General features: G+C 28.2%; 81 protein-coding genes, 6 long non-coding RNA genes and 1 other non-coding gene across 180 annotated transcripts in view; 43 read left to right on the plus strand and 45 right to left on the minus strand.

Annotated features, from left to right (window-relative positions):
- Positions 1-2,486: 2,486 nt before the first annotated feature.
- On the minus strand, positions 2,487-4,169 carry LOC141524324 (uncharacterized). Its single transcript, XR_012478689.1, has 3 exons — positions 3,862-4,169; positions 3,699-3,781; positions 2,487-2,913 (listed from the first exon to the last, which is right to left on the minus strand). It is a non-coding gene; the product is annotated as an uncharacterized LOC141524324 (long non-coding RNA).
- A 334-nt stretch (positions 4,170-4,503) lies between these two features.
- Positions 4,504-6,951, plus strand: LOC141524286 (glycerate kinase). Of its 2 annotated transcripts, none has more exons than XM_074238067.1 (2): positions 4,504-4,570; positions 5,293-6,951. In XM_074238067.1, the coding sequence occupies exon 2, from the start codon at positions 5,324-5,326 to the stop codon at positions 6,938-6,940; it is 1,617 nt and encodes a 538-aa protein (XP_074094168.1). In that variant the 5' UTR covers positions 4,504-4,570; positions 5,293-5,323; the 3' UTR covers positions 6,941-6,951. The 2 variants fall into 2 exon arrangements, with proteins under 2 accessions (XP_074094168.1, XP_074094169.1); XM_074238068.1 differs by lacking the exon at positions 4,504-4,570 and having other exon boundaries at positions 5,314-5,428; positions 5,484-6,951.
- A 181-nt stretch (positions 6,952-7,132) lies between these two features.
- On the minus strand, positions 7,133-11,109 carry LOC141524274 (small G protein signaling modulator 3 homolog). Its single transcript, XM_074238047.1, has 5 exons — positions 10,901-11,109; positions 9,541-10,533; positions 8,366-9,334; positions 7,935-8,095; positions 7,133-7,870 (listed from the first exon to the last, which is right to left on the minus strand). The coding sequence occupies exons 1-5, from the start codon at positions 10,967-10,969 to the stop codon at positions 7,678-7,680; spliced, it is 2,385 nt and encodes a 794-aa protein (XP_074094148.1). The 5' UTR covers positions 10,970-11,109; the 3' UTR covers positions 7,133-7,677.
- Positions 11,110-11,443: 334 nt separating this feature from the next.
- On the minus strand, positions 11,444-16,995 carry Secs (Sec synthetase). Of its 2 annotated transcripts, none has more exons than XM_074238080.1 (6): positions 16,863-16,995; positions 15,427-15,674; positions 15,050-15,323; positions 14,414-14,789; positions 13,812-14,308; positions 11,444-13,436 (listed from the first exon to the last, which is right to left on the minus strand). In XM_074238080.1, exons 2-6 carry the CDS (start codon positions 15,538-15,540, stop codon positions 13,171-13,173), a joined length of 1,527 nt encoding a protein of 508 aa, XP_074094181.1. In that variant the 5' UTR covers positions 15,541-15,674; positions 16,863-16,995; the 3' UTR covers positions 11,444-13,170. The 2 variants fall into 2 exon arrangements, with proteins under 2 accessions (XP_074094181.1, XP_074094182.1); XM_074238081.1 differs by lacking the exon at positions 16,863-16,995 and adding an exon at positions 16,372-16,502.
- Nt5b (5' nucleotidase B) lies at positions 16,662-28,947 on the plus strand. Of its 6 annotated transcripts, none has more exons than XM_074238057.1 (9): positions 16,662-17,029; positions 21,659-21,762; positions 26,104-26,391; positions 26,455-26,878; positions 27,001-27,157; positions 27,265-27,505; positions 27,617-27,854; positions 27,949-28,068; positions 28,229-28,947. In XM_074238057.1, the coding sequence occupies exons 1-9, from the start codon at positions 16,811-16,813 to the stop codon at positions 28,385-28,387; spliced, it is 1,950 nt and encodes a 649-aa protein (XP_074094158.1). In that variant the 5' UTR covers positions 16,662-16,810; the 3' UTR covers positions 28,388-28,947. The 6 variants fall into 6 exon arrangements, with proteins under 6 accessions (XP_074094158.1, XP_074094159.1, XP_074094161.1 ...); XM_074238058.1 differs by having other exon boundaries at positions 28,232-28,947; XM_074238060.1 differs by lacking the exon at positions 16,662-17,029 and adding an exon at positions 21,265-21,401.
- On the plus strand, positions 18,605-20,890 carry LOC141524296 (uncharacterized). The gene is made up of 8 exons (XM_074238100.1): positions 18,605-18,712; positions 18,859-19,333; positions 19,405-19,530; positions 19,606-19,717; positions 19,966-20,113; positions 20,181-20,364; positions 20,435-20,557; positions 20,634-20,890. The coding sequence occupies exons 2-8, from the start codon at positions 18,967-18,969 to the stop codon at positions 20,822-20,824; spliced, it is 1,251 nt and encodes a 416-aa protein (XP_074094201.1). The 5' UTR covers positions 18,605-18,712; positions 18,859-18,966; the 3' UTR covers positions 20,825-20,890.
- Positions 28,948-29,373: 426 nt separating the features above from the next.
- Positions 29,374-30,805, minus strand: LOC141524306 (protein FRA10AC1). The gene is made up of 4 exons (XM_074238113.1): positions 30,588-30,805; positions 30,215-30,383; positions 29,852-30,011; positions 29,374-29,734 (listed from the first exon to the last, which is right to left on the minus strand). Exons 1-4 carry the CDS (start codon positions 30,692-30,694, stop codon positions 29,433-29,435), a joined length of 738 nt encoding a protein of 245 aa, XP_074094214.1. The 5' UTR covers positions 30,695-30,805; the 3' UTR covers positions 29,374-29,432.
- Hmgcl (hydroxymethylglutaryl-CoA lyase) lies at positions 30,274-32,259 on the plus strand. 2 transcript variants are annotated; one of them, XM_074238108.1, is made up of 2 exons: positions 30,274-30,675; positions 31,149-32,259. In XM_074238108.1, exon 2 carries the CDS (start codon positions 31,157-31,159, stop codon positions 32,129-32,131), a length of 975 nt encoding a protein of 324 aa, XP_074094209.1. In that variant the 5' UTR covers positions 30,274-30,675; positions 31,149-31,156; the 3' UTR covers positions 32,132-32,259. The 2 variants fall into 2 exon arrangements, with proteins under 2 accessions (XP_074094209.1, XP_074094210.1); XM_074238109.1 differs by lacking the exon at positions 30,274-30,675 and adding an exon at positions 30,969-31,087.
- Positions 32,260-32,326: 67 nt separating this feature from the next.
- LOC141524279 (armadillo-like helical domain-containing protein 3) lies at positions 32,327-35,185 on the minus strand. Its single transcript, XM_074238054.1, has 6 exons — positions 35,074-35,185; positions 34,710-34,927; positions 33,110-34,486; positions 32,898-33,024; positions 32,557-32,831; positions 32,327-32,491 (listed from the first exon to the last, which is right to left on the minus strand). The coding sequence occupies exons 2-6, from the start codon at positions 34,854-34,856 to the stop codon at positions 32,399-32,401; spliced, it is 2,019 nt and encodes a 672-aa protein (XP_074094155.1). The 5' UTR covers positions 34,857-34,927; positions 35,074-35,185; the 3' UTR covers positions 32,327-32,398.
- A 127-nt stretch (positions 35,186-35,312) lies between these two features.
- On the plus strand, positions 35,313-37,892 carry Shop (sulfite oxidase). Its single transcript, XM_074238065.1, has 5 exons — positions 35,313-35,422; positions 35,848-36,465; positions 36,530-36,716; positions 36,809-37,328; positions 37,390-37,892. The coding sequence occupies exons 1-5, from the start codon at positions 35,364-35,366 to the stop codon at positions 37,692-37,694; spliced, it is 1,689 nt and encodes a 562-aa protein (XP_074094166.1). The 5' UTR covers positions 35,313-35,363; the 3' UTR covers positions 37,695-37,892.
- A 13-nt stretch (positions 37,893-37,905) lies between these two features.
- Positions 37,906-39,743, minus strand: Prors-m (prolyl-tRNA synthetase 2-like protein, mitochondrial). The gene is made up of 4 exons (XM_074238099.1): positions 39,426-39,743; positions 39,103-39,354; positions 38,591-39,034; positions 37,906-38,520 (listed from the first exon to the last, which is right to left on the minus strand). Exons 1-4 carry the CDS (start codon positions 39,537-39,539, stop codon positions 37,999-38,001), a joined length of 1,332 nt encoding a protein of 443 aa, XP_074094200.1. The 5' UTR covers positions 39,540-39,743; the 3' UTR covers positions 37,906-37,998.
- Positions 39,744-39,853: 110 nt separating this feature from the next.
- On the plus strand, positions 39,854-42,009 carry LOC141524299 (glutaminyl-peptide cyclotransferase). Its single transcript, XM_074238105.1, has 6 exons — positions 39,854-40,071; positions 40,182-40,325; positions 40,399-40,668; positions 40,861-41,022; positions 41,310-41,535; positions 41,634-42,009. Exons 1-6 carry the CDS (start codon positions 39,979-39,981, stop codon positions 41,783-41,785), a joined length of 1,047 nt encoding a protein of 348 aa, XP_074094206.1. The 5' UTR covers positions 39,854-39,978; the 3' UTR covers positions 41,786-42,009.
- Positions 42,010-42,753: 744 nt separating this feature from the next.
- L(2)gl (LLGL domain-containing protein l(2)gl) lies at positions 42,754-55,121 on the plus strand. 4 transcript variants are annotated; one of them, XM_074238027.1, is made up of 13 exons: positions 42,754-42,939; positions 43,035-43,402; positions 46,338-46,435; positions 47,412-47,502; positions 49,061-49,302; positions 49,388-49,526; positions 49,661-49,875; positions 49,982-50,267; positions 50,417-52,277; positions 52,638-52,773; positions 52,878-53,095; positions 53,389-53,471; positions 53,685-55,121. In XM_074238027.1, the coding sequence occupies exons 2-13, from the start codon at positions 43,319-43,321 to the stop codon at positions 53,787-53,789; spliced, it is 3,558 nt and encodes a 1,185-aa protein (XP_074094128.1). In that variant the 5' UTR covers positions 42,754-42,939; positions 43,035-43,318; the 3' UTR covers positions 53,790-55,121. The 4 variants fall into 4 exon arrangements, with proteins under 4 accessions (XP_074094128.1, XP_074094130.1, XP_074094131.1 ...); XM_074238028.1 differs by having other exon boundaries at positions 42,783-42,920; XM_074238029.1 differs by having other exon boundaries at positions 42,755-43,402; positions 49,688-49,875.
- Positions 55,122-55,496: 375 nt separating this feature from the next.
- LOC141524622 (casein kinase I) lies at positions 55,497-64,860 on the plus strand. Of its 2 annotated transcripts, none has more exons than XM_074238650.1 (9): positions 55,497-55,866; positions 56,233-56,343; positions 56,552-56,700; positions 57,488-57,684; positions 57,920-58,122; positions 58,244-58,505; positions 59,025-59,149; positions 62,825-62,918; positions 64,126-64,860. In XM_074238650.1, the coding sequence occupies exons 1-9, from the start codon at positions 55,791-55,793 to the stop codon at positions 64,193-64,195; spliced, it is 1,287 nt and encodes a 428-aa protein (XP_074094751.1). In that variant the 5' UTR covers positions 55,497-55,790; the 3' UTR covers positions 64,196-64,860. The 2 variants fall into 2 exon arrangements, with proteins under 2 accessions (XP_074094751.1, XP_074094752.1); XM_074238651.1 differs by lacking the exon at positions 64,126-64,860 and adding an exon at positions 63,689-64,069 and having other exon boundaries at positions 55,502-55,866.
- On the plus strand, positions 59,155-62,920 carry LOC141524047 (uncharacterized; the record flags this gene model as incomplete). The annotated part of the gene is made up of 1 exon (XM_074237691.1): positions 59,155-62,920. A coding segment is annotated over one exon (1,533 nt), but the record flags the coding sequence as incomplete, so codon positions are not given.
- LOC141524626 (L-xylulose reductase) lies at positions 64,620-67,987 on the minus strand. Of its 2 annotated transcripts, XM_074238656.1 has the most exons (5): positions 67,868-67,987; positions 67,301-67,730; positions 66,761-66,909; positions 66,391-66,517; positions 64,620-64,724 (listed from the first exon to the last, which is right to left on the minus strand). In XM_074238656.1, exons 1-4 carry the CDS (start codon positions 67,917-67,919, stop codon positions 66,414-66,416), a joined length of 735 nt encoding a protein of 244 aa, XP_074094757.1. In that variant the 5' UTR covers positions 67,920-67,987; the 3' UTR covers positions 64,620-64,724; positions 66,391-66,413. The 2 variants fall into 2 exon arrangements, with proteins under 2 accessions (XP_074094757.1, XP_074094756.1); XM_074238655.1 differs by lacking the exon at positions 64,620-64,724 and having other exon boundaries at positions 66,276-66,517.
- Positions 67,988-68,379: 392 nt separating this feature from the next.
- Positions 68,380-70,829, minus strand: Usp14 (ubiquitin specific protease 14). The gene is made up of 5 exons (XM_074238648.1): positions 70,670-70,829; positions 70,372-70,550; positions 69,433-70,167; positions 68,966-69,257; positions 68,380-68,882 (listed from the first exon to the last, which is right to left on the minus strand). The coding sequence occupies exons 1-5, from the start codon at positions 70,683-70,685 to the stop codon at positions 68,626-68,628; spliced, it is 1,479 nt and encodes a 492-aa protein (XP_074094749.1). The 5' UTR covers positions 70,686-70,829; the 3' UTR covers positions 68,380-68,625.
- Positions 70,830-71,516: 687 nt separating this feature from the next.
- Gbeta5 (guanine nucleotide-binding protein subunit beta-5) lies at positions 71,517-73,792 on the minus strand. The gene is made up of 3 exons (XM_074238652.1): positions 73,467-73,792; positions 73,039-73,278; positions 71,517-72,695 (listed from the first exon to the last, which is right to left on the minus strand). The coding sequence occupies exons 2-3, from the start codon at positions 73,142-73,144 to the stop codon at positions 71,752-71,754; spliced, it is 1,050 nt and encodes a 349-aa protein (XP_074094753.1). The 5' UTR covers positions 73,145-73,278; positions 73,467-73,792; the 3' UTR covers positions 71,517-71,751.
- A 430-nt stretch (positions 73,793-74,222) lies between these two features.
- On the plus strand, positions 74,223-77,222 carry Blw (ATP synthase subunit alpha blw, mitochondrial). Its single transcript, XM_074238643.1, has 6 exons — positions 74,223-74,381; positions 74,729-74,842; positions 74,913-75,262; positions 75,593-76,476; positions 76,568-76,685; positions 76,769-77,222. The coding sequence occupies exons 1-6, from the start codon at positions 74,316-74,318 to the stop codon at positions 76,881-76,883; spliced, it is 1,647 nt and encodes a 548-aa protein (XP_074094744.1). The 5' UTR covers positions 74,223-74,315; the 3' UTR covers positions 76,884-77,222.
- LOC141524620 (elongation factor Tu-like) lies at positions 77,221-79,320 on the minus strand. The gene is made up of 5 exons (XM_074238649.1): positions 78,902-79,320; positions 78,352-78,719; positions 77,875-78,246; positions 77,599-77,790; positions 77,221-77,518 (listed from the first exon to the last, which is right to left on the minus strand). The coding sequence occupies exons 1-5, from the start codon at positions 79,110-79,112 to the stop codon at positions 77,240-77,242; spliced, it is 1,422 nt and encodes a 473-aa protein (XP_074094750.1). The 5' UTR covers positions 79,113-79,320; the 3' UTR covers positions 77,221-77,239.
- Positions 79,321-79,503: 183 nt separating this feature from the next.
- LOC141524616 (PX domain-containing protein kinase-like protein) lies at positions 79,504-83,290 on the plus strand. 4 transcript variants are annotated; one of them, XM_074238640.1, is made up of 6 exons: positions 79,504-79,874; positions 79,994-80,279; positions 80,559-81,574; positions 81,732-81,873; positions 81,954-82,002; positions 82,187-82,325. In XM_074238640.1, the coding sequence occupies exons 1-5, from the start codon at positions 79,773-79,775 to the stop codon at positions 81,968-81,970; spliced, it is 1,563 nt and encodes a 520-aa protein (XP_074094741.1). In that variant the 5' UTR covers positions 79,504-79,772; the 3' UTR covers positions 81,971-82,002; positions 82,187-82,325. The 4 variants fall into 4 exon arrangements, with proteins under 4 accessions (XP_074094741.1, XP_074094743.1, XP_074094740.1 ...); XM_074238642.1 differs by having other exon boundaries at positions 81,954-81,998; positions 82,187-82,306; XM_074238639.1 differs by lacking the exon at positions 81,954-82,002 and having other exon boundaries at positions 79,506-79,832; positions 82,187-83,290.
- Positions 83,282-85,720, minus strand: Taz (tafazzin, phospholipid-lysophospholipid transacylase). Its single transcript, XM_074238658.1, has 5 exons — positions 85,447-85,720; positions 84,901-85,029; positions 84,334-84,577; positions 83,865-84,119; positions 83,282-83,802 (listed from the first exon to the last, which is right to left on the minus strand). The coding sequence occupies exons 1-5, from the start codon at positions 85,697-85,699 to the stop codon at positions 83,763-83,765; spliced, it is 921 nt and encodes a 306-aa protein (XP_074094759.1). The 5' UTR covers positions 85,700-85,720; the 3' UTR covers positions 83,282-83,762.
- Positions 85,721-86,930: 1,210 nt separating this feature from the next.
- Positions 86,931-145,117, plus strand: LOC141524612 (protein prickle). Of its 3 annotated transcripts, XM_074238634.1 has the most exons (9): positions 86,931-87,493; positions 88,194-88,755; positions 93,100-93,219; positions 140,911-141,202; positions 141,703-142,239; positions 142,785-143,110; positions 143,187-143,519; positions 143,813-144,216; positions 144,602-145,106. In XM_074238634.1, exons 3-9 carry the CDS (start codon positions 93,101-93,103, stop codon positions 144,826-144,828), a joined length of 2,238 nt encoding a protein of 745 aa, XP_074094735.1. In that variant the 5' UTR covers positions 86,931-87,493; positions 88,194-88,755; position 93,100; the 3' UTR covers positions 144,829-145,106. The 3 variants fall into 3 exon arrangements, with proteins under 3 accessions (XP_074094735.1, XP_074094736.1, XP_074094734.1); XM_074238635.1 differs by lacking the exons at positions 86,931-87,493; positions 88,194-88,755; positions 93,100-93,219 and adding an exon at positions 112,661-112,777 and having other exon boundaries at positions 144,602-145,103; XM_074238633.1 differs by lacking the exons at positions 86,931-87,493; positions 88,194-88,755; positions 93,100-93,219 and adding an exon at positions 138,873-139,763 and having other exon boundaries at positions 144,602-145,117.
- A 1,757-nt stretch (positions 145,118-146,874) lies between these two features.
- On the plus strand, positions 146,875-148,804 carry Hlh54f (basic helix-loop-helix domain-containing transcription factor HLH54F). Its single transcript, XM_074237731.1, has 2 exons — positions 146,875-147,329; positions 148,182-148,804. The coding sequence occupies exons 1-2, from the start codon at positions 147,012-147,014 to the stop codon at positions 148,374-148,376; spliced, it is 513 nt and encodes a 170-aa protein (XP_074093832.1). The 5' UTR covers positions 146,875-147,011; the 3' UTR covers positions 148,377-148,804.
- A 1,256-nt stretch (positions 148,805-150,060) lies between these two features.
- Ikkepsilon (I-kappaB kinase epsilon) lies at positions 150,061-153,582 on the plus strand. The gene is made up of 4 exons (XM_074238636.1): positions 150,061-150,175; positions 150,707-152,494; positions 152,571-152,772; positions 153,118-153,582. The coding sequence occupies exons 2-4, from the start codon at positions 150,729-150,731 to the stop codon at positions 153,580-153,582; spliced, it is 2,433 nt and encodes an 810-aa protein (XP_074094737.1). The 5' UTR covers positions 150,061-150,175; positions 150,707-150,728.
- Positions 153,528-156,583, minus strand: LOC141524615 (protein VAC14 homolog). Its single transcript, XM_074238637.1, has 6 exons — positions 156,428-156,583; positions 156,206-156,345; positions 154,439-155,975; positions 154,234-154,352; positions 154,065-154,144; positions 153,528-153,968 (listed from the first exon to the last, which is right to left on the minus strand). Exons 2-6 carry the CDS (start codon positions 156,307-156,309, stop codon positions 153,646-153,648), a joined length of 2,163 nt encoding a protein of 720 aa, XP_074094738.1. The 5' UTR covers positions 156,310-156,345; positions 156,428-156,583; the 3' UTR covers positions 153,528-153,645.
- Positions 156,584-156,768: 185 nt separating this feature from the next.
- Positions 156,769-160,993, minus strand: Nuf (rab11 family-interacting protein nuf). 4 transcript variants are annotated; one of them, XM_074238644.1, is made up of 9 exons: positions 160,853-160,993; positions 160,584-160,758; positions 159,004-159,607; positions 158,789-158,869; positions 158,615-158,659; positions 158,388-158,505; positions 157,616-158,305; positions 157,439-157,492; positions 156,769-157,362 (listed from the first exon to the last, which is right to left on the minus strand). In XM_074238644.1, exons 3-9 carry the CDS (start codon positions 159,480-159,482, stop codon positions 157,243-157,245), a joined length of 1,587 nt encoding a protein of 528 aa, XP_074094745.1. In that variant the 5' UTR covers positions 159,483-159,607; positions 160,584-160,758; positions 160,853-160,993; the 3' UTR covers positions 156,769-157,242. The 4 variants fall into 4 exon arrangements, with proteins under 4 accessions (XP_074094745.1, XP_074094747.1, XP_074094746.1 ...); XM_074238647.1 differs by having other exon boundaries at positions 156,770-157,362; positions 158,388-158,475; XM_074238646.1 differs by lacking the exon at positions 160,584-160,758 and having other exon boundaries at positions 160,853-160,992.
- A 151-nt stretch (positions 160,994-161,144) lies between these two features.
- Positions 161,145-161,870, plus strand: LOC141524630 (uncharacterized). The gene is made up of 3 exons (XR_012478735.1): positions 161,145-161,264; positions 161,572-161,656; positions 161,737-161,870. It is a non-coding gene; the product is annotated as an uncharacterized LOC141524630 (long non-coding RNA).
- Positions 161,426-164,380, minus strand: LOC141524624 (uncharacterized). The gene is made up of 3 exons (XM_074238653.1): positions 163,949-164,380; positions 163,689-163,846; positions 161,426-162,472 (listed from the first exon to the last, which is right to left on the minus strand). Exons 2-3 carry the CDS (start codon positions 163,837-163,839, stop codon positions 161,706-161,708), a joined length of 918 nt encoding a protein of 305 aa, XP_074094754.1. The 5' UTR covers positions 163,840-163,846; positions 163,949-164,380; the 3' UTR covers positions 161,426-161,705.
- Positions 164,381-164,389: 9 nt separating this feature from the next.
- Positions 164,390-165,871, plus strand: Prpk (TP53 regulating kinase). The gene is made up of 3 exons (XM_074238654.1): positions 164,390-164,414; positions 164,518-164,723; positions 164,952-165,871. Exons 1-3 carry the CDS (start codon positions 164,410-164,412, stop codon positions 165,479-165,481), a joined length of 741 nt encoding a protein of 246 aa, XP_074094755.1. The 5' UTR covers positions 164,390-164,409; the 3' UTR covers positions 165,482-165,871.
- Positions 165,591-166,664, minus strand: LOC141524627 (GEL complex subunit OPTI). The gene is made up of 4 exons (XM_074238657.1): positions 166,460-166,664; positions 166,285-166,388; positions 165,917-166,046; positions 165,591-165,813 (listed from the first exon to the last, which is right to left on the minus strand). The coding sequence occupies exons 1-4, from the start codon at positions 166,556-166,558 to the stop codon at positions 165,772-165,774; spliced, it is 375 nt and encodes a 124-aa protein (XP_074094758.1). The 5' UTR covers positions 166,559-166,664; the 3' UTR covers positions 165,591-165,771.
- Positions 166,665-166,812: 148 nt separating this feature from the next.
- On the minus strand, positions 166,813-168,870 carry Pths (probable ATP-dependent RNA helicase DDX47). Its single transcript, XM_074260178.1, has 5 exons — positions 168,657-168,870; positions 168,485-168,578; positions 167,553-168,345; positions 167,198-167,459; positions 166,813-167,092 (listed from the first exon to the last, which is right to left on the minus strand). The coding sequence occupies exons 1-5, from the start codon at positions 168,747-168,749 to the stop codon at positions 166,946-166,948; spliced, it is 1,389 nt and encodes a 462-aa protein (XP_074116279.1). The 5' UTR covers positions 168,750-168,870; the 3' UTR covers positions 166,813-166,945.
- Positions 168,871-169,255: 385 nt separating this feature from the next.
- On the plus strand, positions 169,256-178,304 carry Top2 (DNA topoisomerase 2). 2 transcript variants are annotated; one of them, XM_074238197.1, is made up of 4 exons: positions 169,256-169,413; positions 170,200-173,482; positions 174,011-175,225; positions 175,315-178,304. In XM_074238197.1, exons 2-4 carry the CDS (start codon positions 170,204-170,206, stop codon positions 175,426-175,428), a joined length of 4,608 nt encoding a protein of 1,535 aa, XP_074094298.1. In that variant the 5' UTR covers positions 169,256-169,413; positions 170,200-170,203; the 3' UTR covers positions 175,429-178,304. The 2 variants fall into 2 exon arrangements, with proteins under 2 accessions (XP_074094298.1, XP_074094297.1); XM_074238196.1 differs by lacking the exon at positions 169,256-169,413 and adding an exon at positions 169,586-169,739.
- Positions 178,305-178,583: 279 nt separating this feature from the next.
- Positions 178,584-199,855, minus strand: Tlk (Tousled-like kinase). Of its 7 annotated transcripts, none has more exons than XM_074238199.1 (17): positions 198,673-199,855; positions 198,098-198,411; positions 196,095-196,180; positions 191,858-192,046; positions 185,672-185,762; positions 185,269-185,531; positions 184,589-184,759; positions 183,863-183,955; positions 181,037-181,498; positions 180,755-180,958; positions 180,575-180,666; positions 180,349-180,496; positions 180,121-180,232; positions 179,895-180,033; positions 179,706-179,817; positions 179,518-179,625; positions 178,584-179,433 (listed from the first exon to the last, which is right to left on the minus strand). In XM_074238199.1, the coding sequence occupies exons 2-17, from the start codon at positions 198,126-198,128 to the stop codon at positions 179,203-179,205; spliced, it is 2,532 nt and encodes an 843-aa protein (XP_074094300.1). In that variant the 5' UTR covers positions 198,129-198,411; positions 198,673-199,855; the 3' UTR covers positions 178,584-179,202. The 7 variants fall into 7 exon arrangements, with proteins under 7 accessions (XP_074094300.1, XP_074094299.1, XP_074094304.1 ...); XM_074238198.1 differs by having other exon boundaries at positions 184,526-184,759; XM_074238203.1 differs by lacking the exon at positions 196,095-196,180 and having other exon boundaries at positions 184,526-184,759; positions 198,673-199,824.
- Positions 187,022-188,679, plus strand: LOC141524369 (uncharacterized). Its single transcript, XR_012478693.1, has 3 exons — positions 187,022-187,159; positions 187,347-187,459; positions 188,055-188,679. It is a non-coding gene; the product is annotated as an uncharacterized LOC141524369 (long non-coding RNA).
- Positions 199,856-201,586: 1,731 nt separating the features above from the next.
- Positions 201,587-205,591, minus strand: LOC141524368 (late secretory pathway protein AVL9 homolog). Of its 2 annotated transcripts, none has more exons than XM_074238207.1 (9): positions 205,137-205,591; positions 204,831-205,028; positions 204,343-204,571; positions 204,043-204,232; positions 203,440-203,977; positions 203,233-203,367; positions 202,724-203,112; positions 202,541-202,629; positions 201,587-202,463 (listed from the first exon to the last, which is right to left on the minus strand). In XM_074238207.1, the coding sequence occupies exons 1-9, from the start codon at positions 205,167-205,169 to the stop codon at positions 202,246-202,248; spliced, it is 2,019 nt and encodes a 672-aa protein (XP_074094308.1). In that variant the 5' UTR covers positions 205,170-205,591; the 3' UTR covers positions 201,587-202,245. The 2 variants fall into 2 exon arrangements, with proteins under 2 accessions (XP_074094308.1, XP_074094307.1); XM_074238206.1 differs by having other exon boundaries at positions 205,129-205,589.
- Positions 205,592-206,172: 581 nt separating this feature from the next.
- LOC141523896 (SUZ RNA-binding domain-containing) lies at positions 206,173-208,326 on the minus strand. Its single transcript, XM_074237465.1, has 4 exons — positions 207,984-208,326; positions 207,690-207,757; positions 207,436-207,622; positions 206,173-207,124 (listed from the first exon to the last, which is right to left on the minus strand). Exons 1-4 carry the CDS (start codon positions 208,035-208,037, stop codon positions 206,915-206,917), a joined length of 519 nt encoding a protein of 172 aa, XP_074093566.1. The 5' UTR covers positions 208,038-208,326; the 3' UTR covers positions 206,173-206,914.
- Positions 208,327-214,313: 5,987 nt separating this feature from the next.
- Positions 214,314-288,785, minus strand: LOC141538467 (RNA binding protein fox-1 homolog 2). Of its 16 annotated transcripts, none has more exons than XM_074259940.1 (13): positions 288,632-288,785; positions 288,029-288,181; positions 260,626-260,913; positions 257,170-257,448; positions 256,774-256,827; positions 248,357-248,449; positions 241,372-241,426; positions 235,522-235,542; positions 222,003-222,156; positions 221,420-221,483; positions 215,524-215,699; positions 215,027-215,090; positions 214,314-214,876 (listed from the first exon to the last, which is right to left on the minus strand). In XM_074259940.1, exons 2-13 carry the CDS (start codon positions 288,038-288,040, stop codon positions 214,832-214,834), a joined length of 1,305 nt encoding a protein of 434 aa, XP_074116041.1. In that variant the 5' UTR covers positions 288,041-288,181; positions 288,632-288,785; the 3' UTR covers positions 214,314-214,831. The 16 variants fall into 16 exon arrangements, 14 of the variants coding, with proteins under 14 accessions (XP_074116041.1, XP_074116043.1, XP_074116036.1 ...); XM_074259942.1 differs by having other exon boundaries at positions 215,524-215,690; positions 288,529-288,785; XM_074259935.1 differs by having other exon boundaries at positions 288,529-288,785.
- A 13,246-nt stretch (positions 288,786-302,031) lies between these two features.
- On the minus strand, positions 302,032-352,188 carry LOC141524105 (uncharacterized). Its single transcript, XM_074237759.1, has 12 exons — positions 352,135-352,188; positions 351,757-351,893; positions 351,510-351,686; positions 351,319-351,430; positions 349,918-350,178; positions 349,681-349,834; positions 349,410-349,610; positions 349,199-349,341; positions 348,918-349,127; positions 348,708-348,850; positions 320,662-320,794; positions 302,032-302,210 (listed from the first exon to the last, which is right to left on the minus strand). Exons 1-12 carry the CDS (start codon positions 352,186-352,188, stop codon positions 302,202-302,204), a joined length of 1,734 nt encoding a protein of 577 aa, XP_074093860.1. The 3' UTR covers positions 302,032-302,201.
- On the plus strand, positions 346,428-348,350 carry LOC141524053 (uncharacterized). The gene is made up of 3 exons (XM_074237698.1): positions 346,428-346,814; positions 347,333-347,482; positions 347,548-348,350. The coding sequence occupies exons 1-3, from the start codon at positions 346,689-346,691 to the stop codon at positions 347,626-347,628; spliced, it is 357 nt and encodes a 118-aa protein (XP_074093799.1). The 5' UTR covers positions 346,428-346,688; the 3' UTR covers positions 347,629-348,350.
- Positions 352,189-352,480: 292 nt separating the features above from the next.
- LOC141538595 (mitochondrial inner membrane protease ATP23 homolog) lies at positions 352,481-353,663 on the minus strand. The gene is made up of 3 exons (XM_074260185.1): positions 353,443-353,663; positions 353,333-353,378; positions 352,481-353,075 (listed from the first exon to the last, which is right to left on the minus strand). Exons 1-3 carry the CDS (start codon positions 353,654-353,656, stop codon positions 352,574-352,576), a joined length of 762 nt encoding a protein of 253 aa, XP_074116286.1. The 5' UTR covers positions 353,657-353,663; the 3' UTR covers positions 352,481-352,573.
- Positions 353,664-353,891: 228 nt separating this feature from the next.
- LOC141538593 (uncharacterized) lies at positions 353,892-355,717 on the plus strand. Its single transcript, XM_074260182.1, has 6 exons — positions 353,892-354,081; positions 354,173-354,328; positions 354,474-354,638; positions 354,697-354,962; positions 355,039-355,233; positions 355,293-355,717. The coding sequence occupies exons 1-6, from the start codon at positions 354,052-354,054 to the stop codon at positions 355,507-355,509; spliced, it is 1,029 nt and encodes a 342-aa protein (XP_074116283.1). The 5' UTR covers positions 353,892-354,051; the 3' UTR covers positions 355,510-355,717.
- A 146-nt stretch (positions 355,718-355,863) lies between these two features.
- Arl6ip1 (ADP-ribosylation factor-like 6 interacting protein 1) lies at positions 355,864-357,506 on the minus strand. 3 transcript variants are annotated; one of them, XM_074260187.1, is made up of 6 exons: positions 357,347-357,506; positions 357,006-357,172; positions 356,772-356,905; positions 356,458-356,695; positions 356,301-356,385; positions 355,864-356,218 (listed from the first exon to the last, which is right to left on the minus strand). In XM_074260187.1, exons 2-6 carry the CDS (start codon positions 357,021-357,023, stop codon positions 356,112-356,114), a joined length of 582 nt encoding a protein of 193 aa, XP_074116288.1. In that variant the 5' UTR covers positions 357,024-357,172; positions 357,347-357,506; the 3' UTR covers positions 355,864-356,111. The 3 variants fall into 3 exon arrangements, with proteins under 3 accessions (XP_074116288.1, XP_074116289.1, XP_074116290.1); XM_074260188.1 differs by lacking the exon at positions 357,347-357,506 and adding an exon at positions 357,303-357,319; XM_074260189.1 differs by lacking the exon at positions 357,347-357,506 and adding an exon at positions 357,248-357,264.
- A 539-nt stretch (positions 357,507-358,045) lies between these two features.
- LOC141538596 (ubiquitin-conjugating enzyme E2 S) lies at positions 358,046-360,964 on the plus strand. The gene is made up of 5 exons (XM_074260186.1): positions 358,046-358,295; positions 358,469-358,616; positions 358,999-359,189; positions 359,253-359,381; positions 359,462-360,964. The coding sequence occupies exons 1-5, from the start codon at positions 358,287-358,289 to the stop codon at positions 359,612-359,614; spliced, it is 630 nt and encodes a 209-aa protein (XP_074116287.1). The 5' UTR covers positions 358,046-358,286; the 3' UTR covers positions 359,615-360,964.
- A 319-nt stretch (positions 360,965-361,283) lies between these two features.
- Ref1 (RNA and export factor binding protein 1) lies at positions 361,284-363,349 on the minus strand. Its single transcript, XM_074260184.1, has 5 exons — positions 362,713-363,349; positions 362,384-362,521; positions 361,829-361,976; positions 361,596-361,742; positions 361,284-361,476 (listed from the first exon to the last, which is right to left on the minus strand). The coding sequence occupies exons 1-5, from the start codon at positions 362,917-362,919 to the stop codon at positions 361,349-361,351; spliced, it is 768 nt and encodes a 255-aa protein (XP_074116285.1). The 5' UTR covers positions 362,920-363,349; the 3' UTR covers positions 361,284-361,348.
- Positions 363,350-364,551: 1,202 nt separating this feature from the next.
- On the plus strand, positions 364,552-370,375 carry LOC141524631 (transcription initiation factor TFIID subunit 1-like). The gene is given in 4 exon segments (XM_074238659.1): positions 364,552-366,699; positions 366,702-368,656; positions 368,738-368,995; positions 369,070-370,375. Coding segments are annotated over 4 exon segments (5,229 nt in total). The 5' UTR covers positions 364,552-364,808; the 3' UTR covers positions 370,195-370,375.
- Positions 370,376-370,957: 582 nt separating this feature from the next.
- On the plus strand, positions 370,958-376,602 carry L(2)05287 (WD repeat-containing protein l(2)05287). Its single transcript, XM_074238660.1, has 12 exons — positions 370,958-371,199; positions 371,429-371,633; positions 371,797-371,975; positions 372,064-372,183; positions 372,325-372,512; positions 372,580-372,932; positions 373,001-373,185; positions 373,246-373,409; positions 373,514-373,700; positions 373,767-374,304; positions 376,018-376,136; positions 376,326-376,602. The coding sequence occupies exons 1-12, from the start codon at positions 371,075-371,077 to the stop codon at positions 376,528-376,530; spliced, it is 2,568 nt and encodes an 855-aa protein (XP_074094761.1). The 5' UTR covers positions 370,958-371,074; the 3' UTR covers positions 376,531-376,602.
- LOC141524636 (uncharacterized) lies at positions 374,335-374,973 on the minus strand. Its single transcript, XR_012478737.1, has 2 exons — positions 374,817-374,973; positions 374,335-374,612 (listed from the first exon to the last, which is right to left on the minus strand). It is a non-coding gene; the product is annotated as an uncharacterized LOC141524636 (long non-coding RNA).
- A 105-nt stretch (positions 376,603-376,707) lies between the features above and the next one.
- Positions 376,708-378,106, minus strand: LOC141524634 (uncharacterized). The gene has a single exon (XM_074238663.1). The coding sequence runs from the start codon at positions 377,959-377,961 to the stop codon at positions 376,723-376,725; it is 1,239 nt and encodes a 412-aa protein (XP_074094764.1). The 5' UTR covers positions 377,962-378,106; the 3' UTR covers positions 376,708-376,722.
- Ppk13 (pickpocket 13) lies at positions 377,963-380,012 on the minus strand. 2 transcript variants are annotated; one of them, XM_074238661.1, is made up of 6 exons: positions 379,666-380,010; positions 379,410-379,601; positions 379,207-379,333; positions 378,874-379,122; positions 378,270-378,810; positions 377,963-378,212 (listed from the first exon to the last, which is right to left on the minus strand). In XM_074238661.1, the coding sequence occupies exons 1-6, from the start codon at positions 379,821-379,823 to the stop codon at positions 378,115-378,117; spliced, it is 1,365 nt and encodes a 454-aa protein (XP_074094762.1). In that variant the 5' UTR covers positions 379,824-380,010; the 3' UTR covers positions 377,963-378,114. The 2 variants fall into 2 exon arrangements, with proteins under 2 accessions (XP_074094762.1, XP_074094763.1); XM_074238662.1 differs by lacking the exon at positions 378,874-379,122 and having other exon boundaries at positions 379,666-380,012.
- Positions 380,013-380,579: 567 nt separating this feature from the next.
- On the plus strand, positions 380,580-382,301 carry Ntf-2 (nuclear transport factor-2). The gene is made up of 4 exons (XM_074238178.1): positions 380,580-380,888; positions 380,972-381,043; positions 381,122-381,220; positions 382,023-382,301. Exons 1-4 carry the CDS (start codon positions 380,781-380,783, stop codon positions 382,134-382,136), a joined length of 393 nt encoding a protein of 130 aa, XP_074094279.1. The 5' UTR covers positions 380,580-380,780; the 3' UTR covers positions 382,137-382,301.
- A 391-nt stretch (positions 382,302-382,692) lies between these two features.
- Positions 382,693-384,575, minus strand: Hpd (4-hydroxyphenylpyruvate dioxygenase). Its single transcript, XM_074238175.1, has 7 exons — positions 384,464-384,575; positions 384,361-384,387; positions 383,902-384,285; positions 383,714-383,814; positions 383,446-383,523; positions 382,880-383,354; positions 382,693-382,813 (listed from the first exon to the last, which is right to left on the minus strand). The coding sequence occupies exons 1-7, from the start codon at positions 384,464-384,466 to the stop codon at positions 382,739-382,741; spliced, it is 1,143 nt and encodes a 380-aa protein (XP_074094276.1). The 5' UTR covers positions 384,467-384,575; the 3' UTR covers positions 382,693-382,738.
- Positions 384,506-389,484, plus strand: LOC141524352 (uncharacterized). The gene is made up of 3 exons (XR_012478692.1): positions 384,506-384,632; positions 384,702-384,779; positions 389,430-389,484. It is a non-coding gene; the product is annotated as an uncharacterized LOC141524352 (long non-coding RNA).
- On the minus strand, positions 385,634-389,203 carry Hps4 (Hermansky-Pudlak syndrome 4 protein). The gene is made up of 3 exons (XM_074238166.1): positions 388,859-389,203; positions 386,494-388,600; positions 385,634-386,411 (listed from the first exon to the last, which is right to left on the minus strand). The coding sequence occupies exons 1-3, from the start codon at positions 388,864-388,866 to the stop codon at positions 386,010-386,012; spliced, it is 2,517 nt and encodes an 838-aa protein (XP_074094267.1). The 5' UTR covers positions 388,867-389,203; the 3' UTR covers positions 385,634-386,009.
- Positions 389,485-389,552: 68 nt separating the features above from the next.
- Rnrs (ribonucleoside-diphosphate reductase subunit M2) lies at positions 389,553-392,200 on the minus strand. Its single transcript, XM_074238174.1, has 6 exons — positions 392,040-392,200; positions 391,421-391,522; positions 391,153-391,338; positions 390,402-390,866; positions 390,084-390,302; positions 389,553-389,998 (listed from the first exon to the last, which is right to left on the minus strand). The coding sequence occupies exons 1-6, from the start codon at positions 392,106-392,108 to the stop codon at positions 389,849-389,851; spliced, it is 1,191 nt and encodes a 396-aa protein (XP_074094275.1). The 5' UTR covers positions 392,109-392,200; the 3' UTR covers positions 389,553-389,848.
- Positions 392,117-395,152, plus strand: LOC141524347 (protein halfway-like). Its single transcript, XM_074238171.1, has 7 exons — positions 392,117-392,290; positions 393,120-393,332; positions 393,401-393,706; positions 393,802-393,980; positions 394,048-394,221; positions 394,296-394,454; positions 394,524-395,152. The coding sequence occupies exons 1-7, from the start codon at positions 392,254-392,256 to the stop codon at positions 394,917-394,919; spliced, it is 1,464 nt and encodes a 487-aa protein (XP_074094272.1). The 5' UTR covers positions 392,117-392,253; the 3' UTR covers positions 394,920-395,152.
- Positions 394,933-397,523, minus strand: Ais (DExD-box helicase 52). Its single transcript, XM_074238170.1, has 7 exons — positions 397,336-397,523; positions 396,977-397,207; positions 396,644-396,829; positions 395,811-396,557; positions 395,516-395,742; positions 395,238-395,399; positions 394,933-395,154 (listed from the first exon to the last, which is right to left on the minus strand). The coding sequence occupies exons 1-7, from the start codon at positions 397,420-397,422 to the stop codon at positions 395,007-395,009; spliced, it is 1,788 nt and encodes a 595-aa protein (XP_074094271.1). The 5' UTR covers positions 397,423-397,523; the 3' UTR covers positions 394,933-395,006.
- A 329-nt stretch (positions 397,524-397,852) lies between these two features.
- On the plus strand, positions 397,853-401,164 carry LOC141524344 (uncharacterized). The gene is made up of 7 exons (XM_074238167.1): positions 397,853-397,991; positions 398,096-398,185; positions 398,302-399,924; positions 399,989-400,174; positions 400,280-400,455; positions 400,629-400,747; positions 400,837-401,164. Exons 2-7 carry the CDS (start codon positions 398,129-398,131, stop codon positions 400,890-400,892), a joined length of 2,217 nt encoding a protein of 738 aa, XP_074094268.1. The 5' UTR covers positions 397,853-397,991; positions 398,096-398,128; the 3' UTR covers positions 400,893-401,164.
- Positions 401,165-401,432: 268 nt separating this feature from the next.
- On the plus strand, positions 401,433-404,055 carry LOC141524348 (3-oxoacyl-[acyl-carrier-protein] synthase, mitochondrial). 2 transcript variants are annotated; one of them, XM_074238172.1, is made up of 3 exons: positions 401,433-401,741; positions 402,092-402,472; positions 402,596-404,055. In XM_074238172.1, exons 1-3 carry the CDS (start codon positions 401,585-401,587, stop codon positions 403,336-403,338), a joined length of 1,281 nt encoding a protein of 426 aa, XP_074094273.1. In that variant the 5' UTR covers positions 401,433-401,584; the 3' UTR covers positions 403,339-404,055. The 2 variants fall into 2 exon arrangements, with proteins under 2 accessions (XP_074094273.1, XP_074094274.1); XM_074238173.1 differs by having other exon boundaries at positions 401,555-401,644.
- An 18-nt stretch (positions 404,056-404,073) lies between these two features.
- On the minus strand, positions 404,074-407,920 carry LOC141524345 (gametogenetin-binding protein 2-like). Its single transcript, XM_074238169.1, has 8 exons — positions 407,475-407,920; positions 406,893-407,083; positions 406,661-406,804; positions 405,655-406,071; positions 405,211-405,547; positions 405,052-405,132; positions 404,340-404,966; positions 404,074-404,262 (listed from the first exon to the last, which is right to left on the minus strand). Exons 1-8 carry the CDS (start codon positions 407,562-407,564, stop codon positions 404,086-404,088), a joined length of 2,064 nt encoding a protein of 687 aa, XP_074094270.1. The 5' UTR covers positions 407,565-407,920; the 3' UTR covers positions 404,074-404,085.
- A 447-nt stretch (positions 407,921-408,367) lies between these two features.
- Mge (translocase of outer mitochondrial membrane 22 homolog mge) lies at positions 408,368-409,792 on the minus strand. The gene is made up of 3 exons (XM_074237444.1): positions 409,551-409,792; positions 409,225-409,330; positions 408,368-408,926 (listed from the first exon to the last, which is right to left on the minus strand). The coding sequence occupies exons 1-3, from the start codon at positions 409,653-409,655 to the stop codon at positions 408,727-408,729; spliced, it is 411 nt and encodes a 136-aa protein (XP_074093545.1). The 5' UTR covers positions 409,656-409,792; the 3' UTR covers positions 408,368-408,726.
- A 235-nt stretch (positions 409,793-410,027) lies between these two features.
- On the minus strand, positions 410,028-414,396 carry Mettl2 (methyltransferase-like protein). Of its 6 annotated transcripts, none has more exons than XM_074237440.1 (8): positions 414,114-414,391; positions 413,981-414,035; positions 413,742-413,911; positions 413,410-413,680; positions 411,598-412,741; positions 411,159-411,344; positions 410,526-411,098; positions 410,028-410,464 (listed from the first exon to the last, which is right to left on the minus strand). In XM_074237440.1, the coding sequence occupies exons 6-8, from the start codon at positions 411,248-411,250 to the stop codon at positions 410,149-410,151; spliced, it is 981 nt and encodes a 326-aa protein (XP_074093541.1). In that variant the 5' UTR covers positions 411,251-411,344; positions 411,598-412,741; positions 413,410-413,680; positions 413,742-413,911; positions 413,981-414,035; positions 414,114-414,391; the 3' UTR covers positions 410,028-410,148. The 6 variants fall into 6 exon arrangements, with proteins under 6 accessions (XP_074093541.1, XP_074093542.1, XP_074093539.1 ...); XM_074237441.1 differs by having other exon boundaries at positions 411,598-411,747; positions 412,653-412,741; positions 413,410-413,911; XM_074237438.1 differs by having other exon boundaries at positions 413,410-413,911.
- A 224-nt stretch (positions 414,397-414,620) lies between these two features.
- On the plus strand, positions 414,621-431,438 carry Shep (RNA binding motif single stranded interacting protein alan shepard). Of its 10 annotated transcripts, none has more exons than XR_012478620.1 (12): positions 414,623-416,067; positions 421,393-421,725; positions 421,829-422,043; positions 422,212-422,270; positions 422,493-422,638; positions 425,163-425,320; positions 425,400-425,550; positions 425,632-425,826; positions 425,912-426,004; positions 426,107-426,249; positions 426,468-426,588; positions 431,320-431,438. XR_012478620.1 is itself a non-coding variant. In XM_074237426.1 (11 exons), the coding sequence occupies exons 1-11, from the start codon at positions 416,011-416,013 to the stop codon at positions 426,496-426,498; spliced, it is 1,575 nt and encodes a 524-aa protein (XP_074093527.1). In that variant the 5' UTR covers positions 414,621-416,010; the 3' UTR covers positions 426,499-429,582. The 10 variants fall into 10 exon arrangements, 8 of the variants coding, with proteins under 8 accessions (XP_074093527.1, XP_074093526.1, XP_074093531.1 ...); XR_012478621.1 differs by having other exon boundaries at positions 414,625-416,067; positions 426,107-426,267; XM_074237426.1 differs by lacking the exon at positions 431,320-431,438 and having other exon boundaries at positions 414,621-416,067; positions 425,632-425,820; positions 426,468-429,582.
- On the plus strand, positions 419,222-420,156 carry LOC141524564 (uncharacterized). The gene is made up of 3 exons (XR_012478720.1): positions 419,222-419,414; positions 419,482-419,562; positions 420,143-420,156. It is a non-coding gene; the product is annotated as an uncharacterized LOC141524564 (long non-coding RNA).
- LOC141523873 (ribosome biogenesis protein WDR12 homolog) lies at positions 429,537-434,436 on the minus strand. Its single transcript, XM_074237434.1, is given in 9 exon segments — positions 429,537-432,600; positions 432,683-432,815; positions 432,915-433,161; positions 433,224-433,351; positions 433,354-433,475; positions 433,559-433,699; positions 433,801-434,008; positions 434,082-434,167; positions 434,258-434,436. Coding segments are annotated over 9 exon segments (1,263 nt in total). The 5' UTR covers positions 434,323-434,436; the 3' UTR covers positions 429,537-432,467.
- A 133-nt stretch (positions 434,437-434,569) lies between these two features.
- Ssl1 (general transcription factor IIH subunit 2 Ssl1) lies at positions 434,570-436,757 on the plus strand. Of its 2 annotated transcripts, none has more exons than XM_074237437.1 (8): positions 434,570-434,726; positions 434,973-435,174; positions 435,246-435,374; positions 435,450-435,626; positions 435,720-435,973; positions 436,045-436,294; positions 436,393-436,510; positions 436,616-436,757. In XM_074237437.1, the coding sequence occupies exons 1-7, from the start codon at positions 434,668-434,670 to the stop codon at positions 436,504-436,506; spliced, it is 1,185 nt and encodes a 394-aa protein (XP_074093538.1). In that variant the 5' UTR covers positions 434,570-434,667; the 3' UTR covers positions 436,507-436,510; positions 436,616-436,757. The 2 variants fall into 2 exon arrangements, with proteins under 2 accessions (XP_074093538.1, XP_074093537.1); XM_074237436.1 differs by having other exon boundaries at positions 436,393-436,502; positions 436,616-436,752.
- A 109-nt stretch (positions 436,758-436,866) lies between these two features.
- LOC141523868 (cationic amino acid transporter 3-like) lies at positions 436,867-443,561 on the plus strand. 3 transcript variants are annotated; one of them, XM_074237417.1, is made up of 10 exons: positions 436,867-437,004; positions 440,618-440,852; positions 440,924-441,052; positions 441,270-441,530; positions 441,720-442,003; positions 442,075-442,312; positions 442,432-442,695; positions 442,767-442,933; positions 443,005-443,113; positions 443,178-443,559. In XM_074237417.1, exons 2-10 carry the CDS (start codon positions 440,621-440,623, stop codon positions 443,297-443,299), a joined length of 1,806 nt encoding a protein of 601 aa, XP_074093518.1. In that variant the 5' UTR covers positions 436,867-437,004; positions 440,618-440,620; the 3' UTR covers positions 443,300-443,559. The 3 variants fall into 3 exon arrangements, with proteins under 3 accessions (XP_074093518.1, XP_074093517.1, XP_074093519.1); XM_074237416.1 differs by lacking the exon at positions 436,867-437,004 and adding an exon at positions 437,683-437,807 and having other exon boundaries at positions 443,178-443,561; XM_074237418.1 differs by lacking the exon at positions 436,867-437,004 and adding an exon at positions 438,611-439,032 and having other exon boundaries at positions 443,178-443,560.
- A 445-nt stretch (positions 443,562-444,006) lies between these two features.
- Pex23 (tectonin beta-propeller repeat-containing peroxin 23) lies at positions 444,007-457,750 on the minus strand. Of its 4 annotated transcripts, none has more exons than XM_074237414.1 (9): positions 457,610-457,750; positions 457,301-457,542; positions 456,902-457,084; positions 456,166-456,816; positions 455,295-456,031; positions 455,090-455,221; positions 452,953-455,020; positions 452,829-452,868; positions 444,007-444,228 (listed from the first exon to the last, which is right to left on the minus strand). In XM_074237414.1, exons 2-9 carry the CDS (start codon positions 457,523-457,525, stop codon positions 444,221-444,223), a joined length of 4,044 nt encoding a protein of 1,347 aa, XP_074093515.1. In that variant the 5' UTR covers positions 457,526-457,542; positions 457,610-457,750; the 3' UTR covers positions 444,007-444,220. The 4 variants fall into 4 exon arrangements, with proteins under 4 accessions (XP_074093515.1, XP_074093514.1, XP_074093513.1 ...); XM_074237413.1 differs by lacking the exon at positions 444,007-444,228 and adding an exon at positions 451,213-451,350; XM_074237412.1 differs by lacking the exon at positions 444,007-444,228 and having other exon boundaries at positions 452,742-452,868.
- On the plus strand, positions 444,761-447,771 carry LOC141523870 (cationic amino acid transporter 3-like). 4 transcript variants are annotated; one of them, XM_074237422.1, is made up of 10 exons: positions 444,761-444,882; positions 445,049-445,280; positions 445,427-445,555; positions 445,625-445,885; positions 445,991-446,274; positions 446,488-446,725; positions 446,791-447,042; positions 447,123-447,289; positions 447,423-447,531; positions 447,591-447,771. In XM_074237422.1, the coding sequence occupies exons 2-10, from the start codon at positions 445,049-445,051 to the stop codon at positions 447,698-447,700; spliced, it is 1,782 nt and encodes a 593-aa protein (XP_074093523.1). In that variant the 5' UTR covers positions 444,761-444,882; the 3' UTR covers positions 447,701-447,771. The 4 variants fall into 4 exon arrangements, with proteins under 4 accessions (XP_074093523.1, XP_074093520.1, XP_074093521.1 ...); XM_074237420.1 differs by having other exon boundaries at positions 444,798-444,974; XM_074237421.1 differs by having other exon boundaries at positions 444,798-444,970.
- On the plus strand, positions 448,227-452,761 carry LOC141523871 (cationic amino acid transporter 2-like). Its single transcript, XM_074237424.1, has 10 exons — positions 448,227-449,045; positions 449,592-449,874; positions 450,224-450,352; positions 450,424-450,684; positions 450,746-451,029; positions 451,105-451,342; positions 451,429-451,692; positions 451,774-451,940; positions 452,011-452,119; positions 452,195-452,761. The coding sequence occupies exons 2-10, from the start codon at positions 449,646-449,648 to the stop codon at positions 452,281-452,283; spliced, it is 1,770 nt and encodes a 589-aa protein (XP_074093525.1). The 5' UTR covers positions 448,227-449,045; positions 449,592-449,645; the 3' UTR covers positions 452,284-452,761.
- A 207-nt stretch (positions 457,751-457,957) lies between the features above and the next one.
- On the plus strand, positions 457,958-460,362 carry LOC141523874 (uncharacterized). Its single transcript, XM_074237435.1, has 5 exons — positions 457,958-458,286; positions 458,372-458,457; positions 458,819-459,486; positions 459,547-459,652; positions 459,736-460,362. The coding sequence occupies exons 1-5, from the start codon at positions 458,051-458,053 to the stop codon at positions 459,888-459,890; spliced, it is 1,251 nt and encodes a 416-aa protein (XP_074093536.1). The 5' UTR covers positions 457,958-458,050; the 3' UTR covers positions 459,891-460,362.
- Positions 460,363-467,488: 7,126 nt separating this feature from the next.
- On the plus strand, positions 467,489-491,591 carry LOC141538539 (somatostatin receptor type 2). The gene is made up of 2 exons (XM_074260078.1): positions 467,489-467,742; positions 489,891-491,591. Exon 2 carries the CDS (start codon positions 490,006-490,008, stop codon positions 491,323-491,325), a length of 1,320 nt encoding a protein of 439 aa, XP_074116179.1. The 5' UTR covers positions 467,489-467,742; positions 489,891-490,005; the 3' UTR covers positions 491,326-491,591.
- A 7,110-nt stretch (positions 491,592-498,701) lies between these two features.
- LOC141524099 (protein phosphatase PTC7 homolog) lies at positions 498,702-501,328 on the plus strand. 3 transcript variants are annotated; one of them, XM_074237752.1, is made up of 5 exons: positions 498,703-499,389; positions 499,954-500,133; positions 500,249-500,447; positions 500,609-500,865; positions 500,981-501,328. In XM_074237752.1, the coding sequence occupies exons 1-5, from the start codon at positions 499,164-499,166 to the stop codon at positions 501,016-501,018; spliced, it is 900 nt and encodes a 299-aa protein (XP_074093853.1). In that variant the 5' UTR covers positions 498,703-499,163; the 3' UTR covers positions 501,019-501,328. The 3 variants fall into 3 exon arrangements, with proteins under 3 accessions (XP_074093854.1, XP_074093853.1, XP_074093852.1); XM_074237751.1 differs by having other exon boundaries at positions 498,709-499,389; positions 501,045-501,328; XM_074237753.1 differs by lacking the exon at positions 499,954-500,133 and having other exon boundaries at positions 498,702-499,389; positions 501,045-501,328.
- Positions 501,329-501,779: 451 nt separating this feature from the next.
- Der-2 (Derlin 2) lies at positions 501,780-503,935 on the minus strand. 2 transcript variants are annotated; one of them, XM_074237754.1, is made up of 6 exons: positions 503,160-503,931; positions 502,973-503,038; positions 502,739-502,906; positions 502,499-502,621; positions 502,241-502,407; positions 501,780-502,155 (listed from the first exon to the last, which is right to left on the minus strand). In XM_074237754.1, exons 1-6 carry the CDS (start codon positions 503,250-503,252, stop codon positions 502,053-502,055), a joined length of 720 nt encoding a protein of 239 aa, XP_074093855.1. In that variant the 5' UTR covers positions 503,253-503,931; the 3' UTR covers positions 501,780-502,052. The 2 variants fall into 2 exon arrangements, with proteins under 2 accessions (XP_074093855.1, XP_074093856.1); XM_074237755.1 differs by lacking the exon at positions 502,973-503,038 and having other exon boundaries at positions 503,160-503,935.
- Positions 503,936-504,802: 867 nt separating this feature from the next.
- On the plus strand, positions 504,803-506,716 carry Rdgbbeta (cytoplasmic phosphatidylinositol transfer protein 1). Its single transcript, XM_074237611.1, has 6 exons — positions 504,803-504,990; positions 505,123-505,271; positions 505,701-505,797; positions 505,868-505,939; positions 506,037-506,291; positions 506,378-506,716. The coding sequence occupies exons 1-6, from the start codon at positions 504,940-504,942 to the stop codon at positions 506,621-506,623; spliced, it is 870 nt and encodes a 289-aa protein (XP_074093712.1). The 5' UTR covers positions 504,803-504,939; the 3' UTR covers positions 506,624-506,716.
- A 320-nt stretch (positions 506,717-507,036) lies between these two features.
- Septin4 (septin 4) lies at positions 507,037-509,685 on the plus strand. Of its 3 annotated transcripts, none has more exons than XM_074237608.1 (9): positions 507,037-507,202; positions 507,341-507,517; positions 507,760-507,852; positions 507,938-508,103; positions 508,160-508,310; positions 508,385-508,550; positions 508,626-508,794; positions 508,915-508,996; positions 509,063-509,685. In XM_074237608.1, exons 1-9 carry the CDS (start codon positions 507,193-507,195, stop codon positions 509,219-509,221), a joined length of 1,173 nt encoding a protein of 390 aa, XP_074093709.1. In that variant the 5' UTR covers positions 507,037-507,192; the 3' UTR covers positions 509,222-509,685. The 3 variants fall into 3 exon arrangements, with proteins under 3 accessions (XP_074093709.1, XP_074093711.1, XP_074093710.1); XM_074237610.1 differs by having other exon boundaries at positions 507,337-507,517; positions 509,063-509,684; XM_074237609.1 differs by having other exon boundaries at positions 508,626-508,782; positions 509,063-509,684.
- Positions 509,686-509,876: 191 nt separating this feature from the next.
- Positions 509,877-517,341, minus strand: LOC141523985 (carboxypeptidase D). Of its 5 annotated transcripts, none has more exons than XM_074237605.1 (11): positions 517,325-517,341; positions 514,533-514,724; positions 514,311-514,444; positions 514,094-514,230; positions 513,832-514,019; positions 513,303-513,332; positions 512,709-513,004; positions 512,462-512,638; positions 512,154-512,246; positions 511,831-512,034; positions 509,877-510,543 (listed from the first exon to the last, which is right to left on the minus strand). In XM_074237605.1, exons 2-11 carry the CDS (start codon positions 514,609-514,611, stop codon positions 510,349-510,351), a joined length of 1,533 nt encoding a protein of 510 aa, XP_074093706.1. In that variant the 5' UTR covers positions 514,612-514,724; positions 517,325-517,341; the 3' UTR covers positions 509,877-510,348. The 5 variants fall into 5 exon arrangements, with proteins under 5 accessions (XP_074093706.1, XP_074093704.1, XP_074093705.1 ...); XM_074237603.1 differs by lacking the exon at positions 517,325-517,341 and adding an exon at positions 516,872-516,988 and having other exon boundaries at positions 514,533-514,790; XM_074237604.1 differs by lacking the exons at positions 513,303-513,332; positions 517,325-517,341 and adding an exon at positions 516,872-516,890 and having other exon boundaries at positions 509,878-510,543; positions 514,533-514,790.
- A 1,405-nt stretch (positions 517,342-518,746) lies between these two features.
- On the minus strand, positions 518,747-526,476 carry LOC141524420 (cytohesin-1-like). 5 transcript variants are annotated; one of them, XM_074238293.1, is made up of 7 exons: positions 525,894-526,449; positions 524,965-525,038; positions 519,815-519,994; positions 519,550-519,718; positions 519,287-519,473; positions 519,075-519,217; positions 518,747-519,006 (listed from the first exon to the last, which is right to left on the minus strand). In XM_074238293.1, the coding sequence occupies exons 1-7, from the start codon at positions 525,970-525,972 to the stop codon at positions 518,801-518,803; spliced, it is 1,038 nt and encodes a 345-aa protein (XP_074094394.1). In that variant the 5' UTR covers positions 525,973-526,449; the 3' UTR covers positions 518,747-518,800. The 5 variants fall into 5 exon arrangements, with proteins under 5 accessions (XP_074094394.1, XP_074094395.1, XP_074094391.1 ...); XM_074238294.1 differs by lacking the exons at positions 524,965-525,038; positions 525,894-526,449 and adding an exon at positions 520,074-520,276; XM_074238290.1 differs by lacking the exons at positions 518,747-519,006; positions 519,075-519,217; positions 519,287-519,473; positions 519,550-519,718; positions 519,815-519,994 and adding exons at positions 522,381-522,729; positions 522,815-523,042; positions 523,401-523,512; positions 523,702-524,310 and having other exon boundaries at positions 525,894-526,476.
- Positions 526,477-526,607: 131 nt separating this feature from the next.
- On the plus strand, positions 526,608-530,947 carry LOC141524423 (lactosylceramide 4-alpha-galactosyltransferase). Of its 3 annotated transcripts, none has more exons than XM_074238300.1 (6): positions 526,608-527,090; positions 527,627-528,732; positions 528,808-529,175; positions 529,236-529,569; positions 530,229-530,439; positions 530,531-530,947. In XM_074238300.1, exons 3-6 carry the CDS (start codon positions 528,962-528,964, stop codon positions 530,798-530,800), a joined length of 1,029 nt encoding a protein of 342 aa, XP_074094401.1. In that variant the 5' UTR covers positions 526,608-527,090; positions 527,627-528,732; positions 528,808-528,961; the 3' UTR covers positions 530,801-530,947. The 3 variants fall into 3 exon arrangements, with proteins under 3 accessions (XP_074094401.1, XP_074094400.1, XP_074094399.1); XM_074238299.1 differs by having other exon boundaries at positions 526,610-527,090; positions 527,627-528,738; positions 529,236-529,629; XM_074238298.1 differs by having other exon boundaries at positions 526,610-527,090; positions 529,236-529,629.
- Positions 530,948-531,386: 439 nt separating this feature from the next.
- On the minus strand, positions 531,387-535,274 carry LOC141524412 (monocarboxylate transporter 14). The gene is made up of 7 exons (XM_074238280.1): positions 535,119-535,274; positions 533,215-534,905; positions 532,972-533,138; positions 532,763-532,877; positions 532,452-532,703; positions 532,058-532,279; positions 531,387-531,990 (listed from the first exon to the last, which is right to left on the minus strand). The coding sequence occupies exons 2-7, from the start codon at positions 534,697-534,699 to the stop codon at positions 531,550-531,552; spliced, it is 2,682 nt and encodes an 893-aa protein (XP_074094381.1). The 5' UTR covers positions 534,700-534,905; positions 535,119-535,274; the 3' UTR covers positions 531,387-531,549.
- Positions 535,275-536,013: 739 nt separating this feature from the next.
- Positions 536,014-545,102, minus strand: LOC141524413 (monocarboxylate transporter 9). Of its 5 annotated transcripts, none has more exons than XR_012478701.1 (8): positions 544,982-545,102; positions 544,693-544,832; positions 544,460-544,540; positions 543,979-544,142; positions 538,972-541,773; positions 538,611-538,896; positions 536,234-536,617; positions 536,014-536,132 (listed from the first exon to the last, which is right to left on the minus strand). XR_012478701.1 is itself a non-coding variant. In XM_074238281.1 (6 exons), the coding sequence occupies exons 4-6, from the start codon at positions 541,141-541,143 to the stop codon at positions 538,318-538,320; spliced, it is 2,637 nt and encodes an 878-aa protein (XP_074094382.1). In that variant the 5' UTR covers positions 541,144-541,773; positions 543,979-544,142; positions 544,460-544,540; positions 544,693-544,832; the 3' UTR covers positions 537,013-538,317. The 5 variants fall into 5 exon arrangements, 1 of the variants encoding a protein (XP_074094382.1); XR_012478698.1 differs by lacking the exon at positions 544,982-545,102 and adding an exon at positions 538,263-538,496; XR_012478699.1 differs by lacking the exons at positions 544,460-544,540; positions 544,693-544,832; positions 544,982-545,102 and adding an exon at positions 538,263-538,496 and having other exon boundaries at positions 543,979-544,298.
- Positions 545,103-545,211: 109 nt separating this feature from the next.
- LOC141524426 (uncharacterized) lies at positions 545,212-547,102 on the plus strand. Of its 2 annotated transcripts, none has more exons than XM_074238304.1 (4): positions 545,212-545,411; positions 545,558-545,628; positions 545,698-546,043; positions 546,966-547,102. In XM_074238304.1, the coding sequence occupies exons 1-4, from the start codon at positions 545,313-545,315 to the stop codon at positions 546,987-546,989; spliced, it is 540 nt and encodes a 179-aa protein (XP_074094405.1). In that variant the 5' UTR covers positions 545,212-545,312; the 3' UTR covers positions 546,990-547,102. The 2 variants fall into 2 exon arrangements, with proteins under 2 accessions (XP_074094405.1, XP_074094404.1); XM_074238303.1 differs by lacking the exon at positions 546,966-547,102 and adding an exon at positions 546,263-546,509 and having other exon boundaries at positions 545,213-545,411.
- Positions 546,509-548,312, minus strand: LOC141524424 (hydroxyacylglutathione hydrolase, mitochondrial-like). The gene is made up of 4 exons (XM_074238301.1): positions 548,174-548,312; positions 547,912-548,034; positions 546,955-547,404; positions 546,509-546,846 (listed from the first exon to the last, which is right to left on the minus strand). Exons 1-4 carry the CDS (start codon positions 548,300-548,302, stop codon positions 546,580-546,582), a joined length of 969 nt encoding a protein of 322 aa, XP_074094402.1. The 5' UTR covers positions 548,303-548,312; the 3' UTR covers positions 546,509-546,579.
- Positions 547,563-547,634, minus strand: Trnag-ucc (transfer RNA glycine (anticodon UCC)). Its single transcript has one exon. It is a non-coding gene; the product is annotated as a tRNA-Gly (tRNA).
- A 164-nt stretch (positions 548,313-548,476) lies between the features above and the next one.
- LOC141524416 (ATP-dependent DNA helicase Q1) lies at positions 548,477-550,801 on the plus strand. Its single transcript, XM_074238283.1, has 2 exons — positions 548,477-548,585; positions 548,811-550,801. Exon 2 carries the CDS (start codon positions 548,813-548,815, stop codon positions 550,556-550,558), a length of 1,746 nt encoding a protein of 581 aa, XP_074094384.1. The 5' UTR covers positions 548,477-548,585; positions 548,811-548,812; the 3' UTR covers positions 550,559-550,801.
- Positions 550,802-550,993: 192 nt separating this feature from the next.
- Positions 550,994-554,521, plus strand: Tbc1d16 (TBC1 domain family member 16). The gene is made up of 4 exons (XM_074238282.1): positions 550,994-551,667; positions 551,757-552,833; positions 552,958-553,677; positions 553,936-554,521. The coding sequence occupies exons 2-4, from the start codon at positions 551,866-551,868 to the stop codon at positions 554,330-554,332; spliced, it is 2,085 nt and encodes a 694-aa protein (XP_074094383.1). The 5' UTR covers positions 550,994-551,667; positions 551,757-551,865; the 3' UTR covers positions 554,333-554,521.
- Positions 554,522-554,546: 25 nt separating this feature from the next.
- LOC141524418 (transmembrane protein 104 homolog) lies at positions 554,547-557,129 on the minus strand. Its single transcript, XM_074238287.1, has 6 exons — positions 556,722-557,129; positions 556,256-556,377; positions 556,114-556,198; positions 555,694-556,053; positions 555,447-555,624; positions 554,547-555,374 (listed from the first exon to the last, which is right to left on the minus strand). Exons 1-6 carry the CDS (start codon positions 556,758-556,760, stop codon positions 554,689-554,691), a joined length of 1,470 nt encoding a protein of 489 aa, XP_074094388.1. The 5' UTR covers positions 556,761-557,129; the 3' UTR covers positions 554,547-554,688.
- Positions 557,130-557,760: 631 nt separating this feature from the next.
- The window catches only part of LOC141524422 (actin-5C), a 3,932-nt gene continuing 568 nt past the window's right edge, over positions 557,761-561,124 (minus strand). Inside the window, exons 1-3 of one of the 2 annotated variants that reach the window (XM_074238296.1) lie at positions 560,563-560,714; positions 559,202-559,961; positions 557,761-559,114 (exon numbers count right to left, since the gene is read on the minus strand). In XM_074238296.1, the coding sequence (XP_074094397.1) occupies positions 558,725-559,114; positions 559,202-559,942 (1,131 nt within the window). In that variant the 5' untranslated portion in view covers positions 559,943-559,961; positions 560,563-560,714 and the 3' untranslated portion in view covers positions 557,761-558,724. Of the gene's footprint in view, positions 559,115-559,201; positions 559,962-560,562; positions 560,715-561,124 lie in introns of those variants that run through there. The other variant, XM_074238295.1, reaches the window with a different exon arrangement.

Genomic DNA, 561,124 nt, shown 5'->3' on the forward strand with positions numbered 1-561,124 from the left:
GTATTTAAATAAAACTTATATAGTACTCATCGATTAATGTGTGACAGTGTTGAGATAACTTCAGGTGTAAGATGTGCGTAATTTAACAAAAAATAATAATTATTATTGTAACTCATTTATAAACGAATTTTGAAACTCTCGCAAAAGAAGAAATAATACTATCGGCTTCACCCCAGCCAATATTTTTAAAAATATTTACTCATTCATTGTAACACATACACAATTTTTAAATGCTTGAAAAAAATATTAACTATTATAATAAATAATAATAATATTGATAATAATAATACTAATAATAAATATTAATAATAGTACCAATAAATAAATAAATAATAAAATTCATGGGAATCACAGCGCATCTTTCATCTGAACCGTATCTATTTATTTATGAATGTATTTCACTTTCGAAGTAATTGCTATACGAAATATTAAAAAAAAAGAACATTGTAATATTTATTTTATTTTTAAGTAAAAAAAAAAATGTTTTACGAAAAGTATTTGAAAATATTTAAAAATAAAGTTTTAACAGCCAAATTGTTATCAAATTAAAATAATATAAAGTGAAAAAAAAGTTGTGCAGTCAATATTATTTACTTAGTATTTTATTAGTAAAGTTAATTAATTAATTAATAAAACTTAAAATTACTTAATTAAATTATTTAACAGTTTAGTATTGATTATAACTATTTATATAGTTTTAAATTGTATTACAGTATACATTAATGAAGAAAAAAAAATATTAACAGTATATAAGACTCATATTTACTACACAGATGTGCCAGAAAATATTTGTATTATTTTTTAATCACAGTTAAATAATTAATTTAGTTTTGGTAATTATTTACAAGTGAGGTTTAACCTTTTTAACTATTTTTTTATTTTTTATTTGTTAATTTTTTTATATATTAAAAAAAATAAATTAAAATTTGCAAAAAAAAAATTTCACGATATTTTTTATCATAAATATCGTAAAAAAAAAAAAAAATAAAAAATAAATAAAAATTTTAATAATTTTTTTGCCTTCAATAGTTAAAAAAAAATTTTGGCTCTCATTTTTTTAAATAAAATTTCTATTTTATTGTTTTTTATGTATTTTTTTTTTTAAAGCACATAAAAAAACAAACAATTAAAAAAAAAAATTAATATCAAAATTTTCTGGAAAATTTATTAATTTTTTAAAAAATTTGATAAAATTATGATCATTTTTTTTTTTTATGGATTAAAAAAAAATTAAAATTAAAGTAGTGGACTCCACTTGTAAATAATTACCTAAGTTTTTATTTTTTTTTCAACTCGGCCAGCAACTCAATACAATATTTATTATTTTGTATTAGAGAATTCATGGTACAAAGTAGTACACTTTTATTTTCACGCTTTTTTGTCTGATAAGTGATGTAAATAATCATATAGATATTAATTAATTGATTAATTAAATTAAAAAAAATGACAATTGCATTTTACATAGTATTAAAGTAGAATATTTTAATGATTTTACTTAATAATAAAAAAAAAAAAAAAAAAAAAAAATGTAACTGTAAACATTTTTGTACAACAATGTGATTTTTTAAGATAATTTATATATATATATATATATAATAAGAATGTATTTATTACATTTTTTTAAAATTAATATCAAACTGCCAGTCGACTTAGTATATTCACATGTACGTTACGCTGTAAACATTTTTCTCTTATTTATTTTATTAATTGTAATAAATAAAATGCAATTTTATTACGTTACTATTTGCTTCGTACGGCACACACATACTCATATAATATGAATACTTTCTTGTTTTTTTATAATCAAAGTAACAATTTATAAATGAAAAAACAATTTTTTTTTCACTGTTAATTAATATTGCTATGAAAATAAAATATCATTTTTCATGAGTAAATTGCACGTACTAAGAAAACAATTGTAGTAATTGAGAAAAGAGAAAAGATAACAAATACTTTAACGAAAAAAACAAAACTCATTATTTAAATAGTGAGTATAAAACAACAACTATATTTAAAATTGTAATTAAAACGCAAATATTTTTTCTTTTTATTATTTCTTTTAAATAAAAAATTGAAGAACAAAAAAAAATGCGTTATTATAAATTATAGTATTAAGATTATTCGAAACATGAAATCGTGGATGCTTATTCGAATTCTGTAAAAATAATTTGTATAATACTTGTACAAAATTAATAGAAATGAAGATATACACTTAAAAATATGTATGTATTTATTTATTATACCTTATATTAATTATCGTTTCTCTAAATTGCTGTATTAAATAATACTTTTATCAAAATTAAAAAAAATTCAAAAATCATAATTAAGAAATGACCTTGTATCTCGTAAACTATCGACATTTTTAAATATATAAGCTCATCCCGATGTTACACTCATCAAGACCTTTCATTTAAATACCCACATCATTTTTTGATATATTTATATATATTATATATTTATATATATGAAAAATATATCAAAAATGCATGTAGGTACTCAAATGAAAGCTCTCGATGAGTGTAACGTCGGGATGAGCTTATATTTAAAAAAATATCAATATTTAAGAAAGTACAGTGCAATTTAACAAAAGCCAGAATTTATCAAAAAAAAAAAAAAAAAAAAATCAAGATATTTTTAATTCTTCTTAATTTTGCAATCACCGGGTCAAATTAATTACACAGTCAACTACCAGAGATAATATATAATGCAAGGTAAATTTAATGAGTTACCTATTGACGCCAAAGCGATGAATCGGGCATTATTCATGAAGACCGGTAATTATTAACATCATCAGAATTATAATATTTAGAGTAAATATTGTATTAATAGATGAATTACACCTCAGCTGGTTGTTGTTCTATCTCGGATTAATTATACCCTTAAAAATCTCTTGTTTTTTAATAAAACCAGAATCTGAAATAAATTTATTTCTATTAATTAAATTCGTAATAATTTAAAGTAAGAGCATATTAATTTTGCAAAAGAAAATTATTTTAATAAAGTATAAAAAAAAATAGCGAGAAGTACTTTACACCCGGCTTATAATACTTTCATTTATATGTATGCTTAATTTAGTTAATAGTAGCTAAATTTAATCTCAAAAGAGAATATTAACAAATCACTTATGATATTCATTTAATTTTAATTTAAAAAAATTATTTTTCTTCCTGTATAAAATAGAATTCTTTTTTTCATTTTTTTTTTCTCACTATTTATACTTAGAATTTTATTCCATGGCCAATAATTCCGAGAATAATATTTCGCCACCACAAATGAGGCTGAAAGGAATTCATTCGCTTTAGTTACAAGAAACAGTAATAAAGTACAACACATAAGATAAAATCCGACCATAAAACAAAAATACTTTTTACCTTGGTAAGTATAAAAAATTATTAAATTGTAACTTTAATATTGAAGTTTTTTTTTTTTTAAATTCCAACGATTTAGATTATAATTACGACTCCGATAGGAGTATGCTGGTTAATATCCAGACAAATTATTAAATGACACGCCTCCTGAAGATGTCAAACAGAAATAGAGAGAAAAATTATAAAAACATATAATCAATACTCATTAATGAATTAGTAAATTCATAAAAAAAGTTTATCGGTACATTAACACAGAATAGAGAATTGATGAAACTACGAACGAGTTTATAGCGCTTAAATTTTAATGAAAAAACTTATTGCTTATCTCACGATTTGTCATGACAGGTGTGAGTCCATTTCCGTGCCCTATAATTATCCGAAGACTCATCAGCCGTTGTATTTATCATCCAACACTGAAACATTATTTCAGTTTTTATATAAATAATTACACTGTTTGTTTTAACGGTTAATGTGTTTAATAATTCATACTTACATCAAATCTTTTGTAATTTATTTTGATGACATTCCAATTTATTGATGTAGAATTTTAAATTTATTTTTAAATTATTTTTTTTTTTTAATAATTTTATCATTAAAAAAACACACTTTTTTTTTTTATTTAAAAAGATAAAATGTAATTTACTTGTAAATGTTAGATTACCATAGAAAAAAATCCATAATTTTGCATTGGAAGCTATTTAGTTTAAAAGTGACACATAATACAGTCTTGAGTATTTTAAATTCTATGAACAAGTTTAATAAATTAAATTTGTGAATACAATAACTGACGAGATACGGAAGTCGAAACTCATTTATTCAATAAGAATTTAATTTTAACAAAACTGGAGGATTAAATTTTTTTTTTTTTTTTTTTTTTTCTGGTTAGAAGTTAATTTATTTGAATTTTTTATAGACTTAATAATCATAACCTAAAGGTGGCCACTTAGCGTATTTCCGTAAACTATAAGCAACTTCAAAGCTATCGGTGATGATGTTTATTTTCAAATACTTTCAATGAAATTTGACATTTCGGGTCTATAAGTACTTAGTCAGATATTCCAAGAATCAAGTTGTTTTCTTCGGGTTTTTTTTTTTTTTTTTTTTTTTTTTTTTTAATTTAAAATTTTATCTTTTACTAAACTATTACAATCTAAAAAATTTTAAGATAAAAAAAAATTATGTCAGAAGTTAAAATAAATTTAGTGAGTATATTTTTGACAGCTGACAAATTAAATGTCACATTTTTGTTTTTAATTCACATTAATGAAGTCAGCTGACGGCTGTCAAATTTTTTTATTTTTGTAACAAATTAATTACAATTAAAAAAATTTCTAATAATTTTTTTTTAATAATTTAATTGCTATAAAATTTTTTTTGAATTTTATATTAATAAAATTATTACAAAAAAAATTCCAGAATTTAAAATTTATGGAAGCTTTATTGTGAATTTAAATCTAGCAAAACCGCCATGACAGTTCAATTTATTTTTCTCATACTCTAAGAATTTAATTGCAATCATTAGAACGCTGATATCAAGATTAAGATCTAAAAAAATTGCATAATAATATTTAGAGGAAGGAATGATCCAATTAACCTCAAAAAGTTTATGTACTTATGGTATATATTAATAAACATAATTAAATTTATGAAATCTAACAAGTGTATTAGTATTTATGCAATTGGATTATTAAAAAACTGTAATTTAAATAATTTTTTTACAAAAAAATTATGATAAAAAAGTAATTGATCATTTTTTAAATTTTTTTCATCAAAAAAATTTTATTTAAAAAATTGCACTTTTTTATTTTTTTAAATTTCTAAATGTCAATTTTTTTTTTGCACTAATTTATTTATTAAAAAAATTATTAAATATCTGCTACTTAAATTTTGATATTAAATTAATTTTAAATATTTTATTTTTTAGATTAAACAAAAATATTTTATTCCCCAAAAAAATGTCACAGCCTAAAAATAATTTCCACGAAGAAAAAAAAAATTTAAGCGAAATTTATTTCGCAGCTTTGGATTCGGTGAAACCTCACAAAATAATTTCACAAAAGGTAAAGCTAAACAATAACAATTTAATAATAAACAATGAAGTAATTTCTGTGACAGATAACGTGTACGTTGTAGGCTTTGGAAAAGCCGTAATGGGTATGGCAGTAGCTTTGGAAAAGCTACTAGGTAATCGCTTGATAAAAGGAATAGTTAGTATACCAAGAGGCTCAAAGGATAATATATTAAATAATATAGAGCCTGGTGTAATAAATTATGTAGAGAGCAGTTTCAATAATGAACCAGATAATGATACTGTGTCAGTAACCCGGGATATAATTGAGTTAGTTAAATCATTAAATGAAATTGACACTTTGATAGTTTTGATATCAGGCGGTGGTTCAGCTTTATTGTCGATGCCTAAGCCACCTGTAACTCTTGATGAAAAGCTTAGTATTTGCCGGAAATTATTCAATTCAGGAGCAGATATCAAAGAAGTTAATTCTATTAGGCAAAAATTATCGGTTGTTAAAGCCGGCGGTTTAGCTTTTATGGCTCATCCCGCTTATGTAATTGGATTAATATTATCAGATATTATTGATGATCCAATGGAATTAATTGCCAGTGGACCTACAATCAGTAATTCAATACCACCTCACGTTATTGAAAAAATATTTATAAAATACAATCTTTCAAGCCAATTGAGTGATAATTTAAAAAAAATTATTTTTTCTGATCCAATAATTCCTGAGCAAATAAATAATCACGTTAAAAATTTTATTATTGGCAACAATTCATTAGCCATTGAAAATGCAAAGCAAGAATGTACGCGCAAAGGATTAACTTCTGTAATATTATTTAACAATATTCAAGGATTGGTTGTGCAAATTAGCAGGATGTACGCTAAATTATGCAGCTTGGTGTGTAAAACTTTCAATGAATCTTCTTCAATGGAAAATTTCAACGCGTCAATTAACAATGATCCTGATCTATCATTGTTCAGCAGCAAAGCAAAAGAAATTTACCAAGCTACCAAAGCAATCGAAGGTGGATTGATTCTAATTGCAGGTGGAGAACCTTCAGTGCTGGTAGTCGGCTCGGGAAAAGGAGGAAGAAATCAAGAACTTGCTCTGAGATTTTCCCAAGATTGGTTTAAAATTTCTGATTGCAATCAAGAGTTTAATTCTTTTGATGTGATACTGTTGAGTGCTAGCACGGATGGCCAGGATGGCCCTAATGATGCTTCTGGCGCATTTGGGTATGCTGAAATCTATTCGACGGCAATCCAATTGCTGGAACTGATGAAGATAAGATTTTTAAATGAAGCTAAGGATGGAATATCAAATACTAGAGAATTGATTGAAAATATTGATGTTGGTAATGTTTTAAAAAATAATGACTCTTATAATTTTTATTCTAGGTTTAAAAAAGGCAGTGATTTGTTGAAAACTGGGCTCACTGGTACCAATGTAATGGATTTACATTTTATTTATATTAAAAAAAAATCTTTAATTCCAGAAAGTGATAAAAAAAATATTGTTTCTTTGGACAAACATAATTTTTTTACTGATTTGTAATAGTAAGTCAAATTTATATTTTATTAATAATTATTTTTATGAAAATATTCAATTTAAAAATTTTTTTTCTAATTTATAACATAAATTCCATATTTTTTAAATCTATATTGAAAAAAAAAAAAAAATAGGAGAGTGTAATTAATGAATTTAATAGTTGAAAAATTTTTTATTCACGCCATATTTATCACTTTATCTATAAGATGAAGATAAATAAAATTAATCATACAATCAAATTAATATATTATATATACATTGATTTTTTTTTTACATAATAATATTTGTTATTCAATAAGATAAAAATTCTGAATTTATTCAACAGTTTATAATAGTGATAATTTAAACTAATAAGTTAAAATACAATTTTAATTATTTATAACATTAATATTGTAAGCCAAAACTCCAAATTTCATGAAAATTTATTTTTTATTGGTGAACAATTTTATAATTTTATAAATTTGATGAAAGGACGGAAAAAATTATCTACTAAAATATTGATCTATTAAGTTAATCTGTCTATCTTTGGTTTATTAAATAAAAATCTTATTAAAAAAATCCTTTTAGGGATTGATTATCATTGTTATGGATGCGTGTGCTCTTGCAGGTACTCAAATATTTTGTTAACTAATTATTAATTAATTAATTAATCCGTAATATTTAATTAAAATATGAGAATAAAATGATGAATAAATAAACTGTGATTAAGATAAACTTCCAGAAAAAAATCTATAAATAATAACTCACAGATCCCAAGAAAAAAGGTGATGTTTAACAAGCATATCGCGAACACCATCCTTTAAGGGTTGTGATTGTTCTTTTTTTCTTGGTAATTCCCAGTCAGGATTTAAATTAAATGCAAATTGACTAAGGATTCTTAATTCGCATTTTACTTGAACCCAGCCTGGACTATTAATGTAGCTCCATGGTTGATACCTGTATAAAAATAATAATAATGAATAATAAAAAAAAATTAAATCGAAAATATTTTTTTACTTACCACTTGTGGACAATTTCAACACAAGAGCATAAAACCTCAAGCCATAAATGCAAAACTTGTTCATTTAATCCCAAACAAATTAGCGACCGGAGTTTAACATCCATTTGTGCATGAGCGTTATCGTGGGTTAAATTAACAGCCTGGACGCAGCGATAAAGTAACTTAAAAAAAAAAAAAAAAAAAAAAAATAAACAATTTTAACATAATTAAAAAATGACCTTGTATCTTGTGAATTATTGACATTTTTCAAAATATAAGCTCATCTCGATATTATACTCATCAAGACCTTTCATTTGAGTATCCACATGAATTTTTCATATATTTATATATATTATATATATGTATATATGAAAAATGCAAGTGGGTACTCAAATGAAAGCTCTTGATGAGTGTAACATCGGGATGAGCTTATATTTTTAAAAATAACAAACCTCTTCAGGCGTAAGAACCTTGCCGTCCTCATCAAGCCTGTAAGTCTTGCAAAGAATAAGTCTGCTGTAGACAGAATTGAAATCTTTCTCAACTTCCCGAGTCGAAGCTTCTTCAATAAACAGCCAGGGATGACAAGATCCCCCAAGGAAAGATGGCCGGCGCATCCCGTGCTCAAAAAAAGCCTTAACAGCCGGACAGAGACTGCCCCTTACAAGATCAGTGACTGCCTCGCTGACGGCATCATCACCAGCGCACGTGTACTGCTTGCTCCTCTCATCCAGCAACTCGACAAACTTAGCCGGAAACCAGCCGCGAAGTCCATTCAGTTCGCCTACCCAGCAATGCTCATCCTTCTGACTAATAATTGTTATTATATCATTTTTTCTGAACCCCAGTTCATCATCATCGTGTCTCTCGAAGTCCAGCAACGCTTTAGCTCGTCTGTTGCGGGTCCGTGAGACATTGACATAATTATCATGGTCCTTCGAATGGCTCTCCATGGTGTAGTCAGCAATCAGCGAGACGTTGGTTAATTTTGGATCAACATTTATAAAGTGTCTCGCTAGTTGTAAAATAGTCTCTCTTAAATCTACGAGAATTTCTGTCTGTCTTATATTCTTAGACTTAGCATCCTCTTCACTGGCGTCGCTGCCGAATAAAAATGTCTGGAGGACAGACTTGTTACGCTTCATTTGTCGCTTATTGAGGTGCTGCTTCGGTAAATTGGGTACTGCGTCAGGATTACCAACCAGGCCACCCTGATCTGCCATTAGGTACGCTAGATGCCGTCGCCTGTGAGTCTCAATAAGGACATCTGTCAAAAACCCACTGACTTCCAGCGCAATTTCAAATAATTGGTCTACATCATCAATGTCTCCTGGAATGTCAGACAGCGCGTTGAAAATTTGCGCTGAATTTTCTAGCAATTTAAGCTCTGATTCCCGGATTTTCAGCATGCCGAAGGTTACCTAGAATAAAAATTAATTTAGAAGATATTTGATAATTTTTTTAATAAATAAATTATAGCAAAAAAAATTTTTTTTTAAATTGTAAAAAATAAAAAATATTTTTAAAAAATTGCACGTGTAGTTTGTAAAATTTTCTACATGTGAAAATTTTTCTTTTAATTATTTTTCAATAAAATAAATAATAAAAATAATTTAATGTCATTCACCTGGAATAAAACTATTGAGCCGTCAAATAAAAATAAGTCCCAGATTCTGAGCAGGATTTTCATGTGAACAACTGATGCAAAGAGAGTTAGAAACCAGTGAAGAGAGATCAAACTTAATTCTATATCATGCTGAGACAAAACATGATCAATGTCAGGTAAATAATTAGTGATAAGTGTCCTAAGGACTCTTTGGTCTGCTTGAACACCCAGCAGTGTGGATGAGTAATAAGAAGCAGGCAGCAAGTCTTCGACGATGGTAGCCATCATCCAAAATGCGTCCTCTTCTTCCAACAGTAGCAGCAGAGACGCGGCCATGGTTCCCGTGCCTTGGCAATAGCCAATGTCTGGGTAGAGCCAAGCCAAGCCTCGCATTACTCGCCTCAGTCTTGGGATTCCCGTGCTGTGTAAATTGCTAAAGCAAGCATTCGCTGGCATAGTTCGCAGTAAATCTTTCTCTATTTGTTTGCTGGTCATCAACGCGTCGCTGCTCGACGCCTTTACGATGTCCTTGTAGCTCATGTCTGAGGATATTTTTTTATGCAGAGCTCCGGACATCCGCATCCAGATTCTCGGACGAAGTGAATGAGGAATTCCACGTCTTACCATCTCTCTGAGCTTGTCAGTTCTGGGCAGACGCTGGTCTGTACGGTGCCACAGAGTTTCTGGAATTTCTTGGGAACGACTGAACTCCATCAGAGTCAGCCATTTTTGTCTGTGCTGTGGATCTTCTACGAATGGCACGCCGAGGAGTTTTTTAGAACTCTGCTCCGGGCCGTCTTCTTCTTCGACTCGAAAGCCAAACTCGTCGAACCTGTAGTCTGGTTGGGAATTTGGGTCTTCCGGCTGGTTGAGCTTCGCTAGGATATCTTGCGGCCACATGGACGGTGTCAGAGCTGAAAACGGACCTCCTGGTACTGGAGATATCAGGTCTTCGCTTGATTCATTAAAATCTCCGTCGTATTCATCTTCAGATCCAAGTGCTTCAAGTTTTTTCTGTAAAAAAATTTTAAATTAATTTTTTTTGTAAAAGTTTTTAAAAAATTTTCTTAGAATTTTATGGCAATTAAATTATTATTAAAAAATTTCACATGTGAAAATTAATAAAAATTACAAGTGAAAATTTTTAGAAGCATTTTTTTATTCTAATTAATTTATTATAAAAATTTTTTAAATCAACAGCTGACTTTAAAATTATTTAAATTATTAAACTTATGCTAAATTAATTTTTTTAATAAATAAATTGTAATAAAAAAATTCCATCTTGAATTATTTTTGTAATAAATAAATTATAGCAAAAAAAAATTGACATGTAGAAATTTTTAAAAATTAATCTCATGATTGTTTTTTATTAATTACTTACATTGTGATCTTCTTTTCCAACATAACCTTCGTGATCCCTAACATTAAACAACGACTTAGCTAAATCCATTACTGTGCTAAATCTTAAACTCTCTGATAAAAATACTATGTATAATAAAGTATGTTTTTATATTTATAAAACTTTATTTTTTTAACATCGATAAAATTATTTTCATTTATTTATTTTATAATCAACAACACAAGTTTTGACTGTTTTGACAGCTGGGACGTATATTGATATTTATAAATATAAATATTATTTATTTTCCCTTACTATATACTTACTATGAAGATAATTTTTACGACCTTCACCGCTAGACGGCAGAGCTGTCAAAATAGTTAACCTACCCGGGACTTTACGAACTATTCAGGATACTGAAATCAGCTGATTCTGACATTTTTTTAATTGTCAAGTTAAAAGGTATTTAATAATTGTTTTTATAATAATTTTAGTGCTAAAAAATTATAATGTCAGTCTAGTTAAATAATTAAAAAAAAAAAAAATAATAATAACAATTAAATATTTATTTCTAATTTTCTTTATTTCTATTAAATTGTCACTCAAATTTTTGTAATTCGTTTACATGAGTTATAGCTTTAAATTTTTCCTTTATTATACTGTTACAAAGTAATCTATCTTATTGTATCATTAATTCTCAAAGGAATTAATAAATTAATAATACATGTATATCATTTTTAATGGAATGTTTCGTATGGATTATTATAGTATAATTTTTTTTTTGTCACTTATAAAAAAAGTAAACTTTATCAAGCTTCAATCTAGGCCACTAATCTATTAAAATTTTATACGAGCATAACTTTTTGATACAAATGTTTAATTATTTATTTATTTGATTTATTAAATAAATTATTTAAATATTTCAATAATTAGTCGCAAAATAAAAATATCCGCTTAAACAAAGAGCTTTATAATATTATTGACGATTCAAAATGAAAATTCAATAATATAACAAGTATTTTATTTACATAGGAGTACATCGCATTTATTTAATAATTTATATTATTTTTATTATTGTATATAATTAATTAATTATTATTAATTGTCTCGTAGGCATTATAAACTCTGTTTACCAATTTATTTTACTCCATTGAATAATTGAAAACTTTGTTAAATTTTTTTCAATGTCAAGCCACTTCTATAAATAAATAAATCAAAAATTTAATTTAAAAAAATTTGACAATAATTAATGAAAAAAAAAAATTTAACATTTTAAATGACAATTAATTAAACTAAATATTGAATTAAAAATTTTAATGCACAAAATAATTAATTATTAAAGTGTAAAGCTATATATTTATTTAAATAAATATTAAATTCACTAACTAATATAATTAATAACGATCCTAAACTCTCATCAAGGCGCCAGGCCTTCGTTCTGTGAGCTGTAACATTCTTTTTCATATTTTATTCTCTAAATTCATGCAATTACTTAACTTTATTATTTTTTTTTTTAACTATTATTTTCTATAATTTAGTCCATCAAATCTAGTTGCAATATTTAATCACTTAGTCTAATTTATTTTCTATTAAATACTGAGAGTTTATTATCCGTTTCTACCTACGCTGTTTTAATTCTCTTCATATATTTTATTATCAAGCGCTTGGGTGAAAATATGAAGTAAAAAAAATTATACTAACTATAATTTATATAATAAAGCCTCAATTTTTTTTTTTTTTTTTTTTATTCAATTTGCTATCGCCAAATTATTTTAATTTTGTATATTCAGTTATTGATACCGTAAAATCTATTTTTTATATATTTATATTGTATAAATAAAGTAATGGTGTTTAAATATTTATTTTAAAAATTTCTAAATTACTATTTAAGTCATTCTTACCAATTTTTTTTTGTAAATTCATTCAAATAGATATTTTGTATTTTAATTATAATTAATTTTAATTTTTTTCCCTTACAAAAAAAAAAATTAATTGAAAAAAAAAAAAAAAAAAAAAAAAAAAGTTTTTTTAATAAAATAATTTTATAAATTTAACCAATAAATTCGTATAGTGATTGATTTTAAATCGATTGTAAAGAGAAAAAATGCGTCCAGCGCTTTTTTTTTTCTTACATAATTTTTTATCGCAATAACACACTTGTTTTTATTTTTTAATATTTATCTATATGTCAACGCAATTGAGCAGGCATATCAGCACATGTATAATTTTTATACAATTAATCTGAAGCAAAATTTTGCTTATAAATTCATATTAATGTGTTGATTCGACTGTCCAGTTGCGTTGACTACGGTTCATTTGCGCAAAGAATCTTTACTACTAGCTCGGCTAGTAGAGGCGGTGCTGGATTCACCTGGACCACCGGGATTTCCCGTATCGCCGTTAATACTTGAGCCTGCTAATGAAGCTGTTGGAGTTACTGGTGCTGATCGCCGTCGGACTTTAGTCAAAGCTTTGTCCAATCGCTGTACAAACGCATCTACATCACTGCGTTTCATTCCTAGAGCAGCGGCTGCTGTTAAATATGGGATTGGATAATTGCTATTGTGTGCTCCCCAGCCTGAAAAATAAAATTTTTTTAATAAAAAATAAAATACAATTTTTTAAATAAAAAATTTCTGTTAAATTGCACTGTACTTTTTTAAATATTAATGTTTTTAAAAATATAAGCTCATCCCGATGTTACACTCATCAAGAGCTTTCATTTGAGTACCCACTTGCATTTTTGATATATTTTTCATATATACATATATATAATATATATAAATATATGAAATATATGAAAAATTCATGTGGGTATTCAAATGAAAGATCTTGATGAGTGTAATTTCGGGGTGAGCTTATATCTTTAAAAATGTCAATAGTTCACAAGACACAAGGTCATTTCTTAATTATATTAAAAAAAAAAAAAAAATTTAATAATTTAATTACCGACCTTCAAATTTATGTGAAACAATATTTTTAACATCAGTAGTAGTAATTACTCTTGAACCGCTAACATTTCTAAGAAATAACATGGATCCAAGCATAGTAACTTGTTTATGATCATGCTGATGACTGAGACACTGCAAAGTCATTCCCATGGATATAGGGTTGCCTTTGGTGTCTAATAATCTTTCACCGTGTCTGGTAGCAACTTTACCCAGTTCTTCTTTCAAGTATGCATACATTTCTTTCCGCTGAGCAATCAACTGCTTATATCCAGCCATTCCTAGGCCCAGAAGTGTAATCATTACGTCCATAGTAGAACTAGCGTTTGCACGACCTGGATACATCTTTGAAATTCGGTCGAGAAGATTTTTATCAAATGAACCAATAATAGCGCCTCCGACAGGAACGAGAAAATTTTTATCGGTGCTCTGAACGAAGGCATCAACTCGTCCCTTTCTCGAGGCTTCTTGAATTAAATGCATACATCTAGTACTCTGTAATCTAATTAATACATAAAATTTTTTTTTATCTATCATAAATATCAAAAATATTTAATTAAAAAATTATTATTTTTTTTTTAGAAAATTTACTAGTTGAAATGCATACCCATAAGCATTGTTGACCAAATGAGGAATATTATATTGCGTGCACAGCGCAGCAATCAAATCAACTGAATCGCAAGAACGAGGAGCGAAGCAGCTGGTAGTTGAAAGAACACAAGCAATACTCTCTCCATAGGCAGCCATCTGTGATTCGAGTCTCTGCAGATCAGTTTTCAATTCATCTCCCACAATCAGCATCTCAATAACAATCGGCTCCAGTCCAGCTGTTATTATAGACTTAAAGCTTGACTTTTGATCGATTCTGGGCCAGAGAACGTACTTGGCTCGTGGTCTGTCCAGTTTTAAAGTCAACATGCAGAGTACCAAGCTCATACCCGTTGCCATCGGTGATAAGAAACATCCAGCGATACTTTTAACACCTGAAAAAAATTATTTTTTATTTTTTATCTTAGCTTAAATGTATAGCAATACATTAAATTTATAATACAGAATTTAACGGACGTCTGACAATTTTTGAAATCAATTATTGTGAAAAAAATATTTTTTTAAATTAACACTTGTAATTTTGTAAAATTTTTATGTGTCCAATTTTTTTTCGTTATAATTTAATTGATATGAAAATCTAAAAAATTTTTGGATGTCTGTTAAATTCAGTATCATTTTAATTTAATTATTTTACCCATATATCGCATCACTTCTAATACTAATGCATTTGATAATTTATACATTAAACTACTTCCGGCAGCTTTTGGTTGGACTTCTTCAAGATCTCCGGATCTGCCGATTCCATGGCCCATGCGAAAATGCCGTCGAGCTACAATACTTGATATTATTCGTGATTCGCGCTCACCAACACTGCAATTCAGTGGAAAATTATTGCTGTCCATTTGTGATAGATCCGAAAGAAATGCTTCGATTGTTGCATCGTCCCATCCTTCTTCTGGCCATTTTCGCTGTTGGAATAATTTTTAAAATTAATTTTTTATAAATAATAATGAAGAAAAAAATTTTAAATAAATAATTTTGAAGAAAAAAAAAAAATTAATTGATACTTACATGTTCAATAAAACTTCTTATAAGATTCTCCCTCGTTTTCTTCGCATTTAATCCTTGTTGTACATAAGTTGATGGTATAAGTTTTTCAGCCAAACTGAACGCTTGATTGTTCATTCTTTAAAATTTTTTTTTTTTTTTTAGATTACTTAAATTATTTATTGATCACTTGTTGCTTTAATAGACCATATTTTCAAGTACTTATGATAATCTAACGATGAACATCCTTCTTCTTTATTTTGATTTTCAATCTAATAATAAGTATTTATTATTTTTTTTTTAATTACTTACTAATGTGCTTGTGGTATAAATTATAATAAATAAAAAAAAAAAAAATAACTCAGTTGCATTGTGAATAATAAATATTTATTGTGAAATTAATAAAATAAAGTACATAACAATACTTAAAAAAATTAAGTATAAAAATTAATAAATGTGCGTAATAATAAAATCTTAAAATTAATTAAATTATAAACTAAATAAAAATATGAATTGTGTTGGAGTAATTTTTAATTATTTTTCTATAGTAATTAAAAATGAAACTTTGTAACAGATATTTGAGAAAATTTTATCAGTCTTAATAATTATATATTATTAAAACAAAAACATTTAATTTTACTCTAAAAAAAAAAAAAAAAAAAAAAAAATAATCTGTTTCATTTTTAAAAATCAACAAGGGGTAGGGCTTTATTTGTAAAAATTATTTCAAAATATCAAAAACTTTTAAATAAAATAAATTTTTAAATTAACAAACATAAAATATCAATATTTATAATTATGATGTTAAATTAAAGATTTAATAACTCCAAAAATTTTAATTATATTTACACAAATAATTTCTGACATAAAAATCCGATATTTTATAAAAAAAAATAAATTTTCACTGAAAAGAAAATAATAATTTATATTTTTTTTTTGTCACTCATTAGATTCAATTGGACATAATACCTTGTCGCACTGTCTTTAGGTTATGTGATACCCGAGGTCACTTAATGAGATTAATTTTACGCAATATACAGAAGCGCGGATGAACGTAATTGCTTAAACACTGTTGAGGGGCGTCGGGAAAAACAAACAGTTCGTTAAATAAAAAATAAAAAAAGGCCGTAGCTTCCGCAATAGATTAAAAGTTAACTCAATATTACGTTATTATTTTATTTATACAGTATTATTACTAACGTGTTGTATTATTGTGTTGGTCTCTCACATACATAGAATAAAAATTCGATCTATCATATATACCACTAGGTTGTTTTTATTATTTTTAACTCACTACACTAGCTCTGCTCTTATCTTTCTTTTGTTATTATTTATTTTTTTCTATTTAATAAATTAACTAATCTCGATTTAATATCAATAATAAATACAAATACGTGGAAACTCTAAAATGAAAGGATCGACGTTTGTTATTCGTGGTATAACGAAATTTCGCGTATTACCTTGGTGCTCATACGTTCCAGAGGCCAAGAACTACCATCAACGCCGAACAACACAATATACGGCGCCACGGACTTACTCCTCGGTCGCTGTCATCGATGAAAAATCCGAGCACACGCCAACAGCCAATTCCAAACGTCCTTTTATTCGTCCCTCAATAATCCGACAGGTGCTCATTCCTATTTATATATATAATTTTCAATTTTTAGTATGATTTAAGAGTGTAATAGATTTTATTAATTAATGGTTGACATTTTTTTCTTATCTTTAAACTTCCATTGATTTTTTTATAAGTGTGAATTTAGCTGACAGCTGATTTTTTTAAATTAAGTTCAAGTTTTATTTTAAACTTTATTGCAGGAAAAAAACTCTGAAAAATTTTATAAAACTTCTGAGTGCATTTTTTTATAAATAATTATTTTATAAAAATTAATTTAATCATTTTAAAAATTTTAAACAAATAAATTATAGCCAAAAAAAAAATTGACATCTAGAAATTTAAAAAAATAAAAAATGCAATTTTTTGGAACAAACCTTTGTGTTAAATAAAATTAAATAATTCTCAAGTGACAGCTAACCTGAATACCATAATCATAATAGGACTAATCAACTTTTTTTTTCCTGTCACTTTGTTACTGCGTTGAAATTTTATTAAATCTTGATTATAAACACAAAACTGCGCGTGTATTTAAAACATATGATCCTCGAATTAAAACTATCTGACCTCTGGTGTTTAGAAATTAAACGTCATTTTAATAAACATACTTTATTGTCATAATACTGAAGTTAGCAGTCAGCTGTCAATTTTAAAAATTTTTTTAACCAATAAATTGGAGCAAAAAAAAATTATTAAAAAAATGGACTTGTAGAAATTTTAACAAATTAAAAATGCAATTTTTTAAAAATAATTTTTTTGTTAAAGAAAATTAAAAAATTATCAAGTGACAGCTAATTTAAATGTCATTCAACTTCAGTGTTATTTATTGTCAACAAATAAATTTTCATGATAAATAAACAACAAAGTGGCTCATCAAAGAAGACAATAATTTTACAAGAAAAAAATAATCCAGTGTTTTTTAAAGTGAAAAGTTTTTAAAATATTAATTTTAAAGTGTTTTATAATTTTTTTAAGTTTTAATTATTCATTTTTTATTTATCACAGCTGATAGTTTATATTTACACAGAGAATGTAAAACTGACTGCCAAAAATTTTTAATTACTTCAACTATCCAAGAAGACAAACTAATTATTCAATGAGAATTAGTAAATCATTAATATATAAAATAAGAATAAGAATAATAAATATATTACATGTACTTGTAATAAATTATCGTTGAATTATTATTCCCGGTCCGTAGACTTACACAATTTATAAAATTTATTTTACATGTATAATTATAATTAATTAAAAATTTTAATTAAAAATGATTTGTAGACTAGCATAATTAATTTTAAATTATCCTTAAAATAATTTTAATTAAGATATTTGATTTAATTATAATTTTAACTTAAATATTATTTTATACATTATGAAAAAATATTATTAAAAAAAAAAAAAAAAGAATTACAATATTAAGTATTGTTCTGATGAAAAAGAAGAAATAGGCCAATGACCTAACAAAAATAATTTTTCACTCTAAATTATGTCCACATTTAAATTTGTCAAATGTTGCTCAATCATTAATTAGTTAATCATCAAGAGATTTTTTTAACTGTGGCCAAGTACCTTTTAAATTCTTTCGTCGTAATTTAAACAATAATTATTTCCACTAAGTTCAAAATTAATCCATAGTTTTTCACAAAAACAATTGACACAATTTAAACAATAAGTGATTGTGTCATGTGATTAAAAGTAAGTCACTTAAAAAAATTATTTTTCTTTAATTCACTAGAAGATTATTTTTAGTAAACAGTTATTTATACTTTACTAATTATTATTATTATTATTATTATTATTATTATTATAAGAGAATAATTAATTAAAAATTTATTTTTCAGAATTTCGCGTTGCTAATGAATTAAAAAAAAGCAATTACGTAAGTACATTCCGTAGATCTCTGTACACGTAAGTTTAAAATAAAATAATAAATTAAATTAAGATCCAAGATGTTCCCGGTGGAGATTTGGGAAATAATTTTGCAAAAAATTCCTGATCCATCTCCACTGATGGTCCTTCAAGAAGTTTGTTCAACTTGGTACTGCATTATTGAAAAAATAATAAAAAACTTCAATTGGAAGCGAACGTGCATGCACGAAATAGGACGCAGCCACGTTCATGATATCATGATAAAAGCATTTCCTTCACACTGTCTTGATGATTATCCAGTAATTATTGATGAAGAAATTTGGAGAGGAACTTTTTATTCTTTTTCTAAATGGATTATGATTTTGCAAGCCGAAGCGGTGTTGACAAAAATTCATGTTTCTGAAAAATTTAAAGAAAATGAATTTATTACATGCACAGCCGCGTCAAGTAAAAAAAAATTTATTTACTTATTTAAATTATTTCTTTTATCACTTAATAATATTTTTTTTTTTTTTCAGGTGATAATGTTGCAGTTGGGACTGATTCAGGATCTATATATTTTTATAATATTTTTAATGTAAATGAACCGTCTTTTACAGCAACCCACGGTGAACCTATTGATCAAATTGAATTTTGGTATAATGGTACTAATAAATTTTATCAATTAATATTTATTAAAAAATTTTTTTATAACTTGAAATTTTTTATTGATTTTTTAGACCAAGAAGAAATACTAGTTGTTTCAAGATCTAAAAATAATTCAGTTAAATTTTGGAACGTGACTGCTAAAAAACAATTAGAGTCTTCTATTTCTTCAGCTCAATCTATTTGGTATAATTTATTTATTTTATTAATTTTTTAATTTTATTTAATAAAAAAATTTTTCTTAAAAAAATTGGATTTTTTATTTTTTTTAATTTCTAGTTGTCAATTTTTATTTAAAAAATTTTTTTTTGCCATAATTTATTTGTTACAAAATTAAAAAAATGATTAATTATGTGCTACATTAATTTTCATAATTTATTTAAATTAATCTATTAAAATTGAAGTGAAAAAAAATTAATTGAATTTATTTTTAGTCCTGGATCAATGAATAATTGTTATTCACAAAATGAAGAAACAATTTATGAACATTCATGCTCACTGGGTGTAATTATCTCTAAAAAAAATTTACAATTTGATTTAGGCGACGCAACTGCTATTGGAATTTATTTACGGAATGCACGGGTAAATATTAAATATTTTATTGTAAGAATTAATTTTAGATATTTATAAAATTTTGATATTTTTTCAGCCTTTACTGCTATCTTATAAAAACAACAGTGAGTTAAAATTGTTTCTCAGACAAGATATGGCTTATGGATTGTCAAGTAAATCCGAGAGAGTATTAAAATCATACATAATTCCAGATGATTCATCCTTATCTCTCAGAATTAAATTTTATGTAACGTATTACAACGCGATTATTTTTATTATCGGTAAATAACCTTTTTATTTTTTATCACAATAAATTTTATTGAAGTAATTATATTTTTATAAATATTTTAGGAAAATATTTATTCATTAGTTTTTCTTATGACTACAATATATATGACATATTTTCATACCTTGGGGGGTGTGTAACGTCTGTCATTACTCATGGACATATTTTATTTTTTGGTTTAGATTCAGGTTTTTATTTAATTTAATTGTATTTTATAAAATTATTTAAAATTGATAATTACTTTTATTTAATTTTTTTTTTTAGGAGTAATTCATATAATTTATGCTCCTACTGCTGATTGTTTGCTGCATCTTAATTTTGATAATGTCAAATCAAAAAGTATTAGAATTTCAAATGACGAACCTATTATTTCCATGAACATTGCTGAGGCTGAAAAAGATCCATATATTTTCGTAGCGACGAAAACAAAAAATTATATTGTTAATTTTATATAATTGATAATTTTTTTTATTATAATTAATTAGTAAGCAGTTATTACAATTGTATATGAAAAGTAATTAATATTTTTAAAATAAAGAATCACTTAATAAAAATTTTTTATTTAAGTAAAAAATAAAATTTATGACACGTGTCACTAATTAACAGACATTCAAAAAATTTATTATTAATTTAAAACAATTAAATTATTATCAAAATAATTTAATAAAAATTCTACATGTAATCATTTTTTTGTGGTTGGTTTGTTATAAACATTTTTAAAAAAGTGACAGCTGTCAGCTAACTTCAGTATAATTAAAATTTTTAGCGGTAAAATTTAAAACAAAAATTTTTTGACATTTCTCACAGGTGGCGTAATTGTGGTGGCTAACTGCCGAGTCACTTTTTCGCGTTTCCAATTGTTCCGATGACAATTGACAATTCTCAATTCAGTTTTTATTTTTATTTCACACACTCACATTTTTTATATCGCTGGACTCTTTATTATAACAGTTTATCATACCAAATTGAATAAGCGGCTAATTCATCGGTTTTTAAAGATTTTGTATTTATTTTCTGCCTTTAATAACATAGGTATGGATCAATTATTTTATTTTATTTTATTTTATTTTTTTTTTTTTTTTTTAACAGGAGTAAAATGAAATTTTATAAAAAAAAAAAAATAATTGAATGAATGTTCGTTGTTTTTTGGAGCTAAATATGGTTAAGTGAATTTTTTTTTTTTTGTAAAATCATAGTATTTATTTATTTTTATTTTAATCCACAATGGCAGAAGCAGAAAATTGAAAAAACTGTCAGTGATGTTTTATTTTTTTTTTTTTTTCTTTCAGTTAATTATGGATCTGGAAAATTGCAACTCACGAGACAATGACGGCTCTTCGCATCATGAAGATCCTAGTGGACACAAAAAGTGGTACCGACAAGCCAGCCAAAGGTTTGTATAAGAATTTTATATAAAAATTAATTTAGCAGATATTTGATCATTTTTAGAAGTTTTTAAAGAAATAAATTAAATTAAAAAATGCTAACTTTAATGTCATGAATTTTATTTACACTTTTGGAGTAAAATTATAATGACATTTAAATTAGCAAACATAATTAATAATTAATAATTAGAAAAATTTAACTAAGAGTTTTATTTTTATATGATTTTTTTTTTTTTTTAATTTTCTTTATATTAATTTGTTTTTTTTTAAAAACTCTAAAAAATTGTCAGATGTTTGTTAATTTTAATGTCATAATTATTGATGACACAAAAGCATAACTGTTTTACAAATAAATATGTTATTCATTAAAATTGACAAAGTAATTTTAAAAAACAAGTGACATTAAATTATTTTACTCCATTCTTATGGTAACGATTTTTGTTTCATCACTAAAACATTTAAATTTATGAATGTCATTGACGAAATATTTATCGTAAAATATACTAAATTTTTATCAAAACAATATGTTACAACATGAAAGGAATTTTTTGTAAAACCAAAATTTTAAACAATAGATAAGTACATTAAATTATTATTAAAAAAAAAAAAATGAGTGTCAACTTGACCTTAGATGAAGAAAAGATTATTGCAACAATTTCTGGATTGTTTTTTTCAAAGATAAATTGATAAATCTAAAAATATTTACAAGAATTGACAACATCACTCCGATTGTTTTACAAATGCTTATTATCGTATTTATTTTTATTCAACATTATTTTCTGTTTTTCTTAAATTGTTATTGCGACACTTGTACGCACGAGTTATTAAAGTATCGTGCATAACAGTTAGTGCATCAACATTTTGATAATATATTTTTTTACATTTTAATTTTTTTAGTTATCACATAAAAACAAAAAATAAAAGTCTAATTTTTTTTCATTTTTGCGTAGGGGTTCCGGATAAAGAGAAATTTCTTTAAGAAAGAGAAATTTTAATTATTAACTTGATAATTAAGTCAATCATAATATTAATTTATTTTGTTAATATTAGCTTGACAAAAAAAATTAATGAAAGAAGAAATCAAAAAGAAAGAATCCTGATTCTAAAAAAATTAAATTTACTCCAAAAAAATATTTAATTTTATTTGAAAAAAATTAAATTAAATTTGCCATTATACTGTTGTATTAAAACTCACAAAAATTATTATTATGAGGTCAGTAACAGCACGAAGACTTTCATTTGGAAAACATACTTTGTTCCACTTAACATGAGCATCAGGCCACGTATAAAAATATTTTTTAATGATAAAATTAATGCGTGTGATGACCTTTTAGTGATTGCGTCTTATCTGTCTGTTTCGTTTTGCTGTATTGATACACACTTTTATACGAAAGATGTATATATTTATTTATTCTTAGTATCACCAAGAAAAATATCATTCCAGTGGCGACGCGCCAATAACACGGTCGACATTACATTTTATATTTTTACAAACAATATTGTTTTAATTATTTTACTCAATTGATCTTGAGAAAACTATTTTTCAACTCTTTACAGTGTGTAAATATTTATTATTCGTGTTCAATAATAAATATATGAAAATAAGTGATATAACTACTTGAAGAGTAAAAATTTAAACAGTTTTATTGTATTTAAATTAATTTATAATTTCAGTCTATTCTAAAGTTGTTCGAGAATAGAATTTATTAATATCTAAATTAGAGTACTGAGTAATGGAGAACATGAGTAGCGGTATAGAACAAAAGTACGGTCCCAGTGTTCTCGACAATGTACATGCCAGTGATGAACGTTTTAATAAAAATGACAGAGACGAACAAGACTTTGTTAGTTGGGGTGATGGGGCCCGTAATCCTTACAAACGTGAACTTGGTCACAGGTAATAAAATTTTATAATTGGTTTAATATTTTTTAATTAAATTTTTTATTTTTTTTTTTTTATTTTTTTTTTTCATAAAAATGAAATTAATTTAAAAAAAAAATTTTTTTTTAATTTTTACTTTAAATTTAATGGAAGATTTTTTTTACTATTAATTAAAAATATTTTTTAATATTAAAAATTTAATGTAAAAATTGAAAAAAAAAATTTTAACGTAAAACTCTTGAAGAAAATCAATTTCTATCAATGCCAAGAGTTTTAGATGAATTTAAAATTTTTTAAAAACTGCACAAGGTTAAAAACATGGAAGAAGGAAATGATATTTCTCCAGATGTTTATTATTTTGGCGTAAATCCAATATAAAAATCACGAACGATTGCACACGATTCTTTGATATTTTTAAAAAATATGTAATTTTTATTAATTAATCATCATACCTTAAGGATTTATAGTTTTAGACTTGCAATCAATACATTGAAGACAAAATGTAATTTTTTATATTTATCTTCTTTAATTAAATCGCTCATTCATGTATATTAATGAATTATTCAACATTTAAATGTCAATCACGTCCGTAATTAAATTAATGCTAATATCGATCTTAGAACGTTTATAATTAAAATGAAATCCGTCGCTTATTTTTCAGAGCACCAACGAGTTTTTATAAACTAATAAACAAAGTATAAATATAAAATATAATTAAACATTAAGTGCGATACTTATCACGTGAGTAAATTCTTTTGACCTTACACGATTTAATTGGTTTTCACAAGAATTTCGTGTGTCTATCATTAAACTTAATATACTTCGAAACCAGAAATATCTCACAAGGTTGATGGTAGAAAAAGCTTAGAATTATTGCCAATTCGAGAATTAATACTTAAGATTTATTTTATAGATTTATATTTAATTTATAAGAATTTTTTTGTTAAAAATTTTTAGTAGTTTAGAAACAGACAGATTTATATATTTAATATCTATTAAATTTAAGTGAAAATTAAATATTTAAAAATTTTTATGGCAATTTTTACTCATAAAAATTTTTATTCATAATTTTTTTACAAAAACTGTTTAATAATTTTGTACATAAAAATTTCTGTAAATTTATGCATAAAAAATTTTTATAAGTTCTTATTCAAAATTTTTGTTAAAAAATTTGTTTACTAATTTTATACATAAAAATTTCTGTAAATTTTGTACATAAATAATTTTTCTGTCAATTTTTCTAAAGAAAAATTGTTTATAAATTTTAATTTAAAATTTTTGTTACAAAAACTATTTGATAATTCTTATTGGATTAAAAATTAATTTAACAAACAAAATTTATGTGACAAGTCATAGACATAAAAAAATTAATTGCAAATAATTACTTAAATCTAATGCCATACTTAAAGCGATAATATCGTCAAACAAAAGAAAACCGGTTAAAATTCTGTTGTGTTAATATTAATGTTTGTCTTTAATGACTCATTAAAATTTTTCTACATAATTCGATGTGTAAATAATCGAAAGATTTATCAGCAATGTTTTATATTAATAAAATGAATTTTCAACAGTAAGACAGAGCACTTGAAACTCGTTCTCCCTCTCATAAAATTGATGATGATTTCCTGCGATTAGTTGCAAGTATAACTCATCGACTCCCCACGTCTAGGATAACTTTCATTTCATTTATTAAGACCAGTCGTACGCGCGAAGCAATTCATATCAGTAGAGACTAGAACCGGTGCTAGTAAACTTCACTTTATATTTTACATTTTACTTTTTTTATTTTATTTTATTTATTGTTATAATTCATTTTATTAACTCACATGTTGATAGTCTTATCTTCTGTTTTCAATAATTATTTCATCACATGTAATTTTGTGGATGAATAAAATAAGTATTTATTGTAAAGATTCGAGATAATTCTTATCTGTTAAATCAATAAATTATTTATTTTTTTGCGGTAACATAAAAAAATATTTTTTTAATTAAGTACATTAATTATGAAGGTGCTAAATATAGTATCTAAACGTTCTGTTCCTAATGAGTAAGTTTTTTTATTTTTTTATTGTTTCGCAAAAATTAATTATAAACTTTTAAATTATATAAAAAAATTTTTTTTTAATTTATTAAATAATTTGGAGTGTAATTTTTTTGTAAAAAAAATTTCAATTAAATTGTTAAATTGAAAATTTTTATTTTAATTAATTTGATTTATAAAAATATATTTAGACATTAAAAAAGTATTTTCCCAAACAATAATCAGATAAACGGTTTATTGAAGTTCCGGTTAGACTGACTTATATGAATTGATTATCTAAAATAGAGATTATATCTGTGTATCATAAATAATTCATGCCTAGACATAAATTTATTGCTAAATTGAAGCTGTAAATATATTTTAATTTATTCAATATCATTAATCAATTTAATTATTTATTTATTTTTTTTTTTTTTTTTTTTTCAGAATTTTCGTCAACAGAAGTCTCCATTTAGAGAACATTAAATTCTATGGATTCGATATGGACTATACTCTAGCGGAGTATAAATCACCTCAATACGAGCAATTGGGTTTTGACTTACTCAAAGAGCGCCTAATTTCCCTGGGCTACCCGCAAGAGATACGTGCTTTTGAATATGATCCGAGTTTTCCAGTTCGAGGATTATGGTTTGATACACTCTACGGTAATCTTCTGAAAGTAGATGCTTATGGAAATATCCTTGTTTGCGTTCATGGCTTTGAATTTCTAAAGCAGTAAGTAATTTATTTAGTACTAAATTATTTTTTAATTTTTATTAATTAAAAAATTTTTTTTAGCTCTCAAGTATACGAATTGTATCCGAATAAATTTCTCCAGCTAGACGAATCACGTGTTTACGTGTTGAACACCTTATTTAATTTACCAGAAACCTACTTGCTAGCGTGTCTCATAGATTTTTTTACCAATTCGCCCCAGTTCTCGCGTGAGAAAACGGGGGTAAAAGAGGGTGAGCTTACAATGAGTTTCAAGAGTATTTTTCAAGATGTCAGGAATGCTGTTGATTGGATACATATTCAAGGAGATCTAAAATCAAAAACTATTGAAAATCTTGATGAGTATGTTAAAAAGGATGAAAGATTGCCAATGTTTTTAACCAGGATACGCGAAAGTGGCGCTAAAGTTTTTCTTCTTACAAACAGTGACTATAATTTTACTAATAAAATTATGACTTATTTATTTGATTTTCCACATGGTGCAAGGGTATGTTATAAACCAGAATTATTATTATAATTTATAATAATAAATTTTTTCAATTAAGAAAATTCTAAAAATTTAATAAGTAAATTAATTTATAAATTAATAATATTTAAATTACATTATAGCCCCACGAACCTCACAGAGACTGGAAAACTTATTTCGATACTATAGTAGTTGACGCTAACAAGCCATTATTTTTTGGTGAAGGCACTATTTTACGCCAAGTAAATACAAAAACTGGCGCGTTAAAGTTAGGAACCCACAAAGGACCACTTCACACTGGTAATAACCATTTTTAATCTAACACAATAAATTATCTCAATATTTACTCAACAAGGTTTTATCTAATCCATAATTCATAAATTAATTCAATGGTTTTTTATTTATAGGTGAAGTCTATTCAGGTGGATCGTGCGACGTTTTTACTGAAATGATCGGAGCTAAGGGAAAAGACGTTCTCTACATCGGAGATCACATTTTCGGTGATATTTTAAAGAGTAAAAAAATCCGCGGTTGGAGAACTTTTCTCATTGTCCCAGAATTGGTTCAAGAATTACACGTTTGGACTGATAAATGTCAATTATTCGCAGAATTACAAAACCTTGATGTTATGCTCGGAGAAATGTACAAGTATGTGTTATTTATATTTTAAAAATTAAATTATCATTGTTATTTATTATTTAATTCATTTTTCAATAATAATCATTGATTATTTTATTTTTTCGTTTTATATTATCGTAGAAATTTAGACAGTAGTACTAATGAAAAGCCTGATATTTCAAAACTACGGGCTTCTATTAGAGATGTTACGCACAAAATGGATTTGGCTTATGGTATGATGGGCTCATTGTTCAGAAGTGGAAGTAGACAAACATTTTTCAGCAGCCAAGTTGTCAGATATGCTGACCTTTATGCAGCGACCTTTCTTAATCTTATCTATTATCCGTTCTCATACATGTTTCGTGCGCCGGCAATGCTAGTAAGTCTATTTTATTTATTATTTTTTTTTTTTTTATAGATCACTTTAATCTCTTTGTGTTTGAATTACGAATTAATTTTAAATTTTAAATTAGATGCCACATGAAAGCACCGTTGCTCACGAGCAACGCTTTGTTATGGAAACTCCAATGATCAGTAGATCCCGGACATTTAAACTCAACGATGAAGATGAGGAACAACACACTATTATGGCTGTAAATATTTATTTTTATTTTATTTATTTTATTTATTTTATTTACTTTCCAAAAAAATTTGTACAAAAAAAAAATTCTTTATATTCAGATTTATTAAAATTAATAATATTTTTTTTTTTCAGTTTTAAATATTTTATTTTATTTTTTATTTTTTTTTCAGAAGTCTTTAGAAACAGAAATCAATCCGATTCCGCATGCCAGACCAGAAACACCTCGCAACGTCACTCACACACACGATGAAGATTGTAGTGACGAGGACAGTGACTCTCAAAAACAAAATCCGTCAAAATCATCAAAAAAAATTGATAGTAATTCATAAAAAAAAATAAATTTACGAACTATACATCATTTTTGAAGTATCTACTTGTTTGAGCTGTAAAATTCTCGGACATACTTTTGTAGAGGCACAATCAGAGACTGAAGTAGCTAAAATTAAGTTATAGTTAGTTTAAATAATGTTAAATTGATTATTTATCAATTTTTAAAACTAAAATTCGCGTTTTAATTGTCTAGCTTTTCTTTTTATTAATATTAACTGACTATTTTATTAACACTGGTTATTAAACACTGTAAATATCTTGTTGTTAACTATCATCATTTAAAATACAACGAACTTTATAGTTTTTGTTAGCAGAAAAATGTTGAGATTTAAAAGGTGCCTAATAATTATTATAATCAAGGTATTTATTCTTTATTTCAGTCAAATTTATTGTTGAAATTATTTTTTCTTAATTTTAACATTTCAAGACAATACTTACAATGTTGGTCAACTACCTGTAACAGTTAATTAGATCACCAATTGTTTTATAAATTATAATACATACTATTTTATGTAAATATATGGAATTTAAAAATTGATTGAGTAAATATTAAAAAACATTTTTTCTTTTTTTTTTTTTTTTTTTTTTTTTTTTTTTTTAAATTCAAATATTGTATTTATCGTATACATTTTAATTTACGGATAAAATCTATATAATTATTGTTCAATAATTGTAATTAAGCTTGCCATTTATGGTGCAAAATGCTCATATTTTGAAGTTTAAAAAAAATTATACTTTAGTTTTAATTATAAAATTGTTGAAAAAGTTTCATACAAATAGAAGATAAAATTGTGAATTTTTAGGTATACAATTAGCTAGTTAGTTTAAATAGATAAATAAAATACTTGAAACTTAACAATTAATTATCTTAAATAAGTTTATTGCGTTAAATAAAGGTAAGATTCAAAATTTTTTCAAGTAATTAGTTAAAAAATTGTTTGCAATATAGTTTTGAAGAATAAAATATTTCAATTAAATACAAGTGTGTGTTTTAATTATATTTATTCAAACATTAAATCTAAGAAAAAAAATTATTTACATTATTTACAACAAAAGATCAGCGAGATATTCCTCAAATTCTTCTTCGCGTGACTTTTCAATACTTTCCGAAGGATTATTCTTCCAAATTTCCTCCTCCTTTTTTCTCGAATCTTCTTTACTCTCTTCATCTGGTTCTACTTTTATGATTACATCTTGATCTTGATTGTTAGTTGAACTCGATACACTGGATTGAGTCTCCAATTTATCCGACGTCGTACCCAAACGTTTCAATACTTTTTTCTTCCTGTTAACTTGTTTCTTCTGAGAGTGATAATTTAATTTATCTGAACATTCAGAACAGAGTCCTAAAAATACAAAAAAAAATTTTAATTCCTTAGAATAATATCAGAAGATGAAATAAATAAATAAAAAAAAATTATTTTTAGGTAATTAAATTGATAGATAAATTTTTAACAACATACTTAATTTAACTAAAGCATTTTTTTTCTCTCCTTGCTCTTCATAGCCGAAATTAACTTCCCAAGATTTCAATCCTTCCTTAATTTTGCATTTTTTACTCCCGCATTCAAATTGTCCTTTTCCTACAACCACTTCTTGCTCTGTTCTCCATCTTAATGCCACCTAAATAAAATTAAATGTTAAGTATTATTGTCAATATAATTATTTAAAAAATATTTTCATGAAATTTTCAAAAAATTTGTTGAAAAATTGCATTTTTAATTTATTAAAATTTCTATATGTCAATTTTTATTTTCTAATTTTTTTTGCCATTTATTTATTAAAAAAATTATTAAATATCTGCTAAATTAATTTTCATAACAAACCTTGTTGTATTTATAGTAAGTCAAGTCACAAATACAATATTCCTTGAATAATTTATCGTAATATTTTTTGGCAAGCCTAGCTTCCCAAGTGTCAGGAGTATCCTCTTCCTCGTCCCAAAGAAATCTGTGATTTTCCTTGATGACATCGTAATCAGTTTTGCGCCGGGACCTCGAAAAACGTTCCGAAAGATCAAGAGCTGTTTAAATTAAGGTTATAAACTATATTTTTATATTTTGTTATCATTATTTTTTCCTCTCGGCTAACCAGATAAGTATGTCCAATACTTCCAAATGATAAACACAACGTTATGTAATTAATAAATCATAATTATCTTCATATGTAAAAATGTGACGTCTTACTTGGTTAACTTACGTGTCTCGTTTAAGATTTAGCGCAGAACCTCCTTTGTAAAAAAAATAATCATTAATTATTTTTTTGTGACGATCATAAGCTGATAAATGTACGTAAGCAGGAAACATTTTCTAATTTATTTTGTTTTTTAATTAGTCAATTTAAATATTTTAATAACATTTATCCACTTTTATCAATTTAGTAAATTAGCATACAAAAAAAATACACAAACAACTTGCTAATAGATTTTACTGTGATTATTATTATTATTATTATTATTATTATTATTATTATTGTCGATAGTGCTGCCACGCGGTGACAAGAAATAAAACTATAATTTATTTAACAATCTGAAGTCAGCCGTCAGCTGTCAATTTAAAAAGTTTTAACAACAATAAATTAATTACAATTAAAAAATGCTTTTTAAAATAATTTTTTGGAACAAAACTTTTTGTTAAATAAAATTAAAAAATTATCAAGTGGCAGCTAACTTGAATATCATCATTTTCATTTTTTTTTATGTAAAAAATATTTTTTAAACTAAATAATATAAAATTTTTAAAAATAAAATTTTTTTTACAGATTCCAAAATGTTATCAAGAAAAATGATACTTAATGTCCGAAATGATGCAAAAAAATTCAGTAATTATGTCAAAGTTGTTGAAGTAGGACCAAGAGATGGTTTACAAAACGAAAAAAAAATTTTACCTAGTTCAATAAAAATAGAATTGATCAACAAATTGTCGCAAACAGGATTAAAAACAATTGAAGCTACAAGTTTCGTCTCTCCTAAATGGGTTCCGCAAATGCAAGACAACGCAACAGTATTTAAAAATATAAACAAAAAAATTGGCGTAAATTATCCGGTTTTAGTTCCTAATTTAAAAGGATTAAAAAGTGCTCTAGAAGTTGGTGTGCAAGAGATAGCAATTTTTGGAGCGGCTTCTGAATCTTTTTCTCACAAAAATATAAACTGTTCAATTGAAGAAAGCATTAAAAAATTCAAAGAAGTAATAATTGAAGCGCAGAAAAATAAAATAAAAACACGTGGTTATATTTCGTGCATAGCAGGGTGTCCGTATGAAGGAAATGTCAGAGCATCAGCTGTTGTGAAGGTTGCAGATGCAATGCTGCAGCTTGGGTGCTATGAAATATCACTTGGAGATACTATTGGAGTGGGTACGCCTAAAAAAATAATAAATGTTTTAAATGAAATTAAACATCTTTCAAAACTAGGCAATTTAGAAGAATTCGCTGTTCATTGCCATGACACTTACGGCCAAGCTCTGGCAAATACTTATGCAAGTCTTGAATACGGAGTAAGAATATTTGACGCATCGGTAGCTGGACTTGGAGGGTGTCCTTATGCTGCTGGTGCGTCTGGAAATTTAGCAACTGAAGATCTTATTTATTTACTCAGCGAGCAAGGACTTAAAACTGATATTAATTTAAATGAAATTATTGCAATCGGAGATTGGATAAGCTGCGAATTAGGTAGAACCAATCAGTCAAAAGTTGGTCTTGCCACTATTGCTAAAGAAAAATTAAAAAAGAAATTAGATTGATTATTATTAAAAATATTTAAGCATTTATTTTAATATCTAACATGATATTTAAAAAATTTTATTAAGCTTCACTCTTGTGTCAATTAATTGTACATACATTGACTATTTTATAAAAAAAAAACAGTAAATATTTGATATATTTTTTTATAATTTCTTTAAAAATATAATTTTATTATATTAAACGGTTATGTTTCGTTTTATTTTTTTTTTTTTTTTTTTTTTTTTTAGTTTCAAGCAATTTGAGATCGCAATGAATTTTTTTAAGCGTTATGATATATTTGACAGTTCTTGAAGAATTGCTTGAGTGTCTAGTGCATTTAAATTTATTGAAGCTCGCGTGTCGATAATAATTCCAGTTACCTATTAAAATAATTTTAATTATTATTAAATATATATAAAAAAAATTTTAATTGATAATAATTTACCATTTCTTCAAAGAATGTCGTGTGGTTTGGTTTTTCCGAGTATCTTTCATATTGATCTAAATTATCTTGTAATTTCAAAGCAAGTGTGTCGTAATTTTGTATGATAATAGCAAGAATTTGTTGCTCAGTTGGTGTTGACAGACTTTCGCTTGCCAACCAAGCTGATATTTTTGGTGGAAAATGGTTTACAATATCTCGCATGTTGACAAGACTATTCATCAGCTTTAATGCATGTTCTTTATATTCATATGATTCAGTCGTTGAATATCTAAGGGCTTGAGTAATAATTTTTTAAGATCAATATACATACTTGTAATTTGATAAATTATAAAAAAACTTACCCATAGCATTTAAATTTGTAAAAATAAGTCTCATCCTGATAATTTCATAAAATAATTCATCATAGCTACTTGGTAGTGATAAAAAAGTATCACCGTAAGTAATAAAAAGATTTAAAATATTGACAATCTGAAAAAAAAAATTTAATCTATAAAATTGTTTTATCAATATAAATATTTACAAATTTTACTTTAAAAAAAAAAAAAAAAATTACTTGTATAGCTAGAGGGAAAATATTCATTTTTTTAACAAGATGCGCTTCGTGAGTAGTTAAAAATTTAAGAAGATTAAACAGCGCGGTCCAAAGCTCTTTCCACTGGTACCCAAGTCTTACTCCGCATCTCTTTTGGTAGCAAAGCAATCTTTGCAGCACACCTATGCACTGATAATACAATTCAAGAGGAAATTTTTTCATCATATGAGACGTAATGAATTCAACCAGAAGATCCAAAAGAGTAGCAGCAAGTGGTTGAGTTGGTGCGACCTTGTCTTGAATTTTCCTATGATACATCGGCATCCGATGAAGCTGGACTCTGAATGCAAGATTGGCGTCGTGCATCAAATTATTAGCATACTGGTCTTCAGCGATGCAGCTTAATATAAGAAAACATAGCTTAACATTATTTAAAATAGCTTCAGTTTTAATTGCTTGCATGACTATTGAGCAGTATTGTAAAAATATAGCGAGTAAATTAAATGGCTGTGCTATCACATCAGGTGGTTGGGATCCAGGAGCGACCGCATTAGGCCCCAGGGTGTTGTTAGGCGAAGGCGGAGCGCTGGTATCACTTTTGGTAAATGCTAGAGTTGTTACAAAATTTCTATTAAGATGTGTCGCTTCATAAAGAGCTAGCAGCAGCGCGTTGTTAGCTCGAACTTGTTGAGTTTTGGCTTCTTCTTCACCGACAAACATGCTGCCAACCATACTTGTCAATGACGACAGCCAGGACGCCTGGACTTCGGCTTTTTGCTGGACAAATAATCTACAAAATTCCATCAATGATCCAGAGATCACTTGGCTGTATCCATTTAATGCTAATTCGTCGTCAAGAATTGATAATTTAACAATATAAGAGTTAGTACTTTCGTATTTTCTGTAATTTACTAAAAGAGTTAGAAGCAGCACTGCATCATGCCCGTGACGATTTCTCAAAGTTGTTTCTCGCAATAATTGAATTAAGGACTCAAATACTCCGTTTACCATCACGTACTCCAACAAACTATTCTGGCTGAGATTATCCATCCCTGTTACTATTATTAATAAGAGTTTAAGGCAAAGCGCTTTTAAGCTGTCGGGATACTCTCCTAGTAAAAATGTATTGCAGTGCTGCATTAATTTTGTCATACGCTCCTCAGCGTCTTTACAACCAATCACGACGTCTATTAAATTGAAATCACACTCATTTTGACTAGCTTTTTTATAGATTGATTGGATCACTGCTGCTAATGTTTGCAGAGCATACACCACTCGAAACGGGTGCTCGTCTATTAGTGTGTCAATTGAATGACACACTAAAGCATTTAAATTGTTTTTACATGTTGATAATTGCTCTGCAGACATTTTTAAAATTTCAGTTTCTATATGAGGTACCTAAAAAAAAAATATTTAATTAATTATAATTTTAATAAATTAAAATTAATTTAGCAGATATTTTATAATTTTAAGAATTTTTTTAACAAATAAATTGTGACGAAAAAAATAAAAAATGCAATTTCTTAAAAATAATTTTTTTGTCATGTAAATAAAATTAAAAAAAAAATGATAAAGTGACTGTTAACTTTAATGTCATGTCATGAATATTTGTAAAACTTACTATTGGTTTAATTAGAAATACTTCATTCCAAAAATTAGGATGTCCTGACGTTAAATCTTCTCCTTTGAATAAACTTTCATAAATAGGAATTAATTTACCTTTATGCTGGCGTTTAGAGCCAGAACCACTTCGTTTTCGCATTGCCATTGTGAGTATTTGTTTAAAATTTATTTGTCATCAATAATTAAGCATTTTTATTAAATATCAATATTTATATTCTGTTAAAAAATAAAAATAAACTCTGTTAATAATAAACCTTTTATACTAAAAATAATAAAATGTATTTTTATTATTTAATTAAATGTCAAATTTTTTAATAATAAATAACAAAATAATAATTAATATTTGACGTATTTAAAATAACCTCAAAATACTCCGAAATTTGTACAGATAAGAAGTATATCTCTGTATCATAAACATACATAAACATACCAACACCAATGTACAATTTACTTAATGAGTATTTGTATATTTTGACTATATATAGTCACTGTTTTGATTTGACTATATATCAACAGAACTTAAATTGATTGGCTCCGTTTTTATTAATACGTCACATAATCCGATGTAATTTTATCCAATCAATTATATGTTTTAAAAAGAAAAAAAAAAAAAAAAAAAAAAAAATAAATAAATAAATAAATATTATTCAACATGTGTTGGAGGGTTAAAATTTTACATAATCTCCATAAAAATTATTTACATCAAAAAAGGTAAGAAAACAATTATAAAATTATTTATTTTATTATTGTTGTTGATCATACTGAAGTTAGCCGTCAGCTGTCACTTTTAAAAATTTTAATAATAAATAAATTACAATAGTAAAAATACTTAAAAAAATTTTTTTTAATTGTCACGTGTCAAATTTTTATAACACTGAAGTTATTAAAAGACAGATATTAAAAATTTTTTTTTAGAATTTTATATTAATTAAATTATATAAAAAAAAAATTTAATTAAAAAATTCACTAAAATTAATAAAAATTTTTAGAACCATTTTTTTTATTGTAATTAATTTGTTATAAAAACTTTTTAAATTATTTAATTTTTATAAAATAATAAAAAAATTTCTGTCAGTCAATTTTAGTGTCTATTATTTTAATTGTTCACTTTAATAACATTGTTTAAAATTTTCCAGCAATAAAAAATTGTTAAAAATAATTAGCAGCTGTTATACAAACAATGAATACACAACACGTGGACACCAGAATAATTTTTCAAACAATAAAAATAAATATTTACAATATTCTTGGAAAGCCGGATTGATTTCTTCAGTGATAGGTGTTTCTTATTATTTATGGAAAAATGAAGTCTATGCTTTGAATTTAATAACCGTAAAAGAAACTCCAGGGGTAAGAAAAAGTCATTTAAAAACGTACACTGTAGAAGAAGTAGGAAAGCATGACAATAAAAATGACGGAATATGGGTTTATTATAAAGAGGGTGTTTATGATATTACTGAATTCGTATTGAAACATCCTGGAGGTCCAGAAAAAATATTGATGGCAGCTGGAGGGTCTATAGAACCTTTTTGGATGATATTTGCTAATCACAATGTGTCAGAAATTTATCAGCTGTTAGAATCCATGAGAATTGGTAATTTAGATGTTAGTAAGGACAGTAAGAAGGTTGAAGCAACAGAAGATCCATATGCGAATGATCCTAAACGGCATAAAGTACTTAAAGTTAATGGTCCGAAGCCTTTTTGCGGTGAAACTCCTGGTCCTTTACTCTGTGAAAGCTTTTTGACACCAGCGTAAGTTTATTTAAATTATTTTTATTCAAATTTTAGTTAAAAATAAAATTTTATTTAATTATAGAAACAGTTTTTATGTGAGGAATCATTTACCAGTACCTGAAATCGATATTAAAGACTACGAATTAGAAATAGCTATTGAAGATGATACAAAAAAAGTTATAAATTTTGAAGATATTAAAAAATATCCAAAATATACTGTAATAACAGCAATTATGTGTGGAGGAAATAGACGCTCTGAGATGAATGCTGTAAATATATATTTACTCATAAATGATTAAATAATGAGCTCTAGGATTAAAATTTAATAAATAAATAAACGAAAATAATTTTTTTTTTTTAGGTAAAACCTCTGAAAGGTTTGAGTTGGGGAGTAGGTGCTGTAGGTAACGCTTCCTGGTCTGGAGCAAGACTGACTGACGTTCTAGCAGACCTTAAAATTAACGAAGACGATTGGAAGCACGTCCAGTTTGAAGGATATGACTTGGACCCATCTGGAGTTCCTTACGGTGGATCTATTCCAATCAGTAGAGCACTGGATCCCAGAGCTGACGTTATACTGGCGTATGAAATGAATGGCGAACCGATATCTCGAGACCACGGCTATCCTATTCGCGCAATTGTTCCTGGTGTTGTTGGCGCTAGAAATATTAAATGGCTAGCTAAAATAGTTATTTCTAACGAAGAAAGCCGGTCTCAGTTTCAACGAGGAGATTACAAAGGATTTTCTCCCAGTGTTGATTGGGACACGGTAGATTTTTCAAAGTCACCTGCTATTTTAGACATGCCTGTTACTTCCGCTATTTGTACACCTACTCCAGGAGAAGTTATTCAATTAAAAGATGGAAAAATACCCGTAAAAGGTTCGCTAAATATTATTATTATTATTATTTAATAGTCAATTTAAAAAAATTATTTTTTTAGGGTATGCTTGGTCTGGAGGCGGTAAAAAAATAATTCGCATTGACTTGACAGTGGATCAAGGAAAAACTTGGCACGTAGCGAATCAATTGATAGACGATGAAAATGTCAAAGAAGGGCGTCATTGGTCGTGGACACTTTGGTCCGCTGAAATTCCAATTGACGTTGATAAAAATGAGGTTGAAGTTTGGGTTAAGGCTGTTGATGCTTCTTATAATGTTCAGCCAGAAAGTTTTGAAAATATTTGGAATTTACGAGGTCTTCTTTGTAACGCATATCATCGAGTCAATGTTAAAATCAAAAAATAATTTTTTAGCAATTGATAATTTGAATTTAAACAATCTAAAATTTTACGAACAAATTTAATATATAAAAAAAATTACCACGTGATAATTATCAAACTTAAAGTTAGCTTAGTTAGATTAACTAATTTTCTAATCATTTTTAATACTGTCAATTCTAAATTAATTTTAATCATTTTGTTTAATAAGGGAGATTTATATTTAAAAAATTAATTAATTATTTTGTAAATTTTATATTTATACACTTAATACTATCGAATTAATATAAAACTTGTAGTTATAATTACAACTGTAAACTATTTTATATAATTTATGCAATAGCTTCATTCATTTCTTCACTGTCACCATTTGAATTGGTAAAAAAATCAATCAGCTGATCAAAGCTCATATCTAATTCCAGTTTATTATTCAAATCATGAACTTCAAATAAAGGGCTAGATTGCACTGAATTTTTACCAATAATAATTAAGTAAGGATATCCAATTCTCTTAGCGTCCAAAATTCGTCTACCAATAGTCAGGTTCGTTCTGTCATCAACGATGAAATCAATATTTCTCTCATTCAGCATCTCAATAAATACGTCTGTGAAATGAGCTGCGGGAGATTCTTTGCTTTTTTCCTTTGGAGGTAAAATGCAAACTGTGAAAGGTGCGATACATTTAGGCCACCTCAGAGATTCTTCAGTTGATAAAATTTCAACTGCGGCGGTCATTAATCTAGTCAACCCTAAGCCATAACAGCCCATTTCAAAGAACACGTGATCGCCTTGGACATGACACGAGGCTCCAAGCGCTCTGGAGTATTTATTTCCGAGTAAAAATGTGTGTCCAACCTTTAAAAATTAATTTTATTAATTAATTAATCCTAACAAACCCTTACAATGCTTCCTAGATTTTTATTACCTCTATTCCCGTTTGTTCTGTCAATTCTGAGCCGCAATTGAAGCACGTTATTTTATTCACCATTGTAGCGTTGACATTAACTTCACAAGAACTACATGATAAAATTTTATCTTCGCCAATATCTGATAAATAATGAAATTCGTGGGACAAATTACCACCCATCATTCCTGGATCACCCAGAGCTACGGTATAAGGAAGTCCAATGTGTGATAAAATTCTATTGTACGCTAGCTTGACAGATTCATAAGTATCTGTGGCATCTTCTATATTTAAATCAAATGAATATAAGTCTTTCATTATAAATTCTCTGCTACGGAATAAACCTAATCGTGGTTTCATTTCGTCTCTCCATTTAGTTGAAATTTGATAAAGTAACAGCGGCAACTGGCTTTTTTGGACAGTTCCTATTTTTGTTATCAAACTTGTTATTGCTTCTTCATATGTCTGAAATTTAATTCATTTTTTTACTAAAAAATTAAATAATTAAATAAAATTATTATTTCACGACTTACAGGACTTAAAATAAATTTTTCATCATGCCTATCTGTAAATTTCATAAGTTCAGAACCCATTCCTTGCAACCTGCCGGTTTTCTGCCATAATTTTGCGCTGGTTAAATTTGGCAGTAGCATTTTCTGTGCTCCAATATTTGTCATTTCATGGTCTACTATCGCTACTAATTTTTCAAGCACACGGTATCCCAGAGGAAGCAAAGTATACATTCCAGAATTGGCTTGTCGAATTACTCCCATGTCTAACATCAGCTAAAAGTAAATATTATTATTAATTACTACTTCTAGTCTAGGTTAAAAAGTAATGATATTTAAAAACAAACCCGGTAGCTTTTAGCTCTTTCATCAGGTTTAAGTACTGCGTCCTTCGGAATCACTTTTACTGGTTGGAATATTTTAGATACGCGATTAATGCTTTTTAATAATTTATTCGACATATTTGATCGATTTTAAATATTCCGGCTTCGGTAAAATAATTTGTAATGAAACTAATAAAATGTTTTTATTTATTTTTTTTAGGAAAACAACAATGAAGGTTATCTTTTTTAGCGTTTGTTGGTAAACTTAAATTATTAAAAAAAAAATTCCACATGTTAAAAACTAATAAAAATTATTAATAAATATTTTTAGAAGCATTTTTTTGCTTCTAATTATTGTAATTGATTTGTTATAAAAATAAAAAAAATTGACAGCTAACAGCTAACTTCACTTCACTTAAATATTTGAATTTTCAGAATACCTGAGGCGCATGCGCGAAAAAATAAAAAAACTTTAGTATAAAAAACAAAAATGGCTGCTGACGTATAGTAACATGTCAGCGTGTCATTCTTCACTGCTGGAAGTCTCCAGTCTAATCGTGACTTCTATGCTGATAAAATGTCCCGATTATGGCTGAACTTTTGTTTGTTGTCATTTGTTACCTCCGTAGCTCCTCAAAGTAATTTATCCGCGTCATTTCGTAATGCTAAAGTTAGTGTACCATATGTTATTTATTTTAACAATATTTATTCATAATAATAATTGTAATTTTACAATTTTTTATTTATTTAATTTTTAAAAATATTCATTTTAATTTTCAGTTTGAACATTCAGCTAAAATTCTATCCAATTCAGAAGTCCGAACACTCGCTTCACTGTCAAATGTGTCGCATGTTGAAGAAGTTTTAAATGAAATTTGTATTGTCCGAGTTGTCGGAAGTTTGAATCATGCCAAAGTTAAAAATGTTTGTAGAAATTTGTAAATTTAAAATTTTTTTGTTAATAATTTATTTAACTAATTAATTTATTAAATTTTAGTACATAAAAAAAATAATGAAAAATCTCGGCTGGAGTTTAGAAACAGACGAGTTTTATGATGTAACTCCAACATTTGGAAAACTTAAATTTGAAAACATAATTACGACGCTTAATCCAAATGCTAAGAGATATTTAACTCTAGCCTGTCACTACGACTCTAAGTACTCGAGAGAAGGTAATTTTGTTGGGGCTACAGACAGCGCAGTACCTTGCGCTCAATTACTCAACTTGGCTACTGTTATGCAAAAACAGTTGGAACCGCTCAAGCATGTTGGTATCTTTATATCAATTTTTTTATGACATTAAATTTAGCTGTCACTTTACAATTTTTTTATTTTATTTAACAAACAAATTTGCTCCAAAAAATTGCATTTTTAATTTTTTAAAATTTCTTAGTCAATTTTTTTTGCCATAATTAAATTAAAATTTTAATCAAATTTCTTCTTTTAAAACTAAATACAGGCTGATTTGAGTCTCATGTTTATATTCTTTGATGGAGAAGAAGCTTTCGATACCTGGGGACCCACAGACTCGATTTATGGAGCTCGACACTTGGCCGATAAATGGCATTCTGTAAAACAAACTTATGGAGACGAAGATGACATCAGCAATTTGGATAAAATGGTAATAGCTTTTTTGTATGTCTACTCACGAAATTTTAAAATACTAACGGGTTTTAAAAACTTTTTACGTAGGTTGTTTCGAAGTCTTTCAACCGTAAAAGAACCGTTGAATTTTATTTGAAGAATAAACTTGTTACTTTTTTTTTTTAAGTTAAAGTATAAAAAAATTAATGTTTATTGTTAAGTTCTTAACTGTTTATAAAAAGTCACAAAAAAAATTCATTTCCTGATAATTTTCCAGTTTTCTTCTCTAAGAATTTTTAACTAATCAATTTTATGTATTTACAGGATGTCTTGGTACTGTTAGATTTAATAGGAGCAACAAATCCTAATTTTTACAACTTCTTCGACAGCACGGTTCATTGGTACTCTCAATTGATTTTAGCAGAAAAAAGTTTGGCTGACTTATCTTTATTAAAAAATTATTTTGGACATATACCTTCTCGGAAATATTTCCAGCCCCAGTCTGTGAACTCGTACATCGAAGATGATCACATACCATTTCTTAAAAAAAGTTAGTAAATTATGAGTTTAAGTCTAATTAGTATACTTTATAACTAGATACTATACTAATCGAGTAGACAATGTAAAATGTAAATATTTATTTTATAGACGTACCAATCCTTCATTTAATACCGCACCCATTTCCGGACGTCTGGCACAAGCCGAGTGATAATTTGCGAAACATCGATCTGACGACTACAGAAAACTTGAATAAAATTCTACGGCTGTTTGTGGCTAGTTACTTTGGACTCAGTGTATAATCAAAATTGTTTTAGTAACAATTTATTGTTTGTTTTAGTAAATTAATTAAAAAAAAATAATTTTGTAAGTACTTAACTTTTAATTTGTAAAGTTTTGTTGAATTTACTTACTGCTAATTAGTGATAGTGAACTATTGTTGATAGATTAACGTTTTTTTTATTTAAATTTTATGCAGTATATGTACATATTTAAATAAATGTTTATACTATGAATACTCAAATTATTAAGCTGATTATTTAAAATAAACTTCAAAATTTTTGTAGAAATAAAAAAAAAAAAAAAAATAAAAATTGCAATTTTTTAAAAACAATTTTTTTATTAAATAAAATTAAAAAATTGTCAAATAACAGCTGACTTTAATGTCATAAAAAAATTTTTCTTACTATAATTAATATATTAAAAAACTTCAAAAAATTATCACGTCACTTAATTTTAATATAAAAATAAAAATTTTCTTGATTATTGTTTTCCATTTAAAAAATTTCAATATTAACAGAGCAGTAAAAACTGTCAGGCAAGTGCTGCCTCTACGACGCCTAAAAAACACCTCGTAACAAGTTGTAAACACAGAAAAGAAAAACTAAACCGCGAGTAAAATTTTTTTTCTCGAAAGATTGGCAGCAGTGATGAGGTCATCGCACGTTGGACGCGCCCGTAACCGGTTCAAGCCGACTCGCTTCGGAGTTTAACGAAGCAACCCGAGCTCCAGGATTCAGTGATTCGCATTACTATTTCACTAACTCACCGGTCTGACGCGACTAGTTCTCCAGCTCCGTTTTAACTTTTAACTCAGCTTAATATACGTTGTACGTAATAATACACGAGTGCAAGAAGTGGAGTTTAAATTTTTTAACAATTTATAATTTGTGATTGTGTTCTGCGTATAAAATAAAATTAAAAAAAAAAAAAAAAAAAAAAAAAAAAAAAAAAAGTTTACTCTAATTTTAATAATTAAAATTTTTAAATTTAAAAATTTAAATATTTAAATATTCAGATTTTATAAATAAATAAAAAAAAGTAAAATAAATAATAAAACTTTTATTATAAAATGTATAAAAAATCCAGCCGCGAAAAATAAACAGCAGTTGACATATCACAGTGGACTTGAACGACATGCTGCGGCTGCGAGTGACGGTAGTATCAGACATTTACGGTAATATAAATCGGCATTGTATAAAAATTAACGCGCGAACAAATAAAATAAAAAAATTGTAATTAAAAATTAAAAAAGCAATATTTTAATTCCAGGCGTCATTGATTCTGAACTGTGGAAATTTTTAGAGCAATTAAATCTATCAGAGAGGTTAAAACCCGTGTACTTATAACACTACGTATACATATCTATGTGTGTCTTTTATGTGCATCAACACGAGTCTATAAAACGTTTGATTTTATATTTAAATCTTTTATGAAAGTGAAAGGTAAGGTGGAGTTCCGTAAGTGAAGTGTTAATTGTACGTCCAGGCATATTGAATTTGTTCGGTGGACTACCAATAGTTATTTAACCTGGAATAGTTTATTTAATAATCAAGATGCTGAAATTCATTCGTGGGAAAGGGCAGCAGCCAACGGCAGAACGTCAAAAATTGCAGAAGGATCTTTTTGCGTTTAGAAAGGTAACTAATAATAATTCTGGGTTCTGTTAGGTTTTATTAAACCGCAGCTGGAATGCCGAGACTGCTGCAACGACGCCCCAGTCTATCGCGTGTCAATGCTCAGGTGCTCTTTTTGGTCTTTGTCATCTAAATTTATTTTATTTTGTCTTTTTAAATTATTAATTTAATACTTTTTGGTAATTATTGATTAATTGACATTAATATTTTACAGGTAATTTGGAGCAGTGATTATTTTATCAAAATTAAGTTAACTGACTTGTAAAAATCTTTAGAATTTTTTTTTATTTAGAAAATTATTACAAAAAAATTGTCATTTGTAGAAAATTAAAAAAACTACAAGTGCAATTTTTTAAAAATATTTTTTAGTTCATTAAACGCTCCAAAAACTTATTAAGTACTCTTTTTAATGACAGAAAAATTTTTAAATAATTTCAATTAAAATATTTGAAATTAATCCAGTGTAAAATTAAAATGCAAGATTCTAATTAATTAATAATACTAAATTATTAGTAAATAATTAATAACACTAAAGCTATTTTTTTAATGAAAAAAATTCTAAAAATTTTTAAATATCGGCTAAGTTAATTTTAATGAATAATTATCAAGATTTAAAGTATTATTTTAAAAGGCAAAATTAAGTAGAGCAATTGTAAATAATGAATCATGAATATAAATATTTATTTTAATATCGTGCTCATTAAAATAAGTCTGAAAGTTTTAGCTGATTATCAATGAAAGCGTAAACGTGGCCTACCTGCTTGGGATCAACAGGTCCTTAAAAAATTAAAAAAAATTTTTTTTTAATTAATTTATAAATTAAAAATAGTTAATTTGATAATTATCTAATAGGTATAACACGCCTACTATTTTATTAACGATTGAACGTTCCCACGTGATCGATAAAACACACTAACCCATGTTAGTTTTATTATTTAATTTATAATAGTAAAAAACTCTGTACACATTATTGTAAGCAAATATTTTTTCGTTTTGTTATGATAATAAATTTTAAAAATATATAGTTTAACAATAAACAGTTGTTACTTATCAATCGGTATCTAGATAATTAAACGACAAAGACCGCAAACAGTTTTGAAAAAAATAGTATCTTATCAACCTTACACCTTGATAAGGATCTTAGATAAATAAATTCGTTTAAATTTTTAAATGAAAATAGAATTCGGTGTGTCGGTTTGGAAAAATTTTTTAAATAAAATGAAAGTTAAGTATTTTTCTAACGAATCAAGTCAGGTAAAATAGTAAAATCGCCAGGAAACGTTTTTTTGTAAGTATAAAATCCTAACTCAAAGTTGTTTAACCGTAAACTGCCACCCAGTTGGTCCAAAGGGACTTAAATATTTCTTTTTTCATTTTCTACTCGTTTTCAACGTCCCCTCTTAGCTTTTTATGCATGGGAAGGCTTTGTCCCGCGCAACATGATATTTGCGTCCAAAGATGCAGTTTTACAATATAATATAACTTTTTTTTTTTTTTTTTTTCTTCAGGAGTTTTATTATTATTATTCTAGTTTTTTAAATCTTGGTTTCTCCTTCTCAAGTCTCTCCATTAGATATTCCAGTATATTTCTATTTGACGGTCTCTTATTTTTATTCTACATTTATTTAGATTTTTTATTCACCGAGATAAACTTTTGGATAATACTGAATAGAAGGTTACGAGAAGAACAGGAATTAAGGAACGTCAGACCATAAATTATCAGCTAGTGAGTCATCCTATCGATGAGCCATCGAGCATGTACTTTCCATTTTCATTAGGCATATTTCAAGTTGTCCATTTGACAAAATATCAAATCATACATCCTTAATTCCATTTGGTTTTATTGTTTGTAATATATTCATGTTTTGCAATTTATTTTATGTGAAGCTATTGAGCAATTTACTCGGAAAAAATCCAAGTAATTTTTTAACAATAAATTAGTTTTATTTCTTTTAAAATTACTATATTAATTTACGAGCTAAATTTATCTATTTACAAATTTATTTATTGCAACTAGCAACCTTGCTGTCACTATAAAAAACTAAATAAATCAAATTTTGCTTTATTAAATTGTATCAGGATAAGTTTATATCTTTAAAAATGTAAATCATTCTCAAAATACTTATAATAATTAATTAAAAAAAAAATTCCAAGTTAAAGTAATTAAATTTAATTTATTTAATATTGATTCCGCGAATTAAATAAATTGCTAGTCATCTCGAACTAAGTAATTAAATTGATATAAATATTATAAATTGTACTCCATCCAATTGCTCAGCTTTTTTACTTGTTTATCAACAACTCATTCTCTATCACCTCAATTATTCGTTGACATTTGCGGTAAAAACAAAAAAAAAAAAAAAAATAAAAATAAAAAATAAAAACAATTACTTCACAAAGGACTTGTGTTATTTTGTTTAAAGCATGCATTGCATTGGAAAATAATTGTGCTCTTTGTACGTTTCTTGTGAAACAGCAGTTTAAAACCCGCAATATAAATATTTCACATGCGCTCCAACCGGTCTCGTAATATGTTTATGTTTTAAAAAATATCGAATAATAAACAGCTAAAAAATAACTTATATCGCATTTTATTTGACACATTATTTACGATTGCCTAATCCAATGATAAAGTCGTTTAAGTTCAGTAGCACTTTTAAAATATTTACTTTATCAATATATTTAAGAAATATATCTAATTAAATGTCCAGTTTTATCAATTAAGCTATCGAGAGATTTGTCAGTTCGAATAAAAACTAAAATAGACCAAAAAGATAAAATTATTTATAGAGTAAAAAATATTTTATCGCTTTGAATTATATACGCTCATAAAGACATAATATTTAATATTATCTTGTATACTTTATTTTATCGAGTTATATTTTTAATAATACATTTAAATAATTTTTTTTTTTTTTTTTTTTTTTTTTTTTTTCAGACAGTCCAACATGGATTTCCAAACAAGCCAACAGCCTTGGCTTGGGACCCGAGCTTAAGGCTGATGATAATCGGCACAGCATCTGGAGCTATCAAAGTGTATCCTTTTGTACCACATACACTTAGTATAGTTTATTTATTTATTTTATTATTATTAAATTACCCGACACTCAAAAAGCCAAAAAGTAATATAATAATTAATAATTATATTTGTAATTAATATTAATAATTAAAATTAAGTTTTAAAATTTTTTTTTTTCATTAAAAAAATTATTACAGTATTTTTTATTTGTAAAAAATTGTAAGTGCAATTTAAAAAAAATTTTTTTTTGTTCTAATTTAATATTGAAAAAAATTTTAAACGTTGGCTTACTTTAATTTTATTAATTAATAATTATTATTGTTAATAAGTAGAATGAGAATTTACCCGGCGAAAGTTCACACATAAAACCTGGGTCGTTGTATTACATTTAGCGATATATCACCGCGAAATTTAGCGGCTAAAAGAAGAGGCGTGAATTTAAATTTAGACTCATATGTTTCGAAAAATAAAACCTAACTTTAAATTATTTTCATTACCACTACTATTACTATTGCCAGTTTATTTATTAGTTTTTCTCCGAGGAATAAAATTCGTTTGCTTTGTTAATTTTGATCACGTTTTGTGTTCTGTACAATTAGTATTTGTAATGATAATGATATCATTGTATGTATTTTTAATTTATCTGTATTGTATTTTATAATATTATGTTACAAGAAACACGAGTTAAGAAATAAAACATATGTACGCGGTACTTACGTTTGAGAGACGCTGCTCATAATTATTCGTAGTGTAGTTGTTGGAGTGAGAGTCGAATGACGCGAAAGCGCAACAATGTATTTCATCCGCGTATTTTTTATTCTTAAGCTTAATATCTTTTTTTATGATTAAAATTATTAATACTTAAGCTATTTATTTTAATTTAATTTAATCAATCTCCAATAATTAATTTTATTAGATTTTTTTTATTGATAAGATTATTGTAACTAATTTTAATTTTTTTAACTAGTATTATCCTTAATTTAAATAAAACAGATTTGGAAGACCTGGAGTTGAGTTTTATGGACAACATGCGACGGAGAACGGAGAAATTGCAGTCACTAAAATTATACCTCTGCCAAATGAGGTAAAATCTGAGATTATATGATAGTAATCTTATTATAAATTAGTATTAAAAATAGTACTTATGCTTTGCAACTTGTATTTAATCTATTAAAGACTAATATAACATTTCATCGTGATTCTTTGTTCGCAAGAATCGCAAGCTAACGGTAAATGTCCGGTTCACGTGACGTTAAAATTATAAAATACTTTCCGCTAGTCTATGCGTGTATTATTTTAAACATATGTGTCAAAAATTTATATGATTCTAATATCCTATATATAATGACAAAGTACTTATAAAAAAAAAAAATATATATATATATATATATATATATATATATAAAATAGGAGTTTAAAATATTTAAAAAGAAAATTAAATTTTTTTTTTAAATTATTCAATTTTTTTCTATTTTTGAATGACAAATTTATTTTAAAATTTTATTTATTATTAATTTAATTTATTCAATTTACTTTTAAAATTATTAATAAATAAAATTTTTAAATTAATTCGTCATTAAAAAAATTGATCAAATTAATTTTTAAATTTTATTTATTAATAAATTGATAAATAAATTATTATAAAAATAAAAATTAAATTTTAAATAAATAAAAAGTGTTGATGTTAACAAGTTTTCTCAAGGCATGGGAGTAAATTTTAATTGTTAAAATAAAATCCATAGTCCAAGTACATATAGACGTGCGTACTGTCTGATTGGGAATGAAGTTGGCGCGTGCGAGTATTCTCCCTGACAATAATAACAACGAAGCCTTAAAGGGGTGTTGTATGTTTAAGTGTTGTTTGTTTAAAGAATCACACGCGCATAAACGCGATATACCGCCTTACTTGACGTTCCGGTTGCAAGAATTCAGTAAAGTAAGGATTGCATAACTCAAAGGGACGCGAACATGCAACTCTTTGGTATATAATATACTACCATACACTAGGGACACGTTAATGTACAAGCATTCGAATGTTTACTATTGCAATCTCTTAAAGTAAGAGGAAAAAGGAGTAAATAAAATGTACGGAAAAAAAAAGATAATAGCAAACCGTGTATGAATGTCTAGATCGAGTAAAAAGTACGTTCATCCATGTGTTTAGATACGCACTGATGTGCATGACAGGCACACGTGCGATTAAAAGCCTATATAATTTTTTTATTTATTGTTTATTTACTATATATACTGTATTCTCATTTATTAAGTTACTCTTGCGGTATTCAATTTATATTTTATCGTATCATAATATTTACATTTTTTTTTAATATTTTATTCGTACCGCATTGACGTCAGAGTTGTTTTATGTGCAATACAACAATACAAGTAGTACGAACTATGAGTATACTGATTTTTTAACTGGATAAAACTAATTAGATCGTTACATTTGGATTAACACATTTCTACTAGGTCAGAGAATAAAATTATGTGATTTTATTTAAGTTTAAAATACTATAAAAATATATTTAATTTTTTTTTTATTAATAAATTTATTAATTTTTTAAATTAAATAAATTAATTTAATTTTAAATTAATAAAAAATGTTATTAATTTTTTTTACTTACTAAATTTTTTAATTTCAGGGCCGAGTGGTATCTCTATGCGATGACAACTCATTACATCTGTGGGAAATTAATGAAAATTCCCTTGTCGAAACTAAGTCACTATCGCTGGAGGGTAAATTAAAAAAAATATCCGCCATGTGTCTTGAATCAAGTGGCGAGCATCTGTTACTTGGTACCGAAGGTGGAAATATTTATCTACTTAACGTAAAAACATTTACAATGACAGACAATATAATCTACCAAGACGTAGTAATGCAAAAGTAAGTTATCTACATTTTAATTAAACAGAAAAAAATTTTTTAAATAATCAATAAGTACTTACGTATTTAAAAATAATTATTACAGTGTTCCGGAAGATTACAAAAAAAATCCTGGCGCAGTGGAAGCTATCGCCGAGCAGCCGGGACATCCTGACAGCATCTTGATTGGTTACAATCGAGGATTGATGGTTTTGTGGAACAAAGCCACTCCAGGAGCTCAGCAGGTAAGAAACTTAATTTATAAAAAGGGTAGTTAGATTAATTAACAATCATTAATATAAATATTAAGTAATACTATTAATTCGCTTAAAATTCTTACTGTTTGTGTCGGGTGGATTTGGCGAACGTGTGAGTGCAGCTGATGGGTTTGTTTTCCCGTGCGCAGACATTCATATCAGCCCAGCAGTTGGAGTCAGTTCACTGGGTGTCTGAGAATAGATTTGTCTCGTCTCACAACGATGGGTCTTACGCATTTTGGAGTCCTGGAAGCGACAATACCTCGGAACCAACAACTCTTTATGGTCCATTCCCGTGTAAAGCTGTCTCGAAAATTCTTGTCTACACCCTCTCTGAGTAAGCATCCTTTTTTTGTTTTTATTTATCAGTAAAAACTCTATATAAATGTAGAGATAATTTAAAAATTTATCTTCCTTCATAATGAGTGTCATTTGTTCCACAGCGATGACGAAATTATTTTATTCTCTGGTGGAATGCCGCGTTCGAGTTACGGCGATCGACACACTATCACGGCAATGACAAAAACCAAGCATGTAGTCTTCGACTTGACTTCCAAGGTGATCGACTTTTTTGTCATTACGCCCAAGGTTGATGAAGACAGCAAGGAATCAAAATCTCCAGAAGCGCTGATAATCCTCGCAGAAGAGGAAATTATCGCTATTGATCTTACTGATCCTGACTGGAAAATGATGGCTTTGCCTTATCTAGTTTCACTTCACGCCAGTGCCGTAAGATATTTTATTTACTCTAGTTAGCAGTCACTTGATCATTTTTTTAATTAAAAAATTAAAATGATCAAATATCTGCTAAATTAATTTTCAAACTAAATTTTATAATCTTTATCTACAAACATCTTATGTAATTTATTATACTTTAGGTAACATGCTCGCAACACGTGCCGAATGTCCCCTCAGAGCTGTGGGAGTCGATAATATCAGCGGGAAAATCCCAAACTGAACACTTATATTCAAACAAAGAGTGGCCAATTGACGGCGGAATTTTGCTGTGCAAAAAACCACTTGAAAGTGACAAATCAAACTTTCGAGAATTATTGCTCACAGGTCACGAAGACGGAACGATCAGATTTTGGGATGCTTCTGACGTCGCTCTAAGACCTTTATACAAATACAACTCATCGTTGATTTTTACGGGCGAGCATCTGGATGTGCTGGAGCAGTCTCAAGAAGATGAAGAGGACGAGTGGCCGCCTTTTAGAAAAGTCGGGACATTTGACCCCTACTCAGATGATCCACGTTTGGCAGTTAAGAAAGTGATGCTCTGTCCACTTTCCTCAACTGTGGTTGTCGCGGGTACTGCGGGTCATATTATTACCGCAAATATATCATCGGAGGCGATAACGAAAGAGATAAAAGCCGTAACGATGAACATTGTAAATGATCGCGACGGATTCGTGTGGAAAGGCCACGACCACTTGCCAGTGAGAACAGAGTCTGTTTTATTTGGCGTAGGATTTCAACCACAGAGCTTAGTCCAGTTGTACCCTCCGGCCCAAGTAACAGCACTTGCGATCCACAGCGAGTGGGGACTGATTGCAGCAGGTACTGCTCACGGATTGGCAGTTTTTGATTACACAAGAGGAAAACCTGTCAGCGTAAAATGTACTCTAAATCCAAACGATTTGTCTGGATCTGGAGATACGCCAATTTCCAGAAGGAAGTCGTTTAAAAAATCTCTGAGAGAGTCTTTTAGAAGACTCAGAAAAGGCCGCTCACAGCGGCGGCCAAATGCAAATACAAGTCCCACGCGGAACACGATAACCGCGGAAAAAAAGAAAGAAGTACCCGTGGCAGCCTCCCCAAGCGGAGATTTATCTCCAGTGGATATAAAACCAGTCGAACGACAAGTAGAAGCCCGTCCAGTGGACGACGCTTTGGGTTCAATGGTCCGTAGTGTTTATTTTGCTCGCAGCTTTATAATAAGCATGCAAAATACGACACCAACTCTTTGGGCAGGCACCAACAATGGTACTGTCTACGTATTCACGCTAGGTATTCCTGCAAGCGCTAGGCGGAACGAAGACGATGTTAATTGCACACTGGGAAAAGAGATACAATTGAAGCATCGCGCTCCCGTGATCGCAATAACGATACTCGACGGGTCAAACGTTCCACTGCCGGAACCATTCGAGGTGGAAAAAGGCGTGACTACTGGACCGGACATGACCGCTCCTCATCGGGTTGTCATTGCCAGCGAAGAGCAATTCAAGATATTTAATCTACCTTCGCTTAAACCGTTTTGCAAGTACAAGCTTACGGCTCACGAAGGCTCCAGAGTCCGCAAAACTGGTTTTGCCAAGTTCACGTGCCCTATTGAACCCTCGGGTACTCACGAAGAGACCTGTCTTCTCTGTCTGACTAATCTGGGAGACTGTCTTGTGCTCGGGATCCCGGAACTCAGGAGACAGATCAACGCCGCTGCGATCAAGCGCGAGGATATCAATGGCATTTCTTCCTTGACCTTCACTAAATCTGGAGAAGCGCTTTATCTTCATTCTAGCTCCGAGTTGCAACGCATTTCTGTATCTGCTACTAAAAGCACTAGAGCACACTGTGCCTTAAATTTACCCCCGAATGCAAGGTCAGTTCCAGAGCCACCGACGCCTACTGAGGAAGTACAAGATGAAGTTGTTGTTGAGGCTACAGCTAAGAAAGAAATTGAGGCGCAGGATAATGAGAGTACACCCGTCCCACGAATTGTTGAAAATGGCGTAGGATCAAGTAAGTTTTTTTTTTTTATTTATTTATTTTTTTTTATTTTTATATATCGTGTTACTAAAGTCAAAAGGGTATATAAAAAATTTTTTGACTTTAGTAAAACAATATTTTGCTTATCTCAAGTGTTACTAAAAAAAAAAAAAAAATCACAAGTGCTTAGCATCCATAAAATACTAATTTTTTAACATGCCTTTTGTATTGTTAATTTTACTTCAATCAAAATGGATTTCCTATTCCTGTCTTAATCGAATTAACAAAAAAAAAAAAAAAAATAGGATTAGTTACTCCCGAGTGAGCAGAGCAGATTAACAGGGACTAAAAATAATAAGTGATAATTAAATTTCGCAACTTTAAAAATTTTAGCACATAGCAGTGAAACGTCGAAAGACTCCACGTTGAGACCTGGAGTCAGCACCAACGATGTTAATGGTGATGATGACCGACAAGATCGCAGTTCAATTGGCGACATTACTATTGATAGTGTTAAAGACCATTTACTGTAAGTAACAATAAGTAATTTATATTACTTTAGCAGGCTTCTTGAGATTTATTTAATATTTTTATTTATTTTGCCTAATTATTATTGTTGCCATGCTCTGGCAGTAACAGTTCACTTTTCAGAAATGCGACTTCTTCAGAGGATCTCCATAATCGACTAGCTGGGTTAAAAATGGAAGTCACGTCCCGTACATCAGAAATATCGACACAAAATCAATCGCTGGTTGTTAAAACAACTACGGTAATTTCGCAGACTTCTAGTAATGGAACTGCCAATGGTGACGTTGAAATGACAGAGACCACCGAATCCGAACAAGTGAACAGTAAGTTTTATTTTTTTCGGATTAAAATAATTTAACAAATAAATTATGGCAAAAAAAATTGACATGTAGAAATTTAAAAAAATTATAAATGCAATTTTTTAAAAATAATTTATTTGTTAAATAAAATAAAAAAATTTTCTAACTCTATTGTCATGTTTATAATACTCCCGTATTTTTTTTATTTAGTATTCCAGCCATTATTTTTTTATTAGTATAAAAACTACTATATTTTATAAACCTGTATAATAATTTTTATTTTATTATTTTATTTATATAATTTATTCATAAAATAGGCACTTCAATAGAACGAGAAATACGCAGTGGTACTGAAACAACAACAACGCATGCTACTATTACACTTCCACCAAATGTAGAGGTCAGCTGATTTAAAATTTTATTTTATTTATTTATTTATTATCAAATAATTTATTTTTATTTTTTAATTTAATACACACCCTTAAATTTATTGCTTTTGCTGTGTCTTCACTTATGTGTTGTCTGACATATTTGTATTTTATGAACAAAAAAAAAAAAAAAAAAAAAAATAAATAAATAAATAAATAAATAATACTAATGATTTATTTTACAGATTAGTGCAGCTGATCTCGCAAATTTGGAAACTGTTGAAACCACTACAATAACAACAGAAAAATCTAAAACACCAGTGACAAGATCCGAAGAAGTCAGATCTTAAATATAAATAAAAATGCTTCCATATTACAAAAACGAACCAATTTTTCCTATTAAATAATGAAAATATTGTACAGTGCTATCATATAAATGCACAGGAGACACTGACAGCAGGACAAATAAACCCCGAACTGATAAGTGAACAAAAGTGTGTACACATACGATAGATAGAATTTATACACCAATAGATTATATTTAAAATATTGAAAAAAAAAAAAAAAAAAAAAAAAAAAAAAAAAAATCTAGATTTATACGCGAGTATAGTATTACATTGTAGGCAATAGCGTTTTAATTTTAACGCTGAATATTTTTCATTTTTATTCAAGTACTAATTACCATTTTTTTTATAATTTAATTAATTATATTTTTATTATTATTAGACTATCAAATACTTTAATTACTCTCACCACGGTCTATATCGCCTTGATACTATTGCATTTTATTGACTTGAATTTTAAAAGTTGATTATTTTCTAGATCAGTATTTTTTTAAATTTATTGCAGCTAACAATGCTTTTTATTCAGTGACTCATTTTTAATTATTAACTTGAAGTATATTTAATATTTTAAATAGATTCATTATTTTATACAATAAGATTTTAAATAAACGAAATGCAGGAATTTAAAACATTGAATTGAACAAATACAATAGAATACAATAAATTTACTAACGAACCACAAAATTTAAGCAAAAATATAGGATTAAAAAAATGTATATTTTTTATTCATGTTGCTTAATAATTAAGTCTCATTTCTTCTACACATAAAAAATATAAAATGTATTTTAACGAATTTATAATTTACTAAGAAAAATTTTAAATTATCACCGTACATATTTACATTGCAAATAAATGTAATGAATTCACTAATTTCGATAGTAATCAAAAAGTTACTATGACAATTGTTTGCACTATAAATTGTTTAGCTTCCACGTATGCTTATAATATTTTTTTTTTACTATATATTATTTTTTTTATGTTAATTTACAACAATATGATTTTATTTGAAAAATAAAAACTTGTCTGTTAAAAATTTAATTGGACTTAAGGATTGGGGCCTTTATAGGTAAATAATAATTCAATATCTATCAAATCAGGTCCCTAATTACTAAATTAGTTGTTGTTGTAATATATTAATGATAATACTAAATGAAATTAATTAACACTGCCCAATTAAGTACATAAACATTTTTGTAACTATTTAATGACTACTTGTTGTAACAACATCACTTTTACATTAAATGCTTACCTTTTATTGTCTGTAATTCTTTACTAACAATATTTAGTAATAAGACTTTAAATATTTTTTAATAATAAATTTATGAAAAATTCAATAAATTAATTATTTTTTATTTTATAATATTGAATCCTTACTTTTGAATTTTTATTTTAGAAAATAATTTTTTTCTTACCTTATCATTTAAAAAGTACATTTTTTTAATTACACATCTTGATAATATTAAAAAAAATACTTAAATTAAAAAACATTTGATATTTTTTAAGAATTTTTTTAATGATGAATTTATATAAATATAACTTTGATTAAATTTTTTTCTTATTTATATGATAAAAAATAATCTAAATAATGAAAATTTTTTTTTGTTATCAAATTAAATTTGAAGAATAAATAAAAATAAGACCCAACAATAAAATATAGACAAGATATTTAAGTTAAAAACAAAATAAACTGATTTTAATTGAACGGCCATAAGTTACATGTTACTTTTAGTTGAAAAAACCGCCACAACGCGCTGAAGTCGCCAGAAGATGGTGCTGAAGCCCGAAAAGAGAGCAGCACACTCGAGAGGAGAAAGAAGAGAAATAATACTGTTCATGTCCATGAGTATACGAGCGGAAGCGCGATCAAAGATGGAGATTTCGGTCCCCCCGACCCTCTAAAGCGGTATTCGTAGAAACTTGCGCTGTTGAACGACGACACGCGGACCCGAAGGGCATCAAGGTACGCGCACGTTGCTCGGCCAGCACGCGGCCAATTGGTGCACCAGGATGGAGCTCCGCGTCGGCAGCAGGTACCGACTCGGACGTAAAATCGGGAGCGGCTCCTTCGGCGACATTTATCTAGGTAACTATGACTTCCTTGGCAGGCTCCTTTCCCCCTCCTCCGTTATTGTCTCCATATTCTCTCCTCTCTCTCTCTCTCTCTCTCTCTTTTTCTCTCTCCCCAATTAACATTTTATCATCCATAATAATATTTTGTCAACAAAATCCATAATATCAATCCTTCCTCATCCACCATGAATTCATTTTTCCTATAACAATTTTCTGCAATAACAATAATAATAATAATATTAATAATAATAATGATAATAGTGATACTAATACTAATAATATATACTGTTGTTTAATAACTGCCCTCCCAATAGTTTGTTGCTACCCCACCGCCTAGGCTACGGCTCAGACTAATTACTCTTTTTCTTTGTTACATTAGGCACAAACATCTCGACAGGCGAAGAAGTCGCCATCAAGTTGGAATGCATAAAAACACGACATCCACAGTTATACATAGAATCAAGATTCTACAAGATGATGCAGGGCGGTGGTATGTACATACTCCAATCAACAACTCGACAAACGACAACAAACCAGTTGTTGCCATACGATTATTCGTCAATACCCTTTTTTTAAAAAATATCTTTTCCCCTATCATATCACACTACCCCATAAGCTGTCGCTTATTATTATTATTATTTTTACCCCTATTATTTAATATTTTATTAATAACATTATTTTTACCCTCTTAAATACAGTTGGAATTCCTGCTATAAAATGGTGCGGTTCGGAAGGTGATTATAATGTTATGGTGATGGAATTGTTAGGACCATCACTTGAGGATCTTTTCAACTTTTGCTCTAGGCGGTTTACGCTCAAGACAGTCCTACTACTCGCTGATCAAATGGTGAGTCATCAAATCATTTTTTCCAATCTCTTAAATTTATGACACTAAAGTTACCAGTCACTTGACAATTTTTTTTTTATTTTATTTTTAACAAACAAATTTTTTCCAAAAAATTGCATTTTTTATTTTTTTAATTTTTAAATGTCAATTTTTTTTTTTTTTTTTTTTTGCTATAATTTATTTGGTAAAAAATTTAATTAATATCTGCTAGATTAATTTTTATTAAAGCTTTAAAGTAAATTCAATAATTAAATAAAATATTATTAATATTTATTGAATTAAAAATTTTTTTTTAATTCTCAATTCAAATTTTACCAACGAGTTATGCTCTACTTAATCTTACATCCAAGTGGGTCATGCTAGTTTTACACCGTCGCCATTTACAACGAGTTTTGTAAGCTTTAAAAAATTGTGATTCTTGCAACGTGCTACACTTGTAATGTTTTTAGTTTTATTTTTATTTAAATTAATGTAAATGCCCACGTTTTTTTTTTTTTTTTTAATACAATCAGGAAAATGCTTTTTCGTTATATTTAAAGCAACACTCAATAGTTGAGTTAATAAATCAATCTACAAATATTTATATATGTTTATCATTGTTTACATAGTTAAAAACAAGGTTATTGACATTAAAATAAGAGTTAATATTCTTGTTTTCAAACAGAATTATCTTGTATTTATTCAAGAATTTAGCGATGTTGCAAACAATTAATTTTATTACAATCATTAATAAAATTTATCTCTTATTTATTTTTTAAAAAAATATAATTATTTATTTATTTTTCAGATAAGCAGAATCGACTTCATTCACAGCCGTCACTTTATTCACCGCGATATAAAACCCGATAACTTTCTAATGGGATTAGGAAAAAAGGGTAATCTCGTGTACATTATAGACTTTGGACTCGCGAAAAAATATCGCGATGGTCGTACTCACAGGCATATACCTTACCGAGAAAACAAAAATCTTACTGGAACGGCTCGGTTAGTATTAATTAGTCATTGTCATTATTTATTTATTTTTATGTTAAAGTAGTCTTAATTATTTCTGCTGGTATTTAAAACAAGTATCGATGGTGAAATTAACCTAGAAAAAAACTAGATTAAAGTTTAGATTTAAACGGAGAAAATTATAGATTTATTCAGGCAAATAATTATTTAATACTGATCCTGATGTATTTATAGCAGTATTAAGCTAATTAATAAACAATTGTTATAGGTACGCAAGTATAAATACACACATGGGAATTGAACAATCACGGAGAGATGATCTCGAATCATTAGGTTATGTGTTTATGTATTTTAACACGGGTAGTTTACCGTGGCAAGGATTAAAATCAGCGACTAAGAGACAAAAATATGAACGGATATCCGAGAAAAAAATGTCTACGTCGATTGACGAACTTTGTAAAGGATTTCCTGGTAATTATTTTTATTTATTTTTAGTTTAAATAGTCTCAAATGTAATTATTTATTTTAGAAAAAAAAAAAAAAACTTTTTTTTCTAATTAAAATTAACAATGAAATGATATTTTTTTTCCAGTTGAGTTTGCTAAGTACCTGAGGTACTGTCGACAAATAAGATTTGAAGAACGACCAGACTACTCATATCTCCGGCAGCTATTTCGCACGCTTTTTCACCACGAAACTTTCACCTATGATTATGTTTTTGACTGGAACATGCTCAAGTTCGGTAATGTGAGGCAACAAGCGTTACCAGCGGCACAGCAGGCACCTATACACTCTCAACCTGTTAATGTTCCGCTGTCATCGGGAACAAATAACGAGCAAGAGCACCCCTCTAGGTCAGTATTTTAATAATTATTATTATTTCAAGTATAAGTATTAATGTTTATGGTAGAATAACTCGATTTATCCCTGATGCCGGCGAGGTTACCAGCTAAAGCTTAGGCGTTTTATAAATAGCCGTGTCGCGTTCGAAATCTATTTTAGTCTTGGGTCAATGCATCGCCAATGAGAACATGAATCAGATGTATTTGATACATAGCCTAGCTGACAATTAATCAAACGTAAATATTAAGGTTAATTAAAATTAATAATATTGTTATCAATAGTTCAGGTGTGAAAAATAATTTTACGCTTAAATGGTATTTGATAACAATAAAAATAAAATTTATTTATTATGGAAAATTTTATTTAAAAAAAAAAAAAAATGATTAGCTTTAATTAAAACTTTGCTTGGAAAAAATTATTTTTTAAATGTATTTTTGATTGATTAATTATTATTATTATTATTATTATTATTATTATAAATCAATAATTAAATTAACAGATAAATAAATATTTATTTCACTGAGTTACAGGATTTACACGCGTCAGTGTCTCGCAAATGCATCGGGTACAGCAGGTGGACCAACGGTAAGCACCTCAGGACGTCGTCAGAAGCACGAGACGGAGCAAGAGGAGCAAGATAAAAGCGATCTTCAAGGTAAAATACAATTCTACCAAAAGTTGTGCGCTAGCCAGCAGCAGGCAATCGCCGATCGTAGGAATGCGACAACAACGACAAGCGGGGTGTCGCAAACAGTTAACCATGATCCAGCTGGTAGTACACCAAGTGCCTTTAGATTCAGCACATTCAAATCCGCGCCGGGTAAACCACCACCCGACCCTAACTCGCCCGAGTCACTTGACTTGTCGGGTCTAGGGTTGGGCCACCGCGATATTGTAACTCGTAGTAGGGCTGAGTATAATTCTGGACGATCACGTGATTGCTATCAATCAGGTGCTCCTCGTCTTCCGGAGAGAAGCACCAACGCGGAAGCGCATCGTATGGACAAACAGAGTTATTTTTTTCATGGGCATAAAACTCAGAAAAATGTAGAAAATCGTAAATTGGCTCCTTTGGTTCCTTTGGAGTTTAACGATAATGCGGATGCAGCCAAACCCCAAGCGACTTCCACTGCAATTCTTCCATTGCAATTCGATTATAATTTTTTACCCAAAAAAACTGACGATGCTTTTTTCAAGTACCGCAATCAGATTAGTCACGGCAATGATGAGTCGGGCCAGGTAAATATCGAATTTACCGAAAGAGAGGGTGAGTTTTTTAAGAAAAGCAGCACTGAGTTACTTCAAGCAACTGCTACTACGGTTAAGCAAAGAACATTTTCATTTCGCAGCAAAGACAAGGTACACAAAAGTCTTGAGTCTTTAGATCCAAATCCAGATTACGGCAATATGGACGCTAAAAGCCTCGATAATCTTCCCGATGAGACCGCCAAGCTGTCATTCTGTCACAGCAAGCAGCACAGCCTTGACTCGGCCCAAAAAAATGACTCCTCAACGGTTAAACGCAAACGACCGAATTTCTTCCAGCGTGTTGGTCGCAGTCTACATTTTTTACCCCGTGACAAAGAACGCACGCAAGATTTATTGAAGCAGAGCTGCTGTGAGCAAACAGAAAGTATAAAAAAAGACAAAGACAAAGACAAAGATGATGATGATAATGATAATAATAAAGATAAGAATGAGTATTTTTTGCGCAAACAACAGGATAGTAATTTTTTTGAGGCTGCTGAGGTGTTTAATACTAAGAATGATTTTTTTTATGATAATCGCCCGAAGCGAGAACCATTGTTGCAACTTAAGTCGGGAAATGAATTGAGCAACAATTTTGTGACGGGCGATTATAAAACAACACGTAAGACTGCCGAAGAACAAGATAATGATAATGATAAATTAAGTTTTAATACTCATGAGACTACCAGCGGGAATAAGGACAGTTTAGAAATCGGGTACTCGATAAGCCAGCTCGGGAGATTGTATATACAGAATATACAGAATCAAGGCGACCAATTGGGCCCTAATGAAATTATTGACGGGCAAAAAAATTATTTGGACTGGATCCCACGCACTGATTTGGATGTACTTAGTCACGTTGATTCGTTTAAACGCAAACCCCAGGGGAATATGGATATTCTTAAAGGCATTTTGCTTGATATATTTGTCTGTATCTGCATTTGAGTTAAACTTGTTCAATACCGCGTTAATATTTTTTAATCTTCAATCGTTATTGTCTTTAAATCGTACTTTTAATCGTTTATAATTCGTCGATAAGATTCTTTTCATTCGTATTTCATTTTTTCTACGTCCGTTTCCATTCACCATTTATTGTTTTTAATTTTAAACCTATATTTATATTTTAAGTCATATATATCCTATTAAAAAGTATATATGGGTTTAAGGAGGTCCTATCGCTGTTTATTAATTTTTTAAATGTATATTTTGTCAAAATTTTGGATAATTTTTTATTAAATCATTATTTAAATGAAAATATAAATATATATCAGAAATATATTTTTCATACTATTTTTTAAATTTTATCAGGAAAAAAAAAAAATTATTTTTCCTAAAAAATATTTTTGATAAAAAATATATTTTTGACAAAAAAAAAAATTTTTTTTTTTTTTTTTATTAAAATCTAGACGCAATATTTTTATACGTAAATTAAAACGCGATCGGATCTCCTTAATGATTCGCAATGCAATTTTTTTTCTCATTAATTTAATGTAGCTCGGTTAATTAATTAATTATTTTTTAATAATTTTAAGATAAACGTTAAATGCGTACACGAATCATGCCAAATTTACCGATTGACAATAATATGTATTAATTACAAACTTTTTGTACATACCATCAAATTTATACACTTAAGCTTTACAAAATTCGAATTTTTGAATCTCTGAAAAAATCTTTGACTAAAAAAATTTAATTAATGAATTAATTAAAAAAAAAAAATTAATTAATTAAAAAAAATTTTTAAAAGATCTTTGTGTAGTTTTAAACTTCAATCAATACGATTTGATTTAATGTGTTCTTTTTATTGCCTATTATTATTATTGACAACTCATTTATTTAAATGATTATATTACATGATAATAATAATAAATAAAATACTCTTAATGGACTGAATAGCCTACGACTCGGTAAAACGTATATTTTTAATTAACTACTATACAAATAATTAATATCCATGTCTTATCACTCACATTTTGCAATAAGTTCATTAATTGTATGATCAAATGAGTGGAGCTGACTGGAGGACAATAGCTGTAATTATTGACGCTTTAATTATTTAAACCAATGTCAGAAAATAAAATTAACACTCAGGTAAATTGATTTAAAAAAAAAAAAAGCCTCCAGCTTTTCTTCTCATGATAAAAAAAAAAAAAAAAAAAAAACGTGTTTCTTTCGTCTTTATTTTGCCCATTTATTCATCGTCTTCATATCATCTATGTAAAATGACTGTTTTTAAGGATGATTAAAAGAAGGTAGAAATAAATGTTTTTCCATTCAAGGACTGGTTTGTTTTTTTTATTTATCTCACTTTACTCCATTATTTTTTTTTTTTTTTTTTTTTTTTTTTTTAATTCAAATATCCTGGTCAAAATTTTTCTCACTTGGCTTGAATGGAAAAACCACGGCTTGTTTTTTTTTTTTTTTTTTTTTTTTTAATATTATAAAAATAATAAAATAGTAAAAAGTCGGGTAATTTTTAAATAATATTACAGTCATTCATTTTCATTCATTTTTTTTATAAAATTCTTTATTTATTTCTTCTTTTCCATTTGAACGGCCAAGCGCGAAAGATATCCCATAAATATATATTAATTTAATAGATATATATTATTATTTTTATTTAAATTAATTATTTCGTTTTAAGAAAAGTGATTATAATTATTTATAAATATTAAGGCACTGTGGTGGGTATTTTTAAATATTCTTGATCCCGTGTTGAAAAAAGTTTCTGCTTTTTTATTTTTTTTTGCATGTTTTACAATTGTTACTGGATAAAAAAAAAAATTGCACGTGCAAAAGCAAGTGTCTTAAAGATTGAATAAAAATTTATTTTAAATAATAAATAGTTATTTAAATAATGAGTGTAGCTGTCAGAGGATTTATTGGCTCCTACACTTGGACCAATAGCATGAAAAAATTGCATTGAACCCAAATACGCAATAATAATAATTATTATTATTATTTATTACAATTTATAATATAAAAATAATAAAATTATAAATTAATTTTAATTAAAATCCTTGATAAATAATTAATTAGATGCAAATTGAGAGTTTTGTTTTATCTTGGTGATCTCTTTCAGCGAGCGGTACGGGTGGACATGAAAAACGGCGGGTCAGCATAAGATTACACCGTAACACAGCAGCAGCTGCTGCTGAGATGCAGCCAAAATCCAAGTGAGTTGTATTTTTTTTATTTTTGTTAAGTATTACTATTAATTAAATCGCGTGACAAATGCCAATAGGATTTATTTGTATAAAAAAAATTTTTTTCAAAGCCAAAAATTTTTTTTTCGGTGACCATTTTGCCTCGTTTTGTAGTTTAATTAATTTTTCATATTTATTGTGGTATTTCTTCATTGATGTAGTATTATTTTCATTTTTTGCAGTAAAAAACATTTTTTTTTTCCTACGCCCTTTTGGCTTTAGAAATTAAAAAATTTTGATCTAAATAAAAAAAAAAAATTTGGTAATTTTTGAGAATTCCAAATAGAGTCAAATAAAAAATATTTTTATCATTTTAAAAAAATTAAAAAAAAAAAAAAAAAATTTTTTTTTTGGTGACCATTTTGCCCCTTTTTGTAATTTAATTTTAGTAAAATTTTTTTACTGATCTTGATGTTTTAAACAATTCAATTTCAAGTTAATTGGCAGTAAAAAAATGTTTTTTGTCCGCCCTTTTGGCATTTGTCACTTAAAATGGTTAAGGTTGTACTTGGACGCTAATAATCATCACTGACCATAAATCATTAAAAACTTGAATTGCACTTTTCACCTAGTTTTAAATGGGTCGCTATACCGTGGCATGGTTCTCCTCGGGTAAATGAGTCTTATCTATTAGAATAGTGATTGAAAATAATTATACCGTGATGCATGTTAATCTAAAACGTTAGACAATACAAAAATGATTTTTTTTTTATTTTTTTAATTTTTTCCGTTGATTACAGGTAAAAGATCTACTACAGTCATGTAAAAAAGGAAATCGCGTACACACGATGGACGAATATTATTTGACATGCTGTGACCGAAGTGAAAGAAGCTAAATTAACACTATGCCATGCCATGGTGTACAAGACTCTAGAACGAGAGGATTGATGCGACATGACTTTTATTTTATCTTTACACAATAAATATTTAAATTATAATTAAAATTAAGAATCTAAATCAAGCTCTCGTTGATGAAAAACACGTGGGGTGATACAGTGCTTGCTTAAGAGACATAGACCTAATTAAGAAAATTTGTAAAGCATTTTAATTAGCTTTTCAATAATTAATTATAATTATTAAGTCTCTTTTAAATTAAAGTACTTAATACTTGTTGTAAAGTATTTGTCAGCAGTAACTCGCTTAATTTTTGCTGTTTGTGTATGTTTTGTTTTGGAAGCGCCAATGTGATGGCAATGGCTCCACCAACCCAGGTGATCAAGCGGGCAAACGTTCAACACAACAAATAAGCCAACAAAAACAAGTTAAATCACAGACAACTAAAACTCGAGGCTTGTCTTTTGCAACAGCTGGTGCTCGTCAACCTCGTAAATAATTTTCAACATCAACTATCGATTTTATTAAATTTATTAGCTTAGAATTATTATTATAATTATTTATAATTATTAAAATTGCCGTCGTTCAGCTTCGGCATTTTTTCCCCGGCTCTATTTATAATTTTTTGTTATAATTATCGACTTTAATTACCGCTGAATGATTGTAAGATTTAATTGTGAGTCTATTAAGGTTAATTAAGTTAATGATTTAATTCTAGCATTATTATTATCATCACATTTAATGTCACAAGATTCTTAATTATTTGTACTAAGTTTTTGGCGTGTCTTTTTTTTTTTTTTTTACTTTTTTTTTAAGCAATCTTTTTTTATCTTGAAGTTTAAAATCTGAGCAATTAACTTGTAATTTTTTTTATTCCATCAAAATATTGTACGAGAACTTGACGACTGAAATATTTTTTGACCAAGTGACAGGCTCTCATTTCTACAATGGCAAAAAAAAATTTATTTTTTAAATTTAGAGAAAAATAGTCGCTGAATTTATTTATCATGTTTTTTGAATTTGTAAAAAAAAATAGTACATTTAATTATTAAAAAAAAAAAAAAAAAAAAAAAAAAAATTAATTAAAAAAAAAAATAAAAAAATAAGAATCGTGATAAAATATAAAATGTATAAATATAAGAAGTGATTTTTCTAAGTAGATAAATTTTAGTTTGACTTTTTGGTTTCAAATAACGCCGCTAATTAAATAATTATTGTATTTAATGCCAATTATCGTTTACTGGAATATTTTTGCCGGTTTCCCCGAGATTAAACACGTAAATTAAATATATAATAACTATAATAATAATTAATAATGATAATAATAATAATAAAAATAAATAATATTCTTTATAATGGATAGTTAAATCACATCTAAGCGATAAAATAATTTTTTAAATTATTATCTTTGATATAAGACATAGCAGAACTTTTTATGCTAGCTGATCGAATTATAATTACTATAAATCTAAAATATATATTTTAGATACAATTAATTTTTAGTATTATCGGCAATTAAATAATTAATTTGAACGATTTAGAATATTATTATAATTTAAACATAAGTCTGGATTAAATTGAAAAAAAAAAATCTGTAGCAATAAAATTTAATTAAAAAATAAATTTTTACTATTAATAATAATTATAATTTTTTTTACAGGCCAATAGTTTAACATTTAAACAAAATATATATTACACTGCCAGTATAATTCCATGCGTATTTTTCCAGAAATTAATAATATAGAGCATGACCTCCAAATTGACTGACCTTGTTAATTTAATTATTTAATCCAAAAAAAAGCCTTTATTAAATTTTGGTGTGACCGGCACTTTTGTTAAATGTAAATAATTTTTTATAACATTTTTTACTAATTAATTAATCCTTAATTAATTACTAAATAACTTTGATAAAAAATTATTAACCTGTTAATTTTGTCCATTTTTTTATTGTAGAAAAAAAAAATTAATTAAATTTTGTTAAATTAACGGCCTAGTAAAATTTATAGAAGCAATTATTTGGCGATTAATTTTAAAGTGGTAATGGTAATAATTGTGTAACGAATCAAACAATTTGTATATATCATATACAATTTATTAATTAAATATAATCAATATAATAAGACCTTAATATAAGCTAAGTATATAAAAAAATTTATGAATAAAATAACAAAAGCTAAATATTAACGCACGTTAGCTTTTTTTATAGGATTAATAATTTTTATATATTAAAAAAAAAAAAAAAAATAAAAATATTTTCTCTCCATTATTTTATAGATCGTAATTTTAATCAGGCAACGCTTGTAATTGTCGCTAAAAATTGTTATTATTATAATTATTAATTATTAATGCATGCAATATGCCCGAAAAAAATTAATTATATTATTTCCATGACGTTTTACTGAAAATTATTAATTGTATTAATTATTAATTATTTTTAATGTGAGAATCTGTTTGTATGTTCATGTAAATAATTGCTTTTTTCGATACGAAAGATTTATTGGGGAGAAATATTTTTAAATTTATTATTTATTATTATTATAATAATATATCCATAAATTGAACAAAAAAAAAAAAATTAAAATATGAAAAAGAAAAAAAAATAATGTACTTAGTTGATAAAAATTGTTTGTTTTATGTTGCGAGAAATCCGCCGTCAATGGGCAATGCAACGCCATTAATCATTGAACTGCGATCACTTAGTAGATAAACAATTGGGTCTATAACTTCGTCAACCTCTGTAATATATCGTGAAATTTTAATTGTATTAGTTATAAATTTAAGAATACAAAATGTATGTATGGTAAATGATTAATGATAATGACCATTGGATTATATACAATTTATTATCTAGGGATGTGAGTTCCAGGCGTGGAAAAAAAAAAAAAAAAAAAAAAAAAAAAGATATAATTTTTATGTCTATGTGAGTGAATAATTATTTACAAGGGGATGATTTTAAAATACATAGTACAATTTCTTACCGGCAAAACGACCTAGTGGTATTTTTTCTGTCATACTGCGAGCTTTTTCTGGATCTCCCCATCCTAATTTTCCCATCGCTGTCAAAACTACTGTTGGATTTACTGCGTTTACACGAATATTGTGAGGGCCTAATTCTAAAGCCATTGTTCTGAAAAAAATATTTAGATTTTATTATTTTAATTATTTGTTAAATTTTTTTTTTTTTATAATTTTTAATTGAAGAAATTTTCAGACAGCAGTTCTAGATTTTTTTAAAATATCATTAGTGTTAATATTATTTATTTAAATAATTGTAACATTAATAAAAAAAAAATTCCTTGAAAAATTTCTACTGATAATTTTTTTGAGAGACATGTGATTAATTTTTAAAATTTTTTAAGAAAAAAATTACATTTTAAATTTATTAAAATTTCTACAAATCCATTTTTTTATAAATTTTTTTTTGCTATAATTTATTTGTTAAAAAAAATTTTAAAAATTGTGACAGCTAAATTTAATGTAATTTTAGTTTATTATTAAATAAAAAAAAATTAAAATACTTGGTCAACATATCAACAGCTCCTTTAGAAGCGCAATAAACTGCATGATCTTTAAGAGCAGCATGACTCGTTTGGGAAGAAACATTAACAATACTTCCAGAGGATTTCCTCTTGATCAAATCTTCTGCCACCACTTGAGACACATTAAACATCGACTTAACGTTAATAGTCATCGTCAGATCAAAGTGTTGTTCTGTTTGCTGCAAAAATGGCGCAAGACAAGCTACTCCTGCATTATTGACCAGCATGTCAATCGGTAGGACCTTTTTAACAGCGTTTCTTGTCGCTTCCCAGTCTGCGAGGTCTACTGCAACTGTCTCAATTTTTGGATCTTGTTTTTTTAGAGAGTCCAAGTTGGAGGCTGTTTTTGACAAGGCGATTACTGTTCCATTGAACTTTGACAAGCGCAGAGCTAGTTCTCTGCCGATACCTTGATTTAAAATAATTTATTATTAATTTTTACCTCAAAATTTTAAAATTAGTTTTAATAATTAATAATTAATGTCTGATAATTTTTTTAATAAATAATTATTGTAAAAAAAAATTTTTTAGGTAATTTATACTCACCTTGTCCAGCGCCTGTGATCAAAATACGTTTATTTTTAAATGAAATATTCATTGCAGCGAATTTACCAAAGAACTGCTACTAATTTTATTTCTTCTCTATTTATATAACTATAAAGAAAAATATGATTAATATTAATGCGTTATAAATTCAAGTATTAGGCAACAATTGATAAGAATTATGATTCAGATTTTAAAGCGTCACTAAAGTTATATATTATAAATCATAATCTGTCAAAGACCGTCTGTATTGACTAGGTATTTTATTAAAGTTCATATCAGAACATGAAATTATTTTTATAAAATAAAATATAATAATAAAAAATTTTCTTTAGAGTTTTAACGGTGTCTACCCAACGACTGGGTTTTATTTAACATATATGAGTTCGTCTTGTTAAAGTATGACGTGTAGATATAATTGGTCTCGAAGCAAATGCCGTTAGTTTAATTTATATGAATTTAAATAATTGGCAAATGTTAATACAACTTTGGACTTATCTGGAATAAAAACACAATTATTTTTTAAATATCATATATATAATTATAATTTTACAAAAGAACAAATTATTATTAGTCATTAATTAAAGCAGCAAGAAATTTATTACTTGCCATATTATCAGAAAGTTACAATTATAATTATCATTATTGTTATTGATATCATTCTCTCAATGCGAAACACAAGTTTTTTAAATGCTTCATGTAATTTTTAACTATTTTTTTTTTTTTTTTCAGGCTGAATTTTTAGATTCTTAATAAAATAATTAATCGCTGTCTGTGATAGGAATTTCGAGAATTTTCGGTCCGTAGAGAAGAACGTAGGCACAGTGCCAGTCACCGCCGCCGCTGAGTTTCAGGATTTCTTCACTTGTAACGACACTCACTGTGTCATCGTCGCATTTTAACCAAGTATCTCCTTTTTGACGAACCCAAGCGACATAATGTCCGCTACTGCTTGATCGTCCTCTGTGAGTTAGAACTGCTTGAAGCGTGTAGTAACCGCTGTTATTTGAACCCAAATCTTAAAAAAAAAAAATTATTAAATAATTATAATAAAAAAAAAATTTAGTATGAAAAAATAAATTTATTAAAAATGATGAATACCATCTTCAAAACAAAACGACAGAGTTTTCACTGCTTTTTCAGGCTCATCAACCTTGGGCTTTTTGTCTGTTAGTTTCTGAGCTTCTTCAACTGTTTTATCTTCAAGCTCCTTGAATTTATCTCGCATGGGAATAAGTTTTTTTTGAAGCTCAGGAGAACAAAGCTCAAATGCGTCAAATTCCATGGGGAATTTAACGTCTTTCAATATCTTGGCATTTATTGCTTCCTTTTCTTTGTAGAAAAATCGAACGAATTGAATCGTAATGTAGGCTGGTAGTCTGCTGATTTTAGACTGTAATAAAATAAAAAATTAATGAGAAATTTTTTTTAATAATAAATTATTTTTTAAAAATATTATAAATAATTTTTTAGAGCTTCTAAAAAAATAAAATTATTAAAAATAAATTTTTTTTTGCTATAATTTATTAATAAAAAATTATTTAACGTCTCAAAAAATTTATACATACCGTTTTCGTATAAACAGCATCTCTTTCAAGAGTTGGCGACATTTTAGTTAGCTGTTCCTGCATTTTGTTCTTCAATCCAGAGTGCATGTACTTAACGTCTGTCGATATGAAGCAACTGAGCTGTAAAAATTCTTCCTTAGATTTAGTTGGTGGTTCGTCTTCAGACTCAACACACTTAAGCTCTGTATCAAATGTCCCGCCGAAATACTGTTCTATCAATGAACGAGGTTTGTAACTCGCTTCGCCGGCGGATCCATTCACTCTAGCTGGTAATTTTTGTTGAAGCATTCGTATTAATTCAGTCCAGCACTCGCTGGCGTCTTGTTGCTGATAACCACCAATCTCAGATTTTTCAGCGAACCGTGGAAATGCAAGATGCAGCACTTGAAGAAGAACTGCCGGTCGAAATGCAATACCATTATCCATACCCTCGTAGCAATCCCTCAAAGAAGCTGTAATACTTTGAGCCGGAACTAAAGATGCTATTTCTTCACTTCCTGAAGAAGCAATACCACCGGGAAATTTCTTTAGAGCTTCTCGCAATTCTGGAACAGTTTTAAGACACTGGACAGTTGCGTTAAGATAACAGGTATTTCCGAGATTTGTTAATCCTGCAGGTAAGTCAAGAGCAGATGCTATTTCTGCTTCATTCATGTCTTCTACAAATATTGGCTTTTCTAAGGGCTCTATTGGTACATCCTCTTCTTTAGAACCCATCAAGAGCACCATAACTCCCTAAAAAATTAACAGAGTTCATTATAATATTTAATTTTTATTGTTCAAAATTTTTGATTTTTTTTTTTTTATTAAATAAATTGGAACTAAAAAAATATTTAAAAAATTTTTTCTTTTCATTTTTTAAAAATAATTTAATAAAAAAATTAACAGCTGTCAGCTGACTTCATTATCACAATATTTAAATAATAAAAAATAACTTACATCTCTAAGCTTTATATTTCCCCAATTTTCATCTTTTAAAGTCATTCCCTTGACCATTACTTTTTGTCTCTCTGGTTGTACTCCAGTTAAAGCAAAAAGTTGGGCTTTAAAAAGTATCGGCTCTTCATCGGTATTAACTTCAATATTTGGAAACAACTCCTTTCCCCACTTCACTTTAACTAAAAAATATATTTATTGTTTATTTATTAATACGATTATATTAAATCAGTAATGTTAGAAAATTAATATTTTTTAAGGTTAATTTTATTATTTTGTGAATTTTAAATTAGAAGCTTACCTTTGTATTGTGGCATTTTTTATTTATAATATTTTTATAAAAACACAATAGAAAAATGAAAAAAATAATCCTATAAATGTAATTTGTTGATCAAGCTTTTTTCTTTACTTGTAAAATAGCAAGTCAGACTATAATCTGCTCTCTAACCATATTTTGATTCCCCCTCTCTATCTATCACTCTACACTGTACTTATGGATTTTAAAAAGTAGCGACCTCTATCAAGGATCAAAAAATTACTTTACCATACCGAGACGGCTCTGCTGTCTTGAGGAAAAAAATTTATCAAAAATTAAAATAGAAAAATCACTGTCACTCAAAAATTAACCATAAAATTTTAACAATTGAATTTTTTTTACAATTAATTACATTAATTGAGTTTTTAATCCAGGAATATTAAATTAATAAATAATTCAATGTTATTTCTACTTTTAATTTTGATTTATTTTTATACAGCACCATTTGCAAATTATTGACAACTGTAAGCTGTCAAAAAAAATAAAAACAATTTTATTTTTCAACAAAACTGAGGAATTTACCCCATGCATAATATATATTTATATTTTTATAATTATTGGTGCAGTTTATACAATCAAAGTCAAACATATACATAAGTATTGATAAATAATTTTTTTTATATCACTGAAGTTGACAATAGAAATTTTTTTATAATTTTACAACATTAAAATTATTAATAAAAAAAATTCCACATGTCAAAAAAAATTAACAGCTGTCAGCTGACCAGTGTAATTTTTTTTTTTTTTTCTTTAAATAAATTCAATTTATTTTATTTTATTCTAAATGTATTTATAGCATGATATTTTTACTCTCAAAGTAATAATCCATAAATACAATTCAGAATTATATTTATATTTCTAACAATTAAAGTAATATACAATAATGACTATTACTATTATATTTTATACATATTTTACGATAATCAACATTAAATATACTACACACGTGTAACGTATAATATCTAAAACTTATTTAAATGCACATTGGTACTTTTTATCACACACGTGATCAATAATAATCAGTGAATAAAATAAATAATAATATTAATGACATAACAAAAATATATTTAAGCCCAAACACGAAGAGTGGCATCCCAGCTGCCAGTAGACAAAGCAGTTCCATCGGGTGAGACCCGAAGACAAGAAACCCGATTTTCATGACCGTAGAGTAGAGCCACTCGTTGACATTTCAAGGTGTCCCAGATGTTGACAGTATAATCATTGTACCCAGCAAACAGGAGCCGCCCGCTGACACTCAAGTCAACAGAATTGGCTCCAAAAATAATACTTTCTTTGGCATAAACGGCAACTTCTTTGTCAGCACGCAGATCAAACAGACGGCAAGTAGCGTCATCTGATCCTGTAGCCACAGCATCACCACCTGGGTGAAATCTCACTGAGTTGACGTCAGACTCGTGGCCTTCGAAGCTTTGAACACACTGGCCGCTTCTCATGTCCCAAATCAGGACCATTTTATCGCAGCTCCCGGACACAAAAGTGTTGCCAGTCTCGCTGGGAGCCAGGTCGATAGACATCACATCGCCTGAGTGTCCGTGAAAATTTTGGAGCAGCTGGCCACTTTCTACGTCCCAGAGCGCACAAGTACTGTCACCGCTTCCAGTTAAAATCTGTTGATCGCTGTTCGGAAACACACAGCAAGACATGTAGGACGTATGGGTGCCTACAGTCTTTTTTTTAGTGCTCACGTCGTCTTCCAAGCTCAGAGGATAAACTGTTACTTTGTTGTCGAGACCTCCACAAGCTACCAAAGCACCACTTGGGGCATAAGCACAAGCCATCACCCAAGTCGTCGGCATTGTAACAGCATGCTCTTTATTAGTGGTAAAAGCGTCCCATATTATCATCTTACCATCTTGAGATGAAGATACTATATGTCTTTTATCTGGAGACCAGTCTGAGCATAACACTTTTGCTTGATGACCCTTCAGCATTCTTCGTGGCTTTATGTTTATACAGTTCATAGGTTCTAATCTATCAGCAACATCTAATACTGAAAATTAAATATTATACATCAGTATTGCATAATAATAAAGTTAGCCGACGTTTTTAATTTTTTTTTTTTTAATAATTTTTTAATTTTTTTAACAAATAAATTTGCTCTAAAATTGTATTTAAAATTTTTTTTGCCATAATTTATTATGAAAATTATTTTAACATTTAATAATTTTACTACAAATAAATTATGGCAAAAAAAAATTGACATGTAGAAATTTAAAAAAATAAAAAATGCAATTTTTTAAACAATATTAAAAATGTCATTAATTTATTTGTTAAAAAAAAATAATCAAATATCTGCTAAATTAATTTTCTGTAAAGTAATCATAATAACTTACATGTGACGTCATTTAATTTTTTTCTCTCATCTTCAAGCCGAATTTTTAAACTTTCAGCTTCTTTTTCCAATTTTTCTATTTGTTCTGTTTCTGTAGCAGAATCCATTTTTAAAACTTGTACTTACTTTTATAATTATTTCAATTGATTCAATTCAATTTATCAATAATTAAATATTTCCTAACTTGTCATCAATATTTTTGTTATTTTCACTCATCATTTGGCAACGTAAGTAACACACGCTGCAAGAATATTAAATATTTTTTTTTAGACTGTTATCAACTGTTACGAATATATACACATCAATACATATGCATGCATGTGAATATAACTCCAATCAATACACTATTGATGAAAAATATTTTTTGAATTACTAACTTAGTCAGTTATTTTTAACACATGTTTACAGTATAAAAAAAAAGATACATACCTTGTCAATTTGATTTTAAATAATTTTAAGTAACTAGTTAAATCATTTTGTGGATCAATAAATATTGAAAAACGCAAAAGATACACAAGATCCAAATAGTAAAACTTTTCTCCATGCGCAGTGAATTAGCGTCGACCCTCACTGGTCCACATTTAGTTAGTCTCCAGCTAGTTCACAAGTCCTTTGTTTATGTTACCACAATTTTTAAATATTTTTTTGTGTCACTAATTTAATTAACAATTCACTCTTGAACGGAAAAATTGATAATACTGAAGTTAGCTGACAGCTGTCAATTTTTTTAATTTTATAACAATTAAAAAATACTTAAAAAAATTTCCACTAATAATTTTTTTTTTAATTTTCACTTTTGTAATTTTGTTTTTAATAATTTCACTGAGATAAAATAATAAAAAAATTTATAACGTCTGTTAACTTCAACGTTTTAAAAATTAATGACACTGAAGTTAGCTAACAGCTGTTAATTTTTTTAATTTTTCTAACAATTAAAAAATACTTGAAAAATTTTTTTGATTTTCACTTTTGAAATTTTTTAATCAAATTTTTTTCACAATAAATTTCACTGCTATAAAATAATAAAAATTTTTGTAAAAAGTTTTTATAAAAATTAAATTAAAATTTCGCGCGCATAAATTTAGTTCTCTTAAGAAGCGCTAATTAACTTCCGGTAGGTAATTTTATCAATGGTTCTGCGCAAGTCAACACGAGAGACACTGCGACGATCGAGTAATAAGTGGAGCTAGAAGATTCGTTCTTCCGTTAGTGCTGTTACTCCCGACGTTTATCGAAAAAAATTTTCTAGTCCGTAAATCGGGCGATTGATATAAAACCATGTCTCTTATGACCCTTCGTCTGGCTGCAGCTGTGGCAAAACAACTGCCAAATGCAACTGTACAGGTAAATTTCTATTATTACTCTGTAAATAATTAAAATCAGAAGGCAAGTGTTGCGTTACAATTTTTTGGGTGCCGACATTTTTATCTCGCCAAGTAATACCGGGTATTTATCAACTATTTCCTAATATTCGTCACTTAAACTCACTTATTCTCCAGCACGTAGTTTAAAATACTAACACTCAAAAAATATATTTATTTTATTGAGGATATTTTTTTTTTTTTTTTTTTTTTTTGTATATTACATAAACAGAAAAGACACCAGTTATGTAATATTCAATATGCAGTGTATACTATTATATCGGGTTGCTGGCCCATGAGTGAAAAATAATTTGTTGAATTATTTTTTAGATCAAATTGCCAGCCGCTGCAATTGCCTCTCGGAAATACCATGTTTCGTGCAGCCGACGATCAGCTGAAATTTCTGCCATCTTGGAAGAACGTATTATGGGATCAGCCCCAAAGGTTTGATAAATTTTTTTTTTTTTTTTTTTTTTTTTTTTAAATTTAAATAATAATTTTTGACAATTTAAAGGCTAATCTCGAAGAAACTGGTCGTGTATTGAGTATTGGAGATGGTATTGCCCGTGTATATGGCTTGAAGAACATCCAGGCCGATGAAATGGTGGAGTTCAGCTCGGGTTTGAAGGGTATGGCCTTGAATTTGGAACCTGACAACGTCGGTATTGTCGTCTTCGGTAATGACAGGAACATCTCTGAGGGTGACATCGTAAAACGTACCGGAGCCATCGTAGATGTTCCAGTGGGTGACCAACTTTTGGGGCGTGTTGTTGATGCTTTAGGTAATCCTATTGATGGCAAAGGTCCATTGAACAACAAATTGAGGTTCCGTATTGGTACCAAAGCTCCTGGCATTATTCCGAGGTATATTTAAATTCATTATTTATTTATTAATTTATTTCTATTACTCATAAGGTGGTAAAAAAAATATTTATACATCTCAGAATTATTTAAATTATTTTGTACTGAAGTTTCCAGACATCTAACAATTTTTTTACAATTAAACTATAAAAAAAAAATTCAGTCTGCTGATTTCAGTGTTGTAAAATTAAATAAAAAAAAATGAAACCATGTAATTAAATTTTTTACAAATGAAAATTAAGTTAGTTAACATGTAAAAATTTTTAGAATTTTTTTTTTATTGAGAAAATTATTAAAAAATATTTTTTTTTCTAATAATTATTTATTCTCCAGAGAGTCGGTCCGAGAGCCAATGCAAACAGGAATCAAAGCCGTGGACTCATTGGTGCCAATTGGTCGTGGCCAACGTGAGTTGATAATTGGTGACCGACAGACTGGAAAAACCGCTTTGGCAATTGACACGATCATCAACCAGAAGCGTTTCAACGACGCTGGTGATGAAAAGAAGAAGCTGTACTGTATCTACGTGGCTATTGGTCAAAAGAGATCAACAGTAGCCCAGATCGTAAAGAGATTGACAGACAGCGGTGCAATTAACTACACAATCATCGTGTCAGCTACTGCCTCTGACGCGGCTCCTCTTCAATACCTCGCACCTTACTCCGGATGCGCCATGGGAGAGTTCTTCCGTGACAACGGCAAACATGCCCTCATCATCTACGACGATTTGTCCAAGCAAGCTGTCGCTTACCGTCAAATGTCTCTGCTGCTGAGACGACCTCCAGGTCGTGAGGCTTACCCCGGTGACGTATTCTATCTCCACTCTCGTCTTCTTGAGAGAGCAGCCAAGATGAACCAGACTCTTGGAGGTGGTTCTCTCACTGCCTTGCCTATCATCGAGACCCAGGCCGGTGATGTCTCTGCTTACATTCCCACCAACGTAATCTCCATCACTGACGGACAGATTTTCTTGGAAACCGAGTTATTCTACAAGGGTATCCGGCCAGCCATCAACGTCGGTCTGTCTGTATCCCGTGTAGGATCTGCTGCTCAGACCAAAGCCATGAAGCAGGTTGCTGGTTCCATGAAATTGGAGTTGGCTCAGTACCGTGAGGTTGCCGCTTTCGCCCAGTTCGGTTCTGATTTGGATGCTGCCACCCAGCAGCTTCTTAACCGTGGTGTTCGACTTACTGAACTCCTTAAGCAAGGACAGTACGGTAAATACTTTTTTTATAATTAAAAAATTATAATTTATTATTTATTTATAAATAAAAAAAATTATTTTACACATTTTTTATTTTTTAACAGTACCCATGGCTATTGAAGAACAAGTAGCTGTTATCTACTGCGGTGTCCGTGGTTATCTTGACAAAATGGACCCTAGCAAAATCACCGCTTTCGAACAAGAATTCCTTGCACACATCAGGTAAAAATTATTTTTTATTATTTTATTTATTTATTAATCAACATTTATGACAAGGCTTTTTAATTGTATTTTTTATTTAACAGATCGTCTCACAAAGATCTGACTGCCACTATTGCCAAGGAGAACATCATCAGTGAAGCTTCTGACGCTAAATTGAAGAAAATTGTCACCGATTTCCTTGCTTCATTTAGCGCGTAAAACTCTGTACATGATTAAATGTGTCGTTTAAATGTTCATAGATAGTTACTCGAGCAGTGTCGTTAAGCCGTGCTAAAGTCAACGTGCGGGAGTATTTTATATAGTTACATTATTGTAATTATTGATACTGCACGACCATTGACAACAGCACGTTCACATTTTTTTAATCTCACAGAAAGGAAAACTTTTTGATCATCATACGTACGCGTTGCAGTAAAAAATAAAATTATATATAAAATTCATAATTAAATAAGTGGATGAATGACGCGTTCGTCTTTAATAAAAATCTATTACTTAGAGGTATCTCTTGTAATTAAAAAATAAAAAGTTTAAAAAATTTTTGTTTATTTAATTTATTAATTATTTAATCCAGGCACTACAACTTGATTTAGTTTTCTTTTATCAACAATTAAAGGTTTCAATAATTTTGTTATTTGACCCGTAGCAACTGTGTTTCTTCCTTCTCTTACTGTGAAGGTTTGTCCTACCATCATTGGCATTCGTTTTATGAGGGTCAGTTTTGTTGAACATTGTTCACCAGGCATCAACATATTATTTCCTTGGCCAAGCATCAAATCAAACCGACATTGTACTGACCAGGTTGAACTATAAATTGGCGAGCAGTGACCTGATGCCTATAAAAAAATATTTATTATACTTAAAAATTAAATTTTTACAAAATTACCATAAATTTTTACAAAGAAAAAAAAATTACAGGCAAAGGTCGATGTCGGCCACCTTCAGCAGTTTCAATTAAAAACATTTGTGCTTCAAAATGATTTGTTGAAAGAAGTGAATCTTTCTGACAGAGCATCATCCCTCTAAAGACATTATTAAATTTGACGCTACGTAATAAAATTCCAACATTTTCTCCAGCAAGAGCTTGTGGTACACTTTTTTGGAATATCTACAACAAGTATTTTTTATTTTTTATTTAATTATTGTCAATATTATTATTATCATTTAATTAATGCAAGAGTAAAATGAGTACCTGAATGTCTCCAACAGTGGTTCGAGTTTGTTCATCAAAACCCAACAAATCAGCAGGTGCATTTTTTTTAATGATCCCTCGTTTAATTGTACCCACCACTACGGTGCCTCTGCCGGGTACGCTTATCACATTGTCAATTGGTAACAGAAAAGGTGAATCGTAGTCTCTTTTAGGGGTCGGTACGTAATTATCCACAGCATCCAGTAGATCTTTAATTGCTGGGACTCCCAATTTAGAATTATCATCATTCAAACCTAAAAGCGCAGATCCACGGATCACTGGTGCACTTATACCGTCAAATCCAAGGTCAGTTAAGAGCTCTCGTACTTCTATTTCAACCAGGTCCAGCAGCTCATCATCAACAAGATCTGCCTGGAAACTATTAAATCAGTAATATTGTTCAAATGTGATTGAATTTAATATCATTTAATTTTCAATATTACAGAATAAACTGGGAAAAATACAGAAGCTGCTAACCTTGTTGATGAAGACAACAATGTGTTTTATATTGAGTTGCTTTGCTAGAAAAAGATGCTCTCTAGTTTGCGGCATAGTACCATCATCAGCAGCTACCACGAGAATAGCCCCGTCCATTTGTGACGCTCCACTGATCATATTTTTTATAAAATCACTGTGGCCTGGACAATCTGTGTGAGCATATCTGCGCAATTTAGTTGAGTAACCAACATGAGCAATGTTTATTGTGATGCCACGTGCTTTTTCCTCAGGAGCTTTGTCAATTTGGTCAAATGGAACATATTTGCAATTTTTAAATTCCTCTGACAGGACTTTTGTTATAGCTGCTGTTAGAGTAGTTTTTCCATGATCCACATGACCTATTGTACCTATGAAAATTCATTCAGTATATATTTAATAATTTTATAACAAATAAATTTAAAAAAAAAAAAAAATTGACATGTAGAAATTTTAAAAAACAAAAAATTCAATTTTTTTTAAATAATTTTTTTGATAAATAAAAATAAAAAAACTGTCTAATGTCTGCTAAAAATTTAATATCATACTGTACCTATATTACATATTTGTTCTGCGTTTACTTCAGAAGAAAAATTTCGAGTGTGCGAAATAGATGGTTGGTTTATTTTTTTATTTTCAAGTTTTGAAAATTCTGTAAACACACGTAACACTGAGAATGTTTTTTTATTTATATTATTTAAATTAAAAGCTGAAATTTTAACTGCACTGTAAACCGGTCGAAAAATATTTCTTAAAACACTCATGATTTTATTTTTTAATTACACTTAGCTATATTATTATTATCAATACAAACATATAAAAATTTTTAATTAATTAAAAATTAATAAATACGTCAATCATTTTCTTCTGACAGATTAATTTTATTGTAAGGATAATTTTTTATATTAAAAAACAAATAATAACAATGAGGGATTTAATTTTAGTTAGGAATATAATTAGTGTTTTTTTTATCCGCTAGAGCGCTGAAATAGTCTACTGAAGTTAGGCGCGCAAAAATTTTTAAAATTATATATACTGAAGTCAGCTGACGGCTAACTTCAGTGTTATAAATAATATAAAAAATATTTCAAGTGTTATTAAGTTGGTAGCACTGTCAGTCAGTTATCAGTGATTCCTGTGTGATGGACTTGGGTGAAAGAAAACGAATTAGTGATGAAAAGTCAAAACTGTCATTGTAAATTTACTCTAATACGACATGAATGACTGTTTATTACGCTATTCAAGTAATCATCAATAATTTGGTCAATTATAGAACAAATAAAATCTATTAATGGAGTAAAAAGTGCTAAAGGTACTCATATGTTGCAATGAATCTCTGGTACGTAATTTATGGGGTCGCTAGAAAACTGCGTTTATCGCGATCCGCCCCGCACGGGCTCTCTTTATCAACTGATTGATGATAAATGGCTCTATTTGAGAAAAAATATACAAATAAAGTGTTGTTAGATGATACTGAAACTTTGGTAAGCGTAATTGAAAATGCAAGAACTATTGATGGTCATACAGTACGTTTAATTTTATTTATTATATCTTTTTTAAAATTCTTAAAATTTATTTATCACTGCTATCATTATTATTATCATCATTTTTTTGGTTGTTTATTTAAGGATGTATTTAATTACAGGAATATGTGATTAGAACACAGAGAGGCCCCTTACCCGAAAAATCTTGGCGTGTTAGCAGACGTTACAATGACTTCGTACAGCTCAATGGAGTTTTATCTATGTCAGGCTTGGACCTGCCGTTACCTCCAAAAAAAATTATTGGTAATATGGATGTAGAATTTATAGCCCAACGTCAAATCGCCTTGCAAAATTATTTAAACGTTGTACTAATGAATCCCATATTAGCTTCATCGTTGCCTATGAAGCATTTCCTCGATCCTAACAATTATGCTATACCTCTACATGGTAAGTTAAAATTTTGTACGACTTAAATGTGTTTTTAAAATGACACTGTAGTTGAGAGGCATTAAAAAAATTTTTTTATGATTTTATAGCAATTAAATTATTATGAAAAAAAAAAAAAATTATAAGATAAATTTTTTAATTAAAATAATTTTTTTTTATTGTAATTAATTTATTTTACTTGTTAATAATTTAAAAATTAGCTGACTTCAGTATAAATTTTTTAAATGTAAAAAAAAATTTTTTTTTTTTTTTTTTATTTTATTTTATTTTATTTTATAGAAATAGCATTACAACAAGTGTCTCTGGCATTGAGAAGCGATGCAAATTTCGAAATTGGCAAGCCAATTGTCGACATGGGATGGCGGTTAAGAAAACATTATTATACTGTTAAAAATCGTCAGAATGTAAAGCAAGAATTGCTTTTGGCTTGGGTAGAATTTGGACCTGATAAGCATTTACAAGACAAAGATATTCAGGGTGTTTTCAAAAGCCTGGGAACATTGAAACACCCTCACATTGAGAGTATAGTTCATCAGCATGTAACAGACAATGGTGCGCTGACAATTAGAAATTTTTACGGCAATGGTACCTTGCGTGACGTTCTTTGTAACTCAAAACCAAAGCAACCGTTTATTAAAAAGTACGGAAATCCAAAGCAACCAAAATCACTTATCACATCTGAAATAGCCACGTATGCATATCAGATTCTTGATGCCCTGAGTTATCTCGCTGAAAAAGGATTACCTTACGGTCATTTACACACTGGTAATGTTCTTATAACACCAACGGGAGCTAAGCTACTGGATATAGAAAATGGATTGCTGGGTTTACCAGCTTTTTATCGGCCTTACGTTGTCCAGAGGCGAAAGCTTCATGCTACCACTCAGGTAGACGTCTATTCATTTGGACACGTCCTGTACGAAATGGCATTTGGCAGGCCATTGTTGGAAGCAACTTGCACTGACATTCCGCACTGCGATTCTCATTTGAAAAATCTTCTGGAGGTAATTCTTTCACCTGAAGCACTGAAACAAGATCTTCCTACTATTGCTCGGCTTATTGAGTATCCGTTCTTCGAAACTCCAAGACGTGCTGCTGCGCTATCGGCTAATTCTGTTGAAAAACCCCACTTTAAATTGAGCAGCCATCTCAAAGATGCTCTTTTGGAGGCTGCTAATAAGGCAGAGCAAAGACTGAGAGATGAACAGAAAGTTGTTAGACACCAAAAAAGACTTGTTAAAGTTCAGGAATTGATGAGCTCTGAAGAAGAGATGAAAAAACGAAAACAAAAATTGGTAATTTTTATTTTTATAAATTATTTTTATACTGGGAAAAAAAAAAAAAAAAAAAAAAAAAAAATTAAATTAGAAGATGAAATTCTTCAAAATTATTTACTTGATTCAATTAATTTTTTTTTTCTCTGTAAACATCGTCTGATTTTTTTTTAAATAGAAAAAAGAAACGAAATTGGCCCAAGAACAACAATCATCAAGTCAACTCAATAGTTCCAATGGTAAAAGTCCTGAGAGGTCAGATAGTCCTACAAGTACATCTACTACGACTAGTCTTGGTACTTTTACTCCTCCATCACACGGTAATATTTAAAAAAAACCTTTTTTATTATTAATTTAATTAAAAATATAATTACTTTGAATTTTGAAATTTATTAATAAGCTGGACACCGAAGTTGATGGCGTTTGCGACGTTCGATGACGTAATGTAGGTTCGTCAAAATAATTTTGACGATTGTTAAAAATTAATTAAAAAAATTTTTATTTTTTATAAATTAATTAATTAATTTTTGGTAATTTTTATTTTATTTTTTTGAAATTATAATTGTTAAAAATATTTTTATTAGGTAAAAAAAATTTTTAAATTGATAAATAATAATTGGAGTATTTTTATAGGTGTGACTACAATATCGAGTAACGCCGTAAAAAATAGTAATGATAACCATGTGCCATTCACGGATGCATCAGCTGGTGCTTTAAATGTACCAAGTACAGGTACAAATGATCGGTCCGCCTTATTAGGCAGTATATGTAATTTTAATAAAGGAAAATTACGCAAGATTACCAATGGTAATCATTAAAATTAGCTTTACTCAATAAATATTATAAAATGTGATTAAATATTAATTAAACGGCTATATTCTGTACATAAGATAGTGAAGTTCTGTCGTTTAGCTAAAGTCAAGTCTTGTCCCATTTAATATACATAGAATTATTCTTATTTCTCTTTACAATTTATCCAAAAGAAATGTACCTAACGTATTAATTAATATAATAGATTTGACTATTTAAATAGTTTATTTCATCTTGTAATAAATATGCCAATGATCTTTATTGTAAATTTTTTCATAAATCAGATAAAATTTTTGTTTTATCGTTTATAAAAAAATATTATGTTTTTGTTATTGAAAAAATTTATATATTTTTTTAGAGATAATATATCAAATGTTATTCATTGGCTTTTTTAGTTCAAATAATGGTTGATTTATTGAATATTATTTTTAGTAAGAGCGTTATATAATTATTATTTTTTCACGAGACTTTGTAGCCAAAAAAAAAAAAAAAAAAAAAAAAAAAAAAATTATACGTTTTGTTGATAATTTTAAAATTACCATTAATTATACTCTTTATTTAAAATGTTTACGAGGTTGAATTTTAAATAAAATAAAATTTTTTTTCAATGCTAAAAAAATAAAAAATTATCTAACAATTTAAATTACTTTATGTTACATAAAAATTTTTATTATTTTGTTATCATTTACGATTTGAATGATAAATTTTTAATAAAAAATAATCATTTTTCTACGAAATATTTAGACTTAAAAATTTATCTGATTTAATGATTAAAATTGTAAAAAAAAAAATTATAAAAAATTTTGAATTAAAAAAAAAAAATTATTAAATTTCGTAAACATTGTAAATAAAAATAATTTTAATAAATAAATTATGTATCCAATCCATATACATTAAAAAAAAAAAAAAATAAATGTATAAAATGAATGTCCTCATTTATTTTATTTAACAAAATTGGAAGCATATTAAATAATCTAATATTAATATTAAAATTAAGTTTAAAAAAGTAGTAAACATTTTTTATTCTAAGCTTAATAATTTTTTTATACCCAAAATATACACAATGTTATGTTATTTACAGGATAAAAACAAATATAGACTGATATGTAAGCGTAATTACTATTAGCTGAACTTGTTAATGAGTCAAACTTACGCATGATACAAAAATGCGTCACATTATTTGGTGACGTTTATAATTTCATTAATGCAGTATCATAGTTTTTAAACAATACAATGCTATACGTCAATGCTAACGTCGAATCATAAAAAAATTCCGTCTATCGTAAATGTAAATCGTTAATCACTCACGAAAACAATTTACTTATTTATACTGCTGACCTTGTTATTTAAATTACATGAGATTGGTTAAAATTGAATACTAAATAGAGTTACGGCAACGTCAAAGTTTAACATGTAATTCTTCGGTTTCTTTTTTTAATCTAAAAATAATTTTAATAGTTAGTGGTGGCTTAAGATAAATTAAAAAAAAATTTTAGCTTACCTGAGAAGTTCAGCATCAATGTAATCGGTTATGGCTTTTCTTGCTTGTACTTCATCAGCATTAGATGCCCGTAATTCTGCTAATAATTTGCTAAAGTCTATTGGCTCTCCGTACTTAATCGTCACCTTTTTGAACAACTTAATGATATAAGGTGGTTCATTAGGTAATACTTGGTCCATTCCTACATGATAAATTGGCACGACAATAGGTGTGACCGGTGATTCAAGAATTAATCTTCCAACACCCCATTTTAACCTGTGAATTGAATCTGCTGATTGATATTTCAAAATTAAATAATCGCCTATCAATTTATCATTCATTTATTATACTAAAAAGTTAGCCGACTTTTTTTTTTTTTTTTTTTTTTTTTTTCCATTTATTAAATTAGAAAAAAATTTTTTCAATGAAAAAAAAATTTTTATGCCGGCTAACTTAATTTTCATCACTCATTAACTATCAAACTACAAACCTTATGTGCTCTTTAAACATATTTACTTTTCCTTCCGGAAAGACATGAACCCAGTCTCCTTTGGCTAATTTTTCTATACAAAAATTAATAGCTTCCTGATAAACTCCGTCACCTCTTACAGTTGGTATACATTTTCCCAGCATGAAGAAATATGAATGCCACGAATTAGTGAAACAAATATCATGTGCTGCTAACGACCATCTCATTTTTTTCCTATTTAATACATGACGAAAATCTAAGGACGCTGAAATCAAAAATTAAATCATAATTTTATTTTTTTTTCTCAATTATAACTAAAAAAATAGCTGAAGAAATATTTAAGACAGATTTTCAGACACGGTAAATTTTTTTTTTTGTAGATTTTTCAAGGATTTTATATCACAGAATGACATTACGGTCAAGCTCACCCTGTGTAATTACATTTTATAAAAGTTGCTGAATTGTTAACAATCATTTAATTATTTGCACTGCTGGTTTGATAATAATTATTGTCAATAATCAACAATATAAGTAGCAAGAAGTAAGCATCACTCGACTAGGTGTCTGGCGTGCTAGACGTAAACCCACCCCAAATCCCAGGATCATCAAAGCAGCTATCGTGATTGGAGACTGTTATGAGCGGTACGTCCCGTGGCCTCTGGTTCAATGCTTTTTCAAATATATGTTTGTTGTGAACTGTTGTTTTATTCAGCCATTCTATAATTAACAAATAAAAGAGACAATAGTTAATTATTATCATTAAAATAGCAATTTAGTAGAATGATACTCAAGTTAGCTGTGAATTTTTTTTAACAAATCAATTATAATTAAGTCTTGACAATTTTTTAATTTTTTTTTAACAAAAAAAAATTTTTACTAATAATTTAATTAAAATTTAAACATGTGAAATGTTTAAATTAAATTTTTCTCACAATAATTTAATTGCTACAAAATAATAATAAAATTTCTAATGTCGGTGTCTTTTAATAGGTTATATTTATACTATACACAAGCTAATTGCTTCTATTTGTATACATTGAATAAAAAAAAAAAAAAAAAAATTAAAAATCAAAAATCTTGAGCAATAAAAAAAATGAAAAATTATTTGTAATTGTTAATTAAATATTTACTCACGAATAATTAATTTAGAAACAATTCCTACTGCGGCAAAAGTAAGTGTACTTGCGAAATTCCACAACTTTGAAGGATTTTTCAACTTAGGTATTATCCACTTAATGTTGTAGACCATGGTGCGTTGACTACTGTATCCGCAAAATAACAAAAATGAAAATGTGCGTCGTTTTTTTGCGAATGCAGCGGCCTTACTTGGAAAATTGCCCCTGAAAAAAACGTCTACTCTTTCGTAATTCGAGTCAGCCATCGTCATACCATTTGTCGTGGTGACCAGTCGAAGCCACTGCTTGTCACGTGGTGGCACCTTCCACCTTCACTCTACAATCGAGTACTTACGAAAGCTCACGACTGCATCCGATCTATTCAAAAATTATCTGAGCTTGTGTTGGTATTGTTCATTGATCGACTTTTTTATTTCGCTGTTCGTGATAAACAAATATATCATTGGTTTGATCTGAAAAATTTATAACCATATAACGTCAATGTCACACAAATATTATTGCTTCTTTGATTTATTTTATTTATTTTTCTAGGAAGAAATCAGCTGTTGTTATTGTTTATAATCAAGCGCTTTTTATTTTTATCATTTTTTGATTAGAATAATTTTAGATTGGTATTTTTATTCAGTAAGTCTTTAAATAAAATGTTAGCAGTTATTTAATCATTTTTTTTTAACGAATAAATTTGCTCCAAAAAATTGAATTTTTTATTTTTTTTTAATTTCAAAATGTCAATTTTTTTTGCCATAATTTATTTGTTAAAAAATTATTAAAATTTAATCAAAATCTGCTAAATCAATAATTTTAGATTTCTTCTCTTATTAAAACTTAACATTGACAGTCTAAATTTCAAATGATTTTTTTCTAATCAGGGTTACTTTAAATAGGTTGACATATTTAAACATACTCTTGGCATTACTTTTGGATGGTACTGCTAGTTCAATTGCCTTAATACTCAAGTGATAAGATTAAAATATTACGAGATCTATTTTTGATTAGTATATTTAATTAATCCATCAACTGATGTTGTTATTTTATTTTTATAAAAAATAAATTACCAACCATAAAACTTTGTTTGATTGATCATTTCTTCACTTTGATTCTCCAATAATCAACCTTTTTATTTACTCCACAAATTTGACTCAGTATTGATCTATTTTTGATAATTATAATTTATAATTAAAAAATATTAATCTAATTAACCATAAAACTGATAAATAAATTTTTAAATTTCATTGAATGATTTAAAGCCTTTAAATATTTAATTAAAATATTTTTTGACAGAAAAATCAAAGCAGCAATGATCAATATTTATGATTGATTTATAAAAAAAAAAAAACAACATTAACTCGTTGTAAAACCTAAAACAAAAAAAAAATGTTGAAGTATTAATGAATTCGATCAGAACATTCTACCTGGTTTATTTGACCGTATTTAACCGTCTTTGACGATGAATCCAACCTGTCTGAGTTCTTGCGAACAGTCTTTTGAGCAGGAGAGGTGGGTTGAAGACCGGCAGGTGGAGATGGTAGCTGGTGAACAGTTTGAGTGGAAGGAGAAACCAGGGGACCTTATCTCAAGAGTGAGTCCAAGTATAAGTGTTTTACGGCGTGGTGAACGTTTGCCAGTTAGAACTCGATTCACCGAAAATTACACTTTGAGAAGAAGAATAAACGTTACTAAATCGTCTATCGCGAGTGCATTTAATTAAACGCAGGATTTTATTAATTTTCGGAAATACTTACACCAGAATAGGTTATGTTATGTACATACATGAATAAGCAATGCTTTCAATGGAGTACTGATTGCGTGTATTGTAATGAAGCTTATATACTCTCGAGTGTGGAATGCACGATGTGTTTTAATGCTTTTGCTAGATCCTTACGATAGCAAACTAGCCGCTTACGGCCACTATTCTCGTGGTAGTTTGTTCAGAAGACGCGCCGTCCAGTCAGACTCACAATCTGAGTTTAGATTCTCCACTGACCAGGATACTTATTGTATGATTGTTGATAGTGAAGACTAAAAAACTCACCCTGGAACAAAGTGTACGTAAATAGATTTTTTTATATAAATTGTGAATTAATTTTACCGGTTCGGTGACATTGTCCAACTGTCATCGCTTACCTTTTTTATTTCTTTAGCTTCCGTCAGATTGTTTTAACAAACTGAAGTTAACTGAAAATTAATTTAGCAGATATTTAATCATTTTTTTTTTTATCAAATAAATTATTAAAAAAGAATTAGAATAATTTTTAAGAAGAAATTTGTTGGTTAAAAAATATTTTTAAATATTCAAATGACTGTTAACTTTAAAATCATGAAGTTAACTGACATTAGAAATTTTTTTATTATTTTATTGCAATTAAATTTTTATAAAAAAAATTAAATAATTAAATTCCACGTGTAAAAATTAAAAAAAAAAAAAAAGTATTAATGATAATTTTTTTAATTATTATTGATTTGTTATTCAAATAAAAAAAATGGCAGCTGTCAGCTAACTTCAGTATCATCAATTTTGAAATTTTGAAGTTAACCGACATTTTTTTTTAATTTTATAGTAATTAAATTATTGAAAAATTTAAATCAAAAAATTCCACGTGAAAAGTAAAAAAAAATTAATAATGATAATTTTTTAAAGCAGTTTTTTTATTATTATTGATTTTTTTTTAAATACAAAAAAATTAACAGCTGTCAGCTAACTTCATATCGTTCTATATATTACTTCTCTTGTGTTATATTTTCCAGGGATTTCTGGTACACGAATCAGTCTTTGTTGATCGAGGATCTCGGATGAGAATGCAGTACAGCGTTGTCTTGTCTACAAGTGAAACAACCGGTGTAACTCGGGTTTTATAATAATACGCGTGAGTGCGAGAGATGATGTCGTTGGAAATGTCGAGACTCGAACCGCGGGGTACCGAACAACATCCTGATCAAATACCAAAGCTTCTCGCGGTTTTAATACACATGCGAGACACTTGTTTCACTGAATACTTTATTATTGGATTTCGGTAGTGCTTACTCTGCTATTAAGTAAACCGGGTAAAGTGATTAAATGAATGTGTGTATTGTTTAAATTGGAGTGCGGTTTTATGTATCGACAAATATTCAAGTGTATTTTTATTTTTTAGTTAACAGTGTTTTTTTAGGTTAAAGTTTAAATGTGAATTAATTAGTACGTGTGCTGAACAACTAATAAAGTTTTACGATAAGTGTTGCGAAGATATCTTCAGAAGAAAGGAGAAAGTCGGAAGAAAAAAATAACAAACGATCGGCTGGATCTTTTACTTTCTTGAAGAGCGACCAAGTATGTAAATTAATGTTTAATACATTGTTAATTAGCGTACTTGTGCTTGTAATATCAATGTAGGATAATTATTATTTCTTCTCGTATGCATGTCTTCAGAATATATATTATTAAGAGAATAAGAAATTAATGTTTCGGTATTTAGGCTGCATGTATCTCTAAATACATAATTAAGAAATGACCTTGTATCTTGTGAACTATTGACATTTTTAAAGATATAAGCTCATCCCGATATTACCCTCATCAAGACCTTTCATTTGAATACCCACATCAATTTTTCATATATTTTATATATTTATATATATATCAAAAATATCAAAAATTCATGTGGGTAGTCAAATGAAAGCTCTTGATGATTGTAACATCGAGATGAGCTTATATTTTAAAAAACGTCAATAGTTAAGGAAGTACAGAGTAATTTAAGAACTAATTATTTATTTTATCGTCAGCTTGGATTAATTTTATACAATAAAATAATATCGTTAGCAAGCTTTTGCCCAGAAATATCGTTCGGTAACGATGTTAATCCTTGTAAAAATTCTCAGTGGCTTCTCAATCGACAGCCGTCATGATGATATAGCAGAGTACTCACCAATGAACCTGCGACTACTGCTTGTGTATGACTAAAGATAGCGAAAGCATTCGTTTGGCGGAAGAACCGGAATTCCTTTGGAACATTAAATATTTAAAAATGCTAAAATACCAGTGGTGGTTCCCATATTATATATATGTATAAATACATAAATGTATATATGTACCAAGTAACTTACACGTAAAGATAAACCTGATCGACAGTGAATTAATTATCGATACATGAAAAGATATAAGGTCATTGTCCTATTGTACATGGAAATGGTAGAACTTGTATTGACTTACTGCGTCCTCACGATGATGAGAGTAACCAACATATGTGTATATGTATAAGCAGGATGATATATATATATATATATATATATATATATATATATATATATATATATATATATATATATATATATATATATATATATATATATATAGAGACGGAGTTTTGTAGTTTGTAGAGATACAACTAAATAACTGATCATCTTCTTGAATGTCCTTGTCCTCGATCAACGTGGTCAAGATCTGGCTCGATGACTATCATGTACTTGTTTCTTCAAGATTATTATTGTTGTTATTATTATTAGGGCATTAGCAATACTTTTATTTGTTAATAATGATGCCTGCTGCATGGACCTGGCACAGCAATTTCTGGTACAGCAATTACGAAAAAGAGGGAAGACCGCACGGAAGAAGCTCCTTTAAAACAAGAAACTTATTCCTTTCTGGGAATGTTAATTGGTCGTTTCTCGAATTACTAACACACGTTGTCGATGCAGGCGACAGTGACAACGTCAAGTTATAACGAGGCAAGAGCACCAGAGAGAGCTATAACCCAGCTTTACATTACAACTATTAACATACCAAAGATAATCACGAGAAATTATGAGTTCTGCTTTCTATATCTGACTCCAAGAACCAACTACACTTTGGTAAAAACTCAACAATTACACTACCACGCACTACCTTATTCGCTTTTTAAGCTTTTTTATCATTATAATTACTATGAAAATTAAGTTAGTTGACATTTAAAAATTTTTATTTAAAAAATTATTAAAAAAAAATTTTTTTTAATATTTTTTAGTTCTAATTTAATAAATTAAAAACGTCGGCTAATTTTAGTATTATATAATTATTCTGATTTTATGTTTTACTTACTGCTAAAGTGTGCATTACCTCAGGTATTAATCGGGTTTAAGATAAGTAGAGAAAGTTCCACGCAAGCTCTGTTTCATCTCGAGCGTGGGTATATTTTCTTAAAATTATAACCATATATTTATTGACGTGTCAGGAATTTTTTTTCGATCTTGCTGATCGCGATATATAGGCTGCGTTTGCTAGTTTATTTAATTTTTAAATGAAAGATCTTGATAGCAGGACTGAATTTTATTAAAAGTTTCAGAGAAATTACTATTTTTACCTCTTTATATACGAGGTATTATATCTATAGATCGAATCAGTTATTTAAAACTAATTAACAGAACGTTTATTTATTATTTGTAAAGCTATAATTTAAATTTACCTGTTTATCATCAAAATAGTAGGTGAAACGAGCTGTCATCACCTCAAATCTGAAATTGTACATCAGTTCTGTGTCACACGCAATACTTTTCGTGATTATCTACATTGAAACCAAGTTTCAGTGCCAGCAGCTACTTTGAAACAAGTTATTTGAAGCTAATGATCCGAGTAACTGTTATCGTAAGCCTAACGTGATTTCAAATTCGCTATTTAATACAAACAACCATTCTATCGGATTTTAAAGAATATATTAAGTTTCAACGGAAACAAGAGGATTGATCAAAGATAAAAAATTTTAACTTTAATAATTAAGTCATTAAATATTATCAAAATACCCAAAAATAATAATTCAATCTACATAATTTATTATTTTAAAATATACGCGTGGGTATTTAAAACTTCAAAATTTATCGTCGTGAATTTTAAAAACGATAAATTTTATTTTTAATTGGCTTTCTTTAATTTTAAATTACAACTTTTTTCAAATAATTGTTTTATTGTTAATTTCTCTAAAATATACTTTCAAATAAATTTAACAAGCTATAAAAAGTTGAATTATTATCAACTAATTTCTCATTACAATCAAGATCAATTAAATAAGAGAGTAAAGTAATTAGAATAAGTGTTTTGTAAATCTGTAAATTCTTGTTTTAATTAACTTTAAATATCATGAGCGTTGTTCGTCGATAATTCTTGTAAATTTACTTTGTAAAATATTTTCAGCCTCGATTAGATTTGTAAAAAAATTTTTTTTACTGAAAAAAAATTAAATTGAGTCAAGAGAAAAAATTTTTAATCAAATAAAATTAATTTAAATTTTTTAGTTAAAGAATTTTTTTATTTTTTATTGAAAGTAATCTTGAGATATTCGTATATAGTATTATAATTCATATCCAGTTTGCAATATCATATCAAAATGATTCATTTCCAGCACATATTATCATCATCACGATATTATTTATTTAAAAGTTAGCTCTTTCGCGATAAGAAAGGTAGTCTTTATTTATTTGCAATTCTCTTACACTACAATCACTGTAGTAACAACAGCAACAGCAACAGCAACAGCAACAGCAACAGCAACAGCAGAAGCATCAGCATCAGCAAGTAAGAGTCGGTGCAGGAAGAAGTCGACTGGTGAACAAATTTATCGCGATGCTCATGGGCTCGTATTTCATTGTCGATCCCGTTGTTGATGGTGGATCGTCCAGCACACACCGGCACACATAAAGTTTAAACACACACGTGCAAGTAAATTCGAAGAAAGCTGAAGAATGGTATGGCTGGAGATGTATAAGTATGCAATGACAATGACAGAGACGAGCTACGAATCTCCGTTGGGTGTGGAGACAAGAGAAAAGACATTGAATGGCGTATAATGTGAGCATACTGATCAAACGACAGTCCCTATACGCACTTTAATGTTATATTTGTTTTATAACATAAACAGATCTCAGATTCTACTTGAAAAATATTTTTATTTCAAGGAGAAAAATTTTTATTGAAAAAAAAAAAGCTAATTTGCATTAAGAAAAAAATTTTTGGAAAATTTTTTTTTGATTAAAAATTTTTTTTTTTTTTTTTTTAAAATGATGGCAGATTTTTGTAGATAATTTTTTAACTCAAATTTTAATTTTTTATGCAATAATTAGTTGCTAAAAATAAAAAATGTAACTTGATAAAATAATTTTTGGTATGAATTTAAGACAAAACTCTTAAAAATAATTTAATTTGATTAAATAATTTTTCTCTTGATTAAAGTAAATTTTTTCAGGATGTGTAAGGATAGTTTACCCGGTTGTATCTTGTATACAAGGTATTCCATACATAAAGGAGGAGAAAAGATAATTGCGATGGCAGGGCCTTGTATACCTATACTACTTATTCTTGGTTAATCGACCACGATCGAAGGCCGCATGGTGATCAAGGTGGTTTATACTTGGTACTTTAGCTGCCCTGTATATATATGTACTAGTCTTGGCGTCATCGCGACACTGTGCTAGCGCGTAACCGTTAATTATGCACTTTGGTTATTAAATCGCTAGTCTCCAGCAATTCCCACTTTATATCGTTGCTTTTATTTTACACCGACGTGATATGTTGATTAATTTGCGCTTACTTCAAAGTTATTTTTGAGTTTTATCTTAATTATTCAATTAATAGCTTAATACGCCTGGTTTGTTATTAGTTATTCATGTTTTTATTATTATTTTTGAGGACTTAATTCTTTAATTTCTGTTTCAGAATGCTCTCAGCCAAAGAGAGTGCCGCTCAGTGGTCAAATGCTCCGACATCTCTTCACGGTGCGCCTTGCAGTCAATGCAGAGAGCTCTGTTCTACTGGCTACGTACCCCATTTTTGGCGGTAAGTCTTGATTTAATAAATTGTTTTTTTTTTATCTTTCAAATAAATGGAAAAAATTAAAAAATTAAGATCGATGAACTTAAAGCTAATAATTTTTATCTAAATAAATTCGAAACTTCACGGGAGTGCTTTGTATCCCGTCCTTTCACAATACATAAATTTTTACATATAAAATAAGTTAACATTTTTTTTTGACACATGCTTAGAGAAATTAATATGAATTAAAATTTATCTATCATTTTAAATTCATGGCGAAGGCAGATTCTTTGAAGTTTGTTAGTTTTATTAATTTTTAAATCTAACACAATAACTAAATTGAAAGTCTTATATGTTATTAATTAACTTAATTATTATTATTAATAATAATTGAGTGTGAATGGGATTTTTTTTTTTTTTTAATTTAATAACCGCGGAATATAACATGCGTGTGAAGTGGTACACTTCGCTGATTATGAATATGAATACCTCTGTAAATCATACTTTTGAAGAGACATATCAAAATTTAAAATAAAATTATCCAGATTTTTTTTTTTTTTTTAATTAATTATTTTAATTAATTTTAATTAAAATAATTATTAAAACTATTTTTAAAAATAAAAAGTACTCGTTAATTTATCAATCAATCGGTGAATAATTTAGAAATTGAGAGAAAAGATACATCAAGGTGAAAAGCTTTGTTGAGATAAATAGCAATAAAGAATCGGCATAATTCAAGTTGGCTTTTAAGTTTCTCTGGGTAAGATCCTTGTATAATCGCCGGCAAGGTCTCGTTAAAACCTGCCACTATCTTCGAAGAGCTTCAGCTTTTCAGGCGTGTATAATGTACAAAAATCAAGTATATAGTGCACTGATAAAAAATTAAATTGATTTATAACAAAAAAAAATTTTTTTTACTTCAATTTTTATCAATAATATTGATAAAATATGATTTATTTTTTATCAGTGTACGATAGACAGAAGTGGCTGGAATGATAAAAGGCAAGATTGATGGGAGAAAAATAGACGAAAGAGTAGAAAGTAGTTTGGTGAATTAAATGCGAAGACCGAGAGAAAAAATAATGAAAAATAATAAGAAGCGATAAAAAAAGGTGAGGAAGAGGAAGAAGATAAAAAGAGTTGGACAATCGTTTCCCATGAGGTTATAAGGTCGATACTCAAGTTAGGTATCAAGTGAATCGCGTGCGTACGACGGAGATGAGGTATAACTACATATATGTAAGGGTGAACAACAACTCTTGATTCTTGTTGGAGTTGGATTCTTGGCGTCTACGACGAATTAGCCCGGCTTTCGATGCCAAGTCCAGACGGAGCCTGGATACTAAGCGTTACTACTCGTTGCTCTGTAATTAACATACCAAACCTCCCTGGCGATGCCTCGCAGAATCTCCTTCACTACGAATATACTAAGACGAACTAGTATTTACTGCTAAAAGTTTCCTCGCACATCAACAAATAGTCTGCATTCAAAACATTATTTACTGTTAATTTATTAAAAGGGAAACTTTACTTGTAATATTTAAGGTGCAATATTCTTGTGGGCAGAAGTTTCAATAATCAAGTAAAGTTTTATTATTTTTAAATAAATATTGTTCCATTAAAACAAAATATTTCGGACTAAGAAATTAAATCTCTCTTACCCAAGAGCTATATTTATCTTAACTTACTCCAAAAATTACATTTTTTTTTTTTTTTTTTTTTAATGTAATGTTATATTGTGATTAATATCGGTTCTCTTGTATCTATATTTATACTTTTTTCGCTGACTTAGAGCCTCGCTGGTCTAACGGTTTACATTTTAGACGTTTTTAATAAATTATGTTTATAGAATTTCAGCGCTATCATCGCCTAAATTATTGTCTGTAATAAAATTAACATCAGTTATAAAACAAGTTGAAAACGCGAAATTTTATTCAAATAGTAACTTTAGAACCCTTTTTTAAACACCGACATACCAACTGTTTTTTATGTAACATTAACATATTACAGATCTTATACTATTGTATAAAATCTCATTTTTAGAATTCCTTGTCTCCAAAAATTACATCATCTTAGCCATTAGATTCCTTAGAAAAAGTTACCTGTGCTGTGAATTTAATAATTCAAGACTTTTAGAAATTACACATTTAAAACACAAATAAAAATTTTTAATCGCAATAAATTGATAGTAAAATATAATCAACATTCCCGCTGAGTAAATTTTGAGTTAACAGTTTATTAAATTTTTTATCCAACAATTAACGCGCGCATCAAGTCGTTAAATTTATCCACTTAAGTTAATTTTATTTATCAAAAAACGTTTAATAGAATAAAACTAACAGTGCATCTAAATACTAAATCCAAACAAAGTACCGTTAAGTGTAGCTATAAATGTTTAAATACACGGTTTAGTGTTTTTTCATTACCATCAAATGAATGCACAAGTTTCTAACGATATAATACTTTAACTACAGGTACTTTGAGAGTATCCATCGGAAATACCTGAAAGCAAATAGATAAATACTTTTTCAAGCCACTGAACTGCACTTGTTGCTGCTATTACACTATTACCGTGTCTAGCCAGGTACTGAGCAACTATATATTTCGGAATCCGTCTCGTAAAAGCTTCGATCTTACATTTACAATAAAATCAATAAAATTTACGATCCACCTTTTAGTTATTTAATAGGCTTAGGTGTACCGATATCATCAATTTTATTTATCTCAATTCTCCTATTTTTGATAATAATAATTTTACTATTAAATTTAAATAAAAAATTATAATTACATCATAAAATACCGAAAAAATTGATTATTAAATAGTAAGGCGGGGTCACAATGTTTCGTAAAAAACAAAAGTCTACCTGATAAACGTTAGTCTCATTCGAATTATGTTTCGAATTCACAATGAAAATGTTTTAAAAGTTTCTAAAATAATGAGCCAAGTTACACTTAATGTTTATTTGCAATAAATATTCAATTTCATGGTCAAGCGGTCAAGTGGTTCTTAGACTCCATTGAGTCTGTATTATATTGACCAGGTTTATATGTAAAAGGTAAATGATTAAAATACCTCGCTGGAAAAAAAATGTTTTTTCGTCTATATACTTGTTAAAGAGTACTCCGAAGAAAAAGTATTTTATTTCTATCTCCAGAACTCGGATGTTTTTTATATTTACAGTTAAAAATCTTGATAAGTTAAAGAGCGATTAATTTATAATTGGAAAAAAAATGTCTAAAGAAAATGAGTCTTTTCCTGAAAAGCGAAACTTTTTCTAAATGGCTAATGACGAATAAATTAAATTTAGTTTTGAAGATATACTTAAAAGTTAGTTAGCTACTCAGTGGACATAAAGAAGCCTGTTGGTCTCTTTCTTGGTTGGTGGATCAAAGCGCCCGGAGCAGAAAGTAAAGGGGTTCTGGTTTTTGTCGGACGAAACACAAACGACATTCTTTCTTTCCCTCGATCTTGCCATTGCTTCAGTAGAACTGTCTCGGGCATTGCCCAGTATCAGTTTTGTTATACTAACGTATAAATATTTACAGCAAAGATTACCTTTTTTACATTCTTTTCTCATGTTTTATATATAATTCTCCCGATCACCGCTATGAAATTAAATATCACATATATGTATATACGCTCGAAGAAAATAAAACTAATGATTTATCTACAAATAATAGGTATGGCCGATTTAACATGAAATATCCATTATAATTATATAGATGCTTTTAATATTGATGGTAAGAGTATATCAAGATGGTTCATGGAAAAAGAATAACTTTGAGAAATAAAAATATATATATATATATATATATATATATATATATATATATATATATATATATATATATATATATATATATAGATATATATTCTCTCGGCAGCGTTAACCTCGCTGTATAATATCTTACACTATATATTTTAACATAGATTGCTATCATCAATTAATTTTATTTCAGAAAACAACTAAAAATATATGAAATTAATTATTGGATATAACATAATCTGAAATGTGAGCTCATCAGTCTTGGTATCGACTGCTAAATAAAACGCGTACACAAAAAAATAATTTTTTTTTTTTAATTCAAGAATTATTTAGTTTTGGAGTAAGTTAAATATAAATATAGTTCTTGTGTAAGGGAGATTTAATTTCTTAGTCTAAAATATTTTTTTTTTAATGGAAAAATAAAGAAGTATTTATTGAAAAATAATAAAACGGTCTGAAAAATGAAATCTTCAGCTTCTCTAATCTAATTAATAATTGAACTTATTTTTATCAAGCTGTAGATAGTTATAATTTTTTTATCATGCAGATTAGGTCTCTTGCAGAGTTTCATATAAATGTATTGGTCGATAACAAAAGTGAAGCCGTTTTCACGGGGATAGAAACACAGAATAGCTTATCTGGCTTATCGCAAGCCATCGATTATCACGAGAGTATGCACAGACACACATGTGTACAATATAGCTTTGCTTCATTCCTCTTACTCCTCTACTTCCGTACTTGGAGCATTAAACGCGATGAATCGACGATAGGGCCACGCGATCGATCCTCTCGTGAGTATGAGTCTGTGTTCCTCTGATACGTGCGTGCCTTTTTTGTATTGCATATCCCACGGATTTGTAGGAGAAGGCAAAGCTTCTCTCGACATCACTCATCACGGATTGCCATCCTCGTAATCAGGATATTTCGTAAGAATCCTCTTGTAAGAAGACAAAGGATAAAATAAAATTCTATCTTCTTAAGTTGAGCGTGAATTAAGTGTAAACCGATATCGGGCAAACCTGTATAAAGAACTGATAAACTAAAAACTTTTTATTCTGCTTATAATGCTGGATAAGCCGACAGATTTTATCATTTTATATGCAAATATGTGTCTATCCACCTTGTGGATTTTATATTTTGTACTATAAACATACTCATGTATACATATTATGTGGTTACGACCGGTTAAGTTAACCTTACACCCTTAAACCTGAATTTAATATCTAACCGCAGAATAGAATAAATTCAAGTTGCGTTGATTCATCCGTTCCCTCTGTGATAATAATAACTACCTTTGTTTTTATTTGAGTTTAGTATTCAAGCAGGTACAAATCATTGATAGAGTAATTTTTTAATATTTATTCATCAAATAATATTATATAATTATTTAATAACTATTTAATACAAAAAAAAAAAAAAAAAAAAAAATTACACTTTGTCTGCGGCTTATCTAGTTTTTTTTTTAGTACAAAAAAATTTTTTTAATTTAAATAATTAACGAAATAATGAAAGTAGTCCTTAAAATATCGATCAACTATTGGTCAATCTAATTTTCTTCCTCAAAATATCTACCAAAAGTTTAAAAACAACAGCTCATCCTTAATGAATTAATAAACTGTTTCTAAATAAACAAATTTATTACCCGTTAATACTCTCTTGCATCAGAGCGTGAGCGATTTCGGGAAATAATCAAAGCAATATGCAGTAAAACACTACGACAATACTAAAGGGGTAGGCATGTTGAGTAAGCCCTACAAATATGTACAGGAATGTCTCGTTAATCAAGAGAGACGCCACCCTTTACGGACACAAAGAGAGTGAGACTGGTCACAGTGTTTAATGCTTGACAAACAAGCACGTGATACACCGTGTAAACAGAGTGCACCCTTGTCCTCTGTGCATACAATATGGTGTCAAAGTGGAATTTTTATAGGTCCTAAAAACACCAACTGTAAATATCATTTTATTTTGAAAAATACAGAGTATTATTAAAAATATGTTCATATTTAAATAAATAAAAAAAAAAAAATCGATCCTTTCTGTTTAAATGTCTAGAAGCTAAAAATTTAATGATGATGATGATGATGATGATGATGATGATGATGATGATGATGATGATGATAAAGAAGCTCGTTAGTTAAAGATAAATATTAATAACGGCTAGTGCGAGATTTAATATCATTTAAAGTAATAAAAGTAAGGACAAAAATAGTAATATGTAATATTTAAGACGAAATGTAAGCAGTGAAGCGTACAAGTCATCTGAACAGAATAATAACACAAGTATTCAGTAATTGATGAAAAGTGTATAAGAGAATAGCGATATCATGTTAGCGTGAGGGCGGAAAATTAAATAGGGTGAACTCTTGATTAGTTTGGCAATCCACTCTGACGACGTACTGCCCTACCACTGAGTACTCCCACGCTTAATCCGGCATTATGAATATTTTCTCATTCTATGGTGGTATAATGCTCGAGGGAATATCCCTATCCGGTTACATTACCTTTTTAGTTTTTCTTCACCCTTTTTGGTTTAATTTTATAACTTGACATATACAAGTACACTTACTGCATGGCCACATATGGATCCTGCCAGGAAAATCCTGCCAGTTTCAGGGTATTACCCGAAAATGACAAAGATTAAAGTAATGAAAGAAAAGAAAAGAAAAGAAAAATAAGAAAATATATAAAAACACTCACATCCCGACTTTTATGACGATCTACCTTCTGAATTACGATCCTACAATGCTGCAATAAATGTTGTTGTATATATAACGCTGTATTGTCCAGCCGCACACCTAATATCTGTTTTTTATCTTACTACTATTATGGTACTTCTTTTGTTAGTTTGCTATTTTTTACGCTTTTCTGTCAAAGTTGCCAAAAATATTGAATTATATTAACAGATAAATTTTTTAATAATTAATAAGCTTGATAAAGTGGTAGTATTAATTAATTATTTAAAAATTATGTTCAATATTTTTTTAATTTAAATGAAAAAACCTAAAAATATTTATCAAAAATTAAAAACAATTTTTTATACTCAGTAAAATAACAAATAACAAAATTTTTTTGTCATCAGATTGATAAATTTTATTAAAAATATAAAATTCTAAATATTTCTTTACAAATAACGAACAAAGATGTTAAGCTTGCATTAAAATATTTTTAATAATTTTTTATGCAGATAGCAGTGCTTAGTCTGTCTCGTTTTACCTATTGTTTCTTTCTAGTCTGACATATATCTTCACGGAGACGGTGAATCGTAACCTTTTTGAAGCTCTGTAAGCTTTCTCAGGGTTTTCTCGTAGAAGATTACTTCCGCTAAGAATGCTCGCCATACTCACTGGTCGATTAGTCCCTGTGGTGAATTTAAGTTTCATTCGAATTGCCAAGAGTCGCTCCGTTGCTTTCGTTTCAATGTTTTCCAGAGCCACGTTCCTTCACAAGAATTTCTATCTTTAATTGTTCATCCACCTATCCAATGAGAGAAATAAAGAGGAGCATCCAGATACAGGGAAAGAGAGCAAGTAAGAAAGTCGAGCTTAAACGACTCCGGAAAGTAATCTGCCTAATTACCCTGCAAGAGATTCATTCTTGCCCGTCGAGTTGGCCAGAGGGTGTAGCGACAATAACGTTCTATTCTGTATAACCGTCACTTTCACGAAATATTACAGTGATGCATGATAATACTTTTTATATACTTTATCCAACTTATTTTATCGAGCTTTGCAACATTGAATTTCAAAATTTATGGTAATATCACATATTTCTTCACTTTATCCAAATTTCAATAATGGTAGAAGAGATTTACGATTTTAAAATAACTTTATTTTATGATCAAATTAATCCTAGAATTAATGAAAATTTCCAAATTTTATTTTTTTTTACTTTTCTAGAATTTTTTTGAACTTTTTACTGACCAAAATTACATTTTTTTCTCAAATATTTTATTACAATTGATATTTTTAGGTTGAAAACATTTTTTTCCGTGTTTTAATTAATTTTTGAAATAAATATATTTTCCAAATTAAAATTTTTCGACGTGTTAGCCAAAAATAAAAAATTAAATTTCTTCTGAGTACATTAATATAATTTTCTGTTAAAGCTTGTATGAGCTTACGTTGCCTCAGACTATATTTTATACTAATCCTTCTAGAGCAAGAACATTGTTACATTCTACAATCCTTTACCTCAGTGGTTAGAGAAGTTTAAATATAGATATATTAATTTACATCTCTTTGAAGAATTCAACCAAATTCAATTTATGTTTCTCAAACTTCGCAAGTATCTATATGAAAAAAAAAAATTTTTATTTGACTTTTAAAACAATTAACATTTATTTTTAATACATACTTTTATTTACGGTAATTTAAAAGTGCAAAGATTGCAATTTAGCAAATATTAACACCGTAAAAGTGATTAATAAAATACTATACGGAAGATTTATTTTTCCTCACATGTAATATAATTTGTACATTATTTTATAGTTATGATTTACATGCCGTGTGATAACAAGTGCATGTTAAAAGCATTACACACCGGACAGACAAGAAATAGGCTTAATAAACAAAGTCACTTGCCATGATATTAACTTTCTGCGAGTACTTTATATCCTTATATTCGCTGTTGAAGTTTTTCTTACTCCTTTTTAGATATTTAACATCTTCTCGCTTCAATATTTTCATGTTTGATAAAACTTTATCACAAATAAAAAGACCATGAGATATTGCAATAAAAGTTGTTTGATTATTAAAATAAAATTGAAATTTTTAAACAAAATAGTGTAGCAATAATTTTATTAGAAATTTTTTATATAACTTTTGTAATACGTAATCTTGATATTACTCGTGAGAAACTTTTAAAATTTGATCATACTCATTCTGTTTATGGTCAGTTAAAATTTTTTTTTTCATACTATAATTATATTGTGAAAAACCAGTTATTTGAATCTTTAAATATTATTCGTTAAAATTAAATTTTTGCTTTAAATATTAGTGAGGCGGAACAAAAAAAAATTTTGCAACTTTAATGGGACGAAATATTTTCTGTTTATTGTATTTTTGTTTGTTTGTTGAGCTTTTTACTAGTGTCTGGGCATTGTCCTATGTCGGATTGTCGTCTAGGAGTGCTGGCGCCCGGCAGCGTCGCGACGCCAGACGTCCATACACCAGACTCCATTCTAAAGCCAAGTTTTTTTAGTAAATGCACAGATGAACTCGTGAAAATAAAATGAATGCTATTCTTAATATTAGAAAATACATGATCTGCATTGTACCATTGTATTCAAAAGTTGACAAAAAATAGTTTTTTATAGGTAAGAATTTGTAAATATCGTTAGTACCAAAAATTATGAATTTTTATTTAATAATTTTGATTAGTTTTTGGTTTGTCCGCTAGGCGGTGCACGATCGCTGAATTCTTTCGCTAGTAGAAAGTTGTTTCGAGGTAAATATTACAGCAATTAATTTTTGAGGGTGTAGAAAGCACAAATATTTCTGTTTTAGAGTATACAAATAAAAATTAATTGCAGTTTCATGTAAATAATCAAAAAATTTTAATCTGATAAAAATACAATTTCAAAAAATAACAATCTCACAGAGAAAAAAAAATTTTTTATTGTATAAATAAAATAAATTTTCAGTAGAACGTTAAATTCGGATTTAGCAGTAAATTAATTACACTTAAAAATCGTCAAGTCCGAGGGATACGAGGGCAGGATTCGGTTATTAAGGCAGTACATCATACTTGTTGGCTTACTTGTCCCGGACTCTCTTGTTTTCGCTTTCTCTCCCATTAAATTGCAGTTCTTTTCTCACTTTTATGGTCTCAGATAGAGACCCCCAACCCGAATGACCCCCCAACCGTTAAATATAGATTATCTGCAGCCTCATGGCAGAATGTGTGGCATGAAAATTGTGATATATATAGATTGGGGTTAGCTTGTACTATACTGCCCAATTATACAGATATTGGAAAGCATGCCTGCGAAATTATACATCTTTGTTACTGTTGCCGGGACTAATTTTATTTTAATTCTGATAATCCACGTTACTTATCATTATCAATGTAAATTTATGTAATTCTATGTTTAGAATATAAATTCATCAGAGATTGATGTCTTGAATATATGCTTTTCGATCAAACTAATTGCATCATTAAAAATGTAGTTTTTTTAATGTACATTTATATTATCGCTGAATTTTAAAGATCGTATTTTAAAAGTTCGAAAATCCATACTCATCAATATTTTTGATGCTGATATAAGTAATAGGTATATTATATTTTCGAGCGCTTTGAACTCGAAAGTAGCGGGATGTTTCAAGGATGACCGCAGGGTCAAGGGTTTTTTTTTTTTTTTTTTTTTTTTTTTTACTGCTCTAAGTATGTTATTATCAGCACGAATTATCATTATCAAAGTTCGCACTTTTTTCTCAATTTATCAAATTTTTTTTTTTTTTACTGCGCACAAAATTGTACCATGCCATCCATAATGATCCAGACAGGTAAATTTAGAAAAATGTTAATTTTATTTAAATGCATCCAAAGTTTCAATTAAAAAAAATCCATTAATATTTGGTTATGAATGAGTGTAGTCAAATAAATATATGCACCAGAAAATATGAATTTTAAAATATAGATGTAAATGAATAGAGAGGCAATGTAATGGTAACATTGGAATTTACGCTTTCTGATACAAATAGATGCACGTAAGAGGAATCCCTTGTGTATTTCCTACAGTAGTAAAGGTATGAATAGTTGTTGTGTTTAGCGTGTTTCATTACGTATATATTTATATATAGAAGCAAGTAATGTATATAAATATCAAGTATGGTAAACCAATAGGTTAGCAAGACAGTAAAATGTCATCTAGGTATTCTAGATAGATTCCAAGCCGGTTTCCTCAGCTGTGTCTGATTTACGAACCGTCACAATAAAACGAATTCTATGACATCTATTTTCTATTGAGATTTAGATCACTTTCGTCGGATAAAATTGCCCTGGACTGAAATTTAGTTAGTAATTAGCAACAGTAGATATAATATTAATTGATTCCTCCATAATGCAACAGTGGGGAGCCAATGATACAAAGAACGAGGATGAGTCTGTGCAGTGTGGATCCATTAGAGAAGAGAAAAATCTTCATGACAGCTTTTTTTTCTACGCGGATTCATCCGGCCTTTGAAAGTTAGCTTCTATGTAGCGTACGTAACGCTGAAGTGGTGTACCCGAGTAGTAGTGCTCAAGACAGCCAGGCGATAATGCTTCTCTGTATAATATTCTTCGTGTACGCAACAGAGAAAGAAGAGAGTGTGAGAATGGAATAGTGTTCGAGGATAGCGTAGGAAGAAGCACTCAAGAAAGGCAATGCAATGAGGGAGTGAGGAAGACTAACCAAAGAATACGCCAAGAAAAAAAGAGGTGTACTCAGCCAGCAGCTATGCTCTTCATAAAATCAGTGGCTCCCAATCACTTTAACTTTTTAACTGAATTTACATTAACCTTTTACTGTAAATAAATTTTAATAATAAAACTACTTTTGATTGCTTTTTAAGTAAGAAGTTCGTCGGAGCTAAAAACAGGACTTGTAAAAAACTTTTTAAATGGCTTAATAACAAAATTGGCCATCTTAGGCTAAATATGTCCAAATATTGCCGGGAATAGTCATATATGCCTTTTAGCATTTTTCGATCAAAATTAGTTTTGAAATTTTCCGACAGGTGGCGCATGATCTCTAAATCGTCTCACTTCAGGAAAGTTAATTTTGAGGGATTTAAATTTTAAAATAAAAATCTTTTTTTTTTGACTGCCTAAAAAGCTTATGTAACTTGGTTTTTTACTTAAAAAAATTATTGAACCAATTTTTGGTCAATAAAACATGTTAATGTACACAAAAAAAAATTTTTTATTTTCATGTATAGCCTTTGGAAGAAAAAGAAAATACTTAAAAAAATTATTTAAAGGGACTTGAAATATTTGCATTCATTTGATACTAAGAATTTCATTAATCATCTAGTTTAAAAAAATTAATATACGTCGTAAAAACGAACATTGTTGTGAACATGGTTCCAAAAATTCAACGCGATCATATCTTACTGTAAATTATTAGTGTGGTATTTTCTTAGTATTTTAAATATTCCTTGACTTTAAATGAACATTCTGTTTAAAGTTTCGAGGAGTATGATAATATTGATAAAGATCTTTTTTTTTTTGTAAAATTAATTTTTGTCAAAAAAGTTCTAGGTAATTTTTTGAAATTTAAAAAATTATAGTCTTATACCGGAAGTTTGCTAAGTTATTTTCCGGCGAAAATAAAGATAATAAAACATATATTATTAGATGTGTCTTCAGAAAAATTCTCAAATAATTTAGTTAGGCGGGCATCTCTTGAGAAAAATCCCGTAGGACGGCCAGGGTTCCCCTTTGAATCCACGTAGGAGTTTACTTAATTTTCTTTATCCTCGTCTTACTAGAAGTATTGACGAGGTTACACAAGACACCGGTGAAATATGTCTTATAGATAAACCCATAGATTATTCTGTCTACGTATAGAGGATAAGGATATGCCGTTCAGTATTATTTTATCTTGAACAGAATTTTAGGACCTTGAATTTCTGATCATGTGTGACCTTGATCTGAAAAAATTATTCGGCCTTTCACTTGTCATACCTTCTATAAAATGTGTTATTGCTTATTTATATATTTATTTGAGTATAGATTACAAAAAAAAATTTATTGATTTGAAAATTTTAATCTCAAACTTTTAAAAATTTTTTAAAATTCTTGGCGATCAAGAGAAGCAATTGTTGATTTTATTCCAAGACATAAATACGGCCAGGTAGACAAAGAACCCTGATATGGAAGAGATGTAGAATAAAGAGAAGTTGCATTTGGTGGATGTAAGATGGAATAGATAGAATATAATATTGTGGAACGTGTCGAATGGATGATGGAGTATTGCCAGGCAATTTTTCAAAAGTTTTAGTAATCCTATAGATAGATGTGTGTAAGGAGTGTTATATTGTAAGTGTTACATTATATATGTGTTGGAGCAGCGAAAGAAACACATCGGTTACGTCGACCGGTAATATAATAAATGTGATAGCGAGTATAGAGTAGCAGCCGGTGTTCGTGCCCTCGACTCCATCTTGCTCTCGAAAGTCGAGAGATCTCGCAGCGCGTCCAGTACAGATGTAGTGAGGAAAGAGTATAGAGAGGTTCAAATTGCTCTCATTTCCCCGAGCCCTCGATCCTGGCTATTAAATCAAAATAAGACAAGACAAGGCAGCCCATGAGGGAAGTTAGACACTCCGGGATTCTAGTATATATATATATATATATATATATATATATATATATATATATATATATATATATATATATATATAATGCAGATACAGTCTGTTTCTATTTTGCTTTCTAGTCCTTACAGTATTCCAGATTATTATTATTGTCATTGTAGAGCTTCAAATCATCAATGAGTTTTACGATAAAGAGCTATTGCTAAAAAGAGCACAAAGGAGTCAAGAAGACTAGTCAAGTGTTCTGCAGGTTGAGATTTAATAGATGGGTCTGTAAATTTAACTTACTGAGGGCTTACATCCTATAAATGTCAAGAGAAAAATTTTTCTTGATAATTTTACATTATTTAAATTGTTGATAAAATTTTATTTGATTTGATATTTTTATATAAAAATATTATAAGTGAAATTAAAATTTTTTATAATAATTTTTGGAGTCTAAATTTATAAAATTGTCAGATAAATAATTTTTTACTTCCAAAAAATTATTTGGAAACTTTTTTTTAGTGCTCACATTTATTAAATATAATTGTAACGCAATAAATTGTAAAGAAAAATAGAGCGATAATATACGACTCTAAAAAGGAGTCAATAAGTTAAAAGATCAATATTTGGTGGAAAAACTCGTAAAGTTATATAAAAAATGTTCAGTAGTAATTTGACAATAACAGAAGAGAGTAACAACTTTGGAGAGAGCTATATATCAAAGCGAGGACTTGCGTGGGGTTGAACTTTTACGTTTAATAAGTTGCTACGATTTTTCACCCTCTCTAATGTAGTTGAGAACCAAAACGAGGGTTAGAGTTAAACAGAGATCTTTGTTCATAAATCAAAACTCATTAAACTAGACCAATAAGGCTCTTTACTTTTTTATTTACGGTTAAAAGTCTTATAATTAATTTCAAATAGCTTCAATCAAAGAAAAATTTTTTATCGCGCTTTAATTAAGATTAAACAAAGGAAATTCGGCTGTTTGATTAATTAACTTGGAACAAAATAACATTAGTAGTTAACAATTTATGACAAGTCAAACTTACGACAGTGAGTATGTATATGTGAGGGCATATCAAAGGAAGATGTCAAATTGAGAGGAGGAACAAAGGCGGATGTGATCAGGAAACAAAGTCGAACATGCTCTGCGTACGAGAACTAGAGTCGGATGGAAATGGAAAGCGAAATTCGTAGTGAATTTCAATGCGACAGATCGTGCCTGGAAAACTTCTTCCATTCTCACTCTCGATTCTCTGGTTTCGATCGAAAGTCCATTTATTTGGTTTATGTCTATCTTTTCATTTTTCGATAGATTTTTATCATCAGAAATAATTTATGTGCCTTTGAAATTAAGTTATATTCACAAAAATTTCATTTTTGAGGCATTTTTTTAAATTAAATTACTCCATTGAGCTTTTTTTTTTTTCTAGAAAAATATTTTTGATCTTAAAAAACAATTTTTTTGCTTCAAAATATTCAGAAAAGTATTTTTCTTTAATAAAGTAATTTTTTTTTTGTCCAAAACATGAAACAAAAAACTTAAAAGAGAATTTTTTATTTCATAAAAAATAAATTGGTGATAATACCTTTTGCTATCGGGCTAAGCGCATTACTTTTATTGAAAAATTAATTGAAAATATTTACACAGCTATAAAACCGTAAATTTAGGAATAAGTTGACAAGTAAATGATTTTCTTATTTGTCCCAGCTTTTTGGGTATAAATAGAGAGTGGATGATTAGGGTTGAAGGGATTCAAGACAACGCCCAGGATTTTGAGGATTACAGTCACGAATAGAACGGCAAGTGAAGCCAACCGAAAGATCCGTTCAATTAAGAAGGTCCCACGTTTTGGAAAACACCGACGGGTAGATCCCCAAAGATATCTACACATACATATCTTGGAAAAGTTCCTCAGCGACGTCCACTTGCACCTTGATTTGTATCTCTAGAGGTTTGTGTGCACTTGAGGGCACGTCGGACTTTCTAGCACCTCAGATGTGTCCCCAACAAGCACCCTAATTTATCGGCATTGATGTATCGTTTCAATTGTCCTGAGGGACAGCAGGACGCCGACCACGCGTCCTCGAAAAACCAATAAAAACCACTAACTTTTGTTCTTCTTTTCTCGTATACTTTTAGTGTCCACAGATAAAAATTACCGGAAACAACTTGATAGATTTTATCACTCTCTTTTATGTGACATATTTGATTAGCATTATTGCTATGTGATAATGAAAAGTTTTTCGATGTGATTCTTTTTTATGAACAGAATTAAATTAGAACAATTAATAAATTTTGAGTTAAAAAATATTTTAAGGCTCTTATCGATACTATTAAAAAGCGACCTTCGTTATATACAGCTGAATGCAACAAAAATGTTAAATAAAATAAAATAGGACGAACATGTATATAACTTTCCAAGCTTTTATTCTTCAGCGAGTGAATATTGCTGAACATGCAACCGAGGGAGGAAAATAGCATCGAAAGATATAAATTCGAACATTTCCAGCTGTCTTGAAAGAGACCGCACACGGGCTCTATACCACAAATTGTATTTGCTAATCGCGTGTGGAAAACGCAGACTTTAACCCTCGACAATTTAATGGAACTGAAGAGAGAAAGTGAAATGGAGTACAGGCGAAAGACTAGTGAAATTTTCGACGAAGCAAAGAACATAAAATAGTCTAGAAAAAAAAAAAAGAGTGTTTGTGCTAGGACAAAGACTTTCATTTCCTGCATTTATGCCGGGCAACTCGATGGCCACTCGTTGCTTTTTATTACAAGTTTTTTTCTCCCAACATCCACAATATATATTTTATTTTCCTTGCACTCAAGACTACACACCGTCCTTTTGATTATTGGGTTTTCCGGTGCTGATGAGACTGATAACGAAATCCAGTTTCCGATTGATGAAACGAATTTCAGAAGAAAACTAAAATAACAAAAGAAAGAATAACAATTGTCATTAAACTTTTTTTGGACTAGCGCCAAATTTACTTAGGCACTCGAAATAAAAAATCGAGAAAAGTAGTCAGTATCACAAGCGAAGAGAGAAAATCTCTCAATTCCCGGGAGCACTTTTCAGGCGCAAGCAACGCCTCGTAAATTTTACGGGACGTTTTAAAATGTCCCTATGGCAGTACTTTGACTCTGTGCGTCTTTGATAAAAAAAAAAAAAGAACACTAAAGTAAGAGAGAAAAAATTTGAAATATAAAAAAAGCACCCCCTTATAAAAGTATGAACGACTTGCATTAGCATTCCAAAATCGTGTCGACGATTCATCTCCCGTTGGGACAGGAATCCAAACGATTTCGATCGAATTTTCCCGTGTTGTTTTCCAAATGTTGAATTTACGATAGTTGAGGTCATCTTGTTTGTATTCGATTATTACAAAAAAGGAGATACATTACGAGTAAAAAAATTCACCGCGAAAATTCTAAATAAATTCATTTTATCGATGGAATTTCATCAGTTTAAATGGTTTTTTAAAACTTTAAATAATTAACTCGCGTAATACTTTAGTGGGGATTTCAGGTAAGCACTTTCTTAAGTCTAGAAAATTACTTTTAATTGAAATGTTCCCTTTCCATTGAATATTTCAGACACCCTTTCTTCATTTTTCTATTATTTTTTTATTTTATTTTTTTTCTTTCGCTCTATTCACTCCTGCAGTAATAATAATAACAATGACAAAGACTTGAGAAACTGTTTTCCAAATGATCATAGTTATTTCTCGAAAGCGTTTTTTTTTACATTTTTTTCAAGACTCCTTTTGATAGTATATTTGCAGTATCTCATACGATTCGATGCCATTGGTAGATTCTCGGGGACACAAAGTATAAAAGAAATGACAACACGGGAAACGGTAGTAGTCTACACATGTTACCTCATCTTGCGTATGCGTAAGTATATTCTTATGTTATGTGTGACATGTAAATATCTTGCCTGCGGTTCGTATTTTAGACTATCACAAAATCCTGGATTTAAATTATGCATGGAAAATATTATTTATGGAAATTTCAGAAATTATATGGTCATTTTATGTTATATTTACAAAAAATAATCCAATTATTTATTGAAGAACCTGATCACAAAAGCAATTTACATAAGAAATCAAAATGACAATTAGAAATAACCCATCAACGACAGGTGTTATAAATGAGGATGTTTCCGAAGTTTCACCAAGCCAATCCAACCGCTAATTAAATTAATTAGAACAACCCTCTCTGAAAGATTCGAAAAAGCGCTATTAATATTTCGGTTTCCTCCACGCAAGGTTACTCAATCGGTAAAAACTTAAAAAAATTTCCAACAAAACGAAAACAAGATCCCGGTATAGCTTTCGTTTCAATTAACGCCCTTATTTCCCAGCGCACCTTCCTTCTTTCGTTGTCAGAGAGAAGGAAAGTGAGGGAGGTCTTTATCACGGAGCCTTAGCCAAAGAAGACTCCAAGGGAAGAGAAAGCAATGTGAGGGTTGCAGGCACTTTCCACCTTAGGAAGTCTTTGTGAATTTGCATACAGAGCATCTGTCACCAGCCCCTTAACTGGCTTTGGCCATTTTCGACTTGGGCTATCTCCCGTCTTGAATCTATGGAATAATGCCAGCCATTCTTATGGTAAATCCAGCCAGGGCTATTTTCTCTCCTTCAGCTTCATTTGCGCCTCTCAAGTACTAGACTTAAGAGTAAACTCAACAACCCGGTACGTAGAACTCGGTTATTTCCTGAAATTGCTTGATTTAAGTTTGAGTAAGCAATCATTTATCCTGCAGCCAATAAAATCGAGAATTGAGGTTTTAATAGTCTTGTTTTTCTATCAGTATTTTAATTTAACTCATATAATGTTTTCTGATTTTGTCAATTTTCACATATGGCCTGATATATGGCTATATATCAGGACTTAACATGGCTTAATTTTTTTCATAAATACTCAAGTCTCAACAGCATCACAAATGTATGGCTGCTGTAAAGTAATATATTACCGCAATACTCGATAATAATAGTCAATGCTTTTTTCCCAGTTAAAGCGAGCAACTGGCAAACCTAGGGTTGCTTAAGCGTCAATTGACGTTCCCGACGCGTCGACCACACAATTGGTATTCAGTTGGCTTGAGCGCGGTTGATGAGCCCTGTCTGATGTATATTCTGACCCTCTCTACAGAGCTACGTGATGCTATACCAATGCGAAAATTTCAAATGGTGAAAATTCATATTGCTTTCATATACAAAACTTTTTCACGATATCTACAATTTTTTGCATGACAGAAATGACAGAACGTGTACGTATACACAATCACGATCGTCAATCGATCGCAGATTAAATAGACACTCCCATTGTCCTCCTGGTTTTCGCGAGACTGGGTAGTAAAGTGAGGATGGTGATAATCGAACAATTGAACGCACCCTCTGTGTATAATCTAGTGTAACTAAATGCAGGTGTATATTATGCATGTATGATCTAGTGAGCATAAATAATGGATTATCTGTAGTAAACCTCAGTTTGTGTGTGTGTGTGTGTGTGTGTGTGTGTGTGTGTGTGTGTGTGTGTGTGTGTGTGTGTGTGTGTGTGTGTGTGTGTGTGTGTGTGTGTGTGTGTTTAGTAACTTGACACCTGTAAATCTGTGAGTTTATGGAAATATGAATTAGAATTTATAATTTTATCTTCACTTTATCACAAGTTTGAGATAGATTAGAAGTAAAATTTTTCTAAAGGCCCTATCAGTCATTTATAAAGTCACATATGGTCATAAATAATTTTTTAGCCTACCATAACTATATATGACAAGATCAAAAAATCTTTCTACGACGCGGATTATTACTTTTACTTGAAACCTATTATCATCGATCTATCAATCACTGTCATAATAATGTCAATCTCAATATCCATGTACTGTAATATTATATATTGTAAAGATTTTATTTGGCTCTCTTGAAATGTTAATGGAATCATAAACATATAACTCTTATGATTCAATATAAATCGTTATTATTACCAAAGTTTCACTGTTAATGCAACGTTGAAGTACGCAATAAAACTCGGTAGGACATACGCACTATACTAGCAGAGAGTGAATCGAAAAAATGGCCAGAGCGAGAGAGAACTGTAAGCTATTGCTAACGTGTATTTCCCTATAATTTACGCGGAGCCATGAGGGAGAGTAAGCGAGATGAAAAGAGGGCTGAAGCCAGATAGTCCTCGTCCTCTATCACGGTTTATTCTGTCACCTCCTGGTATATATAGTTTATAGGGGCGGCAAATTTAACAGTGGCGCAGGAATCCCAGCTCCATAGGGGTTGGTCGCGACTCCACGTGTTTCCTGGCGAACTTTTACGGAGTCACACGATAGTACTCGACCGACGAATTTCGAGTTGTAAGCCCGACTGTCAAAGAATGCTCTCAGTTGACTGCTCGCGCGCGATCCTATCCGTCCAATCTCGCATCCAACTTCATTTTTTTTGGCTCCTTATCTTTATTTGTGTCATCTCAGTGTATAGAATCCTTTCCAGTTGTCATTAAAGGTAAAGTTTGTCACCAATAACAATTAATTAAATTTTTTTTAGCCATTTATTATGGTTTTTTTTTTTTCGTCAAATTCTTTTTTAAATATTTTTTTTTTATGGTTAAAAATTATTCTGAGTAATAAATAATTATTTGACTACGAAATTGGTGAATTAAAATAATTTTAGCATCGATTATTTGGAATGTTGTGTTATAAAAATTTTATGAAGCTGATTTTTAGATTATGTGTTTAGCAAATGAAAACCCGACAAACAAATATAAATAAAAAGTTACCGAATGTTTCTTCACCGGTCCCTTTGAATCCGTAAGACTTTTATCTACAAGTTAAGAAAATAAAAAGTTTTATACCGAAACTAATACTGTTTTACTACCGAAGTGATAAAATCGATGGTTTTAATGTTTTCTAGTTTCTGTCACAATACATTTGTAAACAACAGGCACAAGTTTTTTTTTTTTTTTTTTTTTTTTTTTTTTTTTTTTACCTGAAACGATGCCGCTTAAATGCACTATAGATTACAGACTCATAAAATCAAGGAAATATAAAATTATTTGAGCTTCCATATTTTTGAAATTGTTTAAAAAAATTTTTTTGGAGTAAAAAAAATTATTTCTTCAACAAAGAATTTTTTTTTTTTAATTAATTTTCATTAAAAAAAAAATAGTAAATAATTTTTTCTTTCTATTTACTGTTAGAAAAAATTTTTTTCTCGACAATTACTGTTCTAATTAAAATGAATGGATATTATAATTAAATAGCCAATGTTTAGTTATGCAAATAGTTATTTAATAGATTTTTAAGGGCAGTGTAAATGAATAAATACAATGTTTGAAATGAAACATCATTAAACGGCGTTATAATGTCACACTTGAAAGTATTGCTTAGTAGCGATCTAAATTACAGCCTGTATTTATTTATCAAGCTATTAAAGAGTAGTCTGGCAAAAGTACTTACCATTAACCATACTGTCAAGATCAGACGTTATATATATTTAAATTAACTTACAATTCACTATTCTAAATGAATAATAAGTGCTAATTAAATATTACTATTTTTTATTCTTACACTGTGAGAAAATTTCCAGTCAGCGGTGTAATGATTTAGTGAGCAAAGTTTTAATATTGATGGTGTAAACATAGTTTAATAAGCGTGTAAATGGATGATAAATACGTGTGACAATTTTATTAATCTAAATTATAAATTAAGTACTGAAGATAAATTTTCTTATTGAATTGTGGTTAGAATTTAAATTCGTCAGCCTTTAAATTCATTGGATAAAATAATTCCCTGCAGAAGACGACGCGCAATTATTTCAGAAATTTTCATTGGAATATTTCGTACATAAAGTACCATTCAAATTCTAATGCAGTCAACTTTATTGTATGATTACAATTTAAAGGGTTGTATTGCGAAACACGGCTCTAAAAGCTTAATAACTTTTCGAGTAATTAATAATTAATAATTTTAGCTTGATTTAATTTTTTTATCAGACAATTGATAAAAAAATATCGTTCTAAATTTTTCGCGTCATTTTTTAAGCCAAAAAAAATTTTTTCATTAAATTCACAACTTTCCTTAAGAACCATAAATCAAAACTCGACTTTCAACACTGCAAAAAAATCCAATCTGTGAATGAATTTATGTCTTAAACGTTACTAGTAATAACTCATATCCTAATCACTTTTTCTCTTCGTAACTAATTATAATCCTACTTGTCGATTCAATTTATTTCTCTCATGAAAGCCTCGAGTATGATATAAATTAGAGTAGTTACACGGTAAATGCGTAATTAAAATACATTTGTTAACTTTTATTATTGTTGCATTACGCGTATTTATAACTGTATAATTAACGGTAATTAATAACTATTTCTAAATAATTATTATTCATTATTATTAATTTTTTTTTTTTTACTAATTATTGTGTTAAAAGTAACACAGAAAATTTGTGCCAGATAAAATTTATAAAAACGATGATTACAGACTTTAAGATTCACGGATGATCTAGTTAAAAATTTTTCAAAGCTTCTGTACTCCATATATAATATTACCATACACACAACAATTTAAGATTAGAAATGCCTTTCTACCATCTGTACATTATAGCACGCTCTTGCGTGACAACGCACCGTTAGCGACTATCATTTTGTATTGAAACATAGTTACTTTTACGCCCCCAACAAAAATAAAATTTTTATTCGCTGCAAGATGAAATTCTGAATAGGGTTCAATTCTCCAAAAAAAAAAGCAACAACCAAAAAAGGCAATTATATTACATTCGAATTGGAATATTTTTACAACTAAAATAATCGCAAGTATATTTATGTATCTTCTTAATGCACGAGAGCTTGATTTAAAGTTATCTGTCGGGTGGTCTTAATGAAAGTTAATGCAAGGCCTTCTTTAGCAGCATTTGAATACTTAGTGGCAAATTCCAATGATAGTTTGTTTTTTTCGCCTTCGATATCTTTGATAAGATTAAAATTTTTATTTTGGCTTCTACCTTGTATTATACAAATTTTTTTTCTTCATTTTATAGCCTTCGTGTTGCAGAAAAGAGATTCCACGAATATTGTGTTCAAAAGCAGTAATCAATCTAAATATTTTGCATAGAACAGCGTTCCTAGAATTTATTTATAAATCAATAATGTATATTTTTTAAGAGATCTTTCAAAGGAGTTTTTGGCTTCTTAATGTGACAGCAGGATTATTTATTTAAAAGTAATTGAATAAATATTAAGGATGCTGTCAATTTAGTGTTTTAAAAAAATTGATCATTTTTTTTATTAACAAATTTTTCTTTCAATCTTGAACATTAATTTTTTTTTTTGAGGATTGTTGATCAAACTCAAGTAATTTTACGGGTTTTACTGGACCAGAATTTAAACCATGATCTTGTATTATGGTGTCATAATTTAAGGATAGTCAGGAAGAAGAGGATCATCGAAGTAATCCTAGTGTGCTCTTATTCTTAACTTCTTTTCTTATCGCAACATTACAATCCCTCTTTACCTCAGCCTCTATATAACAACCAAGCAATGCCGGTCCACTATTCGTCGGGGGATTACTTTCCCATTAGGATCTTGTCTCTCTACTGACAAATCGTTTGAGAGCCCGTCGTCGCTTTACTTAAATTGCACAAGAAACTAGCTGGATTTTCAAACATGTTCTATACTTTTCTATCTACTCTCTGATCTTCCGTGAATTATGTTAGTTTTACTACTACTGAATGCTGGCATTACCAAGTTTACAGAGCCATCTTCTTTTTTTGTTCTTACAACTCTAAATATTTACATTTTCCATTTACATTTTAACATTTTTGTAAATAATTAAAAAATTATTATAAATAATTTTTATTAATATTTACATTTATCTTGGTAATGAATAATGAGAAGTTTGCGAGGAAAAAGAGCATCTATCATAAACACGGATATTAGTTTCCTAATATGAATAACGATCTTATATTTTGATTTAGGTTATTTTTAAGGTTTCACCTCTATATACTAAATCGAATTAATCAGAATTCGCGTGCCGCTTGGGGAACTGATTCTTATTTAACTGTTTCTCTTTCTCACTGTTGGTGTGTGTTCACGCACTATATTTCGTTGAATGTGCGTACTACGGTTATGAATATTAAACGTTCAAAGACCATGAGTACTTTATTCTCATGATTATCCTACTCAAGTCTGGGAGCCAGAGAACCGAGAATAAATATATAGGTATGTAGACGAGCTATGAGGTTCTCTGGAGAACGACTTATTCCTGGAGATGATAACGACATGCATTTGTAACTTGTGTGTTTCAGAACTCACCTCGTATCATGACTGCGTCTGTTTAGTCATTTTTTTTTTTTTTATTTTATCCCTTCAAGCGTTTATTTTTATAAAATTATAACTGTACTTTGAGTCTTTACATCCGGAAACTTGTATATTTAAAAATATCAGAGCAAACTAATGTACACGTGCAACTCAAAATAGAACTTTCGTATTTTTTGAGTATACTGTAACTCTGCAGTTTTATTATTCATCAGGAAGGAAATAATTTTATTCATAAATCCGTGCTAATTTAAACATTGCTCACTATTGTGTTAATTTTTATGCCAGAATTAATTATTTCATTTTTACATAATTTAATTAGTTAGTTTAAAAAGTTAGCAGTCACTTGACCATTTTTTAATTTTTTTTTTTTTAACAATTTAATTTGTTCCGAAAAATTTATTTCAAAAAATTGCAAGATCATATTTTTTTATAACTTATTTGTAAAAAAAATTATCAAATTTTTTTTAATTTTTTTTAATTTTTTTATTTATTAAATTATAAATTAAAAAAATTAAAAAAAAAATTCTTACTCCAAAATAATTTTAATTTTTTATAAATTTTATCAATAAAACTTTTCTTAAATATTTTTATTTCAATTATAAGAAATAAATAACTGTTGAATATATAATTTAAAAATTTTATTCCGTAAAATAACTTTTCAGATGAATTATGCCAGCAATAAATTCATATTGATTTTATTTAAACCGATTTGACGTCGTCCCCTTCCTCCGACTGTATATATAAATATATATGTATAGATTTATGTATGTCATCCTTCAAAAAGTCCAAAAGTTCAAGTCATGACTGTAAATTGGTTTTCTTATCCAACTATTGGCCTAAAAACGCATGAAACTTTTACGAAAATGATATTCTAGGTGCAAGTTTTTCTGGCATAAAAAAAAAATTGTTGATTGTTTTTAATTGAAAGGCAATTAGATCTTCTGACGGAGGTATAAAACTTGATGGAAGCTATTATTATTACCATTATTATTATTATTCATCCTTTTAACTTTTTTGCGCAAAGCATAAACACGAAAGTGGTATTTCTTTCTTATTCATGCAGTACTAAATTATGTATTAGTAAAAAAATATGTAAAATTATAAGAAAGGCATTCCTTTTTAATTTGATTTTAATTTTAGATTGGTAATTATGATAAGTCCAGGTGGATAAAAACATTTTAATAAATTAAAAAAGTTTCTTGATATGTTCGAGATAGTAATTCTGGTTCTTTTCGTTTTTTAAATTATTTATTTATTTATTATTGCTTTTAATGCGCAATTTGTTGCTAATTAATTGCTCTAATTATTTTACAATGTAATTCCTAAGTATATAAAATTTACGATAAATATTTTTTAACACTACTGTAAATAATAATTATATTTTATTAAAAATTTTTTTTAATTTTTGTTAAAAAAATGTTATTGAAGAAAAATCAATCTTGAAAATTATTTTAAAGAGTTTAATACTTAAAAAAAATTTATTTATTAAATTTTTGTTTAAGTAAAAAAAAAATTCCTAAATATGGCAAAAAAAATTAAAAAAAAAAAAAAAATCTAATTTGTGTAATTTTCTTTAAAAAAAAAATATCACGAGCAAGTATAAAATTAAAAACAATCAATAATTATGCTTTTTTCCGTATTATTGCATAAAAAAAAAAGGTTTTTTCGTAAAAAAAAAAATTGTCTAACATAAAATACAACTTTCCCTTTCATGCTAATTGGGCATGAAAGAGTTGAGGGTGACTGACACATCCATCGACAAACTTTATACGGCAATGGATGTGTAAGTGACCCATACAAATATAAAATATTAGTTGCTTGAATCAGTCTTTAGACAGTAGAGTGTAGAGTATATAGAGGAACATGTGTGCTCTGTGGATTCTTAGTCATAGTCTCTGATCAAAGCACGTGTGTGTGAGTACTTATGACTGTAAAAGTGATCCCCCTCTTCGTGATTGAACCACCGGGTAGTATAGTAGTATAGTAGTATAGTAGTAAAGCACAAGGGAGAATCCATCGGTGTCAAACGTGTTAGTGCGCTCTCACATGGGGGGCACGTTCACTTTTCGAGGGGTTGTACCCCTTAGATGACGCGCTAGTCTTCCAAACGCCGTGGTCAGACCAAGTTTCGTATGTACAGCCGAGAAAATAATGTGTCGCAAGACATCAAACTTATTGGATAAATCTAATAAAATAAAATAATGTAAACATAGATGTGTGTTAGCCAAAAATAGGGAACGTTAACAGACTCGCTGTCGTTTAATTGTCAGAGTGATCGTTTCTAGTATGTAATGGGGTGTGACGTAGATGTGTTTACCATCTTGTAAAATAGTTAAAGATGCGTCATACTACTCACTATTTTTCCGATTGTCCAAGATGGCAGATGACCAATGTTTATCGCACTCAAATCAAATTTGCCACCATCAGGTACATTATTATTATTATTTATCCCAATTTTTTATTTATAATTTTTTTAACACGTCGATTACTGATCAAAATTAATGTCAATTAAATTAATATTTAAAATATAAAAAATTCGACTCCTAAAATGAAAAAAAATTTTTTTTTAACTAAATTCATATTTAATCTGTATATAAATTTTATTTATTTAATTTGATGATAAAAAATATTTTTTAAAATAAATTTAAATTTATAAACAGAATTATTATTAAAATTATTAATTGAAATAAAACGAGGGTAAATTTAAAGAGTAAAAAAAAAATGACAAAGATATAGTATTGTATTCATTACAATTAAGTGTATTTTAATACTCTGGATACTTACATGGCTTCGTTGAATTTCCTGACTAATTTGCGGCTTTGTAAAGTTCAGAATCGATAGCCAAAAAATGAATAAAAGCGCCCAGTTGACGGAGTGTAATATAATCAATAACCGGACACCTGTGGTTCTTAGACTCAAAAATATGAATTTAGTATTTACTTATACAGTATTATTCAAATTTTTAATATTAATACTTAAATTATAACGCATCATTATAACAACATTTATCAACATTCGACAGGATTTAGTTACACAGCTCAATTGTAGGTCTCTTTATATCTATACTATCTAACAAAAAAATTTTTGAATATCATAAGAGTTATTTTATTAAAGTTGAATAAAACTTGAGTCAATTTAATACTAAATAAATCATTTTATATTAACGAGGTAAATATTCAAATCACCTAGTCGTTTTAATTTCATTTAATATTCACCGCATTGTTTTTAATTCTGAGGTACTTTTACGTGATGAAATAGATTAAAGTTTTTAATTTTTAGAAACAAGTTTTGATGATTGAAATTCTTAGGTGTTAAACATGAATCATCTCACTAAAAAATTATTGAATTGAATATTTTTTTAATTAAAAAAAATTAATTATGGTTTAAAAAAAAAATTTATTACCCAATAGATTTATTTTTAAGAGCTTTAATTTTATTTTTTTATTTTAAAAATAATTATTAATTTATTTAATTTTAATCGTAAATATTAAAAAAAAAAAAAAATAAATTTTTAATACCACAACAAATACACGAATTAATCATACTTGGGATTACAATTTGATTAGAGTGTTGATGTAGAATTGTTTAAAGTATCGATATTGAAGTCAAACAATATTACTACTCCCCTGAGACGTTTAGATCCTATAACGCATAATCCCCCAAGTTTTGTACTTGTTTCACGTGGAATTCGGTATTCAGAGAGCGAACTGCTATCAAAACTTATGCGGTCAGAGGGCTTTACTTGGCTCCTTTATTGGATTTCTTAGCTAAACTAACGGCAGGATCCTTCATAAGCACCTCCAAACCCCCTGAAAGCACCAATTATATGTCTTAGCTGTTGATTTTCCGAAAAGATAAACCATTTCTTTCGTCTTTCATTCCTCATCTGTCTCCTGAACTTTTTCATCCGCCTTTATTATAATTCCTGAATGACAAAAGCATCTTCCATCTTTTACATCCCCAAGAAAGACATCAAGTAGGAGACGGGGAGAAAAAGTACATGCCTCAAGGCGCTTCTCGTCGAGACGTACACACTGACTAACTTTTCGCATATTAAAAATTTTCTTCATTCTTATATTAAAATATCATACTTATAATATAACAAAAACTGTCCTTTGAATATTCGAGGCATTATTTTAAATATTTTTAATTACAATTTTTGTGAGTGGAAATATTTCTTATGTTTATAGATCGGATTCCAAGCTTACAATCTCCCTGCTCTTATTCTTTGGGGATTAAAAATATTTGTATTGTATTTTTCAGTATTACTGTACAATCGTGGATAATTGATAGGGATCTTATCGTTTCTTCATCCCTTTTCTTATCTTTACTTTCTGGTTTATATCGTTTTATATATAGAAAGATGAGAAATATTCTCTTGCTTAATGACATTTTTGTTTTTTTTTTGTAGTTTGGAATTTATTAATTTAATGTATTTTTTTTTCAATTTTTTATGTAAAAGAAGTTGAAAGTTAATAATATATAATACAAGAATTTTAACATGAAAGTTAATGAGTAATTATATTCAAGGAAAAGGAGTGGTTATCCGTTAAAGGACGTTGACAAATGTCAGTGAAAAAGAAAACACATTGCACTTAGTATCACGAAACCCTCCGGTGAGTCGAGCCAGAATCCTATTAATATACCCAGCGTCTACATATACAGAGTAAAGTTGATGCCGCGTGCTCATCTTAATTACACAAAAATCCAATTGGTGGTTACTCTATATTCAAGGCTGGCACACTGTCGTCATCACGTTTTATCAATTTATTTTTGAATTCTCAAATGCCACCAGACTGGAAACTTGATTACTTTACATTTCTTTATTTTATTTTCCTTCCTTACACATCAATGCTTCTAATGCGATATCTGGTTAGTTTTATTTTATTGAGCGCATGTATACCTACAATGTATAACAGATAGACAGTATATCAACACACCAACGCCAAGTTTAAAAGATGGAGAGAATAAAATCGATCCGAGTATATCAAAATTTAATAAAATATTGTTGAATCGTATCATCCCTCTTGAATGATTTCTATACACACAACTTCATGGCTCCCTTTTCGCGTCAGCATATTGCATTATCACCTTGACTTATGATATCCCGTATTCAATGAGGCAGCCAAAATATAAATCCCGAGCTTTACAATTTACTTTAATCATAAATAAAGTCATTTTTGGATTTACTTGCAATTTTTCATCGCAAAATTACTAAAAATCGTGTTCAGTATTTTTTTTTTTTTATAACGTATAGATCACTTTTAATTTTTAATCAATCTTAAAAATTAAAATACTTTCCGCTATTTACAAAAAATATCCACATAATTTTTTCATAATTTTTTATGTCACAAAAAATAAATTTGAAAATCACAGCTGAGATATCAAAATCTTGGTACTATTTGGTATTCCTGTTGCGATCTTTCGTCCACGGCAGTCTTTGAGATCTTGAATGAAGGGGAGAAAAATAGTGATTGAATCTTGGGGCGTCGTCGTCTAGAGTCCGAGTAAGAAAAGACGCCCCTTGAGGTCTGCTATACAAGTATCCTCATTTTTGGGTCATGTGTATGCGGCCGGTACATTCAATGAAACCCAGCAATAGTTTTATTATAGCACACTGCCCGCTTATAAATGGCATAAAATAAACTTACTTAAATCTTTTATGTTGCCGGAAAATCGCTTCATTTAATTCTTACGAAAAGTAGTTCATTATCACTTACGCAGAAATGAATATAAAATTCACTCAAGTGTATTTTTACTCTATGCTATCACGGCAACATGTGATGTAAATTGACTAAATAAATCACCCAATAAGACGTTTCACTTTTATATCCTCTGCAGGATTTCTTCAATCAATTTCAAAATGAAAAGTTTCTATCCCGCATCGATTCTTACCTACACTTTGAAGGATTATTTACGATTCTTTTTTTATTTATTTTTTATTTTTATAAAAATTTTATTAATGCTAAATTAACATTTTTTTTAAAATATAAATTAAAAAAAATTTTTTTAATTTTTTTCTCTGCAAATTATTTTTTAAATATGCCGCTTAAAATAATTTTGACTCTAAAATTTGAAACTTTGAGGATAAAAAATTTTTTTAGCCCATATTTATCACAGATAAGTTGATAATCGATGAAGAAGGGCAGAAAACGAAGAATGATGAAAGAGGAGAAACAAGTATCACTATATACAATCAAAAGAAGCAAGTCGTCATTGCAAAAGCCCAAGGGTCAACATCTTTTACGAGCGTGAGCTATAAACATCCCCTCGAATTAATTGAAAGAATATTTCTTTCCAACAAACTTTCATCAATCTTGAAAACGCGTCTGGACTATCTGAGTAAATGCTATTACTAAAGACCAGCTGTCTATCACGTTTATCTCATACAATCATTATTTTTGTTTAGCTTTTTATTAAATCTTAAGCTTATTCATTATTTTTTATTATTTTTACGAATGAAAAAATTATCGTTCATTACGATTTCGGTAATTAAAAAGCTACAACACTTTTACATCAATATTACATTTTTTACAATTATTATTTTTTTTTTTTTTTTTTTTTTTTTTTGGTAGTTAATTTTGCGCTCATATGTCTTTCACATTTGACAGTAAATAATAAATATGGCTATTCCTGCACACGTTTTAATAATAAAAATACACGGTTACGAGCAACGTCCCAAACATTGAATTACACCCTCGGTCGGTTCTTTCTGAGATTTTCAACATATGTGAACAGAAATATGAACTAAGTCTTTCAATTCGCTTACTACAAAACGAAGACTGCAGATTATACAAACTAATAAATTTGATAGCTCATAATTTATATTTTTTTTTTCTTGATAAATATTCATTCAAGTAAAATTAAACAAATAAATATTGATTAAGGTAAAATTCAAATTTGCAAATCAAAAATAAAGAACAATTCAAAAAGATGTGCAATATTTTTTTTTTTTTTTTTTTCAAATTTTATTAAAAAAAAAAAAAAATAGTTTTATCAATTCTTGTCTTTAATAATTTTTACCTTAGTCTGTATTTTAATTTGAGTATACTATCTACGAAGGATGATGTAGCTGGAATACAATCTGGTTAAGTACATCAACACTTAAGCTGTTATATATCCGACAATAAATCCACCCTGCTTTTATTTTACGATTTACTCCTCAATATTATTTTTGTTACTATCCGGTACAGTACGTTTTATTTAAAATCAGTATTCCAGAGCATAAAGCTCACCTGCATACGTCTACTTGTGAATGAATGGCATTGACAATAATTAAAATGAGATTTTATCATTTTCACCTCCTCTCAAATGTTTAACTTTTAAACTCTTTGCATTTTATTAGATAATAATCAGCGAATGCGGGTGCGAGGAAAACGAGGGTAGTTTTTTTTTCTTATGAAATCAGCCTTATCTCGGGTCCAGTTGAAATGAGCGAAAAGGGCAGGGGGTGGCGTAATATTTTAGTTTAAATTTAACCGACCACAAGCCACCCCTCTGATTTAGAGGCTCGACATTTTCAGACAGCCTGCGGGCCTCGGTTTGCGAAAGGGAGGACGGTATGTACACCATCGTATAGATGGTCACAAACGATAAGCTAAATGCTCACGGCCTTTACATATTTTAATGGATTTGGTGGTGTATATTGTTACCTTGCCTGGAGCTAAATAAACCATCCTGGGCGCTCTGTGTCACCTTGTGCTCTTCTAATTCTGATTTATTCTATGAATAACAGATTACTGGAGTCAGTTACACATCAATGGAAAATTTGATCACATTATTTCTTTACCTATTTTGTCAATTATGTTAATTTCAATTCTGAAAAAAAATAATCTGATTAAAGAGAGATCATCTTTTGTCGGAGAAATTATTTTTAAAATTTATTAATTTGTTTAATAATTAATTTTCTTGGCTTAGAATTTTCATAAATGGTGTAATTTAATTTTAAGTATTTTTTCAATCTATATTATGAGTTTTTTTTTGCAAAAAAAAATTTATTTAGAAGTTTAACTATCTTTTTTTTTTAATTTTAAATAAATTTGGAACAGAAAGAAAAATTTTTTTCAAATTTTTAACTAAATTTATTTTTATCAAATTACATAAATTAAATTTTTGAATTTTAATAAGAAAAAAATATTTATAAATGTGTATGATATAAAAATGCGAAAAAATATTTTTTGGTTGTTAATTCTAATTTAAAAATCAAAAATAATTGAAATTTTGCATTGATTTCTTTCGAACAAAATAATTCTCGCTTTACATGCATCTATTCTGTCCCATAACTTAATCAAGGGCATAAAAGACAACCAATAAATATCCGTGCATAGTTATCTAAAGATGATCCGGAGGTAGTAAATTCCAGTAGGATCTCCTCCATCTGTAGTCAACTTGGGCTCAATTTCCGTTATGTGGTTGGGGGGATGCATCCCTAAATTTCAGATAAACATCGCAACTTGTCCTGAATTTCCTGTGGGTTCTCCTTCTCGTTCTATTTTCCGGAGAGCGCGAGCCTTGTCAACCTTTCCTCCTTATCACAGACACTAGGAAAATAGATAAACTCTCAACTCTCGTTGCTTGCGAACTATCTGACGATACTCGAGGGTCGGCTTACCAGTGTACTGGGATTTAGTATTAGCATATGCCACCCTCTGGGCTTACTCCAAATCGCCCGACCTCTTCCAATTTTATACCACTATTTATTTCTACCGATTTTGTGTATCCTGCTGAACCATTTGAGGGTTCCATAACCAAACCATATTACTCGCATTATTATAATGCACATTTATATTCACATTACACACTCGACATTTATTTTTTGTATGCATTGCGCGTGATACTATCAGCAACATATCTTATTATTAGTTTCTTTACGGACGATCACGATCAGGATATTCTTCCTTCATACCGAAAGATTTTATTCTGCTGATCAGTTACCTGCTGTACCGATTGTCGAATCGACAAGATACACTCGTTGATAGCAAGCCAGCTGAAGACAAACCGGTATATCGGTATGTAGGGTACAGGTTTGCTGCTGCGTTTAAGAACTTTGTCGATTACCGGTTTATCGAGCTTACCTACCTGGATATTCACCTGTCTATTAACGCGCTCTTTCGTTATCTTTCTGAACTTCAATTACACTTTCACTTTCTTATAGGTTTACCATTTATAAAAATTTTGCTTTTAGTTTTTCTTCAGTACAATTCTCATATTTTTAAAAATATGGCTTAGGTTGAATTTTCCTTTTAAAATTAAATAAAAATTGCATAAGTACACACAAAAAAAAAATTAATTTGAATTAAGTGAAAAATTCTTAAATCAAAAAAATTATTTTGAAAAGTTTATTTGTCTTGAATCAAGACGAAAAAATATTGAACTAAGTAAAATTAATTAAAACCAAGAAAATTTTATTAATTTAAGAATTTTTCTACTCGAATAACAAAAAATGAAATTTTTACTTGATTTAAATAAATTTTTTAATATTTTTCTTCGTAAGAAAATATTTTAGAGTTTAAATTGTTCAACTTATTTTCCATTCAAAAATTTAAAAAAGTTATCCTTTCAATCAATATAAAATTGAGGTGAAGTAAACATAAATATTATTTATGTTTTAGCGATCTATCTATCGTTTGTTCTCCTATAAGAAAATTTAAAAACGTGACTGGTATAACTTTAAATATATTTCCCTTATTTTATTTTGTTCCTATACGAATAAAAACATGCAACATGAATAATGGTTTATAAAATCTGGTATCTTTCCTCTCCTGAACCGAAAGAAAGATATACTCCAGCGAGAATACCGAGGCGTATACCATCTTCTCGAGTTTACGGGACTTTTTATGCATTCATAACGTTATATCACCACTGGGAAAATTCACCGCTTCTCCCTTATTTTGTTACTCTCATTTCCAACTGAGTAAATTTAGCGTAGCTGTTTCGTCAATTAACAAAAAAATAACTTTTAAAACTGATATCTTTTTCGTCCATTAGTTTTCTAGCGCCTTCGCTTTTTTATTTTGAGTTTACCACTTGTAATAAGCCAAAGTTCAGACCCTACCATCATATTTTTCTCAATCGTTTTACTTTATAGTCTCAATTATGCCAAATTTCATTTTTTTACAATCGGGGAATTGTAATAAAATTTTTTTAGGGTTTAAAAATTTTAAAACATTAAAACTAAATATTTTTATTAATGTAAAATTAGTTAAACATTTTTACAACTTAATAATAATAATATTAAATTATAAATTATTTTGAAATTACAAACATCAAAAATCAATAAATCACCATAGACATTTAAAATTTCGATGGAAAACGATAGCCACCCTCTGAATTACTCTGAAACAAGTAATTCTTCACATGTGGTATTTTAACTATTGGCTTATTTAAAAATCCATTGATTAATACTGTCAAGTAGTAATTAATATCTCGACATAGCTGACCCGAAATACAAAATAGCCTAGAGTACAGGTAAACGAGCACCCAGGGAGTGATTGGACTACCCTTGTAAACTGGACCTCTCTGATTACTAAATTATCATTGGCATATCGCACCTCCATCATACGATACTCGTATGCATATAAATTTTTCTCCATACTCGTCCACATTGTTCAGTAAATCATATGTAATTTTTTTTCTGCACAGAAAAAAATATTATTGTCAGTCCTGGAACATTCCGAAGAACAAGTAGAATTTCCGCTTCTCTTTTTGTTCGCCATGCGTGGGCTCTCCACACTCTACCGTTCCAGAGAAATTCCATTACACAAGCAAAATTAGAGTCAAGTCTCGCGATTAATTAACCAAGACTTTTTTAACGCACTGTCATGCCAAAGGGATTGGATTGTGGATTATTTACATGCATACCATCTAGAAATCCACTAAAATACAGCCATATTGTGGCTTTTGCCAGCAAAAAAGTAGCTCTTGCTCATGACAAAAGTACTTGTTAATTCATGTTGATTGTCCAAAAAAACTCGAGCAAAACATATTTATAAAAGTTTTTCCTCAGTACGCATAAATCAATGGGAACACGTAAACAGACGGGTTCGATAATATAAAGACTCTAAATCAAGTAGACAGGTGCCTTCGTCATTGGGTAGAATCTTTTTCACCAGATATCAAGGTACACACTCTGGTGGTGTCTCTCTCATTCAATGACTGTTTGCACTAACCCTGGCTTTTCTCACCCAACAATATTTGCAAAGTATGATTTACTGTTTTTGACAGGATTAATAATTTCAACCAGTCTCATGGTGGTAACAGATGCCGAGACATTTTAACGCATTGCCTTTGTCTTTTCTTAACTTATCCTTGTTATCCTGCTGTATACAATGAGTTAGGCTTTGGCTTGAACCGCCGTTTACGTTCATCCTTACTCCTTACACTTTATAGTATGAGGTACGACGTGCTATAAACTGTGATCCTGAGGCTCACTCTGGAGATCACCAAGAGATGTCTCTTGGTCTCCGGAGAGACATCAACAGTAAGCGAATTTGAGCCGACCTCGCTGCGGTGTACTTATAAGATCAAGAATGATGAGAAGGTTGATAATCAAGAAATTAGCATTGCCCTAAAGCCCACAAGGCTCGACCTCAGTATTTACTTCAAGAGATGTCACAATAACTTCTATGGCTAATAGAAATAGTATAATATGACGAATTAAAGAGGGTTAAAACTTACGTCAGTGAATTACATTTATTTATGTATTAACTGAGTGGACGAAATTTTATGGCAATTAAATGTTAATTTTTTTAACAGAATATTCTTATAATTTTGTGGATATTTTTTGTAAATAGCGTAAAATGTATGTGCTTGTATAAGTTCTTAAAATTATTTGAGATACTCCTAAGGGATTTCCTCACTTCTATTATCTTGTATTTTCGTTAACGACGTTACGAACAATACGAAGCGAGGCATTAGGGAAATTAGCGCACCTCTTAGCTATGTATATTCTTGAGCCGTTACAAAGGATTAAACGCTTGCTGAGCTGCCTGTTCTATTCCAGAGCTTCCTTTAAGATTCTGCTCTGCTGATCCTCCCAAAACCCCGATACATTACTATCGTCCTTTTAATTGATAGTAATGTGTCTAGCCTTTGAACTATAATAGTTAATCTTAAACGAGGATCTTAAGTATAATCCACAGCTCTCAATTTAAATAATAATTATCATTTAGTAATAAATATTAATTGTCTTAGAAGCTTATTAAAATTTTAAATTCATCAAAACATCAATTTTAATTTAAAAAAAATTTTTTTTTATTTTTTTGTTAAAATTCAATTATAAAAAAATTAATATTTAGTTAAAAAATTTTTTTATTTTTTTTTTTTTTTTTTTAAGTGACATTGATAATAAAGAGATGAATTTTGAAATTTTTTAGAGTAAAACAGACAAAAAGTACTGTGTCTACATCCTGTATCCTATATTTGCTCCTTTATCTAACCCTCCAGGCGATAATTCACGCTAACGCCATACGGAATGCCATGGTCTTTTGTTGCATGATGCACGGCTAGGCAAGTGTTTGCAAGTGTTGCCATGAGTGATTTTCCCGGCAGGTTGACTCTTCTCAAGTACTGTGCGTACGCTGGTTGCTTATTTTCAACACAATCACTACCCATCTTACAGTAGCATTAATTCTTTAAGAAATAATATTTAATATTCACCGACAAGCGCTATTACATAAACATGAGAAAATGAATTTATCGATCTACAAGCAAATTGGACTACATAATCGCTGCATACTTATTTTTTTTTTTTTTTTTTTTTTTTTTTATATTACAATTTATAATGTATAATTTATAATAAACTTTACATCAGTATGCAGATAAATTATGTAAATACGAATAAATTAACTCTCATTATATTTGACCGCATAAAAAATTTTTTTTGTCATCAGCTTTAGATAAAAATCGTAACAGAGCAAAAATACATTTTTTGATAATTAAAATTAAACATTATTGTTATACCGGCTTAAGTTTTTTGTTGGTTAATCCTGATTTGGGCCGGGCATGTTCGATTTAAACCAGCGAATAGAAGGACGTAACGGAGATAAGTATTCTGGGTCTGATCATGAGCCTGCAGAAATACTTGACGCACTCTTGATGAGACGCTTGATTGAATCTTGGGCTTGTCTTTGTATCCTTCCCTATATGGTTGACACGAAGCGTAATTCATCTAATCCAGGTCTAAAAAAAAAAGTCAATTATTTATATAATGAAATTACATACTTTTTATTTATTTTTTTTTTTTTTTTTTTATTTAATAATTGCCTGATTTATACTTTGATTTTAAAATTAACACTCAAAAAATTTTTTATTCATTCAATTTTTTTATTTTTTAAATTTATACACAGAAAAATAAATTTTTAGAAATATTTTTTTTACATTATAAAAACAAGAAGTATGCAAATATTGTTAGAAACTTTGAACGCTTTCCCACAAAAGTTTCCAATCTTTGTGATTTAAAGTAGAAATTTCTTCCCAACAGTTTTTAGACAATTTTCTAATAAAATTATAAAAAAATATAATTTTATTACTTTAAAACTATAATTCAATTTCTAAAACTTCTTTTCCTATGATTTCTCTTCAATATAAAATCTTATTCTCCAATATTCATTTCTTATAAACACAATAATAAAAATAACAGCTTCAAGATTTCAATCTACGAGAAATTGAACAAGAAATCGATAGATAAATTCATACTTAAAATACCAATACCACTTTTCATAAAAACAGTTATCATTATCTATAGAAGAAAAGTCTTATTATTTTTAATTAAAAAAAAAAAAAAATTGATAAGGTTTACCTAAAAATGTTACAAATATCCAAAACTATAATCCCAAAGATTTTATTTACGTCGCTTATAACGGGAAATAGTTAACAAATACTTAAAAGAGTTCAATAAAATAATACCTGTTCCTTGAATTCATTTTTTTTTTTTTTTAAATAACATTTAAATGCATTTTTTTAGAAATCGTATAAAATGTTTCTGGATGCAAAGCAAGAAAGTGTATCCTTGGTCCTGGGTGAAAAAATGTGTTGTGATCAGAATGTTTTATTGGTCTTTTATAGTTATAAGGTTATTAACTATATCTATCTTTAACGAGATGGGATCCGGATACCTTAGGGCTGTATAAGATGCATCTACCACCACCTCGCTATAACACATACATATAAATATAAATATATATATATATATAAATATAATTGAGAATTGGGATACGATTTTCATTAAAAAATTTTTTTAATGTTTTATTAGATAAATTCTGGGAATAAAAATAAAATTAAAGTTGAAAAGTAATCTATAATGATATATAATTTACGAAATTCTTAAAACTTTTTTACAAAGATCTAAAATTTTTGAAATATCTTAAAAACATAAAAAAGTAACAAATGATACTCGAGATAATGTGTTCCCACGTGAAAAAGACAGCAATTACCTTGATAAAAACTAATAAATCATAAAATTTTATTTTAATTTAATAAACTTTTTTTATTTTATGTAAGACGGAACAAATTGGTAATAACACTGGATAAGAACGATTAGACGAAAATTTTTTATTTCTTTTTTTGGTCATCTATTCTTATCTTCTTTTATATAAACGTTTTTTATCTGGTTGGACATCCGCTGGACCACCTTAGCAGAACAACGCGATTCGGTACGATGTGCGATGAGGAGCATCAGCGAAACTAGCCAACCGTTAAACATGAGCCCGCGGGAACTAAAGGAAAAAAGGGAAGCATGGAATTCCACCGGTTTCTCCATCAGCACTATATTACTCGCGTACTTTTATTATAAGTTTGGATTTATTTTAATGATTATATTTTATCTAAGCACATCCTGATTGAGGTAACAGTGGCTTAGGAAAAATTTCGGGAAAAATAAATTTTAATTTAAAAAATTCAGAAAATTTTTCGCGCTAAAAATAACTTAAAAATTTTGATAGTTTTTTCTGTGTATGACTCATAAGTAAAAGAGTCGACAATTTTTTTTTAACTGGCTGCGTATTCGGTTGAGAAGTTAAGAAAACAGTGGAAGCGGTACAAACACTTAAAAGTCGTCGGTTTACGTAATCTGAGGGTAGCACGAAAGATAGGGCCCTCAGGCTCATTCTCAATTTCTTTCTCTTTCTCTTATTAACCATGGATCCTTATTCTACCAGCTCAAAATTACAGTCTCGATTTCTTTACCTGGAAATAAGGCCTTGCGGTTTCCTGCGCGCACGCCCTGAAGCTCCGCAAGGAAGATACTTCTCGAAAAATCAGCTCTCGAAAACCGTTCTCGTTCGACACTTGATTGCACCTCAGCTCAAAGTAATATTTTTGTTTTTTTTTTTTCACGTCTGAATAATCTAATTGGCCTTAGAAGAACACGAGATTGTAAGATTTACTAGAGTGATAAAATAATTAACTTAAAGAGAAATTATTTTTGTGGAGAAATTTTAGATCCTTTAAAATTTAAGAAAATTTTTTTTTCATCTATTTTTACAACTTATAAATTAAAAATAAAGCCCTTAAAAAATTTTTTTTTCAATAAAAAAATATATATATTAATAATTAAATTCAAATTTTCAATGAAAAATCTTAAATATAATTTTTTAATAAAAAAACAGTAAGTTAAATTTAATTTTACAATAAAAAATAAAATTCAAAAAAATAATGAATTATTTTTCCATTTAAAATCAAACAACCGTGTCTATAAAAATATTTCTCCAAGTGTTATAGTTCTAATCCGCATAGATTTATAGAAATATAAAGAAAAACAATTCCATGGAGTGAATAAACTAGCTTTAACTTGTCGTAAAATAAAATCCTTGCAAATAAGACCCTTTGGGGTTATAATATGCGTAGCTATTTATTCAATTTGTCGTGCACTTACCTCCTTATATTGCTTCCATCAGATAATTACGTCCACAGGGTAAATCAAGTTTGCTATATATACAAACATGATCGTCGTCACGCGTCGCTCTTTATATTCTGTTCGAACATTATTTTCGTTTCTTATATATATAGAGACGAGTTGCCACAAAATGGAATATTAGAGAGATATGGTGAGAATTCTTGTGGTCTTGAGGAATCTAATCGGGCATGTATATCCTGATTCTGGTATGATCATGATGATGTGAAAGTAAAAAGAGGTAAGACATGTGAGACCGACATACATATATTTATATATACGGTACACATCAATACGTACGCATGTAGCACCGGTTGAGTTGGTATTCCGGTGGATCGTTTGACCAGTTTACTTCAACAGATAGAATGTCAATTTGATTTATTCGTATTGCGTGAATTACGATTCATGTGCGTGCATATGCATAACGAGTTCATGATATCTACATTATTTTCATTTATATTCGTACATATATGTATATTAAACCTGTAAATTTATCGTTACGACTACTATACACAGAGCTCTTCTAGCGATTGCTATTCATGGCTATCCCAACACACAACACATAACAGTTTTAAGATGCGACACCGTCAGCACTATACAGTGACGTTAAGACGTCGGCTGGACACTTAAAAATGGCGCCCACGACTTCTACATCGTAAAATATAATTACCCATCTCCGCAAGAAATGGACGGTGCACCAATGTCCAGATCGTGCATTCCTATGTATTTTATGTCTCCCCTAAGTTCACTTTAGCCGTTTTGGTTTTAATAAAAAATTCTAGTCTGAAAAAAATAATTATTGATTCAAGAATTTTAGTCTTAACTGAAGAATTTTACGATTTTCAAACTAAAAATAACTGATATTTTGATCAAGAATTTATTTTCTTGAATTTATAGACAGGCGGTAACATTGGTTCAAGATATTACCGACTTTTTAAAAGAATCCCAAAAATTCTCGGATTTATTTTATTTTTTAATTTACTCTTAAAAATCAATCTTAAATCCGTTTTTAAATGAGAGTGAAATAAAATATTTAAATGCACTAATCCAATCAGGATCAATTACATCTCCAGCTCTTAATTATCATCTTCTCGAGCAGTAATTAAAGGTGTAGATATAAGCAGCGTGTAAATTTTAATTGTAAGCGTCAAGTCATTTTATTGAGAATGTGCCAGCATGTGGAATGTTTTTATATACACAACTGTAAACGCAGAAGAATAAATCAAGCGAGAACCATAACTCAAAGTTAGACGTGACTGTATTTATATTTTTCTTTTAATATCCACGACAATAACAATAACAATAACAACAACAATTGATTATTAATTATAATTATTTGCATTAATAATTCCGGCGGTGTCATCAAGTGCGTCTACTGAAAGAGAATAACAAAAGTAAAAACCGCTTACTGACATGTCAAATAGAATCCGAGTCTTGTTGACTCGGATATCAGTGGGTCTACCACCTGGAGTGCAGGATAATCAACGCCGGTTTACGATCCACGAGATTTCAAGGATGCCAATGTCCTCCGGATACTCATCAAGGCCACTGCACTCACTCGCAATATTCATCCAGTTATTTCATACTTTTCTCCAGATACATTATTTTTATTATTTAAATCGTCAACAACTTTCCCGTATCGGGGCTTGAAGTGTGTCACAGGCATTAAAGTTTACATTTAATATTCATTCAATCTACATTTGCGGCATTTGCATCCCAAGTTGGATATATATATATATATATATATATATATATATATATATATATATATATATATATATGCATATGCAAACGTCTTATGAATTTTGTGTGACTTTTGAACGCAGTACTTTGTCCGAGAAATAAAACGCTTTAATGTTTATTGGACAACATAGGGTAAACCGGATCTCTGGCTCTGGCAGCTGATCGGAATCACACACGAGTAGTATGTCTGATGGAACTTAAGAGAGGAAAGGAGAAAGCCTTCTCCAAGAGGAATTCAAATTAAAAAAGATTGTATTTTATTATTAATATACTTCCAGAACTTGTCAATAAATGACAATTTTTATTTAAAAGCTAAGAAAAAATTTTTTATTCAATGTTTTATCGATAATTTGTTGCTCTTATTGAGAAATTTTTACAATAATTCACGTGTAAAATTAATTTTTTTGTAAAATAAATTCAAATTAGTTCCTTTAAAAGTCAAAAAAAATTTTTTAGTTCAATTATTAATACTTTGAATTTTAAATCTCTTGTAGTGAGAAAATTTAGCGACTTTGCGCCACCTGTTGGAAATTTTTAACACTATTTTTTTATCAAAAAAATTAAATATGATAGAGCTTGAATTTTTTTTTTTTATAGAAATCAATTTAGAAAAAAAAAAATCATAAAAAAATCACTAGATTTTTATATAAAAAATAAAATAAATAGATATTTAAATTAAGAACAAGATGAATAAATTTAAATTCCGAGCTTGAACAACTCAAGTACAAGTAGATTAAAATAATTGTATTTATATACATAGTAACAAAATGATTAAGTATCAATTATGAGAAATAAGTTTACAAAATAAATGATTCCACACTGATTTCATTGGAGATCTGTATGATGTATTATTTAGTTCCTCACTCGATCCTCGTATATATAGATATATAAATTGTACTGTAGATGCAGTGAACATGAGCGTCGCGGCACGTCCCAACAGGATCACGTAGGTCCGAGGCTCATCAAGGCCCATCAGAGTCGAGCCTGCAATCTGCATAATTTCATTCTAAATCTCTCATCCTTTTGAGCAAGCTGCTTGTATATTACTGCTCGTATACTCCTGGACATGGTATACAGGCTGATGTCTTGTGGACGGTGCCCAAGGGCATCTCTTCTTAAAGAATTTACCCTTTCATTTCATCTCAGCTTCTGGATATATATTCCTTCCTCCTGTCAAAGAATAACAAACTGCTTTTTTCGATCTTCAGGCTACTTCACTAAGCTGTTTTGTAAACTTACGATGGTTAGGCGATGCCGTATAGAATAGAATTACGAAAACCCGGCTGTTGTGTCAATATCAGGCTCACGAACCACCGGATCTGTATTTGCCAACTCGTTAAGAATATCCACCAGAAATAACTTAGGTGACAATGGAAAAGATGGTAAATATTTAATCTTGGGATTTTTTTAAGTGACTTTATCATTTCTGGACACTTTGTAATCTAAATATTGCCAAGATATTTTTCTAATGGATCACTTTTAATTCTAAATTAATTTTAAAAATTTTAATTCCATTTTAAAGCTTATATTTCCCGCCATTTACAAAAAATATCCTCAGAATTGTAAAAAATTTTTTGTTAAAAAAATTTCAAAAAAAAAGTTTACTGAAAAATTTTTTTTAAGTGTGAGATAAATTGTTATTTACAATTCAAAGTAATATTTTATTATGTAACTGAGTGGAGAGGGCTTTCGGGTATGAAGAGTGCCAAAAACATAATAAAAATATAATAATGTAGAAATTAAAAAATTCAAATATTTATTAATAAAAGATGCAATGCAAAATAATCATACGGATCGGCTAGTATAACTTATCACGCGTTAAATTCACTTGATTTTGTATTTTTTAAGTACCATCTGATCTGATACGGGTATTTTATTTAATACTATACAGTGTTGCTAAATTGATAGACTCTCTTACACCAGATTAGCCCTGTTACATGATGCTCAGGAAGTTGTAATGAATGCCAGGAGCTGTGGGAAGAGGCCGGGTTTCTTACTACCGCTCTTCCAAACGTTAACTAAACCGTGGAATCACAAACGCGTGCACATTTATAATATACACGTATGCTTTTACTATAAATATCAATTTTTATTGTTGTTGTTATTATTATTATTATTATTATTGTACACCTGTTTTAATCTCCATCTATGTGACACAAGCCTCTTGAGAGGTGCGATCTCTGACCTAAGATGATTTGTGATAAGATCTGGAATTTTATTTCATCCTCAGTAACTCTGAATTGCCTGCTATGCTCGGGCTCACATAAAAGAAGAATGTATAGCTACTCACTTCAAAGACTTCTGAAAGATATAGCCGACAGATTTTATAAAAGTTATGTCTATCAAGAAGTCTAATGATTTTTTTTTTTTTTTTCAATAGTGAAATGAAATTTTTAAAACACCATCAAAATCAATGACTTACTGCTTATCATTGAGGATTATATTAAGATGGCTTATTGATAGACTCACTGATAATATTGATAGAAAAAATTGTTTTGATATTTAAAAAAAAAAATTTTTATTGACTTAAATTATTTATATTAATTTTTTTGCATAAAAAAAATATTTAAATAAAAAATAAAATTCTATTTTTATTTAAAAATTAAATTATGTAAAATTCAGCTTGATTTTTTTGGTTAAAAAAATTTTTTTTAACTAAAAGCTGAATTAATCTATTGATCAATAATCCTTGATGAAAATAAAAAATCCATCTCTGGCAGTAAATAATACTACCAATAAATTCTTAAAAATATTAACATGACTTATTTATTTTCATCGAGTCGTAATATATGTGTATATCTGCAGCAGCATCAAAGAAGTTTAACTCCAATCGTTTGCAAAGGTTACACGCACTTGTTTTTCACCCGTAAAAATGCTTTATTCATCCATCACGGCTAAAAAATACCTCGAAAACAGGTTATTCGATTTTCCCGGTAATTACAATCAAATATATATCATGAAATTTGTTGATTTTCTCGGTGTTTACTAGAACAAGCTACACGCACCGCCGGAATGCTACTTTTCTTTATCGTGAATAATAATCTTAAAAATAACAAGAAGAAATCTCTTGAGGACTTATTAACGATTTAACTGTCTGCAATTAGTGTTAATTTGATAATGCAAATTTTTATTTTAAACAACATTGAAAAAAACTTGTAATTTAAAAATAATTTTTTTCATAGTGTAGAAAAAAAAATGTTTTTTTTTTTTTTTTTATCAGTATATGTGTATAATTAAATGTATACATTAGATTATTAGTAATAAAAAAATACTATGAGTGGTTCCTGTCAAATGGAGTACATTAAGTGATTACTTTTAGCCGTCGTGAAGCTCAAAAGATTTCATAACATTGGATAAAAAATGAGTTACCTCCTGGATACAGACTAGACAGGATCTATGGAGATCGATTGATTCGTAAGCCGCAAACATGCCTCTCACGTTTTTAGTTTACTCGCTTACACTGCCCAAGGCGTCGGAACTCCAATACATGATACACATATAATATCTACATGAATGTAACCGTGAAGCGGATGGCGGTGGTGATCTTGCGGGAAAAAGAGGAAAAGAGAGGGTAGGCGTAAACGCTTTTAGCTTCGCACATACACACACACACGCACACACACACACACACATTAGTATCCTCTACGACTTAGCAGTTGTCTCTGTCGTTTGTTCCAGAAGGTGCCGAGCTGAAAGTACTTTTCCTCTTTCTTCATCATCACCGACTCCCTTCCTTAAGGCCCGCGGGGCCCCACTATTCCACTTGGGGCTGAACGACCAAAGAACACTCTACTCAGTGTCCGCGCAACCGTAAGCGATCGTGCAAGTTTATTCGGAGTTTCTTTACTCTATTATTTCTTCTAAAAACTCTTCAAAGTGTTTTCGTTAATTTGTTTATTTTCGCTGTTAATAAAGCTTTTGACATTAATTGCTCCAAATGTCGGAGGTATTTTTTAAAAATACTCTTCCAGTAGAAACGAACAAACTAACAAGAAGAAGAAGAAGAAGAAGAAGAAATGAAGAATATAATGATAATTTAAGACCGTGAATTGCATTCTCAATACAAAGATTGACTAATTTCGATCTGGAAGATAAAAAACTAATAAAAAGAAATAGTTTTAGTGAGAAGAAAAACGACACGCGAGGCAATCACGTAAGAAAGCAATAGCCGGCTGGCGATTCACGATGTGAGTGGATACGAGTGAAGAAGTCGAGAGAAAAGTTAACCAACTGCCGAGCAAGTGGCTTGTTTGGAGTTCCGAGATACGCGACTTGTATTAAAACGTTAATCTTTCTTCCACTATCGGTTATATATATGTTAACTTATTAGGGTGTATCAAAAAAATTTCTTCAAGTAATTATTTTGTCTAAATTTTGAGATTTAGGGAAGAAATATACGAAAACTTTGAAAATTCATATCTTGTTTTACGAGCATTTTACAGACTAGTGTGACAAATTTTTTTTTCGGAAATTTAACGCTCTACAAAAAACGTATCTTATGATTTTTTTATAAATTTCATTTTTCAAAAGTTATTTGAAGTTTAAGTTAAATATCTTAAATTGTCAGTTTTTCTTTAATTTGAGGCGGAATTATAATTATTTTTTAAATAAAAATTTTTTATCTATTTTGTAGAACATTTCAATGAAAAATTAAGAATAAATATTTTTTTAGCCAAATTTTGATGTTTTTATCTAAAAATATCTAAAAAAAAAATTAAATAAAATTTCATAATTTAGGATTTATCTAACATTCTCGAATAACTTTTGACAAAATAAATTTATAGAAACTACCGGACAATAGAACACTAACCGGAAAATTTTTGCTACAGGCTCTGAAGTGGATTTTGATAAAAATTAAATGGAAGAAAAAATAAAAATAGTAAAATTAAAAAAAAAAATAAGACCGTAAAAGGTGGAAATATAAAAAAATAAGTGATAGTGCTCGTTAATAAGTCGTAAAGAAGGAGAAAAAGAAGACAAGGTGACAGAGACGATAAGAAAGGATGCATCAATCATTAATTTACCCGGAAAAGAGTGTACCGAGATGTCGAGCTTGGCTAGAAGGAGGCAGACTAGTTTGCTCTTTGGCTCGAAGCGCTGGTGGGCGACGGGGTGCTGGGCGACGCGGGCCCATCAGGAAGCTTATTTGCGGAAGCTCTACGGGAGGAAAAACTCCCAGGCGAACGTCAACCCTGCCCTGGACCTCCAGGAGCCCGGGAGCTGGATCTCATCAGCTCGGCCGAACTCGGACGGGAATTCCGCGCTGGGATGTTGCCTGGAAGACATTATAAGAGGCGAAGACTCTGGGGTAGGTGGGGGAGGGACGGAAATATCCGGGGCCTCGGTGCTGGCCAGTCCCCGAGCCAGTCCCACGGAAAAATGTGTTCAATTTCTTACCGGTGCGCGTGTCTGCGTTCCGCACGATTACTTAAGCGATTCACTCAATCATGAACAAAGGCAGAATCCCCGAGTCCCTAGGTGCACTGAATTCAACGATTATAATGGTGATGGTGTTGTTAACTGCGGGTATCAGGATGAGTAAGTCCATTTTCTTCCATTCGATCCTCCCTCCTATTTTTAAATTAACAAACAAATGAATAAAAATAAAAAAGGATGAGTTATAATAAATGTATACGGGTAAAACAAATTTGTAGTAACAGAACCGTGACGCCCCTTACTTTTTTCCCCCGTGGGAATAAACCGCCAAGACTTCTTCAGGAAGGTCATTGTCGTTAAACAAACTATCTTTAATATCTCTGTTAGAACCTTAGATCCTTATTTTTTAAAATATATCATCGACAGGAATATTAATTCGAGATAGTTTATATTAACGAGTCGCCTGAATCTTAACTATTAATTCTCGTTAGGGTACGAGCACCCGCGGTTTCTTCACTTAAAGAATCATCCTTCAATTCGTTTATTAAGGTTAAAAATTATTTTTTTTAATTCAAAAAATTTTTTTAAATAGGATTAAAAATTTTTTAAATTAACCCAAAAGATATTTTCATTAAAACAAATAAATTTGTATAAAAAAATGCATTTTTAATTTTTTTAAAATTCTACCTGTCAATTTTTTTTTTAATTTAATTTACTTGTTAAAAAAATTAAAAAAATTATCAATATTGTTATTGAGCGAAGATATTTTTTTTTTCTGTGTACTCGTTAAAAAATAATCACCCGCGGGTTCTCTACACAGACTCATTTTATAATAATTTTATTTCATTACCTCTGTTATATATATGCACACATATATAGAAGCATAAAATGTATTCTGGGGCTTATTTTTAATAAACATTAATTCATTAATATTGCACTCCTTCAACAGCTCGATCTGGACGCTCCGTCTTATCTTATCCTGTCCCTTATTTCTCGGCGTCTTATTCAGTAGGGCCGTATATTAAATAAGCTTCGATTTTATTAAATTGGATCCGCACGCGCGTCTTCATTGCGCAATAACCGGTGATTTACAGTCCGCAAATCGCCCACAGCGATTAGACCAGAAAATGATCCCGCGGAGTGCTTAATTGGCGCGACGCCCTTCGAGATAATCTTTTATTTGCAAAAACCGCAAACTATTTAATCCTCGTCAATATATTTATTATATAGAGTATAAAATTTAAAATAAAAATTAATAATAATGATTGTATTGTTGTTGTTGTTGTTGTTGTTGTTGTTTTGCTAACAGGAAGGTGTGCAGGAGCTGCAGATGTCCACGGGAGGATCACCACCGAACGAGTATCAAGTCAACGGACTCATCGATGGCAATGGCAATGGCATTTCAAAACACCAGTACATCCTCTCCGAGCGGCGGAGGTATTCCTTCTCATCAAGAACCGTTTAAGAGCCCCATCGAGGCACCACCTGCGCTCCAAGACCCTCTTATACATCACCATCAGCGACTTTCTCAGAGCGATGACGATAGCGGTTGCGCGCTTGAAGAATACACGTGGGTCCCGCCGGGCCTCAGACCCGACCAGGTAATTAGTTTTATTATACGCTATGGTAATAATAAAATAAACTGACAAAAAAAAAAAAAAATTCTCTTGGAAATTTAAATCTTATTCAAATAATTCACTTGTGAGTCAAGAATAAAAAATTGTAATGTGAAAAAAAAAAATTTCAGTCTTATACGAAGAACTTGAATATTTTGTTCAAGAATTTATTTTCTTGAATTTATAGACAGGCGGTAACGTTGGTTCAAGATATTACCGACTTTTTAAAAGAATCCCAAAAATTCTCGGATTTATTTTATAATTTAATTTACTCTTAAAAATCAATCTTAAATCCGTTTTTAAATGAGAGTGAAATAAAATATTTAAATGCACTAATCCAATCAGGATCAATTACATCTCCAGCTCTTAATTATCATCTTCGACGAGTAGTAATTAAAGGTGTAGATAGAAGCTTTAATTGTATTAATAAAAATATTTTAATCACTTAAGTTGAGCAAAAAATAACTCGGAATTTTTTCCCAAAGGTTCATTTGTACTTCAGTTCGCTACCGGAGGAGAAGATTCCTTACGTCGGTAGTGCGGGGGAAAGGGAGCGAGTGAAGCAGCTGCTACAGCAGTTGCCGCCTCATGATAACGAGGCACGATACTGCAGTGGCCTCAGCGAGGAGGAAAAACGAGAGCTTCGCGTGTTTGCTGCTCAGAGGAAACGTGAGGCCCTTGGTCGAGGACATGCGAGTCAAGTAGAACGACCTCACGGTACCGATTGTCGTGAATGCAACAGGGCAATCACCGCCGGGGAAATTGCCATCGGAGCCAGCAGAGCGGGGCCTACCGCGCTTTGGCACCCCGCCTGCTTCATTTGCTGCATTTGCAAGCAATTATTGATTGATCTCATTTATTTTTGGCGCGAGGGCAGGCTCTACTGCGGAAGACACCACGCTGAAACTCTCAAACCAAGATGCTGCGCTTGCGATGAAATTATCCTCGCGGATGAATGCACCGAGGCCGAGGGGAGAGCCTGGCACATGAGACACTTTGCGTGTCTTGAGTGCGATCGACAGGTATAATCTATTTTTATAATAATTGTTATTATTCTAATGGAAATACTTGTATTTATATTCACTGGTGCTATTTATGAGAAATTTTTTTATAATAGAAAATGATTCCATGTAAATCAACTACATGGATAGAAATTATTCCTATACGGTTTGAAAAGAGAAAAGTATATAATAAAAAAAAAATTTATTTTTTCTTATCAAGACAAAACTTTTAAAAATAATTTTTTTTTCACTGCACCACTATATATAGATTAAAAAAAAAAAAAAATTAATTTTTATTTTAATAAAAAATTTTTAAATTGAAAAAATTTTTTTAAATAAAATTTACTTGATTCTAAAATTTTTAAACTTAAATTTAAAAAATGAATGTTATTTAATAATTTTCTTAGTTCAAAAATTGTCAGTCAAATTTTTTTCCCTACACAGCTATAAATATACACTGAAAAAATTAACTTGAAAAATTTTGAATTAAAAAAATAATTTTTGAGCATTTAAACTTAATAAAAGTGAAAAAAATTTTCTAAAAAATTTGACGATTTAAATTGCAGCTTGGCGGCCAACGTTACGTAATGCGAGAAGGACGACCGTACTGTCTGCATTGTTTCGACGCGTCTTTCGCGGAATATTGTGACAGCTGCGGCGAGCCAATCGGAGTAGACCAGGGTCAAATGTCGCACGAGGGTCAACACTGGCACGCAACCGAGGCGTGTTTTTGTTGCGCTACCTGCCGAACGTCTCTTCTTGGGCGACCTTTTCTTCCGCGAAGAGGCGCAATTTATTGCAGCATCGCCTGCAGCAAGGGTGAGCCACCAACGACCCCTAGCGACTCATCAGCCGGGCCTCCAATAGCTCCACCGCCTCCGTCATTTCTCAAGTGAGTTTTCTTCAAATCCAGTTTGTTTTTCTTCTCATAAAATTTATTTTTTCAACTTAATGGTGTCTTATTTCAGACAAAACAGGAAACTGCCTCCGTCGACACCGAGTGAGGGATCTTCTAGCCCGCCACTATCAACAACGAGGCATCATACCATTGCACATTCCACATTGCACATAGGCTCAGCTAGAAATTCTCCTAGAGTATCAAGAAAACATTACCAAGGGCCTACGTCACTTGCAACAACTCCCACGCAGATTTCTACCTTTGATTTTGCTTGTGAAAGCCTTCCAAATGCTGGGTCACGATCTGCTGGGTTGGACAGAGTTATTTTAGAACGTAATCTTGAAAGGCTTTTACAAGAGCGTAATACTCACACGGAAGAAATAAATCCGAGTGAACTTGGAAGGTAGATCATTTTTTTTGGCTGCCTAAATTTATTTATCAACAATTAAAAAATTTAATTAATAATTTTTTTATATTCTTTATTAAAATTTGGCTTGGATATTTTTTAAATAAATTTTAAAAATTATTTTACTGTCACAAGATCAATAAAAATATCCCAGTTAAAAAAATTTAATTTTTTTATTAATTATATAGATTAATATTTAGTATTTAATTATTATAGATAATCTTTAGCTTTTATATATATATATTATTAAGACAAATAACATGTTCTACTAATCATTATAATTCCAACAGACTAATGCAAGCAAGAGATCGTGAACCATTACGATGTATACAAAACTCAACGCCAACTCATGCGTCAAGTATGCCAGAGCTACCTCCACCTCCTCATCTATTAACCCAGCATTCGACGACGATTTCACCGCAAACGCCTCCACCGCCGTCGCCACCGCCTCTCCCTCATTTAATACCAAACATCTCAACTGACAGCACAGACCTTTGTGGTAATCCTGCTCCAATAACAGACCCACCCACACCCACATCCAGGCGAGTTAGATTTGAAGGAGACGAAGCCCAAGCTCTGTCTACGTCTACGATACCGCTCACAAACAACCCCTGCTCATCATCTTCGCCGTCTAAATTTCACGTTCCTCGCTCGCGGAGTTTGCAGCCTGAACAAGTTGCCAGCACTTCGTGGGGTAAATTAATTTTTTTTTTTAAATAATTTAACTTTGTTAAATTGCACTGTACTTTTTTAACTATTGACGTTTTTAAAAAAATAAGCTCATTCCGATGTTACACTCATCGAGAGCTTTCATTTGAGTACCCACTTGCATTTTTGATATATTTTTCATATATAAATATATATAAAATATATAAATATATAAAATATATGAAAAATTGATGTGGATACTCAAATTAAAGGTCTTGATGAGTGTAATGTCGGAGTGAGATTGTATTTTTGAAAATGTCAATAATTTACAAGATACAAGGTCATTTTTTAATTGTTTGAATAATTTATTTAAAAAAAAAAAAAAAAAAAAAAAAAAATCTTGTTATAAATTATTTTAATTTTTTTTCTAGAAAATGCTGGCCGCATTACAAGACATGACGATGAAGAAAGTTGTTGTTCGACATGTAGTTCATCTAGTAGCTCAGACGAAGCAACAGCATACGCGTTACCACCAAGAAGAGCTTACGGTGGTGTGAGAATATCCTACGTACCTAACGATGCAGTAGCATGTGCAAAAAGACGCGGACAAAATCTATCACAGTCTCAAAAAGAAGCTGACAAATGTATTTTATCTTGATTACTGTTAATTTTATTATTATATTTTATGGAAATTAAAGTAAAAGAAACAAGTGATCATATTAATTATTTACTATTATAATATTGGAAAAAAAAATGACATCAAAAATTATTTTATTGATCATTGCATATCATAAAAAAATAATTATTGTATTTTTTTACTTTTCGTAAGCTTTTGTATATAAACATAGCATTTTATTTCTTTTATATTTAGTATTATAATAAGGTAAATTAATTTTAAATAGTTTATTTTAGTGTTAAAATCATATTGATTTTTTTGTAAATATAAATGGTGGATAAATTTCCATTAAGAATGTATTAAAAAAAAAAATTTGCTACTACTTTTATCAAAATGGATTTTTTATTTATTTTATTACCTAGTAATTTGCTTTTAAGTTTATTTACAAGCCATTAATAAATAAATAATTTTACTAATTTTATTTTGATTCATTATTATTTATGAATTTATAAAAATCACATATTACCCATTTTTTATGACTTTAACGACACGCGCGTTAGTATTGAGAGTGTTTTTTGCAGTAGATAATAAATAAGGATTGTAAAAACCTTGATGATCAAAGTTTATATAAAAACGAACATCAAATTCTTAGCTTATAAATTACATTATTAAAAAAACTTAATTTCAAAAATTAAAATTGTTTAATAAAAGTAAGAATGCTGTCACAAAAACTTAGATTATGTTTTAAATCAGTATGATCGCATGTGGAATTAAATCTAATGATGTAATAAAATATTTTTTAGTCTCATATTTATGTTATGAAATAAAATATAAAATTTATTCTCTTTGATTAATGTTTTTAATATTTAAATTAAATTTTATAAAAATTTAAAACCAATTAATTTATTTTCACCAAAATATTCACTCTTTTTTTTTTTTTTTTAATTTTTTCTAAGTGCAGAATAATAATTATTGTAATTAATTTATTTAAAAATTATAATAAAATGATGTAATTTCAAAATATTTAAAGAATTTATAGCTATTTTTAGAGTGGCGCCTAACTGTTTATATATTATAGATATTTCATATCTCATATCTTCTAGACGAATCTACCGACGGCGGAAGACTTTATATAATTATTCAATAAACAGTACTGAACCCTTAAAAATTCCTCTGAATTGTTTACATATTTGTAAATAATTATTTTTTAAAATTTTATTAATTATTTTGAGAAATTTTTTATTTCTTCTTTATAAAAAAAAAAAAAAATAATAATAATAATAATAATAAATTATTAGGAAGTTATAAATCAATTTAAATTTATTAATAAAAATAAATTCATGAAATTTAAAAGAGCTCACGGTCCATTAAACGATCTTGCATTAACAGGAAATTACACTCAAAAAAAAAAAAAAAAAAAAAAATTATTTATTAATCGATAAAATCAATAAATTAAATAAAACACCCAATTTAAAGTCTAATTTTTAAATTCAAAGTTGAGTTTTAATATTATTTATTGTCATAATTTAATAGCAGCCATAAAATATTAAAATTATAACTTAAGAATCTCAAAAAACTTGTTTGTGGATTTTTATTAAAATAAAAAGAAAATACCTGAAAGTTTAACAAAGATTTAAATAAAAAATGAAGATAATTAAATATCAAAAGAAATAAAACAAATTTTTTTGTAAAGATAAATACGGAAGTTGTTAATCAATTTAAATTTCGGCACGTGGCCCTTAAAAGACCTAAGGAAAAAAAAACTATAATTTGACGGGTCCGAATGAAGATATTAAAAATAAAAGATAAAAATGAAAAATTTTTTACAATAACAAACACAAAACAGAATCTTAAAAACAAAGGAACCAGGTGTGCGCATATGTTTAAGAGCACATACGATTTACGATTGGCTCAAGACTTATTGAGAAAACATCTCATAGTTTCTGTTAGTGGAACATTTAAAGATTTAGTCCCGCCTCAAAAACCCGCCCTGTCACTAATTTTCCGCCTTTTAAAATTATTTTTTTTCTCCTCTTTAGCTTTTTTTCTCATTCATAGTCATCATCATCTCGTGCTCTCATTTCTCGAACCACTCCAGCATCCACTTAACGCCTCGAGCAATTAGTTACGGTTGTTTAGTGAACCCTGTCAGTCTTACCCCTTTTACGGGTCGAGTTTTAATTGTTTAGAATTGTTTAAAAATTTTTTAAATTGTAAAAGTGATTATGCCGCGCAAAAGCAGAATATCGACGTCTTACTTTGACGAGGAAGATTATTCTTTGGATGATAAGTACAGCAAAGACGACATTGAAGTTCGGGCACCGAGAAATGCCGCAAATGCACGTGAAAGAGCGAGGATGAGAGTTTTAAGCAAAGCTTTTTGTCGTCTTAAAACTACTCTTCCTTGGGTCCCTGCCGATACTAAGCTCAGTAAATTGGACACTCTTCGATTGGCCGCTACTTACATTGCTCATCTCAGGGCTGTTCTAAGGGAAGACACTGATAGTCAATTAGACTCGTCAAAACCTCTGTCTCTTACTTTGGTAAGTTTATTTATCTTTTTTTATTCATTGAAGAAAAAATTAATTTATTTTCATCAAGAGATTAATTTTTAATCAAGTAAAATTTAATAAAAAATTATTTTCTTCATTCAAATTAATTTATTCTTTAAATATTCATTTTCTAGAATAAAAAAAAATTTTTTTTAGATAAAAATATATGCCAGCATTTATCTAAAAAAATTATTTTAATTAAATAAAATTTATTTAAACCAATAAAAATTTATTTAGAAATTTTTTTACTCAAATTTATTACTTAAAAATTATTTTCTTGATTCAAATAAATTTTTTTTTCAAAATATTCATCTTTTAAAATTAGAAAAAAATTTATTTGTAAAAATATATGCCTGCAAATATCTAAAAAAAAAAATAATATTTTAATATTTTAACTAAAAAAAATGTTATAAAATCCTTTAATTAAGCTACACAGCCAGAAATTTTGATAAAATAAAATAATTACTAATTATAGTATTTTAAAGAAAAATTCTTAAATGTTATATTAACAAAGAAGAAAATAGCTGTCACCAGGTGGGTCAAATCTCTCTCAGAAACTCACTAATAAAAGTGATGTCTGTTTACATTTTACCAGTTGGATTAAATCAGTCGACGAACTTTCCTAGTTTTATTTCGTTTAAAGTTTGTGTTATTTATTATTTTACTCTTTTTCATTAAAATTAAAATTAAAATTATCTTTGAAAGAAATTATAAATTTTACCGAAATAAAAAAAGCCGTCTGATTTTTTTATAAAAATTCCTGAAGATATTTAAAAAAAAATTTTTTTTGAAGAAAATTTATCTTTATTAATAAAATTAATTTTTTATCTTATTTCTTCTCAGTCCTGGCCGTTTGCCTATCAAAACAATACAACACCCTCAGCCCTGGTAAGCACAAGTTGTCCCGTATCATCGACATCCGAACCATCGAATTACAATCAATATTGTCTTCGTCAACAACACGAATCAAACGAAGTACAGCGTTACCAAAATTTGTCCAATAGATATAATCACGAATCGCACCAAATTTACTATTAATTACAATTATTATTTTATTTTTGCGCATTTTTTTTTTTTTTTTTTTCCAAATAACTTATAACAAATATATATCTATTAAATTTATTTATATTATTAAAAAGTTGACTAGTCTGACATGAAATAATATTATTATTTAAAAAATTGATCAGCATCCGGTCAAAAATGGAAGCGTTAAAGGATCTGTCGTAGATTAAGATTGACATAAGGATCGAGAAGACTAAAAGTTAAATAAACACTGAGAAGGAGCTTTTGTATTAAGCTGAGTATAAAAACAATATATCATCTTCCTAAAATAAGCAATACAGTACTTAACGGCACAAATATAAATATTTTATCTATTTACCAGATTTTTTTTTTTTTTTTTTTTTTTATCTTCTTTACATTTATTATTATGACATTAAATTTATCGTCACTTCACAATTGTTTTAATTTTTTTAACAAATAAATTATAGCAAAAAAAAAAATTATTAAAAAAATCCAATTTTTTTAAAATAATTTTTTAGAAAAAATTTTTTTGTTTAAAAAAATTAAAAAATTATCATTATCATTTTATTATTAATTATTATTAATAAAAAATAATTATTATTTCAATAAAAATAACTAAGTATTAATTAAAAATTGTAAAATAATTTTTTATCACAAAAAATCTGATCCTAAAATAATTTTGAATATTTATTTGAATTATTTTTAAAATAAATTATAATTATTTTTATTGTGAAAAAAAAAAGAAGATATTTTAATGCTATTTATAAATTTTTGTACATTTATGATGTAATTTAATAAAAAAAAAAAAAATTATTATGTTGAATTATCTTGAAGATGAAAGCAATAATAATAAATTAAATTAAAAATAGACGAGTATGGTTTAGTAGTTACGGATAAAAGTGGATGAAATAAGTTTTAATCCTACTTAATACCTAATGACTGTCTGTAGATTAGTTGAAGATGGGAGTAAATGGTTTTCCGAGATGTTTAAATCGAATCTTGCAACTGGAGTGCCCGGTGTGACCGGTATGACCTCATTATAATATATCTCATGAATGAGAAAACGCGGAAATTAAATATCCCCTGCCATAAGACAGTACATCACGGAGGAGCTTCATTTTTATATTCTTAGAAACGTAATTGAGGAGGGAGGCTAAGATAAACGACTCTGGAATTTTATTGATTTATTTTAATAAACCTCCCATTAAATTTCATTACTTGTAATTTTAAAATAAATTCATCCCGATTATTGACGAGGTTTGGAGTGTGAATAATTTTAAATTAAATACTTACAGACAAAAATAACAACACTGAAGTTGACAGATATTGATTAAAAATATTTTTGGAATTTTATAGCAATTAAATTATTAAAAAAAAAAATGTAATTAAAAAGTTTCACATGTGAAAATTAATAAAAATTACAAGTAAAAATTTTTAAAAGCATTTTTTTATTGTAATTAATTTGTTAAATAAATTTTTAGTTATTAACTTACTGCTAACTTCAGTGTTATTGAATTTTTATAAATATTTTTAAATAATTAAATAATTTTAATTATTCGTTTTTGTTTTTCAATAGAATTAAAATTAAATTATAATTAATATTTTATGATAACTTACCGATAAAGGTTAGAAAAGATAACTATCGTCTTTTTCTTCCTGAAAAAAATAATCACACAAGAGATAACAGAGTAACCCTCTGTAGTAAGTTGCCGTAACTTTAGCCATATTCACACAGTACTACATTTTGACATTTCAAGATAAATGTAAATAAAAACAGGTTAGAAGTTCATTGTTTATATTTTGATTGTAAAAGAGTAAGTAATAATAATAAACAATAATTATATTTACTTTGTTTTGATGAAATTGTGGACTTTCAATATCATAATAAAAATTTTATGATACTGAAGTTAGCTGACAGCTGTCAATTTTTTTAAATTTTACAACAAATCAATTACAATTAAAAAAAATGCTTCTAATATTTTTTTTTTTTTTAATTTTCACATGTGGAGTTTTTTAATTAAAATTTTATCACAATAATTTCACTGTCATTGTAATTTTATTTAATAAACAAATTTGCTCCAAAACATTGAATTTTTAATTTTTTTTAAATTTCTAAATGTCAATGTTTTTTTTTTTTTCCAATTTATTTGCTAAAAAAAATTCTAATAATTATCACATGTCTCTTAATAAATTAAAAAACAGTAGAATAAAAATTACAAACTATTTTCTTCAAACCTTATTTGATATTTTAAATAAAAAAATAAACAGCTGATTGTAAATTTAAGTGTCATTTACATTAATCAAATCTAACTACCCAGCAATATTAAAATCCTTTAATTTTCCAGGGGCCATAAAAAAAAAAAAAAAATGTCATATTTACGCGGATCGGCGAACTACGTGTGGTGCACAACAAGCGTCCTGGGCAAGGGTGCAACCGGCGCAGTCTTCCAAGGCGTCGACAAGAACAACGGCGAGCCGGTTGCCGTCAAAACCTTCAACTCCCAGAGCCAAACGCGTCCAATAGACGTGCAGATGCGTGAGTTCCAAGTTCTAAAAAAAGTAAAACACGAGAACATAGTGAAGCTCCTAGCAATCGAAGAGGAGCAAGACGGCCGGGGCAAAGTAATAGTAATGGAGCTTTGCACTGGCGGCAGCCTGTTCAACATCCTGGACGACCCGGAGAACACCTACGGCTTAGCAGAGAGCGAGTTTCTCTTAGTCCTAGAGCATCTCTGTGCAGGAATGAAGCACCTGCGCGACAACAACCTGGTCCACCGCGACCTGAAGCCAGGGAATATAATGAAGTACATCGCAGACGACGGCAGCACAATCTACAAGCTAACAGACTTCGGAGCCGCCCGAGAATTAAATGAAGACCAGCAGTTCTTTTCGCTGTACGGCACTGAAGAGTACCTCCACCCCGACGTTTACGAGCGCGCAGTCCTCCGGAAGCCGGTTAACAAGACTTTCGGAGCTACTGTTGACCTGTGGTCCATCGGAGTGACCCTCTACCACGTAGCGACCGGCAATCTACCCTTCAGACCCTTCGGCGGGCGGCGTAATAAAGAGACCATGTACTTTATCACCACTCGGAAAGACTCCGGTGTCATCTCCGGAGTCCAGGCTTATGAAAACGCTCCTATTGAGTGGAGCAAGGAGCTCCCGAACAACTGCAGGCTCAGTTATGGTTTAAAAAAAATTGTCACTCCGCTTCTAGCCGGCTTGCTGGAAGTCAACAAGCAGTACATCTGGAGCTTCGAGAGATTTTTTAATCAAGTCACTGATATTTTGTGTCGCAAAGCTATTCATGTCTTCAATTTCCACACCATGCAGTCTCTCCAAGCTTACTTGCATCCTGAAGACAAACTTTCGGCTCTCAAGGCTCACATTCAGGAACAAACTGACATTTTACCTCACGCTCAAATTATTTTATTCGGTGAAACGCTCCTATCGAAAATAATAGACGAAAATAGAGTCGCTAAAGGCTTTCCGGTTACTACAATTGAAAATCCTTTTTCTGTTTTTTCTAGAGAAAATAATAACGTTGTTTCTGCGGTGATTAATGGCTTGGGTAATTTACAATCTGTTAATTCTTCGTCTTCATCTTCAACGACTGGAACTACTGTTGGAAATTCAGTGTCCAGTACTTTGGATGGAATTTCAGCTGAACCTAATTCTAATTCTAATTCTAATAGAGATAAAAAATGTGAATCTATTGTCTTTCCGGTTTTTGCTAATCTTGTCTCAGTGGAAAATGATGCCAGTCAGGCGAAATTAGCTTGCTCGGTTGGACACTCTTGTAAAAGGACTGTTGACAGATTGGCGATTGCTAGCAAATTATCCCAAGACTCGGTTAATGCTTTTGTTAATCTTTTATCTTCAGAATTGAAGAGGTTGACTAAGCAGGTTGATCATCTGAGAGAATTGACGAAAGCTGTGGAGAAAATATTCACCGCCGCTGAACGAGGCGATGCTGTTGGAATTCAGGCTATTAAAAAATTTTCTAACTCTTCTTCTGTACCTCACTCGGTTGGTAATGAGAGTAAAAGTAATGAGTGGGGGATGGAATTACACTTGAGGCATAAACAACTGTTTTCTGAACTTGCTCCTGCTATTGCTCAACTTTATCAGAGGTTATTTCTATTAATTTTTTTTTTTTTTTTTTTTTTTTTTTAAATCTGAAATATTTTTAATAATAATTATTTGCAGGTATGTTAAAGATGAAGTTCTAAAAGCAGAATGGGAGTCAACAACACGACAATTAACATGCCCTTGGAAAACTAAAGCTAGTCAAAGAGCATCAACTCTTGTTGATAGACTTCGCGATGGCTGGCAACATCTTTTGAGAGATCGGGCTACTCGTACACTTACCTATAATGATGAACAGTTTCATGTGTTAGAAAGGATAAAGGTATTTTATAAAATAATAATAATTTTGCTTTATTAAATAGTGACTTTTGTTAAATTGCACTGTTAAATTTCTTAACTATTGATGTTTTTTAAGATATAAACTCATCCTGATGTTACACTCATCAAGAGCTTTCATTTGAGTACCCACATGCATTTTTTATATATTTTTCATATATATATATATATATATAAAATATATGAAAAATTGATGTGGGTACTCAAATGAAAGGTCTTGATGAGTGTAATGTCAGAGTGAGATTGTATTTTTGAAAATGTCAATATTTCACAAGATACAAGGTAATTTCTTGTAGAACATTTTTGAATGAACTATTATTAATTCTTTTAGGTAACAGAAACTGGCCGTAGATTAAAAATGCTTTTAGAAACAGAATGCATACCCGCAATAGTCCAACGATCAGAATCACTAGCTGACTGGTATAAAATGGTCCAAACAATTTATCTCCAAAGCCAAATATTAGATAAAGATTTAAGAACTTACAATAACTCATTAGAGTCATTTGCATGTCGTATGAGTCAAGAAAGTAATGAGCGTTACGAGACTCTATCGTCATATATAAATACATTACCAACAAAACAATTAACAAGCCAGACTTCGAATCTTCCGGATTCCATTCGTGAAGAGGGTACCAAAATGTGGCGCAATATTTGCGACATGCAGCAACAAATAGCTTTGATACTTTGTGATAATGATCTGCTGGTTGACAAAATAAATAATTTGACTATTAATAAAATTAATAGTGATAATACTTTGATAGAGTTTAATGATTCTGAAAAAAATTTAACAGACTAAGATACCGATGAGGAGATAAATTATAAAAGTAATCAACAATACTTGTTATCATAGTTATTTATATCACGTATCGCTATGATTTGTCGGTGTTGAATCACGATCAACGAGCATATTCAGCCGCTGACGATGCTTCTGATCCTTGTGTTTCTCCTGAACGCTCTCAAAATGCTTCAGAAGCCGCGCAAAATCAATTCCGTCCGTCTGTTTATTATTTGAAGAGTCACTGGACTTGCCGGCGACTATCACCGAGCTAGCTGGAGGTATCGCCGTCAATCTACGTTGTAATGTTGCAAATGCTTCACTCTGAGGCAAGATCATCAAGAGGCCGTACAGAGTTCTCACCAAAGATTCATTCCTCTCTGGTTCCAGTAACTCCAGTCTCAGATCTACAATACAAAAAAAATTGTATAAATATTCACGGACAAGGGTAATTAATTTTAAGGTCTTATAAATCAAAGCTGTTTTAAAAATAAAATTCTTACAAGTGAATATCGGAGATTCAATTAGTTGTACTAATTTATCAATTTCCGTGAGAAATTCAACAGTTACTTCGATGTTAGCACTAATTATAAAATATAAATTAAGGAAATAATTTATCTAGATATATTATTTTTTTATAAAAAAAAAATTATTATCGTTGAAAAAGGATACAATGATTTAACAAGATCGCACGCGTGGGCGTAATTTTGACCCAGCAAGCAAAGTGCCATTGTTGCTACTGGGTTATGACACCAAGACTCGTACAAGCAAACGAACAACTTGCGACTCTCCTGCAAAAATAATATCTTTGTTATTAAAATAATAATTGTAATTATAATTAAATTCAAAAATAAATAAATAAATATTTTTTACAAACCTCGTTTTTCAAATCCTTCAATTTATTCCTTAGCTCAAACAACTCCGAGCTAGTAAGCAATATAACATTCAAAATCTGAATCATGATACCAGCAAACCTTAAATTATGTTCTTCTAGCAGAATTTTTGCAAGAATTTTATAAATTTCTTCAGCACTCAGCAAGACGCACAATTCTCTGATAATAAAGGCTCCTTTGTCCTCCAACAAGTGTCTATCAGTGGAGAACAATCTCAGCAAATTTACAATAAATTTAGTGAAATATTTATTCCCCACCGGGCTTATCCTAGTTGTTCCTGACTTATCTTTGTCTCTGGTAGATTGAGGGCTGATAATTTCAGCAATTACCACCAAATTTTGCTGAACAACCTCGTCGGAGTTATCGCCGAGGGTTCGCATTAAAACCGGGAATAAATCATCAATATGATTGTACATTTTATCGGGAATGTGGATGAATAAGTGATAAATCCACTTCAAGGTAGCGATTTTAGTCTGAACAGAAGTTTGTTTTAAATGTTTGGTCAAAACTTCAACAATTTTAGTCAAATTAAGTCCCTCTGGTTTTTTGTCCTCTGATTTATCATCCTCCGGTTTGTTTTCTTTCTTATCAGCCGGGTCGCAAGTGATGACAATGTCCTCAGTAGTGATCAACTCCATAAGCGCAGAGTTAACTTTAACAGCTGTCTCCTTGATATTCTTCCGGTTGTCGCTGTCGTAAGCGAGACAAGGCAAAATTGCGGAGATAATTCCAGAGGCGTAGGGCAGCATTGAGCTGCCTGACAGCTGGACAAATTCGCGCATCCAAGCGATAGCTGTCAGCTGAAGAAGCTCATCAGCGCTCTGCGCGTGAACTATCAGGATGTTTATCATCCCCTGGAAGTCCACTCTGGAAGGATTCGCCTTGATGCTACGGAGAAATTCCCCCAGGACTGTGTCAGTTATTTTTTTAATCTCCGGAGTTGGATCTTCGAGGATAATGAAGAGCCCGTCCAGGATCTCCGGGAGGATTATCACGAAATCCATGTCCGGCACCGCGTCCAGGACCGAGACCCAGGAGATCATGAACTGCCGGCCGAACGGGCTTTTTATGTAGATCCGCTCGCGCAAGATAGGCATGAAGCCCACCAGGTCGAACATCCCGCTTTCTGTGACTATGTCCTTCATCAGCCGGTCCAGGAGTTCCGTCGCGTTCTTCACGTTCTGCTCAGGGTCGCACGCCAGCTTGCTCAGCGCTCCGAAGATATCTGTGAACAGAGGCAGCACAGCGCTTCTCGCGATTTTCACCACGTTGTACAGACTCTCGCAGGCGTAGTAACGCACGTGGATGTCCGGGTCAGAGAAACAGGCCAAGATTGGCCGGATTAATTCTTCTGTATACTGGCCAGTGTCCTTTCCTAGACCCACTGCGATCGCGGCTAGGCCTATCAATCCTCCTTTTCTTGTGTGTAAGTTTTGGGACGTCGCAAAGTCTTGGCCTAATACTTTTAACAGTCTTTTTATTTGGACTGTATTATTGTGCGCTGAAAATTCTTTTACCATCCTGGAATTATTAAAAAATTAATTTAGTATTTATTTAATAATTTTATAATAAATAAATTATGACAAAAAAAAATTGAGATTTAGAAATTTTTTAAATTATAAATTGCAATTTTTTAGAACATTTTTTGTTAACAGTCACTTGAAAATTTTAAAAATTTTTTTAACAAAAAAATTATTTTTCAAATGTCAATTAAATTCAGTATCATAAAAAAAAAAAAAAAAAAATCATACTTTTCTATCTCAGTAGCTGCGGGCTTCCTTTTATCATAAACTTTGTCATTCAGCGACCTAACGCAGGCTGCACTCAACGGTGCGTAATCTCTCTCCGAAATCATTTTCAATATTAATATATTAATTTAATAACAAAGTACCTGTAAAATAATTAATATAATTAATTATATTTGCATTGACAGCAATATAAATTATAACCTCAATTTTAATAAATTTATTTACCTTGCAAATAAAAACTTTCAAGGTTAATTTAATTAAGTAATTATTTTAATTATCAATATCAATCATATTGCTTTTAATTACCAACAATTAATTACTCTAAAACTATTTTATTGTCTCCATATGACAGATAAATAACAAATGTACATAAATATGGATGTGTCAAATGATACTAGCTCCCTCTATGTGAAATATGAAAATTAAATTAGCCGAAATTTGAAAAAAATTTTTTTTTATTGAAAAAAAAAAAAAAAAAAAAAAAAAAAATTGGCTAATTTTAGTTTGAAGGAAAAAAAATCAAAAGAAAATTTTTTTTTAATGAAAAATATATTATTTTATTAAATGACAATTGATAACAAAAATTACTAGGGCTTTAGATTAAAATTAAAAATTAAAAATTACTACATAATAATAATTATTACTAAGATACTAAATTGCTTGACCTAATTAGTTATCATTATCATATACTTCAATAATTAATTAAATCACTGTTTGACAAATGTAAATATATAACAAATAAAAAATTTACCAACACCGTGTGCAGAGGTCAAATAATTATTCAAAAAAAAAAAAAAAATATTGTCAAAAATTTTAATTTAATTAATAGGCACGATTATTTATCAATTTAAAGTTCTACTATTAATATCATTAATATTTATTGCATTAGTTAGACAATAACATTGCTGTTATTCAATGCACGGACGGATTGATATTATTTTTTAAGTTAATTATATACTTAAAAAAATCTAATAACAAATTACGTCTATCTTAGTAAATAATCAGCTAAAATAAATTTATAACTATCGTTAAATAAGTTGTCAATGCTTCTTAACTTCCAGTAATTGTGGATTATTTTCCACGATGTTTAATAGTATACCGTCGATGTATGACCTTAATTGTGCATTTACTTCTTTTTGCTCTTTTAAAGCCTGTAAAACCTGCAAAAAAAAATTAAAATGTTTAAAAAAATTGTAAATAAAAAAATATTAATTTTTAAATAAATAAAAATATTACTTCGGCCATTGTGCGGGGTTTTTCTTCAACTGTACCATTTTCATGACCATCCAACTATTGAATAAATTATTTAAGATTAATAATAAAAAAAAAATTAAATTAAAACTGATAAAAAAAAAAAAATTAAAAATTCAATCTAAAAAAATTTTCTATTAATTTAGAAGTAAAAAAAAATACCTGATCTCGATTTTGATTAGCCGACAGCTCAGCAGCTAAACTCTGAGGATTTTTATTAAAGTCTTCATACAAACTATTAGAATTAAGCATCAAAAGTTCTCGACCGGCATGAACCGCAATAGCAGCTTGCAATTCATCCTGGGACTCTTGCAAGCTTTTATTACTCGCTGCAAGCCTAGCGACCTCGAGCAAGAGGTCTTCAATCCTCAGCCGGTCCTTATCACGACTGGCTAGTTCTTCTTTGGCAGCATCGAGAAGCAGACGAGTTTCGTTGGCACGCAGGACAGCCTGTCGTTCATTTTCACGCGCAGTAGCCGTGTCAGAGTTAGCATCGTCCAATAAATTCTCCAACCTGACCCGTTCCTCTTTGGCGGCGTCCAACTGCTCCCTTAGCCGCACAATCTGCTCCCTCAAGCCCAAGCACTCAACCTCGATCGCCTGGACTTTCATCGCGGAGTTTTCCAGCTGGAGCTCTTTCTCTCGTTCGAGTCGAGCCACCCACTCTCGGTGCCGTCGCTGCTCGCTCTGCAGCTTTTCCTCCGCCCTCGCTTCGGCGTCTTTCGCCGCTTCCTCTAGCATAATAATCCGCGCTTGCAATGTCGCATTTTCCTGCTTAACTCTCGCGTAACGCTCGCCACTGACTGATTGAGTGTCCACTAAAGCGTCCATTCGTTCTTGGATTAATTTTACCTGCAAATGACATACTCTGTAATTTACGTAATTAATTCCTGTGTAATTATTTATCATTTTGTTTTTTTATTGATGTACGTACTCGGTGATTTAAGTCTATCACATCATCCTCCAAGGAGACGTCACTGTACATATCGTCGGTAGCGTCGCAAGTTGACCCCCTACCTGAACTATTAAAACTTCCACTTCTATAAAGTTGACTAGATAAATAATAAAAATAACAAAAAAAAAAAAAAACATAATAATAATAAAATAAAATAAAATAAAATAAAAACAAAATAAAATAAAATTTTATCAATTATATTTTACCTCGCTAGTGCATTTGATCCAAGTTGTCTTGTCGGTCTCGCACTACTAAAAATAGATACAAAAAAAATTTTTATTTGTAAAAAACTTGAAAAACTATAAGTGAAATTTAAAAAAAAATTACAAACATAGACTAACTAGTATTATAAACTAAAATAAAAAAAAAATAAAACTTACCCGGGTGGAGTTCGTCTCAAGGACGTTCTCAACCACGTGTGTCTGCCAAGCGTTGAACAAGGACTGGCAGTACTTGTTTTCCTAAGTACATAAAAATAAAAATAAATTTTTTTATCAATAAGGGCGTTTACGATAGTTTATAATCGTAACAGAGGCAATGATTGATAAAAATAAATTATCAATATTTAAAAAATAAATGAATGAATATTATTCACCCAAGAGAATGAAGACCAGTAGTAGGAGATGGCGCAGAACTGTTTCCTTCACCAGGAGACTCTACTTCGACGTCAAGTTCAACGTCACGGCCATAACCAAACCCTTCGTAGTTCTCCTCACCATAGTCTTGCTGCTTAAAATTAGATGAACCAGTCGTAATGCTTGCTGAATTTTGTGAACGAGTTTTTGCGGAAGAGGACGACAAATCCTGGTCCTCGAATGATATCGAAAGTGACGGTGGACCACTTTGACTTCTGATGCATCCTGCCAAGCTCCCGATCTCCAAATTACTCACCGGTGTCTTTTCCGGTCCCAGAACAAGAGGATCGCTCTCTCCTTTATCATTTCTGTTTACAATCGTGTTCGTATTACTGTTTAAAATAATCACTGACGTCGACTGGTTGTCGCTGGTCTCTTCGTTTCTCTCGTAAGCATTCGACACTGAATACGGCTCCGTCAAGAAGTGAGAGCTTACCATTCTATTAATTCACTATTTATTATATATATATATATATATATTTATATGTATACAACAGATTTACGTATTTAAATATATTTTTAATCGCCTCTACGCCTCCATTATATAAATTTATCCGTTGACATCTGAAAACAAAAATAATATTATTTCATCATAAATATAAATATAGCAAACACGCACAGTTGCAAAAAAAATTATCAATGTCTTCTGGTCTAATTAAATATAGTTTAGTAAAAAAAATATTTTATTTAATTTATAAAAATTTGGTTATTTTATTCAAGAAATTGCAGGTAAATTAATAATTTAAACTTTCATTTTAGTGAAAGAAATAAACGACATTTTTTTAAAGATAAATAAAATTATTATTTATCTACTAAAAATAGAAAACTTGCTTGTCAAGATCTTCTTTGGATTTTTAAACGAAATTTACGGGTTATTTATTTTAAATATTATTAAAACTGTTAGAAGCGTGACTTTCAAATTGACAACAGTCAGTTTCAAGATGAAGATTAAGTTAGCCGACATTTAAAAATTTTTTTTATTAAAAAAAGTAATTACAAAAAATTAAAAATAAAATTTTATTTGTAAAAAACTTTAAGTGCAATTAAAAAAAAATTTAACTATTTAATAAATTTTTTTTAACAAACAAATTTGTTTTAAAAAATTGTATTTTTTATTTTTTTAAATTCCTACATGTCAATTTTTTTTTTTTTAAATAATTTATTTACTCCAAAAATTCTTAAAATTATCTAAAAAATTTTAAGAATTATTTTCATTGAAAAAATAATTACAAAATAATTTTATTTGTAAAAAACTTTAAGTGTAATTTTAAAAAAAATTTTTTTTTTATGTAATTAAATGAATAAAAAAAAATTAAAAAGTATAATTAATTAAAAAAATTTCTAAATTGAAGAATAAATATCGCTGACAACAAATATAAGCATAAATAGCATCAAAACGTCACATAAAAAGCACTAGAACAATAACAATCTATTAATAGCGGCCATAAATAATTACCCAAGCTATATTTGACATAAAAACCAATCGATAATGTTAAAAAGTCACGAAACAATAATATTCAGTGTAATTGCCCTCGCTCACCTGACGTATCAATGAACACACGTCGCCATACTGTCAGCTTTGACACATTTTACCTTCACAGAGGATACATTTAACATACACAATAAATATCACTAGCAATAAATGTAAACTTGTGATATTTAAACGTCACAAGTCATAATACTGTTAAATATGGATACACCTGTTTCTGTTCCGCCTGTAAAAATTTTAATTTAAACGATTTTTTTTAATAATACACATATATATGTTATAATGTACACACAAATATATAATGCAAAGTAAACACATACGTTAATTAGAAATAAAAAAATCACAGCAATCGTGGGAATGTCTTCATGAATCACGCGTTATTTATCCTACTATACACTCGAGTGAGTCCTACCCATACCTTGGTACCGCTTTACTCCAACTCGATGACGATGCGATCCAAGAGCGAAGCCACAGGCCAGAGACAAATTCCGAAACTAACAATAGACGTGGGAAAAAGACAGAGCTATTAAATAAAACAGAAGGGAAGAAAGAAAACAACGGGCGAAAACGAGAAGCAAATATAATGCAGTGTGTTGCGCATGCGTGAGTAACAGGACTGACATACCTGTAGCACCTAAAACACCTACTCACTTTTTTACCTGTATCACTCTTTTTTTCAGGCCAATTACAAGGTTCGCTGACAAAAAAATTTTTTTTGTTTTATTTTATACAGTAAGTTGTAATTTTGTTTTTTTTTTTTTAAACAAAATTTCTATTCAGGTACAGAATTTTATTTAAAAGTTAATTACCCGACTTTTGAACATTTTTAATATCATTTATTTTATTGAAAAATTATTTTTTAGAAATTTCACTTGTAGAAAATTTTTAAAATTGTATCTGCAATTTTTTTTAAATTAATTCATTGAATATTTAATGATTTTTTTAACAAATTATGGCAAAAAAATCGATAATAGTAAACTTAGCCGACATTAATAATTTTTGGAGTTATTTTTTAAATAATTTTTTTAATTGATAAAAGTAAAACTCGAGATGTGGCTTTTTGAAGAACAAAAGCATTTTTATACAATATATGCATCTTTTCTTGATAAAAATTTCTGCGAAAAGTAAGTAGATATTATTTACAAGTATTTTATTGTGTATATTGTACAGAAATTAACAATCTGTGTTTATATTCTTCTTGTAGACTTCCTTGTAAATAAGTTCCTGCATCTGGATTCGTAGTAACATTCGCCGCTCAGCTGGCAGCGTTCTGATGTGAGGCAAAAGACTCATTAAAAAGTAGTAATTATCATCCTGACGATTTTGATCGGCCATTGATTCCTCAGCAACACTTGGAAGCACTTGTTCCGGCAATACGGTCTCAAATATTTCTTCATCATTTGTTTCTCTTTCTTCTTCATTGTTGTTGTAATTGTCAGCGGTATTATTTTGATACTCCCCATTATCCACGATGTCAATCGGCTCTTTTTTAACAATTGACTCAATATATTCGTTATCTAAAGTGGCAATAACCGGATGCATTGTTCTACTTAATGGCTCATTATCAGCTGGCGTTGTTAAATTTATTTTTATTGGCTTTTTAACAATATCTTCAGCGAGTTCTTCCTGGTTTACACTTTGGCCGCTCACCGATAAATTTTTACGCTCGATAACAATATTAATCAACTTTTTCAGTTGCTTGTGATTATTATTATCACTGTAAGTTTTACTTTTAACGCAGTTATTATTTTTATTATCGTCGCGCTTCCAAATTGGAGGTCGTGGTAACATTTGGTCTTTTAGAAACAGCAAATTTTTGTAGTAGATCCACATTGCACGATTTCCAGTCGAATATTTACTTTTCCATGGTGTCTGCTCTTTCTTTAACTCTCCTCGAAAAGTATCTCGCAAACCTTTCCATTTTGATTTCAATACATCTTCTAAAAAAAATAAAAATTAATTGCATTAGAAGAAATACCTGCAAAAAAAATTTATGAAAATTAATTAAGCAAATATTGAATAATTTTTTTTTTTAAATAAAATTAAATAATTATTAAGTGACTTTATAATGTCATTAAAATTACACAGTGACTTTAAAAAAATTTTATAATTACTCAAAAATGACTGAAAAATAATTTTCAAGTTTTTTACGGCCAAAAAATTTTTTACAAGTGATTATGAAAGTAAACAATTACTATAATTAATTATTATTAAGACATTGTTAATTAAATTTATGAATGGTGTTACAATCCTTATTGTTCTATTATTTGTAATACAATGTGAATTCCCTTAAGAATTAATTTAAATGAAATATATAAAATACCGAGGTAATATTCATTACATTGTTATAGTTTTTATAATTTTCATTAATTTTTTTTTCAAGTAATTAAGAAATTAAATACACTTGCCAATTTTTAATTGTTTTTCGCATTAAATAGCCGAAAAATTATTTTCATTTGTGTCGTTTAAAAAAAAAAATTATTTCAAGTACTTAAAATACTTTGCAAACTTGTAAAACACAAAATAAAAGCAAATAAAAAAATTAAAAGTAAATATTTAAGATATTTTTGAAAGCAACGTTTAAAAATATATATATATATATATATATATATATATATATATATATATATATATATATATATATATATATATATATATATAGAATTTATAGAATAGAACGTTTGGCAGCATGTTCATGCGTGCGCGCGAATGATAATAGCTTGAGAAAGCGATTCGAGATCCGCATCATCCAGATACATATGAACAAGGTATATTTCTTTCTTCTACATATTTTTATTCTGTAATTTCATTTCTGCAAATAATAATGACCATATATCATAAATATATAATATTAATCCGTCATTAAAAATACAAACCATATTTAGACAATCAAAAGTATCAATAAAATTTATAAATTTGTTCTATAATTATTTATCCATGATTCCTATGAATATTTAGTATCAGTTTTTTTTATCAATTTGATAAAATAAACAATAAATACTGAAATTGACAGACATTATAAATTTTTTTATAATTTTTTAACAATTAAATTATTATCAAAAAATTTTTAGTATTGTAATTGATTTGTAACAATTTAAAAAATTGACAGCTGTCAGTTAATTTCAGTATTATTTTACTGAAGTAACATAAACATACTTGGACATTTAAACATAAATGACAACTCCATCCACATGAAATTTGTTGAATCCTGATTGTGATAAAGTACAGCTTTATTATTCCAAAGAGCTGGTCGCTTGTGAATTTCAGCTATCAGCTGACTTATGTCAATTTTATATTGATCCATCATTATTCATCTTTTTGTGATAAAATTAACAAGTATTATTATTATTATTATTATTATTATTATTATTAGTAGTAAATATTTTAATGAATATGTATTTTAAAATTAAGCTTACATTTTGTGAAATTTAAACGAACGAGCGAGTACTAGCTGCTAGCTGGACGCTGAAAACGAGCGATTAGCGCGCATGACATTTAGTAAAGATCCAATTGGGCATTTTGCTCTGTCATTTGAACTGCATATTTCATATTTAATTTAGCGTGGAATATTTAATATTAAAATATTAATTTGTCTCACTGTATTTCTATTAAGATACTTTAATCAGCTGATACCTGCCAATTTTTAAAATTTTTATAACAAATCAATAACAATAATAAAAATATTTTTTAAAAGTTCCATTAATTGTTTTTTTTTTTTTTGTATTTTTACTTGTGAAATATTCTTATTAAATTTTTTTTATAATAATTTAATTGTTATTGAGTTATAAAAAAATTTTTAATCTGTCAAAGTGTCACTTTCTGTTTAAGTTTTTCCTCCATTTGCCGAAACTCGAAAGACAACTAGCGCCGGCGATTGATGCGGTAAGAAAAAGAGTTACACGCGGCAAAAACATAACCTTACATTTTAATAACATAAATATCAATAAAAAAGTGACATATTTATACTTAAAAACATTTTTTTTAGATATTTTTACGAAATAATGACTGAAGATTTTGAACTTATTTGTCAGGGAGCTGAAGCTAGATTATACAAAGGTAATTACTTGGGAAGACTTACATTAAAAAAGGAGCGATTTAAAAAAAATTACAGACATCCGGATCTTGATGAAACTCTGACTAAAGATAGAATTAAAAGTGAAGTACGGGCTATCGTTCGTGCAAAAACTGCTGGTAATTTATTTTTATAGTTTTTATAGTAAAAAAAATTTTTATCATGACAATTTATCAAATGTTTTATAATTTTTTTAACAAATAAATTATGGTAAAAAAAATTGGCAAGTAGAAATTGAAAAAAATAAAAAATGCAATTTTTTAAACATAATTTTTCAGAAAAAATTTTTTTGTTAAAAAAATTTAAAGAATTGTCAATTTTATATAAAAATTTATTACACATTTTAGGTGTAACAACTCCAACAGTTTATCTAGTTGATTTAACCAGGCGTAGTATTTACATGGAATTCATAGAAAATGCTGTAACGTTAAAAATTTGTATAGAAAAAATGATCGAGGTGGGAGACGAAAAAATTTGGATAGAAAAAATCGGTAAAGCTTTAGGATTGCTGCTAGCAAAATTACATTCCAAAAATATCATTCACGGTGATTTGACAACGTCAAATATCCTTGTAAAAAATAGTATATTTGACAAACTAACTGTTACTAGCAATGAAGATGACAAAAACCTTGATCAAGAGCTAGTAGCCATTGATTTCGGACTCGCACGAGTTGATTCTACAGCCGAAGACAAAGCGGTTGATCTTTACGTGCTCGAGCGATCATTGCTCAGCTCTCACTCCCAAGTACCTACTTTGTTTGCCAGCATTATTAGTAATTATCAATCTGGCATTACGGATAAAAAGCAGCGACGAGAAATTGTATCAAAATACCAGCAGGTGAGAGCTCGTGGAAGAAAGCGTCTCATGATTGGTTAATGGTCAAGCTAAATAAATTACAACGATTTAATAAAATTCAAATTAATTGTTCATTGCTTATATATGTATATATTATGAAATATTTCTAATAAAAAAAAAAAAAAGATGATTGATTTTCTGAGAAATTCAACAGTCAGATGTGAATTAATATATTACAGTAGTCAGTAGGCACATTTACGTTGATTAAATAAATTATTTACACTGAATTTAATTAAATAATGAGTAACTGAGTATCATTATTAATCAATACTCAATTTGATAATTGATTCTTGATTGATGTGGGATTTTCTTCAATCAAAATGCAAGCCGGAGTAAATTATTATCCAGGTGACCTTTTACAAATAAAAAAAATTCAATTAATAAATGATTTTTTTTTTTTTTTTTTTTTTTTTTAAATAAAATCTATTGTATATTTAATTAAATTTAACTACTTACTAAAAATCCAGCAAAGGAAGTCATAAAACCTTCCTTAGTTAACTCCCAAACTCCTCCGAATTCTTCTTCGTCTATTTGCTGATAACTATTCATATACACGTACGTAGAACCCGCATTGAAAAAAGCGAACCTTTGAATAAAATAATTTTAAATAGCTTTCACATTTTTTACTTTAAAATATAATCATAAAAAAATTAGAGCAAGGAACTGAAAAATAAATCAATAAAATATTTATAATTCTAGAAATTTTATTTGTAAAAAAAATGAAAAATTTTAAGTGAAATTTAAAAAAAAAATACTTTTTTGTTCTAATTTAATAAATGAAAATTAATTAAAAAATATTTATTATAAATAAAATTCATACTTACAGTGCTAGTGCTACAAAACCTTTAAGAGGAATAAGACCCCATACAATTCCTAAAATAATTCCAATAATTTGACGGCTCCAGTAAATAACATCCAAAAATTCATCCTGTAATTAATTCATCTAATTAAATAAATAAAATAATTTTTTTTAGTAATATTACAAGAGGTTACGTTTACCTTGTCAGGCCACTCCGAATTAGCGGTTATTACACGGTTCCATATACTAGAAACACACTTGCTTCCATTTGAAATTTTATCAGACTTTGACGGTGACATTTTTATTTAAAATTTATTTATTTCTAATAACCTAGAGTTAATTTACGTGCACGACTACTTGTATCGTACCCGAATTAGTGTTATAGCTATACAAACATATTATTACATGCCATGATTCTTTATTTGTCGTGTACACATGGCATTTTCTTGACAAGTGCTGCGATCTATAAAATATTTTTTTTTAAACACAACATATATCACAAAATTAGTAAAAAATTTTTTTTAGATTTAATTTAATAATTAAAAAAAAAAAATTAAACTTTACTATTATTTATTTTTTGTATGTAAATACAAATTAATCTTATAGTTAATATGATTTCCCAAAAATCATATTTATTATTAAAAATACAAAATATAAATATTTATATAAATTAAAAAAATTTTAATTTACATCTTTTTACGTTTGTTGTTATGCTTTTTTCCTTTGAATCGATTACGAACACCTACTGATTGTTCGGTATCATCATCATCACCATCTTCAGCAGAATGTTTTTTCCGTTTGCCAGATCTATTAATTTCTCTTTCTCTCAGTTCCTAAAAAAATTTTTTTTCATTATAAAAAAAAATAAAAAAAAAAAAAAAAAAAAAATTAAGCCGACTTAAGTATGATAAATTTTGAATAAAAAAATTAATATGAACCTTTTTGACTTGTCTTTCAGCTTCAGCAACACGTTCCTGAAGAACCATAACTTCATTTTGTTCTGCTTTATACTCAGGAAGTTTTTTTCCAATTAGTTCTTCAATTCTTTGATACAACTCAACATCGTACTGAGTAACAAAAGTAATAGATCGTCCAGATCTGCCAGCACGAGCTGTTCTTCCAACACGATGAATGTAATCTTTGCTGTGAGTCGGTATGTCGAAATTAATTACTACATCTACGTGAGGAATATCAAGACCTCTGAAAAAATATTAATAAATATAAATATTGTTAAAAAAAATAATAAATAAATAAAAAAAAAAAAAAAAAAAAAATAATAAATAAATAAATTACCTGCTAGCAACATCAGTAGACACAAGAATTGATCGATTTTTAGCTTGAAACTTTGTCAAAGCCGCTATTCGTTTATGCTGAGACATCTGTCCATGAAGTGGAATCGCCAATAGTCCCAAAGTACGGAGTAATAATACAGTACGCTCAGCATTATTGCATGTCGCGCAGAAAACCATGAAACTATTCCCTGCAAGTTCGTTCAAAATGTGAACGAGATAAACGTCCTTAAACTTGGCAGGGATAAAGAGATAATATTGGTCGAGTGTTTTTACTGTTTGGTACTTTTCAGAGACCTCAACTCTGGCTGGATTCCTCAGAGAAGCACGCTGGAGCTTGTTTACTTTCTTAGTCATCGTAGCTGAGAACAAAAGCGTGCGCCTTTCTCTTGGAATCACTCGGAGGATTTCATCAAGCTCTTTCTCGAAATCTTGGTTCAGTATTCGGTCAGCCTCGTCCATCACGAGGTACTTCAGAGAACGCAAGTTGAAGCCTTTAGTGTTTTTTATGTGGTCGAGCAATCTTCCGGGTGTTGCGATTATTACGTGGGGCTTTTTCATCAGCATCAGAGCCTGAGCCATCATTTCCATGCCTCCGACGATTACTGCTGTTGACACTCCGATCCCAGAACCTAGAGCTTGGAACTGTTCTGAGATCTGGACCGCCAGCTCGCGTGTTGGGGTTAGAACTAACGCATAGTACCGTTGGGGATTTTCCAGCAAACCTTGGAGTATCGGAAGTGCAAACGCTGCTGTTTTTCCTGATCCTGTTTCTGCTAAACCGATTATATCTTTTCCTAAAAATTAATAAAATATTTAAATATTTTTAAGTAGGAAATTTTTTAATAATTTAGTCGTAATAAAAATCAAAAAAATTAATAGATGCTTATTTATTTTAGTATAATTTTTTAAATAATTATTCATAATTAAATTTACCTTCTAGAGACAGAGGAATGGCTTCACGTTGAATTTTTGTCGGTGCTGGCCATTTTAATTCTTCACATGCTTTAACAAGTGAGTCAACAAGACCCTAAAAATGAAAAGTAATTTATTAATTTATAATTTATAAAAATTTAGTCATTTTTATAATAATTTAATGTTCTCTTACCAAATCTTTCCAAGTAACTGGCTTTTCATCAATTGGAGTAGATTCTACCGCATTAATAGTTTCAGTGGATTCTTCTTCAGAGTGCTCAGCCATTTTTTATAAATTTATATAAACAATATTCTTTTATAAATTAAAATCTGTTTTAACTTGTCAAAGATCACATGTATTCATAACCTCAAATGATAAAAACATGCAACATGTGTTTTGCTGTTGCTTTTTCACTTAAAACCGCGAAGATTATTTTCATGAAGATCGACTTAAGCGATACCTTAAGGCGGGATTATATGAATATTTTCTAAGCGCCACCTGTGGTCAAATAATATAACTAACTTGTTTGGAAATTAACATAGGGATGACACTGAAGTTGACAGAAATTATTAATGTTTATATAATTTAATTATAATAAAAAATTATTTAAATAAAAAAAAATAATTAGTGAAAATTTGTATAATTTGTTTTTTAATAAAAGTCATTTGTTATGAAATAAAAAAAATTGACAGTTGTCAGCCAACTTCAGTATCATATATAGCGCCAAAACATTGATGATTGCCGCCATCCTGCTGACTTCACACAGCCTCATTGCGAAAATAAAAAAAAAACAAAAAGTAAATTTATACCTCTGTATACTCAACATAGAACGCTTAGTAGAGTACTTTAATAAAAACTAATTTTTTTCCTCATCAAAGATGTTGCTTACATCAAAATAAGTGATTGTGCAAACTCATAATACTTGTACGTGACTATTAATATTAAAAAGGTAATAATTTAGGTCTAACCTACAGATTAATTTTTTTTTAAAGTAAACTTGGTGAGTTCATTTGTTATCTAGCTTTATTTCTATTAAGGACGCCAACGATATGTTTTGCCGCGAAAACATTACAACGAATTCATTTTAGTTTCCCATAAACAGTTTAATTTTATTATTTTTTTTTAATTAATTATTTTTAGATTATTTACAAACTTGACTATTTAGTAGAAAATAAAAATGACATTTAATATCTAAGTAGTGATAAATTAAATTTGCGTTCTTATAACCAAACTGATGACCATTTTGTCACGCCGAGCGATTCAAATTGTATTTAGGTATACATTATATATTTAAAAAAAGTAATTATTGATGTTTTAAAAATAGTTTAGACAAGTTTATTACTACAGTGAAATTTATTTGATAAAATTTATTAAGTAAGATAATTTTATAAATTAACGATCATAAATATTGTTATATAAAAATGTATGATATATATATATATATATATATATATATATATATATATATATACACATTTGTTGAATAATTTATTTTGATTCAAGTAATATCAATAGATTGACGTAATTGAAAAAAAAAAAAAACAACTCTATTTATTAATTAATAATTCACTAATTTCATTGAAACAAATAAAATAATTTTTTAATTTATTAAAATTAATTGAACAGGTAAAAATGATTTTTTATTGGTTTAAAAAATCAAAAATTGTCAAATGTCTACTAATTTTAATTTATAATTAAATAATTTAACAATTAATTTATTAAAATTTAATTGCAGATTTATGAGAAAACTATCAACAATGAGCAAAGAAAATGGTAGCGGCGATGCCGCTAAAAAGAAAACCATCGAAGGAATTTATCAAAAGAAGTCTCAGCTGGAGCATATTTTACTGCGTCCTGACACATATATTGGATCTGTTGAGCCAGTCCATGAGCTCATGTGGGTCTTTGACAAAGAAAAAGAAATGATGGTCCAAAAAGAGATAAAATACGTACCAGGATTGTACAAAATATTTGATGAAATCCTTGTTAACGCTGCTGACAATAAGCAACGCGACCCCAAAATGGATTCAATTAAAATAGACATTGACGCTGAGAACAACACGATATCTGTTTGGAACAACGGAAAGGGTATCCCGGTAGTAATCCACAAAGAAGAGAATATGTATGTACCTACGATGATTTTCGGGCATCTTTTGACTTCATCAAATTACGACGATGCAGAAGAAAAGGTGACTGGTGGAAGAAATGGATACGGAGCTAAGCTTTGTAATATATTCAGTTATCGCTTCACTGTTGAGACTGCGTCTAAAGAGTACAAAAAGTCTCTTAAACAAACTTGGGGCAACAATATGAGCAAAGCTAGTGAGCCGAGAATTAAAGAATTTTTTGGGGAAGATTTTACAAAAGTAACTTTCTCACCAGACTTGACAAAGTTTAAAATGGAGACACTGGATAATGACATAGTAGCATTGATGTCACGTCGTGCTTATGATGTTGCTGCATCAGCAAGAGGCGTCAAAGTCTATTTAAATGGCACGCGTGTACCGGTTAAGAATTTCAAGGACTACATTGACTTGTACATTAAAGGAAAAGAAGACGATGCGGGCAATCCATTAAAAATTGCTTATGAAAATTGTGGACCACGTTGGGAAGTCGCTGTTACTCTTTCAGACAAAGGTTTCCAGCAGATGTCATTCGTCAACAGTATTGCGACAACAAAAGGGGGACGACATGTTGACCACGTCACCGACGCGCTTGTTAAAAATCTCACCGAGACTCTAAAGAAGAAAAACAAAGGCGGAATTACAATTAAACCTTTCCAGATAAAAAATCACATGTGGGTTTTTATAAATTGTCTTATCAACAATCCGACGTTTGATTCTCAAACTAAAGAACACATGACCCTGCAGCAGAAATCTTTTGGCTCTAAATGCGCCCTGGGTGAAAAATTCATCACTGCAATTACTAAGATAGGAATTGTTGAGTCTGTTTTGTCCTGGGCTAAATTTAAGGCTGACACTCAGCTGCAGAAGCTTGGACCCAAGTCCAAGCAGAGAAAGCTGCAGGGAATTCCCAAGCTTGAAGACGCTAATGATGCTGGTACAGTTAAGTCACTTGACTGTACTTTAATTTTGACTGAAGGAGACTCTGCTAAGACTATGGTGATCTCTGGACTCGCTATTATTGGTAGAGACAAGTACGGAGTCTTTCCACTGCGTGGTAAATTATTAAATGTCCGTGAAGCTACTCACAAACAAATTTTAGAAAATGCTGAGATTAATAATATCATTAAAATTTTGGGGCTTCAGTATAAAAAAAAATACGAGAACAGAGATGATTTAAAGACACTGAGATACGGTAAAGTTATGATTATGACTGATCAGGATCATGATGGGTCGCATATTAAAGGTTTATTGATAAACTTTATTCATCATAATTGGCCTTCTTTGTTAAGAATGGGATTTGTGGAGGAATTTATTACGCCTATTGTTAAAGTCAAGAAAGGATCCCAGAAAATTTCATTTTTTTCACTGCCAGAGTACGAAGAGTGGAAGAAAGAGACTCCCAATTCTCACTTATGGAAGCCAAAGTACTACAAGGGTTTGGGAACTTCAACATCTGCTGAAGCTAAAGAATACTTCAGCGACATGGCTCGGCATCGAATTAAATTTCGGTACGACGGTAATCAGGATGATGAAAATATAATAATGGCGTTCAGTAAAAAATGCGTTGACCAGCGAAAGGAGTGGCTGACTAATTTCATGGAAGAAACTAAAAGGCGGAATGAAATCGGCCTTGGAGAAAAATTTCTTTATCAAAAAGACACTAAAGCTGTTTCTTTTACGGACTTTATCAATACTGAGCTTGTGTTGTTCAGTAATTACGACAACGTTCGTTCAATACCCAGCATGGTTGACGGTTTAAAGCCCGGTCAGAGGAAAGTTATTTACACTTGTTTGATCAGGAACGACAAGAGTGAAGTCAAGGTTGCCCAATTGTCTGGAGCAGTTGCTGAAAAGACACTTTATCATCACGGAGAAGTGTCACTTCAAACTACTATTGTTAATTTAGCGCAGAATTTTGTTGGGTCTAATAATATTAATTTACTTCAACCACGTGGTCAATTTGGTACCAGGTTAAATGGAGGCAAAGATTGTGCCAGCGCGCGTTATATTTTTACCATGCTCAGTCCTTTAGCAAGATTTATTTTCCACAAGCATGATGATGCGCTGCTGAAGCACGAGTATGATGACAACAAAAAAATAGAACCAGTTAATTATGTCCCCGTGATACCGATGGTACTTGTCAACGGCGCTGATGGAATAGGCACTGGCTGGATGACTAAAATTCCCAATTACAATCCTCGGGAGATTATTGAGAATTTATTCAGAATGATGGACGGCAATGAGCCCAAGCCAATGAAGCCGTTTTATAAAAATTTTAAAGGCACTATTGAATCCTGCGGAGAGTTTCGTTATGTCATTTCAGGAGAAGTGTCTGTTATTGGTCCGGAAAAAATTCAAATCACTGAATTGCCAATTGGAACTTGGACGCAAACTTACAAAGAGTCTGTGCTGGAACCTATGCTCAATGGAAGTGAAAAATCACCGGCTTTGATCACTGATTACAAAGAATATCACACTGATACTGAAGTTCATTTTGTTATTAGTATCAATAGAGATAAATTGGTCGACTTGGAGAGAGATGGACTTCACAAAGTTTTTAAACTTCAAACTACTATGCCTATTACTTCTATGTGTGCATTTGATGAAAATCAATGCTTGAGAAAATATGATACGGTTATGCAAATTTTCAGAGAATTTTATAAATTAAGACTTGAAATTTACAACAAGAGGAAAAATTATTTAATGGCTATGTTACAAGCTGAAGCGGCTAAATTAACTAATCAAGCTAGATTTATTTTGGAAAAATGCGATGGGGATTTAATTGTTGAAAATAAAAAGAAAAAAGATATGATTGCTGAGCTTTTAAGAAGAAATTATGATTCTGATCCTATTATGGCATGGAAATTACAACAAAATCGTGATGAAGTATTGGTAAGTTTTTTTTATTTATTTATTATATGTATAAATTTTATATATATATATATATATATATATATATATATATATATATATATATATATATATATATATATATATATATATATATAAATTAAGTTAGCCGACATCTAAAAATTTTTAGACCTTTTTTTTTTTTTATTTATTTATTTATTGATTGATAATCAAACTCAACAGCCAGAGCGAGCCATTTACAGGGTTAATAATATATATATATATATATATATACACAGGCATTATTTAACTAGGTTTAGTCTATAGTTGACTCATTTAAATTAATTAAAAATGTTAATAAAAAAAAAAATTAAAAACGTTGGCTAACTTTATTATTATACAATATATATTTATATTCATATATTTATTTATATAAATATGGTTAAATGGTTATTTAATTAGCTTTAATGTATGTTTAATGAATTAATAAAAAAAGGAAGCCCAAGTAAGTTATTAAAAATATAAATTCTTTTTTAAGAAAATTTTATTGATAAAAATATATTTTTATAGGAAGAAATAGCTGAGGAGCAAGATGATGAAGAACTAGCATCTGCAGCGGCTCTTGAAAAGGAGAATTATGATTATTTGCTGGGTATGACCATGTGGTCGTTGACGAGAGAGAAGAAAGATGAATTGTTGAAGCAGAGGGATGAAAAAGTAGCTGAAGTTCAGAGACTTCAAGGAAAGACGCCGATAAGTCTGTGGAGAGAAGATCTTGATGCGCTGTTGACTGAAATGGATAAAGTCGAGGCTAAAGAGGCTAAAGAAGAAGGAAAATCTTCAAAGCTTAACAAGAAGTCTGTAAAGATTCCTAAAGCTGAAAATGTTCGTAAAATAGAACCAGTGGTGGATAATGAATTGAAGAAACGTATTGAGAAAGCCGATGCAGTTTCTAAAGACAAAAAAGACGGGATTAAAAAGCAGCCTAGAATAAAGAAAGAAGCTAAATCTCAAGATGAAGGTGATGAAATTGACGCTATGATTGAAGAAAATGCAAAGCCTTTACATGAACGTGCGGGAATTACGCTGGATAAAGTTGATAAAAAGGGCGGAAAGAAAGGAGGCAAACAAACGACTTTGCCGTTCAAACCCGTGAAAAAAGATAGGAAGAGAAAATCTAAGGGCAGCAGTGACTCCGAAGCTGATGGGTCAGACGTTGATTTTGATTCTGTGTCACCGTCACAGCCTGCGCAGCCCAGGACTCCCAGGCGGGCTGCTGCAGCTCAGAAAAAATACAATTTAGATAGCGAAGAGTCTGAGAGTGATGCTGTGCTCTTGTCTTCAGACGAGGACAGCATGAAGAAGAAAAAACCCGCTCCAGCTCAGCAACCACTTGCTAAGAGTAGTATGTCTGTCGACAGTGATTCTGAGAACGAATTTCAGAGTGATAAAAAATTAAGTAAACCTACTTCTTCTCATACAGCGTTAAATAGTGATGATGAGGACTCTGATGATCATTTCAAAGCATCTGTTAAACCTACATTTAAAAATTCTGACGAGCTTTTTGATTCTTTAATTGGGAATACTACCCCGAAAAGTTCACCTTATGTTAGCACTTCTGAAGATAATTCTCCGGCAAAACCAGAGCCTGTCGCTAAAAAATCTCGCGCTCCTGCTAAGAAGAAAAATGAAAATGCTAATGGAAAAGGTGGTAAGAGAATGCCTAAAAAATTCCAAACTTCGGATTCTGATTCTGATGCATTATTCTCTGAAAAAGCTGCACCGGTAGGTTTTTAATATTTTTTTTGTATTAATTTTTTTTTTCTGTAATTATTAATAAATAAATAATAAATAATTTTTTTTTTATGTTCCAGTCAAAGAAAAAAGCAAAAAAAATAGACAGTTCATTAGAAGAATCACCATCCCCGAGAAAAACCAGCGGACGAGCTCGCAAAGTAGCTTCGTATGCTGTCTCTGATTCTGACTAAACATAGAGTATAAAAACTAATTACATTAAACTATATATTAACTACTATAAGGTAATTTTTTAAAAAATCTAACTTTTTTTTTTTTTTTTTAACAATTTATCGTCAATTACGAAGTTAAGTTCAACATAAAAAAATTATAAATTTTTTATATAATATATATACTTGAGTGTCTCAACATATGAATAACTTAAAAAAAAAAAAAAAAAAAAAACAACATTATCAATATGTACAGAAAATAATCAAACTTTTCATTTAATTGTTTAGATTACTCCATAATTTTTTTTCCACAATTAACAATTTATAGCATAAGATTCAACATGCAATTTTAGTACTATATTTACGTTTTAGATTTTAATTAAGATTAATCTTTTTATTCCTTATTATTTAAAAAAAAAAAAAAAAAAAAAAAAAAAAATAATTAATGTATTAGAAAAATGACTAACATACTTACTTTAATTTGTAACTCATTCCATTTTACTTAATTTATATTAATAACTTCTTTTTTTCATTTAAAAAAATATTTATACTCATCGATAAATATATCTAAGATTTATTAATTATACTAACCGTTAATAATCCGACGATTTTTCATACTCAAATCTGTATTATCAATATTATAAATAAAAAAAAATGTATTAGTTTGTATGTCGAGTGACTGAAATGTCACCAACAAAAAGTGATATATTTATATTGATATTTTTTTTTAAGACTTGTTTTAAGAATATTTGAAAGATTGTAAATTTAGACTTAATAAAAAAAATTAAATTAGATTAATTTTTAAATTATTAAAACATAAAATTTAATTTAATTTTTCCTAAACAGATAGATGATGTGTGGTGAAGATGAGGTTTAATCGATAGATCTTGTATGCAGACACTGTTTAGGCCTTTGAGCTTACTTAAAAATAAATATTTAATTATTAGATTTTTTTCTTAAATTAACCGATCTTGAATACTCTTAAAAAAGCTAGATCTTTAATCTCATTTAAGCAATTTAATGTTTTTAATTTGTACGTTAAATAAGATTATTTTTAATTACAATTACGAAGTACTTATAGTTGTAAAAAAAAAAAAAAAAAATTGTCAAATTTACTTGTAAAAAAAAAGCTGCATGTCAAAAATGGCACGACTATGATACAAAGCAAGGACACTTGATAAATAACTTAGTTTTCTATATTCATAATTATTATATCTATATAACGTACATATATAAAACAAATTGAGTAAAGAAACTAGTGGATGATTCAGGTCCGTACAATATTTAGATTTTGCGGAGAAAAAAAAAATTTTCCTTATTTTTTATTAATAGAGCCAGAATTTTTGCTTTAATTTTAAAATAACTTCAATAATTAATTCTTTTAAATTTTATAATATTACAGCGAAAATATTGACCAATATTTTCGCTGTAATATTAAATATTTAATTAAAAAATCTTGGCCCTGATTAATAATCAATTATATTATTATTGTTGGCTTTCAATTAATCTTCTCTTTATTTTAATCAATAATAAATTTTTTTCCACTCATGTAAAATATTTTTTTTGGTGTTTATTAATTTAATTTAACTTAAAAAAATTATTTTAAATGGTGAGAAAAATTTTAATTTAAAAAATAAAAATGTAGCGGGTGGAAAAAAATTTTTAAAAATAATTGCTGCTCAATTTTAAAACACAGTAACTGCAAAATTTTTATACCTGATTTTTTTTCAGTACAATTTTTCTTAAAAATATTTATATTCAACTATTTTCTATTCATAAATCAAATTTTTTATGAATTTGGTGTGCAAATTTATTTTTAATAAGAAAAATTAAAATTATTAGTGACTGTGTTTTGAAATTGAGCAGCCGATAAGTGAAAAATAAAGTGAAAAACTCTTCAGGTTTTTTGAGCAAAAAAAAAAAATCGGAAAATTTTTCCTAATCTTCATAAAATTATATCCTAGAACGTTAAAGTAGAAAAAAATAATTTGCAGCCAAATAATTAAATAACACTTGAATTTTTCAGCGATGATTATGATGATCTTATAATGAAACAGAAGTACTAAATAATTATATATACATGGAATTATAATTTTCTTTCGTTTATCAAACAAAGATTAACAATTAATAATTTTTTTTTTTAAACCTTACGAAAGACAAAAAAAAAATCGTCGGGCCTGTTATCGTAGTTTTTCTTTACACCGCGTGTATATATAAATATATAAGCTCTGTTTATATATTTATATATAAACGTAAGATTTTACTCAAGTAAATGTGTATGTATATGTATATTTATACATATGTATATTTAGTATAAATATGTACACGCATGCTAGTTATAACAATTTTCCGGCTTATTATATTTAAAATTTTCCTGCATAACACACATACGCATTCACACTTTTAGGAAAGTAAAAAAAAATTCAGGATTTAATCTTTCATTCTATCCCGGAAATTTATCGAGCACTTTTTAACCTGCTTCATTATTATTTTTCGTATTTCCATTTTAAAACAATGTCTTTAATTAGTAATAATAATAATAATATTAATAATAAAAATAATAATAATAATCTTTTAATTTTTATATAATTAATAATATTTTGTATCACTAAATTAAACACGCAGATCCTTCGTTGCGTATTTAAAAGTTCATTTTTTATCATCCTTGTTTTTTTTTTTCGAAGTAAAAAAACAAAAAAGGAAAAAATTAATTAATTAAAAAAAATCCACTTGTACAATTATGTTGTTGATTTTAATTCACAATGACTTATCACATGTTTAACTCGACTTTTCTTCAAATTGTATCATCCTAATTAATTCTGTTATTTTAAAAATTTTCTTATTTCATTCATATATATTTTTTTTTTTTTTTTTTTTTTAACTTTTATACTTCATTTAAACACTACTTTTTTCATTTTTTTTTTTCTCAGCCAACCCACTGTTCTCGATACAAGGAACGATATTACAATTAAATATTTACGAACACAACTTTTTATTTGTTGTCATATCATGTTAAAATAATGACATAATGTGAGTGTATAATAATGTAAAATTGTGTAAATGTGTTTTAGTGTCCACATAATAATGGATTGCTTTTTTTTTTTTCTTTACTTAGCTGCTGCAGAGGACAGACAATTTTTTAAAATCTTTCACAACCCTCTCTCACTCTCATTCTCTCATTTTTTTTTTTTTTTTTTTTTTTTTTATTGTTTCAGTCACTCTAATTTTATTTTTAATTAATAAATAAAGTCTGTCTGTATTTTATTTATTTTTAATGAAAATATCCATTAGTTGAGCGAGTGATCTTCAGCATTTAGTCAACTATTTAAAACATTTCTTCTTCATATTAAATGATTTAGCCTTGTCGATGGCGGTGGGTGTAGAAGTGATTGGTGAACCAGTGACATCAGTATTGATTGTTATTTATTTTATTATTTTTTTTTTTTTAAACTAAATCTTTATTAATTTATCTTCATCCCTTGTCGTCATATATTTACACAAGAATTAATCGTGATATCAATTACTTTTCGACGTAAATTCCACAATTAAAACTTTTTTTTTTTTTTTTTTTTTGTCAATTTTATTTTATTATTAAAGATGAAATATTTATGTGAAATTGAGTGTTTTTAAGATTTGGCATATATCAGTTTAATAAATTGATGCATTATCATTAACTTCACTTTAATCTGTATTCACTAATTATTTTTTTTAAAAAGTCCATGCTTATTTTATTTAGTTTAATTTTTTTTATAAGTCCCAGTTGGGTTCGTTTATTATCAGCATAAACAAGTTCATACACTACGAACTGCTGGATGCATTCATTCCACTAAACATTCCAGTCGTAAATGACGTTTGTTGTTGCTGTTGAGCTTGTTGAATGTGTTGTTGTTGCTGAGCTTGCTGTTGCTGCTGGCTATTTGCCTGACGACCATGCTTTGGCACTGGGGGCTGTAAATAATCATGTCGTGCTAACATCATCACATCAATTCGCTCTTCTTTTCTATACGCTAGACAGCTCCTTATGAAACTCTGTAAAAATAATTATTTTATAAAATTAATAAATTTATTAATTATAAAATTAATAAAATCAATAAATAAATTTTTTTTTTTTACCTTTGCTTCGTTGCTAACAGTCGGTTTATTGGCAAATTGTACCTCTGTTGCTTTTAATATTGTATTTTCTTCTAAAATAGTTGCTTGTGATTGATTATGTCCGAATGGCTTAAAAATAAATATTTAAATAAATTTCCAAACAATTAAAAATTTTTAAATAAATAATTAAATTACTATTTTTAATTTACCTTTTTACCATAGAGACACTGGTAAAATATAACACCCACACTCCACACATCAACTTTAGAAGATATTTTAGGTGGATTTTTGCCAACAACAAAACATTCAGGAGGTAGATACCTATAACAAAATAATAAACCCTATTAACTATGTTCTATACTCTTAAAAATAATCAAAAAAAAATATTTAAAAAATACCAATAAGTTCCAGCCCCTTGTGACGTAAGATCCATTCCATGATCTGGATTATAATTTTCTTCATCCATAACTTTACTTAAACCAAAGTCCGTAATTTTTATTTCACCACAGACATTGCCTTCCGTCAACAAAATGTTGCCTGATAAATTTATAAGATAAAATTATTAATTAAATTATATAGACAAAATTAAAATTAATGGATAAAATAATTTTGTGAATTACAAACCAGGTTTTAAATCGTAGTGTATGACTGGGGGCTTTATTTCATTAAGGTACTTTAACGCAGACACAACTTGCATCACAATTGACCTCGCTTCTCTTTCTGGTATTATTTTATGCTGCAATAAATTTAAATATTATTAAAAATTGATTATTTTTGTTAATTAAATTTTTTTATACTGTCAAGTAAGTACTGTAATACTTTAATCCTAATTAAAAAATAAAAATGACCAACCTGTTTTAAGTAGAAGTCTAGGTCATGACCATCACAGTATTCCAAAACAGTACAAAACGAATTGGCGTCAATTTCAAAGACGTCATAGAGCTTCACAACTCGTGGATGATCGAGGGCTTTATGTATATTATATTCTCTTAATGCGTGTCTATAAAGTAATCACAATAATAATTTTAGTAAAATGTAAAATAAAATGTTCTTAAAAATAATAAATAAAAATTCTCACTTAATATAATTAGCTTTTTTGTCTTCTTTCCAGTCTTTATTCAATTGGTGTACTTTACAGGCCACATATCGCTGCTCTTTCAGATCAAACGCCTAAAATAGATTATATAAAAATTGTATAATTAAAATTCAACAATATTAAAAATTAATTAACGTCCTTAATAAAAAAATAAATTTTTACCTTGTGTACTTCACTAAAACCACCTTTTCCTAATAACATTAATAAAAGGTAACGTTCATTGAGTACTGGATGAGAATTAAATCTGGATTGGTCCTCGTTGTGAATACGTTTGAGTTCTCTGATGTGAAGATTTCGCTCTCTTTCAAGTTTTTCCATTTCTAGTTGAAGATCAGCATCTTCTTTTTTCAACGCACTCTGTCTCAACTTAAATAAAAAATAAAATTATTTATTACTGTTAATTATTTAATAAAGCAAAAATTAAATAAAATAATAAGTAAATACTTTGAGTATTTCGTCCGCTTCATAATACTCTTGCCAGGTATAAGATCCAGGTACCGCGTCGGGTTTTAAAAAAGTAGCTTCGGTGCCGTTGTGTAATGAAGGCTGTGGTTGGCTTCGTTTTCTACCAGTCTCACTATTTGACGGCCTCTTTTTTAATAACAACTTTTTTTGTCTATCAATTTCTTCACGTTCAGTCGTTATTTCTTCTTGTCGTCGTGCGAGCTCTTGAAACGCGTAGCCGTCTGTCCAGTTTTCTTGAAAGGTAGCACCTACCCTTTGCGTCACAAACTGTCCAAGCCTCAGTCTATTTTGCATACACTTTTGTCTAGCTTCTTTTTTTTCTATGTTTGATTTTTCTTTTAATAACTTTTTTACAACATCTATACACTTATTTATATGTGATTTGTGCTGCTCAAGCATTTTTTGTTGAGTTGCCATTTGATGCCTAAGTTCTTCTGTCGTCTGTAATTAATTAAAATCATTTTTAATAATAAATAAAATTAATAAAAATATATATATATTAGGGTGGGTCAAAAAAATCGAATAATTTATTTTTGATTTTATACTCTGAAAAATAGGTTCGTAGACACCTAAAAAGAATTCTCTCCAAGTATAAGCTCTTAATTATAACGGGAAGGTCCTCCGCTTTGCGGGTTTCTATTTTTTTCGAATAATCAGATAAAAAAATTTATATCTCGCTTCCAACTGCTTGGAAAAATATTCCGTGGCATAGATTTTGTGAGAAATTGAATGCTTTACAAAAAAGGTCTCTTATGACTTTTTCAAAAACTCAACCGATTAAAAGATATTCATAGTTGAAGTTTGGCTATTTTAAGGAAAATATTCGTTTTTATTATGAATTTTATAAGTCGATGAAAAAAAATTATTTCGGATTGCGGAACTCATGATTTTGTAGGAAATTTACTGCTCTACAAAAATGGTCTCTTATGATTTTTTGATTAAGTGAAGCCGTTACGAGATATTCATCGTCAAACATTAACGAATATCAATATTTCCAGTTTTTGATCAATAATTCGATAAATTTTAATTTAAACTATGAGTTTCAGGAAAATTTACATAAATTTGAGTTTCGATCGATAAAGAAATGTTATAATAAGTTAGATAAAGAATTATTGGAATTATCATTGATTTTCCTTGGAGAAATGCCTCAAGAAAAGATTTCTTTCAAACGTCCTGGTGCTGTTCATCATGCTAGATGGATGGCTAAGGCCATTTATAGTTTGAAAATGTATCTATTCAGAGATGAATTCAAACTCTCTCAGAAAGAATTGCATGGTCTTCGTCATTTCTGTATTTTTATAGTCACATTGTATTTAAAAGCTTGGTTTTCATCAACTTCTGCAACAACTGCTGCTTATCATGACTTGCAGTTTATGAAAAATTTATTGGAGTACAAACATATCAATCCTTTGATTTCTTCAGCTACGTGTGAAAAAATGATTTCGCACTTATGGTATTTGAGCGATGAACTTGCCATTTTATCACTGTTTGACGATGGCGTTCCATTAGAAGTAAAAAAGTATTGTTGAAGCTGTTAATACTCGTGAAGGTACAGATTCTAAAGCTAAAAGATTTGTAATTGCTAAAAAGATTTGAATTCATTGGCGCAGAGAACTCTGAGTGACTTTGTGTCTAAAAAGTCATTAAATCTTTTCAAAATCTTCGATCTACCGTATGACTTTCTTGATGTCGATGTTGAATTATGGCCTACTAATGAGAGTTATCTCGAAAATAAAGAATACTTTCAACAACTAAAAGTTGTCAATGATTCAGCAGAGCGAGCTGTTGCATTAGTCAGTGAATATAATCAATGCTTGACAAAAATGAAGAACAATTCCAGTACTTATTGCAAGTTGTCAAAGAACATCAAAAAACATTCCCAAATTGTAATAAAAGAAATTATTTATAGTAATAGCGTACTGTTATGTTAAAAATATAGACAATTATATTGCAATTGATAATTCAATAAAAAATTTATCTATAAAAAAGTTAAATACTGGTTGTTTCTTACTTGATTCAATACTTTTCATATTAAATTTGACAAAGAAATATGTCATTCACTTCAAATTAAACTAATCATTGGCTATATGTCGAAAAAAATGCTCTAATTTCTTGTTTTAATGCAATCAAACAAGCTCAAGACTGAAAACAATATTAAAAAAATTGTTTATAACATTTCTTTATCGATCGAAACTCAAATTTATGTAAATTTTCCTGAAACTCATAGTTTAAATTAAAATTTATCGAATTATTGATGATCAAAAACTGGAAATATTGGTATTCGTTAATGTTTGACGATGAATATCTCGTAACGGTTTCACTTAATCAAAAATCATAAGAGACCATTTTTGTAGAGCAGTAAATTTCCTACAAAATCATGAGTTCCGCAATCCGAAATAATTTTTTTCATCGACTTATAAAATTCATAATAAAAACGAATATTTTCCTTAAAATAGCCAAACTTCAACTATGAATATCTTTTAATCGGTTGAGTTTTTGAAAAAGTCATAAGAGACCTTTTTGTAAAGCATTCAATTTCTCACAAAATCTATGCCACGGAATATTTTTCCAAGCAGTTGGAAGCGAGATATAAATTTTTTTATCTGATTATTCGAAAAAATTAGAAACCCGCAAAGCGGAGGACCTTCCCGTTATAATTAAGAGCTTATACTTGGAGAGAATTCTTTTTAGGTGTCTACGAACCTATTTTTCAGAGTATAAAGTCAAAAATAAATTATTCGATTTTTTTGACCCACCCTAATATATATATATATATATATAAATTAATTTTTTAATAATTATTACTCTATTTAGTTCATCAATTTTATTGTTACGTAGCTCCAAGTCAGACGATGCTTGCGATTCAAACTCCTGTATCCTCTGGCAAGTGAGCTCCGTCTGTTAATTATAAATAAATAAATAATTAATTAATTATAAAATTAAATTCATCAACTGTAGATCAGATGCATTTGTTATTATTTATCAAGATTACCTTCAAGGCACTTCAATAATTATTATAAGAATTATTTTAATAATTTAAGACAAAAATATAATAAAATTTTAAATAAACAAATAAATAAATAAAAATATTAATTTTTGACTTAATAAAACAGGCAAGAAAGCGAACACAAATGTACACACGAAAAAATTATTCGAGTAAATTTAAGCGTATTAAAAATTGATAAAAAAAAATTTTTCAAATTAAGATAAGATAATTGAAGTAGTTAAAAAAATAAAAAAATAAAAAAATGTAACAGTGCCATGACAAGATAGCCCTGCATTTGTAACAACAAATGAATACAGCGCTACAGTCTGGCTTAGATTTGATGACTCACAATTTTAAAGAATTGGACAAGAAATAAACGCAAAAATAATTAAATAACTCTTGAATAGAGAAAATAAAATTATTATTCAGTAAATTTCTTATTAGATACTTTAAATAGAGTCAGTTATCTTCTTGGTGCTTACATTTGGCGTGTTTGTCTTCGCTTGCCTGACCTGGCTTGTCCTAGGTAGGTTGGTTGGCCTTACCTGTACCTGCTTGCTGACCATTGAACCAGCAGGTTGCGTCGACGAAGGTGGAGGTGGTGGTTGTGGTTGGGAAAGAGTTCGGGGAGGTTGCATCAGTGACGAAAATTCCGCTACCGATGAATTAGGTGTCGTCACTTGTGGCGATACCAGAGGTTGAGCTGATGGTGGATACTGGAATAAAAATTAATTGTTATTCATCAAGTAATTAATATTTTATATATATATATATATATATATATATATATATATATATATATATATATATATATATATATATATATATACAAGCACTATTAATCATAATCATATTTTTAGATTTTTAGAATTGGCTCTCGTCTAATAAAAAAATTTTTTTAATTTATTTTTTCGCTGTTTATATTATTAAAAATAATCTAACAATTATTATTTGAGTTTATTAATGAAATATTAAATCAAGTAAGTTGATTAAAATTATTTATATAAAATTTACATACTCTTGATTGTATAAAAGTGTAAAAAAATTATTTTCATACTGGAGAGCCAATCTAAAAGTATTAAAACTTCTAAATACTTAGTGAAGTACATAAATGTTAAGATTATTTGTATTACTGGAAAGCCCTTAGGGATCTTTGGCTTCAGGGTCTAAATAAAATAAAATAAAATAAAATAAAATAAAAGCAGTCTGTAGGAAAAAATATTACCATAGGATACCCTTGTTGAGGCGATGGACTTTTAGCACCCCCATGCCTTATAGGACTATTTCCTAAATGATGCTTTGGAAAATAATCATTTATTTTTTTATTTTCCAAGGAAGAAAGTGATCTTCCGCTTTTACCACCAGTGGGGCCACCAGGTCCACTGCCATTTCCATCATCCGCTTTACGTTTTCTTTTTCTTTCGGACGTGGTCCTAGGCAACTTTTCAGGAGTATTTGGATCCACATCTTTATCACTGTGTGATGAGCCTAAAAAAATTCATGTAGAAATATTACCAACTTTAATAAAAAAAAAAAAAAAAAAAAAAAAAAAAAAAAAAAAACATATTATCATCTGTGACATATGTACAGTGTACTTAATGAATAACCTAGCTTATCAAAGTACTCACCAGTACTCATATTTGAGTCTTGACTATGAACTGACTGACCAGAGTTTACGGTTGATTGAGGTGCCATCTGAATTTGTGATCCAGCAGACATCTGAAACAATTAAATAAAAATAAGACTTTTAATTGGTACTCTGATTACATTTCACAGACTTTAAATAAGTCATTTTATTTTATTTTAATAAATAAATAAATATTATTATTAAATAATATAAATATTTTATATTAAACTTTAAATTAATTATAATTAAATAAGTATGTGTAGTAAAAAGTAGATCTATAAAATACAAAGAGGTTACACGACAAGTAGCCTACCTAAAAAAATCTCCACTTGATAAAATAATAAAATATGTATAAATAAATATATAAATAAAAATGTCGTTTTGAAATTTTATAAAAAATACATAACTGTGATTGTCGTCATCACCCAGGTGCCGGCGTCATTGCTGTTATCACTGGTGACCGGCTTGTTAGTTTTAACAGTAAGTATTTTAAACCACTAGGGTGATGACAATCCGAGATAGTTGTAAGTAATAAATTTTCTAAATAATAATAAATAAAAAATAATGAAAAAAATTTTTTAAGCAATCGAGCGTACGCGATGAATAAGACATAATGTGTGTAGACTACTATACTACTCTCGAGGCGACACACACGGGCCGTTGCAAAAAGGAAGCAGTAAGCCCAGGGCCCCGTGTGTGTGTTAACCGAAAGGCCTGAGAGAAAGATGGAGGTAAATTTAGACGGAGATGGAATTCTGATAGAAGTGGTACAGTAATACTACTGCCGTACAGCAGTGTTACTAGTTGAAGTGAGATGATGCTAATAATCCACCATTTGTGTTGCTGAATTTAAGGATAAGTAAAAATTTAATTACAAAAAAATTAAATCATTTATTGAAAATTAATTTAATAAATTAATTATGGAAAAAAAAATTTGACATTTAAAAATTAAAATGCAATTTTTTTTTAATTATTTTATGGAGCAAATTTGTTTGTTAAAAAAATTAAAAAAATAATTTTAGTGACTGCTAACTTTAATGTCATAATAATTAATTAAAAATAAATATTTACAAGTAGTTATATATATATATATATATATATATATATATATATATATATATATATATATATATATATATATATATATCTTTATAAGCGCACCTTCCACGACGATCTATGGTGGAGCCCCATAGTCGTGTTTGCTGTTAGTCGTCAGTGTGTCAACCATTGAGCCACTAAATTCGTGCACTGCAGAGGAGATACTTTCAAATCAAACCTTACATTATGTTACACGGGATCACTACTGGGCATTCGCGAGCAGAGGTGCCACAGAAGTTTAGTTGAGATGCCACGAGGGGGGAACCAAGTAGAGGAGAGACTAAAGAGACTAAAGAGACTAAAGTATAAGACCTGAGAGAATACCAGTGCGTTGCTGCACTTTCTGTTAAAAGAATCACGACAAAATGGAGGAAGAAAATGGAGAAAGGAGGTGCTTTAAATTTTCACGGATTATTTTCATTTAAAGGGACTCTTTATTTTTTTTTGGCACTGTCACTTAAACGCGAGCCACATCACTTATTATTCTCCCGGATACTTTAGATAACCACTTTGTTACTCATCGTTTTTTTTTATATTGTTTATTTTTTTTTTAAATATATTTTTATGGTGGATTTTAGGTTCGCAATGCGTGGGTGTATGTACAGTAAGGAATGCTGAATTTTTCCATTGATCGGGTTGAAAACGTGCAAGACCCGGTAAAATCAATGTGTCCAAGTGTAGTGCGGTGCTTGTACGTATATATACACGTTCTTTTTTCCTCTACGCTTTTTATGGTACTAAAATTATCCGACGTTCAACAATTTTTTTTTATTTATTAAATTATAAATAAAAAAAAATTATTATAATTTTCAAATTTCGGCTAATTTAATTTTTTTAAATAAAATTAGCCAACGTTAAACAATTTTCGATTTTTTTTTTTAATTAATTAAATTAGAAATAAAAAATATAACAAATTTTCTACTTGTTACATTTTTTAAAATAAATTAATTAAAACTTTCATAAATACAACACAATAAATAAAAACTGGCTCCGTTTAATTTTTTTAGATATAAAAGTATTAAAAAAATCAACTGGGCGCTTTTAAAAACTTATTCATCCCTGATATGTAATACGTCCTTCAATATATTACCCAAGATATATTACCCAAAATAAATAAAAACTATAAAAACAGCACAGAGCAATGTAATATGTGTAATAACAATAAGAAAATAGTTGAAAAGCTGACTCATTAATTCTTGGATCCCCGGATTGACAAAAGAGCCAACTGACAACTATTTATATATTTATATATTTAAATAATAAGTATTTTAAATTTGTTGACAAAGGTCGAGGTAGTCCTACTGTCAGTGAGGGAACCTTTTGGCACTTATACGGCACTGAGAGTACGTCTGGTGTCGTTGTCGTAGTGCTCGTGGTTGCCTTGCTCGTTGGATACCAGCAAACGTCTCGTTTTCGTAGCTGAACTCGACGGGGGCCGTTGACAAGGGCGCTCAGTGGGAGAGCGACGAGTTCGCCGGCATTACACTCGCTGGGTTACTACACTAGTAAGTCGGGACTCTGCACTCCCGTCCGATGGATCGTCCTTAACGTCTGACACCTTATCTATCTCTACTACTTGTATTTTTATCATTACTTCTTTTTTCTTCAAGTAATTATTCTAATTATTTTTTAAGTGCCAATGTGTGTTAATTCAGTGAATTTTTTAAATAATTTGTGTTTTAATTTTGTAATATTTTATCTTAATTGTGTGATATTATCCACAAATTGTGATTTTGCCTCACTTTTCCCTTCCTTTAAAATTTTTTCATGACATTTAAATTGAAAATTTGTCTTGAATAATAACCCAGGTCTAAAAAATTGTTTTTAAAAAATTGCATTTACAATTTTTTAAACTTTTTAAAAATATAATTTTTCTTACTGTAATTTATGAGTTGAAAAATTTTTTAAATGATCAAATGTCTCAATTTTAGTAACACACTTAACTATTTAATTTATTTATGTAATAATTTTTTTTAAAGTGTAATTTGAATAAAATTAATTTACTAGATATTTGTTAAAAAAAAAAAAAAATTAAATTTCCCACATGTAACAATGTAATAAATGTATTTTTTTCAAGTGTAATGTAAATAAAATTAAAAAAATTAAAATAGCAATTTTTTAAAAATAATTTTGTTGAAAAAAAAATGTAATCAAAGAATTAAAAGAAAGTAGATAAATATAATCCAAGTATTAATTACCAACAACTATGGTAGATAATCCGTCGGACGGGTATCTAGACCTTGCAATGCCATTTGAACACCGTTCTTTCTCTTTCCCTTGAACCAGTGGCGTCGGCAGGAAGCCGAAGAGGAAGCTGGAGGTGGTCGATGGTGAGGTAGCTTAGCGTCAGATGACGCGATTTTAATCCCTACCAATTTCCTCAGTTTTATATGCATAATATATATATATATATATATATATATATATATATATATATATATATATATATATATATATCTGTCATATAGATATAGACATAGATATCTTCTCTTTCTATTTAATTCCGAGTGGAGCTCTGTGAACTGTCTCTAGTTGCAATAGAAGACCAACGGGAGCAACCACCTCCACGACTCCACAAGTACTTAACAGCAGTCGAGCTACACTCACGCTTGCGCTCGGTAATGTCGTAGTTTGTAGTGTAGGTACACTGTATATATAAATACACATATAAATATATATATCTGTAGCTAGAGAGTAGCCGGCGCGTCTCGTCGTCGTGCCAATAGGTCGCACACTCATTAGCCCAGTCGCGCGCGCGATTTCCCCACCCTGAGGCACGATCAGCTGGTCGACGGCCACGCGGCTTTGCCAACCAGCAGACAGCGACCTCGGTACAACCTCACTATCTCCCTTTTATCCTCCCACTGGTCTCTCTCTCTCTCTCTCTCTCTCTCTCTCTCTCTCTCTCTCTCTCTCTCTCTCTCTCTCTCTCTCTCGTGTACAGCTTCATGACCCGGCACCACGCGGAGTATCTCTACCCACTTGTTTCTACGCTCAGGGTCGTCTTCAGGGCCTGTATTTTTTTTTTTGCTTTTTTATGTATATTTTCTTCATTGTACTTTTGTTTATTATCAATCTTTAATTGGTCTAGGTTTTTTTATCGTTTATTTATTTATTTATTTTTTTTTTTTCAAACAACTTTTACGACCTGATTGATTATAATCTTTATTTTACTACTCGGAAAAAAGAAAAAGTTTAAAATTATGCTGTGTAATGTAACCTGGAGATTTGTACTCGAAAAAAAAATTAATTTGAATTGAGAGATAAATTCTTTAATTAAGTAAAATTTATTTACTTGATTCATAATTTTTTTTTTTTTTGTGAAAATTAACATTTAACGTTTGAATTTAAAAAATACTATTTTGACCTATAATTTTTCCTTTTTCTCTATCTATGTCGTTAGTAAATCCATCAGTTCAATACTTAATTTAAATTTCCATGATTTGAAGCTATGTAAGAGAAAGTTGAATAAGCAAGAGTATCTGAATTATTTAAAATATTTTTTTTTTATCGTGCCTTAAGTAATAATCAATATCATTTTAAATAAAAAATTAAATTACTCGTCAAAAAAATTAATAACAATTAAAAAAACTTTTTTTGCAGAAAAAGGATATAAAAAATTGATTGCAATTGGAGTAAGTAAAAGTAAGTATAAAATTTTATCAGAGCGATCGGAGTAAAAATAAAAAATGGGTCCATTAATGAAGTTTACAACTATGGTAGTAAAAAAAAATGAATGGTAGAACAGAGTTACCTAAGATAGTAATAAAAATCATTGCTAATGACTGAGATTACAGAAAAGTAAGAGTATTGAGCGGAGGTAATTAAATAGCAAGATATTAAGATACTTTTTAGAGTAAACAAACTCGACAGGTGGAGCTGAGTCCTTCTTACATAGTTAGTTTATGCATCAAAGCGTTCGGCGGCGCCACTCAGATACACCACCAACCCGATGTTATCCGCTACGTCACACTATCATTCTTCCTCGAGTTACAAAAGCACCGTAGATCGAGTACGAGCTATTGACATGGCTCTTTCCCCTTCTCAAAAGACCTCCAGCCAGTTGGAAAGCACCCAGTCATCGAGCGTATTTGATAACGTCACGAGAGAACTCATATAAGACTATGTTCTCTATATATATCACTACTATTACCTACAAGTCAGAATATTTACCCCCAAACCGAGACTGCTTGTATTGAAAACCTTTGCCGTAAAAGTACATCACAGCAATGGCGACTGTTAAAAAGCTTACTCAGATCAATAATTTACCTACAACTATTTTCTGTAAATAGCTTCAAATATTCATGTTCATGTTACAGTTCATTTGTATTCTCTGCATTCAAGAAAAAAATTCACTTAAACCAAGAGAAAAATTCTTTCATTCAAATTATTTACTTGATTCAAGTTAATTTTTTTTTTTTTTATTTCTCTCAGACAAATAACTAATGAAAAAAAATTTACTTCAATCAAGATAAAAATCTCTTATAAAAATCAACTACCGAATAATATAAAAATATTTAATAAATTATAATTTATAATTGAGGATAAGCTAAGTTTATAATTCAATTTTTGGCAGCTAAATTTACGATAAATTAATGCAAATTTAATTTTATGTCTAACTGTTATTAAATTATACTGCAATTGCACTTTTAAATTTTTTTTTACCAGAAAATAAATAAGAATCATATTTAAGAGTTTCATTGTCTTTAATCGAAAGAAAAAATTTTTTTACACCAAAAAAAGGAAAAAGTTCCTAAAATTTATTTACTTCAAAAAAAATTTTTTTTTCTGTATTTTTTGCCTCCCCCATGTTTACAAAATTAAACAGACTTGTTATTATCATGTATAATAATAAAAGTAGAACAGAAATACTATTATGAAAGTAGACAAAAATTAGACGGAGATGATTTAAAAAATTTGATAACGATAACGGACCATAAGATGCGATTAAACAATAAATAAACTAGTAGTTGTTAGAGGTTTGGTTACTGTGTATAGTAGTCACATTACAACAAAGAATTAAAGAGTAAGATAATGATGTCATTGGATATATGAGTCATTGCTGAATAAAATAAAATTTCATGGATACCTGAGAGATTTGGCCCTGGGTCGTTGCGCTGCACGATGAATTACGTTGATCTCGCGAGGGTGGAGCATTGTCACGCCTCGTCCAGTCTATTCCCGGGGTAGTCGGTTGGCCGCACTTAACGGCGTTAGGTAACGACGACGACTGCGCGGTGTCGAGGGCATTTTTATTCGGCCCGTTGTTCCGACCACCCTGCAATAAACATTTATTTTCATTACATACGGAATTTTGCTTTTATTTACTCATTTTTCTTTAATTACAGTTAGTCTAATAGGTAAGCTCAATACAAATTCATAGAAAAAAAATTAAAGACCTGCTTAGGATATTAATTCTTTTTTTATAAAATTTTGATCTGTCTGCGTTTAAATCAAAGATTTTGTTTCTAATCTGATGAATAAATTTATTAAATTCACACAAAGTCTCCGCATAATCTTTAAATCATCATTAATTTTTTTTATAATCCTATATAGGCAAATTAATAATTTAAAATGAGTTGAAATAAAAAATATCAAGTTAAATTGTTACTAAAATTTAGAGTAAAAATTATTAGCGACGTGACTGGCTTGTTTTTAAGTTAACGAGCACTGTATAATATAAATTTTATAGTGTCATTGTCATAATTTTATATACAGAGTAAATCCTTATTTTTAATATTGGAGCGCTTGTTTAATCACCCGTAAATTAGACAAAGCAGTCGATATCGTAGTTGGAAGTGACAACCAGAACGAAATTAAACCAAAAGATTAGATTCCACGGATAAAAACGGATGGTAATGTAGAACTATAAGATTCTTCTCTACGCATCCCACAGTGGGAATACACATCAACATACCAAATGTATAAAAATACAATTCATTTTTAATTAATATCTTTTCATTCATTTTTTGTAAATTTATTAATCAATAAACTAAAAAAATAATTTTTGTCTATTAATTCTTGCTTTAAAACACTAAAAAAAATTTTTTTTTTAATCAGCCGACAAGTTTAGACTGAGAAAAAAATTTTTTTTAAAGAAATGGGCATTTTTGAGGTAAGAAATTAATTTGTTAAAGATTTTATCTCATAGCTGAAGAAATAAAAAATTTTTTTTTTTGATTAAAAAATAATCGAAGTGTGCAAAAAAATGAACGAATAAATTATTAACAAGATAATTGAAAAATATTATCATTAAAAAAAAAAATCTAAGCACTAAAAGCACTCGATTAAGATAAAAATATGAATATGGAGTTTAAAATCTAATCTACAGCGCTCTTGAATAGGATTGTGAGAAGTAATTGAAAAGCATTGATGATATGAGCGTAAAGGCAATGGCGGCTTGGGATTCGCTTGGCACATCCTGATCGATCCTCAAACACCCGTGGCTGCTCTGTACGGTCGTTGAGTTAAGTTGGATATTCACTGTTGGTACGGCTCCCTTTCGCCACCCTGAGCCAATCTTATTCCGGCACGAGCGGCCAAGAGAACTTGCTTTTCTCGCTCTCGCTCTTTCATTCTGTCCTCTGGCTCTTCCTCATCGCTCTCTCTTTCTTTGGATATCCATATATATATATATATATATATATATATATATATATATATATATATGTGAGTACATGTATATATATTTAGTAGCGCCTCTGCGTGTGTCTCTGCAACGAAAAATCGATAAACCCGCGGATCCGCGGCACCCGGCTGCCGTCACTTGCCCTTCAAGTGCCCCTTCAATGCATCCCTTTTCCAGTTGCGAATTTAAGCCATTTTCATTTATTTTTCAGCGTAAATCCCAACCGCGTATATAAGAGAGAGATTTGACCTCCAGGAGGTCAAAACCGCGAGTCATTGAATTATTTTAATCAAAATAAATTTAATGATGGTAAGACTAAAAATTATTTAAATTTACAAACAACGATTGTAGCTATGAGTAGTAATAAAATAAAAAAAATAATGATAATAATGATGTAATGTGTAGAAGCATTTGTAAGAGTAGATTAGAGAGTGTGCTGAATAAATATGTTAAAAATCCGTCTTATATTTTATTTGTCTTGTTGGCGTGTGTTATTCCTATACACAACAAAACTTAAAGTTTAGTTATAAACTAGACGACAAGACTCGCTACATTTTCTATGCCTCTATCAAACTGTACTGTACAACGATGACTCTTTAGCTCGCGTCTGTCTATATATAAACCCGACTAACGTTAAAATACATTGTATAAATATTATAAATACTTTGTGTTTAGTTGCAATATAAAAAATAAAATAATTAATGTGACTAGTATTAAAAATTTTTTTTAGCAAACTCGATATTGTTTAAGAATGTGGAATGCGGGTCCATTTAAAATAAAATAAGAATAACCTCGTTATAATGGTTGACACATGGAATGTCCACTTTAGGCGAAAAGAACCGCGAGGTAACGCATATTGCCGAGATCGGGTTTGCGTAATCAACCATCCAAGTGTACAGAGAAAGAGAAAGATTGAGATAAAGAGAAAATTAGTGAGAGAAAGAGCAACCCGATTGATCGCCAGTGTTTGCTGGCACAACCAACTGAGTTAGAGGGAGACGCGGTTACAAATAATATAAAGAGTAGAGGTGCAAAGACAAGAGAGAGGAAACACAGGTTCACTGTATGATCTCTGCTCTTTGGGCTTAGTTGCACTGAACTTGCGTTTTTAGTCAGTTTTGCCACTCCAATTCTATTAAAGTCCATTAAATCGCTTAATATACACCAGATTTTCATTAATAATATTCTCAAGTTCACCAGTGATTAAATTCATTACCAAATTTTTTTTAAATTACTCAATTTAATGCAAGGGCTCTGGCTCCCCTTCCACAAAATCCAGCTTAAAACAGATTCTTTTTTCTCCTCTCTTTTTACGGGATTCTATGTCTCTCTATACACTATGCTAGAATTCTCGATCGATCGTCCCGGCTTGCAAGAGAGCTTATTCACTCCCTCTCCCTTTTATCTTCTGTCTTTCTCTCTCTTGGTATCTCGATATCCGCGGAGCGTCAAAATTAGCCGGCCACGAGTGTCGAGATCCCCAGACCGTTGCAACGTTGCCATGCAGGTCACTGTTGACTCCAATATCAGTGAAGTAATCCTCTTCAATTTGATTATTATTATTTTTATAAATTCTTCATCCACACATATATAATACATAAAATATATGTATCGTATAACGTATTCATATTAAGTTTGAAGAACTTGTTCACCAATTGATTTATAATTCTTGTAATTTTTAATTGCTTTATAAGATGAAATATAGAAGATTTTTGTATAAATTTAATCAAAAAAAAAAAAAATATACATCGATATATGTTACATACGCTGGATTGTTAAGATATGTTTTGGGCAATAGTAGGTTAGCACATCAGAAATTAAAGGACCAGTACAAAAAGAAACTCAGGATCGATATGGATGTATATACCGATGTGCACGCGAATTTATTACGTGTCACGCATCACAAAGCTGCTGTACTACTCCTTATTCCTCCCCACAAACAGCCCTAAGGGTGACTGTACTCTATTTACTTTCAATCTCTTCTTTATTACGACACTAAAAATTGATATATTTATAGATCAAGAGATAATGATCAATATCAGTGTCTCCAATGGAATGGTATAGATCAACCGGCGATTCGCTCGATCTATCCGACCTCGTTTTAGTTTGCCACACCTATCTTTATTTTGCCCTAAACCAAAAATTTTTAAAACCACATTTAATTAATTTTAATGTGGCTATAATTAAAGTTCTAAATTATTTAATTTAATTTTTTTTTTTTTTTTTTTTTTTTTTAGTTTGCATGTCGGGAAAAAATTCCTGAATGATTTAATTTAAAAACATTATTATGAAATAAGATAATTAATGTAATGTTCTATTTTCAGATTTAACCATCTCTAATGATACGATTTCCTAGGAGGTTCCGGTCGATACGAGGTTGGTGAAAGTGGCAACGTCGTTGGCACAAGGAAGCGTCACACATTGGCAGTCAATGAGGACTGAGTCATCATCAACGTTATGTATCACAATACCAGATAAATAAAACAATATATGCAAAGATGAAATATTTTATAAGATCAACAGTAATTTAATTCCAAACAATTTAATTATTTTACTGAATAAATTTTTTATTATTAATTAAAATTGAATGATTAAAAATTATAATGATGGGTATAAAAAAAAAAAAAAATAAAAAATTGTTTGGCTGTTAAATAATGTTGAATGTTGGAATAATAACGTCACGAATATGTGTGCTCACCCTCGCGCCGAGAAAACGGGCCTCCAGTAATTCCTGCTTCCTAGGGTCCAGGGTGGCCTGAAAGTGCTCCATCTTGACGCCAGCGCCTGTAACACACACACAACGAGACTTGATGTTCCTTCCGAGCAGATTGGAAGTCCTTTTCTAAGTGACTACATGAGAGACAGAAGAGACAGATGAAGTAGTATAGATGAAAGAATTGAGAGCTGGAAATCGAATCTACCCAGCTAAACACAAAATAATCTATCAAAATTATCATCGACTGATACTACTATAAAACATTGAATCTAACATTAAATACCCTACTCCGATATATACTGCATTTATGTATAAAGACTTTGTACCCTTCAATTGTAGTTGTTGCTAGAAGACATCATAAAGATAAACAAGGACAGAATAAACCTGGCTCTACTCGGCTCGAAAATCGATACTATGCAAGTCGGAAAATTTTCGGCCACTATCGGGTTCACACCAAACCTCAAGAGGACTCGCCCATCAAGATATTTACATGCATTCAATTTGTAATCATGCAGTGCTCAATAATATTTTTTTAAAACCCAAATTATCAGCCTGAGCCTAGACAATTTTTTTTACGAGATTGCTCCTAATTGTAAATTATTAAAATTATTTACATCTCATGGATTACATGATTAAAATCAAGATTAGATATTTTTCAATCGGGTGTGGCAAAAAAAATACAAACTTAAGGTGAACTTGCAACTCTATCAATTACTCTAGCTAAGATTGGATTTTTGATTTTAAGAAGAAACGCTCGTATCATGGTAAGGGTTTTACTATCTCGAGATACAAGTTAAGACGATTGTTGAGGAGACGGTTTGGTTGTTGTTGCTGCTGCTGGTTGTAAAGCGTTGCAGTAACAATATGACAATGGCGGCCTTAATCGATGAAACTGTAGCATTTGAAAGTTTAATACGCCCACGAGGTTGTCCGAACGGTGTTCGTTTCTCTCTTCTTCCTCCCCTTTACTTCATTCTCCTCTTGTGATACTCTTCTGCTGCTGCTGCTGCTGCTGCTGTTTCGACTCATCGTAAATCGGTACATAGTATAACTGCGCCGTTTCTAATTCTCTTTCGGCAGCGCCATGATTTTACATGCCTCTTTCATAAAAGATCATCATCATCATCATCATCATCATCATCATCATCATCATCATCATCATCATTAACATAATTTATTTTAGCGCTATTCAACTCAATCTAAAAATTTTTGCTTAGAAAATTCGGCTTTCTTTAGTCGAAAAAATTCCAGTCAAAAAATTTATTTTTTACCTTAGATATAATATATTATTTTAATTATTATTATTATTATTATTGTTATTGAAACCTTGATCAACTTGTGTCAAAGAAATGTTGAATTTTTTTTCTACTGATCAAACTTCCTTCATGACTATGGCGCCATCTTCAGACTCAATATGAATACTTCCGGATTACAGAAACGTGTGCCGAAATTCACACAAATTGATTGATTTTATTTAACAATATATAATATCAATCAATTTTTAATGAAATTTTGTTAACGTTAATTTATAAAAATAATACTTTTTCTGTCCAAAAATAAACTCGAGAAAATTAAATTAATTAACTAATTAATTAACCTCGAATAAAAGTTATTCTTATCTCTATTGTGATATTATCATTTAATAGTCACAAATATATACATTATTATTTTTTTTTTTATAAAAATAATAGAGATTATTTTTTTTCAACGATTGTTTCTAACTAATGCAACAAGAATACTCGATTTAAAAAGATAATAAACCCAGAAATTTAAAGAAAATATTTTTTTAAGACTGGACCATGTTACTTAATATCTCCAGATTAAAGTAGTGAAACAAAAGTTGTCTCTCCTGTCTCTCTTAATCAATTAATCAAAGCTTTCTCCAATGTTCATGCATATTCCTTATTTTTTGTCGATAGTAATTTGATGGAAAAAATAAAATAAAAGAATATACATTATAAATATATTCGATAATGATTGCTTACCACCACCAGAATTCCAACAATTGTCAGTCATCCCTGTTTATCCATCTGCAATGTTGGCACTATTTAACTTTTATTTCTCCTGAATCCTTATTAGTTACAACTTTTGTTTCCTCGATAAATTTATTATATCACTGTCAAAAACTTTTCCTTCCCAAATGAATATACCACTGATGCACGAGAGGAAAACTCAATGCATATGGTATTCATGATGTTTATATATATATTTATTTATATTAAACATACAATATAATATTTAAATACTGCTAGTAAATTTCACTTGATCACCTGGACTTGTTACACCTCACAACACTAGCCTAAAATTAAAGTTTCATTCATTAATTTAATCATTTGATATATAATATGAATAATTTTTTTTTATTAAATTAAACAAATCCAATTGATACTAACAGAGTAGACAAACAATAAAAATTGTTAAAATATTTAATTAAGCCAAAAATTAAGTAATAAAAAAATTTTGGATTAAAAAAAAAATAATCAGTCAATTGAATGTTAATAAAAAAAAAAAAAAAAAAAAAAAAAAATTATTCAAAAATGAAATAAAATAGAGGTCGTACCTCTTAATTATGTTGATAACCAAAGAATCAACTGTACACTGAACGTAATAAAAATAACACGATAAAAAAAATATTCACTCAATAAATACTAAAAAACAAACACTTAATATTACTATGAACGTTCAAATAGTAATTATTTTTTTTTTCGTTTTATATTTTTAATCACTAAATTATTTTTTATATTTTCCGTAAACAATATCACGTATAGTATAACATTAAAATTGGCAAATCCATAACGAATAACTGACGGACTACTCTCAGCACATTTTTGAGGTTAGAAACTCATACATAGACACAATTATATACATACATATACGTATACGAATATTCTTATACAATTTGTCTTGGCATTTTAAAGTAAAACGACATCAATCGGTGGTAAAATCCAAATACCGGATGAGCCAATGATATGAAAGAATGGAGACAAGGTAACAAGTCCTGACATGTTGTCGTGGTGGTGCTGGTTGGTCCTAAGTGTTGAAATTTTATTCAAAATTTTTCCAATACTTTTTCTTTTTCTTTTTCTCTTTCTCTCACTGTCTTTCTCTTTTTATTTTTATTTAATTTTTTTTTTTTTTTTTTTTTTTTCATTTACCACCATGGAAAAAAAGCTCAAGGTTCGCTGCTGTTGTACAGTACTGTACCGTAAAAACTGATGGGACTGCGAAGAATAAACTGTTTAATTTAGTGAAGAAATGGTCCGGGAAAATACACACTGTTGGATACTGTTGACACAAATCAAAGGCCCGTACTGTTTCTCGTAAATTTAAGTTGACACTGCACTACACAACACAAAACAGGATTTAAATAATTCGGTGTATTTTCCCAAATATATTTAATATATATAATATATTATTGTTGGGTAAGAAAAGGGGAAAAAGTACTCTCATCTAGAAGATGGCCGCCACCGCCCGCCAGTCGGCGATTTATCCCTTTCTTGCATGGCCACCGCACTCTTGGCCCTCGGCACACTAGTACTTGTCCTCTCTCTCTGTCAATCTCTTCTGTCTCTGTTTTCTCATTCGCTCATACGCCGTTTTATAAACAATGTGCGTTGAAACGACGAAGGAGGCGCGCGCGTGCCAACTTTCGTCTCTTTCTCTTTCTCACGATACTCGCTAATTTACGATTATCCTCTTGTTTCTTTCTCTGTCAGCTCTCTGAAGTTGTTCTGCTCGTTTTGCTGCTGCTGCTAGATGGTAGTGCTCTGTTGATGGTTGACGCCGATGATGATGATGATGATGATGATGATGATGATGATGATGATGATGATGATGATGATGATAGTGGTGGTGGTGGTGGTGGTAGTAGTGCTGTTGCTGCTGCAACGCCTCTTCTGTGCTCCAAGACAGTCAACAGCTTTTCCAGCGGTTCTTTTCAGGGCCAAACCACCGATTATATATGTTGCACTACATATTAGAAACAGAATACACTATGTACGCATTAATTTAACATTTAATCAACACCATCCTGTCACAGTAAGACATTTATATCACTTATTTAGTTTTTTTTTTTTTTTTTAAACACTATTATATTTTAATATTTATTTGCTTAATTTTGATTTTATTTAACCAGCTGATTATGTTGTGAAGAAAATGTACACACTGTATTTTAAAAAATAAATCCCGTCACAACAGACGTTTTATGCCGGAGTGATGATATGACAGCACAGAAGATCACACCCACACGTAAATAGAATGGCCGACCAGACAAAACCAACTTAAAGCCGATCCAATTTTGTTTTGCGTGCAATAGGTGACGACGGTTACGTCCCAAGCATCGTACTCTCACGAAGCTTCGTGTTCTCTATGGGAAGGGGACATTGTAGCAAGAGGGGTAAGACGAAGGGAAAGCATCAACCAACTTGCATGGATTTCTCAGTTCTTAGTCTTATATTCTTACTTATACCATAGCTTCACATTATATTATCTTCTTTTTCTTTCTATTCTCATTCTCTTATCCTCCTTTCATTCCATTTCACAGTCTTCCTGATCTATCCTCTTTACTTATGCATTTTTTTCACTCTATGGTGTACATTCCACGTCGGCGTTCTTCGGACCTATGATTTTATGAAAATTTAGTTTGTTGACATATAAATTTTTTTTATTAATAAATTTATTACAAAAAAATTAAGAGAAAAAATTCTACATGTAAAAAATTTCAAAAACTTTATGTGCAATTTTTTAAAAATATTTTTTTAAATTTAAGTTAGCCGATATTTAGAATTTTTATTTATTTTTTTAAAAATTACATTTTTAATTTTTTAAAAATAAAATTTTTTTGTAATAATTAAAAAAAAAAAATTCTATATTTAGAAGCTCTAAAAAATTAAAAGTGTAATTTTTTATAAATTTAATTTATTAATCAATAAATAGATATTTAAGTACTTAACTTTTTTTTTATCCTTGCTTTTCATCAATGCTCTATTTCTTCTCAACTTTCAGAGGGTTTAATTTTTAAAATCAATTCGTCACAATTTTTTTAAATTTCTACCAGATGTAAACATTTATTTTATCATTTCTAGGAAAAAATTTTATAAACTGTGTCTATAAAATTTACTTTTTATGTTTATAAAAAACTCAGGCGCAAATAAATAATTTTTATTTATTATTATACACATATTTTATTACATGTAATTATTTTTTAAATATTTTTTTATCAACAGATTAAATTTGGAGTTTTTAATTACGAAAAAAACTACTTTTTTTAAATAATACAAAAGATATTTACGCACTTATCTTGGTAACTATTATGGCATTAATTATTTTATTACATATATTAATATAAATGTATATATGTAAGTTCTCTACATTGTAAATTTTATTTATTAACAAATTTTATTAACTATATTATAAATGAATTAGTTGTATGTATGAATGAATGAATGAGTTTTTTTTATTTATAAATAATAAAACTAATTAAAAATTTTTTACTATAACAAAAACAGTCGTAAAAAAAATAACAACTTATATAAATACTTATTTCATGCTAAAAACAAATCACACTCACACATTCTACTTTTTTTGCGGTGGTATCCTTAATTGAAAAAGTATCAACATTCATCAGTCCCGAGCTAAATGAGACAATTATGTGTATATATGGGGTATTCTTTAACAAATTCATCACTTTTAATTTTGACCCCTTTCGATTTGACTGAAACGTTTTTATTAATTTTTTGCACTTCCATAAAAACCTCTTGGGGGTTTTTACAATTTATTAAAAATTTGCTAAGTTACTTAAAAAAAAGTCTAAAGTATCTAAAAAAATTTTTTTAAAGATTAATTAAAAAAAATTTGATTTTTTTCCTTTCAAAAAAAAAAACAAAAAAAAAACAATTAAAAAAAATCTGCAGAGTTTAAATATTTACAGAATTTTAGATTTAAAATTTTTTTTTTAAAAAAAAAAAAAAAAAAAAAAAAGTAAACTATTGATAAGTTTATAGTTATTTAGAAAAAAAAAAAAAAAATTCAGTCAACTTATCGATTTTGTCGTGGAATGCTCCATATATATTTTAGTTCCTAAAATCAGTTCAGGATAAAATAAAAAAAAATTGAGTTTTTAAATAAATAAAAATTAATCGACTTCTGCAGTAGTACCAGTACTACTAATAGGAGTATCCAGCTCCTCAATAATATGATTGTTACTTTCTTTTTTAATTTCACTATCATTGTCATTTGAAGTATCACTCTGGTTAAGATTATCGTTTCGTACTTCAACTTCTTCGGGTTGTATTGTCGTCAATGTGCTCCACCAGTTTGAAAAAGCGCCTTTAGCTTGAGAAAGTGCACCGCCTGTTCATTAAAAAAATTTTTTTTTAATAAAAAATAATAAATTTATAAAATAAAAACAGCAATGTAGTTTTCCATACCGACGGCTTTTCCTGTAGTCGCAACCGCTCTCCCAGTAGTTGCCATTGCCTGATTTATTTTTCTTCCACTTTCAGTATTCTGCATGGTACTATTGATAAAAATAATATCATCAATATTAATTAAGATACCTTAATTAATTAATTAATTAATTAAAAAAAAAAAAAAAAAAAAAATTAACATACTGAGAAAACCTTAATTTCATATCTTGAACAGAAAGTTGCCCCGCAAATGGATGTCCTGGTTCAATATTATTTATCTCTGTTTTAACAGAATTACACCACAAATTATAATTGTTAGTAGTTTTCCAAGCGGCTACAAATGCTCCATTGAAATGATCCGACTGTCGTGTGTCTTGCTGCATTGACGTTCGGAGTAAACTAAGAAGGTAAACACGAAATTGTGTTCGAATCCATTCGTCACCTCCTTCCCACCCTACGCCATCCAAGAAGACATCTCTGCGAGGCTCTGCTACATGCCGTACTACATAGTCAGCAAATCTTAAATCTTCTGTGGTTAAATGGAGTTGGCGACGAAGCTCTGGATCTGTTGCCTCTATTCTTGCACTTTCAACCTTATAAATTATTAAAAAATATTTTTAGGAATTAAGGACCTTCATGCGTAAGACTTAATATTAAATATTAATTTTTAATAAGCTTTGAACGTTCTTAAATTAATTAATATGATTATTTACCTCGATAAGAACATCTATAAGTTGTTTTTTTTGTTTAAATAAAACATTTGTTGCTCCAACAATGTATCCTCTTACATTTATGTCTCCAAGAAGATCCAAGTAAGGTAGAGATAAATATGGCAAGCAAAGGTACCCCTGTAAAATATAAAAAAATAATTATTGAATATTAATAATTATAAATTTATAAATAATTATTAAATATTTTACCTCAGTAAAAATATTAAGAGGCAATCCACACAGTTCCGAGTTTACATGAGCTAACTGTGTGATATTAGAAGTAACTCGTGCATCAGAAAGTGCGTCATTACTTGTATCTCTGGGTAAAATTCCATCATTTTCGTCCATCGTAAAATTAATAGCATTTGAACTTTGTACACGATGAACATTGTCTGTTAATTTATTTAAATCCTTAGATTCATTTGTTTCATCTTGATTGTTGTAAGTATCGTTAAATTCTGTTGTCGAGGCAACTTCTATTATTTTACTATTTAAATTATTATCATTGTTGTTTTTCAGTAATAACGATGAATTGTCTATTGAATTATTTACATACTTTTCTTCGACTGTATTTTTGTTTTCATTATTACACACTGAATTTTCATTAGTGCGGTCACTTTGATCTCCATCGACACAATATAAATTATTTGTTTCAACGTTTGACGTTAAAATAGAATTATTATCTACATAAGACACATGTTCATCGTCCTTATCGAAGTTTGGAATCGGTGACATTGGTCTTGATGGTCTGAATCAAAATAACAAAATAAAATATACGAGCAGTTAAAAAATTAATAATCAATAATAACTTGCCTAACACATGCTGCTCGTTGCAACCCGCTTTCAATCATACCCGGGTGTAATGATAACAATGTAAGTATTGCTGCGCAAAGCGGCTGAACAGGTGATTGATAAAATACAACTTTTCTTTCAAGAAGTAGTAATTTAAATAACAATAATGCTTTATGTCTAAATTGGATTATAAAATCTCTTGCTGATAAACCTGAAATAAAAATCCGTAAAAATAATAAATAATTGCAGATATTTACTAACTTCAGTTTTAGATTTTTTATTTCTAAATAATATTATTGTTTATTATTATTATATTATTACCAACAAATACTTGAGGCGGTACTTGTTTGTCATTACTCATACAAGCATTAAGATGTCTGAAAGTATCTTCTAATAACGATACTTTACTAAAATCCCCTTCATCAAAATATGCATGAGTTATTAATTGCATTTTTACTTGAATATGTCCATAAAGTGGTAGTGTACTCAGGACACAGACAGATTTTTGTACAGTTCCTCTTGTCATGTCAGAAGTTCGATTTTTTAATTTCTGGATAAGAAAAAAAAAATTATTTAAACTTAAAATTTAATAAATAAAATAATAATAAAATTAGCAGACATTTGGAAATTTAAAATTAATTTTAATTTTAGAAAAAAGATTTTTTTTTTTAATTTTCTACATGTCAATATTTTTTTATTAATTTTTTTCACAATAAAAAAAATTTTTTTTTAATTTTCAGATGTCAGCTGATTTAATTTTTATAATAAAATAAATTTTATTTTAATTAATAATAATAATAATAATTTACTTCAACAGGAATTTGACGAAAGCATGAAACTCCGTAGACTGTTTTTTTTGGATCAGTGATACTCGGTAAATGAAAATAAACCGTATCTTCGTCATAATTATGCGAACCGTCAGGTAATGCCAAAGTAGGAAGATATTTCCAACCTAGAGGACATTCATTTGGAGCTCCATGAACTAGTGGAGGAAATGAATACTCAACCTGTTATATAATTAATTAAATTAACTATTAGTATTATATTTATTTATTCGTAAATTAATCAATAAAATAACAAAAATAACTGACTATTGACAGTTCATACCTGACAACCTTTCTTGTGATGAAAACCAATGACAATGACATGGAGTATTGGCCCGGTAGACTCGGCCATCTCGTTAAAAGTTACCACAATTTAACACCAAGATGATTTAAAATATCATTCATTAATCAATTGGTAATTTAGACTTATTCATATCACTGTAAATGGGTGTTATAACACACCCGTTATTAATCGCTATCTTTTTAGTGACTTTGCCCACAAGCGTCTCGTTTGCAAACGTAAAAGCTGACTCGACATGCGCCATGATGACTTCACTGAGTATCACGAATACATTGTATTTCAGTATATATACCTACACACATAATCTTTCTAACACGCCATTACCTACTTTGCTGTCAAAAATGATAATAATAAAAACTATATCTCTCATTGTTACTGTTGTTTTTATGACAATGAAGATAACTGACATTTTTTATTTTTATGACACTGAAGTTAACTGACATTAAAAGTTTTTTAATTCTTACAAAAAATTCAATAAATGTGGAATTTTTTTTTTGCTATAATTTATTTGTTAAAAAAAGTTATAAAAATTATTAAATATCTGCTAAATTAATTTTCATAAATTTTTATAACCGTTTTTTTAATGAAATTGATTTGTTATAAGAATTTTTAAAATTAACAGCTGACAGCTAACTTCAGTGTCATCAAAAAAATTTTTTTTAAACTGACAGCTGACCGCTAACTTCAGTATAATAAATAAAATTATAAGTGAAAATTTTTTTATTGTAATTAATTTATTATAAAGATTTTTAAAATTAACAGCTGACTGATTTCAAATAAATAAAAAAAAAAAAAAAAAAAAAAAAATATAAATAATTATTTAACTGAAGTAAGTAAAAATAAAAAAATTTTTATTTTTTTTCAAAGAAAAATTTTTACAATTTTTTCACTATAATTTTTATTTTAAAAATGTTCTACGTACGCATTTTTTTATTTTTTAAATAAATAATTATAAGAAAAAAAAAAAAAAAAAGAAAAATTCTTCTATTTTAAGTATCATAAATAAATTAATTTAATAATACTTAAACAATATTTTTTATTATTGATTCAAGGAAATATTTACATACGTGAAGAAACAATAAATGTTAAATAATGTACATGAAAATAATGACAATAATTAATATATTTTTAATAAAAGTGATGTACTTCTGTGGTTATTGTTTGTCAATGTTTGATTAAACAAAATCAAAGTCGATAGAGCGTATGAAGAAAAATGTATCATTAATAATAATTTAACTAATAATTATATTTGATGGGTTTCGTTTGCAATGAACAGGTTTATGAATTTTAATGCAGTTAATTAAAATTATAAAAATTAATTTTTCTCTAGAATACAACTCTAGAGAATGCTTTATAGTTTTCTTTCAGCTAGTCGCGATTTATAAAAAAAAGTTATCAAGAGAAAGTCTAGATCACCTTTTTTTTTCTTTTATATTGAATTATCTTAAACAAATTCCATTGAATGAATTAGCTTTCTCGATTAAATAATCGGTCGGGAGCACGAGAGATTAGCTGCTGTTCACTGCTGGACGACCTTCATGATCGCCTCTCCCCGAACCACAGTAAAAAAAATAGTATAATTAAATTATCGAAACTGTTGCTGTTATTAAGAATCATACATATTTTTGTTGTTGTTTGCTGATAAAGATTACATATATGTATATATATTTATATATCTATAGATAAATATACATAGATATAGTCTTAAATATATAAGCTTACAAATATCTAGTCGTATATGTACAGCTGTTTAAATTTCCCAGCCTTGCTACCTCCTTGAATTAAATCCACGTGTCCCATCAGGACCAATGGGCATTCTAATCACCTGGTTATGGCTTGGGTTATGATTTTGATTAACGGAAGAACTTGGACTTATTAATTTTGACTGAATTTTATTAACTTCATGGGTTAATTTTTCTTCGGGACTTCTTTCTTCACCAAGGATTCTTTTTCGTGCTTCCGCATATTCTTGCTCTCTCTAAATTATTTATTTTTATATAAATATTTATATAAAAATTTAATTAGCCGACATTTAAAAATTTATTAAAAAAAAAAAAAATAAAATTAAAAATTTCACAGGTAGAAAATTAAGAAAAAAATTCTGATAACTTTTAGAAATTTTTTAAATAATAAATTATAACAAAAAAATTTGTAAAAATCCTTTAGAAGTTCTAAAAAATTATAAATTTTTTTAAAATAATTTTCTAAACCTGATTTAATAGAAAAAAAATGTCAAATGTCTGCTAACTTCAATTTCATAACAATTAATAATTTAAAATAAATCAATACCTGTTTTAATGATTTAATAGGTTGCTTTGGTTTATCACCATTTGACATAGGACCATCGCTAGCACCTCGCGAATCACTCTTGGGTCGTTTTAATATTTTAACAGTCGGTTTAGGAGATACATACTGTGATCTTACACCATCATCACCTAAAATTATCATCCTACCGTTTGTATTCACTCCAGCAACTCTAAAAAATAAAAAAAAATTTATAAATAAATATTTATCTAATTTATTTAGATAATAAAAATACTTACCTGGATTGTCGGTCTTCTAAACCTTCTAAAGAATTCAATTGTAAGGCATTAAGTTTTTTGTCGAGTGCCTAAAAAAAAATATATTAATCATACACAACAACCTTTACAATCAGGACTTTTAAAATAATCTAACCAACAAATTTTGCTCAGTAATAAACATAAAAAAAAAATATATTTACCATTTTTTGAATTTATATTTGGGAAAAATTTAATTATATTGCAATTTGTATTTTTTAGGTTAGATTAATAATTTAATAACAAGAAAAATAAATTAATACTATAATTTTAACTTACTCCAGATGCCTCCATTTCCTCCCAACTCTCAAAAACTTCATCAGCAGTAGACATTGTGCGTTCAGCAGCCGTATAAGTCAGTCTTAAATTGATAAATGTTTTTTGTCCTCAACAAATACACTCTTAATTACTATTATGTATTTTTGATTACTTAAATAATATGTAACCTGATCGTTTGTTGCCTCTCTTACCCTCTAGTCACTTTGGGCTCGAGGCAGATCAGGACTTGATGAAAAAAAAAATAAATAAATAAAAAAAGAGAGGAAAATCTCCTCTTTACGCAAGCTGACTCTCTTGTTCTTTCTCTTTTCCGTGGGCTGGATTGTGTGTATGTATATTTTCGAGTGCATGTATGACTTCAGTTGCATATTTAACTTCACACCACCCCCACACACACGCGCTAAAATAATCCACACGCGCATGCGTCAATTTTAAAATAATCCACCTCAAATTTTCTCAAATTAAATTTAGAAAAATTGATATTTCATTTACTTATAATTAATTTAACTTTAATTTTTTTTTATAAAATATCACAATTGACTAATTACAAGTTTTTTTTTATTTTAGAAAATTATTTTAAACTAATAAAACATGTGAATCCAGATGACAAAGCGGATAAAATATGGGTGGCCATCTAGTGTCGAATTTGAGCACTAATTTTGGCGTGGATTTTTGAACGATTTTTCTTTTAAAAGAAAATTAGTTATTTTATTGGCCGTCAGGTGGCAGTCACTTCTTACAAACTAAAGTCAAGCGCACAGTAAGTAGTGGCATGTCTATTAATTTAATTTTATGAAAATTAAATTAGCTGACATTTGAAAATTTTTATTTTTTATTTTAATGAAAAATAAGCTGACAATTTTTTGATATTTTTAAAAAATTAGAAAAAAAAATTTAATTTCTTTTAGTTTATTCTTAATAACTAGACTGAGTATAAATTTCTATATTAAAATCAGAAACACTTGATAAATAATAGAAAGACTTAGAAATTTTTAATGAGTAAAATGAATATAAATTAATTAGCAATTTTATTATGAATAAATTTAAATTTCGAGTAATTTAAATCCATTAAATTATTAAAATTTTTAATCATATTAAAGACAGGATATTCCATAAATATTGTAGTAAAAATCGAAACGACGAAACAATGTAATGTTTAAGTCACTTAAAATTTATTGAGTTGAATGAACTTTCGTGTCTGACGACAATATTACACTACTGGAAAAAATTAAGGGATCAAAAAAAAATTCCAAATTTTTCGGTAGTTTTCAACAGGCCGTAACTTTGAGAGAAATGGTCGTACAGGAAATAAAAAAAAAGGAAATTGTAGCTCCAAGTGTCTAGTTTTTGGATTAGAACTTCAAAATTTTGTAGCCTCCGCGGTTTCTGAGTAATCGTAGAAAAACCAGCAACAAAAAAATTCTCAAAATTTTTTTAGTTTTTTTTTTTGGTCTACGGGCGTGGAAAAAATTTTTTAGCTTAACCACCATAAGGATCGGATACTTTGTTCATTTAGCTTTAATTTATTTTTTTAAATACCCTGATACGTCTACTCCTCGCTGAGATATCGGTCTTCAAATGGAAAAGGATCTTTTTGTCTTTGATTATCGATATCTCAGCAACCAATGATCGCACAGAAAGTTAAAGGTGGGTTTCAAGAACTTGAATGAATTCCCCTTAACGACTGTCCATTGTTTTTTCGAAAAAAAATTTTTTCTTTCCGTCACATGAACTGACGAGCCACCGGGTCTCAATTCTCCTGAAATACCTCACACACACACACACACACACACAAAATTTTGAAGTTCTAATCCAAAAACTAGACACTTGGAGCTACAATTTCCTTTTTTTTTATTTCCTGTACGACCATTTCTCTCAAAGTTACGGCCTGTTGAAAACTACCGAAAAATTTGGAATTTTTTTTTGATCCCTTAATTTTTTCCAGTAGTGTATATAGCTCACAAAATCAATCAAATTGAAGAAATGTCTGAATTTATTTTATTACAAAAAAAAAAAAAATATTCAGTTATTTTTGAGTCAAAGATAATTATAAATAATTAAATAAAAAATTTTTTTTAAGTAGAATCAATATTTTTAATAATTAATAATAAAAATAAAAAAATAATTAAAGTAGTTGATAAAATAAATAAAATGAATAATCAAATAGTTATTTGAAAAATATTTAATAATAAACATTGATAATATACAGGGAAAATACATCATCAGAAGTCACTATGAGAGTAAAGAACCTAATTGCTGGTCCAGACTTACAAAATTCATCAAATTAAACTAAATTAAATCGGTGTATATTTTTTGAATAACTTTTTTTTAAATAGAATCCAACTTACATATTTTTCTTACTTTATTTATTATTTATTATTATACTTGATTTGCATTATTCATTCACCTTTTACTAATTCATTATCCACCAAGTAAAAATTTTTTAAATTAAATTTAGACTTTTTCACCATAAGAGAAATTAATTTAATAAAATTCCTGCTTTAAATTAAAACTAAAATTTACTTGAATTGCCATTGTACTTGTGAAAAAAATAAATTTCAATATGGCTAAGTAGGTATGACAATTAATTAGAAATGAAAATTTAATTGATTATTTATATTAATATTTTTTTCTTTATTTCAGAAAATCTATTTATTATTTTTTTTTTTTTACATACACCCGCAGCTTTATAAAGTATACATAAACATACTAGTGTCATGGAATTCCTCTCTTTTTTCCACTCTCATACGTTTTTTGTGCTTCAAAAAATGTTTTATCCTAAAAAATAAAAAAAAAAAGTAAAATAAAAAAAAAAAATAAAAAGTGATGCCAATTTAGTGTACTTTTTCAGATAAAATTACAAAGATAAAAATATTTTTCAAAAATTACTGGCAAACGTATTAGTATGTACTTTTATATACATTTAATTAAAAACAAAAAATTAATAATTAATAATAAAAATAAAATCTAAATCTTAATAATTATTGATGGCAATAATGAATTTCAGATCTTATAAACTTATTTATTTTAATAAAATTAAATAATATATTAATTACAGCTAGTGAGTAAATAAAACTCTTGTAAAAAGTTGCCAGTAAATTTTGATTATTTTAAAAAATAATTACAATGATACGTTGTGTGAATTAATTTAAATGGGCACTACCCTGACTCGTACATTAGGATATGTTGGTAAAAGATGTGTAATTACGTAGTCATTTATTTATTGTTAAACTTTCCTACTCATTTTTTAAAATTTATATTTATTATTAATCATTAAAAGTTGACAGTAGTTAAATATTTTATTATTTTTTTATTGGTGCGTATTATTGAGATTATTCACTGCATAAAACGAGTCTTTATCGACTGGCTCGTCACAAATCAACTTTGTAAAAAATTATTTAATCAATAGGCCTGTTATTAATAATAGCAATAAAAATAATAATATCATTTAAACATATTAAGGAGAGCGATAATGTAATCTCCAAATAAAGTTGAGCTTGACACTTAACTCTAATTGTTAGGTGATTTTTTTATTTTTTTTTTTATAATATCCTATTGATAGAGGTAATCAGTATAAATTGTAATTACAATACAATATACATAATTTTAAAAATTTCATTAATTTTACAGTTTTATTATTTAAATTTTGTTTTTAAATTTAATTAAGCGTTTTATTTATTTTGAATCTATTTATTGATTATTATTTTTACATTTGTGTTAACATAAAAATAATAAATAATTAGATTTTGACGAACGTCGATAAAGATTAGAGAGCTCAACAGAATACTTAAACAATTAATTATGTTTTTATTATAAATACACGCATCATTTGACAATTTTATGTCTCTAAGTTGTTTTTTTTTTTTTTTATTTTTTTTTTTTATCAATTTTTAAATCTACCATTTATTTTACTTTATTTTTTTATTTATTAATAAACTTATTATTTATAATTTAAATTACTATTTAAAATGAGTATGATTCAATAACTCTCTAATTATTCATTACAATATTTTCAATCAGTGATTTGTGCTTGACACTATTTGCCTCATATTTACAAAATTGGCAATATTATTTCCGCCAAAAATTATTCTTTTAAATCTCATTACGCTTCTCAGTTTTATTTAATTAATGGAAAGTTAATTAAATTTAATATATACTTTACTTTGTATTTGTATGAATTATTTTTTTTTATTCGAAATTATTTTATCCATTGTGTAATTAATTAATCTATAATTAATTCTAGCCTAGCGATTATATTTAATTGTAACGATTTCTAACATCTTTGTCATATTTGGCTATTTCACACGACTTTATTTACTCATGTTGTATTTATTTATCAGCAATCCATTAAATTAATTACTCACTTATACTTACGAGCGACTAAAAAAATTCTTATGTGATAAATCTTAAAGGTAGTTTTATTTAAACAAAAATATCACTCGCTTTTATCTAAAACTCTTTCGTATATTTTTGTTTTTTTTTTGTTTTTTTTTTTTTTTTTTATTATTATTATTACTTTATCCTGTGCGTAACCAATTTCCATTTAATCTCTATCCATATAAAGTTTACTCGTTATACTTTAATCCGTGAGCACCGTGAAATGAATTGTGCGGATGCAAAGCGCATTAAAAGCTCTGTCCAACTGCCAGAGTCTGTCGAGATGTTTTCTCAATTAATAATTAGTTATTACTTGTATTACCAGACAATTTTCTTGCCTGATATTAAAATACAAATACATAAATAAAATTTAAAAAAAAAAAAAAAAAAAAAAAAAAAAATACCTAATTAACAAATATACTAAAGAAACAAAAAAAACATTCCAAGTGATTTTTGTTCATTTGCTCACTTTGTAACACAAAAAAGAAAATTATCTCTATAAATTACATAAATAATTTACAAATTAACGTATTCATTTTTATAAAATAGTTAACTCATAAATTGTAAATAGCAAATAGAAAAAAATATTAAAAACATGTCATGTAGGCTTGACTTAAATAATTATAAGTAAATAAATAATTCATTACACACTTTTTTTTTTTTAAATTCAATAATTACAAGTTCAAACGCATATGTAATTTTTTTTTGCTTTGTTATTTTATAAACTTTCATAATGGATACTGAATTTTTTGTACAGAAACCGTTTCTAGACCGTACGTACCATTAAATCGGCCTCAAGAGACAATTATTGAATCAAGTGCAACACTTAAAAATGTAAAAAACAAAAATCAAATCTTTCTACATGAATAATTACAAAAAAACACAATTAAAATTTTATTAAACGGTAGAGAGTATGTGACTAGACCCTGTTTACCAGAATCCGGCACGTACGGTCTGAAGATTTATTTTTATTTATTTATTTACTATTTTAATTATTTTATTTACGCAGTAAATCAGTTTTTTTCACGTTCCTGTAACACTAAATGACCTATTGTACCAAACGTTCGGTTTTTGTAAACCTACACACATATTTGGCATAGAAATCTACCAACTTATACACATACGCATATTCTTATTATTTATTTTTTTAAACTAGCTACCTAAATATTTCATTGTGATTTTACAATTATAACTTTTTTTTTTTGTCATTTTTGTTTTTGTTCATTTAATTTTTTTTTTTTTTTTCTTTAATTACTATAATTATATCTCATCTTCGCAAAATGACAGTTGATGTTAAAGTCTTAGCTGCTGCTGTGACATTATCGCGAGATACAAAACATAATTATTAATTAATCATAGCTATTATTATTATCGTAGTTTTAATAATTATTATTAGTAATATTATCATTATTCTTATTCTTATTATTATTATTTTTATTATTTATACACAGATTACTTTGACGATTAAAAAACGAATATCTAATTGATACTCGATGTACAACTATATTACAATTTGGCAAATGATTTCGTTTGATTGAAATTAAAAAAAAAAAATTACGTATTATTATACATTTGTTTATAAATTATTTTTAATTTTGTAATATTAATATTTTTTTAAACTAAAAATTAATTTTATAAAAAAAAAAAAAAAAAAAAAAAATCAATTTTTTTTTTTTAAATAATTTAAATTTTTTATCAATGATTATCTGATTTAAAGAGTATTAAATAATTTGTACATATATATTTATAATATGCAAAAATTGAATCTATAAAATTAATTGAAAGTGTATTAAATATAACATACAACAAATATGTAAGTTAAAGATACAATAATTCCCTCAATAGCCTCAGACGTAAGGGGTAAGCATAAAAAAAATATAAATGTAACTGAGTATTTTAATTATTAATCAGGTGTAATGATGCATTGCAACGGACTAAATTAATTATGACCTATTTGTTTTTTTTTTTTTTTTTGTTTCAGAATAATATTAATCAAAAATGTCCTTTTTAATCGGATGAATGACAACGTAATTCGGTATGTCACAGCCGTGTCACCTAGGCCTCAAACAACTGTCGCTTTACGAAGCAAGCTGTCAATATAAATTAAAATGATCCACGAGGTCGCAGTCAACCAACAAATTTTTGACGCCAGCGATTTCGATCGACGGATGCTTGCTGCTTTTGCGAGAGTCTCTTCAGTTCTGTCGACATCTGGTAATGCCATCACTGCCATTGCTGTCCATACAATTTTACCGGGTTGTTGTCGATAATTTTCCCTAACATGATGATCATCTTGACCTCACGGGCTTTCTAGTGCGCCTATTAACTTATTTTTTATTTTTTACACCAACTCCTGGGGTTCTAGTAAGATTTTTAGAGGGAGAGTTTGTCACGAGGGGGGAATTATTATTATGGTCATGAGTTGCTCGAGTATGTGATGAAAAAATTCCATTAGACAGGTTGGATTTTTTCTAGTAGGGTGTAAACCTGTTGTAGCCTCCTCGATACACCGTCGCCTGGAAAAAAAAAATTTATAAGTGATTTAATAATTTAATTTTTTATTTGCTATAATTATTTTCAGATTTAAAAAATTTTTTTTGATTTAAAATTGAAATTAAAAAAAAATTTTTTTGTGAAAAAATTTCAATGTATAAATAATAAATTACCCCATAATTTGTCATCGGTCCAATGCTGTGCCCAAGGTAAGGATCTGCATACTCACGACCGTACCTATAGAAATAAAAAATCAGCGCTAGTTAGAAAAAATTAATATAATAATAAATAATATGCACATTGAAAAATAATTAGGAAAAAATATAATATGGGAAAATTTAGATACAAACACTCATATTAATTTATAATTTAAAATCATTTTCAGCTTTTTCATCATCAAACTTGCGGCTACGCAACGGACGACCAAGTTTCACATTCTCTCTGAAATTGATTGAAGGAAAGAGTGAGAAAGGAGTTGGACACTAGGACTTCGCTCCAGGTTTATAACTAGATTCTAATTGCATCAACTATTCATTAAAATATAAATTGATTTTAAAAATTATCAAAATTAAATTAGCTGACATTTGAAAATTTTTAGAATTTTTTTTATTAAAAAAAAATTGAAAATTAAAAAAATTTTTGATTAAAAATTGTAATATGGCAAACTTACCCCGCTACTGCAGCGTATCCTGCAACGGGTTGAGCCGCAGCTGCGGCCGCGCCATAAGCTCGTGCAGCCACTGCTGTGTATGTTGCTGCCGCTGCATAAGTCGCTTGTTGAGCTGTCGACAGGGGAGTCTTCAGAAGAGGAGATGCCGCCGCGGCTGCTGCTGCTGCCTGTAACAACCACATCCCGCCATGCAAGCTCAAGCAAGCTAGATTCAACTAATTTCGCGTAGGGCGTATCAAATAGGATATATCACAAGACTCAAGTCAGTGTAATGTAATAATATTAATTATATACTTGCAGATTGCTCATCTCTGGATTAAGGTAGTTCAATCACAATATTTATTAAGTAAAGGTTAATATTTTTTATTTTAATGTCATTTTCCAAGAAAATTAAAATTTTTTCAGATTTCTAGCACTGTCTATTTTTTTGTCTTATTTTGTTTATTTATTTTGGAAAAAAATTTTTTTTTCATTTATTATAAATACATAATTAAGAAATGACCCTTGTATCTTGTGAAATATTGACATTTTCAAAAATACAATTTCACTCCGACATTATACTCATCAAGAGCTTTCATTTGAATACCCACATCAATTTTTCATATATTTTATATATTTATATATATTATATATATATATATATGTATATATGAAAAATATATCAAAAATGCATGTGGGTACTCAAATGAAAGCTCTTGATGAGTGTAACATCGTGTTGATCAGTGTAAAATTTTATTTTGCAAGGTTGCTAATTTATTATTAAATTAAAAAAATTTTTTCCAATATAATTGTTAATAAAAAAAAATATATATTATGATAAGAAGTGAAAAATGCTGTAATATATCAGTATTTAAATAAAATGTGCTCTATAAAAACAACAACCAAATAAAACGCGCAATAAAAATGAATTGATCTATAGTAATAATAATATTCATGATAATGATAGTGATAATAATAAAAATAATACTAAATTTAATAATAACAATCATGCTTATGTCAAAATAATCGTGCGAGTTCAATAAATTGAAATGTCAATAATTTATAATGCACTATAATAATAATAATAATAATAATAATAATAATAATAATAACAAGTATATATTTTTATGAGATATTAACTAATACTGTCTAGCTCATATTTTTATAGTCTAGCTTATTATTTTCTATAACTCGTACGCTGTCTTGGATTATTTCCTCTCTTGAATTAAAAAAGTAATGATTTCATGGGAATATAAAGTTTGCAAACGTGAAAGCTAACTCCTTGTGATTATCGAAAGTAATCTTGTACAAGGAAAACCGCTTAACCGGAACCGCTACTCCCCAACCGCTTTTGTTTCATATTTACTCTGCGGTCATGCTCCAATGGCAAATGCATTTCCCATCCCTTGAGATTTAACTGTCACGCGATTTGATTTACACCTTCAACTATCTTTCCATTATGCTTTTGTTGACAAATAAACAGTTTTTTCAATTACATTAAATTAATTAAATAATTCGCGTGATAAATGCCAAAAGGGTGTATTTCAATCTTTGGCTTTGCAGAGCCAAAAGGGCGTGTAAAAAAATTTTCCAAAGCTAAAAGATTTTTTTATTTAAAGACAAAAAAAAAATTGTAATTTTAAAAAATTCCAGAGTCGAATAAAATTAAAAAAAAAATTTTTTTTCGGTGACCATTTTACCCCTTTTTGTAGTTTAATTAATTTTTTATATTTATTGTGATATTGCTTCATTAATATTGCATTAATTTAATTTTTTTTAATGAAAAATAATTTTTTTATTCGCCCTTTTGGCTTTAAGAAAATTTTTCTGATATTTAAATCATTCCTGATCAAACGAAAAATTTTTTTGTCCAACCTTTTGGCACAGAACCCTTTTAGGATTTGTCACTTGAATTATTTATTTAATTATAAGTATTTTTGTTAAGAAAATAATGAAATAGTACCCTAAAATAGCTAGTTACCCGTTATGACTGTAAACAACGTTTCCTTGACAATAAAATTAGTCAGACGGCTGACCAAACAACGACTATCTCTACTTGTAAAAATAAAATCCATTCAGAAAATAACAAATGGGATATTTTTTCTTCTTATTTTTGAATTTCAGTAATTTATTTAGAATTTTTTGTTTGTTTGCTAGAAAAGTACGGAAGCAATAAATTCTCATAGTTGTTTACCGGTTATCGCGGAAAAAGCCCGCTAATAACTCTTCACATCGCTACTACGTGAGTACTAGCATGTACTGAGAGTATAAGAGATATTGAAGGAAGAAATGGAGAGAAGTGCACAGCGAGAGTGAGTAAGTAGGAGTAAGCGAGTCTGTGAGTTAGTGAGTAAAATTGTTCACGCGCTTAGGGGATTGAAAACAGGAAGACGATCTGTCTGGCGCCACAAACTTTTCTGCACTTTAAAGTTTATTCGGTTATTCGGAAATCGCCAGTAAAATGTTGATAATTTTTTTTAACTTTTTTTTATAAATATTATCAAACTTATGGGAAAGATTCAAGTTACTTTTACATACAAACTTTTTAGGACCATCGATTTAAACGCGTTTAAGAAGATAAACTCATAAACTTTCGTTTTCTTGTTGAGTTTACTTGCATTTATAAATATGGGTTCTTATATTTTTATAATTCTTCTTATAAGACCTCAATCGATTTAAAAAATTTTTACGCTCCATAGAGAACTATTGACATTTTTAATTATCTAAGCTCATATCTTCATTATACTCATCAAGATCTTTCATTTGAGTACCCACATCAATTTTTCATATATTTATATATATATATATATATATATATATATATATATATATATATATATATATATATATATATATATATATATATATATATATATATATTACATATATGTATATATGAAAAATATATAAAAATGCATGTGGGTATTCAAATGAAAGCTCTTGATGAGTGTAACATGGGGATGAGCTTATATTTTTGAAAACGTCAATTGTTAAGAAGTTACAGTGCAATTTAATAAAAGTCATCATTAAATAAAAATAATTATCAAGTTTTTAATTTCATAAATTTAATGACAATTAATTTTTTTAGCTAAAGAAATAAAATTGTTTAAAATTTCCAAAAAATTAATTTTTTCCAAAAGAAATTTTTTCTGTCTTCAAATTTTAAAATTTTGTACTCTAGTATGCTCGACTCGATTTTTTGAATACTTGAAACGAAACTAATTTTTTCAGGCTTACGTGCAAGCCGCCTGTGACCTTGTTTCTCGGGGACTCGAGACTGTAATTTATCTAGCTCGACTGTATCGTTTAACCCGTGGTAGTATAGAAGTACAGCCCTAGTAAAGCAAAGTAAAGTAAAGAGACGACCTTTACTTGTGCTTGGAATAGCATGGCAAGGTACGACGAAGAGAAGGGGATCAATTGCGAATGATGTCGATTACACCTAATCTGATAGTTTATGAGGATGAGTATTAGAGTCTACTTCAAATCGCGCTATCGACTATATGTGTTATAATATTTACATATAATTATTTCTAGTAGAACGACGGCGGGTAAGCTTCCCAGATGTGTAAATATCAGTGATGTTTGTTGGACATGTGAGAGCTAGGGATTGTGATGTGGATCCTGGATGCGGTTGGTTAGAGGACCGGAAAAGTTTCCGTCTCTCAGTACATCAGTGGACAGCTAAATTCAAACAAGATACTAGATATAGTGTGTGTATATGGAGATAGGGGATAGGGGATAGGGGGGATGGATGCACAAGCCCAACGCATTAAATTTCGCAACACGTATACAGAGTGCACAGTATAATATACATATGTATATGTTAACGCAAACACGGGTGCCCAAAGAGTAGAGTCAGAGCCCCGAGCTCGTGAACCAAACGACTAGATAGGCTAAACAAAACGGAATATTATAGTAGATTGGATCCCAACATCAGATCAAGGAAAATTTACCTATCCAATTATATATTGTGTTTTTTTTTAAAGGGCGCTCTTTTGGCTTTGGAAAAATTTTTTATACCCATTTTTCACGCGATATATTGAAAAAAAAAATTAATTTGTTTGAAATTTTAAATAATTTCATTTTTTAACTAAAGAAATAAAAATTGTCACAAAAAATTTCTTGTTTAAAAAAATTTTTCTAGACTTCAGCTAAAAAATAAAATTTAGCATTTTTAATTTTTAACAATTTTTACGTCATTTTTTTTTTTTGCCACAATTTATTTGTTAAAAAAAATTATTAAAATTTCTAAAAAAATTAATTTTTAGTCACAATTTTTCAAAAGAAATTTTTCCTCTCAGTGTAGCTCTAATTATTGATTTTACAAGAAATATTTAAATTTACTTTTCATTCAATTAATTAAGCTCACTTATTAAAAAAATATTTCTTTGAATTAATTTATTTTACTGCAATAAAAATAATAATTTAAATGGCGTTCGTTAAAATCAAAACTACCGTCAGGATTAATATTTAATTAGATTACTTAAATAATAAAACAAAAAAATATATAAATTTTATCTTCAAGTCTAATTTATGAGATTTTTATTATTATTATTATTATTTATTATGAAAACTGAATTAACTTGTAAGAGTGACAATGAAAAGTTTAATTAAGATTAAAAATTTTATTCTCATTAAAAATTACCGGCTAAGAAGAATACGACTTTAAAATAAATGAAAAAAAAATTTCTAAATATTTTATAAAAATACATCAATTGGCTTTAAGTAAGTACTTGATTACTTGAATGAAAAGATAAATATTTATTATTAGCTTTGAAGGATAAACCAAAAATGTAAAAAAAAAAAAAAAAGGGACGACCCCAACTACCCTAAACTAAAAAGATAAATATAATTTAATTTATTCAATAGCCTACTTGAATTCTCTTAAAAAAAAAAAAAAAAAAAAAAAAAACAAATAATAAATTTAATCTTGTTTATTTTACAAGGACTCTAAAAATAACGATAAGACCTTTTAATGATACTTTAAATATTATTTAATGTCTATTAAAATAATTAACAATCCATTCATTAATTCTTTAATTAAAAAATATATTAATCAAGTTTGTGCAAAATATTGAGAACTATTTTTATTCTTTTAGGGTTTTATTTATTACCTATGATGTAACTAAAAAGCAAAAAAAGGAAAATGGTGAATAGGAGACAAGATAAAAAATTTAAGAGAGATAAAAGAAGAGAGCAAAAAGGGTTAACGGACAAATCGTTATTCCTACCTCCAGAGCGGGCGCTTTAGCCTGAAACACAAACGGCAATCCTGAAAAAAAATTCTCACGCCCGCATTTCTTTTCTTCCTTAATTTTTTTTAATTTTTTTTCCATTATTTAATATATTTTTTACTTCTCGGGGTCTTGAAAAGTTTTTGAATTTTCTAGTTTTTAAATAAATTGCGATAAAAAATTTTTTAAAATTAATTAAAATTTTTTTTTGATTTAAATATTTGATAATTTAATATTATTACTATTGTATCATTATCATTATATATTATTATATATTTGAAAAATCTAAATATGTAAATGAGTAGTAGAATAAGATATGAACAAAACAAGAATGAAATAAGTGAAAAAATAAAAGGATAAAAGTGTAAACTAACGTCAGTTGTTGCTTGCGGCCATTCCAGCTATTATTCGGAATCGTTTTTGTGCTTTTAGTTTTTATTATTCATGTTGCTCTTACGAGAATATTAATATAATTATGAATATATATTAGCGTCTTATCTATGAGCTACAAGAATTAATTTAATTTTATTCATAAAAAAAAAAAAAAAATAAAATAAAAATAAAAAAAAACATTAAATTATTCCTTTAAAGACGTAATTTAAATTACTTTGAAAACTTAAATTCTCTTGCTCTATTCTTAAAGTTTGACCACGACTCAGTTATACTTTTATTATTCTTACCTGCAGCCTGTAGTTTGGATCTTGCGTCGCTGCGTGTGCTGCTAAGAAAGGATCGTAGTAGACACTGAAAAAAAAATAAATATTCATTTTTATTTAAACGATGTTAAAAGTAATCAACGACACGGAAAAATATTGTCAGCAGAAAATTTTTTATTTTATTATTGAAAAAATATTTTATAAAAATTTCAATTTTGGTTTTTTAAACATTTTTTTTTTAATAAAAATTCTAAATGTTATCTGCTAATTTTATTTTAATAAAATATTATTAAAAAAAAACTTTTGAATGGTCAACTAATTAATTAAAAAAATATTATTCCGTGTATTAAATTAATACAAATAAAAAAAAAAAGATGTAAAGGAGAAAAATGTCCAAGTAAAATGTAAATCTTAAGATTAAGGATTTTTATCGAACAAAATTCTGTTTCTCACAAGTACTTAGTAAGATTGAATAGTAAAGCCGTAGCGATGCAAACTCAGCGAAGTTAATAAAAGTGCTAGGTCAAACAGATGTAAAATTTATGAGTGAAAATTCGTTAAAAAAAAAAAAAAAAAAAAAAATAAAAATAAACATGCGACTACTTACGTTGATGCAAAAGGATGTAAAGCCGTAGCTGCAGCGGCTGCTGCAAGAGGTCCTGGATTACGTGCAAGTGCTAATGCCGCGCCAGCTGGAAAAGCGGCTCTGGTTGCTGGACCAACTCTTCCTCTTTGAATAGCAACACCTCTTAATGCTGCAGCTGTAACATAACATGCCATCGCCTACCTTGTAGTGATAAAGTTGCAAGACAGAAAACTTAATTATCATCTTGTTGGTGATGTGGTTATGGTTGATGATCAACATCGGCAGCTGCAGTAGCCAGTTCCAGTTCGCCAAAGTTAATGAGATAAGGTGTGATTTTATTATCAAGAGATAAGGGACGTAATGAGTAGTCTAGTTCATTCAAAGGATAAGAAGTTTATTCTAAATTTTATGAGCCAAGAGTGAGACGGGTTTTGCAAGAGACATTGAGAAGAGTTACTTTTTTAAAGTTAAGACTAGTTTGTCACGTTATATCCTCATACTTCCTCTCTACCTATACCTATACTCAAACTACACAAGTAGGACATTTTACTTGGTGAAAAGCACGAAGAACTCCAACCAGAACTGTCCTGTCAAGTTTACTCGACAGTTGAATAGTAGTAGAACATACTTTTGACAAGTTGGTTTAAAGTCAAAGTGACACCGGTCTCGGATGACTTTCCTCGACAAAAGATGATAACTTTTGAACAATATCCTAAAGTTCCTACATCTGAGCTATTCATTTTAATTTAAGCGCTCTACTCTAGGATTTTCTGAAAATTCATTTACCAGAACCAACCTTCCAGAGAAATTCATATAAATGGAAAACAAATTTTATCATTATAAGGATCATTTATTTTTTTATAATTATATTTTTTATTTCAAGTTTTATGAAAAAAAATTTTTTACTACACATATCAATTTTTCATATATTTGATATATTTATATATGTAAATATATGATAAATATATAAAAATGCATAGAAAAATTTTTAAGGACACTTTTATTAAATTATTATAAGAAACTTTGGCAAAAAACAAAAAATACTTAAATTTAAAAATTATAATTAGTTTTCTCGACAGGAAAATATTGAAATTAATAAAATTTAAATAGCAAACTTTTTTCCAAACTTGAACTAAAAGTTATAAGTATAAATTGTATAAGAAGGAAAATAAATGGCCGATGACGTTCAGTTGGGCATTGATCGATCTCCGAGCCAATCACTCTTTTTGTGAGGGTTTGAAATGTTTGCAGATGTTAGGTAAGAAATTTAAAAGCGATTGAGTTTGTGAAAGACACTCAATTCTTTTTTAAATGAGAATTCACTTGAACATTAACGACATCGAGTTGAATGAGATCGTTCACGAGCAGTCCCAAAAAAGAGTAGATAGAATTTTTATTCGGTCTCTAGCGTTGATAAAGATCTGATATGTTAGAAGACTGTTGCGAGTGTCCCCAGAGCGTCACTAGGAATTTAATAGGTTACGAATAGCTATAGGTCAGATCCGAATATTTTGAGAGTCTCGAGGGAATTTGAAAATGCATCTATGGAGAAATTGCAAGACGATTACCTCAAAAAGTTTCTTCCGTTCGTCCTTTTGGCTTTCTTCCACTCACTTGAAGATCTCGGTAAGTTGAAGTGAATCGTAATAAATAAATAAGCTAAAGGTCTATCGAGATATTTTTTTAGCTCCCTACCTTTGATCCTTCAGGACTTTTTCTCACGTAAAACTGTTTCAATATTATTATGATACTTGTATATTTTTATTTAAAAAAAAAAAAAAAAAAAAAAAAAAAAAAAAAAAAAAAAAAAATCATTATTCTATTTTTTGTTTTGATTTTTAATTAATTTTACTTGGAATAATTTTATTTTTTACAAAAATAAAATAAAATTAATTTTTTTCAATTAATAAAATTTAAATATCATGTAAGATAATTGACAAAGAGTGAATAAATTTTTTTTTTTAATAATTTTTAAATTTCAATGATACAAAAATTAAATTAAAAATTTTTGGAGTAAAAAAAATTTTTTACTCTTTTTTTTTTTTAAATTAAAATTGCTAAAAAAGCGATATAAAAAAAATATTACTGATTAAGTATCGGTCTAATAACGAAACAGCAACGTCAACAAAAAATATTTGATCTAGTGTGTTGAAATTTATAGAAACATTTAACGAGAAAAAAATAAAAACCCATGACAAAGCTTCTACAGGAGTCAAGTGTTAAAAAATATAAAATATTTTTTCTAAATAAAAAACATTAATAATTTAACTGACTGATTATGAAATCAATTAACGATTTAAGATGCACAGGCACATTCCAGTGGATTATTAAAAAAAAAAAATTCGGCCTACCAATATGTTATTTTAACAGAATAAATACAAATGTTAAAAAATCTATTTAATGACGGGGTTAATCGAAAAAAACACCGACTAAACGTGCTTTCTGACAAAAAATGAATGCAATAAATAAATAACAGGATTAGTGACAAACTCCTAAAAAATCGTGCAGGCGATTTAATAGAACGTGTATTATTTATTTGTTTAGTGAGTAGAGGATGATGTCCGGGAGTCGCTACGTAGAAGAAAAGACCGAGTATTTTATTTAATTAAAAGAATTGTTAAAAAGAGAGAAAGAGAGGAAGATTATCTGATTGACAAATAATAAATTAATTATTAATCTTATCAGACACTTCCTCTAACATTAAGGGAGTTTTTTAAGATCGGTACCTCCGTCTCGCCGCAGCTCTTGGGGCGAGGACAAGGAGTGCAGCTGCAGGGGATGGCGTCACTGCGGCTGCTGCTACAGCGGCTGCTGCGGCTGCCGATGGCGCGGCCGCTCCCAGCCAACTCCAGGGCACGGCCGGCAACCTGTATCCTGTCAAAAACGTTTGTCGTAGATTCTAACAAACTATTTTATTTTATAACTTTTCACTGCCGAAAAAATCATCGTTTATGCCATCGAGGTCGCTGCATTTTTATTTATTTTATTAATATTATTATCATTATTATATGAAGAAAAATTATTCCTGTTAAAAGTCCATTAAATTCATTGACTGTTCAATTCGTTTATGTCAAATAGCCATTATTTAATTAAGCTTTGATACTTTTATAAATATGTGCTAAAAAATATTAATTTAATACAATTATTATTAATAAAAGTGATTTTATTGTGGGAGTCCCGCGGAATTTAGGGAGACATTACGTGGTGTTTATTAAAACATTTATTACAAAAATTGTTTTGTAATTAGTTGGTAATAATAATTATCGTACACGCGTGTGAATTGGCTTACTCGGCTGGCGCCCAATTTACCAAACTTTACACTAGTGTATTATAATTATTCTTGCTAGTTAAAACACTAATGTATTCAATTGAATAAAATTGAAAAAAAATTACAAGTGTCAAATTTTGACGGAAATTTTTGAGATAAAATTTTTTAGCGTATTAAAAAAAATAATTTTTCTTTAGTACTACTATCTTGATGTAATTTATTTACTTGAGTGAGTTTATATTGATGTAATATGAAGGATAATAACAGGAATAAAAAATTGTAGTCTTGAGATATCGTCGCTGTCAAATATAAGGAAAAGGTTATAGAGAAGGGGATAGAAATGAGAAGTGCAATTGAAGGGATAATATTTTGTCTAGGGATCGACAAGGTGTCGATGCTGTCTCTCGACGACAGGGTACTTCGGAAGTGAGAGATGGATTTGTACGTAAATGTGAGGGTGTATGTGAATGTGTAACGGAGAAAGAAAAAGAGAAGTGTAGAATAAAGGAGTAGAGTGAAGTTACGAAGCGTCAAGAGCCATCGGGCGGAGGTTGCCGCCGGTAATTAATATGATTGAACCATCGTGTGGAAGAGGGCGAGAGGAGAGCAAAGTAGTGGTGGAAATTAACGAAGAGTAAGAGAGGTGAAAGGGGTAAAAGGGGGTGAAAAGGGAGGTAGGGGCTTTGGGATTTTGACGCGGTGGGGTCGAGGGTCGAGTCTGGTGAGGAGACACGAATACCGCGGGGGTAAGCAGGGGATTCTGCTGGCAGGGTTGCTCCAAGCGATCAATAAATGCCGCCGCTGCCAACCACTCTTGGACCACTTGCATCTCTCCTCTTGCTCTTTCTCGCTCTTGCGCCTTCAGACCACGCACATATTCGTTCTCGTCGATAGACCAAGTATTTTCACATGTATGTCCACATTTACGGGGGTCTATACACCGTCAGGGTGCGAGCAAGAGAAAGAGAAAGAGAAAGAGAAAAAGATGGGGCGATCCTCGCTTCCGTTCTCCCGCATCTCTTTTTGCGCAATAACCGTGTAACTGATTGAAATGTCTACGTATGCGAATTTTTATACCACTCGCTTGCAAAACCACCTTGTTTCAATTTTTTTTTTTTTTTAACTAATTTTACCATTTATTTGTCATGCAGATTTTTCACTCAAAAAAAAAAAACAAAAAGATTTTTTTTTTTTTTTTTTTTTTTTTTTTTACTGGGAAGAGAACAATCGGTTCAGTGCTTCATTAGAGTCCTCTACAGTAGTTTTGTTCTTTTCTAATCCACACTAAATTCCATAAGTTCAAAATTATCTCTATTTGTACTACTGCGCTTTTATATTTAATGTTATATTGATGATGTTTCTATCTTGTATTTTTATTGAAGCTATATGTAATCTGATGTTCATTGCAGGATATAAAAATTTTGACGTGTCATAAACTCGAACTATATGACCTGATATAACTATGAATTTATGGAGAAAAACAGGGCAGATGCGACCCTTTGAGGAAAATAATAAATTTATTTTCTCATAAAATATTCTTGTTAATATTGATGAATTTTTCACTACATAAAATGTAAATTTTTTATTGGTTTATCTAATTAAAAAAAATTTTTAATCATTGATAATAATAAAATTTAAAACTTTTTAAAACATTCTGAATGGTCTAGAAATTTCTGGCTAGAATAATTCAAAGAATATATTTTCGTATTCTGCTCAAACTTTTCTTTATATAATTTAAATTTTATTATCGACATTTACGTCATAATCTTGATATATAGTCATAAATAATGAATTTATAAATTGATATCTCTGAAATGTAATGCAACTATAAATAAAAAATGTATAAACAATTTTTTTTTATTATTCAATTTTGTACGTTGTTCAATTTAAATTGTAAAATAATAATTATTTAATTTATTTAACGAGAAAATCCAACGTGTTCAATAATTGGATAGATTATTTATTTACGGTAGTATTCTAGTGAATTTGTAATTAATTAATTGTGAAACCCGATAGATTGAATCAATGTTTTATGTAAGCCGGTTATACTAAATAATTTTTATCCCAGCAATTAGTTGAGCTGTAAACAGAATTGAGTTTATAAAAGGTCATAGTATCGACATCTTTTTATTAATTTATCTTTAGTAGGGATTAACAATTCAAAGAGACAAGGATAATAAGGGGATAAAATGTACATGAAAAATCGTCTGAAAGCTAAAAGGGATCAAAAAGGTTTACGTAGTTTTCCAGATGATACTAACGTCCTTTGGGACACGTTCGTAATCATAAGACATCTGTAGAAGCGACATTAAGAATTATTGATCCCAAAAAAAGATGTATTTTAATATAAAAAAATGTTTTCATATGGAATTAAATAATTTTTTGACATTTTGACAATTTTTAGAATTTTTCTTATTGAAAAATTTATAAAAAAAAAAATCACATGTCGAAAATTTAAAAAACAATGCATGGAGTTTTTTAAAAATTGCACTTAAAGATTTTTAAATTTTTTCAATAAAAAAAATTTTTAGATGTCAGCTAATTTAATTTTAATGAAATAATTTTAATTTGGGGCGTTTATTTTTCGATTCAATTCAAAAAACAAACTCGGATTACCTTATTGAAGGGAAAAAAAAATTTTGATGTGCTCTAGAAAAAGTTTATCTCTATTTTTGGTTCACTTGGCATTCCAGAAGACACCCGACGCTTCACAGAGTGACAATAAAAGAATATAAGTAAAATAAAATAAAATAAAATAACAAAGCTAGAGGTCGATACCTCAGTTGAAAAAGGTTACGTGTAGTGTTTCAGGACGATAAAATATTTAAAGGTATGTATACAAGAGTAAGTTGAATTCGAGGACCATTGGGTTTAAGAGAAACAAGCCGTTAAAATAACACGACAAATAGTAGCGTCTATAGACAGAGTTTGCATACCATTATGCACCTATGTAGTTTCCAGTGCTGGGTCAACTAAGGTTCTCATCTTAAGCGGGTGGGTGAGGTTCAACGGTTGCTTACTAGGGGATATACGGACATAAGATCTTCAGACCAGTAAATAGGACAGGATAGGTTCACTGTGGTTTTATAAAAAGGCTTCGGTTAAATTTTAAATTATTTTCCGTAGGGAAATTATGTTATGGTTATTTCAATGTTTGTTTTTTCCATTTAGACAGAAAAAAGTTATCGTTATTATAGCAATACGCTATTTCGATCAATTTAATTGTTTCATTTTTATAATTCATTTTATCAATTGTAATTTAAACGTTTTTCATGTCAAAACTTTTGATTTTATTTGCTAAATAATTCAATATTTTTTTTTTTTTTTTTATTTTATTTTACCATTCACAGAATCTAAAATATTTTAAAATTTAATATTGCTGTTAAATATTCGTTGAATTTTTTATTTTTATTGTAATAAAATGACCTCACTTATTTTTTAACTCTAAAATTTGTAAATTTTATTAAAAAAATAGTAAATTATCCGAAAATTCATTTTTAAACTTGGAAAAAAAAAAAAAAAATAAATGCTTGCAGAAAATTGTTAATAAAATTTATCTAAATTCCTAAAGCGGCTTTTAAAAATTTTTTTAACTTTAAAAAAATGTTATATATACATTAAATTTATCTAAAAAATTTTTTTTAATAAATTAAACAATAAATATAATTATTACCGACCAAAAAAATAAGTGAGATACTTGAGGATGACCCAAAATAGCACACTTTTAAAACTAAAAGTTTATTGACATAAAAAACAACGTATGATAATCATAAAGATTAAATATTAACAAAAATATTGATTCGATACTTTGAATGTCTACTCTAGCGAAATTCATATTAATACACATGACTAGACAGCTACAAGGAATGTATTGCTAAAGTAACATAAATATATACATATATAAAGACCAGATCTGAAAGAGTACAAGCAAGATAAATTATTTTTAACTTCCCGGTAAAAAAATTAAAAAATATATTTTTAAAGAAACTCAAAACAAAATTTAATCACTTGTACTCTTTTGTCTTAATTTATATATACGTATATATTTGTTTTTTCTGTGTAAATGTGACTATGCTGGTGCTTGCGCGCTCAGAGGTAACTAATTAACTCTACGCACTGCCAAGAAATTAATTAGTTAATGTGATACCCAGATAAAATAAATAAATCGCGATCCGTTAAAATGGCCGGTCGTATTTGCCATCACCCCATGCAAAACTTTTTAGCAATTTATTTAAACCTAAACTCGTGTGTGACTAGTCTGTTATTTAAAGTTGTAAGTTGTAGCAGTTTGTTGTTGTTGTTGTTGTTGTTGTTGTTGTTGTTTGCTTTGAGTATGTCAGATTGAGATTTAGTAGTGTTCTCGTATGGGATAGTCTTAGCTATTATATTATACAAGTATAGCTAAGGACTGAAGTGCGAATTACTTGAGACCGACGAATTAATTAGTTACCACTAATAAGGCGGCACTTTTAGCATGCAGCAACCTCGCCCGGCCATATTGTCGGTAACTACACACCGTGCCACGATCATCAACAATTAATTCAATTTAAATTAATAAATTTTTAAACAAATTAACAATATTACTTTGTCTACCATTGTTTCAATTTTACGAAAAAAAAAAAAAAATATATATATATATATATATATATATATATATATATATATATATATATTTAATATTTTAAAAATTAATTAATTTTTTTTTTTTTTTGATAATTTTAAAACTAAATTTAAATTAATGAAACTATGGCAGACATTTAATAATATAAAAATTATAAAATAACTAATCGATTATATGTATTTATATATATTAATTAATGTATATATGTATATATAATCAGTGATTATTAATCACAGGTGAATCTCATATGAAGGCAAGCCAAGGCCACGACATGAGACGTGCAAATTAAAAAAGGTAATAATATTAAAAAGCAATTAAAAATTCTCTCCCAAAACCGCTCCAACCACAACCAAGCACAACCACAGGCAAAGTACGGGCCTTTGTCAACGAGACAGTCATCAACCAGTGAATGTGGCGCATTACCGTGATTATTATGTAATTTAAATAAAATAAAATAAAATTATAAACATATATAAGAGAAAACATAGGAGAAAAATATTTTTATTTACTGCATATGTTTTTTTTTTTTTTTTATATGCAGTAAATATTTATTTAAAAAACCAAAAAAAGTTATGGAACTATTAAATTAATTTATAATTAATGATATGTAAATAAGTAATGTGAATATATAATAACAAGTGTTCAATCAATACCAAGTCAATTAAATAAAATAATGCCGTGATTCAATATTAACAGTTGCAGTCAATAAAATGCCAATCGGATATTAATCGGATGATCAACGGGCTCCAGGAAATAATAAGTTTGGTCGAAAAATGTGGAATTAATAAAATATTATTTTAAAAAACTAATATTGCAATCAATGTTTGAGTTTTGGCTTGAGTTAAGTTACATCTTTATCAAGAGCTATTAAATCTGGATTTTATTTTTTTATTTTTATGGAGGAGGATGTCAAGTGGATGTAATTTAATTATCGGATAATTTGGTCGCAATTAAACATTAATTATTGTAAATAACGATTAAAATTAAATATAAATTATTACGTACGAAAAATACCTCATGCTTTACCATTTAATAGAGAGCCCTACACTAGCTACATTGCAATATATATATATATATATATATATATATATATATATATATATATTTATGCAAATATATTTATTGCGTTTTTAAATTACGATAAAATTCAAAAAAGCTAAGTGTAACGAGATCGCAAGTGTCTGCAGCCATCTGGATGATTTTTTTAACAATGCATTCTTTTTTACATTCTCTTTTTTTTTTTTTTTTTTTTGAATTAATTTCCTTTTTTTTTATTTTGTCATTTACGTTTATATTATTAATATTAATAATTAATCTCTCATTCATTAGTATTAAGCGGCTAATTATCTACGACTAAGAAAATTAAAATTCTAATCAATCCCTACGACATAATAAATATTTAAAAAAAAAAAAAAAATTAATTGTTTAGTTTTACATTTTATTTTTTGGGAATTTGAAATTGAAAATTGTCTTTATTATTTTTTTTTTTTTTAGTTTAAAAATTAAACTAATTTAATTTGTGTAATTTTTTTATTTTAATTAATATTTAAACAAGTTTTAATTTTTTTTTAATTTTAAAAATAAATTTTTATGCCCAAAAATCAAACGAGAATTAAACTAAACAATTAAAAAATTTAAATGCAAATATACGTGTTAATTTATTGTATCAATTTTCGTTTTTTTTTTTTTTTTTTCTACTTAAAGTGCAATTATTACACAGAAAAAAAAATTAACTTGAATTAAATAAATAATTTAAAAGAATTTTATTTTCTTAAGTTGAAAAATTCTCAAATTAAGAAATTTTTCTTTTATTAAAGACAAACTCTTCGGAATTATTTTTTTGGTTCAAGAATTTTTTTCTTCTGTGTATTTCATTAACGAAAAATCAAACATGTCTCTCCTGAGTTTGGATTAAAAAGCGAGAGTGAGAGAAAAAAAATGAAAAGAAAAATCATAGTACAGGTAGAAGTAAGAAAAAAGAGATTATGATCTAAAGAGGCGATTGAGGGTCTGGTGCGGAAGTGAGCGCAAGTCGTAGAGTATATTAAACGTCATATATTGTACGTATTTATATATAGAAAAGAAATCAGAGCTCGTGAAAATTGTACAGTAAAAATAACACAATCTCCTTCGGATGAAGAGCTTCTGGGGGTTTGGCAAAGCCTCGGTTAGTTTTTTTATAATTTTTTTCTCCATCAAGAGACTTATCCTTTCTCCAGCAGTATCCGCGGTCTTTCGTTTCAATTTCGAAGTGCTTCTCTTTATTCTGAGTAGTATAGATGCTTTCTTCTTTATCTTCTTTCGCTTTTTATATTTTTTTGCTGCATCTCCCGGGTGCAATAAAGTCACTGCAGTTTTACGTGTCTCCACTCGCGGTCTTACGTCCCCAGAGAAATAGACGGAATGATAGATATGTGTACGGAAAAAAAAATGTGTGTGCAGGTGTGAACTATATCGACCAGCAGTGGGTTACGTTGTAAGAGGGTTAAATAATAATAAAAAATAGAAAAGGCTGAGAGAAAGAGAGAGACATGTGGAGAATGCATTCCGTTAAAGTCCTGAGATGTAACACACGAACACTGACTGACAATGCAGTTGCATGCTTATTTAGAATTCATGTACTCTATTGTATTGTTTAGTTTTTTTTTAAACTGTCCAAGCTTTTTTATTATGAATTAATTCTTGCATGTACGGATTTTTTTTTTTTTTTCTTAGAAAAAATGGTCAGATTTTTATAATTTCATTGATTAATTTTTTTTTTAAATATTTTAATATTAAAATAATAATCACAAAAGAATTTAATTTAGAATTAATAAAAAATCTAAATGAATTTTTAATACGTTTAATATTTAATTAATAAAATAATAAATTTTTTTTTAAATAAAATTGCATGCATTGAATATTATTGTAATTATAAAAATCAATATGTTTGAGATTATTATTTGGCCACTAATTCACAATGCGTTAATCAACATAAACCCACATACTCCACATTGTGTTTATTTGACATACGCCCAGATAGATGAATTCATTTATAAATTAATATTGTCACATATATTCATACTCATAACAAACATTTGTAATTAATGTTCACTAATTGCAAAACACAATGCTGTTAAAATATAAAAAATAATAAATAAAAAATTAAAAATTCCTAAATCTGACGATTTTTTCTTATTAATTATTTCAATAAATGATCCATGCCAAATTTTTGAGCAGGACCTCTTTATTTATCTTTCTTTTTCAATGAGATTGTATCTCAGTTTACAAAATCAATATAAAATATTTTTATTTTTAATTATTATTATCAGGACATTGTTATATTAATCATTCTTTCTTTTTTTTTTTTTTTTTTCATAGTTTCTACACATTTGTATTTTTTGCTAATTCTTATCGTTGAATTCACAAGCATAAAAAGCCATTGGACTTGACGTAAGCTTTGAAGTATAGGTTTTCACTCTTCTCGTGTACCTGAGCACGAAAATTTAAACGCAAATAAACCAAAACGTGATAATGCGCCGTTTTATTTTATCGTTCTCTCTCTTTACTTTAGCTGTACTAGCAATACCGAGTTTTCTGTACGACTCTACGGTTACTGCTAAAAAAAGGTTTATTCTACAACTCATTTATAATCGTATCTTTCGCTTTTTTTTTTTTTTTTTTTTTTTTTTTTTATACCGACATTTACGGATATCTCGTTTAATTTCCTCCTCGCGCTTTTGCCTCAAAAGTCTCTTTATATTTTTTAATGCCTGCAACGCATTTTCCGTTGAGATAATTCTTATAATTTTTTTTTTCTATATTTTCTTTTGTACTAGAGTTTACATTCAGAAGAAATCTTAGCAGAGAATGATTAATCGATTTTTAAAAGTCTTATTTTTTTTTATAACCACTTAAAGGTACTTTTTTATGGCTTGTTTAAAAATTACAATTATAAAAAATGTAAAAATGTATAATATTATTCTATTGGAGTGTAAAATTCTCCTTTACCTAATCCGATATTAAAATATTAATATTAATATTAAACAATGAAAATATCTCACTAGACCTTTACCCTGTTTGCGTTTAGTTTCTTCGGACATTGCCAAAAATCACGGTTAATCCGATTACAATAACACCAATTTGCGTATTCATATTTTAAACACGATAATAAAAAACTACATAAAAAAAATAAAGATAATACGCATTGGAATGTTCGTTATAAGCTCGCTTGACTATGTGGATAAAAAAAACTCGTCACCATTAATAAATGAAAATTAGTTAAGCCTATTAAACGATACACTAAAACCCTGTAATTGTTTTATTTAATTTAAAGCACAGTATTGCTGTCAAATATTAACATTTTGTGTCGTTTTTTTAAGTTAAAAAAATTTATACAGATCTGTCAAGATTAAAAATAATTAATGAAAAATTTTTTTATAATTAAAAAATTTAATTTATCAATTTACTAAATTATTTGCGGCCAAAGTTTAAACTTATTTTATTTTTTAAATTGATAAAATTAATTTAAAAAATACAAAATGTCAATTATAGACAACAATACTTGACTCTTAATTTTTTTAATCTTACATTTAAGGACCAAAACACTCATCAGCCTAACACCGACCAAGTTATCGGGTCATCAGTTAAAAAATAATTGCAATATGAAGTCTAAAGGAATCTGTGACCAGTTGGAGAGTGGAAGTGAAAGAATATTTTTAAAAATAAAATTTTTATCTTATCAAAATATTGACCTAGTACTTAATAAAAAAAAAACTATTGACTAAATTTATTTAAACGTTTTTCTCTGAAAAACGTTTTCTAAAAAGCGATAAAACTATTTAAATAGTTAAAACTGAAGAAGCATTTAAAATTTATTTTGATAAGTTAAGAAAATATTTATATAGATTAATGCCCGAATATTTTTCGGGTAAAACCGTTTCCTGGCAGATCGTTTGTTTTTAAAAATTGTTTATCTAGATTTCTTTAAAATTGTAAGAAAAATGGACCCACCTTAGCTGCAGGGAGGACTGTAGTGGCATTTATTATTTTGATATCGATGACCTTCTACCAGGCCAGTGATAGACCGGGGACACGCGTTCCACATTCAAAAATTAAGACGACAAACCGTCAGATTAATTTTTTTCATCATTAAAAAAATGATAAAAAATTATTTCAATAAAAAAAATATGAAAAAGCCCTTTTAAGAAAATAAAATAAAATAAATGTGACTTCTAAAACTTGTAAAATAAAAATAATAGTAAAAATATCCGACGTTTGTTGTCTTTTTTCATTCTGCATGTCGCAAATGAAAAAATAATTTTTTTCATGCGTTAAAAATTTATCTGTACTTAATATTTATGGCTTGGTCGTGGTATGGCGGCTCGAGGGAGCTATAGTTATCACAAATTGAGAAAGTAACTCGATCTTCACGAGTTTCTTTAATAATCTTTCGATTTTTATACTGTCTGCCGGTATTAGTTATTAGATCGAAACTTAAAACTGTGAATAAAAAAATTTTTTCACTGAAATATGTTTATCTGTTTCTGTCTCTGATTTATAGGTCGTAGCCCTTGGTTTGCACTCATATTAAGAGAAGCCCTGGCAGTTTTCTCGAATCTCCGAATAAAGAGTAAAAAGTGCCTCTTCCGGCACGTCGTGGATGCACCTACCCTCTGGCCATTGGACACAAACTGTAACAAATTATTAGATTTTATATTTTCAGAAAATTCTATCTTAAATTTTGTAATTTTAATATTTTTATTCAATTTATTTAATTTTATTACAATTTATATATTTTTAAAATATTTAATATTAATATTTTATTTTAAAAGTTTATAAATAAAATTAATTCCAATAATTAAGATTAAAAAAAAAAAAAAATTTTGCTTATATTTTTGACAATAAAAATTATAAAAAAAAAAAAAAAAAAAAAAATGAGTTTTTTTAATTAGCTATTAAAAATAATTTTTTAAATTATTTCTAAGGCTTTTAATGTTGAAAAAAAATTAAAACTTATCCAAAAAATTTACTAAGATCAATTAAATTTACGGAATAAAAATATAAAATATTTTTTAATACAAAGGTATGAATGCCATAATTGAGATTTATCAAATATCATGGTGAAAGCAGCTCATAGCTTTGGTCAAAGTGATGGTAGTTGAAGAGAGTTAATTAATAAGGAATTTAATAAAGGTGTTATTACGTTCTGGTATAATTGGTATCGAAGTTAAGCGGCGTGTTATCAGAGCGCCGATTAACCTGTTAAATTGGCCAAAACTATGTTATGCACACATACCGATGGGATTGACGAGGCTTATCTGTGAATACATGACATTTTAGGGGGCTAGAAAGCTATTTTGATTGACTAATCGCCCGGCAACGCCAGTAATGAGATAAGAACTATATAAATTATTATTATTATTATTATTGTTATATCACGAGTCTTGAGCTATTTATTCAAATCTATTTACTTTAATACTGTTTGTCTCAAGACTGATTGTTTTTAAAGGACTCAAAATAAATGGTCCACAGACTCAGGAGTTAGAGCGTCTACAACGAAAAATTAAAAAAAAAAAGCAAGTTAAATTCCCGTAAGAAAATACTGTGAAAGCTTAGGGTGAGTTAAAGCCCGAGAATTAAAGAAATTGATCACGACTTCATTAGTTAGCAAAAAATAGAGAAAAGTTGATTCAGAATTAAGTTTTATCGTTCATTTTTTCTTTGTTCCATTTTATCAACTCAATTCTTTGTTGCCCAGGCTTAATGAAGACACAATAGCTATTAATTAACTTTTTCTTCTTCTTTTTTTTTTGAAAAGTTATAAACTTTTTAGACTTTTAATTGAATAAATCATTCTGTTAGTAAGTTTTTATATTTATAGTGTTGATTCTCTGCAGAGATAAATATTTTTTTATAATAATAATAACTAGCATTAAAGATCTATTAAAAAAAAAAAAAAATTCCATAACAAAATCACCTATTCAAACAGCTCTTTTATTGAAATTTAGTCCGTTAATAGAAATGTCTAACTATTATGATCATGATCAGTTTATATATCAAAAATTCTTAACGAATAGAAACTTAAAACGGTGCGTGTGAATAGAATATTTGCGGGAGGATTGATCAAAGTGTCGCGTGCGAGCAAGCTTTATCATTATATCGTAAAATCCCTGGTAAAATTGATGATAGAAGTAAACAAGAAAGGTAAAAAAAGTAGCAACTCACCAAATGTTTCACTGATACTACAAAAAATAAATAAAAACACAAACATCAGGTCGCTAGGTGTCATTACGTTAAGTGTTAATCGGGAATTGAACGGTAACTGCATAAACCAAAAAAGCAGCACTTAGACGATCATCGAGCTAAGAGCTGGTGGTTGAGATAATGGAAGACATTTTTGTGTTGGCAATGTTTAAGAATAACACTAAGTAAAAAGGTCTACGACAAAAACTAAAAACCCAAGACGAAGAAGATTAAGCAGACTGTGTATCTAGTACATTAATTTTACAGGAATGGAAAAAAAGTCTCCTGCTGGGAAGAAAGCTTAATTCTTGTTCAGAGCTTTGCTCATATAATTATTTATTGCCAAACCTGCAAGCTCAAGTATATTTTCACAATAACAAGGTAATAAAAATTCTAAAATGGATATTTAATAATTGTAAAAATCGTGGGCCGGAAGTAATAAAAAAAAATATATAAACAGATTAATGTTTATAGACTGAGCATCACTTTATGCATTTTTATTGTGTTGTGTTTTTAATATTTTTTAGTCCTATAAAAACTAAAACGCGAGATGGGAAGCTGAAATATAAAATAAAAAAAAATAAAAATGTCGGGGGAAGAGTTTGAAACCTTTTTAAGATTTATTTCGTCGGCGTTTCCGCATGAAGTGGCAAAATTTCAGTGGTTAAGGGGTATTTCACGTTCAACCAAATGGCAAATATAATCTCGGTGGTATACACAAGAAAAATAAAACGTTAAGTACAAAAGTATAAGCAATATATATGTCAGATAGAGAAGACATGTTATTTACGTCCTAGCAAGGCTCATTAATGAACGCTGCTGTTGCATAATTTATTTATATCCCGACGACGGAAAAAGGTGATACGTTGCTTGCTGAAAAATTTATAGAAGGTTACTAATAATCTTTTGCTTCTACTTTTATATTCAGTTTAGAGCCAACTTATACTATGGAACCTCCTTTACTATTTTTTCATTTTCACAACAAGAAATTTATTTCATGTTTGATACATGTGTTTACTCATGTTAAAAAGAGTGTCATTGATTATTATGTTTACAAGCACTAATATTGTACAACACGCTGATTAATTTAAAATTTGAAACTTTATTTTTTTAATATGTTTTTATTAAAATTAAAAATTTTTTTTTAGATAAAATTAGAATTAAATTTTTCGATTGCTAAATTTTTTTATTATATTTTCTTATTATTTATTTAATAATAATTTAACATAAAATTTTAAGCTCTCTAAAGATTTAAAAACTAGTAAATAAATGAAAGAAAAATAAATATGAATTTATTTTCAAGCGTTTCAAGTAAAAATACTGTCTGGAAGGGATATGAAACGTGATGTTACGTTTGACCAACCACCGACCATCACTACTGCCTAACCAAACCATTTCAGTGCACTGTTTGTACAAGATAGTATATGTCTATGTAGTTAAACTTTTTCTTCACCGATGAAATACAACAGAAAACAAAAGAGGCGCCATAAATTTTTCACGACTTGCCCTTTTAATCCCTACGGTACTCTCTTTTATTTATCTTTTTTTTTTCCACGGTAAAATCTTTTGTTTAAAATAAAACTAAAAGAGTACAAACATGAACATCACTTAAGATGTTACTAAGGAAGTTATTGATTTTACATGAATTTTAAATAATTATTTATTCGTTGCCGTCAATAATAAATTACATTTTTTATTTACCGTAAAATAAATGATTTGAAAGTGATAGATTGCTTGATGACCGGTGATGCGATATGATATGAACTTTAAAAATAAACGGAACCGATCGAAAGTTTTGTCTCGAAATCACGTTAGTACTTTTTTTTATTTTTAATGGATTAGATTTTTTTACGGTATCCAATAGATAAAAGATTTGACGCAAGATGGCGATGGATGGATCGTAAACGGCAAGCTCGTGGGTTAACAATGTTCTATAATAAAAAAAGTAGTTAAGCTGCTGACAAACGAGGTGTCGTTCTAATGCGGGAAACTTTATCGCAGGTTACATCGGTATCCCTAGAGTGTTTCCGCAGCCATCCTCTCTATCCTCACTCCCTGGAGGACTTAAAAGCTCTGTTAGGTTTCGAATTTCAAATGGAACGATACGCTTGGAATAATATTATATACAAAAAATTACAGGAGAAAAATTCCTAGTACAAAAATGGATTTTTTTATCATTATAGCTGGGAATTTTTATCTATACTATTTACTCAATAATTGTCGGTAAATTTTTTATTTTATTTAAAAGACTACGCTTGGTTTAAAAAATTTATTTTCTTAAGCAGTTTGTATCTCAAGCTAGCGTAAAATTACTTGACTGTAAAAGTGGCAATAAATGTAACGAGACAACTTTTTTAATGGCAAAGTGCTCTTTAATGTAAAAATAATTTTAACAAAAAAAAATTTTTGCAATTATTGAATTTCTAAATTCAATTGAAAGTGAAAAAAAATAATATTAAAAAAATAAATAATAAAAAAAATATTGTTAAACTCTCGAAGAAAGAGCTAGAACCAACTTGACGATAATTGACGGTAATTACCGAAGAGCATATAGGGCCATTGAAAATAACGAATAACAAATTTGATTGGGATGTGGTTTATAAATAAGTTTAGAGTGCGAGAAGCGACAATAACGATCGCTATGCCGCTGTTGCCAAGCATTTCTCAACGACCTAACTAAACGACAGCTACACTTAACATTATTACATCTTTTTTTATTTCTATTACCATTACTGTCACTATTATTATGTCTCAGTGTCTGTTGAGCCAAATTACTTCGCTAATTATAATCAAATTCATATGATCGCCTTTTTTTTTATCAACCCAACTTTCAACACTCATATCTATCAATTTTCTGACGTAACGAATTTACAAATTCATGCCCAAACCTCGTCTTAACAAATTATTATTACTTCCGCTTTGCTAAATAAAGATATTATAATACCGTCACGCTATTTTACCCACTGATTTAAATTATTTGTAAATCATCATTTTATACGCTAAGATTTTAATTAATTTAATTCCTTAATTACGATTATATGCATTAATTATTTATTTGATTAAAAAAAATTTTTAATTTCTATAAATAATTTTTTGGAGAAATTTTTATTTTTTTATAATAAGTTAACCTGTAATACCCGGTATTGAAGTAAATTAACATAACGTAATTAAAATAATTAAATAATAATGTAATTAACTGTCGCGTTAGTTCAATAATTGGGTGAGTGAGCGGTGAATTAGACGAACAAGTATAGACTTTCCAGAGTGTAGTGCGACTGCCGACTATCCAATTTAGATTGAATTTAAAATTTATATTGTTCATTTAGAATTTCAATTTAATTAAAATTAAAAAAACTTGAATTTTCATTAGCCATTACCGTTATCGGATTTTTGGTAAAAAAATTGAATTTATAGTAACGTTAATACAGATACAAGGCCTGGCTAATTCAAGTTCGATAAAATAATTAGAGTTTGCGCCGCAATTGACAATTGTTTATTTATAAACGGCAAGAATAATTAAGTTAAGTGAGTTAAAAAGTAATTTAACAGATTATTAGTAGATAAATGATATTAACGTCAGGAAAGTTTGTGACAAAAGCGAGAACGTAAGTGGAAGTACAAGATTTAAAGACCTAACCGGGGAAGACGAAACTCTCTTGCTGTGCACCACTACAGCTGGCTTAGTAATCCAGATTGAGTAAGCGTTCAAATGCCGACACAATTAAAAGGAGATTAGGACGGGATTAACGCGATGAACGGCCTCTGTGTGCCTCGGGTTAAATTTTACAAAATGACCTATGCCGTTCCATGAAATTATTATTGATCGAAATTATTAGTGTGAAAATTTACATTATTATTATTATTTTTTTTTTTTTTCTTAATTAAAAATAAATACATTTATAAATTAATTAAATGTAACGCTCAAAAGTTTTGTTGGAAATAATTAAATTTTCTCTAAAATAATCTTCGTTAAAATTAAAAAAATAAATTTTTCATCTAAATAATAGATTAAAATTTTTATAAAAAATAATACGTGATTTGTTCGGATAAAAATTAATTTTTATAACACACTAAAACATTTATGTCAAGAGCACACCTTCGAATAAAGTACGCCACGAACTAATTATCGAACTTGACAAATAAAATTTAATGATTATCGATTGAGGTATAAAAAATGAATATAAACTCATGTTATGGCATTCAATTCAAAATTCGCAAAAGTAATAATAATAATAATAATAATAATAATAATAATAATAATAATAATGAATAATTACCATTTGGCACTGTCGGTGGTTTTTTCGTCTGCACTCTCGCTGTTGCGTTGTTCACCTGTCAAGATTAATACCAAAAAATTTTTATTAATTATTAGTTAAATTTTCTCAAGTACAATTTAAAATTAATATTTTAATTAAAAAGACTCGTACGCGGTTACAGAACAAAAGACACTTGACATATGAGTTAATTGGATTTTTCACTAATTTTTTTTTTTTTTTTTACTTTGCTTTTTCATTTTAATTAAAACCACGTACATGTCCATTAATTAACTACAATAACGTAAAATCATATGTTTTTGTCAGAAATATTTATTGTTAATAAATTTATAAAAAAAATCAATTTTTAATTTTATTTAAAAACATAAAAATTTTACGTTATTTTATTTTTGTTACCTTAAAAATTTAATTTTAATCTTAAAGTATTTTTTATCTCATGTAATGTGATATGAATAATATACGAACAATAATTTAAATACAAAAAATATAAAACATGAGATAAAATGAATATTTCTTAGAATTCGGGTGATAAAATTTGAATCTTTATTCTTTCAGTAAACAATTTAATATTGAATGAATAAATTTTATCACCGGAATTGAAAGAATTTAAATATAATGACGCTAACAAATAATAGTTATGTCTTTACTGCTGATAAGTGTTGAATCAACCACGTGCCTTCAACCTCTAAAGCAATCGAAGGAGATTTTATTATTTTTTCTTTTTATTTTTCCCCATTTGAGAAGCTTTAAACGAATCAAGCATAGCTTGCACAAGTAACGAGTTATGTTCTATTCAACACTCGAAAGAACTACTTTTGTTGAACCACTTGGTAAGTATCAAGACTCAAGAGACGAAGCTCAATTAAGAGTCAAGTAATGGTGGAAGACGAAGGGTTGAAACCAATTCGATTAATAATGTCGCGTTCACGATCGATACCTTTGAGATTGAAGACTGTAGTCGATACTTTACTCGTTTGCTTTTTCCTCTTTTTTTTTTTTTTTTTTATTATTATTTTTATTCCTTATTATCTAATTTTCTCATTCAATATATGCCGTAACTTCTCTCAGAAATTAATTCTATTTTTATTCGTTAAAATAAATTACTTTTTCATTTTAAATATTTTCTCTGTTAATATTCAGGTGATAGAAATTAAAAAAAAAAATTATATGTAAAAGCTAAAAAATAAATAAAACCGATAAAAATTAAATGGAGAATATATTTCCGAGACATCACGTATAAATATTGAATAAAGAAAAAGTAGAATATGACGTAAAAATACATTACAAAATTAATCTAAGTACTTGAAAAAATTAATAAATATTCATATTTTCACTGAGAAATTATTTTGAATATGCAAATTAATTATTTATATATTTTTATTAATCTCAAGATAAAAAAAATATCAGTACGTCATATTCTACGAGTATTCTGATTAAATTCTACCGCAAGACTACTCACTATCCTCAAGTGTCCTCGCACCCTAACGCAAGAGAGTATAAAGAAATATTTAATTTGAGTTTTAATTACTACAGCCGAGACAAATTGGCTACAGGAAACGACCCAAGTGGTTGTGGAATCTCAAACGTTGGCTCGCGAAAATGAAAAGGGTTGTTTCTGTGGGTCAAAAAGATTGTAGGAAAAAAAGAAAAGACCAAGAGAGAATACAAGTGGGCTCTTATTTCTCGAGTAACTACTAACAAACGAGACAGATAGAGGAAAAGGAATTATGAAGGACCACATTGGTTAGATCAAGGTCCTAAAATAAATAATCCTTCATAGAAACTGCTATAGATTTACTTATTCTGTTTGTTTGTTTGTTATTTCTTTGTGGTTCTGGTTTCTAAAGTTTTTATTTCAACTTCTGGTGTATAAGCGGGGTAGTTTACACACACTGATTACCAGATAAATTACTCGCAGAGCTTACCGTAAAAATTTTTTTAATTAACTAAATAGACAACTCTGTTATTTTTAAAAGAATTTTAATTATTTTAATTTAAAATAAACAAGCTATTTGTATAATTATTTTTTAACTTCTTCTTTTACTTTTATTATAAAGTTATTACTCAATATAAATATTTATTTTTACTAAAATAATTTAAATTATTTAAAATTTTTTTAATTATACAAAAATCTGATTCTACAATTGTTCCTTTATGTATTTTTTTTTTTTTTTTTCATTTTTTCTAAAGCCTCACTTCTGTATAATTAAATTTTTTTCTATTAATTTAATTGAATTAAATATTTAAATTTTAGAATTTAAACTTGTAAAAAATACAAAGAAGGAAATAGATTATTAAAAAATTAAAAAAAAATTTTTAACACTTTTTTGTGTTGATTTAATAGAATAAATATTTAACACAAAGTTTTTTGACTGTTTCTAGAGATTTTTCGAGAAAAAAAAAAAAAAATGATTGAATCTCAAAAATTGTTTTTATTGAAACAGAGTTAATTTATAAAACTTTAAAGGTCGGGTATATTTACGTACCCTGAAAAAGTAAACTGATAAACTGAAAGCGGGAAGACAGAGACGAGAAACGTCTCAAAATTCAACGGGATAAGCCATAAGGGTTCAAGTAGTTGACGAGATGTAGATGGGTAGAAATGGGGATCTCGAATCTGCATTAATTTGACTTGCTAAGCCGAAAACTCGAGAGCATGGTAACGTGGATAGGTACAGTGGACTCGGAGGAGGAAAAGGAGACAGAGGGATGATGTGAGTTACGGGGTGTGGTTAAAATCCTGGGAAAATGATGCACGTACGAAGGTACTTAGTGCTACAGAGATTGTCCGAAGGACCCGGTGGAATAGAGAAGGATGCTAGCTAACAGTTGACTCTGCAAATAGAGGGTGTATCCCACAATTTGTTTCGCGCGACCTTAACGTCACTATAGTTACTAGACGGACGACAACTTTAAGCTCACTTTTTTCAATCTGTTTTATTTTATTTATCTTTAAATTTTTTTCGGTCGTATAAAAATTGTCAGGTTGACTTTTTCCGATGCTCGTGACTCTAAATGATTCATAGAGGTACTCGCTCTGAGCTCCTCAGTTTACACGTGACCTGCTCGACAGTAACGATAGGCTTTTACGATTTTACCCTCTACTACAACTAAACCCCTCTCACTTCTTTGCTCGTTTTGCCCAAAGGTCTCCGAGCTTGAGCTTTTTCCCTCTATAATTCAAACGGGAATTGGAGCTTTACCACAATTTACTTGTCAAGAATAATTTATTTACAAATGCTTTTAAACCTCAAAAATTACCAATCAAAAAACATTTTTATTTAATTGCATTTTTTATTTAACCTCATTATATTTTTACGGACTTGGAAGTAAGCATTACTTACAAAATTAAATATTAATAATCGTGTCTTGACATTCTTATTAATTATTTAACGCTGAATTAATGGACTATATATTTTGGAGTTTAATACTTGTGGAACTTTAAAATTAGTTCCAATAAAATAAATTATGATAAATTTTTTTTTTTATAAAAATAATCTCTCAATTAATTGGATTTGTTAAATTTAACATTAAAATTGATTCGAATTTTTTTTCTTAAGTCAAAATAATGAATCTTTTAAAAAATATTAAGTTCAAATTTAATTTTAATGACCAACGAAAATCGCAGACAAAAGAGTTAAAAACGACTGGTTTTAATTACTTGAATTATTCGAGTAATAATAATTACAGCAAGACTTATAATGCTGATAGGTTTTGTTTGCAAAATTGTATCTCGTTGAAAGTTGGTTACCGTGGAAATATCGTACAAAGAACGTTCATTAGTATAATGGTGCAGTGAAATTTTTTTTAGCAATACGCGTGTCGCGTATTTCCCGTCAAAGGTCGCGTGTTTTATTCGACAGTTAAATAAAAGCTTTAATTAAAAAAAAAAAAAAAACCATTTCTGTGTATGTACGGAGTTTATATTCAGCACATAGTATATATACAGAGATGCAATGAGATTTTCATTCCGCCGTTATCGGAAGCTCTATTATCGCGTTCGCTCTCGCTTCCTTCGTACTTTTATTATTTTTAATTTTTTTTATTTCAGGTACGCTCATTTTTTCTAGAGCGACTTGTTCCAAGGGATGAATCTGCAAGCTCCGTGAACCAATAATAACTTAACTTGTTATTGCCGTGCACATACGGGATGAGAAATTTGTGATTCAACCTCAACAATATCCCGGGAAAATGATATTCAACGAGATATTATTAATCTTTATTTTTTTATTTTTTCTCACTGCTTTTTACTTTTAATTATACTTAATCTGATTTACATTAACCTAATGTAAGAGCATAATTACGAAGGAATAATTCTACTTTAAAAATTATCGTTAAAATCACCGTTATCGTTGGACTTTATGAAATCTATTTTTTTTTTTTTTTAGAAAATTTTGCCGGAAAAAAATTTATCGTAAAATAAATATATATATTTTTAATTTGATGGTATATCGAGGGTTGGAATGTCCCACGAACGACAATTAAAAAAATTTATTTTATTATATAATAAACATAATTATAATTGAACTAAATTAATCTAATATTCCAATCATCACGTTTATTTTTGGTTTAAAAACATATTAATAATCCCCCAAACGATTGAATTTCCTTTACAAGTGCCGACATGCGTGTATATAAATAATAAATTATTATGTATGATAAATTGAAGGTCGAGAGCAACTACAGTAGACGTTAAAATCGTAATATTAAATAATTCCCTATTTATTAGTTATTACGGATTGTGATGAAAGGAAAAAATTACAAGGGGATAGAAAATGATTGCATGAGTTGGGGTAAATAAAATAAAATTAGATGATTCGTAATATTTTTCCTTTCCAAAAATTAGAAACAAATAATTATTGAAAATAAAAAATAATAGGGGAAAGGATGATTTAATAAAAAAAAAAAAAAAAACGGAGTTGGAATTACTTGGGTCTAATTTCCTCAATAAAATATTTTTTTATAATCTTTTGTGAGGATACAAAGACCTTTCTCGTGCCCACATGCGTGTTGAATTATCTTATAAATAAAAATAAAATAATAAATAAATACGATAGTTATATAAATAAAAAGAAAATTAAAGTAGAACAAATAATAAATGATTTGATGAGCGAGAGAGAGTTAATTACAACCTTAGATATAGCAAATACAAATCTGACATTTAATATGACTTTTAAGTGTTTTTTCTTTGTGTGTTATACATGTGCGTTTCCCCTCACGTGACGTTAATTGTTGGTAATTTACCTCCAAGCTTAGGTGAGGAATACAGAGGTGGGGATATAAATAAGCTCAAAGTGCAAAAGACATCAGTGAAATAAAATTAATTAACAAAAAAAAAATTTATATTAATGTCATAAAGGTAAACAAAAAAAAAAAAATAATAATGACACTAACTATATAGAGTAGAAAAATACGGTTCGAGTAAATCGAAAGCTGGATTTTAATACCGCGGATAAAATGAAAAAGTTAATTGATTTTAGTAAAAAAGAAAGATAATACACCCTGGAGAATGAATTACGTGAATTACGTGAATCACGTGAGAGAGCGGGCAGTGCGAGTCTAAAATTTACACTGTTATTAAAAAAAAAGATTTACAAAAAAAGAAAACAAATTATTTTGTTCCATCACTTACATCCATTTCAATCATTATCAAAAATTGTTTTTTTTTTTTTTTTTTTTTTTTTTTTTCATTCCTTGACGTGACACTTTATTTCTTACCTTTAAAGGACACTTTGGACGTGGATGTTGAGTTTTTATTCTCAGTGTCCATGTTTGTCCTTAGTTCTCTCATTTATTATTGATATTATTGAAAATAACACATTTTTAACGAGAGAGTGACGACTGATGACTAATTTATTAATAATTGTTTGTGTTTTTGTATTTTTAAGATAAAAAAGCCTCGCTCTCTCGCTCTCTAAGATTTCCATTTTTATTATTTGTTTGTTTGATATATTTTTTTTTAAGTATTCCATCGTGATATTTTAGTGATTGTTTTCTCTTAAAGTCGCTTGCATTATCAACCCCAAGCTCTCTATAAGGGACAACAAGAGGTATTTTTTATAAGTCATGTGGACCAGAGAATTATTTTCATTAATTTTAACGAAAAAAAACCTCCGCCTGAGAATTGAGGTCTTTCTCATGTATATTAATTTTTAACCTTTTTATTACTTATTTTTTTAATATTAACTTTTCCGCATAATATTTCTCTCGTAACTCCCGAGCAATGAGCTCCACGGGTCAGGTCACCTAGGGTTTACACATCTACTACAAATTGCCCAGTACATTTTCATCGACTACTGAAATTGGAATTTTTCTATTCGACCACAGACTGCGTCGAGTTGTCTCGGGAGTTACGAAACAAGAATAATTCACGATCTTGTTGAATTTTTCATGTTGAATAATTTTTAAATTATAGAAATATTGAAAATTGTTTCTTTATCTTTTAGATAAAATAAATATAGAGAGAGTAAACCAGAAAATGGATATATTTAATAATATATAATAATTGTATAAATTTTTGAAAGAATGAATTTATCAAAAAATTATAAAAACCTTTTTTGTAGCTTGTTTTTATTAATAAATCTAAATTTACAATTAAAAAAAAAAAAAAAATCTACTTAAAAATTTTCTGGTTTATTTCTCAAAAGTACAAAATGAAAATTTCATAATTTATATGATCGTAAATATTCTTGTTTAAGTGAAAAATAATGAAACAATTAATATATGTAATAAATACATACAAGCAAGGACGCATGCACGTAAGACCCGTGCAAGCGCCTGTGCTTCAAACCTGTGGAGTATAAAAAAAATAAAGATACAAATAATATTATAAATCATTAAAGTATACATGTAAATATATATTATAATAATTAATTAATTAATGTTTATGTATGTAGAGTAAATATATATAATAAAATAAATTTTTTTTTAATTAAATATATATATATATATATATAATAATTAATGTAAGAAAGTATTTCATGCACACCTCAATCTTTCTGCCCTCAACCACGGTGCCGTGTAGCCTCTCACGTGCCTGGTCCGCATGGGCACTATTCGCGAATGTTACAAAACCGAATCCCTGCATGCAAGGACAGACAAAACAACATGCATTAAACTCAACTTACAGACTCTGCCACGCTCGACGGGCACGGCCCGCCGACATCTCGAGTACGAGAAATCAATCAGATCGTGCCCCCGATCACGATTATTAGCTTTTTATTTTCTTCATATATATCTTCGTATATACAAATTAATAAATGAAAAAATAAATAAATAATAATTTATAAGTATTAGTAAATAAATTTATAATTAATAATTATTAAACATTGTACATTAAGACATTTATCACAGTCGTTGATAATAATTAAAGTTGGTTATTATTTCGTTTACTAAAATTTTAAAAATAAAAATAAAAATAATTAATTTGCCTACTAATCGTAAGATAGCGGACTCTCTTTGTCTCAATTTATTTTATTTGTCTCCACCTAAAGTCTTTTTTCCTCTTTTCTATTCCCGATGACTTCCTTATCCGCTTGTGGACAATGAACGTTTGGAGATAATATAGGATACAAAAGAAAGAGAGGAAGAAAAGGAAAAAAATAGCGTTTGAGGGTTGAGGATTGAGGGAAACTGCCACGGATAATTAAATCGTCGAGCTCAAGACGTGCGATGAAAAGCTTGATCTTTATATAGTACGAGAGTTAAAAGGAGGAAAAGAAAGAAATAAAAATTAAAAAAAAAAAAAATTTAGGCTGGCTTTACTTGCAGTCACTGAGATTTTTATATCCTTTTGTTGACTCTTGATTTAGCGAGGACTTAATCTGTCAGTTCGCAGACGTACTCACTTTTTTAATAAAAAACATTTCATTGTCAATAAAATTTTATATTCAGTTACTTATCTATTTTTTTCTAAGTTACTTTATTAAATTTTAAATTTAGATAAATTTACTCGAGATGCCGGCGTGAAGAGCGAGAGCCTCATACTGCCTTTACATAGATGCACCAAACCACGTGCAACAATTAATTTAAATGGTAATCATTAATAATAAATAAATAAATAGTGTTAAGTGATAATGAGTTTTATGTTAATGTCGTATATTTTTTATTTTTTATTCCAGAAAATTTTTATCTCAATCAAATAAAAAAAAAAAAAAAAAAAAATTTATAACAACACTAATAATAATGGGAAAAATAAAAATCAACTCAGTAAGTCGATAAATCGTCAAAATCGAATGTCGAGGGTGCAAAGTGCTTTTAGCCCTAAACGAATTGGTTAAGGTTTCCTCGCGCCGGCAGCTCGTTTAGTTCGTTAGATAGAGAAAGAGTCCAAAGAGTAAAATTTAAAGATCGACAGAAGAAATTTAATAAAAAAAATTAATACTGAAGTAAACAAACGGATATCAAGATAATAAAGTTTATAGTAGGATCGACGCTTGTTTTGATTCGCGGACATTCAAGAAATAGTGTTATTTTTAATTAAATAAAATAAAATTTTTACATGGTTCTATCTATTTTTTTTTTATTTACGTGACAAAGGAAATTTGTTTAAAAAAAAATGTGTTAAACAACTTTTCTTTGACAAGACTATTAAGCTCTGTACCGAGACTGCTTCAAAGATACAATTTTTTAATTAACTTTACCCCACAAACGGGCGTGTTGTAAAAAATTAACAAAGACCATTTGTTATTATTTTTATGTTTTAATTAATTTAAATTCCTTTTACGTAAAACTATCAGTTTTACTCCAAAAAATATGTAAAATATAAATACAACTAAAAAAAAAAAAAAAGTTTATTCAATTCATTTGATAAAAAAAGATTTAAGAAATAAAAAGCAAAGGTCAATGAGTTTTTTTTTAACTAAAATCTATGTAGCCAAGTCCTTTATTTTTTCTCAGCTTTTTTTTTTTTTTTTTTTTTTCGTTATCAGATGCACACTTACGTCGCTTGACTTTACGACTACGAAGCGTCGATAATTCCTGGGTAGAAAAGGTAAACGAAAAGGTAAATGTGCACAAGGCAACTTGCACGAGATCATTTTCACCGCGTCTTATCCGATCGTTACAATTGCACGCGGTTTTATCACGCACTAGTCAGTAATCGACCTCGTAGGTGATCTTTAGTAATAATTGAGTCACGGTTGAATAAATTTAAACAATGATACCCGAAGTTTTAGCTTTTTTTATCAATCTTATCCATAAAAAAAAAAATTTAGAAAATTATTAATTACGAGATTTATAGAACACGCGAAAAAATAAATTATTATTTTTATTCTTCGTGAAGTTATATTACAAACGTTTAAATAGAGGGGAAAAAAGTCGGGAGACAATTAATTTAATGAGACTAAGAGACTGTAAATTATATTAGTTACCAAAGCTGTAACTATTGTTAATGAAAGAAAGCTTCTATTCACTCTACTTTACGAAATAACTCATGGGAATTCTTTTTTTTTATTTTTTCTCTATACTACCACTGCTAATTTTATTTGACGTGTCAATTTGTTCAAGTACGTAGTGATAATATTTATAATCGTGTAGTTGTCACAATAAATAACAACTTTGAAAATAATTTTTTATATATTTTTAACCAAGTTAAATTAATTAAATTAATATCGTCGGTTATCCGTGAAATCGAACGTGACACGTCCGTTTTGTAAATACGGTGTAACAAATATATAATAATAATATAATTAATAATAATAATAATAATAATAATAATAATAATAACAAGTGACGAGACAAATCGTAGCAACAAAAAAACCAATGGCGTGGATAAACAAAATTATATATGTATATATTTATATATTATATTATATTATGAAAAAAAAAAAAAAAAAAAAAAAAAAAAATTGAATTTGAAGGTGTAATCAAATATTGAGTGGTATGACTGAAGAACATTACATGTATATCGGTTTTGCTTTTCTGAAAATAGTGATATATATATATATATATATATATATATATATATATATATATATATATATATATATATATATATATATATATATATATATATATATAAATGAAAGCCAGCTTTCTATCTAAACACATACGGTGAGTGATTAATAGAGAAAGATTTATATATAAATATATATCTATACAAAAAAAATTTTTTTTTATCAATATTAAAGCTATTATAGATATGTATCTATATATAAAAAAAGATAAATGTCAATTTTAGCCGTTCGTTAACAAGTAAACCCGTATCACCTAAACGTAAACGTGCGTCTACTATTTACATACAATTAAATATATAAAACTCGTAATAATAATAACGTCAATTTATTGGTCAGATGTACGTGTTTATATTATATATGTGAATGTTATGGATTAAATATTAAATAATTTTTTTTTTCTTTCGAAAGATGCAGTAATAAGTGATAATTTCATGCTTGCTCTCGGTCCTCACTGATGTTTGATGCTAATTTTTTTTTTTAGATGGATTTTTATGTTGTAATTAGCAACAATCGCTTTTTTCGATTGTTACTAATTGTATTTTAATTTTTATTAGCATCTCTCGAGTTTGATATTCGTGAGGATTATCGGTCAAATCTGTACTGCACCAGAACTTTTAAAAAATTTACTAGAAAATTTTAATGGGTCGGTAAAAAATATATAAATCATTCCATCAAAGAACTTTCAAGATATTTTATTAAAAATTAATTTATTTAAAAGGTTTAAATTGATGGATTGATTTTAAAATAATTTAAATTAATAAAGGAAATGAGTTAGCGCAAAAAAATAATAAGCTATCGCGTGTAAGGGTTTAAAACAATTATTCAAACAAACTCTTAAAACACAAAAAGTACTCTAAATTGATTTAGCGGTCAACCGTTCAAAGAGCTTTAAGCATTTCTGGGAGTAATTTATTTTAGTGTAAATCGAAAGCCAAGAATAACTGTTGTAATTAAGTAAAATATTTTCAAAAGATAAATTTAAGTAAAATAAATCAAGTTAAATAAATTCATGCAAAATACTCGTGGTAAAATTAAGTAGAATTGATTTTAAAAATTTAATTATCGTAATCTTCAGTTTAGAATTTTTAGAATTAAAAAAAAAAAAAAAAAAAAAAAAATAAGAAAAGTTCTGGTGCAGTAATTTATCAGAATGACTCTTTAGTTAATATAACCAATGGAGAACTAAACATGATATTTATATATGTAATAAAAAAAAAGATGCGGAAGGCTTTCTAGCTAGAAAAAATGCAACAGCTCGTCTAAAAACTACGAGGACTAACACCATTGGTTATTTATGTCGTAAGTAACGCGTAACTGACACGTACACTGCGAAATAAAGTGTCTCCCGTCGGGAATCATTTCGAAAGCACATATCTCTAGTTTAAAAATTTAGATAAATAAAACTGTTCAATAAAACAAGATTTTTAATGCACTGAAATTATTTTTAATTATGTTAATTTGTTGTAATTAAGAGAAAAAAAAAATGACTTTCGAATGACCGACAGGCTTGGATTTGTACGTTTGACTCGTCTTTTTTTAGTAAATTACAAAAGAAATTCCTTGAGTTGCTGTCACTTTAATAATTCAAAAATGCTGCACTTCATTAGGGATGCTACATTCCATTTACATTGACGAAGCTTTCGAGAGTATTATCAGCCTTTAATATTTTTTTTAACGGCTAAAGCACAGTGCCTTTACAAAATTGAAGATACTCTACCCGCCGAGTCTAGCTTGGCGAATTACGAATTTTTAAATAAAAATTTAAATAAAATATTATATATATTTAATACGACGTGTGTATGTCTTTTTTTGACTTTCATGTGAAAATGTACGATATTTGCAGAAGCAGTATGGTGGCTGAAAGTTTTATTAATAATAGCGAGAGAGGATTAACAGATTCGAATAATTATAATATTTTTAATGAATATTCTATCATACTTTATTTCAAAAGCTTCTTATTGGAAATCTGTTTTAATTATACAATAATTGGTAAATAAATACTCATTGGGCTTTGTTTATTGTTAATATATTTAAATTATATTAATTTAAATTATAATTATTTTCAATAAATTTATTTTTATTAATAATGCAAAATATAAAGAATGAAATATTTTCCTTGAATCAAATAATTTTTTTTTTTTTTCAACATAAACAAAAATATTTCCAATATTGAAATATGTGAAATATATTTAGATATATATTAGCATAGAAAAAAAGTTTTCCAAAAAAAGCTTTCACTGAAAAATATTAAAATTTCTAAGAAAGAAAATGTATAAAACATTTTTATCTCAGAAGTAATATATTGTTTTGATTTAAAATAATGTAAAAGTAGCATCCTCTCTCGCTTACTTAACATAAATCAAGAAACACTGGCAACACTCGTTCCAATCGATGTCCAACAAACATCGTTTATTTTGTTGAGGCCGAATAAATTTTCCTTTCTGGTTGCACAATCGATCGATCACAGTTTCTATTCTATTTTCTACTCAGCTCACCCTCATACAAATAAAGATAAACAAATATATTAACACTTTAACCTGTTCTGTGAAAACACATAAGATTTGTCAAAGGAGACTCTATATAACTTGTGTTTCAAGTTATAAATTATCAATGTATTTAAATGAAAACGGCATTACAATTGCGGCCTCGCCTATCCGTGTCATAAATTAAGCTCTTCGCATGATCGGTCAGTTTACCATAAGCTACTATCGTAAAAAAAACTTGTCCTACAGACGTCATGAAAGTACTTCCTCTATTGGTTTTGTTCCCGTGAAGATTCTGCTTAAGATCTTCTATCGTTGATAATTACCTTTAACAACCCCACGCGAGAAAGTTCATGAATTGAGGTCGTGAAAAGGATAATTTAAAACTATTTTGAAAACACTGATTATAGTAGACGACGAATATATTTTAAAGGAAAGTTATCATTGTTAGTTCCGTTTGATTAAGTTGTCTTTACAATCTACATACTGTGAATAATTTTTTATTTAAAATATTTCAATATATTTAATCATTGAATTTATAGTACGAGAGAAAAATAATTTTTTAGAATAAATTTTACTTGATTCAAGAATTTTTTGTCTTTTCAAAATTATTTTTTTGGTTTAAAAAATTTTTTCTTGATTAAAATTAATTTTTTTTCTGTGTATTAAAAACTTGAAGTTTGAATTTTATAAAAATAATTCTAAAAAAAATTACCGATTTTTTTTAAACGATTAAAATGATCGTATGAGTACTAGGATAAGTTTTTTCATTTAATAGAAGAAAAAAACAGTTGTAAAAATAAAAAAAATTAAAAAAAAAAAAAAAGTCCTTGAGCTTTTAAAAAATGATCGCAATAGATAATATCGATGATAAAAAAGTTTGATGAGTATGATCCGGGAATAGAGAGTTTAATTAATCGTAGATGGAGAAAGACCGGGGGTCATCCGGAAACTGTAAGCGGCCCGTTCGCCGCCGGCTGTGCTTTACCACCTTCTTCTTCAGTCCATCGAATCGTATACACCCCAGAGAGACGTGATTGGTAGTTACGACGGCGGATGCGACACGCGAGGCGAACTTCCGGCATGAAACGCCCGCGAGTGAAACGAGGTCCGTACGTGCTGAATTGATGACGATGAGACGAGGTCGAATTCAAACTAACTAACTAACAAACTAACTCACCCAAACGTTCAATTCAAAATAATTCTTACAGTTTCCGTCAAACGATTTTATCACGAGATTGTGCCACTTAAGCTCCGAGTGACCCCGTAGATCACCAGATTGTCGATTCGATACGACAACAGTTAAGTCATAATAGTTCATGTAAACAGTCACTTGATGATAATTTAACTCCAAATAATGATAACATTTATAACAATAACAACCTGGTCACATTCACGACCTACAGGTACACCTACCTACCCGTTCTGAATATGCAAGCTCACCCGGATGCCGCATGTCGTCGAGATGTATTACTGCGGATCTTATAACTCTAACCTCACCATTAATGTCGGCATTGAGTTACCTGTCATCCATATTTTAATTTATTTGCATTCACACTTATTTCTTTTTTAATATGAGACTGAGTAGCTTTTCAAAAGACTTGTTACGAATTTTTTTTTTTTTTTTTAATTCAAACAGACCACCTTCATATTTAATTAGCTTACATCTTACATTATTGATTTTTTTTTAAATAAAAAAATTATTACAAAATTGAAAATTAAAAAAATTTATTTTTATAAAAAATGTGAAGCTTTATTATTAAAAAAAATTTTTTTCTGATAAATAAAAATTCTCAATAATAAAAACATAATTGATCAAATTGAGATGAGTTCATAACTCTATGTATAACAAGATAAAATATTTAAAAGTAATATAATTGACTTTAATTTGTATAAAATCTAAATTTCTAATATTAAAGTTAAATTTTCTAACAGGAAAGTAAAAATTGAAATCAAATTAATTTTTCAGTGTTCATTTAAAAATTTATACACTTAAAATCAAAGTTCATTTTTTCTTAAAAATAAATATTGATTCTATTAACTTTTCAGATAAATAATTAAAGATTTACCTCTATTATTATGATAATAATAATAAAAAAAGAAAAAAAAAAAAAAAAATTGAAGCCAAAATTTTTGAATAAGGAGAATTTAAGTAACAAGTCTCTTAAAGTCTTTAGAATATCACGTGGATCGATATGAAGTAGTTTTCTTTTTACTGTTACTGTTACTGATATGTCCTAGGTGCTGACTCAATAAAAGTGAAACGATTTTTAACGAGTGTTGCCAGTGTATGGGAACGCAGGATCATCAGAGAATCTGGACGACGTAAAGTTGTAAGGCGTCGAGCTCTTGATACTCTCGAGACGTCTTTTATCTGTTGAAATGACGTTAAAAAGAGAAAAAATAATATCACAAAAGAAGAAGATGGAAAAAAAAAAAAAAACAAAGATAAGAGCAAGGAAAAATAAAAATCGAGAATGGCAACAACAAAGGCGAAAGTTTTAACGACGCGACTTTGATATGAAGGAACTTCGGGCCTCGGGTGATCCTGCGTTACCGAAACAATTACAGTTGCCCCAGTATCTCCGTTCACAGGATGTCGTCTTGTCACTATACACGAGAACAAAGTTTCTCAATAAAAAACCAACCGTCGATGGTGCGGGCACCAAACCGCCCGAAAGTTAAGTTTTAAGTCTAGACTTCGAATTATTGATAGCTTTTTTTATACAGATTTTTTCTTTAGGCAACTTTTCGACTTGCAAAAAGATACGACAAACTTTTTATTTGATACAAACATGAGGTATAACTTACGAAAAGTGGATAACTGTACAATTTCGATCAAATCTACCAGTCAATTGACATCCTGGAGAGACGCTGGGGCAGTATTTGTCAATAAATTATTATTTATTTATTTTTATTTTTCATTTATTAATTTAAGTCGCTTCCAGAGGATCGCGATCGCTTACCTTACTTCCACGTTCGTTAAATATTATTTCTACATCCAAAATAGGACCGTATTGCTGAAAAAAAAAAAAAAAAAAAAATTAGAGTGTTATTAATTGAAATATTTTTAATGACTTTTGTTAGAATTGCACTGTACTTTCTTATCTATTGACGTTTTCAAAGATATAAACTCATCCCGATGTTACACTCATTACATCAAGAGCTTTCATTTGAGTACCCACATGCATTTTCATATATTTTTTATATATACATATATATAATATATATAAATATATGAAAAATTGATGTGGGTACTCAAATAAAAGCTCTTGATGAGTGTAACATCGGGGTAAGTCATATTTATCCAAATAAATAAAATCAAACGGGTTACATAAAAAAAAATTCAATGAGAAACTCACTCCAAACATTGCCCTGAGATCAGGATCTCTAAAACGAAAAGGTATGTTGCTGACGTGAAGTCGCTTTGGCTGACCCTTGAGGTCAGTTCCTTGTGTCGCTGTCGCCGGTGTCGTCGCTCCCGACGTAACAGGCACCAAGCTGTTACTCTCAACTCCACCCTCAGGACTTGCTTCAGTCCCACCTGAGGTTGGTGCTGGTTGCTGGCCTCCGCTGTTCGCTGCTGCTACTGCTGCGGCTTGCACTGCTGCTGCTTGCACTGCTGCTTGAAATACCTCTGACTGTTTGACACAAATAAAAAAATTATTAACAATACGAGTTAATTTAAAATTAAAATGTGATCATAGATTTATTAATTAATTTATTATTATTAAAATCGATAATTGAGATTTTTTTTAATTAGAGTAAAATTTAATTGGGTGGGTTATAGTTAACTTTCAGATAAAGTTTTAATATTTCAATTTAAATTAAATATTATTCAATATTTTATGTAAGAAAAAGTAAATAATAAAAATTATTATAATTAACTTTAAATTTTATTGCAAGCAAAGTAATTTTTTAAAAAAGTTAAAAACTCAGAAATTTATATTATAAAAGTTTATACAATAAAAAACTCATTTTAAAAGTTTACTCAGTATAAATAATAATGGAGTAAATTGATTAAAAAATTTTTTTTAATAAGTAACTGAAAAAATAATGCAGATATGTTGATTTAGACAACATAGAGTACAGTACAAACAGATCATTGAAATTTGTTAATAATAATATTTATAGTAATATAATAAATGATGATAATAATAATATATGTAAATGAAATAAGTAATTAATTAATTTAGAGGAGAAATTTGATTGTTCGATTCGATACAAATAGATGGATTTAATAATTCATAATACAAAATCTATGTAGATGAAATTCAATAAATTCTCGAGTGAATTGCGGAATGGAAATAATTAAATTGTTTGGATTACAATGAATTGCTTGAAATTCTCTTTATATTTACTGAATGAAACGGACAGATAAATCGAACTGGTGATGATCGAGCTCACTAAGTAATAAAGTAAATAGTTCTTTGATATTAAATGCAATATACCAGCAGAAGGTGTAGGTCGAGGTGAGCGCATACTGTTTGATATTCTAACACAGTTGTCTCGTTTCTTATCATCTCTAAGTAGAAATGGGTGCCTTTACGAGCTGAGAATACTCAGGACATTGAAGCTTAGCCAACCAAGAAGCTTGCGAACATCCCAGAACTATCGCTTTATGTATTCAACTCATCCTCCCACTCACGATCTTACGATGTTATATATGTCTTACTTGCTATTCTCTTTTCTTTTCTCTCTACTCTATTCTACTCTACGCTTTACTTTACTTTCATGGAAACTCATGTAAATCGAGAATAACTAATTGAGACAAAAAAAAAATTGTAAAGTTCTCTGTTGTCGTGTAGAACACGGTGAAAAAGGTCAGAAAAGTTTATATACATACACAGAAAGAAATTTTTTCTTTTTCTTCTTCAGCTAAATCTTTAAGAAGTCTTGGAAAATTTTTCTAGACGCAAAAAGTTTTGAGAAAGAATAAATATATGTTCCAGCTGGAGATTCAACGAGGAAAAAAAAAGTTTCGGCACGGATTATCAGACCTAGGGAGCTTTACCAAAAAAAAAAAAAAAAAAAAAAAAAAGAAACAAAATAAATTAGAGAATCACGAAGCAAATGTTTGAGAATTATTAGAGGTAGGTAATTCAACCCCAAATTTTCATGAAACCCAAAGTTCGCTTGGTGAGAATATTTCACAAAGTTCACGTACTCTGCCCTCGACATGGCAATTAGAGGATAAATGAAATTATTCCATGTGGAATCATAATTCTTGTGAAGTAAGGAGTTTAATAGAGGTTGAAACTTTAAATAAATGGGTTTGAAACTGCTTTACAGTATATATTTCAAACGAGATATCAAATCTTTATTTTGTCAAAATGTTTTTTACTATTATGAAAATTAATAAATTATTTTTAGAAAATATATTACTCGCCACATAAGCTTAATTTATGTGAATTTGATAAATTTTACGTTAATAGTTTGTGTCTAGCGTTAAAGTTAGAGGAAAATACTTACTTTTTATGACACCATATATTAAACCTATGAAACTATTATACAGCTTTCTGTTCGTATGTTGCAACGAAAAAAAAAAAAAAAAAAAAAAAAAAAAAACAAAACTAATATTGTCAAAAGTTATTGGAGAGAAAAAATAATAAATCTCTGAACTATTTTTTGCTTTAATTGTCAACCTTTTTATTTTATTTTTGATAAAATGAATATGTAAAGTGTACGTTCGTTTTTTTAAAATTCGCATTCACTCGGTTATTCTCCCAACACATAATAGAGCATAAAATACTTATAAATTTCTGCATAAATGACTAAAAAACATAAAACGAAGCTTAATAATATTTTAGTAGCAAAAAAAAAAGCTGTAAAAAAAATTTTAATAATAGTTATTCAATCTTAAACTTAATTATTGCTTTAGATGATCTTCCGTGAGAGTATCAAAAAATTTGTATTTAATATTTCTTATAAAATAATAACCGTAAAGCAAAAACTAAAAGAACAGTAATGGAAAAGGAGATAAAACAGCGTGAATAAGATTTAAGATGAAGGGAAATTTGATTGTAGGGTACAATATTTATCAGAGACCTGGTTTTTCTTGAATTCGCTTTTCTATATGATATATACACGCTCTTTGTAATATTTTGTTCTTTATTCGAGTTGAATTTTTTGTTCATCCCTCTTTTCATGTCATGCCGGTCGTCTCGGGGCGGACAACACCACGGTGAGTGTTTCTACGGTGTTACGTGGCTGGAATGAGTACCGTGAGAACGTTTCTAGGAGAGTACGTGCACTTTTTTTTTTTTTTTTTTCTCTTATCGAGAGGACAGGAAATGGGTTCGTTTGTGGTTCCTTCAGTGTACACTTCCAACACGTTCAAACACACCCGAAGTAATTCGAAAAATAAACTAAAAAACTCCTCGACAATTCTCTGATAAATTTAACTCTTATTTTCAAATAAAATCCGATTGCTCGAGTTAACCCACGAATTGAAAATTTAAGATTAACTCGTTGCTTCTAAAAAGTATCAATATACTTGCCACACCCAGGCATGAATATCAGAAAATTTTCCCTTCATTTCTTTTCTTGCTACTAACCTACTCATTCTGTGAAAAATTTATTTAGCTCGTATTGGAACCGACTGAATTAGGATAGAATATTCATAGTTCGGGTTTTTATTGGATAAAAGCTCGAGGGACGAAAGCCAATTTTGAATTTCATCTTTACGCTAGAAATTTGAATTTTTTTATTGGTAAGAATCATTCCTATTAAGGCAAAATATTTTTTTTTAGAAAAATTATCAATTTTTATTTTTAAATCTTAACACTAAAAATTAGATTAAAAAAAAAAAATCTAACAATTGCCTGTTGATCAACCCCATTTGGAGGAGGTGGTGGACTAAAACTAGTTGCAGCCGGTGCACCAGGCGCAGTTTGATGTTGCGTCCCTTGTGTGGTTTGTATTTGTGGCCCTCCAGAGGTTGCTTGCTGCTGAGATCCGGTATTTTCCTCTTTTACCGGTACTGGCGGAGGTGGTTTTACTTCTCCAGCAGCTCCCGCGGCCCCCACGACCCCAGTTACTCCGTTAACCGGAGGTGGAAATACACCCCCACCGTAAGGCGCAGCCATTCCTGTCTGCACCACGTGCTGTAAAAATAATAAAAACAACATCCAAATTAATATTTGTTTGATACTTTTTCATCTGATTTTACTCTGTATTACGTATAACTAATGTGAAATAAAAGGTTCAAATTGAGCAGCATCTGTAGAAGACATTTGCAGGGTCTGTGAATAAAACATAAAAAGAAAAATTTCTAAAGTGCTAGAGGGCTTTCGATATTGGAGCCCTCCGAGTTACAAGATATTTTTTATTTCAAGAATTCCGATAGGCTGGAAAATATAATGGCTCGACGTAACACAGAAGTCAGAGCTGCCAATTCTCAATGGAAAAATTAAATTTGCTTGAGGCGATGAAAGTAGAACATTTGGCAATACGCCACTGAAAACCTAAGGCTATATAAAGAGAAAGAGGAAATGAAGTGGTGGTATATATTATATATTATATATTATATAGTATATAGTATATAGTATATAGTATATATATATATATATATATATATATATATATATATATATATATATATATATATATATATATATATATATAGTTGTGTTTGGACTCATTTGAAAATTCAAATGTAAAACAGAATGCGAGGAGGGCGAAACACTGGAATCATAACGAATATCCTTGGCTTTCTCTAATCTACACCCTTGCTTCTCGGGTACATTCTAAATCGGTCTTTCGATAAGCTGCGACATGCTGCCTGGCTGTCAGAGACCCCCGGGGCTTTAGAGCTTTCTCTTTACTCTTCTCTTCCTCTACTCTCTTCACCCATACTCACGCTTCCGGGTTACTATCAACCCTCGAGCTAAACACTACAAAGTGGATAATAACCAAGGATAATTATCGAACTGAGCCAATGCTTCCAGCTGCTGCCGCTATTCCGCTTTTATACAATACCATTTTATATATTTTTAATTATTCTTACATAATATTCTTTTTTTTTTTTTTTCTTTAAGCAATTAAATTTAACTGCTCAATTTAAGTTACTTGCTTTTATTGGAAATCTTGTTTTCATCTGGAAATTTTCTATAGTTTCATATTTTATCGGCGTATTAATTTCCGGTATAAGCAAGTGCGCCAATGCGGGAATGCTGAAAGCTTCATCCAATTATTTTATTTATATTATTAAGAGAATAAGAAAAATTTTGTGTCCTGGATAGTCAAATGATAAAATCTGTATCTTGTGAACTATTGACATTTTTTAAAATATAAGCTCATCCCGATATAACACTCTTCAAGACCTTTCATTTGAGTACCCACATCAATTTTTCATATATTTATATATTTTATATATATGTAAATATGAAAAATATATCAAAAATGCAAGTGGGTACTCAAATGAAAGCTCATCAAAGCTCTTGATGATTGTAACATCGAGATGAGCTTATATTTTTATAAATGTCAATAGTTAAGAAAGTACAGTACCCTCAAAGAAAAATATCTTATAATTGCTCGTTTTTAATTATTAATTATTATTCTAGAAAACATTTGAAGAGATTTATAGAGGATAAAAAAATGTTTGTTTGATGAAAATTTTTAAGGAAAAATAATTTTGTATACTCAACACAAGTTGAATAAACTATTTAATGTGTAATGTAAAAGAAATATTTGAATTTTGCTTGAAAATCCTTTTTTAAAAAGTCTGAAGTATGCTTTAAAATGGAAATGAAATGCAAGTTGAGCAAGTAAAAGAAAGGGAGGGTTCTGTAAAGGAGTTTTGTGAAACGATCAAGACGAAGACGCTGTAAAGGAAGAAAATAAAAAACGTGTGTGACATTTGATAGGGAGAAAAATACAGGTTATAAAAATTCAAACGGAAACTTAAGTCTCTCAAGAGAAGTTTAATATTTAAAGAAAAGAAATAAATAGATTTTTATTTTCTCTTTAATGTCTTCTGGTCTTAAGGGATGAAAGTAGGTAAAAGACTCAACCAAACTATTTAAACTTTTATAAACATATAATTAATTTTGGAATAAAAATTATTTATACCTGAGCATCATAGCGTTTTATCCGTAATTTAACTTGTGCCCTTTAATAAATATAAAACCAGTAATCAAAGATTTAATTTATTTTTTCATTTCGTTACAGTAAACGAATTGTAATGTAAATAAAAAAAAAAAAAAAAAGGTATGGAAAAACGAGAAGAGAGAAAGAAAAATGATGGACGTATTTTAAATATACGAAGCGTAAAAAAAGTGAAAAATAAAATTTTTTTTTTCATGTTAAATAAACTGACGGAATTTAAAGTACTCTATTCATATTTGTTTATAAAATGTAGAAGCAATCCAATTTTGGCAACTTATATTTAAAAAAATGATTGATTTGGAAAAATAAAACCTTGTCAGTAAACAGCAATATGAATTTGATATCAATTTCAGACAGGATTAAAAAAAAAAAAAAATACCCACAAACATTAAAATTTTCAGCTTTTAATTGGATACTAATTGGCAAAAAAATTTATAAAATTTTTGGAGTGAATCACCGAAAGTTAATTTTTACCTAAAATTATTTTTTTTTGTAGTTTCTCAGAGCTTGCGATACTAATCTAAAGCACCAGAAAAAAAAAAAAATTCTACTATAGTTTTAAAAAAAAAGTAATAAAGTGTCTTTAAAACTCTGTTACAGATTTTCTTTCTGAAGATTAAAGAACAGACATTATTTACAATTTTTCACGAAACTAAATCCATTGAAAAATATACGAAGTTAGTATATCTATTAAAGGACTAATGACACGTCGAAGATATGTAAGAAAAGATTCTAACAGAAATAAAAGTATTTTTGTTTTAGAACTATCATTTGTAGCATAGTTTACTTGATATCTATTATGAACCATAAAATACAGAGTTATAATCCAGTAATAGTACATAACATTAAGCGAGGAATGTAGAACATTCCAACTCGCGTGTAAAATAGCAACGCGGATTGAGATATCTCACCTTGCTTCGTGATTTGAATATTATTTTTCACAGTATCTGCAACCGAAATTTAGAATTTTGTGATATGATTTTTTTTTTTTTTTTTTATAAAATATTAATTATTAATTTTTTTTAAACATAATAAGGATTAAAATTTATAAAAAAGTAATATTTAAGAAACGTCTAATAAAATTATTTTTTTTTTTTGGTACTTTTTATTGAGTGATTACGAGATGGCTTATGAAAGTTAACAATCAATTAACTTATTGCTTGGATCTAAAATAAAAAAAAATGAAAAATAAAGTGGACGAAAGTTTGTTCTTTGAAAGTTCAACACTTAATAAACCAGCAAAGAAATTTCTTTCAATGTAATAGACTACTTGAGTTTCACTCTGTCTGTAATGCTTTCACGACTTGTTTTTGGCTTTCAGTCTTTTTCCACCCCCGTAAAAAAGGGTAACCATACTAAAAGCAAGTGAGATTGAATGTGAAGAGTCGAGGCTTCTTTGCAAGTAAAACCTTTGGTGTGAAAACCACTTTCACCCTTCTTCATCTTTTCCTTCTTCTTTTTTTATTTCTACCTTTTTCTTTATTTTTTTTCTTCAATCTTCTTTTTCGTTCCATCAACATCAGCATCAGCATCATCAACTTTTTTTTTCCGTCTTCTATTTCTTTATTTTCATTATCCCTGATGCTGCGGTAGCCGGAAGACATTACCACCGTCGCGTTTAACGAAGCGCAAAGTACAAAATTTAAACGTGTAATTGCACTAAAAAATTACGTTAATGACTGACTTAATGAGGTAGTCGACAATTTAAGAGATGAAGAAAAAATGAATAAAATTCAAGTCTCTAAATGGTAGAGAAATAAAATTATAAAACTAAAATGAATAATTGATTTCTGTATTTACATTTTAAATTTGCCAATTCTTGATCTTGAAATATTTTATTAAAATAAATTTGAAGAATCTTGTACCAGCTCAAGGGGTGCTTTTCTAGTGTCAAGAGAAAATTCAGACTAGAAAAGAGGCTTGTAAGAGTGAGAAGAAAGCTTTAAAGTCGCGTTAATTAAGTCGTCACCTCGTTATACGAGCTCCTAGAGAGTCTCGCGTACCCGTTAATGATCCTAAGGCGTTCTTCAATAGACTGCTTTTATTTTTCTTTCGTTATTCACACTACTTCTTTGTGTCTTACTTTTCATCCCCTCATCATTATGCATATATAATTCCTTAATTCAATTTATTAAACACACGACATTTAAGAACATCAAATAAATTATTGTTGCAAGTGATTAAGTTACAACATTTATATTTTTAAGCTCGTAAATCTGAGGATAAAAATTAACAAAGTAAATTTTTATTTTCCAATAAAAATCTACTCTATTAGCTTTTTTTTAATTGTACAAACTAATTAATATTATCGATGCAGCTACTTAATAATGCAATTAAGTTTTGCTAAATATTTGATGAACAATAAATCTACTTTTATAATTACATTGCAGACTATTTATTGGATAGCGAGGCAAAAAAAAATTTTCAAGTGCTAGTTGAATAAAATTTCCAATACTGGGTTCACTTAAATTAAAATATACTTAACGGCAAACAGAGTTTTATAATGTGAATTAAAATCAATTGAATATTTTAAATTAAATTAAAAAAAAAAATTTTTTGAATTCAGCTGCTGGAACTTTTAATGTAAATATATAATAAAATTCATCTGAAAATTGATATAATTGAAGATAATATTGAAATTACGAAACAAGATTATTAAAATTAAAGCTCAAGTATAATAATGTTATAATAAATTCACTGATAGCATGACACATCAATTTAGACGATTGATTCGATAAAAGTTATTTTACTCACGGTTGGTATAATACAACTAGGTTAGAGATAGAGTTTAAATTCTCGCGGGTAGGTTCCGAAATTGCCCGAGGATGAAATTCTCGAGGCGGCAGAAAATCAAATTAACGGCGTCTACGTTCAGTTGGTATAAACTACGGAGCTTTATATGTGAGAGCCTGTGTCTTTGCAACCTAACAACTCTTTTATTATTATTATTATTATTATTATTATTATTATTATTGTATATATCTCTCATAGCATCCCACTCTTTGAATTTAGTACCCGCGTACTCTTATACGTGCTCTCGTTACCACCTCTAGCTAAATATAATACCTTAATTCGTATTAATGGATGGCCCAACGCCTGAGCAAGTTTTATTACTCCATACATTCACACACCTGTATGTCTATCTCGAAATTTTAAACTATTTCTACCCTTCTACAGTGAAAATTCAACTGTTGGTAGAAACTTCTCCTACTTCATCAACCAGCATCCACTTTGAAGCAAGCCAGACTGACGAGTTTCACAATCCACCTGCGCAAGACATTGTTTAACTAATTAAAGAGCTCTTAACAACTGGGCAAGAGTTGCCGTACTCTTGCAATAACTACAATCGATACTTTTATAAGCCACCACTACACTACCACTATTACAGCCATTACCACCACCATTCTCTTCTCGAACTCCAATCTCATCAAGGGAGAATTAATTAAACTGTCGTAATTGAAACTAGATAAAATATTTAACAGCCAATACACTCTATATCTATATCAACACAAACTTTTTAACAAAATCAAACATTCAATGACTTTTTAAGTAAACATATTCGAAAAATAATTTTAATTAATTAGCAACTGAAAAGTTTTTTAAATAAAAACTTGCATATAAATAAATAAAATTTTATTTAATTAAATAATAACTTTTGTTAAATTGCGACAAGGTCGATATTAATATTAGCAACTTAAATTTAAAAAAAAAAAAAAAAATAAGCTTATTTTGTTTATTTATAAACAGTTATCGAGACAAAAACTAAAAAGGGGTCGTTGGATTATTGAGCTGGATTTTAATCAACAAAGCCCTCGAGCATAAAACATAGACTACTTTCTTATCTGTATTTATAGTAAAAGAAGGAAGAGTTTTTCTTTCGTTCAATATTCTATTCAATTTAGTTACTCTTACGGTAGCTTCGGAACAATAGCTTCGATTATTTACCCATCAAATCATTTCAAGCTGCTTCATCTTTCTCAACGTCGCTATTCTATTGTTTTATTCAGAACAATGCCAACAATGAGACACTGCGTTAATCACCTATGTATTTACTGTCGGCTATACAAGATATCTCGGGAGATTAAATTTTAATAGATTAATTAATGCACTTTCTTCCTTGCTTATCTCATTAATACTGACGTTGAATTAACAACTTGAGTACCGAAATATTCAATACAATATATTTTATCAATAGTCTCTATCTAGTAAGATATTTATTATTTAAATAAAATTCAAGTATAAAATACAGCAATTTTTTTTTTAAATTAATTTCAATATTTTTTATGGAAAATAAGAAGCTTTAACTTCTCCAATTCTCACCGGAGCGTTTCTAGATTTTTTTTTTTTTTTAAGAAAATTATCATGGAATAAACAAATAAGAAGACATTGTCTGAAAACAATAAAGTGCTTCGTTTAATTAGTAAAATTATTAAATGGAAAACTTTCTCTTCTTTATTCCAAAGTTTTAATTTCCTGATTCAAGAGTTAATTAATTGAATTTTTCTAACAAAAGTAAAATTAAAAAAAAAAAATTTTCTTGACTCAAGCAATTAATATTTTTTTAGTAAACAGAAGAGTAAAACTAAAAAAAATATATTGACTATAAATTATATTAAATTTAATAAGACAATTAAAGTAACATACGTTCATTATATTAATTAAATTACAGAAAGTTTGTCGAGCACGTTTCCGATTCGTGTGAGTAAATTTGAAGTAAGATTTAGGATTGAGATAACGCAGTAATGAGTCGTCTCTGAGCTCGTCTTTAATTCCCTCGTAAGCGTAAAGTCTGTCGTCTCATGGGACTCACCAGACTGCACAAAACTTGCTCTTGCTCTGCCCATTCTGCTCTTGTTCTGTATACTTATATAGAAGTAATACACTAACATCCTCCCCGAGGCAAACCAGGCCTCTCTATCATCCCGACAATTAGCTATTTACGACAGCTCCCGGAACGGTGGTTAAGAAAACGCAACTTTACGGACAAGGGGTTGGTTTGTTACTTTATAAAGTCTTCTGCAGTCGCATCCGTAGTCAAAAAAAAAAATCTAACCGATTCAAGGGTTTTTAAGATTAAAAAAATAAGTTGGAGTTTTGCAGAGTTCGAACAAAAAACTTTTTTATCCTTTGAATATTTTATTTTATTTTGTTTATTAATTTTTTCGCCCATTCTATAGACACTTTTTACTCCATTTTTATCTTTGTGTAAGTTTTAATATTATTTTTTATATTATCCAAGGATAATGGGAAAAGTTGGGTGGATTTTCGTTCAGCTATTTGAGACGAGGAAATCTGTGAATATTTAATAGAGAAAATAAATGTGGGAGGGTTTTATCTTGCCACAAAGTAGAGTGCAAACTAAAATTATAATATGTATCGATTACACTAAAAGCAGGTATTTCAATCTTGTTTAGATTTCAATTTTTATCTAAACATTTTTAACAAATTAGTATTTTTATATAAATACAAGCATTATGGAAAATTTGTTGAAATATATACATTATCTTAATAAAAGTTATAATAATTGGAATAGAAAAAGGTTGGGTATTTACAAATGCTTGGCGAAGTGTCGTCGTCCTCGCGTGCCGCACGATACATAATAATAAAAAATAAACATAAACATGTTAAAAAAAAAAACAAAAAAAAAAAAACATTTTTAAAATCTATGTATACATGTTATTTCTCTTTCCGTGTACACTAAGATCTTAGACCATTGTTTTTTCAGTACCTGTGGTGGTTAACCCTGTACTGTGGTCTATCTGTGTACCAGCTAGTAAGTGGTACAACTGTGAAAAACTCCACGGCAAATCGACCACGATTAATTCTTAACGTGATAAAAATACTAAAACACACACTTGACATGATTACGTTTATTTTTTTATCATTCATTTAAATTCACGGGTGATCACTTAATTTTTTTTAAGTTTTAAAATTTATATTTAATGTATTATCTAATAAAAATTTAATTTTATTATTTTAAATGATCTTGAGCTTTTGGCTGCATATCAAATATTTTTTTTTTTTTTTTTTTTTTTTCCCAATATTTTGCCGTGGATAAATTTTTTTTATGAATAATTAAAACTTAATGTTGAAAATTAATTTAGCAGATATTTAATAATTTTTTTAATAAATAAATTATTGTAAAAAAAAATTGACATGAAGAAATTTAAAAAAATTAAAAAATGCAATTTTTTTTGAACAAATTTGGCTGTAAAAAAAATTAAAAAATAGTCTAGTGACGACTGCTAACTAATGCCATTAAATTTAAAAAAGGTCCCTGATCACGCAATGCCGATAAATAAAACATTAATTCTATTTTATTAATGTCCAGGGATATTTCTAATTGAGATTTCTGTTTTTAATAATTTCTCTTAATAAAGCGTAAAGTGAAAATAATAATTTTTGCATTAAATATTTGACAATAAAAGCAAAAAATTTTTCCTTTTTAATTATAGAGTATATTAATCGTTTTTTGATAAAAGATATAAATGCATGCCAATATAATTTAATGGATATTCCAACAGAAATGCATTAAACGAAATAAACAGGAATAATTGTAAGTATATTGTTACTCGTTTTGTTCAAAAAGCATCGCCCGAAGCATTCTACGGATCTATGTATACATATGAATGTGTATTATATAAATATAAAATATAGCACAAAATAGCGTAGAACAGAGGAAAACGTAGAGTTTATATGGTGTACACCGAGTTTATACGTAGGTCATGCCCCATGAGAATAAAGCGAAGAGAGGGTGCACATAATGCGTCGCTAACCGGTCCCTCTTTGTGCCTGTGCAAAGGGTGACTCATCGAGATTCGCAGACTGGACCAGAATATAACAGTTGAGCGGTTCAGTGCGTTCTAATTACTGCAAAACGACTAAATGGAAGGAAAAAACTAAAATAATAGTTTAAAAGAAAATCACTTCCTTTGTCCTGCTTTTTTCTAATGTAGCATTATATTCTTGAAAAACATAATGCGAGAACGGTAATCTTTTTTTTTTTGCATAATAACAACGAAAAAATAAGATAATGGGAATAAAAAATTGTAAGGAAGATTTTTAGCCTTAATTTTTTTTAGAAAAATCAAAGAATCAATATTAAAAAAATTTATCCCGGTGGATTTTAAAAAATCTTAAAAATAAAATTTTTAAAACAAAGTTTATTTAAAAAAATAATAAAAATAAAAAATTTTTTTTTCAATTTTTCTAATTTTAATTTTAACACTTTTGGAGTGTCAAATTATTATCAAAAACACGGTGATTTTCGGTTGATTGGAAGCTAAACAATAAATATTTTTGAAAAAGACAGTAGCGTATTTGGTTGTTTAGGGACTTGTTTTACACTTGGGATAGTACAATATCAAAGCGAAACGACGAAGGGATCGCCTTGGGGTACGTAAGAGGGAATATTTTGGCATGATGCCATCTACTCTGGTACACAAAGAGCCAGGCGCAGAGTATAATAGCAGCATACCCGACTAGTAAAGTTTAAACTCTCGTTTTTTTTACTATCAAAAGCATTACCATATTATCATTTTAAATTGAAGATTCTAATATAAATAAATAAAATCTTTTAAAATAATATTGTTCTGTTAATTTATCTCAATCTGGTATTTTAAGACGCGTAATTACCAGGAAACTATTGAGTTAAGTATGTGTGTGGGAGGCTGAACATAAACTCCAGTAGCCCGTGAATCAACATGATGGCGGCGTGTATGTAACATGGTTAATGTTGATGTATTATATTGGAGTATGAGTTGACCGATGCGTACCGTAACGTCACTTCCGACCAATCAAAAACCATCAACGCCATCATCCAGTAGTTATGCCAGCAATATGGCCTACAGTGAGCGATCGTATTCTGGTACCGAGGTTCACTGTTCACTCTATAATACGAACAGCCCAGTGCAGACAAAATGCTGCTAGTTACAATTTATAATAATATCTACATATATCTATATAAAATGCTCCATGTGAAATGTTGGCTTGATTGAATAAAATTCTTCATTCGTTCACATGGAAAATGATACACTCTTCCCGCTATTAAGCTCTGGCGTTACAATTCTGTTTGATATTTTAATTCTCCAATTATATATAGACTATATTATTCACTTAATTAATTATAATATAGTTTTATTCAATCATTATCACGCAACTGAAATTTTATGTTAACTAACACTCAATTTAATAATCATTAAATTGATAATAAAAATCTAATATTTATTTTTAAAAAATAACTCAATGTAAGTAGAATGAGAAAAAAAAAAAAAAATAATTAAATGATTTTTTTTTTTAAATTAAAAATTTCATTTTTAAGAAATTCTATAAATAGTAAAAAAAATTAGAAATATTTTTTTTTTTTTTGGTAATTTGTTTTTGAAATTTTGACATAAAGCTGATATATCATGCTAAATTAGAGTAACAGAGAATGATATAAATGGGTAAGTGTAAGAGCCAGTAACAGTGTTGTGAGACAGCAGATAGATATACAAAGACAGGGAGAGATGTTGTGTGGAACTACACGACAGAGTCGTTACACCCAATTAGCTTCGTTAGCGGCCTCAAGGAACTTCCACGCGCTATTCCAACAACGCGTCAAGCGTGAAACCAAACTATTGCTACTCAAAATTAATAAACTCAAAGACATATATTGTTATTAATTCTTGACTAATATAATGAAAAAGTTTTAAGTAAAGAAAGTGACAATGAAAAATCGTAATTTGGACACACGTGAACGTAAACGACTGTTTATTATGCCAGACGTGTAGCTTGGACAACTGATCGGCTTCCGGTGTGTAGCAAAATAAGTCAATGTGCGAAACACGTAGCAAACTCTGGATGCTTCTATCGGCATGAGAACTAGAGCTAGATAATGTGACAAAGGTCAAATCGATGATCAATGCTCGCTGTTTCGATAGTATTCTTGTCTGTATCTCGATTATCTAGAGCCAGTTGACTATTTCCGGAAAACTCTATCCTCAGAGAACTAAAACTAAACTCGAGATTTTACTTTACATGCAAATATAGACACGTAAATACGTAGATGTCTGCTTCTGCACTCGGTACGTACATTATGTGTACACAAAATGTAAAGTGAGTTGATTGTTTATCCAAGTGGATTGTATCCCTGCGGATGTCGATTCGTACCCCGTGATGACCCAATTCGTTCTATTAAATAATCGATAGCTATTTTTGATATGGTCTACGTAGAATCAACTTGTCCAACAACCTATCTATTATTCATTAAAGCTAATTAAAATTTTTTATTTTTAGGTAACCACCATTGCACATTATCTTCTCAAATAGTTGATCAAGTGTCAAATTGAAGTATTTTATCCCAGTGTCAGAGAATTTGATTGAAAATTTATCAAAAATTCTATAAATAAAAAAGAAAAGAATGCAAGGAATGACAGTTTGATAAACGTCAATCGAAATTGATCTATTTAATACGATTACAGTTTTATTGCATTTGAATCAATTATCGGAGGAATGATTTTTACAAAAATACATTGACTGTAGCCGAATTTAAAAATAAAATTGTTTAAATTAAGGTCAATATTTTAGCTAAATAGTAATCAAGAAAATGTTATTGATTCGACAGTATATTTATATAAATCTAATTACATATTCAACTGTAATTATTCCTGTGCTGAAAAGATTAATTTAAACATTGTCACCGATTATTAACTAAATAATTAATCAAATGATAAGCTAATAAAATTTATTATTGATTAACTCACTAATAAAAATCTCTTTGATAGTAAATATATATCTATGAAAATCGAATTTGACAGATAAAATTATTCGGATATTTTTTTTTTTTTTTTTAAATATTATGTACGTAGTATTTAACAATTATTTCCGACATCCTGTATTCATTTCAAGTTCATATTAATCTATAGGAATAAATAAAGATTTCCAGAAGGAGTAAAGTATTTTCAGGAGGTTCCTCCTCTAGATTACTGTTTCATATGAACCCAAGAGTGAGTAGAGGAAGCTCAGATGCATAACGAATATTTTTCAGGGTCTCTCTCTGGCTTAAAAACTTTTTCGAGTATCTCACTCTGGCCATTACTATCAGCTGCGTCTGCAATTTCTACGTTTAGTCTCAGCATCGGTAAACGAGTACCGTAGATCGTCTGAATAATTCATTGAAGATTACGAATACCTTCCGATCGCATCTCGAATGTTTGGAGGCTTATCTTACTAACACAGACACTCTTAGACTTGCACTATATATAATATAATATAACTTGTTTGCCAGCCAGCCAGCCAGCCAGCTAGCTTCCTTTCTCTTTTCCTCTTCCTAGCACCTTATCATCCACTCACTCTCATTCACTCTCTATACTAGCTTTAACGTTCTCTTATTCCCTAGCTACCATCATTCAGGATACATACTGATGAAGTATGCAACGAGCGTGTTCGAAAACTCTTCTTCTCTTTCTCAATAACTTCCCTTCATGCCAGACATTGCTGTCAAATAATTCGTTTAAACTCCAACGAATCGACAAATATTTTTTATTATTCAACTACACCCAGACAAATGTGTTTTGAAATTCAATTACATTCTTCAAATTTATTATTTAGATTTTTTTTTTTTACTTCTATTTTATGATTACTATTCTCTCTGCGTATTATTGACAATAAAATAAAATTATTGTCAACACTAAAATCACTAAAATAATTTATTTGAATTATAAACTTCTCTAAAATAATTGTGGAAACTTTGTACCATCATATTGATTTGAGGATTAACGCATTAATCATGAATTCAGTGAGAATTAATGGATTATTCCAGGGAATTAAAATATTAATCAAGAGGATTAACATTTTGTTTGCAGTTAAAGCAAATGCTTTTATATTTTGTTTCATAAAAAATTTAAAACGCGTATATTGATTGAAGCTATTTTTAAATAGTCGAGAATATCGAAAATTACTGGACAGCATATTTATCAAAAATACCTCGATGTTACTGGGAAAATGTAAATTTATTTAAAGTTAATTTATTATGTCATTGAAAATTTTATCGTATTTATTTCAATATTTTACGAAAAAGCACAATTATGTGAAGGTTAAAAAATATTTTTCTAAAATAATAATTACAGAGACAGATGTGACTATGTTTTTGTCTGCCAATGATTTTAATCTTACTACGACCAATTAGAACGCTAAGAAGTGGCTGAGTAGAAAGATTGCATTGATAAAATAATAAATAGAGCTTAAAACATTAATTAGACAATAAATATTTATCGAAACAATTTTTTTAAAAATAATCACGGACAAGGATGATAAAAATTAATAATATACAAATTGGTGGCTAAAAATATTTCTTGATTGAACAGAAGTCTTAAGCCTTTTCTTTGAACTGGAGAACAAATCATCAATTTGACGGGAAGCCAAGCTCGTACGAAAATCGTTCAACAGTCTTAAAGGAAACAAAGAATGACCATGCACATGAAGTTAAAAAAAAAAAACTTTGCAAGATTTGTTTAAAATTTTTTTTACTGAAAAAAATCATGTTGTACCTTTTTAAATAGGTATTTTGATATTATTAAATACATAATACGCGTATGAGTTATCGAGTGGACGGTGTTTTACTGTGAGATAAGAGTGCGAAAGAGAGAGAGTCGGGTTTCAAATAAAAGTGGAGGGCCTCGAGGCCCCCGTGATCTCAATTTCTCAACGGACTGGTTTCTCGTGTACCTTTTTAGACACGCAAGATACTGGAAAAAAGAGAAAAGCAAAATTTTTAAGCACAACAAAGACCGATATCATCATCATCATCATTATATTATATTTCCTAAAGATTTCATGAATATGAATTAAACTTTAAGGATTTCGAGATACTCTTGTATAACTACTTGCTTCTATACTGGATACAGCTAAATAATGATACAAACAAAGTGTATGCGATTCAAAACAGGAATAAATAATAGACGCTTTGATTAACGGTTTACAATTTAATTTGTAGTTCCATATTATAATAATAGCCTTGAAGATGGCTGGGTTATAGGGCAAAACTTTTCAGGTATGTACAACTCGGATGTTGAAGGCTAACCAGAAAAATGTTTTACCTGCCAAGCACGAGATGGATTAACAAAATAAGAAATGTCTAAACTTTTTATTTTTTTATTAGACCCATCGTTGCATCTCAGAAAAAAAGTCAAAAGTATTTTTACAAGCTTAAAGTCGACTGCGTTGGAATCTTTCCAAATTTCGTTTTAAATTAGTGACTAATTTTTAAAATTATATATTTTTTGATTCATAGTGTTAAAAATATTCACAATGAAAATTCCACATTTTTTTAATTTAGCAAATTGTAAATTTTTTTTATGTGTAATGGACAATTGGAGAATTTTGTAATTATCAAGATCGGACTTTTTGCATTAAATTGCAAAAAGTACACCGTGGAAAATTTCCTTGGCCTTACTTTGCATAGATAGCGGTGATAGGACTATTATGCATCGTAGATTTTTTCTATAAAATGCGATTATCTAGCACATCACATATGAGATCGTTTTATAGTATAGTGACCGGTTAGCTAACGCTACACACATAATACTTTACACGTAAATGTTGAACATGAACTTGGCGCGAGACTCTACCGAGGTTAAGTTTGTAGATCTAAGACCACAATAAATAAAAATATGTATCTATGACGATGATTAATAATTTTCAAATAAATTAATTCTGAACATAAATATTCACTATTTAATCGATATATGTTGGGTTAGTGACCTTGAAATAGAACTTGATTAGTAATTACCGTACAATACATAGATGTTTATGTTTGTCTTTCCAAATAGTTTGGTAATTCCAGCTGTAACCTTTATCTTTAATCGCAACTTTAAGCAGTTTGTGGCAAATTTTAAGCAACTAACTAAAACTCAAATAAATATTCAATTTAAATTTAACTTTGAGTTACTTTAGAACACTGTAAGTACGTAAAATAATTATTTCAGCATCGTAATCAATTAAATTGAATGTGTAGACCGATATCATTTGACAAAACGAATATTTATTTGTAAGAATGTTGATAAAATTTTTTCCCCCAAGCGATTTTTATTGAAGTTTTCGAGTTTCAGAAGTAATATTAAGGTATTATATGAACCGTAAGTGGCAAAGAAGGTAAAATATCTGGATTATTTTTATTACGAATTCAAACGAAGTAAACACGTTTAAAGAAAATCATTTGATTTTACACCTGTCTTTTTTTTTTTTTTTTTTTTTTTTTTTGAGTAATTATAAACGTATTAAATTATTCGAATAGATATTATTCATCATATATTAAGCTTGTTCAAACGTATTAAATAACCAAGTAGCAATTAGTTAACGAGAACCGCAATAACAATAATATGAGAAATATCAATGGATTAACAGTCTCAATAACAAAGTAACAATTGGAGTGTTTACAGTACTATTGACACGAGTTTAACCAGGTACACCTATTTCACAATCTCATTAAGACTTAACGTTTGAACAATCAACAAATTCTCATTGTAGATATATACAGTTGGAAGCGCAAATGATAGTGACGATTGCTATACACAATCAGTATAACCGTATTTCGTCGTCACTTGAATTTCGGTTGAATGCCGAGACAACAACCGCGGAACTTCAATTCAGATTCAAAGTGAATTTGCGAGGTTGAAATGATACAAACGCTGTTTCCTGTTCCTCTGTGGATGCACTCGCGCTCTCTCACTCTCATCTCGACAGCCACCCACCATTATTATATTACTATATTATTATATTATTATATTAATATATTATATTATATCTCCAGACACCGAACGTAAGCTCTGCTTGGTAAATTTAACGACTAGCCCGATCTCCAAAACACCCTTGTAAATTTTGAATATTAGATTCACGTACTAGATTCTCAACTACGACGTTAATTATTTCCTTTATGACTTTCGACAATTTTACTAATTACTTGCTATACTGTCTGTGATAAATCTATCATATTTAACTTTGAATTAACTAAATGTATGAGCTCCATATGCAGTACACAGAGTATCGCTATTTATTGTCAAAAGATAGAGGATCAGATGAAGACATAGTAGTCTCTGTTACAATTGTACCGATCGGCCGATTGAAAATAAAATAATTTTTATTGACTTTGAATCTCTGCTGAAAATCTGGCAAATTTGAAAAGATAAAAAAGTATATATTGTGGTATCCAATTATCGGTGATATCGATAACCACTCGCGGAATACAGAGATAGGAGCTGAAAGTGTACGGGCGCATGCTTGTGATATCGATCCTCCTACTATACTGGAAATTCTGATAAGCCGCTATATACGTACAACGATTGACGCCGCAAAATGTCGAGATACCGATGTATCGGAATTGGATATTCACAAAAAGATACATTGTTTTTATATCTATAATATACATGTATACACCAAGATCGTCGAACCTCCATCACGATATAATACTCACTAATTAACTGGAAAATAGCTTTTGGATCGTTAACTTTGTAACTAAGACAAATTTTACTGCCAATTTTCTTTTTTTTCAGTTTGGAGCTGTTTTTTTTTTAATGAAGTTTTTATATTTAAATGTTCATAAAAAAAAACCATAATTGCTGAAATGTTTATATAATAATTTGTCTCTTAGTTATCAACAAAAATAATTTCGTTACTATACGTGACTAAAATTAATGACATGGATGTATACAAGTGATCTATTGAAGCAATAATTACGATCTGACCAGTCTTTGTTGTCAGTATAGACAGTAATTTACACCGATTGTCTAATCAATATTATCTATAATAGTCAACGGATGAATCGTTATTTGGTTACTGATAAACAATAACTTTCAAACACGTTACCAGAATTTACATAAATTAAACCATTGCATCTGTCTAAATGACGGAACTTTTTAAAAATTTTATATATTTGTACATTGTACAAATAGTATTATTGACTTGGCCATAACTCCTAAAATAATGACTTTAGGGGCAAAATAGGCCATTCTAAATCGGCGAAAATTAAAATTTGTATTTCCGGATCTTTCAACTGCCATAACTCCAAAAATAATTGCTTTAAATGCAATTCTGACCACTGTAAATTGTTCCTCGGGAAATTTCCTACAAAAATCTTTGTGTTTTATGAGTCTAAAATATTTTTTTTTAGGAGATATTGGGACTTTAAGAAAATTTAAAAAATCGAAAATTCACAATTTTGACTCTGGACCATAAAAGTGGCCATAACTCCTAAAATAATTGCTCTAAATGCAATTTTGACCACTCTAAATTGTTCCTCGGGACATTTCCTACAAAAATCGTTGTGTTTTATAAGTCTAAAAAAAATTTTTTTAGGAGATATCCGGACTTGTGACAACGATAATGTTCACAATTTTTAATAGATCTTCATAAAACTTGACATACTTATATTCTTTAAGCGGCTTTCGTAATTAAATTCTAAAATTAGCTGAATCAGTTTATTGGTAAAAATGACAACAATTAGTAATTTAAATTTCATCTGGAAAACTCAAGTGAAATATACTTCAATTTGCATGTAAAAAATTTGTTTACGAATCAATACAATGAACTAGTTTTTTTTTTTTTTTTTTTTTTTTTTTTTATTTTACCTTTCGGTCTGTCTTGAATGTTTCATTGATAAAAAATTAGATTTATTTTAAAAGTAAGTTAAAAACTCGTGTTTTATATATTATAAAAACGGAATATTTTTTGCAACTATTTTTCCTTACATTTAAAAGATGAAGGATATAACTGATATTTTAAGAGAAAACCACTTCTCCAGTAGTAGAAAAGCAGCTGTTGGTGAATCGCTCGTAAATCTCATTCGCGTTTTAATATCAGAACTAACGTAAATCCAAGAACATACTTTTCTTTCTTTTTTTAATATATATATTCACGTTTTCTTGAAGAACTTCTCAACTGATATTATTTAGAAAAATTCGGTATATTTTAAAATTTACTTTTTAATTTATTTAATAAAAAAAATCAATCTTTAAAATTTAAAATAAAAAAAATCTCTTCTGATAAAACATTCGTAATGGGAAAAAGATGGAGATATATTTTTTTATGATTAAAAAAAAAAAAAAAACACGATAAAAGTAATATCTCCCATCGAATTTTCCATCATCGAGTCGTGTCATATCATCTAGGATAAAGTAGTAGGGTTTCAACTCCTGTCGAATCTCCAGGACTCTATCGTGATCCAATATGGCACAAGGGAATAAAACTCGACTCATGGGATATGCTACCAACCATCGTACAACCCAGGAAGGGTATATCATCACCGTCTTTGCTGCTCCCTGATATCGAGATTGGTTCTCTACGTAAAAGGTATCCGAAAGATGTCAAATTCGATTTTGTCGAGATGGCAACTCTCCGTTCTTTCCCTGATACACAACATATTCATTTTAACTTCACCAATACAACAAATGTTCAAAATAAATACAAAAAAATCAAATACTGCTTTCATTTTATATTTTTTACGTTGAATAAGATATTAAATTGCAGGTCGGATTATTAAATTAAAATTGGAAATTCATAAAACCGTTGCCAACCAGATATCAAAGAAATTCAAAGGCGAATGGTATATACTTATTACTTATGTATAAAAGAATGAGACTTGAATACATGAGCAAACATACTATACGAGAAGAAAGAATTTACCTTTTAAAAAAAGATAAGCTTTTTTTCATTATTTTTTTTTTTTTAGCTTTTAAATATTTGAGAAAATCATCTTCTATTTAATAATTTAATAAGAAAAAAAATTAATTTGTTGAACGATCGCAAGGCGACGCGTTAAGTATAAAAGTTACCATTTTTGATATTGTTATTGTTATTGAAGTGAACTCCAACAATTGTGTTAAATTTAAAAATTATAATTTGAACCACGATCTCAACGAAATAAAATTATATTATGTAAATATGATAATCTCAATCAGCGTTGTCGCAGTAAAACTCAATTCTTCGTCGGAGAACCAAGTTACTTTTAAATAAAATTCTAATTTCATTTCCTACAAGCTCATTTATTATTTTAATAATTTTCTGGTACGTTCATCTGGTTATTAATCATGAATTAAAAAAAAAAAATGGAGTATGTAAAATTTAATGAGCAGAGTTAATTATTGAACATTTATGAACTCTCATAGACTGGTGAAAATAATTAATGAGTATACAATATGAGCTGGATATTTTGAAAGTTAAAATTTCAAAACCTTGGTATAATTAAATTTAACAAATATGATGCGTAATAATTAAAATAAGCATCATAATTACACATAAATTGAGCTAATTTATAATAAATCAATTTAATTGATAATTATGATACTTAAAAGTAATTGTGAAAAAAAAAAATTAGCCGGTTGTTCTAATTATTTAAAGCTCTGTACTATAGAAGTATGTTATTACCGAATTATACCGAAAAAATAAATAGTTTTCAGTTTTTTAAAATTCAATGTGGTTAAATTTGAAAAAAAAAAAAAAAAAAAAAAAAAAAAATTTAAATAATTGTATATCAATGGTTAATTAAAAATGTATGTATCGTTAAAATTCAATGACTCGACAGATAATAGTTATCAGAATAGAGTTTAAGTTCATTTATTTGTTCAAAAAAATTATATGTTAATGAACGGAGTGTAAAAACTACAAAAATAAAAATAATAAAACAGTAGAGTATTATATAGAATCTTAACAGTGAGGCCATTGTAAGTATTAAATTAAAAGAGACAAGTGAGCCACAAGGTCCACAACGAAAAAAAAAAAAAAAAAAAAAAAAAAAAAAAACCTTCGTAAACAGAAAAGACACAGACGAACAAACATTAATACACAAACAAAAATTCATCGAAAGCAGTCAACAAGAGCCTGTGGAACAAACCGATAACCCCAAGATGACCTCGTCATTATCGTCGACCGCGTTTACTCTCTATTTGTGTGCCTTCAAGCAACCGCTCATCAGAAAAAAAAAAAATTAACGGAGGTGGAGCTATTGCTGCTTTAAGAATGGAGAAAAATGGAAAAAGCTTTTAGACGCAAGAATATCTTGAAAGTTCTAGAAACTATCCAACTCATTTCTTTTGAATTTATTAATTTTTTTTTTTTAAGAAAGCTGTACTTTGAAGAAAAATAGAACGACTTTATCATGAGAACCTGCTGCAAGATTGAGAGTAAATCAATGAAAGATTTTATAGCCACATAGAAGTAATGACATTAATAATTCTGTGCAGCTGTTCTTAGCTCGTAGTTTGAGCAGAAGAATAATTCAATTTAAAAAAAATTGACGCAATATTAAATTTATAATTGTTTGATTTAAATGTAAAAATTTGTAACTGGGAGATCTAGTAAGGGACAAGGAAAAAAATCAAGTATTCTAGCAAGTACAATTAAATTAAAGAGTACCTAAGGTCGAGCCGGTAATCAGGACACCTGATAAGGCAGCTGCAAGACACACAAAGAAATGGAAAAAGGAACGAGAGTGAGATTGCGCGAATTTTCTGGCCGACCGAAGGTCAGGGTCGTGACCCAGTCGGTACAGAAGAATTTTGTCACATTATTCACTTTCATTTTCGACTATCGATTACATCATTTTTGATAACCATTCACACGAGCATCATTTTAATTTAGTCAATTTAATGATTCAGTTAAAAAAAAAAAATTTCGGAATTTAAAAAGCTAAATGATATATACATTTGTGAATTAATTTCACGAAAGTGCGATGGAAGCTTTTTAGGTTGTCATGATGGCGTCGGTTGCGCCAGACCGCGTTGGTCCGGGTGCTCCCGGATGACTTAAAGAGAAGCTGCGACTACGCGGATCGATACTCACCCTCGGTTTTATGTACATCTGTGTATGTACGTACGTATAGATATATAAAAGCGTGTATGTGTGGCATAGTAGCAGATACAGCACACAACCCCTATCCAAAAGCTCTTTACTTGAAAAAGAAGAAAACTAAAACGAAATGAAATAAAAACCAGCACTCCCTAGTATGTTTTTGTTGATGATCATTGAGAACGAGTGAAAAACGACTTACCAGCAACACGATATCGCTAAATTAATTTAGATTGCTTAACAAAAAAATAGATCAGATTGACAATACGTAAAATCTAGCTGAAAAGCCTCGTAAAGTTATAAGCTTCCGTTCTAGCTTTATTTGACAAAATGTTTTCTATTTATTCACAAATTCTACACACTAAAAATCTATTTTTTTCTTTTAAATTATGCATTATATTTTTTTATCTTTAGGATAAAATATGAAAAAATTTGAATCAAATCTAACAATAAGTTTTTTTTTAAAGCTTTATATTAGGAAACATTTTCAGATATTTTTAACGCAGAATTTATCGCTGATGAATAAATATTTCAAAAAATACGCTTAGCAACTCGATAGACTATTTAGTAATCCAGCTTCGAGCGAGTTTTATTAAAAAAATTTTATTTAACTTATAGAAAAATATAGGAGCATTTTTCATGGCAAAAATAAAATTTTCATTGACGGAAAAAAATTTTTCAAGCACGAGGAGTGGTAAAATAGCGTAAAATGACGGAGCAAAAATAATTATGAGAATGACATTATCCTGAAAAAACTTTTAAATGATATAATTTCGTTAGCCGTTAAATAGTTTAAACAGTTAGATAATTAAACATACAATAATAGTACATATTACCCGTGTGAATAAAAAAGCTATAAATTCTAGTCTTGAATTATTAAATACAATATGAAGATAATGTACGAACATGTACATGCGAATATATATAAAACTTGTGTCAACGTAAAGAGGAGAGTGAACATGGGAAAAATGAAAGTACATAAGGGACAGAAATAATAATAATAATAATAAAAGGCGACACTACGTCTCTCGTGAATCACCGAGTAGAGAGACCGATGATGAAGGGTTTACGCTCGATGGGGACGATGTAACGGGATCCCTAGTGCTATAGGGTAGTATCTTACAGCCGATTCACACTGATATGTAAAGTACACATTATTAACTCGGAAGAAACGCAAAGCATTTTTCTTGAATAAGTGCTAGTGAAACTGAGTAAGAAAAATAACTGCGCGTCAGTTACTCCTTGTGGTTATCACATGTGTTCATGTTCCACATATACATATTCATTCACTCTACGGTACTTGTGAAATACATTTACATTTATTTAATTGAAAAAATGTGTTGATTTTACTTGGAAATTATAAAAAAAAAAAAAAATTACATTCTTATGTGAAGAAATGTTTGCGTAATTCATTTTATTTATAAAAGTTAGATGAGCAAAAAGGGTTTTTTTTTTTTTTTTTAATTAGTCCAAAAAATTAGTCATTTTATATGCGGGTGTAGATTAATGTTTGTTTATAATGAGTGAATAAATTTTTTTTAATTATTTTAAATTAACAAAATATTAACGCGATTAAAACAATTAAACTTTTATAAATTTATAAATAGTCTCGAGTTCTTTAAAAAACATTTTTAAGAACTTTATTTTATTTTTCGCGGCGTTATTAATTAGTTATTTAAAGCCAAAGCACCGAGGATTATCAAGTTTTTAGGCGACTCAATACTGCTTAATAATTAATTAATATTGAATGATGATTTTAAGACCGTTCATTGATTCAAAGCACCCGTAGCGTTGATTTTCATGCTAATTATTCATCAATCTATTTTAAGTAGATAAAAGCTCATTAAAATATCAGTAGATCATTTTCGAACAAAAATTAATATTCTGATATTTTTTATCAATATAAAACAATCAAGATGGTTTTTAAATATTTTGGAATGAAAAAATGAAATTTTTAATCAAATAAATTAGATTAGAATTTAGCACCGTCATTTAATAACTCTGTTCACATCTATTTAAATTAATCAGATAAAAAAATGTTTACATACATGTCCTTTATTAGTCTATAGCATGCAGGTAAACAAGAAATCTCACGAATCATGTTAATTAATTTTTCATCTATTTGAACACGAAATTTTATCAATTTCTTCAATATTCTGGATGCTAAATAACAATTTCTTTTTATTATAATTTAAATAGTAATTGAAAAAAAAAATATGACTTTTTTTTTTTTTTTTTTTTTTTTTTAATTTAGATCAAGCTATTTAAAAATAAAATAATATTAAATTTTTTAACATGAGCAACTACCGTGTAAAGTTTTAAAAAATGAAATCAAAAGCAGCGAACAGAGACTTTTAAAATAATTAACAATTACGCGATGGGATCGTTTGCGTTTGCGGATGTCTATCGTGGAATCGGAGTACGTTATAAATTTCCGGATAACATAACTACCAGGTTAATCGATTTTTTATTGAATTTTTATAGTTTTTTTTTTTTTTTTTTTCTATTTATTTCTGTCGAATAGCATTAATGAATTAGAGTTTTACTAAAGTGCCTGGAATGATCGGAGATAATATAAAAAAAAATTCTGAAGTATATGGGTTAAAAAGGTAAGAAATAAAGAGAAAAATTACGATAAAAATAGAGACAAAAATGACCTCCCTCGTTTTCAATTGACTATTATTGTTGAGTCTGTGTTTCAACCATGAAACAGCTGTTAGTGTTCCCTCTCTTGCAATACCACTTCCTTTCATTTACTCTTACTATATAACAGAGACCAAGATACCGAGATAGCTAACTAAACGAATCTACCCGGTTTATTTCAATTGTTAATAAAAGTATTTAATTATCTGACACCTGTCCTCGTTATTTTCGGGTTTTTATCTATCAACTGTGTCAATAACGTAGTAAATTATCACAACAATTATCAAATCTAAGTAATAAATCAAAGTATAGAATAAAACTCTCATTAGATATTTAATTTATTTATTTTTTTTTTTTTTTTCGTAATTAATGAACAATTAAAATTGTATAAATAATAATTGCTTGTCATTCAAAAAAATACTACTCGTAGTAAAAAATAAATAAATATTGATAAAAAATAAAAATGTGAGATAAATTTACAATGGCAATAAGACGAAAGATTTTTTGGAGTCATAAATAATTTTATATACTGGTAAGCTTAGTGTTGACTGTATGACTGCATATAAAAATAGTTTTCTACAGTTTGGTGCAATAGAAAAGTTTTCCGCAGATTTTAGTTTATCGGCTTTCTCTAATGCGCATCCAAAACAGTGCGCTGTGTACTGTGTTGTATTCTATCACGGAAAAAACGAGATTTAACTAGTTTCCATGTTGGACGGATCCTAATTCCATCTACAGTAAAAAAATTTACAAATGGCTACCTTGGAATTTAATTACGGGAAAAAAATTATTAGATGGGACTCAGTTCGATTGAAAATGGTAGAAAGTTGGATATTTTACAGTAGCGACCCCAACGTTGGATGGAATCAACTTAAATCATAATGTAGAAATAGGTACTATCTGCAGATAGATTGTACTTAAATTCCAAATGGAAGTCACTTCTATGTACGATGGGACTGACGAGCATGCGCGCGGTATTGACAACCATCTGAGACAAATAAATCTCAGATGGCTCTGAGTCCCATCTTGAATTGAACTGAAATCTACGAAAATTGGACCTACTACAATCTACATAGAAGTAGTAGCCATTTGTAAATTTTTTTCACTGTAGATGGAACTAGGATCCGTCCAACATGGAAACTAGTTAAATCTCGTTTTTTCCGTATACTCTACTACCAAGTGGCATGTCTTCTTCCGGGTCGTCGATTATTTACGCATGCAACAGACAACGAATCCCCAAGCGTGACCTCGACTTATTCGAACAAAGACACGTAACACGTGCTAGTGAAAAGTTTATACTGAAAATATACCTAACTCGGAAAATAAAATATTATTTGTTTCATAGACATATATATATATATATATATATATATATAACATTACTTTTTATTTTATTAATGTATATATGGGTAGTTTATATTTCTGGAAATAATATTTTATTTCAAATTAATTTTATAAGGTCAAAGTTTGTTGACTTAAGGAATAACTCCCCAAGATAATAACGATAATAATTTAATAAGCTCTGAATTTTTTTAGGGATTTAATTAAACAGAAAGAAATTTTTTATTTGAGAAAAAAATTTTTTTAAATTGATTTATGCAATAAAACTGTCTTGAATAATTCAGAATAATTAGAAAAAAAATGTGAAATAAAATAAAGATGTAACTGTCACTATAAATTAAAATCGAGTGACTTAAAGTAAGTGTAAATATTAAAAGACCCGAATAAACTTGACATCCGTTAGTGTGTAGAACGCACTACGCGTGAATGCAAAACTGAGATAGCGAATGTTTGTATCTCTCTATTCACAACAGACTTGTACATTTATTTATTTTTCAATTTCACAAATTCTTTCGTCACATGATATCGAAATATAAATAATAAATTACACCTCTAAGGAACTAATTTGAGCACCACGGAATGAGGACATGCACTAACTCCCCTTCTCCTGTATCCGTTTCTTTTTTACAAACTCTCTTTATCTTTCTCTTTCGTTTATTAATACTCAGCTCTATCCTTATCCAACCAAACAGCTTTAGAAGCAAAGAAAAAAATAAAATACGGTGGCTTCATTGTGTGCGAAATTTAATCCTGCAGCCGACCATCTACCTGGATTTTAAAAGAGAAATAAGTTGAAGAACGATACAAATCAAAAGAGGGATAAGAACTCAGTCTACTGTATTCTATTCGCCGAATAGTAATGGCCTAGTGTCTACTCTTTCAAATAAAAATAATAATAATAATAATAATAATAATAATAAGCAATCTTAGGTATAAGTTGTCGAGATTTAACGTTTAAATTCAAGAACATCGACAATTCAAATCCTCTACAATGTACGACAGATTGTTGTTCATACCTGAAAAATCAACACAAGGTCTTTCTTTCCTTTCTTAAATTTCCATTCTTAATACAAGTTCCTCTGCTCAAAATTCTCGAAAATATTTTATTTTAATTCTAATAATAACTGACCTTCAGTTAATATAAATTTTCTATTTCCGGATGAATGAAAATATACATATTTTTATCGTCTATGAAAAATAAACTACATATATTTTATAATGTGCAGAATATTTTTAATTTGAAATACCAATCAGACAATTACTTTAATCGAATTGAATTTAGCAATCGGGTTTAACAAAAATTAAGATTAATTTAAAAATACAAAGCGCTGAGGAAGATAGATAGACAGAGAAAGAGAGAGATACAAACAGAGGCAAGTATCGAACGTTGAGAGAACATAACCTCAACTGTCCTAACCATTTGGCGTTTGCTATCTCGTTTATTTGGTTTTGAACAACCACATGGTAATAAAAATAAAAACTTTTAAAGATCAATACTATGAATGGAAGTTAATAGCAAACGTGAGAATTCCGAGCAGCTATTGGATATAAATAAATTTTTAAAAATCGATCACAAGTATATTGTGCTGCACTGACAATTTTTAAAGAACAATAAATAAATAAAAAAAAAAAAAAAAAAAACCTATGTACTATTACAATATGAAAAAAAAAAAAAAAAAAAAAAAAAAATAAAATAAAATAAAATAAAGAACAATATAATGCAAGTTTGCTCCTATACTATCCTACAGTCGCTTTGTTTTGCGTTCTATTTTTACGGTCTACCAAACCGCCGTTGGGATAAATACCATCTATATCCACAGTAAGGCACTCTCATCTCAGCACACCCAATTCCGAGAAGTAACAACTAAGATCATAAGAAAGAAAGCTAATATAAAAAGAGTATTGAGATGAATAAAGACAGATGTTGGTTATAAATGTGATGTCGTACGCGGTTAAAATAACTCGCGTGGTCTTCGACCTGACGACTACGTTGTTTTTCGTCATATTCATATCATCAAAGCGTCAATCTATTAGAATATGTATTTTTTTTTTTAACAAACTTTGTTTTTAATTATTCTGACCTATGAAAAATAAATAAATAAATAAAAATGAAGTTAGCAGACGTCTGAAAATTTTTAATTTTTTTTTATTAATTAAAAAGATATTTCTAAAATAATTTTTCAATTTTTTTTTTAAATTATTTAATTGAAATTTTTTCAATAAAAAATTTCTAAAAATTTTGAAATGTCAGCTAACTTGATTTTTATAAAAATAAATTAATAAAAATAATTTTTAATTGAAAAAAAAACTTACAGGATAGTACATCCCTTGGGGTGGAAGAAAAAACGCCCCGGAGCCCCACAGTTTGAGGCCGTTTTGCTCCACCGTGTTCAAGAAAAAAAGTGATCCAACGTTTTGTCTCTCCCACTTTACCGCTCCACGTTTTTTTCAACACTTTAATACTCACTGGATTTTTAAAATATATTGTTTAAACACAACACGAGATTTAAAAAACAACTAATTAATTATTTTAAACAAAAAATACTAGTAAACACAGTAGATATATATATTTATATATATATATATATATATATATATATATATATATATATATATATATATATATATATATATATATATATATATATATATATATAAAAATAAAAAAACTCAAGGACAATAAATTCGAATAGCGCACGCTGCACGCGGTTTACAAGTACGACCGTCTGTTTTGTCTTTGTTTGCGCGTGCACTAGTCTCACAGAAGCTAGCTCCCTTTTATTATGAATATAGATATATATTAATATACATACACATATAGCTGAATGAATTAAAGCCGTTTAGGCACTGATGGATGATTTAATTCACTGTACAAAAAGGGAGAACGAAAAAAAAACAAATTACTGTGATTATTACCATGCGCACTTGAATTTTTTTGTTTCAATATCCCCGGTAGTATTTAATTAGTTTTAATAACAATAATCAATTAACAAATACTAAATTTTATTATTGTTAATGTAATAATAAATTAATAAGACACGGGCGACCTATTACCGTGCGTGACTTGGTTGCGACTGGTGCTGGTGCTTTTCACATTCATGCCGGCGACGGCGCGGCGGACTACTGCGCATTGACACTGCGCAGACAGCGCCGCGTAGCGGTCATTTTGTGGAACTAATTTATATAGTATTGCACAGATGTAAATATGTGTGCGCTAATGTGCTCTGATGTACATATTGGAGGTGGATGCAAGGATGAAGGGGACGAGAATCACAAGTATAGAATAGAAGGTACACAATAATCGGAAATAAACGAAAAAAAAAAAAAACTAAGTGAGATTAAGCCACGAATTTACTACTGTTTTATGCTTTGCTTATTTATTTATATATATAGATTAAATTTTAATGTATGTATGTTTCAGGGGAATTATCCTCCAGAGTTGGCTGTTGTGCGTACTTCGAGCGAAATCATTAATTATACGGCATTTATTGATATTAATATTCCTGTAATTAAAGCCAAAGATTCTATTGAGGTTTTTTAATTAACTAATTATTGATCATAAAATATTTTCAGTTAGTTTTTTTTAACGCAATGTTTGAAAAATTTATTTTATAGATATTTTATTATTTTAAAAAATAATTTGTGGCAAAAAATTATTAAAAATAAGATTGCAATTTTTTGGAACAAATTTGCGTGTTATATAAAATTAAAAATTAATTTTTCTTTTAAAATTTTATGAAAAAATTGGAAACTTTTTATTTTAATTGGCGTTAAATTTTCATCATTTAAATTACATGTAGGCTATTAATTATTTAGAGTGCTCAAACAAAATTATATTTATTTTTTTCGTTATAAAAATCAAATAAAACGATTCGTAGTATATTTTTCTGATCTCTGAAAACATGGGAAAAGTTAATAATAGCTAGAGGCTATCCATGAATTACCTAACGACATTTAGAGTGGAAAAGGGGTCTGTTATTTGTTGCGATTGGTTACAAAAAGGGGGTCGGGTAGAAATAATGTCATGTAACATTAATTAATCTCGACTTTTTGAACACATTTTTTACGAGCTCGCCTAAAATCTGTGATTTTACAATCCGATGTCTAACACAATTTTTCAATAAAATTATTTTTATAAATTTTAGAATAAAAAATTTTTTTATGGTTTATTCTCTAATTTAAAAAAAAAATGAATCAAAAACTTTTTAGTAAAGTGAGAAAATTCATTATAAACGCATCTAAACTTTTACTATACATAACAATATTGTAAGTCATATAAATCAAAAACACATGTTAAAAGTTGAGATGTTGGTTAAATCATTATTTCACAGCACAAAACTTTTGTGATAATTTTCAGTATAAAACCCGAGAATTTAATTATAAAAAAATAATTAATCCTTTCCCAATTGACCTTGAGTCTACCCTTAGTTTGATTCGCGTGTCTTCTTCCAAAAGTGAAAGAGCAGTAGTTTGTTTGGTTAAGAGAGGGCTGAGAAAATGATAGAAGGGGCGCGTATAAACTCTACTACGACTAACTGCTACCCTCACAATCTTACAAAGCCTTGGAAATTGCTTTTATTCTTAAAAAGTTAACGATTTAAAAAAAAAAAATTTTCTTGAATCAAGTAATTTTTTTTCAGAGTATATAAAAATTTTAATACATTTAATAAAGTGAAGCAATTGACCTCTAATTTTAAAAGTGACAATTGTGACCAAAGAGTATATCGACCTAATGTCCCTCAAGACTTAACTGAATCATTTACTCCTCAGAGAAACAAAGTAGTACAACAGAAACTATTTCACAAAATTATACATCTCAACCCTCGAGGCTTTTCCCATTAGCTCTGTGTATATTATACGTGCATTACTCTCTATATAGCCATTCACATGCATATGTACATGTATAAAATACTGTACACAGTTTGTTCTAACTGATTAGCAATTTACTTCTGCTATACTACAATTCCAAATAATAAAGCACATGTGATATTCATTCTCTACTACAAATTTCTTCTTTCATTTTCTATCACTGTGCTACTTTACTTATTTTCTTTTTTTCCAACTTATATAATAATGATGCTGAATTTCACGGTTGAGCTTCCTATTCCACCTTCCAACCTACGTAACGTAAATAAAATTTTCCGATGCTCAGACTCCGCAATAACCTCATATTAAAATGTATATATCACGAATATATACGAACGATGAGATAGAATCTGTCGATTTTTTTGTATTAAATTTATGAGCTAGAAAAAAAAAATTTTGATACTTGTAAATTTTTTTTTGTTTATTTTTAAATTACCCTTTTTTTTTTTTTTTTTTTTTTTTTTTTTGACACCAGAGTACCTAGTTCTCGATCAATATGGCTTTGAATTGTGATCTCGTAGAATTTTAAACTTTTTGCAGTAGAACATTTAAGCTTTTTATTTTTTTTTTTTTTATACGGGATCCAATTCAAATATTTTATTCGCCTTTATAAATAAATAAAAATTTTTTTATGTAATTTTTATTATTAAAAAGTTAATAAAAAAATTTTTATGATGTAAAAAGGGAAAATATGATTCTTCTAATGTATATTTCAGATGACATACCCTGGGATATATACATATTTATATATATTAGTTTATTTTCATTAAGCGGATACTCTCGTATATCATGTGTTGCAGAGTCAATGCGTGTATAAAACGTTTCTGGTCCCTGGGAATATGTTTGGCCCACAAAACTCCCAACGAATGAGTGAAAATATGAGAGAGACGTTATCCTTCCGTCTTGCTCTTTCTACTCTGCAGGGAATTTTCGGCAATAAAAAAATTATGTGCAGAATGTTTGAAGAATTATTTGAATAATTATAAATAAATAAATAGGCTCGACTAAAAAATACATTAAAAAAATTAATACATGTTTGAATTCAGCGAAAAAACACGGTATTCATACATTTAATTAAATTTTATTATATATTTATCCATAGAGCATCGAATTATCCACGTGAATACTATTGTTTTTACGATATAACACTACTAAATTAAATTACAAACTCTCTTTTGTCGGAAAAAATATGCATGAATAAATATTTATTAGTTTATTTGTCGCAATGATAAAAATGGATTAATTTTATTACGGTAAATTTTATCATTTTTAAATATACTTGTTATTATTTATTTAAACAAGTTTAAAATAAATTTTTTGTAGACAGTATTATTGGAATTTAAAAAGAGGTGTTCTATCAATATTTTATTTATTTAAAGCCGTATCTTTTGACAAAAATTCGATGCACAAATCTACTAAAATAATTTCAAGAAACTGGTAAAAAAATAGCGCCGAAGATATTATTACTGATAATGATAATAGTATATTTTTTTACTTCAATTTGTTAATAAATATAATTTAATTTTTTGATAATATTCCTCAATTTTTTTTAACAAAGAATTGAACTCTTGTGCAAAGAAAGAATCACTGAATTTTTACAAAATGTTTAAAATGAAGAACAGTAAATCTTCATCAACGCAATAAACTTTTATTAAAAAACCTTTTTTCTATTTTAAAGGAAACGCTTAATTGCAACTATAGGATCAACAGCAATGTATTCTAGTTAGCTATATACAATTATCTAGGTTAAAATTGTTTTCGGGCTTAAAAAATCATCCAGATGACATTCATGTGAAAAAAGTTAACAGGAAATAACGGATACCCTAATTTATATTAAATGTCTAGAACACTTAAAGCAACTTTTTATTCCCTGGAGTACAAAAAATAGTGCGGGATAATTCAAGTCGATTTTTTTAGAGCAGAGCCCTGATCTTCCTCCAATCATCCTTCACAACTACGACTAAAATCTTTATTACAGCTCAGAAGCTCTAAATGAAGTAAAGCAATAAAAAAAGTTGAATAAATAAATAAAAAAAAGGTTAAGAGAAATTTCTTGAGTTAATAGAAAGAAATTCGCTGACATCGATTGAAAAGGAAATCGATTAAAGGGTACGTCAATTAACGAGGAGTCTAATATTTGATAATTTTTTTTTTCTATTATTATTATCATTATATATTAACCTATTCAACTTGCATCAATGTTTTTTTATTTTATTTTTAGTTTTACTCTAAACTATTAAAAAGAATCTAGATCTAGAGTAACAGCTAACACGTGGCAATAGAAAACTCGACGAGTTTGAAATGCACACGCCCACTACACCTACGAGCTCATCCTCTCGGTATGTTTCTACACACTACCCTATACTCCTCACCCTGATCCTCACTTTACTGTCATCACTCTCTTCCTCGCCACCTCGTCACCATAGCAACCCCGTGGAATCGCAAAAGGGCTCGGCAAATAGAGCATCATCACAATACTGTGCGTGCTTGCGACGCGTCTCTGTAATAGAAGAAAAAACTAAAAAAAATTTTCGATTTCTCTGAATACCTCGAGGGTTCTTCCCATCATTCCTTGCAACACACTGTTTATTTTTTTCTTCTTTTATCTATATCTTATCATTATTATTATTATTATTATTATTATTATTATTATTATTATTATTATTATTATTATTATCCATAGAATAATCAAAATTCTCATTATTATTTTAATTACTATCAAGTATCATCAGAGCTTGATTTTAGCGTATCTCTGGCTAGAATCAGGCCTTACTTTTATTTTATCTATAAAAACCAGGATGATCATTATTATAACTACAACAACTATACTGCTGTCTTTTAATCTTTAAGCTTTAAGCTTTAAGCTTTAAGCACTAGCTAGCAGTGGTTCATCCTTGAAAAAATCAACCTCTAATCGTAAGGCATGTAAACAAGAAAGATTCAGATTTTATCCTTGCCGTGTAGAGTGTGTTATGTATTGTATTATTGTATTACACGTCCACGTGTAAAAGGACGAAAAAGCTACTAAACATAACACGGAAGAGTCTATACTGTGTAAAAAGTGATATGATTTAGAATAAGAAAAATTTAAGTTGGACAGAGGCCCAAGGGTTTCGTGAACAGTTTCAAGTGCATCGTCACTATGATTATTTTTAGAAGCCCCAAGCGTTTCAAACTTTCTGAACAGTAAAGACTAAATAAAATAAAAAACTAAACAAAAATAATAAAAATAAGTACAAGTAAAGCAGAATAAGAGTAAAACGAATGTAGCATGAACGTCACAGCTGGAATGCACATGCGCATTTACCCCGAGACGCCATTCAAGCTCCAACATTTCTCCCTGCTTCCATTCCTATCCGAGATACTTTCTGCCTGTTTTCTGCTATAGCTATACCTATATCTATGGATATTTTTTCTTCTACCCTCTACTCGAGTCTCGTTTCGCTTGCGCGACTTGGCCTTTTCTCTTACCGACACTATAAATGTTGCATGCCTGACCTAATGTCTAAATATATATACATATATGAGCTTTTACATGTATATACTTCATAAAAATCCAGATAGTGTTGAAAAAATATTTTTTTTCAAAAAAGTTTTTTAAAATTTTGAAAAATAATTAATTAACAAAAAATTTTTAAGTTTTTATGGGTCAGTTGCGGTGGAAGAGACATGCAGTGATCGCAGATTAAAATTACTCTGTCGAATATGTGATGTATACTCGAATCTTTTCCTCTTCTCACATTGGAATAGTATAGTGGAGGTCCGTGCAAATATACACACAGCTTAATGTTGGATTATAGTAGTATAGGGTCGGGTCGAGGACTATGGGTGGGTCCGAGAGATGAGGGTTCATGCTATGCTGGGATGCTCGTAATCTCGTCGGATCGCATATAGCACAGACCTTACGAGTACGGCCGGCAATAGGGACGACTTGAAGAGGCGTTACCATGGTTACTGTTGAGTACTGACTTCTCTCTCTTACTACAAGACTCCAAGAGATACCCTGTTTCAGTTGTTCTATATATTTCTGTGATCATCATGCTTACTATCCTCTTGGGCCCACTACTTTTTGATTCTTTTCAAAATTATTTTTATTACTACCGTCTACAATATTATTGTGTAATAAATCTTTATAAAATATTTTAATCATTTTGTCTCTCTTTGTCTTTAAAAAATTTATCAAAAATAGTTCTATCAGTTTATTGGTTCGAAAATATCATTAATCCAAAATTGCTACACCGGTACTTATCTTGAATATTTCATAAGATAATGGAATGAATATCATCAATAATTCTGAGTAGCATCTACAGATTTCTTGGTCTAATTTTAGCAATATAAAGTGACAATACTGAGAATAATATTGATAATTAATAAAATTAAAATAAATTAAAAATTCATTTTTGCTCATTTATCACTGTTTATAATAAATATCAGAAATTTATTCCTTGTCATTTAACAAAAACTCAATGCATAATTTTTTTTTTTTTTTATTGATTTTTCAAGAAAAATCATAAAATGTCAATTTAAAAAATTCTTAAGCTCAGAAGCTTCTAAGACCGATGTATGTCAAATTATTCTTTAATAAATAATTTTAATAATATTTTATAAAATAAAGAAAGCTTGTTAATTCTGATTTAAATAAAAATATGTAATGTCTGATTACTTTTAGATTCGATAAACAATCCGCTGGAGCAGGATAATTAGCCTGCATTCTCTTTGCATATTTTCATCATTGTTCTCACTGGCTTCAAGCAATGTACGTAATTGGAGTTGTAATACAATCATGAGTATGGGGGAGATGAAAGATGAAAAGCGAAACTGATTGGTTATTATCACAATGAACGTTGTGAATCTAAAAAGTATGCTTCTTTTTACATTCCAATAAAATACACCGCTAGTTTAAGAAAAATTTTTAATATTATTATTAATATAAGGAAACAAGATAGATGTTGACTGATAAATTTTAAATTTAAATTGATCAGACCCTTGAGAAATTCATTTGAATATTGAACAAGTAAACGAAAAAATCATTTATAACGAGCAATTAAATTTTTTCCAGCCAAATCGTTTTTATATTCGTGCACACTCTTAAGCTGAATGGCTAGTAAGTTATTGGAAATACTTTTTTTTTTTTTTTTTTTTTTTTTTTTTTTTAAGTACTTGAGAAGAGTTATAGAAAACATTTTAACCGAATAAATTAATATGAATACAGCCCGCATAGATTGGAAAAAATAAGAAAAATTCTGTAGTAGATTTACGAGTCACTAAGAGACATTACGAGTTTTATATGAAGTAAATAAAGGTCAAATCGTATTATTAAAAAAAAAAAAAAAAAAAAAAAAAAAAAAAATACGAGTTAGATTTACGTGATAAAGAAAAAAATAAATTTAAACCGGTTACTGAATTATAATGTTCATACACGCTTATTCTCTATCCTCTTATAAATTTTATTTTCTTCTTATCTTGAGAACAAATGCTCGGGTGGAAATCCTAAGAGAAAAGACGGTGGTAATTTGATTACACGAGTTTAACTTTACTTGTATATTCAGAGAGATGAAGATCATTCACAAGTGAACTAACTTATAAGCACAACTTGTTCACTTCTAGATTCTATTTAAAGTTAACTCTATTTAATAATTTCATTATTCATACATACATACATACGTATATAATACAAATATGATACAAATATAATGTTTATTCTATTCACGTTTCGCTACCAAGATATTTGTACAAACTTATAGACCAAGTACTCGATTGCGTATAAAACAAGTGATAAATTATTTTCTATTAATAATTAATACAAAGTAAATAAATAAAATTCAATTTAAAAAAAATTGATACTATTTTTTACGCAATGATTAAAACATTTAAAAAAGTAGTGTGGGATTTTTTTTTTTAAAGCAAAATAACATTTTTCGCTTCGGTTAGTTAACTTGAATAAATAATATTCAACACAGCGTAAACATGATATATTTACGCACCAGTGGCCGGGAATCATTAACGAGTGACATGGGCCACGTGAACGTTGGTCTCTCGTCTTTCCTGCTACTGTAAATGAAATTTTCGGTACGGTACGCTAAGTTTCATCATCTCTATACTCAACAAGATTTTTTCTTATGACTCTCCAGATCTACCGGCTGCCGGGTCTGAAATTCTGGACAGAAATTTACGAGCGCTTTCATGCATAAATTTTGTAGTAATTTCTTACTAAAAATAATTAAAAAATTTCTACGAAAAAATAAATAATAATTTTAACAAAAAATATTATCCGAGTAATTATAAAAAATCTAGATATTTTTACCAATAAAAGACTAAAAAAATTAGCTATCATTATGAATAAAATCTTATAAATGTTGGAGAGTAGCCAGTAAACTTAAAAAAACTAATTCAGCATTTGAACGCATCTGGCATTGGTCAAATTCCATTTTCTATTGCTCATTCTTTCTTTGAAAGACGATTCTATTTTATAACATTCCTATCTTCTATCCTTTCTTCTTTATAACTTCTTCTAGTAAAAAGCTTTTCTGGACATTGAAAACTTTAAATTAAAACAAATAAAAATAAAACTAAAAAATACTCATAAATTCACTGTACTGATAAATAAATAAACTTGATTCAAGAGCTTAAATCTTAAGCCAACAACATTAGATGTGAATTAATAAAAAAAAAATTATTTAAAATAAATTTGTCAGTGGAAATTTTAAGAGTTTATTTTTTCATCACTCTAGTAACTTTATGAGTAATTTATATTTTTATTAATTTAAAATTTTCAATCGGTGTGTATCCAGAACTTTTAAGTCTATATATAAAACTATCTTACTTAATGGTCCAATAACTTTGTTGGATAATCCAAATAAACAACCGCACACATGTCTGTGAATTGCCGCATATACATTCCAGTAGAGGATAAAGACCAGAGACCACCAAGTCCAGTGATTAATTTTTAAGTACCTGAAGCATTAAAGTAAAGAGTAAATAAATTTCGAATAAGTTCAAAGCGTCGATTTATATACCTATTTGAAATAATAAATAATAATTAATACCTGCATGTATAATCAACCGTGTACCTACAAATTGTTTCGATTGAGAAGTAAACAATTAATGTTCAATGTAATCAACCTTAAACGCAGTGCTTACTCACGCTATTTATATTAAATCAGTTTGTTAGTCGTAAATCATAATTTATGACCCGTTTTATGATCCGGCTTTCAATTGAATTCAACACATAAGAGTTTAAAAAATAATACTTTTGAATTTTTTTGTAGTAAGAGAGAAAATTTAGGAGACATTTAAAAATTTTTATTTTTTAATTTAATAAAAAATTTAAGTGAAAAAATATTTTTTAAAAATTGAACTTAGTTTTTTACAAATAAAAAAAAATTTTTTTTTTCTAATAAAAAAAATTTTTTTTTTAATAAGAAAAAAAAAAATAAAAGTTTTGAAATTTTTTTTTAATTAAAAAAATATTTTTTAAAAATTGCATTTTAAAATTAAAAAATTTTTCAACATGTCAAATTTTTTCTTTTAATTTTTTTTAATAAACAAATTAAAAATTTTTAAATTTTCAGTTGTCGGCCAATTTAGTTTTCATAATAATTTTACAAGTGACAGCAAGCCATGTAGTCTGTGATGATACTGGAAGTTGAATTCCTAACCTATTGCTCACAATCGGAAATTACACGGTTTACCTTACCAACAACAAATCGCGGAACTAAGAAGTAGGAATTATTTTTGCCAGAGTTAAAAATGATCCAACAGATGGCGCCACCGCCTTGCGGCTGGTGGCTAAAACAATGGAGTAGAGAAAATTTTCAAAAATGTCAGCATTATTTAGAATGACAAAGAAAATAATTATATTAATTGTTTTTAATTATTCTTATGCTTTTAATAATAATAATTAATGCTGATATTATTGCTGAGCTTACAAATTTAACATGCAAATTGGAACAACATTGACTGAATGTTATAATTGATGCCCGCAACTAGAGCTTTGCTTTTGGAAAATCATATTCACGTAGACATACCCATATTTCACGTTCCAGCTGCCTCCATTCGTAATTCAGCTCGCTATTCATAATTGATCTTCGATTTTCTATGCGGGAGATTATTTGCGTCGAGTTTATTAATGAAAAATTGGATGAATGATTGCCGAGACTAAAAATCTGCGCGGTCATGTTGCCGGTAGAAGACGTTGTGCCGTTTGAAATTTTTTGGCTGAGAATTTCTGGTAGCAGCGGAGTGGGGGGCGGCGGCATTTTTTACCCCGAAAAAGTTTGAATTTGAATTTTAAAAAGTTTTTTTCCAATTATTTTACTTCTAACTAAATGATTTATCGGATAGAAAAATTTTTTTAATTACAATATAAAAATTTAGTAATCTATTACAATGTTAATACTTATTAAATATAATTTTTTAAATTATATTTAAATTAACAGACATCTAAAAACTACTAACACGATTTTTAACTAAAAAATTAATAGAAAAAAAATTTACATGCTGAAATTAGGGATAAAATATTTTTTTAAGTGAATTATGTCAGTTAAAAAAAAAAAAAAAAAATTATTTTTATATTTTATAAACTAATAAATTCATAATAATAATCTAAAGTGTAAAGTGTTTGTTAAAAAATTATCTCTTGGCAAATTTAATTTTATCATTTGAATTATTGGCACGTCAAACATTTTTTAATATACAAATTCATTTAAATTGAGTAATTTCAACGTCTTGAGTCTCGAAGTTTTGCTGGTATATATTGATTAACAAAGAAAAAAAAAATAAAATTTGTTCATTCAGTAATTTTTGCCAATAATTTAATTTTTTTATTGACAATTTTTATCAATTGGCCTAAAAAATTTCAAACTTTAATAAAGTGTTTTTTTATTTCCTGATCTTTGATTGAACTTAATAAAAAAATTTTTATTTTTAAAGTGATTTCCTTTTTTCTCTGTTCAAGTTAAAAGTCAATTTCATTTATTTTCACATAATACATCGAAGAGAAAAACAGCATGGAACGAATCATCGGGTCGTGTTGGGATTCTCGACAAATATTGTCGGAGAAAATCGAAATCTTTTCCCTATTTCTCCACTCAACAATCTCTATAAGAGCTAAAGTACACGACTACTCGGCATTGTATATTTATATACATCTGTCTTTATACACTGAAAGACAACAAGAATATATACAAGTGCGCGATAAATCTCTTAGAGTTCAAATAGTCGAATCAACAAAATTGGTAGTATCTGTAAAGTTATAAAAACACGCACGATAAAATAAAAAATATGGTGTGATTTTTTTTGTTGTTATTTATGTGAAATAAAATTAATATATTAATAAAAAATCAACAGATCTATTAGTTCTCTCGAGACTATGAGAAAAGAGGTGAGAGTAAATGAGCAAAGAAATATTGTTCGGCATTCCAGTTGCTTATTCTCATCTTGCCCTCAAGAACGATTCGTACCTGTCTGATCCAACATCGAAAAGCTGGGCCACGAGATACTAGAGAAAATTCCACGGAGTAATAAGGGCCAATGAAAAATATTGCCTCTTGGAATTTAAATCATCATCTTGATGAAAAAATTCTCTCCTTTTGTCATTAAAAATCTTTGGAATTTTCAATATTATCATTCGTAAGAATGGAAATAAAAAAAAAAAAATTTTAAATGTCCTCGAGCGCTGATTCGCCGGCCCAAATATGGTTAAAAAATCTTTATTGCTATTTAAGGTAAAAGTTGGTACGGTTGTTAACTTCATGTGTTATTCTTAAAAGTAGAACACTATTTTATTTCGTTTTTATCGCGTTGAAAAATTTATAGCCTATTACTTTGTTTTTTTTATCGTCGTTTAAAATACATCTATTTACATACAAAGTAGTTGGCTTTTAAATAAATTATATCTAAAAAGGTGATTTTATTTCATACGTCATTTTCATTTTGGTAAATAGTACAAACGCTAATCATAATCATGATTTTGTTCATTTCAATTTTAATATGGCCGAATAAATTTGAAATAGAAAAATTGAGTAATTTATTTAGTTGATTTTTAATAATTTAAAAAATTTTTTCCAATTAATAAATGGTGCCAAAAAATATTGACTTAATAAATAAAAAATTCAATTTTATAAAAATAATTTTTTTTGTCAAATAAAATAAAAAAAAAAAAAAAAAAAGTCAATATTAAAATCAATTAAAATTACGAGAAAAAAATTTTTTTTAATACTTACGTTGCTCGTAAATTGAACATTCTGCTCCCCTCCCTTGTTTATTAATAAATTTTTTTTTTTTTTTTTAAATAAGATAATTCCTTATTTCATAATTTTTTATAAACTTAAATATAAAAATATGTACAAGTGCTTTAAAGTAACACTTTCCATTACAAAAGTTCTTGATGAATGTAAATAGAGTATAAAAACTTTTATTTTAAAATTTACTCGTTATTACAAAGATAGTGGGGAGTAGTAATTAAATATTTAATCAACAAGCCGTTGTAATTTTACGGTAAAATATTATTTCAAAACTCGTTAAAAACAGACAGAGTGCTGCCATAAAAAAGCGAATAAATGAAAATAAAAATGACTGATGGTCATAAGAAACTTTTATTGGGCAAGTATTTGTAGAAAACATTAAGCAAAAAAATGTTTGCGAAAAAATTAATGACCAACATGTGATTGGACAAAGAATAGGCTAATTGTTGACCAGAAAAAAACTGGGCGGTGACAAAAGACTGGCAAATAATGCCTGACAAATGATGACTGGTTAAAAAAGAAAAAGCCAAATCACCTATGGGAAAAAGATAACAAAAAGTAGAAGAAGTCCGTGTAGAGGAAGACGAATGAGTACCATTGAGAATTGTATCCAAATAAAAAAAAGCTAAATTGCCTGTATAAAAATCTGACATGGAAACATTTTGTCAATCATTCAATAATTTTTATCAATAATTGTAAAAATTAAAATTACAATTTTTTTGTAAAATGATAGATTATGTATAAATAATATCAATGTAGATATAGATAGAAAAATGTACAGTTAAAAAGTTTTCTAGTTAATATGATGAATGTTGATTTAAAAATGTCTCAATTTCTAGATAAATATTAAGCTTCTTGTAGCTTACGTTAATTTAAACTGAAATACTCTCAGCAGATTGCAATTTTTATAAATTGAAGATTTTAATCCAGAGATTTAAAAATTTAAGTAGATCCCTTGATTCAAAGATTTATTTATCAAGAATGATAAATATGATTTAGCTGGGTAAATAAATATTTTTTTTATCACAAAGCAACAAATTTTTTTTCAGAGCTTAATGAAAGAATTAAATGTACGTTCGCAAAGTATTTGGATTAGTTGACAAGTGAAAAATGGAGTAACATTTAACGGAAGAGTAAAACTAGCGGAAACACAGTGGGGTAGGAGAAATAACGTAAATTTGCGGTAGTGGGTTTTTCGATTTAATGAGAATTATACTGGCTAAATATTTACCTCGTTTCTCTTAAAAATGTTGTCCTCAAACAACCCAATATTCCTCTTCCGGTTTTTTCCCTCTTACAGCCCACTGGGTTGAGTTACTCTACTGAGGGATCAGGAATCTTGTGACGTTATTAATCTAGTTTTTTCTACTTCCAGATTAGTTTAGCTGCAAACAGAAAAATTTAATTTTTTTGTTAAAAAAGCATGAATTTTTTTCAGTAAAAAAATTCTTAAACTAAAAAATTTTTTTTGTTTAAAATAAATTTTACTTAATTTAAAAATTTTTTATTCAAGACGAAAATCTTAAAAATTATTTTCTCTTTATTAAGGTTTAAGAATTTTTCTCTCAATTCAAATTAATTTTTTTTCTACGTAGGTTTATGTGTTGAAATTATTTCAATAAAAAATTTATAGAATTTTTATTGTAAATAAAAGACATTGAATAATTTGCTTATGTATGTATTATTTTAAAGACGATGCTTGCGAAGTATTTCCGGAATTAAAGAACCAGGATATAAGAATGGTAAGATGTCTGGGCTTTTATTTTTCTTCCTCGTTCAATCGAGGTCGAACGAACGAGCAGCCGTTAAAATCGAGGAGCGTTTACATCTACATGACGCGCTCGATTAATCGCTCAGACGAGAGAATCCATAGGACAGGCAGGAACTTGAGATGAGAGAGGAATGTAAAAGGATTTTCACTAAGAAATGAAATTACTGTGAGAGATTAAAACTAAATTACATTTTATTTTTTATGTTTTGTCGTCTCAATTACAAAATTAAATACTTACAGTGTTGTCATTAATATTTTACTTTAATAATAAATTAATTATATTTTTCTTTAAATTAACTTTTGTAGATGTACACTTCTACTTTAATTAAATATTCCTAAATTAAATTCCATTCAATCATCATTACTTTTTCAATTTAATTATGCGGAAATGTCAATTGGAATTTTAATGGATAAACTTTTTTAATTTTTAGTATTTCTCTTTCTAAGAATGATTTGTCAAAAGATTTTTTTTTTTTTAACTAAACTTTTCTTCAATTATGTTGGACTAATTTCAGTTTAAATTTTAAAAAATATAAATTTAATCTTTTAAGATTTTTTTTTAATTTTAATCAAAATTTATTTAAAAAATTTGTTTTTTTTTTCTTTAATTTTTAAATCTTTGATTAAAATATTTTTTTTTTTTTTTTGGCATAAAGAATATCTTAAAAAAGCAAATTTCATTTCGAAACTGATCTTTTCCCTCTACAGAAATAGAAGAGAGTGATTTGCGACTGCCGGACGCGATTTGAGAATTTCATTTCCTTGGGCCATCGTGCTTGAAACTTGTTAAATTAAATTTCTGAATTACAGCCAATCATCTTAGTACGAGGTATAAGGAGTGGGTAAAGAAAATCTACATGACACTGAAGTTAACAGATATTACAAATTTTTTTACGAATTTTATCACAATAAAATGATTTTTCATTTTTAACTTTTTGAGTAACTATATCTTCTAAATTATTGAAGATAGCCCTATAGAACATAAACGTTATTTGTGAGAAATTTTGTAAGCTACAATTTTTGTCTCTTATAATTTTTTGATAAAATTAATATTTTAGAAGTTATAGTCATTTTTAAAGTAACTAAATAGTGATCTAATATTTAATTCAAAAAGTTATTATTCCAGATGGGAAAATTAAAAAAAAAAAAATTTTATAACGTGACAATTTTTTTTCTCTCGATCCTTTTTATCCGATAGATTTTTTACGACGCTTTAATATCAAGTTCGATAAGAAAATTGAGAGTTTAGTAGCGGTAGTTTGGTTTGATCATAAATTCTTGGGGAATTTCTCGGATCCTAATGAAACCTCTAAGTTTACTTGTTGGTAGCGACTTTAACTTTAACTGAACGAAACAAATTAATTCTTATATATATATATTATGGCCTGGTACATATAAAAGAGCAGTAAAGAGAAGAAATATGAAGCTAAACAAAACAAATGACTATTTTCAGCCTCGTGCTTGCGCAAGAATTGTACGAGTTTTAATACCGGTGGTAATAGCCCGGGTCTGATGATAAATCGGTAGGAAAAGAAAGCTGGAATCGAGCGAAATCGTCGAATTTAATGCGAGTCATTGACTTAAATTTATCGTGAGAAGTCTTCGGCGAGTGTGCGAACCTGAATTTCGTTCGCCGAGGTCACTCGCTAGGAAATAATTTAAATTTACCGTTACCGCTCAGGTTTAAACGATTTTTTGTTATTTTGAATAAATAAATGAAATATCCATAGTGACAGACGAATTTCAATTCAATTGCTGCTATTTGCATTTTATTATAACTTCAATCTTTTAAATTGACAAACATATTGTTTTGAATTCTAAAAAGAATCCATTTCCGCAAGAGTCAAAGTGACAGAAAATATTAAAAAATATTTAATACTTTTTTTTTAAAGATATATTGTTTCAATGAGTCATTGACATTTCAATCAACATGTCACATTCAGGCATACTTCATTTTTTTAAACTTTTCTTTTATTAAATTTATAGTTTTCAGTAAAAAGTCAGACCACAAGATTAATATTGAATTTTTTTATTTTTACAATTTTATTAGCTTCTAAAATTTTCAATTAAATTTAAAAAATTTTTAAATTTAATGTCAAGACGCTAAAAAAATTTGTCCCTTCTATTTCTTAGTAAAAAATTTTCTACGAGTAAAAATTTAAATAAATAAATCAAAAAATACAAAATATGTCATTGCTGCTCGAAAAAATAAAAACTTATAAAATTAAAAACTTGAAATTCACTATATTTATATTGTCACATTAAAGATGATATAAAAGGGATGAGTTTTCTTCTCAGTCGAATGCCGTCTCTCTTGGGAAAATGTGAAAATGATAGAGATGAAGGAAGAAGACGATGCCAGAGGGATGATTTATTATTCCAACGGCCTCGACCCGGAACAGTTTTTCACCCACTTGTTCATTTCTATTTTCACTACTATATACACTCATCGAATACTTTTCATTCATTGAAAAAGATGAAAAAATATTTTATTATCTGAAGAGCATTCCAGCTTAATGAGAAGTAATCAAACTTGATTACTATTCAATGAAATTGTTTTATTTAATTACTTGTGAGCCTTTGAAATATACTAAAATATTTTATTTTTATTTTTATAGACAAAATATTTTTAAAAATCATTTATTTTTTTAACGAGAAGTTAAAAATATTTAAAAATTATCTAAATAATCGACAACAATACTCAAATTTTATTTAAAAGTTATTCAACAGCATTTATTTAATCATCAATTTAGAGATCAAAGAGATTGGTATGTATACTGAAGTTATACAATGTATAATACCAAGCGGTAAAATATTACCAATCTATCATCAAGTTTAATTAATAAATATTCATTCAATACTATTATGTATTATTGAAAAAAATCCATAAATATATTTACTCATTTTATTAATTAATAAATTCAAATATTGACTAGAAAAATAAAATTTGTTGAATAATTTTCGTAGCATATAATACCAATGAATTTAATTTATATTAATTAACGACCGAAGAACGATACTAAACTGTTGATATTTATGATAAAATATTATTCATTAAAATTATTATTATTATTAATACTGCTTTTATTTAAACCCAACAGTCCAAAGGCCACTAACGGGTTTGCTCAAGTAGAAATTATATATTGTTATTAACCTGAACCTTAAATTGCATTAATTAAACAATTTAGAGTTACCAAATATTTTTAAAATAATTATAGCAGTTGTTAAAAAAATAAATTTATTTTTTTTTTTTTTTTTTGAAAGATAATAGGTTCAATAATAACTTTATTAGTTTCAGATTAAAAATCTTCTCTAAAAAATCCTCATAACTGTTTCTAAAGAAAAAAGTAGCATTAATTGTCAGTAGTAACGTATGATTTTGAGTTTACTCGTAGTTTTCCATCACAAATCCGGCTGGTGAACACCCAAATAAGAAGGAGAGTCACGAGCGACGCTTGGAATAACTCGCGCTCGTTGGTAATTAGACCGAATAAATGCATGAGTAATGAGTGAGCCAGTCTGCGGTACTTTATGGAGCTTTTGGTAAGTCCACGAGGAAAAAATTCTTTTGAGAGACCGGGCAACAGTTTGATTTATAAAAGAGAAAATTCCAGGTTGAGTGAGTGGGAATAGTCAAGATAAATTCACGAAAAATAAACCAGTTGACGCTTTTAAACTATTTTCATAAAAAAATCTCCTCCTCTACAGGAAAAAGCTCAACTTGTTTCTTCTCTTCATTCGTATGCATAAAATTCAAATACTCACACATAACTTGATAAAATCAAAATATTTATTTAAATTTTTTTTTTTTTTTTTAGTTTTCTCGTGCTGCACAAAAGGCAGATAGAAAAATATTATATTATATAGGTTAAATATAAACTCAGAGAAAATTTGTTATTAAAATTCTTTTATTTCTTCATTCTCGTCTTCGTAAATTAGGATGAATAAATGCATGAGTTTTTCTTTTGCAATGAAGACATTCTCGTATGAAAAAATTTATTAAATAACTCAATAGAAAATTTATTTAGTGTCAAAATATATATTAATGTATCAAATTTTTTATTACTTTGTTTTTTTATATTTAATTAATTTTATACACGAAAATTAAAAATTTAATCATTTTTTCAAGATTACAAAAATTTATCTGAATTTATTTTGAAGAAGAAAATTAATAAAAATAAATTGCAAAGAAAATTTTCTGAGATAACTTTTAAATTGTTGTATTATTATTATTATTTAAACTACTTTGATAAATTTACGAATAACATGAGCGCTCGAGGCATTTTTTTTTTTTTTTTTGCAACTTCCAAATAAAGTGAACGTTCAGTTTTGTAATTGTTAGCAACAAATCTAATTTACGACATAAAAATGTTGAAATTAAACGTTTGGAATTTTTAAAAACAAATTAAATATTCCCTAAAAGCTCTAGAAATCCTTGACAAGTAATAAAAAAAAATAAGAAAATTAAATTTTTAGAATTCTGGTTAGTTAAAAAAATTTTTAATTTATTTATTTATTTATCGAGACGTTATTTAATAAAACTGAAAATGTAAAAACAGGAGAATTATTAAAAAAAATTCGATAACTTAAGCTTACTAAATTTTTTTGTTAGATTTAGAATAAAAAAAGAAAAAGAGTTAAATAACTAGAACGGGTTTATAATGCGAAGAAACGAATGCTGATGATCCGTTGAGCTGGTAGAACATTTTGATGAACGTCCAATCGGATTAAATGGACGAGGATCGATTGATGCCACAGCGATATATCGGAAAATGGCTTAATTAAAAAAAACAAAGTGATCACTTTGGTCTTTGAACCGTTTGGAAATTCTCATAGTGAACAAAAAAAAAAAAAAATAAATAAATAAAAAAAAAAAAATAAAAGATAAAAATAAATAATAAAAAAAAAAGGTCAAAATGGATAATCACTTCGTTCGATGGGCATAGACACGTAGTTATCGAACTGTAAAACAATTTTATTGGACAAACGAGTCACAATGTATTGATTGATAAAGGGGTAAGTGAATAATTTACTGTCCTAACAAATTTGGGCGGCAAAATTTGTTCCCGATGGAAAATAATAATTTGTGTTTGTCGAACACCAAAATACAGGGCCATTAATTTCGGTGAATCGTTAATTGATCAGAATGTTCATTACCGTTGTATTTTAATTAAAAATCATTAATGTGGGCTATGAAATAATACTATACATCCTTTCTGTATATATTTATGTCTACCTATTGTATTGTTTTCGCAACACCGATCATTTTTATTTACAACGGTTGAGTTTACGCCCGGATGTTGCCAGCATCAATTTTATTCACAAGCCAGAAAAGGTACAAGAGAAATGCACACCGGGTTTTAAAAAAAATATTAAAATAAAATATATAACTACACACATATGCCTACGGCTATGTAGCATTACCAAGATTACATGACTTATATATATACAGTCTCGGGAAATTCGGGAAATAAAAATCCTACGAAATTATACTACCAGTTTTTCAATATACCTCGATGTTTATACGTATAAATGGGTACTTTTTAAACGAACAGATTAAATTTGTGGTTTTAAAAAAACATTTATTTACTACCGATATTTCATTTAATTTTTCATTGCCGTTTGTGGGTGTATTTAAAGCTAGTAATTTTTTTTTTTAATCCACGTTATTTACTTTTTACAGAGTATCTTAATGATAAATTGCAGTCGCGATTTAATTTAAAATTTTTAATAATAAAATATTTATGTTTTTTATGATTATTAATAAATTAATAAATTAGGCAGATTGCAAAAAAATAAAATAAATAAAAAACAAATTTTATCCCATCGCACGTTTAAACTAAATGATAATTTTATTATAAAAGCAATTGAATTAAGTTTTATAATAACACAAAGCGTAATTATTATTAGTTTTCTTTCTCTTTAATGTCACGACATAAACTCACACAGCGGACTTTAATTGCATCTCGATAGAGTGGTCGTTTTCTCATCGATCGATTCTACCGTGGACTCATGTGTAGGACTATTATGTTGTATATAATAGTAATAGTGTACAGAGACTGAATGAGAAGAAACAACGGCGATAAAAGGAGAGAAAGGAAGGCGGAAAGAAAGTTTAAAAAAAAAAAAAAAAAGTTGCTCCGTCACTTGTATGTTTTCTAGTGTTTACGATCAAGTACAACGAACTTAGCGTGACGCTCATCAATTATTTATCGACGTAATTTATGTTCCTGTCTAACTTTGGTCTTAACACTCCGCCACGTACTAGATCTTTGTGCACCTGTACTTGCATCAACATTTTTCTTACCGACTCTAATATTTTTAACAATTTAATAGTTTTTTTTTTATTAAATATAATCCATCAATTTTCTGGCCATTTTTTAAGCTGTTTTTTATTTAAAAAAAAAAATTAAATTTTTGATAATGCTTAAAAAAAAAATATTTATGCATTTGATGCTGATTTTTATAAAGCATATATATTTTAAAAAATCAAATTAAAATTTAGAATTTATTTTAACAAAAGTAAACAAGAATACTGAGACCACAAAATATAAAGGAATATAAAAAAGGAAATCGTTAGTCACCGTAAATTGTTGCATTATTATTTTTACTATTTTCTTCCCAGCAACTGAGATCTCAGTTACTTGATAATGAAAGAGTATCGACGGTAGTAAAGTAAATGCGGGACGACGAAAGATCAGATAGCGCACTATTTAGATATAAAACTTTAAATTCAGTTTCGTTTTATTTTGTTTGTTCTGTTGTGAAGGAGAAAAAAAATAAAATAAAATGAAGAAAAGCGAAAAAAAATGGAATGAGTGTGAACGGTGAGATAATTGAGAGTAAAGCAAGCCGATGCTTTGCGATTGTGCTCAACAAATTGCTGATTTTACCCTCAATCTACCCTAGCTCAGAAATGAGAAATTTACCCGGGTAATTTTATCCACCAGTGATTTCTTATTTCATTCAATTTCTTCAATTTTTATTTTAAATAACGTCTTGAATAATTTATTTTCTTTATACCTATATATTTAGGATTTATTTTTTAACTTACAGAGAACTTAGTGATGGAAATTTCTTATCATTTTATATTTATAGGTATTTTTGTATTTAATTATAAAAACTTCTCGGTTTAAAAAAATTAAATTATTCAATAGTCTTACAAAAAAATTATTTATTTATTTATAAAATAAATCCAGTCTTCATTATACACTCAAGTATAAAAATAAAAGTAAATATTTACTCATTTCGTTTTAATAGTCGCATGAAACTGCCTTTATACTACTTGACAATGGAAAATAATTACAGCTTTACAAACTTTTGTAAATTAAAGCCAATAAAAAGAGCTTGATTGATTTTTTTTATTAATTTAATAAATAAATTAATATTATATATTTATTTTTTTTTTTGAACTTTAAAAAATTAAAAAATAAGAATAATTGTAATCGGAAAAATTTAATTTACTTTTCACAACAATTCTACTGGATAAAGGTGTCAAACCCAGAGACATAAGTTCGCCTGACCGGACTTTTGCAAGCATTCTCTGAGAATCGGGGAAGTTGGTTTCTGGTCGCGAAGGCGAACAAATGGAATTGCCATCCAGTTGTAAAGAGGATAGAAAAGCAAATTAAGAATAAGGTTTAATAAATAAAATATCTCGGTACTTGAGCACTCCAGTCAAGCGTTGATTAAAAATTATAAGTATAAAATACTCCTATCGACAGTAAATTCAATATTGAGAATTATAGGTATATAATTTAACGCGATTTAAAAAGAAAAAAAAAAAAATGATTGAAAATCTAAATAATAAAAATAAGCAATATGCAGTTGAAGGAACGAGATTCTTACCAAGAAAAGCATCAGAAAGGAAAGCATGCTTGTGTTTAAATTGAATTGTGTTGGCACGTTTTTCCTTTTTCACACGAGTGAATAAATGTCCCTTCTAACGATCACAAACGAAAAATTTTAGACTGACTAAAGAAAGACAAAACTTTTTCGTATTTTCCATCATTTTATTATTCTTTTATTCAAGACAATATCTCGGTGCATCTGGGTAGTTTATATCTGTAGTATCTAGGTTTACGAAAGTAACGCAGAATCGTCGAAGGATAGACGCGACAAGCGGCAGGGGGCAGGCGGTAACCAAACGAGAAAAGAGAAAACGGCTGCTATTGTTCCGTGAAACATCGTGCGACTTTTTCCACTCTTTTGTCTCTTGTACATTTTCCCCCATTTTTTATTCCTATATTTTTGTTCTTTCCAAATGCACTCATACTCTTATTGTACATACCTACATACATATGTATACGAGTGTTGCTATGAATGTGCTTCACCGCAAACCTCTCAATACGTCGACTTTACACTCACTATAAATTGTCTTCTCTACCGTACTCACTGAAGAGCTTTTCTCATACCATTACATATTTTTACGTGTCTTTTAGTTTCAAAACCAAAATAAAAAATAATAATCTAAGTGCTGAGACAGTGCACTTACAATAAAGAAAAATTTTGTCTGCTCATATTATTACGGACAGAATATTCGTATAGTGTGTCAACATGATAAAAATTTTCAAAACGACAATCGATAGTTTTTTTTTTTTTTTTTTTTTTTTTTTTTATTCTACGACGCAAATAAGAAATATAAAAGAATATAAACTTGAGGTAGACATTTTAAAAATAAGAATATAAACGAAAACGAAATTTAGAATTCCACGCATCGCGTTGAGTAACTGACAATTCCATAACAGTGGAAATTCAGTTGTAAAATAAAAAATTGTAAATTCTACTAGAGAAAGTAATATTTAAATAGATAGACAGTTTCGTTTGTAGTTTTTTAAATAAAAATTTAATTATGTTATTTTAAAGTGATTTTTAAAAGATTAAGTTTGTCTAAAAATAATGGAAATTTATTAAAGCAATTTAATAATTATTAAAAAATTTAATTTTTTAAGTATTTAAAATTCCAAGAGCTCAAAAACGTGTAAAAATTTTATCTTAGAGCTTGGAGATATCGAAATAGCTGTCAAACCATTTTTTTTTAGGGCCTCCAAAATTTTTAAATAGCTGAAATTTGGAGCGCTTAGGATTTTAAATTTGTGACCTCTAAAAAGTGCTAAAATATTTAAACACGCTCCGATTTTTTAAAAATAAAAAATCCAAAGAAAACTGCATATGTTAGAATAAGAGTAAAATCTTGGATAATTTTTTTTTTTTTAATATTTCCACGTTTTAATTATATTTTTTTCTTTTCAGTGCAATACTCATTATTTAATGAATAACCACATACGACGTTCGTTCATTTAAAAATCCCAATAAGCATGTGAAATAACCCTCAAGTCATCCTGTATCTATTAAAGTGTTTAAAAAAAAAAAAAAAAAAAAAAACGTGAGATAAAAAATATAATTAAAAAAAAAATAATAACACAAAAGTGTAAGGAAAAAAAGAGAGAAGCATGAATAGTATGGATGTCTGCATAAAGCTTGGTTTCATTTGTTTGAGTCTACGCACTCAGTACCAAGTTCGTTTTATTCCGTAGCACCATTCGTAGCGGTCGGCACAAACAACGCTGCTAAAAGTGAAAAGCAAAGAGAATGTCCCCTTTTGTCTCTTGTCTGTCGGCGATCCCGTTTCTCTCACCCTGTCTAGCTATCTTATATTCTGCATAGATCTTTCTTTATTTCTTCCCAGAAAGCTTATATATTTCTCTGTATATATGCATGCGCATCCCTGATAGAACTACGACCACCACCGATCCTTTTAATCCATTCCGTCAGAGGCAAATGAACAGTAGAGAGATGCTAATGTGGACAAAGCTTTGCGATCCCTTTTTTTACTCTTTGTTCCTTACCATTCTCATCTCTGCTAACTGCCACTCAACGCCACCGAACCAATAGTTGCCAAGTTAATAAATTAGTGCTCAAAAATACAGTAGCTCTCGTATTAAATTCTTTTCTTGGTTCAAGAATTTTTCTCTTGATTCAAGTTAATTTTTTTACAGTGTAACTTAATTATTTTGTCGTAATATCGAACAAAAAAAAAGGTTAACTACAACCTTCAGGAACATTTTGACTTTCGAAAAATTTTTTTTGGACTAGAAGTTCTATTTTTTTACCTCTAAAAATTTATTTAAAATTAATTGCATTAAAAAACTTTAAGAAAATATTTCAAATAAAATTAAACAGTTTTTTTTTTTTAAATACTCAAAATTTTTGAGTTAGAATTTTAGGATAATAAACAATAATCCCTAAAGAACCAGTTCACACTCGTATTGTATAATAAATTAAATTTGTAACTGAGAATTTAAGAGTCTAGAGCTTATTCATTATTTTATTTATTTCACTAAGACGTTTTTCGACGTCGTTATACTGTCTGGTGGATTTCCCTCCCAGACGGTTACTCTTCCTCGTTTATACATATTTGTTTTCTCTCGTCCAGTTTCATACGATATATTCTTTTGAATTTGTATAGAGCATAAAGAAGCAAAGGAACAAGCGAAGAAAAGACAGAGAAAGATAGAGGATATATGACGGAATTTATCGATACATTATGACCAGGCTAATATAGAGATGATAGTTTGCATTTTCTGGTTTATGCTCTTGAGATGGATGAATTTTTCCATGTCTGATTTATTTATGTTCATCTGTTCATTTGTTGGCTGAATAAATTAATTTTAACAGTAACGAAATACTTTAAGTAAACCAATGTTGCACCGAGTTAATATCAGTAATTTACTGTAGCTAGTACAGCGGTTGTAAACATTAAGTAACTAAATATGAGGAACTTATTGTATCAGACTTAAGACGAGCGCAGTACGGGAGAGATCACTGTATTCTGTGATGTTGGTAATCTACAACTAAGCGAGCAGCGCTGTTTACAAAAGAGCTAGTACAGGGGAGTATAGAAGTACGGCAAATGCGTTGTCGCGTCTGTACAGTGTAACCTGGAGTTTCGAGTGCAGAATGTTAAATGTACAGGAGAAACGGTCATTAATTGTGGCGAGCATTAAATACGCTTAATACGCGTACGTCGATAGGGGATATCCAGCAGGTGCACTCCAGACCTCACGTGATCCTCGATGTAGCCGTCCCTTAATATCCCCCGGGTTTGACTGACCCTAAGTGCATGCACAGACCAAACCCTCGACAATTAGTATGTGTCAAAGATTCTGTTTGAGACAGCGCACATCAAGTAACCAACCCTATGATAATCACTTGGATAATTATTTATTAATATTTACCACCAACACAAATCACTTTATTCATTTCAATAATACTTATAACAGACTAGTCAGTTTAACTTTCAACTAATTAAAGTTATTCATAATAATTAATGGTTATTAATTAGAGAAAGTTTAATTGGTTTTTTTCATCTGCCACATCCAACGTTATTAAATTTAGACTGTGTCAAATTATCATTGTATATTAAAGATTAATTGACCGAAAATATCTCTACCAAGTGTGAACAGTTTAAAAATATTTTTTTTCCCTCTTTTGTTCAATTATTAAATGTAACAGTGAATTATTTAATAGCTGAAAAATTTGCTTTTAATTGCTGAGGTATTTTTCTGTACTTTAGAAATTATTAAAGGAAAAAAATAATAAATCTTATTTCTTTTTTTTTTTTTTTTTTTTGTGTAAAAAATTTTTTTTAATAAATAATAATAATTAATTCAGAAAAACTGATAGGTAAAATTATACAACTTTAATAAACTTAAAATTATTTGCAGATAATTAAATTTTAAGTCCGTTATAATTAAAACTATGGATTACTGGTTATTGTATTGAAAACCTTCACAAACATTTACTGAGTAGAGCTATTACTGGAGAATATTCACAAAGGATACATAATCTGCAATACCTAGAGTTGCCTGGCATGCAAATATTCGTAGCTCACGAGTGGCATTTCCACCGACTCTCCTGTAAGTTATAGAGAGCTTGATGTGTGTTACCACTACTGCTTACACTGCAGTACACATGTGTACACCGTCCTTTCCAATTCCATTACATGTATTCTTAAACCTCGGTGGCGGACTAAAGAACCCTAAATTAACTCAAACCTCTTTCTCGCACTTTTGAGAGGCATTTCCGATTTGACGTTCGCGCTCTATATATTAAGAGTTTCCATGGAAGTTTGCGTGTCCCGGATACTTCTTCAAGACGCTTCCCTTCACGTTCAATCTTTCCATCTCTATTCAATCTCTCCTTACATCGTCCTTATATATTTGTAGACTCCTTGTCTATCTTTGGCAATACTCGAGTAACCTGAGTATACGACCTAGAGGAATTTAGTAAGATAAATGTGTCCTAGTTGTTTATTCAGTAAAGAGAAAAATCGAAATTTATATTTTTGCCTCCTTCTAATCTCTTGCTTTGCTAAATTTTAAAAAGCAGCCCAAATATTTTTTTTTTAAATTGAATTTTTGATAAAAAAAAATTAATTATTTCTATTGAAAAAATTAAAACTCTTCAATAAAACACTTTGCTGCTTTAAAAAAAAAAATCCACAATTATTTTTCCCATTAATTTATCTCTTTTATTAAAATATAATTTTAAAGATCTTAAATGGCACGTAAGCTGTACTACAAATACACAAATATCTATAGATATTTATTGAGCAGCACTTAGTTGAATATCTACTGTAGTTGTAAGGCTTGTGTATTTGTAGCAGCACTCGTTTGACTCTAATTAGCCGATGGGTTACAAAGTCACGATACCATTATCGGAACGAAGCTACCCTGAGTTAGTTAAGTGCACGATATTACAGTATTCACGAGAAAGCTACCGACAAACATCGTTAAAGCTGCTGTACTTTCAGTACCACTAAAGCTCCCCTCCATCGATTTCCACATTACAATTTTTTTTTTTTTTTTTATTTTTTTCATTCACGAGAATATTTTTTTAAACACCAGAAAAATACTTTTTTAATGAGCGTTTGTGTGTACTAACAATAAGTGCAATGTCGCACTATTAAAATTTGTTTTTACACCGTCTGATAGATTAAAATCATTCAGGTATTATTTGAAGCTTTATTTTTACGTTTATTTGATGATAAAATTAAAAAAAAATATGATTAAATTATTTTGAGAAATATTATAATTTTCAAAATTTTATCATGAAAAAAAATTTACGGAGCAGATGAGAAAATACTTCCGGTTAATTAAAATTCATGTGATCAATCAATCGTTGTTAAATTTATAGTAATTAATTGTTGGTTACATTAGTGCCCCAAATACGCCGCACTAAATCACAATAAGCTTGTATATTTGTATGTAAATTTGTATTACTCGCTCCTCTTTTCTGCTGAGTAATTAATAACCAATTCAATTCACCTGATGCATTGTATATTTCACGCCCGAATATTTTTATTACTTACGATAGACCATAATATAATAAATTAAAAAAATAAAAATCTTAACAAGTAAACTTAAAATTTGTTTCAAGTAAAAAAAAAATTTTTAAAGGATTATTTAATTAATTAATTGTTTTAAAAATTTTTAGAACGAAAATTTCACTATTTTTTACTCTCACTAAGTAAAAATTAACCATTATAATTTTTTTTTGTGGTTTTTTTATTTTTTAAGCGCGCAATTGAAAAGTTAGTTGTAGAAAAAAAATTTAATGTCAACTGATTGTCGGATAATGTGTATTTAAATTAGAAATTTCTGCTCAGTTTATATTAAACACATACAATTGAGTTTAATCGTAAAATAAAACAAAGCCGAAGATTCGACAGTTGAACTTACAGGAACTAAAATGTACTTTCTTCTCTCTATTTGCCCAGTTTATATCGTATCCAGAAAGTTAACTTTAGAAATTCCAAAGACCATCGTCGAAACGATAACAACAGAGCTAAAAGACTCAAAGTTATGTAGTCATGTTTCACTAGTAAATTCAACTCAAAACAATTCAAAAAGAAAAAAAAATTCGCGGTCAAAAAGTTCTTAAAAAAAAAAATTGAGTTTTTTAATGATTGCCATTGTTAGTGATTTTGAAGTCTCAAAAAGTACAGAATAGACAACTTTAATCGATCCTACAAATAAAATCTGACAAAGAAAGTTGACTTTGTTTTAAAAAATTAATCAAGTGAATCATTTAATAATTCAATTCAAAAGTTATTTAATAGTTATAAAAAGTTATAAGCCAGCTGATACTTTGTAGTATTTAATACATAAATAAAAATAAAATATCAGCAATAAGTTATTAAAGGTTAAATGTAAGTTGGTAATTTACTGGCTTATTAACAAAACTAATAACAGAAAAATGAAAAAAAAAAAAAAAAACAGTGAGTGAAAATGCGTGGGCAATACACGAGAGCAAACGTCAACGGAATAATAAGTGCCCTAGGAAATCCGATGGCTCTTGGTTAGTAATAGAAGGACCGTAAGAAAACGTCAAGGAAAATTAAGGAGCGAGGCGGACCGGTAAAATACGTTGGGTAATGGAAACGTAAGAGGTTTGCTTTGCTTTACTTATTCTCAACTGGTACCAAAGAGAAAAGAGAGTAATAGTTAGAGTAAACAGTACCTCAAGTAGAAGAAAACAAGAAATAAGAAAAATTTAGGTGTTTAAAGCCTTTTTTAGTTTGTTTTCCTTTAAAAAGTTATTATTTTCATAGAATTTACTTTATTTTTGTTATGATTGAAATATTTTTATTTTTTTTTTTCTTTTATTAACAAGTTACGAATTTAATTTTTAGTGTCAGAATTTTATTAGTTTCATTTTTTAAGATAAAATGAAACATAAATTTATTTTATTGAATTTTTCAAATTGGTGTTTAAGATTAAAGTTTATTATTCTCAATCCAAAGTATAAAATTATTATTATTATTATTATTATTATTATTATTATTATTATTATTATGGTGTAACTGTTAAATTAATGGCGAGCAAGTGATAAATTATTATCGTGGAGTAACGATTGATACATATGAAATATTTTATAATTTAATTTTTGATGATTGACGTTAAATCCGGATAAAAGCTTGTATGACGTAAAGCGAAATGCATGAATCACGAGTACAAATTTGTGTAAATGTTCGAGGACGATAACAAAATTAGTGAAGAAGTATACGGGAATATTTATGGTAAATTCTCGCTATTTTTTACACAGTAAAAAAATTTTATACTTTTATTAATGATAACTTCCAAATATTTTGGATGAAAAAGATGGAATTTTTTAAAAATTGCAAATAAGTAGAAATTATTTTTTTTACAAGTGTTTTAATATTTTTTTATGCGTAATTTTGCTACCGAATTTATTTTTTTGCATTTTTATTTAAAATTTCGACTAATGAAAAAACTGTTTTTTTTTTTTTTTTTTTTTTTTTTTTTTTTTTTTATTTTTAAATGTCAACATTTTAAAATCGATGGATACGATGAACGAAATTAATAATTAGAACGTTAATTAATGTAAATATTTGGTTTCGTTAAAATGTAAAGGCAATTATGTCAAAAGAACACATCAAAGCTGGAGAAAACCCAAGCGCGATTTACCTGCTTTGAGATAGTTAATACGATCTATGGAAAGAGAGAAAAAAGATAAAAATTAAAAGACCAGCAGAATATAGAGAAAAAGGCTGCTCATATAAACTACGTATTAGCGATAAATAGCTTGCAGTGATTTGAATTTAATTTCAATGCTCGTACATATCATTAAAACTAATTAAAGAAGTTGTATAAATTATTCCTCAGTTAATCTGAACAAGATTAATTTTACGAACTAAAATTTAAATTTTGAACTGTTTAATTTGATTGATAATAATTAAAAATCTTGAAATAAAATTTATAGATTACTTGAAAAAATTTTTCGACCATCTACGAAACGTTAATCAGCATATTTATTCAAACAAGTAGAATTTATTGTAATGTATTTATTTAAATATAGCAAATAGTCAAGTTAATGAGATACTAAACGAGTAGTAAATTAAACTGTTGACTATTTCACCCACGACACGATGAATATTCAAATCTTCTTTGTTCTGCATAACTCAATTGGGCTAACTGGTTAAATTGATTTCCGTTCTTGTGGGTAACGAAAATTGAATTTCCCCGAGGATGTACCAGACAACGAAAAGTGACATTTACTCAATGCGCATTTTGTGTTGTCATTTTCTTATGAAGGACAGTCGACATTAGGTTAGAATTCAAGGCATCAAATATCCTATAATTATAACGGGAGGATAAAAGTTTTGAATATTTTTAATCAAATGTGTACTATTTAGCGATTTGAAGACAGCTAGAGAATTAAAAAATAAAGGCAAATGTTGTTGCACTGCATAGTGGAGATATATGCTTTATTCAACATTGACCTGTCGTTCTCGATGCATAAAATTAGGCATAGCAGCCAGTATAGTGTGACGTCAAGCTTACATTAGATACGAGGCAGAACATAAGGGAAACTTGCTTCCAGTAAGTTGAGAACTTCCTTTCGTGCAAAAGATACACGCTCGATTCTTGTGTATCGTAATAGCTAGCATTACACTTTCGTTCTGCAGATAATCTAGTCTGAAGAAATAATCCATGAATTTTATATTATAAATAAAATAATACTTTACATCCCAAAAAAAAAAAAAAAAAATAAAGAAAAAATTTTCTTCAAAATTTCACGCTTGATAATTATTGATTAATTCTTACAAACAATTTTGCAGATATAGAATGTTTAATTAAAACAAACTATAAATATATGTTGGGCTAGTAATGGATAAATTAATAGCAGAGACAATATAGTCGAATTTATTTTACAAAATATCTTCAATTTACTTAAAAGCTCAATGTATCGAAACGCAAATCATATGAAGTGAAGTAAACGTAATAACTATTCAATTTAGTTAAAACAACGACAACAAATGAAACATCTCTTCATTTATAAAATCGAATTTAAATATTTGAATTGACAAAGACATGGTATTTAAATAACAAATGTTGACTTAAAAGTAACCACCATAAAAACAGATTTATAAGTTTAAACATGAAGAAAGTTTCAATGGAAAAAGGGAAATTAGTAAACCATTCGTCAGACGGTTGTATTTGAAAGTATATGGCCTTGAGATTTCGGAAGAACTTAAAGTTACTTCAAAGTCAAGATTTTTATTTCAAACTTTTTATTTACTGAGTTATTCTACTTGAATTAATTATTAATATATATTTAGATAATAATAATTGTGAAAATATTTAACCTATCCTTTAGAAATTGTAGTGAACAAGGAAGTTTACGCTTATGCTTTGTGTGCGATAAATGACTTGTCCGACTTATGAAGTACTGATTCGTTCGATACCTAAATTACCGGAACGATTTTTTTGAGCCAATTGTTTATAAGAATTTTATTTTAGTCTGCAATAAATTTTTTTATCAGCAGTACCGATCAAAGTAATAATTTTTATTCCAGTTGGACAACTTTAATTGAAGTTATAATAAGATATTTTTAAAAATAAAAAATTTTTTTTGGTCCCAATTAAATTTGATTGTTTTCCTGATGTTTATGAGTTTTTTGAAAGAGTTAAAGAATAATTGTTAGTTATAATTATCCGAATCTGTAGTAATAAGTCCGAAACTCAATTTAAAGTATTAAAGTAGACTGTGGAATGAGTGAGTGCAATTATGGGGGCAAAAGTGAGCAAGAGAGAAAAGAGAATAGAAAGCTTAGCATCCTCGAGATTGCACCACGTCGTGGAGTAGTCGTGGTATCCCATTGAAATTCCACGTGGCGACGAGCATTCGCAGCAAATCCGACATTCCCCTGGACTAATTTCATTTTCTCGTATATCCTTTATCCAACCCAGGTGAAAAGTCGGGATAGTTTTCATTGTAAGAATAAAAAAAAAATACTAACGCTGCAGATTAAATAGCGAAAAATAAAAAAAATTAAAAAAATAATAAAATAGCAAAGCAAAGTGGTTTGAATTAATTTTTCGACTGAAAGAGTTTCAGACTCGACAAACAAATTCTTAACTCAATAATTAATACTCGACTGTTTGATTTAGCGAAAGTTATTTCTGCTTCTTTTCTCAATTATTTTATCCTCGACGGTTATATTTATAAAAGAAATATAGTGATAGTCGGTCACTCACCTCGCGAAAATAAAATATTCCAAAATTGACTGCGACTGTGAACGTTTTTAGGTGAAGCAACCAGACAGGTGTGTAGTTGTCACCACCAATACAAAAAGGGTGGCTTTTTACTCGATTGTCACTGTATACAAATCTAAAACAGAAAGTTAAGTCAAGGTTTACTGTTGTGTCATGTTTATCTAAATCTTTTTCGTGATTTACGTTTGTCACGAAGTCAAAAACTGTGAATTTAAATCTTTAAATTATCGTATTAATGGTAATATCTTTTACAAACATTTAAAGATAAATTTGGCTGCGTGATCCTTAGATAAAAATTTTTTCCTTTAAATTTTTCATCAAAAATAATTTTTGCTTCATTAAAATGTTTTTTAGAAAGAAATATAAAAAAAAATAGAAAAAATAATAAGTAATTAAAAAAAAAAATATTAATCACAAAAAAGTAAATAAAAAAATTACTTAATTAATTAAATCAAATTTTTATTTTTTTTTCTGCTGCTTCAAGTCTTGTAAGTATTTATTAGACTCTTAAAATTAATTTTATGACCTTAATATCCTGATAGAAAAAGCTTGGCAAGTCTTCTCTCTTGAGACAAAGACAAAGGAGTATCCCTTTTTTTTTTTTTTTTTATCGTTTTATTCATTTATTTATTTAATGATTTTTTTCTCTTTTTTAAGAACACGTCGATAGTTGAAACGTACAGAAAAAGACTTATTGGTTCAACATCCTAACTTCGACGCTGGAACTATTTTTTATTAGAAAGCGTAGAATGAGAATTTTTGCGACAATTCTTCAATCTAATTTTTTATACAAAAAAAAAAAAAATTAATTAAATAATCGGTTTGTAATTTAATTAATTATATAAGATGATAATATAAAAAAAATATGGTGGGATAAAAAGAAAGTTAGCAAGTATAATAGATATGTCAGCAGAATAATAAAATTGTAAAGTTTGGTGGGTAATAAAAAAAAGGAAAGGACAATAAAAAGGAAGAGTGATCCTCCGAAGAGTAGACAAGTGACTTGGAAACATCCGAAAGATGTTACATAAAACCTTTACACGAGCACCAGAGTCTGAACTCTCGATCAGTGTCAACACCATCTGGTACCCACCAGATCATGTCTCTGTCACCCCACCGCCCCTCTTTTGGGTTTATTACTCCAAGACAAGCTTTCATCGCAAAAACAATCCTTTAGAATAATTACCCAGTCCATTGCCATGTCGATTTTTAGTCTCAGAGACTCTTAAAAAATTAAATATTCATTATTCTTAGTATTTTATTTTAATTCAAAATATTAATCATCTAAAAAAAATTTTTACTACAAATGCCTGCCTACAGATTGATTTTACCGAGAAATAATGCCTCCTAGTGCTAGGATCGATACTCCAGCTACGCTGCTACTTGGTTGCAGGCCCTCGCTCCTTCTATCTTTTGCTCTTCAAACTACCATTGAGAAACTTATTCAGACTATGGTCAGGGGTTTATATATTTGTAGGATATTTATACCCAGGTACACAAAAGCTTTAATGGACTGTGTAACTTGTAAATTGGTTCGCTCGGATAATCTGCAGATTTTGCCTGTTTCTCTACCTTTTGTTAACAATTTATACAAATGTTATGTCGAATTTATGAGTATAAATATTAGCTTGAGAGTGTAAATTACAAACAGTCGAAAAATTTTTTTATCATCATTTTTTATGTGACTTGTGAACTACAAATAAATCAAATTTTACTTTATTAAGTAATGACTTTTGTTAAATTGCTCTGTAAATTTTTAACTATTGACCTTTTTAAAAATATAAACTCATCCCGATGTTGCATTCATCAAGAGCTTTCATTTGAATACCCACATGCATTTTTGATATATTTTTCATATATATATATATATATATATAAATATATGAAAAATTGATGTGGGTACTTAAATGAAAGCTCTTGATGAATGCAACATCGGGATGAGCTTATATTTTTAAAAAGGTCAATAATTCACAAGATACAAGGTAATTTCTTAATTAATTACAAAAAAATATTAGCAAGAAAATTAAATAAGGATTAATTAAAGATATATTAAATAAGAGTTATATTTCATCTGTAAAATGACGTCTAATGTCGTAACGAGTTATATCGAATTACTGAAACGTCATGTCGCAATATTATGAATGAACCGGCTGATCTTCCTACTCTGCTCTTCTCACCTTTCCAGATTTACCACACGTTATTCTACGTATAAGCTATATAAATGAAGTATATACGTACATCATATATTTATCAAATTTAGTATACTCTCCGGTGAGTTAGTACACCGTTTTACTAACCATCGTGCTTCAAGAAAAAACTGGTGATAGTCATTGAGGTAAGAAAACAGCCAAGTCGGGGGTTAATCTCGCTGCGAGTCTCGTTATCCACGATCTTCTCGGTTATTGCACGTGAACTCATAGAAAGCTCGTCCAGACGACCGGGCAATTTCGAAGAGGATGAATAGAAAAGAAGGAATGAGATCTATATGATAAAAGGTATCAAGCTATAGATATAAATTTTTTCAATTAAAAAAAAAAAAAAATAATTTGTAATTTCAAGATTTTAGTCATGGAATATTGCAATTAAAAGATTGAGATAATGAAAACTACTTGAAGATTTGGGTTACCTTTATTCTTTAAAAGATGGAACTTGAGATTCAGAAAGGAATTAAATTATCTCCAATGAAATTTAGAAAAAATAAATAATTCGTTTTTATGCGATGAATACAACTGCAAGTTTATTTTATTCTTAAATGACTTTTTTTTTTTTTTTTTTTTTTTTCTATTGTGAAGGTCAATAAATTCCGTCAGATATAATCAACTTAGAAAAAAGTCTATTAATTTTTTTTAACGCTTTTTTGACGACTACTCTTAATAGCTGGTGGTATATCAAATGATGTTATCTATTCGTTTATTACTTGGAAAATAACATTGAGGTGTAACTATGTACATAAACCTATATTGATTATAATCATGGTTAGTACAATGAAGATCAATGTATTGTGGGAAATATAATAAAGTCGTAGATGTTGAATTAATATGTCACTTTAATAGAAGGGCTTATTTATCATTAATGAATACCGACTCCGACATTTGATGAATTATTAGCTCCTAAATTTTTTTTTTTTATCTAAGATTTATAATTAATTTTATTTCAGTCTGCAATAAATTTTTTTATTAGCAGTACCGATCAAAATCATCATTTCTATTCCAGTTGGACAACTTTGATTGAAGTTATAATAAGAAGTAGTAATGTAAAGTAAAGTTTATATTATATCAACATTAATTATTAAATTATAATAATGGCATTTTTGACAGTAATCGGAATAAAAGTAGTAAGGCGACCAAATGGAATTAAATATAAGAAAAGTATATAAACCGTAGGAATATCGGTCTTAAAAATCACAAAATGTCGTAAAAGGATAAATAAAGAAATAAAGCAATCTTCATCTAAAAATCATATTCAAGCACGAGAAATAGTAATTTGTCAATGGGTTTAAATTTATAAGTCCTTAATTCTTATCGCTATCTGAGCTCTGACATAATTTGAAGGAGTTTATTCTTTGCTCGAAAGAATGTGCGAAAAAAAAAAAAAAAAATTGGAGTAGCGTCAGCGAAAAAAATTCCTCTAGCTATTAAAGTCCCAACAAAGTTGTCTAAGTGGATCGCTAACCGATTTCGATTTCCCACCGGAAATTCTGGCTGTAGCCCGAGGCGGTGAAAACGGATTAAAGATTCAGGTCGAATTGTGGCGTAGGTTGTGTGTCGTAAGTGGAGAGTGAAAGAAACGAATTGGGCAGGCAGCCTAGGATAGAAGTATCACCAGAGTGTCTGCTGTGCAGAGTTTATCGCATGAGGGAAACATGTGGGGATTGTATCTGCTTTCTCTCACGACAGACGAGTCCCTTGGAACATCCTGAAAGTTGAATAAACAGAGGTAAAGCAGTGGAAGTAGCAGCAGAACCAGAAGCAAGGACTCGAAAAGGGAGAAATGCAAACTGAGGAAAAGAATAACGGACCTCAAGGGATTTTACTCACGTTAAACTCTTTGCTGGCAATTTTCGATACCCCACGGGCTCTCTACACTTCCATAAACTACGCGGGTGAAATTATGGCCACCCGGTGCACTCTAAAATCGAATGAAATAACAAGATATCGTGTGGGAGAAAATCCTGAGTAAAAAAAGCCCCATGATTTTCCCTTTAGTTTCATTTTTTTACATTTTGTTCCGAAAAACAAACAAACGTGACGACGGATTAATTAATAACATATATTTTTCCAATCATAATCGAACGGCTCCGCTATTTACTTTATGAATGACTAATCTATGGCGTTTAATTTCAAATTTCAATGAGCGAATTTAAATATTTAAATAAATATTTAAAATTCATGAGAATGATCGAATATTTTATTGATTTGAATAAAATTAATTAACCTAATAGCCTTCGGTTGAACAAATTTGTTGTATGAATAATGTGTATATCTATCAAACGAACAAACCAGTCTCTTTGAGCTCAACTTTGGCTATTAGTCCAGTAAGTTATCACAGAGTTACGGTGTTACGATCCTAGTTAGAGCTCGACGTTAAGGTCCAAATGATCTGTGCATGTATATGTGACGGAAAGGCTTTCAGACGGATCTTTAGGTATAATACCAGACCTCGAATTCTAAACCAAACGATACATAACCGTGGAATCGCTCAAATAAAATCGACTCCCTTGAATCGAGTAACAAGCGCTATTAAGTAGCTCTATTACCCTAGTATCTGTGTCTACGTACACTTTAAGGATCTTATTGAGAGTGATTCTTAGACAATTGGAGCAGTACGGAGAAGCATCTAGCGCTTGTCAGCAATCAAGTCTTCTGGAAAGGAAATTCTTCTGAAAATCGATTCTAGACTGGGGTTATCTCACCACTATTCAGTTTGATATTATTGTCTTCATGTCTGCTATTAATATTATTACGAAAATAGCACTGATTATGTAAAATTAGTCAATTAATCTCAGTATAGATCCTTCTATGTCACTCTAATCACTCTAATCATTTAATTATTTAATTTAGTGATACTTAAACTGAAAAAAAAAATTAATTTAATTTAAGAGAAAAATTTTTTGAAGGATTTTATTGCCTTGAATCAAGATAAAAAATTTTTGAATTAAATTAAATTTAATTAAGCCAAGAAAAATTTATTACAGTCACATTTTTGGTTTCATTTAATTAAAATTTGTGTAAAAAAAATTAACTAATTTTTTTTTTTTTTTTTGACAACAGAAATATATTTTGGCTTTAAAAAAATATCTAAGAGAATTTTTCAGGCTTATTAAGTTTTAGAAAAAATTAAAAAATTTTTTATTTTTTTTTTACTTGTAATAAAAACGTGTATAGATTTAATTTGAAATTTTTTCTTTGAGCCGCTTTCAAAATTCAGCATATGGAGTTTTCCTGTACCTCATAAAGTATGTCACATAACTCGAGATTAGCTTTTCGCTTCTTTGCTCTATATACTATTGAATAAAAAAATAAAATAAAAGATATTCAATATCACGATGATATTATCACCATCGACGTTTCAAAGAAAGCCGTTCTTTAAAAAATAAGAAAACATTTTTGACTTTTCCTCTAGGAAAGGAAAGTATCCGAAAATACTCTCTTGAAAAAACCTACTAAAAAGTTTTCATAACTGTCGTAATAAAAGTGTGAAACTGCAATTTCGTTTCACGGTTCGTCTAAATCGTGCTGCATAACCTCAGCTTAACCCTTGAACCAAATCTAAACGATGAGCTGAAATGAGTCATGCACGATGGAAATCCTCTCTCTTTTCATTCTCTATCACCGATCGTTAAATGCGTCCTTTGAGTATAATCCCTAAATATATAGTTTCAGGCTTAAATGCTATTGGAACAAAATAGAAAAGTAATAATAATAATAAACCGATATTTTCACATAAGAACTTACTTTTTCATTAGCAAAAAAACGAGAATATTTTAATATTTTTCCTTCATATTTTTGCAATAAATTTTCGCGAGCATTCCCGTGCAATCGTAATATTAATTACTATTATAAAAAATAAAATGTCCTTCATTAGCAAATAATTGTATTTAATTTTTCCACAATATAATATGGCCATTCGTTAATCGATATTGTGCGAAATATAATTAATTTCGTTAGTACTAAATTTATTCATGTGAACTGAAGCTTCCGGAACTCGTTTGCTGGCACACACTCTTTGCACGTTGTGCCAAAACACCCATAATCGACAGCGCCATCTGCCCCGTTATATAATACACTATTATACTGTGTATTGTCATCAAATGACTCTATTTTTTTTTAATAAAAAATCTTTTTGATTTTTTTTTTTTTTTTTTTTTTTTTTTATTTTTTGCATAATTTTCGTCAAAAAAAAAAATTGATGCCTTAAAAGTATTTTAATTTTTTAAATGAATATGACAAAAAAATAAATGGGATTTATATTATGATTTTTAAGTGTAAATTTAATGTTGGATATAAAACCACAGACAGTAAATAATCGAAACGTAATGTCAGAGCCTCCTACTTTACTTGAAAATAAATTTTTCTAAAGATCGAGAGCAAGACGATGACGATGCCCATAGGAAAGGAATGTTAACAAAGCAGAGGTTGTTGTCAGAGCATTACTATGAAATTATTACCGTCTCAATTGGACGTGAATCGCGTAATGGATGCGCCGGTAATGGTATAATGAGATGCCATTAGAGCTAGGAATACAAGTATTCCTTTTTATTACTTTGTCGTTTATTATTTTTTACGCAAATGCACCATTTCATAAATGTATTTATCGTTACTTTTCAAAAACATTATTATCGTTTTATTTATTTTTGATTTCGCGTTAATAAACTGCAATAAAACATGTGATTAAGGTATTGAATTTTTTATGCATAGTGAATCTTAATATAGATTCATTCTGAATGGAATGAATCGAAGTGTAAGAGAGGAGCTGGCGAACAAATATATCTTATACGAAGGAACCATTCGAATATAAAGTCTTTTGATCCAACATTAGCTCAATGCGATACTGTTGCAGTACTATCTGCGTAAGAATGAATTCTTATAGATTTTCCTACCTTTCTTTTCGACACAATGGTCTTTTAAGCACACACGCTCTTATCATTTCTATTGGCCACTATCTCAAAACATTCATTTGAATCAAGTAAATAATTTTTAAGAATTTTATTTTCTTAATTTGAGGAAAAAAATTCTTTAAACTTTTTAATATAGAAACTTTTCACTGTAACATCTGGTTGATTTTTACACGCTTACGAATTTTATAAAAGGGCATGCAAATTTTTACAGTACCTGTTAGCAATATTAAAAGTTTATCTATTATAAATTTTTAATTAGCAAAAAAATTTTAAAGAATCATCTCTTACAAATTATGGAGTTAGACAATTTGCTAATTAGAACGTCAATATGTCAATATGTATAACTCCATCATATGTCGACATATATGCAGACGTATCTGCATAATATATGGGCGTCTATTGATTAGCTATGGTACTATAGTTTGCACTTTGATTGCATTTAATTTATAATTTTCTAATAAGAAAATTTCCATAAAATTTTACATTCAAAAAATAATTTATTGGTTGAAAATTAAATTCTTCTTTAAAATACAATTTAAAAAAAAAAAAACTTGATACGAATTTGATAGATTTTAATATCTTCCATTTGTCTTTTACCCTCAATGTTTCCCCAACGGCTTTTTTTTTCTGTCTCTCCTCGACTTTCACGCTCTCTTATCACGAATACTCGTTTAATTTTATACTCAGTCCGCAAGTTTAAACTATCAATAGCCATAGAATTTCCATCGTGACCGTGCTCTTTTACCATTTCCTTCCTCCTTAAATTTTTCTTCTACCACTAGCATTTTTTCTCGGCAACTAAGATAAGACAGGCGTAGATGAAAAAAAAAAAAAAATGAAGATTAAATGAAATACAGCAAGTTTTAGCCCACAAATAGTTTCTTCAATTGATTTTTTTTTTTTTTTTTTTTAATTAATTATTTTCTTTTGTATGAATTGTGTACAAGTACTAGAGAATGAGCGATTGGGAAATCAGAGAATTGAAAACCAGAAGAAAATAGTCAAGGGTAAATTTCAAGGATTTGTGAAAGCTCCAATTCAACGCAGGAGTTTGTAATCACGGCTAGAGACTGCTATGAGTATAGGATTGAGACCACTGTGCTTGCTTACAACCCCTGAGGCACTTGACCCTAACAGTTACTTCACCTTCAATGTGGATCTCAAACCTTCCATTCTATTCCGTATGATCACGAACGATAATCGACTGTAAACACCATTGTTCTCTTCCCTTCCGACGTATACGTTTCTACTTAGCTTTAAATAAATATGCTCTTTATCTTTACTGTAAAAATAGCTGGAATAAATTCTATTACTAGCAATTCCTATAAATTTATTACTTTTTTAATTATTTGTTCTGTCAGATGATCAATAAATTTATTTCAGTGATATAAAATTTAATAATTATTTTTTCTAAGTAAAATAATCACTAGAAAAAATTTTTTTTGGATCATCATAATAAATTTTTTAATTAAAATTAAATCCAAGCTTATTGAATCAAAATAATACAGAAAAAAAAAAATACGATTTGGATTATAATTAATGTTGCAATTAAACGAAAGAAAAACAATAATAAACTAAAATTAAAAAGTTAAGTTGTTGGACGTGATACTCAAGGCTGAAAAATTGACAATAATTTCAACGAAGAGAAATAATGTTGAAGACTCGAATAACAGTAATATAACAACACACTGTTTATCGGTTGACGTGCCTGACTTATCTTAACTAGACCAATCGAGAAGTTCGTTGTAGGGTCAAATGCGTGCCCAAGCAGGGATCGCAGACGAAGAAAAAGATAGAGTGTTAAAGAGACGAGAACAAGAGTTGAAGAAAATTGTAGTTGGTAACTATCCTTGTCTCACCACTACACCGGCAACGATCGCTCACTGATTTTCAGGAATCATGTGTAAGAAGTGGGAGTGTATACTCCAAGATAGATATATACAAATATATATTTATATAAAGTTCAGTAGATTTTATCTATCAAATAAGAAGCAACGAATGAAAATTGATAAGGAGCGAAATGAAGGAGAAACACGAGGCAACGGAGAAGAAAGAAAAGACATGAATAAAAAATAAAGTAGAAAAAGCAATCGGATGAGTTGGACTTTGAATCGAGTTTCGTAGTGAATTCTCGATGATGAGACGGTAGAAACGATCGAATAAAGAAAAAGTTCACCAAGTGAAATTGCACGTCTTTCATTTTATTTTTTATTTTTATTTCACTTCAATTCGTAGCAAGGTACATTCCTTTTTACTTATCTTAGCAAGTCGAGGAACTGCCATCATCCTTCGTCTGCTAATACTTTATTTATTCGCCAGTCGTGAAGGTAGTCAGTCTAGTCGTACGTTTTTTCTTAATTTTCCTTTTCTTTGCAAATTTCGATCCAAAGTTTGGTTTTTTGGGAAAGGCGGTTATCTCGATAAATCATGTGACCCTAAGAAAGAGCCTCGATAACGACCCGAGCTTTAACCAAACGGAATGGATCAACTTCCTATTTAACTTAATCCCTCGATCTTTTAACTCAAGATCACCCTTTAAGACCAATTAAACAGAAGTGTTATCAACTTTAATAAATAAAATGTTGACATTGCCTTGAGCCAAACACTTTACACACGCAATCGATAAAAGTAAGGATGATGAAAGAAATTCTTTTAATTTTATTTTTTAAATGTCTAAAAATTAACTTCAGTAGAAAAAATTAAATTGTTCTTTTAATTAATGAATTTAATTGGAAATTCAATTATTTAACAAAAAAAAAAAAAATGTTTGAATAAAATGAAAATCAATAACTAGCGTATGCAAATATCATAGCGCGAGAAAATTGGTTTGTAATTGGCGGGTTTTTATATTTCCGTAAATTTAATTTAATTCAACGTTACGCAAAACTTGAAAATATGTAAAAAGTTATTTTGTATATGCATAAACAAAGAATGAAAATGAAAAATAAAAACGTAACGACCACCGCAGAGATAATGGGAGATCGGCGAATGGATCAAGTTGAAAATTGGGAAACGTTTGGCAGTTTCCGGTTTTTCTATTCGCTACCACACGCGACCTGTCTCGTTTTCTCATCAGGCTATCTTTCTCACTTAAACTATTTTCTCTATCACTCTCGAACGTAGTCGTAGAGAACAGTATCGACCGTCTAGTTCTCTTCTGACCAACCAACAAAACCCAGCTAAATGGGGCGATGCCGCGGAATTTTTCGTATTTCGTCATCGCGCTTGATTGAATTCGACGAGTTTAAAGCTCATACGAATTTCTGTTTTATTCAATTTTTAGAGCGTCTCTGTTACCATTAAATTTTTTTTTTACTCTTATTGTATGTTTTGTTTACATCCATAATTTTTTTTAACCACGAATAAAATCTCAAATTATTCTCAAGGATAATTTATCTTTATTTTTTTCTATCCTTGCCTTTAAATTTTTATTTTATAATTTTTGGATTTTAATTTTTCCTTTGACGTAGCTTACAAAATTGAGTTATTTTTTGAAGAATGTGTTTTCATTTTACGACAAACACGAAAGAATTTATAAAAAATGTGCGTGAATGAAAAATCGCAGTAAAAGGTAAACAAAAAATGTTTGGTGTAGAAATAAAATGAAAATAAATAAAAACAAAGAGTTACAAACAAAAAAATAGTATCCGATTAATCTCACAGTAACTGGCTGTGCAACTGCTACTTCTGATTCACTCATTCAACCCATTCCATACTATTTCTTTCTCACTCGCTCTCTCCCTTTCTGTGGATATATACAATATCAACAGACACACATTGCGCTTACACTCAGCTCATCTATAAACAGCAGAGCATACACATGAAAGGATTAATTTTACAGAATAAAAATATTAAGCATCATACGTTTGTTAGCAAAACAATTGCATTTTAGTCTGAAGAAGATACGATGAAGCAGATGAAATAAAACTTTTTATTTTTTCTATTTTATTGAAAATATTTATCTTAGTTCTTATTTAATAATTTAGAAAAAAAAAAACTTTAGAATTAAGGACTTATATCCGAGGAACCTTTTAGTCATCTTAGTTTATTAAAAAATAAACCCTGATATATTTATAAAATATACGAGCCTGTGCATACGGAATCTTTAAAAGGAGGAAATAATTACCCATATAATATTCTTAATGACCGCGCGTACAAACACATACATACACATATATTACTATCCTTTCTCGCAATAACATGGTTAGGATATAAACAGAGACTATACATTATACATCCTCTATGGACCACAATAGGTCACTCGTTTCTCTCTAACCGCTTCCGTAATTCCAGCTTGGGTTCACGCCTCCATGTGCATTTTACCCGTCTCATGTACCTTTTCTCACTCGCTTTCAGCCTGTGTGCTTTTCTTCCGTCCTTTGGATGAAAACGTTATGTAGTAACGGTCTGCTGCTGAATTACAACCCCGTCAACGTGCAAACTTTCCCACCCGGTGAGTTTCGTCAAATGTGTAATATTTTAAATTGTAATCTTTATAAAAGCCATTTCCTTTAGCTCCATTATTTAAATTGCTCTACTTTTCTTTATTATTTTTCTAACCAATTAACAAATATTTTAATGCCAAATAAACATATCGAAAAGTTTGTCTTAATATTATTTTTAAACGCAAAAAACTTATTTTTATTCTATAAGATAATGTCAAATGACATAATGAAGGGTTTGATGAGCAGATAAAATTTAAAATAATGTAATTGAAATAATAAAAAAAAAAAAAAAAAAAAAAAAAAAAACTAGCCGAGCAGATAACAGATATAATAACCAGATAAAAAAATAACACACCGAACATTATAATTCTTTGAATAGAAATAATCCGTGTCCACGCGGTGTATCATTTTTCGTGGATATTTATCTGTACACGCAAGTTGCAGATCGATGAATCATTCTCGTCTCTGTGAGCAACGACTCGATCCATCATCGGAAAATATAACGAACCCGAGTTAATAACGCCGTAAAGCTTGGATATAACCTCGCTTAGACCATTAGGATATTGAGTTCATCACTAAACTCGTTAAATTTAGACCGATAGGTGGAAAAAATTAAAAAAAAAAAACTATTTATTTATCAGTTGTGATTTTTTATCACACTTAAACGTATTCATTTACACTGATTAAAGTTATTTATTATTATTGATATCATTAGTCATAATCAAAGCTTATATATACAACTACATAATAATAACATGACCTGTTTTATTTACTAAAAGACATCTAATCATCGAGAGACACTATTGCATTGCGTGTTTGTAATAAAACGATAAATTAAAATGCGATAGAAAAAAATTAAATAAATTAGCATTAACTCTCAAATATATTTATAGGCATACACTTTTGTTTTAACGACTTTACTAGAAAGCAATTAGGATAATGATAGCACAGGGAGTGCTTCGGCAAGTACTAGGTCGATTTAAAGCACTCGATATATATTTTTTTAAATACAAGTATACGATGAGAGAAAACCCCAGTATCAATTTGCAATATTCCTCAACTTTACTCTCATTCACCCTCATGCTCGAACTTTATATTCCGCTGCCGTAGTATAGCTACATATTCTATGTGTGTATATTCGTATACACGTAGACAGTATTCGCGATTACGATTCTAAGTTGCTTTGATGAACCAACGACACCAAATGAGTAACCGAAAACTTATTCACAAACGTGCACCTAGCATGCTAATGTGTTACAACCCCGAGAGATTTCAATTTTCTCTTGTCTTTAGTTACAATTTAAACTTACAATACACTAGAACAAACTTCATTCGAGATTACAGTTTACGTAAAAGCTGTTAAGATAAAACAAATAAATTCAAGATTAATTGTTTAATAATTGTAGAATTTTACTTAATTCAAGAATTTTTTGTGTTCTTCCAAGACAATGAAACTCTTCAAAATTATTTTCGTCGGACCTTTTTTGTATAAAATTAGCTACACAGGTTCTAACATGGCCAATTTTTATAGCAGGCGATGTAAAAAATTATATATCGACCTATAAAATTTTTTCACGGGAATAAAGTAAAAGATCAAGGTAAGCAATTTATAATATAAGCGTTAAATGAACATATCAAGTACAACACGTATCACTACTGGACAGCTCTTCTGATTAAACGGATATAATTAATCCCCCCAAGATTAAGCCTCCATGGTATTACAGTGAATAGCCAAGTACTTTAATATGTCTAGCTACATAATATAATATAATACTGAGGACACTGTAGCGTCTCATATATTATTCAAGATTGATAACTTGCTTGAGTTTACATCAGCTTAGGTTTCGAATTAAAATTACTTGATGTTGGTTTTAAAAACAAAAAACAAACATCTCTACTCTTCTCCTGTATTTGCCATTTTTACGATTCATTTCACTTCACTAAAATTAATAATAATGTAAAAAAAAAATTTTTTTTCACGGATTATTATTATTACTTTTATGATTATATGCATTACTGTGGTTCTTGTCCTCACTCATGACAGTACTTACAGCTTTTTGTTTAACTCACGTTTCACATCTATCTCTTATTCTATTTTCTAGTCCCTCCTTTTTATCTATCTTTTTACTCAGTAACTTTCTTTGTTTCTCCCGACTGTTTCGATTAATCCACCGAATTGGTTCTCGCGGCACTTACAAGTTTTATCGCTTGCGCGTGTACTCGAGGAATTTTACCAACTTATTTTTTTGTCTTCTCATCACGTGTTGGTCGTATTTTTTTTTCTTAAATTTTTTTCGCTTGGAATCGTCAATACTCCTGAAAATGTTTTAGGAATAGTAGCTGGAAAAACTCACACTCAAGTTTTGTACCCTTGAGATAAATGCTCCAGGAAATTGAGATATTTTTTTTATTCGTGTCCACTGTTCACGATCGATTTGGACTTTTTAGATGTCTCTTTCATTTTTTACATTTTTTTATTGACTAAAATACAATTGTAGATATTTTATATTCATATGCAATGAAAAAAAAAATTTTTTTAAGTGAATTTTTTACTGTTTAACATTTTTTAATCTTCAAAAAAAAATTCAAAGTTCAGATTTGAAAGTCTAAAAATTTATTTTTTTGCATTAAAATATTTAATTAATCTCAAATTTATAAAAATATCATTAAAAACATTGTAAATTGAAGCTACCACCCTCTCATAAAATTTATTTCAGCTCAGAAAATTAAAAGCGTAAATTTTTATAGCTGGTTTAAAAAAAATTTTTAAAGCATAATTTATTAAACACAATATTTGATCCTAAAACTACCATTTATCAATGTCAAGCGCACGCTTCTTATCGCGATAACTCTTTCAATACATTACACCAACACATACTATTATGTCTTTCTGTAGTTTATTTATTTATTTTTATTTTATAAATTCTTTTTCTTATGTTTTCCACACATTTCCCGATTCATCGATTAAATTTTCTACGCCATAGAAATATTTTCCACTTTCAAAAACTCAAACTCAATAACACGAAATGCGAACAAGGGTAAAAGTATGATAGAATGAAAAAAAATAAAATAATGAAATTAAAAAAATATTTTAAGCAAAATAAAATAAAATTCAATTAAAAGAAGTATGATTGAAGAAGTGAGTAAAAACTAAATTGAATTTTTTTTTATTATTCCTATGAATAATATATATTTAATAATTGGATACAAGATGAAGTAGAAATTTTCTGAAAAGTATCAAGTATGATATGACGGGTACCCGCAAGTTCCGGAACTCCTCGGAAGTCCGACGGCATTTCCACCGGAAATGCCGGTCTCAAGAGTCAAGTCAGTAAGAGTAGTATAGAGACAGTAGTATACAGTTGCAATAGTATACCGTAGAAAAGATGAGAGAGTATAAAACTAAAGGACGAGTGTGGATACTCTTGTCAGACTTTCTGTAGAACTTTACAAGCTTCTGACTTTATAGATGCTATAGCTCTATCTTTTCTCTACTCACCAGATAGTATAGGGTTCAAACCGCTCAGAATGAGTAAAGAATTGAGATAGAGAAAAAGATGTAATAGAAAAAAAAAAAAAAAAAAAAAAAAAAAAATACTTGAAATATCTAAGAACCAAGAATTTCGATGTGAACAAAGACGAAAACTTTTCTTTCACGCTCTTTTATTTTTATAAAATAATTTTTCAAAGAGAAAATTATTTTATTTTTAAATTAAACAAAAATTTTACGTTTATTTTGAACGGATTTTATATATTGTTGCTTTCAACGATTTCATGTTTACCTGCATACTGTATGACAATTTGATAGCAGCGTACCTCAATTCACGTCGATTGAATGGAACTAAATTCTTTATTGACATTACAGTTTTTGGCTGAACAATTACACTGGCAACTTTTCACGACCAATATTGTGAATTTTCGAATAAAAAAAAAAAGCCGTTTTCCAGCAGAAATGGAAGTAGATTTTCAATTTTAATTTTATAATTGCTAAAAAATAAAATAGAAAATTTAAATTAAATTAGAAATTTAAATTGCGCTCGCGGGCTAATCTTGAACCAATAAGAAGTCAGGTAATGAGAATTTGGATACTAAATTAAAGGAATAATAATAATAGACTTTAAAATTGTCGATAAATTTATTTTTAAAATCCTTTATAAGGTTTTTAGGTAAAATTATTGATTCGTTAATTAATTAAAAATCATTATTTGTTTTTAATAAAAAGTTTTATTAAGAAAAAATTTAACCGAAAAAAAAATCAAGCACTAATTTTAAAAATAAAACTTTTTTTTTTTTAAATGACTCCTTTAAAACATGAAAAAAAGTTAAATTTAAGTGAAAAGTGTGAAAAAATAAAACAATATATGAAGTGAGTGCATTCTTTTACTCAGAAATAGATCGTCCAGAAAACTTTAGAAACCTCAAACTATGTGCACTCTTTATCCGACAGCTCTTAAAAAACAGTAACAAAAGTTTAAAGTTAACAGAATAAAAAATATCGATCGAAAAGAGAGCCAGCAGTTTAAACCGGTATCCATTGTTTACAAATATTACCGACCAATTTTAATCGCAGACAATTAGTGCAAATCCTTGCTAATTGTATGATAATTTAACATGACAAGATACTTGGGGCAATTTAAAAAATTTAAAAGCCGTATTAGGGTGATTTCATTGGACGTAAAAGTCTAAAAAAAAAAAAAACTAAACCAAATATAGCTAAGAGTGATATCGCTCGGTTGAATATAAGAGGATTCTGATATCGTTTGATCGGTCCTCAAGAAATCCGGTCTAACGTGCTCTTATCGACTAGTTGGTCAACTTCTTTCTTGTCGAGACAAGACGTTGCAAAGTACTTTTCTCCCTTGCTCTCTTTTTATTTCCTTTTTCATCTCTTGTTTACTCTCGAGTAAATCAACAGACTGACGAGAAATTAATGACGGCCGGCATAACTCAATTTTTTTTTACACAAAATTATTCTCTTTAATTTATCAATAAACCATTAGTATAGCCGTAGTACAGTAAATTGATGTAATTATTATCTTGTTATTGATAAAATTAATTTTCATCAGTTTGTTTTTACTGAGAAGACCTCTAGCTTTATTGATGTCAAAGTAATAAATTATAATATCAATATTTGAGAAATTAAATTCACTAAACTCACCGAAACAATTTTTAATCCCTCGTAGATTAATATCAATAATATTTGAAAGCCACTTATGATAATAATAATAATTATTATTATTTGTATTACACGTATATTAATATTTATACTAAAACTAAAATATCCCCAAGAAAATAAACAACTGCGAATAATTAAAACACTTGAGATTAATTCACAGACACGTAATACAGATCAAATTTAATCACTAGTATGCACGACAATTTAAATAATTCATGTTAAATTGTTTTAATAAATTTATAAATATTTACTGATCTTGCTTTTGATTATTTTTACTCTATGATTCATTTATTTATATATAGTGTCACAATATAAATTGTTAATTATTTTTTTAAATAATAAAATTGTCTTGGGTTAAAAATTGTACTCTGCACAATAATTAAAAATGTTTTTTATAAAATTTTCGCGGTTCGCGAGCTTAAAAATGTAAATACAACAACCACATACAGTTGATAAACGTGAACTGAGAGATCTGAACTGATTGCGCGCAGCGCGTTCCGAGTTAAAAGAGTATCCGCGCGCGTTAGTTCGCGCAACTGCTTTCGCGCCGGTTGAATTTTCCCCGCGCGTGTTCTTTTCCTTATTCAACATTTACTATTAAATTTAGTGTCCTTATCTATTTATCAAAGGATCTCACTTCCACGCTCGTTTCAAATTCTCCATGTTTTCATCCGCGGATTTTATTTCCCGTACGTTTTATTTACCTAAAGCTCAGGTCACGTTTTATTTTTTAATCCTTTATAAATTAATACCTTTTTTATCCTATCGAGCAAATCACAATTTTTATTCATTCCATTTCTCAATAATATGATTTTTTATTCAACTTTGGGAAAATATTTATTTTTCAAACGTTTAAGGTAATTGTTAATTATAAAAGATTCTGGACAAAAATAAACTCTGCATTTTATTCTTTGAGCTATCCTATAATATGTTTTTAGATTGACTATTTACAAAATTAAATTTTATTTTAATGTATTAATTTGTAAACTGACAGAATTTTTATTAAATTAAAATTTTTATAAATTCGGCAAATAATTAAAAAAAAAATCAATTAGTCTTTAAAGTTCAATTTCTGTTTAAAATATGGTTGTTGTTTGTAAAATTCAAGTTCAAAGCAATGACAATTTAAAAAAATTTCAATTTTTTACGACGAAAAAAGCTAAAAAGTACAAAGATTGAATACATGACTGTCTCTAGTTAATTTACTATTAAAGGCTCTCTGGAGTGTTATTTAATTATTGAGACACTGGCACTTTATTTCATGGGATTTCTCGCGTCCGCAATTTCGCTTGCGGTTTGACCGAGCGACCCAATTATACCAAAGAGAGTAGATACAGAGCTTCCTGCATTACTGCTGGTGCAAAAGCTTCTCTAACGTTTCCTATATTCTATCTCAGGTATTATTCTTATCCCAGCATGCGAGCTGGTCCAGCGTACATAGATAAGTAAAGCATAAAAAGAAAGAAAAGTTTCTCGGATTTAACAAATCCTTCAGCTTCTCTATTTATGGTACTTTTGATATTTTATTATTTTTATTTCATACTTCTGAAATTAAAACGCATGAAATGAGCTTTGTTTTTTGGAAAAAAAACTTTTATTAAAATTTTTTTCAAGATTTTTGTCTAAAAATCCTTTTTTTAAAATTGAAAAAAAATTTTTTTTTTTTTTTTTTTTTTTTTTTGAGTAATTTTTAAGTTTCAATCATTAATGTATGTATTATACTATCGATCTCTGTTTAAAATCCTTCAACAACAGAACTCATCCGTCTAATCGCGTAGCCTAGCCTCTCAAGTTCGTTCAAGTATCGTTACTGGAAGTTTACTCTCGTCAAGAGACTAATTGATTACTACCAAAACTACTCTACAAAGATGCTGAATGTTACGTCTGGAAGTCCCTAGTTCTTTGAATAATTATGTAAATAATTATCGCCATAAAATCTGCTGTATTTCATCTACATTTAATCTTTCAATTAGCATTCAGAAAATTGAATTTTTTTTTTTCTTTATTTCTAATAATCCAATAAAATATTTAAATAAAAAGAATTAAAAAACTATCCAATTAAAGAGATGAAAAAAATTATATTTTTTTACTCTATGAATAAATTATTACGTTAATTAAATTATTCTACACGAAGGAGTAGTAGTGATCGGCGATTATGTCGGATTTAATTACCGATTTTGTAGTTTGTGGTTACTAATTAAAAATCGGTTATCATTATTGACAACATCAATAACCACAAGCTATGTAATTAGTCGCCCGAAACGATCATTATCAGTGGTAATTACTGACGACCAGCAAATCAGTAATGGAACAATTAATGCTCTGTAAAAAAAAAATCGGTGTAAGTCTTTTTATTTCTAATAAAAAAAAAATTCAACCGGAAAAAAATTAATTAAAAAAATCAATTACTAATTTAACAATAAATCAATGACAGCTGGGAATATAATTTTCATGAAAATATATTATTTTCATGCATTATTCATCCATCCGAAAATATTTCAAGATAAAGTAAGTAACTGAGTATATATCGACAAGACTTTAGCCATTTTAGTCGCGTACTCACTCGTCGCCCGAGAATGACTTTAACATCCATGTCCCACGACAACCTCATCTTCAAGACCCACCATAATTTTTAACTTCCCATCCAACGGCTTTTTCTTCTTTACGTCCATCCTGAATGTCAATACAACCATCGTATTATCCGCGGTAAATTTTTTTACTTATCCAGGCCATCTTCACCCATTTATTCTTCTATTTACGCGACTTACATCACTAGGTGAAATACTCAAATCTAAAAACATAAACTAAGGACTTACAATAATAACGCCATAAAATATTTAATTTACAATCAGACAATTCTATTTCTCTTGGGTAAATTTAAATCACGTATTTTTTTATTAAAAGAATTTTTTCTTTCTTCAAATTATTTAAAGAACAAATTTTATTTAAATTATTTCAATGAATCAAATAATTTTTTTATCAGTAGTATTTCGTAAAACACACGTGTCTTATCTTTCTCATTGTAGCAAAATTCAAACTCGTGTTATCAAAGCCTCAGTAAAAAGCTAAACTTGTATAAAATCAACCTGAAAGATACTTTGACAAAAGTTTCGGATAAAAAAAGTAGATACAAGTAAGAGTGGTTTTGTATACAACAATCCGACTCTACGTAGAACTAAGTACTATTTTAACTTTACAAGCTTCGCGTTTTACGTGTAAGTACTCAGTTTCTAGTTTACTGGAAACTATAAACATTAATAATAATAATTATTATTTATATTTATTAGCAAGACTATTTTTTAAAAAATTTTTAATAATGATTTAAATCAATAATTCCTCGTCAAAAAATTAAAAATTAATTTTAATTTAATTTCTGATTGATAAAATTCTTTGTAAATTATTTGAATTAATTTTTTATATTTAAATAAATGTGAATAAGCATTTGTAGATCAAGTATCAAAAGTTTATTTAGTGTTCAGGCGAGAACTCTTGAAAATGATGATTAAATTACACTATTAATTGATTCATGGCTCTTGAAACCCATAAACACGTCAGTGCCTTCCCATTATCCATTTATTTAAAATAGTTTACGCGGCAAATATCAGGCCTTGTTTTATTTTTTTGACGTTTAACGACTTTTTTTTTACCACTTCATAATTAAAGTACATTTGTCTGGCGTGTATGTGAGTGTTTAGGGTATGAGATGTATGTATAATTGAAAAGCGAAATTTTGCCGCTTGGAATTCTAGAATTAAATTGCATGTGAACTAGCGACTGGAGAGGGAGACCGGAAAATTTATTCGGTCATCCGTTTGCGAACTGCATGAAGAGGAATGAGAAAGAGAAACACCAGTGAGAAGAAATAGAAGAAGAAAGGGTGCTGCTGCTCGTAGAAAATACCTAGGTTTACTACTGGTTAATAGGTTGATAATAAAACGACTCAGGAAAAGTAAAAGGCTCCCTTTATTTGTGACAGTATACTCACTGGTTTTTTTAAGATAATAGTTTGATGAAAAATAATTAAACCAATAGTCCAATAAGTGCTAAACAATTTTTTAATTCAACGGGTAGATCTTTATCGTAAATTGAGTTTAATATTTTTTCAACTATAGTCATGTATTATTTAGATAATTGCGTGAAGATATACGAACCAAAAAGTATATTTTAATTCTGTTAAAGTTAGACTGAATTTAGGAAGAGAAATGAACATAGAACTTATGGAAAATAAACAAATTATCCAGAATATCAAAGTTTAAAGTTTAAACTTCTTGGGTCAACGTCCACATAAGTTAAGCTTTTCCCTAATTGTACTTGTTGCGACTCCCCTCTGACCCTAGCCTGGCATTCTGCCAAACCATTGACAAACGACATTTGGTATCACTTTAAACTCACATCCGTTATTAATTCTGGATGATAAATATTCAATAAATATTAAGTCAATATAGATTAAACTATACACACAAAATACACCGGAAGATATTGTTTCACTAGGTGACGGTATATCTCTACTTATGGTCAAGCTCAAATCCTTTCATATGAAACAAAGCCAAATAAAAAATGTGACAAAGGAAAATTTAATATTGAAGAGATTAAAATCTCGATATTATCAGCAAAGTAAAAAAAGCATTACAAGCTTATTTATTTGTTTACAATACTAGAGTTATAGTTTTTAATTTTTTTTTTCTTAATTAAATTAGAACTAAAAATAATTTAAAACAAAACTCTGTATAAAAAAAAAAAATTGAAAATTCAATTAAATTTTCTGGATTGACAAAAAAAATAAAACTTATTGGTAATATTCATGTCACGATATTCAAATAAGTAAAATTTTTTTTCTACACATGAATTCAATCATTATCTTTTAATTCTTATTCGTTGTCATTTCACGTAGCTGTGTGACTACTTTATTCTATTTAAAGGCTTGAATGAAGTACTCTAATTATTTTACTTCATAGTGAGCCATCGTCCAGGAATACTAAAATTTCAACACATCGCGCCCGGTTACATTAATAATTTTTAATTCTAATAAAAATAAAACAAAGAAGTTTAAAGTGATATTAAAATAAGAAGGTACGTTTAAAATAAAAACAGACACAGATAAAAGGAGTTAATTTATAAGATACTTTTGATCAAAACTCTATGATCACGATGAGAGAGCCGTGGGCTTTTTGGTAAACCATGCTGTACGAGATTGAGCTTAGCTTCATTCTTTGAGCTGTAGCTAACGGAATAATTTGCTACCTAATAACAAAACATACCATTGCATTCAACCCCGATAGCTTTAGCTTCAGCTCAAACCTTCAGTAAACATCAGGCGGTCCTAATTAAAGGATTTTCATATTCAATTGCGTCACATACACAGTGTGATCTACAAAATTGGGTATCAAACATAAATTACTTGAATTAAAGGCTCTTAGTGAAAACGATAATTATTGTGTGCGTTCTATCAGCATTTACTATTTACCTAAAATTTTTTTCCATCATTTATTTGTCAAAAAAATTATTAAAATTTGATAAATATCTGCTCTTGATAATTTTTTAATTTATTTAGTCACTTGAAAAATTTTTAATTAATTTTAACAAAAAAATTTGTTCCAAAAAATAATTTTTAATAGAAAAAAAATTTCTACGTCAATTTTTTCGTCATAATTAATTTGTTAAAATTTATTAAGTATCTTTTGAATTAATTTTCATTAATTAATGTCTATATTTTTCAAAAGAAATTTTTTCTCTATACAATATAATTTTCCTGAGGATTAATTTATTATAAAATTTTTTTTTTTTTTTTATTAATAAATTTAACATAGATCCTAACAACTGTAGAAAAAGTAATTAGTATCAAGGATGTCGTTGAGAAATTTATATCGAATTTGGAGATTAGCCGTTCGAGTCGAAGTGTGCAAGTGTGCCGTGGCAATCTTCGTAATTAAGGGATTCCATGCGTGCCAAAGCGAATTGAAGAGACTAGAGTAGATAGATCATTGGGGGTATAGTTGTGAATGTGAATCCGAATGGCCGTGCTCCCGTGCCGAATATAGAATGGCAATGCAAACTGTATATGGATCGATCGTACAAATTTACACTCTGCACACGCGACCTTTCCCCTCCCGTGGATATTTGGCCTCTCACTTTATCCCTCTCTGAAACTCTTGTCCAGAGGATACACAATGACCGTGCATCGGATATATACACGTTTGTCGGCTTGTAAACGAGACCTATTATTGGTCAATCTTGTTTGCGCGATCAACCGTTCACCCTTGATCGCGTATCTAGTCGCACAAACGTCAAGTACAATCATTTTGTCGTCTGTCATCCTTTCAACAATTCGCTATTTACTTTCACAATTTTTCACCCAATTACTCCCGCTTACGATCTCTTTAATTAAAAATATCTATACATGCTTTTGACCCTTTTATATAATGAGAAAAAAAAATCTTAAATCTCGGCAGTTAATTATTTGTTAAACGAGAGTGGCCTGTGTTGATCAAAGAGCACTCTTAGCCACAGTAGATTTAATTGCGGATATGCAAGGATATATTTCTACATAGCAATTCAACATTCCTACTTTAGTTCTATTCCAAAGTCCCGGCAAAACTTGTCTAATTAGTTTACAAACTGTCCCTGCAATTGGCTTCGTTAGAATTTGATTCACACACAGACACACGACCATTTTTCATTAATTTTCATCTGATAATTGGAGCACGCGGGATGTTTTATTCATTGACATATACATTACTATAAGTTTAGTAAATGATCATCAAAAACATTTCAGATTATACTCAATTAATTAAACTCTCTAATTTTTATAATCGATATAATATAAATTATTTTTTTTTTTTACCGTAAAAAAAATTAATTTGCTTAATCGTCATTAAGTACTATTATAATTTGATGCATATATATTTTTATCCTTCATTTATTTCATGGATAAATCATTCGACATTCAATAATCTGCTTTATTTTCATTTCACGGTTATTTGGGTATTAATAATTAATTAACTGTCGGGGAATATAATAATTATGATAATGTATTTACTCTACATTTTTAAATATTTTATTTTACGATGTTTTATTGATGTAAAATTTCAAAATAAAAATTTTTAATTAATTAAAAAAAAAAAAATTTAATATTCTAAAAAGATAATATTAATAAATTTGATCATTTTTATTACGATAAAATATTAAATGAAATTTAAATTATCGAAATTACGAATTGTTTTGTAAGAAAACAGTTAAATGAACCAACTATTGACGTCGAACGGATACGTCATAGCTATCGGCAATATATGTAATATTTTTGTAACATAAAAGAAATAAGCTTTGTAGAGCTTTTCTCGTTTAATTGCTATCCAATTTGCTTGGAAGATGAGGAGAAAAAAATTTACAAAAAGGTAGACGGCAAAAACTGATGAGAGATAACGAATCATTATTTTTGTATCTGTGTTATCATTTTTTGCATAAATACAAAGGAAGATTGAAGAGGATCAAGTTTATATGATGAGCAACTGCATTGAGTTTCCGCAGAACAAAAGGAGAACAAAAATATATAGATATATTGCTAAAGAGATTGTTCTTTGTTCATGAGAAAAAAAATTGTGCGGATATAAGTTATGTGACGTAAAAAGAACGAGAGAATGAAAAGCCACTTTCAAAAATTTAACGAGATCCTTAAACCTCATTCATTCATGATCGTCAAAAGGCTTCAGGATGGATGAGAAAGAAAAGTGAATGCATAGGTGGACAAAAAAGGCGTCAAAATACGAGGGAGACATGATATTATCTATATATACCCACATATTGTATACGCGATGAAAATAAATATAAAATTTCATTTGATTTTATATAACACTAGCAAAGTCCTCGTCTACGTCGTTATAGATTTAATTTTGGACTTTTAAAAAATTTTTAAACAAAAAAGAAGGTCATTGGGTCCGGTTTTTTTTTATATTTATCAAATTCGTTAATGTTTTTTTTTTTTTAAGACTTTCAACATTTTTTATTAAAGATATTTCTCGTAAAAAAAAATTTTAATCTCAGATTTTATCTTTAAATTGTTATTTTGAAACAAACATGAGTTTATAATGAATAATTCATCAATAAAGTGTTTTAATTATCTTTCAATCATTGAAAGTTCAAAAGATAAATTTTAATTTTAAATACGTTCAAGTTTAGATCGTAAAAAAATAAAAATGGCCTCTTTTGTAAGTATTAAACAATTCATAAAAATTGTTTAGAATTTTTTTATAATTTCTACAGATTTTTTTATCAAAAATATAATTAATAATAATTTTTTTTTTTTTTCAATATTTCAAACTAATTTTTTTTTTTTTTAGAAATTATCATTTTTAAGAATTAAAAAAAAATAAAAAAACACATATTTATATTAAAAAATTCGCAATGGTGAAAATAAAATAAAAAAATGATAATGAAATTGAAAATTTATGTATTTATGTATTATGAGAATAATATTGTAGATATTGGGAGTGTTTATGATGAGTGATGCCTGTGACGATTGGTGAGTAGGACGTAAAGTCTCTTGAATCAAAACTGGCAGCGATAAATGTCCTGTTGTATTTGCATCACTTGGTTTTATGTAAATATCTTGGATAGAGGAATATATGTTGCGAGAGTGGTGATGTGTATCGATTTGTCGTCCGAGCATTTCACCCCAACTCTCTCTTCTTTCAACAGTTTCTCTGTTCTCTCTGTTTATGATGCGTTCCCGTAATTTTCACAACTGCGGAACTCGGTTGTACGCGAATTGTGGCTACGCACGCTACTAATTCACATTTCTACAGTTGCGTGTATTAGTCAAATGCGATACTCGACTAATGCGGGTGTATATTCACCCGCTCTAGTGCTACTTGCATTACCGAAATATAAGCTTGCGATTGTAGAATAACAACACCGACAACAACTGCTGGCCAGTCAAAATTCATAATGATTTACACGCACAAATTATTCTCATAATAATAAATATTAATTCTATGATTGAATTATATAACATTTATTAAAGCTAATTTAAGTGATTAATCACCAATCCTCGATACTAATTAATAATTATCCAATAATAAATAAATATTTATCGCGGCTAATTTTACTTTAAATATTTAAATTATTGTTGAGCTTTTTTAAATTTATCAGCAATTATGAGGCTAAACATTAAATTTAATTTTTATTCTTTTAATAAATTTTTTAAATAATTGCCATGATAAAGTTGCACCCTGTCGGCAGTACAGAGGGTGCAATATTGATTTCCTGATAGTCCAAAATGGCGACGTGGGTGGCACACGCGCTCAATCTTTTCCTTCTTTTGCTGACTTTTAATGGCAATCCCGGGCACACAACAAAGACATTTACATTTCCAGAATATCCGTACAAAGAAACTAGCAAAAATGTAAGTTTAAAAAATTTTTCTACCTTGTTTTTTTTTTTTTTTTTTTTTTTTTAGTACTGTAATTTAGACCAACTATTCAAATTCGCTATATTTTATCGTTGGCGCGAGTGTTCAAATATCATTTACATATTACAATAGACTGAGAAAAAATTTCTTTTGAAAAATATCGACATTTTGGTGACAAGAAATTAAAGTTAGCAATTTTTTTATTTTTTGTAACAAACAAATTTGTTTAAAAAATAGAATTTAAAATTTTTTAAATATTAATTTTTTTGCCATAACTTGTTAAAAAAATTATTAAATATCTGGTAAATTTTCATAAAAAAATTACATATTTTTCAAAAGAAATTATTTTCTCTCAGTATATCATAAAAAGCTAAAAGTTTTGAAACTAAAAAAGACAATATTATATATATTTATGTTTTGATACCGATGATAAAATTAGCATAATTTTAATGGTACGTATATGTATACTCAACAGGGCTAAACTATATTACTGTGTTTATATTGTTGTCTAGGAACTGATGTTCCGTGAGTTTGAACAAGCTTGCGAAGAAAGTGGTGCTTGCAAGACACTGTCCCAACCCAGAAGCAGCGTTGCTAAGATACGATGTATACGAGAGTGTGTGTCACCCTCTTGCTACAGAGAACTTTATCTTTTTGATCAGGTATTTTAGAAAACAAAAATTAAGATTTTAAAAATTTCAGAATCAAGGCTAAAAATTTTTTTTAGCTTGAAGAAGGTGAAATAGATGTAAGATTGAACTCCTTCAAGGGGTGCTTTATGCAACGAAATGGAAGACCAAAAAAATAGCCCGAGGGAAGCGAGAAAAAATCTCGCATTAAAAATCAAAGATCCATTAGAACGGCGGATCGATTGTTACTGTAAAGAAGACTAAGTCAAGTATCAGGGTCCAATTAATATAGCTCAGCACTTTCTTCTTATACTTATTACTATTGTTATTAATATATAATATTAATACTATTGTTATTGTTATCGGTGCGCACAAAATAATTGAATTTTCACTTATCTTCGATAAAAGTTTAAAATATCGATTAAATTTTTCTATTGACAATTATCTTATATATAATAGTAATAACGCTCAGAAAAAAAAATAGTTTTAAATATATTACTCTTTTATAGTAACTACGGCTAGTTACAGGCTCATTATCACACGTCCACACGTCTCTATCTCAATTTATTAAAATTTATTATATATGATATAATATGTCATTTCTCTTCTTCTATTAAATCCTCAGCATATACACGTCAGCGAGGCACGCAGCATATACGCGAGATAAAACGTACTAATCCCGTTTCAAGAATAATCCATTAATCCACAAGAATATTAACGAATATTTAATATTCAACAACCATGAGTTTAAAAACGTAAAGAAAATTTTTTACAAATATTCTTGAAATAAAATATAATTTTTTTAATAATAAAAAGCGATTACTATCATTAATAAAATTTGTACAATCACTTTTTCATAGCTAATGCATTTACTATAACTAGTTAATAATTATTATTAATATTGTAATTCTTACTGTTAATATCACTATTGTTTATAATGATTAACTTAAATAAAAATTAAATTTCTTTTGAAAAATAAAATTAACGTATCTATTTTTGTTTTGTTTATAAAATATTTAATTTTAAATTAAGATTTTCGAGAAGAGTGGTTGAAATTGAGTGAGTCGGTTCAAGATTTTTAATATATACCTTCAATCGCTTTAACGCTTTTTCGAAAGTACTTTCAAAGCAAAAATTATCTTGGAAAATTATTTTCATACGGTTTAATTCAAAAGTATCGACAATGAACGAACAATGAGACTTAATGCCTTGCTCCAACCATAAATTTACTAATTTAATAAATTCTGTCCCAACATACCTGCTATCGATCGTCTTGATAATTGTTAAATGAATGCTCACATTTTCGCAGCAGTCTCGAATAGCAATAGGGTAATTTTTCTTTACAAACATCAAAAAATTCGTCAGGCAATTAAAAGTTGCCTTCCATTCAATTGACACTACCTGCATTTACATTTACGTTAATTTTAATTATTAAATATAAATTTTTTCATAATAATTAATAAATTACCTTATTGTGGATTTCAATTAACAAGTCATAAATTTCAAATATTTCGCTTATGACATTATTCTCGCCGAAATCAATAATAAAGCAGTCACTGTAATTTTCGTAATTAAAACAAAGAGCGTTCAGAAGCCCCAAGACCTTCGTAGAAACTTGCAAGTCTTTTGACAAAGTATCTATAAGCTCACTCGAAGTTATAATAAAAGGTTGTGATAGCTGGAAAAATTTTTTTCTTTAGTTTAAAAATTAAAAAAAAATTTTTTTTATATATCTTGACTGAAATCAACCTTTTTAGAGACTGGAATTAAAATTATAATAATATTCTCTAAACATTTCAAGCACGCAGCAGCTAAATCATTATTTGCACTTTTAAATGCTTGATCACGGATCTCGTTTAAAATATTTTCATCCAAAATTGTGGATGAAATAACTGAAACAATATTAAATAATTTATAATAGAACTGAAAAATAGTTTGGAGAAAATATTAAATCCTTTACCTGTACTTTCGTCAGCTTCTGCAAAAATTGAAAACATTTTATTTGTTAACTGAATTAACAAAATTTTTATATTTGAATTAACTTTGTTATTACAACTAAAAAATGTGATAAATTTCACCACAGTTCGCATCGCAAAAATAATAGATAAATCAGCTGTCATCAATTCGTTTGCAAGCTTTAGAAATCCCTCAAGATTGTGTTCTAAAAATCAAATTAAATATGAAAAAAAAATTAATTTTTTCAATTTTTGGATTAAAAAAATTTTTTATACCATTTTCGGCTTTGTAAGTGATTAAACTATCGAAAATTTGTTCCCAAATATTTAACATAAAATCAAAGTTCATTGGGTTAGTATTTTTTGCAATTTCTATCAAATCTTTTGAAGCTCTTGTCACAACATTTTTGCATCCAGTTTTTAACGCATGCTATAAAATAAAATAACAATTAAAATTTTAATTAAAAAAAAAAATACTTTTAAAATTAAAGTTGAATAAGGAAAAATTCTTACGATGAGAGAATCAACAACAACGTCTCTGTGATCCGCCTCGACTAACGTATATACGTCACCGTCAGTTTTCAACCATAATTTAACAACTTGATGCCGAATTTCACGGGGAAATATTGGATTTTTAAGAACAGTGACAACTAAAGCCGGATGACACATGTAGCATTTTTCTATTCCTACTTTTAAAAGGATTTCAATAAGATGAGTTAAGGCATCTGGCAAGCATTTATCTGAGTCTACTGCTGTACTCTTCAACATCAATTCCTAAAAAAAAAAATTTAATCAATTCTTTGCAAATATAAATTCAATGAAATAAAAAAAAATAATAAATATGTACAGAAATGAAGAACCAAGTAATTTGTAGAATAGAAGACGTCGGTAAATTTTCAACAGAAAAATCTAAAATTTTTTTTGTCAATATCTGCCCGATAATTTCAAGAACTTGTGAACTAAAAAAAAATTGATTATTTTAATGAAAAATAAGCTACTAATTAGAACAAAAAAAAATTAAACTCACTCCTTGGTAGCATGGTAATGAAAGTAATAGCAAAAAAGTGATGCATCGGCGCTTGGCGAATCATTGGTCAATTTTCCAGAGTCTACATGAGACATCAATCCATGATATATAAATTTACGGAAACTTCTTAAGTCACCTTGCCATTGTATCGACAAATTATAATTAGCAAGGTCCGTTAAAATATGAGTAAGACATCTGCAGATTGATTGTTTTATATCAACCACATTCGGAATTTGTATTATTTGAAAAAAATATTTCAAATAACCCTGAACAGATAATTCAAATGAAAATTTTTTAATATGATTTATATTGAGTTCTTGTTCATATAATCCATTTAAGAATTTAATTAAATTTTTTAAATTCTCTTTAAAATCACGGTTGGACTCTTCAAATTTCTGTAATAAAAAATTTTGTCTTAAATACTTAATTCTACAAATATTTATGTTTGTTTAATAATTAAATAAATTTAGATATTTTACTTTAAAATGTGGAATAACAATTTCGAGTATTTTTTCACAAGAAAGATTCAAAATTTTTTTAGAGATTTCTAATCTTTTATTGAAGTCACTAATTGATGAGTCTTCAGAGTCACTGACTAGTGGTCGATCATCTTCATTAATAAAACTAAAAAAAAAAAATTTATGTCCATAAAATTTATGTTTTTTTAATTATTTTTTAAATACTTACTCAATTCCTGTTGAACAAATATTTAATGCAGTTGTAAATATATGTTCAAACGATTGTCGGTTTTTATTTTGCGTTACTACTTTATTAATTTTTGAAATCACTGTATAAATATCTTCATATAATTCTTGGATAATTTTAAATTTGTCGAGACCAATTGTTGTAGAGTCAACAAAAAAAATAATTGAAGAAAAAAGATTTACAACAACAATAATCTTAACTTGGTCAGAGCTTTTAACATTCAAATGATTAATGAAGAGCAATAGTTGGTCGAAAAATTTAGTTATTTTTAGAGAAACTTTGAACATTCTAGCCCTGGTAAAAAATTAACCAATGATAAAATACTTTACTTCATCAAGTGATAATGTAATTAAATATATAGATCAATAATTACCGATGAAATAATAAAGCTAGAGTATGAGCCATAGCTAGTAAAATAGGCTGCTCTTTTGTTTGATTTACAGCAATAAGGGTTCCAGTTTCTAATATTTTCATAATAACAGTTGTCGCTACGTTGTTTTTGTAAAAATATTCATCTTCGGATAATATTTCCCAGCATGTTAAAATAGATCTAAGAAAATAAAATTAATTTATTCTGATATTTAATAATTTATTTATTAATGAGATTTAATTGTTAATACCGTTGAAGATTATTGTTTCTCAATGCCAAAATTGATGTTAAAACAACAGCAATATCAGCTGATATGGTTTCTATAATAAATAACTTTCGTATTTTTGCATTAGAAAGTTGTCTTTGAAGCTCTTCAACTCCTGAAGCCTGACAATAAAAATTTTGGGATGTCAAAATAAAATGAAAATTAATTTTTCAGATATTTGATAATTTTAAGTTATCAAAAATTATTAAACTTTAATAAATATCTGCTAAATTAATTTTCATAAATTAAAAATGCAATTTTTGAAAAATAATTATTCGGAAAAAATTTAATTGTCAAAAAAAAAAAAAAAAAAAATGGTCGACAGCGAAACTTTGTTATTATGCTAAAATAATCTTCATCTACCTTTTTAAAGTGATTAGTTGATAATAGTTTTTTGCGTATCTCTTCAATGATCATCTTGTTTAAATAATTTATTTAATATCATTCAGTAAATAAATTATTTTGTCCTAACTCGTCGAGATGATGTCCGTTACGTTTTCACTATTCAAATGTATTAAGATATTTGTCGTAACTGTCACTAGAGGCGCTGACTTCTATTTCTTACTGCGCAAAAATTTCCTGGGAAAATTTCAAATCAATTCTTTTACGAAAAAAAAATTTTTTTTAAATTACACTTAAAATTATTCAAATTTTCGCTTTTAATTTTTTAAAAATAATTTTTTTAAATAAAAAAATGACAACCAATAAATATTTAAAATCAATTATTTAATTTTATTGTTTACAAATCAAATAAGTTCCTTAAAACATTTTTACACTACAGTAAATAAATTAACTTTAAAAGTTAATCATAACCAAATAGTGTTGCTTCGTACAAAGCTTTGTCCATATCACCAGTATTACGTTTTATTCTCCTACCAATAGGTTCCATGTCATTATAACATCTAGTAAAAACTCTTTCAACCGCAGCGGTAGCTTCTTGCGGCGTAACACCTCTGGCAGCCAGTACAGACAGCATGGCTCGTCTTTTGACACACTCTTGATGTTTCTTCTTCATATTAAAAGGCGATGCATCACCATCAACAAAAGCACTCATAAAACTGCAGTAAGTTAAATTAGCTGCGCGTATTTCTGTGCATGCTAAATGGTCGAGATTCTTGAAATCCAAGTTATTACGACAGTAATCAAACATATGAATCATCTCATGGGTTAAAACGCTACCAATGATCCCTTCAATTTTTGAATTATTCTGACAAATTACGATTTGATTCAATTCCGGATCGTAACCTCCAGTAACCGAGGGATCACATTCCTCACAGGATAAATGTCTTCTTAAATCAATTGGACTATAATTATAAAATAATGTATTAATAATTATTTAATTTATTTTTTAAAAACTACATTTATTACTTTTTATTAATTAAATTAGAACTTAAAAAATATTTCAAAAAATTGAAAGTATAATTTAAAAAAATTTCTACATCTTAAATTTTTTATTTTAATTTTTTGTTAAATGAATTACCCGGAGAAAAATAAATAGATGAATTGTCAGATATCTCTCAATTTTATTATTATTAAAAATACGATTAATTTTAGGACTTACCAGCCAGAAGATTTCAAAGCTCGAGTCATTAATTGAACAAGTGGATCTAAAAAATAATGATAGATTGGTTATGTATAAAATTATCAATAAAAAATTTAATTTATACTCACGTTTTTTCACACATTTATACACAAGTTTTTCACAGTGATATCTATCAAGCTCTTCTTTGCCTTCCTTCATCATTAATGTATTGACAACACTTTTCTGCTTTAATTTTCGCCTCTCAGGATACAGATCATGTCCCCAAAGTTCACCCTGGTCGTCGGGAATTGTTTTCCTCGGAGGTGGTGTGTAAATTTTTTCTTCTTGTTTTTCTTCTGACATTATTGGAAAATACAACAATGCTTAATAATAATATTTTTTATTTACAATAAATAATAATTATTTATTTATATTTTCTTCAAGACTAAAAAATAAATGAATAACCGGTAAATAATTTTTTTTTTTTAGGTTAAGTTGCTCACAAAGGTGAAAACGTGAAATTCATGTGTATCGATTGTAGATATAGATATACAGGGCGCGAAATGTCAAATTTTAATGATCAAATTTAAAAGTTAACCCTAAATATTTCTAAAATAATTTTTGGGGACGCTAAATTATTTTGTATATTTACATGGATTTATTTTATGAATATATATTCGTATTTTGATAATTTATAAATAAAATTATGAAGATTATTAAATTTAATAGGAATATTTTACACCAAAGTTTTAATAAATATGCCCAGAGTAAAATTCGGACACAATCAAGTAATAACCTTTAAAATTTTTATTTATTTATATTAATTTATATTTAATTAATTTTTTTATTTATTATTAATAATTTAATTATTTTTAAAAGGTTGATTTACAAAACGAAATTGTAAAATTAAGAAGACAATTAACAATTGCACTGGATGAAAATCATTTATTGAACGTCAAAATTCGCCGACTAGAAAATGAAATAAGGAAAAAAGAAAAATATATTGATTATTTTTTTATTAAAAATCGAGAACAAGTAATTTAAAAGTATAATTTATATTTGTATAGATTAATATTAAGTATAGAAATTATTTTTTCTTAAATTAAAACTAAAAAATATTTTTTAAAAATTGCATGTGTAGTTTTTCAAGTTTTTTACAAATAAAAAAATTTTTTTATAGAGTTTTGATAATAGAAGAATAATTTATGAAAAAACTTCAATCGCTATTCAGAAATTAAAAAAAGAAAATGAAGATCTAAAAGAAATGATATTAAAACGCGATATTGAAGATCAGAGACGTGAATTTAATATCAAAAGACAGCTTCTCTACGGACAAGTTAATAAAGTAATAATAATATCTAAAAATTATTATCCTTTTAACCAAAATAAAGTTTATATTTTAGCCTGCCAAAAGACCCTGCAGAAAATCATCTTATACATTGAATCAAGATGTGCATGGTACAAAAAAACTGGAAAGTTTATCAGATTCAAACACACTGTCAAAAAATTCATATCATACTTTCGCTAATAATTTATATAATTTAGAAAGTACTAAAGATTATTTAAACTCACTTTTTACCACTCGCGCTGATGTTGAAAAACTTATCAACACTATCAACAGTCTTAAAGAACAGCAGGATATTGATAGAAGAATAATCCACGCTAGAGAGTACAATCACTTTGTTAAAAAAATAAATTTTATTAATAAATAATATAATTAAAATTAATTAATAATTTTTTTGCAGTTCAGAAATAACTCAGCTAGCGTCAGAGTTAAAAGAAATAAAAGAGCAACTGAGTATCGAAAAAATATCAGGCTCTTTATCTAAAATTGGAAGGCATGATTACAGAAATTTAAGGGATGATAAGTTTGATACTCGAGGGTCAACTCATAAAACTAGCGACGTACCAGTTGAACGTTCATCAATCAAACATAAATCGTATTGTCCAATTTTTATTTTTTTTCTCTAAATTCTCTTTTAACTAATTTATTTTTCAGACGATTGGAGCCAGTATGGGAATTAAGCGAGAATGAATCTTCAAATATGAGTAATAAATCTGAAACAGAATTATTTAGTGAAGAGATATTGAAAAAGACACAAATAGAATACATCATAGATTCAGAAGTCAGCTCTGATGGTGAAGATATTTTTATGTTAAACAATTTAGGTGCTTATCATCGAAAAACTACCGGTACCATGTCCCAAAGAAACTAAATAAATAAATAAATTAACAATTAATTACTTTGATGAATTATTAGAATTTATTATAATTATGATTATATAAATCAATATACACATAAATTATAACTATCAGTTATTAAGTACTTGGTTGTGATTCTACTCAAAAATTTAAGGTATTTCTATTTTTTTAAACACCGGTTTAACAGTAAATATTTTTATAAATTAAATAGTATTATTAAGAGATCAAAATATAGATATGATAAATAATTATTAAATATCTTTCTAAACAAGGATTATTCAGTCTGTGGTATTTTATTACTTAGAGTAATTCTTGATTGCTTTTCGTAATTACGTTTGTTTTTTGATTAAAAAATTTACACTAAAATATATATTTAAATATTTAAAATTTTATTAATACCTTATAAGTAAGTAAATACTGCGAGATAAAAAGATGAAAAAGATTAACTTCTTATTATATTTTATAAATTCTTAATGACTTTAAATATTTATCGAATAAAAAATATGTAATAGTATTAAGCTTTAAGTATTTAAATAATATTACGCGGTTTTACGTGATAAAATATTTGCATACATACGGCATAAGCATTTAAATAAAAAAAAAATTTTTATAAAAATTATGCTTGCTTCACATTGCGATAAAACACTTGGTTGTAAAGTAATTTAAAAGTTGAATGCGCTCGTCCTTGGTGTCGAAGTCCGGGTAATAGCAGAACAATTACCACTATTAAAATAAATTTTAAAATCATTAATAATTTTAAATAAAATATACTTTATAAATTACTGTAATAAAAATTTAATCTTACATGCTAAGTAAATTAGGAGTAAATTATTTACTACATTTCCTATCCATGCCAAAAGACTGAGACATACAGTAATTGATCCGTAGTACTGAAAAATAAATTATTTTATTTTTAAAAATGAATTTTTTTTTATTTTTTTGGTTGTTAAAAAATTTCTTACGAGATTAGGGCGGTTGCTCCGAGCATTGAGAATAAATTTCCAAATACTTTGAGCTTGCAGTATGAATTTACTGACTCTTTGACAAATTTCATCAAGCTTACGCTCTTTTTGACCATTCCAAGCACTAGATGAAATAAAAGTTGAAACCGCAATTGGTACTAAGTAGTCAGCCAAAGCCAGAATCAATAAAGTCATTGATATTATTGTCAAGAATGCCGGTTCTATCATCCAAATCATGCTAAAAAATTTTTTAATAAATATTAGCTGAAAAAAATTTAACTTTTTTTTATTTCACAAAAAGTAGATAAACTTACAAGAATATTAAAGACGTGGTACCAAAAATAACACCAGGGTACCATGGTTTTTCCCATAAAAGAATAGAATTCAATGGTAAAATAATTTCTCTCCAACATTCTATTTTTTTCTTGAGTTGCTTCATAAATTTATCCTTAAAAAATAATATATTTATTTGATTATTTAATTATAAAAACAGTAATCACATTAAATGTAATAATCTTTATTGATAAATTACGTAAAACAAGAATTACCTTATCAGAGTCCAGCATTTTTAATATTTTATTTTTTTTTATTGCAAGTAAATAAACTGTTGATACTGTTCTTCAATGTCTTACCAAAAAATACAATCAATAAAATTCATCATGTCATAATTATTATAGTAATAGCCGATAAAGGTATTTCTCAATCACAAAAGTAGCTAAAAAAAAAAAAAATATATATATATATATATATATATATATATATATATGTGTATATTAAATCTGAAACAAACGTCGAACTTAGATAATGGTTCAAACAAAGAATCTTGAGGTTAAAAGTCGACTTACTATTTAAAGTAGATTATTTAAATATTTTTTTTATTTATATTTACCTACAGTGCCTTGAAGTGCGTATTTAGTTGTAAGAAAGGATAGTAATAATGACAATGACTTTGATAATGTGCAAGTAATACTAGTGGTAGTAGTAGTTGTTGCTGTCCTTGTCTTGTCGATAGTAATGATATTGATAAATGGAAACGTGATATCATTATGTGATTAATATTTTTTTATAATTTTGTAGTGATTAAATTGTTGTAAAAAAAAATTCCAAAAATAAAAATTAGTGAAAATTTTAAAAAGAATTTTTTTTTAGTGAAATTTAATTGTTAGAAAAATTTTTTTAGTTGACAGTTGTCAGCTAACTTCAGTATTATTGTATAACTCTGAAGTTAGCCGTCAGCTGTTGATTTTAAAAAATTTTTTAAATCAATTAAAATAAAAAAATGCTTCCAAAAATTTTCATTTGTAATTTTTATTAATTTTTACATGTGAAACTTTTAAAAAGAATTTTTTTTATTGTAATTGATTTAATAAAAAAATGACAGTCAGCTGACTTTACTGCGGTGTCATTTAGAAGTTGGTAGAAATGTCATGAAAGTAAAATACGCAGAACTGCATACCTATAGCACTGGACAGTGATAAATACAGCCAGCAAATATGTGTAGTAATGCCCATTAGGAAGATATTGATGTTGGTGGTGGTAATAATATTGTTGGTGGTGGTGGGAAGTGGAAATGAAAGAAAAAAAAAAGAAAATAGGCAGTAGAAAAGTGGAAGCAAGAAAGTAGAGGGTGAAGGTGTCTTTTGGTTGCGAGATTAACTTGAGAACGTTTTCTGATTGGCTGGCTGTTCAAAATGTTGGTTATTGCGGGCGATGCCGTGCCGATGTTGTGACGTTAAAGATTTTTATCATACTTATACTAGTGAGAAACATATTCGCAAGTGGATTAAATAATATTAATCAAGCCTGGGAATAAAAAGTAAATAACAACGATGAGCTCGGTGAGTTTTTAAGGATTAACCCTCTCCTTACTTGATAATATTTTTATTATAATGCTTGGTTGTTTACCTCAGCCAAAAGTTTATTGTGTAAATTGCATGTATGAGGGCGACATAAGATTTAACGCGGGAGAAATGTCTTACAAGTATCTGACATGGTTATTTTTTTCTTTTAGATATCTAATGTGGAAAATTTTTCACCACAAATAATTCGGAGGGTAGCCAAAGAAATGCAAGAATTGGTTAGCCATCCTCCTGAGGGGATTAGAGTTATCATAAATGATGAAGATGTCACTGATATTCAGGCTGTCATCGAGGGTCCTGGTATGTTGATGCTTTCACATTGTGTTATACTATTTACTATTACTGATCATGATTGTTTTATCTGTTGATACAATATTATTTTTTTAATGATACTGAAGTCAGCTGACACCTGTATTTTTTTTTTTACTTTGTAATAAATTAATTACAATAAAAAAATTCATAACATTAAAGTTAGCAGTCACTAGAAAATTTTTTTATTTGTTTCAACAAATAAATTTGTTCCAATAAATTATTTTTAAATTTCTACATGTCATTTATTTTTTATAAAATTATTATATATTTTCTAAATTAATTTTCATAAAAAATGCTTATAAAAATTGTCACTTATGAAATTTTTTTAATTATTAATTTCAGTAGATAATTATATATACTAAAATTTCAGCTGGTACTCCTTATGCAGACGGTCACTTTAGAGTTAAACTAGCTTTGGGTAAAGACTTTCCTCAAGGACCTCCAAAAGCTTTCTTCCTCACCAAAATCTTCCACCCAAACGTGGCGAAAAATGGAGAAATATGTGTCAACACTTTGAAAAAAGATTGGAAATCTGATCTTGGAATCAAACATATATTATTAGTAAGTTAATATTTGATAAAATTATTATTAAAAATAATTTAACACAAATATTTATATTTCTAGACTGTAAAGTGCCTACTCATCGTACCTAATGCCGAATCTGCCTTGAATGAAGAGGCAGGAAAAATGCTTCTAGAAAAGTACGATGATTATTCTGAAAGAGCAAAAATGATGACCGAAATCCATGCTCAAGTAATATTTAATTTTTTTTTATTATGTTAGAGAGCTATAAAATAAATTTTAATAATAATATTGTAAATAATTATTTTTAGGGAGGTGGCAAGGGCAGTAAAGTTGGTATTGAAAGCTGCACTTCTTCCGCAATCGGTGGTCCTCTTCCGAAAAAACACGCAAGTGACAAAAAAATAACTGCTGAAAAGAAAAAAATGTTGAGAGATAAGAAAAGAACGCTCAAGCGATTATAAAAAAATTTCGTAATTATTAATCTCATTCTTATTGATACTGTCCCTTGAAAGATCTTATATTAATTGAAAAAAGATAAATTCTTTGGTGTGATTTTAATAACAATAACTTAATACTGAAAACTTAAGGATTAAGAACAAAGATTTTTTTCTTTTCATGACTGAAAATTATAATTAAGTGTTTAGAAATTAATCTGATGTTTCCGTGAAAATGTTTTCTCTCGAGTAATTTAAGACTATTATAATATTAAATTCTAATTTCCTTAACAAGAATTTATTTAAATCCCATAACTAAAATTTTAGTACTCTTTCACTGTTATATGTTCAACGTAGCAAATATTTTTACAAACATGTACAAATAATAATAATAATGATAATATTAATAACGATAAATGTAATTAGATGATTTAATTAAATAAAATGCTTTCTCACAAAGAATTGTTTTAATTATTTTTAATTTTGACTCAAAAAAAAAAATTTTTTGATTTAAAATTATAAAAATTGACTTGTAAGCAAAGATTATCAAAATATAAATAAAAAATTAATTTTTACTGAATTTTTTTTTTAATTTATTGTTAAAAAAATAACAAATAATAAATTTATTAGAAAAAAATATTAAATGATTTTTTTTCTACAAAAAAAAAAAAAAATGAAAATATAAATAATAAATATTTTTTTAAAATAAATCTTACAATAAAGGATAAAATACAATAAAAAAAAATTTTCTTTTTTTTTTTTTTTTTTTTTCAGATACGCTTTTATTATTTTCCGGCTGAAATAGCTTTGGATTCAGTCTGCAACCACAATATGGTTTTTGTAGCTCAAGTTACGTATTTTTCTCTGTAATTAAATATATTTCACAGCATTTGATAATTTCAAATGCCTCTGCCCCACAATTGTAACATTATTTGTCAAAGATCTTCATTTTAAATTATCTCACAGCCTTAATAATATATACATTAATCAAGACATGAGATCTTAAGTATACTGTTTACTGTTAAGCTAATTAAAAATAAAAGTTAGAAACTAAAAATAATATTTTATACTATAAGCCTTAGAAAATAAACTAATCACTGGTTTTAGCGATTGATTAACTGTAATGTTAAATAACTATAAAAAAAATTGTACGCGTACTTTGGATAAAAAATAAGTTCGAGATTACTTCAATCTATTTTTTTCTTTTTACTTTTCAAATAATATTTGTCACACGCTCGTGAAGATTACATACAAAATTCATAAGTATTTTATAAATCATTAATAGTTTTGTGTCTTAAAGTCTATAACTGAATAATCTTGTTTCAAACTTGTTTATTTTACATTCGTTAGTTTAATAAAAAAAAAAAAAAAAAAAAAGAGAGAGAGAGAAAGCAATTAAGAAAAAACAGAATTATTTTCTTTGTTGTTAATTTTCATCAGCAGGTAATTTTTTAACTCTATCTTTTAATTTTGTACCATTTTTTTTAGTTACAAATGATACAACAATGCTTTTAAAATAAATCAAAACTTCTGGACAAAATTATAAGCTAAAATATTTTAGACTTGAAAATTCGTTCTAATTCTTCAAATTTCACCCACAATATTTAAATAATTATCGTTTTAATTTATAACTAAAAATATCGACAAACGATACTTTAAAAATTTTTTTTTAACCATCAGAAATATACGCGATATATTGAAAAAGAAAGAATAATTATTGTTATTATTATTATATAAATCACGACTTGAGTTTGCAACTGGCTACTTGACTTCTTTTACGTAAGCTTCCAATTCAGCATCCAATTCTTCGGCTGTTGGAATTTTTGCTGGTGTTCTAGCACTTCCTCCACGTCCACTGCCGCCTCGTCTTCCGCCTGGGCCCCCACGACCTTTATAAACAAAATTAATTTATTAATAATAAATATTATTAAATTTTTTTCCTAACAATGAAATGAAAATATAATTTTTTTCAATGCTAAAATAAATTATTAATTAAAATATAATTTACCTCTTGGTGCACTAGCTCCACGTGCCCCTCTGAATCGATTCGTCGTTGGCCTCTGAGAAAAAGTATTTCCAGCAAGTCTGAATGAGCCACGAATTGACGTTGTTACAGGTAATTCAGATGTAGCAACTTGAATATTCATTTCACGGCCTGAGTATTGATAAAATAAATAAATTAATAATTTTTCAACCCTAAAATTTAATAATAAATTTAATTTTAATAAAAAAATTATTTACCATCCAGAGGTACTCCATTGTACTGCTTCATAGCTTTGATCGCATCAGCTCTTCGCTCAAAAATTACATCAGCGGATCCTAAAGAGCGGCCTGATCTGTCGTAGTGTACTGCAGCAGACTTTAATGGTCCGAACTCACTGAACAATTCCTAAATAATAAAAATAAATATTTTTTTTTCAAGTTTTTAAGTTATTAATAATCCATTATATAATACAGAATAATTTTTTTTTACACTTTTTTAGTCAATGAATCTGTACGTAGTATTGAATTGACATAAATATCAAGATTGATTTTTTTATTGACAATAAAAATGAAACCGGCATAAAAAAAATAAAGCATAATTGTTTTACTGAATAATTATACTCATAAAGTGTCTTAGATAATAAAAATAAAAAACATTTCACGCAGATTTATCGGCTATAAAAAATATATACAAACAAAGTTTAATAATTTTCAGATTATCGGAATAAGATTGAAAAAATTGTAAGTAAAATAAAGTTGTAGGATAATATTTAAGTTAGCTAGATTAATTAGAAATTTAAAAAAATGAATTACCTGAATATCAGAATCTGATACTCCGAAATCAAGGTTGGACACAAGAAGTTTGGTAGTTCCTGTGCTGCCGATTGAACCTCGGCCAACTTTTTTGACGCCCTCGAACATATCATGTTTCCAAGCACTATTTACATCACCCTGAAAAATAAATTAATAATTAATTATAGAAATTAAAATATAAAGCAAGCATCAATAATGATAATGAAAATTTGAGTAAAAAAAAAATCACTGGTTAATAAAACCTCGTAGTACAAGGAATCATCACCCGACGCCAGGAGCACAGGAGGTTAAAAAAGGTCAGTATATTAAATGAAAATACAAAAACTTACCCGTGTGTAAGAAGCAGCAGCTCTTGAAATTCCTCCACGGTTACGTCCCCGCATAACTCCGCCACCAGCTCTAGGTGAACCACGAGGAACTTGTCGTAAATTGCCGGCGGATCCTCGGCCTCGTCTGGCCGCGCCACGCGATCTTCCTCCTTTATTTTGCTTGATAATATCGTCCAAGCTCATTTCAATCTTGTCTACCATCTTCATTATTAATAAAATGTACTGAGTAATTTATCGATTATAAAATAAACTGATTTTTTTTATTTTAAAATAATAATTGTACAGTTATTTTTTGCTACATAAACCAACTTCACACACACTGAGATTATTAAAACTGGCTATAATGCTACACTACGAAAATGGCGGTATGAGCACACAAAAATTTCAAGAGAGAGCCAGAGAGCAGTGTACGCGTCTGCGTGTGTGGTTATCGTTCGTTTTAATAACGAAAGCCGAATTTTCATGAAATTACTGCGAGAGTACTGTTGTTGTTATTATTTGATTGGCTACTTTATAGAATAAATACTGATTATTGAATAAAGTACTTTTTTCACAATTTGATTAGTAGTTTAATAAATGTTTTATAAAAATTGCCAGCTGATGATCGTTAGTGATGGCGGAGAACTAAATTTCTTTCTCTATTCTTGCTAATTTATAACGTTTATAACCTTCAGTTCCCGGCGGACATTTTTTGTGGTGAGGGAAGTACACTTGGTAAAGTAAAGTGGGGATAGGTTCATCCTGATTGGCCTATCTGGTCTACGGGTGAATTTACATTTGAAGTTTTTTGTCTCTTCATGGAAACGACAGAAAATTTTTAATGCAACAAAAAGACATTAAGTTATAAATTTTATTTTGTTATGAAAATTAAGTTAGCTGACAACTGACATTTTTTTATGACATTAAAGTTATGAGTCACTTGATCATTTTATTATTTTATTTAAATTTTTTCTGAAAATTTATTATTAAAATAAATCAAATAATTTTATTTTTACTTTTTTTAAATTCCACTTGTCAATTTTGCTTTCTAATTTTTTTTTTTTTTTTTTTTTTTTTGCGTAATTTATTTGTCACAAAAATTCTCTAAATTATTAAATATCTGCTAAATTAATTTTCATTAAAAATTTTGAAAATTTACAGTTTAAATCATCGAAATTTTTATAACAAATCAATTATAATAATTAAAATAATTTTTAGCTAAAATCTAATGTTTAATTAGATTTTAATGACAACCATAAACATAAGTACTTATCGGGTCAATTCATTGAAGGATCAAGGTATGTTCTTTCAATAATTCAGGTATTGTAACTTCATAATCCTATACTACCCTTTGTTAATTTGAAGTCTTGCTCACAAATGAGAAAATCCCTTTCCTAATGACGATTTTTTTTTTCATCCAATAGATAATGAGATAAAGAAAAACTTAATCACAATTTAGTGAACAGTCATGGAAAAATTTTTTCGTACTTGAATTAACAAATTTAATTTTTATATTTAAAAAAAAAAAAAAAAAAATCTTAATAAATTTAATTTTTATTTAAAAATTCTGAAATAGTTTAAAAACTACTGTGTAATTTTCAAAAAATATTTTTTAGCTGTAATTTAATGATTGAAAAAAAAAATCAAAATTAAAAATGAATTTTTACTTACAAAAATATTAAAAAATTCTATATAATAAATAAATAAATAAAAAAAACAAATTTATTATTTTATAAAAATTAAATTTTTAATTCAAACTTTTATCACTTTAAATAATTAAAATCAAGGTTAACAAGTGCGCATGCGCGCTGAAAATCAGAGAAGGGGAAACAGCATGTTGGTTAGTTTACGTTGAGCACATGTGTAATCTGGCCAGTAATTCCGGCGCTCCCATGTCCTCAGGTTAGTTAAATCTCGGAAATGATGGTAATATCTGACCAAAAAATTTAAAAACAACAAAGAATACGTTTCTTATTTTAAAAATATTGCATCAGCGCTAGTGTCGCGTTCTTAAAAAATAATAAATTAAAAAGTGATAAGAAAATTTTAAATTTAGTGTCAAAAATTTGTAATTAAATTATTTTTGTTAATTTTATCCCTGGTGGATCTTGTGAAGAATGGCTCTATTGGATAAAAATTCCAATGAAGCATTCAACATAACTGGATTATTATTCGGCAACATAGACAATGCCGGACAGTTGGAAGAAAGTTTTCTTGATGATGATGCTAGAAAACAGTTGTCATCCCTGAACGCTTTTGGATTTAATTCAATGTACGAAGATGTGATATCGCATGAAGAAATAGTCGGTGAGTCTCCAATATATTTTGAAGACGATGATATAATAATAAAAAAAGAAATTATCAGTGATGACAGTAGTCTTCACAGTGATTATGATGCTCAAAATTTTACTGAAGTGTGTGAAGAAACTTCCAAATCACTGCCCGAGAATTTCGAGTCAGCAGTCACAGAAGAACCTATTGATATGGACACAAATGAGGAAACTTGTGAGAAGCATGAAGAAATTTCTGAATCACTGTCCGAGAGTTTTGAGCCAGCAGTCAAAGAAGACGCTATCGATATTGACACAGAGGAAGCTTGTGAGGAACATGAAGAAATATTGGAACCACTTGAAGATAAGGGAAAGAACTGTCCTTATTTTAGCATGTTACCTCCTAAGTATAAAGATGTAGAGGTTACTGAATTATTTCCAGACTTTCGTCATGATGAAGTTCTTAGATTTAATAGAATATTTGGCCCGGGAAAAGAGAGAAATTTACCAAATATATGGCGAAATGCTCGAAAAATAAAGAAAAATATTGAAAAAAATCATGAAAAACAAGATAAATCATCAGACTTGAAGCAAGAAGATAAAAAATTTAAATCCAGAGGCTGGGTTATGAACTACGGGCCTGATCCAGATCCCGATCAATGTGCTTCTGATGATGAACTTAAACTACTGGCTATTAATGAAGTCAAAAAAAACCTGCCAGACATTGAAGAGAAGAAAAAAAATGTAAATGCTACTCTCACTGCTAAAGATTGGCGTTTTGGTCCTGCTCAATTTTGGTACGACATGATAAAAGTCTCCGAGACTGGAGATGGTTTTGATTATGGTTTCAAATTGGCTAAAAATCAAGAGAATTGCGATAAAAAGGATGAAGAAGTTATCAGCAATGATATTGATGATGAGGCATTTCTTATGGTTTCACAATTACACTGGGAAGATGATATCATATGGGATCTTAGTGAAGTTGAGCACAAGATAAAAAATGATTTGAATCATAAGAAGAGCAGTGCTGGATGGATACCTTCAACAGCAAGCAGAAAGGCTCATAATAATCTGAGTTATTATCAACCTTCATTGAATGCTGAAGAAAATAATTTTTCATTGCTTCCGATGGAAAATGAAGACTTGGTTTATGGAACCTGGGAAGATGAAGTTATTTGGGACGCTGAAAATATGCCTAAAATTCCAGAACCTAAAATTATGACTCTGGATTTGAATGATGACAATATTATCTTGAAAGTTCCTGATGATGTTGATTCCAAGCAGAGTCAAGACAATAATGAGACTCAGCGTAAACCTAAAACTTCACTTCCATATGCTAAGAAAAGCAAAACTATTTTAAGCCAGCAGGGTATCTTGAATTTTAGAGATGAAGAGGAAGAAAAAATAGAATCTAAATCATCGGAAGTATCTGAAGATCCTTTCAACATTTCTAATGATTTATACTATGCGCCAATAAAGACAGTAACGACTTTCAAATTGAAACGCGCCGGTGGAGTTATTCAACATAGCACTCCAGTAATTCAACTCCGTAGACCTTTTATTCAAACTTACATGAACCCTAAAAAATTGAGAAACTTCCACAGACCTCCGCTGCGACGATACAATCACGGTCCACTGTCGTATCCAGCACATCATCAAGTTTATTCACTGTCAAAATATATTGAAAGAAAAGCTGCGGTCCGGGAACAGGAGAGACTTGCTTCTGGTGGAGGAGATATATTTTTATGAGGACTGCTGAAGATCTTACTGGCAGAGACGGCGGATTGATACTCCTTGAGTTTACAGAGGAGCATCCTCCGTTGATGAATCAAGTGGGTATGTGCTCGAAGATAACAACTTACTACAAACGAAAAGCTTGTAAAGATGTTGAGCCTCCTAAATTTAAGTACGGTGAAACACTGTACGCTCATACAAATCCTTTTCTTGGTTCTCTCATGCCTGGACAGAGTATCCAAGCTATTGAGAATAATATGTACAGAGCCCCTATTTACGAGCACAAGCTTTCGCAGACAGATTTTTTGATAATCCGTACACGTGATAGGTATTTTATTCGTGAAATAGAGGATATTTTTACGGTGGGTCAACAGTGTCCTCTTTACCGAGTTCCAGCTCCTAATTCAAAGCTTGCGGTTAAATTCAGCCGTGATTTTTTGCTTATGTACATCTATCGCTTGTTTTGGAAATCTGAGGATACGCCTCGAAGAATTAAAATGGAGGATATTAAAAAAGCTTTTCCGCTTTATAGTGAAAGTAATATTCGTAAGCGTTTAAAATTGTGTGCTACTTTTAAAAGAACCGGAATGTATTCTAACTGGTGGGTGATAAGATCTGATTTTAGACTACCATCCGAAGAAGAAATCCAATCAATGGTAACTCCTGAACAATATTGTGGTTATTTCAGCATGAAAGCTGGAGAACAGAGATTAAAGGACGCTGGTTATGGTGAAAATATTTTTTTGACGAATGATGATGATGATGATGATTTCCAGGTGAAAATTGAAGATGAAGTTAAAGTCGCTCCCTGGAATACTACTACAGCGTACATTCAAGCGATGGAGGGTAAATGTATTTTGCAGCTGAATGGTCCAGCTGATCCTACTGGCTGCGGAGAAGGATTTTCATATATCAGAATGTCGAATAAACCAGTGACTAATAAAGTGGAGCAGGAGCAGGTTAAAAAACACCTGATTGGCAGCGAAAAGGACTTGCGGCGGCTGAGTTTACCGGAGGCTAAAAGACTGCTCAAGAAATTTGGAGTTTCTGATGGAATCATTAGTAAGTTAAATCGCTGGGAGATGGTTGATATGGTGAGAACTTATTCTACAGCAAAAGCCAAAGCCGGTGAAGAAGATGAGTATATTTATTCTCGCGGGAACCGATTTTCTGTTGTGGAACATCAAGAGCGCTATAAAGAAGAGGCTCAGAGGCTTTTTAATTTGCAAAATACTTTACTGGCTTCTAATGAAGTTTTGAGCACTGATGAGGATGAAAATTCGGGGGATAATTTTGATATTGAAGCTATGGGAAAGAACATTGAAAATATTTTGACCAATAAGACGTCTACAAGGCAATTAACTCTCAAACAGGAAGAACAGGAACGGCTTGAGTTGAAAAAGTTGATGATGAACGAATCTTTAGAGAAAAATTCTAAGGATAAGAATGATCATGATAATGATAATGATTCTCAACCTAAGGAACGTGTATTGAAAATTGTTCGAACTTTTCATGACTCTCAGGGGAATCCTTTCATCAGAACTGAAGAAATTCGCAACTCTGCTGTTATTGATTTGTATTTGAAACTTAAAAATTCAAATAATAAAAAAATTATCAATGACTTTTTACTGCCGACTGTTAAACAGAAAGAAGAACAAAGGAAAGAGAAGAGAAGAATTCAGGAACAGTTGAGAAGAATTAAAAAACAACAAGCACGTGCAGCTAAAAATAATCAAAACAATCAATTATCATCACAATCGAAAAAAGATTCAACTGTTAAGTGCAGTTCTTGTGGCAGCCCAAGTCACACCAATAGATGTTGCCCAGTGTATAAAAATTGTGGTGATAATTCACCTGTCCGAGATAATGCCAATTACCAAAAACAAGTTGATAGTAATATCGATCATGATCTTGTTAAAGTAAACGGGACTAAACTTAGATTTTCAACAAAATTAATCAAGGTAATTTTAATACTTTTTTATTATTTATTAAATTTATTTGGTAAATTGTAAAATTTATGTTAATTTTATTTTTTGTTGCAGCAAATTCAAGCGGAAAATAATTATGAGGATGATAAAAGTTATACTAATAAATATAAGAAAGATAGAATCAACTTGAAAAAACGTTCAAAAAGCAGCAGAGATAGTGTTGATTATAATGAATCAATATCATATATAAAACCAGCTAAAAGAAGACAAACTGATCCTGTTATTTCAATGTCATTAATATTTGAAAAAATTATTGAGGAATTAAAACGTTTACCGGGCGTCGAACCATTTTTACTTCCTGTTCATAAAAAGGTAAATTTTAAAAATATCAATAAATATTATAATTTTTTATTGGATAAAATGTAATTTTTAATTTTATTTTTTAGCAAGCAAAAGACTACTACAATATTATAAAAAATCCAATGGACTTACAAACGATAAGAGAAAACGTACGAAAGTACAAGTATGAAACAAGAGAAAAATTTCTTGATGATATGAATCTTATTGTCAAGAATTCATCTATTTACAACGGACCACTTCATGTCTTGACTTCGACAGCTCAACGAATACTTCAAATTTGTGCACAAAAACTCAAGGAGAAGGACGAGTCTCTTATAAGACTCGAAAAAGATATTAATCCATTTATGGGCGACAACGCTAAATCTCAATTAGGATTTATTTTTGAAACTATTATGAATAATAAACTCAAGTCTATGGCAGAGGCAAGATTATTCCTAAATTTCAAAAAATTTTCCAAGAGAAATAATATTAGAACTTTAATGGACTTAGATATAATTACCAGGAAAATATCTCTTAAAGAATACCGGAATCGGTATGAATTTCTTCGTGATGTCAAGCTAATATTAGAAAATAATATTATAAGCGATTCACCGTTTGTGAGGGAATCTCAATTACTTGTTAAAGTATGTGAAGAATCATTGAGTGGGTATGATAAAATATTAACGAAGATAGAAAATGATATTGTAAGTAAAAGTTCTTATCAGTTAGAAGCGAGTAATAATAGTTGTGCAATAATTCCATCACCACCTCAAAATTCAAATCAATCAGAAAGTGGCTCTATAACTTATAATTCGGAAGAAATTGAGTTTATTGATGTCGAAGGCGATGACAACAACTCAATGTCTTCTCCTGATAATGTTATTACGAATAGCAATCAAGAATTTCAATTTAATTATGAAGAAAATTGTAAATTCATGGAGCTAGAGGGTTTTAGTGAAATATTGGAAGTTCCGGAAACTAAAGTAGATGTTTTTCAAGATCTTGAGTGCTCTGATGATGATGATGATGATGATGATGATGATGATGATGATGATGATGATGATGATGATGATTATGATAGACTTGCTTTTTCCGAGGTTCCAGAAAGACATGATCTACCAGACACTTCTGATAATAATAGAAATCTTCTTCAAGAACTTGAGATTTCAAGTGAAGAAGAAATTAATCTAGATAAAAAATCTCTTGATATTGATAGCGATATTTGGTTTTAATTTAAAAATTGAAATTATAAATTAAATGTATATTGTAAATTGATATTTTTAGGCGTTATACAGTTACATAAGTATTAAGTAAATAAAAATTATGCCTTAAATAATTAATTTAAAAATATTTTTTTATCAATTAAATATACTATAATATTGTAAATTTATAATAAAGATTTTTTTGATAATATATCAAGTGCAAGTATAATTATTTTTAATAAATTTTAATAACTAGCAGGTTTATTTTAATTAAAAAATTCTTTTTTCAATTTTTGTACGTCGTATGTCACAAAACATATATTGTTAAAAATTTGTAAACATTTTTAATAGCTTTTGATTAAAAAAATAATTATTAATAAAAATTTTAAAAAGGATTTTTCATTTTTGAAGGTTAAAATTTTCAATAGAACAATAAATAAATAAATGTCAATAATTAAATGTAAAAAATAGTAAATTAAAAAATTAATTAGCATGGTTGTCATTTAAAAAAAAAAAAACCCCAATTGCACATTTTTAAACACTAATAAAACTTTTTTTTTTGTCGTTTAGAAAATAATTAATTTTTTGGTTTTACTACCACGTGGTTTTATTAGTAAATCCTCAACGCACGCGTCAGTTCATATTTCGCGCTTTTAAAAATTACAGGTGGCGCTGTCATCTAGTTTCAAAAAAACAATCATAATAGTAAAAAGAAATTTTGAAAATCTGTCATGCAGCCCTCTAGGAGACAGTAAATAAAAAAAAAAAAAAAAAAAAAAAAAAAAGTACATGTGAGAATATGCGTTTGAAAATAAATTAAAGAGGTTAGAGTGATTCCACGTGTTGATATAACATGCAATAATGTTTTAATTGCGTATAAAAATTTTTAAATATATTTTAAACTAACAAAATGAAGGAACAAATGACTAATAAATTATTCAATGCCAATGATGTTATGAATGATGATTTAGTGGTTAAGAGACAAGGCGGTGGAAGTATTATTGATCATCGTCCACTTTTTTCTAATGATGGAGAGTAAGTATTTCAATATCAATCCTTGTATTAAATCCATTTTTTTAATTCAAAATAAAATATGAAAATTAAATTAGCAAACACTTGAAAATTTTTTCATTTAAAAAAAAAAAAAAATTTCTTGCTCCAATTTATTGATTAAAAATTTTTTTAAATGATTAAATGTCTCTTAATCTGTATCGTGATAAAATAATTAACTTTGTTTATTTATTTATGAATAATTATTTTTCAGAACATTGTACGTAGTATGGAAACAAGTAATCAGAGCATACAGCACCCAAACCGGTGATTTTGTACGTGAATTAGAACCAGCGGATAACAAAATTGCTGGAATAGCTTGGTCTTCATATTCAGATGATTTAAGTATCATTATTGGTTGTACCGAAAATGGTGTCTTAATTAATTGGGACACTCATGGACTCATAACTAAAAATTTGGTAATTTTAATAAAAACATAAATTTTTATTTTTTTACTCCATTTTACTTACTAAATTTTTTCTATTAATAAATTTACTATAAAAAAAATTTTAGTCTCTATTAATATTTAAAAATAAAATTACAAATATTTTTTAGATTATTAATAATACTATTTATTTTCAGAAATTGAAAACTAACAAAAATCTAAAAATAAGAAGTTTTCATATTGTTCATAGCACTGACGTAAGACAAAATTATATACAACAAGCTCTTATTACGTACTACGTACAATCCAGTAATAATATTCAACTAGTTCTTTTTGATTTAGAAAATGGAAGTATTGTAAAATCCCACAATATTTAGTAAGTTATTTTTTCTTCTATATAAAACATTTAATTTTTTATTTTAAATTAATTAAACTGGCTTACTAATTTATTATTTAATTTTTAGCGCTAACTCTCCAGATTATTATGTAGATATTATAGGAAATTATGGAACCAATTTAATAGCGGTAGCTCACGATCTTAATTTACATATTTTACAACCGGCGAAAAATTTCTCAGGAAAATTGTAAGTTCTTAATTAATTATTAAAAATTAATAAAATAAGAAAATTAATTTAGCAGATATTTGTTAATTTAAAAAAATTTTTTAAACAAAAAAATGAGAAAAAAAAATTTATATTTAATATTTTAAATCAACAATTTTTTAGGCACAAAATAGGTTTTGGAGGCCGTAGATTCACTTGTGTTGCCGGTCATCCTGAAGAAGATTGTGTTGCGACAGGTGATTCAAGTGGAAGAGTTGCAGTATGGAGACACATTCTTAATCAAAGAGCATCATATGGTTCCTATCACTGGCATACTTTACCAGTAACAGAAGTTGTTTTCAGTAAATCTGGTAATATTCGTAAATAATTAATTTGTTTGGAAATTAATGATTAAAAAATTTATTTTACGTTCAACAGGTGGTCACATGTACAGTGGAGGAAATGAATCTGTTCTTGTGAAGTGGACTCTATCAGACTCTACTAAAAAAGATTTTCTTCCTCGACTTCCTGCGCCAATCAAACACCTTACGATAGCTCCAAATAATTTATACGTCGCTGTTTCGACTTTGGATAACGGAATAATTGTCGTTAATCCTCAGAGAAAATTAACTGCAGTAATTCAGAACTTTACTTGGGGTGTTGGTGTATCCCAGAAAGATCTTTTTCCAGCTGGATTGACTCTTGACCCAAGAACAGGGAGTTTAGTGCTCAATAGTCGGACGGGACATGTTCAATTTTTCGATCCCAAGACAAAAAGTTTACTCTATAATGTAAGTAGAAATTATATCTTTAATATTTATCAAAAATTAGAAATAATATTTAATATTTAATTTTTTAGATCAATATAACTGCCCAAAATTTACTGTCCCAATCACGTAGTATAATTATTGTTAATACAGAAGTTACTAAAATAGCATTAAATTATAATGGATCGTGGATGGCTACCGTTGAAGAGCGTGATGATAAAATATCATGTCCTGAAGTCAGATTAAAATTCTGGCATTATGATACTGAAAAACAAGTGTAAGTTGATTTTTAAAATTTATTTTAACTATAATTAATTTTCATAAAATTTTTTTATAGATTTTCATTAAATACTTCCATTGAACTACCACATGAATACGGTGTTAATGCTCTTCAATTTCAACCAAGAACATCATTTGACGAAGAAGACGTCTTAGCAGTTACAACTGGCGAAGACAATAAATTTAAATTATGGAATTTATCTCAAGCTTCGTCAATTTACAGTTAATATATATATATATATATATATATTTTTTTTTTCTTTTTATTCAATACGTTTAATTTATCAAATATAATAATTTTATTCATTTAAAATAATTTTTAATAGAGAAAACAAGACACTGGCAATGTTATGGAGTAGGTTTATATCGTGAATTGCCAGTATCCGATGCTGGATTTTCACAAGATGGTTCTCTTCTTGGTGTTGGATTTGGTTCTAGTTTAACAATTTGGACACCTGAATCAAATACATTTAAATGTAGTTTAACAAATAATCGTTATCCTCAACAAATTAAGTAAGTAAATTTTATTTTGATAAATATTAAATTAATAATTAATAATTTAATTAAAAATAATTTTAGACGCATTGAATTTGGAAAATTCGAGGCTTGTCATATGGCAGTTTCTGCCTCGTCTGAGCACATAGCAGTTTGGAATCTTTTAACTCTGAGTATGACTTGGAGTGTGCCTTTAAGACTTACAACTCTCACCACGGATTCACTGTCAGCTTTTATGGCAGTTTTTACCGTAGATAACACGCTCTTTGTATTCTCGCCGTTGAATTCAACTCCCGTGTACATAAGAAAAAATATTTTAGAAGACAACAGTTCAGTGCTGGCCGCAAGTTTTGTTCCACATCCTCATGAAAAGCGTGTTCTGAACTACAAAAAATGGCAGAGAAAATCTAAATTATTTTTCTTGGACTCAAATCAAGAACTTTTGACTCTTGAGACGGAGTCCGAAGCCGCTACTTCTTTGGAAAACTTAATAATAGGTCGTGGCTTACCAGCGACAGCTTTTAGTCACATGTTAGCGAAAAAGACAGCCAGTAGTATTGAGCGCGAAACATCTTTCTTCCACGATCAATTTAATACTAGCAAAAAAAGTATTGCTGAAGAGGTAAGGATTGTTAAAATATTTTTCAAGCTGTTTAATTATTTTATTTATTTATTTATTTTTTCATTTTCTATTTTACTACAATTATTATCTTTTAAAAAGTCTTGAGAGTTTTTTGGAAAATTTTATCTGAGACATTAAGTAGATCTTACAGGTCACTGGAATGATATTTTGTCAAGTATACCAGCCAGCTTGATCCTGGTATGTCAGTGTTTTCTTGACAGACGATAATTTCTACAACGTCGTACTAAGTCAAATTTTCTGTAACGTAGACAGTGCCATTGAGGTATCTGTCTCATGTTTTCAAATGCCTATTAAAAAAAAAAAAAAAAAAAAAAAAAAAAATTCAAATAAATTTATTTTGTTAAAAAAAAAAAAAAAAAAAAATAATAATAATAATTTGCAGATAAAATATGACACTGAAGTATAATACTAAAGTTAGCCGACATTTTCAATTTTTTAATTTTTTTTCATTTATTTAATTAAAGCTAAAAAATTATGATAAAAATACTTACGGCATCGGGGTCGCTCACGGGATATCCGTGGACAACTACGCCGAGAATCGTCAAGAAGAAAAGAAACACGATACTGAAATTCATTCGCACTATCTTTCAATAGTTTTATGGTAAAATAGTCCTCGGAAATTCGACAAACTATTTTATTTTATTTTATTTTTTTTTTTTTTTTTTTTTTTATAAAAAAATTTATTTAATTAAAAAATTCTTAAAATTAATAATTTAATTTATAGGAGTTCTGAATCAGTCAACTCAACAGTAACTTTACTACTGGTCTTTCATAAGTCTCGGCATCATTTAATATAGACCGTAATCTCCCCTCCGAGTTTCCTTTTTCTCATCTCTTTCTCGTATTTTCTCTTTCTTTTCTTTACAATTTAATTGTTTATTATAAACAATTTAATTATCTTTATATAAAAAAAATTTCGGAGTATATAAATAACTGGAAAATAATTAAAGACATTTAATAAAATGATCGTTGATGCTTGTAAGTGTCTCTTCTAATTAGACTTCTTAGAAGATGATACATAGCAGAGTAGAAAATATTTAAATAAACTTGACGTGTTGTTCCTTAAATTCGTTACTCACCAGTTTAAGAGCAGTACATATTTTTATTAAGCATCGAGAGCAGTGACCGGAGGATCAGTGCTCTGGCAATTGATCTGACATAATCTGCTGTTGACAAGTGGGGAAGGTGTTAGCTACAAAGTAAACCGTTTATTTTACCAAGTGATCATTCACTTATTATTATTAACAATGATAACAGTCAAATAGTGTTGCCGGAAAATTTATCGCCTATTTTATATTTTATCAGTTGGGTCAACAATAAACGCCCCGTGATTTCTAAGCGCAGGAAATAGAAACAGAGACAAACTTTGTAAGATAAAAAAAAAACAATTTTACATTGACGTGTGAATATACTCATATGTATAAATTCAGACCAATTAATTTAAATGTTTTTTTTTTTTTAATTTTATTTTATTTTATTTTATTATGACAAACAGTGCTAACGCCAGAGGATGTACGTGGGCTTTATAGACGTACAGATGAATCAACCTCGATTCTAAGCAAATTGCGAAAAGTATAAATTTAGGTCGCGGCTTTACCTTAAATCCTACTTAAACTTTTTTTATATTTATAAATTTAGACTATTATTTAATATATTGTAAATTACTGATAATAATCTCGACCTTGATTACAGCTTCTGACGATCCCGGCGCACACGTTACCTTCGAAAAAGATTTTGTATGGACCTTTTGTCTTGTCATTCAAAGCTCATATCGCAGAGAAAGTCAAAGTTCAAGAGGAAAAACCTTCAGGGTATGTTTACAAATAGTTTATAATATAAACAATACATATTGTTTAATAATATTTATTTATTTTTAGTTTATTTGTCTCAGTTGTGACGTTAATTATCTTTTATAAGTTATTTTTAAAAATACTTTACTTAAATTTTTTTTTTATGTAAATAATATTGCAATATTTTTTATATATTTTATATTATTTTAGGGAAGACAACGAATTGTCTACCGACGCTGCCAATGACAGTGATGATGAGGACACAAATAAAATAATAATTAAAGATTCTCCGAATAAGGAAAAAAAATTAATTAACCAATCCAACGTCAAAAATAATATTCACGACGAGTTGGAGACAAATCCCAATCTCATCAATTATGACTGGACATGCGTGGCTGATATTTATTCTAGCTAGACCTTGGAATTCTCTGTTATGTCGTGACTTACAACGACTGTTTTTGTAAAATACATTTTTTTTTTTAAAATACATTTTTTTTTTTTTTTTTCTTTAAATATTTTATTTTATGATTTCTTCGAATTTTATTTTAAAGCATAAAATTCGAGAAACATTAAGTGTCAATATTCTTAATTTTTTTTTTAAATTATTTTAACAAGGTTCAGGCAGAGAATCAAGTTTAACAGATAACTCAACTAATTCTCCAACGATACCTCGCAACATTAAATTATAAACCGGATCTTTCTTCATAATTTCAAGTACGAAATCCCTCCGGTCCTCGTACCGGAATTGAGTATAACTTTCAGGGTTGTTCATTATTTCAGCGCCGAGCTTGCCATCAAGAAGAGTAGTTGGAAAATAGAGTGTCGCTGTAACAACAGCACCAAGCTTTTGTTCTTCATATCCATCAATAATTTCTTCCCACAGTGGATACTCTTTAATAATTGGATTCATTTTTAAACATTCAATTAAATTATTGTAATAGCATTTTATCATTTCCAGAGATTTCGCATCACGGAATTTGCGCGAAGCGCAAAGATAAAGAAATAGAGCAACGTCTGCTGCAAGTGATGAATACCGAAGAAGCTGAAAGTCAATTATGCGGCAACGCGGAGGTGATGAATTGTCAAACATAAGATTATTAGACCACAAATCACCGTGGCTTATGACGTTGCGTCTTTTTGATGAAGGTTTTATTGCATCAAAGACTTTTTTACAAGCCTCAGAAATAAATTTTGTTTCTAAATTCATATCTTCAGCTATTTTTACAGCGACATCAACCCCCGCACAGTACCACTGATACTGAAGTCCTGAAGTGAGAAAATAATTTTGCTCAATAATGTGAGGGTAAACGTCAATAAGCGGCCGTCCAAGATGTTCTTCAACAACCAGAGATGCTGCGTGAAGATTTGCCAGAGCTCTTAAACCAAATTTTATAAATTCTTCATCCAAAATTTTAGTGGAACACATTTTAAATCCTTTGTGTCCTAAATCTTCCAGGACCAACGCATCATTTTTTATTAAATAACAACGAGGACCCCAAATTTCTCCAGTGTACTCTACTAACATCTTCGGAACAAGATCTTGGAAGAATCCAGTCTCCTGACGAAAGACCTCCATGTTTTTTATGTACGTCGCCTGGTCAGGATAATCGTACGGCACAACTTTAACGAAGAAATTTTTTTTCACAAAAGAACCATCTAAATTTTTCACCACAACAACCAAGCGTAAGTGTGACGACAAAAAGCCTATTTTTTCATCTGAATAATTTTTTAATGAGTACGCTAAAACCTGCACTTGATTTCCGACTTTTCTCTTTGCAATTTTTTTAACGTCATCGTTGGTAATGATTTTTGTAAAATCAAACGAGCTTGCTGTTTCACAAGCCATAACTACTGACTACTTATCAATGCATCGAGTTTAACTTGAACTTATATACACTTCTAAAGCTATTTATTCAACAATTTTTATCGTAATACAACAGCAAATATTTTAAATACATTTTATAATAAATGTATTTAAATAAGATATTAATAAAAAAATTTAGTCTTCATCACGTCGTATGAAAAGCCAGTATGGAATTTCAACAATGCTAAGGACACTTGCACCAACAAAGAGACCCAAAGCGCTTCCTACTGAAACTTAAATTTGAAAAAATTTAATAAAAATAATTATTAAATTTAATAAATATTTCTTACCAACAACATCTAGCAGTGAAAAAACAGTGTATCGCTCATAGCGCTTAAATGGTCCAGGTAACATATTAAATTCTAATTTAGTAACAGCCCAAGCTGGAATATTGTCTTCGTCCAAAGTATTGCGATCTTGGATGACTATTATTTCTTCACAATCTGGTAAACAATTATCATTTTCCACTTGAACAATAGCATCTCTGTTTTCAAATCCACATTTAAGTTCCGTCGAATTACAGGTTTTAAATTTATCTGAGTAGGGAAAGAGATGACCGACACATCCACAGCTCTCGTTAAATTTTTTAATTTGAGTTTCGAGCATGCAAGCATGGTAGTTGTAAGTTTTTAGAAGAAATAGATTATCAGTTTCTGCAGGAAATCGACACCGACGATCTTCTTTGGACAGAGATAAAACTCCAGGCTCATTGTAGGTCGGTACTTGAGTTATATCCCAGATTGTTGGAGTTGGATTGCCCCATTGAACTGTTAAAATTATATCACGACCGCCCTTTTCGGTTGGAAGTTCTAGTTGATTCGTCAACATTAACTATAAAAAAATAAAAAAATAAGACCCAGTTATTTTCTAATAAATATTATGTATACTCTTTACGTTAAAGTAAGGATGTGATGCATGCCAGTAATCTGTTTTGTTGGGATAAATTATAAATCTCGCACTTTTTTTATGGTGATCCATTGTGAATTTAGGAAGATGAGGATCTTCGGGAAGTTTTGAGTGAAGACTATTGAATGAAAGACAGCGCCCGAGGTTTGTTGATAATGGAAAAAATAACTTGCAGCAATCAATCACTTGGTCATTCCATATGCAGACTCCAAAAATATCATCACAGTTTGGTTTTATCTGTGTGTGTTTTTTTTTTTTTTTTTTTTTTTGTTTTTAATTAAATTATTTTTAAAAATATTAATTTAAATTGTAATTAGTTACATATTTTCCTAATTGAACAAATTCGTTGGATGTTATTGGTTTCGGCAGTGACCCGTCGTACCCCATTTTTGCCCAGTGACTTAAACGACTTAAAATTGATGTTTTGCGAGGATTGATGCCTGTAATTCTGACAAAAAAAAATTAAATAAGCAGATGAAAATTATTTATAAAATTCTTAAAGCTATTTTAAATATAAAATATACTCTGTTGCATAATCTCTGGCTCGGGAGCTGAAAGAAAAACAAAAATGAAGCGCTGGAAAATTAACTTCCCATTTTAAATAATCTGTGTCCATTGTGATTGCCACTTTACGAGTTATAAAGTCAGAAATAATCCCCATGATCAACGAAGTACAGAGCCACCAACTCAGACCACAAGCAACCATCCAAAAAATTCTGCAATTAAAAATATAATTATTGTTTGCATTTCTATTATTTTATTTAATAAGAAAGTACTTACTTTTCGGACCAGTGAAGCTCATCTTCAACAAGATATTTTATTCCATGAAGACTGGAGTTTTCAAAATATGTTTTTATTATTTTCCATATGCTGAATTTTTTTTTCGGCTCCTTTTTTCCCATTTTTATTTTTTCGCTTGAATTTTTTAGCTTGTCCATTGTAATACGCTATTTAACAATGATTATTCTTCACGGTAGAGTACTTACGCCGTATTATTTACAATAAATTATTCAATAAAGATTGCTATCACAAAACACCGTATAAATTTATCATCTGAAGGATCAGATCATGAAATTCACTTGTAAACAAATAAAAAAAAAAAAAATTATCATCACGCGAGTGTTTATAAATTAATTTTTTTTTTAGAAATAAATTTATAATGAGTAAAGTTTAATAAATAAATTATTTAATTCTTATCAAAAGTTTACAATATTATAATTGTAGTTGAAAAAATTACATTTTTATTTATTTTTTTTTTTTTAATTTTTACATGTCAATTTTTTAAATAATTTTTCAATAAAATAAATGATTAAAATTTTTAAATGTCGGCTAACTTAATTTTCTCATACTGAAGTTAGTTGTCAGTTGTCATGTTTAAAATTCTTATTAAAAAAAAAAAAAAATTAAAAAATCATCAAGAGGCTGCTAACTGTAATGTCATGCAAAATAATGCTATCAATCGATCAGTTGTACTTAAAAATAAATTTAAAACAAAGATGTTCGATGACGGTAATTAAAAAAAAAAAAAAAAAAGCAAGATGGAAGTGATTTCCGGTACCTTTTATGTTATTTCAACTCTGTCCTTCTCTAAGTATAGTGAAAAATACTGCGAGAAAGTGAGAAAGAAATATACCTATAGTGCGTGCGTTTGAATCGTTGGCGCTAGTGTGACTTCTAGAAGGCAGCAAAGATTTTGCGACTTGCGACTGTATAGTCTACTGTATACCTGTAACAGACCCCAATTAATTAATACAGAACTTAATTTTTTTATTTAACCTCACAGCGATCGGCAAATCGGTCAATCGTGATACGATTAAAAGTGTGCGGCAAAAGTTTTTTTTAATAAATTTGTTATATAATTATTCATAATTGATCCAACTAATAACAACGTTATAATGGCGTTAAATCCGTCGTACGAAGCAATCGGCAAGGGCTTCGTCAGCCAATATTACGCACTCTTTGATGATCCTAATCAAAGACCGAATTTAATTAATTTGTACAGCGTAAGTATTTTATTTGTTATTAATTAATTATTTTTATTTTTGATCAACTAGCAAACATAACCTAAATGTGTGGTATCTTGTAGGCGGAGTCATCGTTCATGACTTTTGAAGGCCAACAAATTCAAGGAGGCCTTAAAATAATGGAGAAGCTCAATGTAACTATTAATTAATTTTTTTCCAATCAGCTGTTTATTTAAATCATCATTTTAAATTACATTAAATAATTTTTTTAGAGCCTGGGTTTCCAAAAAATTGAACGTGCAATAACGTCTGTCGACTCCCAACCAATGTTCGATGGTGGAGTACTAATCAGTGTTTTTGGTAGATTGAGGGTAAATATTAATATTAATCAAATAATTTATTATATAAAGTTACGGAATGTTTATAATAATAATAATAGAAATTGCCATAATTTATATGTTTAAAATATTAATAAAAATTAATTTAGCATATTTAATAATTTAAGAAATTTTTTAACAAATAAATAATGGCAAAAAAATTGACAGAAATTTAAAAAAAAAAAAAAAAAAAAAAAATGCAATTTTTTAAAAATCATTTTTTGGAACAAATTTTTTTGTAACTGCTAACTTTAATAGAAAATATTTAAAAAATTATAAAATATCTGGTAAATTAATTTTAAAAAAATAAAGTGATTATCTTGATGGTTGGGCAGACCGATGATGATCATCCCCATGCGTATGTCCAGACTTTTGTCTTGTCGCCTATCGGCACCAGCTTTTTCGTGCAGCACGACATCTTCAGACTCGGGTTGCACAACGAAATCTAAGCTAAATCTAAGCTATAAATCTTTTCGATCGTTCAATCATTATGAATCGTGGTAAAAATAAAATAACCAACCTCAAGGAATTTTTATCACCTTTGCTTGATTCCTAAACTAGTTGACATATCACTTTTATTTAATCATCATTAAAATTATTATAATTAATTCTTTTTATTAATATTTTAACAGAGCATGATCTATTAATTAGTTTTTAATTTTACAAATAATATTAATTTGAATTTATAATTAATATTTTTCATAAAAAATTCTAAAGTAGAATCGAAAAAAAAAGTTTGATTTGATTTTTTTAGTAAAAAAATATAGAAATTTAATAAAATAATTTAATGTTACAGACTGATGACGATCCTCCGCACATGTACTTTCAGACGTTTGTGCTGAAGCCACTGGCAAATTCATTCTTCTGTCAACATGATATCTTCCGTCTTGGTATTCATGACAAATTATAAAAAGAGCAGAAGTTATAAGATTGAATTTTAATAAAATAAAAAAACAAATCTTGAAAGGAGATAAAAATACTGCTCGTTGATTTTTTATCAACAATTTCGAGTAACAGTTTAACTACCAGAGCTGATCTCGAAAATTAAAATAAAAAAAGTAACAAAAGAAATAAATCTTTTTATGGTATCTTTTTTTTTTTTTTACATTTACTCATTAATTTTCTTATTGTAACTATAAACTCAACGCTTTGTTTTACTTTTACATTCATTGCGACATTTTCATTTAATAGTTAGAGTTTTTATACGACAAAATAACTAAAATTTTATAAATAGTTTCAATAAAGAATAATTTAATTTAAATTGCTTTTATAATTATTTTTAACATTTTTTATTAATAACATTTTTTACTAATTAATAAATTCCCTTAATTATTTTAATAAAAAAAAATAAATCCTGGTCAATAATTTGTAATTAAAAAAAGTTTGATGTTAAATAATAATTATATTACTTTAACATGATTAATAATTAAAAATAAGTAGATTCATTGTTAAAAAAAAATAATTAATTGTTTTTTTTTTTTTTTTTTTTTCCAAGTAATTAATGAAGAGTGTTTATAAATTTCCACGTTTTTGTTGCTCTTTTTCAATAGCTTCGAACAGTGCTTGAAAATTTCCAGCTCCAAAGCCCTGTAAGCGAAAATTAAATTACTTGTTTTATAAAAAATTTTTTTTAATTATAAAAATAATACTTACGTTGTGATTTCTACGCTGAATTATTTCAATAAACAGTGTAGGCCTGTCTTCGACATTTTTCGAGAAGATTTGAAGAAGATAACCATTTTCATCGAAATCAATAAGAATTTTAAGTTTCTGAAGAACTGTTAAATCTTCTATTATTTTTGTACTGCTGGACTTCAACCGGTGTCTGAGCATATCGTAATAACTGTCCGGAACATACAAAAATTCAACTCCACGCGCTCTTAAATTTTCAATTGACGTAATTATATTACTTGTATTAAGAGCGATGTGTTGAATACCCGGGCCTCCGTAGTACTCGACAAATTCTTGAATTTGTGACCGTCTTTTTCCTGGTGCTGGCTCATTTATTGGGATTTTCACCGTTTCTTCCCAATTAGTCATTACGATGGAACGGAGTGCTGAGAATTCAGTGTGCAGCTGGGTGTCATCAACAGACCAAAATCTATGGAACTGCAGACACTGTTCATACCTGATGTAATAATTTTTATTTCAATAATAAATTATTTAAATAAATTTTTAGAATAGAATATTTATATTTATTTATTTATTTAAATATTTACCATTTAGCAACTGGCTCCATTTGTTGATCCGGCTGATTACCGACACAATGATCAACAAAATCCAATAAAGTTGGTGGCCTGTAATAATATATATTATCTTAATAATTTATAAAAACATTAAAAAAATTTTTATGAAATTAATTTTTTAAATAAAAAAAATTTTTAAAATTGTTAATTTGCTAATTTTATGAAAATTAATTATAATTTAATTAAAGCAGACATTTAATAATTTTTTTAAGAAATAAATAAAATTATAAACAAAACTTACAGTAGTCTGGTGATAGGATCAGGTTGCACATCAACAAATCCCGGAAGAAAACGCCCTCTATAATTTGTTCTGTCAACTAAAGTGTGTAATGTGTCGCCAAACTATAAATAAATTTTTTTTGTGTCTTTACTCAAAATAATAATTATTTAAGATAAATAGATAAAAAGATTTAAAAAATAAAAATTAACTGTTTGAATGGTAGCCGTCTTAACAATACCGTGTTGATCTTTTTCTTCTGTGACATCTCTAACGATTGTAGCGCCACGGTCCTTCGCAACACGAACAATAGTGTCAATATCTTCAACATTAAAAGCGATGTCTCTTACTCCGTCTCCGTGTCGTGCTAAATGCTGGGACATCTCTTTGTCATCTGGCTCATAGGCAGACTCAAATACAAAAATTATTTTCTTTTGTTTGACAGCATGAGAAGCTAATTTTCGTGAGCCGGTTTCTAATCCTCGGTAACCCAGCGGTTCGAAGCCAAATCTCGCGCAATAAAAAGCCGCTGCTTGCTTTGCATTTCCTACCCATAATGTCAAGTGATCAAAAGCCAGAAATTTTCCACCGGTAGGCTAAAAAATATTTAATTTTTTAATGGTACTAATTTAATTAAAATAGAACAAAAAAAATTTTTTAAATAAATTTACTTTTGGGCCTTTATCCGTGTAAGTAGTCTGTAAAAATTAAAAAATATATTTTTATATTAAAATAAATTTTATAGCAATAAATATTTGTGCTAAATTAACTCACCATAATTTCGACTGTAAATTAATAATTATTTTTTTAATTTTAGATGATGATAAACCAGCTATTTCTTGATACAAACTGCTTTTGAGACTCTGCTTTTGAGCATTTAAATAAGAGAGACTCGAAAGTGGGTAGAACCTAAATCTTTAAAGCAATTGGCTGGAAGACGAAGGTTTGTTTACCAAACAAGTTTCAAGTTTTTATTTTATTATAAATTAAAACAAGATTATTAATTATCTAGAAATATTAAAACCGGATTATCACCAAGTAAGCGCATGATTTCTACCAACTTATTTCAAATCACTGCTAAAACAATCTTGTAAGTTTTAAATCTAAAAATTTTTAGTTTTTAAAAAAAAAAAAAAAAAAAAAAATAAATCACTTTTTAAAAACTTTGAGTGCAATTTTTTATAAAACAACAATTAAATTTTTTTCCAAAACTATTTTTCTTATTCATACGCTAAAAAATTTTTCCTGTAAATAATTTATTTATTATCGTCATAAACAATTACAATATTTATTAATTCAAGGATTAAAATTAAGACGCAATGAACGAAGTTATTCTGCGTAATTTGCAATAAATAATAGTTGTTTATTATAAAAATTTTTTTCAATACAATTAAAAAAAAAAAAATAATATTTAAATGAATTTTATAAATTAAAAATAATTACATAAATATTTTCATTTAAAGTAAAGGCAATCAACTATTACAGAGTGGATAATAAAATAACACGGCATAGTTAATAGTCAATAAAAAAAAATTTAGAAAAGTTTTACGCGATAAATATGGTAATTAACTTAAACGACTTACTAAGATGAATTAAAATAAAATAAAATAAACGTATATAATTTTTAAAGTTTAATTTTATTCTACAGGAATCCAATCAACCTTAAATTATAATAATAAAATATTTAAAGTAAACAATTCAATTAATTAAATCATAAATAATTTTTTTTTTTTTTTTTTTTTTTTTTTTTTTCATATCTAGATAAAATACTGTTTTGATCGATATTATGCTTATGATAAAATTCTAAAAAAAAATTCTATACCTAAGGGACTGATTAAATATTGCAAGACTAATAATATATAACAATGATAAACTTATTAAGTAATTAAATTTATCTATTAATATTTAAAATAATAATCTAAAAAATTTCGATGATTTAGTAGCAATGTACCAGAAAAAATGGAATGGCTTCGTAACGGACAGTTAAACTTACATAATTGCGACGGATTATTATAATTAATATAATTTTAATTATCTAAAAAAAAAAAAATCAATCAATTAAATAAATATGATTGTCATTAATTAAAATTATCAAGACGTTATTTATCACATACATTATTTCTTCTTAATCAACAGACGATTAATTCCTCAGAAAGTTATATCAAGTGAAAAAATGTGATCAGTTACAAAAATACACATAGAAAATAGCTCAGGAATCAACCTGATGATTAATAAACAGATTGTAAATGTAGCAAATAGTTATTGGCATTTTATGTAGCAGCAAATTCTTAAAGAAAATAAGCAATTGGCAAGGATTTTTTTATAAAATAATTATTCCATGATCACGCTCGAGGCGACGTTTTGCTTTCAGAGGAACGACTCCCATGAGATCAGCAGGTGTTGGTAATCCACCTGAAGTACTGGACGCTACGGCTTGCTGATAAAAAACTTGAGTCTTACCGCACTGGCTTCCATAGACAACGGTGTCGTCAGTCCTTACAATAATATCAGTGAGATTGCTGGACTCTGTGAAACGATTGTACAGAGAAGAAACAATGTCTAGCTCTGTAACACCCCAGAGACCAGAACGATCTAGTGTATCCCACTGTGGATCAACATTGAGCACACTGTAAAGCTCCTTGTGTTCACCTGATGGCAAAGGGTCCACACAGTGCTGCAAACGGGACTCTAAATTTCCTAGTGTGTTGATTGAAGTCTTCCACTAGAAAAAAAAAAAAAAAAAAAAAAATTAAATTATTTATTGATTTTATTTATTAATTTATTTATTTATTATTTGAACTTACAAGATTGTGGATTAATTCAGGATTATTAGCAGTACCATCTTCCATTAGAAGAAACAATACCATACTATTTTGTCCGCATATAAAAAGTTCAGCTTTCTCACAATTGCCTTCCTTAGCTTCTTTATCACTGAGCCAAAAATCTTCTTCATCTTCATCACCATGACCCGTCTTAATATGTTCAGATTTATTGCGAGTAATTTTACTGGAGAAAGTAGATAAATCACAGAATTCACTGGGAGTAGTTTCTTTGCTACAAAATCCACTTGTCCGGTCATCAGTCGCTAGTAAACTCAGCTTAGACATCAAAGGAGTCAATTGAAGTCCTTCAAGCTTACGTCTAGGTAAATCAAACGACATTCCCGACTCCGAGGATGCTTTTTTACGATCATCACTGTCTGCTGGCGCATTAAGACTCTTTAAAGGTAAACTCATTGACCTGCGATAACTCTCCTGACGACTTTTGTTATTTAATTTTACATCTAGAGGGTTAGATCGCAGTTCAGGTAGCTCAGGAATCACAGAATCAAAACCATCAATATGATTTTCATTGTTAGGATTTTTTTTATCAAATCCTGTTTGATCGCAGTCGATCGTTCTATTTATCAGTGATTTATGTCTAAAAAAATCCGTACTTTGTTCTTTAACTAACTCTTGATAATGCGATGAAATATAGTGAGTGTACAAAGATTGAGATACAGGACGCCCGTCGTACCTAAAAACTGGATACGAAGGATCTGTGATAGTATTAAATAACCTTTTATTTAAATAATGACCCTTGCAATCAAACTCCGAAGACTCTAGCGAAGACTTTGAATTACTTATGTTGCACATAATACTCATAACAAATTTTTCAGTAGCATCTCGAGTATTTTCCAAGTCTGTTAAGCTAGAATTTCGACGATGCCACGGTTGGTGATTTTTTTTCTCTAATTTTTCTCGAGCAGCGCTCCGAAGTTTGTTAAAACGCTTGCATCTCAGCGCCTCTTTAACAACATCAGGAATATCATCATTTTCTTTTTGCACTGCAACTTCTTTTGGCTTTTCAAAAATTTTTTCCTCATCAGTTCCCTTGCAAATAGACACAGCATTGCCGTGGAGAATTCTATTAACATCTTTCAGAGGCGTAGAACAAACACTCGGCGTTAAAGGATTAGGATATCTCGGTTTAAATTCTTTCCTTTCAAAATTAGCCAGTGGAATCGAGGGTGGACGCTTTGGTTGTGAAAATTCTTTAAGCAATTCGGGATGTTCGGGCTCCCCTTCTTCAGGGACTGTAAAAATACGGGACGTATCTCTCTTCATGCCAGACGGCAAGGAAGACTTTTTGTATTTTTTCACAATATCTACCGACCCAGAAGTGTTGGAGAATTTAAAATTATCATCAGAAAATTCTACTGGCTTTCGGTGAATGTAAACTCTTAATAATTGAACTCCAACTGGAAGATGAAAGTCAGTTTGTATTCGATCAGCTGGCGCATTTATCCGATAAGGATCTGTTATCACTAATTGTTTAGTTAACTCAGCGCTTAATTGAGTAGCCACTACTTTGTTGTTATAAAACATTGCTCCGCCGAGAATTCCACTCATTTCTTGACAGTATTGCAAGATTTGCATCGATTCAAGGAAGACGTTGCTTGCAGTGCTAGGTAATTTAATCATCGGCATATTGGAAAATAAATTAGCGCTGTACTGCAGTATTGGAAGATAAGTCTCAAACATTTGATAAAGTTTTTCGGTGAATTTATTGCGCTCATTATTAAATGACTGTGAAATTGTGTCAAGATTGCAGTGAAAAAACTTCAATATTGACTCAAGACAATTAGCACGTCGTTCAAGAATCCAATCTTGAATATTGCGGTCGGTACCAACTGCTAAAATATAATGGTTGAATTTTTTTAAAACAAACTTTCCACCTTGAAGAGTTATTAAGTTTGGTGATGAAAAACATGTTGATAAAAATTGATAAGCTCCCATTAGTTGACCTGCCAGAGCTAGACGTTGGGCTGGTGAGACCCAAGCTGGATGGAAGTACATCACGGCTTCAGCTGGGTCGTCCTCTTCTTTACGACACCTTGTCGTGTCGTAAATAAAGACAATCATCATTTCTCTGCAAAATAAATAAATATTTTATTTTATTAGGTATAATTTTTATTTATCGACTCACACTAGCTTGAAGTTTCCATTATCTCTAGTAAATATCAATGAATTAAATAGTGACATGTCTTATGAGAAATAAATTACGCGTTTAAAAATAAATTAAAAAAAATTATTGAGATCCAGGCTTGCAATAAACTATCTGTCGTTAGTAAACAATCCATTATCTCACCGGTGTGTTTTAATTAGATAAAAAGATTACGCAACTTACTTGGCCATAGTGATGATTTTACGACTGACGTGACAGTCGGCTCAAAATCTTTTTTAGTGTAGATTATTTGACAGCTGTCCTTGTAATTAGTTAAACCATGCCAGTGGTCACATACTATTTGCGACAATAAGTTCGATAAGAATCTTCATTTTATATTTTTTTTTTAATATTTATGTCCAACAACTGGCATAATACACTTGTCGCGCCATGATGTTATTGATTTGAGTGATAACAGATGAGAATTAAGTAGAGAAGAGGAGAATCTAGACTACGGTTAGAGTTAGATGACTACTATATCAGGAATACATGCTTGGATGCTGCGTAGTAGACGGATAACCTCCCACGTCGATGAGAAAACTTTTTTTTATCACAATACTGTTGATATTTTTTTTTTAACACAGAAAAAAAAATTACACTGAAGTTAACCGATATTAAAATTTTTTTTTGTTTAATAGCAATAAATTTAATTAATAATTATTAAATTACGCGTTTAAAAATAAAAATAAAATTATTAGAAATTTTTTAAAACATTTTTTTAATTGTAATCAATTTTTTTTTTTAAATTTGACAGCTATCAGCTAACTTCAGATTTTAAAAATAGACGCCATCTTGGAAATGCGCGCGCATTTAACTTTAGCGCCAAAAGTTAAAAAAAAAAATTGGAGGGAAAATAAAGTATGGAAATTAAACACAATTATAATGAAATACATATTTTAATACTATCTTTTTTCACAAATTACAATTTTATAAATGTTACAATAAATATAAAAAATGGAAAACCATAAACATTAAGTAAATTAAACAATTATATAGTGGATGAATTGATTGTAAAAATTGTGTTTGCATTTCCCCCTTTTAACCATAATAATAATAATAGTAGTAGTGATTATTGGTGTCATTTAAAATTTTGGTCATTGTCATTATTACGAAAAATCGTCAAATTATAATAGTAGAATTATTTACAAAAAAAAAATTAGTTAATTAATTAATTTAGAAATTGCACTCAAGAGTGAATTGAGTCGAATCAGATGGCATGACACCGAACTTCTGATATTCACCTACTTTTTTCTCAAAAAAGTTTGTCTTGCCGTCAAGAGAAATGTGTTCCATAAAATCGAAGGGATTTTCTGAATTATAAACCTGAAATTAATAAATAAATTTATCGAATTAGTTTTTAAAAATTTAGTGATAAAAAAGAAATGTAAAAAAGTAAAAGTAAGCTTACCTTTTCACAGCCAAGCTCAAGAAGAAGTCGATCAGCAACGAACTCAATGTAACGACACATAAGGTCACAGTTCATTCCAATCATTTGACATGGTAGAGCGACTGTTAAAAATGCTTGCTCTATTTTTACGGCGTCCTTGATAATGCTAGTAACACGTTGCTTGGATGGCTTTTGAACTATGTGTTTAAACATCAAGCAAGCAAAATCGCAATGTAATCCCTGTGATAAAAAAAAAAAAATATAAAAATTAAATTAATTAAATAATAATGCATAAAAAAAATAATAATTATTTTTATTTGAATAATTAAATTAACTCACTTCGTCACGGGATATTAATTCATTGCTGAACGTCAATCCAGGCATAAGCCCTCTCTTTTTCAACCAGAATATAGAGGCAAAACTTCCGCTGAAGAAAATACCTTCGACAGCTGCAAAAGCTATTACTCTTTCAGCAAAAGTCGCATTGTCATTACTTATCCAATTTAATGCCCACTCAGCTTTCTTAGCAACACATGGAAGAGTCTCAATCGCATTGAACAGGTACTCGCGTTCTTTGTCATTCTTTATGTAGGTATCAATGAGCAAAGAATACATTTCAGAGTGAACATTTTCAATTGCTATTTGAAAACCGTAGAAACAACGAGCTTCGGTGACCTGCACTTCCTGGCTGAATCTTTCCACAAGATTTTCATTTACTATACCATCAGAAGCCGCAAAAAAGGCGAGAATGTGTGAAATAAATTTACGTTCATCGTCTGTTAATTTTACCCAATGATCCAAATCCTTTGTAGAGAAAAAAAATTAATTTTTAATAAATAAAATTTTTTGATATTAAAATTATGACATTAGCAGTAATTTAATTATTTTTTAATTTTTTTTACGATTAAATTTGCCCCAAAAAATTACATTTTTAATTTTTTTTAAATTCTACATGTCAATTTTTTTTTTTCTTTAATTTATTTGTAAAATAAATTCTTAAAATTATTAAATATCTGATAATTTGATTGTCAATAAATAAATTTTTTAATAAATAAAATTCTTATGAGTAATATTTAAAAATAATATTTACTTTAGACAAGTCAATTTCCTCTACAGTCCAAAAAGACGCTTCGGCTTTCTTGTACATAGCCCATATATCTGGCCATTCTATCGGAAAAACAACAAATCTACGTGGATTTTCTTTCAAAAGGGGTTCTATTTGAGCGTCAAATTCATTTTCTTGAAAGTCCAATTTTTTAACTGCCTGTTGAACGACCTAGACCGTGAAAAATTGAGGTTAGCTCCGGTAAATAATTTTCCTAAGATAGAAAAATTATTGCATCAGCTGTTTTTCTTACCTGGGTTTTAACTTCGGCTTCACGGGAAATTTCAGGCGACATGCAGAGTTTTTTTGATGGTGATGCTTTGTTGGGTGATTCAGTTCTTTTGATGGGGGATATCTGAAAGTAATTATTATTAATAAGTGTCAATTTACGTATTGTCTGTTTGTCAAGGTCAAGAGAAGTGGATATAATTACTCGTTACTTTAAACGCGCTTAGACCGCTTATCATGCCGATAGAAAAAATTGTCTAGATTTTTTTATAAATAAAATTAAAAAAATAAATTCAACGGCTATGTACATAAAAACATAAGAATTCGGATACTTAATGCGCATAATCATAACCATCTATGATCCGAGAAAACAAAAGAGCTGGATTTTTATTAAATAAATAATAATTCTAAGGTTAAATAAATAAAAAAAAAATTAAAATAGAAAATTAATTATCAATTTAAATGTAAAAAATAAATTTTTTCTCGGCAATAAATTATTTTAAAATAAATAAATTAATTTTAATTAATTAAAATTTAAAATTTATAATTAAAAATTAAATGTACGACGCTTAGTATAACAATGTAGAAAAAATTACAAGAAAAAAAATTCAATATAATTTAAAAATAAAATAAAATTGACTCACGTTTTCTTTTAGCTTCATATTTTCAAGGTTTCTGAAAATATTTTCTTTGGTAGATTCAACAAGAGCCATGATAATTATTTTTTAAGTCAATTATATTATAAGTAACACGAGATTGTTTCTTCGAGCTTACTGGGCGGACAAATGATGCTACGTGACAACTTGAAGAAGGCTATCGTCAATTCTCGCGCCAAATTTATGGAAAAATCGCCGACACATGTCGCGTCTGACTTTTCTGATTGGCTGTAAAATTGGTAAGCTCACACAAAGTTTTACTGACCAATAGAATGACTCTATTTTACCTCCAAAATTTTTCGCTGCTTCAGTATGTCATTTATTGAAAAATTGTTTGTTTAAATTTATTTTATTGTTTATTGGTTATGTTTACAAAGTGTTTGATTGTAATTTAAATTTCATTTTAATTTATGAATCAGTGATTTTAAGAAGAATATACCTACAGTGAGTAACAACCATTGGACGCATGCGTATTTTAGATATTTATGAAGTTGTTGTTTCCTTAAAAATAATATATTTTTTATTGAAAAAATTAAAAGAATAAATTTGACTTTTGAAAATTTTGAAAATTTTTAATTAATAGAAAATTTAATTTTATTTTAATAAATATGGCAATAAATAACCATTATTGTTTATTTAAATGTTGAGAAAAAAAAAAAAAAAAAAAAAAAAAAGATTCTTCTATTAGGACAGAAAAAAATTTTAATACTAAATAAAAAAAAAAAAAAAAAAAAACAAGTTATCACGTAAAATTTTTAAAAATGAAAAAAAAAAAAAAAAAAAAAAAAATTTAAATGCTTTAAAAGTAAGTAATCATTACACTAATTAACTATTTTTTATCTTTGAATTGGCCTTCAATTTATTTAATGATTTTTTTAATCAACTTCCCTGTCAGTCATTCGTTTAAATCCACAAAATTTAACAAATTTATTGGATTAAGCTTCCAAATAATTTTTTTTAACAAAAAAAATTTTTTACGAGTTCAAATAGTTTTAATTAATTACTTAAATATGTCTAATTTATTTTCAATAATTTTTTTGCTCAATATAATAATAAAAGTTCATTTAGAAAAGCTGGAAGACAAAAATTCAACAGTGTACTACTCCTCATCAAGTTCAAAATGCTTCCACAGAGAATATGTTGATTGTCCTCAAATAGAAGATCCAAATAATTGTCCATGTAAAACAATTAAATTTTCTTCAGATGGAATTAATCAAAAAATTGGTGTTTATTGCTGCAATTTAAATTCAGAAACACTTATGTCATCTCTTGAATGCTCTAGTAAGTACATTATCATTTAATTTCAGTTGAACGAATTCTTTAACAATTACCTTTTATTTTTTTAATAGATTTTTCAGTTAATGTTACTGATGTTCACATAAGAAATGCTACAATTAAATCATTAAATATCAGTGAAGCAATATGGAAAAATCTTGAATCATTATCAATAACCGACGGACAAATTAATAATATTAAAGGTCAATTTAATAATGATATAAAAATCTCTTGTTTAAATTTATCTAACAACGCTCTTTCAAAATTTGACAATTATTTTATAGCACAGATGAATTATTTAAAAAATCTTGATCTATCATTTAATAATATATCTGATTTACCAACATTTAGTAGAAGTCTTACAATACTGGATATTTCTGGTAACAATTTTTTTTTTTTTTTTTTTTTTTTTTTTTTTCCCCCCAATAATCTTCAATGAATTTTTGAACTAATCAACTTATTTATATTTATCAAGGAATGAGTACTATTCCATGTTTAGAAATAAAACAAGCTCTCGATAGAAATGAAAGCTATACTCGTCGGTTGTCTTTCAGAAATAAAAACACAAATATTTGCTCTGCTGCTACAGATTGGACCTGGTTTAAAGCTGCTGAAAAAATATCTATTGAACAACTGCTTCCTGATATCAGTGAAGTAACTATTTATTTTTTCTTCAAAAATTTTTTTTCATTAAAAAAAATTAATTATCAATAATTCAAAGTGTCCAAAGGGTGAAAATTGGCGCTGTAAATGTACTTTTAACCATGTATTCAAAGTAACGCCTGATTATCCTGCATTTAGAACTTTCAATGTTGATTGTAGTAACAATAACTTAACTGAGTTACCAAAAAAACTTCCACCTTACACAATTAATCTCGTAGTTTCTCACAATAAAGTATGTTAAAAATCTTCCTATATTTATTTATAATTCTTTTTAATTATTATATATTTTTTTTTTTTTTTTGGCAGATCAAAAAATTAGATGACATTGTTACAAATCCATCATATAAATATTTAATAAAATTTAACGCTGACTACAATGAAATATCATCAATAAATATTCTTGACGGGTCACGTTTTGTAGATAATTTTGATTCTTTTTCTTTGCGATACAATAAACTTAAATCAGTAATTTAATTATTTAATCATGGTGACATGAATAAATAAATAAAATAATTAATTAATTAATAATTCTAGATTCCGACCCATGTTTTGGTACCAGTAACATACAAAGCTTCAAATGAAGTAAATGGTAACGTATCTTTAGGTGGAAATGAAATACTGTGTGATTGTTATGCAGCGAAATATCTAAAAGATTGGTTTGAGGTAAATATTCCGGATGGCGATGAAGTTAATTGTAGTAATTCTATAGATCGTGTAATTGATTTAGATATTATGAAAATGTGTAAATTTGACGACGAATCGTCTGACTATGTTTATTGTATTATTGCAATTGAAATGATTTTATTGATAATTATTTTAAGTAAATTATTGTTTGATTATTGGTATTATAAAAAAAATAGAAAACTTCCTTGGTTTTCTAGAATAATGCCTAAGACACGTTTTGACTGGCTTTTTGAATTTTATTTGTAATTTACTAAAAAAATTATAAATAAATTTTTTATTAAAAATATATATTTTTATTATATACAAATTTAAATAGAAACTATTTTTCTTTCACTATAACGTTTCATTATTTTTTTTTTCTTTTGAAAATTTCATCTTTTTACTCTTACCATTGCTCGTTTTTTTTTTCTCCATTTTATTTTTATTTTTAAAAGCCTTGTTCTTCACTTTTTTCGCTTCAGATGATTTTTGAGTTGATTCACTGTAAATAATATTTTAAATAAATAAAATTATACATAAATTTAATTTTCAAGTTAATAATATAGCAAATAAAAATAAACATACCCAACTTTTTTCTTTAATTTAGGTTTTCTAGGTTTTAATGCTATTGAGTCACGTTTTGGTGCGACTTTTTCTAATTTTTTCATTTCACGTTTATCATGTTTCTTCATTCTAAGCATGTAATCCGGAACATCACACCCAGATGCTCGCATAACTACTGCAATACTATTGAAAAAAAAGATAAACAATTTTTAATTAATTCAATTATTTTAATATTTAATTAAGTTAATATAAAAATAGTCAATTAAAATTTTAATTATTTAAATAAAAAATTTTTATACCTTCTTAAATTAGTAGTATCTTCTTCAGTGAAAAATGTAATAGCTTTTCCTTTGTGCCCTGCACGACCAGTTCGTCCAATTCGATGTACATAAGAAATAGCCGATGGTGGAAAATCATAGTTAATAACAAGATTCACTCCTTTAAAATCAATACCACGGCTCATAAGTTCTGTACAGATGAGTACCCATATTTTACCTTCTCTAAAACATCTCACGACATTGTCTCTCTGAAAATAAATATTTTATAATTTTTTTTAAATTAATTAAAATAATAAAATAACTTTTAAATACTTACTTGCATCTGTGTTCTATCTGCATGAATAAGATCAACATTTATTCCATCATAAATAAGTTCATCGAACAATTCTTTCGCTCTCTGTTTACTTTGAACAAATACTAAGACTGGAGGAGCCATTCCTTTACTAATAATATCTCTAAAAGCAACGAGTTTTCCCCTTTCGCTTCCAACGAACAATAATTCTTGATCCACAAGATCAGTCGCAGCATTTTTGAGCCCAATCGTGACTCTTACTAAGCCTTTCATATGGCGTTTGCACCATTTGTTGACTATAAAGGTATTCGTTGCACTGAACATGGCAATTCGCAAATTTTCATTGCTACAAGCTGTAGAAATTTGCTTCAGTTGACTTCGAAAACTGCGAGGACCAGCTTCAAACAATTTATCAGCTTCATCAACAACCAACCACTCGACATTTCCTAAAGAAATCGCTGGTGGTTCATAGTTTAACAAACATAATAACCTTTTAGGCGTTGTTATAAGTATGTCAAATTTTTGTGAACTTTTTGGACCATACTTTTCCAGAGCTTGATCTACTTTGCTGATAATGTGAATCCTAAAACCCCGTCCTTCGCTTAATCTTACGCATTCTCGGTAAGTTTGCTTGGCTAATTCCCGAGTTGGGTTCAATATTATCGCCCTAAAACCTCGTTTTTCGGGACCTTTTAAATGATTAATCATCGGAAGTAAGAATGCAGCCGTTTTACCTGAACCAGTTGGCGCACACGCTAGCAGTGGTCTTTTCTGTTATATATATATATATATATATATATATAAAAAAAAAAAAAAATTAATTATTAAATTTACAGAAAATTTGCCAATTTTCTTACCTCTAACATTATTGGTATGGCCTGCATTTGAATCGGTGTAGGAGTGGAATAATTACACTCTGTTAAATTTTTTAGAAGATCTTTAGGAACATTATAGAATGTTTTAAGATCCTCAAAAGATTCTATTGGTTTAGGGACGTTTTTACCGATCACTGAGATACGATGTTCATTTCTCAAACGATTAATCTAGAAATAAAGCATAAATATTTTCATAATTAATTAAATAAACAAATCAGAAATTTAACAAAATTAAAAAAGCAATTTTTTGGAACAAATTTGTTCGTTAAAAAAAAAATTAAAAAATGGTGCAGTGCTAATTTTAATGTAATTTACCTGTTCTTGCTCGAGCATTATTTTTCTTTCTTTATCAGAAATTTTAATTTTCTTATTTTTTTTTACTTTTACCCCATCAGCTGGTAAACTTGTCTCATTGAGTAAAACAAAAGAACTTCCCTCTGAAATTTGTTCATCGTTCGATACTTGATCACGTTTTCTTTTAGAAGAAGGTACTGGATCAACTGGCTCAGTTTTTATGGTGATTTCTTCATTTTTTGATTTTGAAATCTGTATTAAATTAAAATAATTCATAAATTTAAGAATAAAAATTAAAATAAGATAAATAATTATTTTTTTTTTTTCAATATTTATAAATAATAAAAACAAAATATAAGGTTATATAGCCAATATCTTACTTTAAATTTTTCAATATCCGTTTTAAAACGTCTTTTATCAAATTTCGTTCCACTGGATAATTTTTTAAATAAATCAAAAGCGTCCATTGTTTATTAATTGATTGATAACTCTGGATAACTATAAATAATAAACCCTACCGACACGTGCTCGACACTTTTCAAACAAAAAATGAATTTGTACACGCGTACTGTATAGCGTATGAAGTAAGTAAGTTGTTCTGGCGCTTTGGTAGGTTTAGTTAGATTTCTGGCCGATGGCGGCGTGACCGAGGCGGGAGGAAAAAAATTGAAGTAATAAAAATTTTAAAAAATTTAGCTATTAAAATAAAAAAATGATAAGTAAAGTCAGCTGACAGCTGACAATTATAAAAAATTTTTACAACAATTAAAAAGTGCCTTAAAACACTTTCACTAATAATTTTAATTAATTTTCACATGCGGTTAGTATCTAACAGAGTAACATCTTTATGCGCACGCACGTTATTTAAAACTTTATGACCAACTTCGCGCCAAACGTTTCACTCATCTTTCAGTGTTTGTTATTTAACCTCAACTTTAAGCTCTATTTATCGTCTCAAGTCTTCTAAATTATGCTAAAGTTATTTAATTCAATGAATTAACAAAAATACGGGTTTTAAATGATTATTTATTAAAAAGTAATTTACTAAAAAAAAAATCAAAAATTAGTTATTTAATATAAAGATAATTTTGATGAGTGTGTTAGGCGTTTTTATCAATTTTTATTGCTTTTTTTTGACAGATTTAATTTAAAGATCAACATAATAAATGCACAATGGATTCGTATGTGAGTTGTATAAAAGTTCGAGGGACACGGATCCTTCCACCTGTTGTAAGTTCCAATTTAGTTAAAAAAATTATCATGTCTGCTAAATTAATTTTAATTAATAATTTATAGAATAAAAAAAAATAATTATCCGTTATTAAATTTCACGTAATGTTTAACAGATGACAAATGAATTGAGAGCAGAGATGAATTATTACAAGCAACTAGCTTTAGAAGTGGAGGAAAGATTATCAAGACTCGAAACTATCAGCACTGAGGAAGTTGAAGAAGAAATAAAAAATTCATTCGAAGAAGATAAACCATCAGATTCTAAAACATCTATTTTTCATCAGCAAGAAAGTGTTACAAGCTTTACTGGTGATAGTCCAGAACAATCAAAGGCAGAGGTTAATAAAATAAGCTGTGAGCAAGTAAATGATGGATGGAAAGGCCGTTCTGACGATGAGACAATAACTAACAGCACAGATATTAATAAGTACATCAATACATCTGATTCTTCCAAAACAAATGTAACAGAGACAGTGTCAGAGATAGGAAAACCTTGCGTACCCAAAACTTTAGACATTATTCCTATTACAGTAGACCATAGAAATTTAATTGAAAGAAAAGCTTCATCTGACGTTGAAGAAGCTGACACTGAAGTCCCAAAATTAGTAAGACAAGGTTCCTATACACTGGATTCTCCGAGCCCAATGCTATTAGCTCACTTCCAGCAACCGGAAAATGATTACGTTCCTACTTCCACGACTAACGGTGTTAAGCCAAGAGAGTGGAGCGTTAATTATTGTAAATTAGAGTGGACGCTTGAAGAAAAACAAGGAATTGGTGTAAATAATAATAATAATAATAATAATGATAATCAAACGAATAATGAAGTTGATTTGACTGATAGACGAAATAGTATCTCTGAGGATGTCAATAATAAAAAGGAATATAAATTAATTGAAGAAAAGACTGATAAACAATCAATTAGTAGGTTAAATCACGCTGCTAAATCTGTTGATTGTATTCAATCGATGCTTACTAAAGAAAATTTTTCCAACACTTCCAATCATCACATTAACATTCCTGTTGTCAGATCCAAGTCGAGTAATGCCGTTAAAAATTATCTAAATAATTTTAAAAATAGTAAAGATATCTGCAGTGTTGCTAAAATTTACGGTGCTCAAAAAGCATTTAGTAATGGAAATTCACCGACTAGTAAAAGAAAATATGCTGACAATAAAATGACTCGGAGCTTTGAAGGTTCAAGCAATGACCAATATGATAGCCGTCCTGTTGATAAATCTAAGCCAGTTGTTACATCGGAAAAATTACTTCAAGTGTTCAAAGAAATCCAAAAGACTCATCACCACCAAATGGCTCATCTTATCGCTCGGCAACAAAAGGAGCAAATAATTATGCAGCAAGAATTTGAAAAGCAACAATTGATGCTTCTTGAGCAGCTGGAAAAAACCTGCCCGGGTATTTCTCTGCCAGCGATTATTAAGAAAATAACAACTCCAGTAGATAAATTAAAAAAATATAATTCTCCACGAGACTCTGTATCCTTGCCAAAAGATAGTCAGAATCGTTCTGATACTGAGAGTAGTCCTCTAAATGGCAGTTCTTTTGGGTCTGAGGGAAGCTTGTCAATTCATTTTACGTCTCATGATGCTTCTTTGTCGGAAAGTAAGACAAATCGTGAAAGAAGAAGATCCAGTGTTAGTCGACAATTATTTTCATTAGAATGTAAAACTACTTACGTTCCTATTACTAATGGAGCTGTTTATGATGACCGTCATGTAAGTTCTGAATAAATATAAATATATAATTGTCATTTTTAATGCTTTTTTTTTTTTTATAAAGGTAAAAGCTGCCACTATTATTAATGCTTATGTACGTGGTTACTTAACAAGGAGATTAATGAAGACTGAGAGAGTTATGACTTTAAAAAATACATATAGAGAAGCATTGCATTGTATGTTAAAATTACATGTTGACGCTCCTTGGGAGTTGGCTGAATTAAATTTCCACAAACGTTTACAACATCAGGTTAAATTTTTATTTTTATAACAAGTCAATTATAATTAAAAATTATAGTATTTTTTAATAGTAAAATTATTTATTTGTATACTAACTAAAATTAATTTTTTGCAGTGCGATGCAGCATCCATGAGTATCGTCGAATTATTTTCCCAAAGTCCATCGAAAAGAATATCTATTATATCACAAGATCGACAAGTAAAGCAAGCACGTCAACAACGACCAACTTCTGCTAAATCTTCGTATTCTTTTGCAACCCAACGAACGTTAGCAAGAAAAAAATTTAAAGAGTACGATTCTAAATAATTTATTATCTGTAAAATTAAAATTGTAAAAATTTTAAGATTTATTTTTTTCATTTTTCATTTTTTATTATTATTATTATTATTATTATTATTATTATTATTATTATTATTATTATTATTATTTAAATACAAAAAAAAGCAAGTGATTGTTTTTTTAGAATGGGAATAATAGCATTGCCAGAACCAGCATCGAGAAATCGTGAACCCTGTACTGCAAGAACGCGATGTCAAACATGGACATCTAATTCAAGAGAAAAACGATCTCCAGGATTATTAAGTAAAAAAATTTTTTTTAATTATAAAATTTATAATTTACAAAAAAATTAAAAATTAGAATTTTGTAAAAAAAAAAAAAATTTATTTCAGATCAAGGCATTAAACGTAGTACGAGTGCTGGTGCCGTCCGCAAACCTTGGCGATAATAACATCGGGTGGCTTAGTCTCAACGATTAACTAAGTCACTTAATTAATTCCAGTACAAATTTAATACCATCATCAATTGTTACTATCACCGTAGTGCCTGTTAACATTTAATTACATTTAAAAAAAAGCAGAGACGAAATTTTGACGTCTCTTCGCAATTCTAATTTAAGCTTTTTATAGCCAGGAGTTATTTAGTTATAATGCAACTATTTATTTACTTAATTCTTACTTTTTTTACTAACATAATAATTATCAATTTAATAAAAATAATTCCTGTGATAATTATTATTTATAAAAATATTTTAGTGTGATTCATTAATTTTTATTTTTTTTTTACTTAACAATTTTAATAATTTAATTATTAAAGATTGTTGAAAAAATCAAATTGTTCTTCATTTGAAATATAATGACTGTAATTACATTGAAAGATTTATTTGAATTAAAAAATTATTCAAATGTTAGTTAGTGTACTGCTAAATACAATAAACAAAAGCTTTCATTATCAAAATCAAAAGATTAATGAACTTTAATTACAATTCGATAAATTTATTTATATCTCTACTCACTTGCTTATAACTACTTGTGTAAATATTTATTTATGTGGTATATATTTATACCTTGCCGGGTTTGTTGAATTTTAATTATAAAATGCAGTATACAGAAACCGGTAAAGTGGATAAAAAGCAATAAAATGAATAAGTGCGGGCGAAGAGTTGTGATAACAGGTTTAGGAGTCGTCAGTCCTTTGGGAGTAGGTGTCAAAAATTCTTGGAATGCTTTATTGGCTGGAAAAAGTGGAATTGTTAAATTAAATACTCCAGAATATGAAACATTACCTTGTCGAGTCGGTAATATAACCTCTTTGTTAATTAAAAAAAATTAAAAATTCATTTAAATAAAATTACATTTAATTTATTTGTCATTTGACAATTTTTTAATAAACAAATTTGTTCAAAAAAATTATTTTTAATTTTTTTTAATTTTTACCTGTCAATTTTTTTATTGTCATAATTTATTTGTCACCAAAATTATCAAATACCTGCTAAATTAATTTTAATTCTAAATAAACCACACTGAAGTTAGCTGTCAGCTGTCAATTTAAAAATTTTTTATAACAAATCAATTGTAATAAAAAAAAACCTTTGAAAAATTTCCATTAATAATTTTTTTTAATTGTTTTGTTATTTTTATTAAACAGCTGGACAAATACCACGAGGCAATGACCCGGGTTCATTAAATTTAGATGAAAAATTTTCCAAAAGTGAATTAAGATCCATGTGCCCGGCAACTGCTTACGCATTGATAGCAGCTGAAGAAGCCCTTGAAGATGCCAAATGGAAACCCGACGAAGAAACTCACAAAAGAGACACTGGAGTTGCTGTAGGAATTGGAATGGTTGATTTAGTAGATGTTTGTTCAATTTACGAAGCTATGAAAAAAAGTTACAGCAAAGTTAGCCCTTATTTCATACCTAGAATTTTGCCTAACATGGCCGCAGGACAAATAAGTATTAAATATGGATTCAGAGGTCCTAATCATTCTGTTTCTACTGCATGTGCTACTGGCGCTCATGCTATTGGTGAGTATCCAATAAAATTATCAAAAAACAGGCGTAGAAATTTTTTTTATTTATTAAATTACAAATTAATTTTTTTTTTTTTTTTAATAATTTTTTTAATAAAAAAAATGAACTATTTTTCAGGCGATGCTTTTCGTTTTGTAAAAGGTGGAGAAACAAGTGTCATGGTTTGTGGAGCCGCTGAAGCTTGCATCAGTCCTTTAGCAATAGCTGCTTTTTGCCGATTGCGAGCTCTGAGTACATCTAAAAATGATCGGCCTGAAGAAGCATCAAAACCATTTGACAAAGACCGTGATGGCTTTGTAATGGGCGAAGGAGCAGCAATATTAATCATAGAAGAGCTAGAACATGCGCTTGCAAGAAACGCTAACATTTACGCAGAAATATTAGGCTACGGACTGTCAGGAGACGCTGCTCACTTAACAGCACCAAGTGAAGATGGTGTCGGTGCTATTTTAGCCATGGACCGAGCTTGCAAAAATGCACAAGTCGATCTTAATGACATAACTTATGTCAACGCTCATGCTACTTCTACGCCAATTGGAGACGCCGTTGAACTCAAAGCTATTGAAACTCTGTTTGGAGCTTCCAGCAAAAATGTTACGGTGTCGAGTACTAAGGGAGCACATGGACACTTGCTAGGAGCTGCAGGAAATCTTGAAATTGCTTTTACTATTCTGGCTATTAAAAATTCTGTTATTCCTCCTACGCTTAATTTATATAATTTAGATTATTCAGGTCCCCTGCAATTTGTTCCACATGTTAAAAAAAATTGGAGCTCTGTGTCCAAGAGAACTGCTTTGAAAAATGCATTTGGATTCGGTGGCACCAATGCTTCTTTGTGTTTTACCGAGTTTGTTAGATAGTATTTGTTAAAATTTTATTTTATGATATTATTATATTTAGCTATCGCTTGAAAATTTTTTTATTTTTTTTAACAAACAAATTTATTCAAAAAAATTAATTTAAAAATAATTGCATTTTTAAATTTTTTTTTGGCCATAATTTATTTGTTAAAAAAATTATCAAATAACGAAATTATTATTTTTATAATAAATAATGTTTTAAAAATTAAAAAATTTACCAAAAGTAAACTGGAATGTACTTTATTAAATCATCAGTAATTGGCCATTATTCGTTTTTTAATTTACTTCATACTTGATCTTTTTATTATACAATTATTCATATATAAATGAAAATATTATTATATTTTTTTACTCTTTTGGCAGTAGAAACATTTAACAGCACTGCCTCATTTATTTATAAGTAAAAAAAAAAAAAAGGTTATAAATCTTTCCAAAAAAGTTAAAATTAAAAATTACAATAATTGAATAAAAAGAAATTTTTATTTAAATCCACACCTATCTAATTTTTTTTAATTGAAGTTACTATAGACAGTAATTCCTTCCAATAGCAATAAAAATGATTAAAAATTAATTTTTCGTTTGTTAATAAAATTTTAATTAAGCATGCTCAACGAACATTTCACTTTTAATCATTTATTTCATCTCAAATTAATGTCAGTGTACCAAAAAAAAAAAAAAAAAAAAAAAAATAAAAAAATAAATAAATAAAAAAAAAAAGTAATGTCCAAAAAAAAAAATATTAAATACTCAGTGCGGAATGCCAAAATTTTTATAATGACTGCACAACATTGCAAAACGGTCTCGTAAATTTTTTCGAAGCTCCAATCTTTTTTCAGACACTTGACACATACGAGCTTTAAATTCTTGGACTTCTTCTGCGGGAATATAACTTTCAGTGCCTTCATTATCTGATGAATGTGAGTCCTATTGATAAAAATAAATTATTGTAAATAAGGTCAAAGATCTAGTTATAAAATATAACTTAAAAAATACATTAGTACCTCTAACATTTGAGTAAGAGTTAATCCTTGTGCTCTTAATAATGAAATATTAAGTCTAGAATGATCCAGTTTATCCCAAGGTCTATTATCAGGGCAGTCTCCATCGTGGCTACAACAGCCCTCGCTACACGCGACCTCAGAGCCTTCCGGTGTGCTTGGCAAAGATGAGCTACTAACGTTATGCTCAGACGAATAACCGCAGTCTTGAGATGGCTCACTTGATGCACGGCTCATAATCTCTCGTAACTTGAGTTCATAACGTTTGTTAAAATCTACCCATTTCATTAACTCTTCTTCTGAAAGAGTTTTTCCACCTTGACGTAATTGCCATTTACCATCATCACCTTTTTCAAAAAATTCCTCGTAACATGAACACATTTCATGTGGATCTTCTTCACAGAATTTACCTGGATTTTCATCTTTTTCTTTTTCTTTATCCACACTAGTTATTACATCTTTAATTTGTTTCACTTTTGGCTGAGTTAACTTTCGTAATGAATTTTTACTTCGGAATGTTGAAGATTGGCTTTGAGTTTGTTTTTTATTGTCACTATTTTTAGTTTTTTTTAGGCAATCAGGACATTTACACGTAGGTTGCCCTTTGTTCTTTGGATCCAAAATTTGGAGCTAAAATTTAATTTTATTTATTATTAAAAAATTTCAAATAAGCTTCAATATAAATTTAAAAAAAAAAAAAAAAAAAAAAATTCACCTTATGGCGATCATTATTTTGAGTCGTTGGTTTAGATTCTGTACAAATGCAATCATTTCCTTTACCTTTTTCTTTCGAACACTATAATATAACAAATATAATATAATTAAGGATACTTATATATCACTAGAAAATTAATTTTATTAATTTGAAACTTACTTCACAATTATTTTCTTTTTCTTCAATATTTTCATATTTGCGTTCCTTCTTTTTCTTCCTCTTAAGGCGTAATTTCTCTCGACGTTGCTGCTTTAGTAATTCTTCTCGTGTAAGTTCCTCATATAGAAGTTCTAGTTGAGAAATTCCCTGTTTTTCTTCAACAGCTATTTGAAAATTACGCGACAATGCATCAATAGCAACAGCAGCAAAAACACGGCAAATTGTTTCTTCTTCTTTCAAGCGCCGATGAATACGATGAAGTCTGTTAGCAACGCAGATTCCAAGACAAGTAAGTACTTCTTCTTGGGCAATTTCTAATGTTTTAGCATGACGCTCTCTATAAAAAAAAAAAAAAAAATTCAATTAATTTTTTATAATAAAAAAAATATTAAATTTATTTAATTAAAATATTAGATTAATTAGTTAAAAAATAAAGATTTTTACCGGCCCATTACTTCTGGCTGCGCACGTCCAATTAAGTCAGTAATGTACTCCGTATTAGTAGATAAATGAACATGATTGTCAGGAGTACAACGTTTTATATCTTTGTATAAAGTAGCTACATATCCTTTTTCCTTCGAAGGATTGGGTTCCGAGGTAAGAAGAGTCGAAGCTAACAATACTTTTGTACGACATTCTCCGCAAAACCTATGTTTACGTAAATAAGTTTCTAAAGTAGCTTCCAGAGTATCCGTTTCAATCAGAGTTACTTCTTGACGGCACGGTGACTTCATTACATCCCATGCTTCTTTCCATGCATTTGCTGGTGGTCTCATACGTTGAATATCCATCGAATGCAAAGCACATCGAAGTGATTTTTTATTTCTTGGTTGCCGTTCTACTAAATTGTGTAATCGAGCACTAAAAATAATAAAAATTAGGTATTTTTATTTTTTATACAATAGAACCTATTGATTCTAATGCGGAGTTCTTGGAATTAGAATTTATAGTAATCAATCTCTCTCTCTCTCTCTCTCTCTCTCTCTCTCTCTCTCTCTCTCTCTCTCTCTCCCCATTCTCTAAGTTGAATTTATATCAACTATTTTTTTATTTTATTTATAGTTTATAGTTTATTAGTCATATACTAATTTATATGAGAAGAGTTTAATCAACGAGTTATAATCATTTCAGTTACTCAGCGTATCCACTTACAGTGATATTGTTATCATTCAATTAAATTACATACATTAAAGTCTATTTATAATCAAAGTGAACTATATTTACATATTTAAATTAAAAAAATTAGCAAGATAAAAATTAAATAAATTATTTAAAAAAAATTTAATCCATACGCAATTGAGTACTATTTTTTTTTTTTTTTTTTTATTAAAAACACTGTTTGTAAATTACTGGACTTTGTACCGATAAATTTTTATAAATAATAAAATTAAGTTTAGTTAAAAATAATTAATTCTAAATTTTTTATTATAATTTAAATATTACTAATTACCTATGACCTTGAAGCATAGTACAGAGCAATCTTGGAGACTGTAAACTTTTTTCAGAGATAGTCAGGATCCCTTCTGGAGTCACGACCAACGGATCCAACGCCTGATGGCCAGATCCCATCAGTTCGAAAAATAATCTTTCGACACTAAAAAAAATTTATGCAGATCAATTAGAGTTATAAAAAAATATCAGTTTGATAAAAAAAAAATATTATTGTTAATTATTTGGCAAACCTTCTTCGGCAACCGACACAGGGCACAGTCTGACTCAAAATAGACAACATATCTTTATGGGTAACCTTAAATGAAGCCTTGACTTCTTCTTCAGTTAACATTTCTAGTTTTCTCACGAATTCTTCAAGTTGTTTTCCTTTAGCCAACGGACTCTCATTGATGTACCCCAAGTTGTTTAAATCCATAATCATCTAAAACAATAAATATTCATTATCACCTTTAAACTTAACTAAATAATATTGTAATCAATAATAATTAACCAACATAAATAATATATTAGTCAATTTTTTAAAATGAGAAGAAAAATTTTGAAGAAAATTAATTTTATTGACAAATTATGTGAAAATTAGGATCGATTATTTTTTAATAAAAATAAAAAAAATATTATTGAAAAATTAAAATTAAAATCTAATGAATTAAAATTGGAGTTTTAATTTTTTACGCCATTATGAGTTAGATAAATCTGTCAGGTTATGTCGTTTGTAATAATTAATTTTTATATAAATTTAAAAATATTTTATAGATTAATATATAATAATAATAATAAATAAAAAAAATTTTTAATTGGATTAAAATACGTACGGTTAAAGTTTCGTCAACAATCAAGGGCATTTGTCGTTGCGTCAAATTGACCGGTTGGTCACACCGCCATATATCCACAAGTTTTGCCATTATAAACAAATAATTAGTTATTTAATTATATTATTTATAAATAACTGTACAACAATGCTGATTAATGTGAGAGGCAGTTGATTTATTGTTGATAATGTTTGATTATTTGTTAACGTTATGTCACAATAAAAAATAACAAAAAACAAATAGAACACGTATCACTCGTCTGCCATTTGCAATATAAAAAAATAAGTCTTAGTAAGAACTAAAAACGATGATGTCGATAGACGCGCCTTAACCGAAAAATTTACGGTATTATTTTAAATTAACAATTGTTCATGAATAATAAAACTACGCGCTTATCATTTATCAACAATTACTCATTATTTATTGTTACGATCAAACACTCTGCTGGTTTTATTTTTACTGTTCTAATAAAATGATATATTATGTGTTAGTAATACAAATTTTTTAAATAATTACAATTGTTGCTACGAAATTTACAAAATTCATAAAAATATGAGTGACAGCTGTCAATTTTTTTTTATTTAAAAAAAATCAATAACAATTAAAAAAATGATTCAAAAATTTCTTCTGATTTTATTTTCACATGTGAAATTTAATTTTTTTCATTTTAATTTAATTGTTTTAAATGATAAAAAAATTTCTAATGGTTGTTAACTCTAGTGTTATAAAAAAATATGTTTAAAAATATAAAAATTTATATTTTATTAAACAAAATTATTAAATATTATTAAATACCCGCTAAATTAATTTTCATATTTTTTTTATTTAAAAAAAAAATATTCAGTGAATTAAATTAAGATTTTTCTTGATTGAACTGAGTAACAGATTAATACATCTGGTGCTAATATAGTTATTTATTTTAAAGCAATAAATTTACAGGATAAAATTCATACTTGTATTTCAAAAAATAAGATAAATTACAACAAAAATGCAAAATGTACAATCCTACAAAATTTAACATATTTTTAAATTATAAGAATTAGAAGCCCTTAAAAAAATTACCTTTAATAATTGTCATCTTTAAATAAATCCTAATTTTAAGAAATACATGATTCACAGTGAAAGTAAATAATTATATTTAAGTAGTTATTAGTTTTACAGGATATTTACGAGTAATTTTATGTTCATAGGGCATAAGAAATATTGTTGTTGTCATTTCTCAGAAATCTTATTTTTTTATTAGCGAATAAACGAATTATCGTTGGACTGGAGGTCCCATTCCCATTCCAGGGCCCATATGCATTGCAGCACTTGGTCCCAGGAGTGCTTGCTTCTGCTGTGAGCGTTGCATCTCCTCCATTTGGGCTCTTTCGATTTCGATTATTATTGGAGCGAATATAATTGCTGAAGTGCTGAACATTATCCACGTTGCGGAGCAAGAAAACTTGTAGAGTGCTATAATATTAATGATTGTTGACTTAAAAAAATTTTATTTACTATTTATTGTTTAAAATTATTCCATAAAAATCAATTAATAATATTTATCAATGTTTAAAAAATTATTTAATGTAATATTAATAGCGATAAAAATTTATACTAAAATTAACAGATACTAGATAATTTTTTTATTTATTTTAATAAATAAATTTTTTCTGAAAAATAATTAAAAATTTATTTTTTTGCTGTAATTTATTTTTAAAAAAATTATTAAATACCTGCTAAATTAATTTTTATTAAAATTAAATTACTATACCTTTGAGACGAGATGTTAAACAAGATCCTAAATTATACCCGAAATTGCGAATTTCTTCTGGAAACATTTCTGTCAACCCAATAAGTCTTTCCGTAAGACTTTCATCCTGCAATAATTAAAAAAATTACAATATTAATTATTTTAAAAATTAATTCTGGCGTACAGTAACATTAGTAAGGTTAATTATCATAAATTTTAAAATAGCATGAAAATTTAAACATGTCAATTGTAATAAAATTTTTAAATTACAATAAAAAAAAAAAAAAAAAATAATAAAATTTTTTAGATAATAAAAGTGTTAAAAAAATAATAATTTATAAAATTACATCTTCCTCCTCTTCATCAGGCAGGATGGATTTAACTTCTGGTGAATGAATATCACTGCTACCCATTCCGCTGTCAGTGAGATCAAGCTCTTCAATAGTCGCCATATAAAAAAAGTTACTAATTAATATATTTGTTTAATTAAACTGATAATAGTGGACTGAGATTATTCACTGAAAGTATTTTAATTTTAATTCTATAAAAAAATAATTAATTCTCACACGCGTGGAGAGAGAACAGAAACCATTATCCTCGGACTTTTAGTTTTCTTAACCTCAACGAGACTGAGCTGAGTGTTACTTTCAGCGGCAGTATTTAAATTTATTTAGTTCGTGTGCTTACCTAGATTTTTTTAATGATTGAATATTTAAATTTTAGTATAAAAATTATTTATTCCTGGAAATTATGAAATTTTTTGGTAATTATTAAATTGTTCATCACGAATGACATTTACGATTGTCAATTTATTAATAAACAAATTTTTTCATCAAAAAAAAATTTTTTTATTGAAAAAAATTATTAAAAAAAATTTGACATGTAGAAAATTTGAAAAATTTCTTTTTGCAATAATTTATTATTACAAAAATATTTTTAAAAAAATTATTCTAAAATTTTTCGATATTTTCCTTGAATCCAAACACGATACATTTTTAATTGTTTACCGCGATTAACTTGCAATCGTCTGTCAACAATATTTTGCTCCTCTTTGAAATGACATCCTTCAAATAAGCCCTTGAGATTTTCTTGAGTAAAAAAATAAACCTGTGTACCATCTCCTCTGGCGTAAAAATGATCACCAAGACATTGGCCTTTTTTGAATCTCAGCTGAGCCAAGTCGTATCTCCCATAGTCCCTAAAAAGAATTAATCCTCCGGGTTTTAAAAAACGATGAATTTGTTTGACCACATGAATTTGCCTAGAAAAAAAAATAATTATAATACTAGTCATATTAATTTAATTTTAACAGCTATACATACTTTTCTGGTTTAATCGCAGAAAGAACAAATATCAACAAGACAATATCTAAACTATTGGGTTCAAAAGGCACATCCCAGTCATCCTGACTAATATCCAATACAAATGCTTTACAGCGTGACTCATCATACTCTTTATGTATTTTTAATATGTCAATAGCAACAGACGAAAAGTCACAACCGTACAAATAAACTTTTGGATTTGAATTATAAGCAAGAATTGGAAAAATAGTATTTCCAACTCCACAACCAATTTCTAATATTCTTTGCTCAGTCAATGAATTTTCTTCCAACTCTTTTTCATCGTTATTTTTTTTTTTCTGTTCTAATTCAACCTTCTCAGGTACACTGAGATCATCTTTTACTTTGTACGGAGCTAATTCAGGAAATTCAGTGAATAACCAATGTCTATCTTTGAAAAATCTGTTCTGATGAATTCCATAAAATTTGTCCCAATTTTTACTTGCCTCTATTTCATACAATTCAAGTTCTGTTTCAGAAGCTGTAATTACTGAATTTTGTGCTACCTTTTCCTGTGCTAATTTTTGTTGTTCATCGTCCCATTCAACGTTGTCCCTAAAAAAAAAAAAAAAATAATATAATAAATTTATAAAATGATTTTATAAAAATTAATACCATGCATTATGTTGAAATACATTATCTTCTTTTTTTAATACTCTATTTCCAAATTGCGGGCGTGATTGTTTATTATTATCACTCTCTGCCATTTTATAATTTAGAAATAGTAAAATATGGACTCCAAAATACTATCGATGCTTGTGCTTTTGTTACTTTATCAACTCTGCTTAGATTTGTCGGTAACTGAAAATATTGTCTGTTAGTTTGGACATGAACCAGTTCGTGCCGGCAATTTTTTTTTCAATATTAAAAAAATTTTGATTTTTTTTTATCAATTACAACTACAATAAAAAATTAAAAAAAAAAAAAAAAAAAAAATTCAGAATTAAAAATGTTTTTTAAAACTCATTGAAATCTTATTAAATTTTTTTAGATATGAATTATGCAATTAAAGTTATTGAAGGATATGAGAGGTAGTACCCTCCTCCATTTATACCTTTAGATGCCCACATATATAGTTCCCAGGGGAACAATCGATAAACTTATATCTTCTTCGTCTATTCTTCTCTCTCTCACTACACCTTTGCTCAATCTCTCTTTCTGGACTTTGTATGTCTGTACTATCTATAATGTATTGTACCTTACCCTTGTTAAACAAAATTATTTTACACGTTAAACTATAAGAAATAGTATTTAAAATGATTTACAAAAAATTATTATGTATTTAAAATTCATAAAAATTAAATTAAAGCTAGATATTGTTTTTTAATCATTTTTTTAAATTAATTATCAGATATTTTTTATAAATCATATAAAAAAATTATTAATTAAATTATAAATAAATTATGTAGAGATATTTTTGATTAAATATAATAATTTTTTAGAGGAAAAAGATAAAAATTTATAAAAGGGCGAAAATGGGAGAGTTACGCGTTATTGAATGGGCTATAATATTTCTAAAAAGCGCAAACAAGAGCAACCACCCCGAAGAGTAGTAGAAACAGAGAAATATGAGTACAGGATAAAATTTTCTGTATATTTTACATCTCGCGTCAATAAAATTGAATGTATTTTGATAATTAATAGATAAAATTTAAATTGTTAATTGAAGTTAATTATCTGAAGAACTCCAGTAAATAATAATGGTAATGAAAAAATTGGGGAAAAAAAAAAAAATAAAATAACTTTTTCTTTGTTCCAATTGAATCCCTAACGTCCTCTCTCGTCCTAGACAACCTTACGGGATTTTTTCTGTCTGGCAGAGAGGGAAGATTGTCTCCGAGGGTGAAAAAGGCCCGCCCCGTCTGCTGTGTTTGCCCGATGTATACGATTAAAATGGGAAAGACATAGTGAGTGAAAGAGAGGAAAGATACGAGACGTAGGAACCTGACGTCAACGATGCTGAAATGGGATTGGATGTAGCATGGTGGTGTTAGTAGAATGGATGGTGGTGGTCGACTGGGGTAGTTCACCCTCGCGCAGGAACGCGAGGGTCCAAAGATCGTTCGGTCGATGACCCCAAAGTTCAGAATTCACAGCTTTCTTTTTTACCATATATCCACTAATATTTTTTCTCTCACACCGATTTTCTTCTTTTAATTTTATATACATTACAGTTACAATAGTTATTTTTTCTCCGTCTGCAACAAAATGTATTAAACATTAAATTTATTTTTGTAATACTTTTTAGTCTGAAAGTATAATTAAAATATTAATTAGTATGTGAGTAGAGCAGCTCTTTCACTAAATAAATATATACATCATACATATCAATTCTGTTAATTAAAGAAGAGATATATAATTAATGTAGATATAGATGGTTAATAACGGAGAAAATGAGAAGAAAAATTTGCATACAGGTACAAGATTATTAAAAAATATATTTTTAACATAATTTTTTTTTAATGTGATAATAAATAAAAATAATCTATAATTTTTTTAAATAATTTTATAAATTTTTTGGCAACTAAATAATTTTTTTTTAGGATTAAGTTAAAAATATTCCCACTAAGTAAACTCAAAAAGCTTAAAGTATATCCATCTGATGACGTACATTCTATAACTAAACGTTGCAACCAAGAATTCGTTAAATACATTATAAAAAAATATGTATCGATTAAAAGAGTGTTGTTTCATTTATTTGGCTTCTTCTGTATGCAAGATTAAATTTTAGCTGTACTGATTGTGAAGTATAAAAATGAAGAAAAAAAAAAAAAAGAGAGAGAGAGAGAGAGAGAGAGAGAGAGAGAGAGAGAGAGAGAGAGAGAGAGATGTCTAAATTCTATTTATAGATAAACAGTTTACTAACCGGTAAGTAATTGACCGACCAGCCTTGATTTAACGTTGACCTAGCCGCAATACAAATTCTGCATTACAATGTTTTATCAAAAATATCTCTCGAAAAAAATTTAAAAACTTTTTATCTATCTTTGTAAAAAAAATATGTAGCCAGAAACTATGTTTAGTCTAAAAAGCAGATTAGCTTCAATAAATATAATTGCTTCTGAAGGACAAAGAGAGTCTAGTATATCATTTCGTCTGGACTGTATGCAATGACTTTTTTCCCAATATATTTGATACTAAAAAAGAGAATGATGATGTAATGTAATATAAGCGACAAATTGATTACCGAGGACAAACTTGAAGGTGATGAACGTATGCTGGGGGAAGGAGTTTATAAAGAGGCCAACGGCCTTGACCTTGTCCGTGAGTAACGTGTCGTGTCGAAGAGTTTAAGGAATAAGAGTACGAGGACGTAGAGGAGGAGAATCAGAAGCTTGAGTAGGATGGGCGATCAATTTAGACAAGACCTGCAGTTTAAAAATCAATAACGATCATTAAATTTATTTATTTTTAGTTTTTTACTATATTTCACTCACCTACAGCAGCTCCATTCATCACATCGGCGAGACGTTTAATCCTGCGTAACTATTCCTAGTTAAAAGAAACAAGACAGAGTTAGATCGATACCTGACAGAGAATTTTATAAATTTTTTCATGGCATACAATTACAATTAAATGCTGCAGCTGGAAAAAGAACAAGATCAAAAGTACAGAATATATATCATGAGTATCATTTTGCGGGGGTGAGTTATCTCTCGTCCCCTCTTTATTAAAATCAGCTTACCAACGTTGTTACTATTATTATTATTATTATTTATTTATTTATCATTACCAGTGCGGCGCTGCAGTCGTCCTTGCCAACCTTTAAATATATAATTTCATACCTTATTTTATTATTTTATTATCAAATTAATTTTATCTCACTCAAGCTTATAGCGTTAGTTTGATAATATCTTCGTTTATTGCATTATTTAGTGGTACATATACAGCGAAGAGGATTTACGGGCGCGGTCATCGTTCGACGGTGGTATTTCTCATATTTTCAATGCAGCGTAAACCTTTTGGTATTGGTTGATTAATTGGTTGGTTTTGTGAAGCCACTTACCAGTGGCGCCGCGGCGCGGTCATTACAAAGAGTTTCGCTAAAGATGGGCGCATCTCGCCGGGCAGTAGCTTAGACTCTACCTACAAGACAACATCACACCACCCAATGTTTCCCAATTATTCGCAAATTTAAAGGGTGATATAGTTTTGTCGCACGTTATTAAATAAGCTAGCGTGTGTGCTGTGTGAGTGTGTGTGTGAGTGTTAATGTAAGACGTGATATTTTAAAAGTGATAGAATGATCATAATTGATTGTTAAAAAGCAAACGGATAAGTCTTGCAAGCCGGGCTCCAAACGCACGGCTACGTAGAGTCGCTCAGTGAATAAAATATTAAGGGAAAATTATTTTTTATTTTCTAAAATTTCATTATTATTATTATTATTATTATTATCATCATTGTTGTTCACCATTACTCGGCGGTTTGTCGATAAGTAAAGTGATTGAGGTTTTTTTTTATTATTAAGTTGATTAATATAAGATTTGTTGAGACTTTTGCTGTTTTTTTTTTTTTTTTTATACTTTTTAATTTAAAAATATAAATTTTCTATTCGAACTGTGGATTGGCGTACATACGCGCAAGGTGGAGGAACACGAAGTAGAAACGAGCAAGAGAATTTAGTTGAGAAGTTGGCGGAGGAGGAACACGGAACGACCAACGACACCGTGGTGAGCGCGGTGGAAATTTATTTAAGAGAAGAGCTGAGAATAAATTTAAATAATAATAATTAATATTATTATTATTATTATTGTGATTAATAATTTATGAAAATAAAGTGGAAACTCTTCTCTTATAATTAAACACACTGAAATAATTAATAGTAGAAAAAAAAAATAAATAAATAAAATAATAAATTGTAAATTATTTATTAAATAAAAAACTGACATATTATATTTTTGTAAATCAACAGAAGTCGTTGGAGAGATTACTTGCTAGTGATCCTCAGTGTATTACCGTGGTAAAAAAAGCTCAGATGAATTTTTAGTGTCTAGTGATAATTTTAGTGAGTGAAAAATATTAACGAGTGTGTTAGAGGAAGATAAACTATAAAGAACACTGAGAACAAGTACGAGAGAAGAATTCTGAGACACACCCTCAGTCTTAGCTTCCTCTCTTTTTTTTCCTTCCTTATCGCTTGATATCTACATTTTTCCTCTCAATTCGACTAGTAATAATTATTATTAAAAAAAGGTGAATAAATAAAAGTAAAAAATAACGTGTGATAAATTGAGAGGATAAAAAAAAAAAGAGCTTCCCGTATCAAGATTTTAATTCAAAGTGTTCTCACCGGGGAAATAGTGCGCGTGTGGCTTGCTTGTATGTAAAGTGCACCCGTGTTTTACATCCCCACTACTTTTTCTAAATAATCGTCGCAACGTCGTCGCGATCGTCACCGACGTACCGTCGGCAAGTTTGTGCACCCTCAAGTGAACCAGCTGCGTTATTAAAAACGACAACCAAAATGTCCGTGAGAATGGAAAATGTCGCGGCGCCGAGAAAACTTAATTATAAGATGATGGTGAGTGCTATTTATATAAATTTTTTTTTTTTTATTACAAACTTATTGATTTATAATTATTGTTGTTATTTTTTTATTTAAACTAGAGGATAAGGTTATGTATGAAAGTGACTCTAAATTTATTTTTCTTTCAGTTACAGTTGATACCTTTGTGATATATTTGTGACGTTAATTTTGCGGAATTTATTAGGGAATTTTTATGAGAATATTTTGATTGGGGCGTGCGATGGCCGATAGATCGTCACGAAACCGGCGTAGTTTGACAGCATGCCGCGGGGCGTTTACTGTTCCACCCAACCTCTTTACCCCGCCACTGTATTTCTCTTCTTTCTTGCTTCCCATTTGTTCACTATGGTTGTACTATCTTTCATTATATCCCCACCAGTCACCATATTTTACTTCCCCTTGTCTGGTTTGATACTCACGGTAACTCACACACATATGTCTCTATGTGCAACATTAAATACAGATGAAATCTGTGTTTCAAAAATGTCAAGTCTAAGCAAATTAATTCTAAAACAAATCTTCTCTTTTATCCATGATAATTTCTCACTCAGAAAATAAGTGCAAAAAAAAAATTATCTGCATCATCTGTTAATTTAGATATAATATTAAAGTTAGCCAACATTTTTAATTATTAAATTAGAGCTAAAAAAAATTTTTTTTTTTTTTTTTTTTTTTTTAATTTTAAATAATTAAAATCTACAAAAAAGTGTAACAAAAAATTTCTTCATAATAATAATATCTATGGACAATAAAAAAGTGATATAATATATAGAATATATAAAATTATAATTCAGCAAAAATTTTCATTTGAATTACTAGGGGTCCTGGAGTCTGGTGACACTTCCGGTCTCACAAAACGAGTTTAGATGTGTGAGGAAGTACTCCATTGACGGTTCTCTGTTTAATAATTTCTCTTTCTATTTATAAAACTGTTATTATTATTTTTGAATGGTATTATCGTATCACAGTGTTCTCATATGTTCCATCACAGATAATCGGGGGTTTAGTTTGCAGAGTTAAGTCTTGAGATATTTTCTCATTAAAGAGGGGAAAAGAGAAGTGGCAATGGATTGATCCAATAGCCATGGCGGCGTTCGACGTGCGTTGTCACGTGACCAAAGAATTCGCCGGGCGTGTGTGCGAATCGACGGGATGTCTGGATTAACCTGCTGACGTTTTCTAAGAGTAACTGCACATGTATCGATACTATTTCCAATTTAGTAAATGATTATCTGGAAGTAGATTTTTTTTATTTTAACTCTAACTTGTAAAAACTTGCAAGAGTATTTTTAAATTATTATTGTTGATAATTATCAGAGACTAATAAAAAATCTTGTTTTAGGTCATAACACATAACAGTTAGATGATAAACCAGGAGGTAAAATGAATTATTGGATTTAATTGATGTGAAGTAATAATGAAAAATAATCTGTATAAGGAGAATTGTTGGCGTCGAATGAGAATCCACTAGCACGCGTGATTTGTTTAGGAATGTTGACTCCATAACAATGAGGATAGAAGTTTAGCAAGAAGCTTCTCTTGGATTTTTTATTTCTCTCTGGAGCTTTCTCTCTCTATTTCTCGAAGGCCAAGGCAGTTTGCCGGCTAGGCCGGTCTTGCTCGTTCGATTGCTCGTATTTTAAGACATACATGTTAGATATTTATCCTCGTACCGGATATCTCTCTCCATGATTTTACTCAGTCTCTGGCGTAAGCATTACCCCTTTTTTATTAAGTTTTTGTTGGCTTTGTACGAGAGTTCCACGTTGACACTTAACTTGGAACCGTTTCCCCTTGAGATTTTCCAATGAGTAGAGGTAATACATTTTACGACATCACAGGGATGTTCAATGTTGGCCTTGATCGATACCCTTTGCGGGAAAATTGTCTCGGGAGCAACGGATAAGAGGATGAGAACAACGCGAACAGTGGGAGAGAGGATTGAGGAGAGGAAAAGTTGTACCTGCCCTGGTTGATGGGGTCGAAGGACTTTCGGGTGGGGCTGTTGAACTCGCCGGAAAAAGAGGGATGTTTTATATTATTTTATTTTTAAAATTTTCAATTAAAATTTAAGTTGCAGATATTTTTTAATTTTTAGGGGGGGAAAAAAAAAAAAAAAAAAAAAATTAGAAATGCAATTTTTTTAGAACAAATTTCTTTATTAAATAAAATTTAAAAATTAATAAAAATAAATTTTAATTAATTATCTATTGATTAAAATCACTAATTAAGTTGGTATTTAATTTTTATTTTTATATTAAATTAATTTTTGGAGAAAAAATAATTATTTTAAACTTTGAGGTAATTTTTCAGGATTAATTTTCTAATTTAAAATCTTTTAAATTAATAGATAAAAATAAAAAATTAAAATATATTTTTAGATACTAAATTAGAACGTTTTATTTTTTTGAGAGCAGGGTAAAAAATGCCGCTTTAGTATATATATGCAGAGGGGTTAGGATAGCCGGCGTAGGCGGTGCAAGAATATCGATTATTTGTGGTTGCGGCATGCTGCCGTTGCTGCACCCTTAATGCCGGCTATTTCAAATATTATCTTATTAAAATTGTACTTTAACAGTCAAATTAATATTAATTTATTTTTTTAAGATTTTTAAATGTCTATTTAAAGAGAATTAAAATTTTTATTTGACTTGTCTATAAATGTTTTTAAGTATTATCTATAATGCATATTTAAAGAGGCTTTTATATAAATAAAAATAGCGAAAAAAAAATTAAGATAAATGGGATAGGACCCAGAGATTAACGAAATAGATACCAGGTCGTAGAAAGTCAACATCTTTTGTGTGCCTTTTTGAATAACTAGTCATGCATTGGTGTGTAGTGAGGAAAAACCAAGTTAAAACTTTCTTTTGGTCTGTTAAATAGCAACTGATTTAAATTTATTTAATATTTAAATTTTTAATCTACTTATTTTAATTATTTTATTGACTAATCATTAGTTGAGTAAATAAAATATTAAATTTTCAATTATAATAAAAAATAAATTATCAAATAATTATTTTAAAATAAAAAATTGATTAAGTGATTAAATAAATGTAAGCATACTTTAATACGTAAGTTTGTATGCATATAATTTATTCTGTACTTCCTGAGTTACATTAACCTGTTAGTTTGCTGTTGAAAAAAACAATTAAAAAGCAAGTAGTGTTTAGATTAAAAATTATTAAGTGCAGACATTAAAGATATTTTTTAATTATTTAATTTGCGGAAGAAAAAATTTTTTAAATTATATTTAAAGTAAATTAAAATTTATTTAGCTCCAAAACCGGACGTGATTGTGTATTCTTTTTAAGTGTCACCGTTAATGCCAATATAATTGAGTATGTATTTATACTTTTGTAAAAGAGAATAATAATTAACATGTATGAAATTAAGTGACTTTCGTAGGATGAGTTAGCTCTGATGTCGAGGGAATTTGAGCTATTTTGTAGCCCGGGAGTGGACAGCTAATAATACTGCTATGCCTAGGTATAAAAAAAGGTGTCGGGTCAGTCTATTGGCACTTTGCCTAAATTTTCATCTTCCTTTCCTTGAGTAATATTATCTTAATTAATTGATTTATTAAATCAATCACTTTCTGCCTTGTGACATTGGAGTTAGCAATTACTTGATCATTTTTTTAATTTATATAGTATATACATTTTTTTTTTTTTAATTTTTTTGCCACAAAAATATCTGCTAAATTAATTTTCATTTATAAAATTGTTTTAATCTCTCTCTCTTTTTTTTTTTTTTTTTTACTGAAAAAATTATTACAAAAAAAATTTATTTGTAAAAAACTTTAAGTGAAATTAAAAAAAAAATTTTAATTTATTTAAATTACTTAAAATTGATGTAAAGCCAAAATGTAAACAGTTAACATTAGAATTAATTAATCTAGAAGAGTTATCAATGATTTAACGGCAGAAGATTGAAGTGAATCTTTAACGTGACCAAGAGCATGGTTCTTGTTATTTAGTAGGGTCTGGGCTCTTGAATCCCCTATTTTATGATAACCCACGTGATACCCACACCGTACAGAGTTTAAATCTATCTCTACTCTGTTTAGTTGGAATGAAAGAAAAAAAAAATGATACGCGTGCATTTGTTCAAGGCAAAGCCGCATGGAATTTGTGGTATGTAACTATGAGACGAGAGAAGCACCTTAGTGCTTCTCTCGTCTCACTTATCTTAATAAGTGTATAGACTGGTTTTTAAAGACTTACACATTTCCTTCGTTACCCTATCATCATAATCGCTGTCGTCGTTGTCCTTTTCCTCGAGTAGAGTCTACTTAATAATTTATCTTATTATAATATTTAAATACTTTTATCCATTTTATTTTATCAATTACCTGATCAATGACCTCACTAATGTTATCTCAAGGTGAAAATTACAGACTTACTGACCTCACTTTGTTAGCATTCAATTTATTTTAGTCTTATCTCTTTGTAATTTTATTCGAGTTATTTATTAAACCATTAATAAAATTTTTCGTCATTCATTATTTAACCAGAAAAATTATGTCAACTGACTTGTATTATTTATTATTTAAAAACAACTTTTTTTTTATTATGCTTGATGAATCATATTGGAGATACATATTTAAAAATTTATAAATAGCAAAAATCCAAAACTAAAATTTTTTTTGTATTAAAATTCATCAATTAAAATATTTTTTAAATTTTTAAATGAAAAAAAAAAAAAAAAAAAAAAAAATTAATTAATTAAAAAATTTGAGTTTTGCGCTGATGGGGCTCTGCTGTAGTGTTTATTTTAGCACAAAATGTTCTCTAGATGTCACTGTTGTATCACTGTTATTGTCAGTTCTTTAGATAAAAATTAGTAAATACTCCACAGCATAAAAAAAAAATTAGATATAATGAATAATTAAGCTTTCTATCATTGTAATTGACTTTAATAGTATTTTAAAAAATATATAAATTTAATTTATAATGATTTTCAATAGTTACATTTATAAAGTTATTTATGACATTAAATTTAGCTGTCACTTGACCAATTTTTGAATTTTTTAAACAATTAAATTGATTCTAAAAAATTGAATTTTTAATTTTTACATGTAAATTTTTTTTTCTTTATTTTTTTGCCATAATTTATTTGTTAAAACAATTTTTAAGTATCTGTTAAATTAATTTAGCATATTAAAAAATTAAAAAAAATTTTTTTTGTACAAATTTATAAAATAACTTTAATTAATCTTATATTTTATATTATTAAGTAAAAATTGACAACAATAATTATTTATCACTTTATTTAATAAATTATCACAATTAAAAGACTTGAATGATTAAAATAAAGATGTTTCAGGGTACAAACGGACCTCGGCCAACATACGCAGGCGCGAACAACGGTAGCGCAGGCAATGCTGGAGCCGGTGTGGGCGTAGGACCAACTGCTGGAGGACACGGACTAAAAAGTGGTGCGGGAGGTGCTCCCCGCGGAGGTAATCCTGTGCAATACCGGGCAAGTGCCGGTGCTTGGGGTGCTACACCGTCCCACGCGGCCGCTGCTGCCGCGTATCCACCGTACACGAGGTACCCAACTGCGGCCGCGCAGATGCCGATTGGAGCCCAACAACTACCGCCAACCGCGAATCCCTACGCTGCGACTGCTTACGCGCAACATGCTTCAGTAAGTCATTTATAGATCTATCATTTCAATTCATCCGATCGTTAAATAAATAAATATTGCTCATTGATTAATTAATTTATGTTTTATTTTTTATTTTTTATAGTATGGAGGACAAAGAGTACCAACAGCATCTTCCCCAGCTAATACGAGTAGTAGCTCCAGCAGTGCAACTGGTAGTCAAAGTGGGACAATCAGTACAAACTTGAGTAATAACGCAATGCAAGGCCAACAACCGGAGCAGCTGTCTAAAACAAATTTGTACATCCGTGGCCTCAACCAAAACACAACTGACAAAGATCTTGTTAATATGTGTTCTCAGTGAGTAATAATTCGTGTGAAAAAAAAAAAAAAAATTAAAAAATCACACTTTATTTTAATAAATTACCGCAGAAAAAAATTCATAAATATTTTATCTGTGCTAATTTTATTTTTTATATTTTTTTATTCTTATTCTAATATATTTGTAATGCTTTTTTTGTTTTGCAGATACGGAACTATAACTTCTACAAAAGCGATCTTGGATAAAAACACAAATAAATGTAAAGGTACTTAGTTGATTTATACAATTTTTAGTTAACATTTTATGTACTTTTATTAAAGTGTTGATATTTTAAAACTAGCTTTAAATTAAGTCGATAAAATTTAAAAAAAAAAATTTTACTAAATTTTCCAAGTTCCTAAAAATGAAAATATCAACATCACAGTACAGTGTAATTTAATAAATACAATAAATAATTAATAAACAAATTTTTTTATTTATGTTACAGGTTATGGCTTTGTAGACTTTGAATCACCGGTGGCGGCTGAGGGTGCTGTGAAAGCACTGGTCGCCAAGGGCATCCAAGCACAGATGGCGAAAGTGGGTATCTGGTTGCGTCGTAGACTGGCCAGTGTACGTTGGTTGTGCATGCAAGTACAGTAATACCAGAGTAACAGTAAACCTTTCTATCTCTCTTTATTTCTCATTTCTTTTTCCAGTCCTCCAACCTCACATCATATATTTATTTATTTATTTATTTTTATTAATTTTTTTTTTCACTATTAAATTTATTAAAACCAGCTCCCGGATACCAACATCAACTTCAGGGTCATGGTGATTGTATCCATCTCTCTTTCTATTTTTTTTTCTCCAAGAGAAAATCTATACCTTCTTAATATCAAGTAATTCCATAAATCCTTTCTTTGTGTGACCTATTAATTAATATACTTGAAATACTATTCCTATCATTAACTTATCCAACTGTGAAACTGTCTCTTCTACCTATGTTGATGCTTGCTGCTATACTTCGGCCAAAAACACAAATGCTGATTTTAACTGCTGTACCTTAAGTCTCAGTGACATTTTTTCTATCGCGTCTCATCACATTGACATTCTACTTTCATTCACTTTTAAATAATACATCATTTTAATTTTTTATTTAATTTTTTTTTAACAAAAAATTAAAATTTCACATTTTTCACCTGCCATACTTTTTCATTAAAATTTTTAAAAAATAAATTCATAAACAATTACGATGTATGGCAGCATCTTTCAGACATTTAGCTTAATCTATAAGTATTTTTTTTCTGCATTTTGAAATTTGAAATTCTAAATAAATAAATAAAAAATAAATAATTATAGAAATGAAAATTTTGAAATAATGAGACGTGAAATTGAAAACGCTATTATTAATCTTTGTCTTTTTTCCTGTTACTTTAGTAATCATCTATAAAGTAATTACTTAATCAATCTTTTTTTTTTAAACAAAGTACAATACTACAAATAATAACGTAAAATGAAAAAATAACTAACTACTCACGGAATGGTTCTTCTAACCTGGCCCGCGGTGAACTAAAGCACACATGTATACATGTATACATAATATACGACAGGCTATGATAATGTATCCAATCGCATGTGATATGATTTAAAAATTTTGAATGGACCAGTATATATTAATTAACTTATATTTATATGAATATAATGATTTTACATTAGTTTTATTAAGGAAAAAAATTTTTTTTTATATTCAGTGTACATGCAATTTTCGCCTAATGTACAATGTTTTGGTTGCTAACGATTTATTTTATTGTTTCAACTTAATTAATTTAATAAAAAAAATAAAAAAATTATTTTATGGAATTTTTAACAGTAAATTTCTCAGAAGTAAAATGAATCGTTAGTTATCCATGTACGCGATAACATAATCACTTATATAAGAAACATTACTCTTTTATTATCTTTTTAATCATAAACTGAAAAATAAATATATACATTATTTAAAAAAAAAAAAAAAAAAAAAAAAAAAAAAACGCCATCAGCTTGGCTTATACCATAATGTTTTCATTATTTATTCTGTTTTTGTGTTAATGCATTCGCAAGATTGAAGTAAATTGTCGTAAAGTATAAGTATATTCAAGTAATAGTAGATTTGTTTGATTAATTTATCTCTCGTATCAATTTAATTAATTTCATCATTTTTATTATGATTTAGTATTTTATTTTTATTAATATTTTTTATTTTTTATTTTTTTATTATTATAACTATCATAGTTCATATGACAGTGGAAAAATTTAAAAAGAAAAATGTTGATGAGTCTTGATATTTTACTTTATTTTTAATAATTATTATTTACATAAATATAATTTTTTAATTCGTTATTTATTGATGGTGAAATTTCGAGATTCATCACAGCGCCAAGAATGTTAAAATGTATATTGATGCCATGAAGCATGCAAAAACTATCGATTGAAATATTTTTTAGAGTCCCATTGGAAATTTTGAAAGAATTATTAAATATAGTTAAAAGATAAAATTATATTAAAACTTGAATAATTATTTGAGTGCGTTCAAAAATTAGAAACATCATATATCTAGACTATAATTGATTGTGATGAATTAAATTATATACCATAGTTTAACTTGATTGTTTAAAATTGTAGATTTTTAGTAGTAGATTTTTTTTTTTTCAATTGGTATTTTTTTTATTTGATTTAATTACTCATTAATTTATTTTTAACAAAAAAATGAAGTTGAAAAATTGTACAAAGATATATCTATAACTAGTATGTATTCATTGTTCTTAAGATTAGAAAAAAAAGAGACTAAATTTTAAGCTAAGGGTTTTAATTATTTTATTCTTTACTTATTTATTTTTTTTTTTTTATTTATTTATGAAGGTATAAAAAAACGCGTTGCTTCCATTCGTCTTTTTTGCATTGAACTTTGCTCTACTATCAATGAAGATTAAATTTTGTCATTGTATTAGTTTATTACAGACAGCAATTGAAGTAACGTGTGCTATATTCTTTATTATTATTATTATTATTATTATTATTATTTTTTTTTTTTTTTTCAATGTTGTAGAAAAATTAAATTTTAATGATATTTAAGGACGAAATTTCTTCTAAATACCAATTGTTTTGCATAGATGTTTTTTTTTTTTTTATTCCTCAGCAACAGGAGCAGGACCCTACTAATCTTTATATTGCAAATTTACCACTAAACTTCAAGGAGAATGACGTTGAAGGATTGCTTGCACAACACGGGCAAGTCATATCTACACGGATATTACGCGATACCCTTGGACAGAGTAAAGGAGTTGGTTTCGCTCGGTAATAATTTTTTATCTATTTTTAAATCAACTAAATTAACCAAGTATTGATTGAAAAATTTTTTCCTTTTATCTAACAGGATGGAATCAAAAGAAAAATGCGAGCAAATAATCCAAATGTTCAACGGTAAAGCTTTACAAGGAGCTAAGGATCCTCTTTTGGTAAAATTCGCTGATGGTGGTAATAAAAAGAAACCATACAAAAGTTCAATATGGCGAGAAACAGGAGATGTAAATAAATATTTTTAAATACTTAATTAAATTTATTTTTATAATTATTTAATTTTTTTTTTTTTTTTTTTTAAATTGTAGAATATAACACTAAATTACGACACGAGTGGAGTAGGTCAGAACGGAGTACCAACGGCACACATGCTTCCAGCAGCTACTCTCGCTCAATACAGTCGTCACTATGGACAGGCAGTGCCTGGTTATACTGTTCCAGGAACACCTTGGGTTACTCCTTACGTTTTACAAACCGGACCTCCACATATGCAACAGGTTGACGTGAGTCCGGAGCTACGCCAGGCTCTAAGTCAATTAAATATGGTAATAATTGTTCAATATTGAATTAAATTTTATTTTATTTCAGATGATGCCTTCAGCGGATCCTAGCAATCCACAATACAGCATGATTCCTCAATTAACCACTCAAATGTCAACACTACATCTTGGAACTGGCTCTGTAAGTATTTTAACTAATTAAAAGTCATTATTAATTAGTACATAAAAATTTTTTTTCATCTTATTTAATAATTATAATTTTAAATTGTTTGAATTTTTACAGTACATCGCAGCAAGCCCGCACCCGTATCCTTATTCTTATCCTCCCAGCATTATTCACACCATGCCTTTGGGTGAATCCGAGCAAACGAGCAACGCGGCGTCACCAGATGAATCTTATCAGCAGTACCAAGCTCAGCAGCCCAAGTAGGCAACAGTATATAGGTTAGATCGGATATAGTTTATTAGAAATGGGGGGAAAAAAAAATAATAAATACAAAGAAAAAAAAAAAAGATAATGTTTTTCAACGGTCAATAAATTTTATTAATTTATACATTGGTTGATATTCGGATAAAATTATTAGAGTTTTAATTATTTTTTATTTTTATTTTTATTTAATTTTTTTTAATGTTATTTGTTTTAGGTACGAATATTTCGAAGGTTACATAAGTTAGGGCAACGTAAGAAGAGTATAGAGAAATTAAGAAAATAAATAATAAAAATAAAAATGGAGAGGAAGATTATGTAAAGAGAGGAACAATGAGGTGATGTAAAGCATTAAATTTGTAAGCATACAAATTTAATAATTAAAAAAAAAATTTATTATTGAAATTACGAATTGAAATAATCATACTTAAGTTTAAAAAATTAATTAATAAATAAATTGAATTAATTTGAATAATATTAATATATTGAAGGTAAAATAAAATTTTTTTTCATCATTAAATATTAAAAATTCTTCCTCATGATTTTAAAAACTGACAATTGATGAAATGGTGGAGCAGGGTGGACAGAGTAGATAAACAAAACTTAAATATTAAAAATAATAAACTTGCCAGCCATCTTTTATACAATTTAACCAAAATAAAACATGAGATATACATATGAGGGTGAAAGTAGTTGATATTTTGCAACAAGTAGATAAATGATAATAAAAAAAAAAATAATAATAATAATAAATAAATAAATCTTTGACGATAAAAATTATTACGATACGATTGTGTCATAATTTGTAATTACTGTTCGTACTGAAACAAAAAATAACTAAATAAATGAATAAATTTTCACTTGAGTGTTTTAATTAATTAATGAAGAAAATAAATAAAATAACACTCAGAGTTTTTTTATCTCTAACGGGCCAACTGTATTTTTGTTTCTTTATATATGTAAAATCATTGATAAATATCGGCCATATGGTGATGATAGGCTTCCAGGTTAAATTTGTATATTTAAAACTTGACTATGAAGTCAAAAAGATCATGTGAGACGTGCCGAAGCTAAAATGCTTGAAAGTGTGAATAAATATTTTATTGATAAAAAAAAAATTTTTAAATAATAAACACGAGCTAGATGAGAATGTAAGTGAGAATATGCGATAGCGAGAAAGTAAGAGTAAAAGAATAAAAGCGAGACTGAAATTGATAAAGCGTGAAAGAAAATAATTGAAAAAAAAAAAATAAAAAATAAATTTTTTTAACGAAATAAAATAAATTCTGTAAAACTTATTAAAAAAATGATAAAAATACAAAAAAAAAAAAAAAACTGACGCTGCTCAGAAGTTATTACAAAGATTAACTCTTCCCAAGACATTTATGTAGCGTAGGGGCAACGACCAACTCATTTCTTGACGTTTTATTGTCTGTTGAATTGTCATTGCCTCGAGTCGTTGTAATTTTATGATGATTAATAATAGCCCATTGGGGGGAGAAAGAAAGGGGTAGTTAGATACTTCCGAACGTAAGTGGATAATAATAATATACTCGACATGTTTTTTACACTCTATCAAATCATTGTAAAAAAAATTCACACGATGCACCCGATGATACTGATTATTTTTTTCTGTTATCTAAATGTTCAGACATTCCGATTGTGTTTTGCTACTTTTCAGTTTTCTTAATTTTTTGTATATTTATTTTATCAGCGTGAACGACATTTTATTTTTTATTGGAACAAAAATATATGAAAATTCAGTAAAAAAGAATAAGTGAGAGGAAGACAAATTAATTATTGTATAAATTGATTGAAAATTAAAAGAGTGAATTCAAAATGAGTGCTTAGTTGTAAACCTGGATTTAAAAAAATTTTTATAAAATAATAAGTGAAAAGAAAAACTTTTTTTTTTTAATATACAGTTATAACAGAATTTTTGTTTAGAATCGTGCCTTTCCAGAACAAAATCCGCTTAGAAAAATGAGACAAGGGGGGTTTTATTATTAAAAAAAGATAAAAGCTGGGAGTAAATAAATAAAAATTTTAAAATGAACAAAAAATTAAGAAGACCATATTTAAATAATATATTTTTAGCGTCGTTGAAATCGTAAAAAAAAAAAAAAAAAAAAAAAAAAAAAAAAACCAAGAATATGAAATAAAAGACTCGGGCAAGTTTTTAAAATTTTCTCTAGTTGCTACGAGGATTATTATTTTCTATTATGACTTTTTTATTGTCTATTATTTATATATAAAGATAAAAAATGAAACAAAAAAATCTTGATGTTAAAGTGAGAAATAAAAACGTAGATTTTGTACGTATAGATTTTTGTCACAAGATCGTTGGAAAGGATTTTAAAAAATAGTGTAGAGTAATTAGAGGCAGTATAATGAAAGAATGGAAGTGTGAATTGATAAAAAATGAAGAATAAAAAAAAATCGTCTGGAAAAAAATCAAATAGATGAAAAATAATTTTTTTTTGTATGCATGCGATACTTAGTTAGTTATTTAATTAAAAAATTTAAATAATTACCTGAGTTTGCATAATTAAAAAAAAAAAAAATAATAATTTTCATACACTTTTAAAAGTTAAACCTGTTCTTCTTCCTCTAACTTTTTCTTTATTCTTTACCTAAACTCCTTCATTGTGTTCCTCAATTTTTATTTAATAAATAAACGGTTAAAAAAAAATCCTAAAATGTACCATAAGGTTTTCAAAATAATAGCCGACGATTCTTAATATAGCGACTAGGAAACACTGATGCAAAAATTATAAAATAAAAAATATGTAAAGCTTTCTACCAAATATAAGACGAGTTCTTGATGCTAGGTGTGATCATTTGTACACGCGGCACACACTTCACTAGCACATGAAAGAAGAAATAATAGTTAGGTAGATTCTTAAAGTATGACAAACGATAATTAAAGAAAAAAAAATAAAATAAAATAAAATAATAATAATAATAATAATGAAAGAAACTTTTAGCAATTATATCGAAATACAAACGACTGATGAATAATTAATTATTTTATTATTGCTAGTATTATTGTAAAATAATAAATTATTCATTATCGATTGATAAGCGTCATCTAAATGTATGAAAGATTTTTACACTGTTGAATCTTGAAGTAAATAATATATTTAGTTTATTTTGGTACATCACAATTTGATGATTGTAAGAGCGCGTGTTGATTGTTTAATTGACTGATGATTGATAACTAGTTTTACGAGAGTATGTATATGCAAGTATGTTAGTTAGCTCGACTGAAATTTATGTGCGGAGATAATATAAAAAATGAAATAAAAAAAAAAAAAAAAAAAAAAAAAAAATCATGAAAATTAAAAAAAAAAGAAGATATTTTTTAAGATACTAATTATTGTACTCGATTCGAGTTTGTGCTAAAAGAAAAAAAATGAAGCCAAGGAGGAGTCAATGATTTAATGATCAAGTAATAGAAGGGATAATTTTTTTGAAGAAATATTAAATAATAATAATTTATATTATTATTATTGAATGATAATAAATGAACTCTATACCTTGTAAATCAGATTGTGAAAAATAGAGAACTTCACCAGGTAGCTCTAGAAAAAACTAACAAATGATAATGATAATAAGAGAGAAAGATAACTTTGTAATGAGTGAATTTTTTCAAAAATTTTACTAAGAAGAAACATTTAATTGATTTAAGTAAAAATCTAGACTCTTTAAAAAAAAAAAAAAAAAAAAAAAAAAAAAAAAAAAAACTGTTAAACTGAGACGACCAAACATGTTGAAGACTTCGGCTGGTTAAAAAAAAAAAAAAAAATAATGAAAAAATAAATTACTGAGGAAGAAATAAAGTGATAATGATGACGATAAAGATGGAGAGTGAAAAAAGGATTTTATTGTATAGGAGTGAAGAAAAATTGTCACGTAAAAAAATATTGAACGTCGTTAGATGTTAAACGGATATAGATTAGTTAATAAAGTTAAAAAATAAGTTAAAGATAAATGAAAAAAAAAAATTTAAAAAAAAAAACCGATTTTAGGTTTTTATAGAAATAAAATAAAAAAATGCCTAGTTAATAAGATAATTTTTAAGTAGATAGTAATTAGATGTTAGTTAGGATATAAATGCCTCCTCCTCTTTATTCCTCTCTGCTAATTATTTTCAAGACGTCTCTCCTTCACGATATTTTGCTGCAAACTTTGTAGAGGCGACTTGAAAGATATCTTAAGATTTAAGAAAAAAAATTTAATTATTAATTAATTTAAATATGATGACAAATATCGAAGCAGGTGGTTGGAAAAACAAAACCCGTTTAGTCTACGCACTTTGAACCCGTTTAAGACTGACTGGCTAAATATGTAATGATGAATATGTATATTATATATATTTATTATTCTACAACATTAATTCAAACTGTAATATAATGCTTGAGAGTTAATGAATTGTTAAAAAAAAAAAATCTACAATTTAGCAAAAAAAATATTTTTGCTTGCTGCTTAACTGCGGGTCGGGTGCGAGGACTGCTCGGATACTGCATGTATGATTGTCTGTTAGAATAATAAATAAAATTAATGTAAGTTTTACGAACAAGAAAATGAAAAAAAAAAAAATGAAAAAAAATTAAAAAAAAAAAAAATAAAAGTAGATAAGAGTGTCTTGATGCTGAGCTCGTGCTTTTTTATTAGCTAAATAAAGAATGATTATTGTAATTTGAGTGAATGAATGAAATATTAATTAAAAAACACAGATACACAAAAACACCATTGTATACATTGATACTGAACAAACTACATTCGCGGTAGATAATAGATTTAATTAAAAAAACCCATTTTGTAGCTGTTAGAGTCCATTGTGACGTAGTCCTTAGGCTAAGAAATTAGTTGAAAATAAAGAGTAAAAAAATATTGATTAAGGAATTAAGTTAAAAGTAGATTAAGTAATGTGTGTATGATTACTTGTGTTGAAGAAGAGGAAAAAGAGAAGGAGGTGAATTTAAATTACGGCTTAAGATTTATTATTATAAATTTATGTTTAATTATTAATTTTTTTTTTTTTTTTTTATTTTATCTGTTAGTAGGGAAGCGAGGATAACTCGTTAAGAGACTCTTTGTACAGTCCTTTTGCGTAATTATTGTTTACATGGTTTGTCAACTAAGTGTGTACGTATGCAAGATTAATAAAGAAGAACTTATTGAATTTTTATTTCAATTTAAGTGTGATTAAATGGAGAGCAAGTGTGAATGTTATCAAGGAAGTATAGAATTGTAGTAATGCAAAAAAAAAAAAAAAAAAAAAAAAAAAAAAGAAAAAAAAAAGGAGCTGTTTATTTGATGAATTTTATACAATAATTACGTTCCCTTTTTCTTTTCATTATTTAATCTTAAGTAAAAAAAAATTTAAAAAATTTTTAAAGATAAATTATTTTTTCCTTGATGCTTTCTTACATTTTTTTCTAAGTTTTTTTTTACTGTCATTTATGATGAAAAAATTTTTTTTAAAGATCCGAAATGAATTTTTATTTGTACTACTGTGAAAAAAAAAAAGTTATTGAAAATATAAATGTTTTAATGAAGTAAAATAAGACAAATGTGTCATAGATTATAATTAGAAAATCTTTAGAGGTTGATAGGTGCTGTAATTGATGAAGAAAAAAAAAAATGGAAAAAAAATGTAATTTATTAAAATTTTAAGGTAAATAATGTTTTATGCAATTATTAGAAAGATAAATTTCTTTATAAAACTTGGATAAGAAAATAAGGGTATGAGCCACTGAAAGTGCCCTTATTTTATTTTGGGTCGTTTAAGAAAATAAAAACTAGTCTTTGTGTATTTTTTTGACATTAATTAGAGTGTGAGAGAGTAAATAAGTGAAAGAGTGATATCACGAGTTGGATTTTTTTTAAATAAATAGTTTTCATCATTTTTTTAAAAGTAAGTGTAATTAAATAATACAAAGAGAAAAAATTATTTTTTTTTATATCTAGAAAATTTTATCCTTCAGTATAAATAAATTTATAAATAATATATGTTTTTCGGGATCTTCAATGATAGTGAAAAAAAAAAAAAAAAAAAAAAAAATATATATATATATATATTCTTATAAAATATTTTTTTTTTTTAATTATTATAGTTCTTTATTTTAAATAAACATCAGTTATTTGAATTATGAAATTAGCAAAATATAAATTCAAGTTCATTTTATTTTTCAATTACCATTAGCATTAATTAAGCGTAACTCGACTTGAATACTCTGACGGTATTATCAGCTCCACCGGAGACTATGAACTTCGGATTCGACCAATTACAAGCGAGGACTTTATCTTCATGGCCTGAAAGTTCGTACAATGGTGCTTTGGGACTGAAAATAAATTTATTTTATATTTTTATAAAATTTACAAAATTAACCGTACATTTTTAATTATTAAAAATTTTTATTTTACCTCCGGGTATCCCAAAGCTTTAAGCTGTTATCACAAGCTCCGGAAATAAATAAGTTTTCGTTGGTTGTTGACCAGCGAACTCCTTGGACCCACTGTGTATGACCAGTGAACGTTGTCTTCACAATGGAACCCTCTAAAAGTTTTCATAAAAATATTATTTATTTATTTATTAAATTTTGACCTTGGCTTTGGCATAATTATAAATAAACTAAACTAATTAAAAATATCTCACCTGAAGTACGTGGGTCATACAATCTGATATGTCTATCAGCGGAAGCAGTAATGACAACCCGTGACAAAGGAGAATAATCAAGATCAAAGAAGCTTTTATTTCCAGGAATTTCATGTTTTATTCCACCTAATTCAGAATCCCAAATTTTCAGAGTATGATCCCAAGAGCAGGTAATTAATTCTGATTTATCTGACCATACGACTCCACTCACTGCTTCTTTATGGCCTTTCATTGTTCTTTTAGGTGTCTGTAAATAAAATAAAAAAATAAATTTTTGTAATTAATAAAATAATTAATTTAAAATCATACCCTAGTTTTTCCTCGATCTGTTTTCATTCTTTTGCTTCTCGATTCACCATCTTCGTTGTCGTTTTCGTCTTCGTCAAAAGTCGACCATATTTTTAACATTGTGTCCCAGGATCCAGTTGCCATAACTCCCCTTCCTTGTTAACTCCTACGGACTCTATAGATTGCTCATGACCACGACACACGTGGATGCAGTCTACTGAATTTCTAGCGATATTCCACTTCCATATTATTGCAGTTTGATCTTGTGAGGCACTGAAAAAATATGACAACACATTAAATAGGTAAATTATTTTATAAAAAAATAAAATATACTTATTTATAATTTAGTTTCTTACCTAACAAACGCTCCTGACTCAAGATCCATTGATATCCAGGAAACGGATTTAACTGGGGCACTGTGGCCAGGAATTGTAAGTTTATGCTGCCCTTTGGAAGTCCAAATTTGCACTGTATTGTCGTAACAACCAGTTAAAATCCTGTATGATTAAAAAATTTATAACCATGTTATATAATTAAAAATTTAGGTAAAAAGATTAAAATTAATTTAGCAGATTTATGATCATTAGAATTTTTTTACCATTTTTCTGATACAGCTACAGCAGATACCCAGTCATCATGTACCAAGCAATCTTGTGGCTCAGGTGGAGGATGCTTTTCTAAATATTCAACGTCAATTACATCTTCTGTAGATGCTCCACGTTCGTTGATGTGCTCTAACAATGAAGTTCTCAGCAATTCAGAGCAAACCAGAAAATCAAATTCTACTTGCTTGTCATTTTTGCTATCTAAATAAATTAAAAAAAATATATAAAAAAAAAAATTTTTATTATGAAAAATAAATATTTTATTTTACTATACCTTTCAATATTTGATTTACTAAAATATTTAACTCATCAGGAATAATATTTACAGACACAGAAAAAGGATTATCTGGAACGGCAAATCTGAAACACAATTATTATTATAAAAATTATTTTTTAAACAATACATCTCAAGTCATGATAACCTATCAGGTTCTAAACAATATAACATACTGTGTCTGTTTGGTCACAAATTTAATTTGAATTTGTGGCGCATCAGCTGTATTAATTCCAGCCATCGTTTGACAACTTATTTATTTATGTCACTGTTAATTAACAAACGAAAAAATTAATTGAAATATTTTAAAAGCCAATAAACACATGTGGTTATATTGATTGGAGTTCAAATTGCTATCTGAATTACTCGGATACCAATTTTAATATATTTTTTGCCGCTTGGCGTCGCTACTAGTCTATTCTTATTTTGGCAGTTTTTTTAAATTAAAAAACTGCCTTTAGGTCCTCTCTTTCTATCCTTCTTTTTACTAACCTAAAAAATTGTTGTTTAAACAATAAACTACAGTAGATTTTTTTGCAGTTGAATTTTATAAATTTATTACAAGGAAATCATTATTAATTCAAAAATGAATGATGAAGATAATGCTAAGGAGTATCGGTGGGAAACCGGCTATGAAAAAACTTGGTAATTATTTATTTGTTTATTTATTTATTTATGTTCATTAATTCCAATCAGCATTAATTAATTAATTATTTTATTATCAATTATTAATTAGTTTATTATTCATTAAATTATGATTAAAAAAATGATAAATTATGAATTACAATTAAAAAAAATTATTAATAATTAACTGTAATTAAAAATCATAATCATTTAATCAAAATAAATAGTGATTTATTAAAAAAAAAAAAAAAAACAATTTTTTCACAGGGAATCTATCAAAGAAAATGAACACAAAGGTATTGACATCTCTGTGGCGGAAATTATTCACAAAGCAAAGCGAAAACGTCAAATAGAAAAATCTGGAGGAGCTAGACTGGGTATGATGAGGCACCTCTATATAATATTAGATATTTCTGAAGGAATAAAATCCCCAGATCTCAAGCCTACTCGTTTAATTTGTACTGTCAAAGTATGTAATTAATATCCTATTTTTAAAATAATTATTTAATAACTTTAATTATAATATTCTTTTTTTATTAGCTGCTAAAAGAATTTATCGAAGAATTTTTTTACCAAAATCCTATTAGTCAACTTGGAATAATCGTAACCAAAAATAAGAGAGCTGAAAAAATAAGCGAATTATCTGGAAATGTTAAAAAACATATTAAAGTACAAATCTACACTATTTAATATCATAAAAATATTTTTAACAATTTATTGAAAATAAAATTTTTATTTTTTAAGGAAATAACGGGATTATTAAATTCTACTTCGCTTATAGGAGAGCCATCGTTACAAAATTCACTTGAATTAGCACTTAGTTCATTAAAAAATTTCCCATCACATGCAAGTCGTGAAGTACTACTAATTATGTCTTCATTAACAACTTGCGATCCTGGTGATATCAATGATACGATTAAGGTAATTTTATTTTATATTTTATATAATGATAATTATTATTAATATAAAAAAAAAATGATAAATTTAAATTTAATATTCATTTTTGTTAAACAGAATTTAAAAACTGAAGGTATAAGATGCAGTGTCATTGGTTTAGCGGCCGAAATTCATATATGTAAACAATTAGCATTACTGACTGGAGGCGAGCATGGTGTAATTTTAGACGACAAACATTATAAAGAGCAATTAAATGCACATGTCGATCCACCACCTGCAGCAATGAGACTTGACGCTGCATTAGTTAAAATGGGATTTCCTCATCAAACTTTATCTTCCGGCACTGATACTTCTATTAGTGTCTGCATGTGGTAAGTTTATCTATCAATTTATAATTTTCATATATCATTGTAAATTAATTAAAAATAATTATTATTTTTAGTCATGCTGATGGTACAGATGAATCTTCAAAATTAACTAACGTGGGCTATCTTTGTCCACAATGTCTTAGCAAACATTGCGAACTGCCAGTAGAGTGCAAATCTTGCGGTCTTACGTTAGTTTCAGCTCCACATTTAGCTCGGTCTTATCACTATCTATTTCCTGTAAAACATTTTCAAGAAGTAAAATTCGATGGAAATACTCCATTTTGTTATGGTTGTCAGAAAAAGTTTGACGATACTGATAAAAAGGTATATACATTTTTTTTTTTTTTTTTTTTTTTTTTTTTTTAAATAAATAAATATAATCTTGAAGAATTACTATTTTTAATACGAATTTATTATCACAGGTGTATATCTGTGAAAAGTGCACTCGAACTTTTTGTCTTGATTGTGAAATATTTATACACGAGTCATTGCACACGTGTCCAGGATGTGCTAGCAATGCAGAATTTTATACGTAAACGAGTATGATTGATAAGTCAAATTTAAAAAATCAAAAGATTAATCTGTTGTATTTTTTAAAAATTAACTTAAGTAATTAGTATAATAAATTTATTAAATTTATTTCAGAATTTATGAGTAATAAATTATTACCAGTAGTGTCAAATTAATTGTGTAGGTCAGTATAAATACTAATTGATGAACTGCGGATGTTGATTTAAAAAATACACAAAGGGAATTTAAAAATAAATTCAGATAGTTGATTTTATAAATTATGATTAATTTTACTACCACGATTATCCGGCTTACTCGATCACTGGGGAAGGAGAATAATGAAGGAATTAAGAGAGTAAAAGAGAGATAATATCGTGGAAGGAGTGAACAGGTGTATGATCTCGAGTAACTCATAAATGTTACTGTTTAGTTCGCGCCAAGCCATCGATGTGCTGTCATCAATAGTTTATTAATATATTTAATTAGATCGATATTTTATGGATTAAATCGATAATCAAAAATCGGTAAGTTTCTTCATAAATACATATTTTGTATTTTATTATTTTATTAGTAATCTTTAAATGTTATTTTATCATTTAAATCTCCAATAAATTTTAAGTGCTTGTCTATGTTTATCAATCTTCAATTGATTAACCGATACTGTTAAGATAATATATTTTTTTTTATCAAATTAATCGTATAATAATTTATAAATATATATACAGTAAAATAATCTAAACAAAAATATTAAAATTATTTATTCTAATGAGTGATTAATAATAACATAAACGTGGCCTTGATTTAATTTAATTTAATAATTACAATGAATAAAATATAAAAAAAAAATTTTTTTTAGTGTTATATAAAGTGTAATTATCCTATTCAAGTAATTAGTTGTAATAAACCATGTTGCGAAGGTCAAAATATGTCGCAATAAATACGAAAAAATCTATGTTACTTAATAAGTTAATATAGTTTTTAAGTACACTAATTTTTTTAACCAAATTAAATAATGCGCAATCTCTAGCGTTTTCAGTATTAGTTTCAGTCGAGTGACCGATATAAAGACTAGACTGGTGAATGTTTTAATTCAATATATATATATATATATATATATATATATATATATATATATATATATATATATATATATATATATATATATATATATATATGTATATATATATATATATATATATATCAACGCATGATTAATAAAGTATTGTGATGAAGTTTATCAACAAGACAAGTACTTTCTTAACAATGCTATGCAGATGTGTGCATAATTATTAAATAGTCTCGCAGTGAAGATTATAAGAACATGAGTGTAAGATTTTATTATTATTTATTTATTTTATAAATTTAAATTAATGGCTGGATTAAAGAATTTTTTATTTTTAATCATTTAAGGATTAGCATCTCTGAACTATTCACCAAGTAATTTATCTTCATGTCGTCTTGTCTAATTTTGAAGATAAAAAAAAATTCTAATAGAATAATTGAAATAATTTAATTAAAAATATTTTGGATAAACTATTCTTGAATTTTACAGAAGCTATGTTTAATCTTGACCTCTTTAAACTGAATGAACATGTAGACGGTCAAATATTTCTGGGTCCTCGACCAATTTAATTACTAAATTTTTTTTTTTCCAATCAGCAATTACTTTTTACCAGACTGTATAATATTGAAGTGATAAATCATGATAAAGAATAGTTTGTTTTTATTGCTATTTAACTTGGAAAAGCCTTTGAGTAATTATTACGACAGACATGGATAAAAAGTAAAGTTAATTGACCTAAGATTAGTATTACGGCTGAATATTTTTATAATTACATATAGATTTACTCGTTAGTTGATATTCAAGGATATCTTAAGCATTTACTCTTATTTTCTATGTTACTAGTCGTAAGTCATAACACAGCTTGTAACTGAGCAATAAATTATGTGAGTAGATTTTAATTTCGATTGAAAAATAACATTTTTTTTATTGTAATGACGTAGTTTAAAAAAAAATACAATTAATATTGTCACTTTTTTGTTTATTCCTTTCAATTAAGGAAATCCAGGTTAATAATCCTGCGGATAAAAAATAAATATGACAAGTTGTTTATTTACACGTTTAAAATATTATTCTAATAAATATTTTAAATAAACAAAAAAGAAAAAATATTATGATTATTCTCGGTACGATAATTATTACTTATCAGTATACCTTGAAATATTTATTATTGTATTCTTTTTAAATTTATTTATTTATTAATTTGTGTGAAATATTTTTTAAAATATAATTATATATATTTTATAAGCTAATTTCTTCAACTATTACGAAGGACAGCGGAGAGAGGAAAACGGGTACACAGTTTTGATATCTGCGGTATTTATAAAACACGACTTTAAAAAGGCTTACTGAGTCCTTTTACATGGAACTGTTGCCTAGTATGGTAGTTTGTGTTGTCAGCCGATTTATTAGTTACCAAACAAACTAAAGAATAATTAACAGTTCACTTGAAGCAGATTAATCATAAAAGGAATTTAATATTTATTTTGCGGTAGTCATTTTTATAAAATTAAATTAAAAATTCACTTGACTATTTTTCAATTTTTTTCTTAAAAATTATTTTAAAAAAAATTTTTTTTTGTCAATATATTTGTTACGAAAATTATTAAATTAATTTATATGTGAACTTTTCAAGCTCTTATCAAGAAAAAAAATATTTATCTATGAAAACGTTTTCCGTAAAAGTCACGGACTGTAAAAAAAAAAGTTTGGAGCGCTTATCTTATTCAAATATTTTAATAAATTATTTACTTATCATAAATGTATAAATAATATGCAGTGATAGTGTAAAATTGTGTGTTCAAGGACATTTTTAATTATCAATAAAAAGTAATCTTTATTGATCTATTCTTTAAAAAAAATTTTAATAATTTTTTTGGATTAAGCAATAATTTTTGATTGAGGTTGAGGTTTATTTTTACAACTTAAAATGTCATATAATTGCAGTAATAATAATTATTGCGTCGAGTTTTTTTTGTCATAAATTAAGTCGCGAGATAATTTATTAGTGTTAAATTATTATCACTTTTTAATTAGACTGTTTGAAATTTTTTAGCAATTTTTAAAAGATAAATAATTTAATTATTTATTTCAAATAATTTTTTTTCTGTAAAGAATTTTTTTATTTTGTCATCAGAAATTTAGAACTTTATTACGTCCTTACTAAATTAAAAATCCATCCACGTTTGTAATAATTGAGTCAACAAGGACATGAACTTTCCAATTCACTTTTATCATTCGTGAAGATATATTATGTAAACAACGCCTACTGAATTCTGATTAAATTATTAAATGTTTATTTAAAATATAATTATCTAATGTAAGTGTTTGTGTTTTGTAAACACATTATTGAGGGTAATATATAACATACATATAATTACATCTACTAATTGTAGATTGTTATGTTATTTTGTAAATTCGCTATTATTTAGAAAATAATGTTAAATAATACTAGTTATTATTATTATTATTATTATTATTATTATTATTATTATTATTATTATCGCTAATGCGATAATTTCTCAGACATACTCTATATCTGTAAGTTTATTCTAGAAAATTATTTTTGTTAAATTTAATGAGTACATATTTGTTGATTAATAAAATTAGCAAATATTGATATATAACTACTCAGAATTTAAGGAAAACATTTTTATTTATTTATTTAACATGATACTAAAATTAGCCGACGTTCAATAAATTTTGTTTTTTTTTTTTTTTAATTAATTAAATAAGAAATAAAATATTTTTTTTTTTTATTTCTACATGTTTAATTTTATTAAAATTAACTTAGCAGATAGTTAATAATTTTAAGAATTTTCGTAATAAATAAATTATGGCAAAAAAAAAAAATAAAAAAAAATGACATCTAGAAATTTAAAAAAATTACAAATGCAATTTTTTAAAAATAATTTTTTGGAGCAAATTTATTTGTTAAAAACTTTAATAAAATAAATTATTAAAATTATTAATTTCTAAAAATTAAAAAAAAATTTTTTAAGATACCTTTTCTTTCTTCTTGTTTATCTATCTCTTTTAGAAATAAATAAAATTAATCTTGTTGATAATAATTATAGTTTATGATGGCAACAAAATTGTGGAAAGCATTTTCTCGGAAAAGAGTAGATGATGATATGGAAGGAAAAGGAGAATTAGCACGAGTATTAGGTCTCTTTGATTTGACAGCATTAGGAGTTGGCGCGACATTGGGGTTAGGAGTCTACGTTTTAGCAGGGAGTGTAGCGAAGGACACTGCAGGGCCAGCTGTCTGTATTTCATTTCTTATTGCTGCAATCGCATCAGCCCTTGCAGGTAAAAAAATTACAACTGCACTTTCTAGTAAAATAAACAAAACAATAAGTATAAATATTTTTTATCACCAGGTTTATGTTATGCTGAATTTGCTTCGCGTGTACCTAAAGCAGGATCGGCTTATGTCTACAGCTATGTTACAGTTGGAGAGTTTATTGCTTTTGTTATTGGCTGGAATTTAATTCTTGAATACGTGATTGGTAAGTCACTTGACAAATTATTTTTTTAAAAATTGCATTGAAAATTTTTTTAAGTTCCTTCATGTTAATTTTTTTTAGTAACACTGAAGTTAGCGGTCAGCTGTTTATTTTTAAATTAAAATTGACAGCTAACGGCTAACTTCAGTATGATCATAATTTATTTATTTATAAATCTGTCAACTTCAGTGTAGTTTAATTGAACTTATTATTTATCTAGGTACTGCAAGTGTTGCTCGAGGTTTAAGTAACTACGTCGATTCTTTAATCGACAATAAAATGCGAAATTATTTTCATTCAATTATGCCAATAGAAGTGTCATTTCTTTCGGACTATCCGGATTTCTTCGCCTTTGCGGTGGTTATGTTACTCATTGTTCTTCTATGTGTTGGAGTTCAAGAATCTTCGTACCTCAATATGGGATTTACAGTTATTAATTTAACAACTATTTTAATTGTCATAGTTGCTGGATCTATTAAAGGTAATCCATAAATTAATAAAATTAAGATTTTATTTTTGTAATTAATTTAGAACTAAAAACAATATTTATAAAAAATTGCAAGTATAATTTAAAAAATTTTCTACATCTTAAATTTTTTTTCAATAAAATAAATTAATATAAAATTAATTTTTACATTAAAAAAAAAAAAAAAAAAAAACAAATTGACAGCTGATCCAGCAAATTGGAGTATCGATCCGTCAACAATTCCTCCAGAAATTAAAAATCCTGGAACAGGTGGATTCATGCCTTTTGGAATAAGCGGAGTAATGATTGGAGCAGCCAAGTGTTTTTATGGATTTGTTGGTTTTGATGCTGTTGCTGCAACGGGTGAAGAAGCCAAAAATCCACAAAAAACAATTCCACTTGCAATAGTGATTTCTCTTGCTGTTATTTTTGCAGCGTATTTCTCTATTTCAACTGTTCTAACGATGATGTGGCCCTATTACTTACAAGTAACTTAACATCACTCATAATCATATTTAATTAATTAAATTTAATTATATATCTATTAATAAAAATCCAGGATCCAGAAGCTCCATTTCCTTACGCATTCCAACAAATTGGTTGGCCAGCAATTATGTGGATAGTCAACGTCGGCGCTGTTTTCGCTCTTTGCACTAGTCTTCTTGGAGCAATGTTTCCACTTCCAAGAATTCTTTACGCGATGGGAAGCGATGGAATAATTTTTAAATTTCTTGCTAAAGTACATCGAAGAACCCAGACACCAATATTAGGAACTATAACATCCGGCTTATTAATCGGTATATCAACTAAAAAAAAAATTTAATTTTTTTCTACTTTGTATTACTAAATTATGTCTTTATGTATTTTTTTTTTTTTTTTTTTTTTTTTAAATATAAATTAATATTTTTATGTGCAGGTTTGATGACTCTTATGTTCAATCTTGAACAACTAATCGACATGATGTCAATTGGTACTCTTTTAGCGTACACAATTGTCGCTATTTCCGTCCTTATTCTCAGATACCAAAAGACAACTCAAACCGTTAAATTACCTTTAAATACAATACTAGAAAACAATTTATCATACTTAGATTGTTTTAAATTAATTTTCAATATCCACAATCAAAAAGTTGCCACTAAATTTTCAAGCAGAATCGCAGGCTGGGCCGTTTTTCTCTTTTGTAAGCATTTCTTCTCGAATAATTTTTTTTAAATTTATTATAACTTACTTAAGCCCTTTTTTTATTTATAGCATGTGCAGTATTTATTTTTTGCCTCATCCTTGCTCACACCACCTTCAACAGTGATCCGTTGGACATATTTATTTACATAATTTTAACTATAATAGGCTTAGTAATAATTTTCACAGTAATAGCAATAAGCAGACAACCAGCAGATCCTGTTTCAATAGCCTTCAAAGTAATTACATAAATTTATTGTTATTTTATGCATCGAAATATTTAATTAATAAGCAAATTTTTTTATTTTAGGTTCCCTTTGTACCGATCGTACCGTGTTGCAGTATAATTATTAATCTATGTCTAATGCTGCAATTAGATGTCTTCACTTGGATCCGATTCGTCGTGTGGATGATTATAGGTATAAATAATTAATTTTAAATTAAAAAAATTTTTTTTAAATTGATTTTATAATTTTTTTTCAGGATTTTGTATTTATTTCTTCTACGGTATTCGACATAGCTTGCAAGGTCAACGGGATAGATTGTTAACTAATCCACCTCCTCATGCATATACAAATCCCGTAAAATTAGTAACTAAATTTTAAGAAAAAAATCAATTTTTTATTAATTTTTTTTTTTTTTTATTTTAAGATTTAAACTTAAAAATTATTTTAATAATTTTTAATAATTTATCTTTTAAAAAAAGACATTTCATTTAAAATATTTTAAACTAGAAATAATTTGTAAGAAATCTCAGATGACACCTCTTGCCATTTAACGCAATATATTAATGGCTTTTATTAACATTGACTTTACCGTTTTTTGACGGTCTATTTTTGTAAATACATTTTGTTATATAAAAGCATTTTATTTATTTTATATTGTATATTTTGTAAATAGTTATTTTTAAAATAATTTAAGATCATCATCTTCACAGAAATTTATTGTTTAATAAAACAAAAATACATTCAATAAAATCAGGATGGTATATTTATTATAATATCAACTAATTTAAATTCAATTAATCACAAGAACGTCTTGATAATAATTAATTACTCTTTGCAGTTAAATAGAGGAAAACATCAAATAAGGAAAATAATAATTAACTACAGTATGAATAAAATAAATAATTATTTTCTCTGAAATTTATAAGGCCTAATTTTTCCTCAATATTTAAATTAAAAAAAAATGCATTTAATTTATTGTTTTTTTATTTTAATCTCACATTTTTATGTACACTTTCCTGTAAATACAAATAAGAATTTTTTATTTTATGTTTATGATGCGATTGTATAACACATAATTAATTTAGCCTCTTTTAAAACAAAGAATATTTGTTAATAATAAAAATTTTAATTACTAAATTTATATATGATTATTTACAGCCGAAAAATTATCAGTTTTGAAAACCCAATCACTTTTTTTATAGATTAAGCTTTAAAATTGTTCATAAAAGTTTGCTAGCGGGAGTATTATGTAATATGTTGTTTAATTAATGATAATGATAATAATTACTCCTCAGAGTTTTATAATCCTGAAATTAAGATTAAGCTAAGTTATAAAAAGTCGCTGCTTTGTTACTTATCTAAAAAAGGAATATTGGTAAAAATTAATTTTTTAATTTAAAAAAAAAAAAATTAATTTACATAGTAAATAAACAAAATGAACGAAATTCTTAAAAAATTATTTCTTCTTTTTATTTAAAAAAAAAAAAAAAAAAAAAAACATATTGTATAAAATGATGATGTTATTATTAAAAAAATATTTTTTTCTATTTCTTCTTTATATGTAATTAATATTTAAGAAAAATCCTTTAAAATATATCTTCAATAATTAATTAAATTGATTTTTTAATCTGCTAATTTATTATTTTAATTTTTCTTCATTATTATTTTCAATATAAATTAATTTAAAAAAGGGTTGTTATAATTTAAACAAAAATGACGGGAATATATACTAAAACTTGATGATAATTTGTGTAATTATTTCTACTACCGGAAAAATATTTGTAAGAGTGTTTCATCAATTAAATTACGCAATCCATAGTTATTACCACAATAAAAATATATTATAGAGGAAAATTTTATCAATGTTAAATGCATACATGAGATATTTAATGATTACGATCGGGTCAATACGTATCTGACCAGGCGCTTGGTACATCAGTGTTTTACAATAATTCTTACAAGTAAGGAATAATGTTTTTACATAAATACACACGTTCAAAAAAATAAAATCAAGTATCTTAGGATCATTCAAAGTGTAATTTCTGTTTTGTGCGTATGTAAAATATTGAAAAAAAAATTTTTCAATTTAAGATTCTTTTAATAAATTTTTTTTTTTTTTAATGAAAGATGTTATTTAATGAACTGTGCAAAGCCTTGACAAGAAAAAGAGTCGATGAAAACAATGACAAAAACGGGCAACTTGCAAGGGTGTTGGGTTTGTTCAATTTAGTTACATTAGGTGTTGGCTCGACTTTGGGGGTCGGTGTTTATGTTCTTACTGGATATTTAGCCAAAGAAGTAGCTGGACCCGCAGTTTGTTTGTCATTTTTAATTGCTGCTTTTGCATCATCTCTTGCAGGTAAAAAATTTAATTTATTAAAAAATTTCTTCAGTGAAGAAATAAAATCAAAAATTAATTTTTTGTCACAAAAATATTGATTTATTTAAAAATAAATTTTTCTTCATAATTTAAATGAATAATAAATTTAATTTTTAATATTTAAGGATTATGCTATGCAGAATTTGCTGCCAGAGTACCAAAAGCAGGATCTGCATATATTTACAGCTATGTTACAGTCGGCGAGATCATTGCTTTTATTATCGGATGGACGTTGGTTCTCGAATACGTCATCAGTAAGTCATCTATACAAGGAAAAACTCCTCGTCAGTATAAATAGTAACTAATTATTACAAATTAACAAGTTGCAGCCAGCGTAGCGCGTAGCTTGAGTATTTACATTGATTCCTTTACTGACGATGCGATGAAGAAATTCATCCAGTCAACAATGCCGATAAAAATATCTTTCCTCTCGGACTATCCGGATTTTTTCGCCTTCAGCTTGATTATGTTCATTTCAATTATACAATGCACAGGCGTAAAAAAATCATCTTATTTCAATACTATTGCAACAAATATCAATTTGTTGACTATTTGCGTTGTGGTTATTTCAGGTTGCACAAAAGGTAAAATTTTTTTTTTCTGACATAATAATTACTTATACATAATAAAATTTAATTTTTATAGTTTATATTGATAAAAAAAAAATTTCTTTTGTAAATATTTAATAGTTGATATTAATAATTGGTACCTTGAGCCGAAAGACATTCCTGTTAATGCTACAAAACCAGAAGCAGGCGGATTCATGCCTTTTGGAATGAGCGGTGTAATGGCCGCTACAGCAAAATGTTTTTTTGCGTTTGTTGGATTCGACGCGATTGCGACGACCGGAGAAGAAGCGAAAAATCCCCAAAGAAATATTCCTTTTGCAATTATTACATCTCTTCTGATTTGCTGTTTAGCTTACTTTTCAGTGTCAGTTGTTTTAACTATGATGTGGCCTTACTATGACCAAGTAAGTTTTTTTTTTATATTTTATTCTTCTTTAAAAATAAACGAACTTTAGAAAATAAATTTTTCTTCCTTTAATTTATTGCTAAAAAAATTTATAAAAATTGTCAGTCTCTCAATTTATAACAAAATTAGCCGAATTTTTTTTTTTTTTTTTTTTTTTTTTTATTTATTTATTAAATTAGAACTAAAATATTTTTTTTTACCAAATATATAGAACCCAGAAACTCCATTCCCATATGTATTCAAACAATTGGAATGGCCTGTAATTTTATGGATAGTAAATATTGGTGCTATATTTGCATTTTGTACCTGTTTGTTTGGTGGATTATTTTCTTTACCAAGAATTTTATACGCCATGGGAAGCGATGGAATTATTTTCAAGTTTTTGAGTAATGTCAATAAAAAAACTAAAACCCCAGCAACAAGCATTTTATGCTCTGGATTATTTTCAGGTAAATAGTAAATAATCAATTTAATTACAATAATATAAATAAATCCATGATTTTTTTTTTTCAAGGTTTCATTTCTCTGATATTTAATTTAAGTCAGCTTATGGATATGCTGTCGGTTGGTACACTCTTAGCTTATACCATGGTTTCAATATGTGTGATTATTTTGCGGTATCAAAAAACTGTAATCACTGAAGAATCTAATATAAATATCAGTCAAGATGATTGTAATTTATACAAAAAAATTTTTAACATCAATAACAAGAAAGTAGCCACTGAAGATACCAGTAAAATTGCAACTTGGGGAGTTGTTTTATTTTGTAAAGTATTTTTATTTTATCACCAGTATTAACTAACAAAACTCGTACTTACTTTTAATTTTATTTAATTATTTCTTCAGCGATTCTGGTATTTATTTTTGGAGTGACTAGCTATCACGTACAGCTTCACAACGATGCCAAAAATTTATTAGGTTTTATTTTTTTAACCACTATTGTTGTCATGATTGTTCTCACTCTTACTGCCATCAGAAGACAACCTGTTAATCCAGCGAGACTTAGCTTTAAGGTGAATAAAAATTTAAATACCAGATATTTGATAATTTTTTTGAGAAATAAATTGACTCAGAGAAATAAAAAAAAAAAATGAAAAATAATTATCGTCTTTTATTTCTTCTTTTTAAAATAAATTTTTTATTTAGGTTCCACTGGTACCTTTCATACCTTGCTGCAGTATATTTGTAAATATTTTTCTCATGATTCAGCTGGACATTTTTACTTGGCTCAGATTAATAATATGGTTGATTTTAGGTAAAAATTTAAAAATAATTTTTCAATAAAATTTAATAATACAAAAATTTTTTTTACAGGATTTTGCATTTATTTTTTTTATGGAATTCGTCACAGCGTCCAACGCAGCAAAGATAATAAAAAAAATTATTACAATAATACTTCAGCGACGTTGAATACTACATTTTAATTATTTATTAAGTTTTCTTTTTATTTTTGTATGTAAGAATAAAAATTTAATTTATAATAATATAATATAAATATTTTTTTTTTGATTTTTTTACTTTTTTAATAACTTAAAGATTTAATTAATTTTATAAATGATTATTAAAAATTGTCATTTTAATATTTACACAATTATCAAGTTATTTATATTTAAATATTATCCTCATTTTTTTTTTTTTTTTTAGTATTTATTTCTTTGTATGATTTATCTATGATTTTTCTCAGAAAATAAATAAAAAAATATTTTATTTTTAAATCCACTAAATTTATTAATAAAATAATTACAATTAAATCCTTTGTACTTACACGTACTATTTTTTGGCGTAACTTTAAATCACGTGTTCTTCAATAGCGCCGATAAAAAATATATAACACTTTATTTCTTCCTTAGAATTTTAAAAATATTTTTTATTTAAAAAAAAAAAAAATTAAAATATAATATTATTGTAAATTTAAATTATTTATTTATTTACATAAAATAATAATATGCAAATTTTTGTGATGATAATATACAAACTAATTTTGTGATGATCCAATTAGATATTTTTGTTTGAATTAAAATAGTTATTTGGTTAACGATAAATAAATTAGAACTTATCGTAATTTTAATCTTCTATTTTTCTAAAGGCTTTTAATTTATTTCTTCTTCTTGAGAATTCATTATAGTCTTACTAAATCGTTAAGTGCTCGATTGCTTATCACATTGACTAATTTTAAAAGTGAAATTTATTCATTTTATTTAACTTATCAAATAATGTTTCAGGGGCAGGACTAAAAAAGAAAAATAAAAAACATAATTCAATACGTGACGATAGTTAAGATAAGAGTAATAAATGTGAGACTAAAGATGATTGTAAGCATATCCAAAATACGTCAGCAAATAAATAATAATCTTGTGTTTAACTGACTAACGAACATTTTTTTTTGTGTCATACAAAGACTTTTCATTCTTTATATTGAAGTTGAAGCCACCAGTGTTGAAATAAAAATAATTGGTCTTCTAAAAGTTTATTAAAATTTAATTTTTAATTAATACTCTTAATTAAAATATTTTACAAGTGCTAGATTATCCTTTAACAGTATTAAAAAATTTACATATTATTATTATTACTATTTTATATAAATTAAAAATTGAATTGTTTTAAAATTTACAAATCAAAATTATCTTCGTGAAGAAATAAAATAAAATTTCTTTTAATAGAAAATATTGTTGTTAAAATTCTAAGGAAGAAAAAAAAAAAAAAGTGTTATATATTTTTTATCGGCGTAATTGAACACGTGATTAAAAATTACGCGAAGAAATAGTACGTGTAAGTATAAAGGATTTAATTTTTATTATTATATTAATAAATTTAATGGATTTAAAAATAAAATATGAATTTTTTTTAATTTATTTTCTGAGAAGAAATAGATATTAAAAAAAATGAAGATAAAATTTTTAAATAAAATTATTTAATATATTTTTATCTTACCAAATAATTGTAGATAAAATATATGTTTGAAATAATTACTTAAAGCCAGAGCTGATTGACTTGGTGTTTATTTATAAAATTGGTAAGTATATGTTATTAAAACGCTTGTTATATTATGCAATTTGCATTAAAAGCTGTTGCTAAATATTATATTCAAACGTTATTTGGTGGGACGCAAGCGCAGAAGATCCTAAAACGGTCAACGTAACTAATGTCATTCTCTCAAATGAACAGGGTAATCGAGAATCAATTGAGACAATTGGCATCACGCTAATTTAGTCTGATTGTTCAATTTTAGTTGTTGATTTAAATGTTAAAATTTTAATTTATATAAATTAAGTGATTTTTAATAAAAAATTTATTTTATTATTTCTTCATGCCTAGGCTAAAACAAGAAGATATTGTTATAAATATTAAAAGTGCATTAAATTACGCAAGATGTCAACGAAATTGTGGAAAGCACTGACCAGGAAGAGAATCGACAGGGATTTAGAGGGCAAAGGTAAATTAGCAAGAGTCCTGGGCTTGTTTGATCTCACAGCACTAGGAGTCGGCGCTACTTTGGGATTAGGAGTTTATGTCCTTGCCGGAAGCGTTGCCAAAGCAACTGCTGGCCCCGCTGTTTGTGTTTCGTTTCTTATTGCCGCTATTGCGTCAGCTCTCTCAGGTAAACAATTCAAATAAAATTATAATAGCGTTAATTTATATTTTTACTCTAGTTTTTTTTTTTTTTTTTTTTTTTTTTTACTAAAAATTAGCAGATATTTCGACAATTTTTTAGTTTTTTGATCAAAAAAAATTTTTTTTTAAAATTCTAAAAATTTTTAGAATGTCAGCTAATTTAATTTTCATAATTTTGCAATAATAAAATTATCATACATTTGATAATTATAAAAATTATAATAAAAAAATTGCACTTAAAATTAAAAAAAATTTTCTACATGTCAATTTTTTAAATAAAAAAAATTCTAAATATTTTTAAATGCCTGCTAACTTAATTTTTATTTTTAATTTAGGAATGTGCTATGCCGAATTTGCTTCACGAGTCCCCAAAGCAGGCTCGGCTTACGTTTACAGCTACGTAACAATCGGCGAATTTGTAGCTTTTGTAATCGGATGGAATCTTATCCTTGAGTATGTAATCGGTAAGTTTGTCCAGAATAAAAAAAAAAAAAAAAAAATTTTATTATCAATTAAATCTTACTTTTTATTTAAGCGACCGCGAGTGTAGCTCGAGGGCTGAGCAATTACGTTGATTCCTTGATTGACAATCAAATGAAGATTTATTTTCAATCAGTTATGCCAATAAATGTGTCATTTCTCTCAAAGTATCCAGACTTTTTCGCCTTTTCCGTTGTCATGCTTCTCTCTGTGCTTCTCTGTATTGGCGCACAGGAGTCTTCGTATCTCAATATGGGATTTACAGCTGTAAATTTGACTACAGTTTTAGTTGTCATTGTTGCGGGTTCGATAAAAGGTATCAGATAAATTTTAATTACTATCTATAAATTAAATAATTAATTACGTAATTTTGACAGCTAATCCAGCAAATTGGAATATCGATCCGTCAACAATTCCTCCAGAATTCAAGAATGCTGGAACAGGTGGATTCATGCCTTTTGGAATAAGCGGAGTAATGATTGGAGCAGCCAAATGTTTTTATGGATTTGTTGGTTTTGATGCTGTTGCTGCGACGGGCGAAGAAGCCAAAAATCCACAAAAGACAATTCCACTTGCAATAGTAATCTCTCTTGCTGTTATTTTTGCAGCGTACTTCTCCATTTCTACTGTTCTAACGATGATGTGGCCCTACTACTTACAAGTAACTTAACATCACTCAAAATCATATTTAATTAATTAAATTTAATAATTATATATAAATATTAATAAAATTCAGGATACAGAAGCACCCCTTCCTTATGCATTCCAACAAATTGGTTGGTCGTCAATAAAGTGGATCGTGAATCTCGGGGCTGTTTCAGCTCTCTGCACTAATCTTTTAGGCTCGATGTTTCCACTTCCAAGAATTCTTTACGCAATGGCAAGTGACGGTGTAATGTTTAAATTTCTTTCGAAAATTCACGACAGAACACGTACTCCAATTTGTGGAACTTTAGTTTCTGGAGTTTTCATCGGTTTGTTGCTAAAAATCACACCAATAATTTTTTATTTAAATAAATAATTAATTATAAAACAATTTTTTTTTTTTTTTTTATTTTAGGTCTCATGACTCTCATGTTCGACTTGGAACAATTGATCGACATGATGTCGATTGGTACTCTCTTAGCGTACACAATTGTTGCTATTTCCGTCCTTGTTCTCAGATATCAAAAAACAACACAGGGTGTCAAGATATCTACAAATACGATATCTGAACAACGTCCAACTCCTCTTGAATATTTCAAACAAATTTTTAATATTGACAATCAAACAATTACCAGCGATTTTTCTAGTGAAATTGCCAGCTGGGGAATTGTTATTTTTGGTAATATAAAAATATTTTATTTTTTTCCCTTTTTTGTGATAAATTATTATTATTTTTTTATTTTATTTTATTTTAATACAGCCTCAGCAGCATTTATGTTTGGTTTAATTCTTAATTCAGTACACTTTGATGATAGTGCAATTAATATTTTCCTCTACGTTGTTTTAATTATTATAAGTATAATTATTGTTGTTACTGTGTTTGCTATTAGTAGACAACCTATTGATCCAATAAAACTCGCTTTTAAGGTAATTTGTTTTTTTTTTTTAATTAATAAATTTTTTTTTTTTTTAAATAAATTAATTTTAATTTTTTTAGGTACCCTTGGTTCCATTCGCACCCTGTCTCAGTATATTCATAAATTTATTTTTAATGCTTCAATTAGACGTTTTTACATGGATAAGGTTTGCTGTATGGATGGTTATCGGTAATTATATTTTTCATTATTATATTTTTTATTTTTATAGTTATAAAAAATTTAAGTAATTTTAATGTTATTTAGGTTTTTGTATCTACTTTTTCTATGGAATTAAACATAGTTTACAAGGTCAAAAAAATATAGCACGACTTCTCGACACTCCATTGCAATAAAATATTTCTAAGTTATTTTATAACTCTTTTACGTTTTCATTAATATCATTGAATGACTTTTTTTGATTAATATTTTTTTGTAAATATATTACGTTAAGTATCTAGTAAATTTCAGATTGTTATAATATTTATAATTGGTTTTATTTTAGCAGTGACAGTATAAAAATAATCCATTGAAACATAAATGTTTATAAATAATAAAATTAATAGTGATAATAGTAATAATTAAAATGACTTATTTTACATAAAAAATTGTAAACCTTTTATATAAGGAATGTATAAGGATAAACTAGCGATATAATTACTTTTACTCCTAATAAGTTGTAATAAATTAATTTTAATGGCAAATAAGTAATTATTATGATTTTAAAATAAAACTTAAAAATGACTAGTACCTAGGGTAGGCCTAAAAATTTTTTTAAACCAATTGTGTAAACGATTATTATATCTCAGATTCGTTGTTGTTTTTTTTTTTTTTTTTTTTTTTAATAAATAAATAAATAAATAAATAAAATACTGTAAAGTAAAGGTCTATAATTTCTTACCACCAGGAAAACCACCGAGACTTATGTGCTGCCAGTTAGCCTGTAAAAATACATTTTATAGCGTGTTATAATTTGGCCAGAAGTAAATATATAAATAATAAAATAAATATTTTTTATAACTTACACCAATGCCAGTAACCCATCCAGTCCCTGCTGGATTATCATTAGTGACTCCAATCCTGCGACAAACAATTCCAGCGCCTGAAACAGCCCAGACTTGTTCAGACTCTCTACAAACAGACACATGACGAAAGCCCTGTTTAGCAGTGACAACAGAAAGATCAATATGAATCGGATCATTTGGCATAGCAGGTAGAGTTTGCCAGTGAGTTCCTTCAGGGAAAACCTTAGATTGAATTTCCCGACGCACTGAAAGCCGTCCAGTGGTATCTAGAGCCCAAACAACATTTTTATCCACAGAAATTTGTTTCAACTGAGCGCCAGACGGTGGTTCAACATTAGTCCACACCTCACCAATAGGTTTAGAATTAGTAATTCCGAATCTCCAATAAGAGGATCCATTTTTGCCTACAGCCCAAACTTGACCCAAAGGCCCACAGGAAATTCCAATAAGAGCCTGATCACTGGGGATGTGCTCCCAGGAGACTCCCATAGGACAGGACTCGGAAACTCCACGACGATAAAGAGCTTCACCATTTGCAGCAACTGCCCAGACTTCAACTGGAGCATCCGGCCCGGGGTTGTCTGGAGAATACAACGAAACATCTATTATTTTAGTGTTCCCCAGTTCTTTCCAAGGTCCACTGGTGGTCAGCAGACATCTCCGGAACCACCTGCGCCGCCTAACATAGTCAGTAAAATTTTTTTTTCCATGGTACTGTGACGGAAAGTCTGTAGCATACTGCCAGCCATCACGATCTACTCCTCCAGGTGTGTGGAAGTCTATAATCCAATCGGACACCCACCGCCAGTGCATCGATAGTACCTTGGTATGTTCTCTAGTTCGTTTGTGACGACCAGTGACATCACTCCACATGTACCGGTCCGTTGGCAAGCCGTGAGACGTGTAACCAGTCACTGGATTCCATCGTTGATTTTCATAAACATAATAATTATGAGTGTCAGTCATTGAGTTTATGTCTGCGTTGCTTGTACCCAGTCCTTTGAGGAAACTTCCGCCCCAACCGCCGGTATAAACCCAAGCAGTGTTGTCATAGCCGATTCCCCAGGTAATTCCTGCACTGCAAGTTTCGACTTTTTTCAAATGTCCGCCCATTTGTCTCCAAAACATCGTCGTAGGTTCTATTATCACTGAGGGTGATTTATAAAGCACTGAGTGGAGCGTTATAAGTCCTTTTATTCGCAAGTGAGTTATGTTCTCCGGTGGGATTCGGTGGCTAAAAAAAGTATACTCTTTATCGTCGATAAATATGCGGTATCCTCTTGGTTCACAAATTATTTTTAATGAAAAATCAGTCCCAGGTTTTAGCGGACTACCTCCAGCTCTTTCTTCGTCATCCCACTGTCCATTTTGGTATGTATTTCTTATTATTAAATTTTCTTTTAAGCGTGGGTTGAAGTGGAATGCTATATCATGAGAATCATTCGTAGGTTTGTGCTTCATAGCTGTTGTCATGTGACAAACTAAATTGAATGCCAGTCTGTCGGCATCGTCATGCACACAAACAGAAATATGCAATGAATGACCTGGACTAAAGCCGTTGTGTAAAATACTTTCAAATGGTAATTCTTTGCCGGAGACATCTAGCTCTTGGGTGTAAGTATCAGCATCAACCAATTGATTTGCTTCGGCAATTACGGGATCATAGACAAACACATCGCCCAGAGCTGTTGTTGACCAAATTGATTTAGAACCTGGTCGTCCGTAAACGTTATTAGTTTTACATGTTACTGATGTTATGTGGCTCATCCAGTCTTCTAATTCGGTATCACTTGAAAATTGAAGTCTTAATACTTTTGATTTTGGTAATCGAGGTGTGTGAATCGCTAAGCGGGGACAAGATGGCTCGCTACAACAAACTACGCATACTATTTCTGTTACTGGAAATTGCATTACAGTTGTTGCGCCATCGGCATTTAATACTGTTAAAGTACCACAATCTAATGAACCACCGTCGCTGCTTATCCACTCTAATTCTATAACACAGTCTTCATAAGTATTACTTCCTTTTAATTTACATTTGGCATCTCCATTTTTAACCCAAGAAGATCTTAAATAAATAATATACATTTTTTAAATTTTAAATTTTTAAAAATTATTTCTAAAATTATTAAATTACCTTTCAATGGCTTTTTCACAAGACGAAATATCAAAATTAATATCTTTCATTCTATTTTTTAATTCTTCAAGAATGTAAATTCGCCAAGGCTCAGCTGTTTCTCCATGATTAGAAGCATAATTGTCAGCAATCCTATTAATTTACAACGAAAAATATAGATAATTTTATATTTTTTTTTTTTATAAATTTATAAAAATTAAAATACCATTTAGGTGGATTAGTAGGATCGATAAAACAAGCGCCAGCTTCAACTTTACACCAAAGAACATCGCATTCAGCCCAATAAACAGCAGCAGTACTTTCGTCTTCTCCATAAACTCCAGACTCGCCAGTCCAATCAGGGTCAAAAACACTACCATCTGTTTCAGGATGTGCTTCAACACCCACCATAGATCCAATAGAGTGTACTGGACTCCAGGCAGCTGGGTTAACTTTTACTGTACTACCCATTCCTTTACCCGAAACAACGGTCGATTCTCCACTGTGCGACAGGGACTCATTAGAAATTGTAATATTGGCAGCAGAATCCATTTCAGAACTAACAGAACTAGCGGACCGATTTTTTTCGTCAGCATTAAACATTTCTTGGAAAGAAATTTGCTGAAAAATTCCTCCATTGGACCCGTTAGCGTCATTTTTTTGCCATAATTTCAAAGATGTAGGAGTTGGTGCGGATCGAGATTGTTCTTCCCAGTCGCGAATGAGAGCAGTGCCTTCTCCTGTGCTCTGAGGCCTGTTTAATGAGCTCCAACTTTGATGACGTTGCTGTTGTGGTGTTCCAGACATGCTATGGCGATTGTTTGAGGACAAACTGGCGCTACTACTTGCTCTGCTTAATTGCAAAGGAGCATTCAGAGTTTTCCATTTTTTTCCGGTTAATTCTGAGCGAGTTATTCCAGCTCTGTAGTACAGACATCTATCGTCATATCCTATTGCCCATACCTGAAAAAAATTATTATTAGTTTATGATAATTAATTTAGCATATGTTTAATAATTTAAAAAAAAAAATTCTGACTTCTAACTTTAATTTTATAATATAATTAAAATTAAATAGAGATAATTATTAATTATAAACCTGGTCATTAGGAGACACTGAAACTAAAGCCATTTTGCTGCCCATTTCAACCCATCCAGTGCCTGTAGCTAATTGTTCGCACATACCAGCCATATCGCCTTTAATACCTTTTCTAAACCACACACTTCCATCATGTGTTACAGCCCAGACAGCATCACAGCCTACACTGACTTGTGTCAATCGTAGATCCTTTTGTGGTGGCTCTATTAGGCTCCAATCTTCTCCCATAGGATTTTCTCTTGTAACACCAGTTCTCACTAAAGCTTTCCCATCAGTAAGTACAGCCCAACCTAATCCTGTTACTCCAACACTGACTTGAGACACTTCTTGACCGCTAGACAATTTAATTACACTCCAACGCTGTCCTTCAGGAGATGTTGAACTCACCCCAATGCGAAACATAACTCTTCCATGAGCTGTAACAGCCCAAACTATCAGACTGCCTAGACTACCCCCTGGTATTTGGGTGCCGCCGACAGTTACGTCAATAAAAGGTTCTTTTGTCGGATCTTTGTGGAGTGGTGCTATAGCGCACCAGGAATTCATTGCACTGTAACGCCGATATCTCACCCACTTTCGTCTTCTCACACAAGATTTCCATTGTTTTTTTGTTGAATAGCTCGTTGGAAAATCAACGGCATACGTCCAGCCCTGCAGATAATTATTAAACTCAAATTTAGTTTTTTTTTATATTCATTTTTTAAAGCAATTATTTATATCAAATACCATTACTAACGTCGTGATCTAGAGGCTGACCGTCTAAGGTAGTTTCAATGTGCCAATCACCTTCCCATTGCCATGCCATTGATGGAAGCTTTACTTTATCCCGAGATCTGTCAACTGATCCATCGGCATTTGAAAAATTGTATCTGTCTGTCGGCAATAAACGCCCGTTGAAACCCTCCAATGGTAGCCATCGCTGAAATTTTTTAAAAATATTTTTTAATTCTAATTTAATAATTAAATTAATAAAAAAATTGACATGTAGAAATTTTAAAAAATTACAAATGCAATTTTTTAAAAATAATTTTATTTTTTGGAAAAAATTCAAAGATTGACAGCTGTCAGCTAATTTCAGTATAATTTAATTAAATATGTGCTATTAATAAATTATTTTAAATTAATTAATACATACCTCATTCTCATAAGTTTCTTCTTTTATTCTAATTGGAATATCTAAACCGTGAACATGTACGTAAACTTGGCGATCTCCACCGATAGCCCACATAAAATGTGGAACTGCTGACAGTCTTTTAAATTCTAAACCAAGATATGTAAATTCTCGCCACATTTGACCAGAAGTTGACAATCCAAACACTCGCCCCTCATTATTTATTGCATAAAGATACGTACTTGGCATTTTTGTTGAAAAATAAACTAACAATTGTTGAAAAAAATTATTTTATTAATTTTTTCTAATTATTTTTGGAGCTAAAAAATTTACCTGAGTTTTCAATCAATTTTTAGAACATCAAGCGGGTTTATTGAATTTTCAAAAACAAATTTTTCAGTACTTAAAATGTGCAGACAATAATTTTTTCTTATTATTAAAATAACTGTCAAACTCTTGAACAAAACAACCCCATATTAGAATAATAACAATCAATATCAATATGATTAATAATAATGATAATGATAATAGTCCAGTAGTCCGACAATATGTGCAAAAATTTTGTGGTGGCGCTCTATATTTTTCTCCACTTATTTTTCTGCAGTTTCATCAGTCGATAATGAAGTTTCAAGGTTATTTTCGTAATGACAACAGCAATAAAAGAAAGGCACATTTTTTTCACCGGCATACAAATGATCTAACCTTAAAATTTAAGATTATATTAAATATTATTAAATAATTTGGCGATAAAAATTATAAATTAAAAAGTAGATAATGTCAAGCTCAACCAACTTTCGTGTGAAATTAAATTTATCAAAGTTTTATCAAGACGCTAGAAAATTGAGTTTCATTTATGTGGATACGTCTGCAATAAATAATGTTCTACAATTGCACTCAAAAATAGCAACTATTTTTGCTATTACTAAACCATTTTACCTAAGTTCAGAAAATAATGTTCTTTTTCCACTTATTGAAGATATAAGAATTGTACAAGAAAATGATATTATTAAGTAAATAATTTATTTATAAACTTTTTGTAATTTTTGTTACGGCGTAATTTATTTTAGTACTCTAATGTTATTTTTTTTTTTTTAGGGTTGTTCCCGGCTGTCCTGAATTATCAAATGATTCTTCAACATCAAATGGAACAGTGTCTTCTCCAAAGAAAGTGCTATCATCGAGTAAGGATAAATATTAATTATCATTATATGTATGTCCAGTAATGATGATTGCTCACAAATATTATTTATTACTCTAACAAGTAATTTGTAAGAGAAAAACTAAAAACTAAAAAAAAAAAAAAAATAATAATTAATATTAGAATCAGTGTTTTTTTTTATTATTTGTCATAGCATAATTTTTGTGTATATTTTTTAAACTTGGAGATCTTATAGATAATTTTTTGTAATAAAATTTTAATTGTTTTAATAAGAGATATTTATATTCAAGGTCTATTTAAAAATTTTAACAACAAATCAATTACAATAAAAAAAATTAATTTATTATTTGTTTATAAATATAATTTATTTATTAAAATTATAGAGTCAGAATCACGGCAATCTATAGAGCCAGAATCACGGCAATCAGAGAAATCCAATAATACTGATTTAGATGGATATAATCAAACAGTTTCTGAAAATGATGTTGATATTGACGCAAATCTAAATTTGTCAACTCTAATTATGAAAAAAAGACGTAAAAGAGGGCGACGAGGAACTAAAAAAAAAAATATTACTGTTGTACGAGAACCAACCATCACAACTTTTAATAAATTCCAAAGCAATGGATTTAATAGTACAACGGATAACATTGAAGTTATCTCCGAGACAACCACACCAAGACACCTGAAATTTAATTTTGATGATGAAACTGATCAATTTACAAATGGAAACTTAATATCACCTCGTACAAAACCAATTGTTCGTTCTAACGAAGTAGCAACATTATCAAATTTACTAAATTTAAAAAATAATCCTGCTCCTGTTACTTACTCCAGTAAAAGAGTAAGAACAAACTCTGAAGTTTCTCAAGTTTCTGTAAAGAGTAATCAAGTTAAAATGGAAAACTCTCCAGCGAGTTCATCACACAATCTACCTCAAAATAAAATCAATAAATTTATTGAAAACGATTTTAATTTTACTAATATTAACCCATTTAAATATCCTATTTATGAATCGTATTTTGAAATTAATGATATAATCGCATTTCGTGTGAGTATTTAATAAATTCATTTATAAATAATTATACTATTTAATATTTTTTATCAACAGACTTTGAAAATTGGGGAAGATTACTCTCCAACAGTTTCCGGCTATATAATTGCCAAAATATATGCCAAAGAACATGGAACCGATGAATATGTATTAAAAATTATTGGTAATTTATTTAGATATTTATTCATTCAAAATTTTTAATTGCACCATGATTAATTATTTTTTTTTTTTTTTACGTTAATTTAGATGGACACAATCAAATTAAAGATCCAGAAGGAAAATTTGCATTGCCATCTGAACATGACGAAAATGAAATTGAAGTCAATCAATTCAATGACGAATTGGTTAATTTAAATTCTTCACATTTGGTAGAACCACGACTTATTTATCGACCAAGTTAAATTTTTTTTTTTTTTTACTAATGTATTTTTGTAATTTCTTTATGATGACTTAACAATTAAGAGTGTAATGATTTATAATTATAAAAAACAATCAGTATGTATCATTTGAAATTATACGTTTAAAAATAGCTATAATGAAAGAGCTAATTTTTTACTAAGGAATGTATTTAGAAAATTTATTTTTCTAATTATCTTTTTATAAAACTTGTGAATAAATAGTCTAGATACCAATAAACAAATAAACTAACTTAGGAAGAGTATTTATAGAATTTTTTTAAATAATTAATTTGTTAAAAAAATTGAAAGATTTTTCAGATGTCTGTAAATTTTATAAAATGGAGTTTAATATGATAAATATGTACTTTATATAGATAAAATCTAAATTGCATTGTACCAATTTCCGGCAAAATCATTTTCCGTAATTCTTTTTCATTGATAGTAGAGCTTTTTAGCAGTTAGATTCCTGTGATAAGCTCTATTCAATTTCACTATAAAAAAAAAAAAAAAAAAGATCTTTTAGGTGTCTTTTATTATTCCATCACAAGGGTTGATCCTTTTTCAATGATAAGAATTTTATTTTATTTTTTACAATTTTTCCAAAAATATTAATTTATATAATTGACTATTTTTGAAATTAAGATTTAACTCTAATATTAAGTATAGGAGTATCATTTTTTAAAAAGAGAAAAAAAAAAAAAAAAGTAATCTTCACTCTTTTATGCTGGAAATTTCATAAAAACGCCCACGCAAAATCTGTTCATTACTTTCGGTAAATGTATCAATATATTACATTTTATTTTTTGACGTTGTATTATACTCTGGCATTTTCCATTCACATCAAAAAATATTCCTTAGAAATTCAAGATATATATTCCTGATACTAAAAATAACAACTGTTAATTATTAATTGTTATTAAAAATATTTTTTTTATTTTATAGCTTATAAATAGCAGTAAAAAAATTTTTTTTTAAATATATCTAAATTAATTTTTAAATTCTTCTTTACATTTTTTATTGTAATTATGTGCTAAAAAATTTTAAATACAATTTTCGAGAAATTAATCTATAAAACTCTTAAATTTATTATATAATATATATACATCGAGGAGTAATTTAATTATTTAAAGGTGTGCTAGTTTTAATCTAATGAGAGTAATTGTATCCCAGAGAAATTAATTTATAGATATTGTTATGTATTCATTGATTACGCTCTCAGTGCATGGTCTGTGTGCGTAGATGGCTATATCATCTGGATATAGTTAGTTAGATCACCGAACCATGTACCGTGTGTCGTAACATATATTTCGCTCTTAAATTAACAGAATTAAGGGCCAGCAATACATCTGTATATGGATTAGTCCAAGAGACACGCAAATCACAGCTTATTGATAATAATTTTTGATTCACGAGTTACTTAACCATTTTCTAATTTTATTTAACAAACAAATTTATTATGAAAAAATTTTTTTTTAATTATTAAAAAAATTAAATAAAACTTAATTTTACTTATTATTATAATTATTTTCAATAAGAAACCTGAAAGAACGCGTAGAATTTATCAGAGAATCGGGTGTGAAGCGCACGGTAATTTTATTGGATAAATTTTTATTATTTTAGTTATTTTTTTTATGAAAATTACTTGACAATTTATTGATGATCAATAACTAACAGGAAAAATAAATACCAGAACAAATAATGTACAGAAACATTAACATATTAATTTAAAGTAGTTCCACCGGTTATTTTCAGCTTTCTCATGTGTCAAGGGAAACTGAATATATGCCGTAGATACTAATTCAATCATATCATTAGCGCTATCAGAATAATTATTCTAGAATATTTTTATAATTAATTACTGTGGACAAAAAAATTTATTTTAAACTATTTTTTTTAAATAAAGAAATAAAAAATTTTCTCGCAGTAATTTTCTGTCAAAAAAATATTTTTAAATTTATAAAAAAAAATTTTCAAGTTGTTTATTTAAAATTGTTTTTTTTAATTTATAAAATTTTTTTTTTCAAGAAAATTACTTTGAGAAAAAATTATATTTCTTCAGTTAAAAAATTTCTAATAATTTAATTTTTTGTCTCAAAAATGTTCATTTTTAAAAAAAAAAAATTTTTTTTCCGTGAAGAATATTAAAAGAAATTAAAAAAAAAAGTGTCCGAATTAAGTAAAAAAACTTTTAAGAGTAATATTTACTTAATATGTATATTAAATATGTTGTATTTTATAAGATCCTTTATTTATTACGTAACTGATGTTGAGGACACAAAAAAAAATGGGAAAAATTTTGCTGGGAAATCCTGGAGCTTGAAGCGTTGCCCAACAGAATGGAGATTGATAGATCATTTATTCAAAACTATATCTTTCTCTGTTTATTTCTCTTCATATGCTCTTTTTACCGAGATTTTTTGGGTCTTTATATATGTGACGCATAATTTTACGGATCATTTCAAACAGAATTTTTTTCACTGTCAGAATAAATAAATAATAAACGCACACTTTAACATGATATTACAAGAAAATATTTACAAATAAATTTTTTAATTAAAACTATAAAACTATTACAAACAATTTTACTATAATTGACAAAGTATAATTTTGTAATCCATTCACGAGATTTATATTTTTAAAGGCTATTAAATATTTTAACTGTGAATGACAAGTCCTTATAAATTTCAAATAACCCATTTTACTCAGTTTAATAGCTCCTGTTCTGTCACGTCAAAAATTCATAAGTATTTTTTATTCAACGATCGATAAGCAGCTTATATTTACAATAAAATAATAAAAATTTATAGTAACCGATTAAATAAATCTAGAGTCTTATTTTTTTATTTTTTATTTTTTATTATCATAATGAATGTCCTTATCAGTGATATTTATTTAACGAGCAGATCGTTTGAAAGAAAATATGAATTGATTTTGTTTGACAATTTATGAAATTTACACCTTATAACGTCAGCAGAGACGAGGTTCGAATATTTTATCTTCGTATTTTAGTTTATTTGTATTTCTTCTGCCTCTATTTTCGTTATTGCTCGTACTCTTTTGTGTGGTAATAACGAAAGTCGCAAACAAGAACAAAAATGTTCGGTATTTGACAATATGTTCACAAATTTAACATCCATTCTCTTTTTATTTTATTGGTATGCTTTGAACTTTACAATTTATGTTGATTTTCCGTCACTAGCACAACAAACGAATTAAATTTTCTCTATATTTATTTTAATTTTTTTTATTAATCATTTATTATTTAATTATCGTTTCTGAAAATATTAAAAATTAATAAAATATATAAAATTGAGTGCATTTATTACTGAAATTTTTCATTCACTTTGAGAATATCGTAGAAATTACGCTCTTTTCCATTTTACCTAATTGATTGTACATCTGAAGAAAATCAGTCGCTCTATTACTTTTCTCTTACCTTTGCACAATTTTTTTATTATTTTTATTTCTGTTCTGCAAACGGAAAAAAATATCTGGATAAAATTAATCTAGTTTTAATTCAATTTTAGAAGTAAAAATAATATTTTAAAGTAATATCATTAGTTTTGAGGAAATAATAATTTTGTATAACGTTAAGAAAAATTTCATAATTTGATTACTTATCTAATTTATTTTTGATTAAATAAGCCCCTTAAATTTTAAGTATTTAATTAAATAATCGGTTAATGAATAATTTTTATAAAGTAAAAAAGTGTATATAAGTCGATTAAGTTAATTACTCTTTGAAAGCTTTTAAATCTATACAAAAAGACAGAGATGATTAAAGTTTGCTTCAGTTTTAGATAATTTTAAAGATAGAATTTGTAAATTTTTTTTCTGTCAGTAATTACGAAAGAAAAATAATTCGGAAAAATTATACATTCTGAATGATACGGAAAAAATCGATTGAGATAAAAAATAAATGGGAATTTTATTAAAATTAAAATCTGTGGAAGTTTTTTGTGTTGCAGCTGAGCCAAAAAAAAAAAAAATATTCTAATTAAATTTAAAAAAGTAATTTTATAATACGCCTAATGAAGCGACGGAAATTAATTTTATTAAACTCATCAGAATAAATCCAACGGATTACCAATCGATTGACCATTATACTATGCAATATATATTAAACTTGTTGTCAGTCCATGGTATGTTTTTTTTACACCGTAAATAAGAAGCTCGAGCATCGAAATATCGGGCAATCTAGCTTTCCCTAAGGTTGAAGGGTAAAAAAATAAAAAAATTTTCGTTTCATTGAAAAAAATTTACGACTTTCATAGTACATCAGAGTTTTAGATATATGAAAAACAAGATGACAAAAGCTAATATTTATTTCTGTATCTTAAAATTAATTAATTTTTTTTTTTTTTTTTTTTTTTTTTTATTTCTTTACTTGTAACTTGAAATAATAAGTCTAAAGTTTCAAGTTGAAGTATCAAAAGTGGACGTAAATAAATGAAACAAAGTTTTCATTGGTATATTTTAAAGGAAAACTTGATAATTATTGTTGAAAACAATAATAATCGATAATTATTTTTTTTTTTAATAATTTATAGTTTACCAAGAATCGTACTTTAGCTAACAAAATCTAAATTCGTAACTTTAAAAAAAACATACGGTTGATTAAATTCTTAGAAAGCTCTAACCTCAAGTAAAATCTGAAAATCTATTCTAATTATTTATCAGTTTTTAAAGATGATTGATACGTTCTATTTATATTCAGCTCTCAATCAATTACAAATTCCAAAAATAGAAGTTAGAAACAAATTTATAACTTTTTGAATTTAATTAAATTAGCGTGAGGGAGTTTGTTTTTAAATTTTTATACATATGAGTTAACGTAAAGCTTGATTAATTATAGAATTATAATTTAATTACTCAATGACAGAATATTTTATTTAGAAAAAATTTAATACCTTTGGAGAATACTTCTTTGTAAAAAATATTTTTATTAAACCCAACATCAAATCTCGGATGTACTTTTGTAATATGAAAAATTTTCAAGTAAAAAATTTTATAAAAAATTTGAAGTAAAATAATATTGTAAATTTTTTTTTTTTTTTTATCTATTCAGATTTACAATTAATTAATGATAAAAATAATCTAAATTATAGCTGACAAAAGCGCTTTAAAAAATATCAATCGATATTGATGACCGAGAAGGTGACAATAAGTTATAAGAAATGGTCAAAGGTTAGATATCGGCAGCGTTCGGAGAAAATTCTAAAGAAAATCGTGATAAGATTACAAAATAAGGTTTGGAGGGCGGACTCGATCGTTGTCGTTGCCGACGATGTAGTCGTTGTCGTAGTCGTTACCTTTAATTTTGTGGAAATCAACTTAATCGATCTTATTTTTTTTACTACTTCTTTTTATTACCTTTGCTATTTGATGATTATTCGAGTTGTCGAATGAATTTAAAGATGAAAAATTATTCTAATTCAATTTAAATTCATTGTTCTGATTACAGAAACTTGGATAGAATATTGTAACATGATAAAACATTAAAAACTTTGATATTAAATATTCCTGCGACAATTGCTATTGTATCTGCTCATTCTGTTTGATGTTTAACTCTGCTGCACCATTTAATAGTAATACACTACAATTTGAATGAATAAAATTAAATACTTGGTAGTGCTGCGACTAATGAGTGTTAAATTCTATATCACAAAATTTTTTAGTGTAAATTTTAAATCAAGAGACATAATGCCAAAATTTCGTTTCTTTAAAAATAAAGCGTAAGTTAATTACTGTCTAGTTTCATTTTAATTTAATTAAACCGTTAAAAATTTTTTTTTAATTGAAAAAAAATAATTTTAGAAAAAATTTTTCGATTTAAAATTCTTTTTAAAAATTTTTCTTTGATTGGATTTTTTAAAAAAGCCATTGGCTCTTTACACATCAATATAATTAAATATTCTTTCAATTAAAAATACTTTTTTTCTTCTAATTTATTTATTTATAGGCAATTTTAATTTTGCCCGTAACTACCGTCGAGATAATCCACTGCCTCAGGATTAATATTTAATACCTTAGGTTAATGGCTTAAATTCACTTGCAACCCTTCAGATCGTGAATTACACAGGGGTTAAAAAATGTCTCCGGTAGTTATTTTTTAAAAAATAATTATATTTACAACGCTTTGTATGCTTGTTCGTCAATAAATTCTCCAATTCTTCAATAAATATAATTTATTTTCAACAGTGAATTGGTTTGTGTAGAGACGAAGGATCTACCCTTATACAAAAGACCTATATTGACGCTTTATATAAAATAATATCGCACTCCCCTGCATTGCTCGAGAAATTATTGAAGTAAAATGTAAATTGAGAATTCGATCCTCTGCTTTTGAATATTTTTTTTTTAAATTTTTATGATGAAAACTAAATAAAAACAAACTGATGGTTTTAACATTTATCATTCACAACTAACAACGTTTTAACATTCCCTTTACGTCGAGCTGAGAAACTTTTTTTATTTATTTTGTATAGAAATGGCAGAGAGTATAGTTTACAAACTTTCTTGTCTCTCTATTAGTTTACTCATACAAATATCCCATATATATTAATCCCGCTTATATTTCGAAGATAAATGCGAAAGAAGTTTCATCGTAAAAAAGTAAAAAATAGTCGTACTTTTCTAATTCTCAATTCCCAATCGTTTAAATCTGTTATACTTATTACCGAGAGGAAAAGTTTCCAGGATTTACAGTTAACTCCATATAACGGCAATGAAATCCTTTTAAATAATTCTTTTCACTGTTTATTTAAAAGGATAAATATAAATTGGTAAATAATTAACATTTTCGATATATTGACAAAAATTTAAAGAATTCGTTATTATTTTAACCACGTTCAAGTGTTTCGTAACAGAAAAATTAAACTTGACACTAAAAAATAGATAGGGCGGGGCTAGTTCAGCTCTTTTTCGCTTGATCTCTCATAACTCAGAAAAAAAAAAAAAAGGGGGATCACATTTAATTAAACTTTTATTTTACGATGCTTAGATTTTCAGATATTTCGATTGCTTTACACAATAATTTTAAGACTTAGTAGTTCTACTAATAAAAATTTATAATCGAAATTAAAAAATATTCGAACGTCTATGAGAGTATTATTAAAAAGTAGACTATTAGAAAAATATATATTTAAAGTTTTTGTTAAAATTTATCCATTTAAAACTATAAATTCATGAATTTACATAAGTAAAGATTGAAAAAAACAATTTTTTTTTTGTCAAGTTAATCAATCGAAGCAACAGATCCGATCTCTAACCGATCATACAGGTTGTTGCATCAACAGATATCCTCTCGCGTGTATTTCATCCCCGTTTTAATTTCCCTAGAATCAATCAGTTAATTTTTTTTATTTATCCTCAACAAATAAAAGATAATCTTATAATTTTTACGGTTGTATCTAATTCATTTATCAATTGCAAGATAAACAGAAGCATATGTAGTTGTCATACAAAGCTATAATTTAACTTTGAACTAATATGATACAAGTCTATAGTTAACGAACATGCGCTTGCGCTTCCAAGCTTTCTTGAGTCGTCGGCATCCTGACGTTCATAACACCCCACAGTATCCCGCATGATCTCGCAATCGTAACTGTTAAATTGTTCTTTCAAGTTCGTCGCTCTGGTGCAAAAAACGCGCTCGTAAAACTTTATTTATTATTTAGAAATTTTTTTTTTTTAAACTCTCGCATATGTAATTTGTAATTGACACACGTATTAATATTTTTATTTAATTTTATTTAATGCCAGTGAGAAAATTAATTTTTTTTTATCGTGTCATAAAACATTTTAATCTTCATGATCTTCAGAAGAACGCCACTAGCCTTTAGTATAACTTGAGGTAACTCTTTTTTTCTTGCTAATCATTTTTATTTAATCATTAAATATATATTTTTCTTTTTAATTACGTTTAATTCATGTAAAAATCATACTTTATCAGTCGTAAATTTTTTTTAATTCTTAAAAAAAAAAATTTAATCAAATAGAATCGTTAAGTGCTATGAAATTGTCAGAAATAAAAAAAAAAAAATTTAACGAATTAGAGCCGAATAATTTGATTAGCGCCACCATTATCAGTTTGGAGTGGCATTTATTATTACGATTAAAATTATGGAATTTCTTTTTCATATATTATAAGGAATTTAATTTAATTATTAAAATATATTTAAATTTTTTATTTATTAATTTTTTCGTCTAAATAATATTTTATTCAATCTTTTTACAAGCGCGCACAAGACACAGTTGAATCATATGTTAATTCAATAAAAGAGACATATGTTACGATAACAAACTATTTTTTTTATTTAATATTACAATTTTTTATAATTGAAAATTACAATAAAATTAAAGATAAAAAAAATTATATTGTCTGTCAACGAGAAAATAAATAATTTTTTTTTTTTTTTTCCCCATATTTAGCAGTACACAATAATATAAGAATGAAAGACAGAATTTATTTATCATACGATTATAAAAAATAAAAAACAATCCTTTGAATTTATTCAACTTATTTTTAAACTTTATTTCTAAATCCTTTTGTCCTTCAGATTTTATATTATTGTTGAGTGACGGACAAAAATTTTCGAATAAAATATAAAAAAGTGATACAAGCGTATTTTCTCTTTAACATTAGCTTATAAAAAAAATAAATCGAAATAATTATTTGTAGAGAATAGAAATATCGTAGTGCGTGTAAAACACGAGAAAGCGAGAATGAGTGAGAGCCAAGAACGTGCATCAGGTTGTTACGGTGGTCACGTGCCTATTTGGAATCGATTTTGCAGTAGAGCAACGGCACTCTAATCGATTTTCCGAGTTGATGATCTGCATATTTTCAACACTTGCTCTTTGCATCGGTTAATGTTTGACGTAATCCTTATAAATACTCTTTTGGTTAATCACACATTGATAATTAAAATTTAAAAAATTATTTTATCACTTTATTATTGTATGTCAGACTTATGATTGACTTTAAATACTTTTTGCTGTGACCCAATATTTTTATTCTTCATTCTTAACATTTGTAACATTTAAAAAAATAATATTTAATGATGATTAAAAAAAAAAAAAAAAAAAAAAAAAAATAGAAATCAATTTCGAAACACTCCAATTTTATTAACCTATTTAACTTTGCGACTTACAATTAGAATGATAATTGGGTAAAAGTACCATTTTCAAAATTGTAACGCTGATTACAATTTTAAGTTTTGTTTTAATATCTGAAAAAAAATTAAATTTAAATTAAGAAAAAAATGATTAAACCTCCAAAATAATTTTAAAGAGTTTTAAAGAGAATTTTAAAATTATTTAAGCCAAGAAAAATTTATTATTTAGAATTTAATAAATACTAATAAATACGATCGTATAAAATGTTTGTCTTGTTATTTACAAGTAAAAGTAACTTTATAATGAGTTTAAAAGAGTATAAAAGTAGGCTTAATGTATCTAAAATAGGATATTTTACTGTAGTGTTAGATCTATTATCATTATCACTGAAATTGTTATGGTTATTTGAAAGTATGATCGTATATAGAGTTATACTACTTATAAAAGTTTTTCTATTTTGACCAAGAGTTTGTTATTGGTGTAATTTTATTTTTTTGTTTCCAAGTTTAACAAACACATGTTTCGTTTACCTTTAGCTATGAACCGTATCCCAAGACGTAATTTTGTTACGCACGAAAGTATCCGAAACTCGGTCTCTCTTTTTTTTAATTTTCTTTATACACGCGGACTTTGTAGAACAGGACAGTGTGTGATGAAGTGAAGGAGGGATGGATCCGCCCTGCTCAACTGTTTGAAAAGCTGCCGCACCCTACTCGTGGGCATGACATGCGCCATGACCTGCATACACTCGTGTTACCTATGAATTTGACCGATTCACCCTTATCTTTATATTTATTTCTTCATTTTTTTTTTTTTTTTTATTGTCAATCTCTTCTGTCAATCATATCGTCCATCATCAATTCGTCAAGTCACTAAAATGTCACAAGATAACTTTTTTTCGGTTCAAATAAATTATTTTCTGTTCTTTAATTATTAATCTATTTTTTTAATAATTAAATTCATTAAAAAAAATATTGGTAATGTCTAGAAAGTAATTAATTGAATTAACTGATCGAGAAATAAAAAAAAATAATGTTACAGTATAATTCAGGCGACAGATAAAAATGTTACAAAAAGTACTTGCTAGCATAAGAAACTTGTGAAATAAAACCTTGATATCGAAAAAAGTACTTTGAAGCTCACCAAGTTTACTTAAAGGTAAAAAATAGTGAATTGCTCACTTGAGATGGTGAAATATTTCTCGCGTGAGTTAAATTTCTCTTGAGTATTCCTGTACCTTTAGTTAAAGTAGCTGTCTTTTATACACCCCCGAAATTTAATGGTAAAAAATAATTACCTCATTAAAAAAATCGGTTTTATAAACATTTAAATATTTTATACTGAAGCCAATTAACAGTTAAATGTTACTTAATTTAATCAGGAAGTTTAAACATATTTTTTAATAATCAATTTTTGATATTTTTATTTAATTCGGCAGACGTGTTTTTACAAAAATTCATGTAAATAAAAATTTTCATAATTCATTTGAGTAAATATATTAAAAGACAAAGGGGCTAAAAAAGCTTCAACAAGATACATAAGGATAATAAATAATGAATGAAATGTACATATTCTATATTTATTTGACAGGTATGAATTCAAAGAAAAAAATATTATTGAAAAAATAAATAGTTTTTTTATTTTAGAGTTAAGGATAAACAAATGTATTTTTTTTTTTTTTTTTTTTTAAGATGATTCGTTAATTTTTAGCTTGAAAATTTTTTAAACAGTATTTATGTTGATTACAGGCCTGATGTATTTAGGCAATTAGTTAAAACATAAATAGGCTTAAAAGTGAGTGCTGTTAGTATTTTATTTTATAGTGCGGTATTTGCCTGGACGAAGCATGAGAGAAGGCAATTTACGGACTTGTCGTTTTTTAAAAATTTATTTTGTTTTATAAGAGCAAACTTTAAGGTCGTTTTTCATAATACATAAATGTGTGCATCATCTAAAAACTCATGAAAAATAATGCTTTTTTATTCGCACTTAACTGAAAATAGTGATGAGCCTTTTTAATGTTGTCCTGTAATAAAAATTGTTGCTATGAAACTTTGATTATTACTTTAGGCCACTAAAAATGCTTTTATTTTTTTATTTTTTTTTTTTTTTTATCAGTTAAAAATTAATCAGGATTTTCATTAAAATTACCTTTTTTTTTTTTTTTTTAACAAAAAAAGTGATTTTTTTTCAATCTTCCAGCCTTGCTCAGTACTCACATTATTTTCTTTAAATTACAATGATTTGATAAACAATTTCTACACGAATCGCTCCATTGATAACAACTAGATCATGCACATAACTTAACATAATCTCGTTATTTCAAGTGACTATAGTTCAAAAACTAACTTAACATGCTTATATCAAACTTTTGCAATCATTGTCATGCTTATTTTATCATTTTGTATACATGTTACTTTGTTTTAACTGTATCAAGAGACGAAGTAGTGTCTCGCGCCAAAAATAATTTATTACACGCTCGGACTACAAATGAATTTTCTCGTATTGTAATGGATAATTTTACGGAGTTATTTTACGCACTGAAAAAAAAAAAAAAAAAAAAAAAAATTAATAGAATCAAGACGAAAAATTCTTGAATTAATTAAAATTTGCTTAGACCTGGAAAAATTTTTTAACTCAAATCAAAATGAAATTCTTCAAAATTATTTTCTTGATTCAAGTAAATTTTTTTTATGTGCGATATTTGGTCAAATATACTTATATACTTGCTTAACCCTGCTTTATATGAAGCTACATAAATTCAGACAATCGCAATAACAAATTTTATTTCATACACGATCCGTAGGTGAAGCAAGGTAAAAAAGATATCCGACATAAAAAGTTCTTTTTTGTCAATTTTATTTTTCTGGCCGTTGCTTACAAATAAATTGTACTTTGGTTATTTTATTTATTATGTTTGTATTACACCGAAGGTAGTGTGAATATGAATACAATAACAATAATTTATTGGATTCAATGGAAGCGGTAAATGTGGACTCGAATATGACGCTGTCAAGGGTAAATAATAAACAAATCAATAAACGATGACTGTTTAAATAGTATCATTTGATTTAATCTGGGTAAATAATTATTTGGGGTGATATGTCACAAAAAAATTTTTTATGTTGACAAATTAATGATATTGATTTTAAAAAAAAAAAATTTTTTTTACGATAAATAAGCACGAGATTATTAAATTAAATTAAAAAAAATTTTTTTGAGTAATTAATTTTACTTAGATTATTTTAATCAATAATTTAAAGTCTAAAATAAATATATGGCTCTGGTTGGTAATCCAAGAATTAACATATCCACGTGAAGTTCTGGTGAATGGATCAATTAATTCATGATGAAAAGCACATGATAAAATCTAAGTAAATTAATTAAGAAAAAATTTTGAGCGATTGATAGTCTTCTCAACGTCTTCCGTTTATCGGGTCATGCAATACTAATGAATCAGATTATCTGATATGGCTATAATTAACATTTGCTGAGCTACTTTAATAATCATTAAGTCTTTAATCAATCGACGTCTATTTTGATAAATTATTGAAATTTTTATCTTCAACAAAATAAATAAACGAATTTATATCAAAGAAAAAAAATGATTTAATGATTAAAAAAAAAAAAAAAAAATTATTCTGTTGAATTGCTTTACCTATCGATTTAAAACTCATATCAACTTTATTTTTAGAAACTGCGTCGAATGCTGAAAGTCAAGTCAAATCGATTGATTTGATTAAAAATTCAATTTTTTTTTTATATATATTTATAATATAAGATGAGACAAAGTAATCCAGTGGTCACTGAATTTCACAGTGGAAGGTAGTTTGTTGAAAATAAAAATTTTTACTGTGCCAGGATAGTAGTGAAGCACAGTACTGAGTCGTTACTATATCTGATGAAAGTAGTTAGTTGTGTGTTGCATAGCACTCACTGGTATTTCAACACAGCAAACCTATATAATTTCAACATACTACAGTCGTATTATTTTTTTTTCTCATGTATACGGTTTCAATTGTTTGTAAAAATTTTTTTCAAGTATTCATGTTTATAAAAATATTCCAATGACTGAATTATTTTAACAAGTTGAGTTTTTCCACAAAAATATTTATAGAACGCTAAAAAGCTGCGTCGATTGACGGGGAATTAAAATAATAAAAAAATGTTATTGTTTTTAAAACAATGATTCTCTGAGAAAAAAATTTTTTCATCTACTCTTGTATATTTTTTATGCCCGAGAAAATTTTTTGTCGCAATAATATCCGTATAAAGTATTTATTTTATTTTTCTATATGTTAAAAGAATAATATTGGAATAAACCAATCATGAATAAGTTGTAAGCCAGAAATTTTTTTTTATTATTCTCGATGGGAAATTAAACTAGATAAAAAGTTTTACCTTTAATCTTTAATCGAATTGCTCGCTTTAATATTGCACACGGTATATGTGTATGAAATGATAATTATCATTAAAGTTTTACCTTGTTTTTATTGATATATAATTAAAAGTCCAATTTAAAAATAACTTACAGTTTATTAAGCATTAAAAAAGTTGTTATTACGGTTTTTAAGGTAGAGAAGGTGTAAAATGACTCTGTTATAACGACTATTATCAGCTTAAAAAAATAAAACGAAAAAAGGATACTAATAAAATCAATTATGTGAAATTTTTTTATTTTTTTCATGCTTCTTGTGGGAATAGAATGTTGTATTTTCATCGATTACATGCTAATTTTTTGTTTTTTACGAGAGGTTTAAAAAATTTTCAAGGAGTTTTATATGAGCTCCAGCGTGTATTAGAGTTAATACTATTTTACGCATTAGCATATCTGTATTTTACAGAGCGGGTCGAACATCCGCTTAACCACAATCGTGATATTCAGTGTGAAAATATTATTTTACAAGGCGTGAATTAAATTGGTGCAAAAAAAAAAAGAAATTAATTCCTCGAATCCTTTTTTTATATGATTATTACCTTGAATTTTTGCAAACTAAAGAAAATTTTTTTCCTTTGTCAACATTTCGATGACATCATGAAATACAATATTTTCATACTGATTAAGTCGATTTTAAAAGGAGTGAATATTCGATTCAGTCTGCCGTATATATGTGTATAAAAGAACGCCTTTACCTTTTTACCTTTTTAATTGGATGAGAATATCCTCGAGGAATCGCTATAAGATTCAAGTTTTTGTATTCAAATTAGTACTTTGTATAGAATACTCTCTCACATCTCTAAAAGTAATATCGCAATTTAAAAAAAAAAAAAAAAAATAAAGTTCAATAAAAAAACTAAAAATTAGTCTCTTTTTTACACTATCATTGGTTGGATTTAGCATACTTTTGAATATATTTCATTGTTTCAATGCATTTATAATATTAAGAGGTCTTTCTCGTGTGATGAGTTCAATTTTTTATTTATTTTTTTAATTAAAATTTTTTTATGTTTAAAAAATATCAAATCAAGTGCTTTAAAAATTAAAATAATAAATTATTAATTTATTAATATCAAATAAAAGTGATAGAAATTATATAATAAAATGTAGAATGTATTTAAATTAATTAAAAAAAAACTTTTATGAATGAATTAAAAAATGTATATACAAGTTTTAAACAAATTAAACGTCAGTTGAATAAATTTAAAGTTTTACATTTTAAATACCTCCACCTATCTAAATATTAAACGATTCGTTAACAAATTCTTCAAATCTAAATTCTAGAAATTTATTTTTAAAGCTTAAATAAAAGTTACTGGAACAGTAAGTAATTATTTATTTATCGAGCAAGTCTCTGTAGAAAAAACTATACTTCCAAATTTTCTAAAATTATTTATTTTCATTGCCGGAAATAAAAAAGTAACATTCTTTTTGTTTTTTTTTTTTTTTTTTTTTTTAAGTAATTATTTCTATGGACAATATAAAATTACGGACGATTGTTATTGGTTAAAAAAGTTTTCAATTATTTCCAGTCACGTTTTATGTCAGTATATTGGATTTTGTACACGTACAATTATTTGCAGAATTTTCAATATGCTATTTAAGTGTTAATTCTTGAAAGGTTAGATTCATAAATAGAGAAGAAAGCGATTTTAAAATTCAAATGTCTTGTTCAAAGTACAAAAAAAAAAAAAAAAAAAAAAAAAAACATTCAAAAGAAGGTTCGAAATATTAGTGGCAAATTTGATATATAAAATGAATTAGACCGAAATAAGTTATAGGATTTACAGAACAAGTGAGCGAAAATAAGAGTGGGTAAAAATGGCTTGTTAGAATATAGAGAGTAATTAAAGAAGTAATATGGTTTGTAAGGATGAAAAAAAAAAAAAAATTGATGAAGCTGAAGAAAGAGATTGATGTCCAGCTAGCTACTTTCTTTTGATAAATTAAGGGCAAGATCCAGCAATCGTTCATACACGCGTAAAGAAAGGTGTTCAAAGTTCTCAGGCGGCTTTACATAAATAACGGAACACATTGTTAAGATGTGTAAATAAAAAAATACTTGAAAAGAATATTGTTCTGCAATTGAAATCAATCTCAATAAATTATTTTCTTAATAATTTACCGTCTGCAAATATATTTAGTAGTACTGCTGATAAAATTGACTATCCAAGTAATGATTTATCGAGATATTATTAGAGAAAACTAATTACGTAATCAATAAATCCTGAATTAATCCTTTCAGCGATTGAGCGATGACCTTTTTATTTATTAATGAAACCCCTTATGATCAATAATGTTTTTATTTGATTAATCCTTTTACTTAACGACTCCATTAACAGATAAAATCATTAATATTTAGAATGATTATCTGAAAACTGTCATGCATAATAAATGCAATAAAAGTCCGATGCAGACCGATTAAATCTTTATGGTCTTCAAAGGTTAAATGTTTATCTTTATTAAAGCTTTTTATTGTTTAGTTAAATTAAATCGATATGAGTGATGATTGAGTAATGAGATTTTTATTTAAAATAATAATAAAATTTAATTTGAGTTACCGATTCTTTGTTTCTCAAATCAAGAATCACCAACGACAAATCACAAAGGGGCGTATCGTACGATTTAGGCTTGATGCTCTGAAAGTACATGGGGAGAAGATAAATCTCAGAGGGGTGACTGATACATTGAGCTAAGAGTAGAGAGTATAACGAACCGGAAATATCACATTGAATCTCTAGAAAATGCTCTGTTGTGATGAAATTTTATTTAAGAAAAAAAATTCTGCTAAAGGTTTTCCCGGTTCCTCATGTCTTTTTCATTTGTCAAGAGTAATAGTTATTATATCTCAGGAGGTGAAAAACTAAATAATTACTCAGCTTTTTCATACTTGTTTCTGTTTATTTGTTAATCTGCCGAACCCTGGTTTATTAAATTAAAAACAAAGTATACAATTTTCTTTTTTTTTTTTTTTTTTTTTTTTTTTTTTTTAAATATTATTTAGACAAATTGACGGATAAAAATTTTTTTAGTAAAATATTTTATCGAAAAATTGTAATTGAAGCCGTCAATTAAAATCAGGCTTCAAACGAAAATATACAAATATTTTAAAATATAGTTAATTGACTTTTAATATTTATCATATAAATACAAACTCTGAATGTAAAAAATAAAACGGGAATTTATTATATATTTTAAATCCAACTTCACTCTGTCACTTAGTGTTTCTGGAGGTCTATTTAAATTAAATTCTGCATCCGGAGCGAATACGTTTTTTTTTTTTTTTTTTTTTTTTTTTCCAGTCAAAGTAATTATGAATATTTTATTTCACGTTTAATTTAATGAGAAAAATTAAATATTATAAGTAAATTTATTTTCGATCAATTGATTGAAATTTTAGTTTTTAAAATTTTACCACTTACTTTTTAATAAAAATTTATTAAAATAAAATATAAATTAGTAATAGTTACTTATCTTGTTAGAACTTTACAGATAAAGGTAAAATAAAAGATATCGACTGTTAGTTTTGAACTTTAAAGAAATTACCATCTTTATCAGAGATATTATTGAAAAAGTTAGACTATTTAATTCTGTTGAAATATGCTAATTAAACTAACAATAGTGGGTAATCTGTAATTTCACTGACAATAGAACTTAACTTAACATGATTGATTTTTTGGAATAAATGGTAATAACAAGGGTTAGATAATAATACCGGAGGTTTATGTAAAGATATGAAGCCGGTATAGCGATTCGTTCTTTTAATCCGAGCTTCAGGCCTTTTCAGCTCAATTTACTGTAATAGAATTCATACAGTATAATAGACGAGATACGAAAAATCTCAGTTTACTTTTACTATATACTTTTATAGATTTTTTCTCTGTTGATGTATTTTTTATTTTTGTTATTTTCATTTTGACCTTTAGAACAATATAAATTTATATTTTATTTTTATTAACACTCGCAACATTAAATCTGAGTTTTTTTTTTTATAGAATTTATAAATACTATAAGGGGAAGAGGCTTATAAATTTTATTTTAGTGAGTAAAAATTAATTAATTTTTTTCAAAATTTGACTTTTCTTATGATTAAAAAATTCGTAATTATTTTTTTTTATCCAGATAAAGAAAATATTGAGGATCAAAGTTATTTGTCACTGTAATCCCAACCTTTATATTCTCGATACCTTGGATTTGGCCTTCCTTCTCGAATATTATTTTATTTTCCTCCTTGTCAATCGTATCAAATCTCTTATGTGTACCATATACAATGCTGAGATCACCGTCTTCGTCTAACATTTTTCTCAATAATAACACTATCGATTTTAAGTTTACACAAGAGTTGCTTCTACGGTATAGTATATCTGATTCACTTAGTAATATCAATATCAACCAAAATGCCTAATTAAAAAATCATATTCTAGATCAGGTCCATTATAATATATGTGTAATGTAACTTAACTATACGATGTCCCTTCATCAAAATCAATAATGTCTATATTAATTACAAGTTTAATGCAGGTTCCAAACTTCATTGTAACATCCAAGAGAAATTTTAATTCTATTAATTACAAAAGAATTATTAATAAATACACAAGATTAAATTCTTGAGCCAGAAAAAAATTTACAAGAGTTTCATTGTCATAAGACAATTTAATTAAGCCAAGAAAAATTTATTAGTTTTAGAATTTTTTTTTTTCACTTGTGAAAATTATTTGCTACAAACATATGTATCTGCATCGTGAAATACAATAATTAAAACAAACATTGAAATTATTTTTTTTTTTTTTAATTAAAAATACATGTAAATGGAAAAAATCTTAATTTTTTTTATCATGATTTGCTCAAAACTCTCTGGCACAAATTAATAATTAATCAAAGAAAAAATCTTATGTAATACAATAATAGTGTTGAAAATCTCAAGTAAAATACACAGTTAAATAATTAGATTGCTCTAGTATTAAAATCGATTTCAGTCTCCTTTCGTTCACTTGAGCGTTATTATTGTATTCTGGGCACTTGGTGAAACAGTTTATCGAGGCCATCATTATCATTATCATCTAGGATAGGACGACAATCCAATTAGCCGACGATGTAATAGTAATCAACTGAGGGATGAAATTATTACATAAAATTACGGGTAAAATCACCGCGACTTTAATTATCTTTTCAACGTTATTGCTCTGTTTCCTTTTCATATATAAATAAACGTATCAATCAATTTTTCATTGTACTTGCGTGTAATACTAATAAATAATTTTGCAATGAAATATTCATTTAATATACATTTTATAGCGATCAACGGTTTTTTTTTTTTTTTTTTTTTATCCTATTAGTATAATTTAAGAATAACTGAGTAACTTAAATGTTAAATTATGCCTTTAAATTTCATACAAAATACCCAAATTTATATTAAAATTCATCACATAAAAAATATATTCAAATTCCTTAAAATAGTTACGATCGTTGAATTTTTTATGATACTTTAGAGCCTCAATCATAATTTAACTTTTCTTGTCAAAGTTATGGGAATTACTCAAAGGGTATAAATTATATATATTTATAAGATTAAAAAATAAACAACTTTTATTTAATAAATTTATTTACAAAAAAAAAAGATAATATTGTAAAATCTAAAATGATTTATTCCGATATTTTTTACGCTTAAATCGATTTAAAAAAAAAAAAAAAAAAAAAATCGTTATTCTTGTGAGCATAATTGTGTTTATGAGAATACTTTATACAGTGCATTGATATACATGTATGTAAATGTATATTTTTTATGTAATATCTCGAGCCGAGAGAGTGAGAAGCGTATCGTCACATTTCCTGCGTCGCAAACTCTGAGTTATTAGATCCCCAATCCCAAGATGCCCATAAAACATTCTATTCGCTGTACAGCACTTTCTCTCAGTCACTTTGACGTTTCCGTTTGCCTTACGGGTTCTTACAGTCCTGATATAAAAACCAAAGTTTAGCAAACAAGGTGTAGAAATTGGAAGAATAGTTGAGATAGATTCAGGTTTAGTTCAAATACGGAAATCATGATTGAGAATCGATCGTTTTATGGTGTAAAAGGTTACAAAAGAAAAAAGCAATATTGTCCACTTGAATGCTTGCAAAAAAAGGGTTTACTTTTTAACCGAGTTTAAAAGTCACTCTGAAGTAAAAATTTACTTGCATATTTTATGCTGCTGAATGCTTGCTATTATTATTTTTTTCTTATTTCTCTTCATAACTTCCCAAGGTTTCTATTTCATCGAAGACATGTTACAGAAGAATGTAATTTCACTTCTGTACTTTTCAATGCTTCACCGCAGCAAAATAACTTTATGTACTCAAATTTCACTGTATAACGTTTCAAGCCAATACAAAATAAAATCAGAAAATTTCCTTGATTTTAAAAATTCATGCCGCCTTTTATTTTTTACAGAGCGTTTCATTTCCTAAAAATAGTATATTACACAACAAGAGCACAAAATTAAAATTACTGTCCTGCGCAATGTGTTTGGCAAAGTTTTCAAACTTTTCTCCGTGTAGGGAATACTCTTTTTTTTTTTTTTTTTTAAATTTCATATCCGGTCAAAAGTGCACTAATTAATTACATTTTTACAAACAATAAAACAAGCAGCTCATGTTAGCACAGCTAATTTCAACTTATGTTCCTCGATTGTTTCGGACACTCACGTAGCTATGGAATTTTTTTCTGTTTCTTTCTTTTTTAATTATTTTCAGTAAGCAATTTTGGAGCTATACATCACAGTGAGTGACAGAGATTCTTTCTTCCCCTTTTTTATTAATTATCCCCCGAAAGAAATTTTAAAATAAATTTTTGGTCCACTAAAAAAAAACTGACAAAAAACTTTTTTAGCTCCCTTTCAAAGTACCGTTTCTCTTCAATATAATTTTGTATTAAAATTTTATATTTCATTATTCGTGAGTGCCATAATGAAAGTTGATTTAATTACAACTATGATTGAACGACTTTTTTTAATTAATTTCTAGTTAAATGACTATAATTATTTAAAATGCCGCAGTAATTTTATATTTACATTCATATTTAAATCAGAGTCAAAGATAAAATATTTACATCAATGAATTTTTAAATAATCGGTTTTACGTGAAATGACCCAAATACATCTGTTGCATTAAAATTTTTACTGAATATAATAAAATTAAACATATTACGCGCTGTTCGCATCAACCGAATAAAAGAGGCTACAGAAATGTCGTCGACTTCCATCAATAAATTTTTTTAGAAAAAGATTTTATTGGATCCAATAACCTTAATTATCTTCACATCAATAATGCATACACTCGAGTCTGTAAAGTATTTCTCTCAGTATAATTTTAAGCTACAAATAACAACGTTCCTAGAAATCTATTGACAAAATCTATTAAAAAAAAATTAATCACACTATTAAATAATTAACTAAAGAAGCATTAAAATAGTTTAATTGAAAATAACTTTTTCATTGACAAATTTCATTTTTTTAAATCATTGATTGACGAATTTTTCAATTGCAAAATAAATTAAATCGTCAGGGACACACTGTAAAAAATTGTATCAAATTTAAAAATACAATTTATAAGTAAAGAAAATTTTTTCTCATAAATATTAATGATTGCTATTTTAATGCAAGGATTAAAACGATTTACTGATGATAGTTTTTAATATCAGTTGACTCATCAAGCTCGCAACACCTGATACGATAATCCTTAAACTTGAAAGCTCATCACTGATATAAGCAATATGGCGCTGAACAATAACAAGTAATTCTCATTACCTCAAAGCAATTATCCCCTCTGCGCAGGATAATATTTTCGATAATTATTCTAAACATTGTTGGCTGTTGCTTCGGTATTGTCTAAGCAAACTAGAAACTTGAGCTTACTCCATACAATGATTCATTGTTTTAGAAATTGTATACAAAGGCTCAGGTATTCTAGAGAATGCGAGGTTATATAGATTGTCGATAATTAATAAATAAATTATTTATAAGCTCGTACGAATTTTCTTTGCTTTATTTTTACAAATTTTTTCTCGAGAAAATAATAAAATTTCCACTAATTTAATCAAAAAATTTTCTAACTTATTTTTTTAATTATATAAATAATTAAATCGAATTTTTAGTCACTTTTATTCTTCTTAGTTCCATTACTAAAGTCGATCATTAGAATAGATTGAACGGAAATTATATTATTCAAATGAATGACCAATCTTCAAATAATCACCCAGTATTCTCATTTTCATTCGTCTCTGTTTTCTATATTGCAAATGTTTTTGTTCGCTATATATTTGCATATATTATTATCCTTTATATCGCAACATTGAGATTATAAATCTAATAATTTGAATAATTTGTAAACATAAAATCGATTTATTACGTAAAAATACAGTCTCAACAAATTTAATTAAATTAAAAACGTCTAAATTAAAAATAAAATTTTTTTTTCGATGTAAAAGGAATAAATATAATTTTTTTTTACAAAAACACACGTGCTTGATTTTATACCTTGCCCTCCGGCACGAAGACGATATGTTATATCTGGACAAAAGCTCACGACTGTCAGACGAGACTGACACTAGTAATCCCACCTCACTTAACACTTTAATTAAAAATATCTCCCTATAACTTTTTTTTTATTAATTTTATTTAGTGAATTTTTTTTATCTATATTATTCAATTCCAAATAAATTCCAATCGAGGGATTTCAATGTGTAAAATTTATATTTTAGATTTATATTAATTGATTATCTTTTGATGTAGCAGAAAAAATAAAATCATGGCTCAATAATTATAGTATTAAAATAAATAACACTTAAAATTTATACTTGAGTGTGTCACACAGAACATTACATTCGGAGTTTATTTGCAATTCATTAAAGAGACTTTGTTGATAACCCTCAGAGGAGTTGATCTATATAAAATCTAATAAGCAATGGGTTCCATATATGTAAATATTGCTTTGGAATGCAGTTACGTAGCTGTGTAAACTTGGTAACTCAATGACATGCACGAAATAATTTACAAAATTAACTAATTTCGTTTTAATTCTCCCTCCACTTTTATTTAAAATTAAAAAAACAATTAAAATTTTTAATAAAAAATTGTATCTTTACAATTTATATTTATTGAGCTGATTATTTTAATTATAAAAGGAGTGTATTTGAATTTACCTAGGTTTTTTTTTTTTTTTTTTCCCCATTTTATTTCTCAACTCATAAAACAGAACGTTTTTTATTACGTGAAATAAAAATAGTAGCTATAAAAACTAATTTCGAGAAAAAAAAAAAAAAAAAAAAATGTAAGCTTAACTTTCGAGCTTCTAAGCGTTAAAGTTCTTTAATACTTAATTAAAGTAAATTCCTAATTTTTTATTTTGCTTCTAAAAGATTGGCTGCGATTACATGAAAAAAAATTTTTAATTGAAGCTTTCCGGTCAGTGGCTTCAGCTCCTGATAAAATGTGTGAAAGACTAATTAAAAAAAAAAAAAAAAAAAAAAAGAAATAAAAGCAATCATTTTTCTTCACGATTGCATCATTTATTTTTCAATAAAAAAATCCTGTAAAAATTCTCACTGATATATATTTAATTAATTACTAAAAAAATAAAAAAATTTATTATCAATAGTTTCGGATGCTGGCATTCATTCAAGCTATCATAATAAGCACGGCTCACTGGTGTGTTAATTTATAACAGTTTATTGCAGGTCAGTGCTACCGTTTTATAAATACATGTCCACAATAAATTTCGCGTTGATGAATTTTGGATCAAGATACAAAAAAACTTTTCTTATTCCTTTAACACAATATGTAATTTTATTTAACTGTAAAAAAATTAAAATTATTTTCATGTTCCAAAATATCAAAATTGACATAAACACTGATGATAACAAATTGCCTGGATATTTTGGTTGAGTAGTTCAGTTTTACCAATGCTAAAACTTGCAATATCATGACTTCTGCTCCGATGCGACCTTTGACAATGTTTTCAATTTCCAATCTTCTATTGTCAATTTCGATTATATATTTAGATGCACAAATCAATCCATTACACTAATGTAAACACAGTTGGTCTGTTATTTACTTTCATTAATTGAATAAATTAATCTGATTACTCTAATACTATTAATATTTATTTACGTATGCATCAACAAATTGCGTTTAACTTATTCGATTAATTGAAACTGTAAACACATAAATTTTTAAATATTTTTTTTATTTTTATCTAGCTTGCGATTTATTTTTATAATAATATAATTATAACTTTCATGACTTATTAGTTGAAAAAAAATTAAATCCGATAATATGTAGTTGACACAATGTTAAAAATTAAATAGAACATGCATGAGCGTGGTAATAAATATGTAAAAAAAAAAAAAAAAAAAAACGTGATAATAATTAATTAATTAAATTAACGTTAATTTAATTTTAAAAAATAATATTGTAAAATTCTAATGATAAAATTTTTCATATTAAATTTATATTGTTTTCTCAATCTATCTCCAATTGTTTTTATTTTTTATTCGAGCGTCGGTTGGAGATTTTTAAATAAATTATTTCCCATAAGTAATCAATTTTTTTCTTTTTTTATATCTTTTATTTTGTGACTCACATGAGAGTAACACTAATTTATTAAATTAATAAAATTTTTTAATAGATTAATTTCCGAGAGCTTTGATCTTAAAAATACCGGGAAGTTTCTGCATTATATTTTAATTTAAAATTAAAAAGATGGTAACTTTGCAAATTTAAATAAAACTAATTTTTCAGGATATAACTTTAATAAGTCTATATATTTTGAGAAAGATCGATTTTTAATTAAATTTCAACTTAAAAAAATTAAAAAAATTTATGATATTCATAAAAGCAAACATAAAGAGATACTACTAATATGAATAGAGTTGTTTGTTTATTTGTTTTGGTGCTGAAAATATATGTCATTCGATTTAATATGATGGGTAGTGTGAAATGTCCATTTTGCATAATAATTCATAGATCATAAAACTTAATATAAAGTATAATCTAGTGTTGCACTTTTTAGATGGTGAAGATATAAAGCAAAATAACGGAAATAGAAAAGTTTTAAACATAAATAAATTTTTTATAACTGTTATTTATCGTTAAGAGTTTCATAAATTAACTTATAAAAAGCAATCTATCAATTATTTTATTTATATTTTTTATAGTTATGCTTTAAATAAAATTATACATAAAATAAAAAATGCCTTGCAAGTGATAAAATTATAAAATTAAATTTAAAAAGAGGTAATTTCATTTTAGTTAAGCACACAATAATATTTAATTGATTATAACATTTTTACCATCGCCGTTAACTCATAATAATATACGTCATGTAAGCAATCGTAATTATAAATTATGACCAATAAAAAACTACCAAATTGCACCTATTATTCATTCTTAATCTTCACCTTATATTTATAACTGATATATCTTCTTCTCTTTGTTTATATTCTTCGTTGTATACAAGAATAACTTGTACTTATGATTTAATTCGACATACGTCAAATTTATTTATATACATAAATAAAGCTTTCTTTTAAAAAAATTTTATTACCCCATTGTACTATATTTCTCTTTATGTTTTCATTTTAAAACAAATATTATTGAATCTATTCTAAAAAAATTTTTATAACTTGATAAAATAAAAAATTTTATAAATTCACGAAGAAATTTGTAAATATTTGAGCTGAAAATGTTTGAGGGATGGCGTGCAGGGTCAACCTTCTTCGGATTTTCTTATAAGACGTATGATTTATTTTACACGGGTATAATCAATCATTTTTATACAAAGAATAATTATTGTTAGCATTGTTTTAGAAAAATTGATCCACGTAACATTATTCTTATAGCTATGACAATATATCAAATCCTATCTGTTTGTTTTATCTTCGAAGCTTTTTCATAAAAGTACTAGTAAATTATTTCTAAGCAACGACGTCGAACAAATTGCTAAGGTGTCGTGAGTTCGTTAGGGAGAAAAGGGACTCAACTAAAAAAAGCCTTAGTATACGATGACGTTGATTATATATTGGACTTATTTTAGTAATATATACATGTATATATTAAATAAATAATTAAGCTTTATAAAGTCACTCTTCCTTTATTTTTATCCTTAGAGTTAAGGCAAAAATTAAATTACGCAAAAAATTTCAGTCAATAATATTAAAAAAATATTTTTTTTAATTTAAAATTTTTTATTTTGATAAAATTTCATTTTTTCTCAATAATTTAATTTATAAATATAAAATTATTGACTACCCTTATTTAATTTAATTTTTAATATAAAAACTTGACAAGTTAACGAGTATCTTTAACAAAGTAACGATGCATGTATACTTAAAGTATGTTATCTTTGATCTTTTATTTGTAAGCAATAAAAAAAAAAAAAAAAAAAAAAAAAAAAAAATAATTTTATAAGGAAAAAAATTTTAACATCAAATATGAATTTTTTTTTAAAAGTAGCGAATTCTTAAATATGGCGTAAATATAAATGGCTTTATTATTACATCGCGAGCCAAAATGAATTTATTGTTATAAATTTCTAAGAGAAGCATAACATTGATTGTACTATTTATATTACATAACTAACTACCTTGGCAAGCAGTAAAGGGATAAAGGGCTGGTTTGTAACATTCCATATCACTTTTGCTGTTTCTCCACCTACTCTATTCAACCGTTGAGAAAAACAAGTATCGTTATTCGTGGAGGGTCGTTGTATTGCGAGCATAAAGACATCACGCACAGTAGAATTCAACTCCTCCCAGTGTACACTTTTTTTTTTTTTTTTTTTTTTCATAACTTCTACTAACTCGGATATAAAATGTAGATCGTTTGCACGTGGAACTCATAAAAACAAAACAAAAAAAAAAAAAAAACAAAAAAAAAAAAAAAAAAAAAAAAACATTGATAACTGTTTTAAATCTGCTTCGCGTTGTTTAATCTTCAGTAATGTTTATTTTTTTAAAGGTGAATCCCTAAAATGACCGTAAATTTGGATTACATAATTACACACAGTTACACAGTGGAAAAATTTAGGAATGATTACTAAAATTAATATTTTAATATTAACAATCATAAAAAATTTTACTATCCAAAGATAAATTTGTCCTATAAATTTATTTTTGTTTTTATTGTAAAAGTAATAAAAAGCTTTTTGTAACTTTTTTAATTAACATAAAAAATTATTATGATTTATTGCTGAGATTCTTATGAATGATAATAGTTTAACGTACTTAAATATAACAGCTGAATTAATTTTGTTAATTAATTCTATTAAAAACATTTAACTATTAGTGGAAAACATTATCCGAGTAATGAAACTTTTTATTAATAAAATAAAATTTTTTTCTATGCGAATATATATCAAGCAAAAAAATTAATATCTCAGTCTTCTAGTTCATTTATAATAATGAAGCTCTAAAACAAAAATATTTTATTAAAAAATGTGGAGAAGATGAAAAATAAAATGATGCAAAGAGTCTCGTATTTAATAATAAAAAAAAAAAAAAAAAAAAAAAAAAACTGTAATATGATTGAATGAATAAATATTAGTAACCCAAGAGGCCACTTTGCCATTTTTATTTAGCTTTTATAAATAATTCGTTCTCCTCAATCGTTTACGGACCCACGAGAGCATTTTGCAGTTTTACGTTCAATCTCATAAACGACCCTTTGTGTTTTCGTATCATATCCTGTGGGAATCACACTTTTTTTTTTCGTTTGTCTACTTCTGAATATATAGAGCTAGAACTAGAACATATATACATAATACCGTAATAATGAACTATCATCAAGCTTTAATACTTCTTCACATCGTAAAAGCTTTTACTGTAGGCACAGCGGCAGCTTAAAGTTTATTTATTTCAAAGTTTAACACAGAACTTCTCATAAGTAAGTGTTGAAAACGTTAGGGGTGAAAAATCTCGGTAAAATCGACATTATTGCCCCTATAATTGTTTTGTTTGTAAATTTGGAATCTTACTAATTATCTTGCCATTTAAAAAGTATGAGCTTACTCTCACAGCTCAGTAATTTAAGAACTAATTTAATGAATACCTCAAAATCCAGAGACATATTTACTTGCATTCCGCTCCAAACTTCCCACATTCCTTTTCAAAAGTCACCTCTAGAAGAATTTAGATTTAGAGATCTTTTGAGATATCAATCAGCAAAAGAGGGGGATTCTTAAAAACAACTATGTTTTTAATTCAAGTCAAATTATTGAAATAAATTTTAGCAAAGAGTCTACGGTAATTGGCAACTGTTGCATGCCTTGAGCTCGAAAAGTGTATAAGCTACATTCTGCACCCGCTTTAAAATCATCTTATTAATATTTTATCTGTTATTTTACCATTAAATTGTTACTTTGTCACTCTCAAAATTAATTTTAAAATCATATTAATAATCAATAATTGTATAATATATTATAAAGAACGATATAAAGGCTTGTAAAAAAATTAAAACTTAATTATATTTGAATTAATTTCAATTTAATTTTTTTTTTTTTTTCTGTAAGAAATATAAAAAAAAAAATATTAAACGGGCTAGGTACATTTATATGCTCCTTAATAAATATATACATATATATTTCTAGAGACTATTTAGGTTGTGATTAATCTATATGATGTGATTTGGCTCTATTCAGCTAAATTATTCTACAATCACGCCTCTCACATGGATTTATGCTCATGATTGCATTAATATATAATAATTCCAGACAAATCCCGAGCTTAAAAACTCATTAAAAGCCTAGACAAAACCCAAGAGCTTACCGGATAAAAATAACGTGATTCACTGTAAAGCACACAACCAATTTAATTGTAAATAAATAAAGAGCTTGAGAGCCCATCGTAATTGTTTGCCAGCTTTGAAAAGGTAAAATTTTATTTTTAATTATGCTCGTTAATAATAATAATGCTCTACAACAAAGTCGGGAGACAGCAAGGTTCATTTGGTACTTTGAATTTGCGAGTATTCCTTTGACGGGAGTGTATCTCGATCCTGAAAAGGGTCGGCGCAAATCTCACCACATAGTTTATTTCCTCGGTACTTTCAATTTTCCCCAGGGTTATGTGAACCAGCTCAGGATTTTCGGCAAGCAGTTATGATGGATATGAAGGATATTAACCTTAAAACTATAAGCGCCTATCAACCTAGGTGATATTAGTTTCCTGACTTAGACTCTACTCAAGTAGAATCTAATAGCTTGACTGTAAAGAGAGAGACGGAAAATATTTTGTGAAACAGTGGGGAGTTCATTATCTCCTGGTGATTGTAGTTTAGTTCCTTTATGAAGGATCTTCGGATCAGAGGGCTAATCCCGATGTTGTTTTATAAGAACATTTCGCTGTTGATTAATTTTGAAATACGAGGACCCTCTCGGATATGAACGAAAGCTCCACCACACAGTTCATTATTACCATTTTCAATCTTATACAGCTTATAATTACGTACAAAGCTTTTCACGAATTTTTTATTGAAAAAAAAAATTTTTTTTGCTGTCATAAAAAAAGTCAAAAATTAATTAATTAATTAATTATGTATCTAGAGATTTAATATAAAATTTTCCTTATTCTCTTAATCAAGTTTTACCTTTCTTATAAAGCAAATATACACCTACAGCTCTAATATATTATTCTAATCCAATTTAATATTATTTAATAATGATTATGTAATTTCACTTATTAAATTATATATAACTTACTACTATATAAGCTTCTCAAAGTTAACTATTAAAAAGTTTTGTGAATTTTTTTGATATTTCAAAAAGGGAACTCTACTTACAATTTTAAATTGAGAATGTATCAACTGTGTTACTCAATTATCGAGTCTGTAAGATAATTGATAATTGTTATACAACTGATGCCCATTAAATCTTAAGTAACACCATTAGCTTTGATAATAACCAAAGCTTCTTATGAGCCTCAGGATAACGGATAGAATCACTTGATCAAAGACAATCGCTCCTCCCAAAGTTTCATTAATAGCCCAACTACATATTACATAAATTAGTATTAAAACTAATATTAAAATTTCTTATAAAATGATTAAATCTAAATTTAATATAAAAAAAAATATTAAATTATATTCGTAAAATTGAAAAACAAGAATTTCTACCGAAACTAAATGTAATTTTTTTTATTTGGTTTAATTTATACAAATAGCATAAAGATTAAGTAGTGACTTAACGATGAGTAATTTATTCTATTTAAATATATTCGATTCAATTGAAGACTTTCAACCTTATAGATTATTTTCAGCGATTTAATTTCAAAGTAAAATTTTTATTTCTCGAGCAAATGAAGTAATTTCGAGGCACCCGAAAAATTTACCTCAATTAGTATTATCTTTTAAAGTATACCTAAACATTATGTTAAAATATTATTCTAAGGTCAAGATCATCTTTTGCTGTTTCAGGATTCAAAGGACTCCAGATGAGTCAGCAGTTAATTCGGTAGGAGGTGGTTAATCCTAAAAATCATCAATTAAACTGTTGGATTGGTAAAAAAAAACAAAAAAAAAAAAAAACATCATGAATTCAACGGAATTCCTCCAAGAGACGTTAAACACGACTAACGACACACTTAATTTTAATTGCGGCACTGACTTACGGATAGTTGCAGTCGTCCATCAAGTAATATATACCATTGTTTGTGTGGTAGGATTGCTCGGCAATACTCTAGTAATCTACGTAGTGCTGAGATTTTCTAAAATGCAAACCGTTACAAATATGTACATAGTTAATTTAGCAATTGCCGACGAATGTTTTCTTATCGGGATACCATTTTTAGTGACGACACTGAGCTTGAGATACTGGCCGTTCGGAGAAATAATGTGCAAAGCGTACATGACAACAACGAGCATAAATCAATTCACCAGCAGTATATTTCTTTTTATAATGAGTGCGGATCGGTATATTGCAGTTTGTCATCCAATCTCGGCAACTAAGATGCGAACGCCATTTATCTCAAAGGTCGTATCAATGACAGCGTGGTTTACCAGCGCTCTGTTTATGATACCTGTGGTTCTGTACGCCAATGTCAATGAATTCGACAATGGGATAAGCTGTAATATATACTGGCCTGACAACAACATAGAAAATAAAACCCATGGAAATCAAACGGGGGGGCTTGATGAACATCAAATGCACGGTGGACAAACCACATTTACACTCTACACATTTTTTTTAACATTCGCTGTTCCCCTCACCTTTATTCTTGTGTTTTATTTTTTGGTGATAAAAAAACTCCGGACAGTTGGTCCAAAAAATAGATCCAAGGAGAAAAAACGCTCGCATAAAAAAGTAACTAAACTTGTATTGACTGTTATAACTGTTTATGTCCTTTGCTGGCTTCCTTATTGGATCACACAAGTAGCGCTGATTTATGAGCCGCCTAAACAGTGTCAATCTTCGATAAGCATCACTGCCTTTCTTTTAGCAGGATTTCTCAGCTATTCAAACAGCGCTATGAATCCCATTCTTTACGCTTTTCTCAGTGACAATTTCAAAAAGAGCTTTCTTAAAGCCTGCACCTGTGCAGCTGGAAAAGACGTTAACGCAACTTTGCACAATGAAAACAGCGTCTTTCCGAAAAAAAATAAATCCGACCCCGACAGATTCAAATCTAGCAAAGCTATCGCTTCGGCTAATTCCAGAGCTAAACTCGAAGAGGAGGACGACGAACGTGGTTTACTTATCAGCAAAACATCTACCACTACAATTACTATGACATCGAGGACAAATATCACGATAATAAGCGACTCCAAGGAGCAAAAGGGACTCAAAGGAGTTTCAGGGCAAAAAGATAATTTGAGAAATGGCGCACAACTTACGCTACTTACACAAGTTTAAGCATATCAATTATTATAACTTACTATACTGCTTTCATTTAAAATTGCAAGACATTTCCGGTCATCTGTGTTTCTATCTCTTTCACTTTCTCTCTCTCTCTCTCTCTCTCTCTCTCTCTCTCTCTCTCTCTCTCTCTCTCTCTCTCTATCTTTCTATCCTTCGCTCCACTTAGTTTATTGCCAACTGAGTTTGCCAGAGCTTCCAATGAGACACCGCGTTTAGTTGGATAAGCTCCGTAAATTTATCGAACGAGTCTCTCTACACGTATTTATATACAAACACACTGACTTACACACATTTATTTATATATATATATATATATATATATATATATATATATATATATATATATATATATATATATATATATATATATATATATACTAACAGTACATCAAGGCTTATACGTCAAATATTCTCTGTATTATGTACAAGTGATAGTAGGTGGATGTAATTCACCAACTGAATTCCATAATCTTCACTCTACTATGCAACGTCACTCAAGATAGAACACGCTTGTTTACCTTCGAAGTATACTTTCGCCAAGGATTTTCGTCCTCGTTTGCTACCGCCGCTTTGTTAAATATTAAAAGAACAATGATCAAAGATATTACGAAATTTTTACTTTATAAATATATATTAAACCAAGCTTTTTTTTTTTATTAAATCTACAGGTATTTATTCTGTACGATTGATAATAAAATACTCATAAAAACTGGAGTTTTTTAAATTTACGAGTCATATAATCTTAGTTATTTTTTTTACTCGTAAAAATTGTTACATTAATGTCAAACTTTATATTGTGCTGTAAAATTTAATTTGTTTTTTAAAAAATATCTAATTAGTTTTTATCTTAAATGTCTCCTTAAAAAAAAAAAAAAAAAAAAAAAAAAAATTATAGCTATCAAGCCGACGTTATTTTACGGAAAAATCTCTAGTGAAAAAAACAATCCGTATATTTATCACGACACCCCCGTGAGGAAAGACTTCCAGTACAAATAATGTGTTCTAGTCTCGTTTAACCAAAAATCACTGACCCATGGTCTCAGGAAGCACACTGAAAAAAATTATTTGATTCAAAAAAAGTATTTTTTTTTTTTATATTACTTCTCTTAAATCAGTACAATTTATAAAAAGCTTAATTTTAAATAAACAATGACTCAATTTTATCAATTTAAAACATCTCAATTATAAAATTATTGAATAAAAAAATAATTAATTGTATTTGAGCTACTTTGATAATATAAATTTACCGTCTAACGTGTGTTAGCAGATCTCCGAAGATCATAAGAGTTCTTACCCTAAGTATCTCGTAGCAGTACAAGATATTCGGTAATACGATGGAATGCATGATTGCTGATGAAGATCATTCAATTACCTCCTCGTATATACTAAGATATTCCCTCTGGAAATTACACCTGTCTCTCAGCGTATTTACTCAAGAAAACATGACAGATAAAATCAATAGCAAACTGAATAAAATTTATTTCTCAAATTAATTTTTTTTTGGAATTATTTTTAACAAATAATGCACTGTAAAAAATCCGGATTTTTATCGATAAAAAAAAAATTCTCAGCAGAGTGAGTTCTTTATTTTTGTTTTAAATAAAAATAAATAATCGGTACTCCGATTGACAATCACTTAACTGAAAAAAAAAGCTTCAGATTTACTCCCAATTTTTCACAGCGTATTATTGATTTTAAATAATAAAAATATTTTTACTATTTTCCAAAAATAATTAGATGCAGGACATCTTTTTTTAAAATTAAATGAAAGCTACTTAAAAGTGATTTGTTAAATAATATTAAATAAAGTATATCTGTGAATGTGATTTAAGATAGTTGTATATTTTGATTATAAAAATAAATTGGATAATTTAAATAGATAAATAAATACTGTTGCTTACATAAGTGCGTAACTTGGTTTAGATTTATAAATGAAAGATCTGGCGTAATGATAAGTAACGTGAGCGGATAAAAAAATATAGGAAAATAAATGAAAAGAGAGGTTCTTGTTCATTTTACTTCATACTCAACTTCTTGGAGTCGTAAAAGTCAATGACAACGCGATTCCCAATCGCTCGCGGCTAGACTGCAGACTTTAGTTTGGTCTTCACCTCTTCGTTCTTTTCTCAGACCACTGAATTGGCCGCTTGTCACACAAAGTAGAGCAAGTCGTTACCACTCGACAATTCCACTAGAGCTTGCTGGCTCTTTTTCATTTTTTTTTTTTTTTTTTTTTTTAAACTCATTTTTACCTTGTTTTTGATACTCTTTACGTCCTTTATCCTTTTCTCCATTATTTTTTACGATAGGACAGTTGTTTTTTTCACAAATTTATAACAGTACATTGATATAATATTACTCTAAAGGTCAACAATTGCTATCTATGACAAACTCTTACTTAAACAATTTTTTTTTTTTTATATTTTTAAATTTGTTTTTTTACAATAAAATTATTAAAAAAAATTTTATTGATTTTTGACGATTTAAAAAATTAAATAAATTTTTTTTAATGGTCAAAAAAATTTTTCTGACAAATAAAATCAATTTTTAAAGGATTTATAATTTAAAAACTTAAAAAAAAAAAAAAAAAAAGGAATTAAAATTTTTCTCAATATAAACGCTGAGCAATTTTTCTATTTTAAATTCTAAGGGTAGTTCTGAGCTCTTGATATGAATATCAATGAGAACTTAATATTTCTTCTGCCACAAAACATTCGTTCATTATGATTATTATTTATTTTCTGTCCGACCTATAAATACTAAATAATTTCATAATAATTATCAATTATAAAAATAATTATTAAAAATTTAGAAAGAAAATAAAGTATTATAAAAATTTACTATTGACTGAAGAAGACTATATGATTATTGTAAAAAATTAAGAATTAAAAAAGTTCAACGCACTCTGTACTAAAAAGTATGTTTAAATAATTTATGTTTGTATTATTAGGTTAAAAATAATACCAATTACTTGGATAAAATTATATAATTAATGTATATATTTATCAATTAAAAAGTGAAAAGCTTATTTATTAATTAATTGAATAATTATCATGATTATCATTTCTAGTAAAAATAAATTTAATAATTTTACTCACCAAAAGAAAATCATTAAATTTAATAGTAATTATTTAAGTAAATATTACCATCGTGTAATTATTCACGCAAATATTAATAAGTTATAAGTGTATATAAAAAAAATCGTAGATAGATAAAAAAATAAAATATTAAAAATGAATTTAAAAAATTTGCGTTTAAAAATTTGATAAATTAATGTAAAAAAAAAAAAAAAAAAAAAAAAAGCCGAAAATATTCGGACGATAAATTAGATAAATTGTAATAATTATAGTTTTTTATGTATATGTATGTTAATGTTAATGTTAAAATAATAAATAATAATGAAAATAATTTATCGAAGGAAAAAGTATATTATAAATCAATATGAAGATGCGAATAAATATAAATTACTTTAAAACGAATAAGCGTTGTTTATTTTAATAAGCTACCCTGTAATATATATTGGATGCTTTTCTTCCGGGTGATCTGGAAATATTTTTTGCGTAAGTATGCCACAATTCCACGCCTTCTCAACGTTACATTATTTAATGGCCATTAATTTTCACCCATCACTAAAGTAACAAAAGCTCTGGACCACAGTTTGATGTATTGGAATATAACAAGAACGAATATAATAACGAATAGCCTTGTTAAAGGCTATCATCCTTCGTGATCACTTAAAAGCTTCACATAAAGCCTTCAAATAAAATCTAGATCATAAAAAAAATATCTAACATATATCTTTAATAAATAGATGTTACGTTAGAGATTTTTTTAATAACATTTAATTATATCTAATCAAATTTATTGCTTAGAAAAATTTTTATCACTATTTTTCCAGCGAAGATTCAATCGCTATTTATTTCCGAGCTATTATCAATATAATTTACGGCAAAAAATATTTTTATTACAAATTATTCCTCAGATTTTTTTTTTAATCAAAAATTACCTGGCTTTAAAATATGTTTTTATTAAATAACTGATGCAGAAAAAAAGCTGCTATAAATTACAGTGCAACATACTCTGTGATAAAAATAATTGGCTGTGAAACAATAGCTTCATTTGTATTCAAAATTATTTCTATAAAAAAATAAAAAAAAGACAGCTTGAAACTTTGTCGAGAAAAAATGACAGAGCTTACATACGCTAAGCCTTGTGTATGGGTCGAGCTTAGCTGACCTCAAACTCGACTTAGTAATACACCAACTAAATAATGATTTAAACTTTCATCCGCGAATTAACAATAACCTCAACTGAAGAATTAATACTTTTTAAAATTTTCGATGAATAAATAAAATTATTTTTAATTCTAAATTATTAAAATGGAAATATTAGACGATGTAGTAAAGTTTAATTATATAATTCAAGAGATTTAATATTTTAACGCATTATTTAAATTATTCCAACTTTAAGCTATAACTGAAAATACAGCGTATACTTTATACATAACGATACTGGTATTATGAGTTATAAAATTTTATCTACGTTTGGTTCATAAAAGATACATTAGATTTGGTCATTCGCCGTAGATGTATTTAAATATTTATAAAAGTTTTTAACAGAAAAAAAATTTTTTTTTTTTTTTTTGTTTTAAATTATAATTTATATTTTTTTCAATGATCGAATTTTTTTTTTTTGCGAAAAAAGCTCTAAGATTTATGTAATAAATGTAAAAACATTTTAAAAAATCAACCAATTAAAAAATACAATCTTTTAAATAAATTGGATTGTCTAAAAATTGATCTTCATAAAAATAAAGTTCGATCAACCTACTTATGCCCGATTAATTAACGATAAAATACGTAAGCTTGTGTACGTAACTGTAATTATCAATTCATAACTCGAAACTCTATTAAAAGTTAGATAAAAAATATTCCCAGATGGTAGATTAGATACAGAGAGAAAATGACCCTGTTAACTTCAACTAACAGAGCTGTCATCAGTTTCAGCTCTTCCAGTTCAATAAATTAGCTCTCTTGACGCACTTAAGTGAACGCTGAGTTAATTGTCGTGAAAATGAATATTTTTCTTGTTTAAATACTAAAAAGATCAAAGTTTAAGTACAAACAAACTCTTAAAGAGTTATAATTTTTCCATTAAGAGCATTGAGTTAAAAAATAAAATCCGGGCGGATAATAAACACGAAATTAAAAGATATAAAAGTAGATGATATGTGTATGAATGTGAGAGTAAGAATAGAGTTTTCCAAATAGTTGCCAAGACATAAAAGAACATAAAATTTTTTTATTCTTCACAAGTCTGTCGAGTATATTAAAACTGCAAGAAGAGATTTACATTAAAAATAGTTACATATATACAATAATAACAATGATATTTATTTTGTTCACATTTTTATACGGCAAAAGAGACCTTTTTTATAAATATAACATTTATATTCTTCTGCATGAGTTATTTATTAAATTTTTTTTACTTTTATAAAATATAATTTTTTTATCATCTACGACACATACCTTCATATATTCCATTATAATTTCAAGTAGTATAACACACATAAAAACTGCAAAATAAAATAAAATTATAAAAGTAAAAGAAAAACAAAACAAAGAAAAGTAATGCGTCTATCTCACGAACCTGAATAAGCAGACGGGTGAAAATTTCGGTCTGACTTGTGAAAGATTTAAGAATGTATGAAAGTTCTATTGTATGAACGTACGTACACCACAGGAAATTCCGGTAACACAGTACATATATACATACACATACGCAGCTTGAAGGAAGCTAGAAACTTAGTACTTTATCTCCTTTTTTATCGTCTTTTTCCACTCGATAGTCTAGCTTGTTCTCCGTGCATCAGACCAGGTCTTTCCACCCTAGAAAAACTTAAAGTATCGAAGATCGATTGAATTACTTTGAGCTCCCGGAGATTTTTCAATGCGATTGAAATCGCATCTGTCGTATTTTTTCAATTTCATTTAAAATTTTTTTTTTTTTTTTTTTTTTTCGATATTTTATCATCGTTTATACATTCAATAGATTTTATCTTATTTATATTTATTAATAAAACATTAATAATTTATTATACCTAAAAAAAAAGTCAGATTTATCAATGTATGTTTAATTAAAAGCAATAAATATGTCAAAAGATTTTTTTTTCTTTCATAAAAAATTTTATTTAATTTAAATTTTTCATAAATTGAAATAAAAAATTAATTAAATTATTATTAGCTACTAAAATAAAATTTTATTGAATTAATGTGAAAAAAAAAAATGAAATAAAATTTTTACTGATGAAAATATAATTAAAGTGTATATATACATATATATATCTTCGTGCAGATTAAACTTTTAATTTGCTATTTAATTCTCAATTTTATTTCTTTCGTGATAACTTTTTATTTTTGTTTCATTCCCACATTTCCGGTTGATGGATTAGATTCCCGTGGGAGAGTGAAGGGAGAGAACAAATATATATATATATATATATATATATATATATATATATATATATATATATATATATATATATATATATATATATATATATATAGGCAGATAAATAGATATATAATGGCGATGATGCAATTGCTATTTATACTTTTTTTATTATAATATTTACATTCACTGACGAGATGAATCGATAAAAAAAAAATTCAGATCGATCGATAAACATTAAATTATTGTTAATAAAATTCAAACAAAATGTAGGGCTTCTTAAGTTAAGTAGACAAAAAAACGACAGAATAAAATTGGAAAAGAAATATTAGACTTGTGAAAATAATAAGACAGGCTTGGCAAGCAACAGGTATTTTCTTTAGAGATTATAGTTTATTGAATATATTAAATTGCATCGCATTGGCTTAATAAACAGAAGAATAATAAGAAGAAATAAATTTTTTACTTCTTCTTTTTTTATATTACTTTCTATGTAATTATTGATTATTTATTTAATTTATTTTATTGAGAAATTATTTTTAAAAAATTAAAAGAAGAAATTTCACGTGTAAAAAATTAAAAAAATTATATGTGCAATTTTTTTAAAATATTTTTTTAGTTCTAATTTAATTGCTATAAAATTCCAAAAAAAATTTTAATATCTGTCAACTTCAGTGTTTTTAAAATTTATACAATAAATTTTTTTTAACACTTACTACCTATTGGAAAATATTTACTAAATTATTATTTATCAACAATTACTATCAATGGAAACTACCTTACCAATAAAAAATTTTTTACAACGCACACACACACATCAACATGGATCACACATCTCTTTCGGAGAATATACGCAGAGGCGCTTTTTAATATAATAAAATAGTTAAATGTCCCAAGACTGTACTATCTAATTCACTAAAACATTAATGATGAAAGCCCGCATGTGATCATTTTCGTGTTCATTAATGAGGGAGTGACGAACGGATTGCTAAAAAAAAAAAAATATAATCGTCTTACAATAACAAAAAAAAAAAACCTGAGTGTATTTTTCAATGGATTCAAAAATATCAAGTGTAGTGAATGAAAATAATTTGGTGACAAGTAAAATAATTTATATTAATTGATCATTATCCTGATACTAAATTAATTAACGTAATAATACTAAGTAAAATAAATCTAAAAATGATTTTGATATACGATTGAATTTCCAAAGAGTTACTCGGTTGCAGCAAACGCAAGATTAAAGTCCACAGTGATTACAGTATATTAAAAAAAAAAATAATAATAACTTGAAGTAATTTATAAATAAATAAAATGTTACCCAGGTGTTGAAGTAAATATTAATATTTTAGAGCAAATAATTTTAAAAAACAACATAAAATATGCAATCTATTTATTGGACTGGACGACTTTTATCAAGAGCACTTTGGAATGGTATTTCTAGTTATACAACTTGTGCAGACCCGGCAGTTGTCAAAAAACGTGAAGCTTCACTAGTATCTGCTGTTTGCGGATTTCCAAAAGATTTATCACGTGGAAGAATTAGAAAAGGACAATTTGGTGATGATGCCTGGTTTACTGCTAAATTTAAAGCTCTTGAAGTTATTGGTAAGTGTTTGTTATTTTAAATGATACTGAAGTTAGCCGTCAGCTGTTAATTTTTACAATTTTTAATAAGAATCAATTTAGCAGATAATAATTAATTTTAAAAATTTTTTGACAAATAAATTATGGCAAAAAAAAAAAAAAATAAAAACAAAAAAAAATTGATACCTAGAAAATTAAAAAAATAAATCAAATTTGCTCCAAAAAATTATTTTTGAAAAATTGTAGTTTTTAATTTTTATAATTTCTACATGTGGAATTTTTTTTTTTTTTTAATAATTTAATGATTATAAAATAAAAAAAAAATTTCTGTCAACTTCAGTGTGATTATTTTAACGTAAATCAATATACATTTAACAATTTTTATATATAAATTTAAAGAAAACGTCATATTTTAAATGCATGTGACACAAGCACATGTAAGTTGTGTAAATAAAGGCAAATTGCCAAATAAATTAAAATATGCTTTTGTCTATTTTTAACAATACATAATAATAAAATCTCGTTATTATGTAAATAAATATATATTTTAAAAATAACTATATTAATGGTTTTTGTGAATTATAGGAGTTGCAGACGGTGTTGGTGGTTGGCGTCATTATGGCATCGACCCAGGTGAATTTTCAAGTTATTTAATGAAAACCTGCGAACGTCTAGTCTCCTTAGGGAAATTTGTGCCCCATGAACCAGCAGGTTTATTAGCAAAAAGTTATTATGAACTGTTAGAAAATAGACAATCTATTCTAGGTAAATAAATTTTTTTTTTTTTTTTTTTTTTTTCATAACTAATATTAAAATATTGACTTATAAATTTATTTGATTTATAATATAACTTAATAAAAAATATTTTATTTTATTTTAGGAAGTAGTACTGCGTGTGTTATTGTTTTAAATAAAGAAACTAGTAGCATATATGCAGCTAACATTGGAGACAGTGGTTTTGTTATTGTTAGAAAGGGTAAAGTTGTTCACCGCTCTTCAGAACAACAGCATTACTTTAATACGCCGTTTCAATTATCGTTACCACCTCCTGGACACTCTGACTTAGTTCTGAGTGATAGGTAAAATAAAATGAATTAATTTTAAATAATTTTTCTAATAAAATTTCGAAATCTATTAAAAAGTACAGAGAAGCTGAGAAAGTTAATTGCATCGAGAGATTTTTTTAAAATAAAATAAAATACTTTAAAAGAATTGTAATGAATAATTTTTTTTTTTACAGTCCAGAGTCCGCAGATACATCGACATTCGGCGTAGAGAATGGCGATGTTATACTCTTAGCAACAGACGGAGTCTTCGATAATGTCCCTGACCAATTACTAGTCACAGAGATGAGGAAAGTTGAAGGAGAAAGAGATCCTACTAAAATACAAGGCGTAGCTAATACGATAGCTTGGATGGCACGTAGTCTTGCTTTTGATGGTAATTTTTTGTCGCCTTTTGCTCAAAGTGCCAGACAAAATGGTATTGAAGCTATAGGTGAGATCTTATTAGATTTTCTTTTCATTCATTTTCTATTACCCGACAAAATTAATTTTTTTTTTTTTTTTTTTTTTTATTATTCTTATATTATCTTGGGATCTATATCATCAAGAGCAATTAAGTTTGTGGGAAAATATAATTAATAATTAAATTAACTCGACGTCTGTCATTTCCAGGAGGCAAGCCAGATGACATCACGGTGCTGCTTGCTACAATTGCGATGTAATTAATTAGTTAATAGACATGTACGATTCCCCTCCTGACACTTGATCACTTGTATTATAGTTCATCTTCATATCATACGTATATACTTTATATAAATTTATTATAGATTATTTCACTTGAAATTGTACTCCACTAAAATCATTAAATTAATTAATGAAATGTGGCAAAAAAAAAAAAAAAATATGCAAAAAAATTGTGTGATAATAAAATTCATTAGCTTTTTGTTCTTTTAAAATGCCAAAATTATTTTATTATATTTTTATCTTTATTATTTATTCAATTATATCAAACAATATTTTTTTTTATTAACAATACCTATAATTTACAAATTTTTTTGACAATACTTAAAAGAGTACCTGTTTTGGAAGAAAAAAATCCAGTCTGTCATTTTATTTTTTTCTTTAATCACTTACTGTTTATAAATTAACGATTATATTTAACACTTTATTTCATAAAGTGAAATAAAAAAAAAAGAGAGATTAATATTACTCACAGAAAGAAAGTTACCAAATGAAACCGAAAAAAATATCTATAAAATTGTAATAATATTGTTCATGTCTGAAAAATATTACAGACAATAAAAAAAACGTTTTCACATACATCATTAAACTTTATAATTACCCTAAACAATATAGTTGAATTATTTTTTTAATACGATTATTTTTATCTCTTGTTACTGATAAATATTTATGAAATTTACTATCTATATTTACAAGTCGGTTGTTACAAAAATCTTCACTCAATGTGCGATTATATAAATAAAAATAAATTGAGTAATCATTCCGTTAAATCAATCACAAATGACAATATAATGTTACAAAATAATAATATTAATGGCATTTAATGGAAATTTCTGAGTGAAAAATAAACCAGCGATATCACTTATTTAATGCCTATAAATGGGACGCTAAAAAATATTTCACTGGTAATAAATTAATTTTAATTAATAAATATTTACTTTAATGGACATCGGCTCCTTGGCCCCATGCAAAACCTCCAGGTCTGTCTTCAGGAAGTGGAGCATAGTCTGAATCTTCTTGATGCTCATCAAATAAATTTTTACTGTGGAAAAAAAAAAAAAAAAAAAAATATTTAATTTCATAAATTAAGTATTTAATTATTAAAAAATATTGTTAAAAATAATTACAGTATTTGTGGAGTTTTTATAATTCGGAAACCACCTCCAACTTGATTAGGAAAAACGTCTTCAGCAAAATAATACATATGTCCAACAGCCATGCCAACTAAATCTACCCATATGACATTTCCGAGTAACAAAGAGAACCCAAGAAGAACCCACGGTAAAAATGGAGCCTGGATAAATATTTAAATTTAATTAATGATTTATTTTAGTTAAATTATTTTTAAAATAATTATAAAATATTTTATTTAGATAATAAATTACCCTGAAGTTTAGCAAACCAAAGAAGTTCATTCTGACGAATGGAGTTCGTCTCGACCACACATAAACTAGCATCAACGTAAATGCGTGTCCCAAAAATAATAAATTAACAAAAAATGCAAATATCTATTGAATTGTCAAGGAAATAATTACGTAATAAAATTATAAATTATAATAAGATGATAATAATGATAAGTCATTTATCTTGATGATTGATTAATAAATCCAGAAAAAAAAGGATACAATCATGCAAACTCCCCCAAAAATGAACATCATTACAAAATCAGCTGTCCTTCCACGGAATGGACCTTCTTCTAGCATCCGGCAATAGCGATAAGTAAATATCATGTTGAAGAAAAAATTGAACCCAACCGTACCAAAGTACAAAAATGTTGTGACAAGTCGCCATATCTAAATTAAATATAAAAATTACTCAGATTAATTTTAACACTGTGTTAAACAAATTTTAGAGTTTACTTGGTATTGATGAACTATTAAAATAGGATTGAAGTACAGTTGAAAAGGTGAAACCAAATCCAGTTGCTGTAAATAAAAAAAATATCTCATTTTAATTTTTAACTTACCGATTTATCGATTAGTGACTTACAAAGTAATAGAGATAATTAGGTTATAAAACGAATAATTAACAAAGATTAATACAAACCACAGCGAGTGTAGTTAGTACACAAGCAGTTGTATAAGCTCGTGTAACTGTAGGTATTTGCAGGTACTCCTGCCTCAATGATCTTAATGCCATTGATTTATTAAATCTATTAAATAATTATTTTTATTTTATTTGTATATTAATTATCATCAATTATAGTTTAATTTTTTAATTTTTTATTTGAACACTGTCACGTTATCTGATATTCAGAATCGTCCACATCACGTTTATTTTATTGTCCATTCACACCGCGACAGCTGTACACGTATCAACTGAAAAACTTAAACTGCAGTATATTTTTACATACAGAGTCATGTACTGTTAATAATACAGCAATAGTATTTTTCAGTACACATATTACATGTGTATGTTTTTATATTGTAATATTGTAATAATACATTGTATAAAAGATCTTTTTTTAATGTATTGTGATATCATATCACGGTTTAGTTGAATCGTGACTGGCGCCACCACGCGAACACTGATGATACTCCTTTGATAGCGCGAAATTTAACATTAAATTTAATTTTATAATTATAAGAAAACTTTTGGGAAAACCCCACAACCTAGGTTTAGACTTTTAACTATTAGAAAAAGGTTATTGTTAAAATGTATTTTGTACTCACTGAAAATTCAGTACAATAGACTAGGAATAATAATTTAGAAAAGAGGATTAAGCCATAAAAATATAAATTCACTACCTAATTGCTTTCTACTTAATAAATATAAAATGTATAAAAAATGCGGGCAGATAGTCTGAGCCGATTTGTGACCCTCATTTATGACGAGTCCAGCTCAACCACTCAGTCCGGTAAATTCCCAAGGATAATGAAAACTTCGGACAACTCTACTGGCGAGCCCAGGTCGGAAAGGACGAGTACCTGAGTAGGAGAACAGCTATAGCTACTATAGTACCCAGTGAGAAGGAGAAGGACCAATCAACGTTGCCAAAAGACCGATACAGCGGGAATACTCGGATGGTAGGGAGAGTCGCCCCCGCCACATCTAGTGGTACAAGTCGGACTTGGATATTTTGAGAAAGATTCAGAATAATATTCGAGCTCAGACTTATCACCTCGCTTTCCAATTTTTGTAAAGTCTTAGTGAATATATATATATATATATATATATATATATATATATATATATATATATATATATATATATATATATTTCAATTCAGTTCAACCAATTTCGTTCAATTGTTTATTTAATTTATATTCCCGGGCGAATTAAAGACCACGTCGATAACTTTAAATTTAAATAAAGATTTCCATCGTTGTCCACCAGGAGGAGGACATAACAGTATTAATATTTTTTTATACTTGTAACTAAAACTTGTAAAAGTGAAAAATCCTATTAATTTTATCATACTGAAGTTAGCTGACAGTTGTCAATTTTTTAAATTTCTTAAGTCAATCACAATTTAAAAAAATACTTAAAAATATTTTCATTAATAGATTTTTATTTAATTTTCACATGTTGAATTTTTTATTTAATTTTTTTAAAACAATTGGTAATGATTGGCAAAAAATTTTTTAAAAAATTTATGTCAGCTGACTTCAGTGTCAAGTGAATTTTATTTAATCCCCAAAGAAAATGGTGGTAGCACTGTTATTGATTAAATGATATTCACAAAGAAACATTCAGACAACTTCAGTTTAATAAACTTGTTTGGCTGTCGGCTTTTCAATATTAATAAAAATTATAAATTTTGACTGTTTATAAAATAAAAAAAAATTATTTATTTATTGAAAGCTTATCCTCAAGATAATAAATCATGGTTTTAACCAAAGAATATCGTATTTGTATGCCACTGACTGTTGAAGAAGTAAGTCTTGTTTTATTCCATTTATTTATTATTATTATTATTATTATTATTATTATTATAATTATTATTATTATTGGTTACTATTATTAAAAAACAATAAATAAAATTAAATAATATTTTTAATTAATTTAGTATCGCATTGGGCAACTTTATATGATTGCCAGACACAGTCATGAGCAGTCAGACAGTGATGAAGGTGTTGAAGTTGTTGAAAATACTGAATGTGAAGATCCTGTTCACGGTAAAGGACAGTTTACTGAAAAAAGGATTCATCTCTCCAAGTAATTATTATTATTATTATTTTTTTTTTTTTTTTTTTTTATTTTAACTATCGTAGTATATTTTTCACTACCTGTATAATTTATTTATTCAATAACATTGTGATTAACACTCTATTATATAATTTGCAATGTCATTACATATTGACATCATTTAAACAATGAATAATATTGATTTATAAAAGAAATTTTAATTATTTAAAAATAATATTTTTAATTAGACAGAATTATCGGGATCAGTGCTCTAGTTATGAGACAAAATAATCTTGTTACTGTCACAAGTTATTTTTACATTCTTACTAAATCATTTATTGGTTTTTTATTATTATTTATATTCCATGTAAATTATTTTTTTAGTTAGTAAATTAAATAGTAAGTAATTAAATATTATAAAAAAAGTTTAATTACAATTTTTAAATTATTTTATTCTAGCAAATTACCATATTGGATTCAAGCATTGATACCAAGAATTTTTTACGTCACAGAGAAAGCATGGAATTATTATCCTTTTACTATAACAGAATATACAGTAAGTTTATTAAAATAATAAAAATTATTTATAATTACCAATTAATAATCAAAATAAATTTTTTTTTCAGTGTTCATTCATACCAAAATTCCAAATATCTATAAAAACACGTTATGAAGACAACAATGGTTCTTCTGAAAATGTAAATAATATTTTTAATAATAATTAGAGTAATAAATTTATTTAAAAATTTTAATATTTTTTTATACTTAATAAATAAATATGTATTTATTTTTTAGTGCTTAGGATTGACTCCTGTAGAATTAATTCATCGAGAAGTAGATTTTATCGATATTGCATATGATGAATTATCAGCAAAGCATTACAAAGAAGAAGAAGATCCAAAGTTTTACCAATCTAAAAAAACAGGTCGAGGACCGTTGATTGAAGGCTGGCGTGAAAATACGCAACCAATAATGTGTTCTTATAAACTTGTTGATGTTTCATTTGAAGTTTGGGGAATGCAAACTCGCGTAGAAGATTTTATTCATAAGGTTTTATTTTTATTTTACAAAAAAAAAAAAAAAAAATATTTTGTAAATTAATTATCCATTAAAATAATTATTTTTTATTATTTTAGTGCATACGAGATATTTTGCTGTTGGGTCATCGGCAAGCATTCGCTTGGATCGACGAATGGCACGATATGTCTCTCGACGATGTCCGTCAGTATGAGTCAAAAATGCATGCAGCAACAAACGAAAAAATTCAACCGAAAACAGAGCCACAAAATTCATCCCAGCCAGCTACGCCATCCGGATCAATTCCATTTTCTCCAAAAAGCCCCACCGGGTCAGCTAATCGTTCTTGGTTTTCGTGGTCATAACTGTGATGGTATTAAACTGTGACTTATCTTTGTAAATATCATTCGCAAATTTATTTTAATTTAATATAGTTAATTAAAAATTAATTAATTAGCTATTGAAAGTAAATTTATTTTAATTGACAGAAAAATTTTTTTATATGATTGTGAAAGTAAAAATTTATCCGTTAAATAAAAATATCTTCATTGTATTGTGTTGAAGAAAAATATATTAAAAAAAATATTCAGTTAAATTTTATCAATAACTGACACACTATACTGCTTGCAGAGTAATTTAAAAATACGAGCTTGATAAAAATGGAAATAAAAAAATATTTATGTGATAAATTTTTTGTTTTATTTAAACATACTTGTTTAATTAAATAAAATTATCAGTAGTATTGATGAACGTGAAAAATCCAGCGGGTGTGTCTGAGCAGTAAGCTACAAATAAAATTTTCAAGTGATTATTGATTATGCGAGGGTGCGCGAGTGTATATGAGGGGTGAGAATACTTACGCATCGACGTGATTGCCTAACTCAACTTCAACTAGACTAAACGGCAAGCCGGCAGTCGTGTTATTGTTGCTACCATGTCTGGCGGTAAGTCTGTATGTTATATAATTACAATTCAATTTATTTTTATTAAATATTATTATCTTACAATTTATATAATTAATCAAACACTTTATTATTATCTTGTAAAAAAATTGCTTAATTAATTTAATTTTATTTAGCAAGACAGGGATTATATTGGATTTGCTACTTTACCGGAGCAAGTACACAGAAAATCTGTAAAAAGAGGATTCGAATTTACGTTGATGGTTTGCGGTGAAACTGGTCTTGGAAAATCTACTCTGATTAACAGTTTATTTCTTGGTGATCTTTACAAGGATCGACGTATCCCTGATGCAATTGGTAAGGTTTTTTTTTTTTTTTTTTTTTTTTTTTTTTTTTTTTTTTAAATTACATATATATGATATTAAAATTAACAAACATTTGAAAATTTAATTAGCCATCTAAAAATCTTTATAATTTATTTTATTAAAAAATTAAATAAGAAATTTTTTCTTTTAATTTTTTTTCAATAAAAAAATTCAAAAATAGCTAATTTAATTTTTATTAAATATATTGTACTTATATTTATAATTTTTTTTAAGATCGAATTGAAAAAACAACGACAATTGAAAAGAAGACGATGGACATTGAAGAAAGAGGAGTGAGATTACGTTTAAACATTATTGACACACCTGGTATTTAAAACAAACATAAATTACATTTTTTTTTTTTTTTTTTTAAATCTTACGGTAAAAAAAATTAATATTTATTGTTCTGTAGGATTCGGAGATGCTGTTAACTGTGAAGATACATGGAAGGCATGTTCTGCATACATTGATGAGCAATTTAGACAGTATTTTACCGATGAAAGTGGACTTAATCGTAAAAATATTCAAGATAATCGTGTTCATTGTTGTTTGTACTTCATCCCTCCTTATGGCCATGGGTACGTTTTATTTAAAATAAAATCTAAATTATATTTCAATAAATAATTTATTTCAGCTTACGACAAATGGATCTTGAAGTTTTAAAACGACTCCATAGAAAAGTAAATATTGTCCCAGTAATCGCTAAAGCTGACACTCTGACAAGTCAAGAAGTTAGAAAATTAAAAGAAAATATTTTAGCGGACATTGAGGAACATGAAATTCAGGTAAAATTTTATCAAATTAAAATTTTTATTTATTTTTTTTTTTTTTTTATTTACTTGTTATTTATTTGAAATAGATTTACCAATTTCCGGACTGTGATAGCGATGAGGATGAAGAGTTTAAGCAACAGGATAAAGAATTGAAAGCTTGTGTACCTTTTGCTGTAATTGGTAGTTCTACGGTGCTTGAAGTTGCGGGAAGAAAAGTACGAGGAAGACAATATCCTTGGGGTGTCGTTGAAGGTTGTAATTATGTTTTAATAAATTATACTTTATGTTTTAAAAAATTAATAAATATATATTTGTATTTATACTCAGTTGAAAATCCAAAGCACAGTGATTTCGTAAAACTACGTACCATGTTAATATCAACTCACATGCAGGACTTGAAAGACGTAACACAAGACGTACATTATGAAAATTTCAGAGCGCAATGTATATCTCAAATATCACAACAGGCAATCAGGGAAAGGAGGTACTTACCCAAGTAAATAAGTGTCTTTTATTTTTTTATCTTCTCAAACTTACCCGCTTACACTGAAGCGATGCTTACCTCTTTGAATACTTTTTTGTAAAAATTTCTTTTTTTTTAATTCTCCCTTTTTAGCAAATTAAAAAGAGACTCTGGTCCACACTTTGAAAACAGTATATCCGATACAGACCGACTGTTGCTTCAAAAGGATGAAGAAGTAAGTTGATATAAAAATTAATTAGTTAAAATTTTTAAGAAAATAATTTTTTTTTTTTTTTTTCAGATTCGGAGAATGCAAGACATATTAGCTCAAATGCAAGAAAAATTAAAAGCTACTGGTCAAGTTAGCGGCGGTGGATTGCGAGGCAGAGTGGGTAGTTTGGGTAACGATTTAGATGTCATTGACCATGATAAAAAACGCAACAGTATTATTGACGTTTAATTACACTTAGCAAAAATTTAATGCAGGGTTTAAACGGAAATAATTGACACAAGTATTTAATACAACACAGTATTAAAGATGTAATTTTATAAAGTTTATTTCATATTTATTATAATCTATTGTAATATCATAAAGAGGATAAGCGCACAAATGTTGAAACAATGAGTAAAAATTCGTGAATAATTTTTTCGAATTTTTTAGGGTATTATAAATTCGTACTTGAATTAAAATTTTTACATGTGGTATTATAATATAGAAAAAAAAATATAATAATAATAAAAATATTGTTTAACTTAATATTTATTTATATAATACATAAGCATTGGTATTTAAATAAACGAAATATAATTATAATTGAATTTTTATTGTACATGATTATTAAGATTATTTAGAATTTTTAGTTAATGAAACTAATTAACTATTGAATGATTTTTTTTTATAGTTTATATTATATCAATCACGATAATTTTCACATACTGTCATTCATATATATTATGTATATTTTAAAAACTATTGTATGTGAACACTTTTAGTCTATAATTTAAAAATTATATTAAAGACACTTTAAAATTTTTTAAAATTTAATTTTAATTATTTTTTCTATAATTTATTTGTTAAAAAAATTAATTAAAATTTAATAAATTAATTTTTATTATTTAAAAATGTTTATTCGTTTAAATAGTTACCAAATTAAAATATACTTTGCAATAATTAACAAGGTATTAGCAAATCTAATAATCTAAATTTAATAATAATAATAAATAGATAAATATTGTACACGGTAAAATTAAAATTAAAATTAAAGTCTCATTTGTAGATTTAATAAAGTGTAAATAAAAATTAGCAGGCATTTGAAAATTTTTGATTATAAAAAAAAAAAAAAAATATTTAAAAATTGCATTTAAATTTTTTTACAAATGAAATTTTATTTTAATTTTTATCAATAAAAATTTTCCGATGTCAGCTAATTAAATTAATTAATTTAAAGAGGGTCACGTATTGAAGCCTCTTGTGGTAAAAATAATTCCAATGAGTCTTAAAAGCTCGCGATTACCCAAATAACGCAACAGCGAGAGGAGAACTATGAGGAGGGCAACGTCTCGTGTCGCCGGTCGATAGGCAGACGATCAGCCAAACAGATTATTCACCAGTGAGTTGAAGCCATTGCTAATCGATGAAAAAATTCCATTGTTTGAGTCTGATGAGACTGTGGAATAAGTTGAACCACTTGGTCGAATCTGGAGTGTGTAATCTCGGTGAGGGTAAGGGCGTACTGCTCCTCCATTTCCTCCGTAATGCCCATCTACGGTGTCATCTTGTCTCTGTTGATTTTTATTTTATTAATAATTTATAACACATTTAATTCTTTAAATAATTACACTGAAACTATCAGACACTTAATAATTTTTTTTTTTAAGCTTGTAAATTTTTTTAATAAATTTTTTTTTTATTATAAATTATTAAATTTATCTTCAATTTCAGTATCAAAAAATAACACATAAAACACTTGAGCAAAAAATGACATTAAAATTAGCAGTCTTGGCAATTTTTTAATATTTTTTCTAACAAATAAATTTATTTTTAATTTTTTAAAACTTCTACATTTTAATTTTTTTAATAATTTTTATTTTTCATAATTTATTTGTTAAAAAAATTATTAAATATCTGCTAAATTAATTTATTATGAGCATAACTTTTAAATTTTACCATAAAAGCAGTATAAAAATAATTTAAAAGTTAGAATAATGCTGAGAATATAAATAAAATAATTTCTGATATTTTTTATATTAAAATGCAAATGCCAAAAGTTTAAAAAAAAATCGCAATGATAAGAGCAAGAGCTTAAAGTGTTGATTAATTTTATATTAATTAAAAGCTAATCTAAATAAAACGTTTCTAGGGCCCAATGTAAAGTTAAATTTAAGTAGAACACAAAATTGACAGATTTAAAATAGTAAATGTATAAATATTTAAATAGAAAAATTAAAAAAACCCCGACGAATTCAGTAAAATATAAATAAGTATTGATTATAGGATAAGTATATTTTTATCTACGTTGATTCCTGGCATTTAATTTAGTCAGTGATGTGATGATTTTATTGGAAACCATACAAATATCTATTTATATAAAAATAGATATAATAAATTTTATTTTAAAATGTATAATGTTTTTTTTTGATAAAATTTATCTTCAAGATACCACAAATAGTCCAAAGAAGAAAACAAAAAGATACTTTGTGGTTTGTTTAAACATTTAATGTATAAATAAAATAATAATAAATGAATAATTAGTAATTAGTAACACCTGATAAAGAAGACATGCTAGCCATAAAAGATAACATTTAAAAAATGCAGATTATTCAGCGTATAAAACATTGATGAGAAGAAACATTTATCCTTTGATACTTACATAATATAAAGTATAAAGTAGAAAATTAATTAGGACAAGGGTGTGAAATATATTGTGCATATAAAAAAGGACATGGATAAAGATAATTAAAAAAAAAAATAAATAATAATAATAATAATAATAATAATAATGATAGTTAAGAATTTAATTATTAGGAGGAAGGAAATAGAACGGATTCGGAGTCAGCGGATTCTTGTACCGGGAACTTGTAATCCGAGGGCCGTGAAAATATTGACTTATGCCACTGATCACCGGTTGTTTTAGTTTTATCTGTCCCTCGAACTTTACTTTGACTCCAATTAATATTATCTCCATTACTATCATCGTTAATATCCTCATTACCATCACCATCATCAACATCATCACTATTATTATCATCATCCTCTTTGTTATGTTTCCATTTCTGAAACCACATACTCACAATCATACTCTACAGAACTTTCTCACCGACATTCATTTATCAGATAATTAGATATTTTTTTTATTTTATTATTAAAATTTAATTATTAATTATTACAATACCTTAGTACTGTGTAATGTGACATTAAGAAGAGTGGGATGCTGTTCAATCACCATAAACTCTATTTCACGAGGAGCGTATCCGTTTGCATAAACCTAATAAACATAAATACATTTTTTTATTTTATTTATTTTATTTAAAAGATCCAGTTATTGATATTTTCAATTTTATTTTAATTAAAAAAAAATTAAATTTTCTCAAAAAACTAATTTTTTTAAATTACTAATTTTAATGTCTTAATTTTTTTTTTTTTTTTTTTTTAATCAAAATAAAATTGCAAGTGTTAATAAATAAAATAAAATTATAATACTTCAAGTTTATAAATTCCAGGCATAAGAATCCTCCAGAATTCACCATATTTAGTAGTAAGAAAACTGACATCTCTTCCTTTAACTTTTACAGATGCTCTTTCAATAGGATTACCATTTTCGTCGACTACAAACCCATGTACACCCCGATGGGCTTCTGCCAAGAATTTTATCAAAGACTACAAAAGAATAAATAATAAAAATGATTAAAAATTAAGAAGAAATAAATAAAATAAAATTTTAACGTACGACACGGTTTTCTTCCCAGTAATGCTTGAGATCTTCAGCTGGTGGGTATTTACAGCAGGACAATTCAAAAGTTATCTCCATGCAGCCATTCCACACGTAATTAAAGTCTTGCATACCACCGGTAAGTGGGTACCATTCAGCTCCGTTGGTTATTCCATTTTTAAAGCCTCGTTGAGATGGCGAGCAAGCTTCTCCACGATACATTGATCCATGGTTCTGTGAGTATGTTAATGATAAATGACGGAACACATCGTCGTCGGGAGAAATACTCGGTGCTGATGAATAACTCTGGAACACTGTTAGAAGAAATAAATTTTTTAATAAAATATGGCTCAGTAAAATTGCTCCAATTTAAAATTTTTAATATGTCAATTAAAAATTTAAGAAGAAATATTAATAATAATAATAATAATAATAATAATAATAATAATAATAATAATAATTGTACAACAGAGAGAAAATTATAGCTGTTATTTATTACGTATAATAAAATGACGGCAAAGAGGGTGGGAAGAAATTTTAAACGGGTGATAAAAACCGTCAAATATTATTTATTAATTAATTTTCTGTTTTGTTTTTTAATTAAAAGCATACTTGCGCACAATGGTGCTGATCGACATAATCCTGATGGCATGAAAATGTAAAAATTTTTTATTTTATTTATGCTAAATTAATAATTATATATTTTTTTTTTTTTTTTTTTTTAAATATAAATAAAAAAATTTATAATTGTAATAAAAAAGAAGAAATAAAAATTTATTTTTTATAATAAATAATAAGAGAAAGTAAAAAATATGCAGCATCCGTTTTTAACGGGTAATTGTGTAGGTAATATTTCATGATATAATAAACAAAATTATGTTAAATACAAAACGGATATACAATTCTATTGTTCATTATCATCACACTCTCTAAACACACTAATAGTTTAATTTTTATGTGTAACATGACATTATTTAAATATATTGTTATTTTTCTATTGAATAAAAAATATATAATTTTGATTTTATTGCTGCAAAAAAAATGAGAATAAAACTACAGAATTAAAAATAATAATATTGGCGAAATTTTTCAATGGAAAAAAATTAAAAGAAGAAACAATAAATTTTTTTTAATAACTCACGTGAGTTTGGAGTATTATCGAACGGATAGCTGGCCACAAGAGCACCCCCGTGTAAACTTCCGGATAATACAAATTGTATTTTTGACACCCATTCTCTCACCGCTTCTGTTTCCGGTTGAGTTTTCTTGTTATTCTGCTTGAAATAGTCGGGAAAATTACGATTCAAGTCAAACCCTCGAGCATTGTATCTAAAAAAAAAAAAAAAATATATTTTTATTATTGAAATCTAAAATTGTCTTCTGAAGAAAATTTGAGTCAATACCTGCCCTGGCTGCCTTCACAAAAGCCTTCTTTAGATACTTCAAAACCGTCCGGATTCATTGAGGGAAGAATATGAATTCTTGTATTGTCTAATAGCCATGTTATATATGCGTCAGATCCGTATTTTGTCACCAATAACTGTAAAATTTAATTATTTTATTTATCTTTTATAAAAACTAAATTATTAACAATTAAAAAATTAAAAAAATAAATCTTACGTGGATAAGATGTAACATTAATTCCCGGCCTACAGCTTCATTACCGTGAATATTGGCTACATATTTGACATCAGGTTTACCTATCATGTGTTCATACGGTGAAGAAGAAACAACCATTACCCACAAGTCACGTCCTAAGATAAAAATAAATTTTTAATTTTATATAAAATCATAAATAAATAAATAGATTTCTTTTAAATCAAAAAATTTAATTTATAATACCTTTTACAGATTTTCCAATAGAATATAGGGCAGTGAGATTTTGGAAGCGAAGAGATGTGGCTCGTAAAAATCGACTCATTTTATCGTAATTGTGATACTTGAAATCAACTGTGTAAGGTTTGTCAAATATTGAATAACGTGAATCATAATGTCTTGCTGATTCTCCGTCGATTGTCGGTTCTGGACTAATTGCTATTGAATTTATAGATGTTAGTGTCATTGTCAAAATTAAAATACTTTCAAAAATCATCTTTGCGCCTGGAAAAAATAATTACAATTTGAATATTAATTTTTTTATTAACAACGCTCCAAAATTTACTGTACAATAATAATTTTTATAAGTCACTAACAAGTCTCCTGCTTTATTTAAAATGATAATACATTATTAAATTGCAAGTCATTAATTTAAGTACTTGATATAAATATTTACGAGTTACAGGTACAAGCAGTCTTTATATAATTTTCTAAGAAATTTATTACATCAAATTAAAAAAAAAAAAAAAAAAAAAAACCATTTAACACTCTTGAAACTGCTCCAATTAATTAGGTTGATTCAAGAAAAAATAAACAATTAAATTGTATTTAAATTACAAACAATAACGCGGTTTATAAAAATTAAACAAATTATGTTGAAACTGTAATTTAAATTAAAATAACAAAGGGAATCCGAAGATTAAAAAATGAAGAGTTGAGTACCGTTGAAAAACCGTTAGGTGAGAAAACCTGCCGCTCAGTCCCGTTCGCGATCCACCTACGTCATTAAACTGACGTTTTGATATTTTATTTTTTTAAAGAGACAAATTATAATAAATTTATTTTGAATATTAAATACGATATTTTTTAATCATTTTTATAGATCACATTTATGAAGATATATTAGAGATAATATGAAGAAAAGTATTATTTTTTGGCAGCAAATGGGTAAATTTTGTGGCAAAAATATAGAAGACAATATTGAAGAAATCTGGAAAAGAGCCAATTATTTTTAATCGAGACAAAATGATAAATTGTCTCATTATGAGTAACATTTAATAAACTTTAAAAAATAAAAAGAAGAAATAATAAATTTTATTTAATTGAAATACGCGTGCTTAGAATAATAAATGTTGAAGCGACTTTTTATCTATTCTGCAGTAGTTTTAATGCAGGAAACTATTATTTTTTACTCAACAAATAAGATTATTAAAAAAATTGTGAAGATACACCAGAGTTTGTGGTAATATAGGTCATGAGACTTGCATTGACACCCAACGAATACGGATATCGAATGCGACTACGTGCAAATGAGTTTCCGCGATAAAGAAGATGAATATCAAGGTCCATTACATTACGGAAAACCATGAAAAAATTTTTTTAAATACTATGTATTGAATACTAATTGAAAAAAAAAATTCAATCGTAAAATTTATTTATTTTTTATTGAAGAATTTTTCAAGAAGATGATAAATATAAATTAAAACTTGACAATTGATAATTAAGCTTTGGCATAATAAATAAATAAATAAATAAATAAATATTTAAAAAAAAAAAAAGTAATAACATTAAATTGTTCAAGGATTAACAGTTAAAGACTAAAAAGTTGATATCAATCTCTATAATGGACTAACAAGTTAGTCAATGAGAAAGTTGTCAAGTTGTTGAAGACTCAGTGAAATCTCCGAAAGTATATATATATTTTTTTTTTTTTTTTCTCTATTGTTATTGACACTAGTTCTAGGTAGGTCATACTTAGCTGGTATGTTCTTCGAAATATTTATTTAAGTAATAGTATTAAAAAAAATATATATTAATGACTGTAATTATAAAACAGTTATCATTTTAATGAAAATATCAGTCAGTATTTTGTAAGCCGTTAGCAACGAGAAGAAAATATTATTGAAGAGCTTAAAAGAAGAAATAAAAAATTTATTTATAAGTTACTCTAAATTAATATTTTATATTAAAATCTATTTCTCCAGTAATTAGGTCAAGGTTTTTGAGATTGTAGCTTTTGCTCGGGAATTCGAGGTACGATTGAGAGTAGAGTAATATTAAAACATTTTAATTTAATTTATTTACAGTTATTTAAATGCTAAACATTTGTGTTTATATTAGCTTCCTGAAGTTTAGTCGCTTTAAGAACAAAAAGTAATTTAATTATTCAAATTTTAATAATATTTCAATACTTTGAATCCTTTTAGTAATCAGGGCGCTTATATTTGTCGATCCTGTTAAATTTTTTAGTTATAAATAGAGCAAAATAAAATTAGAAATTATTTAATTATTTATAAAATCTAAAATTTCAATTTTTCTTTAAATAATTTATTCTTTTTGATAGTTTTAATTATTCTATTACTTACAAAAGGCTCTTACTCAAAAGTTGCAAGCGAAGAATTTTATTTTAAAAATTTTTTAGTGTTATTTAATTTAATAGGCAAAAAAGAATTTTTTTTTTTTTTTACTTATAATTTTTATGGAATTAAAAATTTTCAAATGTTTCCTAATTTTAGAAGTTAAACTTACTGTTACACTTACTACTTTTTTTTTTTTTTTTTTTTTTTTTTTTTTTTGTTAAAACCAGAAAATGAGTGATTTAATTTTTATTATCAATAAAAACAAATTTAAAGTTTTTTTGGAAAATCACCCGGCATATAGTTAAAATTTTATAAAAAAATAAAAAAAAATCCTTGAATAAGAACACGGGCGAATGGACGGATATATATATATATATATATATATATATATATATATATATATATATATATATATATATATATATATATCAAGATCAAGACTGAAGAATAAATAATCACAAAAATAGCAAATAGAGGAGAACGGATGATGCCGCGCGTCGCGCGACGAATACTACTGTTGTACGTATCCAAGAGAACAAGATCCACCTTTTCTTCTCCTCCTCCTATCCAGTTTCCAGTACATACTACTTTTCTGGTTCTCTATCGGTGTCGACGCTAATCCCCACCCACACCACGATGTCTGACGTTACCGCCTCCACCTCCACTGATGTCGAGTGAAAAGAGTTATTGGCACACATATTTTTATATCTATATACATCATAAATTTGTGTATAAATAAATATAGGCGTATGTCAAAGCTTTACCTTAGTTAGGATTTAATTTCGTCTTTGACAACTCAATTACAAGGAAAATATAATTACTTAATAAAAATACTTACATGCTCTTCAATTTTAATTTAAAAATTATTTATGTGTAAAAATATATCCTGATTGAAATTTTTTTTTTTTTTTTCTACTTGAAAAAAAATTTTTCAGAGTAATTTCACCTGAAAATTTATTTTGCAGATTTTTAATAAATAAATTATGGCAAAAATTAAAGAAAAAAAAAATTGACATGTAGAAATTTTAAAAATAATTTTTTTTATAACAAATTTATTTATTAAAAAAAAATTATAAAATGCCTGCTAAATTTAATGTCTATTTTACATAAAAATTTATTTAGCAGATATTTAATAATTTTTTTTTACTAATTATTTTAATAATTTATTTTTTAAATGTCTGTTGACTTCAGTATCACACTTAATTACTCTTACATTAAATAAAAAAATGTTTTAATCGGTTAAACTAGTATTAACTTTAAATGAAAGATGTTTGAAAGTAGCGTGAGAGCTGATCTTTGATGATAAAGATGTCAAGATACTCGAAAAAAAATTCTTAATTGATTTTAATCGAAGATATTTTATAACTTTCTCGATAGTTTATTTATAAAAATTAATTTATCTTAATTAAGTTAAAAAAAAAAAAAAAAAAAAATATTAAATGATTAATAACTGGTAAATGAACTCTGTATTCATACTCTAGTAATATTTAATCGTCTTCTTAACATTTAGCTCTGTTTATTCACTTGGCCGAAGGCTTTTATACTCGCAAGTACTCTATCAATTATTTAAAGAGCAGCCAATTTTATAAGAATACGACTAAGCACAAAAGTAGTATATTATATATTTGTAAGAATTTTAATATCTGTGCTGATCACAAAAGCCTCCATTATTCATGAGCAGCGCTTATCTCTGCATCTGTGTTATCAGGATGTACACTGTAAAAAATTTTTAATTGTTCTAACATAATTGCAACGTTATGTAATAAAATATGCGGTAAAATATTTTTTTATTTTTTTTGTAGTCTGAATGGATAAATTTGATAAAATTAAATATTAATTATTTACCTAGATTATGTTATTTATTAAAATCAACTACTCAAGTATTTTGTTATTTAATATTAATAAAATTTATTTGAAAATTTCATCAAATAACAATTAAGTAGAAAATATACTTGTATAAGATTTTTTTTCAAATTGTTCTTTTTTTTTTATAGCTGATGCGAGAGCTTGTAATTCTTTTTCAACTACCGATTTCAAAGTTGGATCTAATTCAGCGGCTTTATCAAGATCTTTAGTAGCTTCAACTTGATTCCATGCTCCAATATGCGCTTTACCTCTCCGGAACAGAGCTTTTACATTATCTGTCAATTAAATAAATCAATATAAATATAAAAATAAAAATATTTATGCTTAATTTTAAAGAAATTACCTGGTTCATTTTCCAACACAGTTGTACAGTGTTCAATAACATCATAATACTCTTTATTCAGTAATTTACACTGTGCGTAATTAAGTAACAATGGATTTTTTAATTTATTTAATTTCATCCATTCTTCATCCTTTGGTTTTTCTCTGTAATTAATAATTAAATTAATTTTATATAAAATTATTCAGCGTGAAAAATAAATTAAAAATAATTACATTAGCATCAATTGCTCCAATATTCCTATTGCAGTTCGATATTTCTCAGAAGCAGAGTCATAATTTTTTTTTCTAAATTCTTCATTGCCTTTTTCTCGTAATACTGGAATGTACTCTAGTTTTTCTTTCTCTGTCATTTGCCATAACTCTTTCTCGTATTCGTTTGAATGAACAACACTGAGTAATTCTATTAAGTAAAAATAATTATATATATTTATATAATTAATTTAAAATTATATATAAATTATAAATAAAAAATTTACCTATAGTAAATGATAAATCTTGAGGATTTTTGAGTAATTCATTCAAGTCACTATATCCAACACCTTCATTTTGTAAAGTTACACCACAACAATGCCTATTAACTTTTTCATTTTGTGGTTTATCGACTTCTCTCAATGTTTTTGATACAAATGGATAAGAAGTGACAAGCTGCATTAATATATACAGACAGATTTTAATTAAAAAGTATCAATTTCAAACTTAATGATTTTTTTAATTTATTCCTAAAACAAATAATTAACTTACGCTTTTATCCACTATGAACTTACTGACTTCATTTAAAGCCATTTTTTGTACAATAGTTTCCCAAACTTCTAATTTAAATTTTTTGCCTAAAACAAGCTCCATTGGTCTTCCTAACACATGACTGTCATCAATAACAGTTTCGTTATCATCACACTTGGTTGTTTTAAAATGAAAATTAACCTATGTAGCAAGAAAATAAATTATATTTACACTTTTTATTATTATTAAAATAAATAAATTGATTATTTTAATTATTTACTTTTGTTCCTGGATTAAAAGTGACATTTTTGGTACCAGCACTGAGGATTTTTTTTACAATGAGTTCTCTATTATTATCGCGACTCATTTTTTTTATTAATTATATTTTATAATCAACAGTTAAGGTAATTTATATTATCTATGTTTTAAGTATTTGTTATTTATTTTGACAATTCGATAATTTTAAAGAACAGCTGATACCTATCAACTGATATCAACAAACGAAAATCTAAAACACTATTTTAGTTAGTTTTTTAGGTTGGTATTCTAGTCTTCTGAAGTATAAATCTAGATATTTATCTAATGATAATAAATTAGACAGACTTCAAAAATTTTATAATAATTAAATTATTTTGAAAAAAATTCCACACGTGAAAATTAAAAAAAAAAAAAAAAATGATTAATAGAAATTTTTTAGAGTATTTTATTATTGTAATTGATTTTTTAAAAGAACTTTTTAAAATTGACAGCTGTTGACTAACTTCACAATCATTTTTAACACAACACTGAAGTCAGCTGACATTAGAAATTTTTTTATAATTTCAAAGCAGTGAAAAAAAAAAAAAAAAAAAAAAAAAAAAAAAAAAAAAAAAAAAAATAAAGGAAAAAAAATCTTAAAAAAAAAAATTTTACAAAATCAAATAGTTTATTAATATATTTTAAATTAATATACATACATATATACACAATTCAAAAAGTTTCTATATAATAAATTGTGTATACATAACAACTAAAGAACACAAGTTCAAATATATAGTACAGTGAAATATACAAATTTATTTTTTCATTTTTGTTTTTAATATTTTTTTTTTATTTTTCATTTTAGTCTCTCTATATATAAAGATTAAATATTTTTAAATAAATTTTTTTATTTTAAGTGTACAATACAAAAGAAAGGAAGCTAAATATGTCGACGCAAAATTTATTGCACGAATGATATTTTGATTTAATTTTTTTTTTTTTCTACTCAAACATTTTTATTGAAATACAAATTGTAAATATCAATAAAGAGTTATTTATTACGCGCAATAATATCAAGCGTAGTCAATTTATTTTAAAATGAAAATGACGACGCGAAAAAAGTAATTCCTTTCTCTTATAATTGAATAAATAATATTTTTTTCAGAAAAGAATTACATAAACTGTAAATTTTAATTAAAAAGTTACGACGGAGAGAAACGAGCTGATTGGACGGTTCGACTAGTTTTTCGTCTGAAAAACGGACAGACCGATTTTCATTTCGTAGATCATTTTTCTCCATCGTTTACAATATATAATATATAATACATATATACCTTCTTTCATATTATTACATAATATATGATGTAATATAATATAATATAATATAATACCCGATAATATAAGTCTACATGCGTGATCACAACGCAAACCTTTACAATTAAATTACCAAAAAAATTAATAGCTCATAATGATGTTTGAAAAATTTAAACATTTAAAAATTTCAATAAGGCTCCTTCGATGTGTCAATATTTCTCACATGCGAAAAAAAATTCAATAAATATTTTTATAATCATTAATTCGTTGAGTTTCGTAAATAAATTTGGCCAGTGCTGCGTTAATAAATATTAATAAACGCGCACACAATAAATCTTTTTTTTTTTTTTTTTTTTTTTTTTAAATAAATAAAATCTAAGTATCAAATAATTATAATCGATTATCTATCCTAGTGTCATGTATGTATTTATTAGCATAATTCATAACGAGCATTAAAGTCATACGGAACAAATATAGTACTCAGTGTGTATGTGTGTGTATTATATATAATAATATATATATATATATATATATATATATATATATATATATATATATAACCCTGAAACAAAGTAAATCAGTGATAATGATAACTGTAATCGCTTGTTAGCCTCATTCTCATTATTTATCTTAGTTGGGAGTATGACTGTTTTGCTCTCATATTGTTGCTATAATTATTATTGAATGAGGATGCAAGCGTTACCTTTTTAGCATAAACAATTGACATAATATTCTCATATGGCCAAACAAATACTTGATTTCTTAATAAACTAAACATATATCTGTTTAAATAAATAAACTATCACATAAACATACGTTTACACGACTTTTCTTCCCTTCCTACGTTATTTTTTCTTCAATTAAAAAATTCTATTCATACACAAGTGAAGATATACAGAAGACATTTCAGACTTTTACAAAATAAATATATTTATTTATATATTTATATTTATATATACTTTATATATATATATATATATATATATATATATATATATATATATATATATATATATATATATATATATCCGCAAAAAAATAAACGAATTAGACAACAAACAAATTTCAAACAATTGTTATATACATCTAAGAAAGTTTGATTAGAAAATTATTATTATTATTTTATGATTGTAATCATAAATCACCGAGTGTGACCGTTAATTGTACTTTACTATTTATATTTTACATACTCTGTGAGTATTAAGCGAAAAATAATTATTTATTTTAACTCTTCGAGTGAAGATTTGTTTTTTGTGCTTTTTTCTTTCGCGCTGCTAACATGTCATAAAATGGATTATGCGATATACTTTGTCTTACGCATTTTATCCATTCATCTTTTTCTTCATCTGTCGCAGCTGACATTCGATAAACAGTATGCTTACCTGAAATAAATTAATTTATAAATAATTATACTAACTAATTTAATTTAATTTAATTAAAAAAAAAAAAAAAAAAAAAAAAAAATACCTTCTACGACTTTTCCTTCGCTATCCGTCTTACATGCTTTGATAAACTCCGAACCAGCAGCATAGAGTTCAAAGCAATGCGGTTTATGTCTATCTTGAACCTCTCTAACTTGAATATTTTCCAGTGGTATAATCCCACGCGGCTCTTTGTCAGTAGTATACTCAAAGTAATAGAGACAATTGTCGTTGAGAATAAACCATCTTCTCTTCCAACTCTTATACCGTCCGCCTGTAACAATTATGTAACATATAATAATAAAAATAATAAATTAAAAGCGCGCTTATTGGGGCAGACTATTTACCTGCTGTCTCCATCAAGCCAGCAGAGGGACAGGGTAAAAATCGATTGTTTCATTATTTCCATCTTTTTTATTTCGTTTAACGCCCGATAACTTTACGAGGGCAAAAAAAAATACATAAACATATTTTTAAACTCTATTTTTTGCCATCGTAAATTTAGAATGTTTAGACTACTGTCTCCCCTTTTTAGCTTTGTAAAATATCTTATAATTTAAAAATTGGTTTTTTTTTTTTTTTTTTTTTTTTTTTGGAGACACTAGTCCATATTTTATAAAAACTTTTATTACCTTGCTTCCAGAGCCAGCCTTCTTTATCAGGATTGAAAAATGTGTGCATTAAATCATTTCCATCGTCTTCTGGTATTTTAAATGGCTCCGTTTTAATGCTTTCGTACAAACTCTAAAAATTGAATTTTTATTTTAGCGTTAAAAATTAAACATTAATCTTTCGGATAAGCCTCAACATCCTCGACAGTATTTTATTTTTCTAATCCAAGAAATAAAATATAAAAACGACTTTTAATAACTTGATAATAAAATACAAATAACTTAATTATTAAAAATAAAAAAACAAAAATAAAATACGCACTACAAGTAATTCTCTTGGCAGATCGCCTCCATTATTAATCCCCCGATTCATGGTAATAAATTGTTCGACAATGGGCTTGTCTTTGACGCTGGGATTATGCAGCGAAGTGTTGAGCATTATGATAGCGAAACTAAGTACGTAGCAAGTATCGGTGTTTGTAAAAATATTGGGATTAAGCTGACAGTATCGCTGAGCGAAGCACTCCATCATCCGATCTATTTTTTGCGCTTCACCGGGCAGCCTAAATGACCAGAGAAATTGCCGAAGCGCCTGGACGAGTATCAGGTCCGTGAAGTCATGGAGTTCGACGAAGGCACGCAACACACGTTCGTTGAAGTCATGTCTTTCTCCCAAGTAATCTCCGATCGCGGTTTTATTCAGTCCCTCGCCCTTGTACAGAAATTGGGCGACGTCCTCGGGTGTAGGTGTTAATAAATTATGCTCAATCAGGTACTCGATACCCTTCTTTGGGTCCATGTTGAATTTTTTACGGCCGATTGATGTTTGTTTTGTTTTGTTTGACGGCTTGTTTGATTCGTCAACGGTGAATCCACCTCCTTCCATAATTTCCATTTCGGCGACAACTTCTCCAAGCTCATCTTTTAATTGCTATAATGAGATTTTTATTATTATTATCATTATTTAAGTTTTTGGATTAAATTTTTTAAATTTTAATTTAAAAAATTATTATTATTATTATTATTATTATTATTATTATTATTATTATTATTATTATTATTATTATTATTATTATATTAAATAAATAAAAATAAAAAATACATACTAATAACTTGATTAATTATAATATCATTCTTAATAGACACTAATTCAAACAAAATCCAATAATTAACACTATAAAATCCTTTTGTCCCGTCAAACAAATGTCTGTCCGCTGTAATCAGTAAAACGATACTAAAGCGATGAGTAAACGTTGCTCTATCAATTAGCTACGGAAACGGCGTTATCTTTACTCATATCATATTTTACTATCGCACAAATATGACAAATTAATGATTTACAATTTGTTTTTAAAATGCTCTCAATTTAACGCATCTTTTTATTACAGATAACAAAAATATATTTAAAAAAAAAAAAAAATATTATTTTTAAAAAGTTTTATCAAAACAAATTGTCACTTAAAATTTCAAAAGATAATTGAAGTGGAATTTTTAGAAACCACATTCAGTTATTTTTAACAAAAAATAAAATTCTATCTTCAATTATTTATGAGTAACACTTAATTAAATAAATAAAAAATGTTACCTGAATTTCGAGTAATAGTTCAGTCTTTTTTCGGCGAATGTCAATAAGAATCTTCTGTTGCTCCGGTGTTAGTTCTATCAAAAGAATAAAAAATGATAAACAAAAACTCACAAAATATTATTTAAATTTAAGATGATTATTAAATCACTCTGAAAATATTGAGTATAGACAAGTAAATTGGAATTTATTATTCAGATTGGCAATAATATTGACAGGTATATAATTTAACCAGATGATCAACATCTGCTGACATTCAAAGTTTATATAAAACAGCTTGAAATTTATAAAATTATTTATAGTTGTTAATGTAATATATAACCGTAATACCGTAAGATTTTTCCATTGTTATATTACAGGAAGTTATGTAATTGCCCGACGAATATGGTAAACCCGTTTATTCTTCAGCTGGTTTAAAAAATTAATTAAAAATTTCTAAAAGAAAAAATAAACTGGAATTTCTTCTTCTCCGTCCGTAATTTCTAAAAATTACTCCGTCTTCTTTCCGTGAGCCAGTGGTTAAAGTTTAAAAGCATATATTCATTTTAAAAACAAAACGACAATAAATTTAAATAAGAGATAAATAAAAGATCCATTGCTCATAAGTACAACTATCACATTGTCTATCTGAAAATAGATGAATTAACCGATGATTATTTGTGTTATGACACATCTAATTTAAATTAACAACAAAAAGTCATCGGATTATCGTGGAAATATTTATTTGGTCGCAATAAATTTTGGTAGGACGCCAGCGATCAGTAGATTTGTTTACGGAATCACGTGAACAAAAAAAAAAACGGAACAACACTGCAAGGTAAAATGTTAATGTAAATTAGGAATCATTATGTCAGTACCAGATACGGAGTGGTAGGAAATATTAAAATATTACTGGATAATATTGTTTTTTTTTTTTTTTTTTTTTAAATTACCTGTCGTGCTGAATTGATCAGCCTGCTGAGACCCAGAATTTACTGTCGAACTGGTCAGAGTATCCAAGTCTTGCCACATTTCAACTATTTTTTATTATTCAACATTACAGGGGATAATAGACCACCGAGAGACACTTCTTTAATCTAGTGTCGCCATTTTCGTTGTGTGTATACACCTCATCATACTCCAATTTGATATTCGTGTTATTTATGTACAAGACGTGCGACGTACAGTAACCCCTTTTTAAATTACTGGCCGCCATCTGCTGGCCAATCGCGTACTAGACAGTTTTTCGCTGTTGCGCGCAGCTGGTAAAACATTTTTATTTTTGTTTTGTTTGTTTTTTAGAAGAAAAAGAAACATATTTAACTATTATATTTTGGTCACGGCTACTGATCTAATTTGTTAACTTCTGGATGTTATCTAATACTTTACTGTAAACAGGAAGAAAATTCAAGGGCAAAGAGCAACATTCTCTAATTTATAGAGATAAATCTAACGGCTTTACGGATATTTTAAAAACAAAATGGAGGATACTCAAAATAAAGAAAAAAATTATTTTATTTTTTATTTTTATGCTTAAATAATTAATGACACTGTAAATTATTAATGAAATTATTAATTATTAATTAAAAACGTCGGCTAATTTAAATATTATTTTTATTATTTTAATTGATTTTTTTTTTTTTTTTTTTTTTTTTTCAGTTTTAAAAATTGACAACAATAAATAATTATTCAAAGTGAAATTATCACTTTTATTCCAATAAATTAAATTTACATGAGTAATTAATAACATGTAATTAATCACTTTGAGAGAAAGTACTAAATGTCTGATATTAATGACAGAGATATCAAACGTTTGTTTTTGTTACACCGAAACAGGTTTTTATTCAGTACTTAAACATTCATATATTATAATAATAATCCACACTTTGTGGCCGAGTGATTTTTCTTTTCAGTTCCAATAATTGGATGACATATTATTGCAATCTATTCACTGTCGTCATTACCTGGAATGTTTGCATCCAATAGAAGCAATGGAGATGACCTTGGCTTTCAAGATAATCCAACTTTTTTTTTATCTAATTTTTTTTTCAAATCGCCAATCAACTATTTATATGTTTAAATATTTACCAGATTTTTATCAATTATATTACACACGGCATTTGATGATAGCAAATTTATACAAATCACAGGTATGTTTTCATACTTTTATTTACCCGAGAATTTTTTTTTTACAATTTACAAGTACTAGAAAAACATTTCTATCGAGCGCTTTATAAATTCAATTAACTAGTAAATTTAGTCAATGAAATAGATTAGATAGAATTGACCCTCGACCTTCGTACATGTCTGCCGTCATAATTGTTTGTTAATATGACCTTTAACATGCAATATAACATGCATTAAAGTGACTACTCGCATGAAGTGCTGTAACATTAAAAATTTATTATTTTTAAAAATAATATCCCTTTTAATTTTATTCTTTTTAATAAATATTAACTCTGCAAAATTTTTCTACTTATGAAAAAAAAAAAAAAAATTACTTTTTCTTCCCTTTAACTCGGCATTTAATTTTTAAATTAAATGTTCTAGTTAAAATTTAGCGATCAATAATTTTTATTATCTTAATTATCTACTAAAAAAAATGCATTTCATAATCATAACTTCAATGATAAGAAGATAAACTAGTGACTTATAAATTTATTGATGATTTTTTTTTTTATTTCAGCTCTACAAGTTAATTATCACACACCCACCGTAATATAATTTACTGACAAACTATCGTTATTAATCAGTTCATCGGAGTATATACTAATTGATATACATTAATTAAAAACAGACTGCGGAATAAAAACAATCCAACATTTTAAATAAAAATATATTTAGTACAACAAAAATTTTTTCTATTAAAAGAAGAAATAAGAAAAAATTAATTTTTTTTTATTTTCTACTGCAGAAATAATTTTCTGTTTAAAAAAAAATTTTTTTTGTACGTGTTGTTACGTCCCCACCTGCATTCGCAGATGTCTCTGATAGCAAATACGCGCGCTAATTTAAACTCTAACAATTGTACAATAATTTCATAAACATTCATTTTTTTTATAAATATAATGTTAAATGGTAAGTAAAGAATTCCAAATGTTAAACATTAAATACTAAATATAGAAATAGAAAATGATAAGAAAAGTGAAACTCAGCCAACACCTGAGTAAACAAAATATTTTTAAATTTACATTAACATTTTCTCACGAAGAATGTTAATGGTAAATGATTCATTTTGTAAGACAACTAGCGTGGAGTACATAAGTATATTCGAGAACGTTCGAGCAATATTCTAAATAAATAATGATAACGAACGCCTGTGTGTCCTTGATTCCGGAGTTGAGTTAGCGCGGATGTAATCAGTAACATCTTTATCTCCAGCTCTAGTTGTTCTACCGTCTACCTACAAACCTGTGAGGAAACCGGGACGTAACAGTGTATACGACAAACTGGTCTGAAAACCGTTGGCAAAAAGTTTAGCACGTGCTGGATGATATTATACAGCGATGGTTGGTGCTTATTGATTTTCGTGAATATCCTACTCCACCCAAGAATTGCAACGATGTCGAGGTCTGGCAGTTAGTTGAATAAATGCAAGGCCATTGAATAGACATAACGCAAGAAGAGAACGCACTGTGCACTTGCTAAGTGCAACAAATAAATAAATAATTGTGTTTGTTTAAACAAATGATCCCATGACTAAATCTAGTCAGTGTAGTATCGTCTTCGCAATTAACTATTGCGGGTACTAAGTAGTAACCTGTAGCCAAAACAAAATGGTGTGAAGTAAAGGTATAGGTAAAATAATATTTTGTATTTTTGTGAAGTTAATCAACAATTAATTTAACACAAGTGTGATTTTTTTAGATAATTTTAAATGGATAAATATGCATCTTTGGTGTTTCTTCGACAGAAGAACAAATATCTTCTGACTTGAAGAAAATAATAAAATTTTAATTATTATAAAATGAGTGGAGAAAAAAACAATATTGCTGGTCTGAGTCACCGGAAATAATAAGTCATGCGGTTCGGAAGATACGGTGATATTTTAATTAATTCCGGCAAGATGAGGAAAAAGATACTAATAAGCAGCGGCTGTGGAGTTTTATTGTTTATATTTGTACTGAGTTGCAACAATGAGCTGATTGCAAGCCTGGTTTCTTCGTCAATCGAGGATATTTCATGTTACAATGAACCGTCGACTTTTTATTCTCTTAAAAGTTTTGACACCAAAGGTTTGATTAAATTTAATTAAAAATAATTAAATTCTCGGAGTAACTGTTGATTGTTTACAGATACCAAAAGATTGGCTGCTGGGAAGAATATATTCTTCCATGAGACATCCTGCTTTGACCAAGGAATTGTTTTGAACGGCCGACAAGCTTGTGCTGTTGAATCGGCCGCTAAAATGAACCCCGGGATGAATATATACTTGCTGGTTTTAAGTAATATGGATTTTTCTAACAGTAGTAAGGATTTGATAAAGCATTTGAAGAGTTACAAAAATATTCACATCAAGAGGATATTCATGGAGGAGTATGTAAAGGACACTCCTATTGAGGAATGGTGGGCCAGTAATGTCCTTAAATCTAGTCGATGGCCAAGAAGTCATATGTCTGATATACTTAGGTACCTTACGCTTTGGAAGTTTTCAGGAATTTATCTTGATCTTGATGTTGTTGTTAAATCGTAAGTTTATATTTTTAGTAGGCAAAGTTAAAGTAAAAAAAATTTTTTGATTATTCATTTTATAAAATCAATTGAGTTTAATTAAAATTATTCAGTGTGAATTCTTTTAATTAAGAAACAGCTGCCTCTATAATTGAAAGAAAACTTGAGTTAATTATAAAAAAAAAAAAAAAAAAAATTATTTTATTGGCTGTGATTAAGTAAGCCGTCGTAAATATTAAGTGTAAAAAATACTTATCAAATTTATCAGCTTATTTGATTGAAATATTGATAATATACCTGATAATAATTTTTTTTTTTTTATTAAATATCAGTCGGTATTAATTAAAAAAAAAAAAAAAAAAAAAAAAAAATGTGCCGAAAATTTACTATAAAAAAAAATTTTTTTTAATGCGATAAGTTTAAATAATTATTATTAATAGTAAACTAAAATTTAATTACACATTTTAACGTCAAAGTAATAACACGTTCGCAAACTTAAGCTAGTTCTATTTATAAGCCGTAGGATTGTTTTTTTATCTTCACTGGCTGACTCATAAAAATAATGTTATATATAGACTTCTTGACGGAATAATAACAAATAATATTTTCTTTTGCAGTCCGTTGGAAAAGCTAAAGGATTTTACTGGCGCTGAAAGTTGGGATGACGTCGCTGCAGGTGTAATAGGATTCGGAGCGTCTCATCTCGGGCGCCAGGTAGCCGACGCTTGTCTACGTGACTTGAAAAAAAATTTTCGCGGAGATATCTGGGGCAATAATGGACCTGGTGTTATTACACGGACGCTTCAAAAAATCTGCGCGACTAAATATGTGAGTATTTTATTTTATTTTTTTTTATTTTTTTATTTTATTTATGCAGTGTAAGTTGCTGTTTAACATTTAAGCACCAATTATTTATCAGGCACGTGATATGACCAGCAAACGCTGTCACGGTTTCACAGTTTACCCACCTTCTGCGTTTTATCCAATTCACTACAAGATGTGGAAGGAATACTTTGACTCTAAAAATAAAACTGAAACACTAAAAGTTATTGATAAAGCGTATGCTATTCATGTCTGGAATAAACTAAGTCATTCTGAAGAAATAAAAGTTGGGAGTGATGTACCTTATGCTGTTATAGCTAATCAATATTGCCCTAAAGTTTATAATAATTGTGGTAAAATATTTTGATATTATTTTATCAAAGTTATCACTTTAAATATTTAAAAAAAAAAAAAAAATTATAAAGTAACAAACCTGTGATTTTTAACCAGCCGTTTTAAAAACGTACCAAAAAAAATAAAATTTATATTATTCTTCAACTTTTTTAAATATTTATTATTGGGAAAATTATTTGAGTATTTTTAAATTTTAAAATTAATTAATAAATTTTATTCAAACTCACAATTAAATTTTAAATCAAAGTTTTATAAATTTAATTAAAGAAGAAATCGATAAAAAAAAAAATAAAATTTATATTCTTCTTTGACTCTTTTAAATTTTAATTTAATCTTAAAATTAATTAATAAATTAAATTAAAGAAAAAATAAAAATAAAAATAAAAAAAACTTGACTTTATTAAGCAAAATTTTTTTTTACTAGACACTTTATTATATAACGGCATGACTTGATTATTATTGTGGTATAAATACTCACACATTTTGTCCCATTATTTTTTACATATTTTTTAATATCACTGTATATAATTATATGACTTTTATAAATGTAATAAAGTATAGATATTACAATAACAGTCGTAAGTAACATATATTGTTAAATATTTATAATATAATGTTTATACAAGTTAATAATGTAATAAGTAATATATCAAACAACATTTAAATCTTTGGATAATTGATTAACAGTCAAGAACAAATAGTACCAACAAAAAATAATACATATAAATAATATAAAAAATATAAATGAAAGTGATGACACATTTATGCATACTGTTCCATTTCGATAAGACCACTTCCCCATATTTTTCGATTTTTCGTATACGGAATAATACCTACAAGGAGACCAGAGACAATAATCCACCCGCCGGCTTGTAAAAATGAAAGATCCCAAGTGTTGGTAAGATCAAACAGCAGGCCGGCAAAAGGAGGCCCAACAAAGTTACCTATTCCTTGGCACAGTAAACTCAGGCCATAGGCTGTGGTAAACCGTTCCAATGGAATCAGTTCAACGACAATTACTGGTGTAAAACTCAAGTTGCTGCTGAATAACAATCCAAAGAACGCCGCGCTCACCATTAGGATCGTGTAATTATGAACAAATGTGCTCATAAATATCGTTGCAATCCCGCAGCCAATCAAACATACTGCATATGTCTTCGTTCTGTTCATCCACGGTTGATCGCCAGCCCAACCAAGAAAAACCTGACATTAAAGCTCTTATTAATATCACATCACAAGTGTGTTAATATTATTTTAATTAATTAATTACCATCCCAATTGTACTTGAAATTCCAATAATGGAGAGAAGATACGCGCCATCCGCTTCTGAGTATCCGTTTCTTGTTAAGTGTTCCGCGAGATAAAAGTAAGGCACGATGAACCAGGTGAACAACGTGATGGTTGATAAAGACAGTGCTAAAAAGTGCAATTCCAGAAACATCGAAAAGTCCATAATATCTTTAAATAGAGATACTATTTCACTGTACCACTTCTGTAATAATTTTATTTTCTTAGTGTCATATAATTATTTTTTAATTATTGTAAACATAGTACAAAGTTAATTTATGTATTTATTAATTAATTAATATTAAATATTAGTGTTAATTTATTATCTCTTAAATCATTTTTGTACTTGTAAAAATAAAAAAACAATGAAAACTAACCTCTTCATTTTCTTTGGCAAGAGTTGTCATACTGTTTCTAAAAATATCAGGACAACTACTGGCCCTTAACCTGTATTTGTGTAAATTAAGTACTGCACCACGATACATCACAGAATTTCTATGTACTCTAATATTTTTGAAGTAATGAGTATTTGGGTTGAATTGTCGTTTTAGCCAAGGTAATGAATCAGTTCTGACAATATCACAATTAATACCAGGAATATGATGTTTTGATTTTTCTTGCTCTACTGTCTAAAAATTATATTCTTCATTAATTTCAAATTTATTGTGATTAAATTAATAAAAAATACCTGTTCAAAATCCTTTTTTACTTTCAATGTCTGGACTTTGGTCATGTCAATAGGACACTCGAATCTTGGAGCATCTTCTTTAATAACTGCATTCTTTTCTTTAGCTTGTTTAATCCTAGAATTTTTTTAATTAAAATTCAATGTTTATATATATATATATATATATATATATTTAAAAAAAAAAAAAAAAAAAAAAAAAAAATTAAAACCTCATAGACATAGTTACTCCAGCCTTATTAGAAGTTTCACCCATTGGAGATTGATCAACATTTTTATCAGAAATACTTCTGCAAAGTAAAAGACTTGGGTAATTTTCCAAAATAACATTGTAAAGCCGAGAGTTTGTTGACAATGACTCAAGAACTTCCAACGGCACCTACAAAATAAATTAAATATTTAATATACATTAAGATTTAAATAATTTAAAAATATAATATTAATAAAAAAATTACCTTTTCACTCTGTCGTACAAAAGTGGGCAAATTAACAACACTTCTGAATCCAGAGCCTCCTTCAGAGCCAAGCGTTCCATCACAAAGAGTCACAAGACTCGTTCTCAAACTCTGCAGCTGACATTCAGGCGTCTTGCCACTCTTGAGCAGTTTTCTCAATTCCTCAATTCCGGGAAAGTCTTCAACACTGATCGCAGAGCAGGACCTTCCATTTTCTGACCTGACAATAGACTTCCTGGGGGACTCGATGGACTGTTTCCTTTGCTCGATAATCCACCACTCCGGGTCCTTCATCACGCAGCCGCAAACAATGAGATTCAAGAAAGTTCCACCTAGCAGAAGACAAGTTCCGCGCCAACCGTACTCGCAGATCCAAAAGGAAGTGAGCGGTGCGTAGACAAAGGTTCCTATGCCAGTCCCGCAGGCTCCGAGACCCATGGCCAGGGTTCTCTTTTTGTCGAACCAATAGGCAATGCTGACGACCGCCGTGACGTAGCACAGACCCAACCCCAGGCCTGATAGTATGCCGAAAGTTAGAAACATAAACTCGATGGAAGTCCCAAAGGAGCTGAGCGTGAACCCGAACCCGGATATCAGGCCTCCGAGGATGGTCATCTTCCTGCAGCCGTACCTGTCGACCAGTGCGGACATCACCGGGCCACTCATCAGCGGAACTGCCATGAACAGCGAGCCAATCCAGGCAGTTTTGGACTTGGAGGCTCGGAACTCGTTCAGGAACTCGATGTACAGCAAGCCAAAGCTGAAAGACACTCCGTCAGCTATCAGCGAGATCACCAGCGAGGCCAGGACAACCATCCAGCCCCAGCCGCCGTCAGGAATCTTGGGATCTTCATTGCAAGAGTCCAGGTCGATGCTTGTCGCATTTCTTCCCAGGTTTTTCTTTAAGTCGAAGACCAGGTCGACCACCGACGACTCTGCAGAGAAATTTACCATGCCATCTCCATCTGTTTGGCCATTTTTCTCCTCACTAGATCCCTTGCTGGGAAAATTATCACCGTTGGGTGTGAGCAAGCTCTCGCTTTCACACTCGCTCTCATTTTTGTGGGAAGAAATGCTGTCGATACTCAAGTGGTCGTTGGTGAGAGCTAGGCTAGAATCTCTTCCGATCCCTGAGCTTTTTCTAGACCCAAAATCGTTGTTGTCCTTGTCGTCCTGAATTGAGTTGAATGAATCGGTGTTGGTGTTGGTGTTGGTGTTGGGCGAAGTAGTGCAAACAGTTGGACTATCGTTCTGCCACCCGACTAAAGGTGCTGGTCCCTTCTTTGGACTATCTAAACACGATCCTCTAGATTTGGACTTAATCTTATTACAGCTATCGACGTTATTACTTTTGGTGTTATTAATATCATGAATATTATTATTATTTACATTACTGAATACACAAGTTTTCATTTCCCTTTCCAGGAGATTGTTAAGCTTACTCTCCGTTGTTATGTAATTGTCGTTTAGTCTGTCGTCTGACATTTATTTTGAATCTTCTAAATATAATTATTACTACAAGAGTGAGTCCAACGACGGGGCCAACCTTTCAGTCCTTGGATATTGCACGGAATTATGTGACGACGATAAATCGGTTTACAGAGCATAAGGACTTCTAGTATGCACGTTGATCTTTTCACGTTAGTCCTCCGAAGCCTCAGCATACACGCTTTTTTTTTTCGTTTCGCCTCCTGTTAATTCATTTATTTTTTATAAAAATTCACTTACAAGATATTTAATAACATAATTAAAAATTTTTTAACAAATTTGTTTGTTAAAAAAAATTCAAAAATGTATTTTTAGGTTATAAATTTTAAATAATGTCTTTGTAAATTAATAAAAATAATTTTTTAAACGTCTAATATTTCCATTATTGTTTTTGACAGTAAAAAAAAAATACTTACCATTAAATAATATGTACTTAAAAATTCAAATGCGAATAAATTGCCTGATATCGGATATTTTATTGTTTGTTATATTAATGCGTGTGACTACAAGCAATTGAAAATAACGCTTAACAAACATAAAAGGACATAAAATAAAATAAAATGCCACCATAACTAAAAAAAAAAAAAAAAAAAAAAAAAAAATAAAAAAATATAAAATTAATAATCTTCACTCAGAATACTTAATTAAAAATAATCTGTTAAAAAAATCAGAATCGTAGGTTAGAATCAGATCAATAATAGTGACGTCTGTATAAATATAAGTATAAAAATTTTATTTGTGCTTAAATAAATACATTAAGCGTATTTACTCTGACAAATAAGTGTTATTAAATTATTGACTTATATTTTTCAGAGTTGCCGGATGAAGGAAACGGTGCAATAAATAATCCTGATATGTAAAGAAAGTTAATAACAATATCCTTGAAAACGGGGAGTGCTAGCTAGCAAGTGCGTAACCATGACTACCAACCAATCGATTTTCAGAACATGCTAAGCTTCTGATTTATCATACTTATTTATAAACATAAACTAAAAATTATTTAACAGGTGTGCTTTAGAAATATCAATGATTTTTTTTTAATTTATAAAAACTTTTCTTCTTTGTTTTTTTTTTTTTCAAGTGTGTTGCTGATTTTTTTTTCTTCAACGGTGTCAGCTTTGACATGATGATAATTCCTTGGAGGAATAGAAATTTAAACTTGGAAAATCTTTGCGCTACCCCACACGAGAATCATCCATTAAGGTCAATCGGCGTATGCGTCAGAGAAAATGCAATCGATACTTATTAGGGTGCTATTCAAACTCCCAAATAAATGTTTATTAATATTTGGATTTTTGTTGGTTAGATTACAAAAAAAAAAAAAAAAAAAAAAAAAAAAATGAAATAATTAAATAAAAAGAATGGAAATAATAATCACCTGTTCATGCTGCAATTTGTGTGTGTTTTGTCTAAAATTTATCTGTGAGCAACTGAAAGACAAAAATATATTTCTAGGATCGTGCCAGGATTTTAAATACTAATTTTTATGTGTAATTATTTATTTAATAAGACAATAATTAAATAAACTTACTGCGAAAACTATCAGCTTCACTGGATGTTGATTTGTTTAGGCGAAATTTTAAAAATATCACAAATATTTTTGTTCGTAAGAAAACTTAATTTCGCTAAGGACTTAAAAAATAAATCTTATTAATTTGTAATTATAATTTAAAACACTTTAAAAATAATTTTAGTGGTTAATTTAATAAATTATTTTTTTTAAAGATAATAATTTAAATAAAATTAGAGAAGAGCAAAAATATTAGGTACTTTGTTAAACAGAATTTATCAATAAGCTTAGAGAAGAATAAATTTTAGTGGATGTCTATTGTGAAATGCCTTAGACTCGTCGCGCAAGCCTGGTAATATTTATGCTTAGCTCTTGCGCACTGAAATGTCATCATCGGGATTCGTCCTGTAAAAATTACTGATTTATTATTGCTTATCATTAAATGACAATAATTTATTCAATTTATCTGACTCATTACCGGGAAGAAAATTAATAAAATAATCGATTAGAAAAATAAATAAAAAATACGGTAGGATTTTTTTTTTTTTTTTTTTTTTTAAATAAAAACAAGTATAAAAAAAAAGAAAATTTTAATTGAATAAATTCTTAAATAATTACAGCTTTATTCTATTGTCATAACTTTCAATAATACGACAGTATATCGGGCAGATTTTAATTAATATACCTAATCTATATTTATACAATGGAATAAAATATATGGTCTTGACAATTTATGAGAAAGGCCACGAAATTTTATCGGGAGTTACGCTACAACATTTAAGTAAAATTATTGAGATTTGTATCCTTTAGTTGATTAAAAAAAAAGATAATAAAATTTTTGAGAATTTAAATGATGCATGCATAAAAAATCCCATTTCCAGCACGAGATTTAGCGAGCATGCATTACTTTTATTTATTAATGTCTTATAATAATTAATCAATGAATTAATACAGATATATTTGACTAAAAATTTAATATTAATGCCATGCCTCTCATACTAAATGAATAACTTACTTTAAAATGTAATAATTGTTATCTTATTTATTTATCTGTACTCCATTCTATTTGAATAATATTAAAATATTGCTTCTATTTATAATTTATAATATTTATAAGTGTATATAAGAGTAAAGATGCCGATAAGGCCGCAATCTGATGTATTTTGTTAAAATGACACGTTAATGTACTATAAAAAACTATTATATTACTTATATATATATATATATATATATATATATATATATATATATATATATATATATATATATATATATATATTTATACGTATAATAAACTCGCGATTATTTGTTACTTTTATGATGACAATACTTATGTTTTATCGCACAAACACTATTACATTTATGATTTAATAACATTCGTGATATTAGAAAAAATTAGTTATTATAATTATAATTATTGTTATTATTCTTTGCTATCTTTCTTCTTTATTACAATTTAGTCAAATAGAGTATGTTTGTTCTTGTTATTCGGATGACAATATAATAAAGTATCTAAAGGAAATATCATTTTATTATACTTGCAGATAAAGTCAAAGATTTTTTTTTTTTTTTTTTTTTTTTTTTTTTTTTAAACAATTAAATATTATTATCATAAGTATTGTATTGAACTTTATGGGCTAAATGATCCCACGGATTATTATTCAATTTTATTTTATTATCTAATTATTACGACTTCAGCTACGCTTGAGTTGAAACTTTCGTAATTTCGCTCTTAAAATATATAATAGTTACTGATGTTGTAATTTTAATTATATCGATAAAAATAGTTTTAATTTTTTAGAGATTGACAATTTATCTAATAATTATATTATTTATTTATTTACGGTTTGTATTTTAATTAATGCGCACTTTTTTAATATTTGTATAAATAATTATCGATTATACAATTATTGTTTTTAATAATGATGAAAATATTAAAAAAGTATGCAATTTTTGTCACAAATAATTAATATAATTACCCTTTAGACTAGTTATTAAATAAAAAAAATTATTTTCAAATGTACTAACAAAATGAATATTCAATTTTTACCTTTTAATAAAATTATTAAATATTTTTTTTCTTATCTTCAATATAAATATTCAATTCATACACTATTTATTTCAGATAATTCATCTCTTGGTACGTCAGCATTATTTCTACTAATGCATTTTTTGTAATAACCCATTAGCGGTACTACCATCAGAAGAACACCGCTCAGAGCAATGAAAAATCCCGCGAGATAAAATGATAAATCATAAGTTCCGGTAATGTCATAGAGCCAGCCTGAAAAAAAAAAAAAAAAAAAAAAAAAAAAAAAAAAAAAAAGTATTCAAGTTAATAATTCAACTTGAATTTTATGAATTTTGGTAACAAAAAAATTTTTAAATCAAAACTTACCAGCTAAAGGTGGACCCATGAGATTAGCAATCCCTTGAACAAGAAGAAGTAACCCATAAGCATTGGTAAATCGTTCTAGTGTAATAACTTCAACAAGTATAATACTTGTGAGACTGTAATTCGCAGCGATAAATATTCCAAAAGCTCCTGCTACTGAGCACAATGCATAGTAATTACCATCAACCAGCGGTATTAAGCTTGTAGCGATACCACAAAAAATCATGCAAAGCGCGTAGACAATTGACGCGTTAACCCACGCTCTGTCTCCAGCCCATCCAAGAAAAATCTGAAAGCATTTAATTATCCAGTATAAATTAAATAATTATTTAATTTAAGTTAAGAAAAAAAAAAAAAAACTTACTTCGCCAAACATATTAGCGATTCCAATAACAGAAATCAAAATAGACGCGTCGGTCTCACTGAAGCCCATCTCAATAGCATTGTCGGTAAGATAAACATAAGGCACGTCGTACCAAGTGTGTAGCAGAAAATTGCTGATGGAAAAGAGAAGAAACTTAGAAACAGCAAAGTGAGAAAAGTCAAGCATGTCCACGAGCAGGTCCCAAAATTCCCAGAGACCAGAGTACCAGACAAATTTAGTTTTAGCAATAGTTGTCATTGAATTTCTATAAATATCCGGACAACTGGATGCCCGTAAGCGGTATCTATTGATATTGAGCATGGCACCCCGGTAAGTCAGACTGTGTCTGTGAACTCTGACATTTTTTAAATACGCCGGTGCAACTCTCCGATGTGCCTCAAGAGTCGAGGATCTTTTTAAAGGACCAGCTTCGTTTTTATTGAGCCACCATAAATAAGCAATGTTGAAGGCAATTTCGTCATTGTTCTGGAGTTCCGAGCTCGAAATTTTATCTGAACTTAACTTAACAGTATGATTTAATTTTTTGGTAATATGTTTATGCTGTTTATTAAGAAACTTTAACTGTTTTTGATGATTAGTCTGTTGGGCGTCTAGACTGTGGGGGCTGCCCGTGACAGTTGGGCAGTTGGCCATCTCATTGAGGGTCGCGGAATCGCTGATGCTCCTTGAGGAGGTCAGTAGCCTGGGATAGTTGTGCATCAAGACATTGTAGACGTCTTTGCGCGTCGACAGAAGATCAAGAACCTCCAGAGGAACTTGGTCTCCGTTTTTCAAAAACGTCGGCAAGGTAAGAAGACTAGAGAAGAGCTTGCCGTTGTTGTCTTCTTTGTGAATCCGCCTGAGACAATCAGCGTCCACTGGATTAGCAGAGACCGAGTTCCCGATGTGCGGCGCTTGATTCGTTGTGTTGATCGACAGGCTTGCTGAGAAAGAGTCGACACTGGAACTCTGCAACCTGGTGGTCCTCTTCCGTTCCCTGTTCCGCTTGCGCTCCTCAGACTTGGCTTTGGCCCGGACTGTCGTCCACTCCAGGTCTCGCATCAGACAGCCGCAAACCGCCAGGTTGAAGAACAGGCCCGCGAGGATCAGCGTGGTTCCTCGCCAGCTGTACTCCGCCAACAAGTACTGCGTCACCGGGGCGAAGATAAAGGTCCCGATCCCGCTCCCGCAGACGGAGAGACCCGTGGCGAAGGACCGCTTTTTGTCGAAGTAGTAAGCGACGATTACCACCGCTGCTACGAAGCACAGAGACAGCCCGAAGCCTGCTACCACCCCAAAGGTGAAGATCAGCACGCCCATTGAACTCGTGAAGGAGCTTATCACGAATCCAACTGTTGCTAGGATACTTCCTGCTATCGACACTCTTCTACACCCGTAGCGGTCCGTTAAGAAACTCGCCACTGGTCCCGACAACAGCGGCATCGCCATGAACAACGACCCGATCCATGCGGTCTTGGACTTACCCTCGCCGAAGTAGTTCAGGAACTCCACGTAAATTACTCCGAATGAAAAGGTGATTCCGTCGGCTATTAAATTGACCATGAAAGCCGCTGCGACGACCACCCAGCCCCAGCCTCCGTCAGGCGGACGTGCTTCCGCGAATTGCTCGAAACTCGAGTTGTCTTCGTCGGAACTGACCCCTGTTGATGGGGAGCAGCTCGAGGTGGAAATCGAGGACGGGCTGGGCTGCTCCTTGCTGATTTCTTTCTTCGACCTCGAGGACTTTTTCCGCTTCTTGGAGCTGAACTTGACTCTCAGGCACTTGTTCGTGCCATTTGCCAGCTGCTGATTCTTGATTGGCGCGTCAAACAGGCTGTCAGGTCGCTTGGGAGTCTCGGAGTTTTTGCTGGCAATTTCACCATCTAAATTGAAAGTAAAATCAGCGACACTCGGTTTTACTTGCTCGAAAATAATATCATTGACAAACTCAATTGCTTCTTCATTATTTTCTTCCTCTTGTTCCTTGTCTGTCATACTGAGGCTGTCTTCTTGCTGTTTGTTTACATAACTGGATTCAAATTCAGGCAGAGCTCCCGAATTTATAGAATTTCTTTTGCTCTTTGCCCAGCTATTGAAGTTAATATTTACATCATTGTCTTTTTGGGCACAGTTGACTGTTTCATTGCCGGAACGCGGCCATTTTGGTTCCATATTAAAAAATATTTTGTGAAACACTTTATAAACTTTTGGTTGTTGTTGTTGTTGTTGTTGTTGTTGTTGTTGTTGTTGTTGTTATTGTTTCAATAATAATAATAATAATAATAATAATAATAATAATAATAATAATAATAATAATAATAATAATAATAATAATAATAATAATAATATTGTAGTTGTTGATACTGTTTTGTTTACACGCACAGATAATTAATTTTTGTAGTTTTTAAATGAAAAATTGTTGTGTTTTTATGAGTTAATTTGTAAACTATTAACAGTAAGGTGATCAACACGCAGTGATGGAAGACAAATTTAGTTATAATTAAAGTAATAATATTTCTAAGTTTAATTGTGGTTGATATTGCCGTCGTCGTCGTCGCCGTCGTCGTCCGCTTTTTATTCGCCGTAAACGTATCAGCATTGCAATCACAGTCGATCTGTTGGCGAATTCTGATCCGTCGTCGATTACGGTCATCTATTGTTCTACGTGGTGAAATGTTTGTTTTTCTCGTGTCGCTAACCGACTCTAATTCTTGAGAAATTAACTTCACCACCTTGACGGAGATATCTTCTGTCCAGGCACCCATCCGGTGAACGATATTCGTTCGACTCTTTCCGCAAATTCTGAAACAATAGTTTATTATTAACATTTCAATAATAACTAGGCTTGCAATTGTATTGATACTAAACTGATAACAATTCGATTTTACAGAACATTTATGATAAATGTAAATACGATAGTAAATGTCAGTTGATGTGTTTATCTATTAATACTTGGTACATGTCGTCTATATAGTATCAACTAAGGTTGTTATATTAACCACACCATAGAGAACTCGAGTTACCATTGTAAATAACGCTCATTGTGTATGAGTTGATGTCCATTTAAGAAGAATTTAACTAGTATACTACAACTAACATCCATCCGCGTCATTGCTTCTCTTATTCCTTTAACATTCTATATATTATTCATACAGTACTTTTTATAAGATATTTCTTATAAAATATTTTTTTTTTTGTCATTAAGTTAAGAAGAAATTTTCATTTTTTATTTGATTACACTAAAAGAAAAAAATTTATTTAAAAAAAAAAAAAAAAAAAAAAAATAAAGATTATTATGACAAAAATATTAAAGACATTACTTCTTTGTAATAATTAAAAAAAATTAAATTTTACCTGAAGTATAATAAAGACATTGGTATGTCATAGCGTTATATTCTTCTCAGTATCAAACTGATCAATTATAACAGTGCGTGAGTTTAAGTTATTATAAAATAACACAATGCTCTTTTAAAAACGTTATCATTCGACACTTGAACTCTACTTTTGTTTACACAATTATAACCGTAAGATATTTCTTCATTAGGTCATACTGAGATACTCTTATATTCTTCTAACAATCGAAATAATACAAATATAATAACAAAGAATAATAATTATTAAGATAACTTAAAAGTTACGTAATAAAACACTTTTTAACTTTCAACGACATCCTTTATCGTGATAATGACCATGCACTTGATTTTATTTTATTTATTTTACTAACAATATTACCAGCCAATAATTACAAAATTAAAGAAGCGACTAACTATTAAACTACAAAATTGACCGTAATTATAATTACAAGACTCTATTATAATTGGAGTATACTGAGATTAATTAAAGTTAGCTAATTAAAGCGGCTCTGTGATAAGACCCAATTAAATTACAAAAAGTAAATCTAGGTAACGTTCAGATAGACATAAATGATACGAATAAAATCTAGCGGCTATTAATATTGATATTAAAAGAAATCTTGTGTTTCTTTTTTAGTTTTTTATTATTACTATAAAGTTAAAATTATTTTCTAGGTAATTTTATAATTTATGACCTCGTAGAGTCTCTTTGTAAAAGACTATTCGACATCCTCACAACAAGATTAACCGACTCGTACTGATGTGATAACGTGCTGCCTTCTTTATGGTACGTCTCTCACATCATCGTAACCGACAACTACATTTATTTCTTTACATCTTACATCTTACATCTTACATCTCTCTTTTTAACTTATTACTATTACTATCCTGCTATCTAATCCTCGTTCATTAAAGTAACTCACTGATACTGATTTTTATTTAGCATTTGTTATGCTTCTCTATAAACTTTAATTAAAAATTCTATATCATTACTCAAGTATAAATAAATTTTTTAAAGAAGAATATCTTTTCCTGGTCCATTAAATTATTCTTATAACATTATTATTTAACAATAAATATTAATATTTATTGTTCAAGATAAGATTTATAGCTCTATTGTAAAATAGAAAACTTTCAGAGTTAAATTTTCTTAATGAATTATCTCTTAATAAATTGTCATAGAAGAAATATATCTGTCTAATTTTTTTTTCTTCTTTTAAGTCAAAACTTCAACTAATCATTAAAGTAAATATAAATAATTTCTTTAATCTATCAGAAATATTTCTTCTTTACAGATGATATCTTAATAAAATAAAAAAAAAAAAAAAAAAAAAAAAAAAAAAAGTTTAAAGGTTACGTGACGATAAGAGAAGCCTATTATAAGCTTTTAAAAATAAAATAAAAAAAAAAAGATCGTTAAAGAAGCCATCAGCTGATGATGCTGATGCTGAAATAATATCACAACAATGGCTGGACATATCGATCAGTGACAAAATAAAATGCTTTTAAAATACCTAAAAGATGACAAATAAATAATTAGATAAAAAATTAAAAAAAAAAAAAAACTTTAGCTCTGAAAAAAATAAATTTTATAATTTAACAGTAAAAAAATATTAAATTGTTAAGGTAGATTATAAATATTAAAATAACTTACCCACTGTTACGACCCATTAGCAAATACTAAAAAACTGCAGTATCCTGCATCTCTAATTCTAGATTTGATTTACTCAGATAATTACTCCGATAGTTATATATCGCGAAATAGCTGCAGCGTCTATACACTTTCTCGGAGATTGTTTTTCTACATTAATATGTATGCTAAAAAAATAATAAAATTATAGATTCCACAGTAATATTTAAACAGAACAAATTTATTATCACATTTAAATTGGTCGTTTATTTTAAATTAAGGAAGAAAGACATATAAGTTTATTAAAGAATTAGAAATAGCCAGATAAAATGACACGTATAATTATTTTCAAGTGAGCACAATGAATGGAATAGCTGTTTTGATAAAATGGTAAAATTAGTGAATCGGGGATGATTTTTCCTCACACGCATGCGTTTGCTCAGATAATAACAATAACAAGGGATGATGATAATAATATTAGTTTCGCAATGTTTATAATATTTACCATTTGTCAACTAATCAATCTTATTAGCAAACTATTTTTGCTGGATAATTTTTTATTTCATCCGTCTTCTGATCTTTGCTCCTGAAAATTGAAAAAAAAATTTTAATCTAATAATTAAAATAATCTCTGTGATTTACAAATGTTTTGCGTTTAAATTAAAAAAAAAATTTTTTTTAATTAATAATAATCTTGTAATATATATTAAATTGTTACATTAAAAAAAAATATATTACCGAATGACAGCTATTGCAATTATTAAAATTATTTATAGTAATTAATTTAAATAATTATTAAAAAAAGTAACACCGTCTAAAATGGATCCTTTTTTGACAATACACTTTTAATTTTTTTTTGAATATGTGGTTCCAAAATTCTGAAAAAGAAAAATAAATAAATAAACTTAACAAATAATTTTATCATTTGAAAATAAAAATTTCAATTGCAAAAAGACTAAATTTAAACAATCAAAATTATTTTACAATTTATTTTATAAATTATAAAATAAAATAAAAAGAAACTGACCTTTTTAGCCAGCATAAAACCTTAAAAAAAAATTGAAATTTTTTACAAATATAAATTTTAATAAATAAAAATTTTTAACGGGTCAATAATATTTAAATAAACAAATTAAAAATCATAAGAACAATGTATATGTATAGATTTGAATTGTTGAATGCAATTGATAATAATTGCTTAATTATATAAATTTATTCCGAATAGCAATGCGCCACCATGCCTCGTGTTTTAAACCTGAACTAGCGATCAGCTGATTTAAACTAAACACAACAAAAATTAGAGGGTTATTGTAATTTTTATTGTATTTATTAAAAAAACATTTAAAAATAAGTTTAAAATGTCTGACGAATCGGATTATTACACGGAGCCAGTTGAGTGCAATATTTATAAGCGAAAATATCAAATTTTACTTGAGAGATGTGAAGTTTTACAACAGGTAATGTTTACAAAATTTATTTCTTGTCATTTATATTTTATTAACTGTAATAATTTATGAAAATTAAATCAGCTGACATCTGAAAATATTTTTAATTTTAGTTTTTTAATTATAAAATAATTAAATGTATTGTTATATTTTTTTAGGATAACGAAAGATTGGTTTATCGATTTCAAAAAATACGAAAACTTTTAAAACGGACCCGAAAAGAAAAAAAGTAAGTCTAATTGAAATAAAAAGCAATAAAAAATAAAATACTAGGTATGTAGTTATTTTTTATTTTTAGATTTTTAATAGACCGATTAGATAAACATGGTGATCAGTGGCGCGACGCTCCAATGGGAGTTTTGGAAGAAAATAATATTTTTTCAATGACAGTAAAACCGGAGAAATTAAACAAATGCAAAGTCCCGGTGATTAAAGAAGAAAAAATAAAAAAAGGTACCAAGCGAAAAGGAATAAAAGCCGACCCGAATGCTCCAAAGCGTCCAGCGAATCCTTTCTTTCAATTTTGTCAGGAACAGAGGCCACGTGTCATGGAGAGGCTCGCCGGAGAACCAGAGCCCAGTAAGCAAGAGTTGACACGACAATTAGCCACCACATGGAAGTCACTCACTTCAGAAGATAAAAAGGTCTTACATTTTTAATAAATTTTTAAAAACTGAAATTAATAATTAGTATTTAAAGATAATTTATTTTTATTTAATCAGTTGATAATTATCAACAGTATGTTTAAATATTGGCTGTAACTTTGCTTGTGGAAAATTTTTAATTGCTAAAAAAATGTTTGTATAATTAAATTTTTTTTTTTTTTTTTTTTTTTTTTTTTTTTTTTTTTTTTTTTTTTATAGGTTTATTACGACATGTACGAACGCTCAAAAGAAAAGTATGTCGTAGAAATGCAAAAGTATAACAAGAAAAGTGAAGAAGCTCCTAGTCAAATACCTGTAAATTTATAACACTTAAAATTAATATTAAATAATAATTTTAGATAAATCAAAATATTTTTCTTTAAGAAAAAAAAAGATAATAAAAGTAATTTTTATTATTTTTAGTTGTTACAATTAAAAAAAAAAAAAAAAAAAAATATTCCTTCATTTATTAATTATTAATTTTTATTTTTATTTAATAAAAAAATCTTGAAGAATTTTACTTCAAGAATTATCGTTTAAAAAACATCTTTTTCTTTGCGCAATTTCGTCATTGTTGAGATATGATCATTGGTACCAGAATGATCAATCACTGACTTTTGATGAACACGCATGAAAGGATTGAATTTCTTCTCATCGCCAATAGTACTCGGTACCGTGGGATTTTGTTTTTTACGCTGATTGTTAGCCCACTCAAGATGTTTCTTTATGTTTTCATTGTTGGGTTCTACTTTCAGACCAAACAAGAGGTTTTTACAAGTGTACTCATGCCCGCAATAAACTTTCTAAAAATAGCAAGCCAAGACAAACATTATTAGAAAGTAAATCAATATCACAATACGTAAAAGCTCAAGACTTAATTTAGAATAAAAAAAAAATCTTAATTTATTTACCGTGTCCTCAGGTAGAGCGCCGAGAATTTCAATAAGCGCCGTGTACATTTGCTGAGGAGTACCTTCAAAGAATCTTCCACATCCGCCAATAAATAATGTATCTCCTGTAAAAACAGCCGGGGAATCACCGTCACTTCCCGCTAAATAGTAACAAATATGACCTGAAGTATGACAGGGTGTCGAGAGGCATTTTATTTTTAAATTTCCAACGTCGATGAGGTCATCGTGAGACACTTTGTTTGTTAATGCGTTGACTCGATCATCACCGCCGAAGACTTTGATACCTGGAAATTTCTTACACATTTCTTCATTTCCGCCTGCATGATCCCAGTGATGATGAGTTGTTAAAATTTTATTGAGGTTTACTTTGTGTTCTTCAACTGCGGAACTTACTACTGATGGATTAACTGGATCTACAATTGCTGCTTCCTTGGTTTTCTCATCAATTATCTGGAAGAAATTATTTACAGTAATTAAATTATTAATATTGAAATTGAAGAATAAATCTGATAATTTTTAAGTTTTTTTTTTTTTTTTTTTTTTTTTATTTTAATTGATTTGTGGTAAAATTCAAAATAACTTGGAAAAAAAAAAAAATAAAAAGAATGTGCGATGGCCGGGAATCGAACCCGGATCAACTGCTTGGAAGGCAACTATGCTGACCATTACACCACCATCGCAACTTCTGAAAGACAATGTGTGATGATGATTCACAAACTTCACTTTAACTGTAAAATTATTTTTTTAATATACTTTTTAATGTTAATTTTAACAATAATAAATATTGAAATTTAATTATTTTTTTATGTAATTAGTCAAAATTATGATATAAAGTATAAAAAAAAATTTCTGAATTAAAAATTTAAACTGCAGTTGCATTATTCATGCCAGTAATAACATACTTCTTAAAAACTAAAAAAAAAAAAATATTGAGAATAAATATAAATAATACATTACCAAGTACATAAAATTATCATCAAGTGCCGGGAGAATTTTAATAGAGACATTTTGGCCTTGGATTAATGTCGAAACACTGTGCATTTTGCTCATTATTTTGTTGCTGAACTGACAGATAAGATTCTATAAAATTTAATAATCTGATATTAGATTTTTCAATAAACAATGATAAAGATATAGAATTTTTTTTTTTTTTTTTTATTATTTGTATTTTTATGACATGCAATAAATATGAGTGTATATTACATACTAAATTTCTTACCTTTGTAATAAACAAACTGTTTTTTGCGAAATTAAATATTGTCATAGCACAATTAAAAATGTCTTTGAAAAAATGCAAAAAAATATTATTAAAAAAGGTTATGGCAGCACTGTGCCATGCCGTGAACATTCAGACGTCATTTGTTTTTATTATTGTGCCCATAAGTTCAAATGATGACTGATAAAACAATTCTTGAATGTGATAATTAGATTTTTTTTAATTATAAAAATTTTTTAATTGAAAAAAACTACAAATTAAATTTAAATGCCGGTAATATAGATGACCTGTCATATTTAAAACATTTTTAGTTGATTAGCTGAAATAAATCTGCCGGCTAACCTCTTTTTTTATTATTAATTATTCTAGACAATTTATAGAAACTAGAAAAAAAAAAAAAAAAAAAAAAAAACAGGTAATATAAAATTAATTTAATAATAAATAATAGTTTTTAAAAATTATTAAAAGTATTTCTTCAGATAAATTTAAAAAATCTGGAAGAGAAGCACGTGTTCAATATGTAAACAATCTAAAACACAAGCTGACAGGCATTATACATTTTTTTATAAATTAAATTATTATAAAAAAAATTTTTAAGAATTTATTATTTTTTCATAATAACAATATAAATAAATTACAGAAATGGAAAACGAAGAAGTAAAAAAAATAGACCGGGAAATCCGGAAAATAGATGCCGAAATCCGGAAGCTAAAAGAACGCAAGGAAGCTTTGATAGAACAGAAAGAGAAAATACAAAACGATGTAGTACGTCAGAAGAGTCTTGAGCTGTCAAAACGAGATTGGAACAACACCAACTTCCCTTGGTCTAAGAAGCTTCAAACCGTGCTGACTGACATCTTAAAAAAAGAGAGTTTTCGAGATCACCAGCTGGCGGCGATAAACGCGATTCTGTCCGGAGAAGACACTATTTTAGTGATGCCGACTGGCGGAGGTAAAAGCTTGTGCTATCAGTTGCCGGCGATAGCAATTAAAGGGCTCACATTGGTAGTTTCCCCGCTGATAGCGTTGATCGAAGACCAGATCCACGGGCTACAAAAATTAAACATCAAAGCCGGAATGCTGACGTCGTTTAAAAGTGAGCAAGTTAAGCTAGCCTGGGATGCCCTGGACGGGAAAAATGACTCCGTAAATTTAATTTACATAACTCCTGAGTTTATGAAGAAGTCTAAAAGATTCATGTCTAAGTTACAGAAAGCCTTTAACCAGAAGCGCGTTAAATTATTCGCGATTGACGAAGTCCACTGCTGCAGTACCTGGGGCCACGATTTCCGACCGGACTACCAATTCCTGGGCTGTCTGAAGGCTATGTTCCCGGGAGTTCCTATTCTAGGGCTCACTGCAACGGCAACTACCAAGATTCTTGATGACGTCCAGAAAATGCTGGACATCCAGAGCTGTTTGATCCTCCGTGCGCCATTCAATCGTCCAAACTTGACCTACGAAGTTCGTAGGAAGCCCAACGACAAGGAGACCTGCCTCTCTATGCTGTCGAATTTATTGAAGACCCGGTTTGCAGGAAAATCTGGAATTATCTACACGACGACGATAAAAGACGCAGAGACTCTGACCAAGAGCTTGCGCGATCAAGGTTTAAAACTTGGCTGCTACCACGCGATGCTGGAACCTGAAGTTCGCTCAAAGATCTATCACCGTTGGGTGACTGGCGAGTACCAGGCAGTCGTTGCAACGATCGCCTTTGGCTTGGGAATCGATAAGCCCGACGTGAGATTCGTCATCCACCACTGCATGTCCAAGTCGATGGAGAACTACTATCAGGAAAGCGGTCGCGCTGGTCGTGACGGCAAAAAAGCTACTTGTATTGTTCTTTACAGGCTGGCTGATGTCTTCAAGCTCAGCACGATGGTGATTGGCGACAAGATCGGGCTCCAAAATCTCTACAAGACACTTGAGTACTGTCTAGACGCCAGTATGTGCCGCAGGAGCATCATTGCCATGCATTTCAATGAAACCTGGAGCAAAAAAGACTGCAAGGAGATGTGTGATCACTGCTTAAAAAACAAAAAGACTGAAATTACCGACATTGCTAAATACTGCAAGCAAATTTATGATATCATTGACAAAGCAAGGCTTGCTGAGAACAACCTGACGCTTCTCAAGCTCGTGGATGCTTGGTATAACAAGGGAGCTTCTAATCTTCGGGTTTCTACAGTTCCTACGCCAAAGTTTTCAAGGGAAACTGCTGAAGCTATTATTGCGTACCTTATTATCAATGGCTATCTCAAAGAAGACTTTGTTTTTAATGCTTACGCTAATTTAAGCTATCTTATTCGAGGTCCCAATGCTAGCTTCATTGAGGATAATGATCATAAAATACTTTTTACTCACGAGGAAGGACTTAAGTTGTAGTTTATTGGTTTAATTATCATGTTGTAAATAGGTTTTAAAAATAAGAAAATTGATAAGTTGTGTCAATTTAATTATTTAGCTTTATTATTTTAGTTGAGTTATTAAATCGAAAAATATTTAACGATGTAGATAACCTATTAAATTACTAGTGTCGATAAAATATATTACGAAGAAATTTATGTTAGTATTTATATTGTACACGCTAGTTTTTTTTTATCAATTAATTGATAAAAGGAAATATTGTTTTAGTTTTATTAATTAAAATGATGTAACGTTTTATTTAATTATTTTTTTTTTTTTTTTTTTAATAATAAAATAATAATAAATTTTATTATAATATTTCTTTATTAATTTATAAAAATTTAATTATTTTGAATTAAAAAATTCAGTATTAAAAATTTAAATTAAATAAATCAATAATTATAAAAAAAAAAAATTTTAATTATCTTTTAAAAAATTAGTTCGATAAATTTAGTGTCGTTTGGAACAAAATGTAATCCATAAAAGCCATAAAAAAAGTAATCAATAATAGAAAGTTTGTATTTTTTAGGTAAACAGAAAAAATTGTAAAAAAAAAAAAAAAATGAACTAAGTCGAGAAAATATTAAAAGAAAAAAGAGTGACAATAAAAAAATAATTTATAAATAATAAAGAATAAAAGAGAATTGAGCAGTAGAATTGACAAAAGTAATTCAAGATGACCGCCAGAAGAAAAATCAGGTGGGATTATTGATCCTCAAGTGTAAGCTAGTTCGCGTGGACTGTTTTGTATGGTAAAATATACATCGTATACGTCATAAATTTATTCTACTATCTAAGCCTGCGTCTTATCAATATATAAATTTGCATTACATATGTTGTGTAGTACTTTTTATAAACAATATTAAATATAAGCGTATGTCCCCATTGATAGGATACGCGATTTAATTAAAAAAATTACCAATTTACGAAATCAAGCTTTGATAGTGACACTGAAATATCTAAAAGTAAACAAAGTATGTACTTAAATACAAAAACATTGTAAATATTTATTATTATATCATAACTATAAGCACAAACAAACATGACTGTCATATTGAAAGTATACCGCTTTAATTACAGCAACAATGGTGAGTAATTTTTATATTTCGTATATCTTATCACTGCATGTGGAAGTAGCTTGATATTTAATTTTTTTTTTTTTTTTTTTTTCTTCCAGATTGCAATGGCCAGTACGATTAAAAAAAATTAACCAAGGATTGTCCAAAGTCAAATATGGAACGAAAGAAAATAGTTTAAAATAAATTATTTATAAATAATAATATAGAATGTCGCTGCCGAGTTTGTTAAAAAAAGCGAGTAGTTATATTTTGGGCGACAGTAGCTCAAGCAACCCGGGGATGATTTACCAGGACGGGGAAGCATTGTTCTGCAAGAACAACGTTTGTGTTCACCCACCAAGTCTGATGCGCCAGCACTGCGAAGTTATCCACCACCCGGGCTACATGACTGTCGTGTGTAAGCTGGACAAGAACACCAATTTGCCGAGCCTCCAGCTGAGCTGGATCCCCAACAGCACCCTGTGCAAGCACCCGACCACTCTAGAGAACATAACTACTAAAAAAATCCAGGGGAAGATCACCGAGGATTCAGCGAGCGCGGATAAAATAGACGTGTGTCTGGAAGTAAAGGAGCCGCTGGACTGCAAGGACTGCGAGCAGATCTGCTCCGGAGGGACGAATCAGTTCTCCAAGGAAGAGTCTGCGGATGGAGAAAAACCGGCCAAAGAAAGTAAGGCGCTCACTGAGGAGCCTCGTAGTATTAATTTAAGTAATTTAAGGTCCCGATCGGTCGATCACGAGTCTTTGGTTGATGGAATCAATGGAATTGAGCCCAAGAACATCAGCAGTATTTCTCTCAATTCCTGCTGCAGTCTCTCCAACTCGTTGGACAATCAAGATGTTCCAAATTGGATGCGCACCCCCGAGCTCCTGGCGCTACAGCACAATTTGACCTTTCCGGAAAGCACCACCGCGTCCCCAATTGCCATGAGGAGAGCGCTACAGTGCAGGAGATTTTCTGTGGATTTGAGCCAGATGAGGAGCTTGAGGCTCTTCTTTGCTGATCCTGCCTGCACCAGTGGACAGTTGGTCGTCGCCAGCAGGGAGAGTCAGTACAAGATTCTTCATTTTCACCATGGGGGATTGGACAGGCTTGCGAATATTCTTCACCAGTGGCATCAGCTTGTTTATTCTAAGCCTGATCAGACTAATGATTGCGAAGGGTTGCCTTATAGGTAATAATTTTTCTATTAAAAAAAAAAAAAAATATATATATATATATATATATATATATATATATATATATATATATATATATATATATTACATTAATTAATAATGAAAATAATTTTTTTCTAGACATTTTATGGTATGCCGACCAGAAATAGCCCGGGATGAATTGCACCCAGAAGAAGGACAAGTACCAATGATAACTTCATTAACCTGGAAGGACTTGTTGAACGAACGCGGTCAAGTCGAAGACGACTTAACTTTGCGTAAAGGAATATTCTTTGGCGGACTAGAACCGGCGCTCAGAAAAATAGTATGGCCTTTTTTACTTCACTGTTACTCTTACCAAAGTACTTTTGAAGATCGCGAGCAGATCGACGAGATCCGCAAGCAGGAATATGCAGAAATAGAGAAAATTCGGAGCTCCATGAACCCTGAGCAGGCTGAACTGTTCTGGAGAAATGTGGTTTGCATTGTCGAGAAAGATGTCGTTCGTACTGATCGCGCGAATCCCTATTATGCAGGTGAAAATAATCCTAATATACAAGTTATGAAAAATATTTTACTCAACTATGCCGTCTATAATGCTCAACTCGGATACACTCAAGGGATGTCGGATTTGCTGGCACCATTGCTTGCTGAATTAAATTCTGAAATTGACGCTTTTTGGTGCTTTGCTGGTCTTATGCAGCGGTCTGTCGCTGTATGTACGCCTACTGATACTGATATGGATAAAAATTTGTGTTATCTTCGCGAGTTGATCAGGATTATTGTGCCTGATTTTTACGCGCACTTGGAAAAACATACTGATGCTCTTGAACTTCTTTTTTGTCATCGTTGGATTTTATTGTAAGTTTTTTTTTAACAAAAATATTTAATTTTATTTAAAATTAATTTTTTTGGTAATTTTACTAATTATCAAAAATTTAAATTGACTTTTATTTGAATAATTTTTTTTTTAAGTATTTATTTATCCTAATTACTCTAAAAAATAAAAATCAATTAAAAAAAAAAAGAAAATTAAATACAAATTAGTTTCAAATTAACATTATCAAAATTTTAAAATAATTTTCTAATTTTCTAATTAAGATAAAAAAAAAATTCCAGGTGCCTAAAAAGAGAATTTCCAACGGAGATGGCTCTAGTAATGTGGGAAGCGTGCTGGGTTAATTATCTAACAGATTACTTTCACCTATTCCTCTGCCTCGCGATAATCTGTATCTACGCCGACGACGTAATAGCCCAAGATCTACGCACTGACGAAATGCTGCTCCACTTCAGCTCCCTGGCAATGTACATGGACGGAAACGTGATACTACGCAAAGCCAGGGGATTACTTTATCAGTTTCGACAACTGGATCGGTTACCATGCACCTTGGCTGGTCTCTGCCGTCAATGCGGCCCGGGTATGTGGGACTCGAGTCACGATCCGGTTATTGAATGTGTTGAACATTCGGAATCTGGGTGTCCTTATATCGAAAATTATCAGAATAATAAATATTAAATTTCGTTTTATTATTATCATTATCATTATCATTATCAGTAAAAATAATTTTTGGATATTGATATACTGTAAAACAAAAAATGTTATTTAAAAGATTAATTATTGAAGTATTAAATATTAAAAAAAAATGTTAAATCAAATTTTTTTATTTATAAATATTTAATTCTGAAATACATTTATCAAAAGAGATTTATGGATTTTATTTTTTATTTATTATTATTTCATTATTTTATTTATTAACGATAATATATATTGACTCAATTGTACGTTATGTTTGCGATTAAATAATAACAAATTAACTGAATTAAAAAAAAAATAATAATTAAAAAATTATTTATGAATAAAAAAAAAAATTATCAAAAATGACGTTCAATAAAATTAATAGTTACGAATACCATACAAACAACTGACCATATAAAAATTAACAACAACCAATTTCTGCTAACAAACGGACTATTGAATTTATTATTAATATTACTGCCGATAATATTTTTTCTTTCCCGAGCATGATAAACTAAAAATATCGGTATTATGTATTGAATACCCGCCCCAGCATATGATCCAGTTATTCCGACGAGAAAAGATAAATTTTTAGTTGACATCGCAACGATATACGGTGGAATTATTGCCAAAAATGGGAACACAAGTTTTCGAAGACAAAAATTGTAACTTTGGGTATTATTCAGACACAATGATGATAAATTATTTCTCAATGTTATTGCAATTATCGGGAAACTGGTTGACAAGGTAAATACCGGAAATAACGCAAGAAAGTATTCGATGATTATTAAAAAGATATTTGTGTTTTTGGAGCAGTCACCGGCGCCACGAGGCCCGAAATCCAGGGTATATAAATCATCAAGATGAACAAAAGAGAAAGCACCCGTAATGGCTAGTAATAAATAAAATCCCGCTATTAACGTATAATCGAAGAACAAGAAACGATTTAAGGTTGTTTTATTTTTAATTGGTGCTACTAGTGCTGGCAATGAATGATGGCACATGAAGGAATAAACGCAAGCACCAAAAAGTCCCGGGATTCCTAAAATATAATCAAAACTATTAAACAAAAAATTTTTTTTTCATTTATTCTATTTATTAAAAGTAAATTTACCATTGAAATTGGCAATTGGAGGCGATCCTTGAGGACCATTAACAATAAGAATTCTCAATGCGTAAATAATCATTATTGAAAATGCTAACCAACGCATTACTGAGGTTAATACTTGAAGGTATTTTGTTTTTTGAACATTGAAAAATACAAATGGACCAAGCATTAAAATAAAAGTTGTCTGAAAAAAATAATTATTTGATAATATTTGATTTTTTGAATCAAAAAATAATTAAAAATTTTTTAATACCAAAAATATTTGATAAGCATCAAATCTCGTGACAGATGAACCTTTCCAACAAGAAACATTATCGGGTATCGTATCATTACACGTCAAGTTTGACGGCAAATAATTGCAGGCAACATCTGCCAATGATTTCCCTATCGCAGCTGCGTAAATACTTAGATCTCCGTACAAATAGACCGCTAGACAAATGTAAAACATTGAAATTCCTGTTTTATTGAAAAACAGTGTCGCCATTTCGCCTATTTCTATTTTTTGGTTTATCGAGTAGAACTTGAACGACAGTTCTTCATCTTCGTTGCTACCCGAAGGCTCAACGAGCGGTCTTCCTTCAGACTCAGAGTTGTCTTCAATTCTTTCGAGAGCCTTTAAAAAATTATAAACTTATTTTTAATATAATTAGATAATATATACTTCACTACATACTTTTTTTCTTGTTTTAATCTGCTGCCAACTCTTTATTGCGTTTGCTGTGGCCATCGATTCTATCACAAATGTCACTGTAATAAAACTAAATAAAAATTTTAATTATAATTATTGAAATTTAATATGAATTCTTTTTATTTACCTGATAAAACCAAGAGCCGCAATAATTAAAGTTCCGAGGAGCCATCCTGCTCGACTAAAAACTGCTGGCAATGTTAAAGCTCCAGTTCCGACGATTAAATTAAAAATATAAATCAATCCGACCTAAAATTAAAATTTTTAAATAATTTTGCATTAAAAATTTTTGAAAAATATTTTATTTGTTTGAAAAACAATCTGTTGCTTTTAAAATTATTTATTATTATTGTTTTCATTGCAATTTATGACACTAAAATTGAAAGACGATTGCTAATTTTTTAAATAAATTAATTATAGCAAAAAAAAATTATTTAAAAAATTTGAAATACAATTTTTTTAAATATCTGTGCCTTTTTTTTAAGAAAAAAAAAAAAAAAAAAAAAAAAAAAAAAACGACAAGTGTCCGCGAATTTCCTTGTCATTGTAATTTTAGGTTAAGTATTGACAATAAAAAAATAAATAATAATTACCCCAGTGGAATATTGATCAGATGGATTTTGTTGAGGCATCTCGAGTGCCACGTTATTGTTTTATTTAAAATTAATGACATCGAAGTATTATTCAGTTCACTATCCACCAATTACTTGCAAAACATTCATGTTATCACATTGTTATTGTTATTGTTGTGTCACTTGAACTCGACTCATTGTTGATACAGTTTCGTTCCAGCGCACACATAAGTATGCTGTGTCATAGATATATTCTAATAAAATTTACTCTTTGTCCAGATTTTCCAAATTAATAATTAAATTATTTCCTTGACCGAAATTATAAAAAAAAAAAAATTAGTTCAAGCTAATTTGACAGGTGGTGTATTTTTATTTAATTTAAATTCTCTGATACTGTCAAAAATTTGGAGTATTATTTATCAAATAATTATTTTATCTCCAAGATAAGAAATTAAAATTTTTAAAACTAAGTTTAATTAATAAAAAGGATTTATAGTGTAAAAATGAATGACACACAAAATATACTGCAAATTGATTTGTTTTATTTAATGATGAAAAATTATATTATAAATAATAATTAAAAATAAAAAATATAAAGTCACATTTATGATCATTCATTGAAAATAATTTTATTGAATTGAAAATATAAACCTAATTCTTACAATAATAATAATAATAATAATAATAATAATAATAATAATAATAATTATTATTATTATTATTAAAGGTATACAAGACAAATCTTAGGATACGATATTTCATTGACATTTAATGGTAGTAAAAAATCTACATTGTAACTCCGGAAAACGCGAAAAATTGTACTAAAATTGTTACTTTTTTTTTTTTTTTTTTTTCTTCACTATCTTTTAGTGACTATATATGAATAACTTCTAATCAGTACATTTTGTTTCTGGATGGGAAGTTAGGAATATCTCTCATCAGCGAAGTAAAAATTCACGAGAGGAAGCTTTTAAATAAAATAAAAAAAAAAAAAAAAATTTTTTTTAAATTTAGGAATGCATTTCTATCGATAAAAACGTCGAATAATCACGACATATCGTTCCAGTCGATTAATTTTAGTTTATTTGTTTTTGTTATTAATCCAAAGAGTTTATTTTACTATCCCATAAGCCTAATGTAATCTTTAATTGTGTACGTGAGTAAACTTGCACAATATAATGGGAATAAATTATAATACTTTGGCTACGCATTTAGGGCGTCTTAAATTGTGTCTTTAATGCTTTCACTTATTTTCTTTTCTTATCACTGCCTTTTATTCGCTCTCTATTTAATTACTTCCCATATACTTCACCTCAACTTGTATTATCAATAATTTGAGCTGTTATTTTATTTTTGGAATTTCACTGCCCAAATCCCGTACAAAAAACTTGATTATTATTAATTAAAGTTTGTTTTTTTTTTGTTTATTTATTTATTTATTTATTTATTTTTTTTTTTTTACCTATCAGTGCATCTTAATTATAATACTAATATATTTATATATAATTATTTATTATATATATGCATGAAATAAACATTAATTAGCAATAGATTAATAGATTAAAAATTATGAGGCCCTGTCGTCGCTAGGAATGAAGCACACTCGAGAAACGAGGTAAGTCTTATGGAATGTTGTTTGTTTATTTAATTATTTTTTTATCATAAAGTCAAAAATAAATCATTACCTCCGTGATTATTATTATTATTATTAAATAAGTAATAATTACGGAGGTGAGGGCAGGAGGTAGTAGAAATACGTGAAAATGTATATAATAATAATTATTAATTATAAATAATAAATTGTATGAAAAAATAAAATTATTTAGTGAGGTGTAAAGATATCGGGGAAATAATAAATTAGAGAATAGCAAACTCTCTTTTTCTTAATCTTTTTCTCTCCTCCTAAATTTAACGACCAACCGTGTTGATGTGGGGATTCGGACAAATGATGATTAATGATGACAGTATGTAGTAATATTAAAATTATGTTGGTAAATGTAGTAAGTGCATGTTGATTAATACGCTTAGAAGCACTTTCTGTGGACGATTGATGGTCCAGACTCGTCGTACTCTTGTTTAGAGATCCACATCTGTTGGAAGGTGGACAGAGAAGCAAGAATGGAACCACCGATCCATACGGAGTATTTTCTTTCAGGGGGAGCGATAATCTTAATCTTCATGGTTGATGGAGCCAGGGCAGTGATTTCTTTCTGCATTCTGTCGGCGATTCCTGGGTACATTGTGGTACCTCCAGAAAGGACAGTGTTGGCGTACAAGTCCTTACGGATGTCGACGTCACACTTCATGATCGAGTTGTAGGTGGTTTCATGGATACCGCAAGCTTCCATACCCAAAAAGCTTGGTTGGAAGAGAGCCTCTGGGCAACGGAATCGCTCGTTTCCGATGGTGATGACCTAAAAAAAAAAAATCAATAAAATTTTTAATTAAATATTTGTCGTCAATTTTTTTTAATTTAAAATTTTTATTTAAATTTAATTTACCTGTCCGTCAGGAAGTTCGTAACTCTTCTCCAAGCTGGATGATGAAGCAGCAGTGGCCATTTCTTGCTCAAAGTCCAAAGCAACATAGCAGAGTTTTTCTTTGATGTCACGAACGATTTCACGCTCGGCGGTGGTGGTGAAAGAGTATCCTCTCTCAGTGAGGATCTTCATAAGGTAGTCGGTGAGATCACGTCCAGCCAAGTCGAGACGGAGGATAGCGTGAGGTAGAGCGTAACCCTCGTAGATGGGTACTGTGTGAGAGACACCGTCTCCGGAATCGAGAACGATACCAGTGGTACGACCAGAAGCGTAGAGAGAAAGCACAGCCTGGATAGCGACGTACATAGCAGGTGTGTTGAAAGTTTCAAACATGATCTGCGTCATCTTCTCACGGTTGGCTTTTGGGTTCAATGGAGCCTCGGTAAGGAGAACGGGGTGCTCTTCAGGTGCAACTCGGAGCTCGTTGTAGAAAGTGTGGTGCCAAATTTTTTCCATGTCATCCCAGTTGGTGACGATACCGTGTTCAATTGGGTATTTAAGAGTCAGGATACCTCTCTTTGATTGTGCTTCATCTCCAACGTATGAATCTTTTTGTCCCATACCGACCATCACACCTTGATGTCTTGGCCTTCCCACGATTGAGGGGAATACAGCACGGGGTGCGTCATCACCAGCGAATCCGGCTTTGCACATACCGGATCCATTGTCAACTACCAAAGCGGCTACTTCTTCGTCGCACATTTTCGTTTTATTATTTTATCTGAAATTTTTTTTAATTTATTAATATTAATAATTTTATTCAATTAATTTTTAAACATGTCAATTTTTTTTTTGCCGTAATTTATTTGTTAAAAAAGTTTTAAAAATTATCAAATATCTGCTAAATTAATTTTAATTTTTTTTTTTTTATGACTCCATAAATATTAAAAAACCAAAATTATTCAACAAAAAAAAAAAAAAAAAAAAAAAAAAAAAAAGTTTTTGAAATTAAAATAAATAAGAAAACCGATTGCCACGTCAGACAGAATATTTAATCGCGCCTCTACAAGCACTGCTTTACCACACCGGCAGACCGCACCCAGCCCCACCCAACCCCGACTCGTCTACCTCGGGATATTTAACATCACAAAAGAATCACCGGAATAAAACTATTAAACCCAAGACCCTAACCATCATTAATATTAATTAAAACGGTTGTTTATTCTATAGAAAAATATAATAATATATAATTTTTGATAGTTCCCAAACCGGCACCGGTAACCCGGCAGACCCACGCTACACAAAACAAATCAGTCACTCCATTCACTCACTAAAAAATAAAAAAAGAATTTCCTAAAACGAAAATAATAAAATAAACTTACATTAAATTACTTAAAAAAAATATGTACACTTAAAAGTGAGTCTGTCACTATAATCACGAGTTACACGGTTCTGTAGGTATCTACCACCTCGCACAGAATGTAGCAAGAATGATCGGCGAAGACTGTATTATATGAACCTCGATAGTGCAAACTCCCACCAGCGGTATATCCGGCACTAAGGGAGGGACACCCTCAACCAATCCAGTCGTTCTTTACCATATAAGGCAACTTACTGCCACCAGGGACTCGTTTTATTTCCTACCCTCCCCCCCCCTCCCTGATCCAACGCGACGCTGTCTCTGCGGCATCCAACACACAACATCATCCTAACTCCTAATGATGTATTCTTCCCCACCATGTCTTCAATAATAAACTTGCCTGATTCATTAACCACAATTCATCTGTACATTTGTGTACCTACATATATAATAATAATAATAATAATAATAATAATGTAATTGTACTGATAATTATTGGACCATCACCCATCTAAAATTAAAAATAATGTAAGCCTTTGATACTATCTGTTATCTATCCTCAAGCATTCTTCTTCATACACATG

This window comes from Cotesia typhae, unplaced genomic scaffold (assembly GCF_013202065.1).
Source record: "Cotesia typhae breed Kobodo isofemale line unplaced genomic scaffold, CoteBio_Ctyphae contig_22, whole genome shotgun sequence".
NCBI lineage: Eukaryota > Metazoa > Arthropoda > Insecta > Hymenoptera > Braconidae > Cotesia > Cotesia typhae.

Coding starts and splice junctions, on each gene's coding strand:
- LOC141524286 (XM_074238067.1), top strand. CDS start 5,324: ATGTCACAGCCTAAAAATAATTTCCACGAAGAAAAAAAAAATTTAAGC.
- LOC141524274 (XM_074238047.1), bottom strand. CDS start 10,969: ATGGATTTAGCTAAGTCGTTGTTTAATGTTAGGGATCACGAAGGTTAT. Junction 9,335..9,540: donor GCTCAATAGTTTTATTCCAG/GTGAATGACATT, acceptor TTTTTATTCTAG/GTAACCTTCGGCATGCTGAA. Junction 7,871..7,934: donor GTTGAAATTGTCCACAAGTG/GTAAGTAAAAAA, acceptor ATTTTTATACAG/GTATCAACCATGGAGCTACA.
- Secs (XM_074238080.1), bottom strand. CDS start 15,540: ATGAACAATCAAGCGTTCAGTTTGGCTGAAAAACTTATACCATCAACT. Junction 15,324..15,426: donor TAAGAAGTTTTATTGAACAT/GTAAGTATCAAT, acceptor TTATTCCAACAG/CGAAAATGGCCAGAAGAAGG. Junction 14,790..15,049: donor AGAAGTGATGCGATATATGG/GTAAAATAATTA, acceptor AATTTTTTTCAG/GTGTTAAAAGTATCGCTGGA.
- Nt5b (XM_074238057.1), top strand. CDS start 16,811: ATGAAAGGATCGACGTTTGTTATTCGTGGTATAACGAAATTTCGCGTA. Junction 27,158..27,264: donor CAAAGGACCACTTCACACTG/GTAATAACCATT, acceptor TTTTATTTATAG/GTGAAGTCTATTCAGGTGGA. Junction 27,506..27,616: donor ATGCTCGGAGAAATGTACAA/GTATGTGTTATT, acceptor ATATTATCGTAG/AAATTTAGACAGTAGTACTA.
- LOC141524296 (XM_074238100.1), top strand. CDS start 18,967: ATGTTCCCGGTGGAGATTTGGGAAATAATTTTGCAAAAAATTCCTGAT. Junction 19,718..19,965: donor TCTTCAGCTCAATCTATTTG/GTATAATTTATT, acceptor ATTTATTTTTAG/TCCTGGATCAATGAATAATT. Junction 20,114..20,180: donor TTTATTTACGGAATGCACGG/GTAAATATTAAA, acceptor ATATTTTTTCAG/CCTTTACTGCTATCTTATAA.
- LOC141524306 (XM_074238113.1), bottom strand. CDS start 30,694: ATGTTTCCTGCTTACGTACATTTATCAGCTTATGATCGTCACAAAAAA. Junction 30,384..30,587: donor CTAAATCTTAAACGAGACAC/GTAAGTTAACCA, acceptor ACGTTTTTCGAG/GTCCCGGCGCAAAACTGATT. Junction 30,012..30,214: donor CTTACTATAAATACAACAAG/GTTTGTTATGAA, acceptor AATTTTATTTAG/GTGGCATTAAGATGGAGAAC.
- Hmgcl (XM_074238108.1), top strand. CDS start 31,157: ATGTTATCAAGAAAAATGATACTTAATGTCCGAAATGATGCAAAAAAA.
- LOC141524279 (XM_074238054.1), bottom strand. CDS start 34,856: ATGGCAATGCGAAAACGAAGTGGTTCTGGCTCTAAACGCCAGCATAAA. Junction 33,025..33,109: donor TTTTCCCTCTAGCTATACAA/GTAATTTTTTTT, acceptor TTTTTTTTTCAG/ATTGTCAATATTTTAAATCT. Junction 32,832..32,897: donor TACAAATTTAAATGCTATGG/GTAAGTTTTTTT, acceptor TTATTACTCAAG/CCCTTAGATATTCAACGACT.
- Shop (XM_074238065.1), top strand. CDS start 35,364: ATGTGTTGGAGGGTTAAAATTTTACATAATCTCCATAAAAATTATTTA. Junction 35,423..35,847: donor AATTATTTACATCAAAAAAG/GTAAGAAAACAA, acceptor AAAATTTTCCAG/CAATAAAAAATTGTTAAAAA. Junction 37,329..37,389: donor TGGAAAAATACCCGTAAAAG/GTTCGCTAAATA, acceptor TTATTTTTTTAG/GGTATGCTTGGTCTGGAGGC.
- Prors-m (XM_074238099.1), bottom strand. CDS start 39,539: ATGTCGAATAAATTATTAAAAAGCATTAATCGCGTATCTAAAATATTC. Junction 39,355..39,425: donor AAAGAGCTAAAAGCTACCGG/GTTTGTTTTTAA, acceptor ATTTACTTTTAG/CTGATGTTAGACATGGGAGT. Junction 39,035..39,102: donor AAAAATTTATTTTAAGTCCT/GTAAGTCGTGAA, acceptor ATTAAATTTCAG/ACATATGAAGAAGCAATAAC.
- LOC141524299 (XM_074238105.1), top strand. CDS start 39,979: ATGTCCCGATTATGGCTGAACTTTTGTTTGTTGTCATTTGTTACCTCC. Junction 40,072..40,181: donor CGTCATTTCGTAATGCTAAA/GTTAGTGTACCA, acceptor TTTAATTTTCAG/TTTGAACATTCAGCTAAAAT. Junction 41,536..41,633: donor CATACCATTTCTTAAAAAAA/GTTAGTAAATTA, acceptor TTTATTTTATAG/ACGTACCAATCCTTCATTTA.
- LOC141524622 (XM_074238650.1), top strand. CDS start 55,791: ATGGAGCTCCGCGTCGGCAGCAGGTACCGACTCGGACGTAAAATCGGG. Junction 55,867..56,232: donor CTTCGGCGACATTTATCTAG/GTAACTATGACT, acceptor TTGTTACATTAG/GCACAAACATCTCGACAGGC. Junction 58,506..59,024: donor GAGCAAGAGCACCCCTCTAG/GTCAGTATTTTA, acceptor ACTGAGTTACAG/GATTTACACGCGTCAGTGTC.
- LOC141524626 (XM_074238656.1), bottom strand. CDS start 67,919: ATGAATATTTCATTTAAAAATAAACGTATTTTGATCACAGGCGCTGGA. Junction 66,910..67,300: donor GCTGTTGATATGTTGACCAA/GTATTTTAATTT, acceptor TATTTTTTTCAG/AACAATGGCTTTAGAATTAG. Junction 66,518..66,760: donor ACCACTAGGTCGTTTTGCCG/GTAAGAAATTGT, acceptor GATATATTACAG/AGGTTGACGAAGTTATAGAC.
- Usp14 (XM_074238648.1), bottom strand. Junction 70,168..70,371: donor GAAATATAAAGCTTAGAGAT/GTAAGTTATTTT, acceptor TTAATTTTTTAG/GGAGTTATGGTGCTCTTGAT. Junction 68,883..68,965: donor GTCGTTTTGTTTTGAAGATG/GTATTCATCATT, acceptor TTTTTTTTTAAG/ATTTGGGTTCAAATAACAGC.
- Gbeta5 (XM_074238652.1), bottom strand. CDS start 73,144: ATGGATTCTGCTACAGAAACAGAACAAATAGAAAAATTGGAAAAAGAA. Junction 72,696..73,038: donor AAAATTAAATGACGTCACAT/GTAAGTTATTAT, acceptor TTTAATTTTCAG/TATTAGATGTTGCTGATAGA.
- Blw (XM_074238643.1), top strand. CDS start 74,316: ATGTCTCTTATGACCCTTCGTCTGGCTGCAGCTGTGGCAAAACAACTG. Junction 75,263..75,592: donor GCTCCTGGCATTATTCCGAG/GTATATTTAAAT, acceptor TTTATTCTCCAG/AGAGTCGGTCCGAGAGCCAA. Junction 76,477..76,567: donor CCTTAAGCAAGGACAGTACG/GTAAATACTTTT, acceptor ATTTTTTAACAG/TACCCATGGCTATTGAAGAA.
- LOC141524620 (XM_074238649.1), bottom strand. CDS start 79,112: ATGAGTGTTTTAAGAAATATTTTTCGACCGGTTTACAGTGCAGTTAAA. Junction 78,247..78,351: donor TTGTTGTCTTCATCAACAAG/GTTAGCAGCTTC, acceptor AATAGTTTCCAG/GCAGATCTTGTTGATGATGA. Junction 77,791..77,874: donor CCACTGTTGGAGACATTCAG/GTACTCATTTTA, acceptor TACTTGTTGTAG/ATATTCCAAAAAAGTGTACC.
- LOC141524616 (XM_074238638.1), top strand. CDS start 79,773: ATGGCTCTATTTGAGAAAAAATATACAAATAAAGTGTTGTTAGATGAT. Junction 80,280..80,558: donor TTATGCTATACCTCTACATG/GTAAGTTAAAAT, acceptor TTTATTTTATAG/AAATAGCATTACAACAAGTG. Junction 81,575..81,731: donor AAAAACGAAAACAAAAATTG/GTAATTTTTATT, acceptor TTTTTTAAATAG/AAAAAAGAAACGAAATTGGC.
- Taz (XM_074238658.1), bottom strand. CDS start 85,699: ATGACGATGGCTGACTCGAATTACGAAAGAGTAGACGTTTTTTTCAGG. Junction 84,120..84,333: donor ATGTTTAAAGAGCACATAAG/GTTTGTAGTTTG, acceptor TTCAATTCACAG/GTTAAAATGGGGTGTTGGAA. Junction 83,803..83,864: donor ATTGATGCTGAACTTCTCAG/GTAAGCTAAAAT, acceptor AATTATTTTTAG/ATTAAAAAAAGAAACCGAAG.
- LOC141524612 (XM_074238633.1), top strand. CDS start 139,270: ATGTCGAGCTTGGCTAGAAGGAGGCAGACTAGTTTGCTCTTTGGCTCG. Junction 139,764..140,910: donor AACTGCGGGTATCAGGATGA/GTAAGTCCATTT, acceptor TTTTGCTAACAG/GAAGGTGTGCAGGAGCTGCA. Junction 143,520..143,812: donor AATCCGAGTGAACTTGGAAG/GTAGATCATTTT, acceptor TAATTCCAACAG/ACTAATGCAAGCAAGAGATC.
- Hlh54f (XM_074237731.1), top strand. CDS start 147,012: ATGCCGCGCAAAAGCAGAATATCGACGTCTTACTTTGACGAGGAAGAT. Junction 147,330..148,181: donor AACCTCTGTCTCTTACTTTG/GTAAGTTTATTT, acceptor ATTTCTTCTCAG/TCCTGGCCGTTTGCCTATCA.
- Ikkepsilon (XM_074238636.1), top strand. CDS start 150,729: ATGTCATATTTACGCGGATCGGCGAACTACGTGTGGTGCACAACAAGC. Junction 152,495..152,570: donor ATTGCTCAACTTTATCAGAG/GTTATTTCTATT, acceptor AATTATTTGCAG/GTATGTTAAAGATGAAGTTC. Junction 152,773..153,117: donor ATGTGTTAGAAAGGATAAAG/GTATTTTATAAA, acceptor TAATTCTTTTAG/GTAACAGAAACTGGCCGTAG.
- LOC141524615 (XM_074238637.1), bottom strand. CDS start 156,309: ATGATTTCGGAGAGAGATTACGCACCGTTGAGTGCAGCCTGCGTTAGG. Junction 154,353..154,438: donor TGAAGGATTTGAAAAACGAG/GTTTGTAAAAAA, acceptor TTATTTTTGCAG/GAGAGTCGCAAGTTGTTCGT. Junction 154,145..154,233: donor TGCGATCTTGTTAAATCATT/GTATCCTTTTTC, acceptor TTTTATAATTAG/TGCTAACATCGAAGTAACTG.
- Nuf (XM_074238644.1), bottom strand. CDS start 159,482: ATGGTAAGCTCTCACTTCTTGACGGAGCCGTATTCAGTGTCGAATGCT. Junction 158,870..159,003: donor ACTGGTCTTCATTCTCTTGG/GTGAATAATATT, acceptor TTATGTACTTAG/GAAAACAAGTACTGCCAGTC. Junction 158,506..158,614: donor GGATCAAATGCACTAGCGAG/GTAAAATATAAT, acceptor TTATTTATCTAG/TCAACTTTATAGAAGTGGAA.
- LOC141524624 (XM_074238653.1), bottom strand. CDS start 163,839: ATGATGGATCAATATAAAATTGACATAAGTCAGCTGATAGCTGAAATT. Junction 162,473..163,688: donor ATTTATGTTTAAATGTCCAA/GTATGTTTATGT, acceptor TATTTTTTTTAG/AAGATGTATTGAAATCAAAA.
- Prpk (XM_074238654.1), top strand. Junction 164,724..164,951: donor CGTTCGTGCAAAAACTGCTG/GTAATTTATTTT, acceptor TACACATTTTAG/GTGTAACAACTCCAACAGTT.
- LOC141524627 (XM_074238657.1), bottom strand. CDS start 166,558: ATGTCACCGTCAAAGTCTGATAAAATTTCAAATGGAAGCAAGTGTGTT. Junction 166,389..166,459: donor ATTCGGAGTGGCCTGACAAG/GTAAACGTAACC, acceptor AATTAATTACAG/GATGAATTTTTGGATGTTAT. Junction 166,047..166,284: donor GGTTTTGTAGCACTAGCACT/GTAAGTATGAAT, acceptor TTTTATTCAAAG/GTTCGCTTTTTTCAATGCGG.
- Pths (XM_074260178.1), bottom strand. CDS start 168,749: ATGGCTGAGCACTCTGAAGAAGAATCCACTGAAACTATTAATGCGGTA. Junction 168,579..168,656: donor CAGTTACTTGGAAAGATTTG/GTAAGAGAACAT, acceptor TTTCATTTTTAG/GGTCTTGTTGACTCACTTGT. Junction 167,460..167,552: donor TCTACTGATGTTGCTAGCAG/GTAATTTATTTA, acceptor ATATTTTTTCAG/AGGTCTTGATATTCCTCACG.
- Top2 (XM_074238196.1), top strand. CDS start 169,699: ATGACCATTTTGTCACGCCGAGCGATTCAAATTGTATTTAG. Junction 169,740..170,199: donor GCGATTCAAATTGTATTTAG/GTATACATTATA, acceptor ATTTAATTGCAG/ATTTATGAGAAAACTATCAA. Junction 175,226..175,314: donor TCTCTGAAAAAGCTGCACCG/GTAGGTTTTTAA, acceptor TTTATGTTCCAG/TCAAAGAAAAAAGCAAAAAA.
- Tlk (XM_074238198.1), bottom strand. CDS start 198,128: ATGACTGACAATTGTTGGAATTCTGGTGGTG. Junction 185,532..185,671: donor AGACTCAAATATGAGTACTG/GTGAGTACTTTG, acceptor GAATTTTTTTAG/GCTCATCACACAGTGATAAA. Junction 180,497..180,574: donor AAAAAAGCTAATTATATTAA/GTGAGAATTTTT, acceptor ATTACTTTATAG/ACACGCATTAAGAGAATATA.
- LOC141524368 (XM_074238206.1), bottom strand. CDS start 205,197: ATGGCCGAGTCTACCGGGCCAATACTCCATGTCATTGTCATTGGTTTT. Junction 204,233..204,342: donor ACCGCCTCAAGTATTTGTTG/GTAATAATATAA, acceptor TTTTTATTTCAG/GTTTATCAGCAAGAGATTTT. Junction 202,630..202,723: donor ATGAAATTAAGGTTTTCTCA/GTATGTTAATTT, acceptor TTTTATCAATAG/TACCATGCAGAATACTGAAA.
- LOC141523896 (XM_074237465.1), bottom strand. CDS start 208,037: ATGTCTACTGCTGATGAAGTTTTTGAGAGTTGGGAGGAAATGGAGGCA. Junction 207,623..207,689: donor TTAGAAGACCGACAATCCAG/GTAAGTATTTTT, acceptor TTTATTTTTTAG/AGTTGCTGGAGTGAATACAA. Junction 207,125..207,435: donor CTATTAAATCATTAAAACAG/GTATTGATTTAT, acceptor TAAATAATTTAG/AGAGAGCAAGAATATGCGGA.
- LOC141538467 (XM_074259940.1), bottom strand. Junction 235,543..241,371: donor ACCACCGACAGTGCCAAATG/GTAATTATTCAT, acceptor AATTTGTTACAG/TTTGTGTCCAATGGCCAGAG. Junction 215,091..215,523: donor GGATACGCTGCAGTAGCGGG/GTAAGTTTGCCA, acceptor TTATTTCTATAG/GTACGGTCGTGAGTATGCAG.
- LOC141524053 (XM_074237698.1), top strand. CDS start 346,689: ATGGCGACGTGGGTGGCACACGCGCTCAATCTTTTCCTTCTTTTGCTG. Junction 346,815..347,332: donor ACAAAGAAACTAGCAAAAAT/GTAAGTTTAAAA, acceptor ATTGTTGTCTAG/GAACTGATGTTCCGTGAGTT. Junction 347,483..347,547: donor AACTTTATCTTTTTGATCAG/GTATTTTAGAAA, acceptor AATTTTTTTTAG/CTTGAAGAAGGTGAAATAGA.
- LOC141524105 (XM_074237759.1), bottom strand. CDS start 352,188: ATGATCATTGAAGAGATACGCAAAAAACTATTATCAACTAATCACTTT. Junction 350,179..351,318: donor AAGTTAAGATTATTGTTGTT/GTAAATCTTTTT, acceptor TTTTTTTTTTAG/GAATTGATGTTGAAGAGTAC. Junction 349,128..349,198: donor TAATTCCAGTCTCTAAAAAG/GTTGATTTCAGT, acceptor AAATTTTTCCAG/CTATCACAACCTTTTATTAT.
- LOC141538595 (XM_074260185.1), bottom strand. CDS start 353,656: ATGTCAGAAGAAAAACAAGAAGAAAAAATTTACACACCACCTCCGAGG. Junction 353,379..353,442: donor GTATAAATGTGTGAAAAAAC/GTGAGTATAAAT, acceptor ATTATTTTTTAG/ATCCACTTGTTCAATTAATG. Junction 353,076..353,332: donor GCTTTGAAATCTTCTGGCTG/GTAAGTCCTAAA, acceptor TTATAATTATAG/TCCAATTGATTTAAGAAGAC.
- LOC141538593 (XM_074260182.1), top strand. CDS start 354,052: ATGCCCAGAGTAAAATTCGGACACAATCAA. Junction 354,082..354,172: donor TAAAATTCGGACACAATCAA/GTAATAACCTTT, acceptor TATTTTTAAAAG/GTTGATTTACAAAACGAAAT. Junction 355,234..355,292: donor TCATCAATCAAACATAAATC/GTATTGTCCAAT, acceptor TTTATTTTTCAG/ACGATTGGAGCCAGTATGGG.
- Arl6ip1 (XM_074260187.1), bottom strand. Junction 356,386..356,457: donor GGAGCAACCGCCCTAATCTC/GTAAGAAATTTT, acceptor TTTATTTTTCAG/TACTACGGATCAATTACTGT. Junction 356,219..356,300: donor ACTCCTAATTTACTTAGCAT/GTAAGATTAAAT, acceptor TTATTTTAATAG/TGGTAATTGTTCTGCTATTA.
- LOC141538596 (XM_074260186.1), top strand. Junction 358,617..358,998: donor GGCTGTCATCGAGGGTCCTG/GTATGTTGATGC, acceptor CTAAAATTTCAG/CTGGTACTCCTTATGCAGAC. Junction 359,190..359,252: donor GAATCAAACATATATTATTA/GTAAGTTAATAT, acceptor TTATATTTCTAG/ACTGTAAAGTGCCTACTCAT.
- Ref1 (XM_074260184.1), bottom strand. CDS start 362,919: ATGAAGATGGTAGACAAGATTGAAATGAGCTTGGACGATATTATCAAG. Junction 362,522..362,712: donor CTGCTGCTTCTTACACACGG/GTAAGTTTTTGT, acceptor TTTATTTTTCAG/GGTGATGTAAATAGTGCTTG. Junction 361,477..361,595: donor TGGAGCTAGTGCACCAAGAG/GTAAATTATATT, acceptor TTGTTTATAAAG/GTCGTGGGGGCCCAGGCGGA.
- LOC141524634 (XM_074238663.1), bottom strand. CDS start 377,961: ATGGCTTGTGAAACAGCAAGCTCGTTTGATTTTACAAAAATCATTACC.
- Ppk13 (XM_074238661.1), bottom strand. CDS start 379,823: ATGGACAAGCTAAAAAATTCAAGCGAAAAAATAAAAATGGGAAAAAAG. Junction 378,811..378,873: donor CATCACATCCTTACTTTAAC/GTAAAGAGTATA, acceptor ATTTTTTTATAG/TTAATGTTGACGAATCAACT. Junction 378,213..378,269: donor TTCACTGCTAGATGTTGTTG/GTAAGAAATATT, acceptor TTCAAATTTAAG/TTTCAGTAGGAAGCGCTTTG.
- Ntf-2 (XM_074238178.1), top strand. CDS start 380,781: ATGGCGTTAAATCCGTCGTACGAAGCAATCGGCAAGGGCTTCGTCAGC. Junction 380,889..380,971: donor ATTTAATTAATTTGTACAGC/GTAAGTATTTTA, acceptor GGTATCTTGTAG/GCGGAGTCATCGTTCATGAC. Junction 381,221..382,022: donor GTGTTTTTGGTAGATTGAGG/GTAAATATTAAT, acceptor TTAATGTTACAG/ACTGATGACGATCCTCCGCA.
- Hpd (XM_074238175.1), bottom strand. Junction 383,524..383,713: donor GATCCTATCACCAGACTACT/GTAAGTTTTGTT, acceptor ATATTATTACAG/GCCACCAACTTTATTGGATT. Junction 383,355..383,445: donor ATGGAGCCAGTTGCTAAATG/GTAAATATTTAA, acceptor TTATTACATCAG/GTATGAACAGTGTCTGCAGT.
- Hps4 (XM_074238166.1), bottom strand. Junction 386,412..386,493: donor CTGAATTAATCCACAATCTT/GTAAGTTCAAAT, acceptor TTTTTTTTCTAG/TGGAAGACTTCAATCAACAC.
- Rnrs (XM_074238174.1), bottom strand. CDS start 392,108: ATGGCTCTTGTTGAATCTACCAAAGAAAATATTTTCAGAAACCTTGAA. Junction 390,303..390,401: donor AATTAATATCCCGTGACGAA/GTGAGTTAATTT, acceptor TTTTTATCACAG/GGATTACATTGCGATTTTGC. Junction 389,999..390,083: donor TTGAGCTTGGCTGTGAAAAG/GTAAGCTTACTT, acceptor TATTAATTTCAG/GTTTATAATTCAGAAAATCC.
- LOC141524347 (XM_074238171.1), top strand. CDS start 392,254: ATGTCGCGTCTGACTTTTCTGATTGGCTGTAAAATTG. Junction 393,333..393,400: donor GTCATCTCTTGAATGCTCTA/GTAAGTACATTA, acceptor TTTTTTTAATAG/ATTTTTCAGTTAATGTTACT. Junction 394,455..394,523: donor GATACAATAAACTTAAATCA/GTAATTTAATTA, acceptor TAATAATTCTAG/ATTCCGACCCATGTTTTGGT.
- Ais (XM_074238170.1), bottom strand. CDS start 397,422: ATGGACGCTTTTGATTTATTTAAAAAATTATCCAGTGGAACGAAATTT. Junction 397,208..397,335: donor CGGATATTGAAAAATTTAAA/GTAAGATATTGG, acceptor AATTTAATACAG/ATTTCAAAATCAAAAAATGA. Junction 395,155..395,237: donor AAATTAAAGAAAAAAGTTGG/GTATGTTTATTT, acceptor TATTATTTACAG/TGAATCAACTCAAAAATCAT.
- LOC141524344 (XM_074238167.1), top strand. CDS start 398,129: ATGGATTCGTATGTGAGTTGTATAAAAGTTCGAGGGACACGGATCCTT. Junction 398,186..398,301: donor CACGGATCCTTCCACCTGTT/GTAAGTTCCAAT, acceptor AATGTTTAACAG/ATGACAAATGAATTGAGAGC. Junction 399,925..399,988: donor CTGTTTATGATGACCGTCAT/GTAAGTTCTGAA, acceptor TTTTTTATAAAG/GTAAAAGCTGCCACTATTAT.
- LOC141524348 (XM_074238172.1), top strand. CDS start 401,585: ATGAATAAGTGCGGGCGAAGAGTTGTGATAACAGGTTTAGGAGTCGTC. Junction 401,742..402,091: donor AACATTACCTTGTCGAGTCG/GTAATATAACCT, acceptor TTTATTAAACAG/CTGGACAAATACCACGAGGC. Junction 402,473..402,595: donor TACTGGCGCTCATGCTATTG/GTGAGTATCCAA, acceptor ACTATTTTTCAG/GCGATGCTTTTCGTTTTGTA.
- LOC141524345 (XM_074238169.1), bottom strand. CDS start 407,564: ATGGCAAAACTTGTGGATATATGGCGGTGTGACCAACCGGTCAATTTG. Junction 405,133..405,210: donor AAAAAGAAAATAATTGTGAA/GTAAGTTTCAAA, acceptor GTTATATTATAG/TGTTCGAAAGAAAAAGGTAA. Junction 404,967..405,051: donor AAAATAATGATCGCCATAAG/GTGAATTTTTTT, acceptor ATTAAATTTTAG/CTCCAAATTTTGGATCCAAA.
- Mge (XM_074237444.1), bottom strand. CDS start 409,655: ATGGCGACTATTGAAGAGCTTGATCTCACTGACAGCGGAATGGGTAGC. Junction 409,331..409,550: donor CTGATGAAGAGGAGGAAGAT/GTAATTTTATAA, acceptor TAATTATTGCAG/GATGAAAGTCTTACGGAAAG. Junction 408,927..409,224: donor TTTAACATCTCGTCTCAAAG/GTATAGTAATTT, acceptor TTAATATTATAG/CACTCTACAAGTTTTCTTGC.
- Mettl2 (XM_074237440.1), bottom strand. CDS start 411,250: ATGGCAGAGAGTGATAATAATAAACAATCACGCCCGCAATTTGGAAAT. Junction 411,099..411,158: donor GTATTTCAACATAATGCATG/GTATTAATTTTT, acceptor TTTTTTTTTTAG/GGACAACGTTGAATGGGACG. Junction 410,465..410,525: donor TCTGCGATTAAACCAGAAAA/GTATGTATAGCT, acceptor TTTTTTTTCTAG/GCAAATTCATGTGGTCAAAC.
- Shep (XM_074237425.1), top strand. CDS start 416,011: ATGTCCGTGAGAATGGAAAATGTCGCGGCGCCGAGAAAACTTAATTAT. Junction 425,321..425,399: donor AAAGGAGTTGGTTTCGCTCG/GTAATAATTTTT, acceptor TTTATCTAACAG/GATGGAATCAAAAGAAAAAT. Junction 425,827..425,911: donor CACATATGCAACAGGTTGAC/GTGAGTCCGGAG, acceptor ATTTTATTTCAG/ATGATGCCTTCAGCGGATCC.
- Ssl1 (XM_074237436.1), top strand. CDS start 434,668: ATGAATGATGAAGATAATGCTAAGGAGTATCGGTGGGAAACCGGCTAT. Junction 435,627..435,719: donor ATATCAATGATACGATTAAG/GTAATTTTATTT, acceptor TTTGTTAAACAG/AATTTAAAAACTGAAGGTAT. Junction 435,974..436,044: donor TCTATTAGTGTCTGCATGTG/GTAAGTTTATCT, acceptor TATTATTTTTAG/TCATGCTGATGGTACAGATG.
- LOC141523868 (XM_074237416.1), top strand. Junction 441,053..441,269: donor AATTCTTGAATACGTGATTG/GTAAGTCACTTG, acceptor TTATTTATCTAG/GTACTGCAAGTGTTGCTCGA. Junction 442,313..442,431: donor AACATCCGGCTTATTAATCG/GTATATCAACTA, acceptor TTTTATGTGCAG/GTTTGATGACTCTTATGTTC.
- LOC141523870 (XM_074237422.1), top strand. CDS start 445,049: ATGTTATTTAATGAACTGTGCAAAGCCTTGACAAGAAAAAGAGTCGAT. Junction 446,726..446,790: donor ATGCTCTGGATTATTTTCAG/GTAAATAGTAAA, acceptor TTTTTTTTCAAG/GTTTCATTTCTCTGATATTT. Junction 447,532..447,590: donor AATAATATGGTTGATTTTAG/GTAAAAATTTAA, acceptor TTTTTTTTACAG/GATTTTGCATTTATTTTTTT.
- LOC141523871 (XM_074237424.1), top strand. CDS start 449,646: ATGTCAACGAAATTGTGGAAAGCACTGACCAGGAAGAGAATCGACAGG. Junction 449,875..450,223: donor TATTGCGTCAGCTCTCTCAG/GTAAACAATTCA, acceptor TTTTTAATTTAG/GAATGTGCTATGCCGAATTT. Junction 451,941..452,010: donor CAATAAAACTCGCTTTTAAG/GTAATTTGTTTT, acceptor TAATTTTTTTAG/GTACCCTTGGTTCCATTCGC.
- Pex23 (XM_074237413.1), bottom strand. CDS start 457,525: ATGCCAAGTACGTATCTTTATGCAATAAATAATGAGGGGCGAGTGTTT. Junction 457,085..457,300: donor AAGAAACTTATGAGAATGAG/GTATGTATTAAT, acceptor AAAAAATTTCAG/CGATGGCTACCATTGGAGGG. Junction 455,222..455,294: donor CCTACTAATCCACCTAAATG/GTATTTTAATTT, acceptor GTAAATTAATAG/GATTGCTGACAATTATGCTT.
- LOC141523874 (XM_074237435.1), top strand. CDS start 458,051: ATGTCAAGCTCAACCAACTTTCGTGTGAAATTAAATTTATCAAAGTTT. Junction 458,458..458,818: donor AAAGAAAGTGCTATCATCGA/GTAAGGATAAAT, acceptor TTAAAATTATAG/AGTCAGAATCACGGCAATCT. Junction 459,487..459,546: donor ATGATATAATCGCATTTCGT/GTGAGTATTTAA, acceptor TTTTATCAACAG/ACTTTGAAAATTGGGGAAGA.
- LOC141538539 (XM_074260078.1), top strand. CDS start 490,006: ATGAATTCAACGGAATTCCTCCAAGAGACGTTAAACACGACTAACGAC.
- LOC141524099 (XM_074237751.1), top strand. CDS start 499,164: ATGCAATCTATTTATTGGACTGGACGACTTTTATCAAGAGCACTTTGG. Junction 499,390..499,953: donor TAAAGCTCTTGAAGTTATTG/GTAAGTGTTTGT, acceptor TGTGAATTATAG/GAGTTGCAGACGGTGTTGGT. Junction 500,134..500,248: donor AAATAGACAATCTATTCTAG/GTAAATAAATTT, acceptor ATTTTATTTTAG/GAAGTAGTACTGCGTGTGTT.
- Der-2 (XM_074237754.1), bottom strand. CDS start 503,252: ATGGCATTAAGATCATTGAGGCAGGAGTACCTGCAAATACCTACAGTT. Junction 503,039..503,159: donor TACTAACTACACTCGCTGTG/GTTTGTATTAAT, acceptor TTTTATTTACAG/CAACTGGATTTGGTTTCACC. Junction 502,622..502,738: donor TTGGGGGAGTTTGCATGATT/GTATCCTTTTTT, acceptor ACAATTCAATAG/ATATTTGCATTTTTTGTTAA.
- Rdgbbeta (XM_074237611.1), top strand. CDS start 504,940: ATGGTTTTAACCAAAGAATATCGTATTTGTATGCCACTGACTGTTGAA. Junction 505,798..505,867: donor TTACTATAACAGAATATACA/GTAAGTTTATTA, acceptor TTTTTTTTTCAG/TGTTCATTCATACCAAAATT. Junction 506,292..506,377: donor TAGAAGATTTTATTCATAAG/GTTTTATTTTTA, acceptor TTATTATTTTAG/TGCATACGAGATATTTTGCT.
- Septin4 (XM_074237608.1), top strand. Junction 507,518..507,759: donor ACGTATCCCTGATGCAATTG/GTAAGGTTTTTT, acceptor ATTTTTTTTAAG/ATCGAATTGAAAAAACAACG. Junction 508,795..508,914: donor GAAAGGAGGTACTTACCCAA/GTAAATAAGTGT, acceptor CTCCCTTTTTAG/CAAATTAAAAAGAGACTCTG.
- LOC141523985 (XM_074237603.1), bottom strand. CDS start 514,782: ATGATTTTTGAAAGTATTTTAATTTTGACAATGACACTAACATCTATA. Junction 513,005..513,302: donor ATCAGCACCATTGTGCGCAA/GTATGCTTTTAA, acceptor TTCTTCTAACAG/TGTTCCAGAGTTATTCATCA. Junction 512,247..512,461: donor CTGGAATTTATAAACTTGAA/GTATTATAATTT, acceptor TATGTTTATTAG/GTTTATGCAAACGGATACGC.
- LOC141524420 (XM_074238290.1), bottom strand. CDS start 525,972: ATGTGGCAAGACTTGGATACTCTGACCAGTTCGACAGTAAATTCTGGG. Junction 523,043..523,400: donor AGGCTGGCTCTGGAAGCAAG/GTAATAAAAGTT, acceptor TAATTGTTACAG/GCGGACGGTATAAGAGTTGG. Junction 522,730..522,814: donor CGAAGGAAAAGTCGTAGAAG/GTATTTTTTTTT, acceptor AATTTATTTCAG/GTAAGCATACTGTTTATCGA.
- LOC141524423 (XM_074238299.1), top strand. CDS start 528,962: ATGCGGTTCGGAAGATACGGTGATATTTTAATTAATTCCGGCAAGATG. Junction 529,176..529,235: donor TAAAAGTTTTGACACCAAAG/GTTTGATTAAAT, acceptor GATTGTTTACAG/ATACCAAAAGATTGGCTGCT. Junction 529,630..530,228: donor CTTGATGTTGTTGTTAAATC/GTAAGTTTATAT, acceptor TTTCTTTTGCAG/TCCGTTGGAAAAGCTAAAGG.
- LOC141524412 (XM_074238280.1), bottom strand. CDS start 534,699: ATGTCAGACGACAGACTAAACGACAATTACATAACAACGGAGAGTAAG. Junction 532,878..532,971: donor GGAGTAACTATGTCTATGAG/GTTTTAATTTTT, acceptor AAAAAATTCTAG/GATTAAACAAGCTAAAGAAA. Junction 531,991..532,057: donor TTTCAAGTACAATTGGGATG/GTAATTAATTAA, acceptor CTTTAATGTCAG/GTTTTTCTTGGTTGGGCTGG.
- LOC141524413 (XM_074238281.1), bottom strand. CDS start 541,143: ATGGAACCAAAATGGCCGCGTTCCGGCAATGAAACAGTCAACTGTGCC. Junction 538,897..538,971: donor TCGCTAATATGTTTGGCGAA/GTAAGTTTTTTT, acceptor AAATGCTTTCAG/ATTTTTCTTGGATGGGCTGG. Junction 538,497..538,610: donor CATGGGTCCACCTTTAGCTG/GTAAGTTTTGAT, acceptor TTTTTTTTTCAG/GCTGGCTCTATGACATTACC.
- LOC141524426 (XM_074238303.1), top strand. CDS start 545,313: ATGTCTGACGAATCGGATTATTACACGGAGCCAGTTGAGTGCAATATT. Junction 545,412..545,557: donor GATGTGAAGTTTTACAACAG/GTAATGTTTACA, acceptor ATATTTTTTTAG/GATAACGAAAGATTGGTTTA. Junction 545,629..545,697: donor CGGACCCGAAAAGAAAAAAA/GTAAGTCTAATT, acceptor TTTTATTTTTAG/ATTTTTAATAGACCGATTAG.
- LOC141524424 (XM_074238301.1), bottom strand. CDS start 548,302: ATGTTCACGGCATGGCACAGTGCTGCCATAACCTTTTTTAATAATATT. Junction 548,035..548,173: donor ACAGTTTGTTTATTACAAAG/GTAAGAAATTTA, acceptor TAAATTTTATAG/AATCTTATCTGTCAGTTCAG. Junction 547,405..547,911: donor ATGATAATTTTATGTACTTG/GTAATGTATTAT, acceptor AATTTCTTCCAG/ATAATTGATGAGAAAACCAA.
- LOC141524416 (XM_074238283.1), top strand. CDS start 548,813: ATGGAAAACGAAGAAGTAAAAAAAATAGACCGGGAAATCCGGAAAATA.
- Tbc1d16 (XM_074238282.1), top strand. CDS start 551,866: ATGTCGCTGCCGAGTTTGTTAAAAAAAGCGAGTAGTTATATTTTGGGC. Junction 552,834..552,957: donor TGCGAAGGGTTGCCTTATAG/GTAATAATTTTT, acceptor ATTTTTTTCTAG/ACATTTTATGGTATGCCGAC. Junction 553,678..553,935: donor TGTCATCGTTGGATTTTATT/GTAAGTTTTTTT, acceptor AAAAAATTCCAG/GTGCCTAAAAAGAGAATTTC.
- LOC141524418 (XM_074238287.1), bottom strand. CDS start 556,760: ATGCCTCAACAAAATCCATCTGATCAATATTCCACTGGG. Junction 556,199..556,255: donor GCGGCTCTTGGTTTTATCAG/GTAAATAAAAAG, acceptor ATTTTTATTTAG/TTTTATTACAGTGACATTTG. Junction 555,625..555,693: donor ATGCTTATCAAATATTTTTG/GTATTAAAAAAT, acceptor TATTTTTTTCAG/ACAACTTTTATTTTAATGCT.